We start from the raw sequence: 575,565 nt of genomic DNA on the forward strand, positions 1-575,565 counted from the left end.
AAGCTCATGATCGAACCATTGCTGGGCACGTTGGCAGGCACTTGATACTTACATATGAAATGGATAAATAAATGGGTGATTGATAATTAACTCTGAAAAATGACAATTATATGAAAGTACTTCAAAAATTTACTAGAAAATGGAATTACAAGTTTATGTGGGGGGGAGGGCGGTGCTGTGGCACTGGCATCCCATATGGGTGCTGGTTCTAGTCCCGGCTGTTCCGCTTCCACTCCAGCTCTCTGCTGTGGCTTGGGAAAGCAGTAGAAGATGGCCCAAGTTCTTGTGCCCCTGCACCCCCATGGGCGACCAGGAAGAAACACCTGGCTCCTAGCTTTGGATCGGCACAGCTCTGGCTGTTGCAACCATTTGGGGATTGAACCATCGGAAGGAAGACCTTTCTCTCTGTCTCTCCCTCTCACTATCTGTGACTCTACCTCTCGAATAAATAAATAAAATCTTAAAAAAAAAAGTTTATATGGATGCAAAAATATTTTGAAATCATACATATTAGAGGCCTTCAAAAAGTTCAGGAAAATGTGTGTCATGAAAAACTATGTGGATTTCTAAATGTTTTTCTACCAAAATAAACATTTTAATTCCACTTTCCATGAACTTTTTGAAATATCCTTGCATGTATGTGTATACACACACACACACATCAACCATGTGACAAGGATGTGTAGACGTGTTATTAAGTCTTCCTGTGCTTTCTGTCTTTCTCCCTGTGAAGTTGGCCTGGCATGTGGCCAAGAGAGTCTATGCTGTCCTACTCTGTTTTGAATTCAGTGTCTTCTTGCATCATTCAAGTTCCTGCAGGACTGTAAGCTCCAAAAAGGCTTTCTGTCTGTTACGTTCACAGATGTGTTCCAAGTGTCGGAAACAGTGCCTGGCACATGGCAGGTGCCCCCTCATGTTGGCTGAATAAATGGATGAGCACACATCCACTTTTCTGTAATGCAGTTGCCCTGTGCTGTTGGAACTGGACCATTGGTCTTGTTTTTTGGGTTGTATTTTTTATTGTTGCTATGACTGTTTTTCTTATGATTAACATGAAGAGAACGGATTTCATGCATTCCATAGGTACAGTTCCAAGAAGACAACCACACTTCCCTCCCCTTCTGGGTGAGTGGCTCATGTTACTCCTTGGTACACTTAACGTCTTTATCACAGTTTTTGCTAGGGTTGTCTGCTCCCCGACATCTGCTCTGGACAAGACCAGAGGCGTACTTTACTCTGCCCCATGGGAATGTCTGTTGCTGCATTTCTGCCTCTCTGATGGCAGTGCTGGGACTGCACTTCCTTATTATTCTTTGCCGTAGTGGTTTTTTAAAAAGGAGGCCTGGGAATCTCTCTTTAACTTGCATGTTTTCAATGTGGGACAGCATGTGGGGAGGTGTGAGGAAGAGCGGCTGTGGGTTTTGGCTAGCAGCCTGAGACTATGAGGATTAGTTCGCCATCGTATTTCCTAGGTTATTCCTCACAAGGAACATTTACAACTAGAGATGAACCTTTCTGGGCATGGGCTACAGGGAGACACTTGATTGGATGCAGTTTTCTGCCCCATTGACTTTCTTCTCTAAAAAAGATACTGTTTTGAATTTTCAAAGCTGAAGAGCTTGTAAGAAAATATAGGTTTTCAGGTCAACATAATTCTGTTGTTTGGAGGGGTAACCTAAGAATCTGGGTGTTTATCCCTGTGTGGTTGCCATGCGTGAGAGGGTTAGAAACTACAAACAGCAGTTGTTACAATGAGGGAAAGGGGTGGGGAAAGGAATTCAGAAAGAGGATATCTATTGTCTCTTTTGTAAACCTGTTGTCTTTTCTGAGAGTGATCCGAGGAGATATCCCCTATTTCTGGGTGTTGTATTTTTGTGCTTAAAGGTGCAAAGTGTTCATTGGAAGACCAGATGAGGCTGTATACTGTGGAATGTAAAAGTTGGCCTCTTCATTTTGTGAAGTCCAGGCCCACCTGGGTTTTTCTCCCTGCTTTCCCCTGGGATACTGCTCTGCTGGCAGCACTGTGGGATTCGGATTCCACGTGGCATTGTTTATCCATTGCGAATTAGAAATGACATAGCTTAGCAATAACATTTTTTATTTTATTTAGCGCTCCATGCACATTTGGTGTTACTACAAAGAAAAACAGTAACTATTACTGCTGAATCTTTGGGTGCTTTCGAGGGATGGCCAAACTGGACAAAGTCAGAAGGAGGGCCTGTGTGTGCCTGGCAGGTTAACATTGGATGTGTATGAGCAGGGAATAGATTGCCTTGGTGACTTGGTTTATGCCCTGAATCCCAAGAGGATACATTTTTCACTTGTACCCTTTGGCAGTATTGCAAAATGTTTTCCAGGATTATTACTTTTTAACATTTTTGTCTATAATCCCTACAACCCCACACCCTAATAAATCTGTTGTTTTTCTAGCAGATTTTTCTTTATCCATATCTATATATGCACATACTTTACATAGTTTTATTTATAGTACAGATATAGTTTTCTCAATTGCTTTTTTCTTTTCTCCAAACATATTTCTTGTTGCTTCAACCTTTATAATTCTATTTGTAATGACAACATATTATTTGCTATTTCACTTGGTTATTTTGCTATTATTAGACAGGTCATTTCCAAATTTGGCTGTTATAAATATCCCTGGGATTAATACAATATCTTCATGTCAATAACTTTTCTTTCCCCCTTTTGAATTCTTTGGTGAAACTCTCATATGTGAGGTGATAGTTGTGAAAGATATGACATTGTCCAGGATCCTGATAAATGTTAGAAAATCCTATGTGGCTGGTTAATGTTATAGTAGCACTGAAAGTACTAAGGATGGGGTACACAATATATGTTGGTTCCCAGTGCTGCCACCATTGCTACTAACACTACTACTACTGCTACTACTATTACTATTGTTGTCTTTTTGTTTTAATAAAGGGAAACTTTATTTTCGTGATTGAAAACAAACATAAAATTCAACTTTATGAACAGAATGCTCATATAGATTTTTTGTTTTATTTTCAAAATGGTTAATAGGACGTTTTGCTCTTCCTCTTAATTCTTAAAAGAATCAAGAATAGTTTTTTAAATGTCCCTCTCTTTTCTCATGAAGCCATCTGGAGTGTATAATATGTGTTTCTTGTATTTATTTATATTATTCTTATATCCCACTTGGGGGTGATGAAACTAAAAAGAGGGAACAAAATGAGGCACCGGGAAAAGAAACACCATTGTCTTCGGACTAGTTTAGCAAGGACTTGGGACAGATGTAAAATCCTGACCTCTGGTGGCTTTAAGCTGTAGCTGCAGGTCAGATTGCCAGAATTGAAATTTACCTTCCAGCAAGCGGAATGGGTTCGGGCAGATTGGTTTTTCTGACTTTTTCTGTTCATTGCGCTGATTGTTTCTTATGTCAATGAAGACACATTTGCTCTCTTTCTGGCAAAGGAATTAGCTTAGCACTTGACTCTTTGGAATAGAGGGGTTTAGTGAGTGTTCCGAAGATCATAATCTCCAGAAAATACCTTCCTAGAACCACCACAGTCACCATTACCACTATCACCCAGTGATGTTTAGCTAGAAATTTCCCAGGTAAAATATAGATGGCTAAATTGTAGCAAAAAGGAATATCAGAGGGAGTGATATTCTGTTTTTTTCTTCAACATATTTAAATGTAGATATATCTTATTTCCTAATCAAATATTTTTTAAAATGTTATGACCCCAAATTTTGTTTCCTTCAAAAAAAGCAAATTAAAAGTCTACAAAGGCATTTTTGGACATCATTATTTATTTATCATGTAACTAAAAGAATAATATATGAATGAAGAAAATTAAATCACATGGATCTAAGAGGTTATAGGAGTTGATGGGAATACGCACAGGATATTTTAATGTTTTTAATAGTTGTTTAGAATAATATGGGAATGGTGCCCCTTTGCTTAGGCTTGAGAATAAGTATTTATATTGAATTTTAATTATTTTGCTTTCATAAAAAGCCACTTAAAAGGCTCTTGAAGGAGTTAGTTGGCTTCAACTAAGAGTTAGTGATCACCAGGTATTGTGTGTTTGTATGCATTTGTGCACAAAAGCAAGCTGAGAAGACTTTGATTATTCCCAGCTAGGGATATGGTTCACCGGAACATAGAGATTATGAGGCAGTCAGTGTTGAAAGTGACAGGTCTTCTGTCGTTTCTAGAAGGGTGATGCATTCTCTTAAGTAGGCACCAGTATCTGTGTTATTGTCTGAGGAAGGGGACTCTTGGTGACGAGGCCTTTTCAAGTTGGCTTCCAGGCCTCCGCAGCATTTGTGCTATTGACCTTTCCTTCAGATAACCAGGATTAATGCCATCCTGCAAAGTGAGCTCTGGGTCTGAGTATGTCTCTCCTTGTTTTCATGAACAAATTTGAAAAGCAGAGAGAGAGAGAGAAATCTTTTGTCTGCCAGTTCACCGCTAAATAACTGTATTTAGCCAGGGCTGGACCAGGCTAAGACCAGGAGCCTGAAACTCAGTCCAGTCCATCATGTGGGTGGCAGGTGCCTGAGTTCTTGATCTACCACCTGCTGCCTCCCAGGGTGCACATTAACAGGAAGGTGGAATGGAAGTGGAGCCAAGACTTGAACTCAGGCACTCTTATGTGGAATGAGGGCATCCCAAGAGGTAGTTTGCCTATTGCAGCAATCTGCAGTCCCCCTAGTGTACATTTTAAGGTATAAGAGCTGCATATGGGGTCGATAGTGTGGTGCAGTGTAGTTAAGCCACTGCTTGGGATGCTGGCATCCTATACATGAGTACAAGTTGGAGCTCTGGCTGCTCCACTTCCAATCCAGGTTCCTGCTAATGCACCTAGGAAAGCAGGGGAAGATGGCTCAAGTGCTTAGACCCCAGTCACCCATGTGAGAGACCCAGATGGAGTTGTTGGCTCCTGGTTTTGACCTGGCCCAATCCACTCCATTCGGCGAGTGAGCCAGTAGATGGAAAATCTTTCCTCTTTATCCCTCTCTATGTCACTCTGCCTTTCAAATGAATGAATGAATGAATGAATGAATAATAAAGTGCTGCGTATGCCCATGGGCCTTTCCTGAGAGCAAGCACAACCCAGGCATATGGGGCAGCTTAACTGAAGTTAGTTGAGATCACTGGAAGATATTTAATACCATTTATGAATTTTTATTAGTGTAGTACTTATTTAAAATCAATCAGAAATACAGATAGTTAATATGTGATCAGCATAATTTCTTCAAATTATTTTTATTTCTTTATTTGAGATGTAGAGTTACAGAGAGAGGTAGAGACAGAGAGAGACAGAGAGAGAGAGAGAGAGAGTGCTGGTTCACTCCCCAGATGGCCACAATGGCTGGAGCTGAGCCAATCTGAAGCCAGAACCAGGAGCCAGGAGCTTCTTTCAGGTCTCCCACACAGATACAGGACCCAAGCACTTGGGCCATTTTCCACCGCTTTCCCAGGCCATAAGCAGAGAGCTGGACTGGAAGAGGAGCAGCCAGGACTCCAACTGGCTGCCCATATGGAATGTCGACACCGTAATTGGAGGCTTAGCCTTCCAAGCCACAGTGTCGGCCCCAGCATACTTTCTTTTGTACTGTAATTTACCCTGGGGTTTTGAGCAACTAGAACTTGATTTAGAGAAGGAATTCTCCTTTGCTTAAGCCTTATTCTAGTTTCAGTTTACTAAACTTGAAACAGTCACCATCAATCTTTCATTGTTTCTTTTGTCTCAATGGAAAAATTGCAGTTCTGGAAATCCATTGAGTGGCTTCCTTATCTCCTACTACCGCCTTTCCTTTCTTTTTCCCACGTGAATCCCCACCCATGCTGCTATCCACAGCCCTGAAGGAAGGAGGAGAGTAGTGTGTTCATGAGCCCACGACAGCCGGCGCCCCTGGACCGCGCAGTGACCAGAGAGATCTGGGTGCGAGAGCCCAAGGCGAGGCGCCCTGCTCCCTGGTGTAGCCGCTGGGACGCGGCACCTTTATCCCCAGGGGCAGGAGGGCTGCCAGGGAGCTTAGATCGGCCTTGCTGAGTGACAGGCTGGAGGCACCCCTGCTGCCCGCTGACCCTGCTGGCTCCCGTCTTCAGACCGGCCGGGAGCTTTCTGAGCACAGCTCCCGGCAGAAGCTCGCCTTTGCCGTTTCTGACGGAAGATGATTCTTGTCCTGCAGCTAATCCCCTCTCTCCACCCCTGCCGGAGCAGCAGTAGAACCCAGAAAGGCCCTGTTTCTGTTTGTTGGCTGCGATCTGCAACTCCTGTTCTCAAGCACGACATAAAGCCACTCTGCCTTAGGCAACTCTAAGGCAGAAAACTGGGATTGTTCCCCTCAGCCAAGACTTAGTTCATGCTTACAGGGCACTATATACAGCTTCAGATACTGGGAGTGTGTGTGTGTCACGGAAACAAAGAATTAAAAAGTTCATGGAGGCTAGAATTAAATATTTCTTTTAGTGCAAAAATGTTGTAATGTATGTATATGACATGTATGTATGATACATGTCACAGGTGCCTGGTCATGTTAGTTGGATTCATGAAAGCAGGAAGAAATGCCAGGGTAGAGAGGAATCACAAGAGACAAGGGGAGCAACCAGTGGTCAAGCGATGGACCTCCCTTTTTCCAGGTTTGGCAGCTGTGCGACATGGGATTTCCTCCCACCTGGCAGCTCCTTCAACCTTCCAGTAATTGCTTCATCTCAACCAAAGGTGCTAAGAAAGCCTCTCTTTTCAGCCGTTTCCGATTGTCTTGAGATCCCAATTGGTGCTCCAGCGGCTGGGCCTCAGCTCCGACCCACGAAGAGGACTGGAGTCGAGTGGGCAAGGGTGTGTGTTGAGGGTGCCCAGCAAGGGGAGAGTGGAGTTAGTAGACCCCAGTACAGGAGATGCCGAAAGTGGCAGGTGGGGCAGGCGGATGAGGATGAACCTGTGCTGGAATCAGCCGGCTGTGCTGCCTTCCCACCCAGGATCAGCAACAGATTCCAGGACCTAGGGGCAGAGGTCTGTGAGTGGACTAGGGAGGTTCACATTCCACACAAACTGCCTTACTTGGCTCTTTGCCTCTTAAAATGTAGACTGCTCTGTCCCTTGAAATGTACCACACTTAGCAGTGTTCCCGTTAGAGCCAGTCTCTAAGGCAGATGGCCATATCCTGATGGTGAAGGATATCCCTGGCCACACAGGACCCTGTGCCTTTCTCTGATATCAATGCTCCCTGTAAAGCTTGCTGTACGAACCCTTCAGGGAGGCTGGAATCGCTCCTCCTGCCAGTGCAGTGCTTCTAGTTAGGATCACTTGGACAATTCACCTTGTGTTTTGTGGTCAGGAGAGGTCGGTCGTAGGAAATTGCTTTGGTAGAAATCAAGAAAACAGGGGCCAGCACTGTGGCGCAGTGGGTTAACGCCCTGGCCTGAAGCGCTGGCATCCCATATGGGCGCTGGTTCGAGACCCAGCTGCTCCACTTCCTGTCCAGCTCTCTGCTATGGCCCAAGAAGGCAGTGGAGGATAGCCCGAGTCCTTGGGCCCCTGCATCCACGGGGGAAACCCGGAGGAGGCTCCTGGCTTCTGGCTTCAGATCGTCGCAGCTCCGGCCGTTGTGGCCAATTGAGAGTGAACCATCGGATGGAAGCCCCCACCCCCACCCCCACCCCCGCTTCTCCTCTCTCTGTGTAACTCTGACTTTCAAATAAAATAAATAAATCTTTAAAAAAAAAAAGGAAATAAGAAAACAGAAGATCATGGTTGGTGATTGGGCTTGAGCTTGCTGTTGTTGCTTTTTGTAGGTTTTTTGTTGTTGTTGTTGTTTTTCTTTTTGGTCAAGAAGAATGCAAGAACTGAAGGACTGGGTTATTCTGTTCCGACAGGCTGTTCCTGGTAGTTTGGCATTTGGGGTCAGGGATAATGAGAGCTGAGATTTTTTGAAGGGTGGGCCTTCTTTCAGAAGTAGCTGTGCTGCTATAGCCTGTGTTAGTCCTGCCTGGATGGTGAGGGCCAGGAAGCCTGCAGAGCAGAGGCTCACAAAGGTTGCATCCAAGACTTGTGCCTGTGGCATGGATGGGCCTTTCATCAGATACCAAAGTCGTTTCTATCCCGAATGAGTGTATGTGGGTCACAGGAAGCCCTGCATGTTTTATTCTTGGTGATTTCATCTATACGTTGTTCTTTCAGAAATGTTGGACGCATGGCTGCACTAGGAACAATACAAAGTTCTGGTCCATTTTTCTGGGCGAGCACCAGCACCACGTGAGGATATTTAAGTCTTGGTGGTTGTTTTCCCTCTGAACAGTAGCAGGCTCCTCATTCTGAGCCCTGCGTGCTTTCAGCTGGTTGGTCTAATGAGATCTATAGAACCTGGCTGCTTAGAAGCCACTCAGATACACTGAGCAACTGACCTTTCCTAGTTGGTGCGTACCATAGTATGAAAGCAGATAAATAAGCTGCAGTCCATGTGCAGTATTAAAGTGGATCTTACTGCAGTATAGGGTCAGAGGAGGAGGATTACAAAGACAAAAAAAAATCAGATTTTTGTAGGCAGGATCTGAGCATAATATGTCGTTTCCTTGCATTGCCTAAGTAAAGTTGAGGGGGTTGTGCACATCTGTGTGAATTGATATGTACCTGTGTGTGTGTCTACCAGTGAGTCAAATCCCAGTCTTCCAAAAATGAAAATAGCTAACCTCCATCCTCAGTGTATCATTGGTTAAGCATTGAAAAGTCTTTATCTAAGAATGGTTCTGTACTTCCATAGGCAGTGCATTTTATGTAAGAAATGTGTCTGTTTTTCTTCACTTAGGTCATGCCTTTTGAGGAATCCTCAACTCTGATATGTCATGGTTTATTTTAGTTAGTCTTCATTCAGAATTTCTTTCCTAAGTGACAGTCAACAGCACTTCTAGCCCTTTCTAAAAAGAAAATATTCAAGTAATGCCGAAGGGAAAATATTGACCAGGGTAAAAAGTCAAAGGGGAAACACTCTGCTTCTATTGAACTCTGAGGAAAATGTGCTGACCGACCAAAGGGGCCCCTTATAGATCTCATAGCCATGGAGAATAAGGAAATTCAATCAGGAACCTCTTACTGCAGAGAAGTATAAATCCATACAATGCATGATTAGTTTTAAAATATTGATAGACCTCATGGGAAAATTATAGCAATGTTTCAGAAGTTGCTATATAATCACCCATGTGTCTGTATGTACCCACCTCCCTATTTGTTTATGGTGGGCATGACATAAATTAACATTCCTCAAAGTGTGTTCGTCTGCAAGATGCTCAGGGCAAAACGGTTTCGAAGTAAATGGGTTTGGGAGTCACCAACTGCTTCCCATATGTTCTCTTGTTGAGAGTGCAGTGGCCTCTCTTCTGTAGGGTTCTGAGAAATGCTGCAGTAAATAAATGTATTGAAATGTATTGAGGGGAAGGCATTTGGCCTCGCAGTTATAATGCCTGTTAGGAGGCCCACATCCCTTGTTGGAGTTTCTGAGTTTGATGCCTACTTAGAGCTTCTCCAGATCCGCTAATGGAGATCTAGGAGACAGGGATGATGGCCCAGGTAATTGAGTTCCTGACACCTCCATGACAGACCCGGGCTGAGTTCCCAGCTCCTGGCACTGGTGTGGTCCATCCCTGGTTATTGTAGGGATCTGGGGAGTAAGCCAGCAGATGGAAGCCCCATCCCCATTTCTTTCTTTCTGCCTCTCATATAAATAAAGAGAAAAAAGAAAAAATTTTTAGGTCAGTGTTTTCCAAATTTACTTGGCGCCAACTCCTTCTTTTTCAAAAATACCTGTTTTGCATTGTATTTTTTTCTTGACAAATGCAAGAAATTAGATAAATTTACTTAAATGGGGAGCTGAATTTCATCAAAGTTGACACACAGAAATTTTATAAAATATGTATGCATGTCAAAACATGTTATATATCTTGAGTATTTATAAGTTTTACTTAGTAATTATACCTCAATAAATCGAGGTAAAATAGTGGAAAAGTGAGCTAAGTACCTTCAGAAAGACCCAGTGACTCAGGATGGGTGCTTCTGGATCTTTGATCACCTTTGCAGAGGATACTATTGACTTTGATTCTGTGATTGGGAAGAGGTTGTAATCTTTTCAGAAAAACGGAACTATTAACAAAAAAAAATGTTTAAACATAAATTTCTAAAAGAATTCTTAACATTAAAATTCATAGAATAAAATTTTAACTAATAAAAATTCATTATATATTTCTAATTTATATATTTCTGTGATTAATTTGTAGGAATCACTAAGGAGCTCATATTTCTCACATATGTTAAAATGATAAGTCATTTCTCAGTATATGAAATGATGGACAATATTCCTACAAAGCTTACCTGGGGCTGTCTGCCCTCTATCATGCTGCCAGAGAAATCCTCAGAGCAGTTGTTGTTAGGGGTGCATAAAAAAGTACACTTTTAAAATACATATTTATTTGAGGGAGAGACAGAAAGAGACATACAGACAGAAATCTTCAGTCTCCTGGTTCAGTCCCCAGATGCCTGCGATAACCAGAGCTGTGTCAGGCCAAAGTCCGGAGCTGAGAATTCAGTTCAGGTCTCTAGTGTGGGTGGCAGGGACCCAAGTACTTGAGCCATCTCAGGCTGCCTCCAAACTTGCCTGCGTGTTAGCAGGAAGCTTTAATTTAAAGGAGAAGGAATCCGGCACTAGAGAGCAGGCACTTCCATATGGGATGTTGGTGTTCAAACCTGCCTTTTAACCACTATACTAAATGCTTGCCGCAACAATAAATTCTTGAATAATAATAAATCATATTACTTGGTATTTTTAAGGACAATCTACTATGGTTAACTAGGATCAGACAAGAATGTAGGGTGGTTTATTAGAATATTAATTAGTTTAATTATTTTAAAATAAAAAATCTATTAGAGTTCCCATCTATTGGTTCTCTGTCCCACATGGGCTGGGAGGTGAAAAAATTCAATCCAAGTCTCTCATTGGAGTGGCAGGGCCTCAACTATTTGAGCCATCAGCCTGCTTCCTCCTAAGGTTCACATCAGCAAGAGGTGACAAAAGAACAAAACAAATTATCATCATTTTCAAAAGCATAAATTAGTCTAGAAAGGCAATGGGAATTGTCCAAAAAATCTAGTGGTTCAGATAATTGGCAGATATAGAATAAGTGTGGAAAATATGGATAGATTTTTTTTCTAAATAACTAAATAGTATATTAGCTGGATAGATTATTTCAACTAAATACTCTAAATAACTGAAGTTCTCACTAATAGTAACAAGAATAATAAGAATTCGATATGAAGAAAACTTTAAACAATTACCAAGTGATTTTCTCTTACAAATATGATTAATAGAAAAAATGAAGACATCATTTCTGAGAGAAGAGATTTAGTCAAATAAACATATCAGTATTGCCCTCATAAGGTATTGATAAACTCTAATTTTAAAATCTCATAGTCCCTTTTCTAATTTGGAAAAAAATTATAACAGTAATCTAGAAAAATTAATTCATGAGGAGGAGCTAAAATGTTTTAAAGAAAAAAGTAATGACAAAGTATTTCACTTTATCAGATATTAAAACTTGATTTGAATCTCTGATAAATAAAATGATGTGGACTCAAATAAGAATGGATAAACAAGTGGAAAAATACAAGTTTTTAAAAATTGCATGTTGCAGAAACATAGTGTTCTAGGAAAATATGAGGGTTAAATACAGGAATTTTTTGAGTTAAATAAATGAAACTATTTTAATCTGGCTTTCGAAAGCTGCCTTAACATTACATAAGCTTTATTATGATCACATATACTAAGAACCTTGTGATTTAATATGTCAATTCTCAAAATTATTTAAAGATGAAATTTTATTTTTTAAAACCAGAGCGTTATTGGAAATATTATTCCTTGAAACACCCTGCAAAAGGCTGTCAAAAGCAGTAGGGAAATAGAAAATATATGTCAAATAAGAAGGTCTTTTTGTTTAATGCACAGTCTCACTGAAGACTCTTGCTAACTTCTAACTATATTTCTCCTATGCTAAAATGACACCCTTCTCTGTATCTCACAATTTCTCTGTATCAGGATGCTGAATTTCTCTTCTATGCCACTATTTGGACAGGTTGGGAGATACTGTACAGTAGCATTTAGTATTTAGATGTTAATTATTTTTGGTTCTTCGTGCTGATATTAAATATGTAAATAGCAATGAAATGTAACAGGAGATATTCAGTCTAAAAATATATAAGGAGGTCTTCAAAATATTCATGGAAAATGTGTGTTATGAGAAAAAAAGTGCATGGATTTCAAAATTTTATTTTTTTGCATCAAAATAAATATCTTTTTAAATTCAGTTTTCCTTAGTGTTTAGGAGCCCTCTCATATATTAGGGAAGTTCAAAAGCTGGGCAAGAAGAGAAAGTTAACTCATTCTAAACTGCATGATGTATTAGGGTGGTCGTGAGAATAGCAAGAAGGTGTCACATTTTGGAATCCTGTAACTGTGAACCCATGTCCGTAGGACTCCTGGAAATTATATTGCATCAGGGCTTGGCCTGAAATATTAGTTTATCTATTTTCTGTTGATTTTCAAATTAGGTTTAGGCCATAAAATTACTGATAAATTCTATTTCTGAATTGAGAGATGCAATTATTGGATTGTTTCCTAGTGTAAGGCATAGAGTTACCCTTCCACCCCTCTCCCTCTCAGCCTGACCTCTCTATTTGCAGCTTTTTGACAACTGGTAAATGCTGTTTTCTCCTCTCATGTATCATCTATGTCTGCTGTTGAAATTTTCTCCCTTCCCGTTTTTGCAGCTCTCTTTATTTCCTCTCTTTCCTCCTTTCATCTCAGCCCTATGACGAGACCTTCACAGGTGGGTTAGTTCCTCATGTGCACTCTCATTGTCCCAACTCTCAGGGTCACTGTGAGCAGAAATCCCTTTCCCTCTGTTCTCCTCCAGGCAACCTGAAACCCCACATCGTTGGTCTAACCTATCTCTTAGCTGAATGTAGCTGCAAAGTGTAGTGGTTTGGGAAGGATTTTTTGCATATCTTATGGCTTTAAAAGCCATACTCTCTGTAGGAGTTGGCTGCCTGTGATCCTATCTAGTAAAAGTCAAACAGCTCACTCAGTGATTCTCATTAGCATAACTCAATATTTCCACATTTGTGCAGCAATGTATTCTAAAGATGGAGTTAAGTCAGCAGTTCAGCCAACTAGACATGTGTATTACACACACGTACATTCACACAAAGTAGTTCCTGCTCCTATACAACCTACTTCCTCTGAAAACCCTAAGAAACTTATAGTAACATTGGGGAGAACAGTTATTCTGTCATGCCAAACTGTAAGTGTAGATTCAGTCAAGAATTTAATTACATATGATGAGTGTTTTTCCCCTATGGAAAATCTGTTTATTTGAGTTTAAGGAATGAGGTTTTAGAAGAGGCGGGAGAATCCATAAAGGATATGATTTTGTAACAATGATCTATTTCATCTGCTTTATACCAGCTGTTACAGAACAGTTTGTAGATTTAAAAGCAGGATGACATTTGTTTTAGATTATTGTTTTTCATAGATTTTCATAGGCTACATAAGCCTTTTATCATAAAAGCTGCATGCACAATTGAATTTTATTCTATTTTAAGTGTGAAAATTCTTATACATTTTTGCATTGTAAATGAATGGCAAAATTTCTGGGTAATTCATTAGAAACAAATATATGTTCAGTGATTATGTTGGTAAAACTGTTTTTATGACTTAGCCAAAAGAAGCATTTCAGTGGAATGAAAAACTCCAGGGGAAAAGAGGTTATTTTGCATTATTCCTTCTACCTGATGTGGTGCTTAGAAACAGACCACTTAGGAAATTTGCCATATATTCCTTGATACCCATATGACATGAGATGCTTGCAAAGGTAAGAATACTGACAAGACTAGGAACTGTGGCATTATTAAATCATAAACCACACTCAGGAAGCATGCACATTCATTTTCATTTTGTAATGCAAGCAGAAAAGATAATATGAATCCTGAATTGCATATATCTGTTAATAGAAAAAAGTGTATTGTTTCAAGGTAAGAAGGGGAAAATTTTTAAAAAGGGATCAAAAGAATTCCTTAGAAGATTAAAAGCTTATGGTACACACAGTCATCATCTTTCATAGAATCAATTAGACTGGATAGATTAACTCATTAGCAAAAGTAGTAAATTATAGAACAGCTAAAGTATTGTCACCTTTATTAAAATATAGACCATTCATTATATTGAAAAATCTTTGAGTTCAGTGTATTGTTATATTTTTTGAAATAATGGACTTCTTAAAAATAAATCCAAGAAAAATTTGGATGCTGCTAAAACTACTGCAGTTTCAACATTATTGGAAAAAAGAACAGCTTATAAAATCTGTATAGGTTAATATCAGAAAGTAATAAATTTCTTTCCACTTCCAGTTGGACAGATAAATTACCTTGTCCCTATTCCAGAGATTACATTCTAGCTTGGCCATTGTTTTATTTTAAAATAAATTATTTTAAATGGAACTTCATGTAGAGCTAGAGTTGTACTAGTTTTAGGAAATAAATGCATACAGATTTTACAAAAAAAAATACACTTTCAATGGAAAAAATTAAATGTAGTGAGGCTTGGCACCTTCCTTTGTGAGCTACATGAAAGTAAACAATCAAATCAGTATTTTTCACTTTCCAACTGGTTTCCCCTTAAATGCACTCATACTGTTGATAAGAAAGGATAAGGTAAAGAAATTGATAATACATACATTTGCGTGACTAAATATAATAGTTCTTTTAAATTTAATTTTAAATGCTTTTAATTGATAAGAATAAATTTACTTGTATGTAAATGTGGAAACATTATTGAAAGGTGAAGTATAGATACTAATAGAATGACGTAGGGACAACTTGCACATAAAGTAATCACATCATGTTTCTAAATAAATCTTACAGTGTGTACATGAAAAGAATGAATTCTGTCTTTAAAGTTAACATTTTGTAAATCAATTTTCTAATCTCAAAATCTTACAAAAGAATCATCTATATTCTTAGTCTACATCAACATTCAATAATGTGCATGGAAAAATGAAAGGAAATGGGAAAAAATGTCATTTGTCAGGCAGTAACCACGGTCCAAAGAGCAGATTCTACCATGATGGAAACCAGAATTTCCTTAAAATCCATGGTGATTATAAAGGGAGAAGCCAGAATTTTGCATTTTGCTTGGTTTATTATTATGAGTCAGTTGCATAGCCATGCAATTCTTAAAACATTTTCAGAGCATGAACTTCTTCAAAATGGCAAAACACTTGGTGGGTATCTCATGTTGTCTGTTCACAGGACATAGATATCACACAATATAAGTATTTTCCCAAAATATTGGACAGCTAGCTTTATACTTTTGGGGGCATCAGCGAGCTCACTGGATTTTATTCAGCTCAGATAAATTAATTCAAAGTTATAATTAGTTATAAACATTAGATTAAAGTTGATAAGTGCAGTTTTGGAGAGATTCTCCAAGCCCTTTATTGTCTATGTTAAGAGCATTGCAGAGCTCTTGGGGAAGAGAAGGGCAGGCATCATAGGAATATGTGCCAGAGATCATAAGTATATGTGTCAGAGATGCACTGCAATTGTCATGTCAGTAGAAGATGGTCCAACCCATGATGCTGGGTGTAGGTTCCATGCAGTCTGGGCAAGGCATCCATGCTAAAGGAACGAGGGCTGGGTGAGAATCAAGTCTTGATCAGAGGACAGCATCCATGCAGAAGGGCAGGGGAAAGTAAGCATAGAGGGTCTGAACCCAAGCAGGGTGAAGAATGAGGAGCGATAGTCAAATGTGGAGAGTTGGAGCCTGAGCAAAAGAGCATCCCCAAAGAGAGTGGCCTGGAGTGGGTGTCAGAAAGCAAGCAGGGGCAATTGATATCCTTATTGGGGTGGCCTGGTGATAGGTGTTGGAGACCAAGTAGAGTGTAGAGGAGGTATGTGGTAAGGGTTTCAACAGCCCAAGTAGGATGTGGTAGGCAGTCCTGTGGAGAGATGATGTGAGGTGTCAGAACCTCAGGTGCAGGAGGAGCTGTCCATACGGAGGGGCACTGGGAATGTGGAATTCTACCTGTGGCTAACAGGAGGCAGCCATACAGTCCCTGGTGCGGGACTGCATACAGTGGGATTGATCAGTTAGATAAGTACATCAAAAATAATTGCAAGAAGTTTCTGGCTTTTGAGCAGGGAGTTACAAATGCAGACAAATGGGAAATACTAGATTAAACCTTGTTGTTAGACTGGACTTATAAATATCTACATGAACTCCTACTCTCTGATGGACAAGAGACAGGTATAGATAGGTAGTAGCTATATAAATGGTAAATAGAAAAATAGATAAATAGATTGAAAGGTGTGACTGTGTTATTGTATGGGTAAAGGTGTGATTGTGTGGAAATGGAAGTGACTTGGGTAAGTTCATATATGTTTCCTACCTTTCTTCATTGAGAGGAATATCGGAACAATAATAATTAAGTAGCAATGAACACATCTAACACTCAGAGCTTGGCTTTATTTAAATACTATTTTCAGTGCAAAAGAACCAGAGCTCCTTGAAAAACTAATTCCAAGGACAAGGCAGGGAAAACCCAAGTCATGACATCTTATGCCAGAAAATATGTAAGGTCTACAAGATTGTTGGGAGCATGTCCAAAGAAAACAGATACTAACTTACTCATTTTAACCAAATTTGGGACAATTTGAGCATAAAAATAACTATAGCAATATATTATAACCCACTGGATAAAATGAGAACTCCATTTAGGTATAAAAAATTTCATGAATAAATTGGAAATTCGAAAAGAATCAGGGCAGTTAAATAATTTTGAAATAGCTCCCCACAAGATAATTAATGTTTTTAAAGATTTATTACTCAAGAGGCAGTTAGAGACAGAAAGAGGGAAAGACAGAGAGGTCTTCCATCTGCTGGGTTCACTCCCCAAATGGCCACAATGACTGGAGCTGGGCCAGTCTGAAGCCAGGAGCCAGGAGCTTCTTCTGGGTCTCTCACATGGGTTCAGGGGCACAAGCATTTGGGCCATCTTATACTGCTTTCCAAGGCCACAGCAGGGAGCTGGATTGGAAGAGGAACAGCTGGGACATGAACTGGCACCCACGTGGGATGCCAGCATCACTACTATGCCACAGTGCCAGCCCCCCAGATAATTAATTTGCAAGGAGAAAGAGGACCATGCCAGTGGAGAAGCCTTGCAGACACTGCTTCACTCTAGACATCAAAGCAGGGCATGTGTTTAGCCTAGCAGTTTAGGGTGTGATTAGAACACCTGTGTCCCATCTTGGAGGACATGGGTTTAATACAGGGCTCCTGGTTTTAGCTTCCTGCTAAAGCATACCCTAGGAGGCAGTGGTGATAGCTCAAGTAGTTCTTTTCATGCCACCCACACTGGAGAATTCTATGAAGTTTCTGACTCCCAGATTCAGCCTGGCCAGCCCTGTCCATTGAGAGCATTTGGGGATTGAGCCAGCAGATGGAAGCACTCTGTGTGTGTATGTCTGTGTGTGCGTGCACGTGCATCTGTCTGTCTTTCTCTCTCCCTCTTCCTGTGTTTGTCTCCTCTCAAATAATAAAAGAAGAGATCAAAGCAAACATTTTTGGTAATAGGACAACTAGAAATGACTTGCTGTCTGACAGGATTCAGGGAGAACATGTCGTCACCTCTGAAATATTCCTGCCAAAAAATGCATAATCTGAATCTAATCAAGAGAAAACATCAAACAAAGCCAAGTGAGGAACACACTGAAAAGAAACTGGGCTTAATTTTCTCAAGTGTCAAGGCCATGAAAGTCAAGGAAAGACTGAGAGTCTTCCAGTATGAGGGAGCCTGAGGGACTTGAGGACCAGATGTGCGACTCTACACTGGACCTTTTTGTTATTAAGGACATCACTGGGAAAATGTACAGAATTTCTTTCTTTCTTTTTTTCTTTCTTTTTTTGACAGGCAGAGTGGACAGTGAGAGAGAGAGAGACAGAGAGAAAGGTCTTCCTTTTGCCATTGGTTCACCCTCCAGTGGCCGCCGCGGTAGGCGTGCTGCGGCCGGCGCACCGCGCTGATCCAATGGCAGGAGCCAGGTGCTTCTCCTGGTCTCCCATGGGGTGCAGGGCCCAAGCACTTGGGCCATCCTCCACTGCACTCCCGGGCCACAGCAGAGAGCTGGCCTGGAAGAGGGGCAACCGGGACAGGATCGGTGCCCCGACTGGGACTAGAACCCGGTGTGCCGGTACCGCAAGGCGGAGGATTAGCCTAGTGAGCCGCGGCGCCGGCCTAGGAAAATGTACAGAATTTCTATGGGGTCTGAGGATGAGGTGATATCATCACTGTTACTTTCCCAATTTGATTGATGTGCTGTGGTTATGTAGAAGGTTTTTGTTTGTAGCAAACACACACTAAGGAATCCAGGGGCAACAAGGCATCCATTGGGCAACTTACTTTCAAACAGTAAAGAGAAAGAAAACATCCAATGTCTAGAGCATCTGAATTGTAAGTTTGTGTTCATTTAGAAATACTGAGAGAATTTTAAGCTACTGAGGAGAAGCCAGAGCTGTTCCTAAGCTCTGGAACCCAGCCTTCCCATTATAGCCCCTCCACAGAGAGTTGAGGGGACTCTCCCCAGCAGCCAGCTGGTCTGCAGCCTTAACCTAAAGACACTTAGAAGGGAGCTCAGACCAGAGAATAGAGTTCCTCCATCCTCCAGGCACTCATACTTGCTCAAATGTCCAGGCCTTCACTGACTGCTGTGGCCTTGGTAACACCCTTCCCAAGAGGGGAGGCTTGAGGATCAAATGATCCTTTCACTTGACTAGGTTGCTGAGCAAGAAATAATGAAGTCCATCTCTCGCTAAGTTCTTTTAAGCTTGCAGCGTCCACAGCTGCAAGGGAGAAAGCTGTTACTAATTTTTTGGAAACCTTGAGTCCAGCTGAACTCACCATGCCTCCTGCCTCTGAAGTCCTTGATCAGCTCTCAAGATCCAAGAGCACCCTCCAGTTATTTCTTTTCTCAGGAATCCTGCTTCCCTGGAATCAGCCTCAAACTATTCCCCACCATCACAGACTTTTGTCCGTGGCCCATGGTACCCAACATCATTACTTCCTCCACCCATCTCATCCTGGCCATGATACCTGGATGCTCCTGATACAGACATTTCCCCTGATGTTCTCTTCAGTACAGCCGGGTGATTTGTCCATATCTCACTTTCCTCATTGCAGGAAGTGGGCTCAGCACTATCCCCCTTGGTTTCTTCCAAATCCTTGCTCAGCCACGCTGACTTAAAAACTACTGTCCCTTTTGTGTTCAGAACATCCGAATATATCCTCTCATCCCCCTTCATTGACTTTACCTGTTCGTTCAAGACTTCAACAGCTGTGTGAATCTTTCCTTGCACCCTGAGTTCTGCCACTCTGCACAAACACCCTGGCTCTCAGCTTCTTTACCACCTCAACCACATTGTCCCCTCCTTGACTGCTTTGGCTGGTCACTCATGTGTTTATAACCTGAATTTGGGATTTCTCTCTACCCCTGAATATTTAAATTCACTTAGGCCATTCATTTACATCAAATTCCTTCCCTTCAGTCTCTCCTATATAATGGGTGCTCATTATATTGACCATTTACTTCACAGAGCTATTTTCTTTTGTGTCCCTTTCACTATATCCAACAGTCTTTCCTCATCTTAATCCCATCCCTTTCTAGCTTTGCTTCCATTTATTTATTTATTAAGATTTATTTATTTATTTGAAAGAGTTACAGAGAGGCAGAGGCAGAGAGAGAGACAGAGAGATCTTCCATCCACCAGTTCACTCCCTAGATGGCTGCAACAGCCAGAGCTGCACTGATCCAAACCCAGGAGCCAGGAGCTTCCTCCGGGTCTCCCGCATGGGTGCAGAGGCCCAAGGACTTGGGCCATCTTCCACTGCTATCCCAGGCCATAGCAGAGAGCTGGATCAGAAGTGGAGCAGCCGGGAACTCAAACCACATGGGATGCCAGCACTGCAGGCAGCAGCTTTACCCACTATGCCACAGCGTCGGCTTTGCTTCCATTCTTTATCACTTGAGTCATGTCTTTCAGTATTCTTGCAGTCTTGTCCTCCCTTCATACCTACTTGGCTAATTCTTAAACCCAAGTTATTCCACATGTTTACTCTCTAGACACCTATTCTGGGGCTGTTGAGCTCTGCTAGAGCGATTCACATAATCGTCCAATATCATGCCCCTGGAAATGCATGGTTTTGATTTCAACCAAATACTCAGAAGTACACAGAGATGCTTTTGGATGCTTGTATCGTTTGTTCCATTTTCCAATGTGGCTATTTCAGATTCCCTACTCTTCTCAAACTCCTTACCTCCCTCTTCCACTATTACTCTTGCCAACAGACTTAAAGAAATAAGACACAAGAGGAGAATTTCCACATCCCTGCTAATAATTTTGAAACTTGACCTACATCCACATCTACCATTTCCATGTTCCTCCTCTTCCAACAGAAGGCGTGTCTCTCTTCCACGTCTCCCTCCTCAATCTGTAGCCTGAATCACATCCCTTCTGATGCCTCAGGACTGCCTTATTGATTGTTCCTGCCTTCTGGTTCTTTAGTCTTCCATACCAGGGTTCCTCAAAAAAAATATGGAAAATGAAATTAAAAGGTAAGTTTATTTTAGTGAAAATTTTTGTTTGAAATTTATAAAAATGAAGCATCTCCCAAGAGTTCATGGAAAATGTATATTAGGAAGCAACTGCATGGATTTCAAAATTTTTGAACCCAAATATATTTACCTTTTAATCTAAATTTCCACACTTTTTGAAGTACCCTCATATAAATTTGTTCAATAAGTATTTAACATACTCAATTTTCTCCCTTCTCCCTAAAAAAGACCCTCCCTTGGCCTGCGACACCATTGCTCCCAGAACCCTCCCTTGGATGACAGTAGCCGCATACAGCATGTCGTAATCATAATCCCACCTTCCTGAGATCTATTTTTTGTTGTTGTTGTTTTTTGGTCTGGGATCAGTGCCGGTATTCTGAAACAAATCCATTTCATGATTCCCTTGATTCGAAAATCCTCCAGAGGCTCCTAAAATTGCCCTTAGGATAAAATTTAAAATATTTAGTTTAGTTAATGAGACTCTTCCCAACCCATTCCCTGTCTCCTGATTGGGAAGCCTGAGCAACATCTACATGATACTGCCCCATGACAGTTTCCACCCTCCCAGCTTCTCCTGCACACAACCTCTCTCCCCAGTATTCAGAGGTGCATACTTGTAATTTCTGTAATGCATGATTATCTCTGGGCTTTTGAAAAAATATACTCTATTAGACCCTTCTTACTTGTATGGATTCTTCTTATCCTTTAAATTCCCGTTTCGATGTTGTTTCCCTTGAAAACATTCCCTCGTATGCCAAACTTTTGTCAGATAGTGTGTCCTCATAACACCCAGCTTTGAGCACACTCTTGGGATGCCCTGTTTACGTGTGCTCACTGGGAGGTCCACCCAAGGGCAAGGATCAGTGGTGTCTTTCCTGTATTTGTCTTCCCATGACCTGGTTCCCTCCCTTGTATGAAGTGGAGTCAATTGGTAAACATTCGTTGAATAAATCAATTGGTGGGTCCCTGTTAAAGAATTAAAAAAAGAAATTTTAAAATAAAAATACAAATTGTAGCACATGTTGAAGAATTGTAGTGATTTAGATGCAGCTAAAATATGTCCAAATTTGTGTGTGGGAATATCTCATTTAGTACAGTAATAAGTAGAAATTAAGGGAAGCCATCTCATTTTTGGAGGACGAGTAGAGACAAGGAGAATCAGGAAAAGACATTACCTAGATAATGTTTTAAGGCCTATCTAAAAGTTTCTGATTTTTAGGAATAAAAACATCTGTTCAGTAAACTGTTAACATAATTTCTACTTTGATAGTATTCACTTAATTGTGATGAAGAGAGAAATAAAAAGAAAATGAGGTATTTAATCCATATTTTTAGAAATGTCTTAAGGTATTGTCTAAGTCTGTTTGCTGCTGCTATTAAATGAATAGCTGCATAATTTATAAGCAATAGAAGTATCTTTAGGTCACATTTTCGGAGGCTAAGAATTCCAACAGTGTGGTACTGGCATCTGGTGAGAGCCTATGTGCTGTATCATCCTATGACAGAAGGTGGACGGGCAGGTGAATGTGCAAGACAGAGAAAGAATGGGAGCCAAACTAGTCCTTTAATCAGGAGCCCACTCCCATGATAAGTAACCCAGCCCAATGATAACACTATTAATTTACTCAACTGAGGGCAGAATCCTCAGGGCCAGATCACCTATAAGGTATCACCTATAAGGTATCACCTATTAACACTGTTTCACTGGGGATGAAGTATCTGAAGCATGGACTTTTGGGGGACCCCACAGCACCCTTCACATACTTATCATTCTCCCCTCTTACTCAGCAGTCCTTTCCTTGACACTGCTACTACATCCACCTTCAACTTGAAAATGGGTTTTTAGGGTTCACCTTATCCTGAAATCTATTTCAAGTTATCTAACTTATTTATCTTTACTTTCACTGTGCCAGATTCAATGCCAGACACAAAGTATTGCCCCATGAATACTTATTAAATAAATAAGTGAAGACAGAAAGGACCTATTTGATCCAGGGCTATGATTTTTTTCCATGTCATTCTTCAACAAGAATTGCAATTCTTTTTTTTTCTTGTATACTTTCTCTTGTGAGATTTAGGAAATATATTCTTGCCTTTTGTTATCACCTTGTATTTTTCTCACTTATATTGATGGCCAGGGGCAGCATAGCACTTTTATTGTAAGTGTTCTTCTTGCTACTAATTTTATCAGATTCAGGTTCGACTTTGCCTGCCTCTGTGGAAGCATGAATATCAGAAAAGCAGTACCTTATATCAGTTCTATTGTTTATGAAATTGGGGTTCGTTGACTTTCTTGCTCTATTCCTTATCAATAAACATGCCATTGTCTGTATTCTCTCAGAAGTGACCTCGTGTGATCTTTCCCTTTTCTCTTATCTTATAAAACATATTTTCATATGTTTGATCACCCAGGCTCTTTTCCCAGTTTTCTTCCCATGTAATGGACTGTCATAAGGACAGAATTACATAAGACTAAAACAAGCTGGCTCCCAGGGCTGCTGACCAAAGGCAGTTCACAGCCCTGGGGACATCTTCTCCCCAGTGCTCCAACCTCACATTCCATTCTGGTCATGCTTTCCCTTGTTAATCCTGGCTCCAGATGAAACCCAGCTTAGAAGCCAAGGATTTATTAAGCACTTTTCCATTGACTAACCTTGGCTCTGATCTTTGATTGCAGATATAATTTTCAACCTATATATTTTAGTTCTTGCAGTCGACTATTTGCAGAGAAGTAAGGGCACAATACAGCTTTGCTTAGCAGTGTCTTAAACTCCATGTCAGTTTGGGACAATCTAGTAGGTATCCCCCAGTGATTTATCATAATGAGTTAAGCAAACGTTATATATTTTCTGTGTAGGGAAATTTCTTCTCAAGAAATTGTCTTGAGGGGCTGGCGTTGTGGTGTAGTGGGTAAAGCCACTACCCATGATGCCGGCATCCCATATGAGTGCCAATTCAAGTCCCAGCTGCTACATTTCCAATCTAGCTTCCTTCTCATGCACCTGGGAAAGCAGTGAAAGATGACCCAAGTGCTTGGGTCCCTGCACATGGGCAACCTGGAAGAAACTCCTGGCTCCTGGGTCCTGGCTTTGGTCAGGAGTCTAAGTACTTCACCCATCTTCTGTTGCTTTCCAAGGAGCATTAACAGGAAGCTGGATTGGAAGAGAAGCAGCTGGGACCCAGGGGATGTCAGTATTGCAGGAGATGCAAAACCCACTGCACCACAATGCTGGACCCTTGTGACTTCTTTCAATGGGTAGGTCACAGTGAAGTAAGCACCCAAGTTTCAGTTCTTGTTTTGTGTGTGTATTTATTCAATACATATGAGTGTGCATGGATTTCAATTGCTTTTTTTTTTTTTTGGCACCAAAGTAAACTTACCTTTGATTCCATGTCTCATAAATATTTTGAAGTACCCTCATGTTTGTTTTTCTGTTGTCTGGAGCACTATTACAGGGGCCAGAGATACAGCAGTAAACTAGTTGTGATTGCTACTCATGCCCAAGGGAGGGAGTCAGGAGACAGGTGGATCGAAAAAAAAAATGGCAGGGAAAATGTCATAAAGAGTTGGCTGTTTAGAGTGTGTGATTGGGAAAGACTGTCCTAGGAAGACAGCACTTTAGCTCAGAATTAAGGAAAAAGAAGCCCCTCCAAAGAGGGTAGAAAGATGACCCTAAAACAGGTTTCAACTTTGTATATACGCAGAAAGGAAAGAAGGATCTCAAATGGTAGGAATTTAGTGGGGATGGAAAGATGGTTTAAGGAGAGGCCTTATAGAGCAGAGTAAGAAGATCGTGTTTTTATTTTAAGGCACTAGCAACCTCATAGCCTGGCTGCACTGGCGAAAATGGAGGCAGAAGGAAAGGAAAGGAACTGATTAGGAAAACCCTGTGTAGTCCCAGAAAAAGAAGGAAGGGGCTAGGATCAGAATATTGTAATTGGGGTGCAGATAACCAGGCAAACCTGGGAAACATTAAGCAGAGAGATTGGCAACAGTTGCTCTCAGCTGGGGTATAGGGCTGAGGGACCAGGAGGAATTGAGGTGATTGCTACACTTTTTAAACTTCCCTTCCCTTCAATATCCTTGATGAGTGTGAACATGATAGCCTTGGAAGCATCCTGCCCAAGAGTAAAGGAGCACCAGGGACCCAGGAAATGAATACATGTAGCTTTCACAAGTAGGGGGTGAAGCAGCCTACAGACTGGAGAGGTTGAGACTTATTTTTGTTCACTGACATCCATTTTAGGAAAGCTTGTCTTGCTAACATAGAGGTTATTACCAGGAATTAATAAGACCTTCATTTTCAAAGTTATATTTTGTGAAAAGTATCTAGCATTTCATTTTAAAACTGATGAATTGTACAAGAGGACTTCCAAAAGTTTATGAAAAGTGAAGTTAAATTTCTTTTAATACATGCATGCATTTTTTTCATAATGCAGATTTTCAGGAACACTTCACATATGCATGGATTTTAAAATGTTTTACACTCAAAACAAACTTATTTTTGGATTCCATTTTTCCATGAACTTTGTGAAGTTCCCTCCGAGGTCCTCAGCTCTTTTGGATTAAATAGAGATGTGTGGTTAACATTTATTTGGGGTTTTTAGCACTACTATAGTTACAGTGTGGTGGTTGAAAATGTTCAATCCAGCACATTATTAGTTATTCCATTTTCTTGATAAAACAGACATTTAAGAACAAGGCAGAGGCTGGGAGTGCAGTGGGGGTGGGGGAGCCCAAACTCTGTGAAATGCTTAACCTTTCAGCATAGTTCAACAAAGTTTAGATTTCTGGCAAAACGCCTAGACTTTATAAGGCTGCTCATGGTTGGAAAATCCGACAAGACCATGGTGCTTAAATTATTCTGGCTGAAAAGTTGAGACAGTGTGAAGAAAGCAGAGGAAAAAAGCAAACATAGCCAGATAGGCACAGTGGGGGCTCATGGACCAGAGTAAGTAATTTGGCAAAGTGTGCTGCTGGTGATGATGATGGACCATTCCCTAGAGGTGCCTCAGCCCTCTGGCTGAGAGAACATAGTCTACCCAAAGGGAGAGCAAGTCCAGCCTTGAAGGTGAAGATCAATTTTAAGAACATGTGACAGACCAAGTATGTCAGAGGTTAGGAATAATTACTCGTTTCACAGAATCAAAACGATTGTCTTCATAGTGAGCAGCAGAAAAGAGTAATCAGGGAATACCTGTCTCAGGCACTTAGTCTGCGAAGAGCTATCTTATCCAGACATGCACACACAGGTTACGGCCGCGGAAATCACCAGCATCAGCACCTCCTAGCCAAAGAACACGGGGGATCTGTAACTAGCCAGAGTAATCATATATTTCATGTGCTGGGTAAATCTGAAAGTATCTGTTGGTTTGAATCCCTAGGAGTTTCTCTAGAATTTGAATGAAGCCTTCAGAACCCTGATTCTGAGACATGGACAATACATGAGAAAAGGATTTTTCCTGACATCAGTTCAGTGGCCAGTAATATTGGGCAGTTTTGCAGTGCCACTCAGGTTTCTGTACCAATGCGTAATAGTTTTATGTGCATGGGATGCTATCAGATGGAATAGTGCTCAATGTTTTCCAAATGCTTTATCATGAAATCTGTACTCTGTCCTCATCTACTATTCTTGGTGGTGTGTATATCAAGTACATATGCTGAGAAATGCAATGTACATCATAGTTTCTGAAACAAAAATGCACAGCTTCTCATAGCTAGGCCGGAGCACAATGGAGAAGGAATCAGACGCATAGAAAAAAAAATGAGTGGGCAGACTGAATAACTATGGTTGGCTATTAATGGATTAAAAGAGTTAAGAATGTTTTTGCCTACAAAATAATGGAATCACATTAACTTTGAAATAAAAAGAAGATAACAAAAACTGAAGATAGATGGTTTCTGGCTTCATCTTAGCAATTTAATGTTAGAGCCTAGATTTCTGCATTCCACTTGTCTATCCCTTCATAACTGCTTTGTGGCTGCTGCCACTCTGACACTCACATGTGCATCCCAGGCAGGATAAAATTAGAAGAAAGAGGAGGAGATTGGGAAAGGCTATTCTTTTAATCAGGAAAATGCAGAAGTTTCTAGGAACAGCACCACACACTTGGGAATGCACATAATTGCATGAAACTGTGTCACATAGCAAAGAGCTGCGGGAGAGATTAAATTGGAATTGTATGTTGCTTAATTGGGCATTTTCTGGGTGACTTGAGGCAGTAGTGGAATTGAGGTAGTAAGAAAAGGAGTTTGAGATGATATGTGTGTATTTCAAACTGTAGAAATATAGAAGCAGTCTGTGTAATTTTAGACACATTCCTTTGGGCAAGTCTTTTGAAGTAACCAGGTCCTTCTGAAAAAAAAAAAAAAGTGATAACACATCCACCTTTTTTCTTCAGTCTTGGTTAAAGTATACTCTCTTTATATATATATATATATATATATATATATATATATATATATATAGTGTATGTGTGTACCCTTCAAAGCTGAGTTAGCAGCAGACATGCACCCTTCCCTGGAAACACAGCTAGTGGCTTGTCATCCACATCTAGGTCAGTACTTGCCAGAGGACTCAGCGTTCTGAAGCCTTTCCATGGGTCACCAGTAGACTTTGCTGCTTTTACTAGATTGCATCTTTCAGGACCTAATACAGCCAATGGCTTAAAACTTGAAAGCATGCTAGAGACTGTAAGATAATTGCTATGCTTTTTCACTTTTTGGGCTCTTAAGGGGACTAACCATACACTAGGAGACAAATTGGTTCAGTTTGCTTTTGAAATTTTCTTTGGTAGCAAAACAGGCATATTGCTGTGGCTCCGTTCTCTGTGGAATGGAATTCATTAAGAAGAAGAACTCATTAAGAGGAAACTCATAGAAGGGGCTATCAACTTTTGTTTTGCAAACTATCAAAAAAAGAACATTTGCTACCAATTCATTTCTTCTAAAAATGGCAATCATGTGGACCTTGAATTCATATTGTTAAAGTCCTACTGATACATCATCTTCATTAAAACTCAAAACATGTGTCTATTTAATATAAGTTTTCATGATAAAAAATATAAGCCTCATTATCTTTTTGAAAAACAGAGTACTTTGAGTCTAATGATCCTACACATTATTTAAAATATATTGTTTTTAATATAAACTTTCTTTTAAAAGTGCAATTAATCTTCTACATTAGGCAACATCTTTATTTCTTTAGCCTTGTTGTATCATGAGCATCGTTTTTACACTACCTAGTGCCCATACATTGTTTGAACAATTAGGTTGTTTTCATTTTTTCTCAAAGTGCTATATTATTGAACTCATATTATTCAACCCATATTATCCTTACTTATATATTCATACTATGTTTTGCCAATAAATGCAAAATTGTTCAGTTAATATATCTAATCTTTTGCTGACTTATTATGATTACTTATGTATGTGTGAGATATCAAAAAATAAAAGTGAGTGCTAAATTCAGGAGTATGTAGACATGAAAGTTATACATGTATTTGTCCATATGGAATTGACAAAAGTAACCATATGTAGAAGATCAGTATAAAAAACGATAGGGACATCAGGTTGATGCATTCAAAGGAAAGATCATTTGCGGGTACAGCAAGAAGCTAGCTATCTGCCAACCAAGAAGAGACCTCAGGAGAAACCAAACCTACTGACACTTTAATTTGGATTTCTACCCTCCAGAACAGTGAGAAAATAATTTTTTCTGTATAAGCAAAAAAAAAAAAAAAAAAAAAAAGGTGTTACAGAGGTTGGGAAGAGAAGGTATGAGGAAGGAAGTGACTATAGAAATGGAATAAAGAAGTTGGAGGCCAGCGGCCTGGAGAGCATTCCCAGCACAAGCCAAAAAGATGGAAATCATTAGCATATTTAATAAGCAGTTGGATTTATGTCTGCTTTGCAAAGTGGAGTTTATTTTGACTTCAATTTCCTGCATTTCCGGTGCAAATAGCATGGAGTCCTTACATGCTGACAGTTTCCTCGTTGTCTTCTCCCCTTCTGTGTACAGTCTCAATCGGGGAGCTGTGTTTGACAGTGGGTGGACGTGAGAGTCTCCTTTTCCCTAGTCTGAACTGCTTTTCCCAGACTCATTCTCTTTTCCTGTTTTCCTGTGGGAAATCTGAATAGAGAAAGCCTCACTGGGAAGAGGAAAGTCAAAGCCGTTTGTACCTTTACATACTCAGCCTTGGCAGAATTTTCATGGTGACTCACATTTTGGGTAGAAACTAGAGTTACTATTTAATCTGAAAATGGCTCTGCAGTCACCCTTTGAAGTTGCAGAACTTTTGTAAGCACAAAGTGTCAGAACAGGAGAGACCTTGTTGCAGATCACTTACATCACCTAGCCAGTTCTTCTCACACACTGCATTTTTATTTTAGATGCTATGTTTTCATATTAAATGGAAACTTTCCTCTAATGACCAGGGTAAACCATATAAAACCAAGTCCCTCTCCTTGCACACATTATCCAAATCTCTAGAGTTTCCCCGAGCACAGATTGGAAAACACTTGTTTAATCTCTTGTGTTCACATTACAGATGGGAAAGTTGAGTCTCCGTGATCCTGTGAAGGACCTCATGTCTCTGTCTCCTTTATGAAAGCATGTGTGTTCAGGATACAGTGTCTTGCGTAACTCCAAGCCTTTAAATGAGAAAAGAATGTTTTTTTTTTTTTTCTGAGCCATGGTTTGTGTCGATTTCTACATTCTTCTTTCTTCTTTCTCCTGGGAGGATGGGAGGATGAGGACAGGAGAAAGTGCTGTTTTCTAGGCCTGGGAAGCAGAGGACAGTGGGCAGGGCATTCCTGAGTGGTCAGCCACATCCTCCACGGGCCAGTCCCTGGGGCTGGGGTTCTGGGCTTTCCCTTCACACAGCCCCCAGAGAGCTAGGAGGCTCGTGACAGCAAGCCCCTCTGCTGCTTGAGGGAAGCCTGCCTTGCTAGGAGCACCAAGTAGCACCAGAACCCAGAATCCTGATTCTCCTCCAAGAATACTTTGTGCTTAGAAAACAATTTTTACTTTCTGCAAAAGTGTTTGCCCCCGTCCCTTTCAGATTCTTCTATTGAATTGGTTCTGTTACATACGATTATAAGAAAAATACCTGAAAATAGACCTTCTGTAAAGACCCTTCCTATTGGTTTTTCTATTGGTAGCTAAGTGCCATAGGGCTTCATGGGCAAGGATGTTGCCATGATGTGATTGCCTTTCCAGTCATGCTGATAGTTTTTGCTTTAATAAATATACTCCCGGGATAAATGCCCATGTGTATAACATGGCTGACTTATGTTAAATGCATAGACCACAAATTGGTGAACTAGGAACCAAATGTGGCAAATAGACTTGTGTGGTATGAATAAGGTTTTGAAGTTTTATAGTGAATTTTTAAGAAACTTCATACACAACAAAATCCAGATTTTCAACTACTCCTGAAAAATCAGAAGATTGGATAATAGTGTGTCCAAAGCCTTAATGATTGCTAACAAGGCAGCGTTTGACCTGACAATATGTGATATCTGCCTCCTTTGGTTGGAATATGCACTTCTTAGCTTTTGAACATTACCTGTGTGTGGGCAGTATGGGGGTCTGTGGCTTTCCTTTTGGCATACAATACTCCTTTGTATCCATGCTTCTATTAAAAGTGAGAGAAGAAACATGAGGGTACTTCATAAAGTTTGTGGAAAATGGAATTAAAAGATAAAAATTTTTTGTTCCCCAAAATTTGAAATCCATGCAGAATTTTTCTTAACACATCCTGATCTGACATGAGAGGCACATAATTCTTATTTGGAGTTAATCTAATTGTCCCTGTGAGCATTTGAGTTTGCTGCCCCCTTGACAGTGTGTAAACATATAACATTGCACTCCACTAATTCTATGACACATTTTTCTTATATTTTAGCATCTCTGAAATTGGGAAGCATCTTACAATTCTTGTCACCTGGAAGCAGTCATGATGAAGTAGTCACTGCCTGCAAACTTGGTCATGACTGTGTGTGGTGTTGTCATGCCAACTGAGTTTATCTTCAGTGTTGGGAAGGTGCATATTGAGTTTAATTGCTATTTAAAATGTCTTCAATGAGATTGCACTATTATTCAACATCAACACAAAAAGTGGCAGTAATATTCAGAAAGACAGGGAAATGCAGCAGTTGGCCTTGAATCTGATATTAGTGAAAGCAAATGTTCCTTGTCGGAAATATGATTGCATTTCCTTCCTTTCTTGGAAAGAGCAACCAAATGGTTTACAGGACCTAAGAAGGGAAAATCTTACAGGTCTGTGAAGCTTTGTACGTTTTGTTACTGAGATAAGTGCAAAAGAATTCTTATTAGAGGCCAAGAAGTGCAACTGAAGCAAAAAAAAAAAAAGTCAAATAACTTGGAATAGATCAAAAGAAATTTCTGGACAAAGAAAGCTTATGGCCTACACAGTTTTCAAACTGGACAGTTATTAAGGTGTTGCATCATAGGTTACCAAAAAATATATATTCTTTCCATACTTGTGCTGTTGAAGGGAACCATGGCTACAGAGTAGATAAACCAGTAGGAATAGATTTTATTTAGGACCATTGCAGTAGTGGAAAAGAAACAGGCTGGGCTCAGTTCCAAACACAGCAAGGACAACTGGGAAATTCTAGCTAAGGACCCTTGTGGGCCGGAGGTCAAGGATCAGTGATAGACAATTAGTAAGAGGAGACATCAAGCGTAGGGAAATTGTTGCTAAACTAACTAAATAGGATTCTTGTTGAAGACATCCAGAACTGATTGGATATCAAGCATGGGGGATTCTTGTTAACCTGACTTTACAGGATTCTGGCTATGACTGATCTATGCAGGCCCAGCAAGGACAGGGGCCAGGTTAAGGCCTATTTGGGAAGAAGGCTCAATGGAAGGTCCATCAAATTTGGTAAAAGAATGTCTTTGTCAGTACATGAAATAATGGTGCATCTCACCATCAGTGATACCTTAGATTCAATGAAATAGGGTAAGACAAGGGCAGAAGAAGGGATAGATATACTGGCTGTGTGAACGTCAACATGTCCCTTCTGCCGCCATCCATCTGCCTCTTCCAAAATCACTTCCTATCTCTTTCTACTGCTGAGTGAAAGAGAAATGGAGGCAAAATGCATACATGGCATTAACTCCTAGGAAGCAGTAAATCCCATCAGAGCAGAAAACAGCGCCTGAGACTCGTGCTCATTATACTGAATGACACAGTAAGCCATGCTGTCTCTACAACTCTAAAGGAAGACCTAGAGAAACCAAAGCATCAGAGCATTGTCTTCTCTAAGTGTCTCCTAGTTTTATAAAGGGTATTTAATGAAAATCCTCATCATCTCCTAGGAAGCTACAAGCAAAACGACTGGGTGAAGTTGGCGCTAAACCTGCTTTTCAGTAGAGAGACACATCCATCCCTTGTCATGTGTTATTACTTACAGTACGTGTCATGGAACAAATGTTTGCTATTAGCAGAAGTTTCATGGACAAGTTTTATCATCCATTTTCTGGTCCACTCCAATTTAACAACATTTTTTTTTTTTTGCCTGCCGGCTAGAAGGCTAAGCTTATGCCAAAGACATTTCTATTTTAGCTGTCATGCCCCAAATGAACATTTTGTTTTAAAAAAGAGTTGGAAAAATATATGCAAGAAGGAAAATGTAATTTATTTTTTGACATTTCAAAAATAATTTAAAGTAATTTCAACCAACAAAGAGATGTTTGGTTCAGTTGTCTTTCCAGAAAGTAAGATGCTGGCTTTGGATTGATCAAAACAACCCATCTTACTCAGCAAAGAGCCATATTCTTACTACACCGATTTTGGTGTATTTAGCTGTATCTCTGTACTCAGAGATTCTGTTAAATGACCTTGGAAAGTGTGCATTTACAAGTTATGATATCAACTGAATAAATTTCTACCATGGGAATGGCTGCATCATAACCCTTTTGGTATAAAGATTTGACTTGTAGGCTTAATTAGCACGTTTTTATTGCTAAAACAAAATACAGTAGAAATAATCTTTCTTAAAAATTAACAACATATCAAAAAAAAAAGAAAAAAAAAGAAAAAAAATTAACTACATATACCCCTCTCTTCAGAAAGCTTAAGGTAAAAGGTTATTTTCCTTAGCAAATTTCTCCATTCACTTTTTAAATTGCTAAATTATTTTACCTTTGGGCTGATTTTTTAATATCTATTACAGTTTCCAACAATGAGATTTTGGTAATTGATTTTTGAAAGTATGCTCGCAACATATTTGAAAGCTAAATGAAAACAGCCACTGTTCACTGTGAGACATTTTTAAATTGAATAGTATTAGAGCTGGAAGCTGCCAGGAGCTTGGTTAGGTGGAATACATCAATGTAGTTTTAAATGCAAAGTGTATTCTGAGTTCCCAGAACAATCAGACAAACTTAATGGGTGAATATCAGTTTACATGATATCTGATACAGAGTTAGCACTTAATAAATATCTGTTGAATTAACTCTATAGCATATATATGCACAAATACTTATTCATTAACTATATCTAGCACCTTCCAGTAAAATTCAACATTAGGACATGTTCCACAAATAATATATTTAAGATTACTGAATAGATGAAATGAAAGTTATAGGTATAATAATAATTATTATAAGTTATCAATAAGTAATAATTATTATTAGCCTTCAAGTTCATTCATCTTTTCAGCTGGCTCTAAGACTTCAATAAATGATAAAGAAAATATGATAAGGAGGCTACATCAGTCCTCAGAGTGAAATGATATCAACTCACAAAGAGCTGTACCTTCATCCTATGAAAGAACAGGGACCAAGAAGGATCTTTTCATTGGTTATACCTGGTCTAGGGGAAGCAAACAAGAAAACAGATTATTGATTTATTCATTGAGGTATTCCAGTTATTTATGCATAAGGAGAAAATTATATAAAATTTCAGGTGATGAAACAATGTCATTTATATATGACCTAGAGCATCCCATTTTAACTATGCCTAAAAATTCTCAAGAACCTTTCAGTGAATTTAACCAATTTTAGTGGAAGAGTTTGAGCTTGGATCTTATTGATAGTGGAGACTCAATATATGGTAAACAAGGTACAGGACAAAAGTGGTCAGCCAGGAGAGGCAAACACCAAGACTGACAAGTTTATTTATTTAGACTGACAAAGACTCATTCCTTGACCAGACTTAGGTGAGGCTCTCTGAGGCTCCGTCCTCTCTCTGTCTGGCCTATAACTGTGGGCTCTGTCATTGGCCCAGCTTCAGCAAGAATCCTGCTAGTTCGATTTAGTGAAAACCCTCTACCCCTGGAACCTGATCAATCACCCCCCCCCCCCTTGGATCAAATTCCTCTTTCCCTAACCTTTGGTATCTCATTACTCTGACTTTTCTTCAACAAGAATATTCTTGACCCCTGGTAGTGAGAATCCCCCTGGCTTTGATGTTTCCTCTTGGTAATTTTTCATCCCTGGCCCCCACCTTGTTCCTTAAGTGTGAATCCCTACTGGTCTGTGATATGTGAGGAGTTGAGGCTGATCTTTTCCCTCTACTACAAAACCTCCATTGCAGTAATCCCTCTTAAATAATGTCTTCCTCACCATCCGACAAGTGTCATGAATAATTTTTTATTTAACAAGATGTAAATATTACCATAACTATTTTATGGACTGTAATTTAAATTTATTAAATTATTAATTCTATATTAAATTTCAAATCAATCTAGGCATGTTAGAGATGGAAATTTACAATAGTTAATAATATGAATAGTTAAGACCCCTATTCACAGGTTTAAATTTCAGGGAAAAGAAGATTCTGTGTTGATTATGTTGTGACATATCAAAATTAATAATATTTTATTTCCTTTGTAATTGATTTTTATCAAAGCCATAAAGAGATCTGTTGTACAATAATTGTATAATGGGGATCCAATGACTGCATTTTTAAATTTGCAATTATATATTTTATTTAACCCTTATATGCAAACATTATAATTTTGATGGACAATCAATTTAAAAAATATAAATGAGACACTTATTTTCTTCATGGTGTCTTCAAAATCCAATGTGAATTTTAGACTTAGAGTATCTCTCAATGCAGACTCACTGCATTACTGAAATAATTTTTAAAATAAAATAGCTGAGGAAGCCTGTATTCTGTGTGCCTTAGCCTTGTAGAGCTGTGAAGAGGTATCGTACTGGTGACTCCTCCTTTCAAGGCAGTATTGGAAAGGAAAAGTTAAAGACCTGAGAAGAACATAAAACATGTTTCATGGCATGATTTAAATCTGCATGGGGATTTAGATGTTTGCAGTCTAGGACTTGACCCAGAGTAGTCCTAGTCAGTCAGAACTGAATTATTTTCCAAGGAAACCCAAATTTAGAAATTAAAAGGAAATTACAAATGTTATTAAATTTGGCTCCTGGAAAATAAATGTCCCAACCATTTCTGTAGTACAGTGCCGTGGGCCCTGTAAATTGATTGGGAGAAAAGGCTTTTTTATTCACTTGGTCATGCAGGAGACTAAAGACCTGACTCTGGCACACTGCTATGGTCAGGTATATGAGGTGAGAAAGGAAAGGTCTGTCTGCTAACTCTGTTGGCTGAGTGGATGGTCAGTTGGTATTGGGTTGACATTTATTGAGTTTCTGTTTCATCCGGCACTATGATAAGTTCTGGGAAGGTTATGGAGATAAGTGAGATGATTTCTTTAGATTATTATCTGGGCACACAGGAAGATTTCTATTTCTTTAGGTTGTGAATGTTTTATTAAGAGCACTGTTATGACTTTAAGCAGTTCTTCTACTAAAATTTCTTATTATCAGGAAATAGCCAGATTATCTAATTTCCTGTCCCCTAGAATTTCCCAGACTATTCATATTCCTTGTCATACTAAGCACCAAATGTGTGCACCTGAGGAGGGCAACATACCTAGAAGAAGGGCCTGGTTAAGATGGTGAATCTGTAGATGTCTATGAGGCGTGGCCTGAGGTACATGGTAGGTCTTCCTGACCCAGTAGGTTTCTACCAGTTTACCTGGGACAGTTCCCTTCAGGAACTAACTCTATAGGGAGATTCACTGGCTTGCCAAGTATTGATTATATCTCCCAGTGACTCATGGAGCCCACCTTCTCTGAGAAAGCAGAAGTGCTGACAAGACTTCAGGTGGGATGAAAATTATAAGAAGAGGGGCCTCTGGGGACAGAGAAAATGGGATGGGAATCACTGCTTCTAGGAAGGCAACAAGGAAACTCACCCACCAGGAACTTGAACTTCTGATCCATTTCCAAGACTGGATTTGGAGAGTGACTCTCCACCAGGTTGCAAAGTGGGGTAACTGCCTTCTGACCTGACCTCAGTGTCAGGAAGTCCTTTAGCTCTATGGTCATTCCACAGTCAAGCTGACTTGGGGATGTGCTGCCTCCTCAATGGGGTTGGCCTCAGAGGAAGACAAGTTACCTAATCTCCAGGGCGTGAGTAAATGCCAGCAGAAACATCCGAAAAGAATTTTAATAACTTACCAGTATCCCAAGCAAAGTGGAAATCACAGCATGCAATCAAGTGATTTGGATATTAGGAATAACTCCTTTCTATTAAAGTTGTGATCTGGAATCCCCTGTCAGCTGCGTGTGGTAGAGGCTGTCCTTTCTTCTCCACTGGAGGGAGGGAGCAATGTCCAGCACCTCTATGCTCATAGAAGGGTCCACTTCCAACAGAAGCCAAACAGCAGGAGTCCCTACTTCTATGGGCTGTAACTTTCTTAATGGCAGCAATCACATTTGGTTTGCTCACATTCCTTCATTAAACAGCTTTTCATTGAGCACCCACCCTCTGCCAGATGCCTGGATACATCAGGAAACCAAAGAGACACAAACAAACCAAAACACTTTTGTGGAGCAACAAACAGACACTAACATAATAAATAAGTTTGGTCAGATTGAAATAAATGCTATGGAAAAAATAGAACAGGTTAAGGAGGATTGGAAATTCCAGCAGAGAGTTTCTGTAAGAGAGTGTGATTCAGAGGGATTTTTTTTTTGCAAGGAAAATAGGGTAGCAAGAGGAGGGTTTTTAAAGAAGGTGAAATCTGAGAAGAGATTTGAAAGAGGTACATGAATTAACCATGTGCATATATAAGGAGAAGTTTTTTCTGCCAGAAGGAACAGAGACTAGTCCTCAGCTGGAAGCATGTCCAACAAATCAGAAGGGTGCAGAGGCCAGTGTGGAGGCAGTGGTGGCTCAGGCCAGGATGATCAATATTAGGATATTTTTGGAAGGTAAAGCCAACAGCATTTCCTAATGGACTGGATGTGGAGTGTGAAAGAAAAAATGGCCTGAGATTTTTAGTCTGAGCATCTGGAAGCATAGAGTTGTCACCAGCTGACAGTGGAGCAGTGGGTGGTGCATGTTGGGGAATTAGAATGTGAGAAACTGGGCTTTGGACACATTGAATTAGAGGTGTTTATTAGAAACACTGAATGGGCGTTGGACATATGGTTGAGCAATGGTTCATGCTGGAGAGCAGTGCCAGATATGCAGTAAACAAGCGGATGGATAAATAAATGAATTTTCCATCTTCTAAAACAAATTTTCTGTCTAAAGACTTCTTTCCCAGATAATTGGCAGGAAATATTCACTTTCTTTAGTCATAGGCAAAAATCTGTATGACATCATACAACAACACTGTCAAAGTAGAGTAAATCTCATATGTATACAAAAATACCAATATGCATTTATTTATAAATCACTTTGATATGAGTGAATGTGTTGGTTGGATGGGCAGCTGTTATAATTTTCATTGAACGAGTGGAGAGAAGTGTGGAGCCAAGGAAAGTTACATGGTTAGTCTCACACAGGGCATGCTTCGTAATTTTATTAAGAATTGCATTGGTATTGAAAGGTGTTCAAACCAGTATCACAAAATCAGAGGCCTCCAGGAGGATCTATAAATCTGTTTCACCAGAGAATGTTTCCTGTAATTCAGAGGGCAGAGGTGGACGTCTTGGTTTCAGATTCTACAAAGTCAACTTCCTTTTTCCCCAGTTTGCTTTTCTAGAACATGTGCCCCTGTAGAAGCTAGTCAGTCTCAATAAATTGTTGTCATGCCATAACACATCTTTACTTGTTAAATATGAGGCTTCCCTATTCAAAGATCTTGTAAATATTTGCATACACTTTGCATTTCTACAAAGGTAACTAAAGCAAGAAGAAAGAACTACCAATTAGGTATAGAGCCTTTTAAAACACCCAGTTTGTTTATAAGTGTGGCTTTCTAGATACATGCTTAGAATGCTTTGCAAATAAATATTTGCATATGTTTTTTTGTGCAAAGATTAATTTCCCCTGGGATAAAATGGGGTTTTAGAAATAGTCTTGTGCTTAGCTTTGTTATTGCCTTTCGGTTATATTATGGATGTATAGAAATATTTCTGTTAAATGGAAATTGTTACCTTGAGCACATCATTTTGGTGAACTTAATTTAAAATGTGGGCTATGTTCAAACTGTGGAGAATGCTATTTAAATAATTCATAGTAGAGACAGAAGAAGACAAAAATATATGCAGACAACAGTAGTTTATTTGGCTATTTTAAGAAATCAACCTCACTAGTAGCTAAGTCACTTTCTTAACAAGCTCTTATTTATGACCTACAGTCAAATATTGAGTTCGTATACATCTGGGAGTGTACATCTGTGCAATATTTTTTTAAAAAAGATAATTCATGTTTTTCTAGTTACTGGATGGGACTATTAATACATAACATATTGTATTATTTACACCTAACCAGAAGAGGGGATTGGGAATGTTTGCATCAGGACCTCCTTGTTGTTGTTGTTTTTTTTTTTAAGATTAATTAATTTATTTGAAAGGTAGAATGAAAGAGAAAGAGGGACAGTAGGAGGGATAGAAAGAGATGGTTGTTCCATCTGCTAGTGCTGAAAGATAGAGAGTGAGAGAGAGAGAATCTTCCACCTGCTGGTTCATTCCCCAAATGGTTGCAATGGCTGGAACTGCACCGATTCGAAGCCAGGAGCGAGTAGCCTCTTCCAGGTCCCCCAAGCATGTACAGGGGCTCAAGGACATGGCCATATTCTACTGCCCTCCCAGACCATAGCAGAGAGCTGGTAGATTTGACCTTTAACATCATCTTAAATATTCAACCGAAGGAAGTTTGAGTTCCTAAAATTTGTAAGTCAGTTCTGGTTTCCTACATATAAAGATGATATTGATATGTGTACATGTACACATACAAAGAGATCTTGAAGTAAGGGTCTGTACTCTGGCAGAGTTTAGCTGAATCCAAAAAACATTATAAAATCATTGCTTTAAAGATGAACCCAAGAGAGTATGTTGTTAAAAGAAAACCAGATCTAAGGAATGATTTTTTCCCGCATTTTTCACTGCTTAATTAAGCTTGGTTTTATAACTTAGTGGGAGGCTTCCATGAAAACCTATCCTGCACTCTTGTGGGGCCACACTTCCTCGGGTTTCTGAACCTGCAGTTTCAGGATAAGAGTGAGCAGTTAGCAATTTGTCTGTGATGGTTTCATCTTTCCAGGTTGTACTTCTCTCAACTAGAATAAAGAAAAACTGGTGCCAAGGAAGAGAGCATTCAACCCTCCCCTCCCTACCTTCCCCCCTCTTTCCTTTCTTTGTTATACTTCTGGTAAGGCACAAAAGGTGTCTACTATAGGGCACCAAGTAGGGGAGAATAAAACCAAAAGCAGAATCGGAGGACACACTTCCTCCCTCTCCCTCTTTTTTTCCATCTCATGTACTCACCGTCTATTTCTCCTGTGTGACTGAAATATTGTGCCAGTTGACGAGCTTGCCATTCCCCATAACCTCCAGCTCCTGGTAACCACCATCCTGCTCTCTGCTTCTCTGCATTTGATTGTTGTAGATGCCGCACATAAGTGAGATCATGCAGTATTTGTCTTCCTGTGCCTGACTTATTCCACGTAGCATAATTCCTCCAGGTTCATCCATGTTGTCACAAATTAAAGAATTTCTCTTTTTTTAAGCTGAATCATGTTCTATTGTGCATAAAAACCATGTTTTCTCTATCTATTCATCCACTGATGGCTACTTAGGTTGCTTTGATCAATTAGCTATAGTGAATAGTGGTGCAATACGCATGAGAGTACAGATACCTCTTTGACATACTGATTTCAAATCCTTTAGATGAAACACCCAGCAAAGTGGTTGCTGGATCCTCTGGTAGATGTATTGAGCCTCCATTCTCTATACATAATGGCTATTCTAATTTATATCACAGCAACAGTGTCTACAGCTTCCCTTTTCTCCACATTCTTGCTAACACTTGTTATCTTTCATCTTTTTAGCTATAGCCATGCTGACACTTCCTGTCTCTTTTAAGGAATGTGCTACCTACAAGCTGCATACTCTTCAAGGTGATCCTAGGTGATCTGGGTCTCAGATGCTGCTCTTTGTTTTGTTATCTCCCAGTATATGATGCCTCAAGTAGCTAGTTTAAAGAGAAAAGTTAATGTTTCAAGACATTTAATGAAGGGGTTACTGTTGGAGTGCAAGTTAAAAACAAGTCATTTTTAAAAAGATGTCCTGATTTATTTATTTGAAAGGAAAAGTTACAGACAGAGATAGAGACAGAGAGAGATCTTCTGTCTGCTGGTTCACTCCCTAAATGGCTGCCAATAGCCAGGCTGAAGCCAGGAGCCAGGGCTTTATATCCGGGTCTCCCATGTGGGTGGACCATCTTTCACTGCTTTCCCAGGCATGTTAGCAGAGAGCTGGATTGGAAATGGAGCAACCAGAACTTGTACTGGTGCTCATATGGGACGCTGGTTTTGCTGTTGGTGGCTTAACCTGATTAGCCACGACAGCAGCCCCTGGAAATCATTTCATTTTATTTTATTATTTTTTTAGAAAAAGATTTATTTATTTTACTTGAAAGTCACAGTTACACAGAGAGAAGAGAGGCAGAGAGAGAGAGAGAGACAGAGAGAGAGAGATAAAGAGAGAGAGAAACAGAGAGAGAGAGAGACAGAGAGAGGTCTTCCATCTGCTGATTCACTCCCCTAAATGGCCGCAATGGCCAGAGCTGCACTGATCTGAAGCCAGGAGCCAGGAGCTTCTTCCAGGTATCCCATGCGGTTGCAGAGGCCCAAGGACTTGGGTCATCTTCCACTGCTTTCCCAGGCCATAGCAGAGAGCTGGATCAGAAGTGGTGCAGCCGGGTCTCGAACTGGTGCCCATATGGGATGCCAGCATTGCAGGTGGCGGCTTTACCAGCTATGTGACAGTGCCAGTCCCTGGAAATAATTTTCTTAAAACATTTTTTGGAACTCTGGGGGTACTTACTGAAGCACATTTTAGCAGCCAGTTGAATTGGCATCATGAAGTTCGTCTTATTGGTTCATTGTGTTATGGCTATGAGATTTCCCAGCTGACAATCCCTTTGTATAATTCTTCTGGTTAGTTGTTATAATTATTTGCTTTAAGTTTCCTGCTTTATGGCGGCTAGTGTTCTCTTCTTTGGGATTAGGGACAGAAATAAAGGCATTGTCTGGGAGCCAGGCAGTTGGGTAATGCTATGTACTATTTTATGGACTAACAGCCCTTGTGCACAGGACCAACAACTCTTAGCAAGGGGCAACAAGTTTGGTAATTCTCTGCTTTCTGAGGGGAAGTGATGCTGGGCAGGGGGCTGGGGTGGGTTGGGGATGCACACTGCACTGCTGTTAACTCTTGGGCAGTGGGGAAGTTACAAGGCAGCAGAGGCCTGGGTGGTGGGAAGTCCATGGTGGTGGTCTTGACTTGCCACTTGTCCTGGCTTTTGTGATTGGCACCTACATGAGACAGTAGGTATCTGAGCAGGGCAATGTTATGATATGCATGTCCTGTGGTCAGAATCTTGATTTTGCCATCCCATTTATGGCATCATTAGGATATAAGTTGCTCTCTCAAAGCAGAGTGTGGTTGTCAGGGGAACTGTTCTTTTATAAATTAGCAGCAAAAGAAGCAATGACAATACAACTGTAATAAGGGAATGGACAGTACCTTCCGCCTTGGCCAATTTTTTCTAATATACTGTTCAGAAAGTTTCTGGAAGCAATGAATTAAGAGACTATTTTAGTACAAAAAAAAAATTTGAAGCAGCTGCATATCTTTTCCAAAATATGCATTTCCTGTGAATTTAAAAAAAAATTGGCACCAAAATAAACTTACCTTTTAATTCTACTTATTCATGAACTTTGTGATGTGCCCTCATATTCTGATTTTATTTTTTCATTCTCTTTATGGAGGCAGCATTTGAATTATTCCTCAGCAGAGGATGCCTGGTTGCATCTGTAGCATTGGAAGAATTTCACCTTTGAATTTGTTAATGTGGATTGTGAAAGTGAGAGAATGTTGAGCAAAGAAGCATCCAGTTCTTTCCTTTAAAATCCTAATCCTGACAGGCATCAGGGTGAATGAAGCCTGCTCTGTTCATTCAGGAAATATGTTCTCCAAATGAACAATTTTCCTAAAATGGGTTCCCTGGGATAACATAATTACTCTGATCTTTGTAATGTCCAATGACTTACATTCATTTGCAAAGGAAGGAAGAATCTTGTAGACCCAAATAAGAGATCACTCCATATCAAAGTTTAGGCAGTGTTATTAATTTTAAGAGTGAAACACCTCTTTCATCTGTATTAATGTCCTACCCTTTAGAACATCCACTAGTGTATGGTAATTAAGCTGTTTTATTTTGTTTGCTTTTTCTCAGACAACTCATAAGAAGTAAAGAAACCAAACTGAGGGAGAAGAGACCCTCCTAACATAAATCTGATAAACCTCAAAAGCAACATATTCCAAGGTTTGCTTGGAATCCTTTCCCCTACCCTTTCCTGGTTATGGCCAAGTGCCTTAACTCACCCTTCTCCAAGTGGCAGTGACTGAAGAAGGTGGGGCATGGCGCAGATATCAGAAACTCTGTGAAATCAGTGCCTGCTATAGAGTGGACACCGAGAACATGTTTTTCTGGATGAATGGAGTGACAGGAAATGTAGAGCATCTGCGTGTGGGGTAAGGACAGCATCCCTGCAATGTTAGCTGAGAAGGTGAGGATGGTGTAATGGTGGTATTGGAACCAACAGGTGCTTGGGCAGGGCTAGGTAGCTTGGAAGAAGAACAAGATATGAGATTCTCCTATTAAAATTTTGGCTTGACAACAGACTCAATGCTTTCTCTGCATTTTTACAGATGCCATAGTGTATTATATATCACAAATATGTCAACAATTTATTTCCACACCCCTAAGCATCTGCACATGTATTCTAACCATAACAGAGTTTGGGTATGTAACAGGCATATTGTTTTTTAAAAAGAATATTATTTCCTTTTTTTCTTACTCTGAATAATCTACTTTTTAAGATAAAAGTTAGGAATATTGGGAACTGGCTCAGTGGCATGGTGGGTAAAGCCTCCACCTGTGGTGCCAGCATCCCATATGGGTGGCTGGTTCATGTTCTGCTGCTCTACTTCCTTTCTAGATTCCTGCTGATGCACCTGGAAAAGTAGTGGAGGATGGATCAAGTGTTTGGGCCCCTTTGTCTACACGGGAGACTCGGAATAAGTTCTTGGCTCCTGTTTTTGGACCAGCCCAGCTCCATTCGTGTGGCCATTTGGGGAGTGAACCAGTGGACCCACGATTTCTCTTTCTGTTTCTCTCTCTCTCTCTTTTGCTCTCTCTGTAAATCTGCATTTCAAAAACATAACTGAAAAGCAGAAGTTAGGAACATTATTATTAATAAATGAGAAGTAAGTTTCAATTATATTGCATCTATTGTACACTGATTTTTATCTGCTTTGGAAACAGTCATCAAGAGAGAAATCTTGAGTTTGGCATAAGTTTTCCAGGCGTATTTTGATGTTGCAAGGAGCAGAAGTTTCTTGTCATCTCTGAGGTTTCTGAGATTTGCTAAGCATGATAAATAAAATGTTACATTTTCCTTAAAATGAAGACAGAAAGGGATAAAAATGTTGTATTTTATGACTTGATTTCTTTTTAAAACACAAAATAGGTAATGATTTCATACATCAGACTATAGAGGGCCAGGAGAAGTACCATTGTAAGCAGATGTGGAGAGAAATACAAGAATCTGGAGTGAGAGAGTTGGAAACAAAGATCTTGTGATGTTTTGACTTTAGGTTAAAGGAAGGAAAATTCTATCATCTAGGTACAATTCCTGTGGAGTCAGAGGGCCACCAAGTAGAAAGTTGCCTTCTCTTAGGAGCAGGAACTTGGCAGGAGCTAATGGTGATGTAGACACACTATCTTATCTCCCGGCTCTGAGCTTAATCCTTGGCAAGGAAGAATCAGGAAACTTAGGAGTTTATGGCCTTGCTGGACTCTCGCTGCACCTATTTGGAAGATAAATGAACAACCCCAAGGCTGTCCACCGCTGTTTAGCCCAAATAAGGCTTATATTTCTCCAGATAGATGGCTATTTCTAAGCCAAAAATGAGAGAGCAGGAAGACATCCTGTGCAGAAAAAGATAAGAGGCCTCCTGCTTAGACAGCTGGAGATCTGGAGACACCAATCCCAGGCCAGAAAGTCACCCAGAGAAGTCTGCGTGGGATGAGAGATACTAATTGGTTCCCTAGGCAAGTGGAATTATCTGGGAAGCAATTTTAAATGATAGAAGACACAGTCACCTTAGATTCAGTATGTTTTCCAGTTTTATTGGAATATAATTGCCAAATAAAAATGGAATACTTTTACCACGTATAACATGATGTTTTGGCAAATGTATATGTACATTATAAAATGACTACTGGGTTTAATATTGTTATTGCTGACCACTTGGGTAACTGAAGTTTTAGCACAATGTTAAATTTTAAAACAGATGGTCCAAAATAGATATTTCTACCAAGATACACTAGGGATGGCAAAAAAGATATATTGGATATGGCAAAAAAACCTGAGTTTAAGTGTGAAATCTTGTTTTCTCTGTGCTATGACGTAAGTTACTTTCTCTCTCTAGTCTCTGGTGTTCTTCATCTGGGGCTAATGATTACATACTTTTTCTTTGACATGAAGATTAAATGAGATGCTACTATGAATGTCCACAGCACAGAACAGATGCATGGTAAATGACAGCTCTTAATCGTGTCTCAGGGGATCAGAACATAACCTGAATCCTGACATTCTCTGGAGATGTTCTGAAATGACCTCTTTTTTTTTCTCTCTCTCTCTCTCTTCTTAAATGTAGAATTGGGGGTTAGAGCCAGGCCAAAGCAATGGGGGATTATCTTTAAACAGAAACAAGACATTTACACTCTGATTTAAATACTAAAGTTTAAGAGTTTGTTCTTTCCCTTTCTCAGTCTGTTAGCTTGCCCAGTTTTAGTGTATCCATCTGTAAAATGGGGATATTATGATTTGCCGCTATGAACAATCTATAACAGTGCCAGGAGAGTAATTGTCATGGGGTTCTTGGTGTCTCAGGATTCGCATTGAAAGCATTTTGAACTCTTCCGTGTTTATTGGTAGCAAATATGAACATAATGTGTCTTGAAACATTCCGTTAAAGGGGCTGGGTTTTCTCCCACTACTGACATGTGGGAAGAAACGTATTCAAGTGGTAAATCAGTGACACCCAGTGGCTGCTGCTTTTATACTAGGCTTTCTTATTTTCAAGTTAATTTTCTAAGTTTCTGTCCCAGAGTAAGGTAAAGGAGATGAGTAGGCCATGGGAGATTCGGATGCCTTTGAAGAAGAGACTCGCAGCAGTTCTTTGACTTTCCTGGGCCATAGCAACCTAATAGCAATGCCAAAATAGGAAGAGTACAGGAAGATGAAAAGCGGTGCTGGGAATTCCCAGCCCCTTATTTGCATGATGTTTAAGCGTGTACTGAAGCTTTCCTGTTACTGTTGGATTTTCCAAGAAGCATTCCCGTCATGGAAAGGACATGTCCACTGCCCAAACTCTAACTAAATCCTGAGCTGTAATAGGCAGCTGGGAATGTTCCCTGGAATTTCACCTTCCAAGTTGTGAGCAAAACATGGTTGATAGTTTATCTAAAGTCCTCCAGTGTTCCCCTCTCATGGCAGTGACTGTGGGGTTACAGAGCTGTGAATCCCTGAACAGTGTTTTGATTTCCAGTGGTCAAGTGCAGTAGAAGCTTAGCATAATGGAACATGCTGACTTTGTGTTGGAGGCTCTTGGTCCACGCTTAGCCTGTTGGAGCCCTCAGTTTTTCTTTGTCTTTGTAACAGAGATGATAATACCTAACTAAGGGTTAATGAAATCATCTACTTAAAGTGATGGGCATTTTGCAGGACTCAGCATTGTCCCCTTTCATTAAATGAGTGAGGGGCTGAGTGAGGGGCATGAGAACTTCTGAGAAAAAAACATTCCCTGAAGCTGGATGAGTACACTGTACTTTTTAGGTCCTCTCAGGTGACAGCTTGGATACACGTACATCCATTGTCACTTTTTATAATACGAGTGTAAGACTATTTTCCATATAGAATTAAAGTTGCTAAAAGACTTTGGGTTTCTTGGATGACAAATCTAGCGAAATATTACATTATAAATTTGTTAGCTAAAAAGATTAGTATTATATGTATTTAGTATGGTAAAGATTAGTATTTTCCAATATTAAACATTAAAGAAGTTATAATAACATCAAGAGATGGTAAGTAAGGCAATTAGGTAACAGTTTTTAAAGGATTTGACAGAGAGTACACTGAATTGAAAGACTCTACTGCTTGATTGCTGCTCTTTTAAAACAGATTTATCTATTTATCTGGAGGAGAGAGAGAGAGAGCAAGGACTCTCAGCTACTGATTCACTCCCCAGTTGCCCACAATGACTGGAGCTGGGACGGTCCAAAGCCAGGATCCAGGAGCTCAATCAAGGTCTCCCACAGGTAGCAGAAACCCAAGTACTTAGCTGTCATTATTCCCACACAAGGTACATGACATTGTCAGGAAGTTGGGATCAAGAGTCAGGCTAGGACTGGAACCCAGGTACTCTGTGAATGGAAGGTCCCAAGTGAACTGTTAACCTCTAGGTAAAACATGCATCCCAGTTGCTGCTCTTTTTAGTCACCAGGTAAATATTTTCAACAAACGGGCTTTCAAGTTAAGTAAATAGAAATGTGATAATAAGTAACATTTATAAAATATAATCTCTTTTCAATTTTTTTTTACATTAGTTAAGTGCATGAAATGGTGATGATACCAGGCCTTACGGTCTTGGGGACTTGAATTTGAATCCAGTTTTGCACATAGTGGTTTACCCAGATCTCTGTGTTTCGGTTCCATTATCTATGGAAGAGTTGTCGAGAGTAAGGCAGAGCAGGTCTGGCACGTGAATGTGATAAGGTTGGAAAGGGGGAAAATGGGAACAGAGTAGAAGAGTGGCTCCTAACCTTGTCTGGTTCCCACCCTCTTTATGTATCACATTTTAAAACCTTTTTAATTGACAAGTAAAAACTTGTGTATATTTGTGCTATAAAGTACGATGTGTTGATATATGTAGACTTGTGAAATGGCTAAAACAAGGTATTTAACATATGTGGTATCTCACCTCTTTATTTTCTGTAGTGACAAAACTTAAAATATATTATCTTAGCAGTTCCCAGATACACAATGTATTGTTATTAACTCCAGTCTCTTCCAAGTGTTCTTCTTATCTGACTGAAATTTTGTGTCTTTTGACCAACTTCTTACCAATCCTCCTATCCTCAGCCAATGTTTTTATTCCCCCCAAATTAAATTTTATTCTCCATATTAAATTGAAATGTTAGTGTTAACATTAGCTACCTGCTACCTCCTTTAAATGTATATGAAACACTGTAGTTGTAACAGAAGGCAGAAATAGAGAAAATTGACCTACGGTAGATAACATGCCTTTGGGCATGCTTCAGTTCAACTACACCAGAAGGCAAAACCCTTGTGACTTGTTGGTTATGTGTGGCTCCATGAGAGTGCCAGCTAAGCTTGCAGAGTGACATGGCTCTGGCTCAGATGTAACAAGTGCTTCATCCTTGGGTCACTTTTTGAAATAAAGAAGAACTTGGTAACATTTGAAATAAGGGAAAGAGTAATCGTCCATCACTGTTAGTGTAGTTTGTGTTGCTAGGACTTCCCTTCTGAGGATCTCAAGACACCCCATTAGACCCTACCTCTTAAAAGTTCCACCACCTCCTAATAACCATTGCTCTGGGGACCAAGCCTACAACATACAAACCTTTGAGACAAACAACATCCACCCCATTGAAGTTGAAGCCCTTGAAGTTGGGAATTGGAAGATGGCTATTGCCAGTAGAGTCTATGGTAGAGAAAGATGGTGCAGAAGGTGGGCTGGGTTTAGGTTTTCTAGGTCTCTTTGGCTAAGAGAATATATTTTAAGTTTTAATTAATAAATCACACCAAGCTCCCCCTATTTTTTGCCCAAACTCTTTTTGATATTAATATAGGGCTGTTTTTAAAAAATCACTCCTGAGCTGACTTCATTTCATTCCACTTCTAAGAAAATGATTCTATGATTTATTCATGTTCAATGCTAATGGATCGTATCACCATAAAAATTAAGGGAGGTAGAAAACATATGGAAAGTTAAACCCTCTCCACAGTCATCCATTCCCTATGCCTTTCCCTTTCTTTCCCCCTCCACTGCTCCTGGCCTAACTCTTGTGTTTCACACGGTTTTTGTGCATGTTCTGTATTTCTGCCTGGGTCACAGCCCTGAGCAGTGAGGAAAGGTAGGGAACTTTGGTATGAAATGGTGCCTGGAAGCCTGCCTCGGCAACTCACTCCCTTCCCAGCCTTCAGGGAGTGCCAGTAAACCCCGCAGAACTTTCCCACCAAAGGAGTGTGCATGTCACAGGGGGCAAGCTGAGCTCCCACAGTTATTAATAGATCCCTAGTGGGGCTGGGAAGGGTATGGAGACACCAGAAATACAGCAGTTCTGGGAGGGCTCGGAGACTTGGGTTGCAGAGTGCGAAAGAACTCTGATACAAGTTAAATTGATGACAGAACCTGGAGTTCTGATATAAATAGTGTCTTCTTTCTCAGAAGGGACTAACTGGACAGTTTTATATCATTCTGAGTGATTACCCCCCACCATTGCTAACTTGTTTAATTTTTGCTGGCTCATGTTTGCATTGCCTCTTAGTAGCAAGTTCAAGGACTGATTTTCGATTTTTTCCCTGGTGGGTGTCCCTTTCCAGGGTTACTTTAGGTCACGAGTTGCTTTTATTCTTCAGTTTTGCAGCTATGGTATTCCACACAGATCTCTAAAAGCCACAAAACCCCAAATTTCTTTATAATAAATGCATATACATAGGTTAAATAATGAATAATAAGAAAAAAATATAATGACTGGAAAATAATCATTGTAAAATGAAGTTAAAGGGAAAAAAGTAAGAAGGCAGAAGCCAGCCTGTGGCATAGTGGGTAGGCCACTGTCTGTGATGCCAGCATCCCCTATGGGAGCTGGTTCGTGTCCTAGCTGCTCCATTTCAAATCAAACTCCCTGCTAATGGCTGGAGAAAGCAGTGGAAGATGGCCCAAATGTTTGGGCCCCTGCCACTCATGTGGGAAACCCGGATGAAACTCCTGGCTTCTGTGGCCAACTGGGGAGTGAGCTAGCAGGTCAAGATCTCTTTCTCTCTGTAATTATGACTTTCAAATAAATAAATAAAAATCTTTTGGGGAAAAAAGGCAAAGCAGATACCTGAAAAATCCAAATAGGCTACACCGTTCACATTATGAACATATAGGCATAGAATAACATATTTGTTACTATTTAAATGCATAGACAAAAGTATAATAACAACATAAAACTTAGTAGGAAATACACAAATATAGGAATCTACCATTGTGTGGTGCCATGATTGGTAATTTTGTTGGTTTTTATTATAATTTTCTTTACTTTCAAGATTTTCTATATTGGCATAGGTTACTCTTATATTAAGAAAACTATTTCAAAACTACCACAAATTTTTCATTTTCTGTTTTCACATCAGCTAGCATGTAATTTTCTAATGTGATGTTAGATGCGTGCAGCTAGTGGTGGCTAGTGGTGGAGTACAATGTAGGAGAAGAAAACTAGAAAAAAAAATGTGTTTGTTGCCAAAAGCTGAGTCCCTTCCCCCAGTACTAAGTCAAAATAGTGACAAGAATTTGGGGTGAAGAGAAGAAGACATTTAGTCTGCTCACAGAGGAGAGGGTAGCAGACATTGGAGTCTCAAGGATGACCACCCTGCTGGATGAGGGTGTTTGGGGCTTTTATAAAGGGGCTACATGGAAGAGGGTATTGGCATGACTATCATGCTCTGAAGAACAGGATTAACGGGAGAGTCGTGAAGGGGCTGCCACTGTGCACCTGGTTGGCAGAGAGGTCTTCTTGGGTCTATGACAAAGGATGTTAAAGGAGGAAGGGAGAGTACCATGGAAAAGTTCTACAGATGGGCTTCCACAGAAGCGCAGAGCCCCTATGGTTGGCACTTGTTTGATATGTTTGAGGAATAGCAAGGAGGGAGATGTGGTGAGAAAGGAGCCATCCAAGAGATTGGTAGTGAGATCAGAAGTGGCGACTGGGGGCTGGAAGGACCTTCAAGGCTGCGAGTAGGTTGTTGAATTTTCTCATAATATGGGGAGTTTTTGGAGAGTTTTGAGCAGGTGAGTGACATGATTCGTGTGTGGAAAGGAGGCAGTCTTCCTCCTTTATGGATATTCTGCTGTAAGAGGTGGGGAGTAGAGCTATTAGCAGTGACCCAGATTTCCTTGTATGAGGCTCTGTGAGGACCTCTGCTACCCCGGTTCCATGTGACCTTCCCTGCGGACCCTGTCTACATGTGGGACAAGCTGTTTCACTCCTCTTTGAAAGAATGCTGTGCACTTCACCTTTTAAAGATGGCTACCCCAACACCAGTCTTGCAACCATCAGAAAAATTATGTCTACAAGTATGGACAAGTCTACATTGATGTGCACATTTGAAAGTATCGTCCTTGCAAATAATTTGGGAGGCCAATTACTTCACCTAGCTGAATGTTTCAGACATGGAGGGACAGAATCTAGGACTGTCCCAGGAGATACCGAGAGAAGCAGTGTGACTTCCCTCACACTTCAGGGAGGCAAATCTGTCTTTCCAGGGGCTCAGGATTTAGGCTGTCTGAGCTACTGGGGGGAAACAGTGGACCTGCCTCGGCTGCAAAGGATGGTGTCACCGATGGTTTGAGAGACTGCTGCAAAAAGACACAAACATGAGGAAATTCACCATGTTATTTTTTTATTTTCAATGTTTATTTACTTATTTGAAAGCCAAAGAGAGATAGAAGAGAGAAAAGAGAGAGAAGGAGGGACAGAGATATCTCATTTGCTGGTTCACTTCCCAAATGTCTACAACATCTGGGTCTGGGCCAGGAAAGACCAGGTTCCCCACCTGGGAAGCAGAGGCCCAACCTTGGGATGTGCATTAGGAGGAAGTTGGGATCTGGAATGGAACCCAGGCAATCTGATGTGGAGTGCAGTCATCCAAAGCAGTGTCTGAACTGCTGCCCCATACAGTGCTGTTTTGAAAGTCAGATGGAGGGCAGCCTTCCTATCATCTCACCACCACTGGTGATTTTAGTACTGGAAGCCAGCATGAATAGTAGTAGTAATCTGTAGTTTGCAGAAATTCCTTCAATGACAGAACTCTTTCTTGAGATTTGTTTTCCTTCTGTCCTGAGGGTTCTTTTCCTTCCACTTGAAGTTTCATGCCTGGTTCGTTAATGTCTTAAATTGCCCACTAGGTGGCAACATTGTTCTTTTATGTTTCAGCTTTGACTACAATAGACAAGATGGATTTATTTTTCCAACAACCAAATTTAAAAAACAAAACGAAGAAGCTAGTAATCGTAATTCATTGCTTCATAAAATGGCACCAAGGCGAAACATATTAAGTTATTCATCTGCAATTCACATACCTAAGAAGTGTACGGCACTGTATTTATTCTCATGCATCCTTGCAGAACGCATCTTTGCCTTGAGCTTCTGAAGATCCTGTGGCCTCAGCTCATCTGGTCTTTGTGGCTACAGGGAACTGCCCAGACACTGGGTGATTTTTCTCCCTGAAAAAAAAATTAACATCTCTCTTGATGTTGCAACATCTTGGAGTAGTAGTTACCAAACCTGGAGGCATACTATTAAATAGGTAAGTAGATGATAGATGGATAAACAGATAGATAGATGGAGATAGATAGGTTTATGATGGATAGATAGATGAGATGATAAGCAGATACAAAAGATAGATACAGATAGATGAATAAACTCCAGGGGCCTCTCCACTGGAATTTGATTTTGGGTAGATCCAGGGCAGGCATGGATGTCTGAAGTTTAAATACACCTCCATGTGCTTCTGATTAACAACAAATTTGGGGGTGATCCTAGCATTGTCAATTCTTTCAGTAACAGAATCCTCAATATAATAGGAGTTTTAACTCAATTTAAAATTTTTGTCTACTTTTTATGAGAAAAAGTCTTAACTAAAAGCACTCAGACATCTCCGTTACTAGGCAGTTGATTCACTGTAAAAACAGAAGTCCAGTAACTGAAATATTAATTTACCTTGTGTCTAAAACAAAGGTTTTCAGACTGATGTGATGGGGAAGGAAAGCTTGCTAATGGTGTTGCCGTTCTTGTGTGTTTCCTTCAGACACTGGGAGATTCTTGACTGGGGAAGGGTGTATCTCTACAGGAATGATTTCAGACATTCTAGAATAATAACCCTCTGCTGGTATTCTATTTAAAACCTGGACTTATAGCCCAAATACTATCATTTCTGAAATAAAGATTGTTGAGGGTTCCATCAGCTGCATGAAGTTCTTTCCATCCCTCCCCTTTCCCCAACGTACCTTTTTTCCTACCTCCTTCCCTGCCTCTGTCTCTCTCTCTATCTCTACCTATCTCTGTCTCCCTCTGCCTCTGTCTCTCCTGTCATTATTTGCTCTAGATTGTTGTTTATTCTTTAGTTTAAGGTAATATAATACTTAGATGGATTATTCACTGTTCAAATACTTTTTTGACTTGACCCATTTGAAGCAACCAAACTCATGAGTGTTTTTCTTTAATATTACCCTTTTCCTTTTTATAGTTAAGAAACATTATGAAAATATCATGGAGTTTAGAATTAGAAAATAGCACCATCTTTTCTGTTATTAATTCATGGGTTCATATACAGGCCCTCATAACAACAAATGAAGGAGAACGGTGCTTTCTGCAGTGAATTTACAATTAAGCTACAGATCCGTTTAACCATTATGGAACAATTTTATTTTCATTCAAAAAGAGCATCAGAATCTGGGACATGACTTTCCAATATAACGGAGTCAAAGGTACTGGCTCAGGAAACTGCTTCTTTGACTTTTTGTTGTGAGAAGGCAAGACGACTGCGGGAAACTTACTGCTTTGTGACATCCCTGGTCTCTGCTCACTTCTCTGGTTCTTTAAGAAATTCTTGAATTTAAAAACAGGGAGCTTCCTATCAGTATTCTAGTTTAAAAAAAAAACTTCTAATTTTTTAAAAAAGATTTCTTTATTTATTTGAAAGGCAGAGTTACAGAGGCAGAGAGAGAGAGAGAGAGAGAGAGAGAGAGAGGTATTCTATCCGTTGGTTCACTCTCCAAATGGCTGCAAAGGCTGGAGCTGGGCCGATCTGAAGTCAGGAGCCAAGAGCTTCTGCCACATCTCCCACGCAGGTGCAGGAGTCCGTGGACTTGGGTCATCTTCTACTGCTTTCCCAGGTGATAGCAGAGAGCTAGATCAGAAGTGGAGCAGCCAGGACTTGAATGGGCACCCATATGGGATGCTGGCACTGAAGGCAGAAGTTTTACTTACTATGCCACAGCGCTGGCCCCAACCACTTCTAATTTTCAAAAGGCAACTGAGAAAAAAAAAAAAAAACACTCTGTGAGAAGATGGAGCACACACAGTTACTGAAATGTGTGCGGGGTTCTGAGTGAGATACCCCGGGTAGAGGGGTCCTTGTCTGGAGCAGTTCATTTTTCACATCTTAAGTGTTGCCCACATTCCAGCAGTGGTCCTTAGGAACAGTAAACAAAAGATTCCATTTAGGATTTTCAATTTAGTGGTGCAAGTCTCTGAACCTGCACTGGGGAGCTGCCACCAAGCCGGACCAGCAGAGGGACCCGAAGCTCTGCTCGTTTGTCTCGGGTCTGGGATATGAATCCGTTTGGCCAAATAAACTTACTTTCTTGGAATTTTACTCCTTGTTTCTCTCCTTTTAAAAATGCAAGAGAATTATCTGCAGGAAAACATTCGGATTTAGATCAAAACACACAAACGAAACAGTGCTCTCTAGTGAGAGAGCTAAACCACACGTCTTCCCTCCTGAAAAGGTGTCAGTGGTTTTGATTAGCAGGAATCACTGACACAACAAATCAACCCTGTTTTAATTTTTAAAACACACTTGAGGTGTGTTTCACAGCATCTTGTGCCTGTGAGAACTAAAAAAAAAAAGAAAGAAAATAAATTTTAAAAAATTAAACCAAAAATGATAGAGGAGGGTATGGGGGACCCCTGAATGTAGATGAAGCCAGATCTTAAAAAAATCAGAAAACCCTGTCCTGGTTTCTAAGTGTTTACCTTTCTGCAAAGCTGGCCCACAGAGTACCTTCTGTCTTCAAAAGAAAATCCTGGCACCTAGGAGATGGGGCTGACAGTGAGTATTAAAATGACTTGTTTAATGAGCAGCCTGATCGAACCACGTAGCGAATGCTGGGGAGTTTTCTCGCAAGAGCTCAGTTTGCTGATTTCATTTTGTTGTGTTGTGTGCTTCCGCTGTCCCTTATTTTGACAAGCTATCGAAAAGTTTGGAAGGAGGATGGGCAATTTTTTACCCCTAAACCCAGTTGCTAGAAAAGACATGGTGCTGCACCTTACTTCATGCAAGAGGACTTGGTGTGAAGACAGCTTTAACAGACTTGAGGTCCGGACATTACTGAGGAGGGGGGGGCCAGGATAGAACTGTGTATTCTTTTCAAGCCTCACGTTTTCCTCCACTAAGTACAGGTTCTTTACTAAATGGCAGGCACATTGTGGATTCTTGGGGCTGGAAGGAAGTGTCCTCCAGAAATCATTAAAGGCACCACGTGCATTGTGGGTTTTTCTTCCACATCAGACCCTGTTTAACACATGTGCCTCCTTGCTTCTCTAAGATTATCTATTCTAGCCAGTGCTTCCTGATAACACTGGACAAGCTCTTCCTCCTCTGCGTGGGAGAGCAAATTCATTAGAAGGCTAATTCAGTTTCCCTTCATAAATGAGAGTGATTACTTTTTTTTCCCATAGTAGGTAAATGGAGAACACCCCTTTTCTTTGCCAGGGCTAATACATACCAAATTCCTTTTGTCTTATTTCTTTGTTAGTTTGCTTCTGAAGTTTGGGCTTTTTTTCTCCATGAGTTCAGTTTTCTCAATCATTTTGAATTTTCTATCACTTGCCTTATTTATGGAATGATTGAAAATAAGATATTAAATAACTGGTACATATTAAATTAAAAGAAATGCAGGGTATGATATGGAAAGTCACATGAGAATTGTGGTGTGAAGCTAGTACTGTAGGATTCAAAGTTTTGTGGCTGATTACTAGAAAGAATAATAATTTTCCTCTCTCCTACTTGATACAATTGGACAAATTGACTTACAAATGCTCTTGGAAGCAAATAGTGGGCTGTAAATATCCTAAAGATCCCAGCCCCTATTCCTTTATCGTAGAATTTCCTAGATTTTTGTGCATTATATCTTTAAAGGGAGCTTATATTCATATTGTTCAAAGCCTTTTCCTTGCTTACTTACATCAGTGTAACTTGAGAGGGTAATTTAAAGGTTGGGAAACACTGCAAATGTCTGATAGACAAGTAATGTATATTTTAAAACAGATGCATAGGTACATGGCTTTAAAAGGAAAAGACTGACATATAAAACATAGAAAAATGTAACTGTGTTGAAATATTACGATATTGCAATTAAAATTAAATTTGCTCCCTTTAGGCAGACTTCCTTGTCCCCAGAACCCACAATTTCTGGACACTTAGCAGGCAATGAGGTGGAGTAAAATGATCACAGTAGGATTTTAGGGTTAGAGAGGCAGCTTCCAAGCTCATAAGCGCAGACTGCGATGAGGTAATTGGTAAAGGTGTTGTTATGTTAGGGGATAAACCTCATGCAGACTCAGAAACAAACATGCAAGTTCCACTCGTTCCAAAGTGGGGAGTTACAGCCAACACGGAAGAGCTGTGGCCACACACTTGCACCCCCTGTGTGTGTGTATGTGTGTGTGTGTGCTTGTGCACATGTGCGTGTGCTGCCGATACCTTTTCACCTCCTTGGCACCCAGATAGGAGAAGGAGAGTCAGAATTGCCTTGCTTGACCGTTTCTTATGACCACACCCCAAACAAACCCAAAGCCTTGGTCTGGGATGTGAGTTTTAACTTTTAAGCAAAGGAAAATGGCACCCTTTCCTGCTCCCCTGAGAAGAGCAGCCATTTACAACCTAGGCAAAGGGCCAGAGACCGTTAGAGCAGGGATTAGAGACACTGATACCACAGGCTGCAGGCCGCAGATGGGAAGTGAGCGCAGGCAGCTGTAACTTTCTGGAGATCAGTAGGTGAGGCCCTGCTGGCCAAGGAGGGTCCTTGGCAAACCTGCTGTTGCCCTTCCAGGTTAGTGTGGATCTCTAGCCCTTGCCTTTCCTTCCTGCCAACTCCCTTTCCTCAAGGGGAAAATGATCTTGAAATGAAAACCTGAATGTTTTCTGGGTTTAATCTTAGTAAATTAAGTAACCCTGTGCAGGCAGGCATTTAGCCAAGCTGTGAAGATGTGGGTCAGGATGTCTGTGAACCACATCAGAGTACCTAGGTTCGATACTAGATCCTGCTATCCCAACTCCAGCTTCTTCTAACACAGACCCTGGGAGGCAGCAATGATGTAAATTGGGTTCCTGTCACCCACTTAGGGGACCCAGATTGAGTTCCTGTCTCCAGGGTTCAGCCCAGTCCCAGCCCAGCTGAGCCCTGACCATTACGGGAATTTGGGAAGTGAATCAGCAAATGGGATCTCCCTCCCCATTCCCCGCACCAACTTTGCCTCTCAAATTAATAAAATGAAAAAAAAAAGAAAAAAAAAAAACTCTGTGGTTTATGCTGGGCCACCAGAGCACTGTGCGTTTTGCCTGGTATAGCATGGTTCTTGGTGAATGGTTCTGTAGTGTTGTGCTATAGGCAATTATGAAGGGACAGTGGGACCAGACTCCATAAAACCCACTCTTTTACTCGCTCAGGGATTCCCAGCCTGTCAGCCACATAATTAGGCCACTGGTGAATGCTTTGATATGAGATAAGGAAAGAAATTTTTAAAACTTAGGATCCATAAGAAGGCAACAGTTAGGGTATGTGTGTGTGTGTGTGTGTTTCAGACGTTTGAATTTTGGAACTGACATTGTTCCTTTATTGCATAGGCTGTTAGGTAGCCTCACTTGTGATTAGAAAGGCAGTGTGTAGGCGGTGGTTAGGACTCAGACATGAGTATTTGAAAGGACCAGGTTGATTCCAGCATCCACCACACTCACCCACTTAAACCTGGGTGTCCTTATCTGTGAATGATGAGGGCAGTAGTTCACCTCTTGGATGTGAAGGGAGATCATGGCTTCATCTTGAAGAACAGGTATTTCCCACACAGAAGTAATGAAAGTAAAACATTGAGTGGTTTTTTTTTTTTTTGACTCATGGTGAATGCTTAATAGATGTCAGCTATTTGCATTTATGCATGCAATAAACAAAACATATAGCTAAAAAAAAGCAACAGTGATATGTCGGGCACTCTGCTAAATGCAGAGAATAAAATAAAGGGCAACTTAGACCCAGCTTGCACTCTGAAAGAGTGTGTTACCAGACAGCAAAAGCCAGTGTTAAGTTAGGAATGCAGTGGGACAGATGCCACCGTCAGGAAGGACCAAGGGACACGTGGCTCTGGAGCACCCACTCCAGTCTGAAGAACATGGCCCAGAACTGGAGAACTGGAGGAAGCAGAGATGCAAGTTCAGCTGGTGCAGAGGCAGAGGCTCACCACATTCAGAACTCTGCAGGGAAAGGCACCCCTGAATTGTGGAACAAAGTTTGGTGTTGCCAGAGGGCATGTTAGTGGTGGGGCTGAGGTAGACAGGGGTTGGCCTTGGAAGCTACACTAAGGCATTCTGACTGAGTCCCAAATGCAGTGGGGAGTCTACATAAGGTGAGTAGGGTAAGTAAGACTTGATTTGACTGCTTCTGTAGCAGTATCACCCAGACATGGAGGACGAGATTCGAGGAGGTGAGATGACAGGCCAGGAGGAGCAAAGCTTGGGGGAGAGGGTTGTTGGGGCGGCATCTACAGATCTACATTGACACATTCCACCAACCACACAGGAGTGCATGGTTTACACTATTTTGGAGTATTCTCTTAGGTACTAGTTTCTATACCCTGTGCCCCAATGCCAGTGATCAATGGCACCCTTTGTAATGTGTGTCTTTAGGAACATCTCCTGTTGTATGAAATGAAGATGAGGAAGGAAGGAAAGGAGAGATAGAAGAAGGAGACGGGAATAAGGGATGATGTTACTTCTGAACTAGTACTTCTTTCTTAAAGTGTATTTATTTCCAGCCAGATTTCAGGTGTCCTAATTTGGACCTGACTCTGGGGAAAGGCTTTCTATCACTCTGTTCACAATTGAATGCATTAGATCCCTGTTGTGGATGGGGCCCAGATGGCATTAGCACCTTAGGCTTGATTCCAGCTTTCTCCTGTTAAACATCTGAGCGTTCTTCAGACACCTGTGTATTTAAACCCACGCGCTCAGAACGAGTTTTCGAGCTCATCACTTCTTCCTCCAACAAGGTGTGTGAAGGAAGATTTGTGCAGCCAGTTGATACTAAATTGCATAATAGGTTAACCAGAGCCCTTTGAATTCAAACAAAAGAAGTTCTCAACCTGATTGAAAATAACTTACACTGACTTTCTTCATCTTTGCTAAAGCAAAGATGATAAGATCAGCAGGCGGGGAGCCTGATGGGTGTTAATGGGGGGTTTTCAAGTTTGTCTTGCTTTCCTTAAACTATTAAGAAAGAACAAAAAACATTATTTAGAATAGAATCAGTTTCCAGGAAGGGAAAAAAGAAAACTGTGAATTTATTATTAAAGAAAGAAACAGAGCCAAGGTGGGGGGAAAAGAAAAGAAAAAGAAAAAGGCCTTCTCACATCTCCTGGCCAGGTGCTCCGTGCATATAAATGTTTCAAGTTAAGCTTTAAGATCAAGGGAAAGTCTGTAGGGAGCCTTGTTTCCTAGAGGTCTGCTTGCTGGAGCTGCTCCCGAGTACAGGCTGCCCATTTTTATTTGGTTATTAAGGATTAAAGGGGGCGGCAATTCTGGAATGGTAGCTCCTTGGTTTCCATTAACTTTGTACAAGAGAGTGAAAAGCCAGCTTCCAAGGAAGACTTTGCATATGTATTTTGGGCTATCAGCTCACCTCCTTCCCTGTCATCTTGTGTGTATGTTTAACATGAAATTGCCCGTCCTCTCCTGAGCTCAAACCAGAAGAAAGCTGCCTCATTGCAACGATTGAGAATCTCTGTGCCTCTCAGAAATCCTCCTGGTTTTCGCAGGAGTGTAGAGGGAAGATGAAAAGAATTTCACATTAGATCACTGGTTGCTCCAGATACTGCGGGTTAGCGAGTGCCTTGGAAAACGACTCACTGTTGCTCAGGCTTTTGGCGTCTGTGTACACGATCAGGAGGCAACCTCTCCTTCCGTGGCTGTATTTTTAAATTTTACTTTTTTCCCCTGCTAGTTTCAGAGCTTGTCATCAAACTAAAACGTGTCTGAAGTTATTTTCATAAAGTGACTAAGCTTGGTGACAAAGTGACATACACTTGAAGAGCTGCCGTATGGTTGTGGCAGTAATTGAGTCATAAATGCCTGTCTCCATAATTGCCATTACAATAAAAGTACTGATGAAGAACTCAGCTTCTGCAAAACAAATAGCAAAAATAACAGTCTCCTGATTGAGTACAAGCAGTGGTTTAAAGCTTGAACTCAGAGTTTATAAAAATGCCTGTCCTTTCTCATCAGAATGTTTTAATCCCACCACCACCCCAGATCGTTCAAGGTTGGACCAGAAGGCTGAATCTTGGGAAGCAAAGAGACTTACGCTGTGCCATATGACTGGCAAATCGTGGAATTTGAATAAAGCCCATATACTTTGACTCCAATGCTTGTGATGTCTAGGAATAGCAAAGTAGTTTCAATGCTGCACAGTTTCTTCATTTATTACCAAGTTTCTTAGCCCTGACGTAGACTGCATAATGTGAATGGTTGTGAATGATGAAAAACCAACTAAAGAAATACAGTTCTGCAACAGTGTCTCTTATTAATACAAATTCATCTACGCTCAGAGCCTAATTTATTTCATACTATAACCTCACCATTTCATGTTCATGGCTACTTGACATCATGGTTACTTTTAAGGCTGTAATCAATAATTATATGTCCATAGTCATTACTACCTAATAATGAGCACAGTTAAAGATTATAGACTCACAGTTTCACATAGTGGTTATGCCAGTCTTCTGTTAAAATGTGAACCTCTTCTGGATGAGATGGGATAATAGATGTAAAATATACTAGTGCTACATCTAGTAATTCTTAGGTACCTGTGCAGTTAGTCTCTCTCTCTCTCTCTCTCTCTCTCTCTCTCTCTCTCTGTCTCTCTCTCTCTCTCAAATGTTCCTAAAGGTTGCCTTTCCCTACACTGAGAGACAGAAGCTATTAGAGAAGCTTACCATAGAGCAGCACTGTTGAGGGCAGAGGACATTTCATTGCATTTATTCTTTAAATCTTAGGAAAAACTCATCACGTTTACTGGGGATAGAGTTTGAGGATGTTGGGTTTAGTGTGGTCATTTGTGGGATATGGCTAACATATGCCTTGGCATAGAAGCTTTGGAGGGAGAGAGGCATGAACCCCCCCGTCCCCCTTGCTCACATAGTGCATAGTCACTTGGCCCTATTATGTCAGGGCAACTGGGGTGGTTGATGACCTTCAGCAACCAATTTCAGAAAAGAGGCACCAAGGGGAGCTTGGAGGCCACAGATAAAGCAGTAAGCGGAAGCCTGCTTGGTAGGCAGACAGTGTTCTCATTAGGCAAACCCAGGACCACCTAGATTCCAGTAGAAACATTGAGTAGATGTGCTCAGTAAAGGGTTCACACTGCCTCAGCAAAACCATCACTTTTACTTAAACTAATACAAAAGCAATGGGCTAATTATTTTCTACTGAATTTCTTGTCACCAGTATGCATGGCAAGAATTCCTAACAGTTACCATTATTTTAGGACAGATTTTTCTGATTATTGCTATTTATTATTATAATTCTGCTTAAAGTTGAATTGTCTGGGGATAAATATGAGAAAAAATTGTTAGGAGAATCAGGCTAACAAACCAACAAGATGAAAGTTATAAGACGTCTTCAGAAAGTTTGTGGGAGATGTATATCGTGGAAAAACTATGCATGGATTTTGAAATTTTTTTGAATGAGAGCAATTTTAGTTTTTTAATTCCATTTTTCCACAAACTTGAATGATCTAAAGGAAATCCAGGCTGCAAATAGCCACAAGCACTGCTAATGAATTTCTTTTTACTTGTTATTTTTTTAGGAGCTTCTGTTTTAGTATTAAACTAACTTAGATTCCATAGCACTTTATGGTTTACAGAGGTTATTTCCATGTATTTTTTATCTCAAAATCATTATTTTTAAAATTATTTCTGTATATTTGAGACACACAGAGAGTTAGAGCTCCCATCCATATTTCATTCCTCTAATACCTGCAATATCAGGGTCTGGGCTAGGGTGGGCACGAGGTGTCAGAGCAACATCCAGGTCTCCCATGTGGATGGCAGGAACCCAGTTACTTGAGCCATCACCACTGCCTTCCAGGTCTGCATTGGTAGGCAGATGGCGACAAGAGCTGGTGCTGAGAATTGAACCAAGGCACTCTGATGTGGAACACAGGCATTTTGACTTCTAGGCTAAATACACACTCATTTAAAGATCTTTAAACAACCTACGACATGACCTAGTCAGAGTAGATTTTATTATTCCCATTATACAGAGGAGTAAATTGAGATTTAGGAATGCATTAATAATATCCACTTTGTGATAGAGATGGAACTTAACTCTAGATTTGGCTACCTTTCTACCGCTCTCTACCTTCCTACTATGAAATCCAAATCATGTCTTCAAAACATTTAAAGATGAACAGCAGTTGTATCTGGAATTTTAAACACTGAACATGTCTGGGTTAAGTAACTATTTCAGGAGATCAGTTATCTTCAAATCACCCACACTTCCGAGCAACCCTAGCTCAGAAAGGAGAGTGAATTCAGGAGTTTTTCCCAATCATTTGGTAAAATAATTATCCTTTTCAGTTGCTGATTCATCCCCAAAAATGCCTGAAACAGGTGGAGACTGGCCAAACTGAAGCCAGGAGCCAGGAACCCCATCCAGGTTTCCCACATTGGGTAGGTAGCAGGAACCCAAGTGCCGGGGCCATCATCTGCTGCCTCCAGGATGCATTACCAGGAAGCTGGATCAGAATTGCAGAGGAGGGCCCAGTGTCGTGGCATAGCTGGTAAAGCTGCTGCCTGTGCTGCTGGCATCCCTCATGGATGTACGTTTGTGTCTTGGCTGCTCCACTTCCTGTCTAGCTCCCTGCTTTTGGCCTGGGAAAAGCAGCAGAAGATGCCCAAATATTTGGACTCTGGCTTGCATGTGAGAGACCTGGATGAAGCTTCTGGCTCCTGGCTTTGGCGTGGCTCAGTCCTGGCCATTGTAGCCATCAACGGAGCAAACCAGAAAATGAAGATCTCCTTCTCCCTCTCTCCCTCTCTCCTTCTCTCCCTCTCTCCCTCTCTCCCTCTCTCCCTCTCTACCTCTCTCCCTCTCTCCCTCTCTACCTCTCTCCCTCTCTCCCTCTCTACCTCTCTCCCTCTCTCCCTCTCCTACTCTCTCTCCCTCTCTCTGTGTAACTCTTTCAAATAAATAAATAAATAAATCTTTTTCAAAGTGTTCATGGAATCAAAAGATTAAAAAAAAAGTGTAGAGTAGTTGAGACTTGAACTAGACTCTCCCATATGGGGTGGGGAGTTAACCCATGGCAGCACAGTGCCTGCCTCTGGGAAAATAATTGTGATGGTTATGGATCACCAGTCCATTTGAGTTTTTTTTTTTTTAAACCAAACCATCTGGCAGTTGTGCCTTATTTCTTCTGCTGCCAATGGCTGGACCCACACACATGCAGACCTCACACAGAAATGCCAATGTCTGCACATTTTCACGCCGTGCAGGCATTTTCAGTCAAAGCAGAGAGAAATGAGGCTCTGCCTGTCTGTTGCAATAACATTAATATGATCTCTGTACAGATGCTCTTAGAAGTATGAAGTTAAATGCAGAGCCCTGGAGATGCCTAGAAGCGCACATGAGGTAAGCAGAACCATTCACGGAAGACCTGAGAAACAGAGAATCTGCAGGATAAACTTTTCACCATGACAAAGTAGAGCAATGTCGCATATTCCAATATGAGATTGACAGCAGGAAATAATGACAATAAGGTTAGTGTAGGATGTATTTATGATGCAGAGAAGTGGAAGAGATATATATGCAGACTTGGTCAGAATAAGCCAGGATATTATTAACCACCAGTGTAAATTTGGCCTTGGGGAATAAAAAGGCTGAAATCTGAAGGCAGCCAAGTCCATCTCGCCGTAGACAAGCTGAGGAAGAGTAAGTGTGAAATTAACAGTCATCGTAGGCCCTTTGACAAGAACAACTCTTCTATTTGGGGATACTGTTTCAGATTTCGAAAGAGCAGAGGGTCAGCTTTGCAACCAGATCTATGGCTCCTGATTGGAATGTCTTGTGTCAAACTGGCTTGAGTGCTGTCAGGATGGAAGTGGACGAGGCTCCTGATAGTGACCAGGGGCCTGTTGACCAATTTCACGCTCATCCTTTCAGCCATAGTTCATGTGAGAAAATGGGTACACACTCACACTCACACACATATCAACATATATCAACATGTATGCGTGTTTATGGGATGTCAGTAGTCTAGTTTCTATTTGTTTCTTATTTTCTAGGCATTTAAAAAGATTCTGATAAAGCAGAATTGCTGTAACTTCATAGGAAAAGGAGAAAAATGTCCAGCCCTTTAAGCCAAGCTACTGCATCAGGTGCCCACAGTTAAATGAAGGGGGGCAGTAAGCAGACGTGTTCTGGTTGAGACATGAGACATACAGTCTTCTGGAGGGTCAGAGGAGAATGGCATTTCATTTGGACCTTGAGTACTTTTTGAATATTGTTGTAAAGTCTTTCTAGAAAAATGAAGCAAGGAGTACTCTATCATCTATCATGCAATCCACCCGCCAAAATGACTTTGCTTAAAACTGGCAATTACTGCAGCAGTAATACAAGCTTTTGTTTTTAGCTTTCATGTAGAAGTTCCATATATAAAATGTACTTCCATATATAAATCTCTAAAAATGCCAGTGCCATAGGTGTTATTCTCCTATTTTGCATGTGAAAAAGTTGAGGAACCAAGAGGTAAGTAACCAGGGCACCAGGTGTGTTTGGAGAAAGCATTGCTTAGATTCAAACCTTGGCTTTATTCTGATTCAAAAATCTGAAAGCTATTCTTTCATTTAACCTTTGTTACACACATAGCAAAGTCCACCAGCGTCATTTCATTAAGCTTCCTGTTTAACAGGGAACAGATTTCATTTGTGTTTCTGTAGAGCTGGGGATTCATCTGACCCAGATGCCTGTTAGCTAAGAGGGACTTAGGAACTGCTCTGCAGGCGATGACCCATGTTCCATCCAATCCAAGACTGTGTGGACAACAGAGGCCTCGAGGGATTTGCCAGGAAAGGACATCGCTTTCCTCCCTGACATTAACCTTGAAGGTTAGGTGTACTCTCAGTAGCCATTTATGGCTCTGACATTCATACATTTGGTTAAAACCTTTATGAATCCATTTACATTCTTCCCCTGTACTTCTTTTGTGATAATGAGCTCCATTCCTTTATTATTTTCTGAGTAGAGTCATATTGCTTTGATTTGTCCTTAACTCACCTCACTCAAATTTTGAGATTCCTCTTTTTCCAGAGAGAAACAGAGTTATACAAATTGTGCTTGTGTTCTGTCTTCACAGGATCTCCAAGAGTCTCTGGGTTTATTTTGTTTTGAGCAGGAATAAATAAAATTGTATATTCTATTTCCACAGTAGAGAGACTAATATTTTATTTAAAAATTAGGATTCTGTCTGCTGGCATATTTTGATAGTACTAAAACTGACTCCTGAATTCCCTTAGAATAACCTCATTTTGGTATTCGTAATACACATTTGCATGTTGAAGGCAGCTCCGATCTGGCCCTGGGGAAGCTGGAGGTAATTTTTGTTCTAATCTACAACCACTTTTAGAGAGTAAGTATATAGCATATTATGTTATATACATGTTGTAGCCGATTATAACTGATGTATTATAGAACATCGCAAAGCAGTAGGAGAATGCTGGCGTGGGCGGCAAGAATCTGGTGTACTGAGACCCTCACAGACTCTGGTTTCCTGGTTAATGAGGTTAGGAGTTTAACTGGGTAATTTTCAGGATCGCCTCATACATTAAAATTTTGAGTTCCTGAATTCCTTGGCATTGACATGGTGACTAAACAGAACACAGTTAATTCTAGCTTCTCTAAGCCACAACGGTTACCCTCCAAATCTATTATGATTCATTTGCTCTCAGTATTACTGAAGGCTATCAGGTGGGTCACATACACTGTATTCTTTTACCTATATTGCCTATTTTCCACCACAAAGATCTCAGTAAAAGAAAAAAAAAATGAAAATTTCAATTTCCTGTCTCCATCCCTTTCATAAGTAAGTACCTTGGTTAATTCTCTTGGTTATTCTTAAGTGATGGTTTATTTTAGATACTCCAAACTTATCCTATTTGGAGGTAGGGCTTGTTCTAAGTGGTCTCCCTGGTAATCGTTCAGTACCATCCTTTAGGAGTCATCATTAACAAGGATAACTATTGACCAAGGTTTCTCCATTTATGTCTTTTACGTTTGTTGAAAATCTTGTAGTCAATGGTGTCTATCACTGCTGTATTTTCTGTTGTTGTTGACTTGGTTTAAATTTTTTTCTGACATTGTCCACTTGTTGGTTTTTCTGTGAGTAATAGTCATTTGATGAGAATGATTTTTTTGTGTCTTCTTTCAAATGACAAGTGCAGGATTGTATAATTCTGATCCATCTGTATACAGCATCGCTGGGTTTAACAAGTGAACACTCCTCATATATCCATTTGTGACTAGACCTCCTCTTGCTCTACTCCAAGGCATCATGGCTTCAAACATGTGATCTGTGGCCTGGTGAAAGCACACGGACTCAGAGGTCCACCAGCTATCAAGTGGAGCCAGACAGACATGTCATGGGAGTATGCTGGGGACTAAATGCACAGCACACCTCTGATGCACAGGATATTTTCTGTTTAGGTTTATACTTGTGGGTTTCCTCCTATTGCTTTCTAGTTCTTTCATTAAGCTCTCTATCAATTCAGATAGGAATGGAGAGTGGTATTAGAGTTGTATGAAAGCAACAGGAAAATCGTAGTGTCCCCAGAGAAATGCTGTGGCCCAGCCTGTTTGTCATCAGATGCTGTGTTGATGTGCTGTGTGGCTGATGTGAACTGCAATGATCGGGGTCTTACTCCTCGATGGCATACTTTATTAGGCTGCAAATCTTTGCCTGTCCAGGTTTGAAATCAGGGCCTCTACTCCTTAAATGATTTTCCTTGACAGTTGAGCAGTCCTCTCAGCCTCTTTGTGCTGTCAGAGAGGTACTGTCAAGAGAGAGCTGATTCCTGCCACCTGCCCTGGTAAAGCCCTTAGAGGAGGTTCTTCATTTATTTATTTATTTTGTCCTTTTTCCCTATTCAGTACCCAGTACCTCTGTGATGAGTCTGAGTCATGAAAACAGAAGCATAAATCTTAGAAAAACTCCTTTGAAGTTTTTAATTATACATAGAGTAGTATTTCAGGAAATTACTCTTTTGGTATCTATAGAATTAAAAAGTTAACAATTTTAAAATTTAGTTATAAAAAAGAATGTTAATTAAAAAATAGTAATTAGAATGAGTGGATAAAATCAACAGGTTGTATATTTATTCATACGGACATTCCATGAATGCTATCGAATTCCTGAGGTTGATTTTTTTAAAAAAGTTCAAGTTCCTCTTTGAGGCATGTAGTTCAAAGCACTTGGTAGACGTTGGAGATGATAGTGATGACTAAACCATAGGTTTTGCCTTAATTTCATTTATAGTCTCATAAGGAAGCCAGGCATATGCTTGCATATGCACAGTTGAGTGAGGACAGTACTGCTGTGTCACGGAGCTGCGGGGGAAGGACTTCTCTTCTGCATTTGGTTTAACCAGGCAAAGTTTTCTATAATTTGCTTTCCAACAGAACAACACAAGGCCTGCCATTTTGCTGGTGGAAGGAAAGCCACTTCTTACTTTAAATATGAAATATCTTCTTTGAATCCTACCCGATGGTGTTGGAAAGTCTGAACGCTTCCCACATACACCAAGCTGGGCTCACTTGGCTGTAGTTGCTAGAAATGGCCCATTTCCCATCTCACAATATTTATAACCCTCTGTGACAGAAGAAAATGGGCTGGATTAGGAAGTCATATAAAGATAGATAATTCAGCCAGCCTCAGTAGGAAAAGATAAAGATGCAGTTTAAATTCATTTGGTTGAAAAGAGAAAAATGCAGATAAAAGGCTAGTAAACAAGGGCCAAATGCCTCAGCACAGGCAGCCGCAGACAGTGGACTTGACGGTCAGCAGTGGGAGCCGCCCACGTTTGTTGCAGGTCTGCTCTGAGCATCTCTGGGCATCTCTGAGGGTCCCTACCTGGTGCTGTGTGCTACATGAACACCTCTGGGGAAGCGGGAGCAGGCAGATAGGCTGCAGGAGGGCGGGGAAGCTAGTCTTGAAGAGCTACACAGTCAAAAATAGCCTGAGGCCATAGTGCTCAGAAAACATTTTCAAATATGCCCTTTGCTTTTAGGAAGAAAACCCAGAATGCCTTTGTCCTTCTTAGTAGTGAAACATCATTTCTAACTAGAAAATATCTTTATTTAGAAATACCTGGAAGAAGACTATTGACACTACCTGGGTTCTCTGTGGCATTTGCTGGATCCGGTGACACTTGGTGTGGTTCAGATCAGTTCATTAAACATTGGCTGACTGTATGTGATGGGCCAGGCACTATGCTAGTTTCTGAGTTTAATAAGACGAAAAAGACAAGGTACAATTCTGGACTGACTTACACTATAACCAGAGGTGATTTTGTTCCCCAGGGTACATTTGCAATGTCTGGAGACTTTTTTGGTTGTCATACAACTTGAAGGGATGTTACTGGAATCTAGTGGGCAGAGGCCAGGGATGCTTCTAGGTATCCAACAATGCACAGGAGAGCCACCCTCCCACCCTCAACAAAGAATTAACCAACCTCAAATGCCAGTAGTGCTGAAGTTGAGAAACCTTGCAGTAAAGATACATGGGAAAAATAAAAATCAAAGAAGTAAAATTGTGAAAATGTATACAGGGTGTTAAATAAAAATTATAGGAGGCCTTTGTTTTGGACTAAGCTGCAGAGCTGGGCACCGTCAGACCAGATCAACAACCAAAATGAAGTTGCCATGCTAAAGTGCCACATCTTCAAAGCTTCTGAGAAATAAGGAGAAAGAGATACACAGTCCCGTTTCCTCAACAGACCAGTTTCAATCAGCAGAGTGATTGCTTCTGCTTTCATTTTACAAATAGGTAACATATTAACATGATATTTTCTATTGCTCTAGCTCCCTGTTCCCACCAGACAAGGAAAGTAACTTTGAAATTACAAATCTGTTTTTGTTTCTACTTTTTTCACTCCATCTCTGTCTGTAAGAGCAAGCTCTTGGGCTGGTGCCATGGCTCACTTGGTCAATCCTCTGCCTGTGGCGCCGGCATCCCATATGGGCACTGGGTTCTAGTCCCGGTTGCTCCTCTTCCAGTCCAGCTCTCTGCTGTGGCCCAGGAAAGCAGTGGAGGATGGCCCAAGTGCTTGGGCACCTGCACCCGCGTGGGAGACCAGGAAAAACACCTGGCTCCTGGTTTCAGATTGGCGCAACGCAGGCCATAGCGGCCATTTGAGGGGGTGAACCAATGGAAGGAAGACCTTTGTCTCTCTCTCACTGTCTAACTCTATCTGTCAAATAAAAATTAAAAAAAAAAAAAAAAGTAAAAAAAAAAAGACCAAGCTCTCCTGCTCAGCCATTGGGACACTTATTCTGTTATAGGGAATGAAATGTCGCCAGCTTCTGCATTCATAAAAGAAAGCAATCGAGATTTTAAACCTTCATTGTTATAATCCTGTCTGTTGACAAAGATGAAGAAGTGACTTAAGGACAGGACTTGGAAGTTCTTTCCAAAGGATGTGGAAGTGATGGCGGGTCTTCAGTGAGTTTTGAAGAGTTTCAGTGAGTTAGGAGTCCACTAAAATATCAGATTAAGGGGGAACTTCCTGTGGACTTACTTACACAAGAGAAGAGAAGACTGTAGGGAGAAGCATATCCAAAAGCAAAACAACTTGAAATTGTACTGTGTGGGAGAGAGGGAAGGCCGGGAGATGATCCTGGAGGGTTACGTGAGATCACACAAGTCAGTGTAAGGGGCTTGATCTCAGGTCTGTAACTGATGGAGAACGATTGAAGCACTACGAGACAGGTGATGCAGCCAACATTTTAAGTAACATAATCCATATAGGAAAAATAAAGTCTTTTTTTCCTATATTCTCACCAAACATGGAACATGCCTGTGACCAAATGTGTGTGTATTTCCCACACTGAGTCATCCTGCAAAGTTCTCTGTGGATGTCAAGTGAGTGTCCTAGAGCTGAACTTACTGCTGGGACTGTGTATCTGGAGATGGCTCAGACTCCACAGGGCAAGGGCTCAGCCCCACAGAACTGCTTACTATTTCAGATGCCAGGCACAGACAGTGGGTCCCCAGGATACCTACAGCATCTTTCTGACTTGACTATAAGCCAGTGATTCCTAAGATTCTCTTCTTGAGTTTCATCATTAGCAGGAAAACAGTTTGTTTATTAGGTTGCCAGTGTATTGCAAAGCTTTTGCTCATAGTGAAGGAAACAAATGGACAGCCAGATGAAGAGATATGTTAAGGCTGGGTTTGTAAGGGTTCTGAGAACTGGCAATTCTGTCTTTATAGAGTTTTTGGAATACTCTAACCCCTTGGCACTGGGGTGTGGTCTTTTTCACCAATTTGGAAGTTTGCTGAGACAGTAATTTTGTTTTCTTATGGAGATTACATCACATGAATCTGACTGATCCAATCATGGACAATTGGAAGTAGCCTTTAGCCCTGGAGGTGGAGACAGGTCATAGTGGATTTAAACTTCAGTCTTCCAGTCAGTCGGTTTGTTCTTTTTGGAAACCAGCCTCCACACTGAGGCCCTCGAGGAGCCCCCAGCCTCTAGTCATCTCATTAGCCTACAAGGGGTTACCTATAGCTTGATTTTAAGAGCTATGTTCCAGGAACTGGTGGCAGAGACAAAAATGTGTATTTCTCTATTGTTTCACAGATTAGTAACTAATACATTCTTTATTTATTTATTTATTTATTTTATTTTTGACAGGCAGAGTGGACAGTGAGAGAGAGAGAGACAGAGAGAAAGGTCTTCCTTTGCCGTTGGTTCACCCTCCAATGGCTGCCGCGGCCGGCACGCTGCGGCCGGCACACCACGCTGATCCGATGGCAGGAGCCAAGTGTTTCTCCTGGTCTCCCATGGGGTGCAGGGCCCAAGTACTTGTGCCATCCTCCACTGCACTCCCGGGCCACAGCAGAGAGCTGGCCTGGAAGAGGGGCAACTGGGACAGAATATGGTGCCCCGACCGGGACTAGAACCTGGTGTGCCGGTGCCGCAAGGCAGAGGATTAGCCTATTGAGCCACGGCGCCAGCTACTAATACATTCTGAAGTGCATTGAGAGAGGTTAGAGAAGTCCCATTAGCTAGTTATCAGCCTTCCACCAGTCCTCTCCCTCTTTCTCCCAGCTCTCTCTCTCTCTCTCTGTCTCTCTCTCTCACACACACACATACACACACACATGCACACACATCTTTGATGATATATCTCAAGAATCTTCTATAGTGGTATAGTCTACCTTTATGAAAGAAAGATGTGATCAATGAAAAGGTTGGTTTCAGGTAGGAAAGTGAATCCAGGAGAGGTGGAATCACCTGGAACAGTGTGAAGTCACTGACACTCTAGAGATCTCTGTGGAGCCAAAGAAAAAGAGACAAGCTTGGTAGGAAAAGGAGTATGAGAAAAATGAAGGCTGGGAGATCGTGACTGGGAAGTGGATTACCAGAATTTAAAAACTCTTTATATAGCAGATTCAGATGATACAAGTTGTCTAAGGTCCCTGTGTATTAGTGAATGAGTAGATATTGGTTTGTGGCCCTTAGGTTTAAAGAGGACAGTGAGTCATTAGGGTGGGAAGTTTGGCGACTTAGTCATGTGGCCAGCAGTACTTGAGGTAAGGATGAAGAGTTTGAAGCAGGTGTCAAATTTGTGTTTGGGTAGGATGGAATGGTCAGATGGTAACAGTGTTGAGGGAAGGTCAGGGTACCCACTGATTTGACTTGCAGAGTAAGAGGTAGCTCTATAACACTTTGAGGGAATAACTCCCTGGAATTAGCAATAGAGAGTTGGTGAATGCCAGCTTGGTAGTTAATGAATTCTACTTGAGAGAGCCATGGGGAAATCACTCTCCTCATAAGCAGTAAGATATCGAGAAATTCCTTTAATACAGAATGGTTTCATAGGCCACAACAAAAGTTTTTTTTTTTTTTTTTAATCAGAGTGGGAACAACAAATGGAGTATATTGCTTTTCCATGGATACCATAATAAATTCCTACCAGCTGGGTGTCTTGGACAATAGAAATATATTATCTCAGTTCTGGAGTCTAGGAATTCAAGATCAGGGTGCTAGGAGAATTGTACCCTTCGGAGTTCAGAGATCATGATGGATAATCTGTCCCAGGACCCTCTCCAAGCTTCTGGTGGATTTCTGGCAATCTTTGGCATTCCTTGGCCTTGTCTAGCATCATTCCAACCTCTGACTTCACCTGCCATTTCTATTTCTTTCTTTTTTTTTTTTTTTGACAGGCAGAGTGGAGAGAGAGAGACAGAGAGAAAGGTCTTCCTTTACCGTTGGTTCACCCTCCAATGGCCGCTGTGGCTAGCATGCTGTGGCCGGTGCACTGCACTGATCCGAAGCCAGGAGCCAAGTGCTTCTCCTGGTCTCCCATGGGGTGCAGGGCCCAAGCACTTGGGCCACCCTCCACTGCACTCCCAGGCCACAGCAGAAAGCTGGCCTGGAAGAGGGGCAACCGGGACAGAATCTGGCACCCCGACCAGGACTAGAACCCGGTGTGCCGGTGCTGCAGGTGGAGAATTAGCCTATTGAGTCATGGTGCCAGCCCATTTCTATTTCTTTACACAGTGTTCTTTTTAGGAGAAAAGCTGTATTAATGAATTAAGGGCCTACCCTATTCCAGTACAGCCTCTCCACACTTAACCAATTATATCAGCAATAATACTATTTCCCAATAAGGTCACGTTATGGGGTACTGAAGTTAGGACTTTAACATATATTTTCTGGGGAAACAAAATTCAACCCAAAATATGGGTCATATAAACGCAGAACCATATTGGAAAATGTCAAGGAAGAAGAAAGAAGGCTGGAGAGGCCATCTTCTCACCCAAGATCACTTTGGCCACTGCAACAATGGCAGTAGGGGAATAGGCATTTAGCCTAGTAACTAAATTGCCCATGTCTCCTATCTGAGTGCCTGGGTTCTATTCCTGGGTCTTGCTTTTGATTCTGATTTCCTGTCAGTGAGGACCCAGAAAGGCTCAGTGAGGCAACAAATAACTGAGTTCCTGCCACCCACGTGGAAGACCTGGGTTGCGCTCCCAGCTTCTGGCTATTTGGGGCATTTGGGGAAACAATCAAGGATGAGTTTCTCTCTCTCTCTCAAATAAAAAATAATTTTTAAAAAGTTAAATAAATGAATGACAGTGAGACTCAGTGAAATAAGTTGATGTTAGTTTCCAAATATATGTCTGTTGGTAAAATCAGATACAGCTGGAGTGGAACAATGCCTCATCACAGGGCATGGAAGCTTGTCACTGCCCTATTCTAGGGGTGCTTCCACCAGAAAGAGTCACATAGATTACAGAGTGACTGCCTGACTGTGCTCCGCTGAGGCCTCAGAACATGGGAGGAGGGTTTGTAATGTGTTCCATAGATTATTGTAAGAAAAGCTTAGCACACACCATTTTGCACACTACTTTGAAGGCCTTTGAGAAGCCATGTTTAGAGAAACCCTTCAGAATACAATCCATTTATTTTAAAAAAATATTTTATTTGAGAGGCAGAGTTACAGGCAGAGAGAGGCAGAGATAGAGAGAAAGGTCTTCCATCCGCTGGTTCACTCCCCAAATAGCTGCAACAGCGGCAGCTGGGCTGATCTGGAGCCAGGAGCCAGGAGCTTGTTCCAGGTCTCCCACACAGGTGCAGGGGCCCAAGGACTTGGACCATCTTCTACTGCTTCCTCAGGCTACAGCAGAGAGCTGGATCAGAAGTGGAACAGCTGGAACTCAAACTGGTGCCCATATGGGATGCTGGCACTGCAGGCGGTGGTTTTACCCACTACACCACAGTGCCAGCCCCACCATATATTCATATTTATATACACCCTCTCCTCCCACTGCCATAAAGTCTGATACAAAATGAGTACCCAATAAATAAATGAAAAACTCATTCCCAACAGCAATAATGTGGTCATTCTATGTTAATAGTGAATACATAGGGAAATATTTTGAATTGGAAGTTTGAATTCTCAGAAAATAGCTCAAGAGGTCTGAGAGTATGGGATGCATTTCTGAAGGATGCAATATTTCTAAACTTCAGCAGATCTTCAAAACACATTCCTTTCCTTATAGAGTCAACTTACAGAAACATTTTTTATGTGAGTGTTTCTAGGAGGTTGCAAATGTCAGAAAATATATTTGAAAACATTCTTTAGAGGAAAGATTTTGTTTTGAAGGGAGTTTTTTTCTTTTTCATACTTGTAGACTTTATAATTCATTTTTATCTGGTTGGTCAAGAGAATAATTTTTGCATCATTACTTGAATGGAGAAACTTCAAATGTGAATAGTAATGGATTATGGTAAGTAAGTAATGTGATGAGTATCATAGCATTCGTACTAAAAGACATAAAACATTTAGCTAAATTTATCTAGATTGTATGAAAACTAGGAAAGGAAAAAATGTCCTTTGATGATATATTCCAGAATTAAAAATGTCAGAATTTTCTAGATTAGAACTTTGCATCAGTTAAGACAATTTTAGCAGTGAATAGGCAGCAAACTCAGATGAAAATGACTTAACCAATATATAGTCTCAGGTGACAAGGAGAAGTAGGGCTATGCTTGGATGAAGAATCACATTGGGCAGGGACTTCAAGGTAAAACTGGCTTCTAGCTTTTCTGCTCTATTCTTTAACCACCTGTCAAGAAATTCCTTTATGGTTATAGGATGGTGATGGCAGTCCTTGGCTCAACATTTTAAAAATTAAACAATTATTTATTAAGCAAATATTACATGCCAAAGGTCTAGGTGCTGGAAATAGAATAGGACTGTGTGGATCCAGTAAAATAAATTGGTCCTAAGTCCCCAGATAGATTCCCTGCTGTATTATTTATTAACAACAAATTCTCTGCCTTTACCAAGTTGCATTCTAATGAGAACAAAGACTAAAATGAAAAAAGAGGGGAAATAATATACAACATATTGAGTAGCAGTTGAGAGGTGCTCTGAAGAACAATATTACTGACAAGATAACAGTAGAGTGGCGAAAGCACTGCCACTGTGCAAGTGGTTGGTAGAGAGGTCTTCTATTGTCTATAATGAAGACTTGAAGGAAGGAAGGGAGTGTACTGTGAATAGTTCTACAGAAGGGCTTCCAGGGAAGCTTCAAGCCCTTAAGGTTGGCACTCGTTTGATATATTTGAGGAACAGCAATGAGGGAAGTGTGGATGGAAAGATCAGAGCAAGTGGTGGACTGGGAGGACATTCTGGGCCATAATCTGATTAGGTTCTTGAATTTTCTCATAATGTGGGAAGTTTATAGAGTTTTGAGCAAGTGATGACATGATTTGTGTATGTAAAGAAGACAGCCTGCTTCCTTTATAGAGATTTGTCTACAAAAGATGAAAGTAGAACTATGCAATGTATGTGGTAGGGTATTGAAGTAGCCCAGGTAAGAAATGACTGGGGTACAGTTGATAGAGGGAGTGTGAAATACTGAGATTCAAGATATACTTGTAATGATAGTCTTGTGCATCACCATCCTGAGACAGGACCAAAAGGAGTATTGAATTTAAGACTCAGGCAAGGTTTTCCAGAAACTTCCCAGCTTATCTCGTCTTGGTTCTCATTTTGTTGAATATCTTACACCTAGAATTAAACCAATTCCCTGGCAAGTGGAATGAGACTGCAGTGTGTGGCTCAGACCAGTAGAAATATACTCTGTAATGCATAGGGGCTGAGGCTATCCTGGAAGATTTTAACTGTATGAAAGAGGGTAAGTTTGGGTATCTGTGAAGCCCAGTGCAAAATAAAATCATGGGGCCCCTTATTCAGAAATTAAGAATTTCAGGATAGTGAGAACAGGGCATTAAATTAAGTGCAGATCCCTTCTAAACAAGAGGCCCAGCAGAGTGCCAACGTAGCTGATCCTGTCTATTAGGACAGTGGCTATTCAGTGATAACAAAACATTTTTATCTCACATAAATTATTTGTTAGGCCACTGCTTGGGATGCCCACATGCTGTATCAGAGTGCCTGCATTCGAGTCCCACCTCCACTTCTGATCCAGCTTCCTGCTAATATGCCCCATGGGAGACAATCAGTGATGGCTCACAGTAATTGGGCTATTGCCAGCCACGTAGGAAACCTAAGTGGAGTTCCAGCCTCCTGGCTCTCATCTGGCTCAACCCAGACTGATGTAGGTATTTAGGGAGTGAGCCAGCAGATGGAAGATTGGTCTCTCTCCCCCTGACCCTTCCCTTCCAATAAATAAATAAACAAACTTGTAAGCTATTTTCTTAGACTGATTTGCACAATCTTGGAGGTAATGTGAGGGTTTTCTGGTCACTCAGTTTTGCATTAGTGTCCTGTTAGCTAAAAGGAGAAGTTAATACTTACTTGGATTGTTGGAAGTTATTCCCTATAATTTTTATTCTTCTTTCCTTGTTGGATAGGATTGAATCCCTTGCTCATTATCTCATAAACAACAAACTCATCTTCTACTCCATTTCCTGACTTAATTCTCATCCCTCTAACTCCCGACCACCTCAACATTGCCTCCCTCCCTAGACTTGCTGTGAGCTGAAGTTTCTCCTTCCGTATTTGCAGCCAGGTCTTGACTATGTTTTCTTGGGTTTCACAGGATGTCTACCTCTGAGAATTTACCTTATCCCCAGTGATAAGTGTTCTTCTGGCAGGAATTGTCTTATAATATCCTTACATCCTCTGTTCAATAAATTCTGGTTTGGGTTTTTCTTGGCTACTCCATTAATATGATGTCATTGAAAGAAATTCTTCATGGTTGTCTCTGAATTTATTACTTACTGTTGTACTATCTCAAGTTACTTGGATTTTACTATGTCATTGCTTATAGGATTTTACCATTGCCTTGGACAAGGAGAAGAGGGGAAAAAGTATCACAAGAGGGTCAATATTGCTACTTTAGAGTGATACATTCTTAAAAATATTATTTTATTAAACTTTTTTGTATTAACATATAATACTTGTACATATTTATGGAGTAAAGTGTAATATTTCAACACATATGCATAGTTTAAACCGATCATAACAGGCAATTAGCTTTTTCATTTCCTGAACTGGTCTTTGTGTTTGGAGCCTGCCATCTCCTTTCTTCCAGTTTTTTATATAGCATATAATTTATTAGTATGAGATACAATCATCTCACTGTGCTGTGGAACTCCAGAACCCCTGGCTTCCATCTCATCTTCAACTTTTTGAGGGGGCTTTTTAACCATTGACCAATATGTGAAACAAAAGAAAGTACACTTTAATCTTTTTTTGTTACTTTAATTTTTTATTTGAAAGAGAGACTAAGAAAAAGAAAGATTGTCCATTCACAAGTTAATTCTTCAAATGCCCACAACAGCCATTACTGTGCCTGGCTGAAGCCAGGAGCCTACAACTCCATCTGGATCTCCCATGAACCTGAGCCATTATCTGCTGCCTCCCAGTTTTCACACAAATAGGAAGCTGAATTTGAAGTGGAGGAGCTGGGCATTGAACCAGGCACTCCTGTATGGGAGGTGGACGTCCCAAGTGTCAACCTCAGCACCACACCAAAATACCCCCGAAAGTGCATTTTAAATGGGAAAAAAAAATTTTTTTAAGTTAGGAACTTCTTGCCTTCTAGGAAATGGTGGACTTTTGTGGCTGTAAGCAGAGAATTATCAAATTAATCCAAATACCCTAGTGATTTACACTAGGGTTCACTAATAAGAATAATTGGGATATCACTGTCTGGAAACAATGGTCTTCACCATTTTATCGGCATTGGGTTGGAATTCCTGACACATGCTTCGCTAGCCTAGCAGCTTCTAAGTCAGAGAAACCTAATACTGCAGAGGATTGCTACTGGAATTTGGTTTTCCACATGATGATTCATGTTATTACTGGTAATGGAGAATCATGTAAATATATTAAAGGTTTTTGACCAATTATTTTCTTCTACTAAATTACAAGCCTTGGCTAATCATGACAAAAGGATTTGTATAATTCTGTTTATGCATTGTTATTTACAATTTGTTGATGAAGACTTTAGTCTTCATTAAGCTGATGGGTGCCAGTCCATTGCTTTCGCTTGGGTAGGTTCTTTCCTTGAAGCTGAGCATAACCCTCTAATCCCAGCTGTCACTTATGACAGATTAGGGCTTCCAGGCCCACAAATGTAGATCCTGCAGGTCACATGTTCCAGAGATGGAAAATGTGATTTCTCCCAGGGGCCAGATATACAGACCATTATATCTTCTCACACTCAAAGAGTGTCTCCCCTTTCCAGACTTACTGAGCATCCTTTGATTGTACAGCATCTTTATCTCTGACCTCCAAGCAGGGTCACGGTTGTAACAGCCGAGAGAAAGCTTTCAGGAATGAATGAGTGCTCAGAGAAATCAGGGAGCGTGCTATGTCCAGCATGTGATCATTTCTGACATTGCTGGTAGAGGGACTTCTCCTACAGTCCATTGATTCCAGTGTCAGGCAGATGAAAAGTAGCATATTGATGAGCCTTTGTCATTACTTTTCCAAAGGTGTCTTGTCAGATAAAATACCAATAGAGGGAAGCCAACTTAAGACAGGCCATCACATCAATTTTCTCGGTGCTGAAGGAAAGAGAATGAACTGTGATATTTAAACTAATCGATGCCTATAAAGATACTCTTAAACTCTTACAATAAATTGTTTTGATTTGCAAAAAAAAAATAAAAATAAAAAAAGAAAGAAAGAGTGATTTACGGAAGGGATACAGGAAAGCAGGCTACAAAAGCTGAAGTAAGAGATTTTTGCGCATAGTGATAGTGACATTACAACTCAGATTCCTTTGTAAAAAATGTTTACCTATATCAAAGGCGTTTCTGTATAGGGTAAAGTGCCCTGTGAAATATTTTTTAGCTTCCTGGTATCATTAGCTCCTAGAACTGATAGCTTAGAGCACAGGACTTCATGCATTCTGCATTCTAAATTCAGAGAGCTTCAGGCTTGGGTGCGAGTCACCTCCTCTTAAGGAGTTGGTAACAGGTACTATTTGAGCACATTCGGAGAAGAGCAGATCTTTTCCAGCCTCTCACATGCCTCTGTCCACTAATCCTCTGTCTGTATAGAGAAGACTGGAAAGGGACCAGGAGACAGCTTCTAGGGGCCGGTGCTCCTCCTACTTCTGTAAGGAAAAGAGAAGTAGAATGTGGTGGGCTGAAGCCAGGAACCCGAACTCAATCCAGGTGTCCATGTGAGTGATGGGGACACAACTACTCGAGCCATCACTGCTGCCTCCCCGAGTCTGCAGGAAACTGCAGAGCCAAGAATTGAACTCAGGTACTCTGTTAGGAGATTCAGCCATCTTAACAGGTAGGCCAATCACCTGTCTCACGGATTTGTTTTTTAACAGGATGAGGGAAAGAAGATTAATTCTTCATTCTAAACAAAACAGAGACCTTAAAAATCACTATAGCACTGGTGTGAATCCAGTTCTTTAGGAGGAGGACCAGGGTGAACAGAGAGTTTGCCCCTGCTGAGTTGACATCTGACTGCAGCCACAAGAGTGCCCATGTCACATTGACCAAAGCTACCCTACCTGCCAACTGCAGAACTGTGAGCTAACAACTTATTTCTGTTTGTGCCAATTAAGTTTTAGCCAGGCTATTCTACAGCCAAAGCTTTCTCATCCAACAGTATGATATGATATTTGAAAATCACAAAGAGCATCTAAAATAAGGTCATCCCACAGTTCCATCACCCTAAAATAACTTAGCATTTTAAAATTAGTTTATTTCTTACCGTTGGCCTGAAATTCCATTAGGCTATGTTCCATGTAAAAGTTCTGATGATATACATAATCTCATCACACTGCATTCTCTTTGCATCATGCATGTGCAGGCATGTTGAATTCTTTTTTAAGACCCTGGCGTTATAGAATAATTGCTTGTATTAGGTCACCTTCCACATGCTTCAGCTTCATGAGGATTCAGCGGAACTTTCACAGCTTTGCCATGTCCTTGGTCATATCAGAGGCTGGATTTGCACAAAGTAGCAGAAGAGACTACCTAGATAATCGTGGGGGCATTTGAAGAAACTAGGTATTTAATCAACATTCACTGTGAAAACATTGTATTTTCCTGCCATTCTTTTGCCCCATCTAAATATAGGAGGACGTACATATTTTCCTATATTTATCTATAATATTAAATTATTAAAAACTATGTTTTAAAGAATGCTCAATTCTCTGTCCCCAGCCAATGATATGCAGTTAATCTAGTCAGACCAAGGGCCCAAGGGAAGAGATCTGCTTAGCATGATCTTGGATATAGCCACAGACTGAGGAGTCTGGAGATTTGGGCTTTGTTCTTGGCTCCATCTCTAACTACCAGGGTGTGCAGGAGAAATTAGAGAAGTCTTCTTCCTCTATGTAGGCAGAGTGGCAGGGTATGAGCTCCAGAGAGAGGTGCTGTCCCCAGTGTCCTATGGCACCCAGGAAATATTGAGTGCACTCACACTCAGGAAACCATACAGATCATACATCTTCTAGTTGCTTGGTCCACCAGTCTGTTTATTTCTGCTCTCTCCTCTTGAAACAATACTGTAGTGGACTTCTATAAATAGAAATACCATTGCTTGATGGGCCAACATGACCCTTGAGTAAAAAAGTGCCAATTTCAACAAGTCAACAGAAGGGTACAGCAGCTGAGGAAATCAAGTGACTAGAGAAACCACAAAAGTACATCATATAAAATCCTTTCTCTAGTGAATTCTTAAGGTGAATAATTACATGTTTCTGTTTTTTTTGTGTGTGTGTGAGAGAGAGCGAGAGCGAGAGCGAGAGAGAGAGAGAGAGAGAGAGAGAGAGAGAAAACAAACTCCTATTCAGTGGTTCAATTTCCAAATGCCCTCAACAGCTGGGACTTGGCTGAGTCAAAGCCAAAAGCTAGAACTCAATCCAGGTCTCTCAAGTGAGTGGCAGAAACCCACTTCTCAGGACAAGATATTTTCATCAGAGCATTTGTTTATTTATTTTTTAATAGAAAACTTTTATTTAATAAATATAAATTTCAAAAGTACAACTTTTGGATTATAACGGTTCCTTCCCCCCATAAACACCCTCCCACCCACAAACCATCCCATCTCCTACTCTCTCTCTATTCTTTATTAAGATTCATTTTTAATTATCTTTATATACAGAAGATCAACTTAGTATATACTAAGTTAAGATTTCAACAGATTGCACCACACAGACACACAAAGTATAAAGTACTGTTTGAAGATTAGTTTTACTGTTAATTCTCATAGTACAACACATTAAGGACAGAGGTCCTACATGGGGAGCAAGTGTACAGTGATTCCTGTTGTTGATTTAACAATTGACACTCTTATTTATGGCATCAGTAATCACCTGAGGCTCTTGTCATGTGCTGCCAAGGGCCATGGATGCCTCTTGAGTTCACAAACTCAGACCTTATGACAAGGCCATAGTCAAAGTGAAAGTTCTCTCCTCCCTTCAGAGAAAGTTACCTCCTTCTTTGATGGCTGCTTCATCAGAGCATTTAAAAGACCAAAGTTTTCTTTTGAGAAATTAGCTATATAGCTATGCAAATTAACGGTAAAACTACTACTCAAACAGTACTTTATGCTTTGTGTATCTGTGTGGGTGCAAACTGTTGAAATCTTTACTTAGTATATACTAAGTTGATCTTCTGTATATAAAAATAATTGAAAATGAATCTTGATGAAGAATGGGATGGGAGAGGGAGTGGGAGATGGGATGGTTGCAGGTGAGAGGGTGGTTATGGGGGGAAAAGCCGCTATAATCCAAAAGTTGTACTTTGGAAATTCATATTTATTAAATAAAAGTTGAAAAAAAGGAAGTAAAAATAACATTATAAAAATTAAGAAACCCTCCAATATGAGTATTTACATTGATGGTCCCATTTGGAGCCTAACACAAAGAATAATACACACAACCTTGGTATATTAATCATCTGAGGGAGAATTATTTTGAACTTCAAATTGTAAACATGGCTAAACTGTCAGTAATAGGTATATGAGAACTTTCTGAAAGAGAAAGATGTATTTCAGCAAAATGAAAAATGAATAATTGTATATATGATACAGTAAACAGTAACAAAAGAAAAATAAGCAAAATGTGTAGTTGTCTAGTTAATTATAAAAATAACATAGAACCTGCTTGCAGAATTGGCATCACATATGGACACTGGTTTAAGTCCCGGCTGCTCCACTTCCAATCTGGCTCTCTGCTGTGGACTGAGAAAGCAGTGGAGGATGGCCCAATCCTTGGGAACCTGCACCCACATGGGAGACCCCAAGGGGGCTCCTGGCTCCTGGCTTCAGATTGATGCAGCTCTGGCTGTTGGAGCCATTTGGGGGGTGAACCAGTGGATGGAAGGCCTCTCTCTTTCTCTGCCTCTCCTTCTCTCTGTGTGTGTAACTCTGAATTTCAAATAAATAAATAAATCTTTTAAAAAGAGAACATAGAACAAAAATTCTCAATTTGGATGTTGGAGTGTGTATGATGGGTAAGCAAGTTTCATGTGCCAAGATTCTAACTATTTATAGAAAAATTAAATAGATGTTAAACATCAAAGTAATTAATAGATACTTTGAAACAAAATATATGATTTTCAAGCCAAGAAAAGAAAAAAAGTATAAACCTACATCAATGAAACAATAACAAATGATGAAAAACTGTAAAGGATATTAAATAGAAAAAAACAAAATGAGTATGAAGTTCAAAGCTATTTGTAGTACAAAAAATGTCATTATTACAGAAACATTCAGTCTCTCAGATTGTACTTTTAAAAAACATCTGGGCCAGTGCCACGGCTCACTAGGCTAATCCTCTGCCTGCGGTGCCGGCACCCTGGGTTCTAGTCCCAGGTGGGGCGCCGGATTCTGTCCCGGTTGCTCCTCTTCCAGTCCAGCTCTCTGCTGTGGCCAGGGAAGGCAGTGGATGATGGCCCAAATGCTTGGCCCTGCATCCGCATGGGAGACCAGGAGGAGGCACCTGGCTTCTGGTGCCAGCCGTAGCAGCCATTTGGGGGTGAACCAACAGAAGGAAGACCTTTCTCTCTGTCTCTCTTTTTCACTGTCTAACTCTGTCTGTCCAAAAAAAAAAAAAAAAAAAAATCTGGGGTAAGTATTTGATACACCTGCTAAGATGCCCGTTGGCAAGCCCACATCCCATATCAAGAGTTCATTGATTCAAGTCCTGGCTCCACTTCCAATTCCAGCTTCCTGCTAATGTGCATGTGTGAGGCAGCATGAGTACTTGGATCCTTGCCAGCACATGGAGACCCAGATTGAGTTCTTAGCTTCTGGCTTTGACCTCATCCAGCCCTCTGCTACTGAAGGCGTTTTGGAAATGAATCAGTAAATAGCTATCTCTGTCAGTCTCTCTTTGTACCTTTCAAATAAAGATAATAAAGAATAATAATAATTTATAATAGTAGCACTATATGCTGTCTATGTGAGATGATGATAAATAAAAGAGTACAAAAGGACGTGTCAGATAAATCTTAATAAAATAAAAATAAGCATAATAATGTTATCAAGCAAATAGATTTTAAAGTTAAAATCACTCAAATAAATAATCATGTCAAAATTCAATCCTCTAAGATAATACGAGTTATAATTTTAACCATATTGATTTAAAATCTATAAAGTAAAAATTTATAAAAATATTTTTAAATTCCCTAATAATGATTTTCAATCTAACTGTCAGAACTCAACAGATCATATGGAACTAAAATATCAAGGCTACAAAAAATTTGAATAACAGACTAAATAGCTTTGGCCTAATATGCTTGTAGAATTTGTACCTCAAACCATGATACATTTCCTCTTCATGTACACAGACAAGAGTTATAAAAAGTGACAAAGTACTAATCCACAAAAGGTTTTTCAAAAAATTCCCTAAATCCCATTACCTCTCCCCATGAACTTTAATACCTGCATTCTTCCAATTGAAAAAAAAAGGCAGGAAAAATATTCTCTGAATAACTTTTATTTAATAAAGAAACTAATGGTTGCAGGTGGGAGGGAAGTTATGGTGTGGGGGGGAAGCCACTGTAATCCAAAAGATGTAATTGGGAATAAAAGTTAAAAAAAAGAAATCAAAATAAATACATGACTATGAAGGCATATATACATATACATATACAAATACATATACATATACAAATATATATACATATGTATATATATATATATGTATATGAGAGAGAGAGAAAGAGATGGAGGGAGGCTGTGAGGGAGAGAGAGAGAGATGTATCTCAACAAATGTGGTAGGCAGGCATTTGGCACAGCAGTTAGGAGACTGCTTGGGACACCATTATCCCATATCAGATTTCCTGAGTTTAAGTATTGGCTCTGCTTCCAATTCCAGCTTCTTGCTAATGCACACTCTAGGAGGAAGCAGGTGATGGATTGGGTTTCTGACTCTTGGATTTGGCCTCACCCAGCCATGCCTTGGGAGCATTTAGGGAGTGAACCAGTATAGTAGATGGAAGATCTGTTTCTCTGTCTGCCATTTAAATAAATAAAAGATAAATAAGTCATTTCAAAAACTCATGAGAGCTGGCCCAAGTAGTGCCCAGTGGCAGATTTATAACCTTAGATACACTTATTAGATAGCAATTTTAAGTAAATAAATATTCAACTCTAAACACTAGGAAAAGATAATCAAACAAGTCTCCCAAAGAAATAATCACTAAAGATAAAAGAGAATTTAAGAGAATAAAATTGATTTATCAGTAAAGCAAACACACATACTTTATTGACTTCAATTTTAGGGAAGGTAAACGAATGTGAAGTACAAAATCTACATATATTTGAACAATCTCTGCAAATAGAGACTTCTACTTAGACATAGTGGCCCAGTAGCTGTTCTCTATCAATGCACCCTGCCTGAAATGGTAGAAAAGAAATGAAAAGTCTGTAGGAACACACAGAATGAGTAGGGATGTGGTCTTTGAGGGATTGTAGACTTTGACACATGTTTAGAAGCGTGGGAGCAGTTGGAAGAGAGTGATTGATGTGGCAGATCAGAGGAGCCACGGCCAAAGGTGCACAGAGAGCAGGTATGGACTATGACGTAGTCGATTTACTCCAGATCCATGCCTTTCCATTCTGGTGTGCATTAGAATTGCCCGAAGTACTTGTTACAGCACAGAATTCTGGGCCCACCTCTATAGTTGGCAACTCAGTGGCCTGAGATATGACCTGAGAATTCGTATTCCTATCAAATTCTTAAGTGATGCTGATGTTGGTTTGAGTATGACATCTACAGTCACTGCCCTGGATAACACTGGGTCTTCAGGCTCAAGATTTTAAATATCCAGTAGAGTGGAAGACAAGAGTGTGATATGAGGCAGAAAACAGAGTTTACCCAAAGTCTGTATACAGAATGAGGAATTGTCCAGTCTGCTCTTCCAGCACACACACAGGGCTCAACAACTAGGAATCATCCTGTAAGCAGCTAATCAGAAGATTTTTAAATTGGAGCTCTAGTGAAAAAAACCTTCTGGGAATCCATCTGCATTGTTTGCGTTTTCTGCCATGGTAACACATTATTATATATTCTACTGTGGCAATACATAATTCATATAGTACTTGCACAATTAAAAGCCATGTTCAGACACTCAACAATGGTGGGATTTCATTTCTGTCACCATCCCCACCTAGAAGGTAGGACGTATTCTGAAAGGGTCTTGGTCAAGAACAAGAGTCTCAGAAAATGTGTTTTTTCATCTCTGGAAAAAATGAACAAAAAGGAAATATCTTCACCCACGTTGAGAAGAGCTAGTTTCTCTATGCTGACAAGAATCAGATTAGAACATGTGTATATTTATGTATCAATGATGAACCCTTAATACCCATAGTTATAATGAAAACTTCTGCTAGTAATGACTAGAATAATGTAACTGCTATATTTGTAACTGTTTGTAATGTGTCTCAGAGCCTAGATTTTCTCACTAAAGTTGCATTATTTAGGGCCAGACAAGAAAGCTACAATTCATGAGACAATGATCATTTGCTCAATAAAAAATGAATGAACACTAGTAAATATGCCTGCTGGCTTATTATTGAAATAGCTCCAGTCAAATCTTTATACCATCAAGTGCTATTTTTGTTTCCCAAAATCCTATGATTTAACAAATGTTACTTTAAAAATTTAAGAGTTCAAAATTGGATCCACTCTAAACTATAACTGTCTTTTCTTTAAGACTATGAACCTAAGTCTCTATTGATTATAAACTTCAATTGAAATCGAGTCTCTATTTCAAAAAACGCTCCAGGAGAGAATGTTGCTTGGATCTTTAGTAAGACGGATCTTGAGCCAACCATGTTCATTGCTACCCAAATTGATACCCAGCAGAAATATTTTTCTTCCACATAAAGCATCTTGGAAAGCAACTCTTTACACCTAAAGCCCTAAAGCACTTGAGACAAAATTATTTGTATGCCAGGCTTTCAGGCTTTTGCCTTGTAACTTTATCCTTTCAGCCCATCATCAACAGAGTAATGAAGGACTGCCAAGGTCTTATGTTGGCAGAATCTGATCATTGACATAGTGCAGGTCTCCCTTTGCTGTCTCAGTCTACTGGATGGTTCCCTTGAGAGTTCAAAGGCTATTGGGGATTTTGACTCGGTACATGCTCCAAAAAGACAAAGGACCTATTTTCCAGCCGAAGTAGGGTTTTTACTTGTTGAACTCTTTTTTCTGGTGGAGCAGCAAACCCTTGACTGTAATGTAAATTAAAAATATGCTATCTCCAAAAAAAAAGCCAAAAAAGAAAGGTATCAAAATGAGAATTGGGTGCTAATCCATTTAGACTTTATTGCATTTTTTTCCTGGCTTACCCTTAAAAATATCGTCCTCTCTGACATATAGTCAAAAGTCATTTCTTGAAGTTGAGAATTCTTTTATCCAAAAATATTTTATCTGCACATGAAAAAACCACAGATACTTGGCAACTATTTTTTCTTCCTCACTGAGTCTACTGCACAACTCCTCACTTTTCCCTTCACCCTTGCCCAGGCACTGCTGAGTTCTGGACCCAGATCATCCTCATATTCCTGGATTGCTCCAGAGACTTCATACACTGCTCTGAGCCTTTCACTAGCTGGGCTTCACTTTCAAAAGTACTCTCTAGGTCTCGGTCATTCATAGAACAGACAGTTCACACACTCTTAGTCAGATACCTGAACTCTGCTGTTTGCTGAACCTCAGATGAGAAGAAATGTCACCTGCCTGGAAACGTTCAGGCAGCACACCACTCACACCCCAGCCGTGGACTTCCTTGCTTTAAGGATCCCTAGCGAGCTGACATCAGTCTCCTTCTTTCTCATTTTCACTTGGCTCCATCCTCCTCTTTGCTAAACGCACATTTCTGTAGACAGAGGCATTGAACATATTCATTGTGAGATTCTTCAAGAGAAAGTACATTTATTAATGTGGAAGAGATTTTAAGAGATGAACATAAAATAAGAAGTTTTTAGTGGTCATTTAAACTAATATTCACTTGGAAACATATTTTAAAAATATTTTAATTTGAGAGAGAGAGAGAGAGAGAGAGAGAGAGAGAGAGAGAGAGGTGGGTCTTCTCTACTGGCTTACTCCCCAAATGCCCACAACTGTTGAGGCTTGGTTATGCTGAGGTCAAGAGCCAGGAACTTAATCCAGGTGTCCCGCATGAGTGACAGGGACCCAAGTACCTGAGCCATCACCTGTTACCTCCCAGGGTGTGTGTTAGCAGGAGCAGAGCCAAGATTGAAACCCAGAGACTCTGTTATGGGATGCTGTTGTCAAGTGGAGTCTATTCAAAACACCTACTCTTGGAAATCCACTTTCTGTGAGACAGAGTGACTCAGTATCTCCAGTTCACCTCTCTACACCAACTTTCCAGCTGCCTGATAAACAGTCCCCTTTGTTTGTCTTGCACATATTTCAAATTTGACATTTCGAACATTTAAGTTGTCAGCATTCTTTATTATATAAAGCTTGCTAGTTTTAAAGAATTCTGTATTCTGTTCCACAATCACATGCTTTGTGATTACGATTGTGATTATATGCAGTTAGTATGTAACTCTTCCCTTCATAGGTACTCATGCTCCTTGAATTAAAGTAAATGCTAAAGAAAAAGCTTTTCTACCCCAACTTTGTAACTAATGGCATTGCCCATAGCTACCTGGGTGTGGGGGCAGGGTGGGCAGAGAATTGTCAGAGATGTAAATAATATACTTTGCAGCTCTGAGACTTGAAAGCTCTGTCTCATCATTTTTTTCCTTCCATTTGTTCAAACTTATTTTTTTTGTCACTCATAATTCAAAGACAATTTAATGGAAAAACTTCAAGTGGTATATATATATTAGTCCTTGATGAGAGCTAGAATGTAAGAATAATTTTACCAATATGGAATATAAAGTTTTTTTATTTATTGGAGGTTAATTTTTCTTTCCAAGGGAGAACACCATGAAGGTCCCTGTAGACAATATCATTTCCACCAGGCATCTGGCAATACTTTCACTAATCTAAGGTTTCATTTTGAAAAATAAAATGCCTAGTTCTTTCTTTGAAAGGACAAAATCTTTGCCATAAAACGGCTTCCTGTGGGTCTAAGTTTGTCATATTTACTTCTCTAAAGTGGCAGGCGATCCCAGTGGTTCTATTTTCATTTGCTCCATGCAGTTCTGCTTCACCTTTGCTTGTAGATCTTTCCGGGAGACATCAACGGAATGCCTCTGTCTGTAGAAATGTGTGCATAGCAAGGGGAGGATTGGGCTCGAGAAGGAGACCAGCATCAGCTCCCAAATGTGCTGAAAGCAAGGGCAGTGCATGTTCAGGGTGTTGGGGTGTGTTTCTGGAGTCTGCTCTTCAGGTCAGGTTTCTACACCTCAGCGATGTAGTGAACAAGAAAGCTCAGGTGTTCCTCTAAGAGAGAGTGAGATGCCTGTTCTGTGAATGAGTGGGGCCTAGCGGGAACTTTTGAATGGCTTCTCCAAAGAGGCATTGGCCCTAACGCAGACTGTCAAGACCTGGGCAGCAAGGAAAATTGAGGTTGTAGCTTTGGGGACAATGCTTTCTCCTCCCACACATGCCACAGATTTCTTAATGCTCATACAAAGCCTATGGCCATAAAATTCCTTCCAGTAGTTCCCTTTGAGGAAATAGAGTAAACCACAAGCTACCCATTACGGATGGTTAGCAGGCCGCATTGCCCTGCAGGGATGCAGGACATTTGGCTCCAAAAAGTCTCAGGGTTTCTTGATGTTCAGAACTGCTGACCCATCATAAACAGAAAGCCGAGATAATAATAAACAGGTTAAGGAATCGTTAAGGCAGACCTTGCTTGCTGATGACGTTTCTTTCACATGCCTTTTATTAAATGCTTTTAAAGCTTGCCACTAAATAGGTTTACAATGCATTAAAACTCCTCCTGAAAGGATCAGTCTAATAGGATATAGGCAAAATATAGAGGGCCTTGAACTGCTGCCTTTGAGCTTATTGGCTTAGAGATGGAATGCACATCATCTTTGTGGCTCCTACTGCCATTATGAACTCTGCTTGTGGCGTGGAGTTCTTACCGCAGTCAATGCGACTGGCAGACAAGAGGTGAACTATTAAGCTACATTAGAAAACTAAAAGGGGGTTTTCCTTCCTAGGGAGGCATTCCTTGTAGTGTTGTAATGATATGCAAACCCTGGTCAGCTGGGATTCACTGCTGTGTCTGGCTCATCACTAGGAACATTCCTATTAGCATCAGTTAATCCTTGACCTTCTTTTTGGTGTTGCTATTTGGGTTTCTTCCGGAGGGTGAATTGATGCTGCCGAGTTTGTCTACATTAGCTGGTATATCCTGTAAAAGGATTTCAAATAGGTTGTGTCATGTGTGTTGCTGGTAGGGGCTGTGCATTGGTTGAGTGTTCCTTTCTAGGATTTTTTGCACCCTGAATGTGATGGGAGAGTAGCCAAAAGTTGGTGAAAGAAAAAAGCAAGGTTGTTGACAGGACAGCAGTAATAGAGTCTTGAAGCCCCAACTGGGGAATTAGACTGGCTGGGAGACCAGAAAGGCCGAACAGGTCAAGAAGCAATGAACCTTACAACAGCTTTGAAAGGAAACAGATGAAAAGAGTGAAGAATTCACCAGGACACACACCGGTCTAAAAGCAGACACAGAGGAATCCCAGCAACACTAAAAGAAGGACTGAACCTCTGCCAAGGGAAGAGGAAGTTTTAGCTGGATGCAGATGCACGGAGAGAAGCACATTTTTTGTAGGCAGCTAATTAAGAATGAACTGGGATACATACATGAACAAGAATTTAACATTACTCAGTTTAGAAAAATAATGACAATTTCAGAAAGAAATGGTTGAGATTTCTCAATCACTTTATGTCATACATTCCTCTTTGTTTCTCTTAGCGCCCCTTGGGGACACAGATTCTGTATCTACTCTCTCTCCACCTTCTTGAAGAGGGGAAGATGCTATTCCAGTTGGGATTTTTTTGGCTACAAATAATCAAAATCCAACTCGAACTGTCTTATGAAAGATAGAAATGTTTTGCTTTCAAGGACTGATGTGTAGATATGAATAGATGTGAGCGCTCAAAAAAATACCATTGGATATCAGGCTTAATTTTGCTTAAACTCTTCATTCCGTTTTCTCACACAGCCTCCATTCTACCACTGAATTGCTCTTAGTAAGAAGTAAATGACCACCTGCAGCTTCAAGATTATCTTTCAATCACTTAGCCACCTCAAAAAAAAAAAAAAAAGAGATTGTCTTTTCCCATCCTTCTCAGTAAAATATCATCCATGTGAATCACTTATTACTGATAAAGTCATTTGTCCACTCCCAAACCAGTCATTATGACCAGCACCAGTGACAGAGGGAAACGTGAAGACCTTTGATTGATAGGTTCTTGAAAACTGGTGGGTTGCTCTCAGAGAAAATGTCTTAGTTTGCTTTGTGCTACTGTAACACAATTCATAAAGAGCAGTAATTTATTGCCTTACAGTTCTGGAGTGTCTGAAGTCCCAGATCAAGCTGTGAGGAGGTTTGTTGTCTGGGGAAGGTCTGCTATTTGCTTCTAAGATGGTGTTATGAGCACAACATCCTTGGGGGTGATTAACACAGTAACGTCACATGATGGACACAGAAGAGCAAAAAAGGAACAACCCCCAAGTCAAGCCCTTTTATAAGAGCACCTAATTCCATTCATGAAGGAGGAATCCTCATGACCTACCTATCTCTTAAAGGCCCCACCTGTTAATACTATCACTTTGGACAGAAAGTTTCAACCCTCAAGTATCAGAGAGAACATGTTCAAACCAAAGCCTTGTCAGGAATCCCAGGCACTGAGCAGGTTAAAATAACGGCTGGCCCAGTGGCTGTTCTTTGCCATGGACTTGCACTAAGTAGTGCTTGACTAAATGATACTTAAAACCTGCAAGGCCTCCTGGGGTCCACTTGTTAGCATGTGGGCAGCTGAGGCCCGACTTTACCCCCACTGAATCCATGGATTTATTAAACAAGCCAACATGGAGCTTATATGATTCAGAGTGTGCTGGGTGCAGCAGTTGGAATAGCTACTGTAGGAAGCAGAGAAGAAGTTAATGGAAGACACAGCAATTTACAAGTAATGTCAAGAATTGTGTTAAAAATGGAATCCATAGATACAAAGTCATTTGAACTTCATTTGGTTTGTGACTTTTTTTCTACTTCTGAATAAGGAAATTGATGGTAGAATTGGGTTATCTTGGAAATCTTTCTTGTGGCTACCATGGAGTGGGGAGGGGGCAAGAGAAATTAGGAGAGAGTCATAAAGTTGTGGACCATTCTAGTGAGAGCCAGAAGAGGCTCACTGAAAGCTGATTTGTCTCTTTTGCATTTGCATGTACATGGCCACTGCACACTGCCGTGCCCAAAACACTCTGATTATACCCAAGAGAAGTGGGAAAAAAGGGGGGAACCCAGAGCATATCTACTTTCTTAACATTGCAGCATCTTCTGCTACAGCTGGGTCTCTGCACAGCCCCGGGGTCAGCCAGTCAGGCTCCCTCCAGTAGCCCCACCCCACTGGGTGACCTTTGCCAAGGCTATGGCTGTAGCTCAGAGGCCTCACTCTGAGTAACGGGGTCTTTCCTCACGTGGGGTGGGCACAGCTGGTTGCTATGGTAATCTCACAGTGATCTCACTACCTCCTTTGGCCTCCTTCCATCACCTGTAAGAGTTGGAGGCAATTTCTTACATTGAATTCTCCACTAGAAGCACCTGGAGTGCTTTCTGTCTTCCTAGCTAGACCATGATTCATGCATACATCAAAAAGTCCGATCACATAACATCGAGGCCCTCCAGGCTTAATATACAAATGAACTGAAAGAAACTGCTGGTGAAAGGCAAAGGGTGTCAATCCAGTAATGTCCTAAAAAGACCAGCTCTGCCACCAGAGTGCAACCTGAACAGCTCATAGGTCTGGGCCTTTTTTATAATAGGGTGATTTTTCAAAGAAACCTCTTGGACACATTTTGATCTTTATTTAATAGGTAACATGCAATCAGACCCTAAATGTCTTTTGAGTAAGAATGAAAATGCTAAATTTACCTAAAGAACTGTAACACAAGATGAAGCCAAGAGAATAAACTCTGAACTTTTGCCACTTTCTCAGTTGTTTTATAGACCTCTGAAGCTTGTTAGTTATGTGCCAGTTATGTTTTATTCTGAATATCCCTATGCTCATATGTATTATTTAAAAAAAAAGACAGGGCTAATATAAATATTGTTGTTAATTACTTTGGAAATCTTGATTAGGAGCATGTTATTTGGTGTTATAAAATTGGTGATCCAAGTCCTCAGGGCATACACTCTGCAAAGTCTTCTGTGAGGGTACTTCACAAAAAATTCATGGAAAATATGTATTATGACAAAAACTATGCATGGATTTCAGAATTTTGAAGTTTCTGTCATATTTTTTAGTTTTTTGAAAATTTTTCATGATTTCAAATATAGTATGGTGCTTTAAATTATTAAATATAGCTGACAAAATGATTATAAAGATATCACCTTAGCCTGATCATTTTATGAACAAAATGAAGGAAAATGAGAAAAAAAATGACTACAGAGATGAAGTATCATTTATAGTTTGGCATCATCCTCTCCCAGACCCACCATCTAGCTTTCATTTTCATGGTACTTGTTACTACTCGATAAATGGCTCAATTTATGGAACACGTATTTTTATTAATGAGATGCTGTTCTTCCCAAGTTCAAGTTGTACATTTCTTACAACTAGCATCTCACTATAACAGAAACCTGAAAATGAAAAAAAAAAATAAGTTTGACTTAGATGTGCATGTGAAAAATATAGCTTAAAAAGAGAAATCTTGGAGACTCACCACTGTTTCCCATAACTAGAGTTGTGATGGTAAAGCAGCTAATTGAAATTCTAGCTCTAGGGAAAACCATTAAGGTGAACACACTTCTGGAGGGGAAGAAATCATTCTTGAGGCAAAGGAATGCTTCCTTGAAAATCTCATAGTGTTTTTAAAGTGATCTTGGTATTAATACTTTTCCCATGGTGGTTTACAGAACATAAACCCATTGTCTTTAAATTTTTTCTCTTGAGTTTGTGTTTCTGTGTGACTTCCTTTTTCATTTCCTCTCTCTGTCTACCTTAGGAAGGTTGCACTCTGTGTGCATTTGGGTTAGACAGACGAGCAAGTGCTTCTTAAAGAAGTGCTCCGGAAAGGAAAGCAGCAGCCAGGGAAAGAAGGAACAAAACACTCACAGGCAAGAAACTTCCAGTGTTCTTGTCTTCGTGACTTTACTTTTCAATGTGTGTTTAAAGATCTTTCGCTAATGAGACTTTTTAGAGTTACTCATTGTATTTTCCTGATATTTAGGAATTTCCCACCTCCTAAGAATTTTATATGTGCATGAATTTCTTTGCAGTTTTACCAGTACTTTCAATACTCTAAGTTAACACAGTCAGCTGAATCCAAATTGCTAGCCTTGTAAATTCCCAGGGTCCTAAATATATTGCTGGCTATATTTATCACCAGAATTTGCCATCAGATGCTGTTTTGGTAAGTTCAACTAATTCAAACCATCCAGTTTTCTCCATCACCCTATACTTCAATCAAACGTCAGAGTTTTTCATATAAGTAAGAAACAAATGGCATTTTGATTAAATATAAGAATAACCAAAGTCATAGTGGACTTTTGAGTGCTCTCGGGTCTGTATGGTGTGCATTTCTTCATATGTCTAGTTTCCACATTGCTAATTGGACTCACCAAAATTGTAGCAGGTGCTTCCTTGGAACATGGCTCTATGCACTCCCTCTACTGATCCACCATGTATAAACATTGTTTCTGTGTGTGAGAAAGAGAATTTCCCCAGAGGCCCACAAAACATTTAATGAAGTGTGAAGCACAAACATTTCATTACAACATATTGTGTACTTTTGCCTTTAATAACTACATTCTTCATCCAAGAAGTCTCAATAGCTTTCAAAAATGAATTACAGTAGTATTATTTTCCCAGGAATATAGTTTCTCCTCGACAGAAACAGCACTTTCCTAAACTATTGTATTTATTAGCAACCTGTTGCCCTTCGACACAAGTGCCATTTTCATCAACCCTGATCGAGTGTGGATCATTTAAACTTCCTTTAAAAATTATTAAAATAGTTTCATGTTATTGGATTCTTTTTCCTTAACTGTACACAACCACCACTGAAAATGATGCACTGAAAGGGAAAGTGTGAAATAGTTGAACATTACATTTAGTGGAGAATTATGAGTACGTTCTTGACTGCAAGGGTGCAAGCGCTTAATTGAGGAGTTGAATGGGAGCAGGGAGATGTTTCCCTTGACTGAACAGGAAGGAGGCAGGTAAGCTCTGAATTCCTTTGTCCTGCTACTCTGCACTTTGATCCCAGGAACTCCATGTCTTCTCTTCACTCCAGTCCTCCCAGTGGCACCCTGATTAGCTATGTAGTGTACATCAGGAAATTGGGAAGCAACTTCCCCTATGGATTCTGGTCTTTCTCTAGTTGACAGCAGCTGATAGTTAGTTGTCCCACTCTGTGATTCCAAATGAACTTTTAAAAACAATCTTGAAATGTTTGCATGTAGAAGAATCTGTGGGGCGTATCCTAAACTGGAGGCTTTACGTAAAACACAATCAAACCAAAACAGCTTGTACAAGATCCTGTGTGTGTGATGAGGAATTTGGTCCCTTGTCATAAGGGTATGCCCGTCACCTCACCGATGAAGTGTGCTCTGTGATGTCCCTTTTGCCCCACTGCACTGTAGTTTTCTTGAGCATCATGGCTGTGTCTAATTGGCTCCCTGATTGTTATTGTCAATGATAGTCTGTTCCATCGGAGTTACGGTAAATTTAAAGAAAATTATGAAGATGATTTCTTGTAGAGTTTTAAAGAAAACTGCATGTTTCTGCAAACAGACATATGGCTAAGTTTCTTTCTTCCAGATTTTAATATGATTAATTACTGTGGGGTGGAAAATAGCTACCACATCCCTACCTTCTCTACAACAAATAGTAAACAAAACTATATTTAAATGGTTCTTTGAGATATTTTATTTGTGTTCTTTCCATTGGGAATTTTTAAGTCCACTAGTATTTTAATTGGCTACAGTCCCAGAAGCTGTATTTGAATTCCTTGATAATTCTGCTGTTTGAATGGTAGTCTGTTACTCACTCATTAGGAAAGGCGTGCAGGACTAAAGAATAGTTTTTGCTTGATGCTGAGCCATGGATGTGGAACAACAACATTCAATAGCCAATATAATGAATGCATGGGGTACTTTGCCTTGTTTACTAATGGCCCTCGTGGTTTTATCAGCATAATAATCTCAATGCTGTTTAATATTATTACTTTTTAAAAAGCTTTATTATTTGTTAATTCAATTTGTAACTAAGCAGTTTATATCTAACTGATAATTGTACAAAATATCTATTATTTTACTTTTTTGGATTTTCCTTGCAAGAATCAATGTGCCTGTCAAATGAAAGAGCTTAAATTTGCACTTGATAAAATTGACTTTAGTAGATTTTGAATATAAGAATTAAGAAAAGTTATTTCAATGATTTATGGATCTATGAAATATACATACCATCATGGTTTAAGATTAAATTCTTTTTTTAAAAAATTATTTATTTTATTTGAAAGACAGAGTTAGAGAGAGACAGAGGCGGGGGTGAGGGAGGAGAGAGGTCTTCCATCCTCTGATTCACTCCCCAAATGGCCACAGCAGCCAAAGCTGAGCTGATATGTAGCCAGTAGCCAGGAGCCAGGAGCTTCTTCTGGGACTTCCACGTGGGTGCAGGGGCCCAAGGACTAGGGCCATCTTCCACTGCTTTCCCAGGCCATAGCAAAGAGCTGGATCAGAAGTGGAGCACCTGGGACTTAAACCGGTGCCCAAGTGGGATGCCAGCACTGCAGGCAGTGGCTTTATGTGCTATACCACAGCGCTGGTCCCAAGATTAAATTCTTGTTCTATAAACTGAACCTCTATATGTAGACATGTACATTTTTACATATATAGATGTGGTATATGTTCTTTCATGCAAAAATTTATTCACTGAATGCATAGTCTTTGGGCTTCCCTATGGGCAGATAGGAGATACAAAGATGAACAGCTACGAATTGTGCTCTCAGTAGGCCTAACAAAGATGTTAGATAATGCAGATTGCATAAATCCACATCTTCTCTGATCCCCTTATACCCTGGCTTTCTGTGTTATATTGGATGGATATCTTAAAATGACATTTCTCAGATTCTTTTGCGGCTGTAGTTGCATCTGGGACTAGGTCTCCAAACAAATTCACCAAGACTTGGAAAATGAAAATGAGCAACATGAGCTTGGGGGTCACATGAAGGGTGACTGAATGTTGTGATGGAAGCATTTAGTTTTTGCAGGGCATCTAAGATTCTGGAGTCTGTGTTTTGCCATTGTATTGAAGGTATCATGAACTGAGGAGACAATAGGAATAGAATTGCAGTGAAAACAATTCAGTTTGGAGTCAGCAGTGTGGCACAGTGGGTTAACACCCTGGCGTGAAGCGCTAGCATCCCATATGGGCACTGGTTCGAGACACAGCCACTTCCCATCTAGCTCTCTGCTATGGCCTGGGAAAACAATAGAAGATGGCCCAAGTCCTTGGGCTCCTGCTCACATGTGGGAGACCTGGAAGAAGCTCCTGGCTCCTGGCTTCGGATCGGCACAGCTCCGGCTGTTGTGTCTCTCTGTCTCTGTCTCTCCTCTCTCTGTGTAACTCTTTCAAATAAATAAATAAATCTTTTTAAAAAAAAAAAAACAGTTCACTTGGTGTATTCAAGCAATAATTTTGGCTGCATTGTTCCTGAATGTGAACCATTCCAAGTGGGATTTTCTGGCCCTCACAGAATTTCTATAAACTATGCAGTAAATTGTAATAAATCGATTCTGCTAAAACTGGCTGGACATAATGTTGTCTGTATCAGAGTGCTCTGACCTTTAACCTGTGCAACTGGCAAACATCGTGGGTACAAATTACTTGAATATCTAGTAAACAATAGTTAATCTGTACAAAGTACAGATAGATTTGCATGAACGATGTTCTTGTTTCTTGCTTAGATGTCCAGAGAGAAAGAGCTGTTGACAGATTAGAAAGACTTTGAAAAATGGAAAACTTCTAGAATCAGTAGAAAAACACATTGAGTGAAGGATGAAAATAGAGTAAGAGATAAGAATGGGAGCAGGACTGGAGTCTAGGTGCATAACAAGCACTAATGAGATAGAATGTTAGAAAGATAAATAGGAAATAATGAGACACTGAAATATTTGTGTATGTTGGAAAAGAATCACTGATTGATTTGTTCGTGTAACAAGTCCTTATTCAGACCCTATCCTGTGCCAGGCATTGTGCCAGACACAATCCTCTGCCTCATTATGATTAATTTAGTAGCAAAGCAAAGAATAGATTGTAGCGATGGGAGCAGTGGAAGCAAGGAGCCAAGAGGCTTTTACCATAGTCTGAGGAGAGATAATTAGCAGTGGCGATAGGCGTTGAGTTTACTACACCACAGACTGTAGGCTTCTTTATTCATCCACTTTAATTTCAAAGCACAATTTTGACTTAGCTGTGTTGGCTTGAAGATTCTGATGTATGTATTTACACATACATGGCAAGCTGTGGTTATCTTATGATCACATGTATGCATAGCTTTTTACCTCATGTGAAATTACTGATACCTCATAAGTAAAGGGCTCTGATTTTTTAGGCATATAATACACATCTTTAACATATAACATATTTCATGATTGATAGATTTTAATAGTCTCCAGATATACATAAAATTGGAAGAAATTTATCGGAGAACTCCAAGACCCTATACAACCATATGCAAATCAGGTGTTAGCACAGGTTATCCAGACCTTGATGATTGTAGAAAAATTCACGCTGCAACTTATCTTACCTGCAGGGAGACTTGGCTCAGGCAGAATCTCTGAGAGTCCTTGTGGTATGTGTTTGGTGTGGAATAGAGGTGGAGAGGGTTAGGGTTATCCAGGTCGCTGGTCTCTAGATCCTGGATCATTCGACTAACTTAGTTGTGTCATTCTGTCGTATGGTGAGCAATACCCTTTAAGGACTGAAATACTGAAATACTAATACTGGAATACTAAATACTGAAATAAATACTGAAATACTAAATACTAATACTAATACTAATACTAATACTAATACTGGTCTGGTATACAGCAGGCATTGCTTGATGAGTTAAAGCCAAAGATAGGGTTTATACTAAAGCAAGCAGATGTCTTCTAATTTTTTTTTTTTTTGACAGGCAGAGTGGATAGTGAGAGAGAGACAGAGAGAAAAGTCTTCCTTTTTGCCATTGGTTCACCCTCCAATGGCCACTGCGGCCAGTGCATTGTGCTGATCTGAAGCCAGGAGCCAGGTGCTTCTCCTGGTCTCCCATGCAGGTTCAGGGCCCAAGCACTTGGGCCATCCTCCACTGCCTTCCCAGGCCACAGCAGAGAGCTGACCTGGAAGGGGGGCAACCGGGATAGAATCCGGCGCCCCAACCGGGACTAGAACCCGGTGTGCTGGTGCCACAAGGCTGAGGATTAGCCTGTTAAGCCGTGGCACTGGCCCTAATTGGTTCTTAAAACTTCTGCTCATAAAAGCCTTTGTGAGAACCTAACCCTTGATCATCTGGCCCAGCCATGTCTCAGCACAATTTGTAACACTGTTTAGTTTACTCCCTCTTCTTTCTTTCTATTTTACTCCCATCTCCAATCCCCATTAATGTTATAAATGAAACAGTTCGGTTATTTGTTGGTTTACTGATCTCTCCTCTAGGCTATCCCTCTGGGTTCTTTGTTTCCTTATCTGAGGTCATCATTGGTCCCAGAATATTCCTGAACAAACAGGGGGGACCCACATGCTGTCAGATATACATACTCATTCTGCTACCCAAGTGTTAACAAAGAGCTTATGTATCAGGGAGATCCTACATCAGAGAAGGACTTGTGTTTATGTCAGGAAAAAGAAGATACACCTGGTAGAGCCAACTGCTGCCAGATTGTGGAAAATCATGTAGGAAGACTGCAAATTTCAATTTTCAGATTGTGTTGCTGCCTAAATTCTGTTCCAGTTGAGGCAAAAGTTGTAAAAGCTTATTAAAATTTTTATTTCCTTGAAAGAAAAATAACACTTTATTTAAAACTGTAAGAAGTATATCTAACTTGCTGGTCAATCCCACCATAACAGCGTTGGAACATGACTTTTAAAACAGTTGTTATAGATGTGCTCGACAAAATATAAATTTGTGCATTACCTTTGGTAGTTTCACTGTCATGCATTTTGTTGTGGATCAAGCAGAAGTCTTTAAAATGCATGTACACACACACACACATACACACACAGAGGAATCCTTCAAAAAGTTCACGAAAATGTGGTTAGAGATACTTCTTTTGGTGTAAAAATTTTTGGAAATCTGTGTATAAGAGGAGCCTTCAAAGGATTCACATTGTGGCACCACTGCTTGGTTCAAGCCTTGACTGCTCTGTTTCTTTTTTTAAAAAAAATTTAAGATGAACGAATTTCATGTATTTTATATATGCAGATTTAGGAGCCTAATAATACCTGCCATCCTACTATCCCTCAAACAATGCTCCCATTCTTCCCCCTCTTCCCTTTCTAATTCTTTCACTTAAATTTTATAGTGATCTACTTTCAGTTTATATTATACTCATAAGATTAACCCCACACTGAGTAAAGAGTTTAACAAATAGTAATAAAAAAATACTGTTCCTCAACAGTAGAGACAAGTGCTGTAAGTAATCATCAAATCTCAAAATACCAATTTCACTCATATACATTACATTCTTGGTGCTCTGTTAGTAACCACAGATCAGGGAAAACAAGGCATTTTGGAGGGGGGGCTTGCTTATTTCACTAAGTATAATGATTTCCAGTTGCACCCATTTTGTTGCAAAAAATAGGATTTCTTCTTTTATGGCTGAGTATTATTCCATAGTGTATATATACTATAATTTCTTTACCCTGTCGTCAGTTGATGGAAATCTGGGTTGATTCTGTATCTTAGCTATTGTGAATTGGGCTGCAATAAACATGGAGGTACAGATAACTCTTTCATATGCTGATTTCATTTTATTTGGGTAAATTCCCAGGAGTGGATGACTGGGTCATCTATATTCAGTTTCTGAGATGTCTCCATACTGTCTTCCACAATGGCTGTATTAGTTTACATTCCCACCAACAGTAGACTAAGTTACATTTTCCCCACATCCTCACCGGCATTTGTTTGTTAATTTCTGTATGAGAGCCATTCTAACTGGGGTGAGGGAAAACCACATTGTGGTTTTCATTTGCATTTCCCTGCTGGTTAGTAATCCTGGGCATTTTTTCATGTATCTGTTGGCCATTTGAATTTCTTCTTTTGAAAAACGCTTGTTCAAGACTTTTGCCCATTTGTTAACTGGAATGTTTGTTTTGCTGTTGTTGAGTTTCTTAAGCTGTTTATAGATTTTGAATATGAATCCTTGATCAATTTCATAGTTTGCAAGTATTTTCTCCATTCTGTTGGTTGCCTCTTCTCTTTGCTGAGTATTTCATTTGCTCTGCAGAAGCTTCTCAGCTTAGTGCAATCCCTTTGGCTATTTTAGGTTTTACTGCCTGTGCTTCTGGGTTCCTTTCCAAGAAGTCTGCCTATGCCAATGTCTTGCAGTTTCCCCAGTGTTCTCTTCTAGTAATTTGGAGGTGTCAGGTCGTAGATTCGGATCCTTGATCCACTTTTGAGTTGATTTTTGTATAAGATGTAAGATAGGGATCTTGTTTCATACTTCTACATGTGGAGATCCAATTTCCCAGGATGATTTGTTAAACTCCTTTCTCCCGGGATTGATTTTAGCTCCTTTGTCAAAGATTAGTTGGTTGTAGATGCATGGGTTGATTTCTAGAGTTTCTACTCTGTCCCATTGATCTACATGTCTATTTTGGTACCAGTACCAGGCCATTTTGATTATAACTGCCATGTGGTATGTCTTGAAATCTGGTGTTGTGATACGTCCAGCTTTGTTTTTTGTTGTTTTTAAGTTTTTATCGTGAAAGGATGTATTTTTTCAAATGCTTTCTCTGCACCTAAGCAGATAATAATACAATTTTGATTCTTAAATTTGTTAATGTGATATATTACATTGATTTGCATATTTGAATCATCACTACATACCAGGGATAAATCCACTTGGTTCAGATGAATGATCTCTTTGTCTTGTTGGATATATTCAGCAGTGAAGGTCTTTTATTTGTTGGGATGGTCTTTATTACTGATTCAATTTCCATTTTGGTTGTTGTTCTGTTTAGGTTTTCTATGTCTACATGCCTCAATTTTGGTAGATTGTGTGTGTCCAGCAATATATCCATTTCTTATAGATTTTCCAGTGTTGCTTCTTGTAACAACAGTTTTCATTGTACGATATTAGGATGGCTATACCTGCTCATTTTTGCTTTCCATTAGCATGGATTATCTTTTTCCATCCTTTCACGATGGATCTTTGGTAGTAGGTGTGTTTCTTGTAGGCAGAAAATAAATGGGTTTTAATTTTTAATCCATTCAGCCAGTTTGTATTTTTTAGAGAATTTGGACCATTTATATTCAAGGTTACTGTTCATAAGTAATAACTTGACCCTGACATTTTTCATAAATATTCCTATTTTTTTGCTTTGAATTTTCTTTGTACTTTTACTGGGAGATTTTCTGTCTTCACATACTTTCAAAATAATGATGCTCTTTCTGTGTTTTTCTCTGTAACACATACTTAAGCATTATTTGTTTGATGAATGGTGACAAATTCTTTCAATTTCTGTTTGTTATGGAAGGTCTTTATTTCCCCTTCATTCATAAATGAGAGCTTTGCAGAGTAGAGTATGCTGAATTTCTTTCTTTCTTTCAAGATTTGAACTGTGTCTCTTTATTCTCTCCATGCCTATTGTGTTTCTGATGAGAAGTGAGCTCTGAGTCTAATGGGAGATCCTCTGAAAATAATCTGGCATTTCTCTCATGTGCATGTGGGAATCTTTTCTTTATGTTTCACTGTTGAAAGTTTGACTACAATGTGTTATGCTGAAAATCTTTTGTGATCATATCTATTAGGGGTTCTATGTGCTTCCTGTACTTGGATGTCCCTTTCTTTCTCCAGATTAGGGAATTTTTCTGTAATTATTTCAATGAATAAGTCTTCTAACCTATTCTTTCTTTCCATACCTCAGAAACATCTAAGACCCGTATTTTGGTCATTTGATAGTATCCCATAAATCCCAATACTGTTTTTAATTTTTATAGTTTCTTCTTTTTTTGGTCTGAGAAATATTTGTCTTCTAATTTGTCTGGTCCAAATATTTGTCTTCTAGCTCAGATATTCTTTTTTCTGCCTCACCAAGTCTGTTAATGTTTTCCACTTTATTTTTTATTTAGCATATTGAATTCTTATTTTTAATATTTCAGTTTGATTTCTTTTCAAAATTTAATCTCAGGGGAAAATTTTTCATCCATGTCATGTATGGATTGATTTATCTCATGAATTTGCTTCTCACTGCTTCTGAGTTATCCTATGATCATTATGTTGAATTCGTTTTTAGGTATTTCATCAATCTTTCCATCTTCACATTCTAACATTGAGGTGTTGTTTTGTTCCTTTGGGTTAGTCATGTTGTCTTCCTTATTGTTGTTTCTTGAATTTCTGCATTTATTTTTAGGCAGTTGTATAAATATATATTTTTTTTCACTGATGGAGTTTATCTTTGAACTATGCCTCTGTGGCTTAGTGGAGTGTTTATTCCTTCAGTAAGTACGGAAGTGTGTGCTAGGTGTGGCCAGGGAGCTCTGATCTGTGCTGCAGGGTTGGGTGAGAATCCAAGGTGACACCCAGTTTGGGCATTGTTGATCTCTGTTGTCATCAGGGGAGATGGTAGGATCATGCCTATTGGCATAATCACACCCTCACCTTCTCTCTTCCAAAGTAATTAATGACCAGGGTTAGTCCACAGTGGGACTCTAGCACATGAACCTCACAAAGGAACTATGTGGTCCTCACTGTGAGCAAGGAATCCTCTGCAGTGACCACACCAGTCTGTCAGGGAGCTCTGAGTCTTTAGCAAGAGACACGGTGATTGCCCAGAGACCCAGCTACACCCATACCCTTTTGTGTAGTCACAGAATTCCCACAGTCACAGCATACAAAGCTCCCTCAGTCTTGAGGTGCAGAGAATCTGCTTAGCATCGTGAGTCTGCCCTCAACAGAGAGAGAAGATACATTCCCAGAGCCAGCTGCCCGTGGGTGCTCCACTTGTCAGTTTGAGCCCTGGAGCCTGTGATACATTGAGGGGATGGAGGCACCTCTCAGTCCTACATGTGTGCCCAGCCCCTGTCAACCCTCCCAGCCAGTCTCAAAGTCAGTGAGGACTGTGGCTTTTTGCCTTTGGTAAAAACTCCTGGTAGTGCTTGTAAGAGCTGTCACAGCCTCTTCTGGTGTCAAAATCATGCCTTCTCCCCGCTAGTTGCCATGCACATTTGTGGGTGGATAGGGAGAATTAAGTGTTCTTTTCCTTAGCAGGAGTAGGCAGGTACTCTGGCCCCAGCTAAGGCTCCAGGCTGGACTTAAAGATAGTGTGGTCTGCAAGGCTCTCCCTCAGGCAGTACCACCAGCGGCACAGGCTGTCGCAGTCTGCTCTCACTTTGCTCTCCAAGGCTGGCATCTCCTCCAGGTCCCAGCCATGGGGATCATATGTGCTGGCTGTGCTCATTGCTGTGCATCCACACCTTCCACACTGCTCCAAGACATCCCTCTTCCTTCTGTAGAGTCTCCACTGCAAGCTTCTCTCCACCTCTTCCCTGGGAATGCTCCTCCTCCACTTTTCTTCTGCTATTTCCTCCTGTTCCCCCCATCTTTTCCCTATTCCATCATCTTGGAATCTCCTGCTCTATTTCTGATCCAGCTTCCTGAAGGTGCCTGAAAAGTCAGAGAAAGGTGTCCCAAATACTTGTGCCACTAATTCTCTTGTGGGAGACCAGGATAGAGGTCACGGATCCTAGCTCCAACCTGGCCCAGACCTGGCTATTGGGGTTGTTTGGGAAGTGAACCAGCAGATAAAACATATACCCCTTCCTCTCTCTTTTCACTTTCCCCATCCTCCTCCCCCTTCCTCCTCTCCCTCTCCTGTTTCTTTCTCCCTCTTCCTCTTGCTCTGCCTTTCAAATAACTGTTTTTTAAAAGTTGCTGTGTGTCTAGTTTAGGGGTTTTTTTTTTTAAGAAGAGGAGTCTTCGAAAAGTTTCTGTAAAATGTGTATTATGAAAGAGCTATGAATAGATTTCAGAAATTTTCATACCAAAATAAGCTAATCTTTTAATTCCCTTTTCAATGAACTTTTTAAAGTGTTCTCATATTTCTAAAATCCCTCCAAAATCCAATATTTTAATATTTTAGATGGCTTAAATAAAGAAAACCTTTCCTCCCTTGCTCATCTGTGATCCAGAAGTATACTGACTATTAAGAAACAATAAATCGGGCTGGCACCATGGCTCACTTGGCTAATCCTGCACCTGCGGCACCGGCATCCCATATGGGTGCTGAGTTTTAGTCCCGGGTGCTTCTCTTTCAGTCCAGCTCTCTGCTGTGGCCCGGGAGGGCAGTGGAGGATGGCCCAAGTGCTTGGGCCCCTGCACCCACATGGGAGACCGGGAAGAAACACCTGGCTCTTGGCTTTGGATCGGTGCAGCACCAGCCGTAGTGGCCATTTGGGGAGTGAACCAACAGAAGGAAGACCTTTCTCTCTGTCTCTGTCTCTGTCTCTGACGGTCTGTAACTCTACCTGTAAAAAAAAAAAAAAAAAAAGAATAACTCACTGAACAAAGGTGACAATGGCTTCTAAAAAGCAAGGGAAAACATTCAAGTAATCCAGCTTGCTGCTCTGGAGGCCAGAAGTTTGAAATGAGTCTCCGTGGGCTTAAAGTCAAGGAGAGAGGAGAGGTATGTAGGAGAATCCATTTTCTTGCCTATTCTAGCTTCTGGAGGCTGCCCACATTTCTTGGCTCAAAGTCTCCATCCGTCTTGAAAGTGGAAACCCAGGAGAGTTTTTCTGACACCATCTTCTCCATGGTCTTGGCTTTTCTGCCTCTCTACCCCCATATGACCCACTGGGGCCTCCTGAATAATCTAGAACAATGTTCTATCTCAAGGTCAACTGATTCGCAACCTCGGGTCCCTGTGCAACCTTCATGTCCCCTTGCCATGTAACGTATCACAGGATCTGGGGATTAGAACATGAACATTTTTGGGTGGTTCTTATTCTGCCCTCTATATGATTCATGTCTTGTCAGGCAAAATATAACAAAGCAAAGAATTTGATGGATTTTATTTCTACATTCACATTGCCTAAATGCAGATCTATACATGGTATATGGTTATTTTAGGTATGTTTTATTTCTATGTGGATGGCTCCAGAAAAATTCCTAATCTTCCTTCTGTATAATTTGTCTGTTGAAAATGCAACCTCTGGGGCTAGCATTTGATCTAGCAGCTGTTAGTGCCTGTTAAGATGTCTGTGTCTCCTTTTAAGAGTCCCTGGTTTCAACACCCTTGACTCCAGTTTGCTGCTAACACACACCTTAGGAAGCAGTGGTGATAACACAAGTAATTGTGTTCCTGGCACCCACATTTGAGGCCTGGATTATGTTTCCTGCTCTGCCCCCAGCCCCAGCCCAGCAAAGCCATTGTGGGCAATTGGGAGTGAACAAGTGGATGGGAGGGATCTCTCTCTCTCCCCTCCCCCAGACTCTCTTACTACCTCTTTTCCTCCCTCTTTCATGAATAAATTAAAAAAAAAAAATTACAGCTCTGTCGATCTTACTTGGATAGCTACAAGGGAGCTTCAAAAAGCTCATGGAAAATGGAATTAAAAGATAATGCACATTTCCCACAAACTTTTTGAAGACCCATTGCATATATTTTGATGAAGAACCATGATACATGAACTTTGAGAAATAATACATGAACATGAGCTTTAGAAATCTGAAGGAAAATCATTGTCGGGTTGAAAAAAAGAAATTCTGTACTGATATGTAGAACACTTAAGCATTGAAAAAACAATGTTTCTGATGTACTTGCATAGATTTTCTTTCTGTCTTCGAGATTGTATAGGATTTTCGAGTGCCTTCATTGCTGCTGGCATTGCTTTTTGGCAATTCACAAGCAGTTGCCAATAAGCCAGTAGACTGAACTTTGCAGTAGTCTTTCTAATGGATATTTGTTCAAGTCCAAAAGTTTAGAAGGTGCATTGCTTCCTGACTAACTGATGTAAAAATAGTTGAGAGGCTTTCTCTGCATGAGATAAGTATCTTAAAGTTCATTGCTATCCTGCTCTATGGTACACGTAGGGACTCCAGCAGCATGCAAGCAAAAGCTGGCCCAAACTAATTGGACATGAGGAAGCACCCTAGAAAAATAAAAACCTACAATGAAGTTTAAAGTAAAGAGGTTGGAAATGTTTTTCCTTTAGAGTAAATTTGGAAGGAAGGACAGGAAGGGCAGAAGGCCAAGTAGCATGACTTGGCTCCTTCAAGAAGCACTCCACAGCAAGAGAACAAACAGCCCAGACACTGTTTTAGCACCTCTGGTTTTCAGGGCGCAGTTGGATACAATGTCAACATCAAGGAACTGACAGAATGAAGCTAACTGGTGTGAAAAAAAAAATCCACCCCACTCCTTCGTAGGAAGCTTCTAAATATCAGTTGTCTAAACCTATTGATAAGCATGGATGCATTATTAATGAAGCCAGCAGTCTGCCTGGTGCTACTCAGATGGCTCAAGCATTTAGTAGGAAGTCTTTCTGTGAAGTTCTGAACAAAATAATGACAGTGTCTGTCTTAAATGGAAACAAATGGCTGTTGCAAGCTCTGGGGAGGCTGGGAGCAAGCAGCTGCTTTGCAGAGGAAGGCAGAGGGGCAGCACCTGCTGAAGACAGGCGGGCAGGCAGCGGCCCACTGCATATTGACTCCTTAATAATTCAGGAGAACAGCAACCCTTGGCTCTTCAAACATGGCACTGCCCCTTCATCATGGGCTTTTTATCACCCTAATGAGCTAGTTGAAGAATTGGATGCTACAATGTCTCCCGGCAATTCTCTAATGTCCAGGACTCAAACTTCCATATTGAAAGTTCCCCTCTTCTCTAAATCGCCTGTTTTCTTATTTTATGTCTCCTCTCTCTCTCTCTCTCCTTTTTTTCTCCCCATCTTCCCTATGACCCTCTCTTCCTCCTTTCTGTCTTCCATCTTTCCATTTATGTCATGAGAATGCCAGATAAAATATTGTATTCAAAAAATTTTAGAACTTGCCGTTCTCCATAAACTTCTGGTATAATGAAGGAACAAGATGCATAAGTGATTTAATTAGTGTTCAACCAGAAGCTCTGGGAGGAGACCATGTAACCCACCTTCATTTCCCTTGGCTACTTCCATAGCTTGTAGGTGGTCTCAGCTTTCTTATTCCACAGAGAAACAGAGAAACCCTTGGGTTCAGCAGAATGATTCCAGGCAACTGCATTTCACGTTAAGTTGCCAACTGCAACGCCTGACTCCTGTGACATCTAGAGATCTTCACTACAAAAGGGAGTTTGAGGTTTCCTAGTTGAATAGCAGTTTTCAGGGTGTTGTTTTCCATTTGTTTAACAAAGTTTATTGAATTTCACAGAGTGTCAAGCATGAGGCTGGGTTCTGGAAATGCAATAGTCCTCAAGGCCTACAAGATCTCTTCCCTCAAGTCATTCACACTCTCTTTGGGGTGGGGGGAGTATACAAATTATAAATAGACAAACAAATATCTAAAGGCAGCAAACAGAGACTGTGTTAGGTGCTGTGGGGAAGAGAGATAGGATGCTATGGACAGTCTTACTAGAGAGATGGTGTTTTACCTGGGGCTGAAAAAGTGAGGAGACAGCCATGGACTCTGTCAGATGAAAAGCATTCGACACAGGAAGAAAAGCAATTGTGGGCCTCAACAATGGAAGGCTTACCAGTAAACCAGTATGGTGCATTGTTGTCCTCCAGTTGAATAGTGAGTGAGCAGGAGGGGGCATAAGATAAGTTTGTCTTAAGTGTATATCAAGGTTTGCAGCTTTCCCACTATCCCTTCTTCCCTCATTCCTTAATAACCATGTCATTTTTTTCTCCCTCAAAGTAATGTGCCTAGATAAAAGACTATGTTTCCTAGCTTCTTTTTTTTTAAGTATGTAAGGGTAGTTAATGAAATGTAAGTGAAAAGCATGAAGATATTGCGTAGGATTTTGGAAAATCTTGTTAAAAGGACTCAGTTGTAAGACATGCCCTTTTGTTCTACCTCTTTTTTCTTGCCTGGAACATGATTGTCAAGCTGGAGCCCAGCAGCTGTCTGGAGCCATGTGTTTATCTTAAGAATAGAAGTTGGGGCGCCGGATTCTGTCCCGGTTGCTCCTCTTCCAGTCCAGCTCTCTACTGTGGCACAGGAAGGCAGTGGAGGATGGCCCAAGTGCTTGGGCCCTGCACCTGCATGGGAGACCAGGAGGAAGCACCTGGCTCCTGGCTTCGGATCAGCGCAGTGCACCAGCTGCAACGCGCCAGCCATAGCAGCCACTTGGGGGGTGAACCAACGGAAAAAGGAAGACCTTACTCACTCTCTCACTATCTAACTCTGCCTGTCAAAAAACAATAATAATAAAAAGAATAGAAGTCATGACTGACAATAGTTCTGTGTATAGATGTAATAAGTAGAGTCTCTGATTACTGGACTGCCCCTATATTAATTTTAGAGTGCCGATCTCCTGAATTTTTTCACATGAGAAAAAAAGTAAAACTCTCTTAATCTTGCCAATCTAGTTTGATATTTCAGCTGAACCAAATTCTTTCAGAAACACCACAACTGATGTAATTTTAGATTTCACATTTGGATTCAAATACTAAGAGAGGAGATATTGCTATGATTTTTAAAAAGTGTTTTGAGAAGTATTTCCCAGTACAAATGTTCTTTGAAAAGCATTTTCAGAGATGATCCGTGTATATATTTATTCATCGTTTTTTGATATTCAAAATGAGATGACTTGAAAGATAATGCAGTAGAGGGAATAGCTTCAAATTGTCCAAAAAGCCAAGAGGGCCTCTGTCAACTTGGAATTCCCACTCTGACCTCCAAGTAATCACAAGTAGTGTGAAGATGACAGACCTGGATGCAACTAACCATGGGGGAAACCAAGATAGACTTTTAGACAATTATTTTTCTTTTATTTGACAGGTAGAGTTATAGACAGTGAGAGAGAGAGAGAGAGAGAGAGAGAGAGACAGAGAGAAAGGTCTTCCTTCCATTGGTTCACTCCCCAAATGGCCGCTATGGCCAACGCTGTGCTGATCCAAAGCCAGGAGCCAGGTGCTTCCTCCTGGTTTCCCATGTGGGTGCAGGGCCCACGCTCTTGGGTCATCCTCCACTGCCCTCCCGGGCCAGAGCAGAGAGCTGGACTGGAAGAGGAGCAACCGGGACTAGAACCAGTGCCCATATGGGATATTGGCACCACAGACGAAGGATTAACCAAGTGAGCCACAGCGCCAGCCCTCCAAGATGGGCTTTGTACCATAAATAAAATGGCACCAAAGCCCAAGGAGAAATTAATTGTGACTGTGGGTGTCAAAGGCATCTGAGAGGAAAAGGATCTGAGCTGGGTCTTGAAAGACAAGAAAGAATTTGCAGACTGTAGCAAGGCTGTTCTAGCAGAGCAGGGAGCCCACGCAGAGCCCTCATGGTAGGGAAATGCCTGCTTGGTCTGGGAGAACAAGGAAAGTTACACTCTTGGAGGTAGGAGCAGAGATGTGGCCTGGGTCAAACTGCCTTCTCCTAGCTTGACTTCTTTAAAGCCATGGGTTATAAAGGGAACAGAAGTCCAGCAAACACATGGGCATGACAGAGCGGTGGAGTGTTTAAGAAAAAACAACCTGAGTTGGGCCTTGCTCAGGAAGGCTGTTGGACATGGAGGTGACATTGAAACAGACATGTGGAAGGGTCCAGCCACATGACATTTGGGGAATGAACATTTCAAGCATAGGGTGCATAATGTATGTGTGAGGGACTGAAAGTTGTCTGAGTGGAGTTGTGGTAGGGGGGTGGAGTGGCAGGAGGTGAAGGGGGTGGGTGTAGTAAAGGAATTCTATCTCCCTGAGCCTTAAGCACCAAAGCAGGGGTTTGCAATCTATTTAGCTTACACTGGGAAGCCAAGGAAAGGGTTTAAGCAGGGGAAGTGTCATGGTTTCATCTCTGATTTGCCACATCACTAATATATATTTGGAAGAAAAGGACAAGGGAGGCCATTGCAGGAATTCCAGTGAGAGAAAGCCTGTGTCAGTGGAGTGGGGTGGCACTGGAGTAGAGAGAGATTTGGAGGAAAAATCAAGAAGTCTCAATGAAAGGGTGTTCAGTTGGATTACTGCATAAGGAGGAGTAAAGTTTGACTCCTTATGGTTCCATCACGAGAGTTATAACAGAATTCTTAGACTCATCATATTTAAGAAAAAGTGAAAATCTCTTCAATTTTCAAGATTCCTACACTGTTTATAAATTGTAGAAAAATAAACATAAATAGTGATTCTGATATTGTCAACATCATATGCATCTAAATCATGGTCTTCTTCTAAGTACCCACGCTTTTTTTTTTTTTTTCTTCTTTTTATTTGACAGGTAGAGTTATAGACAGTGAGAGAGAGAGACAGAGAGAAAGGTCTTCCTTCTATTTGGCTTACTCCCCAAATGGCCGCTATGGCCAGTGCTGCACCGATCTGAAGCCAGGAGCCAGGTGCTTCCTCCTGGTCTCCCATGCGGGTGCAGGGGCCCAAGCACTTGGACCATCCTCCACTGCCTTCCCAGGCCAGAGCAGAGAGCTGGACTGGAAGAGGAGCAACCGGGACTAGAACCCAGCGCCCATATGGGATGCCTGCACCACAGGCGGAGGATTGACCAAGTGAGCCATGGCACCGGCCTCCTAAATACCCACGCTTTAAAAAAATAAGCTTTTTAATTAACCTTACTTAAAATTTGAAAGTTGATACCCAAAAAGAAACAGTTGAAGGTACATTTTTGTATTTTTCTTTCAACACTTCTGCTTGTTTTAGTTCAATTAAATTTTCTTACTGAGTCTGACAATTTATAGCTTAACTTTTTTTGTTAATGATAAAAATAGTCATTTTCTGTGATAGTGGTAGACATATTTCACTGAATAACTGAATACCTCAAATCTAATTTTAACCAATGGATCTAATAAGTTTTTTTTTTTTTTTTAAATCTGACTTTGGCCAGATTTACAATAAATAGCAAAGATGATAGATGTGTTGTATCTTACAGTTTTGTCCTTGATTTGGTGAAGTGATGATCTGAGCTATCCCCAGAGGAACCGTATTGTTTCATGCCTTATGTAGTTAATTATTAGCTAAGAGTTATTGAAAATAGTTTCCCCATTACCATCTCATGTACTGACATTTAAACATATTTGAATATGTAAATTTCAAATTTCAAAACAAAAGTTTTCGCTGCCCAAATGAGAAAGCCAGTACTATTTTTCTTGACTATTGCTGTTTCACCACATAGAAGAACTTCTTTTAAAAGATGAATTTTTAAGTGTCTTTCAAAGAAGTTTGGATTTGGACTCCTTGTGGTGCCCAGGAAGTGAAATGAACCATAAATGAGACACATCAAAAGTAACTTACAAAGAACTTTTTTAATATTAAAGTGATGAATCAGAGCTCAAATTAACAAGTAAAGGAGTCCGCCTATAATGAAAATCTTTTTCCAACATAACACTTCATTATAAAGGGAGTTTTTCTATAATAGAAGCAAGTGTAATTACATTTTTATATATAATTAGGACATTATTATCATTTCACCATATCAAAGTTCATTATAAGACATCTCCGATACATTTTTCATAGAGCAAAAATAAAAAGAGAACAGGAGTCCTTCAATTAGACTCATATAAGGACATCCACAGAGACTGAGAGAAGCTGATCAAACAACTTACTTAGCCCAAAAGGGACCAGGTAGAACCCACGTTGCTTTTATGACACAGAAGTTGCCTTTTCTTGTATCCTGCATAATTTCTAATTATAGTTTTCACCCGTTCATATTCAGCCATAAGAAATTAAAGGTGCGACAGCCTCAGCGGGAACCCAACTTTGCCCAACACTTCAAGCTTTGCTGTTTACTCGGCTTGAAGTAATTCTTGTCGAGCCTGTCACAGACACCTGTCAAACAGGCAGGACTCTGCAAACTACTGTGTTTCACCAGTTTTATGAAATACCTAAGGTTCCCTTCTTATCCCTCTTTCACCAGTGTAGAACATCTTCAGAGGATAATTAACGTAGCTGCTAAACAGTTGCATGTTTTAAAACAGATTATGTAACAGAAATAGCTAGGTGAATAGGAAAAAGTAATCAAGTGTCAAGCTTTGTAAATACGTGTACAAATTGTGACTTGCAGAAATTAGTATATTAATATGTTGAAAGTTAATTAAAATAAAATGTATTTTTCATGCAAGCCGTTACAGTGAATGTTGCTTTTGGAGCAGATGAAATGAAGCAGAGAAGATGGTGCCGGGGATTGGCTTCTGGTATTCACTCCAATCTCAGAATTTCTTTGTGGCTTCTCACAGACCCCTCACTGAGCAATGCCCCTGTGGGTTTGTCATGTGTGTTCAGCTTGGTGTTAAGATGTTAGCCTCTGCTCTACTTGCAGGATGTGTGTGTGTGCCAGAAAAAAGATTTCTTTCTGACCCGTTAATTAGAATACCAGAAAGCCTGCACCTGAAACTGTAGAGAGCTTCTGTCTTATACAGACAGTGAAACTAAGATTCTCTGGACGCCATCTCTGAGCCTGAAATTGCAGGCTCTGACTCTGGCCAGGAATCTTTCTGTTTCACTCATTTCTAACAGCATTTGTTGTGTTTCTGTACGGTCCCCATGGTCCTCACAAAAGAAATTTTATCTTTTATTAAATCATTATCAAATGATTTTGCACAAAGTAATCTCCCATAGTTTAAACATCTTTTTATGTGTGTGTGTTTGGGGTTTTTTGTTTATATTGCAGCATGCCACTGGAACTCTCACACTTTTGGTTGCTGTTGGACAGTAGTTCATTGTGAATTAATATATGTAAACAAATAAATTCTATGAAGGCCATCTCCAAACCTTATGATCAGAAGGGATTTCCAGATTTCTAATTTTAAATATCAATTATTATTACTATTATTAAGCTATTACAAAAATATTGTTCCTCATTAATTGGTTTGCTGATTAGTAGAATTTAAGTAAATAGTATTTGGCAACTTTACATGAGCTATACAGATGCTTTTATTATGCTTTTTAGGTCATCTAGATACATATTATTTCTTATCATATTCCTATAGATTTCAGAACAGAGTGTTAACAAAGACTCCAGACACTGAGAGAAGAGATGGATTTGAAATGAAATGTTTTAGCCACTTAAATCAAACCATAGTACTCTCAGAGTAAGTGGTGACTCACAGATGTCAAGATTGTAATGAACTTGTATGGCCATTAATTTGTAGAGTTGTAAATATAATTCTTTTATTATCTATGATTGACACATAAAATTATACCTATGAGGGTATACACGTGTACTTCATGTAGTGTTCAAATCAGGGCACATGGATCTATCTTCTCTATCATTTATCATTACTTTATGGTGAAAACATTCAAAGTCTTCTCTCCTAGTTTTTTGAAATACATACTATATTATCTTTACCTATAGTCATCCTACTGTGCAATAGGACACAATGACTTACTTCTCTTAACTGTAACTTAGTGTGTGTACAAATCTTTAGAAGAGTGAATTTTGTTAAAAATTAACGTGCCTTCCTACATTCTGAAACCAAATTCAGTGATCAGAAACTTTTTTACCAGATCTGTGTTCCCTCCTTAAATCAAAGTTGTTTATGAAGTGTATTTTTGTGTTATTGACTAAATCTTTGTCAAAGATAGTAGTGAGAATTTCTGTGTTCCTTTTGAAGGTCTATGAGATTTGTTTGCAAATATTAGAATTTTCTCCAAGAAATCATTTGTTAGAACCAGACATATTCTTTTTGCCCTATCACATCAACACACTAAATATTAAACTGATAATAAAGCTAAAAGGATAATTTCTGTTAGTGATTTGTAAAGAAAGAGGATGAAATCTGTTTTTTTGGGGGCGGCGGCAAGATGGTGGAATAGGAAGGGAGCACATTGAGAGTTCGGCAAGACAGAAGTTAGTAAAAGTGGAGATACTGCAGGGTCAAGGAAGAGTAGGGGAAGAAACAGCAGAGGAAACTCTTCCGGAACTAGTGATTCACAGTGGACCTGCGTGGAGAGCGTGGGAGCCCAAGTTCGGGACACCAGCGGCAGACTCAACACACCAGCGCTGGAACGCGAGGTGAGCCGAACCTCAATAGCCCGAAACACCAGAGGGCAAGCGGAAAGAGGAGACTAGAGGGAACGAGGCTTGAAACTCCGTGGGGAAAAGTTCACCAGGCTGACTAGAAGAGAGAGAGGAAAAATTAAAAAAAAGTGACCGATACGGACACGAGTTTCTCTCTCTCTGCTCACCTCTCAAAGGCGAGCAAGACAGAGCAGGCGCCATTTTGGACATACGTCATAAGCAGGGCGACCTCAGGTCCGCACCGGCCCTGAGCCTAGCAGAAACACCTGACTCTGGGGGGAGGGGTGAAATAATAGGAGATTAGGATCTAACTTGGCAACCCAGTGGGAGACTGCAGGAGAATTGGAGCCCACACTGAGGGCAGCAGAGATTCCCTGTGTGGTCCCTGGGAAAGAGCTTCTGATCTCTGGCTCCTGTGGGTATATCATTTGCCTGCTAACTACCTCCAATTACGTTCAGCTGTGCGGAATTACTTCCCTTTTGAATCAAAAAAAAAAAAAAAAAAAGAAAGAGATTTACCACGCCTAACCTGGGAGTGTCATCTTTGACACACCCTCAAACCTGAGGAACCAAACACAGCTCTCAGTCCACACTCATCTCAAGCCTCTAAGGCTCCACCGAAAGCAGACAGTCCACTTAATATAGAGCCATAGTGTAACAAGGAAAAACACCCCAGTGAAGAAACCAAATATTTCCAACATGCCAAACAACAAACGCAAAAACCGAGGTAACAAGAACAAGGAAGACACTATGATGCCCCCAAATGAAAAAGACACCCCAGTTCAAGATTATGAAGATGATGAGGTCGAAGAAATGCAAGAAGCGGATCTCAAAAAATTGATAAGAACATTAAGAAGTTCTCAAAAACAAATTCTTGAACTACAGAAATCCTTAATGGACAAGATAGAAAATCTCTCTCATGAAAATGAAATATTAAGGAGGAATCAAAATGAAATGAAACAACTAGTAGAACAAGAAACCGTGGTAGTGACCAGAAATCATAATGAAATGAAGAATTCAATAGATCAAATGACAAACACATTAGAGAGCCTTAAAAACAGAATGGGCGAAGCAGAAGAGAGAATATCTGACTTAGAAGACAGAGAACAGGAAAGGAAACAGGCAAACCAAAGAAAAGAAGAAGAAATTAGAAATCTAAAAAATATTGTCGGGAATCTACAGGATACTATTAAAAAACCCAACATTTGGGTTCTAGGAGTTCCTGAAGGCATGGAGAGGGAGAAAGGATTAGAAGGCATTTTCAGTGAGATACTAGCAGAAAATTTCCCAGGTTTGGAGAAGGACAGAGGCATCTTAGTACAGGAAGCTTATAGAACCCCTAATAAACATGACCAAAAGAGATCCTCACCACGACACATTGTAATCAAACTCACCACAGTGAAACATAAAGAAAAGATTCTAAAAGGTGCAAGAGAGAAACGTCAGATTACTCTTAGAGGATCTCCAATTACACTCACAGCAGACTTCTCATCAGAAACCCTACAAGCTAGAAGGGAATGGCGAGACATAGCCCAGGTACTAAGAGAGAAAAACTGCCAGCCCAGAATACTATATCCTGCAAAGCTCTCATTTGTGAATGAAGGTGAAATTAAGACTTTTCATAGCAAACAGAAACTGAAAGAATTTGTTGCCACTCATCCTGCCCTGCAAAAGATGCTTAAAGATGTGTTACACACAGAAACACAGAAACATGGTCACCAATATGAAAGAAGGTAAAGGAAGGAAACCTCACAGCAAAAGATCACAGGAAGCTCAATTTCTCTTTGACATAGAATTAAACTCTGATGCTCTGTTAAAGCAATGTGTTAAAGTAATCTATTATGTTCTCTTGATGTCTGTTAAATTCTAATTGTTCAAAAACAGCTGAATTTTTATTAAGAGCTATGGGTTACTTAAATATGTGCTTATTTTCAAAGATTTGAAGAATCACCTTGTAACGATCAAATTTGGTCTATGTTATGTCATGATATTAAGGAATCTTATTTCAAGCAGATATTTTGGATTTTGAGCCTTCTTGGCATTCTTGACAGGCATTCAAAAAAATCAAAATTTCAAACAATCTGGACTCTAAAATTTCCAGTGTGTGACCTGAATCTGTGTATCATATGTTTTAAACTTGTTGGTAGAAAGAAACTAAAAACATTTTATATGGTTGTGCTTAAGTTTACTGGTTAAACAAACTACACCATGTTAGATATTTAAGAGGTGTTTTCAAATACATGATCCTTAAAATTTATAGAAGGCATTGGACCTTCTGGTAAATGTTTTCTTAAGTTGTTATCTAATGGTTGAAACTGTTTGCTAAGTATTCATGTAATACTGCTATTGTCAGCAAGCGATCTAAGACCTGCTCCCTCATTTCCCTATTCTAAGCCCAACTACTTCTTTCATTTCTCTATTCCCTTCAAGGTAGGAAACTAATTCTATTATGAAGGAAACTGTAGGACGCACAATTTAATCTTTAGACCTTATAAAAGAGATGGCTAACATTTTTCTGTAATAGAATAGCCAAAATAAGAACATAAATAATAATCTCACAGCTAGATTCACTTCGCCATCAGCGAAGTATACAGTAAGTAGAAAAAACCTCCCTTTCAGACCAAAGGGAAAGGAAGTTTTAAAGTGAGAATATAATTTTCCTCATGGGCATTGTCTACCTTAGAAAAACTACTACAGAACATGCCTGGGACTATAGACTTGTAGTTCAGGCCACCGAAGATTAGAGATGGAACTTGGGCGCTCCCTTGACTTGCATCCTCTGGTCTGCTTTAACACAAACCAGGAGGAAAAGAAAGCTAGGCATCAGAAGCAATGGGTGGCAGGCCTATTAATGGCTGATCTGTACAGTGATCTGCCCTCAAGGAGACCCAACAGGCCAGTCCACTGCAGTGGCTTTCAATGTGGTAAGCCTGGGCTTCAGCAGAAGTCAGCTTGTGAAGAGCCCTGGCAGCTCTGCCAAGAGTTGGATCACTGGAAATGGACCTGCCCTGGAGTCGAAGGATGCCCAGGTCAGAGCCACAGATCTTATTGGCTCTAAGCTGAAAAGCCCTTCACTCAGCCCAACTTCCAAAGTGACCACTGCAGCTGAGGGGATGGTCAAGTAGGGTCAGCAACATTGCAGGCAGAACTGTAAATTTCTTGTTAGAGATGCCACCTGCCTGTACCTGGCCAGCTCTCCTCTCAGGCCAGCCAAGTAATGAAAGTCAACAGAGTGCCTTCCCCTAGGAGGTTCACACCTCCCTTAGGATATACCCCATGTGAAGAGATGGATAGGTCTGGGCCTCTTAACTTACAAGGCCTAAAGCCCACCAGATTATTATCAAGCCCCTTCTGTCAGGTTCTATTTGCCTCTCAATCAGAAAACTTAATTGTAGCTTAGACAGCACCTTTCTTAGCTCCTCTAATAATGACTCTGTCCTTTGTTCTAGACCCTGTCTAGCGCACTTGGGCCTCATTCCTTTGTAATCATAACCTCTACTCTACCACCAATGGCTCTACTCCCAACCTGTGTGTACTGATGGTCCTCTTCCCCACTTAATGCTGTATAATTGTTCAAACCTGGTAAATGCCACTCTTAGGATCATTGGTTACTATCCTCACCCTGTCTTTTATGACCTTGTCTAAATATGATCAGAGTCGGCAAACTTGGAAGGCTTCCATAGCCTTGGCAACTCATGACGACAGCCTAGGGTGGTTACTGGCGCCATAAACTAGAGTGTCAATTTGTTGTGTCAACAACAGGAGCCACTGTGCACTTGCTCCTCATGTGGGATCTCTGTCCTTAATGTGCTGTACATTGTGATTTAATGCTATAACTAGTGCTCAAACAGTATGTTTCACTTTGTGTTTCTATGTGGGTGAAAACTGTTGAAATCTTTATACTAAATTGATCTTCTGTATATAAAGAGAATTGAAAATGAATCTTGATGCAAATGGAAGGGGAGAGGGATTGGGAGAGTGGAGGGTTGCGGGTGGGAGGGAAGTTATGGGAGGGGGAAGCCATTGTAATCCATTAGCCGTACACTGGAAATTTATATTCATTAAATAAAAGTTAAACAAAAAAAAAAAAAAAGAAATCTGTTTAAAAAAAAAAAAAACTTTCTCCTTCCTTGTCTTCTAATTTTGAAAATCTTATGTTAGCATAGCAATGTGTCACATTTCCCCCCCAATTAACCTAAAAAAAAGATAATCTTTTAGGGACATTATTAAAACATTACAAACTAAAAGTCTAAAAGCTCTGCTTTTCTTTTTAGCTGAAATAAATCCATAACCTGCTTTAGCAGTGAATAGAAGGGTGAGTCAGTCAATTATGTGATTAACTTGATTGAGTCTTTATCATAGGATCACACCACGTAGCTGCTGTCATATCTCGCAGAAAAGAAACGCTGGACAGAAAATGAGCAAGTTTGCGTGGTAGGCAGTCCTGGTATCCAGCTGTGTTTGTGCGCACCTAGCAGTTTAAGTTTTGAGGCCACTTCACATGAAATCACTTTTGGTCAGGCTTCTTGAACTCACGTGTCTTCAGTGTTAATTGGTTTTACATGCTCTGATTTTTGAAAATAGATATGCTGTGTGTGTATTTATATCCATTTGTTTTTATATGCTTCTTCCATTTAGTTATACAACCTTTGAGGGAAGAAACTGTATTTGCTGTTTTCTTTGTAACTTTTTCATGAAGAGCTCTGCCCACCATTGGTCTTCAGTAAGGTTTATTGACTTATTTTCTACTGGCCGATCACTATCTAACTATGATCTTTTTTAACTTGTCTGCTTTATTTGAGTTCTGTGGCATGGCTGTCTCCCAAATCAGCTGAAATTTATTCCTTTTAAGAACGTATGAGTGCTGGCGGGGATCCCCCGTACTGAAGGGCCAGATATTTTAATATCCCCACTGCATTTGTGACAAATGCGTATTAAGGTTTCAGCTGACTTCCTTAGGAAATGCCAAGTACATGTTCCTTATTTACAGAAGCCACATCTTTTCGCAAATCAAAGAAAGCACAGACTTTCCACTTTATCTTAGAATACAGGGCTGGGAAAGCACCCCTTTTACACCATCAAAGAACTGATCAGATGTTCAGAGTCTCAAGTTATATGAATTCATATTTAATTATATTGGCCAATTATTTTGCTACACTCTTAGAAGGGGGAGGATGGTGACACAGAAGAGAATTCCCAGACCATGAAAACTATCACTGTTCCTCTTGGCCACCACTTGTACCCTTTTTGAAAAAAACTAAACAAATATTTCACCCATGAAAAGGATAGTATTAAAATAAAGTACCACAGAAGGAAGCTGCATTTGGAATGCCGCAATATGCTAGAAGTTCTTATATTTTAGAAATGCATTTTTTTCTTCTCTGAAGGGAAAAAATCTAATTTCATCAAGTTTGTAGTAAAAAGCTCTAGACATGTTTTTACAACCTTGAGTCCAAATTGGACTGATTTATTACAGTTGGAAATGGAATTCTGATCTTTTTAACGTTTAACTTCTTGAGGTTAATGATATCATTTTTTACAAAAATGTGTGTATTATGCTTGTATTTCATTCTAACTGGTGGTCTAAAAGGGACAACATCCAAGGCAAAATTAAAAGGGGGCTTGTGCAACACTTAATGCAGTGACCAATTCCCAATGCAATAAGCTATTTTCTTGTGCAAGAAAATAGTAATTTTATGAATGATAAATCTAAGCACCTAAACCTATTCCTTTAACTAATGTTTGTTCCTGAAATAAAAAGAAATTTATAAAAGGCTTAAGTGATTTAGTTTTAAGCTTTCACTGTGACTTCATGCTTGCTAACATTGCATAAATCTTGTTTTAATTCTCCAAGTGAACCTCTGACTTCTTAAAAAATTAGACAGACAATGGTGAGCTATCATTTGCAGGAGCAGGCCTTTTTATTTAACTACACAACCAAAGAAATATGCGTGAAATTCTTTTTCTTCTGTGCGAGCTGCTCTTCCAGAGCTCTCTCCCAGACTCTCCACAGCAGTCTGTAGATATTTTGCACTCATCAAACCGTCCATTCCTGCCAGCATGCATGCTTTCACTCACAGGGGAGGTGCTTAAGGACTGACCACAATGCTAATAGCCACTTTCCTGGAGCTCCCAGCCTAGAGGTAAAGCCCACAAGAAGAGCACAATCATGAGGTTAATGATTTCATTATTTCAAGAGAGCAAGTGCTTGTTTTCCCCTCATCCTCGTGGAGGAGGGTCGCCTTGCCCAGGAGACTTGCCCCAGGGGTTGAAACACTGAGTGGTCTCAGTGAGTCTGGTGGGCAGAACCCCCATCTCCATGGGAAGACACAGGGCTCGCTCTGGCACTGTGATGTTGCATCTCCAGGGCAGCTTGGACAGCTGTCATGGGCAGCTCGTCTCTTGTCTTCACTGACCTCTCCTGACCTCGTTCCATCCATAAGCGATGTCTGAAGTTGCTTCCAGTGGATGGTGTTCCTGCTCTGATAATGCAATGATTAGGGGCCCGCAGTCGACCAGTTGGCCAGATGAGCATGGAGAGCAATCTGTCCCAGACGCCCTGAGCGCCTGACAGATGGCTGTGTCAATCGTGTTTATAGAGACGCTGTGAGCTTGTTCCCTTTTAGGCCCCTTGAAAGCTGTACCAGACAAATTGAGTGTGAGAGAAAAAGGCTGATGTGAAGCCAGAGAACTACAGAAAGAAGGGGAAGATAGTGAACAAGGACAGTGTGCAGAACTGGGGGTTTGGGTAGGTTTGGGGACATTGTACAGGAAAATGCTCTCAGCAATACTCTTCTTTATTCACTCTAGTCCTTTTATCTCCTCCCCAGCACTTATGTGTGATTAAGCAAAGTCCTGGCTCAGTTTGGATGAACCTCCTGGATTTCAATCATCACTTTCTCCTTGGTAGAGCATCTTTGCACAGAACACAGCTTACTCAACTGTCCCTGTTGGCCATGTTTCCCTTCTGTTTTTTCAATATCATCTGCAGAAGGCATAGCTTCTCTTTTGTAGCATCATCAGCTCACCTCCGCCTGGTCATCCACTCCCTGAACTGAATCTGTCACGGAGCCACATTGTCATGCTGTGTGTTCCATTGAGAGGTCCCGATATCAGCATTGTAGACCACTGTCCAAATAATACACGTCCTGTCTTATTTCTATGGAGAGATAGTCCTTTCCAAATACAACAAGATAGTTTGTTACTATTTGTTGTATACCACCTCCTCCCCTCTCAAAATAAAGTTGTCTTTACATGCTAGCAATTTTTTAAATAAATGCAATCATTTTTTTTGTAATTTTGGAAAATTTTTGCCTTGCAACTTTGTCGCTGATTTGGATTCATTTGTTCAATAAGACATTACAAAGGGTGTGTTATTGCCATGTTCTATCAAGGAGCTGGGAGAAGTAACGCACTGGATAAGAGCCTGGCTGCTGTGTCTAACAAAGCTGGTGGTGAAAGAAGAGAAAGAGAGAGACTTTCCTTTCATTTATCTTGAGACCCTTATGAACTGGGTTCCTTTTACCCAGAAAGTAGCCTGGGGTTCTCAGCAGGTTACCTCAGCTGTGCCCTCATCAGCTTAGAGAATGCTGAAGCGAGAGGCTAACGAGGTGGCCATTGGCAGGTGGTTTTAGCTGAAACTTGATTCTACTGAGCTAAGTCCCTCTGCAGTGTCCTTGAACCCAGCCTGTTTTCTTCAACTGCCTCTTGTCATCCCATGTGCAGAACTGCACATGTCCCAAATGGTCCCTGTGTCCTTTTTAGAGGGACCAAGGCCCCTTCCATGTCCATGAAAAGAACACTGAGTTGGCACCCTGCCCCTTTGCTGGGAAGTTTCATTTGGTTTCCAGTTGCCAGCAAGGTTAGTTCTAAATGCCTTCATTTACCATACAAAGCCCTGTAGAGACTGCTCCAAGCCCTCTTCCCTAGGCTCACCACCTTTCACTCGTCTACCGCCAAATGCACACACCACCCTGCTATGGCCATGCTAGATTTCTCATCCGTCCCCAATGCTGCTGTTTCTCCAGGACTTCTGGCCTCTCCCCCATCTGTCCAGCACAGAAGATTCTGCTTATGCATTAAAAACACAGAGCCCAGATACAGTGTTCCACACTGGGCCTGGCAGACTGTGTTATTCCCTCCTTGGAGATCCACAGAGCTTTGTCATTACTCCAAGACAGTAATATGGGTTCGCTGCTTACAGATGTCTTCTCCTGTCCACTGTGAGTCCCCTGAAGGAAGGACTTGAGTCTCACCTCCCATGCTTCCATTCTGGGAACCAAGAAAAGGCTCTGGCCTGGAACGGCATGCTAATGAGTGCTTCTTGAACAGATGGAAGCATGAAAGGGACGTAGGCTGTGTCTGCTCCAAGGCCTTATGTCATCAGTGCCCACCCTTATTCATTGTTTAGAAAACCTTGATGAGAGAGTCATCCCACAGATGTTTCTGGAGTGAGCATGTGAACACCTCTGGCACACACCACATTCAACATCCAGGAGAGAAGGCTGCTTCTGCCTTGAATGTAGCTCAAAGGGCAAGAAGGAACGGTACACAGTAGGTGGCTTCTGGGCACAGAGACTTTGTCCCTGATTTCTCAAAGCTCCTCCATTCTTACTGGTTAGTTCAGGCATCCCCGCAGGGAGCCACTGGCAATCTTCATTTTCCCCATTATTGTTTTCCTTGGGCTTCGGAGCAGTATAGCAACATGGCTCGGGTGAATTTCTCTGTGATACCAAGATGTTTCAGAACAATGTTATGATGCTTGGTCGCACCTGCTACCACTGAGACAAGCCTGGAAGTTAAATTATGAAGCAAACGTAAGCTTTGAAGAAATTTTTATTTAATCTGTATTCCCCTGTTTCATCTGCACATCCATCCAGCACAATCTGCATCATTATTAGCCACATCAACTTGCTAAAAAAAAAAAAAAAAAAAAAAAAAAACACCGAAGAAGAAGAAGAAGAGTAAAAAGTAAGACATCTGTGTTATAACATTAATATATTCAAAGGTTTTTACTTTCATCTCGCCAGCTTTAACAGTGTGTAAATGCAATGGAAGTGCAACTTACAACGGCACTAAGTTAGCGGAAGAAGAATGTACTAAGGAGCGTCCAAAACCACAACAAAACAAAACAAAACAAAACAAAACAAAACAAAAAACAAAGGGGCTCCAAAAAAAAAAAAAGAAAGAAAAGAAAAAGAAAAAAAAAAAGAAGGAAGGAAAGGTATGTTTGTGAGCAGAGGAGAGCCAAGGTGGAGATTATGTAAAAAGCAGAGGTTTATCCATAAAGAGAGTATTTTGCCTATTGCTCTCCCATAGCTTTATTTCTAATTGCCAGCACAATTTCTAAGGCACTGAGGCAACCCTCCAGCAGTGTGCCGAAGGTGTGTTTGTGCTGCTATGCCCTCTGGCTTGGCTGCCAGCCTCTTCCCTTAGATCAGAGCCAGAAGGCAGACTGTTTTCGAATACCGATCACCTCACCCGGACCTAATCCTTTGAGTTCTCTTTGGCATCTATTCCTTCTGCCAGTTTCCTCTTCTGTTCCTCTCTTTTCTTCTGAAGTTGACAACAAAGACATCCTCAGGGCCCTCCTTGATGTAAGACCACTCTTGATGTTATTACAGTGTGTTTTTTTTTTTTTTGTACCCTAAAGTTGTGCTACTTTTATATTCAGCTAGCACAATATTTGCACACCAGAAGATAAAGAAAATGTGAATATGTTATCCGGAGTGATAGTTTCTTTTTAATTTGTACCCCTCCATGTTTTTTGATGTAAACCTTATCCTTCCCTGTCACTCATCTACATACCTGATCAAGAACCTGAAGGTCTCTCTGTATAGACAGTGTTGCTTCTATACCTTAAATTGGCCTCACCTGCCACGTTTAATTTTAAAAATATGGCTGTACAGGATATGGATGAATATGGAATTTCTATGAAGCACAAAACTTTTGAACGGTTCCTGTCCTCTGTGATAGTGAGTTTTAAAAGGGAAATCTCCAAAGAGCTAATTAGTAGACAAGTAGAGCTCAGCCTGAACAAAGCTGAAAAGATCGCAGATAACTAAAAGGACCTGGCCATAGCTGACAAAAATCAAAGCCCTGACAGAGAGCTGGCAGTAACCTTGGGCTGCTAACTGACAGGGACAATAAAAAAAAAAAAGCCTCTGAACCTGGCGGAGAGTGACAGCGCTACTCCAGGCTCTCTGAAGAGCACAATGTCTCCACCACAAGGAAGCCGGAATCTTCTAGCAGCCAAAACCAAAGGCTTTCACTGTCCACCACAACTCCAAAAGATGTGAGCTGGCTCCCATCATCCACGCCTGGAGAAGAGAGAGATGGGGAGGCCCAGGAGCTTTGGAAACTTCTGAAAAGTTCCAGGCCAGTGGATAACTTGATAGTGGGAAATGCGAAGAAAGAGCCCTGGGCTGCTGCTGGAAAGGAACTTGAGGCATGCCAGGCAAAAAGGAAGGTGGGAGTCAAGGTCAGGGGTAACAGCAAGAGACAGAGGAGCTGCTTACTTGCTAGAAAAATAATTTGCATGGAATAAATGGTTGTGCAGAGATGTGCATTTTAAAACTACTAGAAGGGAGAGAAAACACACAGATAATGATGTGATGAGAACAAGTCTTAATTCATCGTGAAGAGAGGCTGTTCTCACTCTCCAAGGTTTACATTAGGTTTAGGCACAGACAGGTCCTCTTCTAATAGCCCGAGGGCATGAAGTTCACAGGAAGTAAGAAAATATCCTGCTGCTTAAACTTCCTCTGTACTGGGAACACCCGTTATCTATTTCTGGATGTAGGAACAGCTGTATTTAGGAAAGAACTCAGGGCTACCAGTGCAACAGGGACCACCTCAGGTACAGCTTGGGAGCAAGCACTCAGAAAACATTTTGCTTTGAAACCCAAATGCAAATAACCTACATTAGGTGGTTTTCATTATCTCTAAAGGTCTTAGCACCAGACAAGTTCTTCTGCTTCTATATATTATTCCTTCCTGCCATCCTAAAAATCTAAATTCTTCCTGACATTTTAGCATTTGAAGATATGATCAGTGATTGCAGACTCTGGGGATGTTACCTCAGAAGAAAACCAGCTGCAAGACCAGGGCAAAGCTTCAGAAGCATAAACCCATGGGATTTTTTTTTTTAAATAAGGGCATATAAATGTGCTTAAATTCAAGGAAAAAAAAATGCATCTCAATTTTCTTGCTCAGATGCCGGTGCCTGCAATCACATACCTCACAAAAGAGGGGGAATTAAAAAAAAAAAAAAACCAGCTGTATATTGACTATTCATCTTAAGAGTGTCATCCAGTCCCCTGTGTGCCACAATCATATTTCCACAAAAAGAGCACTTTCAGCAAGTTAAAAAGCTCCTGACTCACAGTGAGTGTGATCTCATCCATCTGCCTGATCGGAACAAGAGTGACAGACTACGGAGAAGGGTCTCGGAGTCAAGTATACATTTAAAGATGTGGATTTTGCAATATCTGCCCCTAAATCTAGGGTACAGGAATAATTTTCTCTCTTGATTTGGGTTTCAAATTCACCATCCATTTTGAAAAAATAAATGTGTATCAGATGACTATATGTGTGTGTGTGTGTGTTCACTGAATCTATCATATGTATTGCTATCTATATCAACTAAAACTTTTTTTATAAAAAGGAAAGGAAGTAACTTAGATGCCATTATTAAGTATAGTATAGCAAATATTTGATTTCAGGTTCTCCTTAATTCACATTAAAGGAAAAACAAGGATTCTTCTATCTCATTCTGATGACACTCCTGCTAATTCCCACACCACAGAGCATGTTGTACTACTTTGTCTAGGAATGGAAAACGATTTTTAGTGAGTCATTTGCAAGCTAAGACAGACATCTTCATTCTCCATCAGTGGCATGTATCAGGGGTGCCTGGCCGGGATTCAGAACAGTAACTGGGAACTGGAATGGTTGGAATGGTTTGTGGTTCCTTGTTGTCCAGATGATGTTCCTGAGTCCCAGAAACACTGAGAAACATAAGCCCAGTGCCACGCTAGAAGTAGAGCCCAGGTCTGACTCTCTCCACAGACTTCTTACCACTAAGGACCAAATGAGCCAGATCGGTTTAGTCCTGCCTGGCTTATCAGCCTGTGTTGGTGTAAGCCTATTACTGCTTTCACTCTAGCTAGAAATAAGCTGTCCAAATATAAAGGCCTTATGGCTCCTCCCTCGGCAGTGGATCTGACCGCTGAGATTGCCTCCTCTTCTGGCCTGAAAGTGCCCTCTGTGGTCACCCTCTGCCAGTGTCTCTCTTTTGTCTTCAGAAGACTCGGCAGTTTGTGGAAACTAGATAGTAGTTTGTTATTTTTGACAGGCAGAGTTAGACAGTGAGAGAGAGACAGACAGACAGACAGAGAGAAAGGTCTTCCTTCTGTTGGTTCACCCCCCCCCCCCGCCCCAAATGCCTGCACTGCGCTGATCCAAAGCCAGGAGTCAGGAGCCAGGTGCTTCCTCCTGGTCTCCCATGCAGGTGCAGGGCCCAAGCACTTGGGCCATCCTCCACTGCCTTCCCGGCCCACAGCAGAGAGCTGGACTAGAAGAGGAGAAACCGGGACAAAACTGGCACCCCAACTGGGACTAGAACCCAGGGTGCTGGCGCCACAGGCGGAGGATTAGCCTAGTGGGCCACGGTACTGGCCAGATAGTAGGTTGTTATTGCATTCCCTTTAATATCTACAGTGCTATGTAGCATACAGATACAGAGATAATGGGCATATGGGAGATGATCACTACCATTTTTTTCAGTGAGTGGATGAACCAGTGGTTTTCAGTTCTTCGTTGGAAATCAGACAGTTGTCTACCTAATTAAAAAAAAATCAATTCTCCATCTGAATCTTATTTAGAACTCACTCACAAAAGTGCCCTTAATAGCCTTACTGCTTCCTCTCTTTTGTATCCTGGTTATCATACCTAGTTGTCCCATTTATAAAGGCCCTTCAAAAATTATTCATAGAGAAATGGAATTAAAAGATGATTTCATTTTGATCCAGAGTTTTTTGAAATTCACTTGTCTTTATTCCATCATATGCATTGTCTATGCATTTTTTGACGACCCCTTGTGTAACTTACCAGTGAAAAATCTCCCTGAAATTTGATTGATGAATACAAATGTTTTAAATCCTTCCTCTCTGAACATATAATATATTTGTTTGCATCCTTATGTGATTTTCCCTTTATGGCTTTCTGTGACAGAACCTTGAAGCCTGTCATGACAAAATGGAAGAGAGAGTTAAAAACATACTGTCATCTAGCTACAGATTCTATATGCCCCATTTAGGTAATTTCATACACAGTTCCTTCTTTTCCTGAATGTCTTCAGTGGAACTTCTTTGAATTGGAACATGTGCTTGTCATTTTTATTTTTTATCATCAAACCTCTCGGCTTTTTTAACAGACCTCTCTGTGGTAACAGCACATCTATTACTATTGATGGAAAACCACAGAAACACTGCTTCTCTCCATTCTCTGCGTATTGTGGTGATCTCATCTCAATGGTGGCTTTCATTTAATGGTCCCCTTTAGACTAGAGAGCAAAACAACTTTTAGAGGACAGTGTGGATTTTAATTTGAACAAACTGGTCTGAGTAGTTAATGCCATGTGCCTGTTGACTGAAATTTTAATATTCTTTAGGAAAGTCATAGGAAGATACCAATATGTTAAATGCCACAACGACTCTAAGAAGAAATGATAGAAGGAATATTTCACATCGTCCTGTTAGGTTAGCCTTTCCCTAAGAGGTCGATACAACCTCTTGCCATTCATTTAATGGTAGAAGCATTGAAAAGTAGATAGTCTCTCTCTCCCCATGCTTCCTTTCTCCCTCTCTTTCTCTGCTCTCAGTATGTAATTTGAACAGCTGAGAAAATTATATTTGACATATTTAAAATACATTTTATTAACGTGATTTTTTTGTTTATTAGTTTTGAAAAGATTTACTCAACATGGTTTGTAAAAAGTGCATGTCCTTAATTGGAGACTATGTTTTTCCAATCATTAAAGTATATTTACAGAATTGTTGGAGACTAAAGTGTCCTGTGTAGACTTAGGCTGAAATCCAAAATATTTGGTGGGAAATTATCTCTGTATATTCTTAGGTTGAGTGCTCCCTCATTATTACAAATGGAGTAAGTGACCAAGAGGTTGTCTGTAAAGGTGGCATAGCTGAGACCTATGGTTGTAGAACAATAACATTAACTATATACCCTTCAAAAAATGATTGCTCTTTCTTTCATAATGAATGGCATTGTTTCTTAAAGAAGTGCAGAGTAGGCAAGAATAGTCTTTTGTGATTATTTTTCATGAAAGAGAATAAAGAAAATAAAGATCTTGAATATAAACTGAAGCTACTAAAATTAGCTAGAAAAAATATGTTGGATGAAGTAGTTAAACTAAAACCTAGCTGAATTTCATGAAATGCTGTTTATAAAAAATAATTGTTAATACTTTCTCCCAAAATGAATGGTTATCAAATTATTCAGCTGTGTCAAAACCAGTAAAATAGAATAGTACAAAACTTGGTTCAAAAGTTGTGCACTAAAGTAATGAAGCATGAAAAAACTTAACCAAAAAAAATCTTGCTTTTATTTTATTTATTGCAGCTATTGATTTGGGATTTTTTTATTAATTGCATTAAATAGCTATCAATGTATTTTTCTTTCTGATCTCTCTGGAAAGTAAAAGAAAGGGAGAAAGAAAGCGAGATATATGATTTATTCAGTCCAAAAGTGTTAAAAATATTCCTATCAAATGAGGATTTCTTTTTTATAAGATTTTTTTTTTATTTGAAAGTCAGAGTTAGAGAGAGAGAGAGAGAGAGAGATCTTTCATCTGCTGGTTCACTCCCAAAATGTGCTCAATGGCCAGGACTTGGCCAGGTGAAAGCCAGGAGCCAGGGGCTTCTTCTGGGTCTCCCAGGTGGGTACAGGTCCTAAGGACTTGGGACATCCTCTGCTGCTTCCCCAGGCTCATTAGCAGGGATATGGATTGGAAATGGAGCAACCGGGACTTGAACCTGTGCCCATGTGGGATGCCTTTTCTGCAGATGGCAGCTTAATCTTCTGTGCCACAGCATTGGCCCCAAATGAGGGTTTCTTTAAGTGAAGAATTCTATAACTGCAGGGTGAAAATATTCTTCCTTTCAAATAGTGATTTGTGTGTTCTCACATATTTTTTGAAATATTTATTTATTTGAATGAGTTACAGAGAGGCAGAGGCAGAAAGGGAGTGAGGTCTTCCATTCACTGGTTCACTGCCCAGATGGCCACAATGGCCAGAGCTGTGCCAATCTGAGGTCAGGAGACAGAAGCCAGGAGCTTCTTCTGGGTCTCCCATGTGAGTACAGGGGCCCAAGGACTTGGGTTGTCTTATACTGCTTTCCCAGGCCATAGCAGAGAGCTAGATCAGAAGTGGAGCAGCTGAGACTTGAACTGGAGCCCATCTGGGATGCTGGCACTGTAGGTGGTGGCTTTACCCCTTAAGCCACAGCGCCAACCCCTCCCCCCCATATTGTTACAGTTATATACATACAGCTTGTTTTAACCTGCTTCAGTACCTGGTTCTCTGTTTATCCTGAATGAAACCTATTTCTGACTTTTTCCTCATACCAACTTCATCACTCAATAATATGTTGTAAACAAATCTCCACAAATCAATACTCTTTTTTCTTTGAAGTGTTACGTGTTAATACCCAGAGCAATAATCAAAATATTTAATACCAAATTGATATAGGCATTAATCAATCAGAATGGATACTTACTGGATTATCAATAAAGATGCCAGCTTTAAATAATTGTCCTCACTTAAAATACGTAAGTTATCACTAAGAGAACTCATTGCAAAGTCTCTGATTTCATGATAAATATGAATCATTGTGGTGTTTAAATTTAGAACTATACCCCAAGAATTACATCTTACATGTCTTTGCTAACAGTTTCCATGTGCTTCACATATATGCTGTGGATGGTTGTTTAAATATTCCCATTTTACAGGTGCCAAAAATAGTGAATGTGCTAGCAAAGTTTAAAGTTAGAGTTAAATCCAAGATTTTCTGATTTCTGGTTTATTGATGAGTTCCATCCTGATGATTCAGTTGCCATTCAGTACTTAAAAAACATCAATGAGAGCCGGTGCCGCGGCTTACTTGGCTAATCCTCCGCCTGCGGCGCCGGCACACCAGGTTCTAGTCCCGGTCGGGGCACCAGATTCTGTCCCGGTTGCTCCTTTTCCAGTCCAGCTCTCTGATGTGGCCCAGGAAGGCAGTGGAGGATGGCCCAGGTCCTTGGGCCCTGCACCTGCATGGGAGACCAGGAGAGGCACCTGGCTCCTGGCTTTGGATCAGCACGGCACGCTGGCCACAGCGGCCATTGGGGGATGAACCAACAAAAGGAAGACCTTTCTCTCTGTCTCTCTCTCTCACTGTCCTCTGCCTGTCAAAAAAAAAAATCGATGAGAAGCACAGCTTCTTCTTTTTCCATAAACTAGCACAATATAATATGTAATATTACATTGAGTTTTTAATTTGAAAAGATTTTCTGATATAATCACAAACTACTTTATAATTACTGCAGAGTTCATTTTTTCCAGATGAAGACAAACATTCCATGCTTTTGTCTAGATAATGCATTTATATATTTGATCATTGTATCAAATGGTGCATATATCACAGATTTGAGTCTCACCTACTTGCTTAAGTTTGCTCATAGCAAACACCAAGAAGGGATGCACTCCACACCAGAGTGAAAGCGTTGTAAAAGCCAGCAGCTGTTCTATATAAAGGGCTAATTATGTATAATGAGTATCTAATTTGAGAGCAACACAAAGCACATTTCATTTAACCTGCAAAGAAATTGATGTGACATGCTCAATGTATCTCTGATGAATTTGTTGATTGAACTTACTAAGTCTGGGAATGAGAAGTGAGTGAGTTTCACTCTCTGCTCTTGGCTCAGGACCCAGAAAAAGAGTGAAATTTCCTTTGGGAAAGATGTACGACCTGTGCATGCTACTAAATGATTCGGAGTCCTTTGCTATTTAAGTAATAGTTGGTTCAGCATTGAGGTGCTATGCGCTGTCATTGAAGGCCAATTGTGCCTTTCCTCAATATACTTGCAAACTATCAAGGTACTTGATGGTGTCAACATGCTGACTATTTGACGTTACAACTTTTCTCACATATACGAAACATCATAGTTTAAGTATATCTGATAAAATAGACATTCTGAGCCTAACTAGATATAAAATGTTACTACTGATCCTGTTATCAAAATTTTGTAAATTATTTCAAAGAATGAACATCTATTGTGCTTGATTTCTCACCCTCTGAGGCGGGCAATGTTAAGTCCCATTCAGAACCCTTGAGTGTAGTGCAGATTGTATCACAAGTTATATCTACACGACACACACTCAGCTCTGTGAACACAGAGGGCACTTCCATCTTGACCATCCTATCCTATATAGCCCTTAGTAGGCAATCAAAGAGTATGCTTTGGATGAATGATGGCATGCAAAGTCAAAGAACGCTTTTAGTTATCCGGTTGCCTGGAGTCTAATGATACAATGTCTAGGTAATTGGATGGACAGTTTCTTATGATTTCTGTTTTTTTCCTAAGCATTTTTATCTTTTCTATAAGATATCACTCATGATGAGATGAGTTCCTTAAAGGGTTGAATCATCTTGGTCAATGTACTATCACAAGGTAAATGATAGACTGCTTAGAGGAAAGAACACACACTTCTGAATCAGATGGATTTAGGCTTGCATCCCAAGATACTTAAACTCTCTGACCCCAGATTCCTTTTCTTTAAAATATGGAGCTCAAAGTCTTGTTTAATTAGAGGACAAATGAATTTAAACTCTCTAGTATTACACCTAACAACATATAATAGGTCTGGATTACATATTAGTTCCTTCTCTTTTCTTTCATGGCTATCTATAGATAATTCAGATTGAGGATTTGAGTGAAAGAATTCTTAATAATGCATTAAAATATTAACCTTCTTTTAAGTTCACTGTAACCTGTGAATTATGCATCATTCTGATGTTTTCGCTTACAGCTTTGGAAGGCTAATCATCTGCTTATTTGATCTAGTCTCTTTACACAACATATAAACTGGCTCTTGCCTTGCATGGACTCATCATCCAAATTAAGCACAGACACATAGACATAGATTTAATAGCAAGAACAAAAATGGTTACTTAAAGGAAATTTGACATTAAACTCAATGGGCCATACTAAACCCACATTAAATCCACCTGAGCTGCAGTCCCCTCTTGACAGGGTAATTGTAAGGGTGGGTAGTGAGGCTGAAGGGTGAAGTGATTGCACAGATGGTGGCAGGTGGGAGACAGGTGTTTGAATAGACACAACCTTCCCACTAGCTCTGTCCAACTTAATGATTATCAATATATTTTTCCTGCCCTACAAGTTTGATTTTTGTTCATATGGGTTTTGCATATGGCCACTGAATAAACAGATACTAAAAACAGTAAAATGTGTTTAAATATTAAACATGTCACTGACATTAGGAAAGATGATTATGTATGTGGTATCCTTTTATGAATAGAGCCCTAAGTCTTTAATGCCATCAATGGACATGAATTTGAAAGGTACAAACAGGTTTGGCTGCCAAAAATGAATCACCAAATCTGAATAATTATATGTGATCACTTATGTTAGAGCTGACAGTAAATTGTCTTCCGTAGTCCCTGTAACCACTAGAAAGAGCAAGTATGTGTAATCAGGTTAACTTTTGTCAGTATCTTTTAAACAGTTTTTAGACTATAGGAAGCTACATTATATTGAATGTGGCCCTGCCAGAGACCAAGCCTATCTAACTGGCAACATGTGGTCAAAACAACTTCAGAAAGTTGTCCTGAAATTTTCAGAAGCTGATCATTGTACTAAGAAGTACAGATTTTGATGCCATTGTTTCAGAATCAAGCAGGAGAGACAAGTGACTATTATGAAGCAGACTGCAAATGCACCCTCAACCACATCAGGGAGAGTAATTGAGGCTTGCCGGGGAAAAAGTGATTGAGTGAGTAGAGAACTGAGTGTCGTAATTGTTGCTTATATGTTATACAGAGTGCTAGTAATGTTTCTTTTTGACCCCAACTGCAGTCTGTCCTTCAGCTAGAGTGCCCTTTCATGGAAAAGGACCACACATTCTTACTCTATGGCAGCCAGATCTTGAACACTGATCACCATATTGCTTTCATGCAGAGGAAAGACAGGTGCTGTTCTGCATAGGGTAGACTCCCATGTTTACCATCTCCATCCCTACCAACAGTGCTTCACTGTTGAGCCCATTTGAAAGGAGCAGAAAGGAACTTTATCCTCCCTGCAAAATAAATATGTTGAAAGTGTTATGTGCTCTACCTGAGACAGACTTATTGGGATAACAAATAACTGTAGGATATTAGAAATGGAATCTCATTTACTCTTCCACCTATCTTGAGTCTTGTCTTGCCGTGGAACCCATTGGGAGGCACTGGGAAACAGTAACAGGCAAAATAAACATGACCTTTGTTTTCAAAGGATTAATAATGTGTGGTGTATGGGGGTCACAGCTCAGCATAATTACACAAATGACTACTAAGTAGTAAAGTAGAATTATGTAAACATATATATATATATATACACATATATATAAATGAAACAAAATATGCAATGAATGCATGTGATGTGGTCCAGCTGAAGGGCTGGGAAAACTTCTCTGGTTCACGACTGGTACTTGTGCTGAGAAGCAAGCATTAGTACAGCTCAGCCAGATGAGCCTCAGAGAAGAATGTTCCAGTCTTAGGGCAAAACAAACATGAAGGCCCTGGGATAGGAAAGTGGCTGGCATAATTGAGGAGAAAAATGTAGATCAGCATAGTTGAACATAAGGATGAAACACACGGGGACACGATTGTATGAAAGTATTTTTAAAATATGAATTAATGCTATAACTGGTACTGAAACAGTATTTTACACTTTGTGTTCTGTGTGGGGGCAAACTGATGAAATCTTTACTTAGTATATACTAAATTGAACTTCTGTATATAAAGATAATTGAAAATGAATCTTGAAGTGAATGGAATGGGAGAGGGAGCGGGAGATGGGAGGGATGCGGGTGGGAGGGAATTTATGGGGGGGAGAAGCCATTGTAATCCATAAACTGTAGTTTGGAAATTTATATTTATTAAATAAAAATTTTAAAAAAGGAAAAAAAGTTTATGCAAAATGGAATTGAAAGGTAAGTTTATTTCTGGACAAACAACAACAAAAACACAAACAAAACACAACACTTTGAAATGCATGCAAGGAATCTTCAGAAAGTTCATGAAAATGTATTTTGCAAGAAAACTAGAAGTGGATTTCAAAGTTTTTGCACCAAAATGAGCTTATCTTTTAATTCCATATTCCCAGGAACATTTTGGAGTACCCTCATATACATCCTTATGGGTACCGAGGCTTGTCTGTGTTCACTGGGCAATGTTTCTTTTTTTTTTTTTTAGATTTTATTGATTGATTGATTGATTGATTTACTTACTTACTTATTTGAAAGAGTTCACAGGGAAAGAGAAGGAGACATCTGCTGGTTCACTCCTCAGTTGGCCACAATGGCCTGAGCTGCACTGATCCGAAGCCAGGAGCCAGGAGCTTCTTCTGGATCTCCCACTTGGGTGCAGGGGCCCAAGGACTTGGGCCATCTTCTACTGCTTTCCCAGGCCGTAGCAGAGAGTTGGACTGAAAGTGGAATAGCTGAGCCTCAAACTGGCGCTCATATGGTATGCTGGCACTGGAGGTGGCAGCTGTACCTGCTACACCATAGCACCGACCACTGGGCAATGTTTCAAATGAAGTTGAGGCAAAATATTTTCACAAGTTCACTTTGGACATGTTGTGGAAAAAAGAAAAGATCAAGCTAGGGGTGGAGAAAGGGGCTGTCATCCACTGTACTGATTCAATGCCCTTTTGTACTATCCTTGGCTCTCACTAATGGCTTCTCTCAGGAAACTCTACTGCTTTTCCAAAGAAGGAGGGAAATTCAGATTCCTAGCTTACATCATCAGGAGTGAATACCATGACGTAAATGAAGACAGGAGAATAGGTAATTGGATGAGCCAGGGGGCACAAGACTTCCTTCTTGAAAACATAAGTGATATGATAAAGGGCTTTTTCAAGGCTCTGTCTGCACCAGTTTTATCCCCAAGAGGTCAGTTTTGATGCTTAATTTCTACCACTAAAACTCTTCATTTAGATGTAGGCATTTGTTATCACATAGGACGTAAATATTATGACACATTTTACATGCTAGCATTATTGCAAACAGCAAACTGTGAAGGAACCACACAGTAGCAACAGATGAATGATGATAGAATTTTAGAACTGAAAAAGACATTCAAATTGTTGAATAGCCTGTTAGTTTGAAATAGTAACTAAGTATCACCTATCAAGAAAAGGCCTTGGGGCTGGTGTCATGGTGCAGTAGGTTAATCCTCTGCCTGCAGTGCTGGCATCCCATATGGGCTCCAGTTCGAGTCCCGGCTGTTCCACTTCCATTCCAGCTCTCTGCTATGGCCTGGGAAAGCAGTAGAAGATGGCTCAAGTCCTTGGGCCCCTGCACCAGCATGGGAAACCCGGAAGAAGCTCCTTGCTCCTGGCTTCGGATCGGCGCAGCTTTGGCTGTTGCAGCTAATTGGGAAGTGAACCAGCAGATGGAAGACCTCTCTCTCTCTCTCTCTCTCTGCTTCTCCTTCTCTCTGTGTGTAACTCTAACTTTCAAATAAATAAATAAATAAATATTTTTAAAAAAGAAAATGCCTTAAGGAAATGAAGTTATAAATGTTTTGTTTTTATGGGGCGGAGAGGAAAGGACAGCTTGCAGGGAATGGAGGCTGTCTTAGCTGTCCATGAGGTCTTTGGGAAAATGTTAAGAAAGAAGACCTCTAGGATGAGGCCGGCAAAGAGTACCATCTGATGTTCGCTTTGCATGTGGGTACATGTGGATGCTGTACTTGGTGAAGAGAGCTTTGACATCAGAGTTCATGATCATTGACTCACCAACTCTAGCAACTAAATCCCAAAAAGCACAGAAAGAGGAAAGCAGAAAAGAGAAAGTTTGTATACCTTAAATAAAGGGTTTCTGGGGTGGGGAAGAATATAGTTGTGAGCAAAACAAGGTTTCATCCTTTAGAGTAGTGTAGAACACAGATAATGAACTCCAAGCAGATGCACTATGAACGCTATGGATAAGAATCATGGGTAACGTTTACATAATGCACACAAGTGGCCAAGCTTTGTTCTTGTGACTACATAGATTTACTCCCTTGGTACTGACGACCTCTTTTTTTTTTTTTTTTTTTAAATTTTGACAGGCAGAGTGGATAGTGAGAGAGAGACAGAGAGAAAGGTCTTCCTTTGCCGTTGGTTCACCCTCCAATGGCCACCGCGGCTGGTGCACAGCACTGATCCGAAGCCAGGAGCCAGGTGCTTCTCCTGGTCTCCCATGCAGGTGCAGGGCCCAAGGACTTGGGCCATCCTCCACTGCCTTCCCGGGCCACAGCAGAGAGCTGGCCTGGAAAGAGGGGCAACTGGGATAGAATCCGGCGCCCCAACCGGGACTAGAACCCAGTGTGTCGGCGCCGCAAGGCGGAGGATTAGCCTGTTAAGCCATGGCGCCGGCCATGACGACTTCTTTTAAAGTCTGTATTATCATAATTTCATTTTAGAGATGAGCCACGAATAATAGGTGAAGTGTCTTGCTCAGGAACACATAGTCTTAAATGATAGTTATAGATGAAGGATCTTCAGAAAGTTAATGAGAACTACATCTTATGAAAACAAACTACATGGGTTCACTCTTTTTTAATTAAAATAAACTGTTAATTCAATTTCTTCATGAAGTTTTGAAGTACCTGATAAAGCCAGAGACAAATATCATGAAAAAAATAAGGGTGAAGATTTCCCATCTGCTAATTTGGTCCATGTGGGTTGTATAATAGAGGAATAGAGGACAATCTTTGGAAATTCGAGGTCAGCAATCAATGCTACATCCAAGATTTGTGACATTAAGAATATTACATAGCTCATTTGGGGCTTCATATTTTCTCACCTGTAAAATGGGGGTAATCAAACCCCATTAGAAGAGTTTCTGTAGCATAAAGTAAGAGTAAATTATAACCATGTATTCAGTATTATATAGTAGTTATAAAGACAGCATAGTGTTGGCAAAGAAAATATAAACATATCTATATATCTATATGTCTATATCTATCTATCTATCTACCTATCTACCTACCTACCTGTCTGTCTGTCTATCTCCATCAGAATCAGACAGCAGGGCGTGAAGCTCAGCAAGAGCAAAAGGCAGTGAGAAAAGCAGTTCCTTGTGAATGATTGTTTCTGGGACGGGAAATTATTGTTTCCTTGAAGACTGAGTAACTCAGAAGACTAAGAAGGACTTTAAGAGATTCAGATCTTTTCAAGGGAAAGGCTTCTTTTGAGAAATGATCACTTTCAGCAGACACAAGAGGGCAGAGGCTCCCCGAGGAGTTCAGATTCACTGGCAGGAGAGAGCACGGAGCAGGAAGGGGACGCTGAGCCCTAGGGGTTGGTTAGCAGGACTTCAGGGACCTAGGGGAAGCCTTGGGATGGGAATGGATCACACATTCCGTCTTGGTCATAGGACACAGGGTTGAAAGAGAAGCGCTAGGGCAGCCTGAACCTTAGTGATGGGCATTTCACCTTCTAATCTCTACGTGCCTCTTTTTGCACCTTAAGAGGAGAGACCTTGGCCTGAAGCAATGATGTCTATTTTCATTAGTCTTACACAATCTTGTCATTCCCCCTTTTGCTTTTTACAGACTCTGTTCTGCAGGAACCAAGATGGTATTTGCAATTACTATAAAATTTAAAAAAAAATCACTCGTCATTCACAGATTCCTCAGGTTTATCTCCTTGCCCTCCATCATGTTCTTTGCTTAGTGAATCAGTTTTTGCATCATTACTAAACATCTGAGATATATCCAAGTTCATTCAAAGGATATCTCTGTGAGACATGTTTTTTTGGTTGCTTGGTACATTAGAAAAACATAAGCCTCATGATCCCAGAGTGATTCTCTTGGTCAAGCAAAAGGACATTAGGAACCATGACCTCTGCCCAATGTCAAAATAAAAAAATATATTTAGTACCAGTGTTAGGTCATTGTAGTCAGTGGTCATGACTTGGAAGTGAAGATGAATTAATTTTATGGATTTTGACAATATTGCCTTCAAACATATTTGGAAATCCATTTAGCCTGTGTAGATGTCCTTTTTCTGGTGATGAATGGGGATAATAAAGTCCCATAATAATGGTTCATTAGAGGGCCGGTGCTGTGGTGTAGTGGGTAAAGCTGCCCTCTGCAGTGCCGGCATCCCATAATGGGTGCTAGTTCAAGTCCTGGCTGCTCCACTTCTGATCTAGCTCTCTGCTGTGGTGGATGACCCAAGTGCTTGGACCCCTGCACTCCCGTGGGAGACCCAGAGGAAGCTCCAGGCTCCCGGCTTCAGATTGGACACAGCTCCAGCCACTGCAGCCATCTGGGGAGTGAACTAGCAGGTGGAAGACCTCTCTCTCTCTCTCTCTCTCTCTCTGCCTCTGCCTCTCTGTGGATCTACCTTTCAAATAAATAAATCTTTTAAAAAAATGATAATGGTGCATTAGACTGTGGTATGGCTAGAACAAAATTTATCTCTAACTTGTGTTAAGATATTCAATCAAGACAGAATAATTTAATGCAATTATTTCATGGGGACAGGCGGCAGAGAGAATGCAATGCAAATTTCATGCTATATTATAAAATGTGAAGTTTTAACACATCTGATATCTTTAATGAAAAATACACTTAAAATATGCATTTTCAGATTACTTTTGATATTATTTAATGCATTTGAGTACTGTGCTAGGTAAAAAGCGCTAGCAAAAATAAGTTTTATATGTGTATCCTAATATGAACATACTTCCAGTGAATGCCTCAATTAAGTGACTTTTTGTTGAAGACAGGAAAAGTGACTGTCAGTGAGACATATTGGTGTAACCTGCTTTCTCTGTCCCTGTTGATCTACCAGATACCCTGTCACCACTGTTGAACCTTCCTAAATGGTGATGAACTGGAGCTCCCAACTGCTCTCTTGGCCTTCATATTTTTGCTACACTTGACTCAAGTGCCTGACTCTTTCTAGTGAAATTTCCTGAGACAAATAATGTTAAGTGACTGCCACCACTCAAATTTGGCCATGTTGCATTATGTGGGCTTGCCTAGACGCCTCATTAAGTGCTCAATAAATAAAAATATATGTAAATAACTCTATTAATAGACTTTCCCAGTGTGAATAATTAACTCTTTTCTTTGAAAAGTCCTGTCTTTTGAGTGTGAAGCCTTTTACGACATGTAACGGAGGAAGAATAAATATTTGTTAGAGTGTGCTGAATCATGAGCCCTTCAGATCAGTTCTAATAGGAGATTAATAATGGCAAATAGCACAAAGAGAAAAAGGTTATAAAAAGATTTCAGGGAAGCCAGCCACTCAACCTGATGAGTGCTTCAAGTGGAACAGGATGCCAATTTTCTTTTTGAAATACACACATTAGCAGCTCTAGATAGGCTAGATGGACTTGTAGTCAACATCTGAGCAAAAATTCCCATCTCTTTAGTACAAAAAAGTCAACTTCACACCAACTATTTTTTCAAACACTTTATTGGCTGAGTTTCTATGGAGAGCATAATCTGCTGTTAACATTTTTAAATATTAGAAGAAGTATGTCTTCATAGGATGTGACAATATTGGTATGATTATCTGCTAAAAAATTTTTTTACTTCTGCTGGCGTGACACGGAGACTTGGCAGTTTGCTTAAATTCTCTGGAACTCAGTTACTTCCATGGAGATATCATCATCTGACAGCTACTTATTATGGTGCTTTTCTTGGGAGGGTCTTATTCGGGAGACTGACAATATGGTTATAAACAAACCAGACAAATTCCCTGTGTAACTTAAGTTCTAGAGGGAAAATAGATGGTGCATAGGTAAATATATATCATCAGGGAGAGAGGAACCAGGCACAAAAATACAGCATGATAAGGAGTACCAAGTGATGTGGAATATTTTAGACAGTTATCAGAACAGTCTTCGCTGAAGACACAATATGGGGCTAACAGAGGTCAGAACCCAGTGACATGCATGTAACCAGGGTAAAATGCTCCTAGAAGATGAAATTGTAAGTGCAAAGGCCCTGAGGCTGAGATATGTCTGGAATCTGGACATTGTCTTCTAAATCTGTCCCTGTTGCAAGATTGAGTTAATTCACTTGGGTACTTTAAATAGAGCCTGGCACATAAATGTTTCCTGATTAATGTTAGCTATTAGTTTCATCAGACTGCTGCATATATTCTGGCCCACGTGGTCCACTTTACCATGCCCCAAGATCTCTCTCATGCTTGGGAATGCTGCCACCTGCTGCTTTCTACTGGGAAGCAAGTACATGTGAGTGACATTGAGTAGCTGATGCTGAGTCCCATCTGTTGCCCAGCATTCCCTGCTTCTTGGCTTCTCCTGACTAGACACTCAGTCAACTCTCTAAATCACCTCTGCCTGCTGCTAATATGAGATTTCTGTCTTCAGTGTCACCTATATCACTGCCAGGACCCACCCACCTTCCACCGCAGTGCCAAGAATCCAGGATAGGTATGTGTCTTAAAGGGAGATGTCTTGAAACACAGGGGACTGGGATTTTGTCAAAGGGCTACCTCCCTCATTGAGCTGAGAAGACCAGTAGTAAAATAAAGAACCCAAACTGTGGTGGACTTCATCAGACCACCCACCGGGTCACTGGAGAAAAAAAGTTTTTTGATCCTAAGAAAGAAAAATGGACAAAGTCCTACAGGGTTAGCACTGCCTCTGTGCATTCACCTTTTGAAGCCTGCACCTGCTTCTACAAACCCAACATCTTCTGCAGTGGCTCTTTTAGATGTAATTTACACACACACACACACGTATACCACTTCCATGTGTATATAGCTCTGTCCATATCTGAGAAAGTGACAAGTGGAAAATGGGCCATTATGCCATCCCATAGTCAATAGCATCAACTGCAATAGATATTTACTTGAGAACCTTTTAGAAGCCAGATGTCATGCTAGAAACTTCATTTATCATCTTATCTCCAACTTGTAAGGATTCTGTGTAGCCCAGATGCTCCATATATCAATAAGTTTCAAGATCACATTTTCCATTAATACCCAAATCACAGCGATCTGAGTCTCCATCCCTTGTCACCAGTGGAGGTCCAGTGTCTTTTTCCATTTTTCCTTCCGTGAATTTCTCACAATACCTGGAAATTCTTCTTGGGCCCAAACCCATTGTCTGTGCCATGTTGGTCTGGGTTTGGGCCACTGCTGGTCTGCTGCAGGTCTGGCCTTCTGGTCCCAAGTCTTGTGTCATTCATGCAGCAGCTGCTGTCCTTCCCGGCACAGCCTTGTCTCAAATGTAGGCTCAAATGCTTCTTTTGTTTTAAACAGTGATGGGGAGAGCTGTAATGTTTTACTGAAGCTCATGCGATGGCTTTGGGAAACAGAAGGACATAAGAGGCAGACAACTTTAAAATCCTGATTAGATATAGTTGCCTCAGAGTCCTCAGGCCTTGGGAGGCCCAGACCCCTACTGTGCACCCATATTTTAGCTCATTTCTTCCAACAAATTGCAGGTGTCTCTTTGAAGTACTTACATTGGGATGTCCTTGCAAATATCTTATATTCTGATCCATGTTTCTTTTTCCTCCGGTCCTACTCAGAGAACAATTATCCTATATCATCTAAACCTAATTCTTGGGCTCTCCTTTCTCATCTGAAGATGAGGAACAAAGTCTTCTCCATCCCCAGGATCTTTCCCCAGGGCCACCACAAAGGCAATGCATAAAAACCCAACAAACCTTCATGGGAATGTTTCTCAATTTCTGAGTTTTCCTTCTTGACCCATATTTTAGGCCTACACAGAGCTGACCAATCTGAGATCTGGCATTCCCAGCCCAGTCCTTTACAGATAGGAGGCTGGGCCAGCTGCTGTGGCCCACTGGCCCCTTTCCCCACTGTGTCACATCCCTACCATGTTTTGTGTCTATTTCCCCCTTTGAGTTCTCACCACAGTCCTAGAAAATAGATGTTATCATCATACATTTTGTCATTTGCTATGCACAAAACATCAATGAGATTGAAAGTACTATTGAGTCCATGTCACAGACAAGGAAACCCAGGTTTAGAAAGTTTAAAGAACTTGCCTAAAGTGATAGGCACTTCTGCACAGAAAAGAATATCCCACATCCTTCACCTAATGCCACCTTCTTTGCCAAGCATATTATACTGTCCACATGAACTCCTTACCCACTTAGAGGTAAGATCTCTTCTCAGGTGCACACCCACAAAGAGATCAACAAATGAATCCACCCATTCTGCCTTCCAGTGACACCCTGGTCTATACTCGTGGGTGACAGCCTCACATCACAACCTCCACAACGACATCTCCTGAGCACTCCATTCAGTGATCTTTCTTCTCTGCCCTGCTACAGACACTTCTTTTCTTAAACCACATAAAATAGCATTTTATTTTCTTTTATCACACAAGGTTGTTATTATTACATATAATCTTATACTATCCTCTGATACTTTTTATTTCCATATGTGTTGAAGTTGACTTCCACATGAAATCAGAACTCTGTATCTTAAATGTTTGTTTTTTCAAAGAATGTAATGATATGCAAGGTGCATAAAAATGATAAGAATTGGCCGGCGCCGTGGCTTAACAGGCTAATCCTCCGCCTTGCGGCGCCCGCACACTGAGTTCTAGTCCCAGTCGGGGCGCCGGATTCTGTCCCGGTTGCCCCTCTTCCAGGCCAGCTCTCTGCTATGGCCCAGGAAGGCAGTGGAGGATGGCCCAAGTGCTTGGGCCCTGCACCCGCTTGGGAGACCAGGAGAAGCACCTAGCTCCTGGCTTCGGATCAGCGCAGTGCGCTGGCCGCGGTGGCCATTGGAGGGTGAACCAACGGCAAAGGAAGACCTTTCTCTCTGTCTCTCTCTCTCTCACTATCCACTCCGCCTGTCCAAAAAAAAATTTTAAAAAAATGATAAGAATTAACTTAAAAGAAAGAAGGAACTGGTATCAATTATTCCATAGTGTTCCTTAAAATATATGTTGTAAATTCTTTTTATATGGTCAATACATTTACAAGTGCTATAAATTTTCAATGATAATTCTGGAGGCAAGTAGCAAAGATTTTTATGTGTTAAAAAATTTAAAAAGAAGGCCGGTGCTGTGGCTTAACAGGTTAATCCTCCACCTTGCGGTGCCGGCACACTGGGTTCTAGTCCCGGTTGGGGCACCGGATTCTATCCCGGTTGCCCCTCTTCCAGGCCAGCTCTCTGCTATGGCCCGGGAAGGCAGAGGAGGATGGCCCAAGTGCTTGGGCCCTGCACCCGCATGGGAGACCAGGAGAAGCACCTGGCTCCTGGCTTCGGATCAGCGAGATGCGCCGGCCGCAGCGGCCATTGGAGAGTGAACCCATGGCAAAAGGAAGACCTTTCTCTCTGTCTTTCTCTCTCACTATCCACTCTGCCTGTCAAAAAAAAAAAAATTTAAAGATAGATGAATCTGGTTAGTTCACAGATAAATGGTGAAAAAGAAGACAGACACAAGTTTTTAATAATTTGAAATAAGAACAATTTCTTGTGGTTTCTGAGTAGTGATTTTTCACACATTAATTGTTGGGTAGTCTTATCTCAACATTTTTTAAAGATTTATTTCTTTATTTGAAAGTCAGAGTTACACAAAGAGAGGAGAGGCAGAGAGAGAGGTCTTACACCCACTGGTTCACTCCCCAACTGGCTGCACTGGCTGGAGCTGCACTGTTCCAAAGCCAGGAGCCAGGAGCTTTCTCTGGGTCTCCCATGCAGGTGCAGGGTCCCAAGGTCTTGGGCCATCCTCCACTGCTTTCCCAGGCCATAGTAGAGAGCTGGATCGGAAGTGGAGTAGCCAAGTCTTGAACCGGTGCCCATATGGGATGCTGGCACCCCAGGCATTGGCTTTGCCCGCTACGCCACAGTGCCAGCCCCTCAACATTTTTAGGAAAGATATATTTATTGATTTGAAAGGCAGAGTGACAGAGACAGAAAATGAGATCTTCCTTCCTCTTGTAAACTCCCCAAATGACCACAACAGCTGGGGCTGGGCCAGGCTGAAATCAGAGGCCAAGAGTTCTGTGCGGGACTCCCAGGTGGGTGGCAGGTGCTTGAGCACTTGGACCATCATCTGCCACCTTCCAGGTGCATTTGTAGGGAGCTGGATCGGAAGTGGAGCAGCTAGGACTTGATCCTGCATTCTGATGTGGGATGCCAGCGTCACAAGCATTGCCTTAACACATTGTGACTCTGGATGTCTTCATCATGTACTTTATACAAACATCGACAACATGGGCCTTGCAATTAAAAAAAAAAAAGGTGTCTTTTGGGTTTCATTTTGGAGACAATTGTTTAACAAAAAGCAAATGCCAGCACCTTTCTTTGAAGTATTTCAGTTTATTGACAGTTTATTAAAGTTCCTTTAAACACACAGTTAATAAAATACCAAGTAAAAATGCCAACTATTTTACTGTATACTTGGTGAACAGCACTTTCTCTTCGTACCTTTTTGGGAAACTGTGCTGCTCTTAGAATACAAATCATACATCTTTTGTCTGTTTCTTAATGTTTCCAGAGTTTAAAAACTCTCTTATGGTAAATCTAAAATCTAATTCAGGAAGATTAACATAAAAAGCTAAAGATTACCTTGCCGTGGGCTATTGCTGTGCCCTTAAATGATATAAACTTGATCAAAATTAGACTTGGAGGTAGACAACATTCACTGGAAACTTACCACTTCCTTACTGTTTCCTTAAAATCCCCAGAAAACTTGTTTATTTCAGCAGAGAGCCCCCCTCCCTCTTCCAAACACATCAGCCTTTCGAAAGCTCTATTTAAATGGCTCAGCCGAATGGAAAGCTCCTTTCATGCCATTTCAAGCCCTGAAGTACCAAAAGGGTAAATAACTTGAAGTATCATTTTTGACTGACTTGGCTTTGAAACAGGCACAGCCTGGGTAAACAGCTGCTTGGCGGCGAGCAGGCTTCCCAGCCTCTCTACACAGCGCCTCTGCTACCTGCTAATGTTGGTAGCAATGATAAACACCTTAATTCACCGGATTAATGAGTGAGAGCCAATAGAAAAGGACAAAACCCCATAACTTTTCCACAAACTTAGTTAAATGTCAAGGTTTTTAAAGGCCTAGTTAGCAAGTATATTAGATGAGATATGTCAGTTTCCCAATTTACGACTCTGACTTGTCTCTTGTGATTCCTTATAGCCTCTAGCCATTCTCCTCTTACCTGAGGCATTCTCTGGCAAAAACCTGATGCTTCCAGTCATTCTGCATTCTTGTGTTTCTTCAAAAATAATTGGACAGCCACCTTTCCATAAACAATCATCATTAGTTAGATACGGTACACACATAAGAATACCACACAAAGTTTCAATGGAATGTCTTGAGCCACATCGTAATCATTTGGCCAGTGTGGCACAGATGTGATTGACAGAGAGTTAATGCACTTAGCACTCTTCCAGGAGGCTCTGAGAATTAGCTCCTTGATGCTCAGAAAGTCCTGCTCCCAGAAAAGTGACATAGACATTGACCATTGAGTTTGTTGCTATTCAATAGCCGGTTCCGTTTCCAGACTCTATGATTAAAGTCATTATAGGAACTGTCAGCAGAGGGGAAGAAATGGAAACTGTCACAAGAAGCAACTGTCTGAAATGTTACAGATTTCCATAATGTTTAACAGTTTTAAGGCAGGGGATTTTAACTTAATGAAGATAAACCTATACTGCAAAAAAGCTACAAACTTCAAATATTTTCTGATTGATTAATTCCTGTCTGTCTTGGGTTTTGGTTGTTGATTTAAAAAAAAAAAAAACTTAAAAAAAAAAAACTTAAAAAAATTCTGAAAAACTTCAAAAACCTTTTTAGTTCCCTCTATAAACAAAGTTTAGAACAAATATGAATTAATAGCTTCCAGGGATCTAGTTTTAGAAAAATGAACAAGAAACATATTCTGGAAAAGAATGATCAAGTGAAAGTTTAAATTGAATAAAATAGCACATAATTTCAGAGTTTTTAGTCATTATCTTTATATTCAAACATCATGATAGCTATAATATTCAAACATATTTCTAATCTTGTGATAAGCCAAACTGTGTTTGTAAGTTGCTACTAGTTATGTTTGAAATAAATGAAAATTCTTGACATAATTAGGATTTCTTATTGTTTTTCAATCATACATATATAGTTCTGTATTGGATAGACATACTATTAAAATGATTTATAAGTTAAACTTTTTTTTAAAATTCTTCAATTAAAAAAGTAGATTCTGAGTAGATAATCAAGTGATATTAACGTTATTAGATTATCAGTTAGCAGTCCAGTTCATTTTGTATTGTGTTTTTAAGTACATGGAAGTCTGAAGAACTGCCACAGAGGAGCGTACAGAGACATGTTGCCAAAATGTAATGTGGTGTACTGAATGAAATCCAAGAACAGAAAAAAGACTTTGGGAGAAAACTTGGGAATCTAAACAAAGTGACCAGTTCAGTTAACCAATATTGGCTTCACAGTTGTGACAAAATGTACCATAATATTAGGATTCCATAGGTTCCCATATATTAAAAGATGATTTATTGTTTATTTGAAATGTAACTTTAAGTGGCCATCCTGTAATTTACCAGTTAAGTCTGGCAATCTTGATAGTAATGTAAAAAATTAACAATAAGGGAAACTGGAAACTCTCATATCTTTGCAACTTTTCTGTAAGTCTAAAATTATTCTAAAATTAAAATGCATGTAAACTTTACAAAAAAGCAAATGCGAAAACATATACCCCGTGACATGCATTTTGCTTTCATTTAGTGCTAGCATTTTACACACCTAAGAAAGATTAAAATCTGACACCAGTCTAAGCTTTATTTTTTTCAATATGTAAACAAGTTTGCCCTTTTAAAAATGTATGTTTTAACCTCATTTTTCAGGACGAGTAGAGCCGGATACAATAATACTAACAGGAATATTCCAGTATTTATTTTTCTTTCGTCACCTGCTATGCCCAGGTTTTGACATTAAGAATATTGTGTTTGATATTTTCTGCATTAAAAACCACTTTAGGCTTTGGTTCCATTTTACTCCCAGTCAGAAAGATCAGAAAAAGCTCAAGTCACACAGTGAGAAACTTTATCCACTGAATGAGACATTATCCATTCCACCAGACTGCAAATCAAAGAGTATCTCTTAGGCTGCTTAAAAATTCATTTTAAAATCTGATCCTGATTGTACTTTTATGGTAATTTCATACCATCAATCATCCTTTTACCTTTAGTCTCTGGGTCCACTGCTCTCCCCATAGATCTCATTCACTCTACCTCATTATAATTCTTTAGGTGAGAAAACAGGGTAAGAAACCTTAACAGAAAATGAGAGAAAGATGTAAATTTCTTGAGAAAAGTCAGGTTCACTAAGAAGCAGAGCTAATGATATGTTCTGATCTTTTTTTTTTTTTTTTTTGTAATTAAAATGTGGAAAAAAATGGACCCCAAAAAGCAAAAAAAAAATCAGTTCTCCCATGGAAATAGCATAGTTGTAATCTGTGTTCAGTCTCAATTTTATACCTTATAGGTTTTTAGCTGTCAGGGTTCTGACTTATTTCTGCCATTTGAAGTGAACAAAAGAAATCTTTTTCAAACTCTCTAGAACTTTTCTTCCATTGTGTGAGGTGTTCCAACCCTTCAGGAAGGCAGCGTTCCTTCTACTTCCCTTTTCAGTAAATGGAATTTATCAGAAGTTAAAAACATCGTCATGCAGCTCTCAGCCACATGGAGCAGGGCCCTTTGTAGATATCTAAGTTCTGTGGAGTTATGGGAAATCAATAACATAACTTTGGTTATTAGTCTCCATTTGGCAATGTGGATACGCAGGCTCCCGCTGCCAATTAATCACTGGAAGGGAATGGCAAGTGGCTGCGTGTCAGCCAGAAAGCGCTCGTGGCAAGTGCAATGATTTCTAGCATCCAGTTTAAGTCAAGCATTCCTTCAGCCTTTTCAGCATGATTCAATTTTCTCAACAATAAATGTTATATTTTTGCTCCATTGATTTGAATGCTGACTCTGGTGTAAAGCATATTTCTTAGAGCAACACGAAATGTAGCAGATAATAAACTCAGCAGCGCAGCTTCAGTACATTTAGATTGGGAGGAAAAAAATGGCCATTAACCACAAGGGAAGGAAGGACTGATTTCTCTGAAATACCAAGTCCGGACCGCACTGTCGTTGCTAATGTCTTTAACACAATGTTGCCATAAACTGCTGAATGCCAATAATAGCAAGAATCCCTCCAAAATGGGTTGTTGCCAGCAGTTAGTGACCAGTTTCTTAGTTAATGGCCTGAGGGAAAGGCTTTAAGAAAGCTGTATTCACGATTTCCTCTCAGGCAATTTAACTGGATGCATTAAACTGCATTTTCGTTGGGATTTCAAAATGTTTGTGCTCTGACAAGGCATTCATCTTAAGGTCTTTTGATTAAATCTCCGTTTCCACAGTCTTAAGAAGCCCAAATAAGCACCATGCCTGAGAGTGAGAGCGGGATAATTTAGAGTCTCTTCATTAATACCTTAAATGATGATCTGAAATACATAAAAACTTGTCATCACGCGCGGCTCCTTTGTTCATGATTTAACGCCCCATGCACTTAGATAAACTGCAAATTGACCATGCGTCCATTCACTGTTACACGTGGAGATGGTAACCCCTGCTGCGTCCGTGAGGTTGTTGTGAGGATCAAAGGTGATTCTGTTTGTGGAGTGGGAAGGAGGCAGCTCTCAGGTGGGTAAGGCAGGCAGGGCCAGCCAGCTGGCTGCTGTCCTTCAGCCGTGGTAACCAGGTGTGCGTCCACGGGGCTATCTGGGTAATTCTCACACGCCCCTAGAAGGCTAAATTCTAACTCTGTATTGCAAAGGAGGTTGGGGATGTAGATGGGGCTGTGACCCAGGGAATGAGTTCTCAGTAATTGTGTCCAGCATCTGAATCCATTCAAATTCAACATTTAAGGAATTCGACTTTTATTTTAGGGCTTACAAAGCATCAATCTTGCTTTTTCTGAAAAATTTATTTTTTAAGCAGATGTCATATAACATCTGGTATAGAATAGTTTCTATTAAATTTTAGAAATAAATTAGATCTACCATGCAGATTAACTCAGGTCCATACACTTGATATTCTGACTTGATTACATGCAGCTTTAAAAGTCCACAAATGAAAAAAATATAAAAGTTTATAATATTCGTATTAACATAAACTGCTAGATACAGTTCTTGTTTAGTATCCTAACATGCATGGCCACAGGAGCCTTTTACTGATGCATGTAGGAATAGCTACCCTAAACACATGTCAGGGCATAATTTGGTACAGTATCATTGAAATGCTCATAATTATGTCAACATAATTTTAAACAATTACCTCTAAGGAACTTCAAAAAATTTTTCACATGCCATATCTTTTGTTTTTCCGATTATAGCTAAAACAATTTCTTTTGGTTCATATTATATTAAAATTAACATGAGGCATTGGTTATGCTCACCAAAACACTTTTCTTATTTCAATGCATTAATCATAGGGATACACTTTTAGATTTAAACTAAAATGTTCTGACACTATTTATATATCAGTCATAAATCATTCAGGAACCAGAATAGATTACATAGTATTATTTAATTCATCTATTTCCATGTCTATTGGTTTTTTGGTTTTTTTGTTTGTTTGTTTGGTTGGTTGGTTGGTTTTTTTTGGACAGGCAGAGTGGATAGTGAGAAAGAGAGAGACAGAGAGAGAAAGGTCTTCCTTTTTGCTGTTGGTTCACCCTCCAATGGCCGCTGTGGCCGGCGCATTGGGCTGATCCGAAGCCAGGAGCCAGGTGCTTCTCCTGGTCTCCCATGCGGGTGCAGGGCCCGAGCACTTGGGTCATCCTCCACTGCCTTCCCAGGCCACAGCAGAGAGCTGGCCTGGAAGAGGGGCAACCGGGATAGAATCCGGCGCCCCAACCCGGACTAGAACCCAGTGTGCCGGCGCCGCAAAGTGGAGGATTAGCCTGTTAAACCACGGCGCCGGCCGTCTATTGGTTTTAAGTGAAACTTTTCAAGTGCTCATTAATCGTAAACATTAACCTAACTTTCTAAATAAAGGTAAAAATGATTGACAATCCAAAGAAAATGGCCTGCATCAGGTGCATGTCTGTTCATACTCCTTAAATTCAGCGCTATCTTGGATTACAAACACTCATTTTTATGTGGGCATGGAAGGGACAAAGGTAAAGCATACGCTCTCTGTGTATGAAGGGGCTTCAAAAATCTGCAGGAAATGGATTTAAAACATAAACTTATTTGGGTGCAAAAATGTTTGAAATTTATGCAGATGAGAGATCTTCAAAAATGCATAATGAAAAATGCACATTCTGAAAAAACTATGCATGGTTCATAATTTTTTATTAAAAGTTTTTCGAGAGGCAGAGAGGTAGAAGGATGCACATGTACACACACACATTTACACATACACACACAGTCACCCATACACACAGCGAGAGCAAGAGAGGTGACAGTGCTCATTTCTGCTTATTTATTCCTCAAATGCCTACAACATCTGGGGTTGGACCAGACCAACGTGTCAAAGGTTGGAACTGGAAGCTCAACCCAGGTACCCCACTTGAGTGGCAGGGACCTAGTTACTTGAGCCATCACAGTCTGGGTCTGCATGAGCAGGAAACTAGAATCCGGAATACTGAACCTAGGCACTCTAATATGGATGCAGGTGTCTTAACTGCTAAGCCAAATACTTGTCCTGGATTTCTAAAAATTTTTTTTGCAATGACATAAACATACCTTTTAATTTCAGTTTTCCATGAACTCTTTGAAGTCCCCTCGTATGTAGACATTCTGTTTTGCTACATATTTTATGCATTATTTTTCCGTGTGAAAAAAATCAAAGCAATATGAAGAAAGCCTTACATAGTAATTGTAACAAGTTGAAGTTATGTTTTAAGGAGGATCAAATGTACACTTAAAATCAGAAGTTTTTATATTTCTAATATCCAAAGTTCAACGTGGGTCTCAAAGCCACTCCTTTCCCAAGGATAGTGGGAAAAGCTTGGAGGGAGGAGTTGTCACCAGAAGTGAATTCAAGCAGAATGATGGGCCCTTGAAGCGCTCAGGTGGAAATGAAGACTATGCCCCACTCTGAGACACTGTTCTACAACGTGACAAGGCAACGTGGAAAGGAGGAACCTTCAGCAAGAACAAGAATCAAATTCTTTGCCAGGGAAACAGGTGAGTGCTTTGACAGAGGAGGGAGATGGGGGGCATTGAACCTGCTTCCCTCAGTATGATCGCCCTCCTTGCCCTCCATCTCCACCCCTACCATCGAACTCCATCATGCCAAGTGTCCAGCTTCCAGACATCTGAAATGGGGCAAAGCTCTGTCTGCTGCAATGCTCCTAGGAAAAGGTGAAAGTTTGCCCAAAAGGCAGAGCTAGAGGTCACAGTCCCTGGAGGGGAGAAAGGGAGAGGTCTAAAGTGTGGGCAGTGACAGGCTTGTGGTAACAGTGGCAGCGGATACAAGCAATCAGCTGCATCATTCCTCAAGCACTTGCTCACACAACCATCTCTTGGGAGTGCTATACAAGAATGCTGAATTTCCTGAGAAAACAGCAGAAGATGGCCAAAGTACCTGGGCCCCTGCCACTTCCATGGGAGACCCAGATGGGGTTCCAGGCTCCTGGCTTCTGCTTGGTCCATGCTTGGCCTCTGTGGCCATTTGGGGAGTGAACCAGTGGATGAAAGAAATTCTCTCTCTCTCTCTCTCTCTCTCTCTTTCCCTGTGTGTGTGTGCCTCTGCTTCTCTATAACTCTGCCTTTCAAGTAAATAAATAAATCTCTAAAAAAAATTAATGACACTGTTTTTTTCCAAATTTGTAAGAAAAAAATAACTAATGAAATTCTTTCTACTAAAACTTTTAACCCTCAGTATTTTTTAGGCCTCCTTTAACATGAGGCTTTAGGATTAAAATACTATCTCATTCTGAACTAAATTGTTTTTAATTTGATGTCTTAATAGTTCTCATATTTCATATTATGGCATTCAGTTGCTTCACCAGTTGATTAACTTTGGGTATTAAAGAGCTACTTTCCGGCCGGCACCGCGGCTCACTAGGCTAATCCTCCGCCTTGCCTGTCCCGGTTGCCCCTCTTCCAGGCCAGCTCTCTGCTGTGGCCAGGGAGTGCAGTGGAGGATGGCCCAAGTGCTTGGGCCCTGCACCCCATGGGAGACCAGGAGAAGCACCTGGCTCCTGCCATCGGATCAGCGCGGTGCGCCGGCCGCAGCACGCTACCGCGGCAGCCATTGGAGGGTGAATCAACAGCAAAAGGAAGACCTTTCTCTCTGTCTCTCTCTCTCACTGTCCACTCTGCCTGTCAAAAAATAAAAATAAAAAAAATTTTAAAAAGAGCTACTTTCCCTACCAAGAGCCTAGTGCCCAACTTGCTGATAGAACTAGCTGCTAATGTAATATTTAATCCACTATTAAGCATATACTTACACCATATAGCATAAAATGTTTTAATTATACTTCTATAAATGATGAATTATAAATAACACTAATGTTATCAGTCAAATAGCAAATCAAGAAATAAACTAAGTATACATACTTGTCCACTGGATTCGCGTTTTGGGCCAGGATCTGTCCTGGCCAGGCCTGGACTCAGGTGTGAGGTCAGAGGACAAGGGAGTTGCACATTGGCCAGATGCCACAGTTGGTTTATTCTCTTCACTGAGTGCTTTCAGTTAAGTAACATGGGCATAATTTCCAGAATTTTGTCTGTGAGCCATAATAAGTCATACTATTGTGAGTCAAGAGTGGATTACACTATAAATGATAAAAGCAGAGAATAATAGAATGGACTCTACTGTGAAACATGAAAAGAAAGTCTAATACTTTATGAAATGGAAAGGAAATGGTTGTTGCAATTACTTATAGTCTTATAACGAAACTTGAGACACTTCTACATGTCTAGGGAGGTGTTTAAATTGTATTTGATTTGGAATTAAAAATCTTCAACCTAGTTTAGATACTACCATGTGTTACAAAACTCAAAAAACAAAATATTTGGCCGGTGCCACGGCTCACTTGACTAATCCTCTGCCTGCAGCGTCAGCACCCCAGGTTCTTGTCCCGGTTGGGGCACTGGATTCTGTCCCTGTTGCTCCTCTTCCAGTTCAGCTCTCTGCTGTGGCCCAGGAAGGCAGTGGAGGATGGCCCAAGTGCTTGGGCCCTGCACCTGCATGAGAGACCAGGAAAAACACCTGGGTCCTGGCTTCAGATTGGTGCGTGGCGCTGGCCGCAGTGCACCGGCTGTAGCGACTATTTGAGGGATGAACTAACAGAAAAAGGAAGACCTTTCTCTCTGTCTCTCTCTCTCACTGTCTAACTCTGCCTGTCAAAAAAAATTAAAAATAAAAAAAAAAACACAAAATACTTGAGTACCTCATTTAGTCTCCCTGCGTAATAAGTGAGGTGAATGGAAAATAGAAACAATTCTCTTAACAGTATTGAAGAAACTCTTCCAGGTAGTTTTCCAATTAGCCCTGAAGTTGGATGAGAGGACATGAACGAGCAAAGAGGAGTAGAATTCTGTGGAACAAGAGCACATTGTAAACAGAGAAATTTAACTAATGGAGAGAATTTCTTTGATGTTAAGTTTTAACACCTTTATTTTTCAATTGCTTCTCTTTGTGGGGATTTAGTATAAAATAGTATCTCATTCAGACATGGTTTCTTATGATAAGGTGGTTACGTGTTGATGACTACGAAACGTTAATTGTTGGAGACTGAACTAGCACTTGTCCTTCGATGTGATATGAGCTTTCTCTGCACTTGACAAAGAGTAAGTTCACAATGAATTTGTTAAAACAATAGAGTGCGTGCATGCCGTATGTGTGGGGTTCTGCTGAGCAAAGAGGTAGTGGAGTGTAAGGTAGGATATACTAATACCTCAAAGTGTACCCTCATTTCTTTTTTAATATCTTCCTGTCTTCACTGTAGGCCAGATTTTCTCACCTCCCATGTGAACAGCTGTAGTGGCCTCACACTTGACTTTTCTGCTTGCTCTATTGTCCCGTACATTCTGTTGTCCACAGAGGACAAAGTAGTCATTTAAAAGCATGGATCAGATCGTGACATTCCCATGCATAAAATCCTCCAGTAGCTTCCTTGTAGCACTGAAAGTGCAGTCTGACCTCCCCACCTGCCTCGCCTGGCACCTGTGTCACTTCTGTTCTTCCATTCTTTACTGTTTTCCTTAACCAGGGTGCTCCTGTTACCTTTACCTGCTTCCTAGTCTGTGGAGGTGCGAAACTTGCTTCCACCCCAGTGCCTTTGTATTGGCTTCTCCCTCTGCCTAGTAGCCCACATGCTCACAGAGCATGCCCCTACTTACCATGAAGGCTTCCACTGAGATCTCTTTACAGAAGGCCTCTCTGATCACCAGTCCTAAAATAGCCCATTTGTGTTTGCTGGGATACCACTCTGATTATATCATTCAGCCCTTATTGCCTGCTATTTTTGTGTTTACTTTTTCATTGTTTGTCTCTAATGCACTAAAAAATACGTATCATGATGGCTTATTTAACGTTGTATCTCCAGTAACCCAAACAGTCTGGCATTTAATAGTAGTCCAATAAAAAATTGTTGAAAAATGGGCCGGTGCTGTGGCTTAACAGGCTAATCCTCCACCTTGCGGCGCCAGCACACCGGGTTCTAGTCCTGGTTTGGGCACTGGATTCTATCCCGGTTGCCCCTCTTCCAGGCCAGCTCTCTGCTATGGCCCAGGAAGGCAGTGGAGGATGGCCAAGTCCTTGGGCCCTGCACCCGCATGGGAGACCAGGAGAAGCACCTGGCTCCTGGCTTTGGATCAGCATGATGCGCCAGCCGCAGCGGCCATTGGAGGGTGAACCAACAGCAAAAAGGAAGACCTTTCTCTCTCTGTCTCTCTCTTTCTCACTATCCACTCTGCCTGTCCAAAAAAAAAAAAAAAAAATTTGTTGAAAAATGGCTGAACAACAGAGCAGAAGTTTTTCTTGGTTTGTGAAGAGTCCACAGTAGAAAATCTTAATGAAGAATAGATTGTTCTATGTGTTTATATGTATTTCTGTACACATCTTGAATGCCAAAATAACACATTAATGAAAGGGGACAATCAGTTAAGCAAGGATATTTTTGGTGTCATGTAGGCAACTCAATGGCTTCTCATATTGCATTATTTTCTTTTTGGCTTCCAATTTGGAGCTCTCAACCTATCTGAATTATTTGAGTTATATTTGGGCACTTTTGCAACTTGAAATCTTCAACTGACTATTTTCTCCTAAATTCTGACTTGCTTCACAAAGACTGTGTGACTCTGCCTATCCAGTTGGGATATTTTTGTGTGTGTCAGGTTTATACAATTGTTAACAAATAAACACTGGCTACTAGCACATGCCTAAGCAGAGTGTTACAATTGGAATTTGCAATGGGCTGGGGGTAAAAGTGGGGGAAATGGAGTGGGAATCTGTCCACCCACATTGGTTGGGAAACCTACTTTAAAACTCACCCAGCACCAACTGAGCCTAATATGGTTGTTACAGGGAGGATGTGCACTGTGATGGCAATGTGTCAGGCCTAATTGGGACCTTCTGAGAGCTAAGAGTACATGCAATTCCAGCAGAAAAATGTTAATCCAGTCACAAACACTATATTCACAGGAAAACTTCCCTTCAGCCCTCCCTGCCTTCCTTACTTAGCTATTCAAGAGAAGTGATCGGTGCATGCAAAACTTATAAAAATTTAAACTATTTGGGTGCTATTGGAAATGAGTTACAGAGCTCCACTAAATAAAAAAAAAATTCTCCATGAAAATGAGATACTTAATAGGTATTGCTGACTCCTCTCTCACATAGGGGCAGGTTCAGCCAGTGAGCAAGCCACCTGGATTTACACAGTGACAGGGCAGGTGATTCAAATTCAAACCAAACCTGCCCAGTGAAGCTAAGCCCCAAGGAATTCACAGTTCTTTTCATCAACCCACAATTTCCAGTTTAGGTAAATGATCACCAAACCATTTCTGAAACAGTAAATGGAAAATAATATGAGCGAAAGCGGAGAGTCGGGGAGGGTTGTCCGTCTTGACATGATCAATTCTGGTGTCATCAAGACCCAAGAAGGGTCACTCTCTGTAGGGGACTTGCCACTCTGTGTTCTACATTGGTCTTTTTGAGGCATAAACACACATAGTCAAGGTGCTTCTTCAAGTTCTGAGATGATTCTAGTGTTGTGACCTTTGTTTCACCTTGCTCACTGACAGTGAGCAAGAAAAACAATAATTCATTGTTGCCGAGAAGCTGTTTCCAACTTCACTTTTGTGCAGCTTAATGAGATCCTCCATGAGAAGCTTTGGCCAATAAACCGCACTGCCCATCAAGTTAGATCTAAAGGAAATAAAGTGAGAGACTTCCGAGAAACGGACGTTCCTGGGCCTCTCCTTTATTTGGGAAATAGCTAGTGGGTATCTTGTTATTGAGAAATTAGATGTAATTGTTGGATATTCTTTATCTTGGCCTAGTATATTGATCACGTACTGCATGCAATTTACATGCCGTCATGTGTTGCATAATGAAGTTTTGGTCAACAACAGACCACACATGTAACTATATTTCTATGAGATTAGATCCTGTAGGGACATCACAGCCATCCTAGTCTGTGTGAGGAAACTCCATGGTATTTCACACAATGACAAGACCACCTAGTAACCCATTTCTCAGACATGTCTGAGTGACATGTCTATATTCATTTACTTCTCACAACTGGAAGAAGCAAACATATCCATGTTAGCAGACAAGGAGGTGCACAAGATCACAAGGCTTTAAAGTTACAGCACTCTGCCACTTAATTTATGATTTTCAAAAAAAGGGAATTGAACACAATGGGAGAAAATGTTTCATCTTGTAAGATCTGTTTCAGACCAGACTTAGGGGAATACATTGAAGAGAAAGAGAGCCATGTCCTAGACTTAAATGAGACTTTGGGTCTGAATATGAGCACTGATTTATCAGAAACCTGGAGATTCCAAGGACCCAGGACCTCAAAGTCACAATTTTTGTTCTGCTACCTACACTGATAATAACAGTGTTTGCCTTCATTGCACACCATGTATCCTGTTAATTGTTTATACATCTTTTCTTCCTAGTAGAAACATTTGAGCTCAGTGGTGGCAGGAGGAACAGTGTGGCTGGTTTCCATAAGGTTTGCTTCCCTACATCTGGTATGCAACCACAAGCAACTTCCTCCCGGGCTAGGCTTAGCACAGGGTGCAGTGACATGTCCTGCCACGTTCCCAGAAGCAATCCTTTGTTTATCCAGATTTCTTCCAGATCTTCTCCAAAGGTCTTTCTACTTGTGTTTTAGTTTGCCTATGTTTTATTCACGGCATCTCAGTGAGACCAGGCAGTAAAGCAAGGGATCTTGTGTCTTGTGACAAGTCCTCCTTTCAAGCCTTCATGCTCAAAGAGAATTGACTACAGAGTGTCAGGTGACCTTTGGTGGAGACTTAATACATAGCAAGGATACCGCACATAGAAAACGGCTTTGTTTGGTATCGTTTACCAAACCACAATGTCTTAAGCCCCTCCCAAGTGATCACAATGTGTATTATTAAATAATTTTTAAAAAATTATTGGAGAAATTTGATTTTGTTCCCTATAATATTTTCCTTCCCTGATAAAACGTAGAAGGAGCAAACATAATTGTTCATCTCCAAGTTATTCAGCTCAGCAGGAAATGATGTCAACTGGAGACATTCTCTCTTGTCTTGTGCGTGCGAAAGTGTTCCCAGGATCCACCATGCCAATTCTAAACTGATTCAAGAATAAATAGGATGTCAGTGCTAAACTCACTCTGACAGTAGGGGGCCCTGTGAACTGTGTTTAAAAATTTAGCAGGAAATGTCCTCATCCTGTACATGGAGTACTTCACAAATAAGTCCTTAAATTTTTGTAGCCATTTTCATGATGATTTTTGCAGGGAATCTATGAAAGCAAGAAAAGATGCAACTACAGGTGTCATTGTCTGCAAATATGGATCTCCTGGTTAAGAACACTGTGGAACTGTGAGTATTTGTTGCTGGATTTCAAACAATGAATTCTTTCAACATTATCTTGTGATGCTCACTTGTGAAACATGTGTACCAACCGGTGGCAAAGTAAGGAATGATATTAAAAAGTTCTAGACACTGAAAATAGCAGATCAAATGAATGCTACCCCAATCTACCACGCAACCCATGCTGCCCAGGGAAGCGGAGGACTCCAGATGTGAGGACTCTAACATCCAAGGACAGTGTGTCATGTCAGTGCCACTCAGATATTCCACCATCATTTGCAAATGTGGAATTGTCTCTCCATTGGATTTGCTCTCTCAGACTTGTCTGTGATATATCTGCTTTTATTCACCTGCTTTGAACACATCCATGAAGAATCTTTTAAAAAGTTCATGAAAATGCATATTATGAAGCAACTATAAATGGATTTTAAAATCCTTAGCATCTTTTACTTTTATTTTCCATGTACTTTTTGAAATCCTCTCACATGTCAAGACCCTCTAAAAGATAGACCGGGGAAAGATTTCCCTCTTTCATGGGAGTATGAAGAAGGCTATAATTCTCTATATAGCTTAGTGTATATCATGGGCTTCCTGGCATTAAGGTGGAAATAGAGCCTTCAATTCCTGTGGTCTAAGAAGATAAACCAGGCCATGATGATTTTCCAGCGTGAGTCCATCAGGCTCCCCTTCCAGGCAACAAGGATTCCTTGCTACCAAACATAATACATATTAGATAATTCACAACGTGCTTCTGGGATGAAATAATTTCCCATGGGAACTCATTTAGGTTTAGGAAAGTGAAAAGGCATTGTGGAAGGATTCGGGCAAGGCTGGGACATAGACTGCTGGACTATATGTTAAATCAGCCTCTCTAGAACAGTGGTCCTCCAAATTTGCTGAACATTGGGCATATTGGAGCTACAAAAGGATCCTCACAGTGGGATGATCCCACTTGTCACAGCAGTTAAAATGCCACTTGGGACACTTGTATCCCATATCAGAGTGCCTGGGTTAATGTCCCAGCTCTGCTCATGATTCCAACTTCCTGCTAATGTACACACTGGGAGGCAACAGGTGATGGTACAAGAAGTTGCATTCCTTCCACTCACGTGGAGGAATGGGATTGAGTTCTCAGTTCCCAGGCATCATTTGGGAGTGAACTAGCAGATGAGATTCTCTCTCTCTCTTTCTCTCTCTCTCTTTGTGTGTGTGTGTGTGTGTGATTGTCTGCCTCTCAAATTAAAAAAATATGGATAGCAATGAAATAGGAATCCCTAGGAATGGAACTCAGGTAGCAAGAATTTTAAAACTTCTTAGGTTATTTCAATGTGCAATAATATTTAAGATCCAATTCTGTCTTGCTGTTGTTATTCAAAATATGGCCTAGCACAAATAGCTTTATGGAATAGCTGGCTTACTGGTCTTTCCCCAGAACTTCTGCAATAAAATTGGCATTATAGCAAGATTCTTGGGTGATTCAAATAAACACTGGTGTCTGAGTAATATTGCAAGGGAATCTGCATTTATAGTAAGCTGTGGTTCTTAAAAACTTGACCTAGAACTATGCTTATTACCTGTAAGGATGCTGCAAAGATCATTATATAGCCTCAGGACTACGGATTTTTTTCTTGACACAGCTGAATTCTGCATTATATTTCAGTAGTTCATTTTCCAGTCTTCTTTTCTATCACTCTTTCCTCTCCCCTTTAATTATACAAGCTCCCATGTCTGGTGAAGCAGTCTTACCCTTGCTGTTTGTGACAGAGGCCAGCAGCCATGGGGACAGCTAAGTAAGCTGAGGCTCCCCAAGAAGTACCGTTTAATGGGCACCAATACAGGTTGTGTGGTTCTTTGGAGATGTGATTTGACTCATATCATTTGCATAATCTACCTGTAAAGAATGGAAGTTTTTGGAAGTTTAATTTGGTTTCATTTTGTGAGGAATCCAAAGACTATGGAACCAAAGGGTAAATCAGTGACTTGAGTCTGACCAAGAAGGCAGAAGTTACTTGCCATAAGTATGGTGCCTGAACCAAGACGAGAAGGTGAAAACTTTGTGGCTAGATGTGTGCATTTACAGCTCTGCTCGTGGTAACATGCTAATTACATGGAGATGCAGACACATTGAGAAATAGTTTCACAGTGGTTACTGTATTATTCAAATATGGAATAGTCCCTTTAAACATAGACCACCCAGCCATGCCAATCATTTTCATTTACTCTTGTCCATTTATTCATATTCAGTGTCATTAATAAGACCCTTAATGTTTCATGCATGCCTTGTTTCCTCTTTTTACATTTCTTCTATAGTACATGGAAATGAAAGTGTCTCATAACTCACATTCGTTATCACACTACACTACATTAACTGGTCATCACAGTGTTTATGGGGACTGGCATAGTAGGTTAAGCCCCTGCCCCCTCTTGTGATGAAGGGCTCGTTTGAATCCCAATTTTTCCGCTTCTGATTCAGCTTTTGCTGAGGTGCCTGGGAAGACAGTGTATGATGGACCAAGTGCTTGTGTCCCTGTCACCTATGTTGGAGTTCCTGACTCCTGGCTTCAGCCTGGCTGAGACCTGGCTGTTGTGGCCATCTGGGGAGTGAACCAGCAGATGGAAGATCTCCTCTCTCTGTCTTGCTGTCTTTCTCACTTTGCCTTTCAAGGAAGTAAAAATACTTTTTTTTTTTTTGACAGGCAGAGTGGACAGAGACAGAGAGAAAGGTCTTCCTTTTGCCGTTGGTTCACCCTCCAATGGCCACTGCAGCCGGCACACCGCGCTGATCCGATGGCAGGAGCCAGGTGCTTCTCCTGGTCTCCAATGCAGGTGCAGGACCCAAGGACGTGGGCCATCCTCCACTGCACTCCCGAGCCATAGCAGAGAGCTGGCCTGGAAGAGGGGCAACCGGGACAGAATCCGGCGCCCCGACCGGGACTAGAACCCGGTGTGCCAGCGCCGCAGGCGGAGGATTATCCTATTGAGAAGTGGCGCCGGCCAAAAGACTTTAAAATAAGAATGTTCAACTTTGTAAAGAATTTTTTTCTATTATAAAACATTAAAAAAAAATTATTTGGGTGGAGGAGAGAGAGAGAGAAAGAGCGAGAGCAAGAGCAAGCAGTCTTCCATCTGCTGGTCTACTCTCTGAATGTCTGAAATAGTCAGGATTGGGCCATCATGAAGCCAGGAGTCCTGGATTCAATCCGGGACTCCCAGTTTGGTGCCAGGGACACAAGTTCCTGGACCATTACCTGCTGCTTCCAGGATGTATGTTAGTAAGGAGCTGAAATCAGAAGTGGAACGAGATCTTGAATGCAGATGCCCTGGTATAGAGTGCTCAAAGTGTTGACTTGGCAGCCTCATTGAAAGAAAGAAGATAAGCATTTTCTTTTGAATTGTAGCATCTGACATAGTGTCTGGGTTGTAGTAGCATTCCATGAATTCATATTGAATTGATCTTGTTATTGATAAATTGTAACATTCTGCAAACTAATGGATAATGGCCCTTTCATGCTCTCCTTTTTACATGCTGCAGTGGGCTGATTGTCACTTCGTGGCCTTACCGCTGTCACTTCCAAAACTGTGACTTAGAAAACAAAAATTACTGGGAACAGAATTTAAGCTATTCTGCAACTTTGAGAAATGTAAGCTTGAGAAGATTCTCACACATTTGTACAGTGGAAAAATGGCACTTAAATATTCACATTAAGTCAAGCCTATTAGGGATAATTTTTTTTCAATTTCCATTTAATACCAAGACAATCATATCATCATATTTTAAAAAATGGGTGCGAAAGAGCAAAAAACTTATGAAAGAAATGGCATTTTCTTTTTTTTTTTCTTTTTTTTTTTTTTTGACAGGCAGAGTGGACAGTGAGAGAGAGACAGAGAGAAAGGTCTTCCTTTTGCCGTTGGTTCACCTTCCAATGGCCGTCGCGGTAGGCGCGCTGCGGCCGGCGCACTGCGCTGATCCGATGGCAGGAGCCAGGTGCTTCTCCTGGTCTCCCATGGGGTGCAGGACCCAAGGACTTGGGCCATCCTCCACTGCACTCCCTGGCCACAGCAGAGAGCTGGCCTGGAAGAGGGGCAACCGGGACAGGATCGGTGCCCCAACTGGGACTAGAACCCGGTGTGCAAGGCGGAGGATTAGCCTAGTGAGCCGCGGCGCCGGCTAGAAATGGCATTTTAAAGGAGCCTTGGAGCCAAGGTTTTGTTTCGTTTAATCTCATGATTGATCTTAATTAAAGTATGCATGCATAGGTAACGGTTTTGTGAGTTGGTGTCTGTCATAGACTACTAGGCAGAGATGTGATATTGGGAGGGACAAGCACGTGAAACCAGGTTAGTGTGAGATCAAGGATCGTGTTCTATGTATGTCAGGTCCTGGGACATAACAGAGACTCTGTGGATAAATGAAAGGGAGCTACAAGGTGCAGCATACAGGGATTATTCAAGGAGCCGTACCTGGTCCAGTTGTCTGAATAGGTTAGGGCAGGGTTCCTTTACTCAGGATTCTTGGTAGTTTGAACTGGATGCTTCTCTGTAGGGAGAGAGGACTGTCGTGTGCACTAAGGATGTTGAGCAGCATCACTGACTTCTACTTACTGGATGCCAGGAAGACCTTCAAGTCCTGTGGGGCAAAAAGGGCACAGGACATTGCCAACCATTCCCCTGGGGGCAATGTCGCCATGGCTGGGGATCATGAAGTAAGGGAATTAATGGAAAGCAGAGCTGGGGAAGGGAGTTAGGACCACAAATGAGAGATCTTGTAAGTTAGGATACAATATTGGAACTTGATTTGGCAAGCACAGAATAGTCCTTAAAGAATGGGTATGGTGATTTAGGGAGAATAATTTGGCAGTTTATAAAACTGTTTGAATTTTCATAAAATAAAAGCATTAATGCTTTATTTATTAAATAGGTAAATTATTTAAATTCTTACACCTCCATTTTCTTCCAAATGTAAAATGGGGATAGCTACTGGATAAAGAAATTATGGGACATGTACTCCATAGAATACTATACAGCAGTAAGAAACAATGAAACCCAGTCATTTGCAACAAGATGGAGGAATCTGGAAAACATCATGCTGAGTGAATTAAGCCAGTCCCAAAGAGACAAATTTCATTTGTTTTCCCTGATCGGCGACAACTGAGCACCAAAGGGGAAACCTGTGGAAGTGAAATAGACACTATAAGAAACTATGACATGATCAGCTCTTGTCCTGGCTCTAGATGTACAATGTAATACTTTATCCTTTTTAGTATTTGTTGTTGTTGTTGTTGTTGTTGTTGTTCTAGTACTAGTGGTTGAACTCTGTAATTAACACACAATTATTCTTAGGTGTTTAAATTTTAACTGAAAAGTGATCCCTGTTAAATTTAAGAGTGGAAAAAGAGAGGGAGGAGATGTACAATTTGGGACATGCACAATCTGACTTGCCACAAATGATGGAGTTAGAAATGTGCCAGGGGATTCCAATACAATCCCATCAAGGTGGCATGTACCAATGCCATCTCACTAGTCCAAGTGATCAATTTCAGTTCACAACCGATGGCTCTGATAGGTCTAAGAATCAAAGGGATCACACAAACAAGACAAGTGTCTGCTAATACTAACTGATAGAATCAAAAAGGGGGCGAAAGATCCAACATGGGAAATGGGATACACAGCAGACTCATAGAATGGCAGACGTCCTAAACAACACTCTGGCCTCAGAATCAGCCCTTAAGGCAGTCGGATCTAGTGGAAGAGCCCATGAGAGTATTGTACGCATGGAAAGCCAAGACACCATGGAAAAGAAAAAAAAAAGAAGAAGACCTAAATGAAAGATCTCTGTGAGTGAGATCCCAGTGGAAAGAACGGGGCCATCAAAGAAGGAAGTACCTTTCTCTGAAGGGAGGAGAGAACTTCCACTTTGACTATGACCCTATCGGAATTAGATCAAAGTCAGCGAACTCTAAAGGCTTCCATAGCCCTGGCAACTCATGACTAGAGCCTAGGGAGATTACTGACACCATGAACAGGAGTGTCAAATTGTTAAGTCAGCAATAGGAGTCACTGTGTACTTACATCCCATGTGGGATCTGTCCTTAATGTGTTGTCTAATGTGCAGTGATGCTATAACTACTACTGAAACAGTATTTTTACACTTTGTGTTTCTGCGTGGGTACAAACTGATGTGATCTTTACTAATTATATACTGAATCGATCTTCTGTATATAAAGATAATTGGAAATGAAAAAAAAAAAACTGGTGTTAAATTGGAAATGGCATAGGAAATTAATTAATTTAAAAAAAATATGTAGGATCTCTGCCTTTAATGTGCTGTACACTCTTATTTAATGCTATAACTAGTACTCCAACAGTATTTTTTTTTCACTATGCGTTGCTATATGGCGGCAAACTGTTGAAATCGTTACCTAATATATACTAAACTGATCTTCTGTATATGAAGAGAATTGAAAATGAATCATGATGTGATTGGAAGGGGAGAGGGAGCGGGAAAGGGGAGGGTTGCGGGTGGGAGGGAAGTTTTGGGAGGGGGAAGCCATTGTAACCCATAAGCTGTACTTTGGAAATTTATATTCATTAAATAAAAGTTTAATTAAAAAAAATGGGGATAGCTGACCATTATAATAAGGATGTGCTAACTTATACAAAGGGCTCGGAACAGGGCTTGATCCATTTTAAGTGAAAAAGAAATATTTTGTTATTGTTGTTAATGCCACTTTAGCAAAAAACAAGGCACTGTTGTGGTGCAAGAAACTTTGAAATATTCTTGAACTCTTACCATTTATGGTATGAACCAATATCAAGTCATTCATTCATTTCCAAACGAAGTCCCAGAATTACCAAAATTATCACACTCAACGCAGTTACTATTCCCATTCTCCTTTAAAGCCTGGATTAAAATCTTAAAAAAATCACTCAAAAGCAGAATAGGAGAAACTGTTAAAGCAGCAAAGATAACTGATTTTTATTCAAGCTTTTCCCCAGATGTGTATTGGGGTGCCCTGAAACCACAGAAGGACAGTACCTGCCTAAAATCCCTCTCCACAGGGGCAACGCCGAAACGGCCATCTTCTACAATGGAATTGCTAACAAGCCACAGGTGCCAAGCCACACAGTGCATGAGAGCCTGATTTCAAGAAAAGACATGACAGTTCTTTACCCATCATTCAACCTGAAGTGCGCTTGTCAACTCTCGTCGCGCATTGCGAGTTACTTTTTTATTAGTGGCTTTGGAAATATTTTCTTAGGGAACTAGCAGCAGCCTCCGTATCTGCAAACGTGCGTGTAAATGAGACTATGGAAGCTGTGCAGTGCACCTGCCAGGAGGATGAAAGGTGTGCATGAGAGCTCTCAGGCAGTGAGATTAGGGGCTCCTTTCCTTCCTGCCTGTCTCTTCTCGATGACCAAAATGATGGGTGAATGCAGTTCTCCCGTCTGACTTTGTTCTCTTTCCCTGTTGCTCTGACGGTCTAACTTCAGCAGCTTGAAATAAGGAAAATCCTTCCAAAGTTGAAAACACATCATCAAGTGCTTTTTACTGGCTTTCTTAATAATACAATCTTACATTTAAAGACATTTATTTATTTATTACAAAGAGAAAAAGAGAGAGCGAGAGGGCATGCACTCCGATCTGCTGGTTCACTCCCCAAATACCTGTGATGCCTGGGGCCAAAGCCGGGAGCTGGGGACTAAATTCAAACCCCCACATGGGTGGCTGGAACGGAGTTATTTGAGCCATCAGCTGCTGCCTCCCAGGGTCTGCATTAGCAGGAAGCTAAAGTCAGGAGTTGGAGCCTGGAATTGAACCCAGGCACTTTGATGTGAGATGTGGGCATTTTAACCTCTAGTCTAAGTGCCCACACCCCATAGTCTTACATTTTGGTAAGTTTTGAACATACTTTCTCACTGGTCATCTTGTTTGAGCCCTACCTAAACCTGAAAAGTAACTGGCACAAATACTGTCTATTTCGTACAGGGGGAAATGGTGTCAGTGAGGTTTAGTGACTTTTCCATGAATGATGGGACTTGAGAAAGGAAGTCAGGCATTCTGAAGTATAGTCGCAGCTGAACCTGCTAGGTCTGTCTACCCTCATATGCAATCCGGTTTTTCCTAAACCCATCCCTTTAATCATCATTTGAGGAATTTGTCTACAACTGAGATTTCAATGATTTGTTTCTCTGGCCCTGTATGACTTGAATCCCGGACCCACAAGGTCAGCTGTTTGCCAACATCCAGATGTTACTCAGCAAGTCCAGAATGACCATGCAATTTCCTCTCCATGCACCTTATTTCTTAGCCTGCTCTTTGAGATGTGTGTCCCAGCTCAGTTAATAGCACAAGTATCTATCCAATTATCTTCCAAATCATTTTGATACCTTTTTCTCCTTAATGTCATCTGATTACCAAGTCTTATTTTTTTAATCAAATCTTATTCTACCTCCTAAATATCTGTAGATCCTGTGTCTTCCTCTTGATCCTCTGCTACCACTTTCACTCACATCTTCATCATCTGTTTTCTACTGGTCTCTCTTCACAAAAGTGTGTGAACTTTATTTTGTTTTCACTTTCGTGTAGGGATTCTCAGCAAACTACGCCTGTATGTGATGAAGAAGGGGGAGTAGATGACACACGACATATAGACCTGATCCTGACATGTCTTCTCTCACTGGTTACTATTCCAAATAATAATACTGTCAACACAGCAAATGGTCTGAAAGTGTGTTTGATATGCTACCCTCTCAGCATTTATGAATGTTAACTTATTTAATCCTCACAATCACACTGTGAGAAACATACTATTATTTCCCTCCATTTTAATGATGGCTACTTGGAGTGCACCAAGGCTAGATAGCATGTTACTGACTGCTAACACCCAAATTGCGGCAGGCTGCCTCCATAGACTGACATTGACCGCAGCACACCCTATTGCATTTTAGAACCCTATAACATTTAGATTTCCCTATCAAACAGAATCACACATTCCCTGCCTCTCTCACTTATGTCAGTTCTTCCTCACCACTCCACCATATCCACCTTTTAGTCCTGTGACAACCTGTTACTCACAGCTCCCTGGACATAGGCCATATGCCTTTGCTCATGCCATTCTTTCTGCCTAGAACATCCTTATTCCCAAAGGGTACCTCCAACACTCCTTCTCATCCACATAGGGTCCCTCAAATAACTCTGCCTGAAAGAAAACGTCTTGCATTTTTCAAACCCAAATTTCAATTCCTTATGTGTTCTTCCATGGTTTCCTAACCATGGCCATTTCCTGATGGTGCTATCTTCCTCATTCTGAGACTGGGAGTTTGTTCTGGGATTAAGCAACTGTAGCAGTAACTTCACAATTTAGTAGCAGCTCACTTCCGAAATGTGGCTCTTGAAGTTGCTAAAAACTCAAGTTATGGTCTATTCATTTGGCTTTCCCAATGATCTGGAAGCCATTTAATATTCCAAGATAAATTCATTTCTACTTAAACTTGGTAGAGTACCTTCAGATTCCTACAGCTGAACTCGGTTCATAACATCACAATTTGTCATATTTCCCATTAAGATCATTCTGATAATTCCAGAATTCCAACACAGAGGAGATTTTCTTTCCTGTGAACATTTGCCTCTTACTTATGAAAGCAGAAGTTCTCAAATTTTGCTGCATTTTAAAATCATATGGGAAGCTTTAAAAAACCATAATGGCCATGGTTCACCCCTTACCAATTAAATCAGGATCTCGGTGTGTGGGACCATATATCCTTATTATCCTGGACTACCCAGGAGAGTCCAGTGTGCAGTCAAACTGAAAAGTCAGTCACTGGAATACTTATTAGATATCCATGTCATTATGCTATACTGAGGAGCTAAAAATATAAGATGAAATGCATTTGGTATCAGAATTTTTTATCTTACTTGGAACTCGTTTTACCTAGAGACTGAAACAGAGAAAGGGAACTAAAAAGCTGAATTCCTAAACCCGTTACAAGATTGTTCAAATGATTCAGATGAGAAGAGTATATGTTAAAGCATTTGGACAATTAAAATGCAGCTCATTTTAAGTAATATGTGTTGTATTCAGTATTTTTGAAACAAACACTCAAAGTTACTTTCAACTTCTCTACTGTTCCTAATGTAAAGGTTTCTTCCAAGTGCTTGTAAACTCTATTGCTTTCAAGCGAAACTGCCTATGTATTTTGTTTTCCATTGTATCATGACTTCTAAGGTTACATCCCCAGGATACAAAGCAAGTTTTAATGTTGACATACTATTGTCACTGAAAATATATCTGTGGAAGTAAATTCCTAGTTAATACAGGGGTAAAATTTCACTGGTTGAATGTGTGTTTGTTGCCTTTTGCATACTCTCTTACAGTATTCCAAAACTAGTGAAAAAACTAAAAACTTATGTAAAGAATACTAATATTGCAGTAAAAATGAATACCTGTGTAATGTTCCTCTTTAGGTACAATGCTTCAGTAGCATTTCACATTAATTCATTTGACAAATAAAATACACATTTAGCTCTAGAACCAGGCAAACCACAAAATCAGAAGGTTTGTATATTTTCTCTCATGATCTTTGAGTTAAAGTTAATATTATATAGCCTCAGTTCTTCAAATTATATCAGGTAAGCAGATAAATGTGTAATTAAAAATACATCTTATTCATATAATAGGTCCTAGAAAACAATTAACTTGACATGAAAACAGCTGGAAGTGAATTTTAAAATTTTTTATTTATTATTTTTAAAAAATTTTAATTAGTTTTTAACAGACTCAATAGTGATCTTTAAATCTGGGAAATAAGTTCCTACTTCTCATAAGCATAAATCAGTTATGTAGGAGCCAATTGAGAGAGGCTTGGAAGAGCTATGTTAAGCCAGAAGCACAAGCGTTTGAAATCCTGCACTGATGATCATGAAATCACAATAAGAGCCACATTGCATTTATAGATTGCAGTTAGTAGGCCAAATAAAGCTTAATAGTAGTTTAGATAAGTTATCTGAAAAACTCACTATTAGCAGTAGAAAAATAGATTATAAAACTGAATTTATGCATAAACTTCAAAATTCTTGCTTGATCAAGCTAATGAAAAATATCTTTTCTATTTTACTGGCTGAAGAAAACATTATTAGTTTTAATAAATCATTCATCTTACTGAGGTAAATTTTTATTTACTAAGATGCACAGATACACACCTGTCAATGAATTTTGACAAATGCTTATACCAGGGCATTTTACATTCTTAATGATATATACAAAATTTCCTTTTTTAAAAAAATATATTTATTTCCTTGAAAATCAGAGTTACAGAAAGGGAGAAAGGGAGAAAGGGAGAAAGAGAGAGAGAGAGAGAGAGAGAGAGAGAGAGAAACAGAGAGGTCTTCCACCCTCTGGTTCACACCCCAGATGGTCACAATTGCCTGTGCCAGGCCAGGTGGAAGCCAGGAGAGAGAGAGAGAGAGAGAGAGAGAGAGAGAGAGAGAAAGAGAGTCCACCATCCACTGGTTCACACCCCAGATGGTCACGATGGCCTGTGCCAGGCCAGGTGGAAGCCAGGAACCAGGAACTTGTTCTTGTTCTCCCACATGGGTGCAGGGGCCCAGGCACTTGGACCATCCTCCACTGGCTTTCCCAGACCATTAGGGGAGCTGGATCAGAAGTGGAGCAGCCAGGGTACAAACCGGTGCTCATATAGGATACCGGCATCACAAGTGCTGACTTTATCTGCTACACCACAATGCCACCCCACAAAATGTCCTTTTTGTCAGAGTCATTCATGATCATAATCAGCCAGTACTTACCCCTTGCAAAAACAACTGTGTTTTGATTTCTGTCACCATACGTTGGTTTTTCTCAGCCTATAACTTCATGTACATAGAAATCACATGATCGGCTGGCGCCGCAGCTCACTAGGCTAATCCTCCGCCTTGTGGCGCCAGCACACCGGGTTCTAGTCCCGGTTGGGGCGCCGGTTCTGTCCCGGCTGCCCCTCTTCCAGGTCAGCTCTCTGCTGTGGCCCGGGAGTGCAGTGGAGGATGGCCCAAGTGCTTGGGCCCTGCACCCCATGGGAGACCAGGAGAAGCACCTGGCTCCTGCCATTGGATCAGCGCGGTGCGCCAGCCGCAGCGCGCCTACCGCGGCGGCCATTGGAGGGTGAACCAACGGCAAAGGAAGACCTTTCTCTCTGTCTCTCTCTCTCTCACTGTCCACTCTGCCTGTCAAAAAATTTAAAAAAAAAAATTTAATTAAAAAAAAAAAGAAATCACATGATCACTGTTCCTCTATGTCTGGCATCTGTCACTCAGCATATTCTAGAGATTCTTCTGTGTTGAGTTTTTGGTAGTGTATTCCTTTTTTATTCCTGATTTTTTTCATTCTATGAATACCCTGTAGTTTTTCGCTGATTGATGATTATGTGAATTGTTTCTAGTTGGAGTTAATATGAATAAAGCTGCTACCAAGAGTTTTGTACAAATCTTTTGTGGACAGATGTCTTCATTTCTCGTTAGTAAACAAGATGCCTAGGATTGGAGTTGATAGTCATCAGATAGGAGACTACTTTATGTGACATAGCTGAAAAGTTTGTAAAGTGATTGTACAATTTTATATTTTTCTCAGTAATGTATAAGACTTCCAGTTGTTCCATATACTTTTGAATATTTAGAGCTGTTTGATACTACTGAAGTTTTTGTATCCATTTTAGTGAGGGTCGGTTCATCTTGCACTGTAGTTTTAATTTGTATTTCCTGGATGGCTAATGATGTTGAGCACTTTTTTTCATTTGTTTATCAATTTGTAAATCTATATTTGTGAAGTATCTGTTTAATATTTTTACTCATTTTAAAGCAGGCTCTTCATTTTAAACAGTTAATTTTGGGGGGAGTTGTTTCACTTTCTCTTTGCAAATCCCTTTTCAAATATACTTAATGTTTTCTTCCATTCTTTGACTTGTTCTTTTTTAAAATTTCTTTGAAAGGCAAACTTACAGAGAGAGGAGACAGAGAGAGAGATCTTCCATCCACTAGTTCACACCCCAAATGGCCACAACAGCCGGAGCCGGGCTGATCCAAAGCCAGGAACCAGGAGCTTCTTCTGAGTCTCCCTCATGGGTGCAGGGGCCCAAGCACCTGAGCCGTCTTCCACTGCTTTCCCAGGCCATTAGCAGGGAGCTGGATTGGAAGTGGAGCAGCTGGGACTCGAACTGGCACCCATATGGGATGCCCACTCTGCAAGAGGAGGCATAACCTACTATGCCACAATGCCAGCCCTGACTTGTCCTTTTTAAATGAATTTTCCTAAACAAATGTTTTAAATTTTGATACACTCAAGTTTATTGATGATTTTCTTTTGTGGCTACTGCTTGCTAAGAAATCTTTACTTCAGAATCATTGAAATAAATGTCTAAGAATTCTAGAAGCTTTTTTGTCCTTAGCATTTACATTTAGCTATATCATACAGGTTGAATTAATTTTTGTGTTTGGGGTGAAATAAGAAGAGTCAAATACACAGTTTTCTTTTCTTTTTCTTTCTTTTTTTTTTTTGCCAGAGTTTGCTTTTATTATTCCTTTCCCTCCTTCTTTTTTTATGTTTTTTAAAATTTTATTTAATGAATATAAATTTCCAGTGTACAGCTTATAGATTACAATGGCTTCCCTCTCCCATAACTTCCCTCCCACCCACAACCCTCCCCTCTCCCCTTCCATTTGCATCAAATACACAGTTTTCTAAACAGAGTCTAGTTGTGCCAGCATTATTTCTTAGAAAGACTTCATTTCAGGGCCAACGCCATGGCTCACTTGGTTAATACTCCGCCTGTGGCACCGGCATCCCATATGGGCGCCGAGTTCTAGTCCCGGTTGCTCCTCTTCCAGTCCAGCTCTCTGCTGAGGCCCAGAAAGGCAGTGGAGGATGGCCCAACTGTTTAGGCACCTGCACCGCGTGGGAGACCAGAAAGAAGCACCTGGCTCCTGGCTTCGGATCAGCGTAGCTCTGGCTGTATCGGCCATTTGGGGAGTGAACCAACAGAAGGAAGACCTTTCTCTCTGTCTCTCTCCCTCACCGTCTATCTGTCTAATTAAAAAAATAATAATAACGACTTCATTTCTCCCATTAAATTGCTGTGGTTTCAGTGTTAAAAATTGATTGACCTAAGTTATGGGTCTGTCTTTTTTTTTTTTTTTTTTTGCTTGTGTATTCCATTGAAGAACAGTGGTTTTGTTTTGTTTTTTTGTTTTTTTTCCTTCATTCCATTTGTTGAACTCTTTTATTTATTTAGTGTAGGGTTAACCATATGATCATTAAGTAAACTGAAAATAGATCTCTATAAAAATTAAGAGTGAGAATGGGAGAGGGAGAAGGAAGAAGGGTTGGAGCATGGGCAGGAGGAAGGGAAATAGCACTATGTTCTTAAATCTGTATATAAGAAATACATGAAATAGGTCGGTCTTTGACCAATATATTCTGCTTCATTGATCTATATGCTTATCTTTCAACTGATGTATTGTCACTATCCCCGTACCTTTATATCAAATATAGAACTCAGGTAGAGGGCTGGCGCCAAGGCTCAATAGGCTAATCCTCTGCCTGTGGCGCCGGCACCCCGGGTTCTAGTCCCAGTCAGGGCGCCGGATTCTGTCCCAGTCACTCCTCTTCCTGTCCAGCTCTCTTCTGTGGCCTGGGAGTGCAGTGGAGGATGGCCCAAGTCCTTGGGTCCTGCACCTGCATGGGAGACCAGGAGAAGCACCTGGCTCTGGGCTTTGGATCAGCGCGGTGCGCCGGCTGCAGCAGCCATTGGGGAATGAACCAACAGAAGGAAGACCTTTCTCTCTGTCTCTCTCTCTTTCACTGTTCACTCTGCCTGTCAAAAAAGAAAAAAAAAAAAAGAAAAAAAAAAAAAAGAACTCAGGTAGAGTAAGTCCTCCAAATTATCTTCACATTTTGATCCTTTGCATTTCTCATATAAATCTAAAATTTTCATAAAGAATCAATGATTTCAACCACTCATCCACCCAAGCTTCCCTGTGGATTTAGTTTTTGTGCTTGCCTCAATTTTAGCAGAATTCACATTGCTGTGATAGGAGCTCTTTTCACACTGATGTCCTATCCTTTTTAGTGCCTCAAACTTGATCCTGTCCAGACATGTTATGATAGATTTGGGTGCAAAAATTTTTTTGAAATGTATGCCTCGTTTTTTCATGATACACATTTTCCATAACTTTATAAAGATTCTCCATATATTCTGTAGTGTTTTTGTTTAGTGTTCGACAGCTGATAATTATATTCATTGCTTGGTAACATTATCCAAATATTCTATATAACTACTGAATTTTCAATGGCATGTTGTATCAGTGACAGAGGAGTGATTAAATCTTTTTTATTTGCTTTTTACATTTTTTTCATTTTATCTAAGGTAAACAAATTTCATGTATTTCATATATACGGATTTAGCAGCATTGTGATATTTCCCACCCTACCCACCCTCCTACCCACGCTAACACCCATCTTCCTCCTTCCTTTATTATTCCCTCTCTTAATTTTTACAATGATCTACTTTCAGTTTACTTTATACTCATAAGATTGACCCTGCACTTAGTAAACAGTTAAACAAATAATAAGAAAAAAAACCACTCTTCCTCAACAACAGAGACAGGACTATGAACAATCATCGAATCTCAAATTGTCAATTTCACTCTTATACATTACATTTTTGGTACTATTTTAGTTTTTTAAAGATTTATTTATTTATTTGAAAGGCAGAAATCCAGAGAGGGAAGGAGAGAGAGAAAGAGAGATCTTTTATCTGCCTGTACACTCCCAAAATGGCCACATAACTGAGCAGGTCTGAAATATGGAGCCAGGAACTTAAGATTTATTTATTTATTTGAAAGAGTTACATAGAGAGAAGGAGAGGCAGAGAGAGAGACATCTTCCATCCACTGGTTCACTCTGCAAATGGCTGCAACGGCCGGAGTTGCGCTGGTCCGAAACCAGGAGCCAGGAGTTTCTTCCCGGTCTCCCACATGGGTGAGGGGGCCCAAGGCCTTGGGCTGTCTTCTACTGCTTTCCCAGCCCATAGCAGAGAGCTGGATCGGAAGTGGAGCAGCCGGGTCTTAAAACGGCGTCCACATGGGATGCCAGCACTGCAGTGGTGGCTATGCCACAGCGCCAGCCCCTTCCTCTCATTTTTAAGTGACTTTTTTTCAGGATTTAGAATTCTAATCCGGCCAATATTTTCATGCAGCATTTCAATGGTATCATCACATTATTTTCTGGCTTGCTGAAATACTCCAATGAGAATTTGGCGGTCATTGTCAATGTATGTCATGATGGGGGTGGGGGGGGAGGAACTGGACACAGCCAGGACACAGGCACAAAGGGTGGGCTTTCTGTGAGTGGCACTGGGCAGAAGAGTGGTCAGTCTCACCTCTGAGTCAGGCATCCACCTAGGGGACATCTTTATTATTTCTTCTTTTCTTCATACTTTAAAGAATGGCTTATGATCTTTGACATTTTTTTTTATTTTGGATGGGGGACTGGGAAGAGAGAGAGGAAAAAGAGGGAGGGGAGGAGGGAGAAAGAGATCCCACTTGGTTCACTTCCCAAATCCCCAGTTGCCTATAGTGGCAAAGGCTGTGTGCCGGGCTGAAGCCAGGAGATGGAACCCAATCCATGTCTCCCCTGGGTGTCAGGAACCTAGCATTTGAGTCATCACTGCTGCTTCCCAGGGCGCACATTAGGAGGAAGATGGAGTAAGGAGCTGAATAAACTTGGATATCAAACCCAGACACACTGATCTGGAATGGTGACATCCCAATTGGCAGCTCAATTTCTAAACCAAGGCCCTGTACCCCAGTTTTCAGCATCTTGACCATGATGTGCCCAGGTTCAGTTTTCTTTGCGTTCACCTTGCTTGAGTTTCTTGGAACTGTGGATTATTATGGTTTATCAGATTGAGAAACTTCCTAGCCATCATTTCTTCTCATATATATGTATCCCAACTTCTTTCTTTGATCTCTCTTTTTTTTTGGATTCCAAATACTTCATCTCTTAATATTCTCACAGATCACTTACAGCTTGTTTGATTTTATTGTTTCTGGTCTTTGTTCTCTCTGTGCTTTAATTAAAAAATCTTTTTAAACATTTTCAAGCTCACTGATCTTTTCCCTGTAGTGTCCTCCTGTTAAATTCATACATAGAAGGGCTGGCGCTGTGGTGGAGTGAGCTAAAACCCCAGCTTGCAGTGCTGGCATCCCATTTGGGTGCCAGGACATTTCCAGTCCAGCTCCCTGTAAATGCACCTGGGAAAGCAGTAGAGGATGGCCAAAGTCCTGGGGCCCCTGCACCCACTTGGAGGACCCAGAAGAAGCTCCTGGTTTCTGCCTGTGGATTGGCTTAGCTCAGACCATTGTGGCCATTTGGGGAATGAACTAGTGGATGGAAGACCTCTCTCACTGTCTCTGCCTCTCTCTGTAACTCTTTCAAATCAATAAAACAAATCCTAAAAAAATTCATACATTGAATTTGTCCTGTCTTGTATCTTTCAATTCCAATATTTCCGTTCATCTTTTTGTAGTTTCTATTTTTCTGCTGTGGTGTTGCATCTATCCATTTGTTATATTCATTTCTTGTTTAAATGTTTGATATATTTATAATAGGTGTTTTTAAAGATCTTATCTTCTAGTTTCTATACACTTGTTATCTCTGGATTTGTTTTCCCTTTCCTAGTTTTATGTCACATTTTTTTCAATTCCGCAGTTAATAATATTTTGTTATCTGCTAAATATTGTGAATGATATCTTGTTAAAAATATGGATTTTACTCTCTTCCTTTAAAGAGGACCAATTTTTTTTTATTTATTTGGCAGGTAGAGTTTACAGACAGTGAGAGAGAGAGACAGAGAGAAAGGTCTTCCTTCCATTGGTTCACTCTCCAAATGGCCACAACGGCCGGAGCTGCGCCCATCCAAAGCCAGGAGCCAGGAGTTTCTTCCTGGTTGCCAATGTGGGTGCAAGGGCCCAAGGACTTGGGCCATCCTCCACTGCCTTCCCAGGCCACAGCAGAAAACTGGACTGGAAGAGGAGCAAGCAGGACTAGAAACCGGCACCCAAATGGGATGCCAGCGCCACAGGTGGAGGACTAACCTAGTGCACCACAACACTGGCCCCAAGGACCAAGTGTTTGGTTTTTTTGTTTTGTTTTGTTTTTGTTTTGTTTTGTTTTGTTTTTTATTTCTGACAGGTAGCTAATTTCCTAGTGGATCAGCTTGATCCTATCAAAACTTGGTTTTAGATTTTCCTATTTATTTATTTATGTTATTTGAGAGGCTGAGAGATAGAGGCAGACAGAAGCTAGGAGCTGAGAACTCAATCTACAGAGTTTGCAAAAATGCCGTAATAGTTTGGCCAGGCTTGGCAATACTCAAGACCTGAGTATTCAATCCAGGTCTCCCATCTGGGTGATGGTAACCCAAGTACTTGAGCCAGTTGGGATGCCCACATCTAGTGTTGGAGTGTCTGGGTCTGAGTTTTGGTTCTACTTCTGATCACAGTGATCTATTGGTGCATACCCTGGGAGGCAGCAGATGATGGAGTGAAAGAATTCATGTTATTAAAATGTCCATACCACTGAAAGGAATGTATAGCTTCAGTACAATCGACATCAAAATACCAATGACATCCCATTTGTAGAGCAAGAAAAAACAATCTTAAAATCCATATGGAAGCACAAAAGATCCAACATAACTGAAGCAATCTTGAACAAAAAGAATAAAGCTGAAGGGATAACAATATCCCATTTTAGGATATACTACAGAGATATTTTAAGCAAAATAGCATGTTACTGCTGTAAAAACAGATAAATAGACCAACGGAATAGAATAGACATCCCAGGAATTAATCCACTTATCTGCAGCCAACTGAGTCTTGAAAAACTTGGCAAAAGTCTACACTGCAGAACGGATAGTAACTTCAATAAACAGTGCTGAGAAAATTGAGCTTGATCATTTCCTGTCTCTCACTCTCTACAAAAATCAACTCAGAATGGATCAAAAAATTCAATGTAAGACATGAAACTACTGTAAGAAAACATAGGATAAACTCTTTAAGATGTTGGCCTAGGCAGTGTTTTCTTTTTTAAAAATTTGTTAATACCCTAAAATAACAGGCATCAAAAATAAAAATGGACAATTGGGATTATATCAAACTAAGAAGCTCTGCAAAAGGAGAAAGAACACAAGAGTGAATGCACAGCCAATGGAACGGGAGAAAATATTTGCTTCACAAAAGAAAATATCTAGAATATCTAAAAAACTCAAAACCTCAACAATAAAATAAACCAAACAAGTAGTTAAGAAGTGGGCAAGAGTTCCAAACAGACATTTCTCAAAAGAAGAAATTAAATTTTCCAACAGTTACATGGAAAAATGTTAATTTGTAGATATATATATACATATATATATATATATATCACTAGTTATCAGATAAATGCAAAGAGATATCTTCTAACTCCAGTTAGAATTCCTATTAGCAAAAAGACAACAATAGCAAATTCCTATGAAGAAATGTTGATGCAAATATGAACTAGTACATTTATTATAGAGGAAAGTATGGGGTTCCCTCATAAGAGTGCATGTAGATTTATCATATGATCCAGCTATCCTGCTACTGGGTAAATATCCGAAAGAAATGAAATCAGAATTTAAAATAGATACCTGCATTCCCATATTCTTTGCGGCATCCACAGTTGCCAAGATATGGAACAAACCTAGATGTCCATTGAGGGATGAATGCACACACAGGGTTAAACACACAATGAAATATTCAGCCAGATACAAAAATGAAATCTTGATATTTGCAGCAAAATGATGGAACTAGAGATCATTATGTTAAGTGAAATAAGCCAGACACAGAAAGACAAATACCACATGTTCTCTCTCATGTGTAGAAATTAAAAAAAAAAAAAAAGTTCTGAACTTGAAAGAGTGATTACTGGAGATTGAGAAGGGTTGGGAGGAGGGAGTAGAGGGAGTGTGTATGAAAACACAGATAGAAGTAACGAGTTTTAGTATTACATAGTGTACAGGGGGCCTGTAGTTCACAGTAGTGTTTTATGTACAGTATAAAGAACAGGAAGAGAAGAGTTGGGAGGCTCTACATAAAAGAGAAGGAAATAGCCTAGTTGTCTGGTTTGATCAGATTATACCATGTATATGTTTTGAAATATTTCCTGTACCCCATAAAAATGTCAAGTATTACAGGTTAATTAAAAACTTTAAATATGAAAAAAAATGTCAGTAGTTGAATGCACTTCGTGACAAAAATGGATGCTTCTTAATCCCTTCCTTTCACATTCAAGTGAGGGAGCAAGACAGAGTGGTCATATTTACCCAAGAAATTCAACTAGCGTGACTTTAGACCAAGTCATGATTATTGGATCATCCTAAGTTGTTCATCTGTCCTGCAAGGAATTGGCAACATTTGGGTTTGCTAGACATTCTCACCTCTCTTCTGTTTTGTTTTCCATCTGCTTTCCTTGCCATTCCCTTTCTTCATTAAGACCTTCTCCCTACCCCACTCCAGTTTAAAGAGATTTTAGTTCTGGACTCCCTTTTCCATTGGCCAAATTAAATGGCTGGATTGACAGGACAGGAAACACCAGCGATGGGTAATCAACTGCCGTGTCAGTTACCTGCAGCTGATAACATTAATTTCCTCTTGCATTTTTATTATGTGTTGTCCATTGAGATGAGAAGTCTGGGGGCAGAAGCCTTATGTTTCTGTGGGTCTTATCATGTAGTCAAAATGTCATTAGCACTCATTGACATAAAATGACAATGTACTGGTAGTGAGCTACATGGACACTCACATTGTTCATAATGCAACAGTGATACATTCAGACCAAACAAGCAGTTATGCATCAGGAAGTAGAACTTCATGGCTGCTGGTGATGAACTATCTCATGGGTTGTTTTCTCCAAAATCATGACAGGTCACATTCTAGCATTTACCACATGCTAATAGTTTACTAAGCACTATACAAAAAAAAAAAAAAAAAAAAAAAAAAAAAAAAGAGTGGCAACCTCTTCTGTAATTCATTGAGACAAAAAACTAAAATCAAATCCAAGAACCCGCAGTACAACAGCCCCCTCACTCCTGTGCTCTGCAGAGGTCATATAGCAGCATTGCCTGATAGGGCAGGCAGTTAGCGAGGGCACTGTGGGAGGCTGTATCTGCCCTTGCTCAGTTCAGGTAATCAGAGACCAGAATGTTCTTAACCTTGTATGGGTGGATGAACAACAAATTAGCAATTCCTCATTGCCTTCTCTCCAAGGGCCCTCTCCAGACAAGGCAGTGGAGGTATTAGGAGAAAAGTGTTGCTCATCCAAGGTGATGTTAACTTTTTGTGAAATTAAGAGACCTTTATCTGAAAACAGCTTCAATAGCTAGAGGCACAGAATATAAGACATGTACTCCAGGCTGTAATAATTGCTGGCTGCCCTGGGAAATGGCTTCAAGGCCGGAGCAGTCGTGGCTCCATGCAAGCACATCCTCTAATTATTGAAAAACCTGTGTAGAGTCTCCATGTTAATCAGTCTCTCAGAGACTTTGGCTTTATGTGGTTAGTGCAGATTTATGGCATTTTTCTTTTCCTGTTATTAAAACTGATATTTCACAAGGAAGAAACTATCTCCAGACAACTGTTAAAATGCAAAGTTTCAGTCATAAAAGAAAACTGCAAGATTATTCTGAGACTATTCCATGGAGGATTCCAAACAAGGATAAGAAACAACACATCAAAGACAGGGGGAAAAATTCAGAAATAAAAAGGCATGACTCTAAAATATTAACAAAAAGACTCAACAGTTGGCCCATGGAATCAAGAGGTTATAGTGTAATTAATTTAAGTGCTTGTTACAATTATGGAAATAAACATTCCGTGCATAAATGCAAACTGAATTATACATAATTATGAATGCACCAAACTAATTGGAGCATTTGGATTAACACAGTAGAAGCCAAATTGCCTTTTTAAACCAATAATGCAGTGCTTTGCATGTATCTTGCATGTACACAGCAAGTATTAATTAATAATGGAAAGGAGCATATTTAGAAACACATATTTCTATGAAGTTAGCATTCTGTTTCTCATGTAAAGCATACACATAGACTATAGATTAAATTATAGCGAAACATCGTGGGAGAAACTCAAGGCTAGGACTAGCTGCTTACGCCAATCGTAGCTGAGGTATCAAGCCTGAAGGGCAGAGATTTAGGTTCCAGGACTCGGTCTCCCTCCCATTCCACCTGTCGCATTGTCCGTCCTCAGCCTTGATGGGGTCACGGGATTCAGGGGAGAAACTGGCCTCTGTGGGGAGGGCAAGGAAGATTGTGCTTAGTTAAGATGAGGAAGACTGCATATGGGATTCTCCCTTGCCAAGCATAAACTCCAGACTTTTCTGGACGTGAATAGCTCACTGCTGGCATTGTAAAAGTTTAATTATTAATATACTGTCTCTTCTCTCAGTTGTCACACATCATTTTACCACATTAAGGCTGTGCAGATCTTTATAATTTATTGCTGCATGCAGACATGCCCCTCCTTAAAATGCCCTACACTAAAAAAAAAAAATGAAAAACAGATACCCATAGCAACAAAACATCATATTTCTACTTTTCTTCTGGCACTCATAACTCACATTTCTACAGAGAAGTTGATCCCAAGTATAGTTTGACTTTTGGAAATGCAATATGAATGAGCTATATGACATTATAGTTTAAGCCAAGTGAATTGTCCATTAGATGGAGACAAGTTCCCCAAACATTATCACCACATCAGATAAAGATCACATTAACAGTAGTGGGCCTAATCTCCCTGACTTCTTGACTCTATGTGTTACAATCTCATCCTTTCTGTGGTTTCTAAAGTCTCAGGGACTGTCTTACAGGTGCTTGGGTGCAGGTTTGCCAGTTAGAGTCCACATCCGCCAAGGTCTTCCTGTACTAGCGTAGCTACTTTCATTTATATACTGCCTTCCTACTCCTTAATATGGCTGTTGGTCATTGCGTCCTTCATGACAACATTGGTGCCCAACCAAAAACACTATATATACTGATGCTCCTTGAAAGTGTAGTATTAGGAACACTCCTGAGATATGGTTATGAGTCGTCAGTGACTTAAAGACACTATGTGTTTGATCCAGTAGTGAGCAGAATGTTTCTCTTTCTGTCCCTGGGTCACATGCCATGTCTCATGGAGTCTTATAAAAACAGTTTCTTTAGCTGCTTCCTTCAAGCACTGTTTGCAAATACAAACCCCCAGAGGTAGGTATATGAAGCTGTAACCATCAGCCTTCCAGTCTATTCACTTGTGGTAGAATGGCCAAGATGGCCACTGGCAAGTGAGCATCAGTTACTCAGGAATGGCTTTGAAACCCACCTGGCAACAGAGCCTGCCTGGCAACAGGCCATGATTGGTTAGGGCATAAACTGCCCCTTGACTGGATTGGCTGCCTCAGCTGTATAAGCTGCCATACCAACTGAAATGAACGAGTATGTGGGCTGCTCACCTATGGCCTGCTTTTGCCCGACTCCTAGTGTCTGTGTGGTGACTCCACGCCTCTTGTCCCCACCATACTCCTCCTCTCAGAACGAATCCACAGCAACATTCACTCCTCTCTTGCTTATTTTTGGCAGGCTTTCAATTCCATTACACATTTTAATTAATTATTTGGTTATGACTTTTAACCTACTACACCATTTGATTTAAAAAAAAATTCAAGAAAGAGAGAGAGAGAAAGAGAGATTCCATTCATTATTTCACTTTCCAAATGTCCACAGTAGTCAGCATGCCAAGGTCAAACTCAGGTTCTAGGAATTCAACCAAGAACTCCCCGTGGTGGGTCATGGACCCAACTACCAAAGTGATCACGAGGTTCTGCATTAGCAGAAAACTAGCATTGGAATTTGGAGCCAGGAATTGAACACAAGCACTTGAATTTGGGATATGAGCATCTTAACCAGGATCATAACTGTTAGGCAAAATGTCCATGCCCATCTGACTTTGAAGCCTAGAAGTTTATCTGGCATATGCTAGGTTCTCAGTGAATCTTTGTAGGATGATAAGAAGAGCCAATGGGAAAAAAATAAATATAATATTATGAATTCCAATAAAAGACATAGTTTAGATAATATCTGGAGTTGCAGATATAAGTTAAATTTCCAAAAGAATATAGAATAAATACTGAGATATTTCTGGGACTCCTGAAATCCACTTAGCCTCTCATCTTCACACACCTACACACATATACACACACAGTACTATACTGTAAAGAAGAAAAAGTGCATTTTTGATGGTTCTTGCCTCCACCTTTTCTTGGGCAGAGTCCTTCTTGGTTAATGCCCTTTTACTGACAATGTTAATACCAGGCCAGGTAGTTATGGGTCACCGGTCTATATGATAAATCAGGGCTAACAAGTGTATCATAAGGCAAAAAAGGAGGGAAAGTGCTGGCATTCAAAGCATTGAAGGGAATCAGTCAGACTTGGAGTCAGCTACGGCTCATAAATGGAATAATTTTTGAATGTTGACTAATTTGTGACAGTTATCCGAGTCTCTGGGAGGTTACAAAACTATCTGAAAACCACACATCTAGTGAAATTGGTCCATAATTGGAATCTGTCTGAATTAATTGTTCATTTCTTATGTATATGAGAATGCTATATAAATTCTATTGTGGTTGCATTTTGTTAGAATGAGAGTTTCACTTACCAGTGACTCTTTCCTTGAATGTTTCATATTCTGAACATTTTTTCCTACCCAAACCTCATGTTTCTTCCATGCATTTTTCTTTATATTTACATTGTCTGGTAATTTGGATATTTTTTATTTGAGATTATTTGGCCTATGTCAGGTATTCTTCTCCCTGGTCCCCAGGGTCTTGTATCTTGTTTTTAACTTCCTCTTTTTCCTTGCTCTCTTTTTATCAGATGTCATCCATTGTGCCTCAGTATTTTACCCTTGGGTGTTTCAATTATGCATGAATGAGATCTGCCTCACAGTCACACGTTTCCATTTTCAGTCTAAATAACTGCACACAAGAATGAAAGTCTCTGCATTTAACTTGAGGGACTCTCAGCTGGTTGCACATTTCATTTGGGCTCACTCTGGTCCCCTTGCACAGTAGTGATTTGGGGGTTGTGGTTCAATCAGCTCTCTGCATTCACCCTGCTTTGGTATTGCCCAGGCTTTTGCATCCAGTTCTCTTCAGCCTTTGCTCCAATATTAAAGCTAAGCTTCTCTACCCATGTTTGTCTATTTGCTACTATTGTGGTTATTTGAGTTTCTGTTCAAACAAGAACCACGTAATTAAACAGTGGGTTCTTGAAGAGTCTTAAATGAGTGAATTGTATTTCAGCAGTGTCAGTGAATCACAGTGCCTCTGTTAAAAACCGTAGTTTAAATCAGTCAGGATTTCAAACCTACTATGCTCTTGAATAGGTAGGAAAGAAGAGAATGGGAACTGTTATCTTTGTTACTGGGAAAAGGCATCCAACAAGAGTAACACAGAGGGTGAGGGCACACATTGGTTTCCTTTTTGTGAAGCATCAATCTGGCTTTGAATATAAGCTCCCAGCTCTCCTAGCTTGCTGCTGTCTGGAACTTCTCATTTTCTCCCTTTTTATTATTTACTGCATTGCATCTCTTTTTGTGTCTTTAGCACCCAGCACCATGCCTGACCTATAAAAGAAACTCAGGTAAATAAATGTGTAGTAGTGAAAAAAATTTAGTGAGTGAATTACAGTGGTGTTACAACTGTGGCACTGAAAAGAATGATTATGTTATACATTTTAACTATACAATGCAAGTTAGGAAATAAATTCAAGTTGGTAGATAAGAACTACTGACCTAGAAATTTGGCAGCTTGGATAGAACAAGTTTAGGTCTTTTGCCTGAATATTACTCTTGTGGATAATCCTTTTTAATCATAGGTATGAAATTGTTAAGACATGTCTATTTGATCTTCAGGTAAAAAAGTTTCTTCTTTATTGATACAATGGGAATAGCATGCATCATTAGATAAACAGAATACAAAATATAGTCATGAGTCACTAAGTACCACAGATACTTTCTGAGAAGTGCATTGTTAGGCCGTATCATGTACAGAGAGCACTTACACAAATTAAGAAGCCATATCACTAGGCAATATAATCTTATGGGACCACTGTCATCATGTGGTCCATTGTTGATCATAACATTGTTTTAGGGCACATGACTATAACTCCTTGTTTGAGCTAATAAGTTGCAATATGCCAGCTCACCCCAGTTGAATGGCTTAATTCTTCACATTCTACAGAGCCCCGGTCTATGTCCAATGCTGTATAAACAATCCTGATAGCCAATCTATAAAGCATAGTCTGGATTTTCCCATCAGTCTCATTTAGCTAAGAAACAAGCTCTATGCTAGAGAAGTGTGCGTGCAGCATCCTGAGCTGTGAGCTGTTCCAGCTCCGATGAATTAAAGGCAAATACTCTGTTTATCAGCTGCATGTCAAGCACTCCCATAGTGCCATCGGGTCACAGAGATCAACAGCTTGTAGCCATAAAGATGACAATCATGCGCTCTCCATTGCATAGAGATATATCCCCACAACTTCAGAGGAAGAGTGACTAGAGTTTGGAAGCAACAGCATCAAATGTAAGCGAGAGAAATCTATTTGTATGCCAGCATTTCCCAGCCAAGACAATTTTTCAAAATACTTTTAATGAATAGAACCAATATAGAGTTGCAAACATTTTATTGGAAAGTAACACCATTAAAAAAGCAGATATGCCATAATATGCACTGTCACTATCAAAAAATGAAAGGTTATGTTAATACAAAAAAAAGAGCATCATTTCAGCCCTTCTTTAAGTGGCAATGTACTTGCTGTTCTTTGGCCCCTGTGTTTGAACACTCATCCTGCTGTCTGGGCCTTGAGGGCCCTGGCCTCATCCTCTTCAGTAACAATCTCCCAAGACCTGTTTGGAAAGGGAGCAGCTACTCCTGTTCAATCATGGCAGGGGCAGCGTGGAAAGGTTTAGATTTTTGTTGTTTCTTTAAATAACTGAATAAAACTCTGTGTCTGTACTTGGAGTAACCATTAAAAACCCCCTCAGCCACACCAGAGTGACTCTCTTACGTTATATAAATCCAGACAGCAGGCGCCGGTGCTGTGGCGCAGTGGGTTAATGCCCTGGCCTGAAGCGCCAACATCCCATATGGGCACCGTTTCTAGTCCCAGCTGCTCCTCTTCCAATCCAGCTCTCTGCTATGGCCTGGGAAAGCAGTAGAAGATGGCCCAAGTGCTTGGGCCCCTGAATCCATGTGAGAGACCTGGAGGAAGCTCCTGTCTCCTGGCTTCGGATCAGCGCAGTTCCAGCCATTGCAGCCAATTTGGGAGTGAACCATCGGATGGAAGACCTCTCTCTCTCTCTCTCTCTCTTTCTCTCTCTGCCTCTCCTCTCTCTGTGTAACTCTGACTTTCAAATAAATAAATAAATCTTTTACAAAAATACAGACAAGAGCAGCAAGGAAACACTAGTAAATAGAAGCACAGAAGAAAATCAGACAAAACTGAGGTTTGCTCATCTCCCAGATAACTCTTTTTCTTAAAAAAAAAAAATTATTTATTTATTTGAAAGGCAGAGTTGGAGAGAGAGGGTGAGAGAGGGTTCACTCCACAGATGGCCGCAATGACTGGAGCTGCGCTGATCCGAAGCCAGGTGCCAGGAGCCTCTTCCAGGTCTCCCATGTGGATGCAGGGGCCCAAGGACTTGGGCCATCTTCTACTGCTTTACCAGGCCATAGCAGAGAGCTGGATCAGAAGTGGAACAGACGGGACTCTAACCTACACTGCAGGTTGGCTTTACCAGCTATGCCACAGCACCACTGATAACTCTTTTCTTAAGAGGGAGGCTTCATTGCCATTCAGACTGGTCACTCATTAATCTTGTGCATATATATTCCAAGTTAACAAAACATTCATCTGTGGTATGATCAGCTGTATTTCTAATGGGATGTGGAGGAGTAGTGGAAGTTAATACAAATCAACAGGTGCACTACTTTAGCAAAAACATCACTATCCCTCTGTGGAATTTTTCTTTAAAAAAAAACAATCAATCTGCTCAAATGAAGATTGGGTATAAGAGACATGATTATTGTTTGGATCACCTAAATGAAATGTACGGACCTATGTGCTCTTAGATAGATAATTCATGTGCAGTTTTATTATCTCTCAAGGTTTAATTAAATATTTGCCTTTTGGCTAGTCAACAGCAATTAATAAGAGATGCTTATATTCATACAACTTATATGAAAATGTTGCTGTTGAATTGTAGTGGCTTCCTACATGAAAGCGAGGGTAAACAGTAACACAGCAGAGTGTGTGAGCCCATCTTGAATCAAGAACCCATGGATAAGTCAGGGTTCTATCAAGAGATGAAACCCATAAGATATATGATGACATGGATATGTATGTGATAATGATTATAAGACAAAATACATAATAATATTTTTGTTTTCATCCCTAGAATCCAGGAACAAAGCTTCTAAAACTATTGTAATTTCTTGAGTGATGGGAGTGTTAGGAGAATCTTTGATTCCAATATTTGGCCTTTGACCCTGGTTCCTGATCCAGAGCTCCTAATCTATTTGGATTTCTTGGGAGATGCATATTTCTTATTCTAATGAGCTGAATGGGATTGGTTACCAGAAGAACACGGCTGTGATTAGAAGCTTGTACCTTTCAGCCCCATCCCATCCTACAGGAAGAGGAGAGTGGCTGTAGATGGAGTTAATAATTGGTCAAGCCTATGTGATGAAGCTTCCATTAAAAACCCCTTCTCTGTGAGGTTTGAAAAACTTCCTTCTAGTTGCTGAACACATAGAGGTGCCTGAAGGTGGAGCACCCAGATAGGACACAGACACTCCATGTCCCTTCCCACATGCATTGCCCTAGGCATCTCTTCTATCTGACTCTCCACCTGTATCCTTGGTGGTATCCTTTATGATAAACTGGTAAATGTAAGTAAACTGTTTCTTTTCATTCTGTGAGCTATTCTAGCCTTTTCTCCTTTACTGTAAGTCATATGTGCCTTCAAAGGACTGGAGGAGGCTAATCTGCCTCACTAAATGTCCACTGTGAAATGTGAATCTCATATGAAAAATGTTTTCCCAGTAACATCTAGACTGGTGTTTAACCAAATATCTGAGCACCATGACCTAGCCAAATTGACACATAAAATTAACCATCAGAAGTTGAGAAAGGCCGGCGCTGTGGCTTAACAGGCTGATCCTCCGCCTTGCAGCGCTGGCACACCGGGTTCTAGTCCCGGTTGGGGCGCCGGATTCTATCCCGGTTGCTCCTCTTCCAGTCCAGTTCTCTGCTATGGCCCGGAAAGGCAGTGGAGGATGACCCAAGTGCTTGGGCCCTGCACCTGCATGGGAGACCAGGAGAAGCACCTGGCTCCTGGCTTTGGATCAGCATGATGCGCCGGCCGCAGCGGCCATTGGAGGGTGAACCAACAGCAAAAAGGAAGACCTTTCTCTCTGTCTCTCTCTCTCACTATCCACTCTGCCTGTCAAAAAAAAAAAAAAAAAAAAAAAAAAAAAAAAAAAAAAAAAAGAAAAGAAAAAGAAAAACAGAAAAGAAATTGAGAAAGGAAAAAAAGATTGAAAAATGTTTATTTTAAAACAGAGGGGCCAGCTTTGTAGCACAATGGATAAAGCTACCACCTGCAATTCTGGCAGTCCATAGAGTACCAGTTTGAGTCCCTCCACTTCCAGTCTACCTCCCTGCTACTGTTCCTGAGACGGCAGAAGATGGTCCAAGTCCCTGTGCTCCTGCACCGAGGTGGAAGACCTGGAAGAAACTTCTGGCTCCTGGTTCCTGGCTCCTGCCTTCAACCTGGCCCAGCCCTGGCTGTTGTGGCCATTTGGGGAGTGAACCAGAGGATGGGAGATCTCTCTCTCTCTCTCCCCCTCTGTAACTTTGCCTTTTAAATAAATGAAATAAATGTTTTTTTTTTAAAAGATAGAAAGCTTGAAACATATTAATATTCCAACAAGGTAAATATAATAAATACTTAATAGATAAAGTCTCCTCTTTAAGGATCACTTTTCTCTGTGTGAAACTGGGAGAAGGAATTTGGACTGAAAGGGAGCAGCAATAATGGGGAAGTAATTTGAAATCATCTGTATCTTGGCCAGCGCCGCGGCTCACTTGGCTGATCTTCCGCCTGCGGCACTGGCACACCAGGTTCTAGTCCCAGGTGGGGCTCCAGATTCTGTCCCGGTTCCTCCTCTTCTAGTCCAGCTCTCTGCTGTGGCCCAGGAAGGCAGTGGAGGATGGTCCAAGTGCTTGGGCCCTGCACCCACATGGAGACCAGGAGGAAGCACCTGGCTCCTGGCTTTGGATCGGCGCAGCGTGCCGGCCCTAGCGGCCATCTAGGGGGTGAACCAACGGAAGGAAGACCTTTCTCTCTGTCTCTCGGCCATTTGGGGAGTGGACCAATGGAAGGAAGACCTTTCTCTTTGTCTCTCTCTCTCTCTCGCACTGTCTAACTCTGCCTGTCAAAACTTAAAAAAAAAAAAAAATCATCTGTATCTTAAGAAAGTCATCTTCTGTTTTATTTGTGGATATGTTCTCTCGGCACCTAAAACAGGCACATGAAATATACTTCAGTTGACACTTGATAAAGCATAAACCTACAAGGTAAGAGAAGGAACACTTATTAAAAACATAAAGAACAGGAGTGTCATTTGTTTCATAACTTGTCATAAAATGGCTGGCGCCGTAGCTCAACAGGTTAATCCTCTGCTTGCGGCACCGGCACCCTGGGTTCTAGTCCTGGTCAGGGTGCCAGATTCTGTCCTGGTTGCTCCTCTTCCAGTCCAGCTCTCTGCTGTGACCCAGGAGTGCAGTGGAGGATGGCCCAAGTGCTTGGGCCCTGCACCTGCATGGGAGACCAGGAGAAGCACCTGGCTCCTGGCTTCAGATCAGCATGGTGCACCGGCCGCAGAGGCCATTGGAGGGTGAACCAACAGTAATGGAAGACCTTTCTCTCTGTCTTTCTCTCTCACTGTCCACTCTGCCTGTCAAAAAAAAAATTTTGTCATAAAATGAATGATGACTTTTTGATCCTCAGCTTGGCACTGCCATTTCATGCAAGCAAGATGACCATGTTTACTGCTTTAGTCTCTGGAAAATTACAAACATCAAGTGAGGAGAAGAATCAGGAATGACGATGAATTGCGTGCATTCTTTGTGCATTTGTGCAGTAGTAAATGCATTCGGCATGGAAGAAGAAACTTGGAGTTTGGTAGCAATTTATTATCTAATGTTTCATCAAAAAATAGAGCAAAGAAATTCTTATAGTCCGTAATGAACCATGTTTTGGGAACAGAAGGAAAAGCCAGTTCTTTCTATAGAATTTAATCAGAGTGGGTCCAGGACTGTGGCATAGTGGGTTAAGTCCGAGCATCTCATATGGGTGCTGGTTCAAGTCCTGGCTGCTTCATTCCCCATCCAGCTCCCTGCTAATGTGCATGGGAAGACAGCAGAAAATGATCCAAGTTCTTGGGCCCCTGCACGCATGTGGGCAATCCAGAGGAAGTTTCTGGTGCTCAGCTTCAGATTGGCCTAGCTCTGGCTGTCGCAGACATTTGGAGAGTGAATCAGTGGATGAAGACTCTCTCTCTCTCTCTCTCTCTCACTTTGCCTTTCAAATAAATAAATAATTCTTTAAACAGTATTTAATTAGATTGACTCTGGTTTAGACACAAAGCTTATCAGCATTTTTTGGAAGAAACAATTCTATTTCTAAAGAGAGCTTAAAAATCATTGTTGATGATATTTCTTTAATTAAAAACATGAAAATTATTTTATGTTCAAAAAATGGACAGAGATGTGATGGTGGGACAGAATCTGACTTACTAATGACCGCCTCTGCTCCAGGCAGACCCATTTGAAAAGAGGCACCTATATATGCCCATTTAACTGGCATGAGGCTTGGCCAACAAAAAAAAGTGCTGTTCTGTGACAGAATACATGACCCTGTCCTCTAGAGATCACAGCTCTGGTTGGCACACCAGGAAATGCGCTGGATTTCAGCCCCCGTTTTATACTTGCTCCATGTGGAAGTCTTTGTTCAAGGTCTGAACCACGCAGTAAATCTTTGAGCCTGTTCCAAAGCACTTGGCAGTCCAAATAAGAAGCTTAACATGTCCAAATCAGCTTGGTAAGTCATACCTGGTAGCTTTCTCTATTTCTACTAATGGAGTTGATACCAAGTTCTATGACACTATTTTTTAAGATTGGTTCATAGAGCTTTTTAACAAAGAAAACTTCAACTAAAGCAGCAGCACACAGAAATAGATTGGGAGGGGGTAGGATTGGGAACAAAGAGAGTCCATGGGAGATGGGTTTAGCAGTAGCCACAGCAGGCTTTTGAAGATACATGGAAGAGAGTGATGCTATTGGCCTGAAGAGGCAGGAAGTTAAAGTAACAAATGAAGGACAACACAATTGAGGTCTTTCTGCTTTTTGGAATTGACATATAGTACTGTGGCTTCAAAGACATCACTTCAGAAGGGAACTAAATAATGACTCCTCAAGATTGTGTGTGTGTGTGTGTGGTATGTGTATGCATCCACATGTGAAGAAGACTGAGAAAGAGAGAGCACGTGTGTCTGCATGAAATCTGACAAGTGGGAAGGACTACATCTCCCTTCTCCTCCATTGAAAGATACTCTGATGTCTGTGTTTGTCCACTGTAGAAAAGCATGAAGGCCAATAGAATCCTGCAAGACAACAGCTCACCAGTAAGACCATCTTTATTTTCAGTTTTAGCTACATGTTTCGTGATAAGGAGAATCCTGCCTCTGTTTCACAGAACATGTTCTGGGACAGACTGAGAGTCATTATATTCCAGAGAGATTATTCTACTTGCTCCAGATTCACTTGAGTTCTTTGAGATTTTAGAAAATGGCAAACACTTTTGATCTGCAATGGATGAATATGTTAGTGTTAATGCTTAGTTGCATTGGTGCTGATGAGCCACTGTCTGAGATTTCTATATCTTTTCTCTCCTTGTTGAATTTTTGGCCACTTCGCTGCTCATTAAAAAATCCATGAGAAATAAAAGAGGTGATAAAAGGAGAGGAAACTCAAATCAATTATTTTTTTCTCTGACTTACTCTGATTTAGCTTGGGGGAAAGTTGGACATAAGGACTAAAGCAGTTTGGGGCTTATTTGTGAATTTCAGTGATCTCTCTCATCTCTGAAGGGGAGATCACACATTGTCTCTCTTACAGTGTCTTTGGAGTGGAGCCTGTCTTTGAAATAGTTGGCTTGGGATTGGCATTGTGTTGCCAGTGTGTTGCCATGAATGAAGCCACTGCTTGTGACGGCAGCATCCTGTATCAAGAGTGAGGTTGCAAGTCCCAGCTGCTCTGCTTCTGATCTGGCTTCTTGCCGATGTGCATGGGAAGGCAATGGAAGATGGCACAAGTGCTTGAGTCCCTGCCACACACATGGGAGACCCAGATAGAGTTCCTGAACCTGGTTTTTGAGGCCATTTGGAGAGTGAATCAATGGATGGAAGAGCCTTCATTGTCTCTCTGTCTGCCTTCTGTCACTCTGGCTTTAAAATGAAAAAAAAAAAAAATTACAAGAAATGGTAGATCTGTGTTTTGCCTCTGGTTATGTTGGATAGTCAGTTCATCTCTGTAGACCTCCATTTACTCCATTATAATTTAGAGTAAATGCTCTCCATTTACCTGGAGACTTTCCCCAGTATTCCTGAATCTTTGGCAGTTATGGAAGTTCATTTGCCAATAAAAGTCCTTACACCTGCCTAGCATGTTTATGAGCACTGGTCATCATTTTAGAAGATGTTTCTGGTGCTGTTTTGTTCATCAGGCAGAGCCAGAAGTCTGGCCTTGCTCTCATTCATCTCTACTCCTTCACGTGAATGTTCTATCCCTACAAACCTCCTGCCAGCTGCTGCACCTATACCTCATGTCCCTGGCTTTTTAAGTAATAACCAGGAGTGGTTTTCTCTTCCATTCTCATTGCTGAATGTGTGGGCTTTATTATAAATAGTTTCCTTGTCCCAGAGTACAGAGACCTATCAAACCCACCTTCCTTAGCATCTCTAGACCACATGGTATGTAAATGCTGACTCTTATTCCAACATAACTGTAGCATGCCACGTCTACCCTCTTAATGCTTTATTTTTTTTTCCAAATAGTCCTGTTACTAGGTGAAACCTTTAACCAGAGAATCTAATCTGAGTCTATTTCCATTATTTTCTGTGTTGGCAACTATCTCAGAAGTTTGGGGGACTTAATCCTTTATCCTAAATCCTAATTTCAGTGATGGTGTGATGCATGTTTCTTCATATGTAATCAGTCGTCATAATGATCTATGTGAATGAATTGATAAGACAAAAGAAATTTTCAGAATAAACCCTTAATGTGTTAATATGTATACTCTTACATACCAATGTTTACTTCTTATGTGATACAAATTAGAATGATTTTGTTGAGATGCAAATCATCTGCAATATATCTTAATCTTTTCCATAAAGAAATATTCATTATAGATAATTATGTTTATTCTCCAATAATTGTTTACCATCTTAGGAGGTTTTGCTGTTTTACTCACAAGCATGTTTCTATTTCTCATATTTGTTTAATAATTATTTAAAAATTATATGCCTATATCTGTGGCTGATGGTAACTAGCAGTGGCTTCCTTCTAGTTCTTTTTGAGGAGAAAGTTTGTTATGCATCAAATTAGATCATTTTCCTTTGCCATTTTCTCCCATTCTATTTCATTTTTTTCTACCACAACTTTTTGTTTTCATTCTCCATCTAAAGAGGTATAGAGAAGTTTCTAAAGCTTTCAGACATATACCTCATACATGTGTCTTGAGAAATAGATGCAATGAAGGAGGTTTGATATCTTTATAATGATAATTTAATGGCTGTACTACTTGATGTTAGGAAATTCCTCAAAGTGAAAGTCGGAATGAGATTACAATATGTGCAGTCATTAAGAATATCTGATAGGCACGGTATGAATCATAGATTAAAATGTGTTCTGACTTAAATTTGAAGCATTAACTGAAACAATTCTCCATAGAATAAATAGTATCTTGACCTAGATTTTGATTATTATCTTTCATTCAATCCCAAGAAGACCTTCAAATTCACTTGCCTGGGGCAGTCATAAGCTCCAGGTTTTTCGTGCTCATGAAAGAAAGATAAGAGTAACTCTTGAGAAGTGAGAAATTCTACAGTGAAAACTCAGTGTGGGGTTATCTCTTTGCGTCCTTTAGCCAAATCAGTCACACCTTTGTCAAATCTTAATTTATCCTTATCAATTAATTTGACTCTGTCACCATAATCCAGGTTATTAACTGTAGCATCACTATAACTAAGTGTAGACAAGGGTACCATTTGCCTGCCTCTCCATGCATATGTTACAACCTATTCCCCAAGGTGCTGTGTTAGGAGGCTGGGCCTCTGGGAAGTGATTAGGGCTCTGCAACCAAGAATGGGATTAGCACTCTCCCAAAAAACGACGGACTCATCTTTGAACAAAACCAGCCAGTGCTTTGATCATGAACTTCTCAGCCTCCATAACTAAGAGAAATAAATGTCTGTTGCTTATAAGCTACTGGTTTATGTTATTTTGTTTTAGCAGCCTGAATGGACTGAAACAGAGAGTATAGTTTAAGTGGATTTAGGCTATCGTCCTAAAAGACACATAATTCATTCAAGTCTCAGATCAGATTGCACTTTCACGTGGTAGTCTTCTCTAACTACCCAATAGAAATAAACATCCTCAAACATATGTCCGGGCATGCGTGGATATGCACAGCCACACACATATCACTCTGTGTTATGTTTTATTTGATTCACAGCCTCAAAATCATCCTGTTCACTTAGTAGCTGTCTCCCATTCGCCCCATTAGAGTATGGTGCTCACAAGGCCCATTAGACTGAAAATTTGAGTGCTTTGTTTAGCACTATGTGAGTGTTTTCAGAATGTAGAAATATTGTAGTAAAAAGCGTGTTGTTTACAATTTCACATAGGTTAAAGAACTAAAAGACTTATGACAGTTTCATCTGAAAATTCAAAAGAAAGCTATCTGAAATCATGTTATGAAAATCAGTCTGCTAATGTCACAAACCAATATGTAAAATACAGTTCTTGAAAGGATTGAGGTCTGAATTAAAATGCATGATTATTTGTACTTCTAATTGTAGAAGGATTATGAAGAAAAGACCCAGAACTTATAAATTTTTCTCTCTGCAGTAATCATAATATTAAATTGTATAATACCTATTTATATGAGGATTAGTGTATTTGTACATAAATGGTGGCATGTCATTTTGTGATTTTTGCAGACTTAAATCCCAAATTTTCAGCTGAATTAAATAATCCCCACATGTTTTTTTTAAGTATTGTTTATTTATTTGGAAGGTAGAGTAACAGAGAGAGAGGGAGAGGATGAGGGGGAGGAGAGAGAGAGACAGAGAGAGAGAGAGAGAGTCTTCTATCTGCTGGTTCACTCCTAAATGCCTGCAACAGTGGGGGCTGAGCCAGGATGAATCCAGGAGCCAGTAACTGCATCCAAGTCTCTCACATGGGTACTGGAACCCAGGTACTTGGGTCATCATCTACTTCTTCCAGGTTCATTAGTAAGAAGCTAATTGGGAAGGGGAGGTGAAATTCCATCCCAGGAACTCTGGTATGGGATGTGGGTATTCCAAGTGATGCCTTAACCATCTGAGTCACAGTGTCTGCCCTCCCTAACCCCCATGTGTTTTGCAATTGGGAAAACAGACAAATTGAATGACTAATACTTGCTTGGAGAAGCAGAGAGATACTGAAAGAGGCTGCTCTCAGAGGAGCAGTATTTGAATATGAGATCCTTGTGTCTGGTTTACAGCTTTGCAGATTCAAAGACAAATGTTCACCCTTCACCAAAAGGTAACTAGGAAGTAAAAAACTGATTTTCTTTTTTTAAAAAAAAATATTTATTTATTTATTTGAGAGGTAGAGTTGCAGAGGGAGAGAACAAGACAGAGAGAGATCTTCCATCCATTGGAACATAAGTTGCTTCATTCCATAACTGCCAGGGCTTGGCCAATCTGAAGCCAGGATGCAGGAGATTCTTGAGTCTCCCACATGGGTACAGGGGCCCAAGCACTTGAGACATCTTCTGCTGCTTTCCCAAGCCATCAGCAGGGAGCTGGATCAGAAGTGGAACAGCAGGACTTGAACTGGTGCCCGTATGGGATGCCAGCACCGCAGGCCCCAACTGATTTTCATTAACCAAAATTCTTAAAGGTATAGTTTAACACTCAGCCGAGGCATTGCCTGTGTATACAAAGGCTGTTGATTTTTGTGCATTGATTTTATATCCTGCTACTTTGCCAAACTCTTCTATGAGTTCCAATAGTCTCTTAGTAGAGTTCTTTGGGTCCCCTAAATAAAGAATCATATCATCTGCAAAGAGGGATAGTTTGACTTCTTTTTTCCCAATTTGTATCCCTTTAATTTCTTTTTCTTGCCTGATGGCTCTGGCTAAAACTTCCAGAATTATATTGAATAGCAGTGGTGAGAGTGGGCATCCCTTTCTGATACCAGATCTCAGTGGAAATGCTTCCAACTTTTCCCCATTCAATAGAATGTTGGCCATGGGTTTTTCATAAATTGTTTTGATTGTATTGAGGAATGTTCTTTCTATACCCAATTTGCTTAGAGTTTTCATCATAAAAGGGTGTTGTATTTTATCAAATGCTTTCTCTGTATCTATTGAGATAATCATATGGTTTTTCTTCTGCAGTTTGTTAATGTGGTGTATCACACTGATTGATTTGCGAACATTGAACCATCCTGCATACCAGGGATAAATCCCACTTGGTCTGGGTGGATGATCTTTCTGATGTGTTGTTGCATTCTATTGGCCAGAATTTTATTGAGGATTTCTGCGTCTATGTTCATCAGAGATATTGGTCTGTAATTTTCTTTCAATGCTGCATCTTTTTCTGGCTTAGGGATTAAGGTGATGCTGGCCTCATAGAAAGAGTTTGGGAGAATTACCTCTTTTTTGATTGTTCTGAATAATTTGAGAAGAATCGGAGTTAGTTCTTCTTTAAATGTCTGGTAGAACTCAGCAGTGAATCCATCTGGTCCTGGGCTTTTCTTTGTTGGGAGGGCCTTTATTACTGTTTCAATTTCTGTCTCGGTCATGGGTCTGTTTAGGTTTTCTATGTCTTCCTGGCTCAATTTAGGTAGGTTGTATGTGTCCAAGAATCTGTCCATTTCTGATAGATTTCCCTGTTTGCTGGCATACAAGTCCTTGTAGTAATTTCTGATGACTCTACATTGCCAATTTATATTCAAATCTGTATCTGATGATGCAACAAAGATGAACTGCTTAACTCAGGACAGAACTCTTTTGTCAATGTACAAAGGAGATTGTAGGTCAGAAAGTCCACTGGTGAGCAAAGGATTAAAAACAAGTCAGATATCCTAAAAGACGTGCCTACCAGGCTTTGACCACCTGTAGGATTACATTACTCTAGTGCTATCTCTGGCTTGACAGCTAGAATCGGTCTTTGCCATCAGCCTCGGTATCTTTGGACACTGGGAGGATACGTGGCAAAGTCATTCTCGTATTCTGCCTTTTGCTGTTTGTCACAGCCATGAAACAGTCTCTTCTAGGCAACTTGTATTTCACTGGAATTGATTAGAGACAGTTTTCCACACGACAGCTAAGTCTTTATAATCACAAGTCTTTAATGTCAGAGGTAGCACTTTTGCCAGCCATTTCATATAATAGGGTACTTTTACTGATGATCAGTCTGGTGTATGATAGGTGAATTTTACAACTCTCAGTTATATTTAAAAACCTCTTCCTCTACCTGTTTTTAATCCTTCCTAATACACCTTATTTGGCTCCTGTGGCCCCTATGAACTCATGACATGCATCACTTTTTCCTTTATTAAATAATTGTGATGGCGCTAAAAATGAAAAATGTCAAATATTTTTATTATGTATTTCATCAATATTTTAGATGATTTTTGCAATTATTTTATTGCAGTTTTCAACTTTTTCTCTGTGGAACACGAAAGTGATGAAGGGGAAAATGGAAACATTATGATAGCATTTTAGGTGTCAGATTTCTTGAAAATATTTTACCCTGTCTTCAGTGTGTTGTTGGAACAGTGAAACATGACACACATAAATCTTCTGGAATTTATTTTCTTAACAACTTGCACAGTGAACTGTATGTACTGGTAACTCAATGAGAGTTTATTTAATCATTAGCACACTGTATTCATCTCATCTCTCAAGCTAATTTTTTTTAACTTTTATTTAATGAATATAAATTTCCAAAGTACAGCTTATGGATTACAATGGCTCCCCCCCCATAACTTCCCTCCCACCCGCAACCCTCCCCTTTCCCGCTCCCTCTCCCCTTCCATTCACATCAAGATTCATTTTCAATTCTCTTTCTATACAGAAGATCAGTTTAGTATATATTAAGTAAAGATTTCAACAGTTTTCAAGCTAAATTTTTTAAAAAGCAAGGTGATTCGGGGAGTTTTTGAGGCTTACTATGGATTTTGAGTTAGACTGCCTTCTTCTTCCATATTAAAACAATGGGAATCAGCCGGCGCCGCGGCTCAATAGGCTAATCCTCCACCTAGCGGCGCCGGCACACCGGGTTCTAGTCCCGGTCGGGGCACCGATCCTGTCCCGGTTGTCCCTCTTCCAGGCCAGCTCTCTGCTGTGGCCAGGGAGTGCAGTGGAGGATGGCCCAAGTGCTTGGGCCCTGCACCCCATGGGAGACCAGGAGAAGCACCTGGCTCCTGCCATCGGATCAGCGCGGTGCGCCGGCCGCAGCGCGCCAACCGCGGCGGCCATTGGAGGGTGAAACAACGGCAAAAAGGAAGACCTTTCTCTCTCTCTCTCTCTCACTGTCCACTCTGCCTGTCAAAAAATAAATAAATAAATAAATAAATTTAAAAAAATGGGAATCATCAACTGAACAAGATTCTGCTTATATGAAAATAGGCTTTCTACCGAATTCTGTGCAAAATTGGGTGCACAACATCCATTTTATTTGTGGTAATCTCTTATTCAGTTAAAACAGCATAGTTGGATCTGTGTTTGCACCTCTAAAACATCCATTCATTCCATAAATCTTGCACCAGTCAAAGGTAGTTTCTTGATAAAACTTTTGGGGTTGGCAAGAAGCCAGCCTGAGCAATGAGAGAAGCACATATCGGAAAGCAGGGAGGGGAAGCAGTAAACCTCCAGTGGTGGAAGCCAGCCCGAATGGGGTGCTGAGACCATGCTGTTCTTTCAGAGAGTGAAAGATGCACTGGTACACTGATGAGGAGCGAGTGCAAGAGTATGAGCAGCGCATTTATGATGTGAAAGGTGCAGGATGCTCTAGGACGATGGTGGAAGTGTCAGGAATGGATACAGCTTGCTAATCAAATTGATCGACTTGTCAGTAGGTGGCAGCCAATCAGAGGATATGGAGACTGTATTATTGATGTGATTTAGAAGAGTTGCAAAGCCGCACCTTCAAAAGCATCATTCTTGTCTGTTGAGGCAGAACTACTCAAAGTCTCTAGAACATCGCGGTTAGGAGCAAGGACTTTGGAGTGAGAATGCCTGAATAAATCACAGCTCTATTGCTTGTTAGCTGGGAAAACTGAAGCCGTACAGCAGAACTGGGTCCATCCTGCACTTTTGCAGGTAGTTTCACAAAACAGAGGCAGGACTTACCCTGTGCAGACTTGAAACAATTAATTTACTCAAACAGTAAGGTCAAGTGGGAGGTTGGTGCTGGTCTTGACTACATTCAAGTCCAGTGAAGTCTAGTCCAGGCGGTTAAGAGCACATCTCCACCATGAATCCCTCAAATTACTCATTCAGGAGAGGTTGAATATTAATCAGGTCTTATTTGCAAAGAGCAGAAACAACCAAACTTGAAGGGTAGAACAACGCCAAATGTCATGTCTCATAATCAGTCCTGTGGAGACTCTGGTGCTTTCCAAATCTGCTGGTTTGGAGCCCTCTACAGTGCTGCCTCTGAAAACTGGGTGTGGAGTGACCCCTGTTCCTGCCATTGACTCCTAAATGACTCTCTTCTGGTTCACCAACTACAGCAGATGTGCCTAATTGGCGGAAGCTGGTGATATTTCCATGCTCTCCTTGCAAAGGAGTCTGGGAAATCAGCTTTCATGCATACTGAGAGTCTACAAATGGAAGCAGACTCTTACAAGGTACAAGATTTCCTAAATATATCTGGAAGATTCAGATGATCGGTGAACAAAAAGAATGGGTCCGACTGCCCAAATCAACATGTACCATTAGCCCCACGTTTACATAATGCAAGTCTCTTTTACACAACCAAAATCTGATCATTCCGTTCCCAGTGGGAGTCAACCAGCAAATCTCAGCTGCGTCTGCTTTCAGATCCTTGTCCAACATTACTCAGTGTTGTTCATTCTCCCTCAGTTCTTGTATGATTTCCTGTCAATATTTTGAATAAATGCAAACTTGTTTCTGTAACTTGTCATTCATAAATGTAAGTTGGCATAATTTTCATTCTCCACTACTTATTTTCTTTTGTTTCCATTTAAAGTTCTTCAGACTCCATACAGTTAGTGCTCTGTGAGTACATTCTTGTGGCTACTGCAACAGATAATAGATCCTCCATTATCTGGTTATCCCAGAAAATAATATAAAAATAGTACTGCTAAAACTGTACTCTTCTTTTTATTCTTTGGTGTGTAATATACACAAATCTGCCAGCCTGTCAGCCTATTTAGGTTTATTGCTATGGTCAATATTGACATTGAATCTCTGATGTGATAATATTGAGAGGCGGGAATTTTAGAAGGTGACTAAATCAAGCAGGTGGAGCCTTTATGGATAGGATTACAGTCCTTATAATGGGATTTGAGGGAGGAACACATGCTCATCTGCTCTTCCACCACCTGAGGACAGGGTTGGGACCCTCTAATGGATGAAGCAACTGGGAAGCTCCCTCCAGACACCCAACTACTGCTACCTTGATCTTGTTTCACAGGCCCCCAAACTATGATAAACAGAGAGAATGGAGGACAGACATCAGTCTAGTTCTCTCTGTTGCTGATATAGCTGGATCACAGAGTTTAAAAGAAACATGTCTTCTGCATGTTTTTCTTCACTTCTAGGCTGTAAGTTCGTTGAAGACATAACTTACCTCTTCACATTCCCACTTCAGCAGAGTGTATGGCTTGTTTAACTAATGGATGGATGAGTGGGTGCGTGGATTTAGAATCTGAAATTCAGTGCTTGGAACTGCTACTTCATATGCTTTCCTCTGTTATATCTGATTCAGCTGTCATTTGTACTTTTATTTAATATGTTGTTTGCCTGAGAGACTATACTGGAAGTTAAAGTAGAATTTAACTAAATATGATGTTTGTCATCTTGTTCATAATGGTCTTTGAGAAATTTCATTATATTTTATATTTTGTTTATCAATTTAAAACTCCCCTTGCACATACACAGCTACATTTTTCTTGGAAAGCAAGAAACTTCACCTCTGAATTACATTTAAAAAATATTATCATGTCTCTTAATAAAATTACATTTGTGTAGACATAAGTAGCTCAATAGAAGTATGTGTGTGTGTGTGTGTAGATGTATTATCAGGTACATTCACAATTAAAATTTAAAGAGATCTGGACAACTATTGGAGCCTATTATTTTATGGAGATTTGTCTCCATCAATAGAACACATTACTGTTATAGCTTTACTCATGGTAGGCAGGAATGAGCTGATGAGTAAAATTAATCATGAAGTATATGTGGATAGTCAGGTTCATATGGTATTTTTTAAAATTAGTAGATTTGGCAGTTTGGCCAGCAGAATTGCATTATAGCTGCATTTCAGAGTATGAAATCAGTGAATAAATAAGTTCAGTTCTAACCGTGTTTATAAGATTTTAAATGGAATTTGGTTGTTTGTATGCTTTGGATTTAAAAACAAGGTGATGTGTACATATTGAGGAAAAAACAGCTACATCTAATTTATAACCAGTGAAATTCAGATAGGATGTCAAGTGAGATTATATTTTCAGATTATATTTTTTAAAGATTTATTTATTTATTTGAAAGGCGGAGAGCTGGCGCTGTGGCTCACTTGGTTAATCCTCTGCCTGTGGCGCTGGCATCCCTTAGGGGCACTGGTTCTAGTCCCTGTTGCTCTTCTTCCAGTCCAGCTCTCTGCTGTAGCCAGAGAGGGCAGTGGAGGATGGCCCGAGTGCTTGGGCCCTGCACCTGCATGGGAGACCAGGAGGAAGCACCTGGCTCCTGGCTTCGGATCAACCCAGCGCCAGCTGTAGCAGCCATTTGGGGAGTGAACCAATGGTAGGAGGACCTTTCTCTCTCTCTCTCTCTCTAACTCTACCTGCCAAATAAATTTTAAAAAAAAGAAGAAAAGAAAGAAAAGAAAGGCAGAGTAACAGAGAGACAGAGGTAGAGGCAGAGAGAGAGAAGTCTTCCATCCACTGGTTCACCCTGCAATTGGCCGAACGGCCAGAGATGTGCCAAACCAAAGCCAGGAGCCAGGGATTTCATCCAGGTCTCCCATGTGGGTGCAGGAGCACAAGGGCTTGGGCCATCTTCTGCTACTTTCCCAGGCCATAGCAGAGAGCTGGATAGGAAGTAAAACAGCTGGGACTCGAACCAGCACCCATATGGGATGCTGACACTGCAGGCAGCAGCTTTACCCCCTACACCACAGTGCTGGCCCCTCAGATTATATTATATCAGATTATATTTTCAAGCGAGGCCAGAATGGCTTTCCAGGGTTCTTGGAGGTTGATAGTTTTAATGAAATCATTTTCCAGACCCTCACCTTTCAGGGGGGGTCTTTTCTGACATTGCTATGCCTAAGTCTCATTTCTTCACCTGCCACTGCCCCGTTGCTAGCCCCATTTCATTTTTACCGAATCTTACAAACAAAAGGGTAATTCGGGAATGTATAGTCCACACACTCTTTGCCGATTCTATTTGGATCTTAAAAGTTATTTTCATAAATTCTTTTAATTGCTAGACAATTATAACAATTACAAGAAGGTTGTACATATTGGTAAAATCTGCAGAAAGGCCTTCAACTTTGAATTCAAATAAAAATTAATACTTGCAAGCATTGACAAGCCAATAGTTTTGGGTTTTTTTTTTTTTTTTTTTTGACAGGCAGAGTGGATAGTGAGAGAGAAAGACAGAGAGAAAGGTCTTCCTTTTTGCCATTGGTTCACCCTCCAATGGCCACTGCAGCCAGCGCATCTCGCTGATCCGAAGCCAGAAGCCAGGTGCTTCTCCTGGTCTCCCATGCAGGTGCAGGGCCCAAGCACTTGGGCCATCCTCCACTGCCTTCCCGGGCCATAGCAGAGAGCTGGCCTGGAAGAGGGGTAACCGGGATAGAATCCGGTGCCCCAACCGGGACTAGAACCCGGTGTGCCGGCGCCGCAAGGCGGAGGATTAGCCTGTTAAGCCACGGCGCCGGCCCTGTTTTTTGTTTTTTGTTTTTTGTTTTTTTTACAGGCAGAGTGGACAGTGAGAGAGAGAGAGACAGAGAGAAAGGTCTTCCTTCACCGTTGGTTCACCCTCCAATGGCCGCTGCGGCCAGCGCACCTTGCTGATCCAAAGCCAGGAGCCAGGTGCTTCTCCTGGTCTCCCATGCAGGTGCAGGGCCCAAGGACTTGGGCCATCCTTCACTGCACTCCCGGGCCACAGGAGAGAGCTGGACAGGAAGAGGAGCGCCCAGGACTAGAACCCGGTGTGCCAGCGCCGCAGGCGGAGGATTAGCCTATTGAACCTCAGAGCCGGCCACCAAGTTTTTTTTTAAGTATTAATACCTATATTACAGCATAAAGCAGTATTTTAAACATAAGTTCATTTTACAGTTAAAACATTTTATATACAACTAGAGAAATCACTGCACAGATAGCTCCACCTTAAAGTGGGTTATAATTTAAAAGTCAATTGAATTGTTTGATACATAAATTGCTGTAGGAAACAGTAAAATGATAACATTTTCCAGGCTGGCTCAACAAGCTCTTTCAAACCAAATGGTAGCTGAATTACACATTTATAAATATTATTTGAGTTCTGGGATAAAAAAAAAATGTCTGCTTAGTTTATCAAGATAGTCATTCTTCGTACAATTAAGTTGCGTGGAAGTAAATTCCTATTGCTCTTCCCTTGTATTCATGATGCAGTGCAATGTTTATGTAAGAACAATAAATATTTACTAGACTTCTCCACCTCATTTATTATACAAATGTAAAATGAACCAAAAAGCATTTTGCCATATTTTCAGCCAACTCAAAAACACACCAACATTTGACACCATATAAATAAAATATTTCAGTCTAAAGGTTTTAAACTAATTTAATCAAAATTCTATATAATAGTAGATGAATAAATGAATTGTTATATATGCTCTGGTACAGTTTCTTAATTGAATCTTAGAATTTCAACCGTTAATTTAGAAAACATATAATGTACTAAAATGTTCAGTGTAACTGAAGACATTATCTGTAATTAACACCTACTGATTTGCATCTTTAATTACATTTTATTAGCTCATTTGTATTATCTAATCTTTAATTATTGTATAAATCAGTAATATTTGCTTCTAGTTTTAAAAATATTACTAGCTTTAGAAAAATTAACTTACTGAACAGTATCAAGGACTCGCAAAAATCACTGGGAAACTGATGAACCAGAGTTGAGAGGGGAATATATCAAGGCAGATCCTGGAAAACAAAAATTGCAAAATTATTTTATTATAGGAAGCAGCTGTAAGGTGATGAGAGACCATAATTCATATCAGCTTCCAAAACTCAAAGGTAACCAAATAAACATTTGAAGGTTCATGTGCAAATGTTAACAAATTATCCGTATTGGAGTGTTCAGCCATCTAAATGTACTTCTGTCTCCAAAAATAATTTCACCAGGCAAAGGACTCCTAAATTCTCATAAAATGTGTATCTTTCCTTTTGGCACATGTTTTTGTGTGTGTGTGTGTGTGTGCCAAGGCATGAAGAATGCCTGCTATTTCTTGATCGCCAGGTGTATTAGAATACCTATCAGGGGCTGACTCTGTGGTGTAACAGGATGCAGTGCCGGCATCCCATATAGGTGCCGGTTCGAGTCCTGGCTTCTCCACTTCCAATCCAGTTCTCTGCTATGGCCTGGGAAAGCAGTGGAAGATGGCCCAAGTCCTTGGGCCCCTGCACCCAAGTGGGAGACCTGGAAGAAGCTCCTGGCTCCTGGCTTTGGATCGCTGCAGCTCCAGCTGTTGTGGCCAATTAGGGAGTGAACCAGAGGGTGGAAGACCTCTCTGTTTCTCTCTCTCTCTCTCTCTCTCTCTCTCTCTCTCTCTGCCTCTCATTCTCTCTTTACCTCTGACTTCCACATAAATAAATAAATCTTAAAAAAAAGAATACCTATCAATATAGTGACCAAATACAGTATTCTGTGATATGGTAAAATAAAAAAGGTCCCAGTGGCTTAAATTGCAGCAAAACACCAGAATTGACAGATCACTGATTTGGAAAATAAAAGTGCACTGCTCTCCCTGCTAGGTAAAAGCAACTTGTTTCTGGTTTGCTTGCTTGTTTCTCCTTTATCAAGATGTGTGTGTTTGGTATTGGAGGAGGTGTGGGAGGACCCCATATGCTGCATACTAAGTTGTCCCAGCAAAAAGGGTTCTGTTGGGAACAGCAGCAGAATTAAAGTTTCCATCAAGTTATCTGTTTCATCTGCAAGGCATAGCACTACATCTGTTCTGCTCAGCTGATCTAGAGAATTAAATGAGAAGATGCAAGAAATTAGGAATTTTCAAGAGTAAAACTCCTCCCAGAAATACAATATTACTTTTGTTTTATTATTTTAATAGAGAAATGTAGGGTTAGCTTGCAGCCAACTCATAGTAGCTTTGTGTTTATCTCCAAGAGTGCCTGGAGCTGTGATATTTTCCCTCCACCAGGATAGCAATGCAATATACTCAATAATGGTCATTAATGTGTTGCTTAATAACATAACTGCCATGAATCCATTCTTCCTAGCTTGTCTGTGTTGGTTGTTAGTAATATATAGATTGATAGTCTATACCTATCTCACCTCATTCCCTAGCCTTGTTCTGGCTCTACAACCAGTGGAGTATAAAGATCCCTGCATAAACTTTACTTCTGTAGATGAACTACTTCCTGTGAATGAACCTGAGGGAGGACACGGAAGTTGCCTCTGATTGTTCAGAATCAATATGAACTTGTCTTCAGCTTTCTCTAACCCTGTTTCTGTGTATCCTCTGCCCATAGGAAATCTTTCTGAGTGAACCTCACTAGAATACACTAAATTGTTTGCATATTTGACCCATTGCAATGACTACATGAAGGGAAAGTTTCAAGAGCCTCCTCTTGACCCTTTCCTGCCATAATAACCTGTATTACATATGCCAGGTGGCCAGGAAAATTGTCTGCAATTGTTAGGAATGTATCTATACACTCAAGGGAATAATTATAGGATGTACTCAGGGTCTAGTAGGTTTATTTTAGAATTTTTTTTTTAAATTTGCCTACCTAAACTCTTAGAAAGGTATTCTAGGTCCCTAGAAATTAGCCTTACTGAGACTTGGTGTCTTCTGTTTAAAAGTCCACATGTCTAGGAAATTCTCCTTTTCTCAGCACAGTTATTTGAATAAATAGTTACCTTTGAGAAAGAATGAGAGACAGATTCTGCTGTGGTTCTAAGAGGACTTGGATCCCCAACTCATGCACATCCTTATTGCCCAAAGTCATAAGTTAATGGTACTTGGAAGGTGAGGACTTGATCCAAGTAGGTTGGTTAGGAGGTGGGCCCAGTGGAGGCCCATGGGTCACTGGGATTGCTCTCAGAAAGTCATTCATGTGCTAAGGTTGGTGCTAAAATCTGAGCTAAGCCTACCCCATCTCTCTACTCCCTGTGGATCATTGATCCACACACACTCTGTCCCTGCCATCCTCCCACCTCAACTCGCCACACAATCAAATCAGTGAGGCCTGCGCCATTTTGGACTGTAAATATGCAAAACCATGAGCCAACACACAGCTTTTCCTTCATCAGTAGGCTGCATCACGCACTTAGTTATAATGATGAGAAGCTGACTAATCCAGTGTCACAGTGTGCACTGGCTGTGTTACGTCTGAACTCTGAGGTCCAGTGCCTTCATTAAAGGGTCTATGAATCCATCCTGGAATAGGGGGAGAGGGCAAGACTCTCTGTTCCCCAAGTCATAACTCCAGCTAGGCCTCTGTTTACTAGATTTAGATTCCCCCTGCTTTTTCTCACACATATCAAGTTCTAAGTAAGTGGGTTACCCACTAATATGATTCCTAGCAAGATCGTGAGCAATTAATCACAGCCTGAGATCTCCAAAGTTCAGGCTGTTCCAACGAGCACAATGACACAACTGTGTTTTATGGTAAATACATCTAATCTCCTGCTGAGATGTAATGAGCTGAACTGGGATCATTGCACGTCCATTGATGTTATGGCATCCACTTAAATTATAACAACTCCCACCAGCACTTTTAACCGAGGAGAAGTTAATAAAACCATGTAAATGCTTTGGCCCTTTTCCTCCTTGTATCTCAAATCCTTGGTAAAGGGGAAGTTTTCAAAACTTTCTTAAGAACCATAGTGGAGGGTGAGATTATATGATGTGCACACACTGGTACTCCTATGTCTGGAAGACTTTAAATCTCTTCCTTTCAATTAAACTTGTATTTGTTTTCTCTTTATTTTCTTTTGTCTTCTTTTGTGATACAACTTACTTTACTGTTGGTCAGGTTTTTGGCAAAACAGGAAAAGGTTAAATAGAATACACATATTCACTGAAAATAGCTCCTGGAGTTTAGAGTCTCTGGAAAATGTGAAATAGGACAAGACCCCCTAAAAATTACACTAAAATGTGGCCCTTAAAGTTCCCCAGAAGTGCTATCTGGGGTGCCACATGTGCTACCGGAATTTGGGGGGCCATACAATTTCGCCATGGACTTATTACTAAATCCCTAATGTTAATAAACCCAAGAGGGTTCTTGCCTAATATTTAGAGAAGAATTCTAAATATCGGCACGGATAAATGAGGCAGCATGGTACATTTTAAGCTTTTATTTAGTGAGAAAGATGCATAGGAGAGTGAGAGCTTTCTTTGAGAGGTAAATAGAGGTTCATACCGAGCACCAGGGACCAGCCGTGTGGAAGAGCATCTTGGCCAGGAAGCCTAGGGCGCGTGGCCTTCGGGTTACATGGTACAGAGGTGCAGGGCTACAGCAAGAGTCCAGGGAAGAAAAGAAGGGAGGGACACACCGTGTCCCGGGCTTGTAACTCACTTCCAAAGGGGAGTGGTTAATTAACCTGATTGGCTGGTGGGCACCCATGTGTGGCCAGTTAGGGGGATGAGGTCACACAGGGGCGTGGCGAAGACATGGTCTTTCAGTTCACAAATCTAATCAATTTTAGCCTGTATGCCTGCCTACTTCAAATGCACTCATTTGACAAGTTAATTGTTTTGTATATTATGTTATATTCTTTTTCTTAAAGAACCTCCAAAACCTATGCTGAAGGAAAGCAAATTGCCTAAAATTTTACTGACATAAAATAACAAAATCACTTTGCCTCTCTCTCTCTTTCTCTCTCTCTCTCTCTCTCTCTCTCTCTCTCTCTGTGTGTGTGTGTGTGTAAACACATGAGTCATCTCAGAGCTTGATTATTTTCACTCATTCCTCCAGAACCTTATGGGATCCCCTTCTTATTACAGATCTGTATATTACGAGAGGATGGGTAAAACATTAGTTTTTCTTCAAAGGAACAACTTTAGGCAAAGAAATAACATTTCAAGCAAGGAAGGAAGAGTCACATGGGACAAGGAAGGGAATTTTCTATGCAAAGATGCCTCAGTGGAAGATGAGGATTTTGGATATTCAAGGTTTTCTGAAACCATGATATTCCCATTTCCATGGTTACAGTGGTACTCTTTTCTGATGACTGCCCTAACACTCACAAGAGAGATCTGCCCAGGTTATAACATCAGATTTTGCTCTGATTAAATTCCTTTTTTTTTTTTCAGGTGGTTACATAAAGACTCTGAGATTTGCAGTATGTTTTGAGAACAGAACTTACTATTTTGAATCTGTCATTCTCTCGTTTAAATTATCCAGTACCGGGGCCGGTGCTGTGGCATAGCAGGTAAGGCTGCCACCTGCAGTTCTGGCATCCCACATGGGCGCCGGTTTGAGTCCCGGCTGCTCCACTTCCTATCCAGCTCTCTGCTGTGGCCTGGGAAGGCAGTGGAAGATGGCTCAAGCCCTTGGGCCCCTACACCCATATGGAAGACCCAGAAAAGGCTCCTGGCTCCTGGCTTCGGATCGGCGCAGCTCCAGCCCTTGAGGGCCAGCTGGAGAGTGAACCAGCAGATGGAAGACCTCTCTCTCTGTGTGTGTGTGTGTGTGTGTAACTCTGACTTTCGAGTACAATGAATGGATCTTTAAAAAAGATGAAGGTATATATTTAAAAAAAAGAAATAAATAAATTAACCGAGGTACTTGAATTCCTCATTATTTTGTGATGGTCTTTGGTAGCCCCATGGTATATTAGTTCTACCCTCAATGCATAATTGGTCACAAGTAATCTCAGTTGATAATTACTAGCTATTTCACCAAAGGAGGCATGGTTTACCATGTTTCTCTACAAATTAAGAACCAGTGCTTTGCTACCTTTCACTCAATGTAGATAACCAATCCCAAGAACTCTAGGTTTACTGAAGACTCTTTCCATAAATACAGTCTCTGGCTCCAGCATCTCTATCAGTTAGGACTTATTCTCAAGCAACAAAATTCTACTGTATTTAAACTAAAGGAAATAGATGAGAAGCTGAAAAATTGGACTTGGGAACTTGTAGGAATCAATGTAGATTACAAGGTTAAGAAATCACACAGGCAAAAATTATCTTGATAGGACACCACTGCAGGTATGGAGTAAATGCCAAACATTTTCAGGTTATTTGTTTTGCTACTCGAAAAATTCAAATCCCAGGGTGGAATTCTAAAACGGGCCTGGCTTATGTTGCACCCTTGTCCTGAGTGTAGTGGTGTATTGGACACCTAATATTGTCCCACTGGACTGGGTCTGATGGGAAAAATGTTTGCTCAGCATATGTTTTTAGGAAAAATAGTGGATATATACTAGCCAACTCATGCATAAATAAATTAATCTGGTCTAGAGTTTTAGGAAGCTATTTTGGCTATCTATCATGGATTTAAGATAGGAGGTTTATGACTTGGCTATTATGGTTTAATCAGTGTTTCTGTCACTTTTCACCACATTTTCTATTTAAAGATTTATTTATTTATTTGAAAGTGGGTGGGGGAGGGAGAGATGGAGGGAGGAAGAGTAAGAGAAAGAAAGAGAGAAAGAGAGAGCGAGAGAGCGAGAGAGAGATTTTTCTTTCTTTCTACTGGTTCACTTCTCAAATGCCCACAACAGCTGGGCCAGGAGGAAGCCAAAAGCCAGGAACTACATCTGTTCTCACATGGGTGGTACGGGCCCAAACGGCGCTTGGGCCATTTTCTGCTGCCTCCCCAGGCACATTAGCAGGGAGCTGTGTAGGAAGCGGAGCACTTAGGATTTGAACCAGCACTCTGATATGGAATATAAATGTCCCATGTAGTAGCTTAAACCACTGCGCCACAATGCCAGCCCCATATTTTTTTTGTTGTTGTTTTGATCTATGTTTTCTCTTCCTTACTTTTTAAAAAAATTTTCCTTATGTCTTATTTTCATAATCTTACCCTGAGAAAGATTCACAGCCTGTAAAACTGAGCACTTATATTTGTCTCTCTTCTCTTCAAGATCCCAGAGAAATAAAAATTTTAAATCATCACAAAGAAACATAAATAAGAGCAGCAGTGAAGTAGTAGGAGATGTCAAAGGATGAAATATTTTAAAAGCCTTCCAAAGACAGAGTTGAAGAGAGCAGGTTGAAGGATGGAGAAGGCAAAGAAAGCCCAGTGCTGAGGACATAAAGGGCAGTTTTTGCCTAGCATCAACCCTGGAGCCATTGCTCAACATCTACAGGTAAAGCATAGCAAAGAGAGGAGAGGAGAGATGATGAAGGAAATTCATTCTCAGCAATGATACCTTTTAATCACTCAGTGCCCCACTTGATCCCCCTGCACATGCCAGGTGCAGAGACGGAAGGAGCGCTTTAACCCAGGCAACTCCGTTATAAAAACATTAAACTGTCGGTGGAACGCGTAAGCTCCGTGTTGACTCTTTCCTGTTCTAACATAGAGGGCACTGTCTAATAGCTGGTTCCCTATACTGTCATCAAGGAGACATGACTTGTCCACTTCATCTATAGCTACGAAAATTCTCACCAAGGCATGGGTGTTTGGCTTAGTGGTTAAAGCACCTGTATCTTATATTAGAGTGCCTGGGTTCATGTTCCAGCTCTGCTCATGATTCTAGCTGCTTGCTAATGCAGATGCTGGGAGGCAGAAAGCAATGGCTCAGGTAGTTGGGTCCCTGCCAGGAATGTGGGAGACCTGGATTAAGTTCTTGGGTCCTGACGTTGACCTGGTATGGTCCCAGCTGTTCTGAGCATTTGGGGAATGAGCTAGTGGATGGGGAGTGTGCTTTCTCTTTCACTCTCTCTTGCAGCCTCTTCAAGAAATGAATTAAGAAATGAAAGAGTAGAATTACATTTAACAAAAAAATCATCCAGAGATGAAACTTGGTGAAAAATGGACCTATTTAGACAATAGAGGAAAATCACACTAAACATCCAATACTTCTTTTAAAAGGAAGAATTGACATCTGTACCATTGAAGCTATTTGTCCCCCATTGTCCATTCTCATATTTCCATAGTCATAGAACCCCGATTTTCAGCAAATCATATGGATAGCCCCCCCAAAAGTCATATTTTTCAGCTTTCTAGAAGCTTAGGTAGAAACATGGTGAAGGTCTTGCCAGTGGGACATAGCAACAAGTGATGTATTCATTGTCTTGCAAAGAGCATTCCCTTATTCCCCCATGCATGGTTTCTCTGGGGAACCTACTAATACAGTGGCTGGATTCCCAATGAGATGATCTTAAAATGGAGTCCATCTACATAAGAGTCTGACACCATGGAGTGCCTTTCCAGTTCTGTTTTTTTTTTTTTTCTTCTGTTACTAGCAACTGAATCCAATGCTAATTAATACAGCTGCCAAGGACAATGAGCTATATAAAATATAAATAAATGTCAACATTAAGCAAAGAATGGCTTTTCCTAGGAGGAAAAAGTAATTTAAAGGAAAAAAAAGGAAGCTTAAAAATTAATTTATATATTCAGAGATAATTGAGATGATATTGCATCCATAAAAGAAGAAAAAAGGTCTGTTAAAAAAAGGAGTAATCAAAACATAAGAACTTGCCCTTTGCAACTACAAGGATAGAAATGGAGGTTTTTATGTTAAGTGAAATAAGGCAGGCAGAAAGACGAGTGCTGCATGAACTCATTTATATATGGAGTCTAAACAAAGGTGACCTCACAGAAGTTAAAAGTATAATTGGTTAACAGAAGCTGAGGAGGAAAGGGGGAGTGTAGAGAAGAGAGAGGTTGATCAATGGGTTCTAGTTACAGTTAGCAAAGAATAAGAAGTTCTGGGGTTCTACTGCACAGTTGGGTGACCGTAGATAATGGATTGTATATTTCTCTACTAAATAAACTAGAGGATAGGATTTTGAAGGTTTTCACCATGTAGAAACTTTGAATGTTTGAGATATATGTGTCTGTTACACATGCATACATGGGCTGAAACATCACACGGTACTCCATAAGTGTATGTAACTTTATGTATCTGTTAAAATTTTAAAGTAAAAAAATTTAAAAAACAAATAAGTATGAAAAATTGTCAAAAACTAAACATATGACTTCTACCCACAAAAAAACATCAATAAAAGATTGGAAATTAATATTTTTAAAAATTTCTAGATCTTAGAACAAAAATGTAAAGGGAATGAAAATGAATGTCAGGGATAAAAAGGACCAACCCCAGAGATTTTCACTGAATAAACAGAATCATGGAAAAAGGTAATAGAGAATGAGATACAGAAATTATTTTTAAAAAGAGAATAATTATCTAAGTCTAAGTTAGGATAGGAGGAGTGCTTAGCTTAAGGTTTCTACCTAGGGACCCTAAGAAATGTCAGTACAAAGAGAATAAAGAGAATAACCTTAAAAATGCCTGCACTGAGAAGGAAAAAACAGATCTGGGTTAGTGATTATGACCATTCCCAGACAGCATGTTTTTCATTCAGACACATGGAATAATTGCAGTTACCTGGTGTCTTCACGTTGACATGGCCATGTGACTCGCTGTGGCCAATGAAATGGAGAGGAAGTAATGATATCATTCCTTGTGAAACTTTTAAATCCAAGGTGCAGTTTACTCTGTTTTCTCCACCACAGACCAGCAATACCTCAGATGGGAGCAGCTGTCCAGCCTGATGCTGGAGTTAGGACAGCCTGGCTCAATACCCAAGGTTGGCTTGTGGTGGTTACATATCATAATTAAAAAATAAAATTTTTGTGTTAGGCCACTGGGATTTGTGGTTGTCACTGCAGACACAGATCTTATTACAAGATCACATACAAAAGAAGAAAATAAAATTGGTATATAATTTCTGCTCTCAGGTATCACATATTTTACTAGAGAAAAGTGAAATAACACCTTCTAAATGCTGAGAGAAGTGATCACTAAGACTATCTTACCTTGCTAAGCAGGCCAAGACAAAATAAGGACATTGTTAGATACAAAAATGTTCAACCATTTACATCCTGTAGTCTTTCTTTAAAAAAAAAGGGGGGGTGGTGGTGCTGTGGCATAGTGGGTAAAGCCACCACCTGCAGTACTGGCATCTCCTATGGGTGCCGATTCGAGTCCTAGGTGCTCTACTTCCGATCCAGTTCTCTGCTATGGCCTGGGAAAACAGTAGAAGATGGCCCAAGTCTTTGGGCCCCTGCACCCACGTGGGAGACCTGGCAGAAGCTCTTGGCTCCTGGCTTTGGATCAGCGCAGCTGTTGCAGCCAACTGGTGAGTGAACCAGAGGATGGAAGACCTCTCTCTGCCTCTCCTTTATTTATTTGAAAGGCTGAGTTACAGAAAGAAGGAGCGTGCACGAGAAAGAGGTATTCCATCTGCTGGTTTACTCCCCAAATGGCTGCAACAGCCAGAGCTGGCCAAGCTGAAGCCAGGAGCCAGGAGCTTCATTGGGGTTTCCCACGTGGGTGCAGGGGCCCAGGGACCTACACCATCCTCCACTGCTTTCCAAGGTGCATTAACAGGGAGCCATATTGGAAGTGGAACAACCCGGACTTGAATCGGTATCCATATGGGATGCCAGAGTCACAGGGGGTGGCTTTACCTGCTAAAACACAATGCTGACCCCTACATTCTGTAGCCTTTCTTTATGTATTACTTGGGAATGTGTTCAGTGACATGGGAAAGATTCAGAATAGTTTTCCCATTGCAAGTGATGATTATGACACTATAAACAAGGCCAGAAAAGTTATCTGCAGTAGTTAAGAAGCACTGGCTTCCCCTACCAGGTGTGGGGAAACTTTTTTTTCTGCCAAGGGCCATTTGGATATTTATAACATCATTTGAAGGTCATAAAAATATCGATTTAAAAATTAGCCTGCTATATCTTTATTGAGTTTCCAGTCCCATCTGAGGTTGCCTTGGCAGGGCCAGACCAAATGATTTTGCTGGCCTCATACAACTCACGGGCAGGATGTTCTTCCCCAACCCTGCACCTAGAGGATTAGCTTGGCTGCCCTGGGGGCTGAAGTAAACTGAAAACCTTTCCCCAGACCAAAGGTGAGAAGAGGGCAATCTCAATGTTCTGTGGGTAAGAGCATTCAGACTGATGTCAGTCGTGGCACCTCCCCTTCCTCCTCAAGTTCTAGATGGAGAAGGGAGAGCAGGAACTCAGAAGAATTACACACGAAGAATCAGCTCCTGCAACCTCCATCTGTCCAGTCATTCATTCAGTTAACTCAAAGAACATTGTGAGCACATACCATATACAAGCCTTGTACTATTCCAGGAAATTCAGAAGAAGACCATAAGACAGTCTCTGCTTTTGAGGAATTCCCAGCATCTCCGGGGAGGACTGACTCATAAAAACCATGCACCACACAAAGTGACACTGACATGATAAAGGTAGGTCACAAGGAAGGGGTGGAGAGAGGGAGTTTTGTGTAGGAAAAGGTGGAGGTGTCTGAAAGTTCTCAAAGCTTTCAGAAGGGCCTGAATCTAGATAAAGTTGCACCCAAAGGTGGCATACTTTGTTGGCAGAAAATGGTTTCTGTTTTTCTCAAGCTTGTTGGAGTTTCCTGCCACTTGCAAACAAATTCTTTAACTGGATTTCCCAGTTCTCAGGAATCCTATGCTACACAGAGAGATAAAAAAAATTAGTCCAAGAACTATGAGTGAAAAACAGCAAGCAGGAGGAATAAATTTGAAGTGGCAGGCAGAAGCCACCTGAAAAGCCAGCTAAGAGAGCATCACGTATGGAATTCAGAAACTCCTACTGGCGAAAAAGCCAGGGCTGGGACAGAATTCACACAGGTCACAGTGGGGTTGTGTCAAGGTGATGCTGAAAGCTGGGAAATGAATTCCCCCTTACTGATCTGGGGGAGGGTAGAGCCCAGTTGCAGGCAGTCACAGTGATCAGTTGAATATGTAATGTGTACACTTTCATGGTGGAAATAATTTAATAATTTGCTGCAGCAAATCTGGTATTGGAGGAAGAGTGTGGTTCTGGTTGTTACACTTGTATTCCTACGGATGATAGTACGACTCCTGTGAGTAATGTTACTGCCTCCCTTCCTTACAGAGTGCGACACGAGTAAGAGCTTCACTGTCCAGCACACGTGCATTTGAGAAGCAACAAACAACACTCCGTGGCCTCACTCCGTGGCCACCTAAACGACTGAGACAATGAAAAAAGAGGCCCACTTTATGCATTTACAGGAGAGGGGAGAGACAGAAATGCTGGGCTGACATGAACAAGATGACATTTAATTGTCATACAAAAATTCTAAATCTAAAATCCCAAGTTTCAGGTGAGAACTCAAAGATAAATTTTAAAAGGGTAGGATGCAAGATGATTGTCTGAAAGAGTCCTTGAGTTTTTAGCTAACCACACCTGAAAACTGGATCATCTGGAGACGGGATTGGGAAATATTTGTGTGTGTGTGTGTTTTTAAAGATTTTTCATTTATTTATTTGACAGGTAGAGTTATAGACAATGAGAGAGAGAGAGAGACAGAGAAAGGTCTTCCTTCCGTTGGTTCACTCCCCAAAGGGCTGCTATGGCCAGAGCTGCGCGGATCTGAAGCCAGGAGCCAGGAGCTTCTTCCTGGTCTCCCGTGCAGGTGCAGGGGCCCAAGGACTTGGGCCTTCTCCCACTGCTATCCCAGGCCATACCAGAGAGTTGGACTGGAAGAGGAGAAGCCGGGTCTATAGGATGCCAGCGTCGCAGGCGGAGGATTAACCTAGTGTGCCACAGCACCGGTCCCTTGTGTTGGTTTTGACTGCAGCAAAGGAAGAGGGAATGAATGACTTATGTAGTGCACACAGTAGGGTCAGATCATGGGGGTGAGGTATGAATGCTAGTCTGAGGGTCTTGCATCAATATTGTGAACAAAAGGGCAGTACAAAAAAACTGATAGGGCAAGGCCATGAAGGAAATGATTACAGGCCGCTGGGTTTCAGGAACTAATTCTGAAGGGAGCCTAACTTCCTGTAGTAGTCGGGTTGGAAGAGCCTGCGGGGTCAGAGGACCCAGTCCCGAAGCCAATAGGTACCGCCCGCTCCCTTGGCCCCGCCCCTTTCTCGGGGCGTCTGAGAGCTGCCCCAATCCCGAGCACTAGATTAGCCTAACTCCGCCCCCGGCAGCCCTCCCCGCCCCTCTGTTTCCCTGGAGACGCTCTCGGCGTCCCCTTCCTTTAGCGCCGTGCTGCGGGGCCACGGAACCTCAGCGGGAGGAGGGGGCGGCGCCGGCGTCCAGCATCTGTCACCCCTGGGGGACTCACTTCGGGGGAACGGAAAACCGGAGCTGTTGCCCGGGGCCAGTCCAGCGAGGTTCGTGACGGCAGAGGCGAGGCTGGGTCAGAACTTTTCCAGCTCCTAGGAGGGGGGGGGGGGCTGTAGTCTGGAGAACCCCTCCTGGCCTTTCTCCATCCGTGGGTCTCCGACTTCCGGACAAGGTCGTCACCTTTCACCTGAAGAGACGAAGAGGAAGTAGGGAAAGGCGCGCTGCCTGCTCCCCAGCTCGCTTGACCCTCTGAGGGCGGAGTGGAGAAGTAAACAGGCTCGGAGATCAGTCCTTTAGCCCCGATTAGAACTAAGTAGAGGAGAAAGGGAGCTCAGAAGCTCTAGGTTTTCGGAAAGATACCTTCATCTCCTGAGTTTGGCAGAACAAACTAATGGCCATCCCAAAGGTCATCTTTCTATTGGAAGACATTAGTCCATTTGCATAGTTCAGATATTTTGGTGTTCTGTTGAATTAGTGATTGGAGCTGCATTTGTTTTTGTTTTTGTTCTTTAAGCGCCCCTAAACATAGGAGACACTCGTATGAATGAATGTGGGGTGAAGAGAGAAGTTATCCCACTGGCCGACTTTTAACTTTTTCTCTCCTTTGCTGGTGCTCTTTGCTCGCTGGTTTTCAGGCTGAAGTGTAAGAGTGCAGACTCCTTCTTCAGCTGTCACCTGCAAATGTAACTCAGGTGAACCAGGGCCTTTTCAAGCACTTTTCCTGCCTTCTGCTTTGATTGAATTTCCAGTAAGTGTCAGTTTGTAGGAAATACTTGTTCTGTTTAACAACCTAGCAAATTACCCGCGACAGAGTGCAAAAGGTGTCCACAATTCTATTGCAAGGGACAAAGACTTAGTGACTGTTGAAATTCATTTATGTGCAGTTTTTTTTTAACTTTTAAGGAACATAATTAATATCCTTTCTGTAGTTCTCTTTAAACTTTCATAGTCTAAGAATTTGTGATAATCTGAAGAGTTCTAACTCTTAGTGGTTTTCTGTGGTGATAATCAGATCTGTCTTGAAATGTCTTGATCATATACGATAAGTTTACTTGCAGTCATTTGTTGATGTCACTTTTCTCCTCCCTGCGCTTACCCCCAAAGTGACTGAACTCAGGAGACACTGGTCTGCCTCAGACATGGTCCCTCCAAAAGTAGCCTTGGTCTACACAGTTGTAGGCTTCCTCCATCGAGGGCATCTCTGGGGATAGTGGGGAGAAGGGTTAGCCTTTGAAGAATTCTACTTGGGGGGCCAGAAATTTAAACTCACACCGTGGGACACATTCGGCCTGACCTAGCACTCTCAAACCTTTCATCCTGTATTTCTCCATTCTCATTTGTCTTTGCATGTGGGGGCCAAACATAGAGACTGTAACTGTGATACGGGAGCCAACCAGCAGATCAAAGAATGCACCAAATCTCTTCTGAATACCAACAGTGGAATGGCTTCAGGCGGCCTTTTGATCTTTGTCTCAGCCCCTGTGGTGCCACTTGTAGCGCCGCCCACTTGCTGTCTTTGGGGGAAGCTGCCTCTGGGTCCTTCTGACAGACTGCTTCAGTCTGGGCTCCTGGTGCTAAGCTCATTTTGGTACTAGCCAGAGAGGTACCCCTCAGTGTCCTCCCCTGCTCACCTGAGCAAGTCCCCTTCCTCTAGTGGCACCCATCTTGCCTGTGTTCCTCTGGGATTGAGCCAGAAGAACCCTGATGCAGTGTGTTGGGGAAGGTTGATATGACCGGTTTCTGTGACAGGCCTGTGTCTCTCACCCCTAGTGCTAATCCCATTTCTTGTGGATGATAGTTGGTTGAGCTCATCCAGGAGCTGGAACTGCTGTCTGACCAACACCAAGAAAACAAGGCAACTCATGTTAATAAACCAGAAGCCACACTTCACTTTATAGGTGTAATTCAGGCCTGAAGTGGCAATACCCTAGGCATGCTTACATTTTTTTCCCACTTGCTCCCCCTCTTTGCTGCTTCTACGAGCCACAATACAGCTACCTCCTACAACCAGAGATATCAGCATAAATTAGACTGAATTTAGAAGGCATAAAAGAGCAGTGATTAATTAGGTGAATCCCTTTAAATATTCGGTGATTTCAAATGTTATGTGTCTGTCCATAAAATTCAGATTACACGATCAAATACTCATATGTAGCCATGTACTGATGGTGAGAAACAAAATGCCCTTTCTTTACCAGCATAAAGCAGGTTAAGATGTGGAGGTTTAAGGCAAGGAGAGACCTGCTCGACTTCCACCCTAATGCTGAGCTTAAACTTTCCAACACAGATTGGATGAGGGTTACTTTTGCAGTATGCAGTTAATAAGTTTTTTCCCACTTTATCATGCAGCTCTCACCACCCCCCATTCAGAGTTTGTGCCTTGAGGCTTGCCAGCAGGGCTTGCAATACTTACATTAAACTAAATTTAAGAGCAAAGGTGCTCCTGCTGCTAATGTTCTCAGATCAGAGGAGAGCAAAATGAAGGAACTGGCAGCTGAAACTTTAATGGTAGGAAACGTTGACTCAGAGTTTGAAAAAAGAAAAGAAAAAAAGAATTGCAGTTGATCTGTGTAACAAAGAAGACATGTTGCTCTCCACGTATATCATTTGCATTTGATTTCATGAGATGCTTATATTTTCTAGCAGAATTCATCTAGCCCAGGCAAACATCAAAAGGATAAATTTTATATAGTCTACTGGTGAGCTAAGTTTTGTGAAGATGCACAAAAGGGCTGAATGGTATATGTTGGCTGGATGGTATGTGTTGGCTGGATCAGGACTTCTGCAGTGTGCTCCTCTGGCTGTCTAAAAGTCTTCCTACTGTTTAGGGAAATTGCAAGCGCTGTTCCACATTTTGAAATCTTCCAAGGCCCTTGCGATGGTGCAGAGAGGATCTGGCCCAATGCCAGTTGCACCGTTTCTTGTAAAAAAAGTGAGGCTCTTAGAAAGAGTCTTAAAGCATGGAATGCCTCGACCAAACCAAGCATAGTTGTTTTCTTCTCTCCTTTTTGAAATCCAGTAGGGCTAGACGGGGCAGGATTAGGGGGACTCGAATTTACTCTCTAAGTTTGGAAGACGGTGGGATACAGAGATGGCACAGCTTCTCTGAAGTAGGCTCATGGGAGGTAGATCTGAGGAACCTTTGGTGCCCTCTCAGACTTGTACATGGGGCTCAACTATGTTGGTTATAACTTCTTACCTCATGTTCTGCATAGTGTTACCATTTGGTAAGTTCTGGTTGCTCAAGTAAATCAACTAGCTAAGAGAGCATCTTCCAAAAAATTGATTTCTCTCTTTTTTTTTCTTAACATTTTTTTTTTTTGACAGGCAGAGTGGATAGTGAGAGAGAGACAGAGAGAAAGGTCTTCCTTTTTGCCATTGGTTCACTCTCCAATGGCCGCTGCAGCCGGCGCATCGTGCTGATCCGGAGACAGGAGCCAGGTGCTTCTCCTGGTCTCCCATGCGGGTGCAGGGCCCAAGCACTTGGGCCATCCTCCACTGCCTTCCCTGGCCATAGCAGAGAGCTGGCCTGGAAGAGGGGCAACCGGGATAGAATCCGGCGCCCCAACCAGGACTAGAACCCTGTGTGCCGGCACCACAAGGCGGAGGATTAGCCTGTTAAGCCACGGTGCCAGCCGATTTCTCTCTTTTTTATTTAATTGGAGAAAGAGAGAGAGAGAGAGAGAGAGAGAGAGAGAGAGAGAGATCCTATCTGCTGTTTCACTCCCCAGGAACATAATCCAGGTCTCCTATCTGGGTGACAGGGACCTGACCACTTGAACTAAGACCACATCCTACCAGGGTACACGTTAGCAGGAAGCTAGAATCAGGAGTGGAGCTGGAACACAAACATAGGCACTCCAGTACTGGATGTGAACGTCACAACTTGTGTTTCAACCAATATGCCAAATGTCTACCCCTGAAAAATATTTTTAAATTAAAAAAATAATGAAATCACTAAATTAGGAAGTTATGGGACCTAACCTAGTATATTTTCAGTGTCTTAGAGGAGTAGACTAGTACTGCTGTTTAGGTTGTGTGCTTTAAAGTCATAATTGCATAGAAATAAGTGAAAATTATGTTTCATGGATCACATTATGCCTTGATAAGCTGCTTCATATTAGGCTTCTGTTATATCTAAAATAGCAATCTATGTGAGAATTATCACTTTAATTATGTGAAAGCATATTTTTAAGCCAACACAATTATCTTTTCCAGAAACACAAATCTACCCATTTCTACATTGAATTTCCAAATATTTCCCCTCAAGCCATAGTGCCCTCTCTACCCGTATGCCAGCCTGACTCCCGTGGTGAGCCCCCCACCCCCATCAGCTCCACCCCACCATGGCTTTCTGGCACTGGAGGAATACTGTGTCTCTACTGTCCAGAGGGAGCTCTGTCTCAGGTCTCCCCAACTCTACTTTCCCTTACATCACCATCCTGTCTCACCCCCATGTCAGAGCAGCTTCCCAGGTAGCCTCTCTGCTGTTGACATTTTCTCTCTCTGTGGTCTAACCTCAAGAGAGAAGCCAGAGTGACCCTTTCAAGGTGAAATCACTTCTATGCTCAGAGTTCTCCAATGGATTTTTAACTCAGAGTAAAAGCCACAGTTTTTATAATAACCCTCAAGACCCTACAACTTTGGAACATCACCAAAATTGTCCTTATTTTCTTTTCATCTCTAACTTTTATTTATCCCTTTGCTATTGATGAATATTTGTGTAGTTTCTAGTTATCTGCTTTATTTTTCACTATGGAATCTCGTCATCTACAGCTGTCTGTAATTGGCTTGTTTGTGTAGGGCTACACTTGTATTGTGGATTGATTTTTGTGTTTTTGTTCACTGCTGCAACCTTGATATCTAGAAGAGCGCTTAGCACAAAGTAGGAGCTCAATAAATTTCTGTCGAATTTATTCACAGCAAGATTGGTTGCACGGGCCATTGGAAAAGGAGGTACCTTTCTCTGAAGGGAAGAAGGAACTTCACTTTGATATGGCCTTGTCTAAATAAGGTCAGAGTTGGTGAACTCAAGAGGCTTCCATAGTCTTGGCAGCTCATGACAAGAGCCTCAGGTGATTACTGACATCATAAATAAGAGTGTCAATTCTTAAAACAACGGGAGTCACTGTGCACCTCTGTCCTTAATGTGTTGTACTATGCAAATTAACAGTAAAACTACTGTATACTTTGTGTGTCTCTATACTTTGTACTCTATACTTTGTGTGTACTCTATACTTTGTGTGTCTTTGTGGGTGCACACTGTTGAAATCTTTACTTAGTATATACTAAGTTGATCTTCTGTATATAAAGATAATTGAAAATTAATCGTGATGAAGAATGGGATGGGAGAGAGAGTGGGAGATGGGATGGTTGCAGGTGGGAGGGAGGTTATGGGAAAAGCCACTATAATTCAAAAGTTGTATTTTGTAAATTTATATTTATTAAATAAAAAAAAGATTGGTTGTAATAGGTCACATGGGTAGTCAATACTGGATAAAAGTCATTTAAAACCTAAACAAGCCTTCTAATTGCTTAGTGAAGCTAAGAGTAGAGGTTGAAGCCAGTAGATATAGTGGGGATGGGATTGGGAGACTGGGCTTTTGGATGCCTTTCTATTTAACAGAGGCATCGATTCTTTTGCATCTGAGAGCATTTGCAACATAGGACAAGCTTTCTCAGACATCATACCCACATCTCCTCCTCTTTGGGATAAGTTTTAGACAGCTGTATTTTATAAACTTAATTTCCTTATTGTTCACCATGTGGCACAATGTATTTTCCAAAGAGGCCTCAGCAGTATCTTTCATCCCATATTCACTTCCTGTAATGTGACTTTGATACTCTGCTCTCAGTAGATGCTCTATGTTCACTGATCTTAAATCCTGGAAGACCTGTTACTGTAGAGGAAGTGAAGGTATATCCGAGGCCAGACCCTGAAAGGGGATGCAGTTTCCTACTGGATTTTCTTTGGGATGCTCATCTTTGTGCCTTGAGCTACCAAGAAGAAATCCAAGGTTGTCATGCTGTGAGGAAGCTCTGTTAAAGCTCTAGCTAATATTTAACACCAACCACCAGACCACCAGATACAGGAGTCAAGACTCTTATAGATATGTACTGTCCTCCACCCTTGGGTTACCCCAGCTTCTGAGTCTTCCCAGGAGAGACCCCAGTCATCATGGACAAGAGAGAAGCTGTCCCTGTCCAAAGTCCCAAGCCATGTACACTGTGAGAGATACAGCTATTTCAAAGAACTGTTTAAAACCACCGAATTGTGAAGTGCTTCACTAAACTAATACATCTGTGTGCTTTCTCAGGGCAGCTATCTTGTTGAAAAACATTCTTAGCATCTATTGTTTCTAAGGGAAGGTCTTTATTTGTGAGTGATAAGGTTTTTGGAAAACAACAAAGTGTGAGCAATTTTCAATTCTTGACTGTAACAAGAAAAAAAAAGCATAAAAATTGGAAATCCATAGCCAACCTGAAATTCTTCACTATAATTGTAACCATCCCCCTTAGCAAAACTCTCACAATGCTGCTGATTGTCTCAATCAGCAATGCTTTCAACCAGATTTTTCTCCTTAATCCATTTTGTTCGTGGTGGAAATGCAGACAAGTAGTAAACTGGTCAAAAGGCAGTCAGAAGAAAATAATGAGGGAAGCAACCTGCAGAATCCACTTGCTGAATATCGTTCCCAAGGAAGAGAGCTCTGGGCCTGCGCACACAGATGACAGGCTGTGGGTGCTAAGAATATCTTAAAGGATTCTTTGAAGATTTATTCTTTAGAATACTCTTTCTCCGTATTTATTTATTTATTTTTATTTTTTTATAGTCCAAAATGACCACCCTGCCTCCACTGCCCGTGACACACCCAAAGCTTGTGACCTTAGCCAAACAGAAGCTGCCATGCTCCCGTGGAACCATCCCCAGGTATGTGCCTCTGGCTGTCATTTTGTCCTCCCACACAGAAGAAATGTCCTGTAGTAGTGCCCTTCAGAAAATAAACAGAAAAATAGTTCCATCTTTTCAGATATTCAAATTTGCTCTCTCAAAAGGATTGATGAACCTTACTCAAATATGATGACGACTGAATTTAGTTGTCAAACCAGTGTTAATTTGATCATTTTATTTCCTATTGCAAGTGTATCACGGTTCTTAAAGAGTTTTGAGGTAATTTTCCTTTTGTAAGTATGTGCAGGAGACAAAGCAGAAGCATGAGGAATGAAACACATGTCTATGAGATCCCTCCCGAGTGCTGACTGCTGTTTCGTGTAAGGAGGGTGCAGCCTGATTCCTAGGGCAGATGGCACAGTTTAGCTCATGAATTGATGCAGGGGGCCTGGAAATACATCCATAAACTGCTGCTACCTGTAGATGGCTGCTAAACTCTAAGAGTTGTCACTGAGAAAGTGCAGGGCAGAGAATTGGATGTATTTTATCACAATTGTGAATGTTAACAGAGTTGGGCTACTTTGAAGTGGCCACATGTACTTTTAGTACTTTAGTAATATAGGGATTCTTCATCAATATAAATAATTTCCAAATGTAAGTTTGTTTCCTTTATATGCATACCATTCAATTCCTGTAAGGCAAAATGATCAAAGTATTATGAGACTTGTTCCTCTCATAGCTCATTTTTAGTGTTTTTTTTTGGAAAAACCAAAGGCCCAGGCCCAAAATAAATATACTCAGCTGAACTATCATAGAAGCTCTTTTAGGATAGCAAATCAAAATTTTCTTTTTTCTGTAGCTGAGAAATATTTCAATGTATGCATAATTTGTGTATAAATGTTTTGATATTTGATCTTTTACTTTTGAATGCTGTGAAATATGTGCGAAGTCTGAAAAAAGCCTGTTCTTCCTGTCTTATTTAATGATCAGATTTGCATTTTCTCTTCAAGACGAGCAAAAATATAACCCAGTCTCACATCCCTACAATCAGATAGAATTTAAAGAAAACTTTTTCTTGCATCCATTTTTATTAAGAAAATTATTTTTATCATGACTGTTTAAGGCAACATTTACATTAATATTATTTAATAGCTTCTGAATAAATACAGATATTTGTTTAGTTCTCTATCCCAATGGTTATGGTAAGTTGTTAACATTTTTATTTTTTTAAGATGCAAAGGTATGAAGATTGAATGTCCTACAAGTATAATATAGTTCTCAAAAAAGTCGTCTTAAAATCATTTTGCACACCAAATCTTTAATAGTAATTAGAGATCTTATGTATGGTTTTTAAAAAAACTATCCAGACAGCATTTTCAGAGCAAAATTAAGTTTGGAATAAATACAATTTACACATTTATATCAAATAGGTGTTTCTGGGTCAAGAATCTGTGCCAAACAAATATAACTGCTTGCAACTGGAAAGTTATATCGTGAAACAATGTGACTAAAACGAAGACTCCCTAAGCTCTGAGGATGACACTCAGTTTACATTGGTTTATTTCAGTGTGTTCATGTTGTATTTATTTACATTCTGAATTTAATATTCTTCCCTATCTTTTTCCATTCAGGAAATAAAAATTTGGAAACTATCAATCAGCAACCTAACCATAGCTGTTGCAGAACATTTATTATATATAGCATTATAGTCTGATATTTCTGTTCTCCTGGTGGCATTTTATATATTTGGTATCTTTTCAACTTGATAAGGCAGTGCTTTATTATTTCTTTCCATTTCATTTAGGTCTCAATTGATCAAAGAGAAAGATGACATAGATCATTATCTGGAGGTGAATTTCAAAGGATTGTCAAAAGAGGAGGTTGCTGCGTAAGTATAACCTCTTAAAGGTGCTTTAATAGAAAGTTTGTTTCTTTTGTCTTGCTTCTTTATTGAAATTTCAATTTTACTGTGCAATACATTTTTTCATTGCAATGTGCCATTTAAAAATTAAAGTTCATATTAAATAGTGATAAGTCATGTCTATTAATCTTACACATTTCAGAGTCTTTAATTTTATGGCTCTCAAAATTCTCATATTTACCAAGATATTATACTATCACATATGCAATATTTAGTTGTGCTGTGCCATTAATTGCTTATTAACCTTCATTTTAAGATATATTGCCTCGATAGGGAAGAAAAAAAGCTTTAAGAGAAATATTCACACATGTTTTCCCCGATGATTAAAAAACAAAACAAATCTTGATTAATATATCTTCTTCCTTCCCTCCTGAGAACCCACAAAATGAATCACTATTCATTGGTTATTTTAAAAATAATTCTAAAGTGTGTGCCTTTATTTTTTAAACAAACATTGTAAACTTTGTGATTTTTACTACTAGTTAGAACATAATTTATGGAATCAATAAAAGGACTATAAGAATCCTTATAGAATACTGGCAAATCACTAGCAACCAACAATGAAAGTTAAACAGGTTTGATGTTTCTTACTTAAAAACTGAGTGATTCTGTTACCATTGGATCTTGAGATGTGTGTTAAAAATGGAAATACAATAGATGCACATGCATCTTAGGGAGTTTGTAAAATGTTTCAATTAAAATACTTTATGCAGAAAATGTTTTTAAAATATTTTATTAGTATTGTCCAGGGCTGTAGAATTATACAGAAGAAGTGTTCCTATTGATTTTTTTGGCACAAGTTTCATATATCCTAAAAGTTTCATATATTCTAAGTCTCTGGATATACTTCATTTTATCAGATACTATCTTTTTCAAATTGCATATAGTGTGGGAAAACAAAGTAGTTCATTCTTTCTATAGGCATTTAATAGAACGAAAAAATTTTACAGGAATGTAATCACTCACTTTCTGAGAGTTCTTTAGACTGCCATGTGTTGTATCTGGGATGTTCCATTAAATGCTATACTGATTGTTAATTCGTTATCTCTCCATGGTAACCTGTTGGATAAAACTAATGGCCAGTATTGTATGATTGCACAATTGCTCCTAAAGCTAAAAATGTATTTGTGATATTTACATTCTGATTTAAAAATAATTATATCCAAATAGCTTTAATTGGCTTATAAATTACATTAGGAATTAAACTAATTGGGAATTAAACTTGTTTTATATAATTCAACAGACTGACATCCATATTCTAAAAATTTACTGATACATAAGCTTACAGTGCAGACTGAAGAAAAATTTTATCTAAGACTACAAAAGAGGCTACAGCATTACATTTTCTCTTAATAATAATACCAAGGATATTACCTCATTGATTTCAAATTCATCTTCATGCTACAGAAAACAGTAGCACTGGTCATTTCCTGTCCTTCCTATTATATTCCCTTTGGGGCTTCCTGCTCTAGAGTACTATCTTCAATGAAAGCCCTTTCAGTAAGCTAGTGCATGCAAATTATTGGTATGAAGATAGCTTGAGCACAGCACACTATTATCCTTTGATTGATATACATTCTAGAGCTCATACACACAAATTAATTGCAGGAAAATTGATGAATGACTTGAGCATCTCCCAGCAATGTCCAGCAGATGCTGTGAAGAATATGAATATTCTGTTAGCAAAGCAATTGCTGCATAATGTTCTTTATTAGTCATTCATCTCTAAACAGATACATTAGTCAACAAATATTTACTAAGCACTTACTTTATATCTAATGCTAAGTTTTTCACAGTGAGAGAGACAATGATATTTTATTGTAAAGTACTTTACCATATCCTGGAACCTCAATGTCTATTTGAGACAATAAGACCTATGAACAGGAGACACGTGAGGAGTGAATGAGTGCTGCTTCTACTGTGGGATGCAACCTAAAGACCAATGATGGCTATGATGGTAGGGTGACACTTAGCAAAGTTTGAGTTTGGCTCCCCGTCTAGTAGTATTATAAATCTTCAGTATGGAAGGATAAAACGGGTAGAAACAGAAGAATCAAATTTTCTATCAGACTAAAGGAAGACCAAGGATATATGGACAGATTTTGTGGCACAGTGGGTTAAAGCACTGCTTGTGATGCCTACATCCCTAATTAGAGTGCTGATTCCAGTTCCCGTACCTCTGCTTCCAATCTAGCTCCCTACTAATGAATTCTGGTAGGCAGTGGATGATGGCTCAAGTGCTTGGGCCCTGCTGCCCACATGACAGACTTGGATGAAATTGGCCTGGCCTAGCCCTGGCTGTTGTATTCATTTGGGAAGCAAGCCAGTGAATGGAAGGTTTATCTCTCTCTCTCCCTCTGTCTCTGTCTCTCTCTTACCCTCTCATTCTGCCTTCCCAGTAAGTAAAATAAACAAATAAACATTTTTTAAAAATCTATGATATATATTCAAATCTTTGTATCTCCTTATTCTTCACAACAGCGATAGATTTATATGTATTCACTAATATAACAGATGTACACTTAACTCTGATATTCAATAATGTGTACAGGCTCTTTTCTAGTCCCCAAAATAACCCCTTATAATCTAGCTCAAAATGTTCCAACCAACATGTAAATTCCATGCACTGTGATTTCTCCCTATTGTGGTAGGTGGAGGGTTTCTGTTCTCTTTAAGGATTATCCCTGTACTTTACTTTGGATTCCATCCCCTCTGACCTGCTCCAAGCCTTTCTCCTGCAGTTAACCATGATTTTTGTTTTCCTTTTACATCTTCATTTCCTCCTTTTCCATTGGAGCCGTCTCAGCAGGATATTGCCTATTCCATTGTATGCCTTTAATGCTTATCCCTCTCCAGTTTCTCTGCCACTTTTCTCTACCATTCACAGAAAGCAGAATCTTTCTGTCAATATTTTCACAATCCACTCTTGCCACAGTTGACTCTGAACAGATTTCCAGCCCCAATAGTTACTGAAGTCTCTCATTCTTTGTGCGTTGCCATTCTCTTTAACATAGAATGCTTTTCTCTTTCCTATTTAGTGGCTAACTTTTACTAATTCTTTTTTAAAAGATGTATTTATTTATTTGAAAGTCAGAGTTACACAGAGAGAGGAGAGGCAGAGAGAGAGAGAGAGAGGTCTTCCACCCAATGGTTCCCTCCAAGTTGGCCACAACGGCCAGAGCTGTGCTGATCTCAAGCCAGGAGCCAGGAGCTTCTTCCAGGACTCCCACATGGGTTCATGAGCCCAAGGACTTGGGCCATTTTTCACTGCTTTCCCAGGCCACAACAGGGAGTTGGATCGGAAGTAGAGGTGCTGGGTCTCGAACTGGCGTCCATATGGGATGCTGGTGCTTCAGGCCAGGGCATTAACCTGCTGCATCACAGCAACGGCCCCTGCGTTTCCTTTTTAACCCCTGATTATTTTGATTTGGCTCTTCTGCTTTTTTTGTTGTTTTCAGTTGTGCCAGTGGTGTGTCCATTTTGCATATTTTTTCAGAAAACCAGCTCTTCCATTTCACTGATTTTTGTATTTTTTTGTTTCAGTTTTGTTTCTTCTCTAATTTTAATTATCTTTCCTCCTAATAATTTTGGGTTTGGTTGTTGTTTTTCTTTTTACTTTTTAAAATATTTTATTTATTTTATTTGAAAATTAAGAGTTACAGGCAGGGAGAGGGATAGATAGATAGAGAGCAAGATCTTCCTTCTGTTGGTTCACTCTCCAAATGGCCATAACGGCTGGAGCTGTGCTGATCCAAAACCAGGAGTCAGAAGCTTCTTCCAGATCTTCCACGTGGGTGCCGGGGCCCAAGGACTTGAACCATCTTCTACTGCTTTCCCAGGCCATAGGAGAGAGCTGGATCAGAAGAGGAGCAGCCGGGACTGGAACTGGTGCCCATATGGGATGTTGGCGCCACAGGCTAAGGATTAACCTACTGTGCCATGGCGCCAGCCCCTGGTTGTTGTTTTTCTAGGTCCTTTAGATGCATTAATAGCTTATGTTTTTGGTACCTTTCCAATTTCTTGATGTATTTTGATAAATTTTCCTGTTAACACTGCTTTTTCGGTATCCCATAAGTTTTGATATGTTGTATTGTCATCTTCATTCATTTCCAGAAATTTTTTATTTCTCTTTTGATTTCTTCTGTGACCCACTATTCATTCATGAGGATGTTGTTCAGTCTCCATGTGTTTGCATATGTTCTTAAGGTTATTGACTTGTTAATTTCCAGCTTCATTCTGTTGTGGTCAGAGAAGATGCATGGTATGATTTTGATGTTTTTAAATTTACTGAGATTTGCTTTATGATTTAGCATATGGTCTATCCTAGAGATAGTTCCCTGCACTTTTGAAAAGAATGTATATTCTGCAACTATGTGTTCTGTAGCTACCAGGTAGATCCATTTGGTGCATAATGTTGATTAGGTCTGCTGTTTGTTTATTTCTGTCTAGTTGATCTGTCCATTGATGAAAGTTGGGTGTTGAAGTTCCCCATTACTATTGTATTGGAATCTATGTCTCCCTTTGGATCCATTAACATTTGTTCTAAATAGCCAGGTGCAGGTGCCCCGGCATCAGGTGTGTTTACATTTATTATAGTCACATCTTCCTGTAAAGTTTATTTCTTCATCATTATGTAATGCCCTTCTTTGTCTCTGTTAACAGTTTTTGTGTTAAAATCTGTTTTGTCTGATATTGGAATGGTTGTAGCTGCTTTCTGATAGCATGGAATATCTTTTTCCATCCTTTACCTTTCAGAGTGTCTGTATCTTTGTTGGTGAGTTGTCATTTAGGCAGCAAATAGATGGGTCTTGTTATGAATCCATTCAGACAGGCTGCACCATTTAATTAGAGAATTTCGGCCATTTACATTAAAGGTTACTGTTGATGAGTAACTACATGGCTCTGGCATTTTTTCATAAATATTCCTATTGTTTACTTTGGATTTCCTTTGTATTTTCACTGGGAGATTTTCTTCCTTCGTGTTCTTTTACAGTGATGAATATCTTCCTGTGCTTCTGTGTGCAGCACATCCTTAAGCATCTTTTGTAAGACTGGACAAATGGTGACAAATTATTTCAATTTATGTTTGTTATGAAAGGTCTTTATTTCACCTTCATTCATAATGAGAACTTTGCTGGGTACACTATTCATGGCTGACACATTTTTTTTCTTTTAAGGCTTAGGCTATTTTTCTCTGTTCTCTCCCAGCCTGTAGAGGTTCTGGTGAGAAGTCAGCTGTGAGTATTAATGGAGATCCTCTGAAAGTAATCTGGTGTTTCCTTGTGCACATTTTAGAATCTTTTCTTTATGTTTTACTGTGGAGAGTTTGAGTACAGTGAGTCATGGTGAAGCTCTTTTCTGATTCTGTCTATTAGGAATTCTATGTGCTTCCTGTACTTGGATGTCCCTTTCTGTCTCTAACTTGTTGAATTTTTCTATAATCATTTCACTAAACAGGACTTCTAATCCATTCTCTCTTTCCACACCTTCTTGAATTCCCAAGACCCGTATGTTGGGTCATTTGATAGTATCCTATAAATCTCCAATACTGTCTTTAAGTCTTCTAATTTCTTCTTCTTCTTTTCTTTTCTTTTTTGGTCTTACTGAAAATTTTCCAGAGATTTGTATTCTAGCTTTCTAGCTCTGATATTCTCTCTTCTGCCTAAGTCTGTTGTTAATAGGCTTTCCACTGTATGTTTTGTTTGACATATTTAATTATTCATTTCTAATATTTCATTTTGATTTCGCTTTAAAATCTCAAAATCATGGTAAATTTTTTCATTGATGTCCTGTATGGATTTCTTTAATTATTAAATCTACTTATCATTGCTTCTGAGTAATGCTGTGATGAATCTTTTGAATTGCTTTTCATCAGTCTCTTCATCTTCACATTTTAATGTTGAAGAGTTGTATTCCTTTGAGTCTCATTTTGTTTTCCTTATTCTCGTTTCTTGAATTTCTGTGTTTATTTTATTTTTTATTTTTGTGTTTATATTTATTTTATTTGTGGAGATACTTGTTGGTTTTTTTCCTCTGATGGCTTTTATCTTTGATCTATGCCTCTGTGGCTTTGTAGAGTGTCTGCTCTTTCAGTGAATACCCACAGATATATGCTGGGTGTGGCTGGAGAACTTTGGTTAGTGATCAAGGGTGGGGCGACTATCCAATGTTACACCCATCTTGAACACGGTAGATCTTCTCTTGTTAACAGAAAGGGGGGTATGATCACCTCTGTTGGCATAATAACACTCTCACCTCCAGCCTCCCAAGGTGACCAATGCCTGGGTGTTAGCCCTCAATGGATGCAGTAGTCATCCATGCTTCCACGTGAATCGCACAAAAGATCTGTGCAGTCCTCAGTGTGAGCATGGCTCCTGCTACCATGATCCACCCCAGGCAATCAGGGAGCTCTGAGCAAATGAAACCACCCATAGTGATTGTCCCAAGACCCAGCTACAACCTGTGATCTCTCATGCAGTCAGAGTTCCCACAGTCTCAGGACTCAGGGCTCCCACAGGGCAGAGAAAATCCACTCCTCCACTCCAGCCTGTCCCATCCACAGAAAGGCAGAGACATTCCCAGAACCAGCTACCTGTGGGCTCTCCACCTTGGCAGTTTGAGTCCTGGGGTGTGTGATATGTTGAGAAGCTGGGGTCACCTCACCATCATATGTAGGCACCCAGTCCATCCATCCTCCCAGCTAGACTAAAAATCAGTGAAGATTGCAGCTTTTTCCCTCTGATAAAGTCCTTGGATTGTACACGTGCACAGTAGCCACTGGCTACGGCCCTATTCATTGTCCCCGCCAGTTGCCAGGCATATACAAGAGTCTCTGCAGCCAATACTGATGTCAGAATGACTGCTTCTCCCACCCCCTCCTGCAACCTCATTTCTGATGTGCGCACCTGAGCTGCTGTGGGTGTCTGCTGATCAGGTGGCATCTTGTCCTTGCCAGTTGATGGGCATGTGCAAGAGCTGTCATAGCTGCTACCTACTTACGTCTCAAATGACAACGCCCTCTCTCAGCCAGTTGCCAGGTGCTGCTGTGTGGGAGATGGGTAGAGAGAAAGGTGCCCCTTTTTTTCTTTGGTTTATTGGGCACCCTGTTCCCTTCATGGCTCCAGATCGGACTCAAGGTCAGTGTAGTCCGCTGGGCTCTCCCTCCGGCACTGACTGCTGTAGTCCGATCTCACTTTGCTCTCCAAAGCTGGCTCCTTCTCTGGCTCTGGCAGCCCCGAATTTCGTATCATTTAAAGCCTTTTTCTCCTGCTTCATCTTGAATTGTATTATACTTAATGGATATTATCCTTTGCCAGTCTAGGTTTTCCTCTGCAATTCCAAAATTTTCTTCCAAAGATGCTTTTATAAACTACAGATACATTTGTCATATACAAATGTAACACCTGGATTGCACAGTGGTCAGGCACTGTATGTGTGTAACAAGGTGAACATGTGTATTGAGGCTATAATATTTCATAGCAACATCATGGAATGTTTTACTTCATTCATTTTCTTTAGCTTCGTTCATTTTGTTTGCTTTTGAATGATTTTTTAAAATTCATTTTGTTTTCTTTTCAAACCTTTCTCATCTCCTAAGTAGTAAAAGCGAGGGCAGATAATAGCCTCACAAGGGCTCTTCTGCTTCCCTCGGATTTCTGCAGATGCAAGGGTACTGCTCAAAGTTCCTGGGTAAGAGATATATTTTTGTCATCCCAGAATTTGAAGTCCAAGCATAGTTTTTTCATAATACACATTTTCCATGAACTTTTTGAAGATCTCTCATTTTAGCAGATCAGGGTCTTTTGGTAACCACAATTAGGTGATTCTCTCACTAGGTTCATAGGGCTCAGTGTTATTGTTCTCTTTTGAGATAAAAACTTTTTTTTATTTATTTTTTATTTTTTTTTTATTTTTGACAGGCAGAGTGGACAGTGAGAGAGAGAGACAGAGAGAAAGGTCTTCCTTTTGCCATTGGTTCACCCTCCAATGGCCGCACCGCGCTGATCCGATGGCAGGAGCCAGGTGTTTATCCTGGTCTCCCATGGGGTGCAGAGCCCAAGTACTTGGGCCATCCTCCTCTGCCTTCCCGGGCCACAGCAGAGAGCTGGCCTGGAAGAGGGGCAACCAGGACAGAATCTGGTGCCCTGACCGGGACTAGAACCCAGTGTGCCGGCGCCACTAGGCGGAGGATTAGCCTATTGAGCTGCGGCGCCGGCCGAGATAAAAACATTTAAATGTATGGCCATAGATCATAAAATATATAAACCTCCAGAAGATACTTTTCCTTGACAATTTTTATTAAGTCATTTGCAAACTTAAAACTTTGTTTGCATGGAATGACTCTTTGAAATGATTTTAAACACTTGCCAATTCTTTGATCTAGGGAGGCATCTTATCAAAACATATGGATACAGATACGGATGGATAGATATAGAGATATACACATGATATGCACACACAAGTATCAGAAGTATATATACTACATGTTGATAAAGACATATGTTGTATGTGTGCATGTTTTTATGTGTGATGTATGTGTATACACATACTATATTCACACACACACACGTTCACATATATCTCCAAACTCCATTCTTTAACAGTTAATCTCAATTTTCTACATATCACTATATAAAAATCTTTCAAAACAGTTTTAACATTTTTCTTGAAGCTAAAGTAGAAGCCTGTTAAGCAAAATTAAATATAGGCAGAAAACTCAGGTGTAAAAGAATATATCCTCTTCCCCATAATCTGCACACCCCAGGCAAAACTTGACAGTCCCTTTCTGATAAGAATATCAGAGATAACTCACTAATTCAGATATCACATTTAGGTTAACCAACATCAGGATTTGTGTGCAAACCTTGACACAAATGAGAAAAGCCCTAGAGAAATAAACTACACATTTTACTGTCAGGTAAGGTGTAGAGCTATCATTAGGCCAAGTTGGTTGACTTAGAAATTCATATAAAATTAGTTTTTTCTGACTTTACTAGGTTGTACATATTGTTTTGTACAGAAACCTCATGTTTTCTCTACTTTAGTAAATTGCATCTGTGAGGAAGAACTGTAATTCTGAAATGACAGTTGACATAGAGGAAGAATTGACAAATATTAAAACACTATCAAATGCCATAGAAATACAACAGACCATTAGAGATGACTAGGAAGAATTAGATGCTAACAAATTGGAAAACCTAGAAGAAGTGGATACATTCCTGATACATATAACTTAGCGAAAGTGAACCACGAAGACATAGAAACCCTTAGTAGACCAATGACAAAGAATGAGATTTAATCAGTAGTAAAAAGCTCTCCAACAACAATGAAAGAGGCCAGGACAAGATGGCGTAACTGCTGAGTTACACCAAACTTTTAAGGAACAAATAGCACCAATTCTCAAACTATCTTAGAATATGGAAGAGAGAAAATCCCCCTTCCAAATATGTTCGACAAGACCAGAATTGTCCTGACACCAGAAGCAGACAAGGACACACAAAGAAAGCTAGAGATTAGGCTCCCTGATGAATATGGATATAAGAATTCTCGACACAATACTATCAAATTTAATAGAATAATACATCAAAATACTCACTCATCATGATCAAGTGGGGTTTATACAAGGGATTTTAGGATTGTTGAACTTTATTGAATTTGTTTATCTGTTCTAATAGTCTTCTAATAGTCTTTTGTAAAATCTAGAAATTTTTCTATTTATAATATATAGACTATGAATCCGTCAGTGTAATACGTATCAACAAAAAGAAGAATAGAAGTTGCATGATCATCTCAATAGATTCAGAAAAGGGGTTTGACAAAATTGAATATCCATTCATGATTAAAACTCTGAACAAATGAGGCATAGAAGGAACATTCCTCAGCAGAATGAAAAATGTGTGTATCAGATTCACAGTGAGCATCATACTGAATGGGAAAAGCTGAAAGCATTTCCTCTGAGATCTGGAAGTAGACACGGATGTCTGTTGTTACCTCTCCCACTCAATATCATACTAGAATTCCTAGCCAGAGAGCAATTAGTCAAGAGAAAGAAATAAAAGGCATCTAAGGAAGAAACAAGGATGTTAAATCATCCCTGTTTGCAGATGATATGATTTTAAATATTAAAAAATATACTGTTAGAATGGATAAACAAATTCAGTTAAGTTGTAAGATACAAAATCAACACACAAAATCCAATAGCATTTTTATATACTAGTAATTAACTAGGGGACTAGTTAATTAACTGGGAAAGAAATCATAAAAGCAATTTCATTCAGAGTAGCCATACAAAAATATGAAATATCTAGGAAAAGTTTTAACCAAGTTAACCACTGTGAAAGAATTCTACAGTAAAAGTTATAAAATACTGATTGAAGTAATGAAAATGGGAAAAATAGAAAGACCTCATATCCATATTGAAAAAATTAATATATAATTATAAATTGAAATTGAATATACATTGATTATAAATTGAAAGTATGTCATTGTAAAAATTAAAATAAGAAAAGAAGGAGGGATGATAGGAGAGAGGAAGAGTAGGATAGGAGGTATCATTATGCTCTTAAAACAGTATATATATATCAAAAAACTGTTCATATGAAATACATAAAATGTGCTCCCATTGTATAAATATAATAAAGTAAAAAAAATTGTGCTGATAACCCAAAATTATTTACAGATTCAGTGAAATACCTATCAAAATATCAATGGCATTCTTCACAGAAACAATTTGTAAGGAAGCACAAAAGATACTGAATAGCCAATGCAACCTTGAATAAAAAGAACAAGAATGAATGTATCACAGCACCTGATTTCAGACATCCTACAGATATTTACCAAAATATCATGAAATTGGCTTCAAAACTGATATGTATGCCGGCGCTGTGGCTCACTAGGCTAATCCTCTGCCTGCGGCACCGGCACCCCGTGTTCTAGTCCCGGTCAGGGCGCCGTACTCTGTTCCTGTTGCTCCTTTTCCAGTCCAGCTCTCTGCTGTGGCATGGGAATGCAGTAGAGGATGGCCCAGGTCCTTGGGCCCTGCGCCAGCATGGGAGGCCAGGAGGAGGCACCTGTCTCCTGGCTTCAGATCGGCACAGTGCTCTGTCCGCAATACACCGGCCGTAGCGGCCACTTCGGGGGTGAACCAATGGAAAAAGGAAGACCTTTCTCTCTGTCTCTCTCTGTCTCTCTGTCTCTCTCTCTCATTGTCTAACTCTGCCTGTCAAAAAATATTAAAATCAAAAAAATTTTAAAAAACTGATATGTAGACCAATAGCACTGGATAGAGATCCCAGAAATAAATTTATACATATAAACCAGTTGTAGGCAAAAGCACCAAAAGCATACAGTAGAGAAAGGTTCTGGACACACTGGATTATATTCATATGCAGAAGATTTCTACCCATACCTCTCATTCTAAACAAAAATCAACTCAAAATGGATTAAAGACCTAAGTATAAGACCTGAAACTATGCAATGAATGAAAAAACACAGAAGAAGCACTTGAGGCTATTGATATGTGCAATGATTATTTAATAAGATACCAAAACCCACAGGCAACAAAAGCAAAAGTGGGCAAATGGATTATACCAAATTTAGGAAGCTTCTGCAGAGTAAACAGTAAATGGAATGAAGAGACAACCACCAGAATGGGACAGAAATATATGCAAAGTACTCATCTGAGAAAGGGTTAATATCCAGACTATCTCAGGAACTAAAAAAAAAAAAAATCTCAACAATGAAATTGTAAATAATGAATTAAAGGGGCCAACACTGTGGCTTAGTGGGTAAAGCCACCGCCTGTAGCCTTGGTATCTCATATGGGTGCTGGTTCGAGACCCGGCTGCTCCACTTCTGATCCAGCTCTCTGCTCTGGCTTGGGAAAGTAGTAGAAGATGGCCCAAGTTCTTGGGCCCCTGCACCCATGTGAGTGACCCAGAAGAAGCTCCAGGCTCCTGGCTTCAGATTGGCCATGAGATCTTGGGCCATGTCTGTTTTATTCATATGTGAATCCCTGGTAGTCACACAGTGCTTGCCTCATGTGGCTGCTGGATCAGTGAATGAGAGGCCGTGATCTTTTTCTTCTACATGTGCTTTTCTTGGAGTACCTCCTCTTTCATTTGTGTCTTATGTTTGTTAACATTGGCTTATCTTCCAGCCTCTGCTGAACTTTCTTGCTCTGTGAGCTCTCCTTTGATCCATCTTCACCAACATGGCAGAACTCAGCTCCTGTTTGATCTTTCTAATAGCCATTGACAACCGTATGCATGGATTTTTCTTCCTCTTCTTTATTAATGTTTAACAAGCTATAGATTGTGGCTCATTAGTGAGTAACAGTTGTGAATCACCAGTTTAGGGATCATAACCAACACTTTAAAATGAAAACAGAGAATGGTAAATAGAACAGAAAAGAGTGTTTTGCATAGAATAAAGCTAAATATTGGGAGGCTGCCAGGAATAATGGAATACAGCACATATATTTTAAAGAATTATTTTATTTATTTGAAAGGAAGAGTTGTAGAGAGATGGAGAGATAGGGAGAGATGGAGAGAGAGAGAGAGGGAGAGAGAGAGAGAGAGAGAGAGAGAGAGAGATATTGATCAATCTCCCATCTGTTGGTTCACTACCCAAATGGCCACAATAGCTGGAGCTGGGCCAGGCTGAAGGGTCTCCCACAGGGTTGACAGGGGCCCAAAGATGGGCCACCTTCCAGTGTTTTTTTTTTTTTTCTTGACAGGCAGAGTGGATAGTGAGAGAGAGAGAGAGACAGAGAGAAAGGTCTTCCTTTTGGCCATTGGTCACTCTCCAATGGCCACTGCGGCCAGTGCATTGCGCTGATCCGAAGGCAGGAGCCAGTTGCTTCTCCTGATATCTCATGCGGGTGCAGGGCCCAAGGACTTGGACCATCCTCCACTGCACTCCCGGGCCATAGCAGAGAGCTGGACTGGAAGAGGAGCAACCAGGACAGAATCCGGCGCCCTGACCGGGACTAGAACCCAGTGTGCCGGTGCTGCAGGCGTAGGATTAGCCTATTGAGCCACAGCACCGGCCAGTACACCTTCCAGTGTTTTTCCAGGTGCATTAACAGACAGTTAGGTCAGAAGTGGAATATCCAGGACATGAATCAGCACCTTTTGATATGCCAGCATTGCAGGTGACAGCTTAACCTGCTGGGCCACCCCAGCCCCAAGCACAGATTTGAAAACCAGACTCCCTGGACTCAAATCCCAGCCTTCTATTCTCTTATCAGAGTGACTGGTCAACTTTGGATAAATTACTTATCATTTCTGTATTTCAGTTTCCTCACCTAAAAAATAGACATAATAATATTGAGATCTATCTTAGAGTTGTGAGGATTAATTATGTTATATATAAATATATGAATGAATATCCTGAGTTACAACATAAATTAACCTAAATGTCTTACTGTGAGTGGCCATAAGGAAAGACTGCTTATAGAGTCTTGAAAGCAGGGATTTTTTAAAATCACCATTACATTAAATACCACTTAAAAATATTTCATTTGCTTAAAAGGCAGAGTTACAGAAGGAGAGAACGAGAGGGGAGATGGTCTTCCATCTTCTGGTTCTCTCCCCAAATGGTCACAATGGCCAGGGCTGAGGCTTGGCCAATGTAAAGCCAAGAGCCAAGAGCTAGGAGCTTCTTGCAGGTCTCCCACATGGGTGTAGAGGCTGAAACACTTGGGTCCAGCTTTGCAGGTGCATTAGCAGGGAGCTGGATTGGAAGCAGAGCAGCTAGGACATGTGGGAGGCCAAGTGCTGCAGGCTGCAGCTTAACTCACAATAGCACAACACCAGCCCCTAAGTAACATTTTTTAAAAAGATTTTATTTATTTGAGAGGTAGAGTCACAGATAGTGAGAGAGAGACAGAGAGAAAAGTTTGTCTGATATTAGGATGGCCACACCAGCTCTTTTTTGGTTTCTGTTAGCATGGGTTATATTTTCCACCCTTTCACTTTCAGTCTGCATGCATCTTTGTTGGTAAGATGTGTTTCTTGTAGGATGCAACCAGATGGGTTTTCTTTTTAATCCTTTCATCCAGTTTTTGTCTTTTAACTAGAGAATTGAGACCATTTACATTCAACGTGACTGTTCTTAAGTACCGACTTTGCCCTGCCATGTTTCTGTAGATAGTCTTGTTTATGTATTTGGATTTCATTTGTACTTTTGCTGGGTCATTTTCTCTACTTTTGTAGTGGTGTTCCTATTTCTGTGTTTCTGTGTGTAGCACATCCTTGAGCATCTTTTGTAGGGCTGGGTGAGTAGTTACAAATTCTTTCAATTTCTGCTTGTTGTGGAGGATCCTTATTTCTCCTTCATTCATAGATGAGAGTTTTGCAAGGTACAGTATTCTATGTTGACAGTTTTTTTCTCTTAGGACTTGGAATATGGCTCTCCATACTCTCCTTCCCTGTAGGGTTTGTGATGAGAAGTCTGGAGTGAATTTAATTGGGTTTCCTATGAATGTGATTTGTCGTTTCTCTGCTGCACATTTTAAAATCTTTTCTTAATGTTTTACTGAGGAGAGTTTTGCTACAATGTATCATGGTGAAGTTCTTTCCTGGTCCTGTCTATTGGGAGTTCTGTGTACTTCCTGTACTCGGATATCTCTTTCTTTCTCCAGATAAGGGAAGTTGTCTGTTATTATTTCATTAGGAAGGCCTTCTAATCATTTCTCTCTTTCCATGCCTTCCATAATTCCTAAGATCCATATGTTTGATCATTTGATATAATCTTGTAGATCTCCAACCATGATTTTTAATTTTCTAATTTCTTCTCGTCTGATTTGGTCTGACTATATTATTTCCAGAAAATTGTCTTCTAGTTCTGCTATTCTTTCTTCTGCCTCACTTATTCTATTGTTAAGGCTTTCCACTGCATTTTTATTGGATCTATTGAATTCTTCATTTCTAGTATTTCATTCTGACTTCTCTTTAAAATCTTAATTTCTTGGGAGCACTTTTCATTTAGATCATGAATTTGTTTCTGATTGCTTCTAAGTAATCTATTAATTTTCTGAATTCCTTTTCTGGCATGTCCTCAATCTTTTCTTCAGCTTCTATTATTGAAGAGTTGCAATGTTCCTTTAGGGGACTCATAGTGTCTTCCTTATTATTTAGGGTTTTTCCTTTTTTTTTTTTGTCATTTCTGGTTGCTTTTCTCTTTAATTTGAGTCTTTGTGCTTGTAGTGAGATTTCCCTCTGCTATGAGCTGCTATGTGTCTGTGCTTTGCAAGTGGAAGCACACAGCCCCACCTCCTGGAGTCTTGCTTACTTCTAGATACGAGAGGTCCAAGAGGTCGAGAGGTTGGGTGTACTAAGCCCCACCTGCTGAGTCTGGGCTGGCTTCCCACTGGTGCATGACACAAGCTTGAGTTTTTGATATTTAGGACTTCTCCTGGTTGTACATCTTGCGCAGTGGGAAGGAAATTACTCTGAAATGTGATCCTCGTTCCTGAGTTGGGGGTCTTGTGAGGTGGCCCCTGCAATTGATGGGCATGTGCACATGAGGCAAATGTGGTAGCCCCCTGCATACATTTGAAAATGTAAACAATCAACATGGCCTCTCCCAGCCAGCTGCAGGTCCTGTTGAAGATAGAGGGGAGATATAGATGGACAAGGGCATGCACATCTTATCCATGTGTTCCCCTGTACTTTCTCTTTCTTCCTGCTTGGAACTTCAAATGCAGTTCGCCAGGCTCCCCCTGCCCGCTGCTCTCCACAGCTTCATGGACTCACAATTTCCCTTCTCACCTGGTTCACTGGGGGTGTGTGTGTGCCAATGTTCCTGTTCGGCATCTCCGCGGTACCTCCACTGTTGCCTCCACCACTTCCCTTTCTTTTTTGCTCCTTCAGTGTGGACCTCCCCAGTCTCTGTTGGACTCCTGGGCTTCTCTGTGTGAATTTCTCAGGACTCTGTTGCTGGCTTGTATCCCCTCTCCTTATTAACTGACATTTGCTCTTGATTTTGATCTTGGTCTCTCCCTCTCAGACTTTCAAGTAGCTAAAAATAAATAAACATTAAAAATAACTCATGTTTACAGAGTATTCTACCATAGAAGAGTAGGATCCATAATTTTCAAATGCAAAAAGCATTTATAAAAGATGGCATTCACAGCCATAATGTTTTTAAAAATATATGTAGGGGCTGGTACTGTGGTGTAGCAGGTAAAGCTGCTGCCTGCAGTGCTGGCATCCCATATGGGTGCCGGTTTAAGTCCTGGCTGTTACACTTCTGAGCTACCTCTCTGTTGTCACCTGGGAAAGCAGTAGAAGTTGACCCAAGTCCATGGGCCCCTGCACCCTATGGGAGTCCTGGAAGAAGCTCCTGGCTCCTCTCTTTGGATCAGCGAATCTCCGGCCATTGTAGTCATCTGGGGAGTGAACCAGCAGAGAGAAGACCTCTCTCTCTCTCTCTCTCTCTCTCTCTCTGCCTCTCTGTAACTCTGCCTTTCAAATAAATAAATAAATCTTAAAAAAAAGAATCTTTTCATGTTGAGCCTGGAGTTGGTCTTGCTTATAAAAAATATGTAGAGGTGTAGAGGTTTTAAATCCTAAAAGTTATATTGTCTTCCAACAATGAACTTAAATTAGAACTAATAGAAAGATCTCTGGAAAACTCCCCCAAATGTAGAAGTGAGATAGCATATTTCTAACTAACCTATGGATAAAAGAAGATCACAACATAAACTTAAATGGGCTATCAAAGTAACTAAAAAGGAAAAACAAAAAACAAACCAAAACAAAACTGCCCTGAGGCGCAGTACCTGATGAAACACAAAGACTGCTATTCCAAGGCCAATGCTCATAAACAAAGCCTTTAGACCTGTCCCAACATCAGGCTGAGACCAACACTCCAGTCAAATGGAATAGTTTTGGTGTGTATTACCACCAGCTTCCAACAGGCCTGACAGGCATCCCCAAGATTTCATGGGGCCCAGTAACTGTTTAACCCAGGTGTGACTCAGAGTAATTGGCCAAGGGATTGCCTTTCTCACTCCTCCAACCTTGGAAAGACAGCAAGGAACCACAGGACTGTGTTTTAGGACCCAGGGCCAGGTTGGTAAAGCCCAGCACTGGGCAGGTCCTGAGGGTCCCTGTCCTAGGAAAGTCTTAGGCAAGAAACTCTAGTCTTGCTCCAGGATCACATTGAGACCTGTGTCCTGGTGGTATGACTTGTTTTGGTGTGTATCACTGACAGTCTCATGTGGGCCTGATACACATCCTGAGGATTGCATAGGGCCTAACGACTGTGAGACACAGCTGTGACCCACCCATAGCCTGGCTGGGCAACTGAAAGTCCACTTCTCTCACCGCTACCCTTACCTGGGACAGACAGCAAGGACTGATTTTGGATGCAGGGTCTATCTGATAAAGCTCAACTTTGAATGGATCCGACAATCCCTGTTTTGAGGCAGAGCCTACTAACAGAGCATCTGAACCTGCTTCAGTACCAAGTAGAGTTCTGTGGCCCTAATGTTTCAGTCTTTTATCTCCAGCATGACCAGTGGCTGGTATGAATGGCACAGGCAGTGAGTCTACTGCAGCAGGAGACACACCCTTGTAGGCTGGGCTTTGGTCCTACTTCCCGGCTGCACTGGTCCTGAGGCACTGTAGACTCCAAGTGGGCCCTAGCTTGAGGGCAGTGGCATTCATGGCTGCAGTACTAGGAGTCTGGGCATAACACAAACTCTGGATGAGACTTATAGGGATGGACTATTCCCATTTATGCATAAACAGTGGTGCACGCTGAGTGTCAAGAATTTCCAGGGAACCAAGTCTTCTTTTTATTTTTATTTCATTTTCATTTTAATTAATTTTAACGATTTGATACAATTTTTAGATACCAGTCTAAGAACATATTTCCTTCCTCCCTCCCTTCCATCCACCTCCTTTTATTGTTTTACTCTTTGAGATAACTTACTCCAAATTTACATTGTACTAAAAAGGCTTAATACTTCACTAAATAAGAAGTTTAACAAGTAAAAAGCAAAAAGACCCTAGTTTCTTTGGAATACAGACAATGGCTATAAACAATAATTGAATGGAGAAATAACCATTTCACCCATACACAATTTCTGTCAGCCATTCATAATTTCTTTCAATGAAATAGGACCAATGACAATATAACATCTAAATATTTCCTCAATGGTTACAAGATAATAATTAATTCATTTAGACTTAAAGCCATTTCCTCTCAACAGTTTGTGCACAGGAATAAATTTATGCAGTTTACAATGCAAATAATTATACATTACATTTTTTGTGCTCTATTATTTACCCCAGATCAGGAAAACATATGATATTTGTCTTTTGGAGACTGATTTATTTCACTAAGTTTAATGGTTTCCAGTTGCATCCATTTTGTTACAAAAGACAGGATTTCATTCTATTTATGGCTCAGTAATATTCCTTATAGTATATTTGCTACATTTTCTTAATCTAGTCATTGGCTGATGGGCATCTGTGTTGACTCCATATCTTAGCTATTGTGAATTGAGCTGCAAAAAACATGGGAAATATGCTGATTTCATTTCATTTGAGTAAACTCTCAGGAATGGGATGGCTCGGTCATAAGGCATACCTATTTTCAGATTTCTGAGGTATCTCCATACTTCTTCCACAATGACTGTACTAGTTTGCATTCCCAACAGCAGTGTGGGGAATCCCACATCCTTGCCAACATTTATTTATTTATTTTTTTATTTCTCTATGAGTGCCATTTTAACTGGGGTGAGGTGAAACCTCATTGTTGTGTTGATTTGCATTTCCCTGATGACTAGTGATCCTGAGCATTTTTTCATGTGTCTGTTGCCCATTTGATTTTCCTCTTTTGAAAAATGCCTGTCCAAATCCTTTGCCCATTTTTTAACTTAAACAATTGTTTTGTTGTTGTTGAGTTTCTTGAGTTATTTAGAGATTCTGGATATTAATCTTTATCAGTTTCATAGTTTGAAAATATTTTCTCCTATTGTGTTGGATGCCTCCTACATTTTGTTAATTGTTTCCTTTGCAGTGTAGATGCTTCTCTCCTTGATGTAATCCCATTTGTCTATTTTTGCTTGGATTGCCTGTGCTTCTGGCGTCTTTTCCAAGAAGTCTTTGCCTAGGCCAGTGTCTTGCAGTGTTTCCCCAATTCTCTCTTCTAGTAACTTGAAGGTATCAGGTCTTAGGTTTTTATCTTTGATCCATTTTCAGTGGGTTTTTCTGTAAGGTGTAAGGTAGAGGTCTTGTTTCATTCATCTGTATGTGGAGATCCAATTTTTCCCAGCACCATTGGTTGAAGAGTCTGTCTTTGCTCCAGGGATTGATTTTCACTTTGTCAAAGATTAGTTGGTTGTAGGTGCATGGATTGATTTCTGGCAATTCTATTCTGTTCCATTGGTCTACATGATGATTTTTGTGGCAGTATCAGCCTGTTTAAATTATAACTGCTTTGTAGTATGTCTTGAGATCTGGTGTTGTGATATAGGAAGCCAACAGCTAACATCATGCTGAATGGGGGGCATGTGAAGGTTTTCTCTCTAAAATCTGAAACAAGACAAGGATGCCCACTTTTATTCCTCATAGTACTAGAAGTCCTAGCCAGAGCAATTAGACAAGAAAATGAAATAAATGGCATCCAAATTGGAAAGGAGAAATCAGGTTGTCACTATTTATACATGACCTGATCTTATACCCAAAGCGCCCACCAAAAAAGCTGTAGAACCAATAAAAATTCGAAAAAAATTCAGTAGAGTTACAGGATGCAAAGTCAACATACAAAAATCAGTAGCTTTGTTAAAAGTAATGAACTATTGGAAAAATAAATCAAGAAAGTAATTCCATTTCCACTAGCTACCAAGAAATAACTATGAACAAACTTAAATAAGTAAAATATTTCTACAATGGAAACTATAAATCATTGATAACAGTAATTGAAGAAGACACAAAGAAATATCCTTCCTGTGTTCATAGATTGAAATGCTCAGTATGACTGGAATCTCTATACTGCCCAGCTTACAGCTTCAATGCAATGCCTATCAAAGTGCCAGTGACACTTTTGATAAAACTAGAAAAAATACTACTGAAATTTGTATGAAACCACAAAAGACCCCAAATAGCCAAAGTGATCTTGAGCAAAAAGAACAAGGCAGGGGGAATCATACATATATTACAAAAGGCAGAAGTTCTGGTGCAGTGAGTTAAGCTGCAACTTAGGAAACCTGCATTCTGTATTGGAGTGCTGGTTCAAGTCCTGGATACTTTACACACCCAATCCAACTTCATTCTAATGCAACTAGGAGGAAGCAAATGATGGCCTGAGTATTTGAGATCCTGTCACCCACAGTGGTGAACCCTGGCTCCTGGCTTCAGACTGGCCCAGCCTTGGCTATTGAGGAGTTTTGGAAATGAACCACTGGATAGAAGATTTTTCTCTGTATGTCTCTGTCTCTTTCAATCCCTTTCCCCTTATCTCTGTATTACTGTCAACAAATGAATAAATAAATCTCTAAAAACAAAATATATCACAGATTATGGTAATCAGTATAAAAACTGATACCTAGACTGGTGGAACAGAATAAAGACCCTAGAAATTAAACCCACACATCTTCAACAACTGATCTTTGACAAAAGTGCTAAGAAAATAAAGTGGAACAAAGTATTTCCAATAAATGGTACTAGTAAAATTGGATATCCACATGTGGAAGAATTAAAGTAGGCCCCTATCACTTACCATCTATAAAAATAAATTCAAAATGGAATAGAGACCTCAAGCTTTGAAACTGCTAGAAAAAAACAAAGAGGAGACTCTTCAGGAATTGGAATGGGCAGTTATTTTCTGGACTGACTTCCTGAAACACAGAAAACAAGCAAAAATAGACAAATGGGGTTTCATTAAAGTGAAATAAGCAATCAACAGAATGCATAGATGCCTACAGAATGAGAGAAAATATCTGCAAGCTATACATATGCAAAGCATTAATAACCAGGTTGTATGAGGAACTCACATGACTCAAAAGTAAAAACTCAATCCAATTTAAAATGGGGAGTAGATCTAAATAGATGTTTCTCAAAGGAAGATATACAAATGAGCAACCATTTCATGAAAAAAATACTTAACATCACTTAATGATCAAGCAAATGTAAATCAAAATCATAGATAACACTTCAATCCAATTAGATTGGCTATTATTAAAACTAGAAAAACACAATAAGCATTAGCAAGAATATGAAGAAAATACAACACTTATGCACTGTTGGTGGATATATAAATTAATGCAATCTTTGTGGAAAGCCATATGGAGTTTCCTCAAAAAACTGAGAAAGAACTACCATATGATCCAACAACCACACTACTGTATGTGTGTGTGTATATATATATATGTATATATACGTGTGTATATATGTATATATATGTATATATATATACACATACAGTATATATATATACACATACAGTTAATTGCAGCATTGTTTCGATAGCCAAGAAATAGAAAGAAAAAAAAAAACTTGAGTGTCTATCCACTGATGGACAGATTATGAAAATATGATTCCTTTACATAATGGAATACTACTTAGGCATAAAACAGATGACATTGTGACATTTGCAAAAACATCATTAGGTTAAGTGAAATAAAGCAAACACAAAAATGTCACTTGTATGTTAAGTCTGAAAGAAAGATGGTGATCTCATTGAAGTTAAGAGCATAATGATGGTTACCAGAAGCTGGAGAGGGGAGGAAGGATGTGGAAAGATTGATTAATGGATACTAAGTTACAGCCAGTAGGAGATGACCCAGAAACTAAGACTTCAGTGTATTCATTCAGTGCTATTAAATGTAGAAGGGTGACATGATATATAAGAGGGGACTCAAGAAGTTCATGGAAAATAGAGTAAAGATAAGTTTGTTTCAGTGCTAGGACACATTGAAGTCTATACATACAAGAGATGTTTAAAAAATTTATGAAAATGCATGTTATGAAATAACTACATAGATTGCAAGCTTTTGCATCAAAATAAACTTTTAATTCCATTTATTTATTGTAGTAGCATTTTATGTACCCTCAGATATTACAGAAAACATTAATATAAAAATAAACCAAATAATATTTGCAGTTATCCCAAGTAGTTTCCCCTGAACTGAAATGCCACTTTTATTAAATGCCAATTTCTCCTGCATAGATGCACATACATACATATATATATACACACACGTACATATATGAAGGGTCTTCAAAATACAGAAAATGTGCACTATCTTTCAGTTCCGTGTTTCCACTATTTGAAGTACCCTCATATATTCCCTTGTCTGGTTCTGTTCTATGCTTTATTTAACTTTAAGTGTATCACTGCCACACTCTTTTTGTTAATATAATTAAAAAGCATTTTACACTTGGCAGACAGCTCCCCTCTTTGTTCCAGTTGATTGACTTTTCTTGTATATTAACTGCTTTGAGTGAGTCTTGGAGTTATTTTCTCAAGAGTCAGCAAAATATCATTGAGTTTTTATTGAGCTTATACTGATTATTATGCTATTTTAGGTATATTGATATTAAAATACTGAATCTCAGGTTAACAATAATCTTAACTTTCTTTTTTTATAGTTCTACGAGTTCTTTTTAAATTTTTATTCATATAAAGAGAACAGCTTTCATAGGTACAATTCTAAGAAAATAGCTGTACTTCCATCCCTGCTCCACTCCCTCCTCCAATCCTTAAGTTCCAATGGTGTTAAGTGACAGCAGTGATGGCAGTACCCCTTCATATGGCTGACCCTAGTAGAAGTAATTACAGTGTATCACAAAACATAAAGCTTTGTGCCACAGTAGCTATGTTTTACCAAAATAGAGATTCTTTAAAGTTTCTATTTTTCTTAATCATGAGTGAATTTTAAACTTTATTAAATAATTTTCTAGCATGTACTAAGATTAACACTAAGTTGCTAGATTTTCTGATTTTGAAATATCCTTACAGTTCTCATTTTTGTTTTAATGTGTTCCAAGTTGTTTCTTTTGTGTATGTGCATGGGAGTTTTGTATCTAAATAATAATTATTCAAAGCTACAAATTTTCTCTACACAAGTAAAGAAATTTTCTTTCTAAATAAAATGTTGGGATTTGTACAGTGAACTAAAGAATCGTTCATCTTTTTCAGTGTTCTGGAACGTTTTGGATGAGATGGAAATTTCTTATTATTCAAAGCTTATTTGAACTCCTCTGTAAATCCCCCATAGTTTTGCTCCTTTAGTGCGAAGGTGTATCAAGGGGAAAGAAAGTGGGTCTGTTGTAACTGATATGTCTTACACTGCCAGTTTTGGTAATTGTTGTTGTTGTTGTTGTTGTTTTTTTTTTTAGTGTGTATGAAGATTTTATATTTATTGTGATAAAGTCTAGCATGATATTTTCCAATAATGTTTAAATCTCTTCTATGTGTTTTGAAGTATTCTCTGTGTCTTGTTAGTAGTGTAAAGATAATGATGGCTAATAACATGGTTTCCAGAACTGGACTGTCTGGGTTGTTATCCCAGCTCCCTCACTCACAATGTGTGTAACTGTTATCTTATTAATTAAAGTGTACCACGCTTTCTTTATCTATGAAATGGAGACTATAACAGTACCTACGTCATTAAAAATGGTGTAAGATTTATCTAAGATAACTGTATGCATAGTACTGAAAACAGCACCTGTCATAAACTTAAACATATGTAGTCATTTATATGTGGCTGTAATTACAACTAGAAGCTGTATTTTCTTCCATTTTCAGTACTATTTTTGTTTACATTTATTTTTGTTTTTCTTGGTTATCCTTGTAAAGATTTCTTGCTTTTTCCACAAAACCTGTTCTTTTGTTCAATGGGTGTAAGTTTTGTCCTCTTGTATTAATTCATGAATTTACCCTTCACTTGCCCTTCCTTGTTCTTTATTTGGGTTTCTTTCATTGTGTATAATTTGGTAGGCTTTTATTCTAGCATCCTGAGTTGAAAGCCTGCTTCTTCGCTTGTGTCAGTTGCCCCTGATTTTTATCAAATGCACTGAAATCTGTAAGAATCATTTTAAATACTGAGATTAATTCTCCCTCCAGGATTTTTTATTCAGAGTTTTTTTGTTTTCCTTTCAATTCCAAATACATGAAAAGTTTCATAGTATTTCACCATTAAATAATGAATGAATTACAAATATATTTTAAAATTTGTATGTCAGTAGTTTTTGTTGTTACTTATTTTGTTTTGTACAGATACAAGATTGAGTAATGTATGATACCAATTTATGAATTTCCAGTGTGACCAGTACATAATCAGTTTTCATAAATATTCTCCTATGTTTGAAAAATGACTGTACATTCTCTATTTATTTGGTAGACAGTTCTACTTAAAAAATCCATCAGAATCTAATATCAGCTTGTACTTGTTATTTCAATGAAGCCAGGCAATTATTATTCAAATACTTCCCCATGCTTTTTCTGTAATCTTCTGAAAAAATTCATTAAAATCAATTTCTTATTCTGGTAATTTCATATATTTTATGGCTTTTCATTTTGATAGTCCAGTGTGTACTTTTTGTTTTTTCCCATCATTTCAGCACTTTTAAAGTGTTATAAGGGAATCCGTGTTTGGAGAGAGCAATGTTAGAATAAATAAGACAAAGCTACAGGTGTAAAGAATTGATTGGTTTACTTTTCCCAGAGAAACCTTCTCACACAGTTGCTTAATGCGTAAGGCATTTCTTGAAAAGGTTAAAAAAGTTCTAATCAACTTTTGTACATTATGTAGAACTTCATTTTCTAAACTCTGCAAAAGAAAGTTTCATATTTAATGGGAAATCATGAATTATTCCATTTATTATCTACTTCCTCCTTTCAAAGACATGATCTGGATAAAAGGCGGGGTGAATAATTTCAAAAAATACAATACATTTTTAATGGGAAGGTGCAAACTACAGATTCTCATGACTATTAGCAAGTGGAAAGGAAACAGAATTTTACTTGCAAAACTCGTCAAACTCTTGCAAAGATAAAATGTATGACATACTTTAATAGAAAAAGAACACAGTGAGCTGAAGTTTTCTTTTTAATGCAACTTGTTGTTTTTACTAAGTTTGGGCTTTATATTCCCCAATCTCCATTTTTATTAAAAGTTTGATTTTTCACTCTGTTTATATGGAAAATCGACAATTCTTTTACTTACAGATGTTTAGAGAAATGAAAAAAATCTATATGACATTATTTGGAAAAGATTTACCTTAATAAATGGAATTTAAAAAAATTTTTGAAGGCATCACAGAATTGTGTTTCAAACAACAAATAAAAATATAAATACCAATTAAGAAAAAATATTCAGTTGATGAGCTAATGTGTTATGTTTACATGTGTTTATATTCCATTATTTGTAGTCATGAGATATGCTCATTTTTTACATTCTTCCTCTTTTCTCTTTTGGGTCATAATATTGGCAAACAGTGTAAAAGAATTATGTCACTTATTTAGGCTTTCTTTCTCTCTCTCTCTCTCCCTCTCTCTTTTTAATCATTCCAGCTATATTTTAAGACTAAGATCAGTTTCAGGCTCTATTTCATTTCTCAGCTTATGTTTGACTGGTTTTCCTATGGTTTAAAGTTAACAGTGTAATTTGAAAAAAAGAATCAGAATCCAGATGATTGCCTCATTTAGCCAAAGGTGTTTGGACTCCTGTGTTGTAATTCTGGCTTGAAAAGTTTCCCTGAAATTTCCTTATGTTAAAAATAATACTTATTCATATATGTCCATGTCAAATGTTTGTGTTAAAAACTTCTTTTGAGGGGCCGGCGCCGTGGCTCACTTGGTTAATCCTCTGCCTGCAGCGCTAGCATCCCATGTGGGTGCCGGGTTCTAGTCCTGGTTACTCCTCTTCCAGTCCAGCTCTCTGCTGTGTTAATTGAATATGCAATTAACATCATGTGATGATGCTTTCCTTCTAGTCTTTTTTTCTTTTTTACCACACTTCTAAAGAAAAATTTAAGAATGTTTGAGATTGTTCAACAAAGCATGAATAATGCTAAAATGCTGAGCCATAGCTATACCTGGGTAAATATTTTGGTAATGCTACTGACTGATAAATAGTCTATTCTTTCCCATTCGATGAGAGTCACTTTACTTTAAATATTTGATTGAATGGGATTCACTTGAGTAAGTCATTATTCACAGGGTATATGCATAAAGATGCCTTTGTGTTATTAGGGAAGTTATTGAAAGCTCTTGTGGGGTTGCAGTCCTGTAAGGTCTTCTAATAGCCACGGATTTCCTCTGACGTGTTAAAAATCATCAGTGAAAAAACGCTTGATTATAAAGATTTAAATGATCTTTCAAAAAGTGACTGCCTTTGAGCTAAATATCTCCTCTAACATAAGTGAATGAGTGTAATATTTTACCCATTCTATACAAATACTCTATTTATCCTGAAGTAAAATCACCCATGTGGAAATGCAGTGTTACTATGCTAATCTTTGCTAATCAAATTTTTTAATATTTCATTGGTTCAAAGAATTATACTAGTAATAGATCTATTATTAAATGTCATGGAGTTAACTGTATTTCTTAATTTTTATCAAACTTTTAAAAAATTAAATATTGAACTTAAATCATTTTTTCTAGATGGTAGTTTTCAGCTTGTCTCTGTGCTTTCAAAATGTTGAGAGTCTGAATATGTGTTTTAACTTTTATTACTAATGGATGAAAATTTGTATTGTTCAAAAATATACAGAAAAACGTGTGTATGGCATAGTTTCTTTAAAGATTTGTATTTCTGAACTTATAAATACTTAGAAAATCACATAGATCTCAGAGGCAGGCTTTACTTATTTATTTTTAAATTATCAAACTAATCTAGCTATCTAAATTGATCTCAGTTTAAACTGGAACAAAAATCTTATATTATTATTATTTTTGGTAACATTCTTATGTTGATTAATTTTTTCAGCTTACACAATTAAAGATACCACATTTATTTGTATAGTAATTCTAGTGAAATTTAGAAAAAGTGTGAATTAATACATGTTTCATGGCATTTCCTTGCAAGCTAAAATGTTAGCTATTTCAATTTTTTAAGAAGGGTTTTATATAAAATTATAGCAATATGTAAAATATATACTGTTACAACTATAGCACAATTCTTACACCTTCAAAATTGATTTTTAAATTTTCTCTGAAAACAAGTATACATTTCACAAAGAAGATCAAGATTGTTATAATAGCTATGATGTTAAAATTCTTATTATATGATTTGCTATAACAGCAATATTGTGAAGAGATCTTTTTATTGAAATACAAGTATCTGTCAGATATATCCATGTGCTACAGTGCTTGCATTATGTTAATTATGTGTTCATTATTCTTTAAGGAAATTCTGAGATGTTCAGGAAAATTAATAACAATGTTCATTTTAATGACTAATTCAAATTCTAATGACTAATTATACTAAAAGATTCTTTTGATCTAAAGTATAATAAATTCTACTTTTTGTGATATTAGCATGTAATAGTTAAATTAAGTCATACAGAAAATAAGCAGGAATTATCAGCTTATTTATGACTGATGGATGTGCTAAGATGCCAAGGGAATTTGTTTTGCAGAAATCATCATATTTTTAAAGTTTTTAATATGCATTTTATTTGCCCTAAAATAAATGCCTCATTAAATATATGTATGTTTATTTATAAAATGTCTAATTTTTTCAAAAGTGAGAAATGGATGGTTTGAAAACTTAATCTGTGATATGCCACCTGCCCTATTTACATTTTTAGCAGTTGAGTATTTGTTAACTGATCTCATAGACAGTAACATATTTTGCCGTTACCAGATGAGTGAGATAGAATACCATGCATAACTTTACATTTATATTCTTTGAAATCACCTTATTTACATATCAATTAAAATAATGTCTGTATTTAGATGGATAATTAAAGTTATCAAATTAACGTGATATGACTGCAATTTGCTGCGTTTCCAGTAGATGCCCCCAGAGACCAGTCAACTCATTGGGAATCTTTATATTTAAAAATGAAACTTTTCATGTTAAAATTTTTCTTTTTATATTTTGAAGAGCATAAGTAAATAAATTACGGGTTCTAAAGATCTTAATTCTCCATGAGCTTATTACTACCCATTGTTTGTTGCATATATGTGACATTTATTTTACATATATGAGTGGTGATAGTAAAATTCTTAAGCAGTATTTATCCCTACGTTGACTGATACGTGTTGAAAACTGAAATGTGTCAAATTAAGAAAGCTGCTTTCAGTTTTCATTATTATTCTGTATGTGTCTAAAGTAAAATAATTTCAAACCCAGTTAATTTTTTTTATTTTTAACTTCTATCAAAATATATATATTTGGGAGCTAGGAAAATGGTATATCATTGTTTTAGCTTGAGAAAAATTATCCTTTTTGTAATAATTGTAAAACATACTCTATATATATATATATACATATATATATGATTTTACCAGTTAATATGTTTGTGGCAAGAAATGACCATTTCATTTTAACTATATTTAATATCTACCTACACTTAAAAGTATGATAAAGAATAGTGAATCACTCTATTCCATGGAAATTATGTTAACTGAACCTATTTAAGTATTAATTTAAATCAATGTAATTATCCCGTAGGTAATTCCAATAACATTTATCCCTACAATATGAATGTAAGACTGTTATATCTGACACACAGATAACCCACTAGTGAATTATAAATATCAACTTAATGGAATAAAAGTATTATCCTGACTTTTGATTAGATATTACATATCTGTAGAGTTTATCATTGTCAGATTAAATAAAAATGTTATGATCTCATTTTAAAGTGAATGGTTTCTTTTAACTGCTTTTGAATTCTATTACTAAATGTGAGGCTTTATCTTGTTGCCATCATCTCTGCTTTGTCCTATGGAGAAACATACTAAACAGAGTAAATCCTGTTTCAATAGGTGATAAGGCTTTGATTCAAAAGTCCACCTAATAAAAACTTCAAATACTACTGAAGGATTTATATTATTAGATGTACTATTGGAGGTGCAAAGAGAATAAAATAAGTTGTGATATCGATTCATCTTTTTGATAATTATAGAAGTATGTGCTTTTTTTATCCTTTTAAATGTTTGCTGTTGCCATTTATTTTTTCTATTAGACTTTACACCCATAACTGGGAATAAATCTTTTTAATTTACTTTTCATGGATGTTCCTGGGCTGTCTACTCATTCCTTTTAAGGAAAGGGATTCTCTGGAGGAGTCACAGAACAATACTGATCTGTTTTCCCAATCTAATGGATTAGTGTGCATAAAGAGAATAGCTTTCAAACTGAAGAATTACGTTGTAATTGTCAAATTATGTCAGATTTTTAAAACTTTTATTTCAAAATATTTTAAATACATAAAACAAAAAACTGTGAGGTAATATTACAACGTTGAATTCTTCAACAATTGATGCAAAAAAATAAAATAAAAACCCAGATATTGAGCAGAAGAGGGAAAGGAGAAGGGAAAAGGAACCGTATTTGGTATACTAGGAGGTCTTGTGATGAAATGGAAAAAATTTGGGGATTTGCAAGGAAAGAAAACTGGGTGTGAATTCCAGCTCTGCCAATTGGGAGCTTGTATGGCTTTGGACAATTCACAACCTCACTGGAAAGTTTTAGTTTGTTACTTTTTTTTAATCTATAAACATGGAAGTGAAATTTTACAGTTATTCTGCGAGTTAAAAATGATGTTTACACAGTGCTAGACACGTTGTGGGTACTCTATAAATAGTAATTATCCAAAATGGTTGAAAGCAAAATTAAAACTGATACAATAGCTCTGTGGCTATTTAACAGTAGGCACCCCATTTGCTACCATCTCCATGCATTCCACTCTATGGAGTTATGTCAGATTATTCAATTTTGCTGTCAGTTACTAGACTTTGTTTATTCTCAGAAGTTTCTAAATAAGTTTTTATGTAAAGTGATAATAGTTAACCAAATATCTATTGAATAATGCCTTTAAATGGCTATAAGACCAATATAAAATATGGGATTACTTAATTCCATTCTTAAATCTGCTACTCTCTAGCTGCTTCTATGTCCCGGTGCAGCCTCAGGTATCTGCAATGGGCAGAGACCCAACCACTTGAGCCATTCATCACCTGGGCCTCTTTAGGGTGCACAAGAGCAGGGAGCTGGAATTTAGAATAGAACTGGGACTTGAACTCAGGCACTCCAATATGGGATGCAGTAGTCTTTTTTTTTTTTTTTTTAGATTTTTTTTTTAAATTAAACTTTTATTTAATGAATATAAATTTCCAAAGTACAGCTTATGGGTTACAGTGGCTTCCCCCTCCCAAAACTTCCCTCCCACCTGCAACCCTCCCCTTTCCCGCTCCCTCTCCCCTTCCAATCACATCATGATTCATTTTCAATTCTCTTTATATACAGAAGATCAGTTTAGTATATATTAGGTAATGATTTCAACAGTTTGCCGCCATATAGCAACACATAGTGAAAAAAAATACTGTTGGAGTACTAGTTATAGCATTAAATAAGAGTGTACAGCACATTAAAGACAGAGATCCTACATAATATTTTTTTTTAAAAAAAATAATTAATTTTCTATGCCATTTCCAATTTAACACCAGGGTTTGTTTGTTTTTTTTTTTTTTTTCATTTCCAATTATCTTTATATACAGAAGATCGATTCAGTATATAATTAGTAAAGATCACATCAGTTTGTACCCACGCAGAAACACAAAGTGTAAAAATACTGTTTCAGTACTAGTTATAGCATCACTGCACATTAGATAACACATTAAGGACAGATCCCACATGGGATGTAAGTACACAGTGACTCCTGTTGCTGACTTAACAATTTGACACTCCTGTTCATGGCGTCAGTAATCTCCTTAGGCTCTAGTCATGAGTTGCCAGGGCTATGGAAGCCTTTAGAGTTTGCTGACTTTGATCTAATTCCGCTAGGGTCATAGTCAAAGTGGAAGTTCTCTCCTCCCTTCAGAGAAAGGTACTTCCTTCTTTGATGGCCCCGTTCTTTCCACTGGGATCTCACTCACAGAGATCTTTCATTTAGGTCTTCTTCTTTTTTTTTTTTTTCTTTTCCATGGTATCTTGGCTTTCCATGCCTGCAATACTCTCATGGGCTCTTCCGCCAGATCCGAATGCCTTAAGGGCTGATTCTGAGGCCAGAGTGTTGTTTAGGACGCCTGCCATTCTATGAGTCTGCTGTGTATCCCATTTCCCATGTTGGATCTTTCTCTCTGTTTTTGATTCTATCAGTTAGTATTAGCAGACACTTGTCTTGTTTGTGTGATCCCTTTGATTCTTAGACCTATCAGAGCCATCGGTTGTGAACTGAAATTGATCACTTGGACTAGTGAGATGGCATTGGTACATGCCACCTTGATGGGATTGTATTGGAATCCCCTGGTACATTTCTAACTCCATCATTTGCGGCAAGTCAGATTTATCTGAGAGGTAAGAGTTACAGACAGTGAGAGGGAGAGACAGAGAGAAAGATTTTCAATCTGCTGATTCACTCTCCAAATGGCCACAATGGCCAGAGCTGAGCTGATCTGAAGCCAGGAGCCAGCTTCCAGATCTCCCACAAGTGTGCAGGGGCCCCAACAACGTGGGCCATTTCCTGCTGCTTTCTCAGGGCACAGCAGAGAGCTGGATCAGAAGAGGAGGAGCTGGGACTAGAACCCATGCCCATATGGGATGCTGACACTGCAGGCAGAGGATTAACCTACTATGCCACAGTGCCAGCCCCAGGATGCAGGAGTCTTAATCCCTAAGTCAAATGCCTGCCCCTTCTTTTTTTATATAAGGTTTTCAAACATTGGTTTTGTTTACATATTAAAACACTTAAGAATATTAGTCTGAATTTAAATACAATTACATGTTCCTTAGGATACATATTTATAAATATCTAGGGTGTCTGTGAATATTGTGACTTTTGCTTCTGTGGATGACATTTTTTCCTAAATGGAGAACTCTCTTCAAGTTCCCTATTATTAAATCTCTCCACAAATTATACCAGTATTCTCAGCTCCACACAGTTTTAGAACTTCAGGTCGAGGAGATTTTTTCACTTTCTGATGCCTAAAATATTTTTAACAAATTTATACTACTATTCATAAGTATTTTAGTGTGTAAAAAAAGCCAAAGACTGAAAAACATGTCCAAAAAAGGGACAAGATTCTGTCTCTCTATTCTCTCCTAGCCTGTAGGAACACTCTGCAAACGAAGATGCAACTGACAGAATGGAAGAAAATATTTGCAAGCTATGCAACTGATAAAAGATTAATATCCAGAATCTATAATGATCTCAAAAAACTCAAAAACAACAAAACAAACAAACCAGTTAAGAAATGGGCAAGGATTTGAACAGGCATTTTTCAAAAGAGGAAATTCAAATGGACAACAGACATATGAAAAAATGACCAGGATCACTAGCTATCAGGGAAATGCATATCAAAGCAACAAAAATGAGGTTTCCGCCTCACCCCAGTTAGAATGGCTTTCATACAGAAATCACCAAACAATAAATGCTGGCAAGGATGTAGGGGAAAAGGTACCCTAATCCACTGTTTTTGTTTTTTTGGTTTTTTGTTTTTTTTTTTTTTTGGTATGTAAACTGGCATGGTCATGGAACATAGAAGAGAGATAACCTCACAAAGCTAAAAATAGATATACCATATGACCCAGCCATTCCACTCCTGGGAATTTACCCAAATGAGATGAAATGAGCATATTTAAGAGTTATCTGTACCCCCATGTTTATTAAAGCTCAGTTCACAATAGTGAAGATGTGAAATCAACCCAGATGTCCTTCAACTGATGACTGGATATGGAAAGTATGATATATATATATATATATATATATATATATATATATATAATATGATATATATATAGTATGATATCATATATATGTGTGTATATATACGTTATAATATATATATATATGTATATGTAGTGTGGCATACTATTCAACCATAAAAGAATGAAATCCTGTCTATTGCAACAAAATGGATGCAACAAGAAACTATTATACTAGTGAAATAAGCCAGTCCCCCAAAAAACAAAATTGTAAAGAATAGGAGTGAAATTGACATTTTGAGATTCCATGATTGTTTACAGCCCTTGTATCTAATGTTAAGGACCAGTGATTTTTTTTTTCTTCTTACTATTTGTTGAACTCTTTACCTTGTGTAGGGTTAATTTTTTTTTAAAGATTTATATGTTTATTTGAAGGGTAGAGTTAGAGAGAGGCAGAGACAGAGAGAGAGAGAGAGAGAGAGGTCTTCCATCTGCTAGTTCACTCCCCAGTTGGCCACAATGGTTGGAACTGCACTGATCTGAAGCCAGGAGCCAGAAGTTTCTTTTGGGTTTCCCACATGCATGTAGAGGCCCAAGGACTTGGGCCATCTTCTGCTATCTCAGGCCGTAGCAGAGAGCTGGATCAGAAGAGGAACAGCCAGGACTTGAGCTGGTGCCCATGTGGCATGTGGGCACTGCAGGTGGTGGTTTTACTCGCTATACCACAGCACCGGCCTCAGGTTAATCTTGAGTAGGCTGAAAGTAGATCAATGTAAAAATTAAGAGTGGGAACAGGAGACGAAGGAGGAGGAGGGGTGGGAGTGTGGGCGAGAAGGATAGGGTGGGAAGTATCACTATGTTCCTAAACCTGCATATATGAATTACATGAAATTTGTTTATCTTAAATTTTAAAAAAATGAATGAGGGGGCAGGTATTTGAGCTAGTGTTGACTCTTGCATATTGGAGTACCTGGGTTCAAGTCCCAGTTTTCTCAGTCCAGAATTCCTGCTAATGTGCACCCTAATAGGCAGCCATTGATGGCTCAAGGGTTTGTGCCTTTGCTACCCTTGTGGGAGGCCTGGATTGAGTTCCTGGCTACTGGTTTTGGCCTGTCCCAGCTTCAGCTGTTGTGCTTCTGATGACAGAGAGCTCTGTCTCAAAAAAACACTCAAAAAAACAAAAATGAATACAAAACTAAAAATAAACCTAAGTCCAAAGGAAATAGCAGTTAATAAATTTGAGTTATTTGTATATTTCTAGTTGTGATTTAAAAAATTCTTACTATGAAACAGAGAACTTCCTTTTCTTTTTTCTTTTTTTTTCTTTTTTAACAGGCAGAGTAGACAGTAAGAGAGAGAGACAGAGAGAAAGGTCTTCCTTTTCCATTGGTTCACCCCCCAAATGGCCACTGCAGCCGGCGCACTGCACTGATCCGAAGGCAGGAGCCAGGTGCTTCTCCTGGTCTCCCATGCGGGTGCAGGGCCCAAGGACCTAGGCCATCCTCCACTGCCTTCCTGGGCCACAGCAGAGAGCTGGACAGGAAGAGGAACTTTGGCTTGATTCTCTGTTATGAGTTTCTAAATCTGGGAAATCCAGATATCATCATGGAGACTGACATATTATTTTCAGAGATCGTCATTCATTTTTATAAATTAATATTTTCTTTGTAAAAGAAATAATTCATATTAACAATGGTTTAAGTAGGATAGTTTCAACAATTAGTAATGAGGGTTACTTAAACAATGGTATCTGTGAACGTGTGGATGTTTGTATACAAAAGAAGCACCAGCATGCCTCAAAGTAGACATGATTTTTAATGAAAGCATGTTAGGTAGCTAGTGAAATTTAGGCACAAATAGAAGACACTGGCCTCTGAATGGCTCCAGGTGTCAAGAACTCCTTGAGAATCTTGTCAAGATACTGCTGCCAGATTGAGTGAGCACCAGCAACCTTCTGTTGTGTGCTTGCTTCAATATCCAAAATCCTGAGACAGAGGACAATTGGCCTAATTTATATCAATAACCCAACCATTTGCTAAGGAGTCTCTGAATTCCATTCCACCAAAACAATTTGAGATCAGTTATTTCCAGGGTGTTTTGGAATGCTGAGGAAATGGAATTAGGTGCTCAGTAGACCAAAGCCAACCAAACCACCTTCAGGTTCAGTGAGAAGAAAATAAGACCCAGAGAGTAATTTTCCATGCTTTTGTCTCATTTGGAATTTGAACTGAGATGGTTTATTAAGTGCCCTATCTACTGCTTATTTTTATTGTTTAAAGTCAGTATTTCAATTTTCATTTGTTTATCATTCTTTATGTTTTGACCCAGAATTCTTTCTTCACTGATAGGAAAACGTCCTGGTAGCCACTGTGTAGTGTACAAAGAAGACAGTGCTTGTTTGAAATGAGGTTGGATTTCCAACCCCTTGTGTACTGAATTCCTCCATCCCACCCCTAAATTGCCTTTGGGCCTTGATTTCCCTTCAGGCTCCCCACACTCAAATGACCTCAATCTGAATGTATTATCTTTATTCCAAACGTATTCAACTTTTTGTATATCTTCTTTAGCAAGTTACTAATTACTCATTTCCCAATCCAAAAATGTGACTGTCATTCCAGTTTCTACTTTTCTTTCACCCCCAACATCCACTCACACATGATCAGTATTGCTATCTGCTACACGTTTTGGACTCACCTATGTCTATTCCTCTACTCCTATCAACGACGGCCTGAGTCTCCCATCCGTTCTCCCTGCTCCCACTTCTACCCTCCTCCCATCCCTTCTGTTGGATCAGGTGTAAACTTCAGAGTCACAAACTTAAGGATGCTAAGTTGAAAATCTTTATTTTTATGTAACTTAATTTTAATTCCCGGTCCTGAGCCTTAATGCTCCGGAGTATAGAAATCAAGTCTTCCCACTCTCAGGTAAAGTCCAGTTCAACAGTCTCAGATTATTCAGGATTCCACACCTCTTCTCTTCATCTTATTTTCCGATAAACAATGTTGTGCCAGCTGGGACTGGAAGGGGGTAGAGAGTCTAGATATAATGAATGAAAATACAGGACATACAGTTCAATTTGCATTAAAGATAAGAGACTTTTTTTAGTACAAATAAATACAAATGAAATACAAATAATACAAAATACAAATACAAATAATACAAATAAATAAAAATAAATACAAATGAAATATTTGGGCACACTAACACTAAAAAAATTCATTGTTTATCTGACATTCAGACTTCACTGAGCATCCTGCGTTTTTAAAAAAAGATTTATTTTATTTATTTGAAAGACAGAGAGAGAGAGGGAGAGACAGAGAGAGAGAGGTCTTCCATCCACTGGTTCACTCCCTAGATGGCCGCAACAGCCGGAGCTGCACCGATCTGAAGCCAGGAGCCAGGAGCTTCTTCTGGGTCTCCCATGTGGGTACAGGGGCTCAGGCACTTGGGCCATCTTCTACAGCCATCCCAGACTATAACAGAGAGCTGGATCAGAAGAGGGGCAGCTGGGACTGGAACTGGCGTCCATAAGGGATGCCGGCCCGCTGTGCCACCCTGCCGGTCCCTTAGCATCCTGCATTTTTGTCTGGCAACCTCAATGGCAGTAGATCTTGACCTGTGTCCTTATGAGTATTACTGCATTTGCCTGCCGGGCTCCCTGACCCCAACCAGCACACTCTTCTGAATATCCCCTCTAAGATGCAGGCTTTCCACCAAGCCACAGAGGCACCTTTCCAAGAGCAAAGCCTTCGGGGAGAGACCAAAAAGTGATTCCCCAGATGTGTAAAAATAAACATAGAAATACATGGGGCTGGCGCTGGAGTGTAGAAAGTTAAGCCTCTGCCTGCAGTGCCGGGATCCCATATGGGCACTGGTTCAGGCTGCTCCACTTCTGATCCAACACCCTGCTAATGGGCCTGGTAAAGTAGTGGAAGATGGGCCAAGTACTTGGGCCCCTGCACCCAAGGAAGGTCCTGGGTAAGGAAGGTCCTGCCTCCTGGCTTCGGCCTGGCCCAGCCCTGGCCTTTGTGACCATTTGGGGAGTGAACCAATGAACAGAAGATTCATTCTCTCTCTCTCTCTCTCTCTCTTCCCCCCACCTCCTCCCCACCTCTCTATCTCTGTTTCTGACTTTTAAATAAATAAATCAGGAAAAAAAGAAATACAAGAAACATGGACAAGGAAGACAATATGACACCCAAAAGTAACAGAATAATGCAATTATACAGTTCTGTGAAGATAAGGAGATTTATGAAATGCCTGAAAAGAAATTCAGAAGAATTATTGAAAGATTACTCAGAAACACAGAGAAGCAATTACATGAAATGAGGAAATATGTACATGGCATGGGTAAGAAATTCTGTAGAGAGATCGCAATATTAAAGAAAATCAGACAAAGTGAAGAATGTAATATGTCAAAAATATGGTGGAAACTCTTAAAAACAGATTTGGTGATGCTGAATAAAGAATATCTGAATTAGAAAACAAATCTTATGAAATATATCTCAGACCAAAAAAAAAGAAAAAATTAGAAAAACTGAAGTGTTCAGTACCTATGGGGTATCACCATACAGCCAAATATACATACGTGTCTTAGGAATTCCTAAAGGAATGGAACAAAATAATTGCTTAGAAAACCTATTCAGTGATAATAGCAGAAAATGTTCCCAATTAGGAGAAAACCTTGGACATCCAAAGACAGAAAGTACATAAAACCCCAAATAGGCATGGTCAGAAAGATCTTCAGCACAACACATTATAGTGAAATACATAAAGAAAATATCCTGCTTTTTTTTTTTCTTTTATCTTTGTATTTCACCATTCTCTTTCTTACATTTCTCTGTCTTGTTCTGTACCTCATCTGACCCACTAAATAACAAATCTATGGCCAATAGAGACTAGGCATTTTTGTTTTGTTTTGTTTTTTATTTATTTATTTATTTTTGACAGAGTTAGACAGTGAGAGAGAGACAGAGAGACAAAGGTCTTCCTTCCTTCCATTGGTTCACTCCCCTAATGGCCGCCACGGCCCACGCTGGCTGATCCCAAGCCAGGAGCCGGGTACTTTCTCCTGGTCTCCCATGCGGGTGCAGGGCCCAAGCACTTGGGCCATCCTCCACTGCCTTCCCGGGCCACAGCAGAGAGCTGGACTGGAAGAGGAGCAACCAGAACAGAATCTGGCACCCCAACCGGGACTAGAACCCAGGGTGCCAGCACAGGTGGAGGATTAGCCAAGTGAGTCCTGGCTCCGGCCTGCTTTGTTTTTTAAACATTCTAGGTGTTGAAAATGAACACTGCATGGTTTCACATTTCCCAGGGTATTTTACCTGCATCATTCCATTTGTCTCTTGAAGAATCTGGTGGCGAAGATAGGGCGTATAATAATACACATTTTTCAAATGAGAAGAACGAAGGTCCAGGGAGGTTAGGCATAACTGTACTGAATAGCTGTGTTTTCTTTCTGGCTTGTTTTTACTCCCCAGGAAATTGCCAGAAGCAACACATTATGGCAGTGGTTCTAAGTATTTTACTCCTTAAAAAAAAGTAGAGTACTATGAAGCTCTGTCTGCCGTCTTATTGTTCTTTTAAAGGAATAATAGCCATGCACTGCTGTTATCCTAAGATACTCTTTATTTCCTTTATAGAAATGCCTATCATTTGAAGGTACTTACCACTTGTTTTTACCACTTTTGTTAGGGATATTTTACCATTGAAATGCAAACTGCACAGGATGTTGCACCTATTTGACCTAGGACAGAGCTGGAATTTAGTAGGAAACTAAAAAGCTATTAGTTGAATAAAGAAGTATAATATTCATATACCACTTTCCCTCTTTGCATGATTTATAATTGAAGTTAGAAATGAATTGCCAACCTAACAAAAGAGTAACTTGATTCTAACTGAAAATAATCTAAAAGATAAATTTGGCAATAGACTTCAGTAAACATTTTCTGCATGAATGAGTGATGAACTTCCAAAACATATATTGAAACTAGTGACTATAGAGTACATTATGTTTTTGATATTAAATGGCAAACTTTATTTTTGCTTGGAAAATTGTATTGTTTTTCTTAGTTTGTTTTGGTGAGAGCCTACTCTCTCTTCTATTTTTGTAATATTGTCAGTCAGCTAGCTTATTTATCCTTATCAAAGGGAGCTCAGTCCTAAACTGATGTATTTATAATGTAATTTCATTAAAATTTTCTGTATTTAGATAGCTCCTGGTATCTTTCATTAAACTGAAGTTTGTCTCACTATAAATGTTTGAGGCACAGCTCTTTTGATAGCTTTCAGCGCTCTCACTGAAGGGAAAAGCGCTGTGCAATTCAACCTTTAATTATCAGAGAACAAAAACCCCGTGCGGATTGAGAGGCTAAGAATAAAGCTTTGAGTGTTCTGATTCTGCTCCCAGTCACAGGAACTCCTACAAGAAGAATATCTGCGTTGACATGCTACGGGACGGTTATCACAAGTCCTTCACGGAGCTCTTCGCTCTCATGGAACAGTGGGATGCCCTGAGGGAGGCCGCGAGACTCCGGTCCCTCATCTGGCAGCAGAAGCCCCTGGAGGAGCAGCCGGAGAAACTGGACTACTTCTACCACTACCTGACCAGGGCTGAGGCTGCAGAGAGGAAAGGTAGGCGGAAGGAAGGCGGGCAGGCACAATGGAAACAGCACTGAGCGTGCCGAGGGAACGTTTCCGAATGTTCCTTGTATGATTAGCAGCACGAAGACAACATAACACAGTTTAACCTGGTCAGCTAAGCCTATTTGGGCAATAAGAGCGCCGGGTTAGGCTGAGCTGTACAGCCCAGACACCGGCACATTGTGATGGTGTTGTTCCAAGCCAGGGGAGACAATGCAGAGGGCCTGATGACAGCCCTAGAGTTCTCTAGTGGGTTGGGCTCTTTCCTATCGTTAGTGGCAGATCTTCACAGCATTGTTCTTCTCATGTAATATGAATGTTGACTTTGAGGGGATGCTTTCAGAGAGCACTATCACTTGGAAAGCACTCTGATTTTCCACATTCGAGATGATTAGCTTTGGGGTGCCTGAGTTTGAGTCCCAGCTCTGGCTTCTGACTCCAGCTTCCTGGTGATGCAGACCCTGGAAGGCAGCTGGTGGTAGCTCAATTCATTGGAAGTCCTAGTTTTAGTTTTAGTTCTTGGCTCCTGGTTTCTGCCCTGGTCATTGAAAGCATTTGAAGGGGTGAGCCAGCTGATAGAAGCTCTCCATCTCTGTGTCTCTCTTTATGTCTGTCTCTCTCAACCTCTCAAAAGTGAGTAATAAATAATTTTTAAAATAATGTTTTTAAAGTCCAGCTGATTTGAATCTGATAATTTATATTACCAAAGAGTGAAAAGCATGCAACTTACAAATGTGAATAAAATTATTAATTTTGTATTTCCAAGACATCATTATAAATTTTTTATCTCCTAAAAGTTTTCCAGAAAGTTAATATATGTCAAATGTTGAATAAGAAGTCTTAACCATAGTTATATTAATATTAAAGTATTTCTTAGTTAGTCATTTTAGTTGATCACCTATGATCAAAGAAAAAAAGGAAATCTCAGAATTTGCCATATAAATTTGGTATTCTAAACTATTGTTTTCTCCAACTTTCTAGGTGAAAATAACACAGGACTCATAAAGAAAATCCTAAGCCCCAACTTATTATTGGCCAAAATTATCTCTTGTTCAGAATGACTCATTTATAGGGTTTCCTACTATGTGTGATTGAAATACAAAATTTTGTAATTATTGCAAAAACAATAAATAAATAAAAATAAATAAATAAATAAATATATAATAATAATAATAAAATAATAAATAAATAAATAAATAAATAAAAATACTTCAGTTGAAGGGCATGCAAACAATTATATGGTTCTTTTTTTTAAAAAATGAATAATCTTTCATTCACATTCAACACATGAACTTTACTGGACTATATTTCATATCAGGCCTTTCTGTGAGAAAAATAGAGGATTAGGCAGCTTCCTGTTACCTAACACTACCATGGTGGAAATTGGTGGGCCCTAGAAGCAGCAGTAGAGGGGCCCATGCATATTTCCCAGTAAATCCTAACCGGACTTCAGAATATTGACACACATACAGATATGGACAACAAAACAAGTAAATAAGGGTATGTGGCCGGAAGGTGGGATACAAAGTCATTGTGGATTCAAATGTATTTAACTGTAGGGCTAACAAAAAATAATCTATTGGTGAACTTCAAAATGCTATTTTCATATAACTTCTCAAGAAATTAACTATTATAAGTAAAAATTGTTGTTGTAAAAACCTTACATTGTAGTATCAGTCCATAATTAATTCAGAAATGATATTTGTACTAGAACTGGAATTAACCAATATAAAATTTGACCATTTGTCATTTTAAGTGGAATTTCATTAGATTCAATCTTTTCAATACAAGGCTTAAGTAGCATAAATATGATACAATTATCTGACTTGTTCCAAAGTATCATAAATGCATTGTAAGTCAACTAGACATAAAACATTTTGTAATTATAAGGAACCTAAAAAGCCAGATAGTCTATTTTGAGGTAGGCAACTCTTTAATTTATAATCTTTTATTAAAACAAAAGTGCCCCATGTGTTAATAAAAATACTTCTCTAATCTCAAAACTAACAAAGTTCAAAACTTAAAGTATCCAAACCTATGCAAGTGGATAGAGTAATGAAAGAAAATCCATTCTTCACTGAGAATCTTATCATATATTCATAATAACTAAGGTTGTATTTGCTAAATTGGCCAAAATTATCTCTTGTTCAGAATAACTCATTTATAGGGTTTCCTACTGCGTGTGGTTAAAATACAAAATTTTGTAATTATTGCAAAAAAAAGTTATTGGAAATACTTAAGTTGAAGGGCATGCAAACATTTATGTGGTCTTTTTTTAAAAAATGAATAATCTTTTATTCACATTCAACACATGAACTTTACTGGACATGTGATTTGAATAAATTAGAAATGTTCCAGAAAATGGGATATGCATATTGGGTGTTACTAACTTGAATTAAATCCTAAACATTAGAAGAATACACACACATACATACGTGTGTGTATGTGTGTGTGTGTGTGTAGAGTATTAAAATCTGTTAATGGTGTCTCAAGTTTCCAACCCATATGGTCATGGAGTCTGAGAAAATTATTCTGAAATAATATATTTCAGAGCATTCTCATTGCTTCTTATTGAAAGACCATCACTCTTAGGGTCACAATGAAGTTCATTTAATCAAAGCTATGGCACTAACAATAGTAATCTCAGGTCAGTTTTTTTTTTCTCTTGGGATGTCCAGAACCATAGCCTAATATTATTTAAATTACTTTACAAAACATCACTTGCTGTTTTGTAGCAAAAGCTTGTTTAAAGTGAGGCAATCATTTCTTTTTGGATTATTTTCCATTTCTTAAAATGTTTCTTTGTCTCTTATAAGTTTCCGTTACCCATTGTTGTAAATCATCTCCATACCATCTGCAACGTTATGATTGGGGTCTTGAGGCCCATGGGACCGGGAAAAGATGACAATAATGATAACGGGTAATCAAATCAATAGATGATTCAAACATTATTTCCAGTTGACTTTTAAATTATTGTCAAGGATTAGGCAGCAGTTTATTTTTCTAATAACATTTGTTTAAGATACACAAACTCTACTCAAGCAGAGTTCCACAAGATATTTATAGCTTTTATACAAAGAAAAGCAAAACATAAAATGATGAAATATGTTTGAAAATCATGAAGCGCATTCACATGGAAAGTAAGCATGGTGCTATATCGAAGGGCCTATCAGAGCCCTTAACAAGCTGAGCTGCTTGGTTTGCTTAAAAAAAGAAATTAGCAATAACATTTCCCAAGTTTATTTCATCCTGGAATCTGCATTTTAGGGAGCAGAAAAATGAGGGTATAAATAAGCAGTATTACATTTGATTTTCCTCTTAACATTCTTATTGCCAATTCAAGGCTGTGGTTTATAAGCCAGGAGAAATGCTGCTCAGAATATAGAGAGCACACATTTGGATTATCCGAGGATTAAAAACTTCAAAATATTTCTTTATTCTTGATATTTTGAAAAACATTCTAGTTTTTCCATAGAAAAATAAGTTAGCTGACAAGTAGTCTTTAAATGTGACACCTTGATAGTATATTTAATGATACTTCAAAAATGTGATGCAAAATAGAATAAAAAAGGTAAGTTTATTTTGGTGCAAAAATATTGAAACCTATGCTTATGTAGAGTCTTTTTAAAAAGTTCATATGAAATGAGTATAATGAAAAATCAATGTATGAATTTCAAAATTTTTGCACCCAAATGAATTTATTTTTAAATTCCATTTCCCATGGACTTTTTGAAGTATTCTCATTTTTTAAAAACAAAATTTATTTATAAAATTTTTTACTAAGGCTTAGTAACTGAAAATGGGAAAATTATGAAAGGAGCCCACTTCCTTTTCAGGCTCTATATATACCTTTTGTTAAGATGGAGAAAATGAAATATTTTACTTGCTAGCTTCTAAAAACAGTAGCTCTAATCAGTAAGCAATACCAGAATATGGAATACTACAAAATAGACTTTAGTACTCTACTTGTGTTAGGTAGGAGGTTCAGGAAGGAAAGCTAAGGCTCAGGGGAAGTCATATGTGAGTATAGAATCCATGTTGTAAATAAATAACTCAGGTTACTCTCCACACTTCACCTGGGCTCTGCCTGTGGTGAGCTCCCTCAAAGAGCAGAATGGCCCCCCACATTCCTGGCTATTCCCTAAATAGAGACCTTTTTTATTATTTTGTTTTGAAATACATGTTATCTTGAAATACATATTATTTCCCATGGAAATGTGAAGAAATATATGTACAAGAATGACACAGATTTTAAACATTTTCTTCAAAATATGGAATGACTTGTTTACAATTTTTTTTTCATCTGTACATTTTTAGCGGCTGGTTAATTATATCACTACATTCATTGCAGTACTCATTTAAGCCTTGAAATGTATACAATGATTAAAATAAGATAGGGCACATTAACTAAATATTTGGCTTTTACGTAAGTGTTGTAACCACATTGTTGACATTTAATACTGTTATAATATAACAGTTAAACTTAAGAATCTACAATAGAGAGCATCTATAAATAGGCACAATGTCTAACATTAATGTTAAAACCATTGTGACAGCCGGCGCTGCAGCTCACTAGGCTAATCCTCCACCTTGCGGCGCCGGCACACCAGCTTCTAGTCCCGGTCGCGGCGCCGGATTCTGTCCCTGTTGCCCCTCTTCCAGGCCAGCTCTGTGCTGTGGCCAGGGAGTGCAGTGGAGGATGGCCCAAGTGCTTGGGCCCTGCACCCCATGGGAGACCAGGATAAGCACCTGGCTCCTGCCTTTGGATCAGCACGGTGCGCCAGCCATTGGAGGGTGAACCAATGGCAAAAGGAAGACCTTTCTCTCTGTCTGTCTCTCACTGTCCACTCTGCCTGTCAAAAAAAAAAAAAAAAAAAAAAACATTGTGCACTAACAGGTGTGGATTGAAGGTAGCAAACAACATACTCAGCTCCTGAGTGTTTCAAGTTTTACAACACACATTGAAAATTATTTCTTCCATCAACACTATAACTTCAAACTCTCTATGTTTATGCAGTTTTCAGGTTACACTGTTGTTTTCAGCCTTTTTCGTTTTTTGGAACCTTTTAATGTTAATCTAACCAGTATACCAGTGGACAGTATTTTTCATAGTTTTACCCCTTCAAAAATACATAAGTTGTCTCTTCTTATAGTAGTGAAAAGTTAGTATCAATGAATTCTGGTAGATTATGGTTGTTATATAAACAAAAAGTCTTTGAAAGAGTAACCCAGAGGCACCTACATTTTTAAAATGGCACTTTCAGCCTCAATGCCAAAAAAAAGATTATGAATGTGTTTATGTTCATCATTAGAGAGGTGTTTACAGGAGTGAGACATAATTTATTAACACAGACAGTGCTGTTCACAGGTACTGTTGGAATAGAGTTTGTAAGACTGATTCACAATTTATTAACACAGTCCTTTTTGTGTATGTGTGTGTGTGTGTGTATATATATATATATATATATATACCAGATACCACTCACTTTAGGGAAGACACCTAGAAAGGTTTAGGTCATAACCTGACAACCATCTACAAGTAAGGGATAACTAGCATTTATGCATCTTCAGCAGGGAACAAAACCAGCAAACAGCAATGCAGAAGTGGATCTTTGTGTTTTGCTTTTTTTCTTCTTAAAGCCTACTTCTTAAAGCACCCAGTACTCCCAAGAATTTATCTTTCTTAACACTGCTGGAAATTTGAATTGCTAGGAACATTTCTAGAATATAGAGTATATAGAGCTTATAGGGCCATCCTGTTCATTGTTTCTTACATGTATCAGTCCCACTGTTTTTGTTCTGTGTGAAAAGATTGCAATATTTCCATTTCTTCTCTGCTTCCTCATTTCCATGATGTTTATGCCATGATGAAGGAAAATTTGCTCTCTGGTGGCAATCTCCAAATGCTTTTCAAGCCTCCAATGGGAAAAATTCTCAATAGCACCACAGACTTGAATTGAGCACATTGCCACGTATTAGCCTGAACTGTCTTACACTCAGTCTTCTTTCAAAAAAAAAAAAAAGATTTACTTATTTATTTGAAAGGTAGAGTTACAAAAGGCAAAGGCAGTGAGAGAGCAAGAGATCTTCCATCCACTGGTTCATTCCCCAAATGGCAGCAATAGCCAGAGCTGGGCCAATCCAAAGCCAGGAGCCAGGAACTTCTTCCGGATCTCCCACATGGGTGCAGCGGCCCAAGGACTTGGACCATCTGCCACTGCTTTCCCAGATCAAAGCAGAGAGCTGGATCGAAGTAGAGCAGCTGGGACTGGAACCAGCGCCCCTGTGGGATGCCGGCACTGTAGGTAGCGGCCTTACCCACTACGCCACAGAGCCAGCCCATAAGTCTTCTGTTTTAACCAAATAGTAGGTCAATTTCTAAAGCATTTTAAGTTTAAAAAAAAAAAAAACAACTTTTGTTGCTTTGCTCATCTACACATCTTTTAAATGACTTAGTTATTTCAATAGTTAAAATACATTTATTTTTGCATGAAGATTCAGGTTTTCAAGTAATTACACTTTAAAGGAAAAATAGGAGATAAATGCCGTGATGTTGGTCTGCTCTTCAAAAGGCTGTGCCTTGAAGCATCTTTCTAATGCACTTTATGATGTTTTCCTCTCTTTGAAGAATACTTTGAAGATGTATATAACAATTTGTATGCGCTGGCCTGTTACTTCAATAATTCTGAGGACAAGTGGGTAAGGAACCATTTCTACCAACGATGTTTTAAGATCGCTCAACGGGTCAAAATTGATGGCGGGAAGAAGGAAGCCGAGGCGCATGCGCACATGGGTCTTCTCCACGAGGAGGATGGTGAGTGGGCATTTCCCGTGGCTTCTCTGGGTGTACTTTGGAGGATGCTGTGACCATGCAACCAGGAAGCACGTAGGGGCTGAAAAAAAGACCTAAGGCTTCAGTGTAAGAGTGTGCATTTCAGAGACCAAAAGGGCCTGAGAGGCGTGGCCTTGGCTTGAGCATTCCTTGCAGAATGCTCCTCGCAGAAGATTTCTTGCTGGGCTCCTGCTTGAACCCTCAGCACAGAGCTAGCAACAGCATCCTCACTAAGGCGTCCTCCCCCGGCCTTCCACACACATCGCTCAGGCCACTCGCTGTACCCTTGTGAATTTTGTGTTTCTTTCATGGCAGCCCTCTTTGTTGACTTTAAGTTGTTATCTCAGGAATGAAAATGGGAAGAATGGAAAAGTATATTTCATGATTTTCCTAATGCCCCATATCAGCTATGTAAAAGCCAACATATATAAATCAGGTACCACTCCGGTGTGCATTTAAATTAAGGAACTGTTCTTTTAAATATAATTTTCTATCTAACGTTATCTTTAAGTAAAAGATTGATTTATTTGTTTGAAAGGCTGACTTACACAGAGAGAGAGTCAGCAGCAGAGAGAGAGATCGTCCCTCCACTGGTTCACTCCTCAATGGCTACAAGAAGCCAGGAGCCAGGAGCTTCATCTGGGTCTCCCATATGGATGCAGGGGCCCATGTACTTGGGCGATCTCCCACTGCTTCCCCAGGTGTGTTAGCAGGGAGCTGGATCAGAAATGGAGCAGCCAGTGTCATGTGGGGCTTCACTCACTACACCATGGTGCTGGCTCCCTCAATGGTATCTTAAGAAAAGCCAAAATCTAAAACAACAGCAACAATATTGTTAGATATTATATAGTGGTGGATCAATAATTGCAAATAAGAATTTAAGAATTAAAATTATTTTTGGAAACACAGTGTGTAAATATGCCAAGAAAATATGAGAGAAGATAAAAATATTTTGTTATAAATAATGCTGTTTCTTCCCTCAAAAAACCATTATTTTCCAAATGATTTTTTTACTTTTGCAGAACAGTTAGATTGGAGAATATTTATTATTTTGTGGTTAGGATTGCATAGGACGTTGGAAAATGGGAAAAAATGAAGCAATAGGGGAGGAGTTGTGGTCTAGGAAGCCGTAGTTACTGAGATTATAACCTAGGTAAAGCATGTGGAGCATCTGAGCATGTCCAAGGACCAGCAAGAAGGCCACTGGGACTGGAGCTATGTCCATAAGGTGGAGTGGAAGGAGCTGTAGGTAGACACAGAGGCTTGGCATGGGTTTCTTGAGAGTTTGGAGGCCACTGTGAGAACTTTGGATTTTATTTCAAATTATATAGGAATCCATAAATATGCATTGATTTGAGAAAGTTCTCATGATACCTTAAGTAGAAAAATAAGGCACAATGTAAAAAGTATATAAATATATTTATATATATAGAATATATAACACATATCTCACCTAGTTAATTGGTTATTTCTGAGGGTGGTAATTATAAGTGATTACAGAATTATGCACTAAAGAGATGTTTCTCCTTGTAGTTTGAAAAGTTATTAGTTAACTTTTAGCCTGTTAAAAAACACTTTTGGTTTTTGAATTGTCAAAAGGGCATAAAATTTTGCTTAAGTAAAATTCTTGCATATGTTTTTTAAAAATTGCTATTATCAATTCACAGGTGAGATAAATAGTTTTCTAAGCTTTGAAAACTTACAATTTTCCTCCTGAGGCTGAGGAAACTGGGCACAAGGAGGTTGAGTTGGTTAATGGTGGAATTAGTATTAACTAGTCAGCTAACTTCAGAGTCCATGCTAATAGCCACTGCTCTGTGCAAAAGATTGCATTACTTCTGTACTGTACTAATTTTGAAGACTACTGACTACAATGCTTTTTGCCCTTCTCTGTTCTCTGTTGTAGTAATAACCCTCCTCCAATCAAGTAGAAAAAAATTTTGTTTTTATTTTATAATTAAGCTAATGAAAATTTGTCACCTGCAAAAGCAAATCAGATAATCATCTGTCAATTATTGGCCCACCAGAATAAATCATATATAATACTTGAAAAGAAGGACTGAAGAACTCAGGGCCACACTGTTAAGAAATGAACAGTGGCCACAGTGAGAATCAGATCATTCATTTTCATTAGTGTATTGTGAATATTTTTATAACTTCTATTTCTGATTTTTAAAATCTGTTTGCTTAAAATGTCTTTACTGTGGTAAAAATGTGTGACATAAATCTTGGACATCTGAACCATTTCTCAGTGTACAGAGTTCAGTAGTATTAAGTGCATTCAAATCGCTAAGGAGCCAATCTCCATAACTTTTTCTTCTTTACAAAGCTGAAACTCTATACTCAATGAACAACTGCCCATTTCCCTCTCCTTCTGATTTTATAAGGTCTATCAATGCTTTTCTGTTGGAGGATTTATACATCACTTATTTTAATCACTTATCATGTGTTCAGACTCTCATCAACAGTTCTTGGAGTGCTCCCTGATGATGCCCATGTCATTTTAGTGTTGAACACACAGAGCTGAGAGAAGGATGAGTTTGGGAAATGTTAGTGGGGTGGCGCCGCTGTGAAAGTCCATTCATATTTGCTCTCATTTAGATGTTCCATCCTACAGCATGATAAAATTCACCCATAATCCATAATAAATAAAAAAGTGTTGGTTATAAAATTGGTAAAGAGTTTTGACTTGGAAATTATTTTTAAGCTAGAATGTGTTATTTTGCTTTGGAATCACCTTTTGGGAAATCTAAAGTATTTTCCTTGTCCCTTAAAATGTGCATGGATTCTAGAACCAGGCCTGATTGATAAAACAACTGAGCCAGTGTTGATGAAAATTCTAGAGGTTGACTTTGAGTGTTTGATGTATGTAGTGATGGTGAAAATGATCAGTGTAGCTTTTGTGGTTGGGGTAGAATTTGCAAGACGACTGAACTAGGAATATCAAGAATAGAGGCTACAGTGTAGTGATGACTCACCTGGCTGTAGGGTTCCCACTGAGGTGGCCATGCTGTAGCTTCTGCATATCTGATCTGATTGGTCCAGACAAGCAAATGGAGGCCCCACAGCAACAGCTAGGCAGCAGCTGTGCCCAGGGGCAGGTGGTAGCATCCTGATTCCATGGGTGCCCCCATGCAGGTTAAAAGAGGATATTAGCTGGCAGATGGCAATGGGCAGGTTGTCCGGGCCCAGCCAAGCGGGCTAGAGTCCAGGGCAGGACTCCAGCTCCCTCAGGGAACTGTAGAGCAAATGAGGTACATGAGCAGAGCCACAGTCACAGAGACCTGGCACATGGCTGTAGCCAGGGGTAATGCTCAGCCCGATGGCACACATGTGGCTAGAGTCTCACCCAGAGCCCGTTGGTCAGAGTTCAGCACAGGTTCACCTCCCACTTGCTGCTAAAGGTGGGATCCTGCTATACACTATGGCCTGGTTTCCATAGGCTAAGGCTGGTAGTCTTGTTTGTCGGGTGAAATATCTTCAGGCCTATAGCCAGAGTAGCAGACATGGAGTAGTTATAGACTGACAAACACAGCAAAACAGTGGCTGTATCTTCTTCCAGCATTTTGACCTTATTTGTAAAGATCTCATGGAAATGGGACAAATGGGCAAGCAGGGTTTACACCATGTCCATGGAGAGCTGGAAAAAGCTCTAGACATTGGACCAATAGGAGATAAGCTCATTCCTGCTAGAGCAGCACACACAAGTATGAAAGAGTCAGATGGCAGACCTGGGAGAGAGAACTTTTTAAGAGCCACAATTAGGGACACAGCAGCTCCTCCTCAGTGTGATCTGAGATCAGGGCACAATAGCAAGATGATGCGGCAGAGCCTTAACTTCAGTCCTATCCTTCCAGGCCAGCATTAGTGGTTGGATGCAGCCCCAGCATGCTCCATGGCATGACGAGGGGACTGAAGTCCAAGTTTTGGAGTTGCAGCTTTATTGGTGGAAGGAAGGGGAGGAATACCAGTGGCAGGGTTCATGGCATCAGCATCCCTAGTTGAAGAAGTGCAGCACTTTCCTCCTCTTTTCCTCCAATGATTTAGGAACTAAATCAATGCTTTGCTCATTGATCTCAAACACTGAGAACAGCTGATTTCCATGGCGCCTCAAATGAGGCCAGTGTCTTTCATGGGAGGCTAGACTGGAAGGACTTGGGTAAGTTAACGCTTTATTCCAGTCCACTATTTTGTTCTATGCTTCCTCCCTCAATTTCCCTATGTGTCTTCTAAGTGTCATCTCCTGATACAGAACCAGCTCATTACATTGTAAGCCATCATCTTCTGGTCTAGGGATGGGTTTTGCTCTGGGAGACTAGGAGAATGATTAGATGTTCTTCTGGGCAGTTGAAGTTGGGTGATAACCTGGGGGTACTGAACACGTTCACTGAAGGCAGGTAAGGGAGGCCGTTGTCAGTACAGCTTGGGAAGTACCTATCTTCCAGTTCAAAAGGGCCTCATGTAATATTATCGTAGGGGTTGAGTAAGGGCTAACCAGAAGCTACAACATTGCTCACAAGTCCTTCCAGGGGCTGGGAAATTTCTGAAGAAAGAGTTGTCCTGGTTAGCTTTGCTCTCTGTTCATGTCAGTTCCATGAACACAGATGAGATGGTGTATCTCAGTGTGGATTTTCAGGAAGCCAGTAGGTCCCAGGAGCAGCACAGTACTGTGAAGACACACTGGAATCACTACAGGCTCACCCCTGAAACATCCAGTAGTGGAAGGTAGAACCAACAAGAGATTTCTGGGGGAGGCCATCACTGTGAGGCTCTGTCTCCTTTACCATTTAATGTTACAGATTTGGGAGCCCATGTGTTTATGGTTAGCATCTTCCTCTATCTCCTCCACCCATTCCTTAAGGATCATGGGAAAGATGTCCCTTTCCATGGTTCATGGGTTTTTTCCCCCATGAATTTTACGAGGAACAGTGGTTCAGTTTTCCTCTCAGTGAAGTATCCATGCCATCCTAGGCACCACAAAACATAAGGAATTCTATAATTGACAGTCTTCACTCCTTAGCTGTCTACTACTCTGGGTTTTTGAAGGCTATTTCCTCCTAACAGTCACCAACTCCTGAAGACTAACCTCAATACTATGAATAAACACTTTCCACTCCAATTGGAGTGTTGATCTGTCTCTAGTCACTTAACTTGTTTCCAGGAGGCCTAGATGTGTCCCTGGAAAGATGTTCTATCTCCAGGGACAACTGCCATGCTGGCAAGGTAAGTTGGTGGGTGGCACTCAGAACAGGTCTACTGGATCAGCATTGCTTTGAGAGAAACTACTGAGAGAGCAGTAGCAGGTGTCTTGGTCTTCCATTTCTCTCTCTCTCTCTCTCTCTCTCTCTCTCTCTCTTTGACAGGCAGAGTTAGACAGTGAGAGAGAGACAGAGAGACAGAGAGAAAGGTCTTCCTTTTTCTGTTGGTTCACTCTAAGTGGCCACTACAGCCGGTGTGTTGCGGCCGGCGTGCTGCGCCTATCCGAAGCCAGGAGCCAGGTGTTTCCTCCTGGTCTCCCATGTGGGTGCAGGGCCCAAGCACTTGGGCCATCCTCCACTGCACTCCCGGGCCATAGCAGAGAGCTGGCCTGGAAGAGGGGCAACCGGGATAGAATCCGGCACCCCAACTGGGACTAGAACCCTGGGTGGTGGCGCCGCAGGCGGAGGATTAGCCTAGTGAGCCGTGGCGCCAGCTGATCCTAAAATTTTTTTGAATATGCAGATTGAAGTATCTGTCCATCTCCAGTCAAAATTAACAAAGAGAGGCCCATAGCTAGATAAATCTTTGGGAATTCTTTGAATATTCAGTTAAAGATAAAGCTTGTATATATCCAAAGAGAAAATGGAGATTGACTGCATTGGGAAAAAATAGACAAAACTTTTCCATTTGCCACAGTACATGGCTCTAGACAAAGCATAGAGGGGAGGGAAAAGAGAATGAGATGCTGTCAATCTGAGAATTGACAGTGCTCTGCAAAACCAACCTCTGCTTCCTCTGTGATGAATCAGAAAGACATTCTTAGGCACACAAGGTTCAGAAAGCACATTATGAAGACAGCTTATCTGTATATTGTATTCTAGAACCCAGTGAGATAAATCAACATTAAAAATTCAATAGGGAAATCCTGATCTATAGGAATTGACAGGAAACTTTTAAACCAATTAGACACAGAGTTAAATGTACAATAATGCATGTCAAATGATTGTCAAAGTATTCGATGCACAGTATATACTTAGTGTTATTAAAATTTTTCTCTTGGGGCCCAGCACTGTGGCATAGCAGGTTAAGCCACAGCCTGCAGTGCTGACATCCCGCATGGTCACTGGTTTGAGTCTCGGCTGCTCCACTTTCAATTCAGCTCTCTACAAATGGCCTTGGAAAGCACTGGACGATAGCCCAAGATGGCTCCAGTCCCTGCACCCATGTGGGAGATCCAGAAGAAGCTCCTGGCTTTGGCCTGGTCCAGCCAGCCCTGGCTGTTGCAGCCATTTGGGCTATTTTAACGTTAATTTTTTTTTTTTTGACAGGCAGAGTGGACAGTGAGAGAGAGAGACAGAGAGAAAGGTCTTCCTTTGCCGTTGGTTCACCCTCCAATGGCCGCCGCGGCCAGCTCACTGCGGCCAGCGCACCGCGCTGATCCGAAGCCAGGAGCCAGGTGCTTCTCCTGGTCTCCCATGCGGGTGCAGGGCCCAAGCACTTGGGCCATCCTCCACTGCCTTCCCGGGACACAGCAGAGAGCTGGACTGGAAGAGGGGCAACCGGGACAGAATCCAGTGCCCTGACCAGGACTAGAACCCTGTGTGCCGGTGCCATAGGCGGAGGATTAGCCAAGTGAGCCGCAGCGCTGGCCTAAAGTTAAATTTTGTGAGATCCACCATGTCCCTCTAATTCCGGGAGAGTTTCCTCTGCCGTTTTTTGTGTGGGTGCAAACTGTTGAATTCTTTACTTAGTATATACTAAGTTGATCTTCTGTATATAAAGATAATTGAAAATGAATCTTGATGAAGAATGGGATGGGAGAGGGAGTGAGAGATGGGATGGTTGCGGGTGAGAGGGAGGTTATGGGAGGAAAAGCCGCTATAATCCAAAAGTTGTACCTGGAGATTTTTATGTATTAAATTATAAATAATAAATAAATTATAAATAATTATAAATAATTATAAATTTTTATTTATTAAATAGTAGTTGAAAAAAATTTGTGAGAAATATTTTTTTTTTTTGGACAGGCAGAGTGGACAGTAGAGGGAGACAGAGAGAAAGGTCTTCCTTTTGCCATTGGTTCACCCTCCAATGGCCGCTGCAGTAGGCACGCTGCGGCCCGCGCACCGCGCCGTTCCGATGGCAGGAGCCAGGTGCTTCTCCTGGTCTCCCATGCGGTGCAGGGCCCAAGGACTTGGGCCATCCTCCACTGCACTCCCTGGCCACAGCAGAGAGCTGGCCTGGAAGAGGGGCAACCGGGACAGGATTGGTGCCCTGACCGGGACTAGAACCCGGTGTGCCGGCACCGCAAGGCGGAGGATTAGCCTGTTAAGCCACGGCGCCGGCCTCTGTGAGAAATATTTTAAAATAAGCTATAAAAAGTAGAAAATATAGACAAACATTTACTCAGTCATAGGTTTGAAAGATCTTCAAAACATGAAAATGATTGAAGAAACACAAAGGAAAAGGATGGGGCTTGTGACTGATTATTATCTGCTCTCCCTGCACAAGCACAGAGCCTATTCCGAGAAAGCCTGGAATCACATCTTAATTGTTAAGGCTGGTTAGAAAAAAAGAGCTTATTGTCCGATGCATGGATTTCAAAACATTTGTATCAAAATAAGCTTGTCTTTGAATTCCATTTTTCATGAATGTATTGAAGGAACCTTGTGTCTGTGAAAATCAGATTTTCTGTTATCACCCAGAATTCACCTTAACCAGTTAGTTACTAGCAAGCTGTCAAGCTCAGGCTGTCCTACAGGTTCAAAGCCTGCTGTTCTGAGCCTCAGCATGGAGCTCAAGGGTCACACTTCCTGAGGACCTAGTCCAGAGAGGATGCGAGCTCAGAATGTTCCCCAGAGAACTTAATTCTCCCTCTCTTGGTAAGAAGTGAATGGCGATGGCGAGAAGTCCTCCTTAGAAATATGAAGCTAGACAAATAGCATTACCTGTGTCAGAAGAAAAACATTGTGAGAATTGGGTAATTTAAAAAAAAAATATGTATTTGAAAAGCAGAGTGATAGAGGGGGAAAGACAGGAAGAAAAAAAAAACAACCAGGTCTCCTGTCCCCTGGTTTTCACTCCCAAAATGGCCATAGCAGCTAGGTCTGGGCCAGGCCAAAACCAGGCACTAGGAACTGCATTCAGGTTTCCCACATGGGTGGCAGGGACCCAGGTATTTGGGTCATCTGCACCTTCCCAGATACATTATCAGGAAGCTGATGGGAAGTGGAGCAGCCAGGACTTGAACTGGCAGTCTGATATGGGATGCCAGTGTCATAAGTGACAGCTTACCGTACTATACCATAATGCTGGGCCCAGGTTCTTACCGTTTAAAGGAAGAGGCAGGAACGCTGATAATCACAGTAATGTAAGTGACTGTGCTGATAGACCGCTGCAGAATGCACCAAATACAAATGTGGAGGAAGCAAACTTGTCTGGGTATTTGTTTAGGATAGCATTAAATGCTTAGGAAATTAATATCATTATTATATAAAGATAAATTAGTGCTATTCTTACATTGCTGGTGTAAGATAAATTAGCTGATATTTCTAGCATACAATTTGAGAATATATACCAAAAGTTAAAAAAAAAGAAGTCCATATCCTTTAAACCTTCTCTTCTGCTTCCAAGAAATCCCACTTCAGAAAAGTGTTTGCAGAAAGGCTAGTCATATCTTCTTGCGTATTTCATTTGTAATAGTTTTATAAAGAAAAAAATAGAAATGTCCCCCTAACTGGGTACTAATTAATTATGGTAATGACACATGATGAGCTCTTTTCAAGCCCTTCAAAGTGTTGTTTGCCAGTAACTATCAGCATAGGAGCTACCATTTACTGTGTGCTGTGTGTCTGACATGAAAATACCACGTCTGGCCAATGGGCAGTAGGCAATCACATGTGAGCTCTCTGTGCTGTCTGTAATTTGCCATGGCAGCCATGAAGACTTCCCAAATGATCATTTGGAAATGAAGAGTCACACAGTCTTCGGCAAACTTTGAGCTCTTCGGCAAACTTTGAGCTCTGGGAGTTCATGGTCCATTTCCTCCCACAATAGTAAATCTAACTTTGGCTAATACCATCTCCAACACGTATTTGCCCTTAATGAATGAAAGATTTGAAGAGTTTTAATATCCGAGGTAACTAATAGAGCACATAAAATGTCATGTGTTGGAATGAAATGGACATTTTGAGACTTGATGATTGTTTACAGCCCTTGTCTCTTCCGTTGAGGAGCAGTGCTTTTGTTTTTCTTCATGCTATTTGTCGAACTCTTCACTTAGTGTAGGGTTAACTATATGATCATTAAGTAAACTGAAAATAGATCTTTGTAAAAATTAAGTGGGAATGTGAGAGGGAAGAAGAAGAAGGGTTGCAACTTGGGTGGGAGGGAGGGCAGGAGGGGAAGTATCACTATGTTCTTAAATCTGTACATATGAAATACATGAAACTTGTAGAACTTAAATAAAAATTTTAAAAAGATTTTTATTAATAGTTTTGGGCAATTTCCTTGGAAGTTTAACACAATGGTATAAGACTCACTTTGGAATATAATATCTAATGTCTGTGCTTCCCAAATAGTTTCCACTTTAACATTTTTGAAGACACAGAAAATCCTCAAGTTAGTAATATAATTTAGTCTTCCAAAAGTTCATTTCTATATCTATAATACAAAACTGATACCCTTTACTTTTTTCCTTTCTGTGTTTCTGAATTGTTTTATTATATAGATACTCAGTGTATTTGTGATCTAAAAATAAAGACAGCATTTTTTGAAGCTAGCTGAGTAGAATGATTTCAGTGCAAGTCCACATTAGCATAGAATCTACTGAGCAGGGTCCTGGATTGTCTCAGGGTGCAGTGGTGGTTCCTATTGAAGACCTCACTCAAAAGGGAACAGTAGCTGGCGCCGCGGCTCACTAGGCTAATCCTCCGCCTATGGCGCCGGCACACCGGGTTCTAGTCCCGGTCGGGGCACCGATCCTGTCCCGGTTGCCCCTCTTCCAGGCCAGCTCTCTGCTGTGGCCAGGGAGTGCAGTGGAGGATGGCCCAAGTCCTTGGGTCCTGCACCCCATGGGAGACCAGGAGAAGCTCCTGGCTCCTGCCATCGGATCAGCGCGGTGCGCGGGCCGCAGCATGCCTACTGCGGCGGCCATTGGAGGGTGAACCAACGGCAAAAGGAAGACCTTTCTCTCTGTCTTTCTCTCACTGTCCACTCTGCCTGTCAAAAATTAAAAAAAAAAAAAAAGAGGGAACAGTAGAGTCCTTGGTGACCCAGTCTCCCAGTCTTTCCATCTGTCTAAACCACAGGCTAAATGGCTTTGCACAGATCATAGATTGAAATACCCTGCTCAAAATTTGAGCTCTCCGAATCTTTCATGAACTCCTAATTTCCTTCACTCAAGTCTCTTGGAAGCTGCCTCCTGGATAATTCAGCATCCCAGAGTGGAAGAAGAAACAGCCACTGGTATCTTAATGTCAGAGAGTGAGCACAGTGGTTGTGGTAATGAGAATTGAATACTGAATCTGGAATCTTAGAAACTCAGTAAATGAATGTATTCAACAGATTCCTTGTAGATAACTTATCCTAGAAATTAGGGCTGTCTGATCTTATATTCCTCAAATAATCCACACTGGAAGTATTTCTGTCATCCATTTCCTCTTGGACCATAGCTTAGGCAATAATTCATAGATCTAGAAACATCTAAATCTTGGAGACATTCCCAAAACAGGCTCACATGGCTAAAGAACACTTTTAGATAGGATTGTTACACACACACACAAACACACACACATCTATCTATCTATATCTATCTATCTATCTATATAGTTTTATTTATTTAATTTCGGGGCAGAGGGAGATCTAGAGAGAGATGTTTTCACAAAGTATAAGACATGTATACACACACACACACAGATAGGAATGATTCTACCAGCTGATTCACACCCCAAATAACTGCAATGGCCTGAGCTGGACCAGGCTAAAGCCAGGACCAGAAACTCATTCCAGATCTCACATAAGGATGGCAAGGACACAATTATATGAGCTCTCACCTGATGCTTCTCAGGGTGAGCATTAGCCAGAAGCTTGATTCAGCAGCATAACCTGGACTTGAACCTGAGCATTCCAATATAAGATGTAGTGTCTTAAGCTCTACACCAAATGCCTACTTTCATATTTTAAGAAGTAAGTCATTCATAAATTGTTTATTATTATAAAATATTTGCAACATATTTCAGAACTTACACTTCCGGGCCTTAACACAGCCATTAAGAAAGACAAATTTAGGACAGAGTTTCTGGTTATGCTTTAACAATCCATACCCAAGTTTGACTAATAAACTTCTCTGACCCTTCTTTGTCATTGCCATCATCAGTCTGATTTTCTTCCTCCAGTTTTTCCTCTGTGCCTCCCTTCATATTTGCAAATCTTAACATCTGCTAGACCATCAGACCCCAGCTTTCATTGGTTCCCTCTTCCAGTGGATCTCTTAGAAAATGAAGACCTCCAATCCCAACCATGTGAACTGAACTCCATTCACATTGGCCTGGGGATTGAGGCCAACATGTGCATAAGCTGGAGAACTTTCCGGGACTTAGAGCAAGCTCTTTTTCTTGTTACAGCTTTCCCAGTGACTGATTCACCTACACAAAACACGACCTTATTTGTGAGAGTGGAATGCTCAGTAACTTAGGCATTCAGCTTGTTGGAGTTGCAACCGTAGAAGCTAGTTCTTATCCTTCCAAATGAGTGCCTTCTGCAATGAAGCCTCTTTGGACTGTATTCATACACAGCTTTACTCTCTGCTTGCCTCTTCTCAGCTTTGAACCATTTACCGTGGATGCTAGCTCCCACATGCGACTCACCTGCAACCATGCCATGATTCTAGTTCTCTGTTTGCTTGATGGACTGGGCCTTTTCCCATCCAGCCTGCTGCATCCTGAGACCACTTGCTGCCACTACTTCCCCTTATCAACATAGCTAAGACAATATAACTACTGTATATGTTGTAGATACTTCCATTTTTTCGTTTTACAAGAATTTTTCAGTCATTTGTGATGGGCTGAATTGGAGAATTCAAAAGATATAGAATTCTCAACCCATGGTACCAGTGAATATGACCTTATTTGTAAATAGTCTCCTCACAATGATGAAGACAAGGGTGCCACAGTGAGCCCTAAATCCAATTTGACAGTGCCCATACTGAAAAAGGAAATTTAGACCCAGAGAAAGACATGTGCAAAAGGAAGACAGTGTGAAGACATGGGTAGAATGCTCCCTAGAAGCCAAAGAATGCCTGGACTACCAGAGGAACCCCATAGACCTTAGAAGGTACAAATCTGGATTCAGACTTCCAGCCTCCAGAACCTATTTCTGTTGGTTTAAGACACTTGGTTTATGGCACTTTGCTATAGCAGTCTTGGAAAGCTTCTACAACATTCAATATGAGTTCAGTGATTTTCCTAAGTAATATTTTTTTCAGAAAAAAAGGAATATACCAATGGTAGAATGATATGACTCTCTTGGGAGTGAACCAGCAGATGGAAGACCTCTCTCTCTGTCTCTACCTCTCTCTGTAACTCTGTCTTTCAAATAAATAAAATAAATCTTTTTTTTTTTTGACAGGCAGAGTGAATAGTGAGAGAGAGAGACAGAGAGAAAGGTCTTCCTTTTTGCCGTTGGCTCACCCTCCAATGGCTGCTGCGGCCAGCGCATCTCACTGATCCAAAGCCAGGAGCCAGGTGCTTCTCCTGGTCTCCCATGTGGGTGCAGGGCCCAAGCACTTGGGCCATTCTCCACTGCCTTCCCGGGCCATAGCAGAGAGCTGGCCTGGAAGAGGGGCAACCGGGATAGAATCCAGCACCCCAACCGGGACTAGAACCCGGTGTGCCGGTGCCGCAAGGTGGAGGATTAGCCTGTTAAGCCACGGCGCCAGCAATAAAATAAATATTTAAAAAAAAGAATGATATGACTCAAGATGTATGAAGAATGTAATGTTCTTTCAATTTAAACCCTTTATATATACCACAATGTGGGCAGGAATGAGTTAAATACTACCTAAAATAATACAAGATGATTTTCAGAAACTCCCTCATATCTCATATAAACAGTCATTTCCTGCAGTTTGACTTTTTTTTTTTTGTTTTCTTTTGTTTTTTTGACAGGCAGAGTGGATAGTGAGAGAGAGAGACAGAGAGAAAGGTCTTCCTTCTGCCGTTGGTTCACCCTCCAATGGCCGCCGCGGTAGCGCGCTGCGGCCGGCGCACCGCGCTGTTCCGATGGCAGGAGCCAGGTGCTTCTCCTGGTCTCCCATGGGGTGCAGGGCCCAAGCACTTGGGCCATCCTCCACTGCACTCCCTGGCCACAGCAGAGAGCTGGCCTGGAAGAGGGGCAACCGGGACAGGATCGGTGCCCCGACCGGGACTAGAACCCGGTGTGCCGGTGCCGCAAGGTGGAGGATTAGCCTGTTAAGCCACGGCGCCAGCAATAAAATAAATATTTAAAAAAAAGAATGATATGACTCAAGATGTATGAAGAATGTAATGTTCTTTCAATTTAAACCCTTTATATATACCACAATGTGGGCAGGAATGAGTTAAATACTACCTAAAATAATACAAGATGATTTTCAGAAACTCCCTCATATCTCATATAAACAGTCATTTCCTGCAGTTTGACTTTTTACCTTATTCTATATTCCATTATTAATGTGACTTTATTTTTATATTTTGACATTTGAAGTTAGGTTGATTATCATAGTATTCCATTCTAAAAAAAAAAAAAAGCAAAGATAGAATAACAATATAATCAAAGATGCCACAGGAAAATTGATAGAAATTTCCTTGTATATTCTTACTTGTCACAGAGTAACATTTGCCAGTTTATTAGAAAAACAGCCTTAATAACTAACAAAAATGCAAAGGATATATCAGGTTTTAGTATGGTATTTTATTTTCTCTTTCATTTTATTAAAAATTAATAGACATGTAAGTGCTGCTGGGAGGGTTTAAAACCCATCAAATATACAAAATCTTGACCAGAGCAGCCTCTGGAAAAGAGCACTGATGATATGTATGATGTGGGAAAACGTTTTACACGATAAACCCTTTTGCATTGCTGGAATTTATGCATGAGTTATTTTCTTTAATTGCTAAAAAAGTAGCTAGCTTTTAAAATCTTAGCAAAGTCTTGAAAGGGATTGAAGATTCTAGAGTTGCTAAGAGAAAACTATAAAGGTTAGGAACTACGATAAATCTAATCACAACATTATTAATGAAGTAGAAAAGAATGAGGAATGAATTATGCTAGTTAAATGTATAGATTGAATGGTCTCCAGATAGCAAGAAAAGCCTTAATCTGTAGGGATAATAGAAGTATGGGACAGAGGCAAGCATGTAGCTTAACAGGGAAGATGCTGCAGAACCCACATCCCATACGGGAGTGGCTGGTTTGAGTCCGGTCTCTGCTTTTTCTTTTTCCTTTTTTTAAAAAAAATTATTTAAGTTCTACTAGTTTCATGTATTTCATATATACAGATTTAAGAACATAGTGACACTTCCCTCCCCCCACCTTCCCTCCCACCAGTGCTCCAGCCCTTCTTCTTCCCTCTCACATTCCCGCTCTTAATTTTTACGAAGATCAATTTTCAGTTTACTTAATGATCTCTATACCAAGTAAAAGAGTTCAACAAATCGTATGAAGAGGAAAACAAACAAACAAAAACATTGCTCCTCAATGAAAGAGACAAGAACTGCAAACAACTATCAAATCTCAAAATTTCTGTTTGACCCCAATGCATTACATTTTAATTACTCTGTTAGTTACCTTGGAAGACATATGATGTCTGTCTTTTGAGGAACGGCTTATTTCACTGAGTGTAATGGTTTCCAGTTGTGTTCATCTTGTCACACAAGATGATTTAATTTATTTTTTACTGCTGAATGATGATGTGGATTCTTCCAATCTATGAACATGGAAGACGTTTCCATTTTCAGTGTCTTATTTTTCTTTCTTTAGTGTTTTGTAATTTTCATTCTAGAGACCTTTGGTAAAATTTATTCCAAGGTATTTAATTGTTTTTGGAGATATTGTGAATGGAGATATTTAAGAATGATCTTAAAGTTCTTTGTCTGCCATGATGTTGTCTATGTATACAAAGGCTATTGATTTTTCCATGTTGATTTTATATCATGCCACTTTACCAAACACCTTTATGAGTTCTAATAATCTTAGTGGAGTCTTTTGGATCCCCTATATATAGAAACATGTTATCTTTATATAGGGATAGTTTGATTTTCCCCTTTCCAATTTTTATCCATTTGATTTATTTTTCTTGTCTAAAGTATCTGGCTAAAATATCCATGACTATATTGAATAGCACTGGTGAGAGTGGTCATCCTTGTCTGGTTCTGGATCTTGGGGGGAATGCTTCCAAGTTTTCCCCATTCAACAGGATGCTGGCTGTGGGTTTGTCATAAATTGCCTTGATTGTGTTGAGGAATGCTCTTTCTATACCCAGGTTGTTTAAGGTTTTGTCATGAAGGGATGTTGCATTTTATCAAATGCTTTCTCTGCATTTAGTGAGATAACTATATGGTTTTTGTTCTTCAGTTTGTTAAGGTGATATATCACATTGATTGATTTATGAATGTTGAACGATTCCTGCATACCAGGGATAAATCCCAATTTGTCCTGGTGAATAATCTTTCTCATGTGTCATTGGATTTGATTAGCTAATATTTTGTTGAGGACTTTTGCATCTATATTCATCAGGGATATTGGTCTATAGTCCTCTTTCTCTATTGTATCTTTTTCAGGCTTGGGAATTATGGTGGTACAAGGAGTTTGGAAGGATTCCCTCCCTTGGTTTTTAATAGTTTGAGAAGAATTGGAATTAGTTCTTTTTTAAATGCTGGTAGAATTCAGCAGTGAATCCATATGGTCCTGAACTTTTCTTTGTTAGGAAGGTCTTTATTACTGATTCAATTCCATCATTGTTATTGGTCTTTTTAGGTTTTAGGTTTTCTGTGTCTTCATGACTCAATTTTCGTAGGTTGTATGTGTCTAGGTATCTATCCATTTTTTTCTAGTTTTACCAATTTGTTGGCATAGAGCTCTTTGTAGTAATTTCTGACAATTCTTTTTATTCTGTGGTATTTGCTGTTACGTTTCCTTTTTCATCTCTAATTTTATGCATTTGAGTCTTTTCACTTTTTTTTTTTGGTTAGTTGCACCAATTTTGCACCCAAATTGGGCATGGTGGATCTCAGTGTCCAGCTACACCTGTACCTTCTCATGTAACTACTGAGTACCCACGTTCTCAACACATAATACTCCACAGTCGCTGGGTGCAGAGGTTTCTCTCGGCCCTGCCAGCCTGTCCAGTCAACAGAGGCAGATGTTCCCTGAGACGGCTCTGCCTAGGCATCTTGATCCTGGGAGGCAGCAGTGCCCCACTGTCCTACGTGGTTGCCCAGCCACTTCCCAACCAGGCTTAAAGTCTGCAGATTGTTCCCTCCACTAGAATCTCTGGATCACATGCATACATAAGAGCCACTGGCTGAATGTTGCTCTCTCTCCACCACTGCTGCCAGTATTGCCAAGGAGATGGTGGTATGTCCCAGCCAGTTGCTGTGCCTGTGCACAGTCTTCTGCAGCTCCCACCCAGACCCAAAATGGCACCTGCTCTTTCTCAGCCCGGTAGTGGATGCTGTTGGGGGAAGTTGGGATGAGATAAATGTGCCCCCTCTCCTGGCAGTGGGTCCTCAGGTTAACTGCTGGCTACTGCTAGCCTCCAGAGCTCCAGTCCGGATTCACACACGCTCTCCCTACAGCTGTGTCACCACACGTTGCTGCAGTCCAGTCTCACCTCTGTCTCCAAGCTGCCACCAGCTCTGGCTCTCAGCTGCTGCAGTTGTGTTTTCGTTTGTGTTCATGTTGCTGCGCGTCCGCACCCTCCACACAGGTCTACAGCATTCCTCTTCTCTTGGCGATTTCCAGTGTGGTTCTTTCTCCAGTTCTACCCCCAGAGTGCAACTCCTACACTTTCTAAAATGTTTATCCCTAACCTAGCACAGTATGTTGTTCCCTAATCTGCTATCTTGGAATCCAAGATACCTTTTTATCCCGCCTCTGCTTTTCTTTTTCTTTCTCTTTCTCTTTCTTTCTTTCTTTCTTTCTTTCTTTCTTTCTTTCTTTCTTTCTTTCTTTCTTTCTTTTTCTTTTCTTTTCTTTTCTTTTCTTTTCTTTTCTTTTCTTTTCTTTTCTTTTCTTTTCTTTTCTTTTCTTTTGACAGAGTGGACAATGAGAGAGAGAGAGAGACAGAGAGAAAGGTCTTCCTTTTTCCATTGGTTCACCCTCCAATGGCCACTGCAGCTGGCGTGCTGCAGCCGGCGCACCACGCTGATCTGAAGCCAGGAACCAGGTGCTTCTCCTGGTCTCCCATGCAGGTGCAGGGCCCAAGCACTTGGGCCATCCTCTATTGCACTCCCGGGCCACAGCAGAGAGCTGGACAGGAAGAGGAGCAACCGGGACAGAATCCAGCACCCCGACTGGGACTAGAACCCGGTGTGCCGGCGCCACAAGGCAGAGGATTAGTGAGCCGCGGCGCCGGCCCAAGAGAAGGGACTTTTTGATGAACCTGCCCAAGTCTTCCAACATGGCCACTGCTACTCTTCCCCTTTTATCTCAGCATCTGGCTTCGGCTCATCTGCTTCTTCCTTTCATCTGACATTTTATCTCCGTGTGCTTATCTTCTGCTCCACTGTTTATGACCTCCAAGTTCTCTCTACAGGCCTGCATAAAAGACACAAAGCAATGGAGGAAAGCATCCTTTTGAACTATTCTTTTGGAGGCTTATGCTTCTCCTTTTATAGTTTTTATTTACTTATTTGAGAGGCAGACAGGGAGGGAGACAGAGACAGACAGACAGAAAGACAAATGGAACTCCCACCTGCTGATTCACTTCCAAATGCCTGAATCATCAATGGCCTGGGCTAGGCCAGGCTGAAACCAGGAGCCTGGAACTCAATCCAGGTATCCCACATAGATGACAGGGACTCAGATAGTTGAACCATCACCTGCTGTGTCCCAGAGTGCATAGTACCAGGAAGTTGGAATCAGGAGCAGAACGGGACTCAAACCTAGACACTCTGAAATGGGAATGTGGACATCCCAACCATAAGGCCAAATGTCTGTACCTTAGTTATTTTAGATGAAAGTATTTTAGAGCCATGTTGGATCTTCAAAGTAATCTAGTCCAGATCCTAATTTGAAAAGTGAATCACCTGGGAGAGAGTAATTAAATAATTTTGCCACAGCCATATAGTTTGTTAGTAGCAAATGTTAAGCTTGAATCCAGAACTCCTAATATTCATTTAAGGTCTCTTTCTCTTTTTTTTGTCACACTCAATATATAAAAACACAAACAATCTCTACATATGGTTTCTTGAACTGATGTAACAATATCATTTAAAATGTTGCTATGAATTTAGACCAAATCATAATGCATATATTTTTAGACCAAAAATTGCTATGAATTTAGACCAAATATAATGCATATATTGGCGGTAGCACATTAGAAAGCTATATTGATAGATATGTAATATTTTTTCTCATGCATTAGTTGGGTGATGTCATCCCCACTTTAAAGATTCATAAACAAGGGTTTTGACAGGTTAACTTCTTTTTTTATTTTAATTTTGTTTTGCTATAGTAAGAATACTTATCACGATATCTATACTCTTAATAGATTTACTTATTTGCTTGTTTATTTATTTATTTGACTGGCAAAGAGACAGGAAGACAGACCAACAGACAAATGGTTCACTCCCCAAATGCCCTCAACGACTGGGTCTGGGCCTAGCCAAATCCAGGAGCAGGAACTCAATCCAGGTCTCCCATAAGGGTAGCATGGACTCAAATACTTGTCCCATCACCTGCTGCCTCCCAGGCTGCACATTACCAGGAAGTTGGAATCTGGGATCCAGAACCAGGAATTGAACCAAGGCATTCTGATGTGGGATGCTGCTCCCAACCAGCATTTTAGCCCTTAACTGCTAGGCCAAATGCCCAACTCCTCTTTACCAATTTTTAAGTGAACAATACAATACTGTTATCAGCAGACACAGTGTTGTACAGAGGATCCTTATAACTGGTTCATATTCTTTGCTTCTGTGAGTTTGGCCATTTACATACTTCATGTAATTAGAATCATGCAGTATCTGTCCTGTGTCTGGCTTATTTCATTGAGAACAAAGCCTTCAAGTTTCCCCCACGTTACAGGTTGCAGGATGAATCATATGCAGTTATTCAAGGCTGAATAAGAGAGGCTGGTGCTGTGGCGTCATGGGTAAGGCTGCCGCCTATAGTGTTGGCATCCCACGTGGGCGATGGTTCGAGTCCCTGCTGCTAAGCTTCCGATCCAGCTCTCTGCTATGCCCTGGGAGAGCAGTAGAAGATGGCCCAGGTCTTTGGGCCCCTGTGCTCACATGGGAGACCCAAAGGAAACTCCTGGCTGCTGGCTCCTGGCTTTGGATCAGCACAGCTCCGGCCATTGTGGCCACCTGGGGAGTGAACCAGCGGATGAAAGGTTCGCTCTCTCTGCCTCTCTGTAACTCTGTCTTTCAAATAAATAAATCTTTCTTTTAAAAAAAGCTGAATAATATTAAATGACAGCTAAAGCATGTCGGGGCCAGGATGAGATCCTGTGACTTCAAAACCTTAGTCTCAGTGTTCTTTCCAAATCCTTGCGCTACCCCTGCCCCCACATACAAAGATTTCCTTGACACGGAGCTCATGGACCTGACCTTCATGGTTTATTTTTTGTCTTGTTTGTTTTAGTTTTGTTAAGGTTATGATAAGGAAAGTCTTTTAAATCAGACTTACTCAGACAAAAGTATGAATAAAACGGTGTATCTTCCTTTTTTATGTCCTCTTTTGTTTGCCAGTGGACCCAAACATTTGCCCTCTTCATTTTTCCTCAGCCCTAACCCAGCCTCAGACCCCCACAGAGTGACCCATGAGTATCCCATTCCATCATCCCTGCTACTCTTCTTGCCTGTCCAGCTCATATATGATAAAGATTGTTCTTTAAAAAAAACCTAAAAACTAAATCCACGAAGGTTAGGACAGTACAGAGGGCCTCCCAGATGTAAAGAGCCAAGTAGAAGAGAAAGATTGGCTGACTGAGTCAGCAGGAATAGGCAGGGCTGGCTGGCTTTATAACCCAGCTTTCCTTTAGCTGTCCCAGTCCTAGCAGGGGGAAGATTTGGAAGGCATGAAGATGGGTGAGGAGAGTGGGCTGTTGTGTAGGCTGAATAAGTGGGAAGTAAGGAAGACTTCCAGACATTAAAGCAGAGGAAAGGGCGCCAGTGTTCAGATGTAGGAGAGGGGAGTGGGAAAAAGAGGAAAAAATCCTTGGCTATGTTCTATGCAGCTTATATGTTAATTGGTAAGAAAATATTAAGACAATCAGAATTTAATAAAGGATGCAGCTCATTCACCAATGAGGAAATATAAAGAATATATAAGAAAATAACTTTCTGAGAATTAATTTGAATAATTGTGAACCACCATTTAAGCATTCTTAAAATATCAACAAATTAAAATAACAAGAAGCCTTAAAATAGCATTTAATATATTACTTGTGATAATGTGACTCATTTAGAATGTTTTAGAAAGTAATGTAGCCAGACCCCTTATAAGTTCTATTTCTAGAAACATAAGATTTTAAGGACAGAAAAATACACAGTGTTAATCAAAGCATTTAATTAAAAAATAATCTGAATACCCAAGCATTAGACATATAGATGATTGAAATATACATTCTCACTAACACCAAATATAGTGTAGCCTTTGAAAAAGCAGTTATGGAAGGGCCACTGCTCTGGCACAGCAGATTAAGCTGCTGTCCACAGAGCCGGCATTCTATATGGGTGCTGTTCCATGTCTAGGCTGCTCTACTTCCAATCCAGCTCTGTGCTAATATGCCTGGGAAAGCAATGGAAGATGGCCAAGTCTTTAGGGCCCTGAACCCATGTGGGAGACTCCAATGAAGCTCCTGGTTCCTGGCTTCAGCCTGGCTCAGCCCTGGCTGTTGCTCCCATTTGGGGAGTGAACCAGCAAATAGATTCTCTCTCTCTCTCTCTCTCTCTGTCTCTGTCTCTTATTCTCTCTCTCTCTGTAATTCTTTCAAATAAAATAAATATTTAGAAAAAAACAAAAAAAGAAAAAGCAGTTATGGAATTATTAATATGGAAAATAATTCTAATAATATAATCAAGATAAACAGAAAAATTATATTCAAATCTTTAAAGCTGTATAAAAAGTATATATAAAAGGAGCAAAATGGGGGCTGGTGTTGTGGCTCAGGGTTTTAAGCCACCACTTGCAATACTGGTCTCTGATATCAGAGCCTAGTCCAAGTTCTGGTTACTACACTTCCCGTCCAGCTCCCTGTTAATGCATCTGGGAAAGCCTGGGGCCCTGACAGCCACATGAGAGAACAGGATGGAGTTCCAGCCTCCTGGTTTCTGCATGACCTGTTACAGGTATTTGGGGAATGAATCAGTGGATGAAAGAGCTCTCTGTCTCTGTCTCACCCTGTCTCTGTGTTGCTCTTCCTTGAAAATAAATGAGTCATTTTATTTTAATGATTTATTTTATTTATATGAAGGGCGGAGATAGAGAGAGAAGGGGAGAGAGAGAGAAAGAGGTCTTCCATCTCCTGATCACTTCCCCAAATGGCCGCAACAACCGGGCTGAAGCCAGGCTGCAACAACCGGGCTGAAGCCAGGAATCAGAAGCATCACTGGGGTCTCCCACAGGGTTGCAGGGGCCCAAGGACCTGGGCCATCCTCCACTGCTTTCCCAGGTGCATTATCAGGGAGCTGGATCAGAAGTGGAGCAGCTGGTGGACTCAAACTGACACCCATATGGTGTGCCTACATTGCAGGCAGCAGCTTAAGCTGTGATGCCACGGTGACAGCCCCAGTAAATAAATCACTTTAAAAATCAGTATGATTTCATACATGTTAATAGAATTTTTTAAGAAGTAGTAAAATGAAACTTAACGTGTACCTTTTGAGTGACTCTGTCATTGTTTGCAATATTTAAGATTCTTCCCTGTAGCTGATGTATATTCGCCTTTAAAGTAAGTAAATGCATATTGCTTTATACTTTATCACTTTTTTGTTTTATTGAATATTATTTGCAAATTTCTTTTGTATTTTGGGTCAATGGTAAGACAATATCATTCTGGTTTGCCTGGAGCTGAGGTGGTTTCCAGGGACTCACACTTTTTGGTGCTAGAACCAGGAAAGTCCAGATAAACTTGAATGAGCTGGCCACCCTAAAGAGAATGAATATTAAAATTTTTCTTTTGTCTTTCTAAGCATAATATTTTATTTTTATACCAGAAACAAGGAGACAATAACATCTTTGTTATTTGCTATTAATAGATTTGACAAGTATAATATGGTTATTTTTGGTTTTAAATTACTCTTCTTTTCTATTGAAATTGCTGTCATATTTTAAAATTTGTAACAGTGAAGCTTCCTATGTATACACAAATTGTTACCAGAGATAATGGCACTTAAACTGACAATGGACACCTTATTAAGTGCCTTGAAAAATAAATTCACTGGTGGCTGCTGTATATGTTTGAAGAGGAAAAAACAAAACAAAACAAACAAACAAAAAACTCCAAAAATAACTTTAGGTGATGATTGCTACGTTGTGGATAAAGCTCTCTGTAAGTTTTCTTGATTCAGTATTAAAGCCCTAGTGTATTTTCTTTAGGAAAACCATGTCAGTTTATCAGAACATTCTCCCCTGTTCATAGTGTATTTTACCTACCTACTAGGATACCTATATCCCATATCAGAGTAATGGTTCAGAATCTTCTCCCGGCTTCTGGCTCCAGCTTTCTGCTATGCAGAACCTGGGAAGCAGTAGTGGTGGTTCCAGTGATTGGGTTCCTGCCTACCACGTGAGACCTGGATTTGTTTCTGGCTCCTGGCTCTGGCTTTGTCCCAACCATGGCCATTGTGGGCATTGGGGAGCTAAACAGTGGATGGGAGTGTCCTTTCTCTATCAAACAAATAAATAAAAATAAAGACAAAATTTTAAAAATCCTATTTGTTTGTCCCCCTCCCCTGTTTTGTAAACTGTTTCTAAATTTAGTTCTTAAGGGTCCCTTTGGAGGAAACTTTCCCAAAAAGTTTGGAAGAAAAAACACGTTATTCTATGCAGGTTTCATGATAACAGCATGAAGTCAAGATGATCCTACAGTGTCCAAGCATTAACACAAATGATTCCAGTGTCCTTGTCATTGAGACCCATTGGCGAGCTGAAGGCCTGTGGAAAGCACCTGCCCTTTAGCCGCTGGTGATTGCAAGGTAAACTGTTTCTGGAAGGACTTCCGGCTACTATTTCCCGCAGTTAATTTTGGGAATAAATTCCAAGAACTCCAAAGTGCATCTGACTAGAGCAATATGGGAAATTGAGTCACTTTGTATTTGAATAAAAGTGAATTCAACAGTTAACAATCTTTTTTTAAGAAGTTAAGTAGATTAGCAACGCTATCTGTACATAAATTAATTGTCACCTTTTGGGGCATGCCAGTTTATTCTCCATCTACTATGTGCACACGTTCTTAAGACCTTATAGTATTTAATGAAGAGATCCTTTTTAAGTATTGATAGCCATGAGAAAATTATACTATGTTTGATCTGTGTTAAAGAATCAAAGTCCAAGATTTTGAATGGAACTTAGAATAAAAATGTAATTAGGTTACATCCCTAAAGCCTGATATATCTTTAAACAAGACTGCAACTGGAACTTTATTAGAGCTTCAAATGAATTATTTCATTGCTTTTTTTTAAAATTCATTTTCTTCCCCTTCTCTTTCATGTCTGTGTTGCCAACATTGCTGCTTGTATTTTACCTGTCTTTTTCAGGGTGTTTTAATTATTTACTGTGTAAGGAGTAGCACTGAGAGGAAGCCTCACTCAGAGGTGTCTGCTCTGCAGCAGGTCTTTCTTTTTCAAAGCTTTGCAAGGAGATCCTATAGCACAGAGCCCACAGTTCCTGCTGCACGGAATGAGCTGTTCTGCAGGCAGTCTTTCCTCTGACTGTCTGAGAACAGGTGTTGCCCCAGAAATATCCCTTATAAGGTGAAACTGACCAGAAGTGAAAGCAGCACTGGGTTATTTGGATGCAGTGTGCTCTTTCCAATTAATGCCTTAAACGCCATTTAATCTGAATAACTGACACTGCTCCATGGCACTTGCATTTTAAGGCATTCCATATAGCATGTCCATCCAGATTCTGTCTCAATACCACACTTGAAATACATATTTCAAGTTAGTCATAGATATATCCCTGCACGAAAAGTAATACAATGTCTTTGAAGCACTGGGCACTCAGCATGGAGCTGACATGGTTGTTTAAGCTCCTGCTGCATCCTTACCCAGAGCTTGGTATTGGCATCCTTGTTCCATATTCGTAAAGAAAGGGAGATCAGAAGTAGGGTGGGAATGGTACAATTACATCACGCTGTTGAGGTTCAAACCTTGGTCTCTGCTTGGGAGTCAAACATTGAAGACATCCTCTAAAAAGAATCCCCTTGAGGAAGGAAAGCCACGTTGGACTTTGGGCATTGGCTCTGCCATCTGCTTGGTATGTGAATTTAGGCAAGGCAATCCCTGAGACAGTTTACTCATCTCTAAAATGCGGATATTAACACTCAAGGGCCAAATAAGGTCTCCGCACCCCCAAGACACACACACACACACACACACACCAGAATACTTAAAACTTTTGTAGAAAATGGAATTAAAAGATAAATTCAGGGGTGTGTGTTTATGCTAGTGGTTAAGATGCCCCCATCCCATATCATAATATCTTGTTTTTCCAAAGAGATTTTATTTATTTGAGAGGTAGAGTTACAGAGAGAGAGAGAGAGAAAGAGAGAAAGGTCTTCCTTCCACTGGTGCACTCCCCAAATGGCCCCAGTGGCCAGAGCTGGGCCCATCCGAAGCCAGGAGCCAAGAGCTTCTTCCGGGTCTCCCACATGGCTGCAGGGGCCCAAGCACTTGGGCCATCTTCTACTGCTTTCCCAGGCCACGAGCAGTGAGCTGGATTGGAAGAGGAGCAGGCAGGACAAGAACCATTGCCAGTATGGGATGCTGACATGGCAGGCAGAGGCTTAGTCTGCTACTCCAGAGTGCTGGCCCCAGAATATCTGCTTTTAATACTGGGTTCTGGCATCTGACTCCAGTTTCCTATTAATGTGTACCCTGGGAGTCAATGCTAATGGCTCAAGGAATTAGGTTCCTACCATCCCCCTGGGAGAATTTAGAACCCAACTCTGCTTTGACCCCCTCTGGGGGCTGTTGTGGGCATTTGAGAAAGTGAACCAGTAAGCAGGAGGCATCTCTGTCTCTGTCTCTATCTCTATTTTTTTTTGTCTCTAAAAATAAATAAGTTTGTTTTGCTGCAGAAAAACTTTTGAAATTCATGCATAGCTTTTTCATAATATGCATTTTCAGGAACTTTTGCAAGACCTCTTGCATATACCTGTATGTATCTGGAAGCTGTTCAACTAGTGTTATTTCTCTCCCTCCATGTTCAATTAAATAGATTATTTTCAGTTCATTTTTTTAATTTAAAATACACGTTCATTGTCTATCAGGACAAAGGTATGGGGGGGAGAACAATTCATACACTTCCCACTGTCTTCAACAATCAACACTGTATTTTTTGTCTTTAGGCTTCCACACCTGTCTCTCTGCTCCTAGAAACATACAAATCAGATCGAATATGGCTTATTTAACATCATGAGCAATATGTAATTCAAGTAAGAATTACATTATTGATTAAGTCCCAAGCAATGTAATTCATTAGCAGATCTAATGTCAATATTGACTTTATTTCTCTTCAGACTTTTCATGCCTGCCAACACTTTTTACTTGGTATTTTTAATGAGCCAAAAACATGAAATTAAGGCAATTTACTATATGAGGAAAATAATAAATTCTACAAACTCTACAAGGTGTATGATTGCAAATATGTATTTCATATATATATACACATAATACAAATGTTTCATGTTTTTAAAAAATTTTAATTTTTGAGTAAGTTTTGTATCACATCACACACATTTGAGAACAAAGCCACCTAATCTCTTAATTCTTAGAAATGAAAAGATAGAAAGCAACAGATTGCGATTTCTTGACTCAGAGCAGCTACACTTGGGCACTGCTCACTACTCTGCTATCTGAAACCACAAGCAGCAGTTAGCAACAACTCCCCTGCAACGTTGTGGGGGTATGGGCAACTTTTCCAAGTCTCTGAAAATTAACTTGTGCTCCCATGGCCAACATTGGTGGGAAAGCTCAGAGTGAGTCACTCTTGCACCTGTCCCCCCGTGTACCTGGGAGCCTTTCGTTGTCCAGTTTAGTGGCTGATGCTCTTGAAGCAGTGAATAGTATAATGCTCTGACAATGTCCACCTGCAATCTATGCCCTCAGTGATAAAGAGAGGGTTCTATTTCTAAGATAGCATCCAAAATTTCTTCTGTATAGCTTCTGAATATCCCAAAGTAGCTACTCAAAAGTTAATGGGCTTGTTGTCTTCCCAGTTTATTTGGGATGCCTTTGGGTTACAGTACCAAACCTTTGTTTTCCAGTGTTCCATTCCACAGTGGTGTGCAATGGGTTGTAGCACACGAGCAAATCTCCCCTGACAGGAAACATGCCTTAAAAGGGGTAGCTTCCATGGGAAGCATGTGAGCCTCTAACTATTTCAGCATGTCTACTGCTGTTATAATTATCATAATTGAATGTAAAAACCCAACAATAATATAAATTGTTCATGCAGTTAAGCTGAAATGGGAAACAATGTCTTTTGTTTTTTACAAAAGAGCAATAACATTTTTCTCTCTTTGCTACTGTTCAATATTGCTCCTAGCAGATTTTGTGTCTACACTGTACAGAATAGTAACTTATGCCGCAGATGTCCAGTAGCTCCAGATTAAAATGTAATGTAATATACATAAAACTTTACTGTTCCTTTAGGTTGTTGTTTTAAACTAAAGTGGGATATTTCCCTAAAGTCCTCAACAAATGTGCACAGTTTAAAACTAAATATGCTTAAGACTTACAACAGTGGTGCTGAAGAAATGGGCCGTGTGGACCCGTCAAATTATTTTCATGCAATTGTTTCTACAGCGTTATTTTTACTGGCAAATGTACAAGTTGATAGAAAAGGAAATAATTAGCTACTTTCAGAATTGCTGATGCATGGAGCTAAAACAGGCCAGTCTATGCGTCTTGGAGATTGTGACATTTTAAATTACGTGAACAATACGAGCAGCCATCTTTGGACATAATTAACACCTGGCCTAATTAATGTCAGGTCTGGAGAGAATCACGCCTTATTTATGAAACATCATTTCATTTAAACTTGTCTTTGTCCTTATTGTATTTCAAACTTTAGATATGTGTGCTATTTACTTAAGTGGAATAAGTTCTTTTTTTTTTCCCTTTTTCATTCTTTCTTTTTCTTTTTTTTTGTTTCCCTCCCCCTTCAAGTAATCAATGCACTGCTGAATGAGTTCATTTTAATGCACTCAATCATGCCTCTAATGTTCGTAGCTTACGGGCGCAAGCATCAGTAATGCAGGAATGTTATATGGCTTTAGTTTGGGCCATTTCATAAAATATTCATGGAATCAAAAATGTGCATCAAAATAGCGGCTGGGAGAATTACATTTATGTTCCTGCTTTTATGGCAGCTTCACATTTAAACCCATTTGTGTTAATATCTAGTCAATCTTCCTACTTTAAAAAAAAAAACTAAAATGGGAAGAGATCATATACATTCTCCTTTGCTTAATATTTGTTCTAGACATCTGCTGTGATACAACAAATATCTATAAACTTTCAGAGATGGTGTGCAGACAAGAGGGGTAAGCTATAGTTTGGATAATACCCAAATATATAAAATCTTATTTTCTTTCCATACTTCTTGTCTTAACATCCTACCAAGCATTTTGCAATTTACCACATTGTCTAGGTTTTGTTTGTATTTTTAGATAAATGGATTTCTCATTTATATGAGCTTTAGGTAAAGCAAAACTCCCTCGTAGTAGTTTTAATTTAAGAGTGCACTTTCCTTTAGGTAAAAAACTATCAATGCATGCCAGACTCCTTAGTGTTTCTGTAGATGTCATATAATTATTGAAAAACAAAACCAAACAAAATAGGGACTCAGGCTACTTCTAGCTGTAACTGGCTACTGTTGTTTCACGTAATTGTTAAGTGTTCTCCCAAGACGTGTTTTCTGACGCTACTTTATACTGTTGAAATAATTTCTCTGGAAAGCCATCCCTGGTCTCTTCAACAAAACATTACCTCTCTATGTTTTTCCTTATTCCTATGGGGGATTAGTGGACAACCTGCATCTTTGCTTAGTGTAGAATAAAGCACTGCGGACACTTCGGCGATAGTGAGTCTTTCTCATTGTGGTTACTGCCACGATCTTAGTCTCCACGTGATGATGAGGGTTGGCTGGTGATTCCCAGTGCAACATGGCAGCAGCTCTTTAACAGCCACGGATATTCCCCAGGGCTCCTCGTTTCTGTTTTCTGTTAACTTTTACTTTTGTGATAACTTAGTGCAGTCATTATTTCCTCTGCCCCTCTTCCTCACCGCAAAATAACGCTAACACTGGATAATTCCTGAGGGACATCGTTTTTGGACACTTGCACTAAATATGTATCCTTCTCCTACTACAGGACTGATAGCAGGGTCTAGGCACCTCACAGCTTCTGCTATGTTACAGTTGAATACAGGGTAGATAGTGTCTGAACTCTAAGAGGAAGTTATAAAGGCATGCTTTGCACTGGATTTGAAATCTGCTTCATTAGCTTTGTTCAAAACGATTTCTATATTAATGGTGTTTTTGCAACATTTATCTCAGGTATATGGAATTCAAAATTTTCAAATAATTAAAAAAATAAAATGATCAGATAAAAGCAGTATGCATTAAGTCTTACTAAATGTCATTTAAATTATTATTAGAATATTCACACAGAGAAAGTAAGATAATTCTTAAAATCCTGTTCACAGTAGGAAATAGAAATTGGATAGAAAACATGTCATTGTTAATCATACTTAAAGGGAAATAAATTTCTTTAAATTACCATGCTCTTTTTGTGGCATAAGCATATTGTAAATATTTTAAAATCAAATATTGTACTACATCATAATACATGCTTTCAAATTCTGATCAGCATTTATAAAATATAGCCAAGTTATTTGTGTGCTTGTGGACATCTGAATCACATCCTTATTTACTGGCACTTAATAATTTCAGAAATGAATTTCTACATCTGAGAATGACTGGAGCACTCCACAACTCTGTAGGCTGCTCCACTTACAGTCATGTAATCCAAGCCCAGTAACCTCATCTGTGGCAAGGTGGTGAAAGTAGGGATATGAAATCGTGAGATCACAGGTGACTAAGACTAGAACACCCAAAAATTTTAGGTGCCCCCATGAATGTCACTGCATGGGTAGGGAACATCCACTACGTGTACCGTATAAGGCCTGTGAAATCATTTGGTGTGACCCTGCCAAGGCAGTCACAGGCAAGACTCAAAATTCAATAAATCTATAGCAGGCTAATTTTAAGTTGATAATTTTGTATAGCCTACGAATGATGCTATAAATATCTAAGTGGCCCTTGGTAGAAAAAAGTTTTCCCATTCCTGCAGAGGGAAGCAGGGAATTTAAATGCAGCCAAATGATAAAACTCCTTCAGGAAGACCAATTAGGATGAATCTGTGTGCTTTGGTTAGAGGTTACTTGATATGGCCTGAGTAGAGGCAAAGAATGATAGACCTGGAAGAGACTATAATCTTGAAACTCAAACAATGTTTTTATTTCCTCTTTAGAAAATTGATATTTTTTGATTTTGTTTTGCAATAATTGTAAAAGAAATTTACAAAGAAATGTACAGGGAGATCCTGGGTGCCATGCACCATGCTCCCCAAAAGTTGATATCTTGCAACTATAGTACAATAACAAGACCTAAGAAATTGTCAGTGGAACAATCTACAGAACTGACTCGGATTTCACAATCCCATTTAATCCTTATTTTTTTCTGGAACTATCTTGTTTTCTTGTAGCTTCCTGTATCCACCTTTTCTTATTCACCTGGCTGAAAAGAAATATGTACCTGTACTTTATGAATAGATGGATACTGGATAAAAAACGAACTCTCATATATTCCTTTCCAGGGATACAAAGCTATACTTTACAGGCAAAAAATATAGTTAACAGAGGAAACATAACACACGTATGTGTCAGTGCTGCATTCTAGTTTTTAGAAAAATGAGGGTCGTGGGTATTTGGAGTAAGGTGTTTCTGGCAGGACGTGCTACAGGAGAGGGAGAGACGTGAAAAACTACGCCTGCTTTTCTAGGAGGTAGGAAAAAATTGTCAGCTAAGAGTCAAGACAGATTAGAGTAGTGGACATCAACTTTGAGTATTTAAATCTAAGTGAAAATGGGGTTAGACGTTATTTGAAAATGATTTAAGTGTACATTTCTTATTAGAAAATACATGTATTTTGGTGATAGAAACTTAAGAAAATGCCAATAAACAGAAAGAAAAAAATCATGAGAAAATAGAAAATCAAAAAAGAAGCTGTCCAGTAAACAGTATTCTACCTCCCAGAGATAACACTGAGAGTGCCTTGTGAATGTTTTCTGATGTTTTCCAGTATTTTCATTTATCATAAACCCCTGTCCATGTAATGAGATTTTCTTCTGTAATAGCATACTTATGGCCCTGTAGTCTCCTGTTGTATAGAAGTCTCATTGTATAAATTTATAAACAAAACTGCAATAGATATTGCACACCTCCGGATGTATCTTTGCCAAGGTGCCCTCTTACATGATTATGGAGAGGATTTGGACTGGCCATGTCTTTACTGACATGTGTACAAGTCATTTACCAATTAGTCTGCCCCATGGTTGTCTTTCTTTGATATTATCATTCTTATTTGTGTGTTAATTTATTTATTTATTTGAAAGGCAGAGGCAGAGAGAGTGAGTCTTCCATCTGCTGTTTCACTTCCCAAATGGCTGCAACTGGCTGAAACTGGGCCGATCTGAAGCAAGGAGCCAGGAGCTTCTTTCTGGTCTCCCATGCACGTGCAGGGGCCCAGCACTTGGACCATATTCTACTATCTTCCCAGGCCATAGCAGAGTTGGAAGAGGAGCATCTGGGACTTGAGTCGGCGCCTGTATGGGATGCTGGTGCTGCAAGTGGCGGCTTTACCCAGTGCACCACAGTGCCGGTCCCTGTGTGTTCATTTTTTGATACTGATTTTTGATACAAAATTTGGTGTAACAAATAAGAAGAAACGACATGTAATAATCATGAAAAGGGCTTCTACCTGCACTATACCATGAAACCTATTTGAGGAAATATATGGGAGCTCAATATGACCTGCATTTGTTAATTTAATTAGGCATGATAATATTGTTATAAGGACTCAACTAATTCTTTTTTGCAGGAAGAGTACGTTGTACCTCAAGAATATAACAAATTAGTGGCTCTGTTTAAATTAGCCGGTGGCATTTCTAAGAAATTCTCTGACTAAACCAAATGATAACAGAAGCTGTGTTCATTGATCACCTGCTGTGTAACATGTTAAATGCGCATCAGTTCATTTCCTAAGATAGTACTCCAGATATTTATGGTATTACACTATTTCACAGAAAAAAAAAAAGTAGGCACAGAGGGCAATAATTAAGCTGGGGCTAAACAGCAAAAAGTGGTGAAGCTGGGATAGGAACAGGCGGTCTGCTTGGAGCTCACACTCTAAATTATTTTTTAATTTATTTGAAAGACAGAGTTACAGAGAGGGAGGGAGAGGAGACAGAGAAGGATCTTCTATCCTCTGGTTCATTCCCCAAGTGACTGCAATGGCCAGGGCTGGGCCAGACCTAAGGCAGGAGCCAGGAGGTTCTTATGAGTCTCTTATGTGGGTGCAGGGACCATCTTCCACTGATTTCCCAGGCATATCAGCAGGGGACCAGATAGGAAGTAGAGCAGCTGGGAATTGAACTGGCGCCCAGATGGGGTGCTGGCATCGCAGGTGGTTGGCCCCCACACTCACTCTTTTTAATTTTGTTTATTGGATTTTTTTTTTTTTTGACAGATAGAGCTAGACAGTGAGAGAGAGAGAGACAGAGAGAAAGGTCTTCCTTCCGTTGGTTCACCCCCCAAATGGCCACTGCAGCCGGCGTGCTGCGCCGATCTGAAGCCAGGAGCCAGGTGCTTCCTCCTGGTCTCCCATGCAGGTGCTGGGCCCAAGGACTTGGGCCATCCTCCACTGCCTTCCCAGGCCACAGCAGAGAGCTGGACTGGAAGAGGAGCAACCGGGACAGAACCAGCGCCCTTACTGAGACTAGAACCCAGGGTGCCAGCGCCACAGGCAGAGGAGTAGCCTAGTGAGTTGTGACGCCGGCCCCACACTCACTCTTAACCACTATGGTTGAAGTACCTACATTTAATTTGAATTTATGTTGATTCTAACTTTGTCACTCCAGTACCAAAAGAGTGTTTACATTACTGAATATGATGACCATTTCCACAATACAATTGACAACGTACAGTCCACAGTGTTGAATGCCAGCTCCTCTTCCAGAAACATGTTTGCTTGTCTTTTAAAGAATGAAATGACTGAAGGCAGATCTAATTTAGGCCTTGAGAAGATATATTTTAGACTGCATTGTAGAGTATTATCCAGAAAGGCAGGTAAATTATGGTCTAGTAATTAAAAAATGAAAAGAGTATATGAGGGGCCTTAATAAATGTCATGGGTAAGGGGAATTGAAAGGTAACACACATTTTCTGTGAACTTTTTTTTAAGGATTTATTTATTTATTTGGAAGACAGAGTTACAGAGAGGCAAAGGCAGAGAGAAAGAGATCTTCCATCTGCTGGTTCACTCCCTAAATAGCCACAATGGCCAGAGCTGAACCAATCCAAAGCCAAGAGCTAGGAGCTTCTTCCAGGTCTCCCACATGGGTGCAGAAGCCCAGGGACTTGGGCCATCTTCTACTGCTTTTGCAGGCCATAACAGAGAGCTGTTTTGGAAGTGGAGCAGCCAGGTCTTGAACCAGTACCCATATGGGATGCCGGCACTACAGGCCAAGGCTTTACCCAACACACCACAGCGCTAGTCACTCTATAATATTTTGAAGGCCTCTTGTGCAAATGCCTTACTAGAAAGTTCAAACGTTAAGGAGCAATTTGACGATACATAAGGTCTGAATTTGTGTTTGATAACAGATGAATTGTTTCTCAAGATATTGAATTCTTCTTAAGAATGAAGAAATTGCCATCTGTTAGAAAAGCACTGTAGAATCAAGGTTGAGAACATGGGCTGTGGAGTGAGACTTCCTGGGTCTACCACCGACTAGACATGCAATCTTGGGAAGCATTCTTGGCCTCACTAAGCCTTAGCTTTCTGTACTGTAGAGTGAACTTGTTAACAGTCCCACTCCTTAGAGTTGTTGGGAGGATTAAATGGGAAATGCATATAAAGTAGATAGCACAGTGCCTTGCATATATAATGTTGAATAAACGTTAACGAATATAATTGCTATTAATGATTATTGCTCAACTGTCACAATGTCCCTAATACACACAACCCCAATCAACTTCTGGTTGAAGGACACTCGTCTTATAGGTGGCTAACCAGATCAATGCTGATTCTCACGTCCAAGCAGGGAGAACTCTTTTCCCAGTTTTTCTCCTCAGCCTTAGAAATACTTTACTGTATTCCATGGTGTCTCTCCCTTTAATAGTAAAAGATAAGATGTACACAAAATTTTTGAAAATATGTTCTGGCCTGTGGTTTATATTAATGAATGGCTTTTATTCTTCAGGTCAGCTTCTGGAAGCTGCAGAATATTATGAGACATTCCATCAATTGACACAGGGGCGGCTATGGAAGGATGAGACAGGCCACATTCTCAACTTGCGGGCCTGCGAGAGTCTCCTGAGGACTTACAGATTACTCTCTGACAAGATGCTGGAGAATAAAGAATACAAACAGGCCATCAGAATTCTAATAAAAGCTACTGAAATAGCCAAAGAAGGTGGGTGGAAAAGAACGTTCTCGCATTGTTCTCTTTAATGGGCAGACACTGGTTCTCCCAAGAGGCAAGTAAAAATGGTCAAGTGTTAGGGTGATTATTTCCTATGAAATGCAAAGACAAATGCCATCAATATACTTTCAAATTTTACTGTAAAACAGAGATGCCTTACTGCTGACAACAGGAAATCCGTTTCTTGAAAGCTTTGTCTCCAAGATTACAATCCATCCACTGGGATGATGCTGTAAAACAAGAAATCCACAATAAGAAGTTAAGATTATCTGTACAAGATAAGGGTATTTGTGTGTATGTGTGTGTGTGTGTTTAAGGTTGTATATTTCTTGCAACCTGAGAGATCTGTGTAAATTCCCTGTTGTCAGGTATAGGTGAATTATGATAAATACTTAGGAATAATGGGAAAATGAGACTCTAGTAAAGTATAGACCTTTGCCTCTTAAAATGTGGCCTACAGTCCAAAAGTACAAGCACCACCAGGAGCATTGTATAAAAGCAGAGTCTCAGGGCCCACCCCAATCCTACAATGTCAGAATCAGAACGTTAGCAACATCCAGGTGCTTCATGGGCACCTTACAGCAATAAAGGTGCTCTTATGAGAGCTGGCCATATCTTAATATTTGTTATCTTTTGCATAGATACATATAATATTTTTAATTTTAACATATTCTTACAGACTTTCATTTTGTGAAATACAAGGACATTTTGTTATCAGATAATGATTTATCAATAGAGTAGCTTTTCCACTAAGGAGAAAAAGAAATTACATTTACGAGCTAAAGTTTATTAGCTCGTGGCTATATTTGATTGATTGATCGGTTTATCAAGTAATAGGTGGCTTCTTTAGAGTAAGCCAGACTGGGTTTCTGGGTGTGATTTTAATTGACTACAGAATAAAAGTAAGTATCTTGTTCTCTCCATTACTTCTTCTTTTCCTCTTTTTTTCTTTTTCCTTTGTTAAATTACTTCTTTAATAGTATTAGTTGAAATACTCATAGGAAATCATTCCCATTGAAAGATGTTTCCCATTAAATGAACTTCTTGTAAATATATAGTGATCTTGTACTTTCCCCTTAAGAATACTGATATAGTTAGCACTGAGATCAATTTCAACAACAAATTGTCCTCATGTGGAAAGTTATATGAAATTTCAATATAAAGGACTCTATAAATTAGGAAAGGGTTTATGACTTCAGGCTCCCATTTGCTAAGTTGTAAGGTAGTTCACAAAGAAAAGAAGGTTCCTATCTTCCAACAGCAAGAGCCTGCCTAGCAGTTTCTTTTTTCAAAGTATCTCTCACTTTCCAAAGGACAGAAAAGTAGGACAAGACAATGTTTTCTAAAGTTATAGTAATTTTAAATCTTTTCAAATCAATACATTTTCCATATGAGAAAGTAGACAGGTTAAAGGGCTGCATGATATTTTACCAAGCTCTGGCAGCAGCTGAATACTCGGGGAGGAAACATCTCTCCTGTTGTCTCCTTCTTTGGTCAGGGATCCTGAAAAGCAAATTCCTGGTTGCCTGAGTAAGACATACCCCTCATTCTGTACATGTTTTATGGTGTGTGTACTTATGGGGTGCCAACACCCACTGTCAACCAACATCTTCTGTAGGGCATCTTGGTGTAACGCACAAGTATAGCACCGGCAAAAGAGGCTGTCATGTTCTGTTATTTTCATGTCTTTAATGCAAACCATCAGTAGTGTTTAATGTACACATGAATTTGGGCAACCGTCAACAGTGTCCCCTATACCCATGAGCAATCATTCCCTATTGACTCCTCCTAGCTCCTGGAAACCACTAATCTATGTTCTTTCTTTATGGATTTACCTATCCTGGATAGTTCATATAAATGAAATCATACAATGTGTGTCTAGCCTCTTTCCCTTAGCCTAGTGTTTTCAAGGTTCATCCAACTTGTGTCATTTCTTCATTCCTTTTCATGTCTAAATAATATTCCATTGTGTGGTTATGCCAGTATTTCTTTATCTGTTCATTTGATGGGCACTTGTGTTGTTTACACCTTTTATCTTTTGCAACTATGTACAGCACAGGTTTTTAATGATCTTGAGCATATATTTAGGAGTGGGATTAGTAGGTCATATGTTTAACTCACTGAAAAACAACCAGTTTTTCAGAGTTGCTGTATCATTTTACATTTCCACCAGCAATGTATGGGGTTTCAATTTAGCTACTTCCTCACTATCACTTGTTAATTCCACGTTTATTATGACAGTCATTCTAGTAGGCATAAAATATCTCACTAATGATTTTACTTGTATTTCCCTGTTGGCTAATGAAGTTGAGAATTTTTCATTTGTTTCATTTGATCACTTGTAAATCTTTTACAAAATTTATTTAATTTACATAAAGAGGGGATTTCATGTGTTGCATATATATAATTTCAAGCTCATAATGATACTTCTCACCCTACCTCACACCCTCCTTCCTTCCTTCCTTTTTTTCCTTCTAACTTTTGTGATAACATACTTTCAATTTGCTTTATAATCACAAGCTTAATAAATAATTTAACAAGTAGAAAGTAGAAAAACTACTCCATGGGAATATAGGCCAGGGATTTCAACAATAATCAAATCTCAATATGCCAGTTTTACTCATATACATTATGGTTTTTTGTGTTCTATATATTAGCTACCACAAATCAGAGAAGACCTATATTTGTCTTTTGGATCTGGCTTATTTAACTAAGGATAATGGTCTCTATTTGCATCCATCTTGTTGAGAAAGACATGATTTCATTCTTTATTTTAATGGCTGAGTTGCATTCCATTGTGTATATATATCACATTTTCTTTATTCAATCAACAGATTATGGACATTTGGGTTGATTGAATACCTTAGCTAATGTGAATTGAACTGCTATAAATGGGGGAACAGACAACTTAGATGCTGATTACCTCTGGGTAAATTCGAGGAATGAGATGGCTAGGGCACACGGTAGATTGATCTTCAGATTCTTGGCCAACTTTTAGCTAGATTAATTTTGTTTTTATTATTGAATTGTAAGAATTCTTTATATATTCCAGATAAAAATCTTATGTCAGATATATGATTTGAAAATATTTTCTATTATATTGGTTTTTTTCTTCAGTTCTTAATGGTAGCCATTGAAACACAAATTTTGATTTTGATGAATGCAAATTTATTTTTTTCTTGTGTTTGCTTTTTGTATCACAACTAAGAAGGCTTCAACCAGTCATAATGATTCACTACTATACTTTATTCTAAGACTTACTCTGTTGTTTTTTTCCCAGGGAGTATTTATCACCATAAACCTTACCATGGAATTTATTGTTTACTGTTTATTTCCCATCTCTAGCCTAGTTTTATGTATGTAAATATATGTGTCTCATTTTAATAGCACAAACATTTTAGATGTAACATTTGTTGTTGTTAATCCTACTCCTACTGACATTTTTCTCCTTTATCTCACTGCTTTCACTTCATCTTAGTTAGTTAATAGAAGAAGTTCTCATGTTTAAATTCTATTTTAAAATTAAAATTTGGTTGTCTATGCTGTGGTTTAGTAGGTAAAGCCACTGCCTGCAATGCCAGCATCCTGTATTGGCACTGGTTCATGACCTGTCTGTTCCACTTCCAATCTAGTTGCCTGCTGATGACCTGTGAAAAGCACTGAAAGATGTCCCAAGTGCTTGGGCCCTGTTACCCATATGGGAGACCTGGAAGAAGCTTCTGGCTTTGACCTGGCTCAACCCTCACCGTTGTAGCCATCTGGGGAATGAACCAAAGTATAGAAAATCTTTCTCTGTCCCTCACTCTCTGTAACTTTGCCTTTCAAATAAATAAATAAATCTTTTTTATAAAAACTAATATTTGGTGTTTCCTCACTATTTGAGATAACTGGCTCAAAAACCTCGATCAACAGGGATAGATTTTTCCTTTCTTTCCTCCCCTTTGCTAAGCTTCCCTTCACACAAAATTAGTTGCAAAAGATCCGCTGTTATCAACTCAAGCAATTTGCTAGTACCTTAACACACTTACAGCATTTGACACAACAGATACAAAATGTATACAATAGATGTTTAGTTCTTTAAGAATGTTCCTGCCACAGTCTCTTCCTTGTCTCCCATCTTTCACTTTCCTAGTCCCACGACAGCACCAATAAACCTATAGCAAAGAAGGTAGGGCCCAGATGAATTGTAAGAGTTAAAATCCCCCAGGTATAATCAGTGATACCATCAACTCTAACAAGAGTTAATTCTCTGCCATCAGTAAAACACCTAGGGAGGAAAAAAATACTGTCAGCCATTTGACATCCTGTTTTCTTTCTTTTTATTTAAGGTTCATTATTTTACTTGAAAGGTAGTTTTAGAGAGAGATCTTCCATCTGCTGATTCACTCCCCAAATGATCACAAAGGCCTGGGGCTGGGCCAGCTGAAGCCAGGAGCCGGGAACTTGATCCTAGTCTCCCAATTGGTGGCAGAGTCCCTGGTACTTGGGCCATTTTGGCTGCTTTATCAGGCTCATTAGGATCCTTCTTTCCAAAGAACAAAAACATATATTGCCCAAGAACTAGGTGATAGTGGAAGCCAGTCACTTCCAAAATTACAAAGAAAGGTAGTATTCCTCTTAAAGTAAGAACTTTTAATGCAAATATATTAAATTTATGTCACATTTACACTAGTAAATATAAACCTTCTACTTTTACATGATATGTTGTAAATTTTGTTGAACAACATGTTACACCTTTATACGTTTTGCTTTTATAAATAAAAATTGGGTTATTCCTGGATTAAAACATGTCACAGGGTTTGGAAAGTCTAAATTCCTTGTAAAAAGGCAATGAAAAAAAACATTGCCAGTGACTAGCAAAGAAAAACATGTCTGGATTTCAAAGTAAGGATGAAATTGTGTACCAGGAATCCAAGCTCTGTCATTCTCTTCAGCCAAGCTGACTTTTATAATTATTATTTATTTATTTTGAAAGAATAATAGAAAAGGAGGGAGACACTCATACACATAGAGATGCACAGAGAAAGAGACTTTCCATCCACTGGTTCACCCCTAGATGGCTGCAACAAACAGCACTTGGCCAGGTCAAAGCCAAGGGCCTGGAGATCCATCTGGGTCTCCTACGTGGGTGACAGGAACACAGACACTTAGGCCATCTTCTGCTGCTTTCTAAGCCATTAGCAGGGAGCTGGATCAGAAGAGGAGCAACTGGGATACAATCCAGAGCCCATATGGGATGCTTACTTCACAGGCAGTGGCTTTACATGCTACACCACAATGCCAGCCCCATTCTCACCCAAGCTTTAATTGATAACCTTTAAGCTGAAGATAGACAAGTAGTTCCTAAATTTGCTAATTTTCTGCGCAAATTTGAAAACTTAGCAGAATGTCCGTCCCTTGGAGTATTAGAGTTTGTGCACCAACTAAGGTTGTTACACTTTATCAGCTATTTCATGTATGTTATAACAACTATGCTGAGCTACAGTAGGTCTTTCCATGGTGGACTCCTATAAAAATTATTTATGAATGCCAACATGATAACACCAGGTTGTGTATGTAGAAGGAAACCCCTTATAATCATATTGCTAATGTACCTGATTCTGACACCTGTGGTGCCGGCAAGTTGCATTTATGTTAGCCTTTTTCTCAACTAGATTTTTGGGACCATTGATAAGTCTATATAATTTTTCACAATAACTTCCTACTGTCTGAAAAAAACAAGAATTCTGTTTGCTATTGTGATAATTTATTGAGCATGATGGTAATTTTTCTCTACCTTCCCTTTAGCAAATGACAAGAAGATGGAAGGAGAAGCTTCCTATTACTTGGGATTAGCACACTTGGCTGCTGCAGAGTATGAGACAGCACTAACTGTAAGTTGAAGTTCATCTCTGTCCTTGCTGTTTTTAATGTTTATTTCATAACATTTTGTCATATGTTATTATCAGGCCAACAGAAATGGGTTGGACCTTTTGTCAGTGTGCTTATTCACCAAGGTGAAAACAGAATCACTGTATGCTAGAAGCATAAAAGAAGCCGCTTTCATTGTTTATAGAAAACAGTACGAAGAAAATCACCATGAAATGCTTCGGGGAATATGAAACTTAAACGCATGGCATAGGATGGCCCTCTGTGTTTCCATATCAACAAAGACAAGAGGAAATGGTATAAATGACAGAAAAAAAAAACTAAGTAGTAAAAAATATTACAGTAACTTTATAATACAATTAGGTGAAATTTTGCTTAGGAAAGAATGAGAGCTTCCAAGGCTGCAGAGTGGGTTCCATGGATGCTATCTTTAGTATGGGGACTGGGGAGGGAGGCAGCAGAGGTGACGGGAGGCATTTGGGCCCAGTCTAAGAAGTAAATTGTTTCATGATAGCATTAGTGTTTGCGTATTTCGTGACAAGGCTTTGTTGGTCTGGCTAAAAACAAACTAAAGACCCAGTTTTCCTATATTGTAACTGAAGTCATTTTTCTTTTCTTCTCTTACCTCTAGTATCTTTAAAGTGTAGCTTCCTACTTCATTTCACATACACCTCTTTTAATAACCCTACTGATGAGAAGTATTTGGCTTACTTTTTAGTGTTGAAGATATTATTTGCTCCTTTAAATCTTTATGCTGAGTAGGATTCTGGTATTTGGGTTTGGTGTATTTTTCTAGCACTCTTACAACTGGTTGTCGTGGGAGACAGGTTTTCTGAGACAATGCTTCTGTTCAATAGTTTGCAGCTAATAATAGGCTTTCCGCAAAGCTTTTTCATGTATCTTGGGGAACATAAAGACCAAAAAGATGCACATATATCCTCAGGACCTAATTTAATGAGAGCTATCAGCTTATAAATGTAACTGTAATTCAAAGCTGGATGAACAAGTGGTTTCTGAGTGTGAGATGAGAGTAGTTGGTTCCAAAATCAAGAATAGCTTTTGGAACTGTAGATATATACACACACACTGACACACACACACAGTCACACACATCCACTTGCTGAACATGAACATATTCAGTATTTAGGGGAAAACAATAAATTGTCAGGTGAAAAATGAAATGTGGTAGGGGTCTAGTTGAGGAAAATGGTGTAAATTAGCTCATCTCTGTCTCTCTCTCTCTCTCTCTCTCTTTCTCTCTCTCTCACACACACAAACACACACACACACACACATAATACAAGTACATGGCAAAGTAAATCCAAAGAACACCACAATACAGCTTATAATGAAAAATGAATCCTCTTTCCACCCTTGTACTCAATTTCACAGTTCTTTTCCTAGAGACAAATATTACTACAAATTTCTGGCTTATTTTTCCAAAAGATTCTATATATGAATATGTATAGCATATACTTGTAAGGACATATATTTATATGTCCTTTTCATTATTTTTAAAAGGCTAAAGTTTTATGCACACTATTCTGTGTTTTGAGTTAAATTCTTTCATAGTAATGCATACAAATTCATTTTGTAAGTTTCAAACATTTTTCAGCTTTATTTCGAGGTACAATCAATGGATAAATATGCTATATACTTAAGATGCAAAATGTGTTTTGATATATGTATATATTGGGAAATGATCCCCCAATCAAGCTAATTGACCTATACAACTACTTACGTTTTTACCTTCTTTGTCTCTGAGAGCACTTAAGATCTATTCTATCATAAAATTTCAAGTACACAATACATTATTAACCATAGACTTGCTTCATCTTAAAAGGGCTGTATCATATCCCATTGTATGGCTGTACCATAATGGATTTAACTATCCCTCATTGAGGGGCATTAATGCTGTTTTCAATAATTTTTATTGCAAAGGGTGCAGCAGTAAACAACTTTGTCGAATGTGACCAATTTATTCATAGAATAAGAGTCCTAGGGATAGAAATGTTGATGTGTCCTATATTCTAGTCATAGTATAGTCCAGTAATGAATGGGTTGAAGAAGCAGTATTTCATAACCAGGTTGATGAATTTCTTGAGATTGTGACTCCTTTCAGAAAATACTAAAATTGTTTTTCTGGTTATAAATGTAATTTCATGTCTATAGCTTATTAACTAATGTGACTTTGGGAAAGTTCCTTAAGCTCTTAATTGCCTCTTCTATCCAGTAGGACTAATAACTATGCTTATTTTATAGAGTAGAATGTTTATAATGCCCCTGCCACCATCACCACAAGATCCATTTCCTAATTCCTGGAACTTGTGAATATAGATGTAATTGATTTATGGATCCTAAGGTGAGGTGATCATCCTGCATTATCTGGGTGGGCCCTAAATCCAAAGACAGCAGCCTTATAAGAAAAAGGTAGAGGGAGATTTGAACCAGAAGACAAGAACTTCACACAGTAGAAAAGACCACGGGAAGACAAGGACAAAGATTGCAATGGCACAGACACAAGGCAGGGAATGCCTGGACCCACCAGAAGATGAAAGAGGCAAGGGAGTGTCCTCCCCTGGAACGTTCAGAGGGAGTACAACCTGCTGACACCTTGGCCTCTGACTTCCAAGCAATAAGAGAATGAATTTCTGTTATTTTGAGTCATTTGGTTTGTGGTAATTTGTTTTGTCATCCCTAGGGAGGTAATTTATGTGGTGATTAAAAGAGGTAATTTATGCAAAGTTTTGGAGTAGTACATGCCTGGTATGTAATAAACCTTCAGTAGTAATTTGATTTCATTATTGTTGCACTAGTCTGAGTTTCTAGACATAAGTAGTAGTAGTGAAGAGGGAGGGAACTAGATGGATTCAAGAGTTGCAAAGGAGATGGTAATGGACTTATGAAGGAGACAGAGGTGTCTAAATGGGCTCTTGGTTTCTGGCTGTGGAACATGGCAGGTGCCAGTGTGAATAATTTTATAGGTGTCTGGGGAGAGTTCAAGTAGATGGCTAAGTAGGTGAGTCTGGAGCTCAAGAAGTCTACATGGGTGGTTCTGTGCATGATGGGTAATTTTATGGATAAACTTGCCTGGGTTGTAGGATGTCCAGATAACTGGTTAAGCATTAATGCGGGGTATATCTGTGGGAGATCAACATTTTAATTGGTAGACTGAGCAAAGCAGATTGCCACCACCATCCCCCCAACCCAATATGTGTGAGCATCTTCAAATCCATTGATGATCAACCGGACTCTTTGAGCACAAACTGATTTTCTCGTGCCCTCAGCACTATAGATGTCAGGTCTTCAGACCACATCTGGAATTTATACCACTGGCTCTGCAGCTCATAGGCTTCAGTCTATACCACCAGCTTCCCTGGGCTTCCAGCTTGCACATGGCAGAGTTGGGTTTTTGAGTCCCCATGAATACTTGAGCCAACACTGAAAACAAATTTCACTCACTATACATTATTATCATATTATCTCATAGTACATTATATATTTTATTAGAATATTTTATATTATGTGTGTATATATATATGAAAAGCTATGAAAGCATACACTTTTTTTTTTTGACAGGCAGAGTGGACAGTGAGAGAGACAGAGAGAAAGGTCTTCCCTTGCCATTGGTTCACCCTCCAATGGCCGCCGCGGTTGGCGCGCTGTGGCTGGCGCACCGCGCTGATCCGATGGCAGGAGCCAGGTGCTTCTCCTGGTCTCCCATGCGGGTGCAGGGCCCAAGCACTTGGGCCATCCTCCACTGCACTCCCGGGCCATAGCAGAGAGCTGGCCTGGAAGAGGGCAACCGAGACAGAATCCGGCGCCCCGACCAGGACTAGAACCCGGTGTGCCGGCGCCGCAAGGTGGAGGATTAGCCTAGTGAGCCGCGGCACCAGCCTTGCATACACTTGTTTTAATACATTTAGTTTATGATGGTGTGTTCCATCAGCTATGGAAACTAATACATATGGTGATTATAAGAGATTTATGCATATGTATTTCTCTGGAGAATCTGGGCAGTATACTCTACCCATTTGAAAATGTTCAGCATACTGAGGCTGTGGAATAAATAAAATTTGCTAGTAAGAGGTAATAGTAAAGAGAGAAAAAGGCCTAGGACAATGCAAGGTGCAGGAGTGAGATATAAAGGAGGGTAAACAGGTGTATCCAGGAAGGTAGAAGGAGAACTGCATAGATGATCTTACATGAACCAGAAAACCAGATGTGCCTAAAAGACAGAAATATACAAAACAAACCTGACACCTAGCTTTGGCTTCATATTGGAAGGCAATATCTTTTAATTTTCCCTAATATCTATTTTTAAGGTTTTATTTATTTATTTTAAAGGCAGAGTGACAGAGAGGAGAGACAGAGATGTTTAATCTGCTGACCCATCCCCCAGATGGCCCCAACAACCAGGATTGGCTCAGGCTAAAGCCAAGAGCCAGGAACGCCATTCAGTTCTCCCACATGGGTGACAAGGGCCCAAACACTTGGGCCATCTTCTGCTTATCTTCCCAAGAAAATTAGTTGGATCGGATGTGGGACAGCCGGGACTTAAACTGGATGCTGGTGCTGCCAATGACTGCTTAGCCAGCTGCATCACAATGCTGCACCTCCCCTCCCCATCTTATTTTAGCCACTTTTCCCACTTCTTTAAGAAGTAAAAGGTCATTCTTCAGATATTATCTGACTCCCCTTTTAATTTTTTTGGTTTGGGACCCTGTAAAGGTAATTTTGATTTATGAGAGTATTTCAAAAAGTTTGTGGGAAAATGGAATGTAAAAATACGTTTAATTTGATATCAAAAATTTAAAATCCATGCATAACTTTTTAATAATATATATTCCATCAACTTTGTGAGTATTCTGCATGTGTCATGTGCAATTTACAGCATGTCTTTCTCTGTAGCCTCACTTTTCTGATGACCTTACTTCCAGTATACAAAACATCCATTGCAACCTACACAGCACAGAGAGCTCCTTATTTAGTGAACATAGTATTTTAAAAATATAATAAAAGTAATTATGGCCGGCGCCATGGCTCAATGGGCTAATCCTCTGCCTTGCGGCACCGGCACACCGGGTTCTAGTCCCTGTCAGGGCGCCGGATTCTGTCCCGGTTGCCCCTCTTCCAGTCCAGCTCTCTGCTGTGGCCCGGGAGTGCAGTGGAGGATGGCCCAAGTGCTTGGGCCCTGCACCCCATGGGAGACCAGGAGAGGCACCTGGCTCCTGGCTTCGGATCAGCGCGGTGTGCCGGCCGCAGCACGCCAACCGCAGCGGCCATTGGGAGGGTGAACCAACGGAAAAGGAAGACCTTTCTCTCTCTCTCTCTCTCTCTCTCTCTCTCACTGTCCACTCTGCCTGTCAAAAAATAAAAAAAGAGTAATTAATTACCTAAATAAATGAGATTGTTCCCTGGATGTTAATTGCTTAATTGATTAACCAGAGACCAGTTACCTAATCATTAAGTAAATGTTCAATACATTAAAATAATTTTTAAAAAACTTCTTTTATTGGGACTGCCGCTGTGGTGTAGTGGGCTAAGCCTCCCCCTGACAGCCAGCATCCTGTCTGGGCGCCAATTCATGTCCCGACTGTTCATCTTCTGATCAGGCTCTCTGCTATGGCCTAGGAAAGCAGTAGAAAATGTCCCAAGTGCTTGGGCCCTTGCACCAGTGTGGGAGACCTGGAAGAAGTTCCTGGCTCCTGGCTTCAGAATGGTGGAGCTCCGACCATTGTGGCCATTTGGGGAGTGAACCAGTGGATGGAAGACCATTCTCTCTCCCTCTGCCTGTTACTCTGCTTCTCAAATAAATAAGTAAAATCTTAAAAAAAAAAAAAAAAAAAAAAAAAAAGAAGAAGAAGAAGAGAAAAAAAAAAAAAACTTCATTTACCTTACTTTCCCACCCTTCCATCTGTTGTTTCATTCCATAAACAGCCATAACAACCAGGACTGGTTCTTGCACTCTGTTGCCAAGATTATCTTCATATGATTGACAGAATTGACACTGTTTCTGTAACCATATGACTGTGCAAAGAGATAAGATTGACAAGACATCAACTTAGTGTTGTCATAGTGCGTTTAAGATGATGTATAGTTCAACTTAATATTTTCCTTTCCTTTCCATGTTCGGTCTGTCTATTCTCTTAGTCAATTTTTTAAGGTTTATTTATTATATGAAAGGCAGAGTTACCGAGAAGCAGAGACAGAGACAGAGACATAGACAGAGACAGAGAGAGAGTCTTCCATCCGCTGTTTCATTCCCCAGATGGCCACAATGGCTGGAGCTATACCAATCCAAAGTCAAGAGCCAGGAGCTTCTTCAGGGTCTCCCACGCAGGTACAGGGGCTCAAGGACATAGGCCATCTTCTGTGCTTTCTCAAGCCATAGCAGAAAGCTGGACGGGAAATGGAGCAGCTGGGACTCGAACTGGCACCCATATGGGATGCTGGCACTGCAGGTGGTGGCCTTACCTGCTATGCCACAGCACCAACCCCAGTCGAATTTTAAGTTCGTGATTTTTCAAGTTTTCGGTGTCTTGCCTCTCAATTCAACTTCTGTCTCTCATGGATCTCTCCCTGCCAATAATGTTATTCAACTATTTAGAGATTTTTATATGATTTTTCCCAAAGAAATTTGGCTTAGATAAATCTATCACAGTAACTATTCCTAATTAATAGTTCATATGATCTGACACAAAAAGGATTTCTAAATCTTGCCAATATATCCTAACTTAAAGGATTTAATTTATTAATAAATTACTAATCCATGTAATATAAGACTATGTTTATAAGCATATAAATTAAAGTTTGATGAGCTATCCTTTGCTGGCATAGTGTTTATTACTGAATTGCAGAAAAGTTAAACTAAAAAAAAGAGTGGATTTATTTAGGCCTAAAATGCCTACTAGTGAATAAAGGGTATTTAGTGCAGAAAAATGATAGTTACACTAGTGAAGCTATGCAAGAGGTCATGGAGACCCTGGCATTTAAAGAGGAGAATGGTACATGCATATGTCAGGTGCTAGGAAAAGAAATATAATTTCCTTTAGCCATCATCAATTTAAACTTGTGAATGTTCCACATAGAGTAAATTCTAAAGTTTATGAAGTTCTATGAGTTGGAAAAAAATTTGCTAAAAATGATACTTAAGGCTTTGTACAAGGTTGAGCCAACCATATTCCAGCAGTAAAGTTATTTTAAGGAAAAGGAAGGGCCTCCGTTAGCACTTTGTATGTATGAAGTTCCTTCCTCTCCAGATAGTTCATTCTACTCAAGAGTTCTGGGAACATCAACTTTCTTCAGTCAGAGAATTTTCTTCAGAGAATTACTTGCTTTCTACTATTTAGCATTAATGTAGCCTATAAAAATTATATTATTTACTTTTTCAAAAAAACAGCTCTTTGCTGATAGTTTTGTTTCAATTTTGTTTATTTCTTCTCTAATTAATTATTTCTTTTCTCCTACTAATTTTGTGTTTGGTTTGCAGTTGTTTTTCTAGGTCCTTGAGATGCATTATTAGCTCATTTATTTGGTACCTTTCTAATTTCTTGATATAGGCACTAATTTCTATAAACTTTCCTCTTGACACTGCTTTTGCTGTATTCCATACACTTTGATATGCTGTATTGTCATCTTCATTCATTTCCAGAAATTTTTATTTCTTCTATGACCCACTGTTCATTCAGGAGCATGCTGTTCATTCTCCATGTGTTTATGTATGATCTAGAGACACCTGACTTGTTGGTTTCCAAATTCATTCTGTTGTTGTCAGAGAAGATGCATGGTATGATTTCCATTTTTTTAATTTACTGAGACTTGTTTTATGGCCTAGCATGTGGTCTATCCTAGAGAAAGTTCCATGCACTGGTGAGAAGAATGCATATTCTACAGTTGTAGGATTAAAAGTTCTATAGTTATCTATAGTTATAGTTATCTATAGTTAGGTCCATTTGGTCTATAGCATCGATTAACTCTGTTGTTTCCATCTTGGTTTTCTGTCTGGTTGATCTTCTGTTGCCGAAAATGGGGTATTGAAGTCCTCCATTACTATTATATTGGAGTCCATGTCTCCCTTTAAATCCATTAACATTTCTTTTAAAAAGACAGGAACGTTGTAATTGGGTGCAAATACATTTATTATCTTCCTGTTGAATTGATCCCTTAATCATTACATAGCACCCTTCTTTGTCTCTTTTTATAGTTTTTGTGTTAAAGTCTATTTTGTCTGGTATTTTTGGTCTTTTTTGGGGTTCTGTTAGCATGGAGTATCTTTTTCCATCCTTTCACTTTCAGTCTGCATATATCAGTGGTGAGATGTGTTTCTTGTAGCCAGCAAATAGTTGTGTTTAATTTTTGATCCATTCAGCCAGTCTCTATCTTTTAACTGGAGAGTTGACACCATTTACATTCAGGGTGACTATTAATAAGTAATGACTTGGCCCTGCCATCTTTCCATAAATATTCCTATTGTTTACTTTGGGTTTCCTTTGTACTTTTACTGTGAGATTTTCTGCCTTCACATTTTTTCATAGCGATGACCATGTTTCCTCAAGCATCTCTTGTAAGGCTTACTACATGTTGACAAATTCTTTCAGTTTCTGTTATGGAAGGTCTTTATTTCACATTCATTCATAAATGAAAGCTTTGCAGGGTACAGTACTCTGTGTTGACCTTTTTTTTTTTTTTTTTCTCTTAAGACTTGGAGTATATCTCATCATTCTCTTCTAGCCTGTAGGGTTTCTGATGAGAAGTCAGCTGTGAGTCTAATTGAAGATCCTCTGAAAGTAATCTCTTGTGCATATTTTAGAATCTTTTCTTTATGTTTTATTGTGGAAAGTTCGACTACAATGTGTCGTGAAGAACTTTTCTGGTCATGTGCATTAAAAGTTTCTTTTGCCTTTTGTACTGGGTGTCTCTTTCTTTCTCCAAATGGTGGAAGTTTTCTATAATTATTTCACTGAATAGGCCTTCTAATCCATTCTATCTTTCCAGTCTCTCTTTCCACACATTCAGAAACTCATAGGACCTGTATGTTGGGTCATTTGATAGTATCCCATAAATCTTCATCACTGTTTTTAATTTTTCTAATTTCCTTTTTTTTGTTTTTTTGAGAAATTTCCAGAGATTTGTCTTCTATCTCTGCTAGTCTTTCTTCTGCCTCACCAAGCCTGTTGCTAAGGCTTTCTACTGTGTTTTTTATTTGACGTATTGAATTCTTCATTTTTTTAAATAATAATAGTAGACTTTTTTTGACAGGCAGAGTTAGTGAGAGAGAGAGAGAGAGAGAGAGAGAGAGAGAGAGAAAGTTCTTTCCTCCATTACTTCACCCCCCAAATGGCCACCACGGCCGGTGCATTGCACCGATCTGAAGCCAGGAGTCAGGAACCCCCTCCCTGTCTCCCATGCGGGCGCAGGGCCCAAGCATCTGGGCCATCTTCCACTGCCTTCCCAGGCCACAGCAGAGAGCTGGACTGGAAGAGAAGCAACTGGGACAGAACCGGCACCCCAAACTGGACTAAAACCTGGAGTACCAGCACCGCAGGCAGAGGATTAGCCTAGTAAGTCACAGCACCAGCCAATAGTAGACTTTTAAAGATTTATTTATTTTATTTGAAAGGCAGAGTTACAGAGAGGCAGAGAGAGAGACAGAAGTTTTACATCCTATCGTTCATTTCCCAGATGACAACAATGGCCAGAGCTGCACCAATCCAAAGCCAGGAGCCAGGAGCTTCTTCCAGGTCTCCCACATGGGTGCAGGGGCCCAAGTCCTTGGGCCATCTTCTACTGTTTTCCCAGGCCATAGCAGAGAGCTGGGTCAGAAGTAGAGCAGCCAGGACTTGAACTAGTGCCCAGATGGGATGTTGGCAGTGCAGGCAGCAGCTTTACCTACTTCACCACAGCACTGGCCCCAAATTCTTCATTTCTAATGTTTCGGTTTGATTCCTCATCAAAATCTCAATCTCCAGTCTCATGGGAGAATTTTTCTTACATGTCGTGTATGGATTTCTTTAATTTGTAAATTTTTTTCTCATTGCTTTGAAGAATCATATGATTAATCTTTTGAATTCCTTTTCAAGCATTTCATCAATCTCTTCATCTTTACATTCTAATTTTGAAGTGTTGTTACGTTCCTTTGGGTGAGTCATGTTGTCTTCCTTATCTTGTTTCTCAAGTTTCTGCATGTATTTTTAAGCATTTGTGTATTTATTTGTTACTTTTTTCCAGTGATGGATTTTGTCTTGGAACTGTGCCTTTGAGCCTTAGTGGAGTGTCTGCTCTTTCATTGAATACACAGAAGGATGTATTAGATATGGCCAGGGAGCTCTGCTCACTGCTCCAGGGTGGGTTGAGTATCCAGGGTAACGCTGAAGTTGGGCATTGTAGATTTCCTCTTGTCAGCAGGAAGGAGAGTATGACTCCTCTGTTGGCATTATCACAACCTCACCTCCTCTCTTCCAAGGTGATCAGTGCTTGGAGTTAGCCCACAGTTTGTGCAATACTCAGCCGCATTGCCACATGAACTGCACAAAGGATCTGTGCGGTCCTTGTGTGAATACAACCCAGTCAGTTAGGGAGTTCTGAGCCTTTGGTGCCACACACCTTAGCTGCCCAGAGACCCCTTACATCCTACGCCCTCCCATGCATTCACTGAGTTCCCATAGTCTCAGCACACAAGGCTCCCATTTTCACAGGGTGCAGAGGATCCACTCCACCCTGCTGGCCTAACACATCCACAGAGAAGCAGAGACATTCTCAGAGTCATCTGCCTGTGGGTGCTCCGCCTTGATAGTTTGAGCCCTGGGGCCTGTGATATTCTGAGAGGCTGAGGGCACACCCCACAGCCCCACATCGGTGCCCAACCCCTGTCAGTCTTTCCTGCCAAACTCAAAATCAGTGGGATATGTGGGTTTTTTCCCCTAGTAGATTCCCTTAATCACAGGCATGCACAAGAGCCAATGACTCAATACTCATTTCAACGTGGCAGCTTCTACTCGCCAGTTGCTGGGCATGCGTAAGAGCTGCTGTAACCACTTCTGATTTCAGAGTGAGTAGTGACTTCTCCCTTCACGTTGCTGGGTGTTCACACCTGAGCTGCCACAGCTACTGCTTGTGTCAAGATGATGCCCCCTCCCAGCCAGTTTCCAGGTGCCATTTTGGAGGTATGGGGAGAGAGAAATAAGCTCTTTTTTCACTTGGTTAGAGGGGTATGCTGTGCCCTTAGAGCTCCAGGCCAGACTCAAGCCAGGCTGTCCCTCTGGCTATATTGCAAGTGGCATGGGTTTCTGCAGTTTGCTGTCACCTTTCTCTCTAAAGCTGGCACTTCCTCCAGCTCTTGGCTGCGGGAGTTATGTGTTGTGTCCACACTCATGGCCGTGTGCATCTACAACTTACATGCTGATCCATGGTGTTCCTCTTCCTTCTGTACAATTTCCACTGCAGATTTCTCTCCATCTCCCCTAGGAATGCCCTTCCTCTACTTTTTGGCTACTCTCTCCCCTTGCAGTAAGCAGTATATCCTTTCCCTATTCCACCATCCTGAGGATCTCTCAGTTTACAGTATTTTCAACTTTAAGTAGCTTCATCAAGCATAATCTTGTCCTGAGCTGAGGAGCATCAGTGCTTTAACTCTAGTAAGTTCTGTATGTTTGCAGTATATTATAGGATGACTGTTTTTGATGAGCATCACACCTATTAATATATGGCATCTGAATCAGTTTTTCTATGGGAGTGATTATTTCCATGCACCTGCATTTTCATCCTTCCCTGCCATCTTTTATCCCCATGTAAATGACTGGGAAGATAGTTGGAACCCATTGGACATGGCAGCATAACATTTGGTTAGAATTGCCTGGTATGGACATAGGTACACCTGTTACGAAATGTTTGATAATTATACTTTTGTGAGGTAAAGGCAATAAATACTGGCAAACATACTTTTTTTTTTTGACAGGCAGAGTGGATAGTGAGAGAGAAAGACAGAGAGAAAGGTCTTCCTTTTGCCGTTAGTTCACCCTCCAATGGCCGCTGGGGCTGGCGCATCACGCTGATCCGATGGCAGGAGCCAGGTGCTTCTCCTGGTCTCCCATGCGGGTGCAGGGCCCAAGGACTTGGGCCATCCTCCACTGCCTTCCCGGGCCATAGCAGAGAGCTGGCCTGGAAGAGGGGCAACTGGGACAGAATCCGGCACCCCGACCGGGACTAGAACCCGGTGTGCCGGCGCCGCAAGGCGGAGGATTAGCCTGTTAAACCACGGCGCCGGCATAAAACATACTTTTATAGAATATGTTTATCAATTCTTTAAGAGGGCAACAAAGTGGTTAAAATGATGAGATTTATAGAAAAAGAAAGTGATAAATAGGATAACAAATATAAAGATGGGCTTTATATTGAAATCCTCAATGATGGAACCTCAGCTCTGCCACCACCACACCACGTGATATTACCCTAGTGACTTTATCTTGCTATTTTATTTTTAAATTTTATTAATATAAACAGAGGCCGGCACTGCAGCTCACTAGGCTAATCCTCCACCTGCAGTGCTGGCACCTGAGTTCTAGTCCTTGGCTGGGGAGTCGGATTCTGTCCCAGTTGCTCCTCTTCCAGTCCAGCTCTCTGCTGTGGCCTGGGAAGGCAGTGGAGGATGGCCCAAGTGCTTGGGCCCTGCACCCACATGGGAGACCAGGAGGAAGCACCTGGCTCCTGGCTTCGGATTGGCACAGGGCGCTGGCCGTGGTGGCCATTTGGGGGGTAAACCAATGGAAAAGGAAGACCTTCCTCTCTGTCTCTCTCTCACTAATTCTGCCTGAAAAAAAAATATACATATATAAACAGAATAGATAGATTTCGTAGGTACAATTCTAAGCAGTAACCATACTTCTACCCCTCTATCTCTTCTTCCTCAATCCCCCAACTTCCTTCCTTCCTTCATTTTTTTTTAATTTTCAGAAAAACATAATTACAATCAATTCTACTATCACAGGCTTAATGCACCACTAACCATAATATTCAACAAGAAAAAAATAGAAATACCATGATTACAAAGGGGTATAAACAAGGATTAAAAACAAGAATCAAGGGCTGGCGCCATGGCTCACTTGGTTAATCTTCTGCCTGTGGCGCCAGCATCTCATATGGGCGCTGGGTTCTGGTCCGGTTGCTCCTTTTCCAGTCCAGCTCTCTGCTGTGACCAGGGAGGGCAGTGCAGGATGGCTCAGGAGCTTGGGCCCCTGCACGCGCATGGGAGACCAAGAAGAAGCACTGGCTCCTGGCCTCGGATCAGTACAGCACTGGCTGTAGCAGCCATTTGGGAAGTGAACCAACAGAAGGAAGATCCTTCTCTCTGTCCCTCTCACTGTCTATAACTCTACCTGTCAAATAAAAAAAAAAAAAAACAAGAGTCAAATCATAAGATTCCCATTTCATTTATTTATTTATTTATTTGAAAAGCATATTTATACACATGGAGAGAGACAGAGGAAGAGACAGACAGAAAGATATTCCATCCACTGGTTTATTCCACAAATGATAGCAATTGCCAAAACTGGACCGATCCAAAGCCATGTGAGTGCAGGGGTCCCAAGCACTTGGGCCATCTTCAGATGCTTTCTCAGGCACATTAGAAGGGAGCTGGATTAGAATTTGAGCAGCCAGGACTCAAACTTGTGCCCAAATGAGACGTCAGCACCTCAGGCAGTAGCTTTAATCACTACCCCACAGTGTTGGCTTCCTTTTAAAAATATTCTATATTAACTACCACATCTCAGAGAAAACATATAAAATTTTTCTTTTTGCAACTGACTTATTTTGCTAAGCATAATGGTTTCCAGTTGCATCCATTTTGTTGCCAAAGAAAGGATTTCAGACATTTTATGGGTATGTAGTATTTCATAGTGTATATATTCCAGTTTTTCTTTAGTCATCAGTTGATGAACATTTGGGTTGATTCCATATCTCAGCTATTGTGATTTGAGGTGCAGTAAAAATGGGGATACAAATGACTTTCTGTATACTGATTTCATTTCACTTGGGTAAATTCCTAAGAGTAGGATGGCTCGGTCATACGGTATATCTATTTTCAGGTTTCTGAAGAATCCATCTCCATATACTCTTCTTCTTCTTCTTCTTCTTCTTCTTCTTTTTTTTTGACAGGCAGAGTGGACAGTGAGAGAGGGAGACAGAGAGAAAGGTCTTCCTTTTGCCGTTGGTTCACCCTCCAATGGCCGCTGCGGCCGGCGCACCACGCTGATCCGAAGGCAGGAGCCAGGTGCTTCTCCTGGTCTCTCATGTGGGTGCAGGGCCCAAGCACTTAGGCCATCCTCCACTGCACTCCCGGGCCATAGCAGAGAGCTGGACTGGAAGAGGGGCAACTGGGACAGAATTCGATGCCCTGACGGGGACTAGAACCCAGTGTGCCGGCACCGCAAGGCGGAGGATTAGCCTATTGAGCCGCAATGCCGGCCTCCATATACTCTTACATAATGATTGTACTAGTTTACATTCCCATCAACAGTGGATGAGGATACTTTTTTCAACACATCCTCACCAGCATTTATTGTTCTTTGATTTTTGGGTGATAGCCATTCTGACTGGGGTGAGATGATACCTTATTATGATTTTTGTTTGCATTTCCTGGATGGTTAGCGATCCTGAGCATTTTTTAATGTGTCTCCTGGCCATTTATATTTTATCCTTTGAAAAATTCCTGTTCATGTACATTGCCTATTTTTAACTAGTTGGTTATTTTGTTGCTGATGAGTTTGTTGAGTCCTTTTTAGATCCTTGATAATAATCCTTTATCAGGTGCATAGTTTGCAATTATTTTCTCCCATTGTGTTGATTCCCTCTTCATTTTGTTGAATGTTTCCTTTGCAGTGTAGAAGCTTCTTAGCTTGTTGTAATCCCATTCATCTATTTTTGCATTTCTATCCTGTTTTTTTGAAGTCTTTTTCCAGGAAGTCATTGCCTATTCCAATGTCTTGCAAAGTTGCCCTCAATATTCTCCTCTAGTAATTTGATGATATCTGGTCATTTGTTTAGATCATTGATTTATTTTGAGTTGATTTTTGTTTAATGTGTAAAGTAGTGGTCTTATTTCATATTTCTGTGTATGTAGATTCAATTTTCCTAACACCATTTGTTAAATAGATTGTCCTTTCTCCAGAGATTGATTTTAGCTCCTTTGTCAATAATTAGTTGGTTGTAGATTTCTACTCTATTCCATTGGTCTGCATGTCTATTTTTGTGCCAGTGCCTGGCTGTTTTGATTATAACTGCCCTGTAGTATGTATTGAAATCTGGTATCGTGATGCCTCCATCTTTGTTTGTGTTTGTTTTAAGATTACTTTACCTGTTTGGTGTCTTTTGTATTTCTATATGAATTGTTGCATTGTTTCTATAGATCTGTGAAGAATATCATTGGAATTTTAATTGGGATCACATTGAATCTGTAAATGTCTTGTGGTAGTATGGTCATTTTGATTATATGAATTCTTCAAAACCACAGAAATGGAAGATTTTTCCATTTTTGCATCTTGTTTTATTTGTTTCTTTAATGTTTTATGATTTTCATTGTAAATATCTTTCATATCCTTGGTTAAATTTATTCCAAGGTATTTAAAATTTTTGTAGGTATTGTGAGTGCTACAAATCTTACAAGTCCTTTATCAGCTTTAGCATTGTTTGTGTATATATGTATTGATTTTTGTGTGTTGATTTTATATTCTACAACTTTACCAACCTCTCTTAAGAGTTCTGATAGTCTCTTAGCTTTGGTTCCCCTCTATAGAGGATCATGTCATCTGAAAACGGGGATAACTTGACTTCCTCCTTTCCAATGTGTGTCTCTTTGATTTCTTTTTCTTGCTTAATGGCTCTAGCTAAAAGTTCCAGAACTGTGAATAGCAATGTTGAAAGTGGGCATCCCTGTCTGGTTCTGGATCTTAGTGGAAATGCTTGCAAATTTTCCCCATTCAATATGATAGTGGTTGTGTGTTTGTCATATATTGCCTTGATTGTGTTGAAGAAAGTTCTTTCTGTATCCAATTTGCTCAAAATTTTTATAATGAAAGGATGTTGGTTTTTTTATTTTTTTATTTTTATTTATTTATTTATTTATTTTTGACAGGCAGAGTGGACAGTGAGAGAGAGAGACAGAGAGAAAGGTCTTCCTTTGCCATTGGTTCACCCTCCAATGGCCGCCACAGTAGGATTAGCCTAGAGGATGTTGTATTTTATCAAATGCTTTATATGCTTCTAATGGGATAATCAGATGGTTTTTATCTTTAATTTTAATGTGATGTATAACATTTATTTATTCACATGTGTTGAATCCTCCCTGCCTACCAGGGATAAATCCCACTTGGTCCAGGTGAACAATCTTTCTGATTTGTCGTATTTGATTACCTAGTATTTTGTTCAAGAGTTTTGAAACTATGTTCATCAGGGATATTGGTCTATAGCTCTCATTCTTTATTGAATCTTTTTATGTTTTGAGAATTGAGATGATACTGTACTCATAAAAGGAGTTTGGGAAGATTCTCTCCTTTTCAATTGTTTTGAATACTTTGAGAAGAACTGGAATTAGTTCTTCTTTAAAAGTTAGGTAGAATTCAACAGTGAAAGTCATTCAATCCTGTGCTTTTCTTTGTTGGTAGTGTCTTTATTACTGATTCAATCTCTGTCTTGCTTATTAGTTTATTTATATTTTCTGTCTTCGTAACTCAATTCTGGTAGATTGTATGTGTGCAGAAATCTATCCATTCCTTCTAGATTTTCCAATTTGTTGGCATGTAGCTATACCTTTCTGAGCATTAGTTTCTTTGTCTGTTAAATGAGGATAATACTACTCCCTAATTCATTGCAGCTTTGTGAGACTGAAGTAAAAAAATGTGTGGAAAGTTTATGGCACGGGGTCTATCATGGAGAAAACCATAGCTATTACATAAACATGAATATACATAAAATACTGTTTTTCAAAGTGATAGATGACCATATATGTAGAAAAAAATCGCAGTTTCTCATTTTGCTCTGGGTCCTAGGTACTGCCAAATCTTTAGTTATTATTGGGTGAATGGTTAAATTTGTAGGTGAAGTCTATAGATGTAAAGGTGTTTGTAGTAGGAGTTTATTTAGGTACATACCTTGCATGATAAAGAGTATCATTATATAATATGGTTCAAAGGATACGTAGCAACAGCTGTCTAACCATTAAGAGGTCAGATAATTGAAACAGGCTTTGATGGACAGTTTTTATTATAAGAAGGTAACAGTAGTATAGAAAGAGCATATAAAACTTAGAGTGGAAGACAAGGATTTTAGACCTGTTTGCCATGCCCTAGATGTATGACCCTGAATTAGTCACCCAACTTCTTGGAGGCTCAATTTCAACTATAAAATAAGGATCTCAGTGGCAGCTTCACTCTATCTATGTACAGCTCAAATTTTAAAAAGTAAATTCATATTTTATAGTATGAACAGTTTTCAAATGTAAGACTCTATTATTACTATAGGTGTGATATACTTAGCACTGGATAATGATAGCAGAGATGCGTTAATAGGAAACCTTTATTTATTAAAAGTGACTGCTTTATGCTTATTTTGTTTCTTAGTTATAGCTTACTAAATTTATCATATGTAAATTACATGGTCCTTAAATCTATTTTTGTTTTGGCACATATTTGTACAATGGAAATAAGATAAACCATTGTCTTATAGAAAGTTTTCTATTAATAATGTATTAAAAAACTTCTGAATTTAAAATATTGATATTTTTCCAAAAAATGCATTTTTGTTATTTCTTTCTTTAAGCATCAGAGCTATTCCACCCCTTATGTAGAAGTTGCCTTTACAGGCCAGTTAGCAATCCTTCTCTAAAGGTGACCCTTCTGTTCTGATACAGTGGCCTTGGTATTTGGGGGGCGCTCAGGTGCTGGCAGAGAAAAAATCATAGCCTCCCTCTCCCAGAGCACGGCTGGCTACTGTGCTCCGTAGCAGGCAGACAATGCTGCATGCAGTCAGTATGCCCCCAGCTGTGTGTGGTCCATCACCAGCTTCTGAAGCATGCAAAGAGAGCTCCCTGCTCCACTCCAGATGACGCAGGTGTAAGCTCAGGGGCTCAGCAGTCATTTTCCTGCTTTACATCAGGGTTTCCATGTGCTTTATCCCTTTGTCACATGACCCACCTCAGGCAGCATCCTTGAGAAACCTAAAGGGAGCAGCTGGTGCAGACCCCATTTCCCCCAAGTGTGGCCGCTCAGACTTCTATTTAGCCTCATATTTTGTCCCACACCCACACCCACATATTTCTATCTGGACATAAATAATGCTGACTTCATTTCCATCTTAGACATTTGGCTGCATAGCAAAATGTTCAAGATATTTAGTATTTAACAAGCAAAAGAAAATTTATATATGAAGATTATAGTTATATTTCTTAATTTAAAAATGGATTTATTTCCAAACTGCATTGAAATCATATTACCCAGAATTATTCAGCAATAATTTAAGGCATAGGAAAAGCATGTGTTCCATATCTGATGTCATTTAATGCTTTTCTGAGTCACTAGCCTTACTTGGAAAATAGCACCTTAAGTAGTTCATAAATGTCTTTTTATCATTTGGGACTGTGAAAATATAATATATTTTATTCATTTTCCTACTCCTATCTTTGTATTTAAAGTTATGACCTTTTTAAAACAAACAGATAACTTTATAGTAATAATTTAATGTACATTTCAGTGGCAATGTTTGCAGTATAGAATCATAGTAAATTGAATGTTTTTAGTTTCCTCATTCATGGGAAATTTAATTATTTTAAGCCTTTTTAAAACATTTTAAAAGATATCACAAGTGTTTATTTTTCTTTGCAATGTTACAGCTTAGAAAAGTAGCAATGCATTTTTTTGTTTTTTAATGATGAATACATTATAGAATTTTTATAGCACTTGTAATTTAAATGATAAAATAGTATATACAATTAGAAAGTTCAAGAAAAAATAAATCTTATTTTAAAATGATTTCTTTATTTATTTGAAAGACAGAGTCACAGGAGGGAGAGAGGGAGGAAGAAAGAGAGGGAGGAAGGAAGAGAGAAAGAGAAGGAGAGATTCTGTTGTATCACTTCCCAAATGGCCACATAATCCAGGGCTGGAACAGGACAAAGCCAGGAGCTAGGAGCTTCATCCGGGTCCCCCATGTGGGTTCAGGGGCCCAAACACTTGGGCCATCCTCTGCTGCCCACCCAGGAGCATTAGCAGGGCACTGGATTGGAAGTGGAGCAGCTGGGACTTGAACTGGTGCCTATAGGGGATGCCAGGGCTGCAGGTGGTAGCTTAACCAGCTGTGCTATCATGCTGGTCCAGAAGTTTGTTAATTAAAAGCAGGAATTGGTAACAGATATTTATAGTTCATGGACTTTCACGGATATAATGAAATATTTTTCAGGAAGAAAGTTAACACTCAAAAGTAATATAAACACTAATTTTCTAGTAATAAAACATATTGCTATTTGAAAATGCAAAAACTTGTTTTAGATGTCCTTGTCATCTAGAATAGCACTTGAACCAAAACTTCACGCTCATTTTGCTTATTCATTAAAAAGAGAAATTGTGATTAGAGAAGCTCTTTACAAAGCTGCTAAATTTTTTTTGTTTCCATTCATTCACATTTTAAGAAAGAATGCAATAATTTCTGGTATTTATTTTGAGAGAAAATGAAATATAAAATAATTTTTATTGAGTTTATCCAAAAGTGGATAGGCTCCAGGAACCTAGAAATTGAGTACACCAATAATCAACTACACAGAATAGTGCCATATGGAAGATAATATATGTATACTCCTTAAAGTTCAAGGCCTAACATGGGAAAATGTTCTCTGGTGCAATAAAGCAACCTGCATAGTTCATGACAAGACGAATTGTATGACAGACGTAGAGGCAGTGGCACAGATGTGAGCACACGTTGATCTAGGGGCTGCACGCATCACACCTGGAAGCACCAGAGAAGATTATAGGATTAGATTGTGAAGCGGTGATCAGTGCATGCATCATGCTTCATCCTTATAGGTTTACGCAAATTATATATTTCCTCTAACACATGAAAGGAGTGACTTCAGAGAGAAAAATTTAATGGAAAATCTTAAAATTTATCTAAATTATTCTCAAATCTTTCTGTAGTGTAGGCAGTTAACTTGATTTCCAATTAAGAGCAATATTGACTTTAGAGATTATTCATTATATTTAATGCTCAATAAAAATAGCATATAAGAGTTTGAAAATAGCATTAATACTATACTCCTAATACTCAATTCATATACTTGTTAAAAACTGTTTTTACTCCAGTGACTTGATCTGCCCTTGCCCTGACTGTTGATGTACAACTTAATACTTTATCCCTTTTAGTATTTTTTTGTTCTACTTAATACTTTTGGTTGAACTCTGTAATTAACACACAATTATTCTTAGGTGTTTAAATTTAACTGAAAAGTGATCTCTGTTAAATATAAGAGGGGGAATAAGAGAGGGAGGAGATGTACAATTTGGGACATACTCAAGCTGACTTGCCCCAAATGGTAGAGTTAGAAATGTGCCAGGGAATTCCAATTCAATCCCATCAAGGTGGCATGTACCAATGCCATCTCACTAGTCCAAGTGATCAATTTCAGTTCACAATTGATCACACTGATAGGTCTAAGAGTCAAAGGGATCACATAAACAAGACTAGTGTCTGATAATACTAACTGATAGAATAAAAAAAAGGGAGAGCATGATCCAACATGGGAAGCGGGATACACAGCAGACTCATAGAATGGCAGATGTCCTAAACAGCACTCTGGCCTCAGAATCAGCCCTTACGGCATTCGGATCCAGCTGAAAAACCTGTGATCCTGACTCCAACTTCCTGCTAATGCATACTCTGGGAAGAAGTGAAGATAGCTTATTGTAATATTCTAGGAGCTTAGTAAACATTCAATAAACGGTAGCTTTATGTGGTTATTAGAGAGATTTACAATTTTGTTTCTTTTGATTCAGGAGTTCCTCATTTCATATTTGATCTGAAAAAAATAATTATCATGTATACAAATATTTGACCACAATATTGTTCATGTAATAATTACTAATGTGTAGAGAGATTTATCTGTAACCTGCATGTACAGTGTTATAAGCATATTTATAATGGTGAAAAATCCAGAAACAAAGTAAATATGAAACAATAGTAAATTGATAAAAAGCAGTGTTTAGTATCCTATAATGAAATGCAACACAGTGAATAGAATTATACATTAAATAAATATTTTATAACAATAAAATATATTGATACATTGAGCAAAATAAAAGCTTGCAAAACAATATGCATTATGATGCTACTTATATATGTGTATATATATATATATATATATATACATGTAGTGCATAAATATATACAGAAACACCAGAAACAGCAAATTGTTTTCAGTAGTAATCTGCAGTAATTGGAATAATGAATGACTTTAATTTCCTATTTTTTGGGGGGCAATGGGATTTGTATTCCCAACATTTTACACAATTAACATATATTGATTTTGTAATAAAAAAGGAAAAAAACTATTTAAAAAGTAAACTATTACTTCTTTCATTCCATTAAAATTTAAAGATTTTAATGATTGTCTTCTGTAGGTTTTATATAGACGGTTCATAGTAAAAATCTTCAGCATAGGATTGATGGTAGTAGTTAGTCATTACACCAGCTCATCTCAACCCAGAGCATTAAAGAAAATTATTAAATGTATAACAAATAATGAAAGAATTTAAAGAAGATTTCTAGCTAGAGTATGAATGTGTGGGGGTTGGGGCTGTTCCAAATGGAACCTAGGGAGAAGCCATTTGAAAAGAATGTGGAGACTGATTAAATAACATTCCCATGACCACACAGAGTCAACATGAGTCCATGCCTCTAAAGGCCAATACTTTCTTTTTTTAATTTAAAATTTTTTATTTATATAAATGGAACAAATTTCATGTATCTCATACTTACAGTTTTAAGAACATAACGAAGGCCGGCGCTGCGGCTCAATAGGCTAATCCTCCGCCTTGCGGCGCCGGCACACCGGGTTCTAGTCCCCGTCGGGGCACCGATCCTGTCCCGGTTGCCCCTCTTCCAGGCCAGCTCTCTGCTGTGGCCAGGGAGTGCAGTGGAGGATGGCCCAAGTGCTTGGGCCCTGCACCCCATGGGAGACCAGGAGAAGCAACTGGCTCCTGCCATCGGATCAGCGCGGTGCGCCGGCCGCATCACGCTGGCCACGGTGGCCATTGGAGGGTGAACCAACGGCAAAGGAAGACCTTTCTCTGTCTCTCTCTCTCATTGTCTACTCTGCCTGTCAGAAAAAAAAAAAAACACTTCCCAATTCCCTCCCTCCCTAACTACCTCCCTTACTCCAACTTCCTTTCTTATTTTCCTTTTAATTTTTGTGATAAAATACTTTTTGTTCTTTGAGAAAAAGTTTTATCATTAATTGAAGAAGCACTTAAGGAGAAAAACCAATGGAGTTTGGCACTTAGGCTTATCTGAAACTTATGTGACATAACACTATCCTACACTTAATACACTGAAACAAAGTAAATCTTTGAGAACAATTTTTACTGTTAACTCTCATAATACAACTCTTTGAGGACAAAGGTCCTGCATGGGAAGTTAGTGCACAGTGACTCTCGTTGTTAATTTTAATACTCTTATGTATAACACTCTTATGTATGACATCAGTGATTACCTGAGGCTCTTGATATGAGCTTCCTTAGCTTATTAAAGCCTTTTTTTTTTGGACAGGCAGAGTGGACAGTGAGAGAGAGAGACCGAGAGAAAGGTCTTCCTTTTTCCATTGGTTCACCCCTCAATGGCTGCTGCGGCTGGTGCACAATGCTGATCCAAAGCCAGGAGCCAGGTGCTTATCCTGGTCTCCCATGGGGTGCAGGGCCCAAGCACTTGGGCCATCCTCCACTGCACTCCCGGGCCACAGCAGAGAGCTGGACTGGAAGAGGAGCAACTGAGACAGAATCCGGCACACCGACGGGGACTAGAACCAGGTGTGCTGGAGCCACAGGTGGAGGATTAGCCCATTGAGCCATGACGCCGGCCAGAGCCTTTTGATTCCACAAACTCCTTCAGTATTTAGACAAGGCCATAAACAAAGTAGCAACTCTCTCCTCCCTTCAGAGAAAAGTACATCCTTCTTTGCTGACCACTTCTTTCTACTGGGGTCTCACCCACACAGGTTCTTCATGCAGGACATTTTTTGCCACAGTGTCTTGGCTTTCCATGCCTGGAATGCTCTTGTGGACTTTTCAGGCAGACCAGAATGCCTAAATGGCTGATTCTGAGGTCAGAATGCTCATTTTATGAGTCTGCTGTGTGGACTGCTTCCCATGTTGGAGCATTCACACCTTTTTAATTCTAATTATTATTATTACCAAATAGTTAATCTTATTTATATGATTGCTTTAATATTTAATCCTATCTATATGATCTCTTTAATGCTTCTTTATCACCCTGCTTAATGGAGTTTGGTATCGCATGGCAATATTTTTTTAAAGATTTACTTATTTATTTGAAAGTCAGAGTTACACAGAGAGAGGAGAGGCAAAGAGAGAGAGAGGTCTTCCATCCTCTGGTTCACTCCCCAATTGGCCACACAGCCAGAGCTTTGCCAATCCAAAGCCAGGAGCAAGGAGCTTCTTCTGGGTCTCCCACATGGGTGCAGGGGCCCAAGCACTTGGGCCATCTTCTACTGCTTTCCCAGGCCATGGCAGAGAGCTGGATCAGAAGAGGAACAGCCAGGACTAGAACCGGCACCCATATGGAATGCCAGTACTTCAGGAGAGGGCATTAACCCCCTGCGCCACAGCGCCAGCCCCCCATGGCAAGTTTTTAAACTGTACCCTTAGAAATATGCCCGTGGAATGTATGCAGAACTATACAGCTTTACAGTTGCAGGCTTTATACACTTCATAATTACTACTTTATGAACATGGTGATTCTTACTATTGTGCCCACCCCGCCCCCATACTCCCAACCTACTTCCTCCTCCCTCTGTTATTCCTACTCTTATTTTTTTTTTTACTAAGTTCTATTTCAATTAACTTTATACCCATATGATTAATTCTGTGTTAAGTAGAGAGTTCAGCAAGTAGAAAGAAAGAGGAAAAAAAACTGTTCCTCAGCAGTAAAGACAAAGGCTGTTCAAAGACATTGCTTTTCAGAGTGTGAATTTCACTTCTATAGATTGCCTTTTAGGAGCTCTATTAGTTATCACAGGCCAGGGAGAACATAAGGTATTTGTCCCTTTGGGACTGGCTTATTTCACTAAGTGTGATGTTTTCCAATTTTACCCATTTTGTTGCAAATGACTGGATTTCATTTTGGTTTTTGTTTGTTTGTTTTTAACTGCTGTGTGGTATTCCATGGTGTACATATCCCATAATTTCTTTATCCAGTCTTCAGTTGATGGGCATTGGGTTGATTCCATGTTTTAGCTATTGTGAATTGAGCTGCGATAAACATGGGGGTAGAGATCACTCTTTCATATGCTGATTTCATTTCCCTTGGGTAAATTCCCAGGAGTGGGATGGCTGAGTCATATGGTAGGTCTATATTCAGATTTCTGAGGAATCTCCGTACTGTCTTCCATAATGGCTTTACTAGTTTACATTCCCACCAACAGTGGATTAGAGTAGCTTTTCTCCCACATCCTTGCCAGCATTTGTTGTTTGTTGATTTCTGTATGAAAGCCATTCTAATAGGGGTGAGGTGAAATCTCATTGTGGTTTTGATTTGCATTTCCCTGATGGCTAGTGATCCTGAGCATTTTTTCATGTGTCTGTTGGCCATTTGGATTTCTTCTTTTGAAAAATGTCAGTTTACCCAGTGGAAAGAACGGGCCATCAAAGAAGGCGGTACCTTTCTCTGAAGGGAGGAGAGAACTTCCACTTTGACTAAGGCCTTGTCGAAATAAGATCAAAGTCAGCAAGATCATGGGGCTTCCATGGCCTTGGCAGCTCATGACTAGAGCCCAGGGAGATTGCTGACGCCTTAAACAAGAGTGTCAAATTGTTAAGTCAACAACAGGAGTCACTGTGCACTTACTCCCCATGTAGGATCTCTGTCCTTAATGTGTAGTTCAATGTGAGTTAATGATATGACTAGTGCTCAAACAGTATTTGGCAATTTGTGTTCCGTGTGGGGGCAAACTGATGAAATCTTTGCTTAATATATACTAAATTGATCTGTATATAAAGATAATCGAAAATGAATCTTGATGTGAATGGAATGGGAGAGGGAGCGGGAGATGGGAGGGTTGTGGGTGGGTGGGAAGTTATGGGCGAAAAAAGCCATTGTAATCCATAAACTGTACTTTGGAAATTTGTATCTCCTTAATAAAAGTTTTTAAAAAATACAAAAAAAAAAAAAAAGAAGAAGAACAATGTCAGTTTAAGTCTTTTGCCCATCTCTTAACTGGGTTGTTTGTTTTGTTGTAGAGTTTCTTTATCTCTTTATATATTCTAGTTATTAACCCATTATCAATTAAATAGCTTGCAAATAATTTTCCCATTCTGTAGTTGCCTCTTCACTTTCCTGAGTGTTTCTTTTCAGTACAGAAACTTCTCAATATGATGTAATCCCATTTGTCGATTTGTCTTTGATTGCCTGTATCACTGGGGTCGTTTCCAATAACTCTCTGCCTATGCCAATGTCTTCCAGGGTTTCCCCAATGTTCTCTAGTAATTTGATGTTATTGGGTCATAGATTTAGGGGTCTTGCTTCATACTTCTAATGTGGAGATCCAGTTTTCCCAGCACTGTTTATTGAAGGGACTCTCCTTGCTCCAGGGGTTGATCCTAGCTCCTTTGTCAAATATAAGTTGGTTGTAGATGCTTAGGCTGATTTCTGGTGTTTCTGTTCTGTTCCATTGGTCTATGCATCTGTTTTGCACCAGTACCAGGTTGCTTTGAATATACCTGATCTGTAGTGTGTCTTGAAACCTGATATTATGATGCCTCTGGCTTTGTTTTTTGGTATAAGATTCATTTAGCTATTTGAGGTCTCCTTTGTTTCCATAAGAATTTCAGCATCAATTTTTCTATAAGAGGAATGTCCTTGGTATTTTGATTGGTATTGCATTGAATCTGTAGATTGCTTTCAGTAGTATGAACATTTTGATGATAGTGATTCTTCCAATCTATGAATATAGAAGATTTTTTCATTTTTTGTACCTTCTTCTATTTCTGTAATTCTCATCGTAGAGATCTTTGACATCATTAGTTAAATTTATTCTAGGGTATTTGATTTTTTTGTAGCTATTGTGAATGGGATTGATCTTAGAAGTTCTTTCTCAGCTGTGGCATTGTCTCTGTATACAAAGGCTGTTGATTTTTGTGTGTCGACTTTATATCCTGCTGTTTTACCAAACTCTTTCATGAGTTCCAGTAGCCTCTTTTGGATCCCCTATATATAAGATCATGTTATCTGCAAACAGGGATAGTTTGATTTCCTCCTTTCCAATTTGTATCCCTTTGATTTCTTTTTCTTGCCTAAAGGCTCTGGCTAAAACCTCTAGGACTATATTGAATAGTAATGGTGAGTGTGGGCATCCCTGTCTGGTTCCAGATCTCGGTGGGAGTGTTTCCAATTTTTCCCCACTCAATAGGGTGTTGGCTGTGGGTTTGTCATAAATCGCCTTGATTGCGTTGAGTAATGTTCCTTCTATACCCAGTTTGCTTAAGGTTTTCATCATGAAAGGATGTTGTATTTTATCAGATGCTTTCTCTGCATCAATTGAGATAATCATATGAATTTTATTCTTCAAGTTGTTAGTGTGATGTATCACACACTACAGTGACTGGCTTAATGCCTGCCCACTGGTGCTACCAGTGTTGCCCTGTCTCAGTGGGCTGTTTTATATATGCCTGCAGGCTTCCCTGGTTGTACTCCTGATTTAAAATGGTGTCCACCCTCTCTCACTCGGGTCATGGGTTCTGTTTAGGAGAGATTGCTTTGAACTGGCCACCTCCTTCCACTTCCACTTGAACCTCAGGTAACTGCCAGCAACCACAGGCTCTCTGGGTTTTCTACTGGACCTGCGCTACACTCTTGCCAGTTCTATACTCACAGATTGCTGCAGTCCATCTTGCCCCATTCCCCTGCCTCAAAAATGCCCCCAGCTCTGGTTTTCTGAGCTCTCTGGTGCACATCAACACTCACCACACCAGTTCAAGCTGGTTACCCTTCTCCCGTGGGGCTTCCCTGGGCAGTTTTATCTCCTAATTTTCATGGAGTATGTATCTCCTATGCATCTCCTCGTTGTTTCTCCATAGCCATGCGAAGTGTGCTGCTCCCTAATCCACCATTTTTTTCCGTATTCTGCCAATACTTTCAATTGACATAATTGTCAGTAAGATGACTGTAAACTCATTTGTTGTGTCTCACCAGGAATCTCCCATATTAATTTTTAAAGGTTTATTTTATTTATTTGAAAGGTAGAGTTGCACATGCACACACACACATGCACACACAGATCATCCATCCACTGGTTCACGCCTCAAATGGTTGCAATAGCTGGGGCTGTACCGTGCCAAAACCAGGAGCCTGGAGCTTCTTCCAAGTCTCACACGTTGGTACAGGAGCACAAACACATGGGCCGTCCTCAGCTGTCCTCCCAGGAGCATTAGCAGGGAGCTGGATTGGAAGTGAAGCAGCCTGGACTTGGAGCCAGCGCCATAATGGATGGGGGTGCTGCAGCTTAACCCGCTATGCCATAGTGCCAGCCCCTCTCAAAGAGTTTTGAATAACATCTCATCTGTTCTTCTTGATGAACTACTTATACTTTATACTATTGGTATAAATAACATTTTGCTATTCTTGTCCAGTGGAAATAATTATTGAGTAATACCTTAAGCTTGAAAAAGAAATCACTTCTCTGCTACTGAGCCAATTGGAAATAAACATAGTTTGACAGAGAGGGCAAGAGCACACTGGAAGCAGCAGGTGCAGCTAGCATCAAGCTAGGAATGCCCCACTGCTTCTCAGGATGGAGAGATGGCACTATGTCTCACTTCTTGTTTCTCATTTCCATCCCCCTTTGCACTCCATCAACCTAGAGAATGGGGTACCTTGGAGTCTATTTGTTATGACTTCACTGCTTAGCTGAATTTGCTTGATTTTCCCTGCATTTTTTTTTCTGACAAGGAAATATATGCAGTGCTAGAGTTAATACACTTTTAAAAAGATCACTTCATTAAACTATTTTTCAAAACTGGTATATTCAACATGTGATTCCTACATTCCCTGGCCAGTCTCTTCTTGATCCAAGTGCAAATTTGCTATAGCAACTCTTATTAAATGCAAGGGAATAAGCGCATGAAACATAATGTTTGTTAGAATTTCAGTTGAAAAATCTGATAGTGGGGAATGTTTCTCATTCTCAGTAAAATGAAATAGGAGGAGGGAGCGAGGTTCCTTTCCATAGATCTTCATATTCTCAGTTGCCATCTCAACCCTTATCACAGTATGATGTGATAATGATAGACATGACATGGCAGAGCTGGGCTCATGGAGCAACAGTACTTGCTTCCAAATCCTGGTCCCGGCATTTCTAACACCATGACCTCAGATGAATTCGCTGACTGTTCCTGTGCCACAGTTCCCTCACTTGCAGAATGAGGCTGACCCTGGTACCTACCTTTAAAGGGGTGATGAGGATTAAGTGGACTAATATATACAAAGCATATAGAACTGTGTCTGGCATATGGTACTCCCTCAGTAAATGCAGTGAATATTATAGAAGAGTAAAAGTATGATTTGTGGGGTTAATGCAAGGACTGTGTTACTCAGCTGCTGCTGACGTATCAAATCACAGACGAAATCTCTCAGCACCCCCACTTTGTAAAATGAAGATGGTATTTATTAATATAGCATGTTGATGAAAATTCCAATGGAAGAGCAAAAAGATAATGGTTTATTGGCCCTTATTATTGTACTGCAAATGATTTAACTATACATTTTTCCTAAATTTAATTAAACATATTCATTTTCCCTATGAGCTTATATTAGCTTACAGTAGAGTGAGTGTTTATTATGTGCATTTTATATGTTTATAATATCACAGATATTAAAAATAAGCATTGCTCTTTTAAAATATTATGTAAATAAACATTAAGATTTGTCACAAGTTTTAAGTGCCAAAATTAGTTTTTAATTGCTTATTGTAATAGATTACATGGGACTGAAATAGGACTATCCAAGCAATCATTACAATCTTCAAAATCAGTTTTGAAAGGATCGGAAAGACCTCTAGGTTGGGCACAGAGATCCTGAGTTCTGGTTTTGAGTTTGCCATCATGCTCTTTGAGCTTTGACAAGCCACTAAACATTGTTCAGTGCCCTTAATGATGCTGTGGTATGAGGCCAGCATGAACAGGCAGCAGTAAGACAGGTTGTACCAAAAAGATCCCGAATTTGGATCCTGGCTCTCATGGTGGCTCAATCAGGCAGCATCTTGGCAATGCGATGGGGAAGAGAGGGCTCTGGAGGAGACTGCAGCCTCTGAGATCAGATGGCCTGGATTCAAGTCCTCCCGTGGACACTCGCCGGCTGTGTGACAATGTCCCAGCAGCTTCGTCTCTGTGTGTCTGTTTCCTCACCTTTCAAAGGAGATACGAATAATTATAATACCTGCTCATGGCGTGTTGAGAAGATTAAATTAGTTAATATGTATGGTCTGCAAAGCAATCTATGACTTAATCACCCAGCACAGAAAGCCCTGTTATGGGCTCTTGAGATGCACCAGTAACAAAACAAAGATCTTTTTCCTTATGTAGCTTCCATCCCACTAGGGAAAGACAGTCAATGAAGATGAACTGTAACAAATAATGAGCTGTTCTTGTATGTTGGGTAGTGAGCAGCACTGTAGAACAGAAGAACAAAGGGTGACTCAAGAGTGCCAGGGCAAGAGGCAGGGGTAGGGAGGGAATTTTAAATAGAGGAGCAGGAAAGGTAGGACTTCACTTGAGGGAAGGACTTTCTGGGGAGTGGTACTGATGATTGCAAAAGCCCTGAGGTGGCAATGTTCCAGGGTGGGTGGCAGGGGAAGAGGGCCTGGAGCCAGAAAAGCAAAAGGGGAGAAGAGCAATAGGAACTGAAACCAGTGAAATAAAGAAGGGACCTTAGATGTCCTTATAGGACTTCACAGACTGAGGCCAGAGAAAAGGAGATCATTGCAGGCAAACGAATGATATAAAACCATTCAAGCTAGTATTATTAAGCTGTGTGATGAAAAAAATAGCAGTTGGGAATGAGTAAAACTGTGACCAGGCAAGTATGAGGTTGGCATCTAGACAAGAAGACCTGGATCTACAGGAAATGTCACAGAAATCTACAGAAAATGTAGGTGGACAGAGAACAGCTTCTGACAATCAGGACAGGAATCGGTAAGCTGTTAAGTAAAAGTTGAGTTCAGCCCATCCAAGTTCAGGGTGATCCAGCAGCAAGCATGTCATAATGCTTAAGAACATAGGTTTCAAAATCCAATAAACAGCTCAAACACTGTCTCCTTCACAGGTGCACTGTGTATCCTACAGCAAGTCACTTAGCTTCTCTGTACTTTACTGCTGTCATTAATACAATGGAAATATTCATATTTGTCTCAGGGCTCTGTGAATAGTAAATGCATCAACAACTAAACATTCTACCCATGTAGGCTTTGCCTGATAAATGGTAGTAACTGCTTTTGGCAAATGGTGGGTACTGGGGCTGAGGGGCAGGACTCCTGATCCAGACATATTGATGGCAGCCAGGCAGATTTCCAGACACGTGATGGGTAGGAAGAGATTCCAGCAACAACAAGACTACAACTTAACTCGGTGGGCTGGCATAAATGTTGGGGTCTTGGGCTCAAGGGACAGGGCAAAAGCCCAGCCACTTTAATAAAGGCTAAAATCAGAATGTGATCTGTGGCATACTGATGTGATGCCTTCTGGAAGCCCACTTAGTAACCTGTAAGTTACAACTAAGTGGTGGGAGCTGGTTAAGGGGATGACAGGACCAAGAAAACAAGGAAACTGGCAAGTTATTCCAAAAGTGATCTTTACAATTCCTTCTGGGCGCTATAATTTTCAATTTCTGAGCATTGATAAGTAATTTGAAAATGCCAAACATTAATGGTACTTTTTGAGTTTATGTTATAAAATCTAAAGCTTACAATGAGAGTGCTAGCAGCAATTTGTTCCTGCCATTTTATTTTCCACTCATATATTATTTTAGAGCTGATCAAAGGCATTGGTTGCAAAGAATAAAATAAATCACAGCTCTAAATAAACCACCAAAGATGTTAAATTGATTTAAGTGATTTTAGGGATATTAATATTTAAAATTTCTCTCTTAAGCCTCTTTATGACTACCTATAGCAATAACAACTACCATTTCATTCTACCATTCTTCATCTTATATTATTACACAGTAAATGGTGTAAAAACAATATTTTGTAGCATTGGAATGGAGGTTTAGGATTTCAGCTGCTTATTTATGTTTAAATATCTTGAATTTTATTCAGTCAATAAAAGTATACTCAGTTAAATGCTTTATTATACTCTTTGCATGGGTTGCAGTGAATAAAGTGCAGTGTTTGTTTTTTTATTATTAAAGAAAACTTCACCTTCCACCAACACTCCTTTGCAGTAAATTTGATTTTAAGCAGACTATATTTCAGGGTTAGTTCCAGTCTCGATAAATTTTCTAGCTTCTTTATATTGCATCTTTGGCTTATCTGAAAATATTCACAAAAGACAAGGCCAGTGTTTGGCCTGGTGGTTAAGACACTGCTCGGAAGGCCAGCATCCCATTTTGGAGTACCTGGTTTGAGTCCCAGCTGTGCTTCCAGCTTCCTGTTACTGCACACCCTGGGAGGCAACAGGTGATGACTCAAGTAGTTGAGTCTCTGCCACCCACGTGTGAGATTCAGATTGAGTTCTTTGGCCTGGTCTAGCCCTGGCTATCGCAGCATTTGGAGAACGAACCAGTAGATGGAAGGTCTCTCTGTCTCTGTCTCTCTCGCTGTATGTCTGTGTCACTACTGCCTTTCAGAAAAATAGAAATAACAAACTAAAATAAATTAAAAAAAGATATTCTTGGCCGGCGCCGCGGCTCACTAGGCTAATCCTCCGCCTTGCGGCGCCGGCACACCGGGTTCTAGTCCCGGTCGGGGCACCGATCCTGTCCCGGTTGCCCCTCTTCCAGGCCAGCTCTCTGCTGTGGCCAGGGAGTGCAGTGGAGGATAGCCCAAGTGCTTGGGCCCTGCACCCCATGGGAGACCAGGAGAAGCACCTGGCTCCTGCCATCGGAACAGCGCGGTGCGCCGGCCGCAGCGCGCCTACCGCGGCGGCCATTGGAGGGTGAACCAACGGCAAAAGGAAGACCTTTCTTTCTCTCTCTCTCTCTCACTATCCACTCTGCCTGTCAAAAAAAAAAAAAAAATTTAAAAAAAAAAAAAAAGATATTCTTAAAATGGCACGTGATTTTTCTAGATTTTTAAAGATACAAAGAGGGAAAAGGAATCCACTGGCCACAGTGTCAAGCAGAATATTGAAGACCATTGCTCAGAGAGAGGGTTTGGGCACTGTGGCATCCCCAGCATCCTCTCTGGTATTTGAGGCTTCCTGGCGGCACACTTTGACAGCCAGGCAGATGAGTGAAGACACACCGTGTGATGGAAGCAACTCAGATATGAGAATCACAGTGTAAGCATTCAAAGGCATTTCTGAACCGTTCGTGCAGTTGAACTTCCCCTGGTCCCCAGCCTTGTGCACGGCTCACTCATCACTTTCTTTCCCACCTCTGCCTGACTTCAGCATTCTGTGTTCTCCCAGCAACCTCCCTTTCCCTTGACAGGTCACCCCCGTCTGCTCGTGCATTGGGGTGGCCCTTCTGCCACATGGCTCGCAGAGGGATTCTCAAGATGAAGAGCCTCCCTGCTTCTCCTGCCTGTCACTGTTCAGCGCTCTGCGCCACACCGGCTTGTTTTGTCAATAACCATTTATTTGTTGCTGGAATAGTAGCAGCCATTACATCTGACCTCCCTGTTTCATCAATTATGGATAGATTATTGGATGTGAACAGCTGCAAAAGCTCGCTGTTGAACTCACCTCCTGGCTGGGATTAGATAAAGTACTAAACTGTTGTTTATTGTGAGGCCAAAACTCTACTGGGAAGCCAGGGAATTCCAAGAGTGGCAGAGCCCCATCTGAAGTACCCAGAATCATTTTGTATTGCTACTGTTTCCCTGAAGACCCCAGACATTTATTATTTACACTTATTACTGGTTGTTATAACCTACTTGATAAAAGCCCTTGGCAGGCAGAGTTGCCAGTCATCGTCGCTTGTGTCAAGATGGAAATGACTCATAAATTGTTTTCTTGTCTCTTCTGTCGCTGGGAAAAGGTGGCAGGCAAGATTCCGTGTGAAGGCATCTGGAGGAAAACTTTCCTACCATGTTTTATCTTATAGAAATGTGTTCTCACAGCCTGATAGGAAAGCATTACATCGTGGGTCTAAATTAGGGTTTACCGAGTTTACTGGAATAATGGCCTGACCTGGAAAGGCTATCAAATTGAACGGAGAGAATATGCTCAAAATGTTTTTGAGGGCTTTCATGGATTTCTGAGAGGGAGAAGGTAAAATGAAATTTCATTGAATTCCTCCTCAAATGAGAAAAACTATCTGGTAAGAGGGATTATGAAAAGATCATGGCTTTACTGCCAGAGGAGTGCCAAACCTCCTAGCTGAAATCGCTTCATGAAGAAATACAGAAATTTCTATAGTGTTCGTGTTCATCAAAACCTGCTAGATAGTCACTTACAACCATAGAACACTCCCTGGCCCTGTCGTGTGAAGCCAGAAGCCGGTTGGCTCAAGGCAGCCAAACCAAAGACGGTTGATAGGTGGCCCCAGCAGTGGACATTGATCAGCCCAGTGTGTCACCACTCTGGTGACTTTCCACACCTGACCTCTCTGCCTCATTCTGTTGCCCCTGGAGATAGAAGCTGTGCTTGGATTTGTCCCTCATCATTCAAGAAGAAAAGGCAGAGGAAAAAGCGCTCTGTTTTCCCTCCACAGATACACAGATTCATTCCTCAAAATACTGTAACTGTTGTACTCGTGTTTAGAGTTCCAATGCACCTATCCTTGTCTAGCAAAATGGTCATGTGGGCTCACAATGGGAGGGGGATCTTCATTGGAGACTGTGAGGTGACAAAGCTAGCACTTGTTTAGGCCGGTGGTTCATGTGTTATCTTGAAATTTCATTTCTGTACTCTTCTAAGAATCTGACTTGTTTACTGATGCTTAAACACCCCAGGACTGGCTGTTAACTGAAAACTTTCACATACTTTCTGTCTACCATAGTTATACACTGACTTTTTTTCTTTATTGTATCAGATTTAAGGCAAGATTCAGGAACTTGTTACATCCACACTAATGTTTCTTCTGCAAGTGCTTCACAACTGGTTCCCTCCGAGGGATCTGTCGTGTTCATTCAACAATATTCAACGTTAACATAAGACTAGGAGTTCAGAATGCAATAGAAAGCAGAAGATAGAGTCCCTGTCCTCGAGACACTTAGGATGTAATTGGAGAGGTATAAATGTGTATTAGTAAGTAGTTACACACGACAATGCAGTGAAAGGGTGTGGGTGTGTGTGTGTTTCTGTGTGTGCATACAACGTACTTAGAGAGGAGTGAGTAAGAAAGAGCAATGCTGCCAAAGGGAACGGCAGGGAACAAGGGCCAGGAGGGACAATATGAAGCTCATTCCTGATAGGGAAAGTCTTTTATGCCTGGAGTGAGGTTCCCAGAGTCCAGCACATCCCAGCAGGTTATGGACAGTGACATTTCTGAATGGGCAAAGACAGTGGCAACATGTGTTTGGTCAAATTAGATTTGACTGGCACTCCATTTAATTCCGTTTGCTACCACTATCTTTAGTTTCCATAAATAACAGAGAACTGATATTACTGGTAATGTTAATCATAGGTATAATGCAATCATTTGTCACACTTTTCCTCATCATAAAATCTTAACCAAGTGGAGTTTGAGAATTTCTTGGTCATAAAACTATATAAAAATGTATTTTTCCTTATTTCCAACAATGACATCACTAATCATCATGTGCAATTTGTGTCTGCTGGCCTCTCTCTTGCTGTGGGAAGAATCAACCTGTATTGTTCTTGTCTCATAAGCATGCAAGGAAAAAGTCTTGGAATTAATTTCTTGCCTCTTTAGCTCTAAACAGCTGTTTTATTTCTCAATACTTCTCAGTTTTATTCTTTAGGTTCATGAAAGAAATTCTTGCAGGTTACCTTACACAGTGGAGCTGAGTGTAAACATTTATGGGGCAGGGAGAGAAATCATAATCCTATGAATCTTCAAGAGCAGCAGCAAGGACCTCACAGAACCAGGAAGACTCAGAAACTTGAAGACCACTGGAAGATGAGGGACTGACTTTTCTTATTACCCCTTCAGCAACCAGTCAGTTGATTCACTCCATTGACATAACTTGGTTGCCCTCTTGATGTTCATTTATCTCTGGACACCTTCCCACTTCTGCTATTTCTAACTGCTCAATTGGTCTGAATTTCCTAAGAGGATATGATTGAACTAACTCATCACTGCAGTCTTACACTGAACAGAACTTTTCATATCAGGCCACCTCATACATTGCTGGACAGCCTTTAAATTGCCTACCGTTTGGTCAAAGGCCTCCAAGCAAAATATAAAACCAAGCCTCTGATGGATTTCCTTAGCAGGAGGTTAAGGGCAGGGAAATTTTCCCTTTAGAAGAGCTGTAAATATAACTCACACTATGATTGGGCTGTATCAGATAAATATTTCCATGCTTTCTGATTTACAGTAAAGAAAGTAACTGCTCAAATTAGAATAAAAATTCATCATAAATATCTTTCTTGTGAACATAGTGTGAAACTATAATTACAAATTAAAGAGATAGCCAGTTTTGAGCAGTATGTTCCATTGTGGGAAATGTTCATTTCTAACTGTATGAGGAGTTCTGTCTCATTATTTTGAGAGTTGAGAATGATTTGTGTATTGGATGTGTAAAGAGTCTTCAGTGAGAAAAGATTCTTAAAAATTTTCTAAGAAAATTTCTATCTTTGTAACAAAGCTTTTAAAAAAAGTGTGAGGGGCTGGTGCTGTGGTGCAGCGGGTTAACGCCCTAGACTGAAGCACCCGGCAACCCATATGAGCACCGGTTTGAGACCCAGCTATACCACTTCTGATCCAGCTCTCTGCTATGGCCTGGGAAATCAGTAGAAGCTGGCCCAAGTCCTTAGGCCCCTGCACCCACGTGGGAGACCCTGAAGAAGCTCCTTGCTCCTGGCTTCAGATCGGTGCAGCTCCAGCCATTGTGGCTAATTGGGGAGTAAACCAGTGGATGGAAGACCTCTCTCTCTTTCTCTGCCTCTCCTTCTCTCTCTGTGTTACTCTAAATTTCAAAATAAATAATAAATCTTAAAAAAAAAGGTGTGAACTCCAAGTATGTGAAAAAAGTAATTATCAGTTCTAATTCAGGTTATAAAATTTAACAGTAACCATGAATTTTCAAGAAATTCCTTTGAATTTCTGACTGTTAAGCAAAAATTTGCTATTTTCAAACAATACCAATCATTGAACTTAATTGGTGTTTAGTGTTAACCAAATACCATTGTAAATTCAGCTCACCTTGCAATCAACTATACTGCAATGTGTAGATATTTTTTATTTTTTTTTTATTTTTTTTATTTTTGACAGGCAGAGTGGACAGTGAGAGAGAGACAGAGAGAAAGGTCTTCCTTTTGCCGTTGGTTCACCTTCCAATGGCCGCCGTGGTAGGCGCGCTGCGGCCAGTGCACTGCGCTGATCCGATGGCAGGAGCCAGGTGCTTCTCCTGGGCTCCCATGGGGTGCAGGGCTCAGGGACTTGGGCCATCCTCCACTGCACTCCCTGGCCACAGCAGAGAGCTGGTCTGGAAGAGGGACAACCGAGACAGGATCGGTGCCCCGACCAGGACTAGAACCCAGTGTGCCGGCGCCGCAAGGCGGAGGATTAGCCTAGTGAGCCACAGCTCCGGCCTGTGTAGACATTTTTTAAAAAGCAGTACTTTAAGAGTATGTAGAACTTCTCAATTAAGGAGGAAGTATGAAAATAAAATTCTGGTTGAATGAAATAATTCACTATTTTGTTTCTTTCAGATAGATTTAAGGAAAAATGAGTTGATCAGCGATTAATAAGGCAAAATAAATTCTTGAGAACAATTAGAGCATATCTTAGACTACTAAATATATCATTGTAACATTGTAAAATCTAAACCATATTTATTGAAGGAAGAATTCTAGACCATTTAATCCAGCCCCATCATCCTCCAGATTTGGAAGTGGCAACACAAGACAACCCAGTGACTTGTCCTAGGTCCCACAATGAACTAGCAGCAGCAAAGAAGCTAGAACCAGTGTCATTTACTACTTAGTCCTTTCTGCCCTACACCATGCAACCTTTACTATGTGTGCGGCGACGCAGACACTCAGTGTGTGGCCAACAGTCTAAATGATGAGAAACGGGTCTCAGGGGTCAGAGAGTACATCTTCCAAATGATCAATATTAAAAACAGTCAGGCTAGACTACTTCCAACTTAAGAATATTGTTTCATCAGAATACAAACTACTTAACTATCTTTGCATGTGATAGTCTGTAAATTTGCATAGTAAATTCATTCAAGATAAAAATTTATAAAAAAAGAATTACTGCATGCAGATACTTTGGCTTTCTAGAAAGTATGTTAGAACCTTTATATAATGCAGGCCCAATTCTGTTTACTCTCTTTTAAACCTTCTTCCACCAGTGCCTATTGCTGGCTCCAGCAAATAGCCCTGAAAGCTGTTGCTGCCCAGTCTGGTCCTTAGCCTGTGACTGCAGTGCTTGTCAGAAATCATTAGCCACTGATTTCTTTGACTAATGTTGCAGTTGATTGTCTGAATCGTGTTCAGACACTGTAAATGAGGCAGAAACATCCTTTCTGCTCACCAACTGTGAAATGGCTAAAGGGAGTCAGATTGCCAGATATCAGAATAAATGTGTCTCCAATAAGATTTGACAATGATTTCAAGCTCAAGCTGGTGAACTTGTTTTTATTTAAATTTTGTATTCCTTATTGCACAAGTGTAAGTCAGAACCATTGCCCACTTTTCCCTCAGAGTAGTGCACTGTATTGAAAGCAATGCTGAACTTTTTTTTTTTTTTATGAAATGACACAGTTTGGGGTTTGTAAAGGGAATTATTACGAAATGTTATCCATGCTGCCTAGTTATGGTGCAAAAAGAAGAAGGAGGTAAAAACAATTGCACGCTTGGCAATGAACTTATAACTTCTTGTTTATAGACAAACTTGCTGGATGCCTTTTGTGGTTTTACAATTTCTGTTCTAGATAATGTCATTTAAGCTCTCCTAATACTCTCAGACTTGTAGACAAATCTAGAAAGAAACCACTCAAATGTGGGTGAACTGCAGGCATTTCCATTCTTACTTATTTCAGGCTATCCTGCATGACTGCAAGTTTGGGGGCACAGCAGAGGAATAAGCAGGCACTTTTCAGTGTTGGAAGGACGATCACATGAAGATGGCTGCACTTCATCGTGTCCCACAAGACACGATCATAAGCATGACTAGTAGGTTGAAGTCACAGATCTTGCCTCAGCTTACCCAGTTGTTTTCTCAAATAATTCACTGGTGATTGAGTGGCTGGCCTTCCAAGGGAATAGTTTCCAATCATGAAATTTTTTCAAATGAAGGCTCAGGGTTTCTTCACATATTCGGGGATCAATAAATCTTTGTTATGGGTTGTGGGTTGAACATTATAGGATATTTGGCAGAATCACTGGCCTTGAATTTAGAGATACCAATAACACCATCCCCTGACTGGCAATTATGACAACCTAAAATAATCCCAGAGCTTGCCAAATATCTGTGGTAGGGGCAAAATAAACCCCCCCCCCCTTTTTTTTTTTTTTGACAGGCAGAGTAGACAGTGAGAGAGAGAGAGACAGAGAGAAAGGTCTTCCTTTGCCGTTGGTTCACCCTCCAATGGCCGCCGCGGCTGGCGCGCTATGGCCGGCGCACCACGCTGATCCGATGGCAGGAGCCAAGTGCCTATCCTGGTCTCCCATGGGGTGCAGGAAAATAACCCCTTTTTAAAAGCCACTGGGTTAGAGAAGCACAGGCAAAGTTCAGCAGTTGCTTCCTGCAAGTCTTTATTTAGTACTTTCAGATACCTCATCTTATCGGAAGGTTATAACACGGCTTCAAGGTAGGCTTTATTCTTTTCTATTTTACATCCAAGGACATAGGCTACCTGACGCATGTCACTCAGCTCAGTAGTAAACCTGCCTGACTTGAGAGCCTGTGATAGCTGAAGAAAACCGGAACACCTAGAGGGAAGTTTGGCTAGTTATCCCGTACGACCCCTCCAGAGCCTGTACTGTGCTCTCAAATTAGGCGACCCTGTTGACTCATACAGTGAACTAATGAAGGAAGAAAGACAGAACAAGGGGAGAGAGTGGCAGAGGGAGAAAGGAATGTGTATTGAAAGAAAATAACAAAGTGCAAGAAGGATTAGCATTCACTGACTTTTTTTTTTTTTTCCAAAGCTTCAAAATCCCCATTTTGAATGGGTGGGCTAAATTCTAGGACTTATTTCATGGTTTCTATCCATTATTTCCCCCACAGAAATAATGGTAGAGAGAATGTGTTCTAATGTGGCTAAACGGTAGTGTTTTGCATTATTGGCTACTATATCTCTAGCACCTAGAATAAGAGTTGGTCCATAGAAGATGCTCAGTATTTGTGTAATGAGTTAGTGTCTTTGACTAAAATTTTAGCACTTTATACAGACTTATAGCACTATATAATTTTCGTGTCTGGAAGTCTTATCCTTTAGCATAACATGACCTGGTTGATCTGAGCTGTGCGTGCACAGTGATATACCACAGGGAGAAAGGGCCTTCCTCTGCTTGTGCTAGGCACAAAACCAAAATTTTTTCCACATTAAATTTTGAAAACTTGGAATGATGGGAAACAAGAGTGCCCACTGCACCATTATGAATGGGATATATTTAACTAAGCACATAGAGCTACCCAGGAAGTAGAAAAGAAAAAAAAATTATTTGAAAAAAGAATTCTGCAAAAGATCACTTTTTTAAGCCTATAAAAATATAAGGATGAAAATGAATAACCTGCCTTACCTTCACAACAATAATCAAATTCTTTCTTTGTCATTAAAAAGACAAATTGAAGTTTGACAGTTTGACAGTTTTGTCCCTTAATATTATGAAATTGAAGTTGCAATTTCTTAGTCTGTGTGACTAGAAGAAACATTCTATGAATGAAGTTTAAAGCTCAATCTGGGCCAGCACTGTGGCTCACTTGGCTAATCCTTCACCTGCGGCGCCAGCATCCCGGGTTCTAGTCCTGGTTGGAGCGCCAGATTCTGTCTCGGTTGCTCCTCTTCCAGTCCAGCTCTCTGCTGTGGCCCGGGAAGGCAGTGGAGGATGGCCCAGTGCCTGGGCCCTGCACCCGCATGGGAAACCAGGAGGAAGCACCTGGCTCCTGGCTTTAGATAAGTGCAGCATGCCGGCCAGTAGCAGCCATTTGAGGGGGTGAACCAATGAAAAGGAAGACCTTTCTGTCTGTCTCTCTATCTCACTGTCTAACTCTGCCTCTCAAAAAAAAAAAAAAAGTTCAATCTGTTCCTCTGTTGGACATTGTTGGTTCCATCCATACCAGCCTTTTGTTTTTCCTCATCTCCAAAGGCTCACTCAAGCTGCACTTCTCTCTACAAATCCAGTTGGTACTCCTTTAAAATGCACAATGACTTTCTCTTCCTATATGAAACCTCCCCTGGTTATATTTCCTTCATAGTTCTTGCAGCTCTCTGAAAATTCACTCATTTCCTTATTTCATTACAAATTGCCTCCCCATCCCTCAGATACAATGCAAAGTATATGAGGGCAGGGATTTTACATGATGGCAACTCTATCCCCAGCACTTAGAGCAAACTCAGTATCTGTGTAGCGTCCATGTCTGTGAATTAGATGTTTAGCCCTTTACATAGACTTATAGCACTACATGAATTCCATGTCTCTAAGTCTTCTTCCCTTAGTAAGGTTTTTTTGTTTTTTGGGTTTTTTTGTTTTTTGTTTTTTGTGTTTTTTTTGACAGGCAGAGTGGACAGTGAGAGAGAGAGACAGAGAGAAAGGTCTTCCTTTGCCGTTGGTTCACCCTCCAATGGCTGCTGCGGCTGGCGCACCGCGCTGATCCCCAGGCAGGAGCCAGGTGCTTATCCTGGTCCCATGGGGTGCAGGGCCCAAGTACTTGGGCCATCCTCCACTGCACTCCCGGGCCATAGCAGAGAACTGGCCTGGAAGAGGGGCAACCAGGACAGAATCCGGTGCCCTGACCGGGACTAGAACCCGGTGTGCCGGCACCACAAGGCGGAGGATTAGCCTATTGAGCCGTGGCGCCGGCCTCCCTTAGTAAGGTCTTTAAGAGCAGAGCAGAGACATCGTTTTCTGTCTAGCAGTCACACGAAGATAGTGGAAGAGTTCTTTGTATAACACACTGGTTCTGAACTCTGGGCATCCTGAAGAGTGTGACCACAGGAGGGAATGAAACCAGCACGCAGTGACCTTGCAGCCATCCCATTGCTGCTGCCTGTTCTGCTCTTTGCTTTTTCTGCCTTTCCCAAGGCCGCCGTGTAAGAAACATGGTGGAAAAGCATGGGAGCTTCTGGAAAACCTGAGAGTCCAGAAGTAGATTTTTTTTTAAGTTATAAAGACTAGTACTTTCTCAAGAGGGCATATCAAAGGTCAGATTTCAAGACAAGTGTAGCCTTTGTTAAAACCGTTGCTCCAAATTATCCTGCCACACGCTGTCTGCATTGCTTCACTTCACTCTGTAAGACTACCCGGTAGAAATGATTAGGGGCAACCAAATATTTTCCTTTTAAAACTGTAACTTCCTCTGGCAGAGTTAATGATTTTTAATTAATTTTTTGAGATAACATATTTTCAATTAACACTGCAGTCAGAGGCTTAATGCTCCACAAAATAACTTCAATAAACAAAAAGCAAAAAGACCACACTTTAGTAAGAACACAGGCAAGTTCCATAAACAACAATCAAATGAAAAGATGTTGACTTCACCAATATATGGTAAACTTCACTGTGGAAAAAGTATGGAGATTTCTTTAAAAACTAGAAGTAGACTTGCCATGTGATCCAGCAAATCCACTACTGGGTACTTAGCCAAAAAGCATGAACACATTGTATCAAAGAGATACCTGCACCACCATATTTATAGCAGTACTGTTCATAATACCCAAAATATGGAATTAAACCAGGTATATACAAACACACACACACACACAGAGGAATGTTATTCAGCCATTAAAAAATGAAATTCTATCATTTGCATCAAAATGGTTACAACTGGAAAACATTGAGTAAAATAAAATGGACACAGAAAGACAAATTTTGCATGCTCTCCCTTATATGTGAGAGCTAAAATTAAAAAAAAAAAAAAGCTAATGATGTAATGATGTTTGAGTCATTCATACCTAGGTATATGTTAGTTTAACCAACCCCTTATCTTCTATCAGTTAGCCAAGTAAATTTCATTGGCAAAAACTAAAGAAGGTACCCCAAAAGAGAAGAGTGTTCAAGCAGTTAGGATGCCTCCATCTCATAACAAAGATTCTGGTTTCAAACCTGGCTCTGGCTGCCATCTCCGGCTTCCTGATAATGCTGATCTTGGGAGGCAACGGTGATGGCTCAAGTAAATGAGTTCCAGCCACATGTGCGGGAGATCTGAGTTGAGTTTCCAGCTCCCAGCTTTGGCCTCTGGCTGTTTGTCCAGCCCTGGCTGTCACAGGAATCTAAGGGTGAACTAGTGGGTGAGAGCTAGCTCACTCCGTGTGTGTGATTTCCCCTCTCTTGTTTTTTTCTCTATTCAAATTTAAATTTTTTAATAAAATTTGAAAATGACTTTTAAAAAGGGGGGTGGTGAGTGAAGGCAGATGTCAAATTATTTCGGAATTTTTTTTTTTCAAAACTGGACATTTACCCAAGGAAAAGGGAAAAAAAAAGTTACTCTATCATTCTCTTCTTTTTCTCCTAACAGCAGACAAATTTGAACTGGAAAAGGGTCTGATGATAGATCCTTAAAGAGAATTCTTTGTACTTTGATTGTGGTGGTGTTCACATGAATGAATGAATATGATAAAATGGCATACAAGTTAATAAAAATGCACACAAATGTGAGGCGGTGGATTACATCAGTGCCAATTCCCTGGTTGTGACAACGCACTTAATTATGCCACAAGGCATTATTAGGGGAAAACGGGGTGAAAGGTATATGGGATCGCTCTGTATTATTTCCTACCACTGCATGTGACTCCACAATTATCTTTAAAGTTTTGAAAACAAAGGGACGAAGACGATGTTGTCTTATAATGTCTCAGCAGACAAAGAGGTGATGGGAATAATCCCACTAATAAAAGCTGATTGCTGGATTTTTTCTTAAGTTTGTTTAAAATAAAAGGGATATAAAAGAGTAATTGCAAAGGGTTAAAAATAGGAAGGCAGGAAGAGAAATCAATGCCAAACAGTTCATTTTCTTCTGTTCTAAGATAACCTTGTACCTGGTAGTCATAAGAATTGGAAGGAAACAGTCGGTGCTTGATGTTATTAGACCTAATAATGTGTTCCCATGTATCTCCTTAAAGCAGAGCTGAGGAAAGTACAGCCCGTGGGCAGTGAAAGGCTCACAAAATCATTTGATCTGGCCCTGCCAAGGTAGCCACAGGCAGAACTTGAAATTCAGTAAATCTATAGCAGTCTAACTTTTAAGTTGTTAGTTCTGTATGGCCCATACATGATGTTCTAAATATCCAAATGGCCCTTGACAGAAAAATGATCCCCACCCCAATCCTAGATCAGCTTCCAGCATACTGTGTGCCACAAGGCTAGTCAATCAGGTACAACAGATCCCTCAGATTGCCACGCTGTATTTTCTCACCTGAAGTGTTCTTTATAAAAAAGAAATCTACTCTTAGGTGTTTCAAGTCGATCAATATTTATTGATTTGTAGATTGTACCTTCCCAGAAAGTAGGTGAAGTAGCTTACCATTGATCAGCATACAGCATCCTATTGCTTACAGTATTCATAACTCGTGTTGTTTTTCCATATATTTGTAGGGGTTTTTCTTCAGTCATAATGAAAACCTTCCCACCCCCATCAGTGTGAACTACACAGTTCACCAGTGTGCCAGAGCGTGCCCTGTGTTCTCTGTGGTTTCACTTGCCCGCATGTTCTCTCCCCCTGGAGTTCCTGTTCCTGAGGAGCAGAGCCTTACCCTTGGTCCAGTCCAGCTCCTCTACAAGTCCTCAATATGGACTTCCTGTTGTTTACTGTTTCCTTATGTGGCCATAATGAACTGTATTCTTCCTACTGCCTACATATTTCCTGTTTTTAGGTAAATTGTTTAAGGAGCTACCCAAAGTCTCAAGTCGTACATAAAATGAGGAGGGAAGTTCCCACCAGGAGCTAGCTGTTCACTAGGAGTGCTTAAGAGATTCCCAAAGAATTCTTGTCCTGAGGTTTACATATCACTTTATGTTACCTCATGGTAACCTCACTACAACTCTAGGTTTTCTTTTTAACTCATGAGGAAATTCAACACAAAAAGCTTTGGGCCCAAATGTGTTGGTTATGAGAGATCCAGGACTTGAATCCAAGTCTACAAATTCATTACAGTAGGCTGCATCTTTCTCCATAAGGGAGTTACTACAGAGTCAAGTCCAAGGGCAAAGCCAAAAACCCTGGTTGAGGTGAGTTGTGCCCCTGTTGCTCCATGGATTGTTGCACTCTGGTGTGGGATGGGAGCCATCAACAGGAAAGCAGGCAGCTACCTCCCTTCTATAGGCAAGAGAGTCACACATCTCATGTAAAATTGAGCACCTCTGCACGTTGCCATACGCTTTGGGGCCCATGGTGGCCAGGGATACAGGAGAGAGGGGCAATATAAGCACAGTTTCAGCTCTGAAAAAACAAGTCTTCAGTCATTGCTAATTCACATAATTGCTTTAGTCCAATGCCTACACCATTGCACTGTAAATGGCTTGAGAATTGCAAGCATGTTCTCATCTATTTAAGGTTTCCTAAGGTCCAAATGGTGTCTAGGACATGGTATTTGCAGAAGAAGAGAATGACCTATTTTTGGCCCAAGATAACAATAATCTTTAATGTTCTGAATGTCGTATAGAAACATATGGAGTAAAAGAAATGACATTAGAAAATCTCTTCCTAAATATTTTGATATTTGGATTCAATAAGTTCTCTGATAAATTCATGAATTTCAGAGGTTCTGTCCTTACATCAGACAGGTCTGTGTCAAGTAAGATCTGATTAAGCGTAGGTGTTGTCAGTTATGCAAGACAGAGTAAAACGTATATTCTCATCTTTATACAGGGTTTGTCCAGAGGCTTAAAAATAAGAATCAAGGTTAATAATAATATATTAAATATTTCAAAATTGGTAAAGTAATAGATTTTTTAAAGTTCATGCCACAAAAAATGAAAAGTTCATGAAATGGTGGAATATGTTTATTAACTTGACTGAATCTTTCTATAATCTATATGTAGAATGAAACACATTATATCCTATAATACATACTTATAATTTTCTAACTATAGATAAGTAATTTTAAGCACAATCAGTGAAAATTTTGAACCTTGCACATTTAGCAGAAACTATAACTCGGGTCTATAAGTAACTTGAATAAGCATTATGTCAAAGCACTCATTTGCAAACACACAAAACTCAAATTCTGTGAGGTATCACAATGGCCTCATTGAAATAATCTTCCAAAAGTTAACCTTAGGAAAGTAAAGATTAATATCAACATTGCCTCTAATCCTTGAACCTGCAGCTGCCTAATTCTGGCAGCAGCACTCACTCACAGTCTATTTATGTCCCTGTCATTCTGCATCTCCCTCCCAAATGCCATCGAATCACTCACTAATTTTTGCTTAGAAGATGTGCAAAAAGGATTTCCATAGAGGTCTTTGGAGATTTCCTGTGTCCTCATGTGTGTAATAGGTTGGGTTGAGTAAAAATGAGAGAAAAGGAAAGAATGGAGATTTTGTTTTATATGTTTTTCTCTTTATTTTCTATTGAAAGGTGGGGGAGAGTAAAGAAGAAAATTATACCGTACTGATGATGTCAGTGTTAAATTAAATTAAGATCATATGTTGGCTTTGGCAGCTGTGATCTTTTGATTATTGAAGAGATTGTTGGTAATGAGGTACATCTGTAAGAAATATTTTAGTGTATTCTGTATACATATACACACTATGAGATATGCATCTAATAAAATAATAGGTTTAGAAATAATCTAGCAACTAAATTCATGCTTTTCAAACAACTATTTATAGAAAGAAAAGTGATACTTAAGCTTCCATAGTAGAATATTATAATCTACCCTATATTACCACTCATAATAGTCTCATATTTTAAAATAATGTTATAAACATTCTATCATTTTTCACACCTACATTGTATAAATTGGAAGCTTCAGGATTGTGTAAGAGAAGAATTATTTTTACAAAAGTGAGACCTCACTGTCAAGGCTTAAACAGATTGCCATGAAACAAGTAGTGTTACAGATAAAAATAAAGCATGCCTACATAATTTTTAAACCAAAAAAAATTACAGGGGCATTTAAAATTATTTTCATCTTTTGTGTTATGAAATGAAACATGAAAGAGTGGTGTATCTGCTATGCTCTGTGTTCAGTATGTATTTCTCTCCCTGATAGGTCCTTAACACGTGCTGCAGAATCTCTGCAGACCTCGATGATGATCTCAGCCTGGGGAGAGCCTATGAAGCAGTAGCCAAGGTCTTGAGGAGGTAAGTTAGCACATCCTTGCCTTGCTGTCACTGTGAATTCACTCAGCTGTGGAAGACTTAAATTGTTTGAGGTCTGTCGCTTTCCATTACTGCCTGCTTAAATTTTAAGCAGTGCCCTTCTTAAGTGACCCTTTCATTGTAAGTTATTTTAAACCCTTGTGGTATTTTAAAATATGCATCTAAACTCTTCTTTGTCTGTCTTCCTTTGTATTATTTTCTCTTCTGTTTTCTGTAAGTTTAGTGATGACCTTGAATGAAGAGAGAAAATCAGGTCACATCTCGAAGGTTAAGAAAGCAGAGAGCACAGAAATGCACGCTTCAGTGACCAGTTTCCCATGGCCTTCCTAGATCTCTTCTTTGAGGAAAGTTTCCATTTATGCTTCAGTCATGCTTCTTCCTTTCTGACATCTCTCCATTGAGCATATCTGGATAGACAATTGGGTACAAAACCAATATTCATGTACTCTATTTAAAACATCAAATTTAACAAAAGTATAAATACAAATTTCTGATGTATAATTTTCCCATGGGAAATATATGATTTTTTTTCCCCTTCACTTATATTGTGATCACTGTACACTTCATTTAATCTTTACATTATATAATACCATTATGAATTAAGCCATGATGGAATAAGGAGGAGAAAATTATCAAAGTTAAGACCTTGCTTTTAGAATTCAATTATATCCAATATTATAGCTTTCTAAAAATAGCTGCAGTAGTGTAGATAGATACATATACATATGCATATATATAGGTAAATAAAGATCTGATTTCTTCCTGTTTGTATTTAAATTTTAAGTACATACAGAGTGGTATTTTGAAAGGGGAAATTGTTATTAGAAAGTCATCTAAAATATGACATGCATAGTGAGCTGGAGGTGGAATCACTAGTGTATATTATCATTACTAATATAATAATAATTGCTCAAAATACTAATACCAAAGAAATGGAAGGGACTGTACAAAATACCAAATAAATTATAGTCACTGCTGGGTAAGTGGTACAGAAACACAGACACAGTTATAAGGTGAGTATGGACGCTAACTCAACAAAGGGGGATCAAGACACAGGTAAGTTATTTCCAAATAAAGATCGGTAACTAATCCAGGGAAGACCAACCAGCTGTCCTTTAAAACTTTTCCATACATAAATAAGAGTGTCAATTTTTAAATCAACAACGGGAGTCACTGTGCACCTGCTCCCCATGTAGGACCTCTGTCCTTAATGTGTTGAACTAAGCAAATTAATGGTAAAACTACTACTCAAACAGTACTCAATACTTTGTATGTCTGTGTGGGTGCAGTCTGTTGAAATCTTTATTTAATGTATACTAAGTTGATCTTCTGTATATAAAGATAATTGAAAATGAATCGTGATGAAGAATGGGATGGGAGAGTGAGTGGGAGATGGGATGGTTGTGGGTGGGAGGGAGGTTATGGGGGGAAAAGCTACTATAATCCAAGATTTGTACTTTGGAAATTTATATTTATTAAATAAAAGTTAAAAAACAAGAAGAAACAAATGCTTGAATACAAAGAAGAGATTTATAAGTATTCAACTTAATGTCTGTTAAAATAAACCAACTCTGCTTTTTTTGTCCAGTTTTTAGTCTGTTTTAACCACTGAAAGAAATCGATAGAAAATGATTATATTCTTCCTCTTGCTTTGCAGTAAATGTACCTCTTTAAATCCGTATAACCTATTTTTTTTACAAAATGATATTTCCTTTGTGTCTCAACATAACTAAAGAGTTTAAACTCCAGGTAAAATTTGTTTTCTTTTGATAAGCTTTTACTGTGTCACAGGACTAGTATTGGAATGCCCTCTTGGGTGCTGACAGTATTTATAATTATTTTATTTATTTATTTGAGAGGCAGAGTTACAAAGAGAAAGCTCTTCCATCCACTGGTTCACTCCCCAAATGGCTGCAACAGCCGGAGCTTAGCCTATCTTAAGCTAGGAGCCAGGAGCTTCTCCAAGTATCTTATGTGGGAGCAGAGGACCAAGCACTTGGGCCATCTTGTACTGCTTTCCCAGGCCATTTCAGAGAGCTGGATAGGAAGAGGAGCAGCCAGGATACGAACGGGTGCCCATATGGGATGCCTGCATCACAGGTGGATGCTTAGCTCATTACGCCACAGTGCCGGCCCCTATAATTATTTTTGAAACTTCTGGAGACAGGAAGTTCTCCCCAAATAACTTTCACATGTTAACCTTGTGTCTCATCTGGAGTACTTTAGTCTACACCCTATGATTTCAATTCCTAGCCCACACAGCCAAAACTAAGAGGAGAACTAAACAGTTATCTGGTACATTTTGGCAACAACAGACAATCTGATGTTTTAATTTGGCTGTTTAAGTATTATTAGGGAGTTAGGAATGGGAGACAATGTAGCTGTATTTGATATTTTCTGAAGTCAAGTGTGGATTTGGTAGGAATGTGAATTATTCTATTCCAATAGTCTCAGTAACCTAGTAACTTGCCTTAGGGCAAACAGATAATGGAACAAGATTTATCCCAAATTCACTTTTATACCAGATAAAAATAATTCCACTTGTAAGAATCCCTGTCTACTAAAGTACAATAATGCTGTCCATGTGTTGTGTGGCAGAGGTTCTTAATTGTGCAGTGTTAGAAAAATGCACGAGGGTAAGGGAGACATCTCTTCTGAGGCCATAGGGGACCCAGGCCACAACAAGGCTTCAAGGCCAAATCTGCCCTTTTGCAGCACTGTTGGTGTCTATAGAGGAGTGCTCAGGGGAATGGAAGACCCCACATATTTCAGCCTCTGTGCACAATAATCCAAGACTACGACCTGTTGACGGGCGGATGTTTCAAAACCAAAAATCATATGCAGGTCAACAATAGCACTCTTGGATATCTGAGAATCCTTATTAAATCAAGTCCACTAAATAGTAGAAATCCTCCTATATTAATTGTGTGGACAGTTTAAGTAAATTTTTTCTTTGCGAGCTTGGTATTCTTCAATAAACTTGCATGTACATTTACACACTCATTGCCATTGTCATTGTCATGTCATCATCATCACTTTCACATTATAAACTGTGCTTCTCAGGTTTACAGCAACATACAAGGGATAGAGCACATGCAAAACAGAGGCGCCTTTGGCAGTACCATCTGAGATACAAGTCATATGGTGGGTGATGTTCAGCATTCCCTCCAAATCTCTTTTCCCTAACCTGTGCAATTCCACCAGTTTCACTAACAGTAGCTCTATTTCTATAAAAATTTCTATATAAACATATTTAATCTCCTTCAAGGAAAGAGAAGAGGAGAGCTGTGTCTAGGATAAGTGTTTGTCCAAGGCCGTCCACTGAGCTTCCATGAAAGGTGAATAAGCTGGAAGGCGAGAAGCATCTAAAATAGTTATAAGAATTGATTCTGAACCCTCAAGTGAAAAAAAACAGCACGTTCTCTCAAGACGAAGAATTTGGGAACCCAAAGTTTCCTATTTGATTATATTAGACTTCAGAGCTGGTGTTAGAATTATTGAGGAAGTTTAGCAGTGACCAAGGTTTGTTATTTTTCACAGTTCATCTGAGTAATATTAACTGCACAAGAGTTTAAGTGACATAACAAAAATACAAATTTAAACATTTAAAATGCCTCCCACTGGAATACTAGTGAAAAAAGCTGATGCTCCAAAATGATAAAAGCTGCTTTATGAAGTACATAGACCAGAATTATGGTCCATAAAACATAGAAAGATGAGATGAGAAATTTTGAAGTAAATATTATAAAGACAGACTGTTTAACTACAGAAGGAAAAACACCCTCAATTTTATTTATGGTATTTTTTGCCTTGTTTACTGAAATTACTCCTTTACTGAAATGCCAAACTTCAACATCATCAGAATGATTCTTTAAAAGTATCTAGAAAAAAATCACAAAGATGTGTTTCAAGACACATTGGTCACAACTGTCCCATCTCTGGGTTTCCTCCATACCAGTTGGAAATCTGCTTGTGAACCCAGGTTAAATTATTTCCCGGTAAACTTTCCACAGTGATCTTTAAATCAATCAGTACAAAGTTCCAAGTGTGAAAATTACCTTTCTGTTATAACTGGAAATTAATTTCTTCTTGCTTGAGAGGAATGACATGCCCTAGTAATTCTCATATATTCTTTAAACAGGAACATCCAGGCTTTGATGCGAAATCTCCTAAAATGACCAAAAAATACATCACAATATTTCTATTAATTCATGAAATTAAGAACAGCTTTTTACATTTTCTCCTGTCACTGATCCCATTTGCCTTATTACTTTCATCTGTGGCCCACAGACTTGGTGGCACAATCAACAGACCCCTTAGTGGCTGTTTCATCTCTGCTCTATTTGATTTCTTCTCCCTGAGTAAATGATTAAGTTTTCATGCATTGGTTCAACCAAAATCTATGTTCACTCAACCACATCCTTTATTGATTACTTCTACTGCAAACAGTAGGCCAAGTGTGATATACATAATTGGACAGTTGTCAGGGGACGTGGGTGTTAACAGTCCTGTTTTCCCAGTTGGAAAGTGGAATCACCTTGATACACAAATATTCTGCACTGTTTCATTCTCATTCTTTGGACCGAGGAGTCCTGTTCCTCAGAATATATGTTTTTAACTCTCAAAGGTCTGGTTGAATGAATTTAATGATTATACCATATAATGTGCTGTTCAAGTTGCACCTGTGCACTGCATATAGAAAACTGGAATTAATATTTGTCTAACATTTTAACCTTGTCCTTCAACTTATACAAATAATCTGAAGCCTTTCTGTAAGAAAATAATTTTTGTCTCTTTCAAGGAGAAATTGGTTTCTAAATATGTTGCTAACTTTTACATTTAAAAATCCATTAGCTAGAATATGTTTGCATTTCAAATACTGTACGAATAACTTTGCCAGCTATATTACATTCATTGAGTAGAGCATAGCATTTGTGATAGAAATACTTTCCTGTAGTTGAATTTGTTAGAGCAAATTCCAGATAATTTTGAACACGTTGGAGATCTGTTGTCCACTGGGGAGAAAAATAAAATCATCCAGCAATAGTTTGATTTATACTACTTTTCTATTCCTTATTCATGGAAATTTTTTGTTTATTTGTGTGTATTTAGATTTAGTAATCTTCAACAGAACAAATCTAATCCAAAATATGCTTCCATCAAAAATACATCAGCTTTTAGGAACATGAATCTAAGCATCCCTGAATTTGTTTCAGCTAAATAATAACAATAATAATTTTTTTCCTGAAGGTTTTAAAGTGATATGCAAAGCAGTCTCCAGTTTTTTTTTTCTTTTTACATTATTTTTCCTTGAGTATCAAAATCCAGGATATAGCTTTGAAAGTTAATTTGATAAAATTGGAAAGTCAATTTGGTAAAGACATTTTTACACATAGAAATCCAAAAATTTGTTTTACATCTCAAATAGTATGATTGATTTATTGCTATTTTGTACTTTTAAGCTCTCTCAATATTGTTTAGTTGTCCTACAAAGAAAAAATTAAAATAAATAGGGAACTTCTCATTAGATTTCATTCTTTGCCTGCATTTGGGAAATTCCCTCCAAAAGCATTTTTTTCTGATCTACATCTAACTGGAAAATTAGTCATAATTTTGGCATGAAAAAGTGAGGACAGAAGAAGTGTTTACAACTTAAGGAAGGTCAAATTCCCCCCATCCTATCTCTCATGCTTAACAGTTTCCTTTACCAATTAAAAAATGGGAAAAGAATGAATTTGATAGAGTCTGGTACTCAAGTAAACAATATGTTAGTTCTTTGATCCTGCTCCCTAGAAAGCAGACACTAGGATTTTGTGTGACTAGTTTGCAGAGTGTACATTTAAATTACCGTGTTTAATTCATTTCATGATAAAAGGTTTTCAAGGAAATAATGCTTAACAAATTGAATTTTCTGTTTGGCTTGTGTTGGAAAATATCAACTAGGAGCTGTGAATGTGAGAGCCATTTGTTTCATACACTATACTAGTACTTGCTGCCACTTAATGAGTCCCTACTATGTGCCAGGCTATGAATTTGTTGCTTTTTCATCTAATAGCAATTTGTGGTCATTTTATTTATTTTTACCACTTTTTTAAATTTATTTTTTAAGAAATACAAATTTCAGAAGTACAGCTTTAGGAATATAGGTATTCTTCCCACCATACCTGCTCTCCCACCCACATCCCCACCCCTCCCTCTCCTCCTTCCTCTCCCCTTGCCAGTACCCTTCTCCATTAAGATTCATTTTCAATTAACTTTGTACACAGAAGACCAACCCTATACTAAGTAAAGATTTCAACACTTTGCATACACAAACTGAGAACTAGCTTTACAGTTAAATCTCATAATACATCTCACTGAGGACAGAGGTCCTCCATGGGCAGTTAGTGCACAGTGACTCCTGTTGTTAATTTAACAATTAATACTCTTATGCATGACATCAGTGATCACCTGAGGCTTTTGAAATGAGCTGCCTAGGTTATGGAAGCCTTTTAATTCCAGAAACTCCTTCAGGATTTGGACAAGGCCATAAGCAAAATGGAAGCTCTCTCCTCCATTTAGAAAAAAGTATATCCTTTTTTGATGGCCACTTCTTTCTTCTGGGTCTCATTCACAGAGATCCTTCATATAGAACATTTTTTTCCACAGTGTCTTAGCTTTCCACACCTGAAATGCTCTCATGGGCTTTTCAGCCAGACCAGGATGCCTTAAGGGCTGATTCTGAGGTCAGAATGTTACTTATAATGATTGTCATTCTATGAGTATTGTAAAAATGAACAAGCTGAAGTGTCGTTCAGTTTCTTAACTGTAATATGATCAAAATTATTCATCCAAAAAACCAAGTTGGAATGAAGCCTAGATTTTTCTAATATCCACAATACAATAAATGACTTTAATGTAAGCTAACTTATTTTTCTAAATATACCACATCTATGAGAATAAGTATTTCAACCAAATCATTGGAGGCTATACAAGTTGATATCCCTCCTCCCTCTGCCTCCTCTTTCGAATAAACTGCATTGACAATGCTTTCTGAGCCTGTGACATGTTCTTTCAATCATTATTTGAGAGACGTAGTTTTGATCTTAGAAACAGCCAGATGAATTTGCGGTCACACTTAGAAAACAAGAAAGAAAAAAAATCTCTACTGGTAATCCCATTTGTTGGACAAATTTTATTAAATGACTTATGCATGCTTTACATTGCTTCACTATGAAGGAGTTTTCTAAAGAGAGATTCAAAAAATACCATCATCCTCACCATTAGATGACCCTATCAGAGATAACCATTGGAAAGAACTGCCTTCTTTACATGCCAAGTGTGTATGGCAATGAGAAAGGTGGATCTGAAGGAGGAAAGGAAGTGGCTAGAAACGCCTGTTTGCCTGATATGTGCTTATGCGAGTCAAGTCACACCATAGTACTACAGGAAGCTATCCAAATAAAATTCACTGCAAGGGAAAGTCAAGCCCTGAATAGAACTTGGGGAAGAGCCAACTTTGGGTGAGTGTCAGTGAGAGGTATAGGAGAGGTGAAGGGATGGACTGAGAGTGCTAGACACCGAAGAGGGAAAAAACATTTGGAGAAAGAGAAGATAGTTAACAGTGATTCCCAACCTGTGTGCTGGGGATGTGGGTGAAAGTGGAGAGGGAAGAAACATGTCAATCACTAAACACACCAAGCATTTTGTATATGTCACAGTTCCAATATGTCTCCCCAAAGGACACATTACAAGGGCTTTTTTTGTTTTTTTTTTTAATTCATATAAACACTGAGAGGTCTCCATTGCATTCACTAGGTTTGACTCGAAATCTCTTTTGGCTTCTTTGTAAGATCAGATTTACCCTCCAAACATTGGACATGCTTTTATAAAGTTGTCATATGAACGTGCTCCAGATTTCAAAACACTATATGTAATTCATAGTACCTATTCCATTTAATCTCATGTAGAGTACATTTATCTCAATCCAAGTTGACAGTGACATTCTTCAAGGTCAGAAACCATATTCCCAGCAGTGAAAATATTTGGGGATATTTGCTATGCTCTCAAAGTTTCTTGATGTTACTGAAAAATCCAGTAGTCAGAGTTTATGGTCATGGACCCCAAACATCTGTTTGACTGAGGTTCTCACAGTATACCTGGAGGCTTTACTTTTGTGTATACTCTATAAGTGCCATCTTTCACAAATTTCCAACCATTCCTTCACTCAAAAATATGTACATGCTTAGTATATGCCAAGTGGTCTGCTATAAATTATGTTTTTCTGAGCATTTTTCTAGAGTATACAACCCTCTAAATGTGTATGCACAAATCTCAATGTGTTTTATGCCAAAATAAACATCTTTTAATTCCATTTTCCATGAACACCTTTAAGTACCCTGGTCTATGTGAATTCAGTGACACCTAGATTTCACTGCTCAGAGAAGCTTGCAAGAAAAAAAATAGCCTTTTTGTAAGATTTGTAAAGGCTTTTCTTCTTTCAAAAGAGCTTTATTGAGATGTAATTCATATAGCATACAGCTCACCTTTTTAAAGTCTACAACCCGGTGTATATTCTGGTATATTCACAGAGTTGTGAAATCATCACCATTTCCTAATTTCAGGACATTTTTATCACCTGAAAGGAAACCCTATACCCATTACCAGCCACTCCTCACTCCCCCACCCTCAGCCTCTAGCAACCACTACCCTGCTTTCTGTCTAGGCAGATCTGCCGGTTGTGGACATGCCATGTGAATGGAACCATACAGTTTGTGATCTTTTGTGTCTGGCCCCTTTGGCTTAGTGTGTTTTCAAGTTTCATCCTTGTTGCAACATGTATCACTACTTCACAGCATTCAGTTGCATGGGTATACCATATTTTGTTGACTCATTCAATTGCATGGCTTCCTTTCCCTGGCCATTACAAACAATGTGCCATGAACATTTACATACAAGCTTTTTTTGTGGACATGTTTTTCTCCTGGGTACATATTTGGGAGTGAAATTTCTAGGTCATATGGTAACTCTGTTAAAGTTTTGGAGGAAGTTTTCCAAAGCAGCTGCATCATTTTACATTTCCATCAGCAATGCATGAGAGTTTGAAAATTGTCAGTTTTAATTCATGGTGTACTCTAACAAAAAGAAGCCACATTTTTTTTGTTTTTGTTTTTTATTTATTTATTTATTTATTTTTTGATACGCAGAGTGGACAGTGAGAGAGAGAGACAGACAGAAACGTCTTCCTTTTTGCCGTTGGTTTACCCTCCAACGGCCGCTGCGGCTGGTGCGCTGTGGCCAGCACATTGCGCTGATCCGAAGCCAGGAGCCAGGTGCCTCTCCTGGTCTCCCATGCTGGTGCAGGGCCCAAGGACTTGGGCCATCCTCCACTGCACTCCCGGGCCATATCAGAGAGCTGGCCTGGAAGAGGGGCAACCGGGACAGAATCCGGCGCCCCGACAGGGACTAGAACCCGGTGTGCTGGCGCTGCAGGGGGAGGATTAGCCTAGTGAGCCACAGCACTGGCCTAGAAGCCACATATTTCTTTACTTGGTATTCTCACATTACATCTCATTGTCCTGACAGCCATCTTGCGCATTTCTACGCCCAGACACAAAATGCCCTCTTTTTACTGTAATGCCAAGTGAGATGGTATTCCAATGGTTTCCTATTTTATATATTCCAGCCAAGGAGAGACAACAGAAGCAATTAAATACTTGAAAAAATACTTGAAAATTTCCAGAAACACTTTTCAAAGCCTAGATATTGTGAGAGCAAGTACAATGCTTGGAGACATCTACAACGAAAAAGTGAGTGTATATGTTTCTTGTTAACAGAAAGATTTTCAGTGGTTAGGGATAACTTGGTGGAGTTTTAAAGGTCTACTCTGACTCGTGTGTGAGGCCAGTGGAGCCCGAGAGGAGATCAGAGGCCAAACTCTGATCTGACCAGAAGGCCGGAGTGCCCGGCAGGATCATCAAGGAAGCCCCAGTTTGCTTGCAGAACCTGTTCCTGGGAGTCAAAGCAGATCCAGATGAGAGTAATGCCAGGTATTTTCATGTAGTCATTGCTAGACCCTTTGAGGGAGTGACTTTTAAACTTGAACTATTCCTTCCAGAAGAATACCCAGTGGCGTCTCCTAAAGTACATTCCGTGACCGAAATTTATCATCCAAGGTAGACAAGTTGGGAAGAATATGTTTAGGTATTTTGAAAGATAAGTGGCCCCCAGCACTGCAGATCTACACAGTGCTGCTGTAGATTCAGGCTTTGTTAGGTGCTCCCAATCCGGATAATCTGTTAGCAAATGATGTAGCACAGCAGTGGAAGACCGAGGAAACCCAAGCCATAGGAACAGCTAGAGCATGGACTAGGCTGCAGGCCATGAGTAATATTCAGATCGATCTGCTCAAGTATGCATCACCCTCTCCTGTTTTGTTAAGACTTCCTTTTCTGTTTGCATTTAATGGACACAGTCTTAGAAACATTGCAGAATAAAAGCCCAGATATTTTCAGGCTTTTGGTGACTAAATGCACATTAGCACATCTCTGTCTTGTCCTAATTCACTGTTTGTAAAGCATGAGCAGAGTTAGAAGTATCATCTGGACTATTGCAAAATGTTTAAAAGCATTGTTCCCTCTGCTTTGATTCATTTCCTCTATTGGTTTAAGTATAAAGCACTGTAAATGAAGGCAGTTGTCAGAGTTAGCTGCAGGAGTGTGGGTGTTTTTCTTATTTTTTGTGGGGAAGAGGGTAATTTTATGGACTCCTTTCCCCTTTTCATGGTACTCTAGTTGCATTGGTGTAAAGCAATGAACCAGTTCTTTAGAATGTGCTTTCTAGCCAAGTCTAACTTTATTTAGGCTCTGTAGATGAACAAGCTTGATTGTTTGAACCAAACTGGGAACATTAAGCAAACATCACAGCCCTCACTAATAACATTGTGACTCTGCTGTCAAGTGTAGATTCCCCCTTCAAAACAACTTGGGACCATTTTGTATGGCTCATCTGGAAACTTCTATAAGTCTTTTGTTTTAGTAAAATATTTTTTGTTATTCTACCAAAAAAAAAAAAAAAACCAAGGACTATTCTCATGTGATCCTCACCTTGCACAAAGCAAGGACCAGAAAGAAAAACAGTTCTTTCTTCATTTCCTTCTTGTACCTTCATGCCCACAATCTGTTAACCCTGATTCACATATTCTCAGCCAAGGAAGATTCTCAATGGCTTTGCATTTGAGCAGCAATGTACAATATGTAAATTCAAAGCAACTTCATAGCAACAGTTGACTCTTATCTGCCTACACTGGCATTCATCTCTCTCACTCCAAATTCGTGTTTTATTAGCACAGCCCTGATGCTCCCTCCCAAGTCCCTAAGGAGAAGAAATGACAAACCCAAGAGTAATTCTGAAGGAAATTTAGAATGGAATCCTAGAAGCAGATTGGCTATGTAAACTAAGACAGAAAAGAAAAAATGTCTAAAATTTTACAAGAAACCATTGTTCATAAAATGCACTATTCATAAGGATCTCTAGCATAGTTTTTTCCTGGTTGTATCTTTTATTACTACCTAGATTCTCCTTTAGAAATGATATGAAACAGGCTTGTTTCTCTAGTTGTAATTGCTATTTTGATCATGATTAAGATCCGTCAACTTTTAGGTTGTGTTCTCAAACTATGTATTTTTTAAAATTAATAATTATACATATTTATGGGCTATAGTGTGATATTTTGATACACACACAATACGTACTAATCAAATCAGGGTAATCGACATTTCCGCTTGTTTGACATCGTGATTGGAGGTTGGCAGCTCCTCCCTGAAGGGCTGTGAAGGTAGTGGCTAAAAACGCAAACTCTCAGGGGTGTGTGTGTGGTACAGCAGTTAGGTTGGCTCTTGGGGTACCTGCATCTCATATCAGAGTGCCAGTTTGAAGTCCTGGCTACTCCGCTTCTGTTCCAGCTTCCTACTAACGCACACCCTGGCAGGCAGCAGATGTATCGCTCAATTATTGAGTTTCTGCCACCCATGTGGGAGTCCTGGGTTGAGTTCCCAGCTCCTGGCTTTGGACAGGCCCAGCTCTGACTTATAGGCATTTGGGGAGTGAACCAGTAGAAGGAATATCTCTCTCCATCTGTCCATTTGTCTTTCTCTGCCTTTAAAAAATAATAAAGAAAAGAAAAGCAACATATCAACTCTGAATCCAGAGTGCTTGGGTTAAAAGCCCAGCTTGTCCACATACAAGATCTGTGACTGGGGACAAGTTACTTACTCTGCTGGATGCCTCGCTGATCCCACTTCAGGAGAGTGTTGTTGAGTATTGAGTTAATATATGTAAAGCACTTGGAACAGAGCTTTCTGGCAGGAGACGTAGCTGCAGCTGCTATCTGTATGCTCATTGGCTATTAGTATTCTCTATGCCCGCCTTGCTTTCAAACAATTCTACATTCCCAGGCCCTTAGTGAGTTTCACTCATCCCAGGTCTCCAAAATTCCAGGTGGCAGTGGTATTCCAACCCATACTCTTAACCACTATAGTATTCTGCTATTTGCCATAAAATTGACTTTATTTCAGAGTAACTTAGGGGTTTTTGTTTTATAGAAATAGAGGTTGAAATTAATTTGAATGAGTGAAACAAATACTTGTTTCTGCTCTAGGCAAAGGGCTGTCTCATGTTTTAAAAGGAATTTGTTAATACATTAGATTCTCAGGGTCACAGAAAATACGTGATAATTATTACATGATAATTGATTCTCATCAATTCCATATTAATTTGATATTAATACAAAGACCAGATTCCATGTGGGTCCTGTATACAATTCTAAGAATATGATACTTCCCTTCCTCCCTCCTTCTCTCGATTTTCTTTTCTTTCTCTCTCTCTCTCTCTCTTGCTTGCTTGCTGGCAAAGGGGTTTTTAAGCAGTCTCTCTGGTTCCTTTTCTTTTACACACTCCTCTCATGCTCCCCCTGGCCTGTTTGCCCTTGGCTTCATGATCTTAAAACCTTTTCGGGGGCAGGTGTTGTGGCAGGTGGGGTTAAGCTGCTGCTTGAACACCCTCATCCTATGTTAGAATGCTGGCTTCTGATCCGGCTTCCTGTCAATGCATACTGGCAAGTGCAAGTATTTGGGGCCCTGCCTCGCACAAGGGAGGTTTCAATGGAGTTGCAAGTTCCTGGCTTTGGCCTAGCCCAGCCCTGGCTGTTGTGGTCTTGTGGGAAGTGAACCAGTGGGTAGAGGATCTCAATCTCTCCCTCTCACTCCTTCCCTCCCTCCTCTGTGTGTGTGTGTGTGTGTTGCTCTACCTTTCAAATAAATAAAAATAAGCATTTTTTAAAAAAATCTCCCTCTCTTGCCCGACTTGGCTGCCTTCTCTCATGCCTCCTTCTTTCTGGTCACCCATCCTCTGCTGGCCACTTCCTTTCTGGTCACCCATCCTCTGCTGGCCACTTCCCCTGGTTCCCCTCACTTCACCTCTCCTTTGAGCCTCTCTTGGGTGCTGCCCAGTCCTGCTCACCTTTCCTCTCTGCCCTGCGCTTTGTCTGTCTGATGCTCCCATCTCTGACTCTTCTTGATTTTGTTTACTTTTCAAGGATATAGTGGTGAAAAAGAGGTAAGACTCACAAACCTTGTGAGGTTTACAGTCTGTTTGGGGGCAGCTTTTCCCAGAGTAGCAGAATTGGCATTCCTAATAAACAGATTTAGTCCTTTTTTTTCTCTTTATTTAAAAACAATTAAGGAATTTATTGATACATTAGATTCTCAGGGTCACAGCAAATCATGATAATTGCTACAACACAATTCTCATCAATTCTCATGTTAGTGTGATACAGTCCTACTTTTTACTGGGATTGTTCTCTAAAACACAAGTGCAGAGAGTACAAATGAATTTTTTCTACCAGGAAACAATGCTGCAGACTCAGTCCTTTAGCATAACAGGAGCATCAAGGATCATCCTGTATTTCCCTAATAACAGAAAGCAAAAGGAAAATAAAGCAGTAAATTTTTCTAAGGGGTAATATTTTAGATTTGCATTTTTCTTAACGTTTTTGCCAAAAGTTTGTATCTCATCAGTGGGTATTTTATTCTCTTATTTTTGATTTCTGGAGAAGAGTTTAATATTTAATGGCCAGAAACATGAAATATCCAAAGACTATGTCTACTTCCAAAAGTTAATTTTTTATCCATTTATCTCTATTCTAATATAAAGTTTGAAGGATTCCAGGTATTTATGCTATTTTCAAATACACGTGCCTTCAGAAATACTAGTTGTTTCATACACTTTGGTGATTCCATTGATAATTGATCTTCTTAATAAATTAAGTAGATAATACCATAGTGGTATTCTATGATGTCACTGATATCAAAACAAAGCTTGATTTGTTACCCAGATTGTTAAAGTTATATTCAGTTTTTATACATTACTGTGTTTTTCCTATATACTTCGTCAAGTTAAAAAAGCTACTGATAACTTCCCATACTGATTCTGAGTTGTTAAATCATTATCAAGAAAATAATTTGAAAGGTATTAGACGTAAAAAAGTGAATTTACTAGAAATACATGGAAATTATTTTTTTTTCTTTCTGATCTTTTTAAGACAAGGTAGTAGCCTTGATGACAACCTGAATTTCCTTCTGGTTCTACAAAGCCATTTCCAAGGAAAACACTGACAATGAATTATTTCATGTCTCTACTTTTCAGTTGTTTATGGATGTTTCCTGATTATTTAAAATCTTTATTTTTCATCTGTTGGTTCCCTCCTTAAATGCCCATAATATCTGGAATTAGACCCAGCATAAGCCAGAAGGCAGGAACTCTCTCTGGGTCTTCACAAGAACTCAAGTATTTGAACCATCATCTCTTGCCTCCTGGTGTGTCCATTAGCAGGGTGTTGCATCAGAAGTTGAGTAGGCTGGCGCTGCGGCTCACTAGGCTAATCTTCCGCCTGCGGTGCCAGCACCCCAGGTTCTAGTCCTGGTCGCGGCGCCAGATTCTGTCCTGGTTGCTCCTCTTCCAGTCCAGCTCTCTGCTGTGGCCCGGGAGGGCAGTGGAGGATGGTCCAAGTCCTTGGCCACCTGCATGGGAGACCAGAAGCACCTGGCTCCTGGCTTCGGATCAGCGTGGTGCGCCAGCCACAGCGGCCATTGGAGGGTGAACCAACGGTAAAGGAAGACCTTTCTCTCTCTCTCTCTCACTGTCCACTCTGCCTGTCAAAAAAAAAAAAAAGAAGAAGAAGAAGAAGTTGAGTAGCTACGACTCTAATGCAGGTGGCAGCTTATCCTTGCTGCACCACAGCACTAGCCCCAGATGTTTCCTGGTTGTATCAAATGCCTTTCTCCCAGTTATATTGGTTTAAAAAATAGGGTATTTGTACCACACTTTATGCATTAACTAATCTTTTACAAGAAGGAAACCATAGCAGGAGAGGAACTACCCCTAAATTTTTTCCACCTGAGCTCAGGCACTAATTAATGATAACTTTGAACAAGGCCATTCTTTGATCCTCAGTTTTCTTATATTTCGATTGTCAATCACAGGATGGCTTGGAGATTATTTAAAGATTAAAAATTTTAGAATAGTTATATGGTACCTAGAAGAGTCCTTAGCATATATTTGGTACAAGATACTGTAAGCTACTTAACATCTTGGGCTCATATCTCTCCCTCAATTCCAGACTCATTCCACTACCTACCTCACATCTTTACTTGGACTGTATCAAATATAACCTAAGAACTGAATTCAATTCATTTTTCCTTTAAATGCCATGATAGTACCATGATAGAACATAGCCAGGTATCTTCCAGGCAATCATCTCTTTTCTATGAGTGCTCCTTAACTGACATCACCAATGCCCATGGTTATAAATACTGTCCAACTGCCAATGACTCTCATATTTGTTATCTTCACAATCTTGATCTCTTCTGGGACTCCAGACTTGCAAAGCCAGCTGCTTACCTAGTATGTCCACCTGAGCTTCTAAATGATATCACACATTTAACATAATTCCTCCTTCCATTAACCTAGTTCCCTCTAGTCTTCCTCATCTTAATCAACGGTATAATTATCCAGCAACGTGGTTGCTCAAGCCCCAAAACACAGGACCTCCTTGGAGTGTTCGCTCATCTGTACTTCATATCCAATCCAGAAGCAAACCTCAACCTTTAACCAACAAAACAGATCTCAATCTGCCTCCTTCTCTCTGTGCTACTCTTATCAGCATCAGCCTGTTACCCTGGACCGGTCTTCTCCCCTGGACCGGTGCAGTAAGCAGTACTGCAAACCCATTTCCCTGCAGGCACTGGCCCTCTCCAGAACATAAGCCAGTCTCTACACAGAGGCCAAAATAATCTTTTTCAAACTTAAATCGAATTATATTATTTCTCTGCTTGAATCACGTCCATTACTAACTATTCTTGAGAACATAAGTAGAAATCTTTGCCCTGGAATGCAAATGTAATGCCCCCGCCCCCATATTTCTGACCTTGGTGCTCCCCATTTTCCCTCCACTCCACCACAGCTAAACTGATTTTTGTGGAATTCTTTACACGTGCCAGGTCAGTTCCTGCCTTAGGATATGTGCCTCTCCTGGATTGCTCCACAGGGAACACTCTCCCATCTCGCCTTCACATTGTTGGTTCCTTGTCATTCAGATCTCTTCAGAGAGGCTGCCCCTAGACAATCCAATCAAACATAGCCACCAGGGCAGTCTTCAACTTTACTGCATTGCAATTGTCCATGTAATATTTATTTCTTGGTTCTGCTGTTTGTGGTTTTTGTTACTGAAGCAAGATGAATTTGCCCACACATAAGGGAGCCAGACAGTGAAGCCACTGTCTTTTGCAGAGTTTATTACAGAGCAGCCAAGCAAGGAGCTGGGAGCCATGCTCAAATAGCATTCCCTGCACCGTTTTTATAGAAGATATTTATTGGGAAGGGAGTGAGGAGTGGAGATGGGGCATGGGAGCTGATTGGTCAGCTAAGAAAAAGAAGTTCCTTGTGTTTCTGCCCAGCCACAGGTCAGCTACATACCTCGTAATACGCTGCATATTCCAAAATTGACAGCCTTAGCAAGCTCAGGGGGCATATTTTGGCCCAGAATGTCCCATGTTTATCCGGCAGTCAGCATTGCATGTTTAATTTGCTGTCTCATGGCTTTGACTGGTCTCAGCTAGTTTTTTTTTCTCTCAAGGGTAATGGTTTTCAGCCAGATTTCCTATTAGTTTTGGTTGGTTCCTCATTTCTTAGCCCTGTAGGACATGACTTCAATATTTTTTACTTTTTGTTAGTAATTTCTTGAATATAAACTTGATGAGAGCAGGGGACATCTACCTTGCTTACGTTACTCTAGTGCTCAAATGAGAACCTCAGTGTTGATGAACAAAATGTCAGTTCATTGAACCAACACATGATATATTTGTTACCAGTTTTATACCACATGAGAATAATCTCTCATTTTTGAAATTTAAAGCTTCTCTTTCATTTTTGTACAATATTTTAGTATTCTGAAAATTTCTCCCAAGCCATTAAAAGCAAACCTAATACTGCTGCTGTCCATCCGTCTGCTTAGTAGGTCTCCTTCAAACTGCCCTCAACTCATCTTCTTAGCTTTAAATTCCTAGCGTAATGCATTATAGTTGTATTCTTAGCTACGGTTTCCAAGAAATGTTACTCAAAGAACAAAGTTATACTGCAAAACTTCATTTGGAAAAATACTGGAGTGACCTTTTTCTGTAATTACTATAGTGCTATTGTAATTAAGTTAGCACATATTAAAAGACCCTTTCTCTTAGTTGGCTTATCTTTTTTTATATAATCACAAGATGAGAGCTGCCACCTGTCCCACCTTTCACATGTGGTCTTTGATGAACTGTTCACTGAAAATATATAAATAAAGGTGTCATGAGGAGGCGGCAAGATGGCGGAATAGGCAGGAAGCACACTATTAGGCTGGAGAGAGAGACAGGTTAATATAAGTGGAGATACTGCAGGGTCAAGGAAGAGTAGGGGATAAAACAGCATAGGAAACTCTTCCGGAACTAGAGATTCACAGTGTACCTGCGTGGAGAGCGTGGGAGCCCAAGATCGGGACACCAGCAGCAGACTCAACGCACCAGCGCTGGAACGCGAGGTGAGCCGAACCACAATAACCCGAGACACCAGCGGGCAAGCGGAAAGAGGAGGCTAGAGGGAACGAGGCTTGAAACTTCGTGGGGAAAAGTTCACCAGGCTAACTTGAAGAGAGAGAGGAAAAAAATAAAAAAAAGCGACCGATACGGACACAAGTTTCTCTCTCTCCGCTCACCTCTCAAAGGCGAGCAAGACAGAGCAGGCGCCATTTTGGACATACGTCATAAGCAGGGCGACCTCAGGTCTGCGCCAGCCCTGAGCCTAGCAGAAAAACCTGACTCTGGGGGGAGGGGTGAAATAACAGGAGATTAGCATCTAACTTGGCAACCCAGTGGGAGATTGCGGGAGAATTGGTGCCCACACTGAGGGCAGCAGAGATTCCCTGTGTGGTCCGTGGGAAAGAGCTTCCGATCTCTGGCTCCTGTGGGTATATCATTTGCCTGCTAACTACCTCCAATTACATTCAGCTGTGCGGAATTACTTCCCTTTTGAATCGAAAAAGAGAGAGATTTACCACACCTAACCTGGGAGTCTCATCTTTGACGCACCCTCAGCCCTGAGGAACCAAACACAGCTCTCAGTCCACACTCATCCCAAGCCTCTAAGGCACCACTGAAAGTAGACAGTCCACTTAATATAGAGCCATAGTGTAACAAGAAAAAACACCACAATGAAGAAACCAAATATCTCCAACATGCCAAACAACAAACGCAAAAACCGAGCTAACAAGAACAAGGAAGACACTATGACACCCCCAAATGAAAAAGACACCCCAATTCAAGATTATGAAGATGGGGAGATTGAAGAAATGCAAGAATCAGATCTCAAAAAATTGATAATAACATTAAGAAGTTCTCAAAAACAAATTCTTGAACTACAGAAATCCTTCATGGACAAGATAGAAAATCTCTCTCGTGAAAATGAAATATTAAGGAGGAATCAAAATGAATTGAAACAACTAGTGGAACAAGAAATGGTGATAGTGATGAGAAATCATAATGAAATGAAGAATTCAATAGATCAAATGACAAACACATTAGAGAGTCTTAAAAACAGAATGGACGAAGCAGAAGAGAGAATATCAGACTTAGAAGACAGAGAACAGGAAAGGAAACAATCAAATCAAAGAAAAGAAGAAGAAATCAGAAACCTAAAAAATACTGTCAGGAATCTACAGGATACTCTTAAAAAACCCAACATTCGGGTTCTAGGAGTACCTGAAGGCATGGAGAGAGAGAAAGGATTAGAAGGCCTTTTTAGTGAGATACTAGCAGAAAATTTCCCAGGTTTGGAGAAAGACAGAGACATCCTAATACAGGAAGCTCATAGAACCCCTAATAAACATGACCAAAAGAGATCCTCACCACGACACGTCGTAATCAAACTCACCACAGTGAAACACAAAGAAAAGATCCTAAAATGTGCAAGAGAGAAACGCCAGATTACTCTCAGAGGATCTCCAATCAGACTCACAGCTGACTTCTCTTCAGAAACCCTGCAAGCTAGGAGAGAATGGCGAGACATAGCCCAGGTGCTAAGAGAGAAAAACTGCCAGCCCAGAATATTATATCCTGCAAAGCTCTCATTTATGAATGAAGGTGAAATAAAGACCTTTCACAGCAAACAGAAATTGCAAGAATTTGTCGCCACTCGTCCAGCCCTGCAAAAGATGCTTAAAGATGTGTTACATACAGAAACACAGAAACACGGTCACCAATATGAAAGAAGGTAAAGGTAGGAAACCTCACACCAAAAGATCACAGGAATCTCAAACCATATATTAGAAAGTATCTTTGGCTAATGGCAGGGCAAAGTTACTCCTTCTCAATAGTCACATTGAATGTTAATGGCTTGAACTGTCCAGTTAAAAGACACCGATTGGCTGATTGGGTTAAGGAACAAAACCCATCCTTTTGCTGCTTACAAGAAACCCATCTATCCAACAATGATCCATACAAGCTGAGAGTGAAAGGCTGGAAAAAGATATACCACGCCAACAGAAATGAAAAGAGAGCGGGCGTAGCCATCTTAATATCGGACAACATAAACTTCACCACAAAAACTGTTAGGAGAGACAAAGAGGGGCACTATTTAATGATTAAGGGATCCATTCAACAGGAAGATATAACGATTATCAACGTATATGCACCTAATTACAGGGCACCAGCTTATTTAAAAGACTTGTTAAGGGACTTAAAGGGAGACTTAGACCCCAATACAATAGTACTGGGGGACTTCAATACTCCACTCTCAGAGATAGACAGATCATCAGGACAGAAGATCAACAAGGAGACAGTAGATTTAAATGACACTATAGCCCAAATGGATCTAACAGACATCTACAGAACATTTCATCCTACATCTAAGGACTTTACATTCTTCTCAGCAGTACATGGAACCCTCTCTAGGATTGACCACATACTAGGCCATAAAGCAAGTCTCAGCAAATTCAAAAGAATTAGAATCATACCATGCAGCTTCTCAGACCACAAAGGAATGAAATTGGAAATTGGCAACTCAGGAATCCCTAGAGCACGTGCAAACACATGGAGATTGAACAACATGCTCCTGAATGAACAATGGGTTATAGAAGAAATTAAAAGAGAAATCAAAAATTTTCTGGAAGTAAATGAGGATAACAGCACAACATACCAAAACCTATGGGATACAACAAAAGCAGTGTTAAGAGGAAAGTTTATAGCAATAGGTGCCTACATCAAGAAATTGGAAAGGCACCAAATAGATGAGCTTTCAAGTCATCTCAAAGATCTAGAAAACCTGCAGCAAACCAAACCCAAACCCAGTAGGAGAAGAGAAATAATTAAAATCAGAGAAGAAATCAACAGGATTGAATCCAAAAAAACATTACAAAAAATCAGCCAAACAAGGAGCTGGTTTTTTGAAAAAATAAACAAAATTGACACCCCATTGGCCCAACTAACTAAAAAAAGAAGAGAAAAGACCCAAATCAATAGGATCAGAGATGAAATGGGAAACGTAACAACAGACGCCACAGAAATAAAAAGAATCATCAGAAATTACTACAAGGACTTGTATGCCAGCAAACAGGGAAATCTATCAGAAATGGACAGATTCTTGGACACATATAACCTCCCTAAATTGAGCCAGGAAGACATAGAAAATCTAAACAGACCAATAACTGACACAGAAATTGAAACAGTAATAAAGGCCCTCCCAACAAAGAAAAGCCCAGGGCCAGATGGATTCACTGCTGAGTTCTACCAGACATTTAGAGAAGAACTAACTCCAATTCTCCTCAAACTATTCAGAGCAATCGAAAAAGAGGGAATCCTCCCAAATTCTTTCTATGAAGCCACCATCACCTTAATTCCTAAGCCAGAAAGAGACGCAACATTGAAAGAGAATTACAGACCAATATCCCTGATGAACATAGATGCAAAAATCCTCAATAAAATTCTGGCCAATAGATTGCAACAATACATCAGAAAGATCATCCACCCAGACCAAGTGGGATTCATCCCCGGTATGCAGGGATGGTTCAACATTCGCAAAACAATCAACGTAATACACTACATTAACAGACTGCAGAAGAAAAACCATATGATTCTCTCAATAGACGCAGAGAAAGCATTTGATAAAATACAACACCCTTTCATGATGAAAACTCTAAGCAAACTGGGTATGAAAGGAACATTCCTTAACACAATCAAAGCAATATATGAAAAACCCACGGCCAACATCCTATTGAATGGGGAAAAGTTGGAAGCATTTCCACTGAAATCTGGTACTAGACAGGGATGCCCTCTCTCACCACTGCTATTCAATATAGTTCTGGAAGTTTTGGCCAGAGCTATTAGGCAAGAAAAAGAAATTAAAGGGATACAAATTGGGAAGGACGAACTCAAACTATCCCTCTTTGCAGATGATATGATTCTTTATTTAGGGGACCCAAAGAACTCTACTAAGAGACTGCTGGAACTCATCGAAGAGTTTGGCAAAGTAGCAGGATATAAAATCAATGCACAAAAATCAACAGCCTTTGTATACACAGGCAATGCCACGGCTGAGGAAGAACTTCTAAAATCAATCCCATTCACAATAGCTACAAAAACAATCAAATACCTTGGAATAAACTTAACCAAAGACGTTAAAGATCTCTACGATGAAAACTACAAAACCTTACAGAGAGAAATAGAAGAGGATACCAAAAAATGGAGAAATCTTCCATGCTCATGGATTGGAAGAATCAATATCATCAAAATGTCTATTCTCCCAAAAGCAATTTATACATTCAATGCAATACCCATCAAGATCCCGAAGACCTTCTTCTCAGATCTGGAAAAAATGATGCTGAAATTCATATGGAGACACAGAAGACCTCGAATAGCCAAAGCAATCTTGTACAACAAAAACAAAGCCGGAGGCATCACAATACCTGATTTTAGGACATACTACAGGGCAGTTGTTATCAAAACAGCATGGTACTGGTACAGAAACAGATGGATAGACCAATGGAACAGAATAGAAACACCAGAAATCAATCCAAACATCTACAGCCAACTTATATTTGACCAAAGATCCAAATCTAATCCCTGGAATAAGGACAGTCTATTCAATAAATGGTGCTGGGAAAATTGGATTTCCACGTGCAGAAGCTTGAAGCAAGACCCATACCTATCACCTTACACAAAAATTCACTCAACATGGATTAAAGACTTAAATCTACGACCCGAAACCATCAAATTATTAGAGAGCATTGGAGAAACCCTGCAAGATATAGGCACAGGCAAAGACTTCCTGGAAAATACTCCAACAGCACAGGCAGTCAAAACCAAAATTAACATTTGGGATTGCATCAAATTGAGAAGTTTCTGTACTTCAAAAGAAACAGTCAGGAAAGTGAAGAGGCAACCAACAGAATGGGAAAAAATATTCGCAAACTATACTACAGATAAAGGATTGATAACCAGAATCTACAAAGAAATCAAGAAAATCCACAACAACAAAACAAACAACCCACTTAAGAGATGGGCCAAGGACCTCAATAGACATTTTTCGAAAGAGGAAATCCAAATGGCCAACAGACACATGAAAAAATGTTCAAGATCACTAGCAATCAGAGAAATGCAAATCAAAACCACAATGAGGTTCCATCTCACCCCGGTGAGAATGGCTCACATTCAGAAATCTACCAACAACAGATGCTGGAGAGGATGTGGGGAAAAAGGGACACTAACCCACTGTTGGTGGGAATGCAAACTGGTTAAGCCACTATGGAAGTCTGTCTGGAGATTCCTCAGAAACCTGAACATAACCCTACCATACAACCCAGTCATCCCACTCCTTGGAATTTACCCAAAGGAAATTAATTTGGCAAATAAAAAAGCCATCTGCACATTAATGTTTATTGCAGCTCAATTCACAATAGCTAAGACCTGGAACCAACCCAAATGCCCATCAACAGTAGACTGGATAAAGAAATTATGGGACATGTACTCCATAGAATACTATACAGCAGTAAGAAACAACGAAACCCAGTCATTTGCAACAAGATGGAGCAATCTGGAAAACATCATGCTGAGTGAATTAAGCCAGTCCCAAAGAGAAAAATATCATTTGTTTTCCCTGATCGGTGACAACTGAGCGCCAAAGGGGAAACCTGTTAAGTGATTTGGACACTATAAGCAACAATGAACTGATCAGCTCCTGTCCTGACTTTAGATGTACAATGTAATACTTTATCCTTTTTAGTATTTGTTGTTGTTGTTGTGGTTCTAGTACTATTGGTTGAACTCAGTAATTAACACACAATTATTCTTAGGTTTTTAAATTTTAACTGAAAAGTGATCCCTGTTAAATCTAAGAGTGGAAAAAGAGAGGGAGGAGATGAAGAGCTATGGGTTATTTAACTATGTGCTTATTTTCAAAGACTTGAATGATCACCTTGTAACAATGATCAGATTTGGTCTATGTTATGTCATGATTTTAAGGAATCTTATTTCAACCAGATATTTTGGATTTTGATATTGGTCTATTATGCTATGTTATATGTGCGTACATATTGTATTTCCACATGGGGAAATTTTATTAAGAGTTTTATTTTAAATGGCTTTTAGATAAGATTGTCCATAAATTTAAGCTGCTAAAATCAATCAAAGATACATTTTAATTTGTATGACCTGAATCTGTGTATCATATGTTTTAAACTTGTTGGTAGAAAGAAACTAAAAACATTTTATATGGTTGTGCTTAAGTTTACTGGTTAAACAAACTACGCCATGTTAGATATTTAAGACGTGTTTTCAAATACATGATTCTTAAAATTTATAGAAGGCATTGGACCTTCCGGTAAATGTTTTATTAAGTTCTTATCTAAAGGTTGAAACGGTTTGCTAAGTATTCATGTAATATTGCTATTGTCAGCAAGTGATCTAGGACTTGCTCCCTCATCTCTCTATTATAAGCCCAACTTGTTCTTTCACTTCTCTATTCTCTTCAAGGTAGGGAACTAATTCTATTATGAAGGAATCTGTAGGATGCACAATTTAATCTTTAGACCTTATAAGAGATGGCTAACATTTTTCTGTAATAGCATAGCCAAAATATGAACTTAACTAATAATCTCATAGCTAGATTCACATTGCCATCAGCGAAGTATACAGTAAGTAGGAAAAACCTCCCTTTCAGACCAAAGGGAAAGAAAGTTTTAAAGTGAAAATATAATTTTCCTCATGGGCATTGTCTACCTTAGAAAAACTACTACAGAACATGCCTGTGACTATAGACTTGTAGTTCAGGCCACCGAAGATTAGAGATGGGACACGGGCACTCCCTTGACTTGCATCGTCTGGTCTGCTTTAACACAAACCAGGAGGAAAAGAAAGCTAGGCATCAGAAGCAATGGGTGGCAGGCCTATTAATGGCTGATCTGTACAGTGATCTGCCCTCAAGGAGACCCAACAGGCCAGTCCACTGCAGTGGCTTTCAATGTGGTAAGCCTGGGCTTCAGCAGAAGTCAGCTTGTGAAGAGCCCTGGCAGCTCTGCCAAGAGTTGGATCACTGGAAATGGACCTGCCCTGGAGTCGAAGGATGCCCAGGTCAGAGCCACAGATCTTATTGGCTCTAAGCTGAAAAGCCCTTCACTCAGCCCAACTTCCAAAGTGACCACTGCAGTTGAGGGGACAGCCAAGTAGGGTCAGCAACATTGCAGGCAGAACTGTAAATTTCTTGTTAGAGATGCCCCCTGCCTTTACCTGGCCAGCTCTCCTCCCAGGCCAGCCAAGTAATGAAAGTCAACAGAGTGCCTTCCCCTAGGAGGTTCACACCTCCCTTAGGATATACCCCATGTGAAGAGATAGATAGGTCTGGGCCTCTTAACTTACAAGGCCTAAAGCCCAGCAGATTATTATCAAGCCCCTTCTATCAGTTCTATTTGCCTCTCAACCAGAAAAATTACTTGTAGCTTAAACAGCACCTTTCTTAGCTCCTCTAATAATGACTCTGTCCTTTGTTCTAGACCCTGTCTAGTGCACTTGGGCCTCATTCCTTTGTAATCATAACCTCTACTCTACCACCAATGGCTCTACTCCCAACCTGTGTGTACTGATGGTCCTCTTCCCCACTTAATGCTGTATAATTGTTCAGACCTGGTTAAGGCCACTCTTAGGATCATTGGTTACTATCCTCAACCTGTCTTTTATGACCTTGTCTAAATATGATCAGAGTCGGGGAACTTGGAAGGCTTCCATAGCCTTGGCAACTCATGACGACAGCCTAGGGTGGTTACTGGCGCCATAAACTAGAGTGTCAATTTGTTGGGTCAACAACAGGAGCCACTGTGCGCTTGCTCCTGATGTGGGATCTCTGTCCTTAATGTACTGTACATTTTGATTTAATGCTATAACTAGTACTCAAACAGTATGTTTCACTTTGTGTTTCTATGTGGGTGCAAACTGTTGAAGTATTTATACTAAATTGATCTTCTGTATATAAATAGAATTGAAAATGAATCTTGATGTGAATGGAAGGGGAGAGGGGGCGGGAGAGGGGAGGGTTGCGGGTGGGAGGGAAATTATGGGAAGGGGAAGCCATTGTAATCCATAAGCTGTATACTGGAAATTTATATTCATTAAATAAAAGTTAAAAAAAATAAAAAAAAAAAAATACTACAGCAGTTCCTCTTCTGAATACAAAAAATACAAACATGAAAAATGAAGCAGAGTCAGCATTGTACATATTGCTACATCTTTAAATAACTTATGTTCTGAAGGCTTATCAAGGAAAAGAAGAAATCATCAACTCTTTTTAATTTTGACTTATAATAAATTACTATTTAAAGCAAAAAAAAAAAAAAAAAAAAAAAAAAAAGGTGTCAAATGAGAGTGTTCCAGGGAGAGGTCTAGGTATAGATCCTTTATAAGATTTCTTTTTATAATTTGTTTTTTTCAATTTTATTTATTTATTTGAATGTCAAAAGAACAGAGAGAGAGATGTCTTCAACAGCCAGGACTGGACCAGAATAAAGCTAGGAGCCCAGAATTCCATCCAGATCTCCCACATGAGTGGCAGGGACCTGAGTACTTGAGCCATCACCTGCTGTCTCCCAGAGTCTGAATTAGAAAGCTGGATAGGACATAGAGTAGTGATGATTCAAACCAAGCATTCAATATGGGATGCAGGCACCGTAATCACTAAGCCAAATGCCTGCCCTGAGATTTCTTATTCCTTAATGAAATCAGAGAACAGTCACACAGTTAAAATCATGGTAATTTGAACACTAATTTTACTAGGTAAGAAATGGGTAGGGAATGATTTATCCTTAGTACTAAGAAAATACTCTTTTATTTTGAGTTTGCTCATTGGAAAGGATGATGTTTTAGCCTTTAAAAAGGATCTGGTAATAATCAGAATAAATGCACAAGAATTCTACATTATAGTGTTATAATTCAAGCTTTGTTTCAAGGTCCATGATATCATTGAGATCTTGCCCTGAAATTGTCCACTAATACTCAGTGAAATTACTCTCTGCTAATATGATGAGTTTATAAAATGCATAAATGCACTGTGTATTCTGTCTGATCTTTTTTTTTTAATTTATTTTATTTATTTGAAAGGCAGAGTTGCAGAGTGGTAGAGACAGATAGCGAGGTCTTCCTCCCACTGGTTCACTCCCCAAAAGGCTGCAAAAACCAGGCCTGGGCCAGGCCAAAGCCAGGAGCCAGGAGCTTCTTCCAGGTCTCCCACATGGATGCAGAGGCCCAATCATTTGGGCTATCCTCCACTGTTTTCTCAGGTGAATTAACATGGAGCTGGATTGGAAGTGGAGCAGCTGGAACTCAAACAGGCTCCCATGTGGAATGCTGGCACTGCAGGCCAGGGCTTTAACCCACTATGCCACAGCACTGGCCCTCAGTCTAGTCTTTAAGATTGCCAAGTGAATTACTAGAATCTTCTAAAATGTGTAATAGAATAGGAGTAATCAGATAGCAAAAAATAAACTATGGAAGGTTCTTACAGAATCTTTGGAGGGAAGATTAAATTTGATATTAATTTCTTTAAATTTGGAATCTGGAAATATAATATACATTAATTAGTGAAATCTCATTACAGAACAATACTGATTTCTAAAAGTTAGTTTGGTGTGGACATTTGGCACAATAGTTAAGATGCTACTTAAGACTCTTGCATCCCGTGAAGTGCCTGGAATGAGTTCCAGCTCCACTCCCAATTCCAACAGCCTACTAATGCATATCATGGAAGGCAGCAAGTGATGACTCAATTAACCGGGTCCCGTGACACTCACATGGGAGATCCAGGTTGACTTCATGGATCATGGTTGCAGCCTGGTCCAGCTGTGGCTATTGTAGGCATTTGGTGAACTAGCAGATGGAATCTCTCTCTCTGTGTCTGCCCTTACTTTCTATCTCTCATTCAAATAAAATAAAAACTAATAAATAAACTTGAGAATTTTTTTAAAAAAAGAAATTAAATATTATATTGCCTTAATAGTGTTATAAACTAGAGAAGTGAAGCAAACTGATATCAAAAACTCTAATGAAAGTTTGATGGCAGTTGTGTACGTGTCTAAAGGTTGCATAATATGCACAATTTGAAGGACGAATAATTACCTAACTATAATGCTCCTGTTTAGTAGAGTTGGGGGAGGAGACATTTGTTAAATAAGAAAGAAGGTCCAATGAAAGTGTTGGAAACATCACTGCTTCCACTATAGCAACCTCTCCAACTTGATTGATATTGCCATTTGATGCTGGATTTCTATTGCCTGGCATGGGGCCTGCTGTATGGTGGTTGCCTGATGAATGAATAAATGAATGAATGAGAGACTTTTACCATATTTTAAAATTCTGTAAATTCAAACATATTAGAACATTCAAAATCTCATGGAAAATAGAAATGAAAGGTAATTTTATTTTGATGAAAAACAATTTTGAAAACCATGCATACAAGGTGTCTTCAGAAAGCTCATGGAAAATACATAATATGGAAAAACTATGCATAGGTTGTAAAATTTTTACATCAAAATAAACTCCTTTTAATTCCATTTCCATGTTTTTAAAAGTATCCTCATATGTCTGCTGTATTTATGATACCCTAATTTTCCTAATCAAGACTCTCAGCCTGAAGCTGAGAAGTATAACTGGAGGAATAATTAGATATTTGTACTTTTGTATTTTTAAAAACAGGTAATGTTTGGTTTGAGCATATATTTTTATAATTTTATAATTTTTTATAATTTTAGCTAGTTTCTGTTTCCATCATCTTCAGTACTTATGTTATTCTCAATCATGGTTTACTTAATTGGCATACAGATATCTTTTATACGATTATTTATTTATTTTGTTTTTATATAGAGAACAGATTTGATGCAGCTCATAGATACAATTCTAAGAATATAATGATACTTCCTTCTTCCCTCTCTCCTCCCTACCTCTCTCTCACTCTCTCTCTTTGAGATAACATATTTTTAATTTACATTAGGTTTTTTTCCTAATGGAGTAATCTTTTTCTCACATAAATTCTGTTTTATGCTTTCAAATAAGAGAAAGAATTGTTCACCTCTATAAACAAAGATTACTGTTGATCTAATATGGACAGATTGTGTTTAGCAGTAGTTGGAATGAATCACTTGAATAAACAGTTCTCCTACGCTGCCCGTGTGAGCATATGGCATACAATGTTGTGCATGGAACTTAACTGCCACTGAAGTCCAGGTTCTCTTGCTCCTCGCCTTGCTGGCAACCTCTGTATTCAGTCACTTTGACTATGCTTGTCAACTCCATGATTACATAGCAGTTTGTATAGTTGAGGAAGCATTTTTCCCTGAGCTGGTATATGATATAAAGCTGTTGCATGTTCATTTCCTTCATAAAATGGTGTATGAAAATGACTCGGAAATCATGATAAAACATTCTCTGCTGTATTTGTGGACTCAAAAGACTTCCATAGCCTAGGTGGCTCATGGCAAGAGCCTTGGGTGATCACTGACGTCATACATAAGAGTGTTAATTGTTAAATTAACAATAGGAGTCGCTGTGCACTAACTCTCCATGCAGGACCTCTGTCCTCAATGAGTCATATTGAGATTTAACTGTAAAACTAGTTCTCAAACAGTTTGTGTGTGTGTGTATTTATGCAAATTGTTGAAATCTGTACTTAGTATAGAGTTGGTCTTCTGTGTACAAAGTTAATTGAAAATGAATCTTAATGGAGAATGGGACTGGCAAGGGAAGAAGGACGAGGGGAAAAGGGGTGGGATAGTGGGTGGGAAGACAGGTATGGTAGGAAGAATACCTATATTCCTAAAGTTGTACTTATAAAATTTGTATTCCTTTAAAATAAATAAAAAAGTATCTCTTGTAAGGGTCTCTTGTCAAGTAAGTGTACATGCATGCTTTTGCTTGTATTTATGGGGGAAAGGATGTTAGTGTGAGGAAAGAGAGAATGATCCCAACAGGTTATAAATCAGTGAATACAGGAAATGTTATGCCCAGGAGCCTTTACAAATATAGCTCGATCCTAGAAATATTCTCCTTTGCAGTAGAGAAGATTTGAAGGTGGCAGAAGATAGTCTCTTTCTGAGGTTCATTTTCATTGTAGAATAAGAAAATTTTCCTCATAGAGTAACTTGTAAAGGTTAATGATATGATGTATGTGAAGTACTTAGCACTGACTCTGACCTTCATAAGATGCCCATATTCCATATTGCAGTACCAATTGAAGTCCTGACACTTCTACTTTAAATCCATCTTTTGGCTAATGCATCCTGAGAGGCAGCAGATGATATCCCAAGTGCTTGGGCCCCTGCCACCCATGTGGGAGATCTGAATGGAGATTTCAGGTTCCTGACTTCTCCCTGGCCCAGCTTGCTATTGTGGTCATCTGGGAAGAGAACGAACAGATGGAAGATCTCTCTCTGCCCCCTCTCTCTCCTCTATCTCTCACCCGCCTTTCTCTCCCTTCCCTGTCTCCCCATCCTCTCTTTCTTTCTCTCTCTCTCTCCTCGCTCCTCTCTCTCTCTTTCCTTTCTCTCTCTCCCTTTGAAATGAATATATAAAATTTTAAATATATATATATATTATATTTATCCAGTACCACAATTCATAAAATTCGAATGAAATCAGTGTGAATTGGTTCATTCTTTCCTAAACATATTCTTGTTACCATGTTATTAGGTTGAACCTTATAAAACTGCCAATATTTGATCACTTTTCTTTCAAAACAAGTTAAATTTCACACTGTCCAACCTAACAGATAGAACTTTATATTACTAAATTAAGGTATTGGCTGGTACATACTCATTACTCTTTGAAAGAACCTTATTCAAATAGAGAGCCTGTTTACCATCTCTTACTTCTTGAAAATGATCTGCTATAATTGTAGTAAGATCAGCCTGGGACTTGCCAAAGAAAGATGGGCAAATACATGAAATGGTGAAACAAAAATTAAGATGAAAATTGTTTTTATTACTTTCTTAGGGAGACTACAGCAAGGCTTCTAAATCCTTCCACCAAGCTTTTGACACAACTGTAAAGCTAATGAACATGTCTCTGATGGACGAGACCAAAGTTCATTACGGAATAGCAAAAGTGGATCAGATGATGCTCACAATAAGCAGCTACATAGAATCGGCAGATCTCACCAGCCTCGACTCTTTGCTGTCTTGGAAGGAGAGCAGAAGTGACATTGAACTTAATCTGGTTACTGGTAAGGCTTTGGCTTTTGAAGTCACTTTCATTTTCATTTCCCTCTTGATGTTAAGCCATTTTCATTGAAAAGGGTTTTTCAACTGCTAGTGATTTTGTTTTGAAAGTTATTTTAATTTTTTTGATTCATTTGCTACATGAAGATTGAGTATGCTTCCATGCCACAAGTATATTGTACCTTTGATTTTTTAAGGAAAGCATAAAATAATGGTGGTAACTTGATAAATCACATTACAATTTTTTCAGTTATCATAGTCAATAATATATATTGATCATTTGTGTAGAATGTGAAATAAGCTTGTGATTTTTTTCAAGGTTGCCCACCCCTTTATTTTTTAAACTTTATTTAAGGTATACAAGTTTTATTTATTTCAAATATACAGATTTAGGAACATAGTGATAGTTCCCACCCATGCTCCAACCCTTCTTCCCCCTTCCTCTCCTCTTCCTACTCTTAATTTTCACAAGGATCTATTTTCAGTTTATTTTATACTCATAAGGTGATTTTCTTAAATGATCACAGTTGTACCTTACTTACAAGAGAAGTGTTGATAGATGTTAATTTGTATTGTGCACATACTTGTCTGATAGCTAATTTTCCTATTCTTTTTTATTAAATTGGGTTTGAATATTAATTTAGAAAATATTGGATAGTGATTTCTTTTAATTCTGTTTTCCCCTATGTTATGAAGAATTCAAATCAAAATCGTCAATTACTGCCAACTGGAGGGAATGCCAGGGTCGGTTTTATGTGTCAACTTGGAGGGGCTCTTATGTTAGTCCATTTCCTGTTTATAAAATACCTGAAGCTTAGTGCTTTAAAAAGAAAGGCATTTAATTAGTTCACAGTTTTAGATATTCATGGCATGCCACTGGTACTGGTTCAACTCTGGTGGGGACCCCATGGTGAATGGCCTCACAACTGCAAGAGCTTATGCAAGAGGGAGACACCACACGGTGTTAGAAAGCTAGGGCATGAGAGGAGTTAGTCTTGCAACCTCCCACTTGGCCCAACCTGGTAAAGGACAGACTGCTTTCTAATATCTCCACAGTGAGGACCAAGCTTCCAACACATGCACCTTTGGGAGCAAAACCATAACAACTCTAATCCCATTAAGAACTTCAGAATAGGATATTTTTTTTTTCTTTTTTTTTTTTTTTTTTGACAGGCAGAGTGGACAGTGAGAGAGAGAGACAGAGAGAAAGGTCTTCCTTTTGCCGTTGGTTCACCCTCCAATGGCCGCCGCGGTAGCATAGGATAGGATATTTAAAAACAAAAAATAAAACAAAACAAACAAATAGTATTGCCAAAGGTAAACTTTGGGTTTACATAATTATTTGTTTGCACATCAAACTTTTTTAAATAAAGTATTTCAAATATGTTGAGATAGCTCAAGTAGAATCGAATCGTAAGATAAAGCTTTTGCAATTTGAAGAATATTCCCCTATTTGTTTTGAACTATTTTTTCTAAGTAGGTCATTTAGATGAAATAACAATTGGTTTGAGTATTTATTTCCTATACAATATGTAGTAAATAATTTATTTTCTATACAATACATAGTAAATAATAGTACATTAGGCACCAAGGAATCTCATTGACTCTTTGAGGTCAGCAGGATATTACTTAGCACTCTCGGTCCTCTAGTCATAAAATAAGTGAAAGTCTTATTCCAAAATCCTGCATAGTGATGTTTTGATGTGGTTCTTATTTCTGGTTTTGACAGAGTCTTCAAAAACAGCTTATTGAATTTTGGTATGCTCAAACACTCTGAAAATATATATAGGCAATTATTAAGTAATCACTTTTAGGCAGCACTTTGCTTATTTCAAAATGTAGTTTGTCATTATATATTTGGAAACATGTTCTATAGTTTAAAATTCTCTGTCCTTTAAGCTATCATGTTGTCTAACATAATGGTAGACAGAAAAGCAGATGGAATATAATCTATGTGAAATGCTAATATATAATATAATCTATGTGATAAAGATTTGGGAGAGGGTACATTGAACTACTCACATTTTCAGATTTATTTTGGGGCCATCTCTAACCATTATAACAGTAATTAGGAGAAAAATACTACTGGAAAAAACCTATCTTCTGATTAGATCCATATCTATTTGTTGCAATCTTGTTTTTTATTTTTAAAAGGTCTTTTGCTTTAGTTTATGAAATTATTTATTTATTCCCCAATTTTTATAGGGTCATGTTTTGGTCCAGAGAGTTAGAAGCAGGAAAAAAATGTGCATTTCAAAATATTATGCAGACATTAAAAGTTCAGCTATTTGGATGTTGGAAGGGGAAAATTATATTCTTCAGAGTGCTATAAAATATACCCCATTTCACTGAGATGAGAAATCTATGCATGGAAGAGCTGCATCATTGTAAAAGTGAGAAAATTTTCTTCAGACTCAAGTACAAATGAAGAGTTAATTCTCATTCATAATTTTCATACCCTTAAAGTTTTCAGGGGAAGTTACTCTATTTAGAAATAAAACCTGTTAAGACATTATCAAACATTCTTATTTACATAGACATATTTTTATTTCAAAACACACTAAAATCTGCTTTTAAATGCCTCAACAATCTATGTTAAAACACAACTCTCATTCCATCTTTGCTCTGTTTAAAAAAATCTTCCTTGGCTGCCCGTTGGCTAATTATTAAAAACAAACATCTCAACATTTTTGACCACCTGCCTCCTCCAACTCCTCAAATACCCACATACACAACATACCGTATTGCCACCTTACTTCTAGCTCCAGCCCCAGGCAGGCAGGTCTTGCCCATCTTGCCAAGTCCTTCTCAGATGCCAAAACCTCTCCCATCCCATCTTACTTCAATGTGGGCTCTTCTCTATGCTCTCAAGTTGAATTGCATTCATTTCTCCCTAAGTGATTTTCATGTGTCATATTCTGTATCCCCCATGGCCATTTCTATCATTGTCTTAACTGCCTGATCAAGGGTGTTAAGTCTTTTTAAAACAGGTTCTGATTCTTGGTATTCCTCACAAAAGAAGACACTGTGTTTGACATCTGTGAAGTTCCGAGTCAATATTTGTTGAATTAAACAGAATTCAAAATAAGTGCGGATGCCCTCATCACAAGCTGGTTTTCACTAACCACTTTCTAAAAATATTCAGTTTCCCTTAGAAAACCTATGAGCCAATGCTGTATTTTGATTACCATCCAATTATCACATGAATGAAGGACGACACTTGCCAAACATGATGTTGACAAAATGAAAAAAATACAGAAATATTATTTGGAAATCTGAGCAGCTTTTAAGATTTCAACTTTTGCCTTTCTTCTACGAAGAGGCATCTTTAATCTTGTGATTGAGAGGGCCCAAGTATTCGGAAAAAAAGCAGATCAAAGATCTGAATGACACATTATAAAAGCTGCTCAGTTATCCTCACCTCTGAGACTTCATCCTCCAAACAAATCATTAGCTCAGAGCGCAGGCAATATTCTTTTAAGCAGAGGAACAAGACCCCCTAAGGGAATAGAGCAGTGAGAGTGCTCAGGTCTCCAGATGAAATAGAACAGTGACTCCCCAGCAATCGTCTCTCGTCTTTGTGCCTTTCAGAGGGAACACAGACAAGACAGGAACCTTCACACCATCCTAATACTCTTAGATACGGTGGAAAAGATTTCATTTTCCTCCTTTGCTTTCCAGTGTTAAAAGAAGAATAGATTTTCCTCCAAAAGTTAGGAATGTAGACTGAATTCAAATGTATTGCAGTTCAATAAAATTATTCAAGCCTGAAGCAACTGAAATTGGTTGGCTCCAGAAGGCTTAAGGGCCTATGAATTTATGCCGATTTCTCCAGAATATAGTTTCCTTTCCTTACCAGAAGTATTATCTCTATAATTCAGGATAAATTTATTTTTTTAATGAAAGGCCAGTTTATCTTGCCTTTTGTAGATCCCAGACCCAGATGTGTAATACTAACATAGAAGCAAAAGCTCTCTTTACTCAACTTAATGCAGTGTTAACCTAGAGATGTAATCATAGCCATTGAAATGCCAACATTGTTAACCACTTCATTGGTAATAATTATTTCAGTAACATTATTTTTATGCACTTTCTACTTGTAGCAAAATGTAAATGATGTCAGAGATGTAGGATACAAATCCTGAATATGGAAATAAATGAAAACTCTGGCCACTCAGTTCTTAAAAACACTTACAGTTTTCTACAAATGGCACATGAGACTTTGCTTGAATGGCAATAAAGTCACCCTGGTTTTATGAATCATTTAATATTCTTAAAGAAAAGCAATCAAAGTCATGACTTTGTTTCAAAGCCCTTGCTGTATTTTGGTTTAATCCTGGACCCTGGGATTAATGTCAAGCCAGATTTTCCTATCCAGTTCCTTGTTCATGCTTTTACATTTTTCAGATATGAACTTAACCCTTTTAGAGCATGTGAGTGCAGGAGAGGAGATAGATGGGGATTGGATCACAAGTATCAAATAATTACCCTGGTTTGATCGGTATGCTTGTATACATTTATTGAACTATCATAGTGACCTCATAAATATGTACAATTATTAAGTGTTAAAACTGGTTTTTAATTTTTTTATTTGAAACTCAAAGTTACACAGAGAGAGAAGCAGAGGCAGAAAGAGAGAGAGAGAAAGAAGTCTTCCATCTGCTGTCACTCTCCAGATGGTTACAGTGGCTGGGGCTGGGCCAGGCCAAAGCTAGGAGCCAGAGTTTCATCTAGTCTCCCACATGGGTGCAGGGGCCCAAGGACTTGAGCCAACTTCTGCTGCTTTCCCAGGCACATTAACAGGGAGTTGGATTAGAAGTACAGCAGCCAGGACTCGAACCAGTGCCCATATGGAATGCCAGTGCTACAGGCCATGACTTAACCTGCTGCACCATAGCACCAGCCCCTAAAATTTTTTTTGAATATACAAGAAGATGGAAATGCCAACTAACCTTATTTAATTATCACACATTGAATATCTGCATCCAATTATCACATTGTACCCTATAAACATATATAATTAACAATTTTAAAAATACTTTAAAAGAATGTGACAATGTCACATTCCCAAGTGTGTCCTCATTTTCCTCATGTGATAAGCCACTTCTCTTTGTTAAATAACTCTAATAATGAGGAGAAATTGAGATAATCAGCCAAAAAGTCAACAAGTAGGTGTCACACCATCCTGTTATTGTAAAGCAAATCTTTCTCTCTCTAATAATGTGTGCAAAAACATAATGTGGGAGAAAAAGCCTGGTGAAAATATGATTGAATCCAAGATGACCCTTCTGGCAACTGGATGGCTTTAAGGGAAACTGATATGCAGGAGTCTGGTGAGTTGGGTTCTTATATTACCATCCTGAGCACCAGATTTGTGACTTTCAGCAAAAGGTTTAATTTCAGATTTCTTTACCTTCTTTCTAAGGTTCAAAATCAAGAAAGATTATTTATAAGATTCCTCTGAAAATACATCTTTCTAAATAAATATGGTATTTTTTAATAGTCCCTAACAATAAAATCTTTCCCAACCTTCTAATTGTTGGGTTTGTTCGGTTTGCTTTTTTATGAGAGAAAGATAGACATACGGGCAAAGAGTTCCCATCCATTGTTTCATTACCCTGGTCAGGGCTGAGCTGAGATCCAGGCACTCAATCCAGGTCTCTCACATAGGTGGCAGAAACCCAATTACTTGAGCCATCACTGCTGCCTCTCAGGGCCTACATTAGCAGGAGGCTGGAGTCAGACCTAGACCAGGGTGTTGAATGCGCACACTCCCATGGGGACATTGGCATCCTAACTAGTGTCTTCACCACTAGGCGGCATACCTGTGCCTTGATTTCTTTTTTTAACCCACAAATATAGATGTCTATGTATTTCCACAAAGGGAGATTTATTATTTTATTAAACCTGTATAAAAGACAGGTGTATGTGTTTGATCTTTCTTCTGGAATTTATAACAAAGATATTTCTGGCTATTTGATGTCATATGTAGTTTTGCTTTTCCCTGGTTGACACTGTTCAGGTTGCTAAACCTATTAAACTATTTCATCTGCAGACTTGCAGCTCCTCCTCCTGTTTTCAACCCTATGTCTTACTTTCCCTCAGTGTTTCCTCAACCTCTGTACTTTCCCCCACTGTTCATAGGTTACAAATTCCTAAATATTTAGGCTTCTCCATTTATCACCATTCCTTTTTCATATGCACTTTAGTTTGTTGCTGATTTTCTCCTCCTAACACTGGTACCATTCCCAAATCCTCTTCCCATCCCTGGATACACATTTAACTCCTTTTGAGCTTTTTTTTTTAATTTGATGGTATCATGAAAGGATTGAGTTGTGCAATACCAAAGAAATCCAATGCTCCCCACTATTTATTTTCCTGCATCCTGTGACTCATGGGAATGTACTCATACAGTAACAGAACAAAAGACACAGTGGATCTATAATCTATTTCTCTAGAATTCTAGTCCAATATTCTTTATTTATATTGCCCTTTTGTACATGTAATGGTACTTTAATTGTTAATATAAGCCATGTCTAACATATTTAAAGGTTGAATTTTTGAGTTAAAGATTTCAGAAAAGAAGTGAGACTCTATTTCTGATGAAAATAGAGTAAGTGGGTCCCGATTTACCCTCATGCTTTTAACAACTGGACAAAAGCAAAAACAACATGCGAGACAACTTCTGTAGAGACTGAACAACAGGCAGCACAGGGCAGTGATCGATGAGAAAAGTTGGAAACAAATGAGTGAACTCTGCATCATTATCCCAGGGTACTGACTGGAGAAGGCTCCCAGGCTGTAGCACGTGGTGGGTAACTGAGCCCAGCAGACTCCTGAGTTGAAAAGGCTGGACTGGGAGTTAAGGGAGGCCAAGGTAGCTGGAGTTTGCAGTAAGGAGCACAGGAAAAGAAAGAGCCAGGCAGCAAGAGCCATTCAGCTGAGGACTGAACATTATGTGGATGTGAAGAGATTAGCAAAGGCACCTGAAAGGACCGGTTAGAACAATCACTTAATCTTAAACACACCTGGCCCACCAGCCAAAATAAGAAAATCTCATAAAATATGAGACATCAGGAGAGGAATCTGATAAAGATGTGGGGGAGAATTTGCAGATGAAATGCTGCTTTGGTCCCACCTAGCAAAGCTTAAATACAAACATCAAAAGAATCGGTCTTTTTTCCCAGTAACCTAATTAGGATAAAACAAAATGAAAATCCCTAGCACCCAACACTATAAAATTCCTACTATCTAGCATCTAATCAAAATTTCCTAGACACACCAAGAAGCCCAGAGATATGACTTACAATGACAAGGAAATAAAGAAGTAGAAACTGATCCAGGAACAATACAGATAATAGAATTAGCAAAGACATAAACAGTTCTTAAAAGTGTAGTTCAGTCTTTTTTGGCCAGATCTGCTATCTGCCAGCAAGTCACCAAAATGATAGACACAACGGCAAAGAGGGGCAAGCATTTGGCACAGCAGTTAAATGCTGCTTGGGGCACCTGCATACCATGTCAGAGTGCTAGATCTGAGTCCCAGCTCTCATCCTAATTCCAGCTCCCTGCTAAGGCATACCCAGCAGGCAGGAGGTGATGGTGATTTAAGTACCTGGGTCCTTTGCCACCTATGTGGGCTGGATTGAGTTCCATGCTCTGGCTTCAACTTGGCACAACCCTGGCTATTGTGGGCATTTGAAGAGTGAACCGTCTCTGTTGCTGTGCCTTTCAACTAAAAATAAACAAAATTCTTTAAAAAAAAAAAAAAGGAAAGAGGAGAGGTACCTTTCTCTAAATTTTTTCTCTCTCTCTGGTATGGGCTCTTCCTAGCTCACAAAGGGTCATTCCATCTTCACAATGCTTTTCCAGAATAGAGAGGGAGACAGAATTGGTGAGCCCCCTGAGGTCTCTTCTTTCTTTATTTTTTAATTTTAATTTTTAAAAATATTTACTTATTTGAAAGTCAGAGCCACAGAGAGAGAGAAAATGAGAGAGAAAGAGACCGAGATCCTCCATCTGCTGATTCACTCTCCGGATGGCTGCAACTGCTGGGAACAGGCCAGGCCCAAGCCAGGAGCCAGGAGCCAGGAGCTTTGTCTGGGCCTCTCACATGGGTGCAAATTCCTGGGCCATCCTCTGCTGCCTTTCCTGGGCACATTAGGAGAGAGTGGACCAGAAGTGGAGCAGCAGTGTCTCAAACCAGGCCCTGTATAGGATGCTGATGTCACAAGAGGTGGCTCTAACTGCTACACCACAGTGCCAGCCCCTTGGTGTTCTCCTTTTGTAAGGGACCAATGCAGTTGGATCAGGGCCCTGTCCTCATGACATCATTTAACCTCACTGACCCCCTTAATGGTCCCGTCTCTATGTCCAGTGACACTGGGGGTCTAGGGCTTCCATCAAGCCCTGATGGTCTTGTCCCATGCTGACCTCCACAGAGCTCCACTGTAGTCACCCAGGCCTCATCCCAGCTGAATGCCTGGGACTCAGTGCTGGCTGCAAAGGAACAGGATCCGACCACAGTTGTCTTCATCTTCTCTAGGGCACACCTAAACCAAGGCACCTGGGCACAAAACAGCAAGCCTCTAGGGGTCTCCTGCAGCTCCTCTGGCTCCCTTCCCTTCAAAGCAGCTCTGATGTGAAGATGGAGCTCATGAGAGGAGCTGCAGGGAGTCTATAAGCCTTTTGGAATAAACAGAAGTGTTTCTTTGGCTGCACACATGTGAATCTACAAGAAAGGTGCTATTAGAGACACCAGGGGAAGGGACACTGTTCAGAAAGGAATGTCCCATAAATGCCAGCATAGCAAAGTGGCAAGTGTCTACAATGAAACTCATCACGCTGTTGGCATTGTTGTAGACAAGCAAGGTAAGGGCGTATTGATCACTGCAAGGGCCAAGAGAGCTTCCTGAAACTTGTGAAGAAAAATGATCAGAAAAAGAAAGAGGTACCTAGGTTCAACTGAAGCACCAACCTGCTCCACCCCAGCAAATTCCCTTTGTCAGAATCCAGGAAGGGAGCCTGAACTGCTGGAACTCTTTCCATGTGAATCCTTGGCATAATAATGGTAAATAAAATAAAAGACCCCTAGTCTATAAAACAAACTGTAATCCATATGTTCAAGAAAGATTGAACATGTGTAGTCATGGGAGATATTTTTAAAAGACCCAAATTGAATTTCTAGAAATCAAAAATACAAAGCCCAAGATGAAAAATAAAAAGGAGCAGATTAGATAATGCAGAAGAAAAGATTAATGAACTTGAAAGCATAGCAGTAGAAACTACCCAAAATGAAATACAAAGAAAAAATATTGTAAAAAAATGATTAGAGCATACCAGAGATTGTTGGAGTAACTTCAAAAAGCTTAATATATTGGGGTCCGATGCTGTGGCATAGCAGGTAAAGCCGCTGCCTCTCTCCCTCCCATCGTCCCTCTCTTTCTCACTGCCACCTGCTTCCTCTGCCTTTTACATAAATAAATAAATTTTTTAGAAAACAATCTCTGCCGTGGCCCGGGAGTGCAGTGGAGGATGGCCCAAGTCCTTGGGCCCTGCACCCATATGGGAGACCAGGAGAAGCACCTGGCTCCTGGCTTTGGATCAGCATGGTTCGCTGGCCGCAGCACGCCAGCTACAGTGGCCATTGGAGGGTGAACCAATGGTAAAGGAAGACCTTTCTCTCTCTCTCTCTCACTGTCCACTCTGTCAAAAAAAAAGAAGAAAAGAAAAGAAAACAGCCTAGAATTTGGGGGCCAGCCCTATAGTGCAGTGGGTTAATCCTCCACCTGCAGTGCTGGCATTCCATATGGGCACCGGTTCTAGTCCTGGCTGCTCCTCTTCTGATCCAGCTCTCTGCTATGCCCTGGAATAGCAGTAGAAGATGGCCCAAGTCCTTGGGCCCCTGCACCCATGTGGGAGACCCAGAAGAAGGTCCTGGCTCCTGGCTTCAGATCAGCGCAGTTCCGTCCATTGAGGCCAACTGTGGAGTGAACCAGCGGGTGGAAGACTTCTCTCTCTCTCTCTCTCTCTCTGCTTCTCCTCTCTGTGTGTAACTCTCACTTTCAGATAAATAAATAAATATTTTAAAAAAAAGAATGTGAAGACAAAGGAATTGATGAAATCCCTGAAAAAGGAATTCAAAAGATTGATAATAGGATAACTCAGAATCAATGAGCAGCAAATTCACAAGTGAAAGAAATCAACACATGATACAAAATAAAAATTTTCCCATGAAATTGAAATTTTGAAATCAAAATGAAATATTAGAAATGAAGAATTCAATAGATGAAATAAAAATTATGGTGGGAAGCCTTAACAACAGACTTGGTGAGGAAGAAGAAACAATATCTGAGCTAGAAGACAAATCTTTGGAAATATCTCAGACCAAAAAGAAAAAGGAAAACATCAGAAAAATTAAAAACAGTGTTGGAGATCTATGGGATACTATCAAATGATCCAATATATGGGACTTAGGAGTTCCTTAAGGTGTGAAAAGAGACAATGGACTAGAAGTGAAATAATTATAGAAAACTTTCCCAAGTTGGAGAAAGAAAGGGACGTCCAAGTATAGGAAGCACATAGAACTCCTAATAGACATAACCAGAAAAGATCTTCACCGTGACACATTGTAGTCAAACTTTCAAGCATAAAACATAAAGAAACAATTCTAAAATGCACATGAAGAAATGTCAGATTACTTCCAAAGGATCTCCAATTAGACTCATAGCTGATTTCTCATCAGAAACCCTACAGACTAGGGGAGAATGCAGAGACAGAACCCAAGTCTTAAAAAAAAAACTCACCCCAGACACTGTACCCTGCAAAGCTGTCATTTATGAATGAAAGTGAAATAAAGACCTTCCATAACAAAAAAGAAATTAAAAGAATTTGCCACTTCTCATCCAGCCTTACAAAAGATGCTTAAGAATGTGCTACACACAGAAACATAGAAAGATAGCCATCATTATCAAAGAATGTAAAGGCAGAAAATCTCCCAGTAAAAGTACAAAGGAAATCAAAAGCAAATGAATCTTTAAAAAATAATAATAACCTTAAATGTAAGTGGCATACATTCTCCAATTAGAAGATACAGACTGGCTAAATGGATTTTTTTTAAAGATTTTTATTTATTTATTTATTTATTTAAGAGAGTTACAGACAATGAGAGGGAGAGACAGAGAGAAAGGTCTTCCTTCCATCAGTTCACTCCCCAAAAGGCCACAACAGCCGGAACTGCACTAATCTGAAGCCAGGAGCCAGGTGACTCTTCCCAGTCTCCCATGCAGGTGCAGGGGCCCAATGACTTGGGCTATCTTCCACTGCATTCCCAGGCCACAGCAGAGAGCTGGACTGGAAGAGGAGCAGCCAGGACTAGAACCGCCATCCATATGGGATGCCGGCACTGCAGGTGGAGGGTTAACCCACTGCACCACAGCGCCGGCCCCCTGAATGGATTTTAAAATCCTGATATACTCAATGTGTTCTTACCCTTTCATGTGCATCTCCTTGGGGAAGGTGAAACATTTCTCTATACCGAGTAGTTGAATATTTACTATGTAATTCAGCCAGTGTGGCCTCATGACACTAGCCAAGTGACAGCTTTAGGGAGGTTATATGGCATAATTCTAATTAATGATATAAGAGAAGAAAATCTTCTGAAGAATTCAGGAAAGGTTTTCTTTGTTCTTTAAAGGGAGCACAAGATAAGGAGATTCCCTGTTTCTTGACCTTAAATGTTGATATTTGAATATGTGATGCCTGGAGCTGCAGTAGCTACTAAGCTATCAAAGTGCTGAGGATGGCAGCAAAAGAGCTTAGAAAGAATCTAGACGCTTAAAGCCTTCCCTGGATGCCAAATTAACCAACCCTGTAACTACCACCACCACCTTTTGTATGTGAGATAATTTCCCTGTTTATTTTATTTTACTGTTTTTAATTTATGGAAATATATATACATATTTAACATGTGCAATACATTATGAAGTTTGTAGACCCCGTAAAATAGCTAAATCAAGCTACTTAACACATCCATTACCTCGTATAATTATTTTTCGATGTGAAAACAATTAAAAATCTGTTGTCTTAGTGATTTTCCAACTACAAGACATTATTAACTATAGTTACCATGTTGTTACAGTAGTGATCTTGAATCTATTCCCCCATCTGAAATTTTGAGTCTTTTGACCAACATCTCCCCCCATCCAAATTTCTCTTTTCTTTCTACAAGCCACTTGTAGCTGAGTATTTTGTTCCTTGCTGCTAACTTTACTCTAAAAATGAAATACCAAGTCGTGCAGACGTATTGCTGAGCACAGAGGAACGACTGCAATTATTATTGTAGCCCAGCAGCAAGCACAGTGCCTGGCACGCGATGGTGCCCAAGGAAAACCTGAATTGTGCAATTATTTATAGAATCTATTTTTCAAAGTGGAATTTAATAAACATCTTTAAAACATTAGGTACTATTTCAGCACCTGATATTCATTCTGTTTTTATTTATTTTTTATTTTTTTATTTTTTAGACAGGCAGAGTGGACAGTGAGAGAGAGAGACAGAGAGAAAGGTCTTCCTTTTGCCGTTGGTTCACCCTCCAATGGCCGCCGCGGCCGGCGCGCTGCGGCCGGCACACCGCACTGATCCGAAGGCAGGAGCCAGATGCTTCTCCTGGTCTCCCTTGTGGGTGCAGGGCCCAAGCACTTGGGCCATCCTCCACTGCACTCCCGGGCCACAGCATAGAGCTGGCCTGGAAGAGGGCAACCGGGACAGAATCTGGCGCCCCGACTGGGACTAGAACCCGGTATGCCGGTGCTGCAAGGTGGAGGATTAGCCTATTGAGCCATGGCACCGGCCCTGTTTTGTTGTTGTTGTTGTTTTTTAAGATTTATTTATTTGAAAGGCTGAGTTACAGAGATGCAGAGGCAGAGAGAGAGAGGTCTTCCATCCACTGGGTTACTCCCTAGATGGCCGCAAGCAGAGCAGCCGGGACTCATACTGGCACCCATATGGGATACCAGCACTGCAGGCGGTGGCTTTACCTGCTACGCCACAGCACTGACCCCACCCCACCCCCACTGGCTTTGGGGTTTAAAAATGCTTCATGTTCTAAATGTACTTGTCCTACCTCCAAACTTAACTCCTTTCCCAATGAGAGCACATGGAAGCTATGAATATTGTTAACAAGAAATCCATCTGTCCGCGGCTCACTAGGCTAATCTTCCGCCTGCGGCGCTGGCACTCCGGGTTCTAGTTCCGGTCGGGGTGCCAGATTCTATCCCGGTTGCTCCTCTTCCAGTCCAGCTCTCTGCTGTGGCCTGAGGAGTGCAGTGAAGGATGTCCCAGGTCTTTGGCCCTGCACTTGCATGGTAGACCAGGAGGAAGCACCTGGCTCCTGGCTTCAGATCGGCACAGTGTGCCGGCCATAGCGGCCATTTGGGGGGTGAACCAACAGAAGGAAGACCTTTCTCCTTGTCTCTCTCTCTTACTGTCTAACTCTGCCTGTCAAAAAAAGAAAGAAAGAAAGAAAAATCCATCTGGTTAAACTGATTCACACCATATTATGCCTAATTATTGTTACTATTATTATGTCTATTATTATTACTGTATTATTAACCTATTGCTACTAGTTGCAATTAGGAGTTTGTAAATGATGGAAGCTCAGCAATAGCCAGAACGTAGGACAATTTAATACAATAATACAATTTAATACACTAAAATCACTTGGACCGTGGAGAACAAGATAATTATGGATCATGAAACTGACATGTGCTTCAGTCTTGAGAAATCTGGGAATCCTGGGCCAGCACTGTGGTGCAGTAGGTTAAACCTCCACCTTCAGTGCCTCCAGCGCCAGCATCCCATATGGGCACCAGTTCATATCCTGGCTGCTCCACTTCCAATCCTGCTCTCTGCTGTGGCCTGGGAAAGCAGTAGAAGATGGTCCAAGTCCTTGGGCCCCTGCACCTGTGTGGGAGACCGGGAAGAAGTTCCTGGCTCCTGGCCTTGGATCAGCTCTAGCTGATGCAACCATTTGGGGAGTGAACCACGGAAGAAAGATCTCTCTCTCTCTCTGTCTCTCTCTCTCTAACTCTATCCCTATCTCTGCCTCTCAAATAAATAAATAAATCCTTTTTTAAAAAAATCTTGGAATTTGCCTTTAAACTCAACCTCTGTAAACTATTCCTATATTTCAAAACTTTCCTTTCTTCCATATGAATCTATACCATTTTACTAAAAAAAAAATAAAGGTAATTAGAATTTTTTTAAAGATTTATTTATTTATTTGAAAGAGTTACACAGAGGAGAGGCAGAGAGAAAAAGAGAGAGGTCTTCCATCCACCAGCCACAGTGGCCACAATGGCCGGAGCTGTGCCTATCCGAAGCCAGGAGCCTGGAGCTTCTTCCCAGTCTACCACGCGGGTGCAGGGGCCCAAGGGCTTGGACCATTTTCTATTGCTATTCCAGGGCATAGCAGAGAGCTGGATCATAAGTGGAGCAGCCAAGTCTCGAACTGGCGCCCATATGGGATGCTGGTGCTTTAGGCCAGGGTGTTAACCCATTGTGCCACAGCACTGGCCCAAGGTCATTAGAATTTTTAAATAATAAACAACTTTGTGATAAATCTGATGAAAGCTAAAGACTCGTTTTCAGAAAAAAGTGTTCAATTACAGCATATAATTTTAGAGGGTTCAGTAACCATTCAGGTAGAAAGTATCAGTGCTTGCCAGTGTTTGTTATTTTTTCTCCCTCTCTTCTGGGAACATGGAAGATTGCACTTAGTACTTCCTTGCAGCTGGGCTGAGTTCTTGACTTAGTCCTGGTCAGAGGGCTGCGAAAGTCATTTCCCGGCTCACGCATGGGCAGACCAAAGTGAGACCCTGCGGCTGATTCTCTCTGCTGCCGTGGTCACGGGAGGAGCCTTCGTGGAAGGGCTGGGGCTACAACGTGGAAGCAGCATGGAGCACTAAATCCACATGCAGAACACGTGCCCTGGAAAGACATTGGTATCTGCCACAGGTGTGTGTGCACACGGACAATCCTTTATTGCGGTAAACCACTGAAAGCTTTGTTCTCAACGCTTAATTTGGGCTTCCTGATTCTTCATGGTGGCTCCCAACACAGTAGCAGTGACAGCCACCGCAGGAGAACTGGGACAGCCACTCTTCTGTACAACAGTTTGTGAACTGTTTGCAGGCAGCAGGAATGCCTGAAATTGTTTCAGAAGCAAAGATCCTTAAAAACTTTTGTTCTTTACTTCCATTTCTGGTTTTTGAAAATAAGTTTGATAAGACAGGTTGAAACATTAAAATATTTTCTCTGTATACTACATACTAGTGTCAAAACAAAGATTCATTAAATAAAAGCTGAAAAAACAAATAAAGATGTTCAACTTTAATATTTAAATCACAGTAGATTATGTAAGTGTATTTCTAATAAATATCAAGTAGGAGCTTAGAAAATCCAATGACTTCTAAAACCAGTAAGAAAACAAAATGATTCCAAAGATGGAACATGCTGAAAAACACAGCTCTACATTTATTTATAATTAAATTTTAAGATTAAAAAGACAGCAGAATTTAATCCTAAATTTCTGATTTCCTCATTCACATTCATTTCACCCACCTTCTATATTTTCTCCCACACAAATGACAAGTTGCTTCCTTAGGAATAAAGTATTTCTTCAGAAACTAATGCTCACTTCATTGGGAAATAATAATGTAACTCTAGATCCCTCGGGTTGAAAGATCTTTTTTTTTTTCTTTTTCTTTTTTTTTTTTCCTCCTTCTGAGAGTCTCCTTCTCTATCTGCTGCCTTGGTTCAATAAAAGAGAATTCTTGATTGCTCAAACAAAACTATACTTCTTTTAGATTCTGCTCACAGTTCTTGGTAGCTGATGGTGTTGCCAGTTGTAACTTTCCAGTGCACACTGAATTTGCCACTTCCAAGAAAAATGTAGTAGGTTTCTCTGATCTAATTTTATTTCAGTTTTATCTTCAATTACTAGTTTGTGAAAAGTTGGTTGGTTGGTTGGTTGGTTAAATCATAGCAACAGCAACTGGATATTTATCCGTAAAAGGCTAAAGTTTGAAGTTCTGGGAGAACCCAGTTGTCATTCATTTGTATTTGTCTCATTTCAAGGGAGGATCTTAAATCTGCTTCTAGCTGTGTTTGTTATTATATCCACTCATGGTTGTGGATTCCAAATACAGTGCCAATTTAGCTTAAATGCTTTGCGCCATTGATAGGATTAGCGGGCAAAAGATCATCTCCTGTGTTTATTTAACCTTTCCTCAGAGGGGATCCTTTAGTTATTCTTGATCTATAAGATTTCTTCAGGGGAAAAAAAAAGAGGTGCTATGCCATTAGTGTTTAAAACATGAACACATGGAAGGCACAAGTTTTGTTGGCTTCCAATTTTCTTTCTAAGATTTATGTATTTGTAAGGCAGAGTTATAGAGAAAGAGGGAGAGAGAGGGAGAGAGATCTTCCATCCTCTGGTTCATTCCCCAGATGGCCTCAGGGACTGGAGCTGGGCATGGCGGAAGCCAGGAGCCAGCAGCTTCTTCCAGGTTTCCCCCATGGGGTCCAAGTACCTGGGCCATCCTCTGCTGCAATCCCAGGCACACTAGCAGGGAGCTGGATCAGAGGTGGAGCAGCCTGGGCGCAAACTGGTGCCCTTATGAGATACTAGCATTGTAGGCGGCAGCTTTACCTGCTATGCCACAATGCCACCCCGCTTGGCTTCTAATTCTTACTAAACTTCCTTGGTTAAAGGCTTTACAAAAAAAAAAAAAGTATATCCTTAGAATTTATCTATGAACTACATTGAATCAGTCTTCTTTGTATTAATATCACATTAACGTGAGAATTGTGTTGTAGCAATGATCAGGCATTTGCTATTACTGTGAGAGTCTAATATATTAATGAATTCCTCTTTTTTTAAAAAAAGTACCCAGGATCCCAAAATTCATTTTTCTTTTAATTCTTTAACTTTCCAGCAAGAGTGAATGTTTATATATCTAGATTCTTCGGCATAATTCATAGAGAATTATAATGCCCCCTGGTGATGGGTTTGAACAACAATCCCCAGTGTGTTTCCTTGCTCCTGCATGACGTGTGCCTCCTGGGAATGGTGGAGTGTGCTCGATATGGGACATGTTGACAAGAATCTAAGAAGAACTACTAGCACATTTCTTCGTTTCAGTGCCAATCCATCCTTGGCCAAGACCAGGGCCTTGGCCTTCCTGAAATGAGTCTTTGGATCTTTCAGTGTATCCAGGCCAATTTACTTTCTAACACCTCTGAACCAATGAAATAAATTTTAAAAATATTAACCAGTTTTAAACATCTTACAAATTCTTTTGACACCACGAAGTAGTTAAGATTTTTTTTCCTTCCTTTTACTTCATTCTAAGCTTCAGTAAAAGAAATCTGAGCAGATATTCTTTCATTATGCTCTTTATGGTAAACAAAGTTGGACTTTGACAAACCTATGGAAAAACCAAAGTTAATTTGGTTTAGTGTTGTGCCTTTAAGAGAAGCATTTATTGATCTCTAACATGGAATCAGACACCTAAAATGGAATAACAACAACAACAACAAAAAAGACTGGTTTATTGTAGCAGTTGGTGAGATAAGGCTGAATTAAGGTTATGCATTTCATTTTATCAGCAGTGAATGCATTGTATTTTTTGCTTTTATCAAAAGAAATGTAAATCAGTATTTTCAAAGTTCTCTGTGTCCTTGTTTATTATTTTCAAATCTATGCATATTTTAAATTCAGATATTAAAATGGGTAAAGATGAAATGATATGAAGTTCCATAATCAATAGTAGGTAAAAACTAGTAAGAAGAAAAAACAAACCAGGAAAATGGGTCAAAATAGCCATTATAAAATTTTGCAGTCAATACTGATACTGTTTCAGACTATCTAGCCCAAGTTTATATGACTTCTCACTAACAGGATTATGAAAAGTGGAAAATAAACTATGCAAGAGGAAGCTACTATATCAGCCCTTAGTTATCCATTCATTTCTATTGTAATATTTTAAAAATAATAGTTATGTTGAATACAGTGTAAGCCATAGAGACAATGATTTTCATAAAAGCCTTTGTAGGCACAGATGACCAGACTGATAGATATTATGATTTCTTCGTTGGAATAACCCCTGAAAATATTGATGTCCAAATAGCCATATTAATTACCTCTCATCTGACTGACTTCACTTGTTCACTCACCTTTACCCAGGGCTTTATATTTAATCCTATTTGGAAATTTATATGATGAAATGTGAATATACTATATTCCCTAGTAATTTGATTGGCAGGAAATAGCAAAGCATTACAAGCACAGCTTTTTAATAATTTATAATTACTTACACGAATCTACTAAGTTTAGGCACACAATTATATGACTAATTACGTTGAAAATCCAAGAGGATGCTTAAATAGATGACCATGCCCTGAGGCCCTTCCAGTTGTTTCTGCTGTCTCATTTAACCATGCAAATGTTATTAAGCATTCCTGGCTAAAAATTTTCAAGCATGTGCAAGTGTAATTGCATAGATAATTATGCATAAAACTGTCAGTTTCTATATCTAACACTGAAATTTTCCTTTTTATTTTTAAAAAATAGCAGCTTTATTCTGGGTAGCTTTTCCAGTACAAATATAATATATGAAAGATAAGTAAACCAAAATCAGCATATTGCTCTTCTTCAAGATCTCTTCCTGACTTCCTTTTGTGTATAGACTTGACTTTTGTTTTTTGTGTTTTTTTTTTTTTTACCCAGAGACCTTTTACCTAAGATATACAAACTTCATCAATTTCATAAATACAAATTTAGGAACATAGTGATTCTTCCCACCTTACCCGCCTTCCCATTGCACTCCCACCCATCTCCCTCCTCCCTCTCCTATTCCCATTCTTATTTTTTCTTTTTTTGTTTGTTTTTTTGTGTGTGTTTTTATTAGCTGCTATAATCTAAAAGTTGTACTTTGGAAATTTATATTTATTAAAGTTAAAAAGAAAAGAACTAAAGAGAGGAACTGATAGACTCTACACACAAGAAAACAAAATGGAAAGGCTAATCGGTATGTCAGGTTGAAGCTGTGCATATGTGCTGAATTATTTCACTATACCCATAAAAATTTAAAAATTTTGTTAATTCAAATTTAAAAATCAATCATGCCAGAAATTATGACTATATGTGTATATGTATATATAAATATATATTATATATTATATATACATTATATATAGTGCATGTATATGTGTGCATATATTTATGTATATAGTTTATATATTTATATATCAATATATATATATATTATGTATATATATACATAAAATCTCCACACAGATTTCTTTGGGTAAGTTGTGTGTTGAAAACTTTTTTATTTCTATTTTTGCTCTTTAGCATTGTAAGTTCAGTTTCATATCTTTGTTAAAACCTCAAGTGATATTGATACTATTTAATCTGGAGAATATGCTTTGGAAAGCACTTTCCTAAGGCAACTCAGAGTAATAGCAAAACAATATGTGGTGGATAGCTAATGGAACCAGCAGTTTAGTGATAGTAATAACTGTAATGCTAAGCCTGATTAAAGTGAAAGAAGAGAGAAGGGAGGAAATAACACAGTATTAGTAAGTCAAGAAAAAACCATGCTTATTTTTTTCTAAGATCTATATTCAATTAAGTTTATACATATGAGATTAACCCTATACTAAGTAAAAGGTTCACCAAATCGTATGTAAAAAACCAAATTGTTCCTCAGCAGTCGAGACGGGGGCTGTTCAAAGTCATCGCATTTCAAAGTGTCGTTATCACTTCTATAGATTACCTTTTAGATGATCTATTAGTTACCACAGATCAGGGAGAACATACGGTATTTGTCCTTTTAGGATTGGCTTATTTCACTAAGTATGTTTTCCAGCGTATCAACTTCAAGAGAAAGAGTAAGACATATACTAATATCAAAGCAAATTTAAACTATCTACAAATGAAACTATCTATATTCACAAATAAATCCAACTAAAAATGTAATTCAATAATTATGTAATAATCATGTGGACCTAGGCCTCTATAAATATTTATACAAATTTGATAACAAGTATACAAAAAACTAACTGACCTGAGAATAAAAGTGTAGGCATCAAATCCTTCAAGCCTTCATATATCAAAGTCACATTTTGGTAATAGCAAAAAATGTCCAGAAAAAAAATTGCTCGCTACTACATACATGTTGATAGAACTATTGAGGAAGCATCACAATACAGAGAATGCCGTCTGATGCTGTCTCTTGCCAGGTTGGAGTCTTCACCTGTCCCCAATTGAGTTTTGTTTGTGGGCAGCTTATTGGGGGGGGGGGGGTGGGCTGGCTCACATGACCCTGTGCTAGCCATAGAGGAAGCTGGGAAAGTGAAACCTATAGTGATATTGAATCTCATCATCACACCTGAAGTTATAAAGTAGGGAATTTCTTAAGCATGGAAATGGAGGTTTAGATGCTGGTGGGCAGCCTATAAATGGTGCTAAATACTGTGATGAAAAATTAAAACAGGGTAAAATGAAAGAAAGAAATTGGGTTTGGGGGAAGATTTTTTTTAAAAAATCAATATTGTTTTGTGAAAAAAAATATAGATTTTGTTCTATTAGGAAGAGAGGGAGGGAGGGAAGCCGGTAGGGAGGGAAGGATAGAGAGAGAGAGAGAACTTCCATTCTATGGGTCATTCCCCAAATACCTGCAGTGATAGGGCAGGGCCAGGTCAGAAATCCAAGCCAGCAGCTCAGTCCAGGTCTTCCACTTGGGTGGAAGCCATTACTTGCTGCCTCAGAGCGCACATGAGCAGAACTGGACTCAGGAGTGGAGCTAGGACTTGAACCTATGATCTCTGTTATGAGATACAGGCATCCCAAGTGGGGTCTTAATTGCTGTGCCAAAATGCATGCCTCTGGGGAGGGATATTTTAAACAGAAGATCCTGAGAAGCCACTCAAAAGAGGCATAGGGTGAAGAAACCCTGACTGAAACAAGGAAGCAAAATGTGTGACTATCCAGGAGTCCTGGGAGAGGATGTGACAATAAAGCTAGACTTATCCAAGTAAGAAGACCAATATGGCTGGAGCAGAACGAGTGAGAGGCAGAGAGGAAAGAATTGAGGCTTCAGGTGCAGTTGATTAATGTAGGCCTTGTCAGCCATGGTGCTGGCTTAGAATTCCTTCCAGTTGTGAAGGGAAGTGACCACTGAGGTAGGAGAGGGGACTCTGACCTTTCAAAAAGGTCTTTGGCTGCTGCATGAAGAATAGAAAGTAAAGCAGTGGCCTTTTTGATGACAATCTATAGTAAGAAATATATTTCACTCTGTGACATAGAATACACAATTGAACCAAGAGTTTGACACACTACCTATGAAGCATACTACCTATGAAGGACTCTGGCATTTTGATTGTATTCTAGACTAATCTCATCTGTTTCTTTTTAAAATGATTTTAAAGAAATTATAAATAGGAGATTCTTAGGAAGGAAAGTGGTATTGAAGTTAGATATATTCACTGGTGAATCAAAGTATTCTGTTGCTTTTTTTGTTATATACACATATTTTAAGGTACCTGGTGGTAAAGTAAACTTCACAATAAACCTTAAGCAGTTTCTCCGGATGTAACTTAGGGATCACTTGGATCAAAATTATGGAAAGGGGTGGAAATGTTATGAATGCATATTCCAGCAGCCTACCTCACAATTATTCAATCAGACTCTACTGATAGGGCCTAAGAATTTGCTTTATCAAGCTCAATGGGTGATTATTAAATGTGAGAACTGTTCTTAAGTTTTTCAGTATTTTAGGTGATAAATGCAAGTTTAGCTTTTCCTCACAAATATGTAATATTTCATGAATATATATATTTAAGCTCATTTAGTGGATCTTAAGGTAACGTTTCCTTATCTCCAAACTTATTGAGTTGTACACATTGTGTACAGCTTCTTACAGCTCATTCATATGTCAATAGCATTTTTAATACTAACATTTTTAAGCAATATTAGTACTGCTTACCCAATGAAAATACAGGTATTTCATGTTAATCAAAAAATTCTAAACTTCTTCAAATAAAAAATTATACTGCTAAACATTATTATAAATATGAAATACGGAAAGCATTTCAAATCAGTGCTGATACTCATCTTTCTTACGCCTCCTCTAGAACTGTTCTCCCTAATCCCAACCCTGTATCAACACTTGTCACTTCACATCATTTATCAAAAATACTCTACTTTCCTCTGCTCAGTTCCCTTTCCTTTCTCCCTCCCACTGTTTCTAAATTTGACTTCCCTGAGCAGCACACCCACCCACGATGAGTTGTGGTTAAATATCACACATTCACAGTCCCACCCTTCTGAGTGGCATATGACTGTTCCACTCCCCCAGAGCTTCACATGTCATTGCCTTCTACTAAATGGTGTGCTCCTCTGTGCCACAGGCACAATGTCCTCATCCTGTCATGCTTTTTGGATGCATTCTTATTTTTTTAAAAGATAGATTTATTTATTTATTTGAAAGGCAGAGACTTACATACTGGAGCAGCCAGGACTGGAACCTGCGCCCATATGGGATGCCAGCACTGCAGGTGGCTGCTTTACACACTCTGCTACAGCACCAGCCCCTAGATGCATTCTTGACACACAGGTTAGATGCCTTTTCTTAGAAAGGGGCTTTCAGTGCGTCATTAAAGTATGTGGGACATTTTTTCTCTACTTAGTTTTGAAATGAAACACAGGAAACCCCAAATAGTAGCAATATTACAGATTACATGCCTGCAAAATCAGGCTCCAAAGCAGTACATTTGATGTTTACACAGAGCAGGTCTTAATACATAATATTCGAAATCCATCTAGTAAACAGTTTTCCAATTTCACATGCAGTCTTATTGTGTGTAGGGTAACATCTCCCACATTAGTAATATCACTACAGCAAAGCTGATGGCTGGGATCTTTTCCTCATTTCTCAGCCAAAGCAAAATATTCCGACTTCTATGATGTACGTCAAAGGAACTATCTGCCATCAGTTCGGCTTCAGAACCAGAAAGGGGCAGGATTCTTACGTGTTGGAGGGGAAACATGGGGTTAAAGTGGACTGTATTTCAGGAAGTGTTCAGTTGACTTGCTATGTGGTGAAAGGCTGTGAGGGCCTAGCTAATGACTTGTAGGTACTGAATCCTCAGGTCTCTCAGGTGGTTTCAGTCGATCAGTTTCAGCAGAATGATGAAAAGGTTGAGATAAAATAAACTGACAGTTGCTACTCATCGTAGGCAGCAAGCTGTACCCAGGCAGCTGAGACCCTGGGAGCCCTCTTTCTTAAACAAAGGCTTTCACTGCAGTGAGCAGTGAACTCCAAATAAAAAAAAAAAAAATGGGGGCAGATTGGCAGCTGGTGACCGACAGGAGGAGGGAGAGGAGGGAAACTGGAAAGCACAGCAATTGTTGGCTAATTAGCAGCCATTCCCACCTACTTAATACCAACCCATTAAGCAGAAAACACTTTTCATCTTCCTCTCCTGCTACACAAGGCATTATACTCCAACGGATACCCCCCACTGGCTGCCCCAGCGCCAGCAAATGAAGGCACTGCCAGTTTAAGAATGCAGTAATTGACTGGGGACAGTGAAACTGCAGCTTCCGCAGCCCGTTTTCGGAAGATACTGATGCAGTGTTTGTGATGTTCAGATAAAGTAATCATTTCTATAAACTGACAGCTGTCAAACATTGACAAATATAAGAGAAGTTCCTACGCATGCATGATTCCTGAGCCTTAATAGCAAACAGTTGTGTAAACCGATTTTCTCACTTTGGGGGAAAAACAACTCAAATATTTGGTTAAATAAATTTTCTCTTTCTATCACCATTTCCACCCTACACACACACACACACACACTGAAAGAGAGAGAGAGAGAAAGATTGATTTTAGGATGGCATTTGGAAAGTATGATGAGTATTTGTAAAAATGTCTTCCATTACCTTTTGAACATTATGATTGAGTAGAACTATTCATTTCTACTGCTTTGAAACTTAAAGGGATTTATCACAACTCAAATGAATTACTGGAAATTTATATTAATGCAATAAGATGCTACTCATATACCATCACCTTCACATTATTTGGAACAATTTCCCATCCTAAGTGACTTTGGTAGCTCTCAGAAATAAGAGTCGATCCTAAGTAACATCTTCATGAAAACAGTATATTCTTAAATATCATTGTGGTGTGTTCTGTTTCTATGACTCCTATAAGAGCTAGATATTTTTCTTGAGTCCAAACAGCTTCTAAATTATATATAGATTTTCTAACTGATATTTGCTCACTACTCTGGATCCCTATGCACTGATTCCGGGACAGTGGTCAAAATATTCATCAAACACTTTGAAACGTTAGAGTATGGAATAAGAAGGTAACCAAATTGTTCCCCTAAGCTATGCAAGTGCTTGGGATCTCAGAGCCGGCCCTTCCAGGGACAGTAATTTCTCAGAAGTGATGCTGGTCAGAGGAGCCGAACATGGCATTATGATTCCATCCATATGCATAAAACAAGTCATATGAGAGTCCAGTGATCTTTTTAAAAAAGTATTTATTTGAAAAGCAGAGTGGAGAGGGAGAGAGAGACAGGGAGGAGGAGATTTTCCATCTGCAGATGCTTGCAAACATCTGGGGCTGGGCCAGTTGGAACCTGGGAGCCAGGAACTGCATCAAGTTCTCCGTGCCCTCCATGTCAGGGGCCCAAAAACTTGGGCCGTCACCTATTGTCCCAGGGTTGTTAGCAGGGAACTTGAATCAGAAGCCCAGAGTAGCTGGGCTCAAATTGGTAATCCAGTATGAGATGTGGGAGTCCCAAGCAGCAGCTTAACACCTGGTGTGGTTCCTGCCCCCAGTGATCGTGTATTGAGTGTGAGTATGAGTATGCTTCAAAAAGCTTATGGACGGGCTAGTGTTGTAGCACAGCAGGTCAGGTTGAAGCTTGCAACACCAGCATTCCATATTGGAGTGCCTGTCAGAGCCCAGGCTGATCCACTTCCATCAGCTGCCTGCCAATACACTCCGGAAGGCAGCACAAAATGGCTCAAGTCTGTGCCCTTGGAGGACCTAGGTGGAGTTCTTGGCTCTTGATTTCCACTTGGTCCAGTCCTAGGTGTTGAAAACATTAGGGAGTGGGCCGACGCCACAGCTCACTAGGCTAATCCTCCACCTGCGGCACTGGCACCCCGGGGTTCTAGTCCCGGTTGGGGCGCCAGATTCTGTCCCGGTTGCTCCTCTTCCAGTCCAGCTCTCTGCTGTGGCCCGGAAAGGCAGTGGAGGATGGCTCAAGTCCTTGGGCTCTGCACCTGCATGGGAGACCAGGAGGAAGCACCTGGCTCCTGGCTTCGGATTGGCGCAGCGCGCTGGCTGTAGCAGCCATTTTGGGGGTGAACCAACGGAAGGAAGACCTTTCACCCTCTCTCACTAACTCTGCCTGGCAAAAAAAACACACACACACACACACATTAGGGAGTGAACCAGCAGACTAAAGGTCTCTTTCTCCCTCTGTTTCTCCATCTCTGTCTGTCATTGCCTTTCAAACAAATAAATCTTTTTTAAAAAGTTCATCCACAGCAAACTTATAATTACAGAATGAGTTGCTTGAATTTCTTTTTCTACTTTTGTAAATATTTCCTTATAGATGTTATAGTATAGTTTCTTAAACAACAAAGCACCAAAATAGATAGGATTTTATATCATGAGATAGATTACACTGGCATAAAGAAAACATTTTCATTTATAATATCATTTTTCTCATAAAACAATGAACTAGCTGTTGCACTGAATGTGGTATTTACTAACATTTTTCTGTAAATTTCTCTGGCAGAGCAACGTCAGAACACTAGTTACATAGTAAATATTTTATTTTTTAAGTAACTATAGGAATATAATTAACAGTCATGTTCTCTTGTTATTTGACTTTTTCACTTCACTTGATAATTAATGCACTTCAACAATCTGTTAACTTTAAGTAATATTTTTCACATGAATGTTCAAAATATAGCATTTAATTTTCATAAGATACTGAATAAAATAGCTCATTTTAAGGTGGTCGTTTTCTACACAAAGTTACCAAGAAAGGGAACGGTAGGAGGCAAGATAAGATTGATGAGAAAAAGGAGAGAAGAAATGTACAAAGAAGTAAAAGTTTCAGTGTCTTCTTAATTAAATCAGAGTCAATTTGTGGAAGCAAAAATAAAGAAAATTTTAAATGGACAGTTGCTACCCAAGCTCACATAAGTGAGTTTATCACTGCAGGTGCCATGCTTCAGTGGACTAAACAGCATGTTTAATGTCTGCATTTTTTAAAAAAATTTTGTTGCTTACTACTAGGAATTGGGCTTATCATTTCCTTGTGATTTTCAGTTTATATTTTTGTTCATTGAAAATTAAAAGTCAAGGTTTTCTCTTAGCTCTCAGAAGCCTCACCTATCTTACCCTACCATTGTGTTCCTTCGACCACTGAATTTAACACTCCCTGCATGCATAAGCAGGTTTTTATGGAGAGGCACTCTGTATACATAGCTAGGTGAATCTCATTTTCTACAGATACTAGAGTGAAAACATTTGAGAGTAGCACTGTGATAAAATTTAATTCTCTGGTAGTCCTATGCTGGAAGTGAATAATTTGAGATAATACAGTATTGGAATAGCATTTGAGCAAGCCTTAACTTTTAATGAAGTTTTACAGAACCCAAAATATAGTAACTTGTTTCTATATAATGCTTGCTTTTATTGAATAAATCTTTCACAGTACACTCCTTACATTAACTTTACACTGTACTAAGAAAACTGTTGTCTACTGATTTGTCATATGCATTTCAAGATTTTAATCTTGAACTATGAAATTACATATATTTCCAGCCATCATTTGTTTAGAGATACTGAGGTTGGGCCATATTTTCATTGTGGTTTCAGAATCTCAATTTCAGGAGTCTTGAACGAATCTTTTATCCAGCACTTGATTCTTTTAATCCATTTTCTCGCATTTATTATGAAGGTTAACTCATTTCAATATGGTACAATCTAAATATTTTTGTTGGAGAAAGATAGGTAGATGATAAATAGGAAAAGATATAAAGACTTGCATTGCTATATTGTCCAGTCTAGCCGTTCTTCTGTTCACATATGGCTATGGATTTTATTGTATCTCATCTTTTGCTTCAGACATTATATTGACAGGTGTACTTCTGAACATACACCTATTTCAAGAATGGGAGCGTGAGGATGTGCTTTGATTTCAAAGCCTCTTTGGTACCTTTTTTTTTTTTTCATTATAGATCAGTGCCTTTCTTGTATACTTTAATTGCACATGAACATCAAACTTTAGTAAATTAAATTTCATCCCTCTGTTAGAATCCTCAAGTCTAAGACTGTCAGGATATTTTAATGGTTGTGAGACTAATGCAGATTCACAGCCTCCCATCCCCTAGGAAAGAAGCAGGTAAAATTATATCTAGGGAAACACAAGAGATGTGAATTCTAACAGCCATCCAGTCATCATTTGCAATCCAATCCTCCATCTTCTCATTTGTTTTATGAGGAAATAATTCCAAGTTTACAGAGATGTTAGGGTTTTACTGTGTCCCCAAAGATTTGTGTACTGGAGGTTGGTCCCCTGTGTGGTGATGCTGAGAGATACTGGAACCTTTAAAAGATGGGGCCTAGTATGAGGTAATTAGGTCATGCACACCGTTGAAAGAGATTAATGTAGTTCTCCCAGGACCCCAGTAAGTTTCCAACACAGTGAGTTGTTATAAAAAGAGCAAGCCTGGCCTCTGAACCTCTCTGGCTTCCTGTCCCTGTGTCATCTCGCCCTCTTGCTTGCACACTCCCACCCTGAAACCATCTGTCACATTGTGATGCAGCCAAAGGGGCCCTCACCACAGGCCAAACCAGAGACTGCCTGCTCTTGAACTTGCAGCCTCCAAAACTGTGAGCTAAATAAACTAGCTTCCTTATGAAGTACCCAGTCTCAGGTACTGAAAACTTAAGTTGAAAACTTAAGTGTGAAAAAAACAGAGTGATATTTTGTATATATGACTATCAGTATGGTGATACATAGTGATATAATGATTTTTAAATATCTAATTGAGATATATCTGATATATAATATCTAATATGTATCTAATAATTATATAATATATATTTATATATTACACATAAATATATATTTCAATAAGTAATATGTTCTGCGATGAATGAGGTAAACCTCAGCAAAAGGAAATATCTGAGAATCTGAAACTAACCCCAGGAAGAGCAATTAATCACAGAGAAGAAATTCCTACAGATATTCTGTATACATTCTATATATACTTTATACATTCCTGAATGGCTTATCTCATGGGTCCAAATGGGACACAAGATCCCTGGAAGGAAACTGGAGCTTGCTGATCTCCGGAGATAGTGTAATGGAGCATGCCTCTTTATGTTTTTGTGCTTATTAAATAATTGAAATATTTCAAACAATAAGATCATTTAACATGCAAAAAATAAAGGTTTTATGATATCTGCATGCACACAAACACACCAAGATTAAAGCTCTTCATTGGGAAGCTAATGTGTGCTAATCTCTCATAGATGCTGGAACATCCTGAGCAGAGCTTTGTAGTCTCTGCCCATGCACGTTGCCCGAAAAGAACTGTAAAAAGAAGTATAGCATTCCACTAAGTTCAGTTTGGGGGAAGCAGATAAGATTTTAGAACATTTGAAAGAGTAGATGAGTTCTGGAAATCTTTGCCTTTCACAAGTGCTTCAATTTAATTAAAATATTTTAAAGTTCTACTAAAAAGCACAGTATCACATTTATTTCAGGTGGGAGGAGATCAGAAGGAAGTACATAACTTTATGTTTTAAACATTATTTCCTTTTATCGCTCACCCTGGAAATTGATACCCACTTAAATGTTCTTTGCTTTCTCTTAAAGCAAAAATTTTCGGTTAAAATTGTGTTTACTATCCTTGACATTTCAAAGAAAGGTAAAAAATATATATAATACTTTCAAATTGTAAAATATTCCAATTTTTGAGAACCCTCTACAGGTCTGGAATCCCAAGTAGCTATAAACGTCATACTAAGCGAGGGTGGGTGTGAAATATAACATCTTATCAGCCAGAAAGATTATTTGAATGTGGTGTTGAATATAAGATTCACTTTCTGGCTTCAGCTGTCTCGTTATAAGAGGCTTTAAAAGCAGTGGAAATAGCAGGTGGGTTCCATTCTACGTGAAAACCTATAAATTCAGCCTTATTTTGACTAGCTTCCAGGTTAGTCTTCCATTAAGTGGAGATTCAGAACCAACGTGAAGGAAATAAAATGGTGCTTGGCAGTTTCACCAACAGTGGAGAGCCAACAACTGTGGAGAAAATGTAGTGATGCCTGGACTCGGCCGGATAGAGCTTAATCTAATCTAATTCAAGCCTGTCCTAAAACCCCAGACCACAATAGCCTATCATGACAAACACTGAAACACACATCGTGTCATCTGTGTCTTCTACATAAAATATTGATTTAATTTATTGGGTAGCTGTTAAAATCACTGATGGAGCTCACGTATAATTACCAATGTTTCTAGTTTAAAAGTGAGTCACATATCTAGCCTGAATTCAATTTAAAATATTAGTTTCAAAAAAATTTAGGCTATCATTAAGTTCCTTAAGAGATGTATTGAATGCTTTCAGGGTGTACCTAAACACTAAGAAAACTGGAAATTAATTGCAAGGGCTCAGATTATAAAGGACTGTCACAGATTGTAAACACAAGATATCCATTGAGATTGGTGAAAAACAGTTAGTGGAAAAATCTTCTTCAAAGGTTCTCACATGATAATCCTGGAACACAACATTTATTTTACTGTTAAATTTGCATGTTATCTTTAAAAGAATTCTATCCAGATTATATTGGGTACTTGTATACTTCAGATTGAAGTTCCTCTTCTCATTCTTCAGAATCTTTGCTGGCCAGCCCGTTAGTTTTACAAGAGCATTGCAAAAGTGCTTTGTCGCTCAGCATTCCTAGAGACTAATTCAGTATGCAGTCAGTTTCTGTCCTTATATAGAAGGGTAGATGCAAACATGAGCTGTGATTTTGCCCAGTGTGGGCATGGAAGTTGTTGTTTGATGTGTTTCCAGGTGCAGTTGCTTCTCTTTAACAGAGAAGCTGTAAAAACTTAAGCATGTAGAATACAGAACACAGAAGTAGAAATGAGATTTTTCTACTTAATTTCGACCAAAAGAAACTTGAATAAAAAGCAAGGAAGGGTATGTGGTGGGCATTTGGCCTAGTAGTTAGGACACCAAAATAGAGTGCCAGAGCCGAGTGCCTGGGTTTGATTCCCAGCTAGGTTCCTGATGACACCCTCTTGCTTCTTGTGATGGCTTGAGTGACTGGGTCCCTGCCACCAGCTTCCAGCCCTCTGGGGAGAGAACCAGCAGTTGGAGTCTCTCTCTCTCTCTTCCTTTCCCCTCCCCTCCTTCCCTCCTCCCTTTTTTTTTTTTTTTTTAACCCACAAGGATGTGGATTTTTTTTTTTGACAGGCAGAGTAGACAGTGAGAGAGAGAGACAGAGAGAAAGGTCTTCCTTTTCCGTTGGTTCACCCTCCAGTGGCCACTGCGGCTGGCGCGCTATGGCTGGCACACCACGCTGATCCGAAGCCAGGAGCCAAGTGCTTCTCCTGGACTCCCATGCGGGTGCAGGGGCCCAAGCACTTGGGCCATCCTCCACTGCCCTCCCGGGCCACAGCAGAGAGCTGGACTGGAAGAGGAGCAACCGGGACAGAATCCAGCGCCCCGACCAGGACTAGAACCCAGGGTGCTGGTGCCGCAGGTGGAGGATTAGCCTATTGAGCCGTGGTGCCGGCCCCCTCCTTCCTTCTGAAATAAATAAATGAAGGATGAATGACAGACTGATTGTAAGTTCCACCCTATCCCTCTCAAAATTTGGCAGTTATCAGGGTCATAGCGGAGATACAGTGATAAGGAAAAGCAAATAAACTCGAGGTATATTTTTTAAAGAACCAACAAGATATGTTGGTGGATTCCATTTAAAGATGGAAAAATATAAAAATAAAGAATGATTCCTGAATTTTTCATTTGAGTAAAGATAATTTAAGATAAATAAGATAAATAATAAATTAATTAAGGTAAATAAAGATAATTTAAAGATAACTTCTGGGAAGAAACACATTGGATGGGGAAAGTCTAGGGTCTATTTTGGACATGTTATGTTTTTGATGCTTCAGGTGTTTATTAGAGCCTCAACTCTGCATTTTAAGCAGTGAAATATCTACATGAGGAGTTCAGAGAGGAACACCGGGCTGCACATGCAAATGTGAGAGTTACAGCTGTGGATAGTGTTTGAAACAGTGGTACTCCTTGGAATAACCTGGAGGGAATTTAAAGAGAAAAGAAGGAAATGGCCAACATGTGAAAACCAAGGCACTCTAGTAGTGAAAAGTGGGTGCTAGAGGAGGAACCAGCAGTAGCAGGCAGGAAAGAACACAGGTACCTCCACTTCCTCAAAAATGTTACCACCATGAAACCTCTAATTTCCAGTTAAACGCAGGATAAAAGTTTCTAAACACTTTTAAAATACATGGCAAAGCTGGCAAAAGGAGGAAAATGCCCAAAAGCCTAAAATGTAATGCATGTTTGCATGCTTGAGAGAGAGCGAAGTCGGTTTGGCTTTAGAGGGGGGAGCAAAAAGACAAGGGATCCTGGACTCCAGCATTAATAACTGGACGGAGGAGGCCTTGATCCAATGGAGAGTGAAGAAGTGACGTGTGAAAGCGGAGCTGATTGGTGGAGTAGTGTTCTTTCTTAGACAAGACGACTCGGGATTCACTCCAACAGTAGCAGCATTGGCTTTCTGTGGCCACACAGACACATCTACTTCCAAACAGAGCACAGACATAAGTTCATTGAGTAGGTAGTTGGGGGTTTATCCAAGTTATTTTTTAATTGCTCCAGTTTTCTTGGGGAAATAAGAAGCAACATCACTGTCTTGTAGTAGGATAGTGAGGTTTGAGGAGGAAAGAGAAATTATGAGACTGGTTTCTAGAATAACAGAGTGCATGGACTAGGTTAACATATGGTAATTCCAACAAAAATCTAATTGCCTGCTTGAGGTCAGTGTTTATAAATAAGAAGATCAGTCAGCACGGTGCCATTCCTCTCAAACCAAAGGAAAGCTACTCTTTGGGCACCAAGTATAAAGATATTCAGACTTAACTGATCTTGGGTTTACCAAGTTAGTACACAGGAGGAAAACAAGAAAAATTTTTTAAAAAAGGAAAGAGGAGAATGAGGAGTATGTACAAAGAATAAATTAATATAATGGCCAATGAAATAAGTGAAAGATAAAGGAATCACTTCATGGATGGCTAGATGGCAGATGAAATACCACTAAGTGGAGAACAGATTAAAAAAAAAAAAGGTGGGGAGGGGGACCCAGTGCCATGGCACACTAAGTTAATCCTCCGCCTGCGGCGCCAGCATCCAATATGGGTGCCAGTTCTAGTCCTGGTTGCTCCTCTTCCAGTCTAGCTCTCTGCTGTGGCCAGGGATAGCAGTGGAGGATGGCCCAGGTGCTTGGGCCCCTGCACCCACATGGGTGACCAGGAAGAAGCTCCTGGCTCCTGGCTTCAGATCGGCACAGCTCCGGCTATAGTGGCCCTTTGGGGAGTGAACCAACAGAAGGAAGACCTTTCTCTCTGTCTCTCGCTGCCTGTAACTCTACCTGTCAAATAAATAAATAAAAATCTTAAAAAAAAAAAAAAACAAGATCTAAAGAAAATACCAGAAAATGCCATGTAAAAGACAAAAGCAAGTATTGACAGTGGTAATTTGAACAATCAAATTTTAAAATTTGGCATAATGATCTCATGAAATTATATCTAACAATGGGAAAATACACATTAGTCACAAATACATTAGACATTTTTAAAAACTGATGCATATCAGATAATTAATAGAATCTATGGGATTGATTTTATTATATAGACCATGTTCTTGCCCACAATGCAGCTAAGTTAGAATAATTTAAAGAAAAATGTGCTTGAAAAATTTTAGAAAACTACCTTCTTCAAAAAAATGTGAAAAAGCAAATTAAAAAAATTCCTAGAACTGATTAGTCACATAAATATTAGAATATCAAAATTCATGAAATAGCTGAGGCAACTCTTTAAAGGAAATTTATAACCTCATATACTTACATTAGGAAATAGGAAGTATATAAATGAACTAAATACACTAATTAAGAAGTTAGAACTTAAAAATAGGAAAAGAAATGAACAGAAATTATGAAATGGAACATAAAGATAAAAAGGAAAATATAAATGATGACTCCCAAATTTATGTGTCTACTAAGATAGCGCCTGCCTCCAGGTCTGTGGGCTACCTACACCCTTGATATCTCCGTTGAGATATTTAACTGTCATCTGAAACTCAATCTGAATTCCTGATTTTCACCTCAATTTTTTTTACTCCAATCCACCTATCTCACACCCTGAAATTTGCTCTTTAGGCAAAGTTCAGTTAAATAGAAAATCCATTATAGGAGTTTCTATTTTTTAAAGATTTATTTACTTACTTGAAAGGCAAAGATACAGAGAGAAGAGAGAGAAATTTGCTTGGACTGCTACAGTCAGGCCAAAGCCAGGAGCCAGGAACTCTATCCTGGTCCCTCACGTGCGTAGAAGGGGCCCAAGTAGTTGGGCCATCATCTGCTGCCTTCGCAGGTGCATTAGCAGGAAGCTATTAGGGAAACAGAGTAGCTGGGACTCACTTTGGCACTCTAATGTGGGATGCTGGCATTGCAAGGAGCAGCTTAACCTGCTAAATCACAACTCTGACCCTGGTTCTTGGAGGTTTTTAATATTTTTATTTTTTAATTTTAATTTTAAATTAGTTTTTAACAGAGTCAGTGTGCTTTGTAGACACAATTTTAAGACCATCTTAATTTAAAACACTTGGAGTCATCTTTACTTCTCTCTTTTTTCACATTCCACAATTCCTATTGGCTCTTCTATCAGTGTGATGACTCAACAACTTCCCTAATGTGGAGAAACCCTTCAATCATTGTATTATAAATCTTGATGTGGGTCTGGCACTGTGGCGTAGTAGGTTAAGCCCCTGCTTGTGGTGCCAGTATCCCATTTGGGCACCGGTTCAAGTCCTGGCTGTTCCACTTCTGATCCAGCTCCCTGCTAATGCACCTGGAAAAACAACAGAAGATGGCCCAAGTCCTTGGGCCCCTGCACTGGTCTGGGAGACCCAGAAGGAGCTCCTGGCTCCTGACAGCAGATCAGCCCAGCTCCAGCCATTGTGGCCATTTGGGAGTGAACCAGCAGGTCAAAGACCTCACTCTGTGTCTCTTGCTCTCTGTCTGTAACTCTGCCTCTCAAATAAATAAATAAATCTTCATAGAAAATATTGATGTGAAGTTAGTTATGCCAAGTTTGAAATGAAATTTCAAAAAGATCCTGTGTAGGAGTTACCATGCTAAGAATCTAGTAAGAAAAGAAACAGAGGCTTAGAAAAGTGAAGCTGTAGAAGGTAGAAGTGGCCAAGAATAGATACGTGGATGGTGAACGGCCTCAGGAAAGGTGATTGAAGGAAGCAGGAAAATTATGTGGGAATTACTTCTGCGCCACTGAAATGCCATCTTAATTATGATAACAGACTTCTTCTTACCTTGGAACTTCTCTGCTCAAATAAAAAACATTCAAGACACATAAACCAGAATGGTATAAACTCTTAGTTTAAAAAAGTCAGTGTGTGATATAGGAAAAAAAAAAAAAAACCAGCTGGAGTCCAGTCCAGGCTGTTGTACCTGGCTGACGAGTCTGCAAAGGCATTCCAGCTCTCTCTGCCTCTGTTTTATCTTCTCTAATGAGGAAAGCACATTTCCCATGATCTCAAAAGTACCTTCTGCCCAGAGGAACCAAGACTCCAGGAGACAAGGCACTAAGTGAAGAAGGCAGGGGCAGGCATTTAACTCTCTGGTTGAGCCACTACTTGGGAAACCAGCATCCCACCATGCGAGTGCCTAAGTTCAGTCCCAAGTCCATTCTCCATTCCAACTTCCTGCTCATTCACACCCTGGGAGGCAGCAGGTGGTGGCTCAAGTGCTTGTGTCCCTGCCACTCCTGTGGAAGATTCTGATTGGAGTTCCAGACTCCTGACTTTGGCCTAGCCTGGTGCTGCCCTTGTTATTATGGGCATGTAGGGAAATGAATCGGCAGGTGGGAAATTTTCTCTCTCTCTCTCCTTCTCCTTTTCCCTCTCTCTCTCTCTCTCTCTTCCTCTCCCTCTCTACCCCTCCCTCCCTACCTCTCATTGTTTCAAATAAAGAAAATAAATAAATCGGAAAAAAAAAGAATAGAGAAAGTTGCAGTAGTTTATACCACAATCATTTATCCAGAGAAGCCTGTATGTCCTTTGAGATTCAGCTTGCTTTAAAGTATTTGTCATGATATATGTCAAGACAGGATATCAGTATATTCTACCTCTGGGTTATGAAAATAGTCCAGCTTCTTCGAAGTATGATACAAAAAAATATTCACATTTTTGTATTTTAATCCTTTTATATTTTAATCTTCTTATACCCAACCATCTATAGAGACTTTTTTTAGCAAAATATTTCTTTTTTATGCTCTTCACATTTAAAATCTTGCAGTTGGGTGAAATTTAATATTATAAACTATATCCCCCTCTTTAAACATGTAAAAAGTGGAAAATTACTTTTAAAGGAATATATTTCATAATTAATTGAGCAATTTTCTAAAAGAGTTAATGAGAGTCAAAGGTTTTATTGATAACTTTACATCCAAGGAAATTTAAAAAAAAATTTTGCAATTTTACCATGACTTTATTGATTAGTTTTACAGATATATACCCATAAGTTTTATTAGAAACATCTGAACAACATATAGTCTTTAACCAAAAGCTGACCATAAAGCTAATAAATAAAGTCCACACATTTCTTAATAATAAAGGCTTAGCTCTCTGCTCCTGGGCAAATTCACATAATGTGCCTGTAAGGTCTGTTCTGCATTCAAAATTATGATTATTACATTTAATCAATGGTTTCTGTCCTTATTGGGGATATCAACATATCAGAATAGCCTGTGCTAATTGGACATAATAACAGCTAAGACTTTAGAGATAATTTAAAATAATGACTAACATTCATTGAGCCTTGCGTGTTAGGGCCCATGCTAGACAGACAGTTGCATGCAGCACCTCTTACCCTTTCGAGGAGGTTGCATGTGATGGGCAGGCTGCGTGGCAGCCGAGAGCTTGACTCCCCTGTCCTCCTCTGCACACTCACAGTGCCTGGCATTGAGCAGGTTTGGGTGCATTTATTGACCACATTGAACAAATATTATTGCATGCATTTTACGCATTAGAAAACTAAGGCCTTTACTGTTGCCGAAACAGGTAGGTAGAACACCTAGATGTTATCAGATGGATGTTATTCAGACAAGGGTATTTGTTTAAAAGTTCTGCAATTGAGTCTAAGGTGCAGCTAGGGTTGAAAAGCTCTTGATTGATAAACCTGAATGCCGTGAGGTCTGGATTCTTTCATCAGGGCTTCCACCACCTTGAACAAATAAGCCGACTTCTCCAGATTCGCCTTTTAACTCTGCAGTGGATATGGTACGGTATACCCTGCCTACTTCAGAGCTGTTACAGCAAATAAACAAAAAGGCTTAGGAAGTTTACAGCCACACATTGATTGTGCCTGTCTACATCTAGAAACTCTGTTACCCAACATCTGAATGCTACCATTAGCTTTATTTTAAATGAGCTACAGTGGACAGTGGCATTATTTATAGAAGTTTAAAAATTATTAAAGCAACTGAAGATGTACATACTCCTTAACCTATATGAGGAATAACAGAAAAGGATCAGAACTAAACTCATTTTTGGTCACTTTATGCAATACTAAATATCAACCCAAAATACAGTTAAGGTGGTAATCAGCTATCGGGCATATCAGCTATTGAAGACAGGCAGTATATTTGTTTGGTACTACCTGAAGGACCATAGAAATTTTTGGACTGCTTTATTTTGTTTCTAATTATGTGTGAGGTTCTTTTTTTATCTATATCATTCTTCTGGATGTGCATGAAAAATACGTGTTTTATCCCTGCTTGGCTGTGTGAAAGCTATTATTAGTCAATAGTAGAGCCTTCTACTACCTTTCACATGTCTATATTTGATAGATATAGTTTAGTCAAACCCCATAATTGTTAAAGTGAGAGACAAATCTTTTTTTAAAAATCCTAGAAATCAGGAGAATATTCTAAACCATGATTTAAAAGCTTAGATATTTTGTTTTCATCAGACACAGTATTTCCATTTATTATAAATTGGTGTCTATCTAAAAGTAAGGTCAAATATGCATTTGCAATCAGTAGAGCAAAACATTCACGATTTATTATGTCTTGTGTACCAACAGAATTTCAACAACAAATAGTGTATACTAAAAATTTCATTCAAAACTCTGAAATTATAGGACAATATGTAGTTTTTTAAAAAAAGAAAGACTTGAAGCCAGGGGAAAGGCTTGAAAGAAACCATTTTGTTGCTGAAAGTTAGGCATAGTTAATAGGTTAATTTCTGTTTATTGAATAAGAGAGCCCAATGCTGATTGATATAGTAATTTCAGTGTTTGCGATGGCAAATATTTAGCTCATTATCAGTTTTAATAGCATTTTGCAGAACAAGCCTTGTCTTGACATCTAGAAAATACTATTAAATTTCCCTGCATAGATACATTGTTATGACATGCAATAACTACTTGAATATAAAGGGGATTAATAATTTAAAAGGTGTTAACAAATTAGGGCCATCATTAAAAATAGACTTTGAACCATTTTGTAGCAAAATCAGATTGAGGTAATGCTCTGCTCTTATGATAAAGAATTACTGCATTAATTCTGCAAAGTGAACTTATTGCTCCTATTCGTCTCCAAAACCCTGGAGCATTAAAAGACAGGAAGAATGAAATGATCACGGCATTTTTTTCAGGCACAACAGCTCTAATATTTCCATCACAGTTTCACGGCTCGGCCAGCCTCGTTGTGTTAATGGAGAGAGAAGAGGGCAGAAGACCTTCAGATTGTCATCTTTTTCTTCTGTTTCACTTTTAGCCTGTCATATAATATGGGGCCTGATTTCCTGGGACAGTTTATAATAATAAATAGGGAATTGTATTTAACTTGAGCATCATCAACATTGACTATATGTCTTAATACTGTTTTGCACCCTACTGTTTACAGTTTAGTACATGGGTGTGCTGATGATCTTACTTCCACCTTGGCTACCCTACTGATAGCTGGAGTTAACTTAGGTGTCAGTGATGGCTTCGTGTTGTCCCCTTTCTCCTTCACTCCTCTACATCCATGCCTCCTAAAACTGAGCACTTTGGGATACAAAGGACAAATCCACAGAAGTTGTTGCCTGGTCAAGAGAAACGGGTAGCTACGATTTCCTGTTTGGATCCTCAGATGTAACACATCGTTTTCTGGGCTTTCTTTTCTTTCCTCTTAACAATATTACATGTACGAAGACATTTAAACATCTGTTGTACTCACTGGAAAATTTCTCATGCAACTATTGAAATAAGCTGAAAGGGCCGGCGCCGTGGCTTAACAGGCTAATCCTCCGCCTTGCGGCGCCGGCACACCGGATTCTAGTCCCGGTTGGGATGCCGGATTCTATCCCGGTTGCCCCTCTTCCAGGCCAGCTCTCTGCTATGGCCCGGGAAGGCAGTGGAAGATGACCCAAGTGCTTGGGCCCTGCACCCGCATGGGAGACCAGGAGAAGCACCTGGCTCCTGGCTTCGGATCAGTGCGGTGCGCCGGCCGCGGCGGCCATTGGAGGGTGAAGCAACGGCGAAAAGGAAGACCTTTCTCTCTGTCTCTCTCTCTCTCACTATCCACTCTGCCTGTAAAAAAAAAAAAAAAAAAAAAAAAGAAGCTGAAAGAAAATAACAAGTGGCATAGAAATGGAAACCATAATGCATGTGTGCATAGATTCACTGGAAGAATATTAAAACTAAACTAAAAGGTCATCTTTTCCAACTCCACAATTTGAAAGATGAAAAAATGAGGGTTAAATAGATTGCCTTGACAAACACAGCAATGAATGACAGGCCCTCCCCTTTTGTCATTTCTGCAATACCAGGTATCCTTCAGGTTTGAAATTCCCATATTTTTCAATACCAACTGAGCACACTACCAATTACAGCTGTGAAGTGGAGGCTCTGCCAGACTTAGACTGAGCTGGCCTAGAACCCGAGTCCCAGATTTTGCACATATCCCTGAGGAGGTCACTTGGACTCTTGTTAGTATCAATTTCCTCATCCACTGAATGTAGACCACAAAGTACCACACTCTGGATGTGCAGCGTGAGTTAACTGAGATTATACATGCAAACATAATAAACTATAAATCATTATACAAAACAACTTATTATCATTAAGGAGGAATATCTGCTTGTGTTAAATTAAGGCATTTGTTATCTGGGAGGGGGGATTATTAGTTAGCTGACACATTAGCAAGGCCCTGAAGCGATGGGACACACAGGAAGTTTTCGTTTGAGGGAGAAGAAAGGGACAGAAAAGACCTAAGTCTTGGCAATCGGAACAGAATAACTGAGAGACCCAGAGCAGTTGTCAAAGCCAGCAGTACAGAAAGTGGAAGAGATAGTGGAGCCCAGTTTTGCAGTAAAAAAAAAAAAGCCAAGGCTTGGAAAGGTTAAATAAGTTGACCCAGAGATCCGGGCAGAGGGTAGAACTAGGACTAAACCCGAGGGTTCTCTGTTTCTGGGAACCAGATATGATTAACTGTAGGAGAATGACTCAAAGTATCATAAATAGAATTAAAATTTTGCACTGAGATCATAAGAGAACATTCTTTTCTCACACCAAAACCTGGAGGTGACATCTAAGAAATCTGTGTAGAGGAGAGCTATATTGTCAGGTTGCTAAAGCAATGGCTAAACGATGGACTGGTTGTATATAGCACACTTTAGTGAGTGATTCTAAAAGAATCCCAGTTGGAATTCATCAATAATCATCTTCTTTAATCTTAAACTATTCATCTGAGGGTCGAACAACTTGTAATTGTCTACCTCTGGTAATTCTCCCATGATCTAACTACTTCCTCCCAATTCACAATCTTTTTAACAATTCTGACTACCTTAACTGGAGGCTGCATTTTCTTCTTGGGCTAAAAATTGAGAAAAAAATATTTGCCTCTGATTAAACCTTGTGATTTTTTTTTTCTTTTCCAACACAGAAGTATACTTTTAGACTATGTCACTTAGCCTTGTTTTGAAAATCACTACAATGGAATTTAGAAAAATCATAGACTAATGGTATTATCAATGATTCACTGTTTTAACAATACCAATTCTTGGTGCATCTAGTTGAAAAAAACAATTCAACTGTATTAGTTAAGCTCTTTAAGATAAGTCTATATGCACTAAATATATTGCTAAAATATCCATTTAGAAATATTTAGGCATACCTGTCCCTGTAGACAATAAAGTCATCCTCCCCCAGCTCCAATGCTCTCAGAATGTTGGGAAGAATTGTAGAATTTAAATTTAAGAGTGTCCTATGGGTGCAAAAGTAGAAAAAGGGAAGCAGCTGTGGAAATAGTCACAAAAGGGGGAATTTCTTCTGTGGTGGACGCCAACCCGAAGATCAGGCTTGCACAAAGCGATCTCTAGATCAAAAGCATCGTCCCTTATGTGTCAGAATTATTTGCTTACATACGTCTTGCTCCTCTGTTTAAAGTTCAGGAACCAGGCATTTCTTTGAGTTAACAAACACTAGGTTTCAAATGCAAACTTCTGTATGAAGGTTCTGGCCGTTCGTACATTAAAACTGATTGACCTAGTCTGATTGCTTTCTTCATAGCATTGAGTGGAGCACAGCTGAACTAAGACGCTGTGAGTGTGAGGAAGCAGTATTTTGACTCAGGGCCCTTCTGCCCCCCAGGTTTACAGCATTTCTGAAAGCCCCCATTTTCCTTGCTGTTGTGCACTTGCTAAGAACGCAGTGACCTGACCTGCATGTGTGTGGATGGCAGAAGCTGTGTATTCTGAGCCACAGTCCCCTCTAGAGAGTGGAAGCTTTCAAAACATTTCGGCCAGTGTTATTGACAGTTGATTTATACCCTTGAATTTGCTCTCCCAGAACAAGCTTCTTTTTCTCACACCAAGTCATGGAGTATCATCATCATTTAAAACGGGAAATCTTGGCAAACGCCAGGGCCTGCCCACCTCTTAAAGACCGTCTAAACAGTTCACTTGGCTGGGGGCCCAATTAAATACCAAAATCAACTGGAGGTGCTAGTGCTTAAGCAAGGGACAAGAGACACTTTGTTATCACTGAAGGATCCTGTACCTGATATACAGAGATTCTTTCTTAAAGAAATTACAATATTCTCACTATTGTAGGTAAGATAAAAATTTAGAGTTTTGGTTCAATGCTTAGACCATTCATTGATTTAGAAACTAAAACTTGGAAAGTCTAATGCATTTCACTTAGATTTTATCTTGTGATTCATAGTTTCTTTTAGATGCATGGCCAGGCATTTAATTCATAATTTAACTTTACAAAGAATTTTTAAAATTTATTTATTTATCTTGAAAGCGTTAGAGAGAGGGAGACAGAGAGAGAGAGAGAGATCTTCCATGCACTGGTTCACTCCCCAGATTGCTACAATGGCCTAAACTGAGTCAGGCTGAAGCCAAGAGCTTCTTCCTGGTCTCCCACATGGGTGATATGGGCCAAGGTATGTGGGCCATCTATCACTGCTTCCCCAGGCCATTAGCAGGAGCTGGATCAGAAGTGGAGCATCCAGGACACAAACCAGGATCCATACAGGATGTCCGCATCACAAATGGTGGCTTTACCTGCTACACTACAATGCCAGGTGCAAGAATTACTTTTTAAATTTTTTTTTATTGATTTGGAAGGCTGAGTGACACAGAAAGTGAGAGACAGAAAGAGATCTGTCCTCTGGTTCACTTTCCAAATGGTTGCAGCAACTGGAACAGGGCCAGGCCAATGCCAGGAGCCTGGAACTCCATCGACATCTCCCTCATGGATGGTAAGGGCTCCAATATTTGGGCTTTTGTCCATTGCCTTCCTAGGCACATTAGCAGAGAGCTGGATCCTAAGGGGGCAGCTGGGAACATACCCTGATATGAATGCCGGCATCACAGGCAGCAACTTAACCCACAGTGCCACTATGCCAGCCCCATTTTCTAAAGAATGATTTTCTATGAAAATGGTAAATTTTTTCATGTGAAATTAGGTTAATGTATTCTTTTTTCCTTTTTATATTGAGGAGGTAACATTCTAAATTTTTTAAATAGCAGACAATTACTTTTTATAATGTTATGAAATTATAAGGTAAGTTTATTTTAGTCCAAAAATGTTGAAATTATGCATAATAATCATTTTCATAATATGCATTCTCCATTAACACTTTTTAAAATTATTTGAGATACAGACACACAAAGAGAGAGCTCCCATCCATTGGTTCACTCCCCAAATGCCAACAAGTGCCAGGGCTGGGCTAGGCCAAAGCTGGAAGTTGATAACTCAATGCAGGTCTCCCACATAGGAGGCAGGAACTCAACTACTGGAGCCTGCTGCCTCCCAGGAGGTGCATTTGTGTGAAACTGGAATTGGGAGCTGGAACTGGGTCTTGAACCAGGGCACTCCAATATGGGGCACATGTATCTTAACACATCATAATTGCTAGGCCAAATGCTTACCTCCTCCATGAATTTTTTTAACATTTATTAATTTTATTTTAAAGGCAGAGTTAGAGGGAGGGAGAGAGGGAGAGACAAAGAGGTTTTCCATCTGCTGGTTCACTCCCCAAACAGTCAGGAGCCTGCAACTTCATCTGGGTCTCCCACGGAGATGGTAGGAGCTCAAGCAGTTCGACCATCTTCTGCTGTTTTCCCAGGTGTGTTACCAGGGAGCTAGATTGAAAGTGGAGTGGTTGATATAAAGTGTTTGCTTATTTTTATTTTATTTGAAAGGCCCAGAAACAGAGAGAAACAACAAGACTGAAATTTTCCACTTGCTGATTCACTCCCCAAATAGATGCCAGAGTTGAGCCATGCTGAAGCCAGAAGCCAGGAACTCCATCCAATTTCACAATTGGGTGGAAGGGACCCTATACATGGGCCATCATCTGCTGCTTCCAAGATGTACATTAGCAGGCACCTGGACCAGAAACAGAGGTGGGACTAGAACCCAGAAACTCCAGTGAGGCATGCAGGTATCCCAAATAGGAGCATAACTCCCTGTGCCAGTTCCCTACCATGAATTCTTTGAAGATTCCTCACACATGGATATACAAGACCAATAATTTTTAAATAAATCCTAAAATTCTTCCAACAGTTTAATTGCATTTTAAAAAATCTGTAGAATGATGGGATCACAAGTTAAGACATAACTTGCAAAGTTAATGAAGTTTCTTCGGGAATACAATATAAATAATTCTTATGGCTAGGCTTAAAAGTTCACATGTCTATATATATGACAAGTGAAATGGTGAAATCAGTAAATGAGAAACTGATGATCCTCATGGAACAGGAAAAAAGAGAAAACCCAACCCTGTTTACGGTTGCTGCCACTTTCAAGAGACAATAAGAAAAACACCCACATTAGTGGTACCCCAGGACGTGATCATCCTGTTGGAACTGGTTTTATCAAGTACGTTTCTGCTCCTCAGCCACGATGTCTCCAAGCATTGCTTTATTCAACATTGTTCCGACCCTAACTCTGGCAGTGATCCCTTTATTATATGTTGATCATTTGTATAAAGGGAGACCAGGAGAAGCACCTGGCTCCTGCCATCGGAACAGCGCGGTGCGCCGGCCGCAGCGCGCCTACCGCGGCGGCCATTGGAGGGTGAACCAACGGCAAAGGAAGACCTTTCTCTCTGTCTCTCTCTCACTGTCTACTCTGCCTGTCAAAAAAAAAAAAAAAAGTCAGGCACAAGCGAAGAAATAGAAGCAAATGATACATGTGTTTCAACATGATTTTTTTAAAAAGAGGACAGAACTGTTACATAATTAAATGTAAATGTACTCTCCTAAACTGAAACCATTTTAAAGTGCTTTCTCTCTCTTTTTTAAAATAATTCTTCTGATTGAGTACTTACAGACCAATTAGCCAGGACACTGAGCATCATGGAGGCCTTTAGAAATATTACTTATTGGGGTGACTGAGGCTCTCGCTCCCCCTGCTGCCCCCACGGTGAGAGGGGGAGAGGCTGAATCTCCCAGGAGTAGCCCCTTGAGGTTAGCTTAAAGCAGCATTCTGCTTTGGAAGAAGCTGTCAGCCCTCTGGGCTATGCTGTTTTTAATAAGAACCTTGCACAAGACAGCAGTAGCTATGAATTGGTTTCTGTTTTCTCCACTATATCACTCTTGAAATGGAACAGATCACAGGCTGTGAGAATATCCACTGCCAAACTAATTCTGAGCTTTAGAAATGAGCAAGAATTTCAAGGGGTATGTTAACGTTGCAAAAAGTAGTTTGATTCCAGTGCTTTGGGGGTGTAGTCTCCACATAGCGCTGTTGAAACACCCTAACATTGCTTGGCCATGGCAGAAGGGTTGCAGTGAGAGAATCAGATTCAGGTGCGTATTGCCATTGTCTCCCAGTCTGGCTTAGCAGCAACCACCCTGTCATTCAGGTGTGATCTCTTCTCTAGAACAAAGTTTAGAAAGTAAATGGACTCAGCCTCTACACATTAAGACACCAGACCTGAAAAAGGGAGAGTGTAAATTACAAGGAAGGAGCTGTCTGGTGAAGTCTATAAAAAATGCGTCGTTCAACTTAGTCTGTCTGAAAGTTATTGGACAAGTACACCTGCCTGTTGTGTTAATTTAAGAGCACTAACCAAAATGCAGTGACTCATCACCTTCAACAAAATCTTTCCAAGCTCACAATTCTTAAACTCATAGTAATTTGAATATGAGTATTATCTAATCCACCTCCCTGCTAATGTAATGACTTCAGGTTTGGTCCCTGCGACCCATGTGGAAAACCTGGAAGAAGCTCCTGGCTCCTGGCTCCAGCCTGGCCGAGCCCCAGCCATTGCAGCCATCTGGAAAGTGAACCAGTGATGAAAGATAAAGATTCTCTCACTCTCACTCTTGCTCTCACTCTCTCTCTCTCCTCCCCTTTCCCTCCCTTTCCCTCTCCCCTCCCCTTACTCTCCTTTTAAAATAAACACATAAACAAGCAAACCTTTATGTCAAATTATACTATGGTTACATACTTTAGTCTAATTGTTACTCTGAGGTCATTGAAGGTCCCAATTCTTATCCCTTAGTTATTTTATGATTGGTTTTCAGTAATTAAATCTTTTAAGTTATGTGCATGTATAAAAGGTACCTTCTTCAGGGGCCGGCACTGTGGCACAGTGGGCTAAGTAAGCCTCTGCCTGTGGCACCAGCATTCCATATGGGTGCCAGTTCTAGTCCTGGCTACTCCTCTTCAGATCTAGCTGTCTGCTGTAGCCTGGGAAAACAGTAGAAGATGGCCCAAGTCCTTGGGCCCCTGCACCCACATAAGAGACCCAGAAGAAGCTCCTAGTTCCTGGCTTTGGATCAGTGCAGCTCTGGCTATTGCGGCCATTGAGGGATTGAACCAGCAGATGGAAGATCTTTCTCTCTGTCTCTCCCTCTCTATGTCTATAACTCTGCCTCTCAAATAAATAATTTTTAAACATCTTTTTTGAAAAAGTACCTTCTTCCTTAAAAGGTTTATGAAGGTACTTCAAAAAGTTCTTATAAGTTGAATTAAAAATTTTTATTTTGGTGCAAAAATTTTTGAAATCCATGCATGTAAGGGCTTTTCAGAAAGTCCGTGGAAACATATATTATGAAAAAACTATGCATGAATTTCAAAAATACTTGCACCAAAATAAACTTATCTTTTAATTGCATTTTCCATAAACTGTTTGAAGTGCCCACATATATGAATTAACAGGTAGAAACTGAATGTGTACATGCACTACATGCACTAGGCACTGTATGCATTTTGTTGTCACTTAGGTTTCTCCAGGGGAGGGGAACATGGGAGGAGGTTATTAGGCGAGATAAGCTACTTCTCACTCCAGAAGTCTTCACACTGTACATGCGTGTATTACTGCAGCTTTTCTTGAAATCCAAATAGGACATACCATAGTTAACAGAGCTACTGTTTCAGTGAACTCTAACCATGCATTTAACAGTCACCCACTGTTACATACTTTATATAAGGAGATGATTCTCTGTTGGCAGTTTCAGCCAGTGGGTCCGAGTAAAGAGAGAGAGACTGCTTTCACAGACCACAGAGTACATTGCCTTAAGAGACACTGAGACAAGCAGAGAAAAAAACAAAATTACACTGATCCAATAGATATACCACTAAGGGCTTTCTATTATATTTTTTCCTCAGATGTTGTACCACCATTAAATTCTTACATTATGGCCCTGGGAATCAGGCCAGCCTGACATAGAAGTTCAGCTTCAATGAATCTACTGCATTAGATTCTGTGAAAATGATTAAGCTCTATGGATTAAAGATCAGTTCTATTTTTCCAGTGGTGAAAGCCCTATGAAAGTAGGCAAATAAACCCTAATAGAAGAGACAAATGAGAGGGACTCTGACAGATAGAACTGAATAGCAAAGGCGAGTAGGCTACCACCGGAGGAGATTGAGCCAGGTCCTCTTATTCAGCAGTTTTGTTTTGTTTTTTAATCTGCCAGTAGACAACATTTTCTGATGTCTTTTAAGGAGACTTTCCATCACAAAGGCATCCTTTTAATCAGAATTCTTACAGTGTTTCCCATGTTCCCTTCCTTTAAAAAAAAAAACAGATTTATTTATTTGAAAGGCACAGTTAAAGAGAAAAAGAAAGAGATCTTTGAGCTACTGGTTCACTCCCCAAATAGCCACACCAGCCGGAGTTGGACCAATCCGAAGCCAAGAGCCAGAGGCTTCTTCTGGGTCTTCCACGTGGATGCAGGGGCCCAAAGACTTAGACCATCTTCTGCTTCTTTCTAAGGCACATTAGCAGGGAGCTGGATCAGAAGTGAAGCAGATGGGACTCGAACCACTGCCCATATGGGATTCAGGCAATGAATGCCACAACACCAACTCCTCCCACATTCCTAAAGAGAGTCAATTTCTCTCAAATTAGTAACTCAGATAAATCACATTAATTAGCTAATAGAAGCCAGCACGTGGTTTTGAGGCCAGAGACATACCCTGGTTATTTAAATTATGTATACTATCCCACACTAATGAAAGAGTAAGTAAAAGGGAGCAACAGAGACAAATTCATATTTGAGAAAAAAAAAAAAAAACACCTAGTTAGGATTAATGCATGACTAAAATTTTCCACAACTTCCTCTTTGTACCCAGAGGAATACAAGGCAACTTTGACCTTCTAACTCAGAAAATATCACACACCAACATTCAGCTCTTATTTCAACATTGATTATGCATGCAGGTGCGCTGGAAGCCTCCTTGAATGTATTTGTTCTAGGAAGATTACCAATTCCTAAAGAACCGGAGAGGAAGCATTGTTTTCCCTACATAATTTGTGACACACGAGAATCTTCTTCATCGTCTTTATGCCTGTGTTCTTTAATTGACCTACTCTACTTTGTGTAATTGAGAGTTATTCCCTAAACTATAGGAAGAGATAAAGGTACCACATAGCTGCCTTCTGGCTAAAGCTGTACTTTGACTGATGGTGTGGAGGATGTTTCCGTGTTTATCTGTTTTGAAAATCAAGTTGTTCAAATGGAAACAGCTTTTCTTAATCCTACTAGAGAGCTCTTCCTTTATTCTCAATACTGTCTCCCTAAACAGACTGAAATTTTGAATAATCTAACCACAGAATACTTTTTGTACAAAATCAGGTACCTAATTTTATTGCTTTTGCCAAAGGCCATTCATGTTATCATTTTGAACCTCATGGGTGGAATGTCTACTTAATAGGGTTTCTAAAACATGAGTGGCACAAAATAAGTAGATATCTGAAGCTGCGTAAATATTTTACTGAAAGAAATCACAGATACAAATGTTACATGTTATTCAGAATTATTTTTAAATAAAATAACATTTTGAAAAAAAATCACAGAGTCTGATTCTGTTTAAACATGAGAGTTGAATTGCAACAAATGGTAACAGCTTGAGGCTAGAGGTAAATATCTATTTGAAGATTAAAAAGTCCTTTCTTACTGGAGCTTCCAGAGATAAACTAGCTCATAAAATAGGACAGACATAGTTCTGGTTTGTTCTTTGGACCTGTGATATAGAACTCTTTATATATACCTGTTATTCCTGGAATGGAACAGAAAGTGGACCAACCTATGAAATTGAAAAAGTAAGGAACCGTTCCCTTTGGCATTCATTTAAACACACTCTCTGCACAGTGCCCACAGTTGACGAGTCCTCCACCACATACATAACACAGTGAAAGTTGCCTCAAAATAGTATTTTTGTCTAAATTAAAGCTATCTGGAAAATACTTATAAACCACTGTTTCACTATATTTTCATATCTGTGGAAATATGAAACTAAACAGAAAATCACAGTATTTTAATCTCTTTATTGTTCACCATTAATTGCATCATAGTTACAAATACCTAACATCTTGATGGTGAGCTGACTAGAAAATTGGTGTGCAGATGTTTGGAATTTGTGATTTTTTTTTAATACAACTCTCCACCTCTTTCAGAGAATATTAACGAGTTCTACATGGTATTGTAGCTCTGGATGGTTCAGAGAAGCAAATGCTGACTTGTTGCTCACTTCATGTAGCCATGCCCTTTGATATCTCTCTTTTTTTAAAGTTTGTAATAATGCTGTGACTACTGCTGTTCACAGATATTTTATTTATAAAATCTATCCTCCCCTATGGCTGGTACAGAGGATCTACAAGCTGAAGGCTAGTCTATAAACTCCACTCACTCTAGGAGACTGAGTTTCTGTCTCTAACATCAATCGGTGAGCTGGGAGTTTAGACAGAGAAAACTAGCTGTGCTTCCCAATTGTGATATAGAGAGCAAAGCATCTCTTTGCAAATAGGTTTTCCTGTTGTGTCATTCTTTACACAAAAAGAGAAATACATTGTTAAATAACAGTGCCCTTTCTTTCAGTGTTAGCACTAGAGCCCAGTGCTAAAGGCAAAAGAAAAAAAAAGTTTTCAAAAACTATAGCCATCTGAAAACCTTTGAATAATAAATTTGAATAATAAATGTATGATTTGGCTTTTCATTACTGCCGTGGAACACCTGAGGCAGGCCAACTTTATAAAGAAAGGAGTTTATTTTGGCTCACAGTTGTGGAGGTTCAAAGTCCAAGATCAGGTGGCACCCCATTAGTTGAGCCCCTGGTGATGGCGTTCTTGCTGACAGAGTCCTGTGGCAGTGCAAAACATCACATGGCAAGAGACAGCAAGCATGCTTTTATCTGCCTATAGCTCTGTCTATGTCTATGTGGTCTTTTATATCACCATTATTAAATTATTGGGTCTTGACCCTAAGAACCTAATTCAGTCACCTCTCAGAGGCCTTACTTCCAAACACTATGGTTAAATTAACTTTCTACCCTCTTGGTGCCATTAATACAGCACTTTGGGCATTAAATTTTATGACTTTGTGGGTCCATGGCAATCTACACCTAGATTCCCAAAACTCATATCCTTCTTATATACAACCACGTAGTCAATAAGTCTTATATAATTTCAAACACTGAGTAGTCTTTACATACGCCACACTACTGATACTTGAGTATGCTGTTACACAATTTATTGTTAGCACTAATACAGCAGGAATTACTTTAGAGTGGGCACAAGAGCCCTTGATTTTCTAATAGAAGGCCTAAGGTTTCTTGAGACTCAAAGTTAGTTCTTATCTGCTATGGTTTAAGCCAACTTCCATCCATGGACTTTTATGGTTAACTATACTCAATAGTTTAATAGTTATAGTTAAAGCTCAGCTATATAGTTAGCTCAATAGCAGAAAAATAGTCTAAGCTATAGTTCAGATTCTAGCTAAACTAAATTCAGTAGCAAAATAGGAAATGAAAAAGCTTTGTTTTCTGCAACCAACAAAGAACCCACAGAGAATGCTGCCATGGCTAACCAGCTTCAGGTTATTTCCTTCAAAGCCCAACATTGTGTGCCTGTCCCAGTTCTATGACTAGGAGTTTTCTACCTACCTGCCATCATTCCAGTTTTCCTGGAGGCTTTGGTTCTTGCCAACAGAGTTGCAGTTGTCCAAGTCTGTGTCTGTTTTATTCTAGATCCGTGTACTACCATTGTTTTTTCCACCAGTCCAATTTCTGGAGCCCTCTCAAATCTGTCACTGTCTCCCAGACCTTTTTTGTTCAGTATTCCCAACTGTGACTATTGTATGTGCCTCATCAAAGTTGGTGGTGCCTAGTTCCCAGACCAGGCATCTGGGTATTGATGTTCAGCATCATTTACTCTGAATCTTGGGTAAGTACCTATTGATAATGAGTGACAGGAAATACCCCTCCACTTTCCTTTTCATTTTCATATTTCCATCCCTAAGATATAATACAGTGGGGTGACCACTCCTCCCCTCCCCATACTCACACATTCCTATGGGAATAACCATATAGCCCACTAGCCATTCATTCATCAATTGTAACCTGAATGCAAACTGTAAGCCAGAAATTTTCTAGGCCTCAGGAATATGAAACAATCTCTGCCCTCCAAGAGCTCGTAATATGCACAGACAAGAAAGGGGATGGCAATATGCTGTGATCGCTGAGAGGCATAGACATCATCTGTGGGGCACAGGAAGTCTGCCACCCCTCCTACGCTGTGAGATCTTTACTGGGACCCCACCTGTGATGATGGAGTCATTCACTAGCTCTCCTAATCCCAATTTGTGGGACCAAAATGTGTAGGAAAGGGTGCCTGGGGGAACTTTCAGGCGTGGACTACACAGATCTCTTTTTATCCTGGTAGATCTATCTAAAAGTGACCTCTAGCTCCTATCACTGCTGCTGTTTACCTATTTACTTTCATTTCTCTCCTCTATCTCTCCCTCCTCTCTCTCTGTCTTTCACACACACACACACACACACACGCTACACATCTCTGCATAGGAGATATCTAAATTTAAAAAGCCTTACTCATTCAGAGCAAGAATGAATAATAAGAAGATATATTGGAATGTTACCTGAACAGACCAAAAAGTATTTCAGAGTATTTCTTTGCTTTCCTTTCCCTCCACAAATCCCATCATTATCATTCTTCCTTACTGAGAAATCCAGTATGGCTGACTTAGGTTTGCTGGCATTTGTGCCTTGGGTGATTGAATGCTGCAAATATCTGCATTGCATGGCTCTATGGATTCCTTTCATCAGCTGCTCCATGTGAGGGGAGCTCTCACTAGCCCAGTTTGTAGATATTCTGTGTGATCAAACCCAAATAGAAAGGGTCTATGCTCTGATGCTGGAGAAAGTCAGTAGATCTCCTTGATGGGATGGCATAGATGAAATACTCTCTCTGTCACTTAAAGGGCTATACAAATTTTGTTTTTTCAGAAACGAAGTAACAAGCAGAATGCCCAGCAGAGGAAATCAAAGCAATCTACAATAATCCTCAGTCTAGGTGTGTTCACCCCTACCTGACACTCGAAGGAACCTGAAGTGCTCTCAGTCTAGGTGTGTTCACCCCTACCTGACACTCGAAGGAACCTGAAGTGCTCTCAGTCTAGGTGTGTTCACCCCTACCTGACACTCGAAGGAACTTGATGTGCTGAAGACATCTAAGTGCAATTGGACTAGATATTTCTTATGTGCCATAAAACTGAAGCATGTCTTGCATTCTTTGCTTTGTTGTCTTTAAAACATGAAAGGGGAAAAAATAACAGAGAAAAAGCAACCTGTCCATGCTGCCTGTTCACTTTTGAACTCTCCAAGCCATTCACCCTTAATTCAAACTGACACTGCTAATTTTGGCATTAGAGTTTGAAATGAAAATCAATATCTGTTTTGAGCCTGGAAACAGAGTGACTGTGCCTTGGGTAGAGCATGGCCAGGCACTTATCTTCAGTGATCTGTAAGTGAGGTAATAGAAGTTTTCCAATTTAAAGCATTTAAAACACATACTCAGATGAAATCTGGCTGTCTTTTTGAAATTAATCATGTGCTACATTCTCCCTCTCATGACCAACCATAAACTATTTTCAACATTTCTCATATGTTTTCTTTCTTTCGTTCTTTCTTTTTTTGAAACCCTTATTCCTGAAAAGGTTTGCCACATGATATTTAGACCTGTTACCTGGCCTTCCTGCCAGGACACAAGGGCTCTGGCCCAACGCTGCTCTCTCTTGTGATGTCAGGCTAGAGGAAAGCAAATGCTTTTGCTGAAGGAATATTCCTTCTGAGGAAGCCACTTGCCATTGTACTTTCTGCTTAGTTAATTCTATATTTCTACCAAAATCGCTTCTGAAAATAAAAGGATATTATTTAAAAGATATTATTTTTTAACATGAAGGTACCTCAGAAAGCTCACAGGAAAAAATGCAATTAGAAGTTTTTTATTTTGATGGGAAAATTTTTGAAAGCCAGGCGTAATTTTTTTCATAACATGCAGGTATTTTCCATGAATTTTTGGAAGACTTATCATATGTAGCCTGATATAATTTAAACTTCTCTTCAGTAGAACTGAAATCAGCTATTTTGTTTTAAAGGTGGAAGGATGAGGAGAAAATTCAGGGAGAAGAGAGGGAAGTTGAAGGGAAGAGGAAGATGTTAGAGAGGGAGGAAGCAAGGAAGATTAGTTCACATTGATATGTGTAAGCTATCTTTCGACATTTTGAAGTATTTATTTTACTTTTAATTATTGGATGTACTTACCTACAGGCTATCCCCCCTTGAGCTGTAAAACGTTCAAGAAGGCTGTCCTCACAGAGAGAATAGTGAGAAGACACCTCACCTGCCCCCTGGAGAGTTCTGTAGTGTAGCCAGCAGCAGTGCAGTTCTCAAGGCACTCCAAATGTTTCACAAAGAAATTCTCAAAGTGTGCATTTGATCATAACCTGAAAGTCAGATTTTGACCAATCAGGAGCAACATGCCCATTTATGCCCTTAAGCAAAAGACCTACCTCAGAACCCTCACTGGACTTCTCGCCCCAGAAAAGAGAACTTGACAAAATAGCCTTAATTTCTTGGCATTGTCCAAAACAACTAGGAAATGTAATATTTTTTCACTAGTAAAAGAGGAAAGACTACTAAGTTCAAGTTGGATACTCAAATAACCTAAGCATAGTTTAGAAAAGAAAGACAGAAGTGTAGAGAGAGAAGGGTTCATGGAATAGGGTTCATTCGGCAGTGGAATAGTGATTCACAGTGCCAATTCTGGGATGAGGTGCCCTAGATTCAAGTTATGGCCCTACCATAACCTGAGTTATGAGACTCTTTGGCCCTATGAATATTCATCTACAATATGGGGATAATAATATTATCCCAGAAAGTTAGAATTGTGTGAACCCATTAATTCCCAGAATGCTGACTACCATCATTATACAGGTCTCCAGGCTGCAGGAACTGGCCATGTAACACAGTTTGATAAAGTATGTAGAGCCATGCAGAAGCACCTAGCTTAAGGGAAGCACCCCCAGAGGAGATGCCTTTGAGTCGTAATGAAAGTTGGGTAGGAACTCACCCAGTCACTGGGGCAAGGAAAGGCTCATTAGAAACCAGAGCATATTTAAGGAACTGAAGCTTAAACAGGCAGCTAGCATATTGGGAAAATGGAAGTTATCACAAATGTGTAAATATTACTAATTGGCAATGCAAAGGATGGGGTGGAGATAAAGACAGTTCAGAAGCAAAGAGCCCAGCCAAGGGACCATTGCAGTAACCCTGCAATGAAGAAACGGTGACCTGAATCTTACAGTGCCAAAAGGAATGGAGAAAGGGAGATAAGGTAAACAATGAGGTCTTCAGTTTTGACTCCATACAGTTATCTGAAGCTTCACACCATGCACCTAACATAATATTACATATATTTGAACAAAGCCTTGAAGGGCACCTTGGCCATATACAGATCAGCTGAGGAAAGAGCATAAGCAAAGGCAGAAAAGAGAAAACCTGGGTTGTGAATGAGAATTAGGGAGTAATGCTTTAGCAAAATAAATATTGCATTAACCTTATTAACCTAGGGAAATAGATGGCAGGCTTAATATGAATTGATATAATAAATATAAACAATATCAGAAATGCTACAAAACTGTAAGTGCCTTATTTCATAACATTAAATCCTGGAAGGATAGTATTCCAAAGATGATACAGTCATATTCCAATACTCATCATGTTCATACGGCAGAGCAGCAAAAACAAATGCTTTGTGTGACTAGTATGTGCAAAGTAAAAGTTTAAAAACTGATTTTCAGCAAATATCAGAGGTCATTCTCTACTAGTAAAACCCAGTGTTGGATTAAAGTTTCTCATTGTTTGTAAAATTTCCCTTAGTGAATTCTTACTAAAATCTAACCTTAAAATTTAGAGTCCGGTATCACAGCACAGTGGTATAAGCTGCTGCCTGCAATGCTGGCATCCATATGAGAGTACTAGGTCTAATCCCATCCACTCTGCTTCAGATTCAGCTTCCTGCTAATGTGCATGGCAAGGCAACAGAAGATGGCCTAAGTGTTTGGGCCCCTGCCACCTAAGTGGGAGATCTAGATGGAGTTCAGTCTGTATGTATCTTTGTTGCAAAGATGTGTTTCTTGTAAGCAACAAATAAATGGGTTTCGTTCCTTAACCCAATCAGCCAATCGGTGTTCAGGCTATTAACGTTCAATGCGACTATTGATAAGTAGTAACTTTGCCCTGCCATTTGCCAAAGATATTTTCTAATATATGCTTTGAGTTTCCTGTGATCTTTTGCTGTGAGGTTTCCTTCCTTTACCATCTTTCATGTTGATGACCATGTTTCTGTGTTTCTGTGTGTAACACATCTTTAAGCATCTTTTGCAGGGCTGGACGAGTGGCGACAAATTCTTTCAATTTCTGTTTGCTGTGAAAGGTCTTTATTTCACCTCCATTCACAAATGAGAGCTTTGCAGGATATAATATTCTGGGCTTGCAGTTTTTCTCTCTTAGTACTTGGGCTATATCTCGCCATTCCCTCCTAGCTTGTAGGGTTTCTGATGAGAAGTCAGCTGTGAGTCTAATTGGAGATCCTCTGAGAGTAATCTGACGTTTCTCTCTTGCACATTTTAGGATCTTTTCTTTATGTTTGTTTCACTGTGGTGAGTTTGATTACAACGTGTCATGGTGAGGATCTCTTTTGGTCATGTTTATTAGGGGTTCTATGAGCTTCCTGTACTTGGATGTCTCTGTCCTTCTCCAAACCTGGGAAATTTTCTGCTAGTATCTCACTAAAAAGGCCTTCTAATCCTTTCTCCCTCTTCATGCCTTCAGGAACTCCTAGAACCCGAATGTTGGGTTTTTCATAGTATCCTGTAGATTCCTGACAGTATTTTTTAGATTTCTGATTTCCTCTTCTTTTCTTTGGTTTGACTGTATACTTTCCTGTTCTCTGTCTTCTAAGTCCGATATTCTCTCTTCTGCTTCATCCATTCTGTTTTTAAGGCTCTCTAATGTGTTTGTCATTTGATCTATTGAGTTCTTCATTTCATTATGATTTCTCGTCACTATCACAGTTTCATGTTCTACTAGTTGTTTCATTTCCTTTTGATTCCTCCTTAATATTTCATTTTCGCACGAGAGATTTTCTATCTTGTCCATTAAGGATTTCTGTAGTTCAAGAATTTGTTTTTGGGAACTTTTTAATGTTCTTATCAATTTTTTGGGATCTGCTTCTTACATTTCTTCTATCTCATCATCTTCATAATCTTGAATTGGGGTGTCTTTTTCATTTGGGGGCATCATAGTGTCTTCCTTGTTCTTGTTACCTCGGTTTCTGCGTTTGTTTAACATTGTGGAGATATTCTTTGGTTTCTTCACTGTGGTGCTTTTTCTCATTATACTATGACTCTAGATTAAGTGGACTGTCTGCTTTTGATAGATCCTTAGAGGCTGTGATGGATGTAGCCAGAGAGCTCAACCCATATTTAAGGGCCTTGATTCAGTCCAGGTTTCACTTCCAATTCCAGCTTTTTGTTAATGTGTATCTTGTGGTGGGTGTAGGGGGATAGCTGGTAATGGCTCAAGTAGCTGGGTGCTTTCTACCATATGAAAGACCTGGGTTAAATTGAATTCTGGCTCCTAGCTTCAGCCTGGCCCAGCCCTAGCTATTGTGAGCATTTTTGCAGTTAATAAAAGATTCTCTCAATTCTACATTGGAAGCAGGATACACAGCAGACTCATAGAATGGCAGATGCCCTAAACAGCACTCTGACCTCAGAATCAGCCCTTAAGGCATTCAGATATGGATAAAAAGCCCATGAGAGTTTCGCAGGAATGGAAAGCCAAGACACTGTGGCAAAAAAAAAAAAAAAAAAAAAAAAAACCCTAATGAAAGATCTCTGTGAGTGAGATCCCAGCTGAAAGAACGGGCCATTAAGGAAAGCAGTACCTTTCTCCAAAGGGAGGAGAGAACTTCCACTTTGAATATGGCCTTGTCTAAATAAGATCGGAGTTAGTGAATTCAAGAGGCTTCCATAGTGTTGGCAGCGCATGACAAAAGCCTCGGGTGATTACTGACGTCATAAATAAAAGTGTCAATTGTTCAATCAACAACAGGAGTCACCATGCAGCTGCTCCCCATGTAGGATCTCTGTCCTTAATGTGTTGTACTATGTGAATTAATGGTAAAACTATGACCCAAACAGTACTCTATACTTGGTGTGTCTTTGTGGGTGTAGTCTGTTGAAATCTTTATGTAGTATATACTAAGTTGATCTTCTGTATATAAAGATAATTGAAAATGAATCTTGATGAAGAATGGGATGGGAGAGGGAGTGGAGATGGGATGGTTGCAGGTGGGAGGGAGGTTATATAGGGAAAAGCTGCTATAATTCAAAAGTTGTACTTTGGAAATTTATATTTATTAAATAAAAATTGAAAAAAGAAAAAAAATTCTGTTACAAAAAAAATTGTAACAGAAAAATCAAAGAAAAAAATAGAAATCAAAAAAATAACAGAGAAATTTATAAAATAAACTGACCAATTATTTCACTGATAGACACTGGAATTTAAAAGATTCATAACCATTCTTTAACCAGCAGTCTAATATTTCCTCTTTAGTTATCTAACATTTACATGCAGTAGAAAGAGAGAATTGCTTTATTATTTTATCTTTAAAAACATAATGAAACATGTCAAATCACAGATGTAATTCTAGCTATAATTTAAGCTAGAGTGTCTCATGAATATCAATAATTATTTTTAAAAATATGGTAAAAGAGAGCCCCAAGTCTCTCATATAAAAGTGGATGTCTAGGTTACACTGAAGTGTTGTGTCCACATACTGATAACAGCTTGGCTTGTTTCAGTATTTATTTGAAAATCATTAATGTGATGATTCTGTTCCCCTAAGCTCTTACATAGGATGCTGAGAAGACTACCCAGGAAGACATTTTTGGTAGGCATTTGTCAGTCTTAAGGTGAAAGCAAATTGATTTTAAATAATAAGCAGCCTATTTCTGCAGCTAGATAACACACCAGCATAGGTAGTATAAGTAAGCGGAATTCTATTTAAATAATAGTTAATAATATTTTAAATGTTTAAGTTCTTTAAGTAGTAATCTATTATATTCTGAAGGAAAGCAAGTTTGAAATCAGGTCTGTGACTGCCACTATTCCACATAAGCTCATGAAATTTTTAAATTGTGATACATATCCTATTTACAGAAGTGTATAAAATAAATGTATATATTTCATCCAGATATTCAAGTAATAGTCAGACTACTATGCTGAATTCCTTAGCATGTCAAGATCACACTAAATTAGAATGTGCAGAATGTAGGCTCATCTTCCCCAGTTGCACCTCCACTCTCTGCCTAGTAGCATCAGATGTAATCTCTTGATTTCTGTTATCCCTGTGTATGGTACTGATGACAAAATGATCCCAACTTCCCAAAGGTTTCAAGCCATAAGTTTCTGTACATCCCCTCTGTCCTTGATCCCATCTTCCAACCCTCCCCCACCCTGTGGTGACCCTCTTGCTGAGTCCTCATAATCTCCTCCACCTGTTTCCTCAGCAGTGTCCCTGCTGCCTGTGCTGATGTATCCCCCAGGATGTTGGTTTCTCTGCAGTGTCCTTGCACAATAGTTCTGTTCTCTCCCATCCTGGGGACCTCAAGTTCTAAATGTCTGACAGGTTGCCTTGACCTTATTGCTTCTTCCTGCTTGCTGTAACCCTATGTATAAATCTCAGAAAATGGAACTACACTCTGCTGCCTCTTCAGATTTGCACTCATCTACCTCACTGTCTACTGTCTCATCCATTCCTCAAAGCTTATAGCTTTTTTTCACTCATGCTTGGTAATTTCAGTATCTACGTATGATCCCTCCAACAGCTTTCTCTCTCATTTTCTTAATGTTTTCTTCTTCAATGGTCTGGTCTTCCACCATATCTTACCTACTCATTCTCATAAGAAATGTAGACCTTTTCAATTCCAGTGACTGCACTACTCTCTATAAACTCTATTTCAGGCATCCCAGTTATTTCCTGTCCCCTCAGTAAACTTCACAGAAGAAATGGGCTCAAAGCAGGACTGAACAACAGGTGATCATATCACCTTTTGGTTTTCCTTCAGCCTGTATTTCTGCCTAGTGTTTCCAAATTCACAGAAAATTAATCCTTTGTACTTGGGAATGAAGAACAGAATTCCTAGAAATTCTCAGGAATTCCCCAAAACCCAAGTTATTCTTAAAATATTTCCAACAGTCTTCACACTAATTATTGTATATTAAAAGTCAATAGTTCAAAAAATGTAGATATCTGAAGAAATATTTGGTTTAGTAAAATGTCAAGGAGCTATGACCTATACTGTCTATTCAAATACTAGAAAATACCAGCAAACATTAATGGGTAATATTCAAATAAAATAATGTTCTACTCTCCTAGCAGTTTAACAGCACTACTCAAAATCACATGTTGAAAATACAAACTTAAGGATTCATTTGGCTTCCAAAAGTTGTCGTTTCTTGGAACACCGCTTATGGGAGCTGCAAGGGGTATACTCCTCTTGATAGCTGATTGATTGACATCTGTTTGATTTGCAAGAATGACTAACTGTTAGTAGCAAGCAGTGCCACAAACACAGACTAATACCATAACAACAGCTATAAGCAACTCAAAATGACTAGGTTGTAACTACGTCTCTTTGATGTTCTCATTCCAGAAATCTTAACCTTAATTTTGACTCCCAAGTGTCAGAGTTTCCTCCTCTTGGTTTCAACTCGAGGTTAGGGGATTCCTTAAAAGAAGCATTATCTTTATGTTGTTATACTTTTGTTCTAATGGGAGAATTATAATAGTATCACCTGTTTTCCCAAATTTTCAGCATTTTTCCTCTCGAGATTCAGATTCCAAAAGCATTTATAAATTTCATGAGAAACTCCAGGAGAAGTTGCCATGGGAAAACACTATTCCTTTCTTAAGAAAGTTTGAAGTCTCTGATCCATCTCTTGCCCCTTGTTCTTCTTCATACTTCCCTGGTGAAACCATAGCACTGATTGAAGATAAGTCTGTCTACTCACATTTGCACCCTTACAACTGAAGGTTGCTGGAGAAAAAGATATGGCCATTTAGCCATTCTGGCTGATATTTTAAAATCATTGTCACTAACTTCAAGTGAGCCCTTCCTGCTAGTTCCAACTGAAAAGCCACCACAAAACACACCAAACACCAGAATTAAAGGAAAGGTTTTATTGTTGTGGCAAGAGGAGACCCAACAGGCTGTTTCCCTGTTTCCCCATGCACAGGGGAGCAGCAGCCTGTGCTGGAAAAAGCAGATCTAATATAGCCTCGCAGAAATAAAAAGTGGGAGCAAATTCCATTGGATGGGATGAAGGCAATGCATGTGGTTGGACCATTTGGTCACCTGATTTCTGGTAAACAAGGCTGAACTTAGGAAACTGAAACTTATCTCAGAAAAACTGAAACTTATTTCACGAGATGACAACTGGGCCAGGACCTAAGATGGCCCCCAAGACCTAGGATGGCACCACAGATAAGATGGCGCCCGTTTCACTAACATCAACCACTTTCTTTTTTTTTTTTCTTTTAAAGATTTTTTTTATTTGAAAGACAGAGTTACAGAGAGAGGTGGAGACAGAGAGAGAGAGATCTTCCATCTGCTGGTTCACTCCCCAGATGGCCACAACGGCCAGAGCTTCGTCAACCTGAAGCCAGGAGCGAGGAGCTTCCTCTGGGTCTCCCATGTGTGTGCAGGGGTCCAAGCACTTGAGCCATCTTCCACTGCTTTCCCAGGCCATAGCAGAGAGCTGGATCAGAAGAGTAGCAGCCAGGCTTAGAATCAGCGCCCATATGGGATGCCAGTGCTTCAGGCCAGGGTGTTAACCCACTGCGCCACAGCACCGGCCCCAACCACTTTATTTTTCTAATTCATCCCTTCCCTGTGTCCCAGCCAACTAATTCATATTTTGACTTCTTCATTCAACTTCCAAAACCTTTCTGCCATTCTGTCTCTCAACTAATGACCCTGCTTCCCATTTCACAAAGAAACCATCAAGAGAAATTCCAAAAGAACTCACCATTTCTACCCATGTCCCTATACCTCCACTCAATATACAAGCATTTTGCATCCTTAAGGAGTAACTGTCATGTTCCCAGCTGATGCCAGTTTATCTACCAGTGTTCTCTATCTCATCCATTTTCATTTACTCACTTACTCAAAGCCATTATTTCCAACAGTTCTGCCCTTTTTCTCCTTATGCATCACATCTTCCATAGATCATTCTTCCCAGAATACAAAACATGCTGTAATTTCTCCACTTTTTAATTTCAATCTCACAGTCCCCACCAATTGCTGCTACTACTAGTTCTCTACCTCAAGGCAACACTCTTTAATATAATCACCTATATTGGCAGTTTCTACTACCTCCTTTCCTATCCTCTCCCAAAACCACTCAAATTAGATTTCCAGACCCATCTTTTATGGAAATTGCTTTTCTCAAACTTGCCAATGACTTTTACATTATCAACTTTTAGTTGTAGTCATTTTTAAGTCTTCATCTTATTTGACCTATCAGCAACAATGAACAGAGTTATTAACTCCCTCCTCCTTGGAATCCTGTCTTCATTTGGCTTATAGATACCACACTGGCTTCCTCTTCCTCAGTAGCTACTCTTTCCAAATATCCTTGCTGGTAGTATTTCTTCTTCCTACTCTTTAAATGTCACAGTGACTCATGGCTCAAACTTTTATTTCTTCTCTTTTCCATTTACACTCATTCATTTATGATCTTATCCAATTCCATGGCTTTAAATATCCTGTATTCAGTAATTATTCTCAAAATTACATATCCAGCTTGGAATTCTCTCTTAAATTACAGACACACACACACACACACACAAATTCCTTCTTGATACCTCCTCTTGAAAATATAACAGACATCTCCAGTGTCCAATGTCCAAAGTCATACTCTGATAGCTCAATTCAAGTGGGCCTAAATAGATATCCTCCCCCAAGCTCTCAGGTCCCTGCTAATGTGTGCTGATCTTCCATTTCCATCCATTTAAAATCCAAGTGTCATCCTTAATCTCCTCACACCTCATATCAGACCTGTCCAGAAATTCTATAAATTGCCCTTGAATTACTTAGTGTCATGTAACTTCTTTTTTAAAAAAGATTTATTTATTGGGGCTGGCACTGTGGCACAATGGGTTAAAGCTGCAGCCTGCAGCGCTGGCATCCCATATGGGTGTCAGTTCAAGTTCCAGCTACTCCATTTCCAATCCATCTCCCTGCTAATGTGCCTGGGAAAACAGAATAAGGTGGCCCAAGTGCTTGGGCCCCTGCACCCACATGGGAGACCCAGAGGAAACTCCTGACTCTCGATTTAGAATCAGCTCAGTTCAGGCCTTGCAGCCATTTGGGAAGTGAACCAGTAGATGGATGATCTCTCTCTCTCTCTCTACCTCTCTCTACCTCTCTGTAACTCTGTTGGAATTACAGAAAGAAAGGGAGGGAAGGAGAGAGAGGGAGAAAGGGAGAGAGGGGGGAAGAGAGAGAGAGAGAGAGAAAGAGAGAGAGAATCTTCCATCCATTGGTTCACACCGCAAAGGCCGCAGTGGCCAGAGCTGGGCCAAGATGAAGCCAAGAACCAGGAGCTTCACCCATGTCATCCACGTGAGTGCTGAGGCCCAAGCACTTCTACCATCCTTCTCTGCTTTCCTAGGCACATTAGCAGAGAGCTGGATCAGAAGTGGAGCAGCCAGGACTCAAACTGGTGCCATGTGAGATGCCAGCACCACAGTGCCAGCTCCAGCCATGTAACTTCTTAGTCTTTCCACTGCAAACACCTTGATCCAGGCCACCAATATCTCTTGCTTGGATCACTAGAGCTTCCCAAACAATCTATTCTTAATGCAACAGTCACAGCAATTATTTTTAAACACTAGTTAAATTATGTTGCTCCTCTACTCAAAACCCTGCACAGGTTTCCCATCCACCATGAAATAGCAGCTAGCCTGCATCACCGGGCCCTGTGAAATTTCTCTGATAATCCTTCCTGTTACTTACCTTATAGCCTTTCTTTGTAGGTCTTTGTCATTCCTGGAACATAATCAGACCTATTTCCACTAAGGACTGTTATTTTTACCTGTGTTACTGTTCTCCAAGGTACCCCCGCATCAAATATCACCTGATCAGACTTTTAGAAGTTGCAAACCATACCCCTGCACTTGTATTTACATTCCATGTACTCCTTCCCTCTGCAGCATATATTATAATCTAGCATGTTTTACCTATTTATTAACTCTTTTTTAAAAAAGATTTATTTATGTATTTATTTATTTATTTGCTTGAAAAGCAGAGCTACATAGGGAGGGGGGAGGTGGGAGGGAGAGAGGGGGGGAGAGAGGGAAAGGGGAAGGATGGGAGGAAGTGAGGGAGAGAGAGGGGGAGAGGGGGAGAGGTAGAGGGTGAGAATGAGGGAGGGAGGGGGGAGGGGGGAGAGAGAGAGAGAATGATTGCCCATCCACTGGCTCACTCCCTAAATGACCAAAACAGCCAGGCTGGGCCAGGCCGAAGCCAAGAGCCTGAAACTCAATCAGGGCTCCACCATGGGTGCAGAGACCCCAGCACCTGGACAATCTTCTGCTGATTCCCCAGGTACATGAATAGGAAGCTGGATCAAAAGTGGAGCAGCCAGGCATTTCAGGTGGTAGCTTAACCCGATGCATACAATGTCAGCCCCATTAACTCTATCCTTAATCACTTGAATCACAAGCTCCCATGAGAGCAGGATTGTTGTTGTTGTTGTTGTTCTGTTTTCTTTCACCACTATTGTATCCCCAGAGTTCAGAAACTAGACAAACTGAGGGCACCCAACAAACAAGTATTTATCTAAGCAGTGAATGATTAACAGAGGACAATCATGTAATCATCTCTGTGAGTGTTCATACCATGCACTGATAAAATTCACTACCTTTTCTAGGAATAATTCCATTAAAGACAACAATAAAACAAAGATACCTGCCATTATTGCTATCATTTAATGTTATTATGGGGAAAGAAAGAAGATGTATGAGACCTGGAAAGAATCTGGGGAATGTACACTAATTTACATGGATATAACTGCTCAATTGAAAAACCAAGTAAAAACAAATGAAAACTCTTATAAATAACTGGAGTTTGTTCAGCTGTAAAAAAAGAATGAAATCTTGTCTTTTGCAACAAAATTGATACAACTAGAAACCATTATACTTAGTGAAATAAGCCAATCCCAAAAAAGACAATTAACTAATAAAGTAGCATATAGCATATAACTAATAAATGTAACGTATAGGAGTGAAATTGACATTTTTGAGCTTCAGTGATTGTTTACAGACCTGAATAGTGTTTCTTCATCTTACTACTTGTTGAACTCTTTACTTAGTGTAGAATTAATCTTTTTTTGTTTTATTTAAGTTATACAGGTTTCATGTATTTTATATATACAGATTTAGAAACATAGTGATACTTCCCACCCTACCCTCCTTCCCCTGCCCATGCTACAACTCGTCCTCCTTTCTTTCCCATTCCCACTCTTACTTTTTTTTTAAAGATTTATTTATTTATTTATTTGAAAAATCAGAGTTAGAGAGGAGAGTCAGAGAGAAAGAGACACATATTCCATCCACTGGTTCACTCCCCAAACGGCTGCAAAGGCCAGAGCTGTTCCAGTCAGGAGCCATGAGCTACTTCCAGGGGCCCCAAGTGCTGCCCCTCACCCATGCACCTCTTAATTTTTACAAAGATCTGCTTTTAGTTTACTTAATGATCGTAAGTTAACTCTACACTAAGTAAAAGTGTTCACACAAATAGTATGAAGGAAAAGAAACATTGTTTCTCAACAGATGAGACAAGGGCTGTAAACAATCATCCTCCTTCACCTCATATTCCCATTCTTAATTTTTACAATGATCTGCTTTCAGTGTACTTTACAGTCATGAGATTAACCCTACACTAAGAACTCAATAAATAGTAAGAAGAAAAAACTCACTGGTCCTGGACGTTAGAGACAAGGACTGTAAGAGATCATTAAATCTTAAAACGTTTATTTCACTCCAATACATTACATTTCAGGTACTCTATTAGTTACCTTGGATCAGGGAAGACATATGGTATCTGTCTTTTGGGGACTGGCTTATTTCACTAAGTATAATGGTTTCCAGTTGCATCCATTTTGTTGCAAAAGACAGGATTTTATTGTCTACCTCTGTATAGTACTCCATATTAATACCATCATTTATCATAAATAAATATCACAATTTATTTATCTGTCAACAGTGATGGACATCTGAGATGATCCCATATCTTAGCTATTGCAAATTGAGCTGCAATGAACATGGGGGTACAAATAGCTCTTTCATATGCTGACATCTTTTGGTTTGGGTAAATTTCCAGAATTGGGATGGATGAATCATATGGTAGGTCTATATTCACATTTCTGAGATATCTCCATACTGTCTTCAACAGTGGCTGCACCATTTTACTTTCCCACCAGCATCTGGATTAAGGTACATTTCTCCCCACATCCTCACCAGCATTTGTTGTGTGTTCATTTCTATATGAGAGCCATTCTAACTGGGGTGAGGTGAAACCTTGTTGTGGTTTTGATTTGCATTTCCCTGATGGCTAGTGATCCTGAGCATCTTTTCATGGGTCTGTTGGCCTTTTGTATTTCTTGTTTTGAAAAATGCCTGTTCATATTCTTAGCCCATTTCTTAATTGGATTCTTTGGTTTGTTATTGTTGAATTTCTTAAGCTACTTATAGGTTCTGGGTATTAACTCTTTATCAGTTGCATAGTTGGCAAATATTTTCTCACATTCTGACAGTTGCCTCTTCACTTTGCTGAGTAATTCTTTTGCAGTATAGAAATTTCTCAGCTTGAAGTAATCCCGTTTGTCAATTTTGGTTTTGATTGCTTGTGCTTCTGGGGTCTTATCCAAGAAGTCTTTTTGCCTAGGCCAATGTCTTGCAGAGTTTCCCCAATGTTCTTAATAATTTGTTGGTATCAGGCTGTAGATTTAGGTTTTTGATCAATTTTGAGTGGATTTTTGTGTAAGATATAAGGCAGGGATCTAGTTTCATGCTTTCTGCACCTGGAGATCTGGTTTTCCCAGCACCATTTATAGAAGACAGTGTCCTTTCTCCAGGGATTGATTTTAGCTCCTTTGTCAAAGATAAGTTAGATAAGTTGGTTGTAGATGAGTGGATTGATTTCTGGAATTTCTGTTTTGTTCAGTTGGTCTACACATCTGTTTTTGTGCCAATACCAGGCTGTTTTGATTATAATTGCCCTACAGAGTGTCTTGAAATCATGTATTGTGGTGCCTCTGGCTTTGTTTTTGTTGTATTAGATGGCTTTAGCTATATGGGGTCTCTTGTGCTTCAATATGAATTTTAACATCATTTTTTCTAGATATAAGAATGTCTATCATTGTATTTTGATTGGGAATACATTGAATTTGTTAATTGCTTTTGGTGGTATGAGCATTTTGATGATATTGATTCTTCCAATCTATGAACATAGAAGATTTTTCCTTTTTTTATGCCTTCTATTTTTTCTTTAATGTTTTATAATTTTCATTGTAGAAATCTTTGATACCCTTGGGTAAATTTATTTCAAGGTGTTTCTTTTTTGTAGCTATTGTGAGTGGGACTGATCTGAAAAGTTCTTTCTCAGCCATGTCATTGTCCATATATACAAAAGCTATTGATTGTTTTGTGTGTTGATTTTATATTCTGCCATTTTACCAAACTCTATCATGAGTTCCAATAGTCTCTTTGGATCCCCTATATGTAAAGTCAAGACATATGCAAATAGGAATAGTTTGACTTCCTCCTTTCAATTTGTATCCATTTGATTTCTTTTTCTTGCCTTATGACTCTGGCTAAAACTTCAGGACTATATTGAATAGCAATGGTGAGAGTGGGCATCCTTGACTGGTTCCAGATCTTAGGGAGAATGCTTCCCAGCTTTTCCTCATTCAATAGGATGCTGGCTGTGGGTTTGTCATAAATTGCCTTGATTGTGTTCCTTCTATACCAAGTTTGCTTAAGGATTTCGTGATGAAAGGATGTTGCATTTTATCAGATGTTTTCTCTACATCTATTGAGATAAGCCTATGGTTTTTGTTCTTTAGTTTGTTAATGTGATGTATCACATTGATTTATTTATGAATGTTGAACGATTCCTGCATACCAGTGATAAATCCCACTTAGTCCTGGTAAATGATCTTTATGATATGTTGTTGATTTGATTAGCTAATATTTTATTGAGAACTTTTGCATCTATGTTCATAAGGGATGTTGGTGTGTAGTTCTTTTTCTCTGTTGTATCTTTTTCAGGTTTAGGAATTAAGGAGATGCAGGCTTAATACAAGGAGTTTGTGAGGGTTTCTTCTCTTTCAGTTGTTTTGAATAGATTGAGAAGAATTAGAATTAGTTCTTCATTAAATGTCTGATAAAACTCATCAATGAAACCCTCCAGTCCTGGGCTTTTCTTTGTTGGGAGGGTTTTTATTACTGTTTAATCTTGATCTTAGTTATTGGTCTGTTTATATGTTTTCATGGCTCAGTTTTGATAGATTGTATGTGTCCAGGAATCTATCCATTTCTTCTAGGTTTCCCAACTTGTTGGCATACAGTTCTCTAGTAGTTCCTGATGATTATTTTTATTTCTGTGGTATCTGTTGTTAAATTTTCCTTTAATCCCTGATTTTACTGATTTTGGGTCTTTTCCCTCTTTTTTGGTTAGTTGGGCCAATTATGTATCAATTTTATTTTTTCCAAAAGCCAACTCTTCGTTACACCGATCTTTTGTTTTTTGAGGGATTTCAGTTTTGTTTATTTCTTCTCCAATTTTAATAATTTCGTTCCTCCTACTAATTTTGGATTTGGTTTGTTGTTGTTTTTCAAGGTCCTTGAGATGCATTAATAGCTCATTTTTTGATATCTTTCCAATTTTTTCATGTAGGTACAATTGCTATAAACTTCCCACTTAACACTGCCTTTGCTGTATTCCTTAAGTTTTGATATTCTATTGTCATCTTCATTCATTTCCAGAAATGTTTTTATTTCCCTTTTGCTTCCTTGTATGATCCACCGTTCATTCAGGAGCATGTTGTTCAGTCTCCAAATGTTTGTATTTTTTTCTGGAGATTCTTGAGTTGTTGATTTCCAGCTTTATTCCATTGTGGTCAGAGATGATACATGGTATGATTTTGATTTTTTTTTAATCTGACTAGCTTTATGGCCTAGCATATAGTCTATCCTAGTGAGTATTCCATGTGCTGATGAGAAGAGTGTGTATTTCTGCAACCCTGGGTTGAAAAGTTCTGTAGATATCGGTTAGGTCCTTTTAGTCCATAGTGTTGATTAGTTCTGTTGTGTCTTTGTTAATTTCCTGTTTAGATAACCTGTCCATTGATGAAAGTGGGGTGTTGAAGTTCCCTATTACTATTGTGTTGGGATCTATGTCTCCCTTTGGATCCATTAATATTTCTTTTAAATAGACAGGTGACCTGGCATAGAGTGCATATACATTTATTATAGTCACAACTTCCTTTTGAATTGATCCATTAATCATTACATAGTGCCCTTCTTCATATCTTTTAACAGTATTTGTGTCAAAGTCTATTTTGTCCAATATTAGGATGACTACACCTGCCATTTTTGCTTTTAATTAGCATGGAATATCTTTTTCCATGATTTCACTTTCAGTCTGTGGATACCTTTGTTGGAATATGTGTTTCTTGTAGGCAGAAAATAGATGTGTGTTGTTTTTTAATCCTGTATACCAGTCTGTATCTTTGAACTGGAGAGTTAAGGCCACTTACATTCAATGTACTATTGATAAGTCACAATTTGGCCCTGCCATTTTTCCATAAATATTCTTATTGTTTACTTTGTATTTCCTTTGTACTTTTACTGGGGGATATTCTGCCTTCACCTTCTTTCATAATGATGGCTATCTTTCTGTTTTTCTGTGTGTAACATATCCATCAGCATCTTTTGTAAGGCTGGACGAGTGGTGACAAATTCTTTCAATTTCTGTTGGTTATGGAAGGTCTTTATTTCACCTTCATTCATAAATGACAGCTCTGCAGGGTACAATATTCTGGATTGACAGCTTTTTTCTCTTAAGACTTGGACTATGCAGCGAACTCTAAAGGCTTCCATAGCCCTGGCAACTCATGACTAGAGCCTAGGGAGATTACTGACGCCATGAACAGGAGTGTCAAATTGTTAAGTCAGCAACAGGAGTCACTGTGTACTTACACCCCATGCGGGATCTGTCCCTAATGTGTCGTCTAAAGCCAAGTGATGCTATGACTGGTACTGAAACAGTATTTTTATACTTTGCGTTTCTGTGTGGGTGCAGACTGATGAGGTCTTTGCTAATTATATACTGAAGTGATCTTCTGTATATAAAGAGAATTGGAAATGAAAAAAAAAAAAAAAAACAACCTGGTGTTAAAATGGAAATGGCATAGAAAATTAATTATTTTGAAAAAAAAAATTATGTAGGATCTCTGTCTTTAATGTGCTGTACATTGCTATTTAATGCTATAATTAGTAATCCAATGGTAGTTTTTTCACTCGATGTTGCTATATGGGCAAAATGTTGAAACCTTTACCTAATATATACTAAATTGATCTTCTGTATACAAAGAGAATTGAAAATGAATCTTTACATGAATGGAAGGGGAAAGGGAGCGGGAGGGGGGAGGGTTGCGGGCGGGAGGGAAGTTATGGGAGGGGGGAAGCCATTGTAACCCACAAGCTATACTTTGGAAATTTATATTCATTAAATAAAAGTTAAAAAAAAAAAAAAGACTTGGACTATGTCTCACCATTCTCTCCTACACTACAGAGTTTCTGATAAGTCAGCTGTGAGTCCAATTGGAAATCATCTGAAAGTACTCTGGCATTTCTCTCACGTGCATTTTATAATCTTTTCTCTGTTTTACTGTTGAAAGTTCCACTAAAATGTGTTGTGATTAAGATCTTTTTCTGGTCATATCTATTAGTTCTATGTGCTTCCTGTACTTGGACATCCCTTTCTTTCTCTAAATTTGGAAAGTTTTCTGTAATTATTTCACTAAATAAGCATTCTTGTCCATTCTCTCTTTCCACACCTTCAGGAACTCCTAAGTACAATATGGTGGGTCATTTGATAGTATCCTATAAATCTCCAAAACTACTTTTAGGTTTTCTAATTTCTTCGTGTGTGTGTGTGTGTGTGTGTAGTTGTCTGACTGAAAGATTCCCAAAGATTTGTCTTCTAGTTCATATATTCTTTCTTCTGTTTCACCAAGTCTGTTGTTAAGGCTTCCCATTGCAATTTTTATTTGATATATTAAATTCTTCATTTCTAACATTTCATTTTTATTTATCTTTAAAATCTCAATTTCATGGGAAAAAAATTCATTCATTTCATGTATGGTTTTCTTTAGTTTGTGAATTTGCTTCTGATTGCTTTTTTTCCAAAGAAATATTTTATTTAATGAGTACAAATTTCATAAGTACAACTTTAGGAATATAGTGATTTTTCCCACTATACCCACCCTCCCACTCGACCTCCTCCTCCCATTACCAGTCCCATTCTCCATTAATATTTGTTTTCAATTAACTTTATATGCAGAAGACAAACTGTATGCTAAAGAAATATTTCAACAATTTGCACACACATATACACACAAAAATATAAAAAAAAAACTGAGAACAAGTTTTACAGTTAATTCTCATTCTCAACTCATTGAGGACAGAGGGTCTGCATGGGAAGGAAGTGCACAGCGACTCCTGTTGTTACTTTAACAATTAACACTCTTATGTATGATGTCAGTGATCACCTAAAGCTCTTTTTTTTTCCTAAAGCTCTTGACATAAGCTGCCAAGGCTATGGAAGCCTTTTGAATCCACAATCTCCATCAGTATTTAGACAAGGCCAGAAGCAAAATGGAAGTTCTCTCCTCCTTTCAGAGAAAAGTACATCCTTCTTTGATGGCCCCTTCTTTCTATTGGGCTCTCACTCACAGATATCCTTCATATTTAGGACATTTTTTATTGCCATTATGTCTTGGCTTTCCATGCCTGAACTGCTCTCATGGGCTTTTCAGCCAGACCAGAATGTCTTTAAGGCTGATTCTGAGGTTAGAATGCTATTTAGAGTGATTGTCATTCTGAGTCTGCTGTGTGGACTGCTTCCCATGTTGGAACATTGTCTCTTTTTTAATTCTATCTACTGTTATTACCAGACACTTGATATTATTTATGTGATCCCTTTAACCTTGAGTAATCCTATGATTAATCTTTTGAATTCCATTTCCAACATTTCATCAATCTCTTCATTTTCATATTCTCACATTGAAATGTTGTTGGAGGGGTGTCATGATTTCTTCCTTATTCTTGTTTCTTAAGTTTCTTCATTTATTTTTCTGAATTTGTAGAGTTACTTGTTTTTTTCCTCTGATGGCATTTATCTTTGAACTATGCCTCTGTGGATTAGTGGAATGTCTGCACTTTCAGTGAACACCAGGACATGTGTGTTGGGTATGATTAGGGAGTTCTGGTCAGTGCTCCAGGGTGGGGTGAGTCTCCATGGTTACACCCATGTCAGGCATGTTAGATCTTCTGTTGGTGTGATCAATCCCTCACCTCCTCTCCTCCAAGCTGAGCAATGCTCAGGTATTAGCCCCCAGTGTGTTCAATACTCATCCACTTCACTGTATAAACCACACAAATGATCTGCACAGTCCTCTATCTTAGCACAGTTCCTGCTCCAACGACCTGCTCAGACAACCAAGGAGCTCTAAGCATATGAATCCCTACCCAGTTATTGCCCAGTGACCCAGCTATACCCTGCACCCTCTTGTGTAGCCATGAGTCTCCACAGTGTCAGCCCACAAGGGTCCCACAGTTGCTGGGTACAGAGATTCTGCTCTGGTCCACAGAGAGGCAGATGTTTCCTGAGCCAGCTCCACTTAGGTGGCTTGAACCCCTTAACCTACCAGCATGTTGAGATGCTGGGGGCACCTCACGGTCCTGCATGGATACCTGGCCCCTGTCAGTCCTGCAAGCCAGATTCAAAGTCAGTGAGGACTTCAGATTTTTCCCTCTGCTGGAATCAGGATCACATGTACACAAGAGCCACTGGCTGAATGTTGCCCTGTCCCTGACACTGCCACCAATACTGCAGAGATAATGTTGTCCTGTCTCAGCCAGTTGCTATGCTCATGCCCAGAGGCTTTCACATCTGCTGCCCAAGCCCAGAATGGTGCCTATTCTCTCTCAATCAGGCAGTGGGCGCTGTTGTGGGGAGGATGGTGTGAGATAAATGTGCCCCTTTTACTTCCACTGGGTCTGTGGGTAATTGCTAGCCCCTATGACTCCAGGATGGACTCCACCCCACACTCTCCCTTCAGCTATATTACCACAGGTTGCTGCCTTCTGGTCTCACCTCCATCTCCAACCTGCTGTCTGCTCCGGCTCTTGGCTATTGGAGACATGTGTTGTGCTCATGTTCGTGCTGTGTGCCTGTACCTTCCTTCCACACAGGTCCATGGCATCCCTCTTTCTTTCATAGAATTTCAAGTGCAGTTTTCTCTAAATCTACCCTGAAAGTACACTTCCCACACTTTTTTTTTTTTTTTTTTTTTTTTACTATTTATCCCTAGTCTAACACAGTATCATTCCCTACTCTACCATATTGAAATCCCCTTATAGGGTTAATCTTATGAATATAATTAAACTGAAAATAGGTCATTAAAAAAATTGAGAGGGATTAGGAGATGAAGGAGGAGGAAGAGTGGGAGTGGGAGGGAGGGTAGTGTGGGAAGTATCATTATGTTCCTAAATCTGTAAACATGAAATACGTGAAACATGTATACTCTAAATAAAATTTAAAAAAAAAAATTGGGAGTTTGTTGGTCAGGTGTCTGGGTACAAAATCCATGTGTAAAGCTCAATACCATTCTAGTTTCATGTAGAATTCTTGAAAGAATATAAATCCAGGGTTGGTGCTGTGGCGTAGTGGGGAAAGCCGCTATCTGCAGTGCCAGCATCCTATATGGGCACTGGTTCAAGACCCGGCTGCTCACACTTCTAATCCAGCTCTCTGCTATGGCCTGGGAAGACAGTAGAGGATGGCCTGAGTTCTTGGGCCCCTGCACCCGTGTGGGAAACCCAGAAGAAGTTCCTGGCTCCTGGCTTCAGATTGGCCCAGCCCCAGCCATTGCAGCCATTTAGGGAATGAACCAGCAGATGGAAGATCTGTCTCTTTCTGCCTCTGCCTCTGCCTCTGCCTTTCCGTAACTCCACCTTTCAAATAAAAAATAAATCTTCAAAAAAATTAATTAATTCTATCCTTACAATAATACATACTTTTTTGAACCCATAAAAGATCCAAGATGCCAAGGCAACCAACAAAACTCTACAACCAAATAATGGAACAGATGACAATATACCTTCATAAAAATAAAACATTTCGGGGCTAGCTCTGTGGCATAGCGGGTAAAGCTGCTACCAGCAGTGCCAGCATCCCATATGGGCACCGTTTCAAGTCCCGGCTGCTCCACTTCTGAATCTAGCTCTCTGCTATGGCCTGGGAAAGCAGTAGAAGATGGCCCAAGTCCTTGGGCCCCTACACCCATGTGGGAAACCTGGGAGAAACACCTAGCTCCTGGCTTGGGATCAGCTCAGCTCTGGCTTTGTGACCATCTGGGGAGTGAACCTCTCTCTCTCTCTCTCTCTCTCTCTCTCTCTCTCTCTCTGCCTCTGCCTCTCTGTAACTCTGCCTTTCAAATAAATAAATAAATCTTTGTAAAAAATAAATAAATAAAACATTTCCGCATGGCCAAAGCTGCCATAAACACATTTAAAGATTAAAAACAAACTTGGAAAAAAATCTGCAAATCTCACAAAGGGTGCATCTCTTTTATGTATAAAGATCTCATAGCCCAGTCATCACCTATCCAACTTTACAAAGGAAAACATGAAGAGCAACTGGAAAGTAAATTTTAATGTGAGCAAATGCTGAACATTATGAGAAGAGAAATGTCAACTGAAAGAATAGGAAGTAAATTATGAGCTATTAGATCAGCAAGATAGATAAAGCAATACATCTGTTGATGAGTAGTTACTAGCCAAAGAATACATATAACCCTTAGGGAAAATACTTTGGCAATATCAAAATTTTAAATGTACAAAGGTTTGACCCAATAATTCCATGTTTCTTTAGCAGATACTAACACATTCATTCATTCAAGAACTGTTTATTAGGCATGTCTACATGTCAGGCATTATCTGAGACATGGAAGGTACAGAGGCAGACAAAACAAAGTCACTTCCCTGGTGGAGTTTATTCACTAGAGAGGAACTACACAGCATAAATGACTGGGTAGTAAAATGTATTATTAAAAAAACACACATGTGGACAGGGAATGATATAATGGAGTATTCTGTTTTAGGAAGAATAGACAAGAGGAGGTAGTGTTTCAGGACAGAGCTAGATAAAGCAAGGCAGTGAACCTTAATAACATCTGGGAAGTAGTTCAGACTGTAAGTTGATCTTCTGTATATAAAGATAATTGAAAATGAATCTTGATGAAGAGTGGGATGGGAGAGGGAGTGGGAGATGGGATGGCTGTGGATGGGAGGGAGGTTATGGGGGGGAAAGCCACAACAACGCAAAAGTTGTACTTTGTAAATTTACATTTATTAAATAAAATAAATAAAGAAAAAAAAAAGATGAGCAAACCTGAATGCCTTAACTTAAAAGTTTATTTACGGCCGGCGCCGTGGCTCAACAGGCTTATCCTCCGCCTTGCGGCGCCAGCACCCCGGGTTCTAGTCCCAGTTGGGGCGCCAGATTCTATCCCAGTTGCCCTTCTTCCAGGCCAGCTCTCTGCTATGGCCTGGGAAGGCAGTGGAGGATGGCCCAAGTGCTTGGGCCCTGCACCTGCATGGGAGACCAGGAGAAGCACCTGGCTCCTGCCTTCGGATCAGCGCGATGCGCCAGCCACAGCAGCCATTGGAGGGTGAACCAACGGCAAAAAGGAAGACCTTTCTCTCTGTCTCTCTCTCTCTCTCACTATCCACTCTGCCTGTCCAAAAAAAAAAAAAAGGTTTATTTACAGCATTATAATAATAAAATATTTCAGGGGCCAGTGTTGTGGCATAGTGGGTTAAGGCACCGCCTGTAGCACTGGCATCCCATATGGGTACCGATTTGAGTCCTGGCTGCTCCATTTCTGATCCAGATCCCTGCTAGTAAGCCTGAAAAAGCAGTGGAAGATGGCACAACTCCTTGGGTCCCTGCCCTCATGTGGGAGACCAGGAAGAATCTGGCTCCTGGATTCAGCCTGGCCCAGTCCTGGCTGTTGCAGCCATTTGTGGAGTGAAGCAATGGATGGAAGATCAATCTTCTCCCTCTCTCCCTCTCTCCCTCTCTCCCTCTCCCTCTCCCTCTCCCTCTTTCTCTTTGTCTCTGTCTCTCTCTCTCTCTCTCTCTCTCTCTGTCTCTCTCTTTTTTACTCTGCCTTTCAAATAAAATAAACCTTTATTAAAAAATAAAATAAAATATTGCAAACAACTTAAATGTTCAACAGAACACTTAATGACTAGTTAAGTGATAGAAAATCCACCCATGAAATCTTATTCCACTGTGACTAAGGAATGAAGTAACTCCAGTTGTAACTAAAAAAGAATGATCAAGATAATGAGAAGATAAGTTTATACATTTATTACAAAACTAAACATACTCTTACTATACAATGTAGAAATCATATTGTGTGATATTTACCCAAATGAATTGAAACCTGTGTTCAAGTAAACAGGTACACACTGTTGCTTATAGCAGCTTTATTCATAATTTCCAAAACTTGCAAGCCACCAAGTATCCTTCAATAGGTGAATAAATGAACTGCGGCACATGGCACACCCAGACGATGGAATATCACTTAGCACTAAAAAGAAATGAGCTGTCAGGTTATGAAAAGACATTGAGGAAACTGAAATGCATGTTACTAAGTGAAAAAAGCCAGCGTGAAAAGGCTATCTTCCAGCCATAGGACATTCTGGAAAAGCCAAAATGATGGAAATAATATTGTTTGCCAGGGCTTGTGGAGGAGGAAGGGAGGCATGAATTGACAGAACACAGAAGAATTTTAGAACAGTGCAGCTGGTCTGTACGATATTGTGATGGTGGGTCTGTGTCATTATAAGCTTGTCAAAACCCAATGAATGTACAACACCAACAGTGAATCTTAATGGAAACTGCAGACCCTGAGTGGTAATGGTGTGTGTAAGTTCATCAACTGTAATAAATGTACCACTCTGGTGGAAAAAAAGGGGCCATCAAAGAAGGAGGTACCCTTCTCTGAAGGGAGGAGAGAACTTCCACTTTGACTATGACCTTGTCTAAATAATGTCGGGGTTTATGAACCCAAGAGGCTTCCCTAGCCTTGGCAGCTCATGACAAGAGCCTCGGGTGATTACTGACGTCATAAGTAAGAGTGTCAATTGTTAAATCAACAACAGGAGTCACTGTGCACTTACTCCCCATGTAGGATCTCAGTCCTTAATGTGTTGTACTATGAGAATTAACGCTAAAACTTGTCTTCAAATAGTACTTTATACTTTGTGTGTCTGTGTGGGTGCAGACTGTTAAAATCTTCACTTAGTATATACTAAGTTGATTTTTGGTATGTAAAGATAATTAAAAATGAATCTTATTGAAGAATGGGATGGGAGAGGAAGTAGGAGATGGGATGGTTTGCGGGTAGGAGAGTGGTTATAGAGGAAGAACCACTATAATACAAAAGTTGTACTTTTGAAATTTATATTTATTAAATAAAAGTTTCCTATAAAAAAATGTACCACTCTGCTACCTGTATCCATAGTAGAGGAGGTTGTACATGTGTAGAGGTGGGGGCTATTTGGGGACTCTCTGTGGCTTCCATGCAGTTTTTCTGTGAACCCAAAACTACTCAACAAAGTAAAGTCAATTTAGAGATAGAGAAAGGAATAATATGCAATATATATTGTTTCTTAAAAAGTGCAGGAATCTCTGTCTCAGAGTCATCAGTGCTATGTATAACACAGTAGATTCCCTTTCACATCATTCCAAATACAATGTGTATATTGTGTACCATCTTAATGGAAAAGTATCACTCAACCCTGAATAAGGTAACATGTCCCATGTCAGAGGACGTCCATTTGATTCCTGGTGCCATCTTCCAATTCCAGCTTCTTGCTAATGCAGGCCCTGGAAGCCAACAAGTAAGTGATGTCTCAGATAATTGGATCCTTGCCACCCAAGTGGGAGATTGAGTTCCCTGTTCCTGGCTTCAGCCCCAGCCATTATGAGCATTTCAGGAGTGAATCCACAGATAGAAGTGCTCACTCTCTCTCCTTCTCTCTGCCATTTGAAAATGAACAAAAGTATGCATATATATGAACATACATAATTATAGAATATGCACTTGTTGTTTCTTAAATTTATGACCCACAAATCTTGCTGTCAAACAATTTGAGTCCAATTGTGAAAAACTCAGCAAGCTATTTTTTCTAGAGACAAGTATTTACATGTATTCTATTAAAGTCTGTATTTGTCTTTGAAAGCCTGTGCCCTCTATGAAATTTTTCGTAAAAACTGGATATTAAAATTTTCTTTCTGAAAGACCATACTTGAATACTGCCATAAGCCGTACCCTAGCACCTATCCCACATATGTGTTTTCACCTAGTAAGGACTCAATGAGTATCTGTTTAATTCATCACAAATAGGGATTACCATTTGTGACTGGTACAGCATATATTCAAAATAAACTATATCCACTACTGGAAAAAACAGTTTAAAATTTGTGACATTCTGAGAGTGGACTAGAGTGAATCTCTGTCTCATTCATTGTCATACAAGTTAAATTTAAAAATACATTTAGCCAAAAGAGTGTCCGCTGAGCGCTTGGTTTGCTACTTGAGTTCTACTAAACACATGTCATAATGGCACAGAGCCAGTCTAAGTGGCATTTCAGGAGTCTTTGTGTATGATTTTTATTTCTCATTGTCCTCACCATCTCTAAAAAGAATGACTGATAGCCTTTTCTTGTGATAACTTGGCTTTTAAGAGTGTTGTTTTATCTATTTTTTATGACTAACCTTACAGTTGTTAAGTGTAATTTTTGCTTTATGTAACATAAAAAACAGCTGTGATATGGTGCCCCATGAATTAACAAGAATGGCTGAACCAAAGACAAGAAATCTTTTAAAAACGAATGTTCACATTAAATACCTTGGATAGGTAGGCCTTCTGGGGATTTTTCTTTAATACAACAAAAGTGCACCATTTCTGTTTTCAGAAATAGTTTCTTCCTGGTTTATACTGAGCTTTTCTAATGTCATATTACATAAGTAAGGGCTTAGTCTGAACCTTAGTATTTTACATCTTGGAGTCTTACTAAATCCTTTTTTGATCAATTTGATATTGACCAGATCTACATTGATTTCTTCTACACTTGTTTATGGTATTTATTTTGATACATCTAGGATTAATGGCCAAATTAACAAGTGTAATCAATTTTCTCAGTGATAAAGAAAAGTCTTCGAGTACCCTTAGATACATTCATCTAGGGATAAAAAAAAAAAAACTTAAGTGAAGATGTTGTAATAAATGGATCGATTTATTCAATCACTGGGCATAAAAAACATTAGCCCTGGGAAAGCATTTTCCTCTAAGAGCTTTAGCTACTGAGTTTCACTTGTGTGGCACCAAACGATTTGCATTTTTAGAGAAATTTCATGTCTGCAGTGAGCGCCAATGAAAACATGAATCAATTGCTTTCTTTTCCTCTTTTTCTGACTTTATGAAGCTGAATCCATTAGGGGTCCAGCCAAAGTATAATGAAATAAAGGCAACAACTTGCATGATGGAAACCCTGGATTAGATTTCTCACCAGTCCAAGCTCAGTTGTCATGCTCTACATGTCAGATTAGTGGTTTGCAGGGAGATCCCTGGGGTATGTAGCTATTTTTTTAAAAACTGCTGCATTAGAAAGAGTCTCTAAAAGACAAGAAATTAAATAGAGAAACAACGATTAAGAACTAAATAGGTTTGCCACAGCAGTTCTTGCCACAGAGTCAAATAAATCAACCTCTCCAAGCCTAACACAATATACGTGTCTGAGAGGCTTTCTTGTTCCTCCCCTCCCTTCTTCTGAATTCAAACTGAGAAGCTCCGAGCCTGGGCTTAACGTCAAACTGACCTGGGTTTGAATCTCTAATGAACCAATGAGCAGCTCTGTGATACTGAGCAAGTTCATCTCTCCAACATTTAGTTTCCTCCTCTTTGCAACAGGAGTAATACCTAGAGCATAAGGTGGTTGGGAGGTTTGGATGAAGTGCTAACCACATTCCCTAGTCCAAAACACATGCTCAATCCATAGAAACAAATTTTATTTTTATTTATGATCTGAAGGTTGCAACTGAATGAAAGAGAAGCAGCCACTACATCTCCCTGACGGAGCGTGCTCTCTTGCTCCTACCTTAAACAGTTCAGTATAAATAAGAGTAAGGTTATATAAAACAACTGTTCTGAAGCTTTAATGAGCTAATGAATCACTGTGAGATCCTGTTAAAATGCATATTTTGATTTACTGGGTCTGAGGAGGAGCCTGAAATTCTGAATTTTTAACAAGCTTCAGGTAATGCTGATGCTGCTGGTTCCGGGACCATACTTTAGCAAACACATAGGTCATTTGGAAAATGCTATTTATTTGAAATTTTATTTTCTCATTATATTGTTTTAAATAGACCCATTCATTTCTTTTTAAGCAAAATAGTTCAAATGAAAAGTATAAACTAAGATGCAAAAAACAAAAGTAATGAACTCTGTGCATCTTTCATTTATTAGTCTACCTTCAGGGAGTCTTAGATCATTTAACATACAAAAATGTTATGATAACATACTTCCATTTCTCCCCCTTCCAACCTTCCATTTCTCCCCCTTCCAACCTTTGCACTATTGTAGTCATACATTTTACTTGTATGTATACAGCCATGAGTTGCTTAATGATGGTGTCATGTTGTGAGAAATGTGTTGTTGGGCAATTTTGTCATTGTGCAAGCATCAATGAGTGCATTTATTCAAACCAAGACAGCTATGATGTTACTAGGTGATGTAATCAAACCAGACCACTGTCATATATAGTCCATTGTTGATCAAAATGTTATTATGCAATGCACATGTTTTACAAGTCCCACACTCTATTATTTCTGTTTTTGTTTAAACAGTACCATTTCATTTAGAGAAATTTCCTAATTTAAAATATTTTATCTTTCCTGTATACTTTGCACTTGATGTTTTTTGTTCCTCTGCGTATTTCAAGATTTCATCTGGCATCATTTCCTTCTCCCTGAGGACTGGGTCAGTTCCTGTAGGGCAGGTCTACTGCTGATGAGTAGCTTCATCCTTTGTCCACCTGAAAAGTCTTTGCTTTTGCCTTCCTTTTTGCAAGATGTTTAGAGTTCTCGGTTTGATGGAGATTGTGTTTAAGCTCTTTTCTTTTTCTTACAGTACTCTACATTTCCTAAGCCTGGGTTGGATGATCCTGGTTTATCTATGGAATTATGGGGTTCATCTATTAAGGAAATTTTGCAGCAGTAATTGCATTAGGGAAAAAATGAGCACAATTCATCTGCACTCCATCTCCTTCCAGAACTCCAATAACACGTATGAGGCAGTAGCCCCTCCTTAACCACACTTTTGCTTTCTGAGATTTCAGTTACCCACAGTCAACTGCAGTCCAAAAATATTAAGTAGAAAATCCCCAAAATAAATAATTTGTAAATTTTAAATGCTTGCTCTTCTGAGTAGTGTGATAAAATCTTGCACCTGTCCCACTCCATTAAACCCAGAATGTGAATACATCCCTTTGTGCAGCATATCTATGTATGCCACCCACCCATTTGGCACTTGGTACCTAAATATGGAATTAAAAGATGTTTATGTTAGTGCAAAAAAATAAATACAACCATAGTTGTTTTCAAAATACACATTTTCCATATTTTATAAGGATGTATTTATGTGTTTGAGAGAGAGAGAGAGATCTTCCAGCTGCTGTTTCACTCCCCAGTGAGCCACAGGGCCAGGGCTGGACCAGGCCACAGCCATGATCCTGGAAATTCAATGCACATCTCCCACTTGGGTGGCAGGGGCCTAAGTACTTGGGCTATCTTCTATTGCCTTCCCAGGCCCATTAGCAAGGAGCTGGATCAAAACTGGAGCAGCCAGGATTTGAACCGGTGCTCATATTGGATGCCAGTGAAACAGGTGGTGGCTTAACCCACTGTGCCACAACACCAGCCTTTTCCATAAAACGTTTGGAGACCCTTCATATATGTAGGGTTTGGGAATACCAGCCACAGCTTCAGGCATCCTTGGGAGTCTTGGAATGTGTCTCCCTTGGACAAGGAGGAACTGCTGTATTGTTTCTTAAAGGTGTGCTGCAGCTCAAATCTGTTCATATTTTTAATTCTGTTTCTTCATTTTATTTTGAGTAGTACCCACTACTTCATCTTCTAAATCATCAGTTTTTGCTTTTCATGTCTCTATAAGCATTCTTAACATCTAAAATACAGTTACAGTAATTATTTTAATATTTTTTATTCCTAATTGTAACAACTGTGTCAGTTCTGGGTCCATTTTGAATGATTTTTGTCCTCCAAATGGTTTCTTGCATGTTTTATAATTTTTTATTAGATGCCAGACACTGAATTTTACCTTGCTTTGTTTTGTTTTGATGCTGAATAGTTCTGTATTTCCATAGCTACTCTTGAGCTTGCTTTTGAAATGCAGTAAAGTCAAATGGTAATAGTCAGATCCTTTCAGGTCTTGCTTTTAGTATCTGTTAGTGAGGCTCTGAGCCTAGTTCAGTCTATAAATTACCTCTGAGGTTTGACCCTTCTACCCAATTCCTGTGAATTAAGAAACTTTCCAGTATGGCTAATGATAACAGGTGATACTCTCGGCCTTCTGTGGACACTGTGTATTGTTCACTCGTGGAAATTTTGGTATTTCCTTACACAGATGCTCTGATCTGAACTTGACCAAATACTTGAGACTGACCTGTACAGATCGGCAGGACCTTGTTGTCTGCCTCTCTCCTCTCCAGCGCACTTGTCTCAGTCTGCGCGGTCTGTTGTATTACCTATGCAAATCACCATAGACTAGGTGACTTAAATATGACATAGTTATTTCTCACAGTTCTGGAGGTTAGGAAGTCATAGACCAGGGTGCTAGTCAACGTCTTTTGGTTTGCAAATGAACTCCTATTTGTTGCATCTTCACATGGAAGAAATAGATCATCTCTTGCGAGGGTTCCACCCTCATGATATGAAGACTTTGTCAAGGCCTTGCCTTTGACAGCCATCACATTGGAGATTAGGCTTCAGCATATGAATTTGGGTGTGGGGTACAAAACACTCAGTCCACTAGTTGCAAACTCTGGTTGCCTTGGTCTCCCCAGGATCTCTGCTCCATTTCAGAGACTGCTAGGTTCCTCCTGGGTTCTCCTTCTTGGAACCATGGCCTGGAAATATAAGGAGGGAAGCTGGAGCTACTGTAAGGATTGTACAATTTCTTATCTGTCCAGGACCACTAAATTTTGTTGTCTGGTGTACAGTGTCTTCTAAATCATTGATGTATGCATTATTTCTGGGGTTAAGGGAAGGAAGTTGTTTTAGGAAAAAAGGTAATCTGATCTCCATTATTCTATCTTGGCCAGGAAAAAAATGCATGATTTGAAATGTAGCAACAAAAGGTGAAATCAAAAGAATTATCTGGGGACATAAACATTACACTTATTTATCTTGAGAAAATGCTTAGCATCTGAACAGATAAATAGACATAAATCTGGTACTCTCATTAAAAGCTTAGACACCCAGAAAAAGAAACCCAGTGTAATTTTATGCCAATATTACACCTTAGGGCTCCATCTAGATCTACTTTAATTCCATCTATTTAAGATAATGGTGCTTAGCCAGCGCCGCGGCTCAACAGGCTAATCCCCTGCCTTGCGGCGCTGGCATACCGGGTTCTAGTCCTGGTCGGGGCACCAGATTCTGTCCCGGTTGCCCCTCTTCCAGGCCAGCTCTCTGCTGTGGCCCAGGAGTGCAGTGGAGGATGGCCCAAGTGCTTGGGCCCTGCACCCGCATGGGAAACCAGGAGAAGCACCTGGCTCCTGCCTTCGGATCAGCGCAGTGCGCTGGCAGCGGCGGCCATTGGAGGGTGAACCAATGGCAAAAGGAAGACCTTTCTCTCTGTCTCTCTCTCTCTCACTGTACACTCTGCCTGTCAAAAAAAAAAAAAAAGTCAAAAAAAAAAGATAATGGTGCTTAAAAGGAAAATAAAGACCTATACCTCTGTATAAGAATATACTTCAGTTTCTTGTACAAATTTTAATAAGTTTCATATATTAACACAAACATTGGAAAGAGAATTACTATACACCAGCCCTGAATTAGAACACATGTCAGGGGCCAGTGCTGTGGTGTAGCAGATAAAGCTGCCACCTGCAGTGCCAGCATCCCACATGGATGCTGGTTCAAGTCTTGGCTGCTCCACTTTCAATCTAGCTCTCTGCTATGTCCTAGGAAAGCAGTAGAAAATGGCCCAAGTCCTTGGGCCCCTGCACCCACATGGGAGATCCAGAAGAAGCTCCTGGCTCCTGGCTTTGGATCAGCCCAGCTCAGGCTGTTGCAACCATTTCAGGAGTGAACTAGTAGCTAGGAGATCTCTCTCTCTCTCTCTCTCTCTCTCTCTCTCTGCCTCTGCCCCTACCTCTGTAACTCCGCCTTTCAAATAAGTAAATAAATATTTTTTTAAAATTGGCATCTTTATTATTATATTCATCAGATATAGAAATACTACATTATGATATCTACTTGAAAATGCAGAAGAGATTAATTTTGTTAACAAAAATTAGGAAGAGATTACCAAGAAAACTCATTTTTTGATACAGTGAAATTAACTCTATAATCTCTAACTTTGGTTCAATAAATTTTTACCCAACTGTACAATGAGAAGGGCCATGAATGGCAAACCAATATTACCAAAAGAAGAAAGAAACAAGAGATGGAAGGAAGGAAAAGAGGAGAGAAGGAAGGAAGGCAGAAGAGGAGGAGGAAGAGAAGAGAAGAGAGGAAGGAAGGAGGGAGGGAGGGATGAGAGAAAAGGGGGCACAGAGAAAATGGAAGAAAAAAAATCACCAAATCAAGCCAAAATCAAATATGTGGACACTTAAGTCATGCTTCACATTCTAAACTTTTGCCAGAAGATGACATTTGCATATTGTGATTACTTTATGCTGGTTGCTACCCCCTACACACACACACATCCACACACACATGAGCAGCTCTCCCACCTTCTCTATTCTGTGTCCCAGGTAAGCCTACAAATCAGGCTTACTTGACTTCTGGCTCTCAGATTAGGCTCTACCTAAAGGGATGAAGAAGGTGAAGGGAGTTAGGCTATGATTCCCCTGCCCTTGACTTCCCCTCAGCTCTCACAGCTGTGGCACTCTACACTGGCTGCGTCTAGATTCTGTTGGGTGATCCCTTTTATAAATCCCCATCTCTCACTCAGGATGCAATGGCACCATCTTCATCCTTGCCCTTCAGCCCCAGCGATGAAAGTGGCACTCTATCCATGACTAGTTCCTGGGTGCCTCTTGCTTGTTCCTCAACCTGTCCTCATCTCTTTTTTTAAAAGATTTATTTATTTATTTGAAAGTCAGAGTTACACAGGGAGAGGAGAAGCAGAGAGAGAGAGAAAGAGAGAGAGAGGTCTTCCATCCAATGGTTCACTCCCCAATTGGCTGCAATGGCCGGAGCTGCACCGACCCGAAGCCAGGAGCCAGGAGCTTCTTCCAGGTTTCCCATGTGGGTGCAGGGGCCCAAGGACTTGGGCCATCTTCTACTGTTTTCCCAGGCCATAGCAGAGAGCTGGATCGGAAGTGGAGCAGCCGGGTCTCAAACCAGTGCCCATATGGGATGCTGGCGCTTCAGGCCAGGGCATTAACCTGCTGCGCCACAGCTCCAGCCCCTCTCATCTCTTAATCATCCCTTAATTCAAGTCTTCTCACAATCACAGTTGAGTGTACCATCTGTTTCCTCACAATTGATACTCTTCTATTGTAAGTATCAACTGGAGTGGCTGAAGGCAAGCAAGTATGAGAAATAATTAGGAAACTTCCACTTATTGAAAAGTTCAGTTGATTAGAGAACAGTGCTAATGAGGCAAAATTAGTGTGTGGCTATGTTCCGGAATCACAGCCTGTACTCCTGACCAGCCTCCCCACCCCACCCAACCCCCATCAGCTACAAGGAATACCATGCCAAAGAGTACACCCGAGTCTGTGCCTGTCCATCACCACTCTAGGAACACAATTCAAGGACTAGCTGATCAACTGAGATACCTTCAAAATTACCTAATTTCTAATGCAATTTTTGAATGTTATTTCAAATAATAAACTTATAATTAACAATATGTTTTTCAAAGAGGAATTTTCATTACTTATTTGTGGCTAATTAATAATAGAAAAAAGTCAAGCAGGCCGGCGCCGCGGCTCAATAGGCTAATCCTCCGCCTTGCGGCGCCGGCACACCGGGTTCTAGTCCCGGTCGGGGCACCGATTCTGTCCCGGTTGCCCCTCTTCCAGTCCAGCTCTCTGCTGTGGCCAGGGAGTGCAGTGGAGGATGGCCCAAGTGCTTGGGCCCTGCACCTGCATGGGAGATCAGGAGAAGCACCTGGCTCCTGCGCCGGCAGCAGCGCGCCTACCGCGGCGGCCATTGGAGGGTGAACCAACGGCAAAAGGAAGACCTTTCTCTCTATCTCTCTCTCTCACTGTCCACTCTGCCTGTCAAAAAATAAAAAAAGAAAAGAAAAGAAAAAAGTCAAGCTTATCTGAATATGCCTTATACTGGTAATGGGATACAGGTTTTACAAAAACACATATTTAACTCATTGAAGTTCTTCAACTACTGCAATCACATGAATCAAACTACACAACCATTGTCTAAAGAATTAGGCATTAAACATTTCCATTTATTTATTGGAAGTTATCTTCTGGTTATTAAGTGTGAATGATAAACTGTCTTCATATATACATGTTTCCTCAAAACAAATCTCTATTCTCTTTTTCAGGTGGTCTGGTAAAATCATATTGTAATTAGGCCATCATAGATAGGCTTCCTTCCATGGCGTCAATGTTATATGTTTGAAATATCTGTTGGGGAAAGGAGAGATTTTTGTACTTTTTTTCAGAAATCCGTTTCTGAGACATTACCATCAGTGAGAAAGAAGTATCATTTCTACTAAAATTGAATCTATGACTTTAAGCAGAATATGCTGAAATACAAAAGCAAAATATCCTCTCATCATCAATAATGGCAGAATGCTAAGATCACCCACAGGATATGAACATTTTCATACCTAGTAGTTTCTCTGAATCAGTTTCATAAAACGTTATCTGAGTTTTATTTTTTAACAAACCTTTTGAGTCGTTTTGATAAGGCCAACAAAAATCACAGTCTTTTAACACTAGGTGATCAACTTTTTGACAATGGCAGGAGCAGCATAGCTAATGGAATAATAGCCTGCAGGGTCCAGCTAAATATGATATACGAATGTAATCAACCTCTGTGATGACTATTCAAAAGTAATCCCTTTAGCTTTGAACTGCAACCTATATTTCAACAAGGCAAAAACCATATGGAGAAATTCTCAGCAGACCACACTGATACAATACAGCCCTCATATTCTGCTCTATGTGTTTGCTGCTTATAGCGAGTTTTAAATTTAAGGTAATGACCACTGTATATTCATGTGAGCATATACCAATACTTTTGATTTGTTGTGAAAAGGTTGAATCCATTACCAGAGGTCTAGTCTATAAACTCTGACACAACCCTTATGTATGAGTTATTATTTACCCTTTTCTAAAATAAAGCCACTAAAAATGTTTTTGCACATCAAAACTTAAAAAAAAATGCAGTCACCTTTCCAGTCGAAAAACTAGTTGGTAGTATCTCCTTCACATCAATTCATACTCTTCTACAGACATTTTTAAAAATCTCATTTATATATAATACTGTATTGCATACCATGGTCATGGTTTACAAATAAAGGAAGACAATCGGTTTGTGGCAATTCAGCATTTCCTGGCTTATTCCATTGTTTCAATGCAGTGTAGGCCACATGATGATGTAAATAGTATCCTTTGTTGCCTGCTTGAGAGAATCTTCCACATGAGAATGTCTTTACCATTAATGACAGAGAAGTTTCAGTTTCTATTGAAATGTCAGGCTGTATAAGCAAATATCACATACCAGCTTTCACTGGTTCTGGGTTCCCTTGTTGGAGTGGTGTTGGTCCTGGTCTTCCAGCTTCCCTGAAGTCCTACAGATCAAACATCTGCACCAAACATCTCCTGCTGTATTCATTTTCTCTATGAAATTAGAGAATAAGTCATCAGCTGAGAATAACGATTCATTTAGAGAGTTTAAGGTTTGAGAAAAAATAAAAGATATCTAGGAGAGTGGAAGAATGAAGGGAAAAAGGGTGTTTAACAGGATGGCCTTAAAGCATTAAGGGCCCACCTACTGTGTGTAGCCACGAAATTGAAAGTGAGGCTTCTCAGCCTCTTGTATATTTTCTCCAGCCACATTGAGCTGTATATTGCAGGGAAGTAACAGGCAGACAGTTGGATTTAACTAGGGTTACAGCTTTATCAAGTGAGCATGACAAAGTGAAAAAAAGTAAAGTCTAAGCTATTTGCAAGGGAGTGATTATGGAATTTAAATTCTATGAAGAGAGAGAGACTTCAAAATAAGAAAGAACAACAAAGAAGTGGTAGGATAGGAGCTCACAAGGAGGTGGAAGGAATGCTAGAGTTGGAGCCCTAGAGAGAGATCTGGAAAATAAAAGGAGACAGTCAAGTAATCGAATGCAAGCAACAGATCGAGGGCAGCTTGCAGTGGCAACTGGCAATGACAAGATCTATGTCTAGGGAAATAAATGGCAGGTGAAGGAAACAAACTGAAAGAATAGGAACTCAAGGAATTGAGACTTAGGGGCGCAATAACCTGCATGCACGTTGAGATTTCTAGATTGAGAAAGGAGCAGTGATGATGGCCAAATGATAGAATCAAAGAAAGCAATGGTGACCAATGGTTGGTTGTACAGTGTGATGCTGGGAAACAGAGAAGGTGACTGTCCAGAAAGAGCGAAAGAGAGGAAGAGGTCACTTAGCATCTCCAGGTCCGGTAGTGAGAAGGCAAAGAAACACAAGCACAAAGAGCTCGTGGGCAGGTTGTTCCCTTCGAGGAGAGACCGATTTCTGTCACAGAAAGAAAAGTTTAAAAATTTCAGAAAGCAGAGTATTTTGCCAATAGTGGATCAAAAATTCCAAAGGATACAGTGGAGATGTTTCCAGAGTTGCAGTGTATGGGAGATGGGACATCATAGGAAATATGTAGAACCTTATGAAAAATAGAACTCAGGAAATTGGAAGAGTTGGCTTGAAAGCTAGCCCCTGTCATTATGAGATACAGAGCATCTTATTGAACTGGTCCCAGTGGATTCAAGTCAAAATAAAGGTTCAGGGGTTGAGCTAACAGTGAAGATGCCCACAAATCATATTAGAGTACCTGGATTTGAGTCCTCGTGCCACTCCCAATCCCAGCTTCCTGCTAATTTGCACCATTGGAAGCAGCCTGTGATGGCTCAGGTACTTGGATCCCAGTTACACATATGAGAGACCTGTACTGAGTTTCTGCCTCCTGGCTTCAAACTGGCCCAGCCCCAGTCATTGAGGGCTTTTGGAAAGGGAACCGTGAACCAGTAGATGAGCGTTTGATCTGTCTCCCTCCAACACACACAAACCCCAAATAAAAAAAAAAGAAAAATGTTAGATATGAAAGTTAAGTATCAAATTAACATGTATGTTTAGATATATAAACTTTCTCTATTTGACTTCATTATTTGGGTATATACATTGCTCTGTAACTTTCCCTTTTTTTCAGTATTACATGATACAATAAGTGTTTCAATTTATTTTGTTCTATTTTTAAACCTTTCCAATTAAGGTTTTCATAGAATTTTGGAGCTGAGGAAAACCTTGCTTACCATAACCCTTTCATTTTACAAAGCAGGACACTGAGGCCCAGAGAAGTTAAACTATTGGTCCAAAATTAAGCAGCTCATTAGTGGCAAAATCAGAACCAAAAACCTGGTCCCTGACTTCCTGCTGATATTCTTTTTTTTTTTTTTTTTTTTTTTTTTTTGCCTTTTCAACTTTTTTTTAGAAAGCTTTTATTTAATGAATACAAATCTCATAGGTACAGCTTTAGGAATATAGCGGTTCATCCCCTCATACCTGACTTCCCACCCCCTCTCCCATCCCACCTCCTACTCCCTCTCCCATCATTAAGATTTGTTTTTAATTAACTCTGTATTCAGAAGACCAACTCTATACTAAGTAAAGATTTCCACAATTTGCACCCTCACAGACACACAAAGTAAAGTACTGTTTGAAAACAAGTTTTACAGTTAATTCTCATAGTACAACTCATTAAGGACAGAGGTCCTACATGGGGAGTAAGTGCACAGTGACTCCTATTGTTGATTTAACAATCAACACTCTTATTTATGACATCAGTGATCACCCGAGGCTCTTGCCAAGAGCCGCCAAGGCTATGGAAACCTCTTGAGTCCACAATCTGTCAGTGTTTAGACAGAGCCAGAAGCAAAGTGGAAGTTCTCTCCTCCCTTCCAAGGAAAGTATATAACTTTCCTTCTGAGTTGTTTGAACAAGTCATCTTACCCCAGAAGTTGGCCTTTCCATTTGCCATTTTATTAAATCACAGGAATTTTGTGGGCTAGGGATTCAGGAAGAGCATCAGTTGAGGTCAGCAAGTGGTACTCATCTGACAGGATGGTTAGAAGATCAAAGACAGCTTCACTTACAGATGGCACCCTTGGTGAGGATGGCTGCAAGACTGGTACCACCTATTAGCATATGCATCTATGGCTTCTCCAGCATGGCAGTCCCAGGGTTTTAGGACTTCTTATCCAGTGACCTGTGTCCTGCAAAACAAGCATCCTAAGGACATCAGGTGGAGGCTGCATACCCATTGCTGATCTTCCCTCGAATATCCTGGAGTCCCTTCCTCCACATTCTGTTGGTAACAAAAGAGCTCAAAGCCTAGCCCAATTTGAGGAGGAGATAAATAAGATTCTACTTCTTCCTTCAGGGTTGGGGGCTGATAGGGTCATGCTGAAGAGGAACATTTGAAGTGTGAGACATTGTTGTGGCCATCTTTGGATAATACAATCCAGCCAGATGATACATACACCCTTATCACATGGATACCCTGAAGTGGGATTCCCACTATCACTTATACCTATTAACCATTAAATTTAAATATCTTTTTTCTTTAGGAGAGTCTAGAAGATCCACAGAAGAAAGTGAAATTCAAAACACAGAATATTTGGAAGAATTCAACAGGTATTTTCTACTAACACCTACTTTGTGCAAGATACTGAGTTGTTTTTTTTTTTTTTTTTGGTGGGGGGAGGGTTGTTGTTGTTGTTTGACAGGCAGAGTTAGACAGAGAGAGAGAGAGAGACAGAGAGAAAGGTCTTCCTTTTCCGTTGGTTCACCCCTCAAATGGCCACTACAGCCGGTGCACTGCGGCTGGCACACAGCGCTGATCCGAAGCCAGGAGCCAGGTGCTTCCTCCTGGTCTCCCATGTGAGTGCAGGGCCCAAGCACTTGGACCATCCTCCACTGCCTTCCCGGGTCACAGCAGAGAGATGGACTGGAAGAGGAGCAACCGGGACAGAATCTGGCGCCCCAACAGGGACTAGAACCTGGTGTGCCAGAGCCACAGGCAGAGGATTAGCCAAGTGAACCACAGAACCGGCCAGATACTGAGTTTAATCTGTCTCTAAACACAAAAGTAGTTTCATTCAGCACTTGATAAGTTAACACCAAAATACTGGTTCTTCTAAAAAAATCACATATTTCCTTTTAAATACCATATGAATTTAAGTATTTTAAATCTTTAAGTTGTGTCTGAAGATTACAGAGGGCAAAATATCTCTCAAAGCAAGTGGGTTTTTTTATTTTCTAGCACAATATAAAAGTTAATTTTACATTCTTTTATTTCAGGTTTCTAGATGAAAAAACTGAAACTTAAATAAAGCGGCTTTTGACTCAACATCAAAGCAAGAAGAAATTTATCACATCATTTTGACTTTGATCCTTGTAATAGGAACATGTCACAAATAATATAGGGTTATAATAAAATTGACTGACTTGGTTTTTGGTTTGCTACAAATTTAGACTATAACTTCTAAGTCCCTGAAAATTATACCTACCCCACATGCATAGTAAACTGACAATTATCCATAAAATAAACTACAAAATTTTTCTTCTTATGCACTACTCCACAAGAAGTAGTGATACAGTAGAATCAAAACTCATTATTTCTAATGAGGAAATAATTATAAGTTTATGGAAATTTCCTGTGTTGAATACATTCAGAATAATCTAAAATTTCAGGGAAGCTTTTCAACATAGATAAAAGGATTGTAAGTGATAAAGGTAATTGCATTGGTAAGTACCATCAAAGGAGTTTGCTTTACCTACATAAAAGTATGTTTTGTGACAGTTTTAGCAGATAGAATATAACCTAACTTATTCATGTCGATTTTAAAGATTAAGAAAATCCTTCAGTCTTCTCTAATATGTCTTGCAATAGAAAGGACACAGCTGAGATGTTTATGTGTATACTATCTGCAAGTCTCAGGGGAACCCATGAAGGAAATGCATTACGAACAATAAAGACTTCTGTTCTCATTTAGCATTGGTCATTGTACCCCTTAATTCTGATTTCTTTGAATTCTCCATGGTTGAATGGTAGAGACTAACCTTGGGATATTGCAAGTGGCTCAATGCAAGAAACAATCCAAGTACCAAAACAATGTAGGTGAGGTCATTGGAAGAAAAGTGTTTTCCTGCATCATGTATGCAAACAATAGAAACAATTTCTAAAGAACTAAAATGTGTTTCTCTCTTGAAGTCAAGCACAGATGTCTGCCTTCAAGCTTACAAAACACTGAGACAGAGGTGTTAAGGCAGGAAGAGGTGTTGAGACAGGTGATTAGAGAATTCTGAAAATAGACCTTCTAGAGTGATTGTGGGAACTTCTTTTTCCAGAAATTTCCTAGTCTAGCTAGGAATGTCAATGAAAATGGTGATAATGGCCAGGAACACATAGATATATCAATGAAAGGGTCCAAATTATATATTAAAATTAGCATATCATAAAGTCAGCATTTGAAAACCATGGGGGGAAGGAAGGATGGATTATACAGTGAATGTGCCGCACCACTGGTTCTCCACTCCGGAACAGAGTCCAGGATGTGTGCCTTATCTGACACTGTCAAGGCAGAGTGAACCATAACATAGCAAAATTGAAACAAGAGGATTGTTTTTCTAATCTTAAGGTCAGGAACACTTCTTGAAGCATGAAATCAAGGTTAGGCACAGAATAAATAACCACAAAAACCTGTGTGATTACAAATTTAAAAAATCTGTAGAGTACAAAAGTCATTAAACAAAAAGACCAATGACAGAGCAGAAGAAGTGTTCACATCAAAATATCTAATGCCCATAAAATACAAATAACTTCTGGAAAATCAATAAAGAAAAGGAGACAAAGAAGGAAGGAGAAAAGAAGAAAACAAAGACACATTAATAGGGAAATGGACAAATCATACAAATAAGCAACCAAGAAAAAAAATTCAAACAGAATATATACATATAGTATAATATGACCTGTCTGGACCACTTGTATAGTACTGTGTAGAATTTAAAATATGTAGTTAATATGAAAAATTGTGTGTCAATTTCTCAAAAAGTTAAATATATGACATTATGATCCAATATTTCCAATTGTAGGTACAAACCTAAAAGATACTTATATACTTAGGTGTCTGTAGCACCATTATTCATAATGGCAAAAAGGAAGCAACTCAAACATCTAACAATGATGAATGGATAAAAATGTTGTATTTACATACAATGGAATATGAATAAATTTCTGATATATGCTATAGCATGGGTAAACTTTAGAAATACTATGATGAATGAAATTAGCCAGAAAAAAAGCAAACATTGTATCATTCCACAGATATGAGGTACCTAGAATAGGCAAACTCGTACAGAAATTAAAATAGTGGTAACAAGGGACTGGGAGGATAGAGAATGGAGGAGCTGGTGTTTATGGGTACAGATTTTCAGTTTGGGAAGAGGGAATATTTCTGGAGATGGACAGTAATGATGGTTGTACAACAATGTGAATGTATTTAATTCAACTTGCATTATACACAATTTACCACAACTTTAAAAGAAGACAGCAAAGCTGTGTAAAGATTAGAGAAAGGCAAACTAACCACAAAATATCATTTTGCACTATTCAAATTAATAAACTTTTAAAAAATTAAAAAATATGTTGGGTATCCAGGGTTTAAGATGAAGGACACTCTCATATGCTAGCACCATATGTACAATTAATTAGGCAGTACTTATCAAAAGGTTAGAAATTAATATCATTTGAGCTAACATTTCTACTTCTAGAACAATTTCCTTTAAACTATTCAAGCAGGTACATATACATTTACCTACAGGGGTGCTAATCACAGATCATCTGTAATACTAGAAAATTTGAGCTGCCCTAAATTCATTAACCTAGGAATGGTTAAATCAAGTTTTGTGTATCCATACTACTATATTGCAAGGTACTTCCAAAAATTTGTGGAAAATAGAATTTAAAAATGTTTATTTTTTGTGCAAAAACATTGAAATCCATGCATATGAGAAGACCTTAAACCCCTGGGGATTCAAAGAAGATGGGATAGGGAAAGGACACACTGCTTTAAGCTAGGGGAATCTAGTAGCGAAAAAAGTGGAGGAAGTGCATTCCCAGGGAAGAGTAACAGAGAAATCGGCAGTGGGAATTCTACAGAAGGAAGAGGGATACCATGGATCAGCGTGAAAGGTGCAAACACACAGAAATGAGTGCAGATAAGAGCCAGATGAAACACAGGGTCCCCATAGCCAAGAGCTGAAGAAAACACCAGCTTGTGAGAGCAGAATGCAGCAGAGCTGGTACTACTAGTGATATAGCCAGAGGGAGAGTCTGGTTGGGTGCACTGTCTTTTGAGTCCAGCCTGGAACCCTTAGGGTAACAGGATAAATGCCTAACACAGCCAAAAAAAAAAAAAAAAAAAAAAGCACATTTCTCTATCCCCATCCCCCCCACATGATGCCTGGCAACTGCCTAGGAAAGGGCACCATCTTGACACCAGTAGTGGTTGCCTGTGGCAGCTAGGGTATACACCCCCAGCAACAAGTGGAGAGAAGCCAACATTTTGACACAAATAATGACTGTGCTGGCTCTTGAGCACACATATGATCCAGGAATTTTACCAGAGGGAAAAATCCACATTTTCCATTGACCTTGAGTCTGGCTGGGAGGATTGAAAGAGGTTGGACTTCCACATACAGCTGTGGTTGGGTACCCACATACAACCTCTCAACATATCACAGACTCTGGGGCTCAAACCACCAAGGCAGAGCACGAGAGGCAGCTGGCTCTGGAAACATTTCTGCCTCTCTGTGGATGGGAAAGACTAGCCAGCCAGAGAGGACCCTTGTCACCTTGTGACTGTGAGAACCTTTTGTGCTGAAACTACAGGAACTCTGACTACACGATAGGGCACAGGGTGTAGCTGTATCTTTGGATAGTTACTGTGTGTGGTGTCAAAGGCTCAGAGCTCCCTGATTGTCTGGGGTGAGTCATTATTGTGGGGTCTGTGTTCAGACAAGGACTACACAGATCCTTTGTGCAGTTCATGTGACAGTACGGGTGAGTGTTGCACCCACTGTGGGCTAACCAAGGGCACTGATCACCTTGGAAGAATAGAGGTGAGAGTGGGATTATGCCAACAGAAGTAATCATACCCTCTTCCCTGCTGACAAGTAAGGATTTACCATACCCAACTTGGATGTCACCCTGGATACTCACCCTATGCTGGATCACTGACCAGAGCTCCCTGACCACACCCAACATTACACCTCTGGGTATTCACTGAAAGAGAAGACACTCCACTGAGCCACAGAGCCATAGTTCAAAGATAAAATCCATCAGAAGAGAAAAACAACAAGTATTTCAAAAAATGCCTAAAAATAAATGTGGAGGCCGGCACCACGGCTCAATAGGCTAATCCTCCGCCTTGCGGCGCCGGCACACCGGGTTCTAGTCCCGGTCGGGGCACCGATCCTGTCCCGGTTGCCCCTCTTCCAGGCCAGCTCTCTGCTATGGCCAGGGAGTGCAGTGGAGGATGGCCCAAGTACTTGGGCCCTGCACCCCATGGGAGACCAGGAGAAGCACCTGGCTCCTGCCATCGGATCAGTGCTGTGCGCCAGCCGCAGCGCGCCTACCACGGCGGGCATTGGAGGGTAAACCAACGGCAAAAAGGAAGACCTTTCTCTCTATCTCTCTCTCTCTCACTGTCCACTCTGCCTGTCAAAAAAATAAATAAATAAAAATAAATGTGGAAACTCAAGAAATAATAATAAGGAAGACAATATGACACCCCCAAAGGAACACAACAACACTTCAATATCAGAGTGTGAAGAGATTGATGAAATGCCTGAAAAGGAACAATGGATCATAGAAGAAATCAAAAGGGAAATAAGAAATTTCTGGCAAATGAAAAAAGATGGCAATGCAACATTTCAAAACATATGGGTCATAGCAAAAGCAGTGTTAAGAGGGAAGTTTGTAGTAATTGGTACCTGCATTCTAGAAATTGGAAAAGCATCAAATAAATGAGCTATCAGTGCACCTCAATGTCCTGGAAAAATAACAACAAACAAAACCCCACAGTTATTAGGAGGAAAGAAATAATTAATTTCTGCGTTAGTATAAAGTTAGTTGGAGGCAGAGGAGCCAGGACTTGAACCACATACTCTGAAATGGGGCCTGAGCCCCCCAAACAGTGACTTAATCACTGTGCAAATGCCTATCCCTACATCTCCCTAATTTAAAAATCAAGGTTAACACAAAGAAACTTCTTTCCTGTTATAAAAACAATTCTAGCTTTTAATTTCTAAACCCAAATAATAAATACTCATTTTTCTCGTCTGAAGCCTTTTCTGTAACAACTGCCTTTTCCTATACTGGCTTCTTAAATTCAAAAACCTAAAGAGTTTTATGAGAATATTTTTGATAAAAATGCTCACATCTTTGGAAACACTAAGGAAATTAGATACATCAAACATAAACCTGGTGGGAAGGTCAACAGAAACCAGAATTTACTATCAAATGCTAAACACTCACATTGCTGTCCCATCTGATAGACTTAATCAAGTAGCATCTTTGGTGCTTTCCCCTTAAATTCCAATTTGAGTCATTTTTACTTATAAAACTGAAAACAAATCTGAAGAAATTCAAGGTTTTATGGATGGCAGATGCAAATCTCAATTGCTTCAAAAACTAGTTCTTATCTATAAAAGGGCCTTCCATAAATTTTGCTGCCAGGGCCTCTCACTAGGAACACGTGAGTATTTACAATTCCACATCCACTTTTATCAAAATTACATTGTCAAATTCAGAACTCTATAGTGTCCTACAATGACTTAAAGTCTCACACTTTGCTTAAAAAATTTTTCAAAGACTGCATGCCTTCTCTGATTTTCAAAGTGTCTTTAATACGATTCCTTAAAAGTGGTGGCGAGAGGGAAAATAAAAGCATTGCAGTTATTTGAGGATTACAATTAACAAGTGTGTTTGTGTTCACACATTTCACATAACACTAAATAGATGCAGATTAACATCATTTGGCCTGGTTTCTCAAGGCCCTTTGTCTCCCTCCTCTCACTCTCTTTCTTCTCTCTGGGATCTTTCTTGCCTCTCACAGAATTCTGGTCCAGCTATCCAAATGGGGAAGATGGCATACATCAAATTATAGAAGACATAACGTTCTGTTAACTTCAAGAGCCACATTTAAAGGTGATGTGTAATGAGTCTTTGAAAAAGGAGTGAAGACAACTTCCACTAAGTCAAGAAAGCTTTGATGCCTAGTTTCCAATGTTATTTTACTCAGGTATTTTAAAATAATACATTATATGAGAGGGACTTCAGAAAGTACATAGAAATACACATTATTAAAAAATTTTACATGGATTCAAAATTTTTGCCCTACAAATATCTTTTATCCCATTTTTCCATGAACTTTTAAAGTATGCTCACATCTACTGATTTTCCTCTCTTTCTCTCATACACAGATGCACACAACCATAGAAGTTATAAGCTATACTCTAGCAAGTAAAGTGTCCATCTAATGATTATAGGATTTTTAATATTTTTAAAGCTTTTATTTAATGAATGCATTTTTTCATAGGTACAACTTTAGGAATACAGTGGTTCTTTCCCCCACACTGGCCCTCCCACCCCCACTCCCATCCCACCTCCTACTCCCTCTCCCATCCCATTCTTCATTATGGTTCATTTTTAGTTCATATACAAAGGAACAACTCTATGCTAAGTAAAGATTTCAATAGTTTGCACCTACACAAATATACAACATACAAAGTACAATTTGAGAACAAGTTTTGCAGTTAATTCTGATAGTACAACTCATTAAGGACAGAGGTTCTACATGAGGAGTAAGTGCACAGTGGCTTCTATTGTTCATTTAACCATTAACACTTTTTTTTTGACAGGCAGAGTGGACAGTGAGAGAGAGAGACAGAGAGAAAGGTCTTCCTTTTTCCATTGGTTCACCCTCCAATGGCTGCTGCAGCCGGTGCACCGCGCTGATCCGAAGGCAGGAGCCAGGTGCTTCTCCTGGTCTCCTAAGTGGGTGCAGGGCCCAAGCACTTGAGCCATCCTCCACTGCACTCCCTGGCCATAGCAGAGAACTGGACTGGAAGAGGAGCAATCGGGACAGAATCCGGCACCCCAACCGGCACTAGAACCCAGGGTGCCAGTGCCGCAAGTGGAGGATTAGCCTAGTGAGCCACGGTGCTGGCCACTATTAACACTCTTATTTGTAACATCAGTGATCACCCAAGGCTCTTGCCAAGAGCTGCCAAGGCTATGGAAGCCTTTTGTGACCACAGAGTCCATCACTATTTGGACAAGGCCATAAGCAAAGTGGAAGCTCTCTCCTCTCTTCAGAGAAAAGTACATCCTTCTTTGATGACCCCTTCTTCCCACTGGGGTCTCACTCAGAGATCCTTTGTGTAGGATATTTTTTGCCACAATGTCTTGGCTTTCCATGCCTGAAATGCTCTCACAGGCCTTTCAGCCAGACCAGGAAGCCTTAAGGGTTGATTCTGAGGTCAGAGTGTTACAGCGAATGTCATTCTAGGAGTCTGCTGTGTGGACTGCTTCCCATATTGGACATTCCCTCCTTTTTAATTCTGTCATTATTACCAGGCACTTGATGTTATTTATATGATCTGTTTTACACTTAATCCTATCTATATGTTCACTTTAATACTTAATATGATCACTTTAACAATTAAGATGGCATTTTTACCACCAATTTTAATGGGATTGGAATCCCATGACAAGTTTTTAAACTGTACCCTTAGAAGGAAGTCTGTAGGACTGTATGTAGAACTATACAGCTTTACAGTTATAAACTACCTCATCTCTCTCTTATTCCTCTTCTTATTTTTTACTGGGATCTATTTTTAATTGACTTTATATACATATGATTACCTGTAAAGAGTTCAACATATAGTGTCAAAAAAAGAAAGAAAAAAGGAAATAAAAAATAAAAATAAAAAATTGTTCCTTGACAGTCAGGATGAGGGCTATTCAAGTCATTGTTTCTAAAAGTGCCAATTTCACTTCTATAGCTTTGGTTTTAGAGCTATTAATTCTCACAGATCAGGGACAACATGTGGTATTTGTCCCTTTGGGACTGGGTTATTTCACTAAGTATGAAGTTTTCCAGATTGATCCATTTTGTTGCAAATGACCAAATTTCATTTTTTATTGCTGTGTAGTATTTCATAGTGTACATATCCCATAATTTCTTCATTCAGTCTTCAGTTGATGGACATTTAGGTTGATTGCATATCTTAGCTATTGTGAACTGAGCTGCAATAAACATGGAGATGCAGATAGCTCTTTTGTTTACTAATTTCATTTCCGTTGGGTAAATTCCCAGGGGTGGGATGCTAGGTCATATGGTAGGTCTATATTCAGATTTTTGAAGTATCTCCATTCTGTCTTCCATAGTGGTTTTACCAGTTTACATTCCCACCAACAGTGGATTAGGGTGCCATTTTCTCCACATCCTCTCCAGCATTTGGTGTTCATTGATGTCTGTATGAGGGCCATTCTAACTGGGGTGAGGTGAAATCTCATTGTGATTTTGATTTGCATTTCCCTAACAATTAGTGATCCTGAACATTTTTCATGTGTCTGTTGGCTATTTGGATTTCCTCTTTGAAAAATGTCTGTTTAAGTCCTTTGCCCATCTCTTAACTGGGTTGTTTGTTTTGTTGTTGTGGAGTTTCTTGATCTATTTGTAGATTCTGGTTATTAATCATTTATCAGTTGCATAGTTTGCAAATAATTTCTACCATTCTTTAGGTTGCCTTTTCACTTTCCTGTTTCTTTTGCTGTACAGGAGCTTCTCAATTTGAAGTAATCCCATTTGTTAATTTTGGTTTTGACTGCCTGTGCTTCTGGGGTCTTTTCCAGGAATTCTTTAAAGATTAGCTTGGGACCAGCATTGTTATACATCAGGTTTAGCCACCTGCAGCACCAGCATCCCATATGAGCACCAGTTTGAGTCCCAGATGTTCTTCTTCTGATCGAGTTCCCTGCTAATGTGCTTGAGTAAGCAACAGAAGATGACCAAAATGCTTGGACCCCTGTACCTACATGGAAGACCCAGATGGAGTTTTAGGATTGTGGATTTGACCTGGCCCCCAGCTATTGTGGCCATTTGGGAAGTAAACCAGCAGATAGAAGATCTTTCTCTCTCTAAACTCTGCCTTTCAAATATATAAAATTAATCTCTAAAAAAAAAATCTCAATTGATGGAAAGTTAAAGACCCAAATTCTGTAGCCTCCATGAGTATTTCCTTAAAGATTGTTCTTTCCAGACATCTTTCTTTTGTATCTAACTCCTTAAGCTCTAATCCAATTGGTAGTTCTTTGTAGAATCATGGTTCTACATGTTATGATATGGAAGTTGATCATAGTTAAACTCCTCTAATGTTTTAGTATCTATAAATTACCTCAGTATTTTTAAAAACACTTCTCATAGTTATTTGCCTGAACAATCTAGAGTTTCCCTAGCTGAATAAATATGGCCTCACAGAACAAAAAGCTGAGCACCACATATAATTTCAAATTCTTGCATATTTGCTGCATCCACCAGTGATAAAAGATATACAAAGCAAAACAGCAATATCATACTAATTTTTGCCTATCATTTCATCAAAAGTTACAAAGAATCAGAAAAATCAGAGTTTAAGTGATTTTTTTGAAAAAGTAGAAATATAAATTTGAAAAAAATACTGAGAAAAAATTTAACTATTTAAATTTTCATTTTGTTTGAAAGGCAGAGAGATAGACACAGACAGATTTTATTTGAAAGGCAGATAGAGATCTTCCATACACTGGCTCATTCCTCAGATGCTCACAACATCTGTTCTAGGCAAGGCTGAAGCCAGAAGCCAGAAACTCAATCCAGATCTCCCATATAGGTGACAGGGCCCCAAGTACTAAAACCATCAGCTGCTGCCTTACAGGATGTGCATTAAAAGGAGGCTAGAAATAGAAGCAGAGCTAGGACTCAAACAGGCACTGCAGTATGGGTCCAGGAGTCTCAAGTGCATATTAAATGCTGCTAACAGAGACCCAGCCCCTGGCACTATTCCTCTAGCTAGGTAATGAGCTGGAGCCAGGACTCAAACATAAGTACTGAGATATGGGATAGGGCAAGCAGCACTTAACTATTGATCCAAATACTGGCTCATTTAAAAGCAACTTGAAGGCAAGTAAAACCCCTTAAAACTCTGACTCAGTTCAGAGCAGAAAAAAATGAAAGTGAAACAAAAATAAAATAAAAATCAATAATACAAAGTTTAACAAAATGAAAAGGTAAACAAAATAGACAAACCTTTAGCCCAACTAACAAAAACAAAAACTCAAATTAGACATGACAAAGGATACATTATAACTGATGCCACAGAAATTTAAAGTGTCATAAAAAACTGATCAACTATATGCTAATAAATTGGAAAAAGATAAAAGAATAAATTCTTGGACATATTCATCTTACCAAAATGAAATCAAGAAGACAATGCCACAGCTGAGAAAGAACTTCTAAGATCAATACCATTCAAAATAGCTACAAAAATACCTTGGAATAAATTTAACCAAGGAAGTCAAATATCTCTACAATAAAAATTACAAAACATTAAAGAAAGAAATAGAAGAAAACATAAATAATGGAAAATTTTTCCCATGTTCATGGATTGGAAAAATTAATATCAAAATGTCCACATTAACTTAGCAGGTAAATCTGCCGCCTGTAGTGCTGGCATCCCACATGGGCGCCGGTTCAAGTCCCAGCTGCTCCACTTCCAATCCAGCTCTCTGCTATGGCCTAGAAAAGCTGTAGAAGATGGCCCAAGTCCTTGGGCCCCTGCACCCACATGGGAGACTTGGAAGAAGCTCCTGGCTCCTGGCTTCAAATGGGCAGAGCTCCAGCCGCTGCAGCCGTCAGATGGAAGGAGACCTCTCTCTCTCTCTCTCTCTCTCTCTCTCTCTCTCTCTCTCCCTTGCTCTCTCTGTGGAACTCTGACTTTCAAGTAAATAAATAAATCTTAAAAAGAGAGAGAGAGAGAGAGAGAGAGAGGAAGTCCACATCATTGAAAGCAATCTACAGATTCAATGCAATCCTAATCAAAATAGCAATGACATTTTTCTCAATCTAGAAGAAATGATGCTTAAATTCATATGGAACTGTGGTGGAATGAGGTGAAAAGGTCATATCAAGATGGCAGCTGAGGTGAAAAGTTCATGCCAAGATGGCTGCTGAGGTGGAAAGGTCATGCCAAGATGGTCACTGACAACAGAAACTGCCTGGCAACAGGCCGTGATTGGATGGCTTCGGAAACCACATGACAACAGAGCCTGACTGACGGCAGGCCTGTGATTGGATGGTTTCAGAAACTGCCTGGTAACAAGAGCCTGACTGGCAACAGGCTGTGATTGGATGGTTTTGGAAACTGCCTGGCAACAGGCTGTGATTGGTTGGGGCCTAGACCACCCCTTGACCGGATTGGCTGGTCTTGGCTATATAAGCTGTTGTACTAACTCAAATAAACGAGTTTGCGGGCTGCTTGCCTCAGGCTTGCTTTCACCCAGACTCCTGGGGTCTGTGTGGTGACTCTGCACCTCTTGCCCCCACCACTCTCCTCCTCTCAGAAATGAATCCACTGCAACATTGTTGAGAAATCAACTGCAACATGGAACGTTCCAGGGGATTCCAATTCAATCCCATCAAGGTGGCATGTACTAATGCCATCTCACTAGTCAAAGTGATCAGTTTCCATTCATAATTGATCATAGTGATAGGATTAAGTGTCAAAAGGATCACATAAACAAGACTAGTGTCTGCTAATACTAACTGATAGAATTAAAAAAGAGAGAGCAATCCAACATGGGAAGCAGGATACACAGCAGACTCATAGAATGACAGATGTCCTAAATAGCACTCTGGCCTCAGAATCAGCCCTTAATGCATTTGGATCTGGCTAAAAAGTCCGTGAGAGTATTTCAGGCATGGAAAGCCAAGACACTCTGGCAAAAAAAAATGACCTAAATGAAAGATCTCTGTGATTGAGATCCCAGCAGAAAGAATGGGCCTTCAAAGAAGGAGGTACCTTTCTCTGAAGGGAGAAGAGAACTTCCACTTTGGCTATGACCTTGTCTAAATAAGATCGCAGTCAGTGAACTCAAAAGGCTTCCATAGCCTTGGTAACTCATGACAAGAGCCTAGGGTGATTACTGATGCTATGAATAAGAGTGCCAATTGTTAAATCAACAACAGGAGTCACTGTGCACTTACTCCCCATGTAGGATCTCTGTCCTTAATGTGCTATACATTGTGATTTAATGCTATAACTAGTACTCAAACAGTATTTTTCACTTTGTGTTTCTGTGTGGGTGCAAACTGTTGAAATCTTTACTTAGTATATACTAAATTGATCTTCTGTATATTAAGCTAATTGAAAATGAATCTTGATGCGAATGGGATGGGAAAGGGACTGGGAGATGAGATGGTTGTGGGTGGGAGGGAGGTTATGGGGGGGAGGGGAGCCGCTATAGTCCAAAAGTTGTACTTTGGAAATTTATATTTATTAAATAAAAGTTAAAATAAAAATTTTTAAAAATTCCTATGGAAACACAAGAGTCCCCCAATAGATAAAGCAATGTTTAAAAAATAAAGATTTGTTTATTTGAAAGGCAGAGTTACACAGAGAGAAGGAGAGGCAGAGAGAGAGAGAGAAGTCTTCCATCCTCTGGTTCACTCCTCAATTGACCTCAATGGCCGGAGCTGCACCTATCTGAAGCCAGGAGCCAAGAGCTTATTCAGGAGTCCCATTTGGGTGTAGAGACCTAAGGACTTGGGCCATCTTCTATTGCTACCCACTACACCACAGAGCCAGCCCTGAAATGTTTTATTTTTATGAAGGCATATTGTCATTGTTCCATTATTTGGTTGTAAAGTTTTGTTGGTTGCCTTGGTATTTTGGGTCTTTTTTTTTTTTAACTTTTTGACAGGCAGAGTGGACAGTGAGAGAGAGAGACAGAGAGAAAGGTCTTCCTTTTGCCGTTGGTTCACCCTCCAATGGCCGCCGAGGCTGGCGTGCTGCGGCTGATGCACCGCGCTGTTCTGAAGGCAGGAGCCAGGTGTTTCTCCTGGTCTCCCATGGGGTGCAGGACCCAACCACTTGGGCCATCCTCCACTGCACTCCCTGGCCACAGCAGAGAGCTGGCCTGGAAGAGGGGCAACCGGGACAGAATCCGGCGCCCCAACCGGGACTAGAACCTGGTGTGCTGGCGCTGCTAGGCAGAGGATTAGCCTGTTGAGCCACGGCGCCGGCCAGGTATTTTGGGTCTTTTATGGATTCAAAAAAGTATGTATTATTGTAAGAGTAGGATTTCTATTCTGCCTGGTACTGACAAAAAAATATAGAAGTGTAGACCAATGGAACAGAATGGAAACTCCAGAAATTATTCTCTGCACCTACAACCAACTTATCTTTGATGAAGGAGCAAAAATCAACCCACGGAAAAGGACAGTCTCTTCAACAAATGGTGCTGGGAAACTGAATCTCCACATACAGAAGTATGAAACAAGACCCATACCTTACACCTTACACAAACATCCACTCCAAATGGATTAAGAACCTAAATCTACAAGCTGATACCATCAAATTGCTAGAGTAGATTGGGAAAACTATAAGACATTTGCATAAACAAAGACTTATTGGAAAAGACCCTACAAAGGCATTCAAGACCAAATTGACAAATGGGATTACATCAAGCTGAGAACCTTCGGAACTGCAAAAGAAACACTCAGAAAAGTGAAGATGCAGCTAACAGAATGGGAGAAAATATTTGAAAACTGCACAACTGATAAAGGATTAATATACATAATCTTGGAGCCGGTACTGTGGCTTAGTGAGTAAAGCCACCACCCACAGTGCCAGAATCCTATGTGGGCACAGGTATCTATAAAAGATACACTCATGCCAATGAGCACATCCAAAACACAATGAGATACTATTGGATATCTGTTTGGATGGCTATCATCAAAAACTATGAACAATAGCAAGTGTTGGGGAGGAGGATGAGAAATTGGTACCCTCATTTATAGGTACCAATATAAACTGGTGGTACCAGTGTTGTGGCACAGCAGGTTAAACCACGGCTTTTGACAACCACATCCCATATGTCAGTGCTGTTTTGAGTCCTGGCTGTTCCTCTTCCAATCTAGCTTCCTGCTAATGTGCCTGGGAAAGCAGCAAATGATGCTCCAAGAACTTGGGTCCCTGCCACCCACATGAGAGAACTAAATGGATTTCCTGGCTCCAGGCTTCAGCCTGGACCATCCCTGGCTGCTGTGGGCCTTTGAAGAGTGAACCAGTGAATGGATTATATTTCTTCCTGTCTCACTATTACTCTGCCTTTCAAATAAATAAACATTTTTTTAAAAGAATATAAATTAGGCCGGCGCCGTGGCTCAACAGGCTAATCCTCCGCCTTGCGGCGCTGGCACACCGGGTTCTAGTCCCGGTCGGGGCACCGATCCTGTCCCGGTTGCCCCTCTTCCAGGCCAGCTCTCTGCTGTGGCCAGGGAGTGCAGTGGAGGATGGCCCAAGTGCTTGGGCTCTGCACCCCATGGGAGACCAGGAGAAGCACCTGGCTTCTGCCATCGGAACAGCGCGGTGCGCTGGCCGCAGCGCGCTACCGCGGCGGCCATTGGAGGGTGAACCAACGGCAAAAGGAAGACCTTTCTCTCTGTCTCTCTCTCTCTCACTGTCCACTCTGCCTGTCAAAAAAAAAAAAAAGAATATAAATTGATGCAGAAAAGCAAATTGCCAGTTGCTCAAGAAGTTAACATAGAGTTAACTTATAAACCAGCAATTCCACTCCTAGGTATGTATGCAAAAGAATTAAAAACATATTCTAACAAAATCTTATACATAAATGTTCATGGAGCCATTATTCATAATATGCAAAAGGTGGAACCACCTGAGTGACTGTCAAGTGATGAATAGGTAAACAAAACGGGGCATCCACTATACAATGGGATAGTGTTCAGCATGAAAGAGGAATGAATAACTGCTAGATATGATCACATAGATGAACTCTGAAGACATGCTAAGTGAAAGATGTCGGACACTAAAGGACTTATGTTTATCAGTCCACTTACAGGAAATGCCCAGAATAGGCAAACCTATTAAAACAGAAAATAGATTAGTGATTTCTTGGGACTGAAGGGCAGAAGGACTCTGAAGGAAAGTAGACAGTGATTAAACTGGTATGGGATTTCTTTGGAGGATGATGAAAATATTCTGAATTCAGAAAGTGGTGATGCTTGCACACCTAACAGCTCCTGAATTCTACACTTTTAAGACTAAGCTTTATGGTGTGTGAAATATATCTCAATAAGCCTATGATTTCTTAAAGTAAAAATAATGTGGATGATGATGGTACATGACTCATAAGGTGTTATAAAGATTACAGAATCAGTATTTGTAAAATATGTGAAGAAAAATAATATGTATGTATTTTTAATTATCTTTATTTATTTGAAAAGGAGAGTTACAGAGAGAAGGAGGGGTGGGGGACAGAGGTCTTCAATCCACTGGTTCACTCTCCAAAGGGCTGCAATGGCTGGGGCCGGGCCAGGCTGAAGCCAAGAGCCAGGAGCTTCTTCTGGGTCTCCCAGGGGCCAAACCACTTGAGCCATCCCTGCTGCTTTCCCAGGCACATTAGCAGAGAGCTGGATCAGAAGTGGAGCATCCAGGAATCAAACTGAAGCCCATATAGGACATGGGTGCTGCAGGCTGGGGCTTTAACCCACTGGGCCACAGTGCCAGCCCCATTATGTTATGTATTAAATAAAGTGCATTTCCATTAAGGTAAAGGTTCACATTTTGTTACACATGCCCACTCATTCCCACCATATGGCATTAATTGGGTAAACATTAAAATAATTTGCAACAGATGTAACCAATAAGATAATAATATCTAAAACATAGATATCAATAAGAAAAATATAACATGATAGAAAAATTACCAAAGCATAGTTAATCAGAAAAAAGCATACTAAAAGTACAAAATGCATTTATATTCATCCAATTTATTCAGAATAAAACATTTAAACAGTATCAAGTGTTGATGATATAAATAAAACACTTTACAGATCTATTTGATGCTATCAACTACAGTTGAGATGATTGCACCCTATGAGCCAGCAATTCCATTTCTCAGCACATACCCTAAAGGAAATTACACACATAAGGAACCACAACAAAAACATTTATTCTATCCTTTTTACAGTAGTGGTAAACTAGAAAATAGTAACATCAGAGTGGTTACATTGTGACGTTCATACAACAGAACTGTTATAAAGCGCTGAACTAGAGCAACACAAATCAGCTTGGATAAATCTCCAAAAACATAATTTTGTGTGAAATTAACAAAAGTTTTAAGCATGTAAAGCAATGTATGTATAATAAAAATACATTAGTTAGGGTTACTGTCAGCGTACACTATATAGCCTTATAATAATACATATTTTAATAAGTTTCATTTAAAAGTATAAAGTTAACTGAGATACTATACGAGTTAACCGTTATTAGACGATTTGAAGCACTCAGCAAAATGCGTAACAGATGACGTCCCCAGCTCTCCTGGGCGGGCATAGGGGAAGGGGAAGCGGGTGGAACAAGGCGAGCCTCTTTGTTCACTTGGAGTGTAGGGCCTCAGTCGCCTTGACTCCCAGCGAGTTGGCAGCAAAGGGAAGTCTCCCTGCGCAGCCGCCCCTCGACTTTCGATCCTTGTAAAAGGAATTGAACTCACCCAATCACGCCCCATGGGCAATGACCTGGGCCTTTCCGGCCCACCCCAGCCTGTCCCCTCGCAGGAGGACAAGGACCAGCGGGTGATGCCTGACCGCCACCCGGCCGCGCCCCGCTGCCGACGCCCCCTGGCCATCAGGTGCCCCGCGGTGACCCTTCTCCAGGCTGCCAGCCCTCCGGGAGGCCTGCCCGGCGGCGTGGGCAGACTTCGTTCAGTCGGTTTGGAGTAGCGCCGCGCAGACGCTACCCGACCCAGCAGCCCCGATATGCCCGTGTGGGCTGCCTACCGACCGTGTGCTGGAACGGCAGCCCCAAGAAGCCTGTGCTGTCTGTTCGTAATGCCCAGACAGTGTGCAGGTCGGGGACGGTGAGGGTCCCCCCTCTTGACCGCAGGCTGACTCGCAGCCCAGGACCTGGGCTGATCGTCAGCTCCACCCAGCCCTCGCAGTCGGCTAAGGCCCGGGACCCAAGTGCCCCGCAGAGTGGTGCAGCCGCCCTCCCAGAGAGGAAGAGGAGGAGGAGCCCCGCGGGGGAAGACCCGATCCTCCTGGCTGGCCCGGAGACTCAGGGAGGGTGCCCTGCTGGCCCTGGGCAGGGGCAGTCAGCCGTCTGGGCCCCGCTGGGTTCCCAAGACTCAGACGCCCACCTGAGTAAGAGACCCCGCCGCTCTTCTGAGCGCTCCTCGGGGAGCTCCACCGCGGCTGGCATCCCCGTGCCCGTCCGCAGCGCCATTAGCAGCTCCTACAGCTCCACTGGCGGCCTGTTGTGGCTGAGGAAGCGGGGCCGGCCCACGTCGAGTGCCTCCTGCGGGCCGGCCGCCTCCTGCTCCAAAACACGAGAGAGGCCAGCAAAGGTGACTGGGGAGGAGACGCTGGGGCCTCGCTCCAGTACCTCACCTCCCTTGGTGACGGACAGGGAGTCCCAGAGAGGAAGAGCGGTCCCTGCAGCCGCAGAGACACCAGGCTTGCGGAATTCCCCGCCTACACCTGGCGGCTCCTGGCCACTTAAGAGGAAGTTTGCTGAGCAGCTTTCCGGGGGAGGGGACCTGGGGACTCTGCCCCCTGCGCCCCGGCTGGGCTATCCTGTCACTCTGGAAGATGGTGACATGGCACAGGATGGATGCTGCCCAAGAGTTTGCCCCCGAGAGCCCACCCCGCACTCAGCCTCCCAGCGTGCTCCCGCTGCCTGTAGCCAGCACTGCACCCTCATCAGCTGCCTTCTGGGGCCCGATAAAGAGGCAGACTGCTCCGCGGTTCCCAGCCTTCCCGGACTATGCTGGAGTAGCAGCCGCGGTGACCCCTTCGCCTGCGAAGATAGCCCGCCTAATGGGCCCTGTTGACTCTTCAAGGTCACAGCGTCTTCCCGCCAACTCTTTAGGCCTCAAGCCCGCACCCCTTGTGTGGGACTGATCGCTGCTCCTGCTATGACACTGGCCAGTGACACCAAGCCCCCGCCAGCCCTCCAGGCTGAGACATCTGCCAAAGTTACCACGCCACAGGGCCCGCTCCCTACCCCCTCAACACAGAGGCTGCTGGACGAGCCGCGCACCCCACCTCCTGACGCTGTCTGCCCTGGTGGTGCTGCTCCTGAGAACGTGACAGCACCCATGTTCAAGACCATGTGTATGACCTCATCTGGACGTGAGAGTGCAGGCCCTTTGCCATCTGGCCCCATACTCACCAGTCCAACTTCTTCCAGCTCTACCATGGTGACAACAACCTATAATTCTACCCTGAGTTTAAAGCCGGCACCTGTGCGCTTGGCCAAACATGTCAAGCAGACCACTGCATCAACAACCACACCAGTCTCAACTGCTCCAGCCTGCTCTCGCCGGGCCCCAGCCTCAACTGCTGCAGCCTGCTCTCGCCGGGCCCCGGCCTCAACTGCTGCAGCCTGCTCTCGCCGGGCCCCGGCCTCAACTGCTGCAGCCTGCTCTCGCCGGGCCCCGGCCTCAACTGCTGCAGCCTGCTCTCGCCGGGCCCCGGCCTCAACTGCTGCAGCCTGCTCTGGCCGGGCCCCGGCCTCAACTGCTGCAGCCTGCTCTCGCCGGGCCCCGGCCTCAACTGCTGCAGCCTGCTCTGGCCGGGCCCCGGCCTCAACTGCTGCAGCCTGCTCTGGCCGGGCCCCGGCCTCAACTGCTGCAGCCTGCTCTCGCCGGGCCCCGGCCTCAACTGCTGCAGCCTGCTCTGGCCGGGCCCCGGCCTCAACTGCTGCAGCCTGCTCTCGCCGGGCCCCGGCCTCAACTGCTGCAGCCTGCTCTGGCCGGGCCCCGGCCTCAACTGCTGCAGCCTGCTCTGGCCGGGCCCCGGCCTCAACTGCTGCAGCCTGCTCTCGCCGGGCCCCGGCCTCAACTGCTGCAGCCTGCTCTCGCCGGGCCCCGGCCTCAACTGCTGCAGCCTGCTCTGGCCGGGCCCCGGCCTCAACTGCTGCAGCCTGCTCTGGCCGGGCCCCGGCCTCAACTGCTCCAGCCTGCTCTCGCCGGGCCCCGGCCTCAACTGCTCCTGCCTGCTCTCGCCGGGCCCCTGCCTCAACTGCTCCAGCCTGCTCTCGCCGGGCCCCGGCCTCAACTGCTCCAGCCTGCTCTCGCCGGGCCCCGGCCTCAACTGCTCCAGCCTGCTCTCGCCGGGCTCCTGCCTCAACTGCTGCAGCCTGCTCTCGCCGGGCGCTGGCCTCAACTGCTCCAGCCTGCTCTCGCCGGGCCCCTGCCTCAACTGCTCCAGCCTGCTCTGGCCGGGCCCCAGCCTCAACTGCTGCAGCCTGCTCTCGCCGGGCCCCTGCCTCAACTGCTCCAGCCTGCTCTCGCCGGGCCCCGGCCTCAACTGCTCCAGCCTGCTCTGGCCGGGCCCCAGCCTCAACTGCTCCAGCCTCCTCTCACCAGGCTCCTGCCTCCTCTCGCTGGGCTGCTGATGGTCTCTCCCCTGGTGGTGGTGCTGGTGATGATGATTTGTTCACAATGTTCAATGCAATGTGCGTGACTGCATCTGGAAGTAAGAGTAAAGGCCCTTTGCCATCTGGCCCCATACTCACAACTCCAACTTCTTCCAGCTCTAACACCATGACGATGACAGGTTTAAAGCCGGCACCTGTGCGCTTGGCCAAACACATCAAGTGGACCACTGCATCAACAACCACACCAGTCTCAACTGCTCCTGTCTCCATGACCCAGGCTCCTGCCTCCTCTCGCCGGGATCCAGCTTCAACTGCTCCTGTCTCCATGACCCAGGCTCCTGCCTCCTCTCGCCGGGATCCAGCTTCAACTGCTCCTGCCTCTTCTCACCAGGCTCCTGCCACCACTAGTTGGGATCCTGATGGTCTCTCCCCTGGTGGTGGTGCTGGTGATGACGACTTGTTCACAATGTTCAATGCCATGTGCGTGACCGCATCTGGAAGTAAGAGTAAAGGCTCTTTGCCATCTGGCCCCATACTCACAACTCCAACTTCTTCCACTTCTAACACCGTGACGACGACAGGTTTAAAGCCGGCACCTGTGCGCTTGGCCAAACACTTCAAGTGGACCATTGCATCAACCACACCAGCCTCAACTGCTCCTGCCTCGTCTAGCCGGGCTCCAGCCTCAACTGCTCCAGCCTTTTCTAGCCAGGCCCTTGCCTCCCGTGCAGCTGCCTCTGCCACAACTACGAGTACAAGCAAAGACTCTTTTTGGCTTTGGTGTCAGCAATATGACCAGTGCCCTGAAAAGAAAACCCACTTTTGGTTTTGGTGTCAGCGATGTGACCAGCCCCTTGGCAACCGAGACTGTTATTGGCTTTGGTTTCAGCGCCCCGAGCAACATAACTGTTTTTGGCTGTGGGGTCAACGGTGTGACCAGCCCCCTGACAGCAATGAGCGCTTTTGGCTTTGGTGTCAGCGATTGCACAAGGTCCTGGGCAACCCGAGTCCTTTTGGATTTGGGTTCAACGTAGTGACCAACGCCCTGAGCTGTCAGGCTAACAGCACAGCCTTTCCTCTTTGGTGCTCCCTGTGCCTTAGTTGCCTGCTTTACCCCAGCTGTGGGGCTCTGTATTCCAGTTTTGCAGGCTTCATACTAGGCCAGTATCACCCCCAGTCACTGATTTTGGCCAGTCCCTCCCCAGGGAAGCTAAGATACTTTCCTGTGTTGCTTTTCTTTCTTGTCTGGGATCCGTGTAGGGAAGATCACCCCTAATCTGTGTTGGGAAGTCCAGACTAATGAGCCATACTTTCAGATGGTATTTTAGTTCTTCTTCTCAGAGTTCTCTCCAAGCCTTCCCCATTCCTCCCTTTTTTCCAAAACTATATACCCCAGGCCAAAGAGCCAGTCTTTTGGGAGAAATATTTGCATATGTGTAAATTAAAAACCAAAAATTTGAATGTGTTTGAATAAAATTATTTTTAAATTTGATATACATTGTCTTTGAAATTCCTTCACGCTGGGCTTATGAAGGTGATTATGTTTAAACACTGTGAAGGAGAAATTAGCTGTAAAGTTATGCGTGTGACGTGGATGTACCTGGTCTCCTGTGTTGACGGAAGTTGGATGTTCTGTGGTAGGAACTGCTCCTCATGCCCAAGAAGGACTCTGAGGTCTGACTTGTTGATACTTGGCTGTGCCTAAACCACAAGTTCTACTGTGCCTATCAGGATCGGAGGGCCGGTTGTGAGACACGGGTATGGAATCAGGCTAGTGTATACTCAGGTAGAGCCTCTTAGTTTAGTACTCTGAGCTAGTTCACTCCAGCTCCACGGGCACAATGATTAATCAAACATCCTCCTGCAGATGGTGTCCTGGTAGGGCCTGAAGGAGTGTAGGTGTGAGTGTGGGTTTGGCATGCACTGGACAGGAGCAGGAGACTGGGACTTCCCTCTACAAATCAAATACAGACTTAATTCCTGCTGAGTGGAGTTGGAATTTTTAGTATGAATTTGAGATTCTGCTTCTTGTTTATTTCATTAAGAATTTTTAAAAATCTGTGTTCTTCAACAGTTGCATGGAATATACCTGGCATATAGTAAATGTGATACTATTATTTGCTATTTTTATTATTGTGCTGTTAATTTGTTGATATGGAATAACTCTGGAGAGTGTGCTGTTGTTTGTGTAATGAAGGGGGAGAAAGGATTCCTATGTGCCTGCTTGTGTATATTATATGTTAGTCACCTTTTCAATACTTTAACCAAAATACCTGACAGGACATGCTCCAGACGTAAAAGGTTTATTTTAGCTTACAGTTTGGAGGTTACAGTTCAGGATCACGTGGCACCTGTGGAGGCTGCCCATGGCAGGTGTGGAGGAACAATCGCATGCTGAGCCGGGAAGCAGAGAGGTAGGCAGAATTTTAACTCAGAATGACTAACTGGGGCTGGCACTATGGCATAGTGGGTAAAGCCACTACCTGCAGTGCCAGCATTGCATTTGGGCACCAGTTCGAGTCCTGGCTACTCCACTTCCAATCCAGCTCTGTGCTATGGCCTGGGAAAGCAGTGGAAGATGGCCCAAGTCCTTGGGCCCCTGCACCTGCACAGGAGACCTGAAAGAAGCTCCTGGCTTTGGATCGGTACAGCTCCAGCCATTGCAGCTACTTAGGGAGTGAACCAGTGGACGGAAGATCTCTCTCTCTCTCTCTCTCTCTTTCTCTCTGCCTCTCTTCTCTGTAACTCTGCCTTTCAAATAAATAAATAAATCTTTAAACAAAAAAATGACTAACCCTCTATGGAGAACTCATCAAGGACACCCTCTTAATAATCTAAGTACTTCCCAGCAGACCTGCCTGGTGGTTACTGTAATTAAGATCAAGTCTCCAGCCGGCGCCGCGGCTCACTAGGCTAATCCTCCGCCTTGCGGCGCCGGCACACCGGGTTCTAGTCCCGGTCGGGGCACCGATCCTGTCCCGGTTGCCCCTCTTCCAGGCCAGCCCTCTGCTGTGGCCAGGGAGTGCAGTGGAGGATGGCCCAAGTACTTGGGTCCTGCACCCCATGGGAGACCAAGAGAAGTACCTGGCTCCTGCCAACGGATCAGCGTGGTGCGCCGGCCGCAGCGTGCTACCGCGGCGGCCATTGGAGGGTGAACCAACGGCAAAAGGAAGACCTTTCTCTCTGTCTCTCTCTCACTGTCCACTCTGCCTGTCAAAAATTAAAAAAAAAAAAAAAAAAAAAGGAAAAGATCAAGTCTCCACCCTGAATCTATTAGCCATTAACATTAAGGCATCACAGTTCAAACATCTGCATGAGTTTTGGGGAAAGAAATCCTATTAAACCTGAAATCTACGTACATATAGTATCTGAAAAGATACAGGTGAAACCAATAAATTTGATTACATTTGCACAGAGGAACAAGATGATGGGGAATAGAGACTTTATCATTCTCTTTTTGTGCCTTTTGAATAGGATCCATAATTAATATATCATTTAGTCACCAGAAATGTAAATTCAATCAGTTTCTTGCCTTCTTTTGAAAAATCTACCCTTTACCATTAGATCAGGCTCATTTCTAGAATTAATATGAATTGTCATTTTTACCTGGAAAAAAACAGTATAATTCAACTTCAGTTATCTACAATGGCTGGAAGGTATGGATTTCTGGTGTGAATTTAATTTTGATTAATCAGAATTTTGGAGCCAGTGGTTGTGGCATAGCAAGTAAAGCTGCTGTCTGTGTCACCATGATCCCATATGAGTGCTGGTTCGTGTCCTGGCTGCTCTACTTTTTTTTTTTTTTTTTTTAATTTGAGAGGTAGAGTTACAGGCAGAGAGAGGGAGAGACAGAGAGAAAGGTATTCCATCCTCTGTTTCATTCCCCAAATGGCCACAATGGCTGGATCTGGGCTGATCTGACGCCAGGAGCCAGAAGCCAGAAGCTTCTTCCGGGTCTCCCACATGGGTACAGGGGACATCTTGTGCTGCTTTCCTAGGCCATAGCGGAGAGCTTGATTGGAAAAGGGGCAGCTGCGATATGAACTGGCACCCATATGGGATGCCAGCACTGCAGGTGGAGGCTTAGCCTACTACGCCACAATGCTGGCCCTAGCTCTACTTTTGATCCAGCTCCCTGCTAATGGAGCTTTCTCACCATTTTAGCCTCTCCTACTTACGATGGCCAAACTCTGCCTTTCATCTGTGGCGGGCGTTTTGTGGAAGAGGGTTTTCTGCTTCCCACTCTCTGCAGAGGAAGGACCAGGTTGTTATTGTTGTTGTTGTTGTTTACTCTTCTGTCAGTGAGGATGGATCTGTCCCTGGGTCCTGGGGTCAGCAAGTTTGATGCTTCTCTCTTAGTAGCTGAAGTGCTTTGCTCTGCAGGAGAGAAGAGTATGGGGAGGAAGATGGAACTTTTTATTTTTAATTTAGTGATGGTCCCTCCCCTCCTCTGTGCTTGTGCCATTGAGGTAGGCTTTCCAGTCTCCTGTTCTCCTACAGTTTTATCTTAATGTGCAGAGTAAAGGCCCTTGGAAAAGAGTCAGAGGCAATATGCATTTGGCCTGTTTGGGGCTTTGAGGACCTCTATGCTTTTTTTCTAGCCCACACTTGGCCTTTGACATTTAAAAATTTTTTTTAAAGATTTATGTATTTATTTTAAAGTCGAAGTTGCTCAGAGAGAGAAGGAGGACTGAGAGAGAGAGAGAGAGAGAGAGAGAGTGTCTTCCATCCACTGGTTTACTCCCCAGATGGCCGCATTGGCTGGAGCTGTGCCGATACGAAGCCAGGAGCTTCTTCTGGGTGTACCATGCGGGTGCAGAGGCCCAAGAACTTGGGCCATCTTCCACTGCTTTCCCAGGCCACAGCAGAGAGCTGGATTGGAAGTAGAGCAGTCGGGCCTATATGGGATGCTGGCACTATAGGCAGTGGCTTTACCCACCATGCCACAGCACCAGCCCCGGCCTTTGACATTTTATTAAACTTTGACTTGATTTTCTCTATTGCCTTTATTTGGCCTCTTCTGTTTCCTTCTTTTCCCTGCCATAGTTGGAACAGTCTGTAGATCTTTTTGCTCCTGGGTATGAGTCTGCCCCTTTTCTGAATTCTGGTTGTTTGGTTGCTACATGGTTTTAAGTTCTCATGTTTTTGCAGAAAAATTGCGTGCTTGTTGTTTATCATTTTGCTGTTGTTTTAATGAGGGGTACACAACTTTTCCCCAATTTTTCAAAGGCTTCTCCAGCTTTTTAAAGGCTGCTTTACAACTTCCTAATATTCTTTATAGCATCAAATATTCCTGTGAATATGCTGAAATAGAACATCTTTCATTACTTGGCCTGGTAGCATGATTAGACCGGTGCTGTAAAATGTCAATAAAAGAGTGCCTCTTCTCATCCTTTATGCTCTGGGGTTTGAATGTCAGTGCCATGAAGACACTGATACCCTGAAGATGGCCCACTGTTCTGACATCTTGGGGGGGCAGGTACAAGAGAGATCAGGAGTCAACGCCATCAGAAGAATGTTAGGATCATTTAAAATGTGTTGCGTATGGAGTTCATAAAGTTTGTCAGTACATATCATACATCTTACTTGATATGATTTTGAAGTTTGGGTCCACTAGTGAAGTCTTCACGGAAAAGATGCTTATTCTGTAAGATGTAGCAAAAGTAGCATTTCACTGAGTAAGGGCATAAAAGCAAGGGGGATAGGATGTGGAAACATATATACAGCTTTGAGGCATCACAGCTCATTCAAAGTACTGCAATTTCTAATCAGTAAGACCAGTACATAGGAATATGGTATAGGCAAAGCTAGACAGAGGGGGGGGGGCCTGACTATATAGTGCTTTATGTAGTAGGTCATGCTATATTATAGAGATAGTATGAGCCACTGGAAAAAGAAAAGTAGCAGTGTAGAACAATCAGTACTTACTCACGTTTGAGAATTTTGGGATATAGATTGAGGTTAAAAAAGAAATCAGTAGGAGGTTGTGTAATATATCAGGTAAGAAGTGAGACAAGGAGAATGTATTAAGTTTTCAAAATACTAATATCACAGCCGGCGCCGCGGCTCACTAGGCTAATCCTCCGCCTTGCGGCGCCGGCACACCGGGTTCTAGTCCCGGTCAGGGCACCGATCCTGTCCCGGTTGCCCCTCTTCCAGGCCAGCTCTCTGCTGTGGCCAGGGAGTGCAGTGGAGGATGGCCCAAGTGCTTGGGCCCTGCACCCCATGGGAGACCAGGAGAAGCACCTGGCTCCTGCCTGGGGATCAGCGCAGTGGGCCGGCCGCAGTGGGCCGGCCACAGCGCACCTACCGCGGTGGCCATTGGAGGGTGAACCAACGGCAAAGGAAGACCTTTCTCTCTGTCTCTCTCTCACTGTCCACTCTGCCTGTCAAAAAAAAAAAATACTAATATCAGTTGTTGGGGAGTATAGATTCACTTGCCTGCTACAGGTTGGTAGCTTGGTAGTTTTACTTTTGTAGGTTTGGAAATACTGGTTCAATATTTCACTTGGATTAAAGTTAGAATGCATGTAGTAGTTTTAGTTTAGTTGAGCACACATCACAAAACAATCCCACAATACAGTACATTTGTCAGTCTCTACCCAAGAGAGTGGAAGAACTAAAGGCCAAGTGTGTGTAGTGACTGCTAGCATTATAATAGGGTGTTAATATGATGCTCATTTTACTGTGGTGCTTATTTCATAAGCACCAAATTCATATCATGTAGAAAAATAAAATTAAGAAAAAATAAATACATCTTCTATGTTTAACTCTATATTTGATACTATATTTGAAGTAAAACTAAAATTCTTAAGAAATAAACAAAAAAAAACCCACGCCTTCCAGTTCCCAATCAGAAAGAAAACTAGTTGAGGAAAAAATATCAATGACCTGTAGTATAATATTAAATGATAATTCCATATATTATATAATTCCATATATTATGAATTCCCAGGAGGAGAGGAGAAAGACAATAAGACAAAAAAATACTTTAAATGGTCAAAAATTTACCAAATGTGATGGAAAACATCATACTAAGTACTACAATCTTAGTGAATGCAAAACAAAATAAATGCAAAGAGGACAACATCAGGGCACATCAGAGTCCACTTGATTCCAACTGAAGTTAAAAAGCCAATCTGAAAGTAGTCTGAGAAAAGAAGACACATAACACACCACGGTACTTCAGAGCATTCACGGGAAAATGTCATAAAAATGCATTTGCTGTGAACTTTTTTTATATACATGCATACATCAATACAAATAATGACAGACTTTTCATCAGAAATAATGGAAACCAGATCATGAAATGACATCTTTAAACTACTGAAGGAAAAAACTGCCACAATAGGCCAGCGCCGTGGCTCACTAGGCTAATCCTCCTCCTGCAGTGCCAGCACTCCGGGTTCTAGTCCCGGCTGGGGCACCAGTTCTGTCCTGGTTGCTCCTCTTCCAGTCCAGCTCTATGCTGTGGCCCAGGAAGGCAGTGGAGGATGGCCCAGGTGCTTGCGCCCTGCACCCACATGGAGACCAGGAGGAAGCGCTTGGCTCCTGGCTTCAGATGGGCGCAGCGCCGGCCATAGCGGCCATTTGTGGGGTGAACCAACAGAAGGAAGACCTTTCTCTCTGTCTCTCTCACTAACTCTGCCTGTCAAAAAAACAAACAAAAACAAACAAACAAAAAAAAACAAAAACAAACAAACAAAAAAAACCTGCCACAATAGAACTCTATATAGAGTGAATGTATCCCAAGGTGGAACAAAGACATGCCTGCAGAACAAAAACACAAATGATTTAAAGTGAGCTGCCTTAGGTCCTCACAGCTTCCTCCTGCCTAGCGCCGGGGTCAGCGTTTCCTGGAAGCATGGCCCCCAAACACCCGTCTTCACTCCCTCCTCAAACGAAGAAGCCAAGAGCAGCTCCTGGCCAGAGGCCGGCGGACACATTGGCCTCTCGGGGTTTGTTGACGGGAGAAAAAGAACAACAAGAAGCAATTGAACATATTGATGAAGTACAAAATGAAATAGACAGACTTAATGAACAAGCCAGTGAGGAGATGTTGAAAGTAGAACAGAAATATAACAAACTCCGCCAACCATTTTTTCAGAAGAGGTCAGAACTGATCACCAAAATCCCAGATTTTTGGGTAACAACATTTGTCAACCATCCGCAAGTGTCTGCACTGCTTGGGGAGGAGGATGAAGAGGCGCTGCATTATCTGACCAGAGTGGAAGTGACAGAATTTGAAGATATTAAATCAGGTTACAGAGTAGATTTTTATTTTGATGAAAATCCTTACTTTGAAAATAAAGTTCTCTCCAAGGAATTTCATCTGAATGAGAGTGGTGATCCATCTTCAAAGTCCACCGAAATCAAATGGAAATCTGGAAAGGATTTGACGAAACGTTCAAGTCAAACGCAGAACAAAGCCAGCAGGAAGAGGCAGCACGAGGAGCCAGAGAGCTTCTTCACCTGGTTTACTGACCATTCTGACGCAGGTGCGGATGAGTTAGGAGAGGTGATCAAGGATGATATCTGGCCGAATCCATTGCAGTACTACTTGGTTCCTGATATGGATGATGAAGAAGGGGAAGGAGAAGAATAAGATGATGATGATGATCATGAAGAAGAAGGCTTAGAAGACATTGATGAGGAAGGCGACGAGGATGAAGGGGAGGAAGATGAAGATGATGATGAAGGGGAAGAAGGAGAAGAGGATGAAGGAGAAGATGACTAATAGAAAACACTGATGGATTCCAACTTTACTTCTTTTTTTTTAATTTTCTCCAGTCCCTGGGAGCAAATTGCCGTCTTTTTATTTTTTCCCTCTTGTGCTCAGTCTCCCTGTTTTTGAGGTCTCTTTTCTCTACACCATGGTTCTCACCTTATTGTGGGGAAAATACCTGAAGCAAAATACAATGGGAAAAGAATCTCTACCCCTTTCTGTTCCAAATTTATTTTATCCCTCTTGTCTTGACAAAAACTGTATGGAATCAACACCACTATGCTCTGCGGGAAAAAGAAACCCTCCTGCTCCTGGCTCTGCTGGAAGCTGGAGGGTGCCAGGCCCCTATGTGGTAGTGCATAGAATTCTAGCTTTTCTCCTCCTTTCTCTGTATATTGGGCTCAGAGATTACACTGTGTCTCTATGTGAATACGGACAGTTAGCATTTACCAACATGTATCTGTCTACTTTCTCTTGTTTAAAAAAAAAGAAAAAAAAACTTTAAAAAATGGGGTTATAGAAGGTCAGCAAAGGGTGGGTTTGAGATGTTTGGGTGGGTTAAGTGGGCATTTTGACAACATGGTTTCTCCTTTGGCATGTTTACTTGTGATGTTTAACGAACATCCCTGCGGTTGAAGATGACACTTTTAAATAAAATTCTCTCCTAATGAAAAAAATAAAAAATAAAATAAAATAAAGTGAGCTGCCTTCAAAAATCTCAGTGAATGCTGTGACTAAAATAAAAAGTCAAACCACAGTCTGGGAGAAATTATCCACAATGCGAATATGTGGCAAAAGTCTTATATCTTGAATATAGAAACAACTCATGCAACTCACTGGTTATAAGACTACCTTCTAACCTAATTAATAGGCAAGACTTGAACAGGTGCCTCACAAAATATTTATGAGTGGATAATAAACATGTGGAAAAGTGCTCAACATTACTAGGCATAGTCATAAAGCAAGTTAAAAATATGAGATGAAACTTCACACTCACAAAATGGCTAAAATTTAGATTGATAACCTCAAACATTAAGCCAGAGATGTGTGACAATTTTGCACTGCTTGTGGGAATAAAAAATAGCCAACTGGACTGGTGCAGTGGTGCAGTGGGTTAAGCCACCATTCTGACATCCATATTCGAGTGCTGGTTCAAGCCCCAGCTGCACTGCTTCTGAAATCTCTGGGATAGCCCATTGTACTTGGGTCCCTGCCTCCCATGTGGGAGACCTGGATGGAGTTCCTAGCTGTTGGTATCATCCTGGACCAGTCCTGGACTTTGTGGCCATTTGGTGAATTAAGCAGGTGGATGGGAGTGCTCTCTGTCTTTCTCTCTCTCTGGCACACTGTCAAATAAATTAAATCTTAAAAAAAAAGTACAACCACTTCGGAGAACCATTAGCAGTTTGCTGTAAGTGCACCAAAGACAAATTATGGGGCAACACAAAAGAACTAATGTTAAAATCAATATCCAGCCAAAAGGAAGACCAATGCCTCGATTCACCATCATCAATTGAATTTCTTAGTTGTAAAAATCTTGGAATTTCATCCCAAAACTAATTTTTACTACAATTTTTTAAAGATTTATTTATTTATTTATTTGACAGGTAGAGTTACAGAGAGAGAGAGAGAGAGAGAGAGAGAGAGAGAGGTCTTCTTTCCATTGATTCATTCCCCAAGTGTTTGCTAAGGTGGGTGCTGTGCCCATCCAAAGCCAGGAGCCAGGTGCTTCTTCCTGGTCTCCCATGGGGTGCAGGGCGCAAGCACTTGGGCCATCCTCCCCTGCCTTCCTGGGCCACAGCAGAGAGCTGGACTGTAAGAGGAGCAGCCAGGACGTGAACCCGGTGCCCATATGGGATGCTGGCACTGCAGGCAAGGATTAACCAAGTGAGCCATGGCGCCAGCCCCTTTACTACAATTTTATCATTAAAGCCAGTAGTAACATGTTGTAAATCTGATACAATATAGAAAAATTATTTCTCAGGCCTGTCAGCAGCCAGCTTACTCCTATGTTCAGTCTGCAGCTCGTGTGTGATACTAAAGCAATGCAGCTGAATCTCAGATTAGTAAAGGAACATATTTTAAGAGTTCTTCGTTTACCTTAACACTTTCTTCCTTTAGTCTTTGTATTTTTTCTTATGCCTAGATCAAAGATGATTTATCATAGATGTTGTTGTACATGAATTGGGTTGCTATTCTGCCTTGTGAAATTTTAACAAGGCAAACTTAACATTTTGCTTCTTATTCATCCTTCAAGGTATGAAGAATTCCCAAAGAGAACTTTTTCCTAAAAGATTCATGGCCCGAATGGAATTATATAGCTAAAATTAGCTATAGATACAATTTTAAAGGTTATTTGCTTGATATTTGAATGCTAATACAACAAATAATAACGACGATTAAGTCTAATCTTTATGATAAAAATTCTATTATTCTATCTTGTATTATTCAAAATTTCATAAATATTTACCAGCTCTGATGGGAATTAACATTCTCTTTAAGGTTATCTAACTAACATATCCTCTCTTAACATTAGCTTCTGCTTTAACTCTCTTTCCTTATACATTCATTGTTTGAAGTGATCTAATTATTTTGCATATAAAATTAGCAGTTTTCACATCCATCATTAATTATTGTTGCAGTTTACTCTTGCAATTTTTATATTTATTTTAACAGACCTATAGACTGTCAACATTTAAAATATACTGCAACATTTCCCATTACAAATTTTTACTTATAGAATGCACATCAATATTGAATATTCAGCTAGTAACAATAGATGTAAATTGTTGTCTATTTCTTGCTGTTGGCGTTGTTATGCCACTTCTATGCAATAGTAACCTTTTACACTCAGATCAGTGCTCCTGAAAATGTTTAGGGATGACAGCTGAAGCAGGTATTTGGCTAGTCAGCCTTCTGGGAGACCTGGGGGAGGCTCCTAGCTCCTGGCTACAAATCGCTGAGGCTCCGGCTATTGCGGTCATCTGGGGAGTGAACCAGCGAATGGAAGACCTCTCTCGCTCTCTCTCTCTTTCTCTTTTTTTCTCTCTCTCTCTCTTTGCCTCTGCCTATGTGTAACTCTACCTTTCAAATAAATGAATAAATCTTTAAAAAAAAAAAAGTATATCACCAAACACTTTTATCTCCTGCATGGAACTTTCTGACATAGCTACACAAATACACGTACAAATTCTTTATCTATAAACCCTTAATTTGCATGCTTACAGAAAAACATGGAAATATAGAGGTCCTCAATGAGTCATGCCGTGGCTATTCTTGTTCTTATTGATAATGATGATATGTGCTCTCAACTCTCATCCACTGCCACTTAGAACACTTTAGGATAGCCACTCAAGCAAGCAGCACTCAAGTCCAAGTCCCATTTCCAAAATAGCCCCTCATAGTCACAGCACTTCTTCAAAATGAACTTGGGCAAAGTGGGCTTCATGGTGAATTCTGAGTAGAAGAATAAAAACAAGGTTATTGGGACACAAAAGTCATTGACATAGGTGAATAAGTCAAATGAATCATCTGGCTGGAATCAAAATAGTAGAAATAGAAAAGAATAGAAAACTAGAAAGAGGAAAAGACAAAAATATTCACAATAGATTTGCTTACTGTGTGAACTATTTCACCTAAGGTAAGGTAGCTGAGATGACTGATTCAAAGACTAGATCATGCGTTTTAAAAAATAATGAATAATTTGCCTTGAACCTCCAAACCTTATTCATTATCAAATTGTTCTGCTCTCAGAGTAATAAATGGATTTCAAACTTTTGGATCTCCAGGCACTGTCTTCAGATTCTAAAAAATCGTTGATGATCCTAAGGAATTTTTATTTATGTGAAAAAAGAGGAAATGTTTAACAGACTTTTCAGAAAATTATGGATATTCTTCTTTCATTCTGCAATGAAAGTTGACAAATGATAATTTATTAAAAAGTTGGTTGCAATGTGGAATCTGAAACCAGGTCAAAACTATTGTCTTCTCTGGCACTTAAACCCATACCTAACTTTGTGATATCACATATTTAATCATTAAAAAATGTTGTCACACAAAATTAAGCAGAACTTCCAAATGTAAACATATTTCTTTATACTGTATTTTCAGAAATCACAGTCACTAGATTAGTTGATTTAAAAATCAACTTCATCAGAAAATGTTTAAGCATTGGGAAGCTATCAAGCTCATGCTGGCAGATATAAGTGTTCCAAAAGTTCTAATTCATTCTTGAAAACTCAAATTTTGTCACTGGCAACAAATGGTGTCAATTAGCTTTCTTGATGTGACAGGCTCACTTTGTTCATTTTGGAGAAAGTGTCTTCCAGCTGCTAGTCATTCTTCAAGTAAAAACTGTTTCTAAGAGTAAAAAAAAAGTAACTAGTTTATACCACAACTCAGTCTATCAAATGATTTTCCACAAGTCAACCATTGCAATTTGATATGCAGAAGTGCTTTATGCATACTTCTTGCTTTGTCACACAGCATATTTTATAAAATTGATTCCAAGGATGATATGTAATAAAGTATCTTTGAGGTTTTGTTGTAGATATCATTAGCTCAAACCAGATTTTCTATTTTTCTAATGTGTGTGACAATGAAGAAGCTATTGCGACCTGTCTAGTTTGGGGTCATTCTTGATTTGTACCCGTCAGCCAACTGTTTGATCTATCATTCCTTTTTCATTACTGATCAAATGTCAATAGAATGAAAAAAGCAAATGATGTCTTTGTACCAATAGAAAAATAACTTTACCTCTCAAGTCACCTGAAGCGTCTTGGAGATGCCCAGAGACCTATGGGCCACATTTTAAGAATCTCTGGGCTAGACAGCCTTTAATTATACTGCTTTTGTTGTTGTGACTTCTTAATCCTTTCCTTTTCATGAAAGGAATATTTTGTTCTTTGTTTCAAAAACAATGGAAACAAAGGCCATGAATTTGTATTGTTTTAATATAGTATAAATGCATATGCTCTACATCTATAGAAATATGGAATTATCCACAAATGTAGTTTTTTTTTATTACAACAGTTTAGTATGAGCCAAAGGTTGGAAGCAATTCAGGTACCTAGTGATAGAGGATAAGTTAAATAAACAAGTATACAACTTCACAATGGAATACTATGAAGCATTAAACAAAAAAAGAGGAAGAGAAGAAACAGAGGAAGGGAAGAGGAGGGGGAAGTAGTAAAAGAAAAGGAACAAGAAGAAAATGAGGCGGGGGAGGGTGCTTTCTACATACTTATTTGGAGATATTACCAAGATATATATATTGTTCAGAGAACAAAAGGCATGGTACAGGGATAGGCATTGTGGCACAAGGGGTAAGACACCGATTGGGATGCCCATATCCCATGCTGGAATGCCTGGGATTAAGTCTCAGCTCTGCTTCTGAACTAGCTTCCTGCTAATGCACAGGGAGGTGGCAGGTGATGGCTTGAATACTTAGGTTCCCGCCACCCACACAGGGGACCTGAATGGAGTTCCAGTCTCCTGGTGCTGGACTAGCCCAGTCCCAGCTGTTGTGGGCACTTGGATAATCTCTCTCTCTCTCTGTGTGTGTGTGTGTGTGTGTGTCTTTCTGTTGCTCTGCCTTTCAAATAGATATCAAGAAATAAATAGGCAAGATACCAAAGAAAAATGTATATAGTATATCCTAGGCTTTCCATGTTTGTGCTCCCTCTGAAATTCATGTTGAAATTTCATAGTTAAAGTGATAGATCATGAGGACTTCGATCCATCTGAGTGAGATCTTGCCTTATAAAGGAGGGTTCATTCACTCAACGTTTGGACCTTTTTGCCCTTTCACATTCGAAGCACAAAGAATGGGTCATCACAAGCTGACCCCTTGATCTTAGATTTCTAGCCTATGAGTAAAAAATGTTGTTGTTCATACACTAACCAGTACCAGGTATTTTGTTACAGCCACTTAAATGGACAAAGGCAGGATGCTACCTTTTGTTATATGAAAGAAAAGAAACAAGAATATGCACTCCTATTGCTTGCTTTTGCATAAAGAAACATAAGAAAATAATAAAAGTGGTTCTAAAAAGGGGGTCTGGTAATAAGGAAGACAGAAACAGAGGTGAAAGTTATACTTCACAATGTATATTTTGTTAGATTTTTAAAACTGTAGCAAAAAATGTATTACTAACATACAATAAAATAATTAACATGAAAAATATATAGCATGATCCTTTCGTAAGGACACACAGCTAAAACTCTGGAAGAAGATAGAGTAAAAGATTAATAATACTCATCTGTGACTTTTGTTCATTTATTTCTCTTTAATTTAATTTTTATTTTCATTGCTCATCTATATGTATTTAGTGAGCTTTTGACAATGAATTTTTATTACCTGTGAAATCTTCAGCATTTTAAACAACTTGTCATCTCATGTCTCCAAATGACTAGTAAATAAATCAGGCAATAGCATAAACATTTTCAGTAAATTTAAGAAATTTCATGAATTCCTGGACTCCTGAGAAGATTTTCTCTACCTGTAATCTACTGAAGCCCAACACTGGGCACTGGTGTTAAAAGGACAAACAGCACAAATTACTCTCCAACTACCAAATGCTTTTTTTAACTTAACTACAATCAATTTATGTTTTTCCCAGAAATCAATTTTACTACCTAGTATCTAGTTAATGAACAAAAAGTTACACTGTACTCCATTCATATATATTTTTGCGTCAAAAAATCCACAAAAATATCTAGTTTTCATAGACTTACTTCCCCAAAATGATTTTTATTGATAGTCTCGTCTTTACTGTTTCAACTCATTTGGATTCTCTTCCAATACATGTCCACACATAAAGAAGAAAAGTGTGAAACTATTTTATTAGAAATATTGATTTTAAATTTAAAACCGTTGAGAATAAATTGCTTGTTTAAGAAAAGCCGGAGGGGAAACAGCGAGCCGGGGTGTACTGTGTAAATAAGCACCGTTAGAGCATGCGGTTCCCTTAACAATCTCTATGAGGAGATATTGTGCAATCAAGTGTAATTCACGTCTCAGAACCTCAGCCGCAAAGAATAAAGAAATGTGTGACACAGTATTCTCATAGCTGATGTCTGTCAGTAACTTCAATCCATAGCACACACATGATACCTGCACACTCAATATGCTTCCTCTTCATCAACTAAATACTCTGCTGAATAAACATTTGGCCAGAATAAGATAACGGAACTCTTTCGGTAAACGTCTACAACATATTCTGCAGGGAAAAAAAAGGGAATAATCCAAGCAGTCAACATCCTTGAGCAAACACTAGTCTAGCCCCAAAAGTCCTGTTAGTCAGTGGGCAGGAAAGATCCTCCCATGGAGTGTTCAAAGGAATCCTGATCAGGGAGGATCTGAGTTCTTCCTCATGCATTCTTCAATACAGAGGTAAGCTCTGTCTCCAAAATACCTCCTAGGAGTCTACACTGTCGAGGTGGGAAGACAGCACAGCCTCCTTAAAGAGGAAATACAGTGCTGCTATAAAACAATAATTCTTGTGTTAGAGAATGCTGTTAGCCTGGAATAGCAACCACTAAAAAAAAAATACAAAGGGACTTTCAATACTTTGTGGGAAAATGAAACCATAAGGTAAGTTTATTTTGGTGTAAAAAATTTGAAATCCACGCATTTTTTCATAATACACATTTTGCATGAACGTTTTGAAGACTTCTCATACATTCATTTTCCTGTTAGTTATCCCACATAAGTAAATATTACCACAACAGAAGCATTTTTTATGTGAAAAAAGTAAGGGGTGGTGTTTGGCCTAGAAGTTAAGACATCCACATTCTATATTGGAATGTCTGGATTCCGGGACTGGTTCTGGTTCTGCTTCTACTTCCAGTCTGCTAATGCAGACCTTGGAAGGCAGATACGATAGCCCAAGTAATTGGGTCTCTGCCACCCACATGAGAGACCTGAATTGAACTATCAGTTCCTGACTCCAGCCTGGCCCAGCCCTGGCCCTTGCAGGAATTTAAAGAATGAATTAGAGGATGAGGGTGCTGGTGTTCTCTTGCTCTTTCACTCTTCCCCCCCCTCCCCCCCACTCTAAAATAAATAAATTTAACAAAATAATTTTTAAATTGATTGAAGTATATCTCTGATTTTAGGAAATAAAGAGTAAATGGGGCCAGCACTGTGGTATAGTAGGTTAAACTGTCACCTGCCATGCCAGCATCCCATATGGATACTGGTTCCAGTCCTGGAAGCTCCACTTCCAATTCAGCTCCCTGCTAATGCACCTGGGAAAGCAGCAGAGGATGTCCCAAGTCCTTGGGCCCTTGAACCCACGTGGAAGCCCAGAGGAAGCTCCTGGCTCCTGGCTTCAGCCTGGCCAGGCCTGGTTGTTGAGGCCATCTGGAAAGTGAGCCAGTGGATGAAAGATCTCTCTCCCTTTCTCTCTCTCTCCCTCTCTGTCTTTCTCTCAACCTGTAACTCTGCCTTTCAAATAAATAAATATTTTTTTAAAAATTAATAGTATTTTAAAAATAATAGCACTGTTTATATCTGTGGGGACTCATGGAACTACTGTAAATCCATAGAGTGAGGGTCTGGGGTGGGGTGTGGGCTGTTGGTTGCTAGGTACAACACAACCACTAATGAATGACAAGGCTTTTTTCATTTTCTTTCATCTTTTTGCATTTTCTGTCTTTTGTCTGTTATTTGCTATTATTTCAACCAACTAACAATAAATGTTGCTTATGTTAGTTCTAGATCTCCCTAACAGAACCAAATGCTCCAGAACAATGTTCAGAAACCTGGACAAATGACTTCCAGGAAAAACACATTATCATTCAAATCTAACTTCTGAAAAGAGTGCATTTATTTAATACAACCTCAAACTTTATGAGAACTGTTTCAGCATTCCAATCTGCATCTTGTCACAGAAGGCAACACCATCACTGAGCTACAATTCTACCTCATGGTCTTCTCAAGGTTGTTATTGTGCTCACAAATGAATAAGTCAACCAGTTTCCCAGTGTGCAGGCTTCTCACAGTTGATAAGGTGAGAGGCACTGGATGGCCTTAGAGCCCCAAGTATGGGGCCCTGCTCTGGGACCACTCTACCACTCATTCAGTGCTCTTAACTCCTCAGGGCTTGCCCCTCTACCTGGAGCTTGGAAGGCCAGAAAAATGGCCCCACCTGGAGCCCAATGTCAATCCCTCCACAAGCCTGACACACAAAGGATGGGAGAGGTGTTGTGCCCAGGAGTGTAATCTTTGGGTGAAGGATTGTGGTAGCCACAAACATCCATGCCAAGCTCCCCCTGCAGAGAGGACACATGTGGAAGAGCAACCCACAAATAGGGTCAGGACCAAGTTCTCCAGACTCCAAATGAAAACCTAGCCTTCCATGTCATTTTGCTGATATATCCATCAAGGTAAGAGTGTGGAACACATTTTAACAATGTCTAATCTTAATGTGTAGCTTTTAAATATTCAAACGCATGCTATGTGTGTGTTCATTTATACTCATGTGGCGAATCACCCCCTGATTCAAGTTCTACACCTTCTGTGAGGGCAAACAGGCTTTTTACCCTGATCATTGCTCTATTTCTAAGACCAAAAACAAACTGATGGAATGTTCAGTGAAAAAAAAAAAGTTCCATAGTTTAAAAATGATTTGGGAAGTGCTACCTTTTATAGTCCCCCTGGGAGGACTGATCACGCAAATTACCAATTTTATAGCTTTGAGATTCCTACCATTTTAACAAGGAGCCTCTACTTCATTTTTTTTTTCCTGAAGACCATCTCATATCTACTCTACAGCAGAAGACTTTAGGAATTATCAAGATCAATGTCTTATCTCAACCCATGCACTTGGGGAGCATTTCAAGAAACCTTGAATGAATACAATGAACCTTCAATTGAGTCCCAGATACAACTCCAATATTACAAAAAGCTAAAAAAAAAAAAAAGTAAAATGCTCAAGAAGAAAAAAATGTTATTTTTCATGAAAAAAAACAAGAAACTAATGATAGCAAAATTGATCCTTTCCTGGAATTTTTCTATCTAGGAATAATTAGACAGCAATGAAGAAAGAAAAAAAGGTATAAACCTATTGTAGTAGATTTAAGGTGAAAAATAAATGCCAATAAGTTTTTACTACTCATTAAGTATATTACATACCAATTTAAAATGTATTTATTTCTGGTTAATGTTGCCACTAATCTTGATTGAGCAACCTATAACCAACTTTTAATGTAGGCATGGATATCCATTGCAATTACTACTAATGTTGATTATGATAAAACCTGCTATCAGTGAAGAGGAGGAAAACTGCAATATAGATATTTCATTTAAATTGTAACTATAGAAAAAAGTGTAAATGCAAATTAGGATTACTTCAGAGAGAAGCCACAAAAATCCTATGGAAACTAACTCTAAAGGTTTATTGGCTCCTAAAGCTGGAAAGAGTATTGACCCTAGAAATAACTGAATAGGGGAACTCTATGTTCTCCTCTCTCTCTGATTCTTCTTTACCCTATTTCCTCTTCTCATCCTTTACTCCTCTTATTCCTATCTTTTTCTCTCCTTTTGTCACTGCTTCCTCTCTTTTTCACCCAGTTTTTCTCTTTGCACTGGTCTCCTTCTCTTCAGTTGCAGAGTTTCTTCCTTAAGTCAGGGATCCTGGCATCAGATAGCTCCAAGTCTAAGCATCACAACCTCAAAATCCCCATAGAATAAATGCCTCAAATTTCAGTACATAAAAACTCAAGACATCTGATTGGCCTAGTTTGGGTAACATATCCCTTTACATCAGTTGCTAAGACATAGAAGGATATTCTGCTGCCTGACTGCACCCCAGTGTCCCCACAATCACATCTTTGGAGTGAGGTAAATCCAAACAGGGCAGGTGCTCTTGCCAGAAGTAGGGATTAACAAATGCTTGACATATAGAACTTGAACCATCCCATGCAGGATGTAAAGGATTACAGTTTTGTAAAGCAACAGAAATTTGGCAACATATATCAAGAACCTGTAAGTCCATGACTGCCCTCCATGCGAAGAAAAAAATCCAAATTTGAAAAATCATATGCATCAAGAATTACACTATAATATTATTTATAATACCAAATGTGTCAATCTAAGGAATCTAAGAAATCCAATAAAAGGAAAACAAGTAGATAGTAAATTATAGTACAATGTCAAGAATATGATATTGCCATAATACAGAAAATTACCTGCTGCCTGGAGCCTGCCTACCACCAGATCTCCTGACCTAAGGAAAAAGGAAAACTAAATATACATACATATATATGCATATATATATATATATACACACATGTTTTCACATTCATATTTTCATTTTCACTTTTCTATACTGAACACATGTAATTTTTAAATTTTATTGAAGGTGAAGGAGACGGGGGAGCGGGAGAGAGAGAAATCCCATCTCCTAGTTCATTACCCAAATACCCACAATGGGCAATAACTAGGACTGGGCCAAACCAAAGTCACAAGCTGAGAACCCAATCCAAGTTTCCCATGTGGGTGCCAGGAGCCCAGTAACTTGAGCTAACTGCTAACTGCTAACTCCCAGGGTGCACTTTAGCAGGAAGCTTGAGTTGGGAGCCAGAGCTGGGATCAAACCAAGGTACTCCAATGAAGCACACAGGTGTCTTAACTGCTAGGCAAAATGCCCACCTTGGACATGTAAAATTTTAATGATGAAAACCTATTAACTTCAAGATTTAAAAAAAAAAATCATAGGCCAGCGCCGCAGCTCACTTGGCTAATCCTCCACCTGTGGCGCCGGCACCCCGGGTTTTAGTCCCAGTTGGGGCACCGGATTCTGTCCCGGTTGCTCCTCTTCCAGTCCAGCTCTCTGCTGTGGCCTGGGAAGGCAGTGGAGGATGGCCCAAGGGCCTGGGCCCTGAACTCGCGTGGGAGACCGGGAGGAAGTACCTGGCTCCTGGCTTCAGATCGGCATAGCGCACAGGCTGAAGCGGCCATTTGGGGGGTGAACCAACGGAAAGGAAGACCTTTCTCTCTCTCTCTCTCTCTCTCTCTCTCTCACTGCCTAACTCTGCCTGTCCAAAAAAAAAAATCATAATAACCTTAAAGTATTAGATAAGTATTCTTTGAATTTCACTTATTCCCAAGCTTACAAGGTGTTCCTCAAAACCATTTGTTTCAAACCACTATTGTAAATTGTATGGCTCCGATGGCCTTTACCTCCTGTATGGAGATGAACCAAGCATACAGCCAATTTGACCTGGAATAAGTCATTGTCTCTTTGTTCCTTTAATATGAGAACTTTGAACTAAGTCATTGCTCAGACTTCCTTTCACTGTAACATATTATCATTCTTATTTTAAAAAAAATTATTTCGGGGCCAGCGCCGTGGCTCACTAGATTAATCTCCGCTGCGGCACCGGCATCCCATATGGGTGCCTGGTTCTAGTCCTGGCTGCTCCTCTTCCAGTCCAGCTCTCTGCTGTGGCCCGGGAGGGCAGTGGAGGATGGCAGTGGAGGAGCTTGGGCTCCTGCACCCACATAGGAGACCAGGAGGAAGCACCTAGCTCCTGGCTTTGGATCGGCACAGCACCAGCTGTAGCGGCCATTTGGGGAGTGAACCAACGGAAGGAAGACCTTTGTCTCTGTCTCTCTCTCTCTCACTGTCTATAACTCTTCCTGTCAAATAAATAAAAAATAAAAAATAAAAATAATTTTTAAAAATTCTTTCAAAAACATTTTTAAAATAAGTATTTATTTTTATCTGTTTGAAAATCAGAGCAAGAGACAGAGAGAAACTGACTGACAGAAAGAGAGTTCTTCTGCTCACTGGTTCATTCCACAAATTCCTCCAGGGCTAGGACAGGCCAAAGCCAGGCACTCCAAACTCCATTCTGGGAGCAAGAGGGTGGCAGGGGCCCAAACACCTGAGCCATCATCTGCTGCCTCCCAACATGCATTAGCAGGAAGCAAGATGGAAGTGGAGTAGGTGGGACTCAAACTGATACTCCAACATGGGATGCTGGAATCCCAAACAGTGACTTAATCCACTGTGCCACAACTCTGGCCCAACATATTATTCCTGAAGGTCTTTCTACAAAACATTAGCTACTGTAATTCAAAATATGGGGCCCAGTAAATCTAACATCAGTTGTTATTGCTTGCTAACTATTTCCCCAGGGCCTTTCTTACAGGAAGAATTTGGGATTTCCCAGTTCCCCCAAGTGCTTATTACAGATACTTAGTATTTGATTTCAAATAAAAACACAAAATGCCAGTATTAAAAACAAATAGAATCACTTTCATTTATCATTTCCACAGAAAAATTTTAGCTATTAAAATGTAGCTCTATGACTAAAATTAAAATACCCACTGTAATGTAAAAATAATAGGTTTCAGATAAAAAGCTATGCTAAGGAGAAGAAGGAGGAATATTTGGAAGTTTTTAAGTTCTTATTATATATATATTTTTTGACAGAGTAGAGAGAGAGAGAGGGAGAAAGAGAGAGAGAGAGAGAGAGAGAAAGGTCTTCCTTTGCCATTGGTTCACCCTCCAATAGCTGCTGCGGCCGGCACACTGCACTGATCCGAAGCCGGGAGCCAGGTGCTTCTCCTGGTCTCCCATGGGGTGCAGAGCCCAAGCACCTGGGCCATCCTCTACTGCACTCCCGGGCCATAGCAGAGAGCTGGCCTGGAAGAGGGGCAACCGGGACAGAATCTGGCACCCCGACTGGGACTAGAACCTGGTGTGCCGGCGCCGCTAGGCGGAGGATTAGCCTATTGAGCCACGGTGCCGGCCCTTATTATATTTTTTTAAGATTTATTTATTTATTTGAAAGTCATAGTTACACAGAGAGAGAAGGAGAGACAGAGGGAGAGAGAGGCAGAGAGAGGGAGAGAGAGAGGGAGGGAGAGAGAGAGGTCTTCATCCACTGGTTCACTCCCCAGTAGGCCGCAAAGGCCAGAGCTGTGCCAATCTGTAGACAGGAGCTTCCTCCTGGTCTTCCACGTGAGTACAGGGGCCCAAGGACTTGGGCCATCTTCTACTGCTTTCCCAGGCCATAGCAGAGAGCTGGATCAGAAGTGTTGCAGCCAGGACTTGAAACAGTGCTCATATGGGATGCTGGCGCTGCAGGCAGTGGCTTTACCAACTACGCCAGAGCGCCAGCCCCAATTTTATTTTTATTTTAATTGACAAAATATTTGTCACTGTGGGGAATGAATATATGAGGAGAAGGACCTAGAGCAATAAGAAGTATGGAGGGAGAAAAGGGAAGGAGTGAAGGGACGAAAAAGGGCATTGTTTATCTTTAGGCAATGTAGCAATTGAAACAAAGTTTATTTTTTTAGATTTATTTTTATTTACTTGAAGGCAGAACAAGAGAGGACAGAAAGATTGTCCACCCACTGGTTCACAACCCAAATGATCCCAATAGCCAGAGCTAGATCTGGCTGGAGCCAGAAACCAGGAACTCAATCCAGGTTTCCCATATGGGTGGCAGGGCCTCAAGTATGTGAGCCATCATCTCCTATTTCCCAAGGTGTGCATTAGCAGGAAGCCAGACTAGAAGCAGAGGCAAGACTGGATCCCAGACCCACAGTGTCCACAGTAGCGACTTAACTACTGCACCACAATGCCGGCCCCCAGAACAGACGTTTTTAAACTAAACCACTAAAGTTCAGTGAAAACTCTGTAGATATTGGGAAACACAACCTAGGACATAAATTTTATCACTTCTTACATCATACTTAGTATCCACTAAATCCCCGTGTCGAGCCATAGAATCTCAGCATCTTTATCATGCACACTCCTGTTCCTCGCCACTGTCCCCACCTCTCAGCAGCCTATAGAAGTCCTCCTTGGCTCCTCCCCCTTTAATGCCTACACCGTGTGCTGCTCTGCACTTATTGGAGGGGCTGGGAGTCAAATGACCACTACTGCTCTGTAGATGGTGCGTCATATTACAATAAGCAACAAGCTACTTCTTTCTTCTCCTTCCATGGGGAAAATGCTGTCTTCACAGAAGATTAACCAACCTCAGACCCCCTTCTTCAGGACTCCTCATTATGACAACAATAAGCATTCTTATTGTTTTATTTTTTAAAAAGATTTTATTTATTTATTTGAAGAGCATAGTTACAGAGAGAGAGAGAGAGAGAGAGAGAGAGGTCTTCCATCTACAGGTTCACTCCCCAACTGGCCACAATGGCTGGAGCTGTGCCAATTGGAAGCCAGGAGCCAGGAGCCTCTTCCAGGTCTCCCATGAGGGTGCAGCGGCCCAAGGACTTGGGCCATGTTCTGCTGCTTCCCCAAACCATTATCAGGCAGCTGGATCAGAAGTGGAGCAGCCGGGACTTGAACTGACGCCTACCCATATAGGATGCCTGCACTACAGGTGGTGGCTTTACCCGCTATGCCACAGCGCCAGCCCACATTCTTATTGTCTTAAAAAATGAAAGTTGACTTTAGAAACAGTGGCCACTTGAGTACATGACCTCAACCCATGATCTGTAAGGAGCAGGAAATTTAAAGGGGTTTCAAAGAGAGACATACTCAGACTAAGGACCCCACAAAGGCAACAATGAACAGGTATAAAGAAATTGAGTGTATCTGGATGCATCCAGCTTAGCTACTACAAATGCAGAGGCAGAATATGCTCAAATGTCTCACTGTTTTGCTAATTAACACTAGTGCCTCCCTATGCCCAGAAGGGTGGCCTCCAGCTGAAGGAGGTCTCCCAGCCCCTCCAGGGGCCTCAGATCTCAGTATAAATCTCTACCTAAATTCTTGCAGCTCTTACGTCTGCCAAGTGCCTCTGCAAAGCCTTGCTCTATGTCTATTCTAACATCCTGAAGTGTTTTAATGCTTTTTATTTACTATCAATATGTGGCTCAGTTTGAGCATTTGAAGAGTGAATCTCTATACATCTCTACAACAAGAAAGAGTAAATTAATTAAAAGCTTAACTAATTGTTCTCACTTGACATCCACACTGCCTTTTCATGTGGCCTGGCTGAGCCAAGTCCAGCAAGGCAGCTGACTTCCAAATCCTGGTCCCCAGGTATTAGGAAACGTAAGACAACGTAAGATCTTGATAGATTGCTTAAATAGATCACTGGTTCTTACAGACATGCTCTTTCTCTTAACTTTAACAGCACTCTAAGGTTCTCATCCTGCAAAATGACTACTGTTCACGTCCACAAATGTTAGCAAATGCAATGGATGTTTCCCTCCCAAATAAAATATTTTAAAAATTATACGAGTGAAGCATGTTTCAGGCACAAAAATTATGTATTTTCACAAGAAGAGGAGAGTAGAAACTTATTTCCGGCCGGCGCCGTGGCTTAACAGGCTAATCCTCTGCCTTGCGGCGCCGGCACACAGGGTTCTAGTCCCGGTTGGGGTGCCGGATTCTATCCCGGTTGCCCCTCTTCCAGGCCAGCTCTCTGCTATGGCCTGGGAAGGCAGTGGAGGATGGCCCAAGTCCTTGGGCCCTGCACCCGCATGGGAGACCAGGAGAGGCACCTGGCTCCTGGCTTCGGATCAGCGCAATGCGCTGGCCGCAGCGGCCATTGGAGGGTGAACCAACGGCAAAAAGGAAGACCTTTCTTTCTGTCTCTCTCTCTCACTGTCCACTCTGCCTGTCAAAAAAAAAAAAAAAAAAAGAAAAAGAAAAAGAAACTTATTTCCCAGTTTGCAATCTACTAAATTCCTTAAAAAGTGTTGATTCTAAAAATAAAACAATCTAAACTTTATAAAATCAGAAAAAGGAAACTCTCTTCTAGTTCTAATATTCTACTCTTGGAAGCCAAAAGAAATTATCTATCCTCACTAAAGGGATAATGGATGCAGTATTTATTTTATCTAAGCTAAGAATGTTTACAATAAATATGCATAAACCTAAAATTCTTGAGCAAATGTATCAAAGAGTACACTCATTGAAATGGAAAACACATTCAAAGCTCAAAAGCAAAAGGAATCTCTCCTTGAACCACTCACAACTTTAACAAATCATCATAGTTTTACATAGACCAAAACATACTCTGAAGAAAATAGTCTCTTCACTCTGCCTATATCAATCCAGGATGTGTGTTGCAAAGCTGAAAGGAAGAATGCGTTTACCACCGCTTGATAAAATGCAAATTGTGGCACCACTGTCTACTGTCAAGCACGCTGGACTTGACCTGGAAGTTATGCTCCATTTGCTTACCCATTTTCTTAGATGCCTCTCTCCCTAAAGACCATCCACTTTCCAAGGGTAGGACATTTCTTTTTTTATTCCCATTTGCTTTCAAAATACTTGAAATTCGGAGCTGCGCTGTGGGTTAAGCCGCTGCTGCTCCACTTCTGATCCAGCGCTCTGCTATGGCCTAGGAAAGCAGTGGAAGATGGCCCAAGTCCTTGAGCCTCTGCACCCATGAGGGAGACCTGGAAGAAGATCCTGGCTCCTAGCTTCGGATTGGCCCAGCTTTGGCCATTGCAGCCATTTAGGGGTGAACCAGTGGATGGAAGACCTCTCTCTCTCTCTCTCTCTCTCTCTCTGCCTCTGCCTCTCTGGGACTCTGCCTTTCAAATAAATCAATAAATCTTTAAAAAAATACTTGAAATTCAATACAGGATGTTAAATTAAGGATCAAAATGTTCAACTTACTAATATAATAATTCTAGGAATCTTGCTAAAAAAAAAAATCCTATAGTGGAGAAAACCAGGTCTCACATCTCATTCAAACCATGGATAAAGCAGCAAAACTCCCTAAATTGCATGACTTCCAGAACACACCTTCAGGCTCAGGTTCATATATAAAGTCCAAAAAGTAGTAAAGAAACCAAATAAAAATACTCTGCTCAATTTCTATACCCCTGTTGATGGTATCACATGTTGGGGCTGGCAGTGTGGTTTGGTGGGTATAGCCCCCCCTGTGGTGCCAGCATCCCACATGGGCACCAGTTTGATATGGGCTGTACCACTTATAATCCAGCTCCCTGCTGATGGCCTGGGAAAGCAGCAGAAGATGGCCCAGTGCTTGGGTCCCTGCACCCACTTGGGAGACCCAGATGAAGCTCCTGGCTCCCAGCTTCAGCCTGGCCCAGATCCCGCCATTGTGACCATTTGGAGAGTGAACTAGTTATGGAAGCACTCTCTCTCTCCCTCTCTCTCTCTGCTTTTCAAATAAATAAATCTTAAAAATAGAAAAAGATGGTATCATATTTTGAGCTACCTTCATTCTTCACCTTCTGAGCTCTTACTCACCTGAAACATCAAGACTGCTTCTCATTCCCAGCTATTTGGCCTGTTAAATCCTGGATCTTTGGTTCGTGTGTAATACCTGTTCTGCCAGAAGCCTGTGCCTACCCAGGCAGTTCTGTTTGATTGCTGTTTAAATCTCAGCATTTTATTCCTACAGCCACTATTTAGATCTCATCATTAAGCCCCTACAGCTAAAGCAGTGATCGATTTTATATTTCCCTATATACACTATAACCATTGAGGGTAGCAGAGAAGGTGAACTATTTTATCTTCAATATCCTCAGTGCATATAGGATGAACTGATACCTAAAACACTAGTAAAATTCTACATTTTAAGTTATTAATGCAGAATTCTGAACATCAACCTCAGAAATGATGTTCTCAGCATTTCAAGGTATCTCTCTCTTTTTTTTTTTTTTTTTTTTTTGACAGGCAGAGTGGACAGTGAGAGAAAGAGACAGAGAGAAAGGTCTTCCTTTTTGCCGTTGGTTCACCCTCCAATGGCCGCTGCGGCCAGCTCATCGTGCTGATCCGAAGCCAGGAGCCAGGTGCCTCTCCTGGTCTCCCATGAGGGTGCAGGGCCCAAGGACTTGGGCCATCCTCCACTGCCTTCCCGGGCCATAGCAGAGAGCTGGCCTGGAAGAGGGGCAACCGGGATAGAATCCGGTGCCCCGACCAGGACTAGAACCCAGTGTGTCGGCGCCGCAAGGCGGAGGATTAGCCTGTTAAGCCACGGCACCGGCCGAAGGTATCTCTTAAAGAGAAAAACATGTGCCTTTTTGAGATTACCTCTGAGATAATACATGAAAATCAATAACTTATTACAAAATATTTTGCTGAAGTAATATATAGTGATTAACATTTTCTGAATTTTATAGATAAATTGAGATCAAGATTATTTTTCCAAATTTTCAAAAAATTTAAGAATGTAATATTAATGTACCAATTATTTTGTTGTCAAGAATCCTATCCATCTCTTTCCAAAAATATTTGAAATCTCATATCATAAATGGAAAGGAAAAGAATCAATATTTACTGAGTTCCTAAAATGTATTGTTTGGGACTATGATTATTTAAAAATGTAGGAAGTAATATGAGTCGGTCTCCTTTTACAGGAAAGGATAATGAGACAGAGACGTTTCTGTCCCAAGATCGCATGGCTGGGAAGTGTTTAAATCCAAATCTGTTCAGAATTCGAACTCAGGTCTATCCATTTCCTATGTAGTGTGCTGACCTAGCATAATAAAATCAGGAAGCATATATTCCAAAAATAAAATTCAGAAGTAAATATTTCTAACAGCAATTTATAAAAGGCTAGAGACCAAGAAGATAAACATTCCAAAAGTTCTATGTTGAAAAGAGTTTTAACCCAAATCCTGCGTTATCTGTCAGTCATGGCAAATTCTCAGGGAAATTCTCAGGGATCACAACTCTTCTTTATCAAACAAAAAGAAGACTCGATTTATCAAGAAGGAGAAACAACTTACAAGTCTCAGGAAGAATTGCTTGTGTAGGTCACAAACCAAACCTCATACAACAAAATCCATTTTCTCCGTAACTGTTTTCCAAAAGCTATAAAGATGTCACTTACCTAGCTGTTTCCTACAGGGACTCATTTATGTAGCAAGGGATGGGTGAGCAAAAACAAAATGCTGCTAGCATAATAAAACAGTAACATCATAGAAAGTTTTAATTTTCTCACATCCTTGGGTCTGAGTCATTTCTTTTCACCTCAAGTTCATTAGCCAAACACCTTCCTGACATCAGGTAAGGAAAAGCCTGCTGTCTCTGCCAGACCAACTATTGGTCATTCTTTAAGTCATTCAACCCAACTACCAATCAGGCGATCAATCAGTCAGCAAATATTTGTTATGTACCAGCAACTATGCTGGGGACAGCTGAGCTCAACAGATCTTACCTGCTTGAGTGTGTAAAGAAACCGCCTAATCCCATGAGAATTTTTATTTGGACATCAGTAAGAGCTGTAAAGGCATTACAAAGTACAATGAGAGTAAGAAAGGGGCTATATAAGTGAGCCTAGGCTAGAGGCAGGAATCAGGTTAATAATGGCACCTTTGGGGTGACAGGTGCTGTAACTCACTCCCTGGGACCCAGAGTAACCCCAATCAGGGTAGCAGCAGCTGACAAAACAAATAAACTGAAAAAATGTTAGTGGGGGAAAAAAAATCATCCCTGAAAAGGGTCATGTGGGATATCAGACTTGCTTTTGTTAAGCACATAATTAGCCTCCTTCATTGACTAATTACATTTCCTTAGTTTTAGACCCACACCACAAAGAAACATAAAATACACATCTTCGAAAAAATTCAAATTCAGGTGGTTTTGTTTTTAAATAATTGGTCAGATCTTCCTCTTCATAAAGAGCAAAGTATGGAATCCTGCAGAGCAGGCCACCAATCTCCCATGCCCACTACAGTGATCCCTAATCAACAGCCACCAGTGTTGAGACACTTCATCTAGGAAACAGATCTCATTCTTCATTGTACCGCTTCACAGCCACCTAAAAACTACAAAGCTAACCAAAAACTCAAAACATCTGACCTACACATTTGACCTAGGAGCTCCAGAGGATCAGTGCCAGCCATGCCCTGGGAAGACTTCACAGATAACCTTCAGTTTCTTTGCTTTTTTAAGGAAGACATGATTGTTTACAAATAGAAGTGTTAACTCAACACGAGGTAACCATCAGTCTGGTCTGGGTAGGGAACAGGTTAAAAATGCATATATTGATGCAAGTGATGAATATATTTATTGACTGTATACTAAAATGAGCATCAAAACCAACAATCATGTATCCTGGTGTCTCAAAATATATTTTATAATTTCCACCTTTCCATCGGCAAATCTCTTTAAAATCTGAGAAAGTGGTTCTTCTCCTCCACAGGTGGGCATAACTAGCCTAGCTAACTGGAATTCCTGGGCTGTCACTGCGGCACAGGGGCGCGGGCTCTACTCTAGTACCACCTTACCTGCTGCTCCCTGGGCTGGTTTTGCTCTGGAGGTGGTGGTGGTGGTGGGGTGTGTGTGTGTGTGTGTGTGGCCATCTGAAGAGTAGTGAAGGTATCTAACGCTCGGAAACTAAAACAGAAAGTGCATGGTGACTTCTGTCTAAACCACATCCACTCTCACTGGCAGCAGTACCTAGAACTGGCCTTCTCCTTTCCGTGGAATGCAACCCTGAATAGGCCCCAGCTTGGGGCCTGAGGCTCCTCTAAGAAAGAACAAGAGGGTCTGGGGCCGGTTCCAGTCCCCACTGCTCCACTTCGGATCCAGCTCTCTGCTAATGCACCTGGGAAAGCAGTGGAAAATGGCCCAAATCTGTGGGCCCTTGCGCCTACGTGGGAGACCCAGATGGAGTTACAGGATTCTGGCCTTTGGGGAGTGAACCAACAGACAGAAGAGCGCACTGCGCTCTCCACCCTCCCCACCCCCATCCCGGTATCTCTGCCTTTCAAATAAATAAGTGAATCTGCAACAAAAAGAAGGTTTCTGGTGATTTGAATCAGATCTGACTCTAGCTTCTCTAACGTCGAAGATAATGGCATAGGTACGCTGCCCACTTCCTAACGTCCGTGTAGCAAACCGGGATGGAGCTGCTCAAGCCCCGGGGCCCGCTGAGAGGGAACCGAGCCCGCCCACGGGGGACTCACCGCGCTCGCCCTGCCGGGCGCCGTGATAGGACAGCTTTCCAAAGGCGGATCGCCAGGGTGACATCTGTTTATCCAAAGGCAAGGGGCTCGTTTCTCTCGGGTCTCCCTCTAGTTACTTCGGGGAACTTGCGGGACGGCTGGGTTCCGCGGGGTAGCCTCGGAGGGGCGTCAATTGTAGGCTAGGGTGGGAGTCGCCGGAAGGAAGGGGCTTGCGGGCCCGGGCGCGAACGGCGCGGGCTCCAGCCGTCCTGCCGGGATTTGGGCCCTGGCACGGAGGGGATGTCCTGAGCTTTCTTGGCCAAAGCGGGGGGTCGAAGGCATCTCCCGGGCATCCGCGCTCTGATTTGGGAGAAAAGCCAGACAGCAGCAGAGTTAACGAGAGGGCGAAGTGGCTGCGGCGCTCGACCCCTGCGCCCGCGGTCCCCGGCAGCCTGCAGCCGGGCGTGGGGTGCCGGGCGCGAACCGCGGGCGCAGCAGGAGGCGCTGGCTGGCGTGGGCTGCGGCGACCGGCGGAGTCGCGGGGACCCGGGCGGGAGTCCCCGGCAGGTCCCGGCTCCGCACCGAGCGGGTGTCGCGGCGGATCAGCGGGCGAACCCGCGGAGGCCGAGGTGCGGGACGCCCCCTGCGCGCCTGCCCTAGCCGGCTGCAGCGCTGCGCCGCCCGCCTGCAGTTTTGACCGTTGTGTCCCCGGCCGGCCGCCTAAGGCCACGAGGAGCGGGAAGAGGCCGCGAGAGAAAAGGGAGCGGGTGGGGGAGGGGGCCGGGAGCGCTCGAACGGTGTCATTTCCACCAACTGGGCTCTCCCTGACCCAGCCGCTCATCTGTCACCCTGTCTCATTTCTGTTATTTACATCTGTCTTTAGCATTCTAATTACTCGCTTTATTACTTTAGCCTGGAGGAATCCTGTAAAAAACAACGGAGATGAGGATCCTACCACACAATAAAACTGCCCAAAATCCCCACTGCACATTATACAGAGCACTTGAGAATATTTGTGCTGTTATATGACCTCAATATGTCCTTAAATTGATCTTATTATATCTTTCTTTCTCCCTTCTCTTTTCTCCGTGTGTATGTAATGAACTCTTTTTAAGGTGTGGCGTGCAAGGATATGGTGTTCAACAAATGAGGAAAAGGAGATTCTTTGAGGGGAGATAAAGAGAAAGGGGGTGGGGGAGGCTTGGAGGTATTTGGACCAACTCTTGGCCTCTTTTTTTTTTTTTTTTTTTTTTACTTCTTTCTGATAAAGTAGAGCCATCTTCGCACTCAGACTTCTAAGGCTGAGAGACTCCTGGAAATTTAGAGGGAAGAATAAAATGCCTAATGCCTTTCATTTCTTACATTAATCTCTGAGTTCCCCAGAAGGTCTCAGGAGAGGAAGTGAAATGAGAGTAGGAATAGATGTAGGTTCAAAAATCATGGTGGTTTGAATGTTTTTCTTTTAATGTAGGATGTAGAAGGGTACATGTGTTTGTAAAATCTGACTAAAGCCCTGATAGCAAGAGTCACTGATCCACACAGTCTTGGAATAGAAAAGAGGCTGATAGAACCCACCAGAAAATCTAGGACAGGAATACAGTTCTAACTGTTATTTATTTCTGCTGGTGGAATTATTGGTGCACTCAGTTGCAATTTTCTGTCTGTGCTAATGGTTTTCTTTATTGTGTTACACTAACATAATCTCCTCCAGAAAGAAAATGACAAAATATATGGATTTTTAGATAAATAACTGAGGTAATTTATTGGCCTTTATACTCTTGTGATGGGGTGGTTGATAGATAATGTGGTAATATGCACATAATTAAGCAGGTTTACTGTACTGCAGTCAAAATAGGTTCAAAGGCAGTATCTCAGTCTTTAGGCCTTGCGTTTTTTTCAATGGATATTTCTACCCTATGGAATAAAGGGGTCCGGCCTCGGGGAGTAGACACCGAGGTGCTATGTAGGGACTGGAGGTGTCAAGTGGGGAGAAAAAGGAAAGTGGTGACTTCTCTGGTAAAAGACATTAGATTAGGGCCATCTTCCCACCCACCCCCCTTCTGTAGGGTTCAGAAAGCCACAGTGGTGTAATGGAGACAAACAGGTCTTCCTGGAGAAACGAAGGACTCACAGCCAGGTCAGGGACTGGGCCTCCACACCTGCCCTGCAGGACTCAGACCCCTCCTCCCCCCCCCCCCCCCCCCCAGTCCAGGGAATACGAAGACTTTTGGGAAATCATGAAGCGAGAACTTGGTCACCGAGTGCCCCCTTGCCCTGGCTCCTGGGGGTTACCCATTCAAGGCGTGGTGTGCTTGCTCTTCCAAACTCATCTAAATTACATCAATAACAGAGCGCACTCTTTAATGAGCTCTCAACTTTAAAGACTTGAAGGATATTAACAAGCCGCTTGACAAATGGTGCTTAGAAGCACATTAAAGACGCTGCTAATGGAGCGCATAATGACGGCTAATTTTCGATCAGATATAAATTAGAGCCCCAACAGTTATTTGCCTTAAGGACTTTATGTAAATGATCCTGTTCTGTATAAACTGAAAAGCGAAGAGAGCCCTGCCATTTTGGCAATCCTTGTGGATATGATTAATAGATCTGCAAAAGAACTGGGCAGACAACTGATGGCATTTCCATCTAAAAGTCAGTGTGTTTGGGTAGTAAATATGACATCTTCTGGGGGTAGATGTGTGCTTCTTCCTCAAGCAAAAGAGTCAAAATGTCCTTGGCACCTTCTCTAATTTGTTAGAGGTTCTCCCTTTCTCCTGTGCCTCACACCCCCTAAGATGCCCAGGGCAGCCACACCTGTCTCCTGCACTAGGACCCAGATTGCTTCACAGGTTTCCTAACTCTATATCCACCCCAGCCTCCCACGCTCAAAGTCACAGAAAACCTCACTGGGAGCTAAGCCCTATTTATCACGTTTTGGAATTCTCTCACTGTGAAATCGCTTGAGATCTTATTCCTGGCTTTGCACAAAATTCTCATTCTGTAAGCATGTGCTAGGAAGTGGATGGGAGTGGAAGAAGGAAGCAGAAAACAGAGGGAAAGAGGGAGGGAAAATGATGCTGACAGCAGTGAGGTGGGAAGAAGAAGGGAGGGAGAGACTCTGAGAGCAGAAAGAGTTCAGACGGAAAAGGAGGGAGAAACACTACCCATTGCAAAGTGGAGGAGACACTGTGGCTCTTTAATTTGTATTTGTTTATTTGTTTTTTTCTGGCTGTGTACCTCATTACAACAGTCAGGTATCAAAACATTAGAGTATACAAAAAGAGGATACAAAAATTGATTTCCTCCCAACTTATCCCTATGCTGTTGGTCAATCGGAAGCTGGAAAGTAGAGCTGCCCCAAAACACTGTTACCTTGCTCAGTTTCTGCTCTATCGTGTCCACTTGCTGACTGACAGCTGGGGAGAATGTCAAGTGTAACTGTGGGATGGCTTGGAGCTGCATCTGGCTGTGGGTTCAGAGATAGCATCCTTTCCTGAACAAGAGGGAAAAATTTGGATGAGTGGAGTTGCAAAATCTGGGGGGAAAAAATGAGCCAACTCCAACTTGTCACTAGCTTCCTTATAATGAATTACAAACAAACAAACACTCAGCTTCACAGCTGCAGGAAAGCCAAGCAATATTGCATCCCAGGTTGTTTCCTCTGCCTTCCATGTGTAAGAGAAATATGGATTTGGGGGGATCGTTTTCATACACTGCTCTTGAGCAGTGCTAAAGTTGATACTGAAATCCTGCCTCAATAAGTGAGCTGTCTGTACCAGTGACACCAGCTTCTAAGATTTCCTCATCGAAGCCATTTGAGAGAGGAGAGTGGAAGGAAGGTGGAGGGAGATGGGAAGAGGAAGGGATTCAGCATTAAAGAGATTGCGCCTAAGCTGATTAAATCATTTCATCTTGCAGTAACTGATATCTAATGGCCACAAGTTAAATGCTGTGGAGTACAGATGCTTCTTACCCTCGTTGCCGACTTATAAAGTATTTTCAAATTGGGACACAATGCATGCAGTTCTCCTTTTCTTCCATTAAATCTGTGTAACTCTCTCCTCTCATCCCCTCCCCAATCACACACAATTGTGATGTTCACAGGACCTGTGGACACTCCCAGACATTTCCTCAGTCTCACCCGTTCAGGATTCTGTAGCAATGGGAGCAGACAGAAAGGGCAGTGTTGGCTTTCCCTTTGTCCAACAGTAAAATCCTACTCATGTGTGTTTCCTGCTGCCTTGTTCTCTCTGTTGATGTGGACTTGGAAGTCGAAAAGTACATTTTTGAGAAATGAAACACAGAGTTCTGTTCATAGCAAAATTCGTGGCAAAGCCATAGAATTCTGATCTCACCTGGTTTTAGGAGGCACCGTAGCTGCGCTTGTCAGAATTAGAAGCAGTGTTTGCCAAGTGTCAGCTCAGAGAACTTCATCGGCTTATTCCTTTTGTGCCACCTCCCACCTAGAGTGTGCAGTCTGTGCCACCTGGGAAGCATTTTGTCATTTTCTTTACATTGAATGAATGCATATTACCAAGACTAATGACCAGTTATCAGCATACTCCTGGAACAAGTTGAAACTACCTGGGGAGAGGGGACTAATCTGGGTCCTCTCACCAAAGTGTTTTCCATTTAATTACAGCTCCCTTTTCTCTATTGCACATCCACACTGCGAGATCTGAGACAGGGAGACAGCTTGTGTGGTCATTCTTTGCCTTTCCCCTCTCTCTGGGGGAAAGGCAGATATCCCCCTCCTATTAACCACTCGTCACGCCCTCACACCCTCCCTCTTTATCTTATTCACCTCTCAAACCCTGAGTGAATCCCAGCGAAAAAAATAAATAAATAATAAGTCTTACCGAAAAGGAAAGCAAGCAGCAGCATGAGAAAAAAAAAATCAATGAAATGATTTAGGAAATGAAAGAATGGGCCCCTCTGACAATACTGTAATTAAAAGCTCTCAGGGCTGTAAAGTGAAAAGTTGATGAAAGAAGGTAAGTTGCCAACTGATCCTTACCTACCCCATTAGGACCGATGCAGGGGAACTGGAGACTTAATTTCAGGGTGTGGACCCCAGGGCTCTCAAAGCCACTCTTCTCCCAGAAGGATCAGATGTCCTCCTGACAAGCACGGTAGCCAGGAGCTAGGTTCTGCTTCCCTCAAAGAGCTGAGACTCTGGAGGTGGAAGAGAAAGCAATCACCTTCATTCCGGTTCCAGGAGAAGCAGTGGTCACCTCCAAGAACTGAGATGGACAGAGTTGGAATCTCACACATGGCGAAAATATGAAACCTGAAACCTGTTGGCCAGGCTACTGTTTCTGGAAGCCATGGTGAAGCTCTGGAGAACTCAGGGTCTGAAGCACAGCACCCTGACTCCAGAGAGAACTTTGGCTGTAATGCCAGCCCCTCATGCTTGCTCAGCCCAGCTGCAAACTGGGTCCCTGTGTCCTCCTGGAAAGCACAGATGGCTTCCACCTTTGTAGATAGAAGTGAGGCTAACAAAAGATCTTGCATCAGGCTCTGGGTAAAGAAAGGAGGGACTGGTAGGCAGGACACCTGTAGCCATAAAATCATCAAACAAAGATACACAAGGAAGTGAGTCTTAAGTAGCTTCCCCAGGCAAAGCAATGATCTTGCTTAGACTGAGACGGTGAGACTTTTGCATGAGCTTGAAAATTTTCAGCAAGCATGCTAGGGGAGCAGGAGCAGGGACTCTGTGAGTGTGCCTGTGTGTTGTCAGATCTGAAGTAGAGGATCTTGGGATCTACATCTCTGTAAGTGTATGGCTTTAGGCCAAGTCTACAAAGGACCCTCTGTGTCCTAGAGCAATTTGGTTCAGGCCAGTGCTCAAGGAACCCTCTGTCTCCACTGAAGGAAAGCCGGCCCACCTCACTCCCAGTGCAACCAGTAGGAAGCCCTGAGGTTTATACTAGGGAAGTTAGAGGTCAGGACTAGAGCAGAAAAGGGGCCTGTTCCATGGGAGGGTCAGGAGTCTTCTTGGAAAATCTTACCCTTATTTTAGGGACCCAAACTGCTGTTGAAATTTGAGCATAAAGTGACTGCTTTTGATAAACCCCACCTCCAGCACCTCACACATAAGATCAGTAATTCCATAAAGCAAGATTTCACTCTGTCTCTGGAAATTAGCTAGTGTCCACTCAGTTTAACCAAAATGAACAGAAATGCAGATTGCTCTTCACAAAACCTAACAGCCCACCAGGAAAGTGGGAGTGTCCTGTCCTTAGTGTATTTAACCCTTCATCTCCAGATGAGCCTAAGTACTGCTGTGAGCCAAGAGCGCAAGGTGCGTTGATGCAAGCCTTCCAGCCCCTTACAAACATATCAGTAAACTGTTTTGCAGAACATCAAACCCCATTAGTTTAACAGGATGGCTTTCACCTCTTAGAAGAATTTCAGAAACCAGCTGGCTTGTTTTCAAAACACTGGATACATAGTTCTCACTTTCTTGCTGCCTTAAATATTTCAGGGAGACCCCTAAGATAGAAGAGCACCTCATTGCCATGACCAAAGGAAAAACAGAATCGTGCAGGCTGGGACACACAAATCAGACTTTGCATATGCTCCTAGCATCCAGAAAATGGAAAAGTTAGTAGGCAAGGTAAAGAGGAAGTATTGTATAGATGAAAAATTATTCCAATATGGTAAGAAGCAGAATTCAGACCCTATGCAAGGGGAGACCTTGGCTTCTGTGGGCGACAGCAAAGGCTGAGGGTAGGAGGAAGGCGCTGGCTCTCCGCCCACTGACAGCTGGAGTAATGGCTGCAGACCCAAGGACGGGGTGGGGGCAGCTGAGGCTGGGCGAGGAGTGGGGGGGGACAGTAATTACCGGGCGGGCTCCCCTGCCTCCCTACTTGAGAGAGAACCCGTGCTTTTTTCGCGCCCAGCTGCACTCCGGGCTTGCCGCTGGGCCTGGGGCATTCTGGAGCCTGCCTGGGAGGCGGGTTATGCGCTAGAGGAGTCTAAACTGAGGTTTCTAAAAGGCTTCTGAACTTAAGTCTGCCCCGCACCTGCAGGACTACGGAGCCAAGGGATGCTGCTCCACGCCAGCAGCCCCCAACCACACTAGGCCCACACCAGTGACCAGACAAAAAGTGAGACCCGGGCGGTGCCCAAGGGGCGGCAGCGCGGGAGGCCGTGGATCTGCGCAGTCCGGAAGCCATTCTACTACGAGGACCCAAGGAACAGCGAGGCCAGTGCCAACCTACCCCCACCACCGAATCTCCCCACTCCCTAAAGCGCGAACTCTAGGAATGCACCCAAGCCCCCCGGAGTCCCAGGGCTTCTAAGTGCAATGCACCCCCGGGTGTGCGTGAGAGGAGCGGCGAGGGAGGGAAGCGGGCGAAGGGCTGGGGTCTGCACCTCCTCCTGCCGCCTCCCTCCCGCAGGCTGGAAGCCTCTCATAGTCTGGGATTTTTTTTTTTTTTTCTTCAGAATAATTGATGGGTCCAGTTCTCCAGAGCTTTCCCGGTGAGAGCACGGGCGGACCGCGCTAGAATTTAAATAGACGTGATTAGTAAAATGCAAGGGGGCGAGGCGCCCGGGCCTCTCTTTCTTGCGGGTTCCTGGCTGCGCGCCTAGTGAGGCGCCTGCTCCCCCAGGCTCTGGGGGCCGCGCGGGGCCGAGGCGAGCTCCTCCTGCGCTGGGCGCCGGACCGCTCCGCTCCCCACCCCCACCCTTCGGATTCTCCCCCAAGCTCCCTCCCCACCCTGCTCTCTCCAGTGCGCGCTCGGGACCGGAGGGGAAGAGAGGGGAGCTGGGACTGACGGGGAACCCCAGGGTGGTGAGCTGAGAGCTGGGGGCGAGGATCTGGCTTCTAGCGCACAACCAGAGCTGGCCAGAAGGGCGCCCAACCTCAGCCTCCGCCAAGAAGGACAACCGGTCGGTGGTCGCTGTCCCCGAGCTCGGCCTGTCGCTCGCACCGGTCCCATTCTCCGCACTGCGTCCTCGTGGGTCGGCCTCTCTCCAGGCCGCGGAACCAGATCAGCCAGAACTGCAGAACTCAAGGCGCCTCTGCACTTACCCAGTGCTCTGAGAAGGTCCCCTCCGCCAAGAAGTGACCCAGGCTGGGAAAAGCCTTCGCCTTCGCTCTCTCCCAATCCCTGCCTCATCGATTTGTTCCTGAAAAGGGGGCTGTGCATTCTTATAACATCTACAGCCAATTAATATTGCATTAACTCTATTTAAAAAAAAAAAACAACAAAAGCACCAGAATACTGCTCCCTATCAAAGCCATCTATTATTCACAGAAATGTAATTGGAGACCTGAGATACGTGTATTACGGGGCAATGGAAGGAAAACAGAGTCGTGACAATATTTCAGAAAGGACGGGGATCCGAGGGTATCTAATATTTAATTTCAAGTCTGTGGTTTTCTAATTCGAGATTAAAAGCAGTCACGTCTTTGAAGCCAGACAGTTGGTATAAATGTACAGTTAAAATATTCTATTCCATGGTCCCTAGACAGAGCTCTCTGCTCGTCCCAGGCTTCATTAAATTTTTATTATCATCCCAGACTAGAGCAGGGAATGAGCGGAAAGACTGTCCATCTAATTGCAATTGATAAAAAAAAAAAAAAAAAGAGCTCTTAGATTCCTCCCCCCTCCCGCCTCATTTTAATACATTAACAGCAGTTTTCTTGGTATGTCCAGGCTTTCTCAGCCCTGTGATACACATGATCACATTATCACACAGATACATTTCCTACTTTCCAACAGGCACCAGGTTTTGCCCTCTTCTCTGCCCTTTGAGAAGGCCTGGGGGATTGGTAACGGTGAAGGGAGAGAGGGCAGGAGAGGCTGGCTTCACAAAGTGATGCTATATGAAAAAAAGAGTGACATCAGTTCTTGAAGCATCTGGCAAAAGATCAACCAGAGACAACATTTGCACTAAGCTGGTTCTTCCTGTGGCAAGATGAAAGCATATTGTTACCCAAACAAAACAAACAGATTATTAGACCAGGTTGCACTTTTCAACAGCCTTTCCACTGTGCAGGATGAAAGCAAAGAGCAATATTTTCATTTTCTTTCTTTCTTTTTGACTGCTCACCGCCACCACCCCCACCCATTTGTGTGAGATGTGCAAACTGTTTGTTCTTCTTGAGCCTTCTTCGTGGGCTGCTAATCTGTCACACCAGTCAAGTGCGTGTGTGTGTGTGTGTGTGCGTGGTGTGTATTAGGGAGCCCATCTCAACAAGGGTGCCTTATGGTTTTTTTTTTTTTTTAGACTGGTGTAAATAAACCTTTTCATCCCCAGGCATTGAAAATACAGAATAAAACTCACAGTTTGCTTTCTGAGTAGCTTCCTATTATCACATTGCCACTTAATTTTATTTCTATTCTCTCCAAGTTAAATAGAAAGACTGGCTCACAGGGGAGCTGCCATGTGCCTACAGACTGGGGATGTCAAGCAGAGAGACTCACTGTGCAAAGTTAATTTCAATTCCCGCGGAGGATTTCACATTCCGGCTGGCTCTGACCCACAGTAATTAGCTGAGATAACTAATGATTACTTACTTATTCCTTGTAATTATCTGGATTTAATAATTCGCTGTGTAATTTATTAATTCGCTCATAATAGACTTTCAGGACTGGGAATGGCTCCTTTAAAGGGGCAAAGCAGGGGAAATTTAGCAATTTTTTTCTCATTGCCATAAATCTGTCTCCTGACAAATGTAGACTTCACGAACATCGTAAATGTGTGGAAACCTTTGTCTTCCTTTTTGTCCTATCAGGATACAAATCCAACTTTTTCATTCCCTTTAGTTGTAACCTCTCCCTCCAGGGCCAACTAAAATGTAGAGTTTGGAGTTGTATGTATGTATATCCTTTACCTTGAGATAGAAATTGTTTTTGCCAAAAAAAGGAAAGATAAATTTCTAAACTTGCTGTCATGGCTTGTCTAGGAAAATTTGAGCTTCATTCTCTGAATAATATTCATTATAAAATCAAGTGAATTTTCAATGCCTTTGCCACCATCTCCCAAAGAGCTTCCTCAATAGATAAATCAAAATAAATTAAATTAATTTACTTGAAGTTTGAAACAAAGCATTTTATCCCCCAAATTCCAATTCTCTTGGCAAAGAGAAGTCGCAAGATCTGTTCTGGATTGTGAAAAAGACTTAGCTATGTGTTGTCATTTATGAGAGTATTGCATTGTATGTAAATACTGACTGCTTAATTTGCTTTTTCATATGTTCATTACCCCTCCCAAACTATGTGTTAATGAAACTTAATCTGATGAAGAATTGACTAACTGATCTATTGTTGAATATCCAAAAGAAATTGTATTATTTCTGGATGATTTGATAATGTTTTGTTATATAGAGTAATTAAATATCAATCCACAGCTTATATGATCTTTTCTGTTGGTGACTTAACTCTACTTCAGTTTGGATTTAGAGGATAGCATTGAACAAAAGGTTATTTGCTTGTAGGGAAGTTTTTTACAAACTAAACTACATAGTTCTGAAACATAACATTTAGGATGAATAGGTGAGCTTCTATTCACAAATATCTCTTTCCAATAAAGCATCAATTATGGACTTTGAGGGAAAAATAAGATCATGAATGTTAATAAGTTTGATTGATATGACACAGATTTTCAGACATGTTTGCCATTGAGTATTTTGAAAGTTAACATCAACTGCATATTTCTCAGTAAGTTATGTATGGCTCATTCTATTCTTACCTTTAATTTCTTCATTAAGATAAACTCTCTTCTCTCCATGTCATGTTGGTTTGGTGAGGCTCTGCTACTCTCATTAATTAAAACTTTAATATTTCTTTTTGAAACTCTGCTTTTCCCATAAGGCATGCATATAAGCATTCTCTAAGAATGGAAACATGTAACCAAGAAAGTTTTTAAAGTCTTTGTAATAACACAGAGATGAATTTAAAATGCAATATAGTTTGAAAAGCCCAAGAACAAAGAATACTTAGTGAATTAGAAGGAAGTATAAGTTTTCAGTTTGATGTGTGGAACTAAAGGTTTAGTTGTTTTTATAGCACTTCCTCATGAGAATCTTGGACATACATGCATACATGCAAGTTATGCATTTCAAGATGTTCCAAAAAGAATAAACACCTATTTTGTTTCTCTTCAGTATATTTCTATATTTTACTGCTTTTCCTGGATTTCTTTCTTCAGTTTAAGGTGCCATTTTTGTAGAAATAAAATACCAGCTTGCCTATCCTTTTTTTCTCTTTAACTGACTCCCTTTCTCTCAGTGGTTCCTTCAATAATAACTCACATATAGGTAAGGGAAGGTACTATTTACTGAAAATCATTTTTTTCTAGATCACCAAACCTGATATGTTATACTTTTGAGCCATTTCATTCATTTTATCCACTCTATAAAAAATAAGCAGAAAATTTTCCAGCTGGCTTCAATTATGTTGTCAAGCATGTGTTGAATGAGAGCTAAAGCCACTGGTGGTTACTGTCCATGGTGCTGAAATCTGTACTCTGCATATTGACATTGGGTACTGGTTCTTTCAAAATACTTTCAGAAAATATGAATCTAAGAATAGGGAAGGAAATGGAAGAATGAAATTTCAGCCTCCAAAACATAGAAATAAAATTAAGCTATAAAATCATTATGCCTGAATTCACATTTCTGTCTTTTAATGCTCTATGTGTTTCAACATTTTCATAGGCATTTGTGCACTGTATCTCATTTCTAGATGGACACTTGGATATTATTTCTTCAGACATATTTCTGATTTTGGTTATAGAAAAAGAGATCCCTTTACTCATTATCTATCCAATATTCAAACTTCTCTGTTACAATTGGAAATTAGTTTTCCAACAACATTTAATCCTAATTTGAGCCACTATAACTATTTTAATTGATTCATTCTTACCCTCCTTCCCCCAAGACAGTTCCATATCAGAGGAGTCACAGCTCTGGGTGGTAGAATTACCCCCAGAAGATGATTGTGTTTCTTCTCTTTGTTTTATGTACAGATTAGCAAGATGTTCTTGCATCAATTAATAGTATAAGTTATTCAAATTGATAATGTCTAAACCAGAGGCTTACTGGGGAAAAAAAACTTTATCAGCCTAATTCGATGCTCAATTGTTATAGGGAAGCTAAACATTATTAAAATGAGTGAAGAGGAGTCTTTAAACCAGGATCAGAAAGAGAAATGCCTGTATCAACTGGGCAGAATTTCTTTGTACCAGTGTCAAGTCAGTGTTAGGTTTCCACCAACTCTGGTGTCAGGGCAAGTCACAATAGAAGAAAAAGTTTGCTCCTTCTAGCCACCAGTATTTATTTCTTTCTGAACCATCGACTACCTATTAGGGAAATATGTCTTCATTAAAGGTTGACACAGGGGAGAGAAAGGGAGAGAGAGACAGACAGAGACTATACTTCATAATTCTAGCAAAAAAAAGAAAAGTGCTTCCTGCTGTGGCTTGGTGGTTTCAGTCACTGCTCTCCAGGACAAGTGATTAAAATGGGAACTATGATGGACCACCTCTGGGCCTCAACCAGGAGCTCAACTTCCCTAACCAGACCTTGTCTTTTGCCACACCCGGTATCTCAAGGCTACTGAAAAGTGAGCTGAGTTCCTTTCTGCCTTTTACCCATGAGAGATGGAAGAGAATGGGTGAAATTGTTTTCATCCAATATCTCTGTGTACAAAGATATTTTTTCCATTGCAGATGTGGAGAAAGGACTTCAAGGGAGGTATTTGGAGTCAAATATCATTATTCTTTCTGAGCAAAAAAGGAAAGCAGCTTGTGAGACAAGCTCTGGCTATTAAAAAGCTGTTATAGACCCTGTTCTTTTACACTTTCCCAGAGTAATACTCCTACTAAGTCCAAGCAATACTTTAATAGTAACCACTCCCAATAAACCATCACCATGTGCTTCCAGCTTTTAAAAAAATCCCCCACCAAAATAATTCCCACATAAATGATTAAAGCAGCATCACATTTTAAAAGCCATTTAATATTAATAGAATATTTTAATGAAAAAAGCAGCATACTTTGCCAATAAAACATTAAAATCATCTCTTCAATGAAAGACAATCAAACAACACCAAAAATAACTTAATACATTACCATAGTAAATAAACCATCTATTAACAAAAACAAGAAAGCAGATCATATACAGAACTCAAGACTTTAGAGAGCCTCAAATGGAACAGCAATACAGCAAAATTTGTAAGAATATATCTATATGTGCATTTTGAATGAAATATTTACAATAGACAAGGTATCAGTCATCACATACCTATTTTTTTGTTCCAAAAGAATTCTACCAAACAATGTGAATTTACTAGCAGTGCACTGTCTTTCATATAGTTCAAATTAGTTTTTCTACAAACAAACCTCCAAAAGGAAAAACTGAAGGGCTCCTATCAATGTTAAATGCAATCAACAAAGCAATTGCAAACTGGAAGATTGAGATGCCTTGGTGAAATCTTGGAATCTGGAAGGGCAAACACCAAGTGACAAATGCCCCTAAAGCTAGGAAAGGATGCATCAGTCATGCTTCCAACTGCTTTTTCTCATCTGTTAGAGACAGATGTGTGTGTGTGCGCGCGTGTGTGGGTGTATATGTAGGGGTGAGACAGAGGGGACAATGTGGGAATCCCCATTAAATATGTAACGAAGTAAACAATACTTCGGACAGTGATTCAGGTCTACATGATTAAGACCTTCATTACTGAGTGTCGACTTACAAATCAGAACACTAGCAGTAAAAACAAAGAAAAAACAATCTTCATTCAAAGTGAGAATATACAAATGGGCCAAACGGAACACGGCATAAGAGAAAAGCTGTAAAAATTCAGTAAACTCATCAAACAAAATCTTTTGAACATCACTAGCTATACGTTTCCCCCGTCTTTTTAAAACTAAGTTTAATTAATTAGGATGTGCACAAAATTAAGTTGCTAGAGAGGTAAATTAATAATTTACAGAGGGTTGTTCAGCAATAATCTAATAATAGCTTTTAAGATCAGTGAACACAGCAGGCGCGACTTCTTTCTTAAGCATTAACACTTCAGAGAAGGAAGAAGGGGGTAAGAACCACAATAAAAATATATATATAATATACAGTGTAAATGCAGAAAATCTGCCATCTTTTTTTTTAATTCAAAATACTTTAGAGATGTCTATCACATTAAGCTTCAACTCTAGCTTAAAGTTTCAGTCCTGAATCCGTTTCTATTTCTGAAAAATAGCTGCAAAGTGTACTTTTAAACTTAGCAAGTGTGATGTCTGTAAGAATAAAAACAAATCTTACTTGGTCGTTCTTGCGGACCTTGAGGAGGCTGTCTCTCATCTGCCTTCCTTCAAACAGCAGGCTCCTCGTTTGCTCTGCAGAAGCCGCGGTGGGGTTAAAAGGGACAACTTTGCTACAACTTTGACAAATCCCATCTCTTGTTTTTCTCTGCCTTGAGCAACCGTTTCCCGTTCTCGCCGGTGTGGGGTCAGTTGCTTTCTCGTTCGCACCCTCTTTCATCCTCTCTGTCTCTAGATTCACATTTTTTTTTTTTTAACCGAATTGTTCCTGGTCACCAAAGGTGGAAAGAAAGAGGCAGGAGAGAAAGGGAGGGAGAAACGGGACGAGGCGAGGGGCCGTCCCTGGAGAGTCTCCTAAATGCCGGCGGAATATTTCATTCTTTTCTGTTTCTGCCTCTGGTTGCAGAACCAGACGCGCACCACGTTTTTCTTAAGGTCCAGCTTCTCTGCGATGGCGGCGATCTTCTCCGAGGAGGGCCGCGGCTGGATGGCGAAGTAGGCTTCGAGGGAGCGCTTCTCCGGAGCCGCGATGGACGTGCGTTTGCGCTTCTTCTCCGCGCCGTTGAAGAGCTCCGGCTTCGTGAGCTTCTCGCGGTGGGACTTCTCCGCCTCCTCCAGCCACGCCTGCAGGATGGGTTTGAGCGCGATCATGTTGTTGTGCGACAGCGTGAGGGACTCGAACCTGCAGATGGTGCTCTGGCTAAGCGAGCCCACGCCGGGGATCTTGAGGTTGGCCAGCGCGGAGCCTACATCCGCCTGGGTCACCCCCAGCTTGATGCGTCGCTGCTTGAAGCGTTCGGCGAACGCCTCCAGGTCCCGCGGGTCGGCGTCCACGTCGCTCATGCAGCCCATGTGCGAGGGCAGCCCGTGCGCGTGTGCCATGCTGAGCGCCGCTTGGTGCATGGGGTTCATGGTGGCCATGTGCGGCGCGTGAGCCGGCGTGGACACCACGGCGCCGTCGGGGCCCGCCATGGCGCCCAGGGCCAGCCCGGGACTCAGGTGCTCCAGCAGCTCGCCCTCGAGCGCCTGGTGCGGCTGGTGGTGATGGTGGTGGTGATGGTGGTGGTGGTGGTGCGTGCCCGCCAGGGCGGACGGGTGCGAGATGGGCACAGACGAAGAGGAGGCGGCCGACGTGCACGGGATGGTGTTCATGGTGTGGTAGGTGGCGTCCGGCTTGAAGGGACTGTGGTGGGGCGGATGGTGGTGGTGGCTCTTGCTCTGGGAGACGATGTCCACGGCCGCCAGAGCCTCGGCGCGGGCCAGCAGACTCTCATCCAGCCCGCCGAATATATTGCTCTGCAATTGCAAGTAGAAGGCACACATTACGCTCAGCAGGGAATTGTGCGCGCTCTCTCCGGAAGCCCCGGCCCAGAGCTCCACACCGCCGCCGCGCCTACAACATTCCCAGAACGTTAAAATAATAATACTAATAGTAATAGTAACGATCCTGCAAACAAGAGGTGAAGAGGAGAGGAGCGGAGCCACCGACAGAAGCGGAGAGCGCGGGAGGTGGCAAGTGAGGCTGCAGACACAACACAACACAACATGGCACAACACGCGCACAGGCAACATCCCAGGTCATAAAAATTAATATGAAAGGCAAGACCCGCTGCATACTTAAGAGAGAGAGAGGGGGGAAAATTGGTTGGAGGTGTGGGGTGATTTGCTGTGCAGACATGAAAAAAACATCAAGCAGATAAAGGGGGCTGTCAAAATGTGCCTTTAAGCGGTGATTATGCAGAAATACGCACCGGTGGGGTTGGAAGACAAGCTCTCCGCATCGCCTCCGAGCCCCCGCCGCCGCCGCCGCCACCGCTGCTGCCACTGCTACTGGAGCTGCTGCTCCGGCCTCCGCCACCGCCGCCGCCGCCGCCGCCGCCACCGCCGCCTCCGCCGCCGCCAGCATTGGTCGAGCTGCCGGGGGAGCTCGCGGAGGGAGCCGCGGGCGCCGAGGCGCCGGGCGAGGCGCTGTGCAGGGCCGAGTACTTGGGCTCCACGTGCAGGCTGCCGCCGTGCGGCATGTTGAACGCCTGCTTGCTGTTCAGGGACATCATCATCATCTTCCTGCCCGCCGGGGCGCCCGTCCGCAGCGCGCTCTCTGGCTCCGGCCGCCGGGACCCTCCCGAGAAGCGCCGGGCCGGAGCCGGAGCGGGAAAGGGCGCTACGAAGTTGCGCTCACCCTTCGCCGCCGCCTCCCCGGCTCAGCTCTCGGCGCGCCCGGTCGGCGCTGCACCCGCTGCCTCCACTGGCACTCGGAGCGCACGCCGGGGCTCCGTTCGGCGCTGGCTGCAGACCTCGGCGCCGCCGGAAAGTGCCCCCCGCTCGTCGGGGCCGCCAAGTTATACTCCCCTCTCCCCGCGCCTGCCCCCGCCCGCCCGCCCGCCCTCCCCCGCGCCTCCGCCCTCCCCTGCCTGGCTCCGTTTCTCGCGGCGCCCCTTCTCCCTCTCGGCTCCCCCCAAGGCTCAGGTCCTTTCAGTTCTCCCGGCACCCGCCTCCCGCTCCCCCACCGCGCCCTCCGCCTCCCCTTCCTGCCCCCTCTGGCGCTCCGCCGCCGCCGCCCCTTCGTGGCGCCCGCGGCCCCTACTTGGGTCCGTGACCCTGCTCAACCCCACCCAGCCGGCCGGGTCCACGCTTCAGCGGCCAGCCCCTCCCGCGCTACGCGGTCTCCGCCTAACCAGGAAAAAAAAAAAAAACAAACTCCCAAATAAAGTTGCGGCCCAAGCCAGCCTTGGATAGGTTTTCCCCTGGACTAATCGGACCACCTCTTACCTGGTTGCCTCCTCCCCCGCCTGCTGCTTACCGCTAAGTTCCAGGCCTCCACCCCAATCAGCCCTCCCCTCCCGTCAGCTCAGGTGACCCTGGTCCCGGGCTCTGGGCCCCCTCTGAGGACACTGATGCTACCGCCAACCTGAGTCCTCAGCTCCGCGGGGCCTCCAGCCCTGATGCGCGCTGAGGTCCGCACTCGGCCCCGCGCCCCCTCGGCCTGGCGGGTGCGTGCCGGGTGCCGAAGAGACATGGGGTCGGCGGGGCTGCGGGGCTTTCTCTCACTCGATTTCTCGCAGCTCTCAGCGGATTGGACAGCCCCTGAGCCCGTTTGGGTCGACTCTGCGCATGCGACTCCCCCCTCCCGCACACCCCCCCACACCTCCGAGAGACAAACACACACAACACACACACACACACACACACCAGCTCTCGCCCCCCTCTTTGCTTCCTCTCGATCTTCCTCCTCCTCCTCCTTGTATCCAGTACAGTGAGAGTTGGGTCTTGGGAGGCTCCACTGGCAAACCCTTCCACTGGATTTATTATTCTTCATTAGCCACAATCAAAAGAAGGGGCAACTGACAGGCAGAGGGAGGGCCAGAAATTACAAAGCGCATGTGCTGCTGAACCCCCCACCCCACCCCCACCAACGTACACACACCCCCTCGGGGGCTGGCACGAGCCCCACTTATCTTCATTTCCACAGCCGCTCAGCGCCGGGAGAGCCTATTTTTAGCCGACACTTGACTCGTACTTTTGTCGGAGGGCGGACCACTTTTCCTAGAAGTGGGCGCAAGCCCTTAGTTCCATTTGCAAAAGGAGGCAATCTTCCTTATATGTGTGTGTATACACACACGCACACACACACAAACTCAGAGAGGCACACACTCATGCACAAACATCGCCATCCTTCTGTTTCACTCCCTCAACCTCTCTCGACCTCCCACCGGGTTGGGGGCTGCTGTCCCCTCCACAGAACGCTGAAGAAGCAGGGTGCAGGAAAGGGTGAGAAGGCCTTCAACAACCTGGACCCAGGAATCCGCGGGTGGCCTGATTCGGACTGGGATGACTGGGAGCAGGTGCAGACACTGGGCGCCTGGGGAAGGCGAGCAGGTGCGAGAGCAGGCGGCAGGCCTGAGAGGCGGGGACGCGAGCCGGGACAAAAATAGAGTGAGAAGGAGCGAGGAGAAGGGGGATCCTCCGGTGGTCAGCACGCGGAAGCCCCCCGGCTGCGACGGCCGCAGGCGGAGGGCCGCCTGTGCTCCTATCCCTGACCCCAGCAGGGCGGGAGGGCACGTTCAAGTTGGGAGCGCTGTCCTAGAGAGCGGACAAGGGTACTAAGACAGCAGCAGCAACGAGTGCGCGGCAGGCTCTGTCCATGGTCCTTAACCCCCTTCGGCTCTCTTTCGTTAGTCTTGTGTTTGCCTCTCTCTTCCCCTGCGTGCAGAAAAATAATAAATAGTAGCCCAAGGGGATATCTAGGAGCAATGTTCCCAAATGTGAACCCAGAAGAAGCCTGGACGTAGGGCTGGGAGAGAGGACTGTTGACATGAATGAGTGAGGATTGTGCCGAACGGTTCAAGCAAGTGTTTAGGTGTTTAATTTCTACCTCAACAACATCAGGGCAATTTTCAAGGAAATAAAAAAATGACATTGTACAGCTTTCACTGTCTCAAGCTCCAAGAAATGAAATAAATCAAAGTTAAAAGCTTGAGCATCATTTAATTATTGTGCGAATAGCGCTTTGAAAGAAGTAGAACAACATCTCTAAACAAATTATGAGTGGGCCAGGAAGGAATTATTAGATTGAAATTTCATTTAGGCTCGGGAGACACCGCGCTTCACTGTGTAATCTGCTATGCCTCATCTGATTTGTATGCTTAATTCAGCTTGACGAATTTATTAGTTTTCATAATAGTGAAAAAATTGAGCAGCACTATGGGCTAATGTATTGTGTGCACTATAAATTGTATGTCATCGTGGAAAGGCTGAAGTCTATAGAAATCTTTTATTAATGTTGTTGGAGGAAGGAGAGTTTTCATGCAAGCCATATAGAGGTTCATGCCAAACTCCTCTGCTGCTGCATCTCAGTGGTCCATTAACACATCGTCATACTAATTAGACCACTTCATCAATGATACAATTTCAAACTTCAAATTATGTTCTAATTAACAAGGGTTGTCCAATTTGCTTACTATTCAAAAGGCTTTGGATGGTCTAATTAGTATAAACTGTTGAGCATCTCAAAAGCCTAATAAAACCCATTAAAATATTTTGGGTGTGTTTTATATCAGTACTCTGTCAAGGCCAAAGGGCCAAAGTTTATTAGAGTGGAGAAGGAAAATGATTGGAAGATGAATTCCTCATCCACATGGTTCTCTTAGATGATTATGGTGAGTCACACAGGAAACTTTTGGGGATTGCAACTCCTAAATAGTGTGTTTCTGTGTTTAAATAAAGGCAGAAGACTATCAAGGAGGAAAACCACATGGGGGGAAAATTCTTCTCTTTCATTAGGTGCCTAATTAGATGTAAAGTAAAAAGCAACCCTGAGGAGTTTCCTAAGCATTATTGTGGCAACAGTCTGCTGAACTTGAATTGCAAAATCAAATATTTGGGGTGTTTTGAACCTCTCCCTGTACCCTCCCCCTTCATTGAGCTTAATTACTTGCAATAGTTGTTTTAATGTATGTTGTCACCTGGGAGTATTGAGAAATGCATATCGTTAATATGAATTAATCTTGATTTTAATAGCAACTGACAACTGATCTCCAAAATGCTAAACACTTGTCACCATTTCATATGGTAAATAAGGTAGTATAATAAATTCATGAAATAAAGAGTGCACTGTTGAAATGACTGGACAAACTTTGTCTGAATTGGAATTTATTGGCTAAAACTATTTTAAGCAAGAAACTCCCGTGAGAATATTACCCTGATGATAAAATTCGTATATCATTAAATTAATATAACTTTGTTCATTTCTCTCAGATATTTCTCAGTGATATCTCTAATTCCTGAGGGGAGAAAAGGAAAGCCCTTATTTTCTAATTATCAAGCTATGGTAAATTACTATGCAATTGTAGAGCGAGTCAAGAGTTTATTTGCCTGTATTTCCTTCCCCCTAGAAAACACATACATTTTTAAAAAGTCAACTCACACAGAGTTAGACCTCTCCTTTTCCCACTCAAAGTGAAAAATGAACAACAGTGATTGTGTTGCATTAGAGGGAAAATAGAATTCTTCCTTCAGCACCACGACTTGCAATCTTGCAACCTGTCCTTTCAGGAGTGTCCAGAATGCCAACGTCCTTACAGTGATATCAATCAAACCCATTTCGGTTTGCCCGCAGGCACCACTGCAAAGTGCTCCAGTGAGTGCAAAAGCTGCTCTCCGATGAAAAAAGACGCCAGTACCACCCCTCCACGCCACACCCCACTGTGAGCAGGAGCAGGAACACTGAGCAGGAGCCATCTCAACAATTGGAAAGTTGGCACCAAACCCAGAGGGTGGAAGTACGTGGCCCCAAGTCCAATACCTGCTTCCTCGGCTTTCAAACGTACCCTCGAGGTCCCAGTTCCTGCCTGTACCTCTGCACACCTACAGATCTACTGAATAAATGGGAAACGAAGTGATATTTTGAAAGCAGAGAGATGGGGAAGGCATCAACTGTGTTGACTGTAAGAGGAGAGCCTTTCCTCTCGCCAAGCCTCTTTGTTTGACAATAGCTTGTTTCCTGTCCCCTGGTAGATGTGGACAGATGCGAACAGCCTCCCTTTGGGGGAAAAATCACCGCTGGAGGTTCCACTGAGGTTTCCAGGCATCAGGGTCCCGGCGGTAGGCGCCCCCCACCCGTGCCCGAAGCCATCCCAAGGGGGTGAATTCACTGCCTTCTCCCTGTATCTGGGTCCTAACTTACTATTAAAATTTTAAGCAGTCCATTCATATTTTACCGGACCTAATGTGTTTTATTAAATTTTAATCTATTAAGGGCAGTGTGATTTCTTTGTATTTCAAACAGAATTGGATTGAACTACAAGAGAGATTCCTTAAAAGACAGATCTGGCCTTATTCGTGCATCATTAGACAGGGGATGGAGGAAGAGTGAGGGAAGGGATGGGTTACAGGGATTTCGGGAAGATCAGCCAAGCTCTTTCCGATTTTGAGTAGAAGATGAACGCCCGAGCGTTCTCTCTCTCTCTCTCTCTCTCTCTCTCTCTCTCTCTCTCTCTCTCCACTGTGGCTTAAGGCAGAAGGGTGATGGAAAATTAAACCCCTTCCTGTCCTCAGCTGTTCCGCAGAAGAATTTAGAGGAGGAAGGAGGGAATGCTCCCTGTAACGGAGACCTCTGGGGCTCCAGGGATCCGGACCCACAGCGGGGTGTGGAGGAGGGAGGGCACCCCCAGGCTGCAGTGTAGAGATGCGGGCCATGATCCCCGAGTGATTGGTGCGTTTTGCTCAAACACCCTTTCTCTTCTAAGTATGTCCACCAAGACTCTAGTGTTTGTCTCTAACTGCTTCTCCACTATCTCCCCGTGAGCCCCAGGTTCCCCTCTGCCAAGAAATTTCAAGGAACTTCCATTCCGTCTATGAAAAATGATGCCACACACACCCTGTGCCAGAGGGCAGGACCTCTCAGCCTCCCAGTGTGGGTATCTCTAGGAGGCTGCACATCTTGCACTTCCCAAGCCCTTCCAGATGGGAATTCGGGTTCACAACCTCCCTGGCTTGAAGCCCACACAGGGCTAAGGGGAGAGAGACCAGCAAGTCGCTACCAGAGCTCCAGAGGGCACGCTCCAGGTCGGGTAGGGGGAAGGGAAACACCTGGCCTGGTGGTCGCCGGATGAGCCACGTGGTGCTCTTTCTCTCTAGGTAATTCTGAACAGAGCAAAGCGCCAGGCAGGGAACAGCAGAAGGAGCAGCCGCATAGTAGAGAGGAAAAGATTTTCTCTGTTCCCGGTGGAGCAAAGAGAGGAGCGCTCAGTTCCAAGGGAAGCAGACTGGAAGGAGGGGAACTCGGCAGGCCGCCAGCCTCAGGTCGGCTGGATGCCTTCGAGGCTGCGGGACGCCCTCACGATTCCGCCTGGTGGGTTTGCTGAGGCCAAACGTGGCCCGGAACCCAGGCGCAGGGAAAGCTGATTGAACCCATAATGGCGACTAAAGTTTGGAGCAAATCTAACAGGAGCCAAGAAACCAACCAACGCCCAGTTGAAGGACCCATCACCGCAGGTGTCCCACTGTGCACTCCGCAGCGCGCAGGGACCCTAACTCAACACGGACGCACAGACACGCGCTTACGGACACGCTCTAGCTAATGCGCGCGCGCGCGCAGACACACACTTGCCACCACCCGCGCACTCGCGCTCGGACGCACACAGCTGCTTCTCCCGCTCGCCTTGCCCGTGGGAATGAGGGTGGACCTGCAGGCGGGCACCCCTGTGTTGACTTGCCCAGACGAAACTTACTTTTCGTCGCAGTGAAATTCCTTAGTCCGTGTGATTACCTCTTCTCAAAGTTAAGTCCAGTCACGAAACCAAACTTGAAGCATTGGAACAATCAATGAAGACTTTTGCAATCCATGGCGCCTTGTGCTTCCTGGAACTAAAATAAATGCAAGAAATCGAAACTTAATTACTTGAAAGAAATCCAGAAATCCCTCTGCATAATTTATCCAGTCATTTTTAGTAGCTTGTGTTCGGTGCAGTGTTTGTTAACTCTACACTTTCGGCCAATACCCAGCTCCCTTTGTCGGTTCCTGGAGGTTCCCTTTCTCTCCCTCTCACCCCAGTTTTGCCCTGGAGTTTTACCCTGCGTTAGGCTGCCACCTCCTGCCGCTCCTCAGAGCAGATTTAGAAACATTTATGTGCAGATATCACCAGCTGTAACGGTGCAAGGACCCCAAGGGCTGAGTGTTGTGTGTAGCTAAAATGTTTCAAATTTCACCCATTCTCTCTTCTTTATGTTTCTGCTCACTAGGGCTATTACTTGAATTTGTGTTGAGTTGCTCAATACTAGATGTGAAACCAGGCCTCTTGGTAAATACAAGCCAGGGCTATTTTTTCGAGGGAATCATACACCATCCAAAAGCACCATTCTGCCAGTGATGGAAAAGTTGATTCAAATGTGGGCTTTTTCTTCTCTCCAGGGAAGTTCTTTTGTGTGTGTACATGCCATTACTTTAATAATGATTATTAAGTATTTGCTCTGACTATGCTGCTCTTCAAGATACTCAGCCAGGACACATGCCCAGGACATGAATTTCTTCCTCTGAGTTCAGTGACTGTCAAACTCACTCATTTTCTGCTCTCTTTTGGCTTCTCATCAACTGAGACTTTTCATTGAATAAAGTGCTAGAAGACCTCTCACCTGGGAGCACTAAATACAATAGATGCTCCTGTATTTCCTTTCAGGTACTGGCTACCACTTCTAGACATATCCTGACTGTGACATTGAGCACCACTGGGGATTGAGAAGTTTGGTGACAATTAGTGCCATGGCCAGTGGATTTCCATAAGCGAACATTACCTGAATCTATTAGAGTGGTGAAGGTTGTTCCAAAAGAGCCAGCTTTTTCATGGATACCTCATAGAAGTCTGAAGTAATGTTATGAAAGAATGAAAAATACATTGGGGAACAGCTTGGAACTGAAGTACATTTTGATTTAACTTACATTAACAGAAGTGTAATGTAAAAGTGAAAGGATCTAACAAAACCATTAATAATTAAAAAATAATTACAGATAGTCTATCCTTACTATTCATAACCACTCAACACTTTAGACAAAGAAAACGGAATACTCTTAATGGGAATGAGATGTGAGCGGCCTACTAATGAGAAGTTAACCAAGGACTGGGCATTTGTCAAAGGAGACAAGTTTCCTTGTTTCTCTCACCTGCATATTTTTATTCTATGAGTTAGCTTGGACCTTCATCTTCCATCAGTACATACACTGGACGTTAGAGTTTATGCAACAGGAATATCTTAAGCAATAACAATATAGACCCTACTGAGTTCTGAAGATCAGGGAAACAGATGGCTTGTCTATTAACCATCTTCATTGACAAGCATTTATAGGTGCTTAATAAATATGAGGCTCTATCACAGATTTTGGCTGGAATATCCCATTCCCCACCCCACCCCCAAATTTCACAAAACAATGACCCTTTGAAGACAATAGTTTGTTTACAGTCCCTACTTGAGATCACTTTCTTTAAAAAAATCATCATTTAAGAATTCATAGTCAATCTTTTTCTTGTATTCTTCACCAAAAATGCTGAGCCTCAGTATATTTTTAAAAGATGTGTGAATGCATTTTTCTTATACCTAAATCATATTTAATTTTCAGTCTGTATTTTTCATCAACAAAAGATTTTTGGAGTGGTATTATACATATAATCATGCAAAAAACCTTTAATCATGTACCAGACCTTTAAAAAGGGGTTAGGAAGAAGAGACAGTGACTCTATTCTGATTTTCTCTGCATATTCTCCTTTATTTTGTTTGAGAGACACAGAGGACTGCCCCTAGAGTGCTCTGTTGACGTTCAAGGCACTGGGAGGAAATCAAAGCAGCCTGGCGGAAAGCAAACTTCACTGCCTCTTTTCAGAGATAAAGGGAAATCTTACAAAAGGAGAGATTTGCAGACATACAACTGGAATTCAATGAAGTCATGGCTGAGGCATCTGCTGGGAAGCCACCAGGAAGTGGAGACCCACAGCCCGTGTCAAATCTTACGCATCTGAAGAATCTGAAGCCTCCTTCCTTCCTTCCCCATCCCCAGATGAATTTGAAACAAAACAGCAGCCTTTTGTAGGAGACCGAAAAACCTAAGGAGAAATGCTAATGGGTTGGCTGCAGATTATAAATACTTCTTAGCTATACAAATATGAACTGAGTGCATAAAACATGTTACATTCCTCCTAGGCATCCACTCTTAATTTTCTTTTTTGATTGTGGCAGAAGGACCTTACATCAATGACAACGAACTCACCTCTAAAAGTTTACTCGGTTTTGAAGTTTTACATATGGCCTATGATTTGCCTGTAAATTATTTACACAGAGGTGTGAATCATATAGAAAATTATAGTGTTTACACCCAGATTGTAGTTATTCTTTTCTCCCCTTCTATGCATATACAGGTCACCAAGATATAGTTCAACTAACATACATAGGGACTTCAAAATGCTTGTGAAAAATGTAATTAAAAAACTAAGTTTATTTTGCTGCAAAAAATGTTGAAATCCATGCAAATAGCATCTTCAAAATGTTCATGTAAATGTACATTATGATTTTGCAACAAAATAAACTCGTCTTTTAATTCCATTTTTCTATGACCCCAAAGTACCCTCATATGCTCTTCCAGGAGCCTTGATTACTTTTTTCCTGATATGTACACAAGATATCAATTTACCCCCCTATCATGATAAGAAAATGCAAATACTGGAGCAGGTGTTAATGAATACTGGGGCCAGCATTGTGGCACAGCAGGTTAAGCTGCTCCCCTACAATGTCACCATCCCATGTGAGGGCTGGCTGGAGTCCCAGCTGCTCCTTCCTATCCAGCTGCCTGCTAATGCACCTGGGAAAGCAGTGAAAGATGGCCCAAGTGCTTGGTCCTCTGCCACCCATGTGGGAGACGCTGATGGATATGCAGGCTCCTGGCTTTGGCTTGGCCCAGCCCTGGCCATTTGAAGCCATTTGAGTAGTGAACCAGCAGATGGAAGATGTCTCTCTCATTCTCTCTCTCTCTCTTTCTCTCTCTGTATGTGTGTGTGTGTGTGTGTCACTCTGACTCTGCCTCTCTCTGTGTAACTCTGCCTTTAAAATAAATAATAAATCTTTTTTTAAAAAAAAAATCCCAGTACTATTTATTTGGCAATGTCATATACCCACTCCACCTCCTCTTTGGCTTTCAAGACCATAGTATGCATTATTAACATTATGTTCATCTCACATATTCCTACCCTCATGGTTCATTGATGTTTCCTGGCCTCCAGTAATGACTTACATAGTCTGGACCACACATTACTCATTTCTATAGTGACCTGGCGGACACCTTGACCTCTTTGTTCCCCTACCTTTCCCATGTCAAACTACCCATTTTTGTCCAATTTTGTTCACAGGCTGCTGATTTCACTTGGAGAGAGTAAGGAGAATAGGCTGGCTACTTTCTTGTTAATTTGTAATTTACTGTACAGTTTTCCTTCTGTATCCACAGGCTCAATCAACCACCAACTGAATATATTAGAAAGAAATAACATCTGTTCCAAGCATTTACAGACTTTTTTTCTTGTTGCTCTTCTCTGAACGATACAGTATTTACAACATAGCATTTATGTTGTATTAGGTGTTATAAACAATCTAGGGATGATTCAAAGTATATGAGAGGATCTGTTTGGGTTTTGTACAAACACTATCCAATTTTATATAAGGGACTTGAATGTCCGTGGATTTTGGTATCTGTATGGGTTCTGAAAAAAAGCCCTCATAGATACAGAGAGGTGACTATATATCCAGGCTATCCAGCTGTAATAGGTGTGGTAGTATGGCACTCAGCACCCCCTCCAACCTCATTGGGATGCAGTCTGTGAAACTGAAACCCCACTGCCCAGATTCTTGCAGCTCAGGAACTGACTGTGACCAAGAGGCAGAAGTGCAGGTTGTTTATTTGCAGTTGATACGAATCTCAGAGAAGTATGTTTTTAAAGTGCCTGCCAGCATGTGTCACTAATGCGGTATATTCCTGCACTCTCTCTAGTGTATTCTTTTATCCTCTCCTTCCTGACTGCGACAGAGCTCCTAGGTTTCCTGGCAAGCTAGCTCTGCACTATGGCTCTGGGAGTCATTCCCAGAAGTTCAGCCTAGAAGCTGCTACTTCAGCCTTTCCAAAGATTTGTAAGCACCCACCTGTATTCAATCTCTCTCTGCTTAAAATAAAGTGGTTTCTGTTCTGTGCAGCTAAACCTTGACTGATTCACTAGCCTGATCATTATTTTTTCTACAGCTCAGCCAACTTTAACTGATGCTCCATCTCATTCCCTACAGAATGTATCACAAACAGTTTCCATTTCTGTATCAAGAGTTGGAGCATACAACTCACCTCACATCCTACTAAGGAAATAGCTGACTGCCAGTGTTCCTTTAAGTGCCCTACTGCCACCTAATCAATTTTCCTGCATTTTCACCCAATCTTTCCTCCTTTGATACTCTCGTCAGTGTCAACCTCCCATCCCCAGGTTGGCCCATGTTCTCATAAGTTCTTACCCTCTTGTCTCCTTCAGAACCTTGCGTATCAATTTACTCTTTCTTTTGCAGCTTCAATTTCTCCTCTATGATCTCTTTCTTGCCCTATAAATATATTCAAGTTGTCTCAGCCAAAAAATTTACATAATGCCAAAACTTTCCTTAAATTTATCTCTTCCAATGTCTCTTCCTTCAACACCAAATGTTTGAAATAGCAGTTGGATTTACTGCTTCCTTTTTCTTAACATCCAATCATTTCTTAACTCTCTATTCATGTTGCTCCTTCTTAGGGTACCAATGACTTCCTAATTTACAAATTCTGCAATATTTTTTTCCAAAAGTAAATACTTCAAACTTGGAGTTTAGTGCCAGCCCTACCAGTAATTGCAACCAATTCTCATTTTACCCCTCTGAAAAACACGAATAAAAGCATACTAGGGTTCTTCTCCCAGGTTATTGCACGGATTAAATGGCATATTATGTGAAGAACTTAGACTATCTCCTTGTATGTATAAACACTTAATAAATGTCACCTAAAAGCACAACAATTTCTGCAGAATGTGACAGCTGGCATGGGTCTCAGCATGTACTTGTAAAGGTCACCTGTGCCAACCTCAGCCAAATCATTCTTTAAACCAGGTTGGATCTTTTCTTGGTGTTCTTTGGCTACTATCTCTTGCTCATCAAGAAAAACTTGCTCCCTGGTGGCCCATGTCCCCTAGGGCTGTTACATTAAAAAATGTAGGCTAATATATCATGTATTCATTAACTCAAAGATCTGATCCAGAAGCAAGATGTTAATTGTTATTGGACAAATGATTTATCTTGATCATTGAGACCAAAATCTTTGTGATCAGACTTTCCCTACACATTTAACACCATTTCTAACTTATTCTGTCTCCCTCAAACAAGTTCAGAAACAAAAACATTCAGCACCCAAATCTGAGCCTATCAACCTGATGCCTCAAGACAATGCTGTTGTACACATCTACTTTCAGAGACACTGCTCCCTTGTGTCATTTTCCTTGGCTGCTCTCCCATTTCCTGAGAGGTTGTGATTGCCTAGTTTCATCAACTCTGAATTTTTTCTTTGCTAACTTCATAGCTTCTGTTCTCACCAAAACACCTCCCCAAAGTACATCACTCTGCACTCTTTTGAAAGTCAGTTTTATATCTAACAGCTTATTAGATATTTTAGATCTTGTATATGTCCTCTACCTTCAAATTCATGGCAGTTGATGAATATTTCACCTATAGAATTTTTTTATCTCCCATTTGTATATTTGATCTATGGTTAACTCCTCCTTTTGACCTCAACATGCTTATCATTTCTTCTTGTGTAGTGGGGGTGCTTGATACACACTTGTTGACTGAATGAGAGGGTAGCCATTATGATAGCAAGTGATGTGGATGTTGTGCTTTATGGTCTCACTAATGCTTGCTCTTTTCTGAGTTTTTAAAAAAGATTTATTTTATTTATTGGAAAGGCAGAGTCACACAGAAAGAGGAAAAGACAGAAAGTGACAGACAGATTTTCCATCTGCTGGTTCATTCACCCAGATGGTTCTGAGGGCTGGGGATGGGCCAGGCTGAAGCCTGGAATCAAGAACTCCATCTAGGTCTCCCATATGGGAAGCAGGAACCCAATTATTCAGTCCATCTTTTGTTGCTTTCCCAGGCACACTAGCAGGGAGCTGGATCAGAAGCAGAGCAGCTAGACTCAAACCAGCTCTCTGATATAGGATGCTGGTATCACAAGTGGCAGTTTAACTTGCTGTGTCACAATGCCAGCTAGATTTTTTTAACAGTTGACCCAAGTTACTAAGTATATGAAAGTCTAAGTGAAAACATTGACATTATCTAAGAATAAATAAATTAGATTATTCAAGGCATTCTTGAGAAATAACATGAAAAGGAACTTTGGGGGCTGGTGCTGTGGCGCAGCAGGTTAACATCCTGGCCTGAAGTGCCCACATCCAATATGGGTACCAGTTCTAGACCGGGCTGCTCCACTTCTGATCCAGCTTTCTGCTATGGCCTGGGAAAGCAGTAGAAGATGGCCCAAGTCCTTGGGGCCCTGCATCCACGTGGGAGACCCAGAAGAAGCTGGCTCTCCGGCCAGTGCGGTCAACTGGGGAGTGAACCATTGCATCTCTTTCTCTTTCTCTGTCTCTCCTCTCTCTGTGTAACTCTGACTTTCAAATAAATAAATAAATCTTTTTAAAAAAAGGAACTTTGTAGGAAATGGAAAAGGGATGTAATTAACTCATTTATAAATTGGCAAATCCAAGTGATAACCAGTACTGGAGATATGACAAATCTCACTAAATAACCAGAAAAATATTAATTAAGACATTGAAGTGTCATTTTAAAGCTATCATATTAATAAAATTAGGAAGTTAGTTAATATACAAAATTATTAAGGATGTAAACTAGAAACAGCAACATAAGGTTGATAGAAATTTAATTTTTGTAAAAAAGAAAATAACCCTTATTAAAAATGATCATGCAAATACCTTGGGGTCTACCCATCCTACTGCTGGATTATAAAGAAGTTTTCTACACATCCAAAAAGCAGATGTTTTTAATACTGAGAGATAGAGTCAGCAGATAGAAGCAATGACTTTTTTGGCAATATGGAAAGACCTTAAAATGTTGAATGAAAACTGAACAAAGTCTATAATATAATGCCATTTGTATACATATACACAAGAAACAGTGTGTTTTAAGGAGGTATATACTAGTACAGTCAGCCCTCTGTAAGTTCTATGTCTGTGGGTTCAGCATTTGTGGATTCAACCAACCAAGGATTGAAAATATCTGAAAATGAAATTGCATCTGTATGGAATAGATACAGAATTTTCTCTTGGCATTATTATTTACTGTAACAATTATTTACATAGCTTTTAAAAAGATTTATTGATTTATTTTAAATTTAGAGTTACAGAGAATGAGGGAGAGAGGGAGAGAGAGAGAGAGGTAGAGAGAGAGAGAGATTCCATCTACTGATTCACTCTTCAAATGGCCACAACAAAGTGGGCTAGGCTAGGCTGAAGCCAGGATCCAGGAGCTTCATCTGGGTCTCACATGTGAGTGCAGGGGTCCAGGGACTTGGGCCATATTCTACTGCTTTCCCAGGCACATTAGCAGGGAGCTGGATTGGAAGTTAAGCAGCCAGGGAATGAACCAGCAGATGGAAGATCTGTCTCTCTCTCTCTCTCTCTCTCTCTCTCTCTCTCTGCTTTTCTCTCTCTGTAACACTGCATTTCAAATAAATAAAATGAATCTTTTTAAAAAATAAAACAATAAAATTTGGGCACAAAGATAAAAGGCAGTGCTGTTTATAATACTGAGAATTGGAGACTAACTGTCCAAAAATAGAGAAACATCTCAATAAATTTTAGTATATATTATTGAATATTATTCAGTCACTATAATTTATGTTGTCTGAGAACAATTAATGACATGAGAAAATACTTTCAGATAAAGCAAACATGACACTAAGATTCTTTTTGTACAAAACAAATATATAGAACTATAGAAAACAGTAAAAACAAGGTTGTGATTTTGCATTTTATGAAAGGTTTTAATTTTCTAAATTGCCTACAGTAAGTTTTTATTTCTCTTACTACTAGAATTAAATACATGATAAAATTTAGATGTAGCCAGCAGACTCATAGAATGGCAGTTGTCCTAAACAGCACTCTGGCCTCAGAATCAGCCCTTGAGGCATTCAGATCTGGCTGAAGAGCCCATGAGAGTATTTTAGGCATGGAAAGCCAAGACACTCTGGCAAAAAACAAACAAACAAACAAACAAAACAAACAAACAAACAAACAAAAAAACCCTAAATGAAAGATCGCTGCGAGTGAGATCCCAGTGGAAAGAACAGGCCATCAAAGAAGAAGGTACCTTTCTCTGAAGGGAGGAGAGAACTTCCACTTTGACTATGGCCTTGTTGAAATAAGATCAAAGTCGGCAAGCTCAGGGGGCTTCCATAGCCTTGGCAACTCATGACTAGAGCCTGGGGAGATTGCTGATGCCTTAAACAAGAGTGTCAAATTGTTAAGTCAACAACAGGAGCCACTGTGCAGTTACTCCTCATGTAGGATCTCTGTCCTTAATGTATAGTTCAATGTGAATTAATGATATGACTAGTGCTCAAACAGTATTTGGCAATTTGTGTTCTGTGTGGGGGCAAACTGATGAAATCTTAACTTAAAGTATACTAAATTGATCTTCTGTATATAAAGATAATAAAAAATGAATCTTGATGTGAATGGAATGGGAGAGGGAGCAGGAGATGGGAGGGTTGTGGGTGGGTGGGAAGTTTGGGGGGGGGGAAGCCACTGTAATCCATAAACTGTACTTTGGAAATTTATATCTACTAAATAAAAGTTTAAAAAAAAGAGGAAAAAAAAAGAATGTAATTGTTACATGTTAACCAGTTTTCTCCAAGTGTTGGAGAACATGGAGAACACGTCATGATCATAAAATGTGTTATTTCACAATTAAATTTAGTGCTAGTTCTATGTTAAATAAAATTGTAATATATATATATATATATATATATATATATATATATATATATGAATTTAGATGTAGTGGCCAGCACTGTGGTGCAGTGGGTTAAAGCCCCAGCCTGCAGTGCTGGCATTCCATATGGGCACCGGTTCAAGTCCCAGCTGCTCCACTTTTGACCCAGCTCCCTGCTAATGGGCCTGGGAAAGCAGCGGAGGATGGCCCAAGTGCTTGGATCCCTGCATCCATGTGGGAGACCCAGAAGAGATTCCTACCTCCTGGCTTCGGATTTGGGGAGTGAACCAGCAGATGGAAGACCCTCTTCTCTCTCTCTCTCTCTCTCTCTCTCTCTCTCTGTGTGTGTGTGTGTGTATGTGTGTATGTCTTCACCTCTCTAACTCTTTTTCAAATAAATCTTTAAAAAAGATTTAGCTGTAGTTGCAGACATAGCCTTCTGAGCCATCAGCTGAACTGACTCAGTATCACTAGCTGCAGCGGATAGTTACACATTGGGAATATGTTTAATTGACACAATAATGTATTTTGCAATCTAACATTTATAGTGTATTTCTGAAAAGTGGAAAAGTTCATAGGCTTATGTGGAGAAGCCAATCTTAATTATTACACACTTAGCTGGCGATCTGATAAAATAACCCTCCAGCTATGAGCTCAGCGCTTTCTATTGCAATCTATATCTGCCCCTCTCCTAGTATTGGACTAGGATGCTCCTGAGATAGTTAAGAAGAGGACAGAAAAGAGTATGTTAGCAGACTCCTTGTTCTCGCCCTTTCAATACACTATTACAGAAAAGCATACATACTTGGTTAGTTGAAGTGGGAGAAAGATGTGCTGCTAAGGCAGAGTCAAATTTCTGTTCTCAGAGGTAGGAACCACTGTACTTTCTGCTTTGGATCCCCTAGATGATAAATAACTCAGAGAATTATTATAAGCTAGTTGCTATTGTTGTCAAATGAAAACATAACTCACAATGATGCTGGATTTATATTTTAGATGGAGCAATAGTTTGTCTCGTTAGCTGCAAAGTTATATAAAATACAGCAAAATAAGTTGCATAATGGATAGGTAAACTTATACATATCAGTGACAAGGAGATACATATATCATAATAATCTTTTCTTTTTTAAAAATATTTATCTATTTACTTTAAAGGTGGAGTTACAGAGAGAGAAAGAGAGAGAGAGAGAGAGAGAGAGAGAGAGAGAGGTCTTCCTTCCTCTGGTTCACTCTCTAACTGGCCAGGGATGGGCCAGACTGAAGCCAGGGGCTTCGTCCAGGTCTCCCATGTGGATGCAGAGGCCCAAGAACTTGGGCCATCTTCTGCTGTTTCTCAGGCACATTATCAGGGAGCTGGATTAGAAGCAGAGTAGCTAAGATTTGTGCACATACACATATGGGATGCTGGCACTGCAGGCGATGGTTTAACCAACTATACCATAGCACCAGCCTCCATAATTTTCTTTTATAAATTAAATATTCAATATTTTGTGCATATGGGTGTTCAGGAGGACGGGTTATTTTTTATATTTATTTTTTTATTTAAAAGATAGAGGGATAAAAAGACACAGAGAGAAAGAGATCTTCCATCTGCTGATTCACTCACCAAATGGCCACAACAGTCTGAGTTAAGCCAAACTGAAGCCAGGAGCCTGGAACATCATTTGCCATGAGTAAAAAGTAGCTTTCTTTTTAAAAAGATTTATTTCTTTATTTATTTGAAAGGTAGAGTAACAGAAAGAAGGAGAAACAGAGAGAAAGATTTCTTCCACTGGTTCACTCCCAAAATGACCTAAACTGCTAGGGCTGTACCATGCCGAAGCCAGGAGCCAGGAGTTTCTTCTGGGTCTTCCACATGGGTGCAGGGGCCTAGGCACTTGGGCCATCTTCTTCTGCTTTCCCAGGTCCATTAGCAAGGAGCTGGATTGGAAGCGAAACAGCCCGGACTTGAAACGGCAACCATACGAGGTGCTGGCGCTGCAGGCTACAGCTTAACCCCACGCCACAGCACTGGCTCCAAAAGTAGCTGTTTTAAACCTCTTTCTAATCATACAACTTAAGGTTGTTTTTGTTTTTTTGCCTCTGCAACATCCTAATATCATTGATCGAATGCAAGTTGCATCATTACTCATGATGGTGCATAATCATTCTGCTGCATATATTAGCCTCTGTTGTGCCTCCCAACCATTGTTGTGTTATTTGATCATAACCTCACACATAGTATGCAGAGAAATATGACTTACCATCTGTTTTCTGGTAATAGAGATAAATGCAAAGAAAAAATACTGAAGCACATAGTTGTAAATCTTTTTCCTCAGAAACCTTTTATTTAAGGAATACAAACTTCATGCATTTCATAAATACAACCTTAGGAATATAGTGATTCTTCCCACTGTACCCACCCACCCACCTGCACTCCTACCCTTCTTCCTTTACCTTCTCTCATTCCCATTCTTATTTTTTCCTAAGAACTATTTTCAATTAACTTCACACACATAAGATTAACTCTATACCAAATAAAGAGTTCAACAAATAGTATGAAAAACAAAACTGTTCCTCAACAGTAGAGACAAGGGCTGTTCAAACTTACTGCATCTCAAAGTGTCAATTTCACTTCTATAGATTACCTTGTAGGTACTCTGTTACTGCAGATCAGGGAGAACATATGATATTTGTCATTCTGAACTGGCTTATTTTTTACTAAGTATGACGTTTTCCAGTTTTATCCATTTTGTTTCAAGCAACAGGATTTCATTTTTTTTACTGCTGTGTAGTATTCCATGGTGTACATATCCCATAAATTCTATATCCAGTCTTCAGTTGATGGACATTTGGGTTGATTCCATATCTTAACTATTGTGAATTGAGCTGCTATAAAATAGGGGTACAGACAACTCTTTCAAAACTGATTTCAAATCCCTTGGGTAAATTCCCAGGAGTGGGATGGCTCGGTCATATGGTAGGTCTATATTCACATTTCTGAGGTATTTCCATACTGTCTTCCACAGTGGCTGGACCAGTTTACATTCCCAACAACAGTGGATTAGGATACCTTTTCTCTCACATCCTCAACAGCATTTGTTGTTTATTGATTTCTATATGAAAGCCATTTTAATGGGGGTGGTTTGGATTTGCATTTTCCTGATGGCTAGTGATCTTAAACATTTTTTCATGTGTCTGTTGGCCATTTGGATTTCCTCTTTTGAAAAATGTCTATTTAAGTCCTTTGCCCATTTCTTAACTGGGTTGTTTGTTTTGTTGCTGTTGAATTTCTTGACCTCTTTATAGACTGGATTGGCTAGTATTTTGTTGAAGATTTTTGTGCCTATATTCTTCTGCAAAATTGGTCTGTAGTTCTCTTTCTCTGTTGTATCTTTTTCATGTTTAGGAATTAAGGTGATGATGGCTTCATAGAAGGATTTTTGGAGGATTCCATCACTTTCAATTGTTTTGAATAGCTTGAGAAGAATTGGAGTTAGTTCTTTAAATGTCTGATAAAATTCAGCAGTGAAGCCATCTGGTCCTGGCCTTTTCTTTGCTGCTGATTCAATTTCCTTCTTAGTTATTGGTCTGTTTAGGTTTTCTATGTCTTCATGGCTCAATTTAGGTAGGTTGAATGTGTCCAGGAATCTATTCATTTCTTCTAGGTTTCCCAATTTGTTGGCATCCAGTTTTTCCAAGTAATTTCTGATGATTCTTTTTTATTTCTGTGGTATTTATTGTTACCTTGCCTTTTTCATATCTAATTTTATTGATTTATTGATTTGGGTCTTCTCCCTCCTTTTTTTTTTTACAGGCAGAGTGGATAGTGAGAGAGAGACAGAGAGAAAGGTCTTCCTTTTTGCCACTGGTTCACCCTCCAATGGCCGCTGTGGCCAGCTCATCGCGCTGATCCGAAGCCAGGAGCCAGGTGCCTCTCCTGGTCTCCCATGTGGGTGCAGGGCCCAAGGACTTGGGCCATCCTCCACTGCCTTCCTGGGCCATAGCAGAGAGCTGGCCTGGAAGAGGGGCAACCGGGATAGAATCTGGCGCCCCAACCGGGACTAGAACCCGGTGTGCCGGCGCCGCAAGGTGGAGGATTAGCCTGTTAAGCCATGGCGCCAGCCCTTTCCCTCCTTTTTATGGTTAGTTGGGCCACTGCTGTGTCAGTTTTGGTTATTTTTTGAAAAAAAAAAAAAAAAAGCTCTTTGTTTCACTGATTCTTTTCGTTTCAATTTTCTTTATTTCCTCTTTAATTATTTTTAAAAATTTATTTATTGGCCGGCGCTGCAGCGCCAGCACCCTGGGTTCTAATCCCGGATAGGGAGCTGGATTCTGTCTTGGTTGCTCCTCTTCCAGTCCAGCTCTCTGCTGTGGCCTGGGAAGGCAGTGGAGGATGGCCCAAGTGCTTGGGCCCTGCACTCGCATGGAAGACCAGGGGGAAGCACCTGGCTCCTGGCTTCGGATCGGCGCAGCGCACTGGCCGTAGCGGCCATTTGGGGGGTGAACCAGTGGAAGGAAGACCTTTCTTCCTGTCTCTCTTTCTCTCACTGTTTAACTCTGCCTGTCAAAAAAAAAAAGTATTTATTCATTTGAATGCAGAGTTAGAGAGAGGCAGAGGCAGAGAGAGAGAGAGAGAGAGATTCTTCCATCTGCTGGTTCACTCCCCAGATGGCCGCAACGGCTGGAGCTGCACCAATCCGAAGCCAGGAGCCAGGAGTTTCTTCGGGTCTCCCATGTGAGTGCAGGAGCCCAAGGGCTTGGGCCATCTTCTACTGCTTTCCCAGACCATTGCAGAGAGCTGGATAGGAAGATGAGCAACCGGGACTAGAACCAGTGCCCATGTGGGACACCAGTATTGCAGGCGATAGCTTTACCTGCTACGCCACAATGCTGGCCCCTTTTCTCTAATTTTTTTTAAAAGATGTATTTATTTATTTGAAAGTCAGAGTTGCACAGAAAGAGAAGGAGAAGCAGAGAGAGAGAGAGAGAGAGAGAGAGAGAGAGAGAGAGAGAGAGAGAGAGGTGTTCCATCTACTGGTCCACTCCCCAGTTGGCCACTAGAGAGAGGAAATGGAATTTTTAAAAGCCTTATTAGCTTAAAAGAAGGTACAAAATTGAATAATCAAGGAGCAAAGATTAGAGGCAACAAACAAAAATTTGTGAAATTGTTGTACCTGTAATTACATTAAATGCAAATAGACTAAATATTTTAATTAAATAAGCATCTTCTAGACAAGCCATTAGAAAACTTTCTATGTTATTGACCAGATGGTAAGTGTTTTAAGCTCTGTGGGCCACATATTTCTCTGCTACTTATTCCTTCTTTATTGTTTATAATCCTTTAAACATGTAAAAACTATCCTTAGCTTACAGATTGTACAAAGCAGTTAAATCACATTTAGCTCAAGAGCCACAGTTTGCCAATTCCTGCTCTGTTCAAGAACAAGGATGACAATCACAATGAAAATATTTATTTAGGGCCCACTATGGCTTGGGCACACATCTAACATTATAAATATATATATAAACATCAAACATATATACATATAAACATTAATTTCATAAATTCATTTAAGCTTCATATCTGTAATGTGAAATAGGTACTACTATTGTCTCCATTTTGCCCAAGAGGAATTTAAAAATTTAAATCTTATAGTAAATAGCAAAACTAGGTAGTTTGGCTCCAGGGCTAACTTTGTTGAGTTACATAGTAGCATTTCTGGCTAATGTGTAGTTCGCAGAAAAACAGTAGCAATGTTTAAAATTAGAAGTACCTTGCATCTGAAAGCTAGAGATAGGACCAGTTGGATACTTGAACGAGTCTAAACGAAGTTCAGCTTCTAGAAGAATTATTGACTCTATCAATTCATATTGTAATAGGCAGGGCTGTTGCTTTATGACATGTTGCTGCAGCTTGGAATCTCATTTCCTTTAGCAAGTCTGAATTTTTAAAGTCTTCCTGAATAGTCATTTCTAAGAAATCTCTTGTCTCAATATGATGCTGATCTGAGTTGATGTTTAAACCACTCTACTCAACTGCCAATACAACTTCTGTGATCTTACAACTAGGCATGAATCAACTGTGTCATGTCAAGCCTGTAAATTCCTTGTAGCAGTTGGTACAGGTCAACCTGAACACAGTTTGGAAGTTGTGAAGACGCAGTCCATATTTCTACTAGTAATATCTTTATGAGCTATATATTTTATTCTTTAATTTTTAGGAGATGTGTTTGTTTATTTGAAAGGAAAGTGAGAGAGAGAGAGAGAGAGAGAGAGAGAGAGAGAGAGAGAGAGAGAGATGGAGAAAGAGATTTTTCCATCTGCTGGTTCACTCCTCAAATTGCTGTAAGAGCCAGGGCTGGGCCAAGTACTCCATCTGGGTCTCCTGGATTGGGATGACGGCTGCTTCTTGGGCCATCACCTGCTGCCTTTCCAGGTGCATTAACAGGAAGCAGGATTGCAAATGACACAGTCAGGGTACGGGAAGCGATAGCTTAACCTGATGTAGCACAACACCAACTCCTGCTGCGTACTTTTTAAAAGGATAGAATTATGTTGTGTCTTGTTCAAATTGTAGGACTAACATTATCAGTGTGAATGTTTTCATGTGTATCAAAGATCAAAACACCCAACCAAAGGATCATTTTCAAAAGTCTTTATGATTTTATATCTCTAAAGATTTCCTAGAAAAAAGTGACTACAATCGAGACCTATTAGCTTACAAATAACTATAGGCATGAATACTAGTTTTATTTTTTGGTTGTTTTCAGAGATATCATGAAAAAATTTTTAAATCAGCATAATGATGAAATTCTTTTGAGTGTTTGCATGTTGAAATTAAGCACTTCATATACCATTATTGAACACTGAATTCTACCATCTTATTATCGAGGCATTAAAGAATGTGTCATAATAAAAGTTTCACCATACAAAGCCTGACGTAGGTGAAAATTTTCTTAGGAAGATGGAAGAGAGACAGACTCCCCTGCTATAAAGAATTCAAGGAAAAAACAAAGAGTGAACAGGAACATAAGTTTATTTAAAGACAAAGGGAAAGTACAACTCAGATGGGAGTGTAGGCAACCTCAGGAGAAAATGAGTATCGCAGTTTACAAGATTTGGGGTCATCATTTTACAGGATAGGGGCTGGTGCTCCAAGTCAGGCCTAATTGAATATTTGAAGGAGGTGGAGTTTGGGCAGTGCTGCAGAGGACAAGCTGGAACTAGGAGATGTCATGGCGTCTGGTGCATGACGGAAAGTGAACTTCAGAGGAGTGATGGACAGTGGACGTGCCAAGCCTGCATCCGTGTGCAGTCATCATGAAAGGGGTGGGGCTGGGGTAGTACAGTGCTCAGCTCTTCTTTGCTACCTCCCTGCCTATAGTATAGGGACACTTACAGAGCTAATGCTGCCAATAAAATTAAAATATATTCAAGAATACTTTTATGTTATTATGTGTTTTCCCTGGAAGTTATTTTAGTTCTTAAATAAGAATCAGGTTTTTTTATTTAAAAAAATGTATTTAATTCTTCTTATTTGAAAGGTGGGGAGAATGACAGACAGAGATCAACAGAGATAGATCTTCCACCTGTTGGTTCACTCCCCACATATTTATAACAGCTGGAACAGGGTCAGGATGAAGCTGGGAGCCAAGAACTCAATCCAGGTTCTCCCACATGGTGGCAGAAGCCCAAGTACTTGAGCCATCACCTGCTACCGCCCAGGGTGCCCATCAGCAGGAAGCTGGAACTGAAGCAGAGCTGGGACTTGAACCCAGTCATGAAGGTATGGGAGGCTGGTATCCCAAGCAGCATCTCCAACCCTGTGTCAAATGCCTGCTGCCTGTGTTGTATCTTAAAATATTACTTTGAACAGGAGTAATTCTGAAAAGAAGAAATGAAGTATTAGAAAAATAATATTAAAAAGTTCCCATAAACCTCAGGGTTTTTTTGTGTGCAACAGTAAAACCACTAAGTAGGACACTTAGATGTGATTTCATCAAGTGAATGAAGGTTTACCACAGGGAACGCAGAAGAAAAAGAGTTTTGGTTCCAGTTGGTGCTAGATGCTTAAATGCAAGTTTACAATTTCCTTTCCTTTCCAGGTGAGATGCTACAAAATCTCCTACAGTAAATTCATTTTAATTTTGCTTGTTTTCATTCTGCTTCCCTCTGGCAGCTTCATACTCTTGCCAAATAACTGTCCTGATCACTTGGCCCAGTTTTTCTGGCAACACACAAAAAAGGAGAGGAAGTCATTGGAGATGTTCTTTCTGCAGCAGTTGGTGGTTTTCGTTTATTCTCTGCTAACAAGAGCCCTCCGAGAGGTTTCAGAGGCAGCGCATTTTGTTCATTGAAGATTTTTCTAGAAAGATATTCTCAGCAGGAAGAGTTCCCGAGTACCTTTTCAAAGCCGTTGCCTAGGGGAAAACATTGTGGCACAGCAGGTAAAGCTGCTGTTTATGACGACGGGATCCCAGATAAGTCCCAGGTTCAAGTCCTGACTGCTCTACTTCCGATCCAGGTCCCTGCTAATGTATCTGGAAAGCAGTGGATGACAGCCCAAGTGCTTGGGCTCCTGCCACCCACATGGGAGAACAGAATGGAGTTCCTAAATTCCTGGCTCCTGGCTTTGGGTTGGCCCATCCCTGATGGATGGGGAATAAAACAACAGGTACAAGATTATCTCTCCTCTCTCTCTCTCTCTCTCTCTCTCTCTCTCTCTAACTCTGCCTTTCAAGTAAATAAAATATTTTATTTTTTTAAAAAAAGAGCTGTCTAGATCCTCTGCATTTTTGGTTCTTCCTTCTGATTACTCCATCCTCTCCTCTCTTTTCATCCTTGAAACTTGCTTTCAGAAAAGGCTTTGACACACCCATTCCCATGAAGATGTAATTGACCCAAGGCAGCTGTCAAAGAGTCACTTTTTTTCTGATAGTTAATTTTATGCATCGACTTGATTAGGTTAAGGGATACCCCATAGTTGATGAGATGTTATTTCTGGGTGTTTCTGGTAAAGAATAGCATTTGAGAGAGTGGACTGAAGAAAGAAAATCCACCTGAGCAATATGGGCGGACGTCACCCAGTCCATTGGTGTTCAGGACAGAGCAGATAGAAGGACCAATTGGGGCTGGCGCCATGGCTCACTTGGTTAATCCTCCGCCTGCAGTGCCGGCATCCCATATGGACACCGGGTTCTGGTTCCAGTTGCTCCTCTTCCAGTCCAGCTCTCTGCTGTGGCCCGGGAAGGCAGTGAAAGATGGCCCAGGTCCATGGGCCCTGCACCCACATGGGAGACCAGGAGGAAGCACCTGGCTCCTGGCTTCAGATTGGCATAGCTCCGGCCGTAGCGGCCATTTGGGGGGTGGACCAATGGAAGGAAGACCTTTCTCTCTTTCTCTCTCTCTCACTGTCTAACTCTATCTGTCCAAAAAAAAAAAAAAAAAAAAAAAGGACCAACTCTCTGTGTGAACAAGGTTGTGCATCTTCTCCAGCCCTCTGACACTGGCGTGTCCAGTGCTTAGGTCCTGGAATCAGACCAGGATTCACACCATCAAAGTCCCAGCCACTCAGGTCTCAGGTCTTTGTACTTGGACTGGATGATGCTGGCCTTCCTGCTTCTCCAGTTTGCAGATAGAAGATCATGGAACTTCTTGGCCTCCATAATCACATATCAATTCATATGATGTGTGTTAGGAAAAGAGTGCACATTGGTGTCTCCTCACAGTGAGCACCAAAAATGTTAGGAAAAGAGGCACACAAAATCAGCCCTTAAGGCATTTGGATATGGCTGAAGAGCCCATGAGAGTATTGTAGGCATGACAAAGACACCATGGAAAAGAAAAAAAAAAAAGAAGAAGAAGAAGAAGAAGAAGAAGAAGAAGAAGAAGAAGAAGAAGAAGAAGAAGAAGAAGAAGAAGAAGAAGACCTAAATGAAAGATCTCTGCAAGTGAGATCCCAGTGGAAAGAACAGGGCCATCAAAGAAGGAGGTACCTTTCTCTGAAGGGAGGAGAAAACTTCCACTTTGACTATGACCCTGTCGGAATAAGATCGAAGTCGGCGAACTCAAAAGGCTTCCATAGCCTTGGCAACTCATGACTAGAGCCTAGGGAGATTACTGACGTCATAAACAAGAGTGTCAAATTGTTAAGTCAACAACCGGAGTCACTGTGTACTTACTTTTCATGTGGGATCTGTCCTTAATGTGTTGTCCAATGTGAAGTAATGCTATAACTAGTACTGAAACAGTATTTTACACTTTGTGTTTCTGTGTGGGTGCAAACTGATGAAATCTTAATATATACTAAATTGATCTTTTGTATATAATTGAAAATGAATCTTGATGTGAATGGAATAGGAGAAGGAGCGGGAGATGGGAGGGGTGTGAGTGGGAGGGAAATTATGGGGGGGAAGCCATTGTAATCCATAAACTGTACTTTGGAAATTTGTATTTACTAAATAAAAAATAAATTTAAAAAAAAGAGGCACAGAACAGCAAGGAGGCAGAATGCAAATCTACAGCCAGACTGAATTTATTCAGAGAAAATAAATTCTCAGAGATGGGTGACTAACTGCAGGAATGCATATTGATGACCCAAGGGGCCGGGCCTTTTTATATCTTAGGAGGGCTAGGGATGGGGGTAGGGGTAGGAGGCAGAAGGCAGAGGTGAATTCCTGGAACTGGTCTTTCAGGTGGTTCTGTGGGGCCTCTGGGGGAGAATGCAGGGGTGGGGTGTAAAAGCAATAGGATGTGAGACCCAATTGAGATTCAAGGACAAGGAATAAATTCCGATGCTTATCTACCTTTCAGGCACTGAGTGAGAATGGCTAAGGCTTATGTCTTTGTTCCATCATTGTGTGAATATATATTCTGTTCCCCTGGGAACCCTAACTAATATACCTTTACTAGATTTGCATTTTAATAGAGTTCTTCAAAGTGCATCTCTAGTTACAGAGTGTCCAACCTTACCTGAGAAGACAACAGTAGAGACCGAGAGGTCTTGAAATTACATAATGCAAATTGTTTTTTATTCTACCTGCTCATTAAGTTGCACATGACAAAGACTAAACTACATTCATGTGTTGTTTAACCATGGGTCACATTCTGAAAAATGTGTGGTTGGGTGATTTTGTCATTGTATAAACACCAAAACGTATGCTTATTTACACAAACATTTCTGATGTAAGTGACCTTGATACAATCAAGAGATGAGTGAATATGAGATGCATAAGGCTGCTGTTGTGCAACACAGCTTATTGTTTTATATTAAACTTTTCTGTAAGTAAGGGTACACTTTATTTTTTTAACAATTTGTTTATTTTATTTGAAAAGCAGAGTTACAGAGAGGCAGAGGCAGAGAGAGAGAGAGAGAGAGAGAGAGAGAGAGAAGTCTTCCATCCACCGGTTCACTCCCCACATGGTTGCAACAGAGCTGGGCTGATCTGAAGCCAGGAGCGAGGAGCTCCTTCCAGGTCTCCCACATGGGTACAGGGGT

General features: G+C 40.4%; 2 protein-coding genes and 1 pseudogene across 2 annotated transcripts; 2 read left to right on the forward strand and 1 right to left on the reverse strand.

The window, feature by feature from the left end:
* The first annotated feature begins 217,491 nt into the window (after nucleotides 1–217,491).
* On the forward strand, nucleotides 217,492–482,323 carry TTC29 (tetratricopeptide repeat domain 29). Its single transcript, XM_062199063.1, has 12 exons — nucleotides 217,492–217,516; nucleotides 224,303–224,400; nucleotides 226,166–226,249; nucleotides 265,537–265,760; nucleotides 272,398–272,583; nucleotides 306,773–306,985; nucleotides 312,782–312,867; nucleotides 359,799–359,890; nucleotides 369,573–369,696; nucleotides 390,994–391,222; nucleotides 481,521–481,587; nucleotides 482,254–482,323. The coding sequence occupies exons 2-12, from the start codon at nucleotides 224,309–224,311 to the stop codon at nucleotides 482,279–482,281; spliced, it is 1,425 nt and encodes a 474-aa protein (XP_062055047.1). The 5' UTR covers nucleotides 217,492–217,516; nucleotides 224,303–224,308; the 3' UTR covers nucleotides 482,282–482,323.
* Nucleotides 482,324–509,542: 27,219 nt separating this feature from the next.
* LOC133765502 (protein SET-like) lies at nucleotides 509,543–510,415 on the forward strand (annotated as a pseudogene).
* A 36,484-nt stretch (nucleotides 510,416–546,899) lies between these two features.
* On the reverse strand, nucleotides 546,900–548,605 carry POU4F2 (POU class 4 homeobox 2). The gene is made up of 2 exons (XM_062199064.1): nucleotides 548,297–548,605; nucleotides 546,900–547,841 (listed from the first exon to the last, which is right to left on the reverse strand). The coding sequence occupies exons 1-2, from the start codon at nucleotides 548,603–548,605 to the stop codon at nucleotides 546,900–546,902; spliced, it is 1,251 nt and encodes a 416-aa protein (XP_062055048.1).
* Between the last annotated feature and the right edge of the window lie 26,960 nt (nucleotides 548,606–575,565).

The sequence above is a fragment of the Lepus europaeus genome, chromosome 8 (genome assembly GCF_033115175.1).
Source record: "Lepus europaeus isolate LE1 chromosome 8, mLepTim1.pri, whole genome shotgun sequence".
Classification (NCBI taxonomy): Eukaryota; Metazoa; Chordata; class Mammalia; order Lagomorpha; family Leporidae; genus Lepus; species Lepus europaeus.

Coding starts and splice junctions, on each gene's coding strand:
- TTC29 (XM_062199063.1), top strand. CDS start 224,309: ATGACCACCCTGCCTCCACTGCCCGTGACACACCCAAAGCTTGTGACC. Junction 306,986..312,781: donor TACTGAAATAGCCAAAGAAG/GTGGGTGGAAAA, acceptor CCTTCCCTTTAG/CAAATGACAAGAAGATGGAA. Junction 481,588..482,253: donor TATTTGGAAGAATTCAACAG/GTATTTTCTACT, acceptor CTTTTATTTCAG/GTTTCTAGATGAAAAAACTG.
- POU4F2 (XM_062199064.1), bottom strand. CDS start 548,605: ATGATGATGATGTCCCTGAACAGCAAGCAGGCGTTCAACATGCCGCAC. Junction 547,842..548,296: donor CTTGTCTTCCAACCCCACCG/GTGCGTATTTCT, acceptor TTGCAATTGCAG/AGCAATATATTCGGCGGGCT.